Below are 576,716 nucleotides of genomic sequence, written 5' to 3' on the forward strand. Positions count from 1 at the left end.
TACATTTAGTTAAAGTTGTACTGGATAAGAATTGAGATAACTTGTTTCACGCAGCCTCTTTGGCAGTAAGATGTAACTGCAGGTGAGCCTGTCCTTTCAGAGCCTCCATCTTTTCGTGTTCAAAGTCACTATGTGTGCTGACTATTTATTTTTAATTTTTGCTCTTTTATAAACCTTATTTAAACACATTCACATTCTCTCTACTTCCAGTCCATCCCCTGTAGGTTACCCTCTTAAATCCATCCATCCTCTTACACTTCTGCCCTTACTACAGGCCTGACTCAGAAATTGAGGTTCCTGATTTCCGATTTACAAGTGAAGCAGCATAACCGTTCGCGAAGATCTGGGCCGACAGACCAACCACTTTCAGCAGTGTCACTAACATGGTGGCTTATTTACACACAGATTGGAATACTCAAAAAGGCAAGTAGAAGGGCTTTAATTAGTGGGTCATGTGATCAATCACCATTGTTTTAACTCACTCTTTGATAGATAGGAACTTAAAAGGCAATTAAATAGATGAAAATCTTCAGAGTACAACTTTAAAGATCGTGGTTTGGGATGAAATACTAACGTTTATGGTGTTAGGCTTAGGCAACAAAACAACTGAATTTAGGAAAAGATTGTGGTTTGGGATAAAATTCAAACATTAAAAATGCAAACTCAACTTTCCAGAATAAAAGTCATATGAGCGTTTGACCCATCCACCACCACAACCTGTCTCCACATTGGAGTTTTCCGTCTTTTAATACTCCCTACCGTTGTCGCTCTTCATACCACATCATCTCACAGCACCACGGTCAAGCTGTTGAGAGCCACGCGTATAGCTAGCTTACCATTAAACTAGATGGTAACCACTGAGTCAACTAGGAGGTAGATTAGAGCCATACTGACTCATATCTATGGGTAAATCTTGCTTGAGCAACAGTGCTAATATAATGCTAAAATATATTTATTAATTTGATACATTTACAAATTCAATTCATTGACCTATTCTTTTTCATGGAGTGACAGAACCTTGAAAGTAAAAGAAGACAAGGGACTCAGAGGAAGGGACTGTCAGCCTGCACAATGCTGATCCCACATGCATGACTCATCTCTGTGTGCAATTTAAGTGGGAAATGTCAGCAGCAATTATAATGCAAAGCTAACCTTTTGTGAGGGAGATAACAGCATCGATATGTTGTTGCTTGTCATACATGGGGACAAAGAATGGTTTCTTGACAATTCTCAGAAATTCTGGTGAGGGAAATTGTGAAACCAGGAAATGACTGCACAGTACTGACATAATATATTGACAACAAATGCTTAACCTTTAGACATTACAATGATGGTAAAACTATAATTTCATAATATTATCTGATAAAATGCGGTCTGCCTCAAACTATGTATTTTTAAAATAGTAATAAAATCTTGTGCTTTTTTATTTTTTGCATTTCTTTATCAAAGATTATCTCAGTTGCTTTGGCCCCATTTTTTAAAAAGGTTTTCAGCACTTTGGATACATTTCCCAGCTCATAGATGCAGCAAAACACTATAGTTAACCTGCAATAGGATGTTATTACACCAAACCTTGCATTTATGCTAAAATATGAAGTAATTGTTAGCGATGAATGAGTCGACCAGTAGTAGGGAATACTCTTTAGATGCTGATTTCAAGAGTACAAAAGAAATGCGCCATAACCCTCTGCACACTTTTACTGTTATGATACCTGACAAATGTATTATTATAAAACCATTACTATTGTCTTCAATTGCCATAGAACATATTTAGAAGACAATTAATTTATATTTTCATGCATATTGCAATCAGAATTTTTTTTTTTTAAAACAATAACTCAGTTTCCCTGGTAGCACCTCAGGGTTTTACTAATACCTGGAACAATCCTTCCCATCCTATAATAGGCCTTTTCCACTGCACGTTTGGTCCCTGTGACGTCTCGCCAACCTCAGCCAACGAGTGACAAAGAAAATTGTATTGGGAAACTCAGCTCATGTCCGTGCAGCAGGAGAGCAGAGAGAAAGAGGTTTTTTAAAAGTCTCTGTGCTCAGCTCTCAGCATTCTATAGCTTCTAACTGAATATCTGTGGTTTGAAGTTTAGTTTCTCTCCTGTTTGAACTTTTTAGATATATTTTATTTTTACTTTTTCATGTTTCCTTTCAGCCGTGTCAGAGTCACGTTAAGTTACTTCTGATAAAAGCCTAACATTTCCTGATTTTGCTGCTTCACAATAAAAGCTTTTAAATAACAAAATAACTTCTTTGTTGTGAATAATTTGTAGGATTTGAAATGTGTTCATACATTGTTTTGCAGCAGCTCTTTGACCACTCACTCATCAACTTCTCAACAGAAACAGCAGACATCATCATGTAAGAACAGGAAGGAAGAACAAGGACATACAGTACTAATACCCTGCACATTTGTGAATGCAGGTACATTTTATAAAACTACAAATAAAATAAAAGTAATAAAATACTAAAATGCAAAGACGCCCAAATTATACAGAGCTACTATAGTACTGTAGCCCCGAAAAGCCACGCCAATGATAACATACTTTCACGCAGGTAGCCCTGTTGTAATGGAAATGCTAATTCCTGCCATGCTGGGCTGACAGGCTCAGTCAAACTGAGCACAACCAAGCCAGGCCATAAAGTTTTTATGCAATGGAAAACAATGTTTATTGTTTCAGAAAATAGGATAGAACTTAGATACAACTTGGCAACAGGAGATATTTCTGCTCTGCTCATAGAACTAGAAAGCTAACGTTAACATTATGCTACCAAGATTCAAAGTCAAGTACAGTTGTCAAACAGTAAGCATCATTTGAAAGCTATCCAGCCATATCATTGTCCCCAAATCAATATAATTTATCAAGAGCAAATGATAATCCAAGTAGCGAGTTCAACAGTGAATGGTGTGTGTTGTTCAGAGGATGAGGCACTCAAGGACTTCACTCAATGTTGTAAAGAAGAGATTCGGATTTGACTTTTTCATTTAATTCAGCACATCAATTTAGAAGGGTGAGCTGAACTATTTAGAAAGTGTCTTATACGGTGTTTCCATGGATGCCCTGCAGCCAGTCAGAATCGAGTATTCACCCAGACCATGGTATAATATGCATATATTCTGTGATGATTATGTAGGTAGACCTTCATGTCTGTCCTTGACTATGGTGATAGTCTGTATTGTCATGCTGCACCATCAACACTTCAGCTGATAAACCTGTGCATCATAGTTCTTTTCCTTCCAGTCAAGAAGAAATAGCCGTAAAATGTTATCCATTTTATAAAGCCCTACTGTTAAAGCTTCCCAACTACCTCACATCTCTTCTGTCATTTAGATCTACCAATCACAAAACATGATCCAGTCATTACTTCACCTTAAAAATCCCTCACTTACACACTAATGTTGGCAGAACTGGTTTCAGTTACTAAGCACCGTTGAAATGGAATGAACTACAAACGTCCCCAAAGCTAGAGTCTTACATTTACAAGGTTTTTACTGTCAGGTGTTTTTTTTAATGATTGTTGTAACTGTTTGTAATTCCTTCTTGTTATATGATTGATTTGCTGATTTTTTTTATTTTAATTTTTTTTATTTATTATGAATGTTTCTTGTTCTCGGGTCTCTCTGTAAAAATATATCCTAATCTCCATCAGTGCGTTAACCTGCTTTTTAAAAACCCGATTATATTTGGGTTAAGGGCAAACTCCGGTTTCCAAAATTGGAGTTCTCATACCCCGGTTTACAGACCTTGATAACTCATTCAGTACCCCGATTATTCATGCTTTTAAACAGCCTTCCCAGGTTAATATTGGGTTTTTGATTCTGCGCATGCTCCATCAGTTATAACTCCCCCTCCCCACGCCGCGGCAGTGACTTGTGACCCAGAAATAGAATAAACCAGGAAGCAACGGCGCCTAAAACAACCAAAAAAAAACAACGATAGAGCGTAACCTTTAAACCGAGGAAGGACTTCACCATGGCAAGTAACATCACTACCAAGAAGACCCGTTTCCGTCGTTATTATGTCCAAAAGTTGGTCATTTTCCCCCGCTTGTGATTTTGACAAAGTTGAACCAGGCCGTATTCTGACCAGCTGTATGTTGGCGCCACCTACTGTATGAGTTACTCATTTCCCTCATGTATACGTGGGGAACTTCAAAAATCTGATTATTACCTTAACCGGGTAAAGACCATATTGGGGTTACTGATGTGCATGTAAACGCACTGCCTGAAACTGCCTGAAACTGCCTGATTAAAGTTTAAATAAAAGTAAAATTAAAATACATTTTGTACTTATATTTGTAGAGTATTAATGCCTGTATATTTACCTTCTGGTCAGTCTACAACAGGGGTCTCCAACCTTTTTCCCTTTGAGAGCTACTTTTACAAAATCAGAATGGATGCGAGCTACTCATGTTTTGTAACATTTATTCTTATACTGTATTTTAACCCAAACAAACTCAATAAGCTTGTTTTAACTGAACATTTACAAAATATCAGTGTCCACAGCTCACATTTTGTATCAAAACATCACAAACAATAAATCATCATTTGCATTTTGTCTTTCTGTATACTTTTTGGTGTGTATCTCACACTATTAGCGAAAGTGAAATAAGAATGCTATCAAAACAAAACAATGCCATTACAAATACAGATATTGTTAACTATTCAGTCATCATTTTGTTATATCTGCCCATGTCACTGAATCACACTTCACAAGAGTATTCACATGCAGAGTGATATGTGTGATGCACAGTCTTTTTTAGTTAGTGAGATGATTGGCACTGCATGGAGCCAACAAGAGAGGTGTATGCTGGAGTATACCCACTTAGGTTCACTCTTATGGAGTCATTCAAATGGTCATCAGTCAGTCTTGTTCTGAATTTTGATTTCATTACATTCATATCAGAAAAGGCTGACTATCACAGGTATGTAGACCCAAACAAAGCAGACATTTTCAAAGCTGCTTGGTGAAGGTTTTTGTAGTTGTCTGGGTCTACTAAGCTCCAAAAATGTTCAGAATGCTGCTGAGACTTGAGCTGCACATTATTTTGAAGTGTTACAACCTCAATTTCCATTTCAACAGGATCAACACAGAAAAGTTCTGCCATCTGTCCTGAAATCTCACTTGTGTCCACATCCATGAAAGGGTTGGCCATAAATGTCACACAGGGCTCAAGTCTCTCAAAGTCACTGAATCTGTCTGCAAACTCCTGTCCCAGCCTTGACAAGAGGTCACAATACTTGGAAACATTTAAAACACTGGCTGCACCTGTGTGACTTTCCAACATCTTGGAAACAGAGGGGAAGTGCTGAAACTTTTTGTTTTTCACTTGCTGAATGTACAATGACAGTTTTGCACTGAATGCCTTGACAGCACTGATCATATCAGATATGGTTTTATCTTTGCCTTGTAACTGTAGGTTCAGGTGGTTAATTTTCTCAGTTACATCAGTCAGGAAAGCAAAATCCAGCAGCCACTCTGGATCAGATAACAGGGTGGTATCCTCCTCCCTCGTTTCCATGAAAGCCTTGATTTCATCCAGCAAGGAAAGAAAGCGATGTAGTATCTTACCTCGACTTAGCAATCTGATGTCAGTGTGGAGGAGGAGATCCCCATACGCCGCAGAGCATTCCTCCAGGAACAGCTTGAAGCTCCCGTGTTGTTTTGCCTTTGCCCGAATGGAATTGATGATCTTAATAACAGGCGCCATGACATGGTCAAATCCCATTAGTTTTGCACATATAGCCTGTTGGTGTATGATGCAATGATAGTTCAGAAACTTCGGAAAGTCCGGATCCGCTTTGCAGTGCGCAATAAATCCCGAGTGACGACCTGTCATTTCGGGCGCGCCGTCTGTTGTTACAGACACCAGCTTTTCAACGGGGATCTTTTTTTCCACAAAGTAGTCCTTCACTTCGTTGTAAATATCCACTCCCCTGGTAGTAGTTTTCAGTGGAAGTAAGGTCAAGAACTCTTCTTTGGTGGAGAAGTCATCAAACACCATGCGAATGAAAACAGCTAGCTGGGCTGTATCACTGGAGTCGACAGACTCATCACACTGAATTGAAAACCATTTGCACCTGTTCATGTCCGACTCCAGCTGTTTTGCAGCATCTGCAGACAGCGCAGACACTCTCCTTGCCACCGTATTAGCGCCAAGCTGTACATCAGCAATAGCAGACAAAATTTCTGTCTTACTTTTATGGTCCTTGAATAACGTTTCAGCCACTGCAGTCATTGCCTCTTTCACGATGCCGCCATCGGTGAGCGGCTTTTTGTGCTTCGTTAAGATGTGCGCCACTTTAAACGATGCCTCTGTCGCTGCATTGCCCTTCTTTGTCGGTTTGGTGAACAAATCCTGTTGTCTTTGAAGCGTTGTTTTCAGCTCTCTTATCTTTTCTTTTCGTAGACTGCTACCTGCTGGAAAGTCTCTTGAAAAGTTGCTGTGGACTTTGGTGAAATGGCGTTCCACATTACACTTTTTACCGACCGACACGCCAGCACCGCAGATCAGACACACACACTTGTCGTTAACGTTGGTAAAACAAAACTCTGTTTCCCATTCTTCGTGGAAATTATATGTAGGTCTAGTTTTTTGCCTCTTACTCGTATGAGCTGCTCCCGCGGACATGGCTGCTGCCAGTCCCCTCTTCTTTTGTTTTGTTTTTCGTCACCACTGACACATCAAGATTGACAGCAGCGCAATCGTTTGATTGACAACTAATTGGCAAATAATCACTCTGTGTCCGAAGGGGGAGGGACACCTGTGAATTTCATTGGATATAAGGTGGCAGTTGGCCGTGTGACCAATCAAGTTTTCACATTCATGTACGATCCATTTACCCTTTGGCGAGCTACTTGGAAAGTAGCTACGAGCTACTGGTAGCTCGCGAGCGACGTGTTGGAGACCCCTGGTCTACAATGTATTCTTTATCTATAACAATCGGCCATTCCATGCAGTCATGTTGAGGAACATTAAGGTTATTAAAAAAATATTGTATCAAATGCAAGGTTGAGATGGAAAAAATTCGAGAGTCTGTAGCTCTGACTTTACTTTTCTATTAAGCTTCTGGAAACACTGTCCCAAGAGGCAGATGATTATCTGAAAAAGTAAAGTAAAATTGAGAACAGGTCTTATATAATATCCATGTTGCGGGTTTGAAGTTTTGCTGGGTTTTTACTCAGTAACCTAAATCGGTTTACTCAGTACACCTGGAACATATCCCAATTGAGTGGAGAGCACGTCCTACAAACATGATGGCTAATACTTGGTGAAGATCACATCTCTCTTGCTACATTCTGTCTTTTACTGAATCTAAACAAAACTATTGTGATATAAAAAGCAACATACACTTCAAATACACATGGCAATATCATCAGCTCTGCAGGGGTTGGATGGATGGACTAAACCAACAATGGCATCCTTATGTGTTAACACAGCAGGTAAGGCTTACGATTTCTGTGATCTGGGGCCGTAATCCTAAAGCCTCCTAGTGCAAAGACTTGCTCCTGGTGAAGTAATTCTAAAAAAAATGATTAGAATTATGACGTTTTCTTAGAATTTTCCCTTAAAGTTGAGACCAAATCCTAGTAAAGATAAAGGTTTTTCATAACCTCTTAAGAGAGCTCCTAAGGCACAAATTGTTAGGAGTAGGAGGAGGACCTCTAAGAGACTTAAGAGTTTCTAAAGCAGAGGAGAAAATGGTGAAAATACAAAGAGGAAGGAGAAATATTCTCCAAATGCTGAATGAGTGAGTTGATGAAACACTACAGATAAGATGGTGCAGGAATTATGTTTGTGGTTGATCTCCTCAGAGATGCGCTCACATCTCCCACCATATGCCATAACGCAATAAAGAAAGACATTAAAGTGATCACAATGCTACGATATTTGGCAACTGGAAAAATGCAGCAGTGATGACTTTGGTCTGTCACGACCTTCAGAACCACCACCGTATGATGCTGGTGTGAATCGTATGGAACGTTGGTTTTGTGCTGTGGACTGTATTATTTTTGAAGTTGTTTGTTTAATCTGAAACGTGTATGAATTAGGACACATTAGGTGCGTTTCCATTACAGTAGAATACCCAGTATAAGGCGGGTCTCCCTCGTCGAAATGCCCCTAATTTAAATGTAAGCCGCCCCTAAGAGCCATTTGACTGACTTTTGTTGGCCCTGCAGTTACTTTTTTCTACCCTGAAAAAAGTTTGATTCCTGATTGGATGTAACTCTAAGCGGGATGTGATGTATTACTCGATGAAACAATAACGTGCAACATTTTTAAAAGCCGTCAAAGTAGAGAGTCGACACTTTTATCCAGTGGCATAGTGCTATTTTTTTTAATTACCGGAGCGTACAAATGACGCACGCAGATCTGTGCACTAAGGCTGGAAGATATATTGAGTTTTTAAAATATATCAATATATTCCAATACCAGCCCCTTTCGTGCCTGTTCACTAACACACAAGTCCCGCATGCAGCAGACAGAAACAGAGGAGTTGGTTGGTAAAATAAATTAAAAGTAATGGCTCAATCATTTGGATTCAAAGTTTCAGATAAGCAGCAGAATACTGTATTCTGTAAGGAATGCGAACAGGCTGCAACTAAAACTTCTAGCACAACGAATTTCTGCCATCATTTACAACAGTGCTATACAGGCAATATGAGGAGTGTAGCTTATGAGCCATTTTATATGTGTTATATTTACATACGTTTACAACATTTTTATTTAATATTATTTTTTATTGTTATCTAACAAGCCAGTAGTTTATTTTTGTTGATATGTTGATATTGTGCAGCTAGTTATTATGTTTAATGACAATTCTCATCTCATCCCGTCTTCATCCGCTTATCTGGGGTCGGGTCGCGGGGGCAGCAGCTTTAGCAGGTGACCCCAAACTTCCCTTTCCCAGGCCACATTAACCAGCTCTAACTGGGGGATCCCGAGGTGTTCCAAAGCCAGTGTGGAGATATAATCTCTCCACCTAGTCCTGGGTCTTCCCCGATGCCTCCTCCCAGCTGGACGTGCCTGGAACACCTCTCTAGGGAGGCGCCCAGGAGGCACACTTACTAGATGCCCGAACCACCTCAACTGGCCCCTTTCAACGCAAAGGAGCAGCGGCTCTACTCCGAATTCCTCACGGATGGCTGAACTTTTCACCCTATCTCTAAGGGAGACTCCAGCCACCCTCCTGAGAAAACCCATTTCGGCCGCTTGTACCCGCGACCTCGTTCTTTCGGTCATGACCCAGCTTTCATGACCATAGGTGAGGGTAGGAAAGAAGATTGACCAGTAGATCAAGAGCTTTGACTTCCGGCTCAGCTCTCTTTTTGTCACAGCGGTGCGGTAGAGCCACTGCAACACCGCCCCTGCTGCTCCGAATCTCCGTCCAAACTCACGCTCCATCGTCCCCTCACTTGTGAACATGATCCCGAGGTACTTGAACTCCTTCACTTGGGGTAAGGACTCATTCCCTACCTGGAGTGCCTGTCATTGCACATGTTAATTTGACTTTGAACTACAGTTTTTGTCCATATTGCCCAGCCCTATGGTGCATGCGCTTCTTAAAATGAGCACCGCAGGAAATATGAATACACGACACTCACACACATCACATACATTTACGACCACAAACTACATATGTCTGAGTTCATTTCCTGACTCTCTCTTCACCGGCACACACACACACACACACACACACAAACACACACACACACACACACACACACACACACACACACACACACACACACAAACACACAAACACACACACACACTTTTAAGGTGCACCCGATACAGGTCAATTTACAGTGGTGCATTGACTGATATTATAAACCTTTTCGTTTACGCATTTGCACAGTCTGCGTTTTTTTTGTCAGCTGTTTTTCCTGCATTTATCAGCTTGCTTCATCTGAGTTTAACTTCGTATTCGTGTAATTAGTCATAGTTTGTGCTTCCCACTGCAGTCAATAGATCTGTCCATGTTTGTGGTTGGTCATATGCCTTTTTTTTTGTTTTGTTTTGTTACATCAACCAATCACATGTTTTTAAAATAATGCTTAATAACGCCTATCAAAGGGATTAGCCACACCTCCTCAAAAATCTGAGATAATTTGCTGATTTAAAATGGATAAAGTATTACTTTAAACAGTTGTGCTTACTTTAATAAACTACACAGAAGATGCGTTGTGTGATAACAAAATACTGGCAATTTTCAAGTTATGGACTAGCAAAAAAAAAAAAAAGAGTAATACATATTCTGTATCCATTAATGATTCAACAGAAATGCTGCCAGCTTTCATATATTTATGAGCTGTTGTTATGGGCTACACTGTGGTGACTGTACGTTTGATAAGTCTGCTGATTGTAGAGATGGGAGCTGCAGCTTCAGGCTGACACCAGAAACAATCTATGTGACCCTTTGTGTCAAAGCAGTGCTGTGTAACACAGTGAAACTGTTGCCTCAAGCAAAGAAAATATCATCTCACATCCAGGTGCAAAAAAACACTATATGGGTCTGCAGTAAATCTGTCTCTGTGCAGAACGATTAGGACCTTAAGGTCCATTAATCAGGAGCCTCTGGGGGTTTTAAAGGTCCAGGTTAAGTCTGAGAGGTGACAGGGTTTTTGCTGTGGTTGCAACCAGACTGTGGGTTAGAACTCCCCAAAGCATTAGATCAGTTGAATAAGTCAGAACAGTTAAAGGGCATGGTAAAATCTATTTGTTAGCTTTTTCTGGGCAGTGATGTTGTTTATTGCTTTCAAAACAAGCACTTTTTTCATTTGATCTATAGTTTGGGTTTTCAACAATCAGAACTTGAACTTGAAATCTCTCCTCTCCACATTTGATGTCAGCAAATAACAGTAACGTTAAATTGATTGTTTAGACCCAGTCTTAAGATTTGCGAGGACACATTGAAGCATCTTGCAATGCGCTGGTCTGCAATGTTCTGAAACCTGCCAGTTCACATGGACGGGACAGTGTATCATCTCTATAGCAATAACTCTCTCTGCCTCAGTTCTAACTTCTGATTGGATATCATTTGTAGCATCTTAATATCTAGTAGTGATAAGGCAGTGAGGATGTTTTATTTCTCAGATTCACAGCTTTGTTCTTGATAACAGCATCCCCTCTCCGGATTTATTCTCTAGCACTCTCTTTATCTCTCTCTAAAACTCTGCCATTTTGACTAGCTGACAATTTGTAACTGACCTTACCATTGGACTTTACTACAAGCTTATTGGCTGTTGAAACCGGGAGAGTCGCTTACAGCCGGACATGGCTAACACTGCTTAGCTTGGGGCAGTAGGTTGCTCCTTCCTTTTGGATTGACTTTGGTAATTGATTTGAATGGATTTTACTACGAGAGGAGCTGGTACAGGGGCCAGTAGGTAAGTCTTTCAAAACACTCTTTTAATAAATTCTGGGTTCACTAACTACATTGTTGGTGCATCATTTTATGTGTAGGGACTCTTCTCATGCTGCTGCAGAGGTTTGGTGTTATTTTGAGCAATATTAGTGTTTAAATCAGCCATTTTAATGTGTTCACCTTAATCCCCCGAGCTAATCAGTGTTAGCATCATCCGGCCGTTATCGATTATTAGCGACTCTCCTAGATTTCTCCGTTAATTGTTTATACATGAAAAAACTGTCACGATGGCTTATTTGATGTATGTATGTAGGACCTCCAGAGGAAGTGCTGTTTAAGGAATTCTTTGTGTCTGGTTGTCTGCTCAGCGTCACAGTAAGGGAGCCGTAGATAAGACATTTGTATACTTGTTTCGATAGGAGATAAGGTGTGGTTTACAACCTCAAACCCTCCTAGGGTAATAAAAAAAAAACGAACTCCAAAAGAAGGACCCCTTTTAACCTAAATCAACGTCAAATTTGACCGCAATTCGAACCGGAGGAGCTGTGCTTTGTTGGGAGACAGATGGACTTTCAGTAATAAAATCTACACGACAGAACTTTGTGTAGAAGTTTGGAAAACAGTTAAAGTTCGATGTTTCATCGCAACTGGCTGTTCAAAGACATTCTTGTAAGTGTTTAACAGTATATGCATTATTTGTATCTTGCTGTGATTATGTTTATGTGGTTTCAGAAGTGCAAAGTATCTGTCTAATTCCTGAAATAATTTGTGTTTTAATAATAGGCCCGTCACTATATCTAGGAGAATGTGATGATGTGTAGTATCTGTATCTGTGAAAACTGTCTGCCTAAAGATTTTGGTTAAATTGGATATCAGAAAGCTTAATAATGGTAAATCAACCAAAGATAGTTTAATCTTAAAATTAGAATTCCGGCGTAAAACGCAGTTGATTCGCTCAGAGTCAAAGGGATGGGTTAAACCAAGACACCCCCTTTTTCTGAGTAGAAAAGGAAGAGACTGCTTTCTCTGCACTCTCTTCACCTCTCTCTCTTCACACCCCTCGCTCTCTGAACCTCCTTTCCTGCATCTCTACCTTTTCGCACCTCTGTCCACCCCTCCTGCTGTTCGTTCCTTTGTCAACCCAAAGTTAAGAAGAGACGTACTTTATATTTTGTTTCTTACTAAAGTATTTTCGTTTGTTAATCTATTTTTATCGCGTGACCTTTTTAAGTTTTCTACGACACGTTTTTTTAATCTTTTATAAGTATAGTTAAACCCCTCGTGCTGTCTTTGCCTTTTTGTCCGGCCGGCAAATTGCATCAAACTCGCGACTCCAGCCTCAAAGAACCGATCATAACCCTTTTGTCAACCACCTCCAGAGGCAAGCCACATGAAGAGCCACGACGGGACTCGATGAGACCCGCCGATCCAACAGAACAGCTGACCCAGTCTACAAACCGAGCCGAGGTCCGCCGAACACCGGGACGTGGACCCACGGAACCTGCATCGGTACTGTAAGACGCCAGGGCGACTGTAATATCAACGGCAAAGTAAGGATGGCCTTTTAATGCAACTCTTGGTTAAACGTTGGTGACAGTTAAATTCTGATCTGAGTTCTGTTGGCAGGCTGATTAGAGCTAGCTTTAGTCCGCCAGTGATAGTATAAACCAGCCCTGTAGGTCTAAATCACTCTGGTCTTAAGCTTCTTATATCCACATTTAACCTTTTTTTCACTTGTCTATTCAGTGTTGCACTATCCTGTATTCTCCTTGTTAGGTAGTCAAATAAATGTTTATAACCTTACGTCATTGTGGTACGAATTAACGCGTTCAAGACGAGACTGATAAAATTTAACAATCAATTACTTTAAATAACTAACAGGTATTAAACCTTCACCAAAGTTTAATAAACATCCTGTCTTAATTTGTTGTGGTGCCCTACTTTGAAGAAAATAAATCCTAAATCTTAACGAGTCGAGTTAATTCATAATTAATTCAGCGACTAATATATTCTAGCCATAATAAAAGTAGGCTCACTCTCCTACATGTAAGTGCATGAAAAGATTAAATTCAAGATTCAAGATTCAAGAAGCTATATTTATCCCGAGGGAAATTATTGTGCAACCGTTTCAATACAAAGGTGGGAAAGGATCAGAGTAACAATAAGCCTAAAAACATAAATCAAATAAAATAAGCTAACATAAAATAAATCAAACAATTAACTAAGTGACAGAGTGCAAAAGACATTATGGTTAAGCGTAGGTATATACAATATACAACAATACGCAGTATGCAGTTTAGCAGCTTACTGAAATAAAATAAGTACAAACTAAATAAACTAAATAAGTGGTAAGGAGCGATAAGTGAAAACAGTGTTATAAATATAACAGCATTTCCTACAGAACTAAGTGACAGTATGGCACAGTGAAGTGTAGCAGCAGTAAGTTACAGTACCACAAAATAAAGTGATGTAGTGGTGGTATAAAGTGACAGTGGAGTGTAGCAGCCTTTCTTACTGGAGTAAGTTACAGTCAGTGACAGTAAAGTACAGTGTAGCAGCATTTTACAGAGATACGTTACAGTAAACCACAGTAAAGAGTAGCAGAAGTAAGTTACAGTACCACTAAATGAGTGATGTAGTGGTGATATAAAGTGACAGTGTAAAGTATAGCAGCATTTCTCACTTAAGTAAGTGACAGTACAACTGTGTAAAGTGGTGCAGTGATGATATAAAGTGACAAAGTGACATTTTCTTAGGATACAGTGTCTCCACTGTTCCTTACCTGACCGGGGGGAGATGAATTATAAAGTTTGATGGCCACCGGAAAAGAAAAGACATCCTCCAGCGTTCAGTATTACACCGGGGGAGAATGAGTCTGTGGCTGAAGGTGCTTCTGCTGGAGGTCAGCAGATGGTGGAGAGGGTGATAGTTGTTGTCCAGGATGCTGTGCAGTTTAGACAGCATCCGCCTCTCAGACATCGCCACCAAAGAGTCCAGTTTCACCCCTAGGACGGAGCCAGCCTTCCTGATGATCTTACTGATCCTCTTGGCGTCTGCTGCCCTCAGTCTGCTGCCCCAGCACACAACAGCAAAGAAGATGGCACTGGCTACCACCGACTGATAGAACATCCTCAGCATGGTGTTACATACATTGAATGACCGGAGCCTCCTCAGGAAATAGAGATGGCCCTTCTTGTAGACAGCCTCAGTGTTCTTGGACCAGTCCAGTTTGTTATCCAGGTATACTCCAAGGTATTTGTAATCCTGGACAACATCCACAGTCACGCCGTTGATGGAGATGGGTGTGGGGGCAGATTTACTCCTGCGGAAATCCACCACTAGCTCCTTAGTCTTGGTGGCGTTTAGAATCAGGTGATTAGCTGCACACCAGTCGACGAAGGAGTCCACAACACCCCTGTACTCCTCCTCCTTTCCCTCACTGACACAGCCAACAATTGCAGAATCGTCAGCAAACTTCTGCAGGTGGCAGGACTCAGAGAGGAGCTGAAAGTCTGAGGTGTACAGGGTGAACAGAATCCGTTATGTAAACACAGTGGACATTAGCAACCGAAGCTGGCAGCTGTAGTGATAGGAGAGCAGAGTGCAGGGAAGGGTCAGTCATGCCGTCTGGGAGCAGACATATAAGATCACATGCCGCTTTATAAAACATGCCTAAATTAATCCACATGCTAAATTTAAATGGAAATTTCTCTTTTGTTGTACATTTGTTAGCATGCCCTCAGAGATTAGCTCTCTGCTTAAGAAACATCAAACATATCTGAAATCAATTTGTGTTAGATTTCTTTCCTATACAACAAGTTGTGAAAATGCACAATGCAAACACACACACACACACACACACACACACACACACACACACACAAAAAAAAAAATCATACAAAGCAAGTTGAAACAAGTTATCCTTTATCTGAGGGGTGTATCATTTTCAATCTAAAAGCCTTTAACATTTTTAACTTTTATCTGATTCTGTCCACAATATAGGTTAGTATACTTTAAAGTCAGATAACAGGCCATGGGTGTGTGTGTGTGTGTGTGGCTTAAGTGGTGCATTGGAGCAAGTAATAGGAGACAATGATTGAAGAAATAGATGACTCCTCAAAAGTCACCTTGAATGAATAGAACTCATCAGTCACATGCCAAATACACAATTGCACGCACACGCACACACACACACACACACATACACACACACACACACACACAGACACACACACACCTCTCCACAACCAACCAAGGTCTTTGTCAACATTAAGGACACAGAGCATGTTGTACTGTGCTCAGTGATATTCATCAACCAGGTCTTCTTCCAGATCTGCCTTCATTATCACTACAGACGAGGATGCTGACAGTGACGTACAGTGTGGCCTGGCCACTTTCTCGTGCTGCACTTTCACCTCCATGTTGGATGTGATTTATATGTGATTCTCACATTTTCAGGCCATTTACAGTTCCTGTGCAAATTTATGTGTTCACATGGTGAGGAAATGTGATGTAAATGCTTCAGTGAATGGTACTGGTTCAGATGTGAGGCTTCTGATTAGGCCTGTACTGTATACATTACTTTGATCAATCGTAGATGGACAAGGTGGGCAATGTTCAAAGCTTCCATTGCTGAAGCTGCAGTGGTGAGCTGTGGCCCCAAGGTCTTAGGTGCCTCAAGGGGCGGTAACCCTCGAACACCGTGGTGGACACCGGTGGTCAGGGAAGCTGTCCGACTGAAGAAGGAGGCCTTCCGGGATATGCTATCCCAGAAGACTCCGGAGGCAGTTGCAAGGTACCGACAGGCCAGAAGGGCTGCAGCCTCTGCTGTGTCAGAGGCAAAGCAGCGGGTGTGGGAGAAGTCCAGAGAAGTCTTGGAGAAGAACTTTCGGGCGGCACCAAGGTGCTTCTGGAAAACCATTTGACATCTCAGGAGGGGGAAACGGGGAACCGTCCAAGCTGTTTACAGTATGGACGGGACGCTGGTGACCTCAGCCGATGAGGTAATCAGGCGGTGGAAGGGGAATCATTGTCAATATCCCTGGCGGAAGTCACTGAGGTAGTCAAACAACTCCACAGTGGCAAAGCCCCAGGGGTTGATGAGATTTGTACAGAAATGCTGAAAGCTTTGGGTTTGGAGGGGCTGTCTTGGTTGACATGCCTCTTCAACATTGCGTGGACGTCTGGGATAGTGCCAAGGGAGTGGCAGACCGGGGTGGTGGTTCCTCTGTTAAAAAAGGGGGACCAGAGGGTGTGTGCCAATTACAGGGGTATCACACTACTCAGCCTCCCTGGTAAAGTCTACTCCAAGGTGCTGGAAAGGAGGGTTCGTCCTATAGTAGAACCTCAGATTGAAGAGGAACAATGTGGATTCCGTCCTGGACGTGGAACAACGGACCAGCTCTTTACTCTCACAAGGATCCTGGAAGGGGGCCTGGGAGTATGCTCATCCAGTCTACATGTGTTTTGTGGATCTGGAGAAGGCATTTGACCGGGTTCCTCGGGAGATACTGTGGGAGGTGCTGCAGGAGTATGGGGTGAGGGGGTCACTTCTGTGGGCCATCCAATCTCTGTACACCCAAAGCGAGAGCTGTGTCCAGATCCTCGGTAGTAAGTCAGATTTGTTCCCGGTGGGGATTGGCCTCCGCCAGGGGTGCGCTTTGTCACCAATCCTGTTTGTGATTTTCATGGACAGGATATCGAGGCGTAGTCATGGTGGGGAGGGGTTGCAGTTCGGTGGGCTGAGGATCTCGTCTCTGCTTTTTGCAGACAATGTGGTCCTGATGGCATTGTCGGTCAGTGCCCTTCAACACTCACTGGATCGATTCACAGCCGAGTGTGAAACGGCTGGGATGAGGATCAGCACCTCTAAATCTGAGGCCATGGCTCTAAGCAGGAAACCAATGGATTGGTTTCAAGTACCTCGGGATCATGTTCGAGAGTGAGGGGAGGATGGAGCGTGAGTTTGGCCGGAGAATCGGAGCAGCGGGGGCGGTGTTGCAGTCGCTCTACCGCACCGTTGTGACGAAAAGGGAGCTTAGCTGGAAGGCAAAGCTCTCGATCTACCGGTCCATCTTCGTTCCTAACCTCACCTATGGTCATGAAAGCTGGGTCATGACCGAAAGAACGAAGTCGCGGGTACAAGCGGACGAAATGGGTTTTCTCAGGAGGGTGGCTGGAGTCTTCCTTAGAGATAGGGTGAGAAGTTCAGCCATCCGTGAGGAACTCGGAATAGAGCCGCTGCTCCCTTGCGTTGAAAGGAGCCAGTTGAGGTGGTTCGGGCATCTAGTAAGGATGCCCCCTGGGCGCCTCCCTAGGGATGTGTTCCAGGCACGTCAGCTGGGAGGAGGCCCCCGGGGAAGACTCAGGACGAGGTGGAGAGATTATATCTCCACACTGGCCTGGTAACGCCTTGGGATCCCCACTTAGAGCTGGTTAATGTGGCCCGAGAAAGGGGAGTTTGGGGTCCCCTGTTAAAGCTGCTGCCCCCACGACCCGACCCCGGATAAGCGGATAAGGATAAGATGAGATGACTTTTTTTTTTTTTTGGCGAGGGAAGAAATTCTTCCATTTATGCTGTGTTCCATCTGCATTTACTCTGACACAGTTGGATTAATAGTGCTGCTTACACTTCTCACAAGTGTTACCTTTATTTTAATTCCAAGATAATGCACATAAAGCTTGTAATTACAGAGATATACCCTATTTATTCTGACCATGTCATTTTCGATCAGGAACCTCAAAAAGGGACTCGGGGAAGAACAGGTTAAATATAACTACAAGTAAAAGTCCTGCATTCAAAATGTTACTAAAGTAAGTACAAGAGTATCAGCATCAAAATGTACATAAAGTAAAAAAGTAACAATATATGTAATTTCATTTGTTGATATTTTGTATTAATAATTCTGATTATGTAAAGTAACTAGTAACTGAAGTTAACAAATAGTAGTAGTGGAGTAAAAGTACAACATGTCCTCCAAATGTATTGGAGAAGAAGTATAATGTAACATAAAATGGAATTACTCAAATAAAATATAAATAATTACAAAAGTACAGTACTTGAGTATGTACTTAGTTACTTTCCGTCACTCATGGTAACAAATCTAAAATTTCAATGACAGATAAAACGCCTGACATCAAAATATTAAGGGAAGTTTGGAAAGAGTGAAGAACACAGAGACAACTGTCAGTATCAGCCCTCTCTTCTGTCTGCTGCTGTGAATCAGGTAGGCCTACTCAGCCAAAGGGCTAGAGATGTAATTCACGTGCATATTAATACTCAGCTGAGCTTCATTTCAGAAATGGAACATAAATGGCAAACTAAGAAACTTTTAGACTACCTCATGTCTCCCACCTCTGCTCCTGTTGTTAATCAACAAACCAGTTCACTAGGGCTTATTTAACTTATGAATATTAATGCCATAATGACCCATACGGCATATAATGTTTGAAGTTGCCAAATCATTGGGTCAGTTGTCACCCATATCTCACACATTGAAATAGCCCACCGTTATACATGAAACACACAGTCCTTGCAACTCTGCTTAGACCTTACAATTTACACTAAAGGGATAAAATGACAAGATTCTTGAGATTGTTAAAAATAATGAGCTCTTACATCCATCCATACCACCCCCATTTATATTGTGGGCTTCATCCATGGCCTGAAGGAAGGATGAGAAAGTTGTAATGCTTTGGGAGTCCCATTGTGTATTCAAACAAAACAAACAGATATGGTTAGGTCTAGGCAAGAAAACTACATGGTGAGGTTGAGGAAAAGAGTATCGTTACATGGTTAGGGTTTGACAACAAAACTATGTGGTCAGGTTTAGGATAGATATTGGTTTGGGTTAACATTCGCTACATAACTAACATTCATGAAAGCTAACTTACATTGCCTTCCGTTAAACATCAAAAAAGTCACCCTGGACTTAAGGTTTCAAGTGGGACAGGAACACGGATCTCATAGATAAAAGTCCTGTGTTTGTGCGACCCACCCCATCTTTTATGACTACTCCCTACTGCGGTTCATGTTATGTTTTCTTAAAGTGCCTTCAGGCCGAGTGCGATGGATGGATGCACAGGACAAGATTGCATAAAAAGTGAACATACAGAAGTAATTACGCACAAGGCGATGTGAATCTAGCGTTACACGCAATTTTGCGTCCTTCGCATATAAGCGTTGAGATTCTCCCTGGTTAGCACTAGCATAACTTCCAATTTAGCACAACAGCAGAGCAGGGTAAAGCTGCAGTTTCGGAGACTGTCATTTCAGGACCCTAGCTGTTTTGTCACAACACCTCCCACCAAGGAGAAATCGGCAGCTAGCTAGCTTCAGCTCGGAGGGCAGAGGCCAGACCGATGCGAGCTAGTAAGGATCAGGCGGCGTTTGGTGTCTCGTTTGGCTTTCCCACAAAACTCGGATTTCCATAACACGTATAATGCAGCAACGGTGGATCATCACTTCGATCGCGCAGATGGTTACTAGTGTCCGTACATCATGTAATTTAAAAGGCATTATAAAGATCATGCTTTTACAATTCTGCATTTCAAAGGTATTTTTTTCTTACTCTGGAAAACAATTATCTACAGGAGTTATGTTTTGAATGTATCAGATGTCAATGAAACACTGGAACCCATAATCTGAACATTGACCATGAGCCTGTCTATATGAACCTATAAAGCCAAGTGCTCTCAAGGCTGGGATTTAACCTCTCACTGCTCTGTTAAAGCAACCCATTGTCATCTCTGCTCGTCACGTGTCGCCGTTTTGTCAGGACCCCTTTGCGTCACTTATCACATAATTGGTAGCCCTGCCCTTCAAAACACTCCACTACAGTACCTGTTTTAAACACAGGGGACATGTGATTGATGATGTAAATTCAAACAAAACTACATGGTTAGGTTTAGGCAAGAAAACCATATGGTTATGGTTAGTTAAAAATCAAGCGTGGGGTTAATATAAGTGTGCTTGTAACGGTGACGCACTGGACACACAGGACACACAGGACATAAACCGGACACAGCCTCTTGGATGAAAATCTTGTTTGTTTGAACCATCTACCACCCAGACCTCCTACCTACACAGATTTTGTCACTTTTAACCCTGGACACCTAATATTTATTATGGGATTTGCAGTTAACAGAAAGCTTGGTGCATTTTTTACAGACAAGTATGCCTTGGGTGCCTTGTGCTTCAGTATCAAATCTAGTGGTTCGGGACAGAACAGCGATATACGACACTCTGGGAATGACATTGATTGGACAATTATTCAACGTCTCCAGTAACAGAGTAGATTTGAGTGGTCACCTTGAACACCTCTCCCAGGCTTTTCCTGGAATATCATTGGTGTATCCCTCTTAGGTGCATTGCTAGCTAGTGAAAACATATGGGGCTGCAGAGTCCTTTTCAGATGGGGGTTCGGGCATTTCTCCCCCGAGAAATTTTTGAAATTGGGCTGATGAACATGCAGTTGTGACGTAGTATGAGAAGGAAAGACGAATGGTCAAGTTGTTCTCCCGTCGGGGCAGGCCTACCGAGTAGGTCAATGTTTCTGTTAAGGATAGGATAGGTCACTACAGACACCAGCAGCCAGAATGAGACATTAGAACAGCCTACAGTCTCAGAAACACTGACATGCGCCGACCCGATGTCAAGTGGACCGAGCTGAATCCACTGCAGGTCTCCTAAAACTGTGCAAACTAGAAGACGTCACTGCTCCAATGGACGTTTTTTCTCCTGACTGATGTTTGGGTTTAACGAGTGACCCGTTAACTGGACATTTTCAGTTGAAAACGTCTGTGGTTGCCATAGTGTAAGTTAATAACAGAAGAGAATGCATAGCTGTCCTGTGAATGCCTCAGTCACTACAGTAGTGTAGCTGTAGTACAGTACTACAGCAGAGGCACTCGGCTGCAAGTCGCCAGTTAACAGGCTCACGTGTTAAACCGAAACATCGGCAAGTCAGTCTGCTTTCACTTGTCAGTGTTGTCACATCAGCATTTTGTGGTTTTAACTGCTACAATGTTGCATTTGTGGCTACTGGTAATGCAACCACATAAAAGTCTACTGTACTGTGCTTTTTTCATCATTATTATGTTTCTTTTTAATTTAACGGCACAGAGGTCCAGGGCTATTCCCAAGTGATTCCAGGTCTAACAACGCGCCTGATCTCTGTTATTGGTTAGAACCATAAAATCAGGTTCACAGAGCTTATGCTTGCTGCAGCCGTGTTTGGAGACACTAGAAAGACAAAGTGAAAAAAAAACATCATCAAATGACAAACATCCACCTAGCTTGCTACTAATTTTCAAATTTTCCACGTTCACTTAGACGCCAGAACAACCTTCCCCATCAACATCTCTTCAGCTTTGCTCTTTTAAAATTGCAGCAGTGACAGGCAGTGGTGCCAGTACTACTGAACACAAGACGCATTTTCCTATAACCGCACGTTTTTATTGTTTGTATTGTTTTTGCATGTGCATTACAGCTTCACTGGTTTTAAGTGTGCCGAGGCCATGTGGATGGAAAACTTTTTAAGAACGAAAAAAAAGATTGTTACCCTTAACTTCTATCTATTCATCCTCAATGTCCAATGTAAGGTTGTCTACAGAGAGCACAACAGGTGTCCCACTCAGACACAGACACTTAGTCTGAGAAACCTGCTGGCTTCAGTCCACTGATTCCTTGGTGAGTGACATGCATCATTAACAGCTTTAAACGGCAGGGGCGTCTTGCATTCAGGATCTTCTTACAGACCGGCAGCTTCCCCCTCCTCACAACATCCCACCCACTACACACACACACACACACACACACACACACACACACACACACACACACACACACACACACTCTTTAAAGTGTTACTAAAGAGGCTTAACAGCCCATTCCAAAAAGCCTGCATGGGGCATTTGTACTCTGTAAAAAAAAAAAAAAACCCTACAAGCTACAAATGGTACTTCACTGAGTGCCCTTATGGAGCAGACACCAGTTGATGTGCCGAGACGGTTAAGGGCAGCAGCAAGTGAGTACAAGCGTTTTCTTTCCAACACACTTGTTTTCCAATAATTGTTCAAAGAGGCGTGAGAATTGTTACAAGTAAAGTCTTGGAGCAACTTCTAAAATCACACAAATATACATACTCTGAACTTGTGTTAAGGATAAAAATATGTCAGGATGTGATGTGAAATCTGAAGTGGTTGAAGTATGGAGGTCTTTTCTATGAAGCGACAGCCTTAGCAGACTGATAGAAGGTTATCCTTAATGAAAAAGACCTTTCTCATGGTATTTTTGTTATCATTCAGACAAGGATTTGGCCGGAAGGGTCGATGCACTGCAAGATAATGGATCCTCCTAACATACAACAACATATAGAGTGCCTTACATCCAACAATAGAGCTTATAACAAGTGCTAGTGTTGGATGTGGATATTTGATGTGGTGCATTTAACAGCAGCATGTTGAGGATGTGTTGTTTTGGTAGAGACTGAATGCTTTAGTATGTATTATGGGATATAAATAGCTTTGTATATGTAGTGAAGCACACATGATTGTACATCAGTGGCGTGTTTCTAAAATGATATTACTGTTGTGTGTCATGGAGCTGAAGTGAAATCCTCATAACTACTCTTTAATTCAGACCACAAGATTAAGCATGCCTTAAAGGGATTAGAAAACTGTTTGGTAGCTACAAACGGATAAATAAGGCAAAAACTGTGAGGCAGAATCCAAAATGGCTTCACAGTTCATAGTAATGGGTTGCACAGTAAAATGAATGACTGTCGGAAAAAAATGACATGTTTTTAGTAGCTTGAAAGACGTACAGAATGTAAACATTGTACATTATGTACAAATTTGAAATGCTAAAATAATTGTCCGATGAATCTACTGGTTTTAGAAAGGCTTCTGATTTTATTTTAACCGGATATTCTGATATTTTGCGGTGTATTCAGCGGAGAATTTTTTTACATTTCATGGATCAAAAACAAACCATAAAGCTTTAATTTCATTAATGCTTCCACGGTGGTAATGATGGTAAAGCATAATATTGTCTGTAAGGAAATACAATAGAAAATATCCTACGTAGCAAAAATGTCTCACAATAATCTTTATAAGCCATCATACAGCGCTGCAAAGAAAATGCAGAAATATCCAAAGATTTTAGTCCCGAAACATTAAAAAGCAAAGCGACATTTCTTCCCAAAATTGCAGAATTAAATCACGTCAGCAATCAGAGGAGATCAAAAAGGTGCAGTGTGTCTTTAACATCCAGCCTTTGAGGCGGCGGCAGCAAAAGCGAGGGCATCCCAGGCAAACCACAAAGCCAAGGGTTAAAAACTCGATACCATGCTGACTCTCCCTAAATGACATGCCACGCCATTTTACCAGCTCTTTATTTCCCCATCATCGCAAACCAGCTCCAACTTCCTGCTCGCTCGCATGCCATTCAAGGACAAGCAGAACAGGGGGGAAAAAAGCCGGAATCAGTTTCAACAACATTAAGGGAAGGTCATTGTCTGCGGGCTTACCCTGGGAGAGACGCAGAGGGCCTGAACCTGCCAGAACCTATCCACAGCGACCGGGAGCGGGACCTGCGAGAGACCAGAACAACAAAGACAGTTTGTGACAAAGCTGAGGCGCCGCAGTCCGAAAGGAGTGAAATCAAATGTGACATTTTTCATTTATTTGTAAATGCCTCCTTGGCGGCACACTCACTCGAAAAGACAGTTGGGCTCTTACCAAGTTAAGGGGAGCTGATGGTAGAATTGAGGGATCCTGACAGAGGTTGTAATGAGATGCCGCATTAGGGCCGCTCTCTCATCCACTCTCCCCTCTCTCGCCCAGGAGCACGCCCTTCACTTCCAATCTACTAACCCAACAATTTGGAAACGGTTAACCCTGTGAAAAACTACACTAACCCTCTTTGGTGCTCTGATAAAACATTCTTTGTGGATTTATTTTGTCAGAGATGCCTTTGATGCTCCAAATGCCTTTGTCGACAGGATTTGGGAGCATTAGGAGCCTTGGGAAGGTTGGAAAAATAATTCACAACACCTGCCCAAAATATGTGAATAAGAGCACTGTCTGAGGCAATCAGTGAATTGCAAGGATAGAAATTAACTAACTACACTTTCTCAGCAAATGTATTTAAGTACACATTGGAGGTCCTTATATGAGTATTTCCATTTTGTGCTTAACAAGGAGATTTTCCATTTTTTACTCAACAACTTTCTAAGCATTTTTCTAAGGGTTTACGAAATGCAATGCATTGTCAAAGAACAAAACAGTGGTTCTCAAAGTTTTAGTGAATTCTTATAAAAACATTGTCACATTTCAGATGGCTATAAGACGTTAGCAGTTGTAACTGAGAGCCATTCCCCCCACTAAACTCTCAGTTGGTTTCATTTAAGTAATAGTTTGAGATTTAAAAAAAACAATAATTTTATAAAAATAGCTTCGAAAGGAGCATTTTTACGTTGCTGTATCGATAATCCAGTAATCCAGTACCAAGAGGCCCTTAACATTTGACACTGAGAAAATACAAAAACCATTATCTTTTAAAGTGATTGAACAACCATTAAAATTAATGATTGAGTCATAATTTTCCCCTACAAACTGGGTCAAGCTGGAAAGAGGTCTCAGTGGAAGATCTTGCAAGGAAAATGAACTATTACCCGGTACAAGTGTGTGTCGTGCCCTCTAAACTGTCCTCGCAGATTGAGTGTGCTATATAGTGTGCAGCAGGTGAGCAATGAGTTATGTACTTAATTAAGCTCAAGTCATTTCCCTTCCAGATATAACGTCGCCTTCAATTCATCCTAGCAGCCAGCTATATTTAGCTCTCTGGACCCCAATGCCACAGCTCATCATAACAATGTAGGTAAAGGTGTTTGGCTGAGGCAGGTTGTACAAGGTAGGGAAGATTCTGGACCGTATTAAATAACTAATGAGAATCAAAAACTGTAGGTTTTCAGTGGCAACTAGGCTCATTAATCAACCTTACTTATTTTACTTATTCCTGAATAATTCTACTCCTGTAAATACATTCATCATCAGCATGATTCCAAGTCTCTAAGATACTGTATTTAAATTTGAAGTGAATTAAGACCTTCACTGAACTGTTAAAAGTTAATTAAACATTATCTATTCAATTCTGTAAAGATACTTTGAGCGCAGTTGTTGTAGCAATGCTGTTCTCGTGAACCCAACAGATTGGGATAAAGTAGCCCCAAGATGAATTAGACTTTGTGCTGAATGCAACACTGCGCAATACAATACAATTCACATTCCAGTTAGCAAATACTGCTTTGTATTTAACAGATATTTAAAGGGAATAGTTTGGGGTTATCGATCGATCATTGTGCAGGCTCACCTGTCTGTCAATAAGCATGAACCCAGCACCCCAGATCCAGAGCAGGCAGTAAAATTTGGGCACAATACAAAGAACGACTCTTCAAGATGACTTGGTTTCCTTTGTTCATACCAAAGAGCAGTTTAAAAGAACCGGATAATTGGTGAACATCACATCACAAGAAATTAGCTACATGGAACAAAATTTTTTTGTAAGGTTGTAAACATTGACTTGCTTTTGGAGAATGCCTCAAGTTGCTGTTGGAAGAACTGCAGTTTGGGTTCCCCTGATGTTGACGCTTGAATAACTTACAGTGAAAAACGTAATTTTCAGCATTTTACTGATAGATTATTCATTACTGAATTCCCGACAGCTAGCGTTACCTTAACATAGTATCAGCACAGTCAAACCTTATGTTAGCTTTAAAGAAGAATTAGAACCTAGTTCTCACGATATATCAATTTCAACGTGTTTTTTTACAGTAAAATATTGAAAAACAACTTGTCATCTCTGAAATGTGTGGGATCAGAATATGCTGAAACAGGATGTTATTGCCAAAGAGCACACTTCCTTATTTGTCCCGCGCATGCATACATCTGGTTTGGATAAAAACATGTGGTGCAACTGAAGGTCACCACCATAGATGGACATGCAGTAAGCCACCCACACATGAGTTAGATACAAGATAACACCCCTGAGGCGTAACCTTGCGCAGAAGAGTATATACACGGCAATCTTGATGTAACAGCAGACGCTTCTGGTGCATGACTTGATTGGTGTCATATCAGAACTTGTCTCCGCTTTGCAAAGTGCTTCAATAAAGGTAACAGTGTGAATTTAAGCCATTGTCTCAAGACCTCTTCTTCCATCCGCCGATCAACAGACTCGGGGAGATGACTTCAGGTTGATCTCAACAATTGCTATTCTTTGTTGCTTAGTTTTGGTATTTATTCCATTAGAACATCCAAAAGTAGCACAAAAGTCTGGCTTTTTCTATGAGTCTATATAGTGTATTATCAGAACGAGTGAGCAAAAGCAGAAAAAAGGAGAAGCAGAAAGGAGTACCGGCACAGAAGCTTAGCTATGTACGGGTGTGGACTGGGGCAACATGTTATTTTGATGTAAACTATATTTAGAATATTTTAACATCTTGACATTGTCTTTCTGATGGAGAACTGAAGCCGTTGGAGTGTTGGAGTAAGAAGAAAACTAAAACATGCAGGGCAGTAGATCTCCAGGAGCAGGGTTTTTAAGGTGCTTAAAAACATCTATTTTTTTTACTCATGCCTGCTTCTTTGAACTGGAGGCGTGCCGACCTCCATCTACTGTAGTCTATGATCTGTAGCAATGGAGTCAGTAAAGTAGCTAAATAGGCTAGTGTACGTTATCGAGGGCCACAATTATCACCCAATCCTGCAGGGCCCCTGAGTTCTATGGTTCTAGCGTGGTTAGCATATGTCAGCTCATTGTTCTACTAGAAAGCTTGACAGCTTCCTGAAAGGGAAGCCAAACAGGCTCTTCTAATGCATTTTTTGTACATGCATTTTCCACGTATTTATGTTGCGTGTAATCCACATTTTTGTAACTTAAGAAAGCAATGTTTATAATGTGTTTTCCAACTGCCAAATGCGGCTAATATTTGCTTAGCTCAGGGCGGCGAGTTGAACGCATTAAGACGTCTTTTTTAACTACTAATACTGCTCACTAACTACGTTGTTGGGGCTTCGTTTTCTGTGTAGGGAATCTTCTCATGCTACTGCAGAGGTTGGGTGTTATTTGGAGCAGTGTTGGTGGTTAAAAAATATGTTTCCATGCATTCAACTCACTGCCCCGAGCTAATCCATGTTAGCAGCATTTGGCTGTTAGCGTCTCTGCCGTATTTCTCCGGTAGTAGTTTGTACAGGGAAAAAAAAAATGTCTCAAGGCTAATCTGATGAGTGTATTTTCCTTAAAACAGCCAGGAATGATTTTACACCGGAATTTCACTTTAAGGAGGCCGGTTGGGGTGGTGGTTTTTCCCCAAAACCTTGAGCCAAAACATATTGATGGCTGCAGTTTAGGTCATTAGTTTTTCAAGTGTTTTTCTGATAAGTCTGTTTTATTGCATGCTATAAAAAATGGGATGAAACGCGATGCCAGCTGTCCTTGACTCAAGATTGGTTGATTGATGAAAATTACAACATGGCGTTACCCATATTCACGATATTTTGTACAGTGAGAGGAAGTGAAGACAGGTTGTCCATCTTTACAGACTATTGTTAAAATGCACTTGCTGTTCTTCTTTTCATTATATTTTGCATCAACATACTGTACTGTGTTTATATATTATTTTTTTTTCAGTGTAAAATCCAAAGCTGTGGTCAGTTAAGTGGTCATTGTCTTGCATTATGTTAGAGGCGTATTTCAAAATCAATGCCAGAAAAGCTGTAAAGGTCACCAATAAAACAAGAACAGATAATAACATTGACTTCATTCATCTGAAAGTTGTCACTAACTCTCTTTCAGTGCCATACGTGCTAAGTCTTTCAATATATCCAACTCATAGCTTTGAAAGAGATAATTTATGAACTCCTCAACTTAAAGACATAAATTGTTCACTCAGCTGTAAGGTAACTAAATCAACCAGCTTCACCATGTGGATTGTGTCAGAACCACTAGATGACTGTAAAATGTAAATTAAATGTAAAGTGGATTTCCATCAGGATCTGAGCACTTTCGGGCAACAAGCCAATTACAACATTAACATATCGGCCACTGAAGTTACACCAATGTCAATCGTAACAATAGAACGGCTTTATAAAAACCTGGCAGATATGGTGACTATGAGAGACACTCATAGATGTCGCTGTCACAGTAATTGAATAAAAATAGCCTTGAAATAGCCTGTAACCATGCATTTAGTTCCACACAGAGGGGGATATTAAGTGTTTTTTTATGAGTATTTTGACATCCTGACTTTTAATTTAATGCTTTGACAGTTTGAATAGGTAAAGGGAGAGAAGACATTCTCACACTCTGCCTTTGCCCTTACAAATTAAATACAAGTTAAAACTGTAATTGGGCATTCGGGGAGCTTGATGAAGTAATGAACAAAAGCATTAGGAAAAGGTCCTCTCCAAAATACTGCCTTAGGCTAGGTCAGGCTATGCACCCGGGTGCATTGAAATATGCTCCAGTCGACACTTCCATATTTAAAACCGTGGACCTCTAAATGCTTCTTGCAAGGTGATAGTGGGCATTTCCTGGGAAAATAATAATATTCTCCATTTCAATAAATGCTTAACATTTTCCTCACTGAAGGCTTGCATGATGGTTTCCCTTCTCAAATTCACGTGATTTTGGTGATAAAATATGAGAATGCAATGTATAACTACAGTAAAATAGTAATAATCATGAGAAGTGAAGAAGTGAAGTCAAATTACCACCGCCTTTACAAACAGCAGTTTAGAGCTAACGACGACCTCATGTTGTAAGCTCCAACAAGAGATAGATTTATTCAAACTTGTCTGAAATTGTTCAGATACATCCTCATCATCACTCCATCATCACTCCTAACACAAAAAAGTGGCATCAGTTGAATTCCATGCCACATTAGCTAAACTACAAAATTCAACCGTATGAAACTGACATGTTTGACATTTGATGGATTGTAAGAGGATCTATAAAACATTCGCTAGTGGAATTTGCTAAAAGAATAGTGAGTCTGCCTGTCGATAAAAATATCTTGTGTAAGCTAGCTGCACATCATATTCCAGCCCCACATGGCCTAGCTAGGTAGCAATCGTGTAATATCTGACAGCTAATGCTAGTAGATATAGTACACAAATTTGAGTCTCTCAAATATACTCACAAGCACACCACGTTAATATTTCAAGCTCATCACCTTGAATTGAGATCTCCGGAGCACTTAGAGCTGTGCAGCAGCGTGTCCTGTCGGTATGTGTAACTAGCTTCGCTCAGCAGCCAAACTAGCAACTAGCAGGGACAGCTTCAATTGCCTCTGATAGCTCTTGACTTAATGGCCACTTGCGACTTAACAGCAGTCATAATATCTACATAGCATGTCCTCAGTAAATATGTCTTTTTTGAACATGTGTACATTTTTTCACATTGTTTATTGACCCCCGTGAATGAAACAGTTAACACCTAAAAAAGAACTAAGGGGCACATATGAACCCTTCCCAAACAACTCTGCCTCAAATTAACAATTTTTATTAAGATACTTGACTTAGACTTTCTTGTCTTGTTTGCCTTTCTGGAATGGTTATTTCCTCAAATTTGTTGAAAGACTGGAAACAGGCATGTGAACTAATGTAAATTTCACTTAGAATCAGCTTTGATGGATAAAGAGGTTTGACTTGCCTTGACCTTGGAACAATGGGTGATGATGGGTGACGCATATGGAATAATGATAGAGCCCATGGATCTCTTTTGTGCGTATGTACAGTACTGGTGTAAAAGTTTGGAAATGGCTTAGACAACGTTGAATCCTAAAAACAGCAAAACTGAAAGAAGTTTAGCACACTGTCACAGTGCTATACCCCTGTGCTCATCCGGATTACTGATTATATTACGTTTCCTGACAAGGTCATTGTTATATTGTCATGTTGTTTGACTGGCATAACCTCACATGGTGGCTTGATGTCCAACTCAGGTGGAGGGAATTAAGTCATGATGCTTACTTGTTTATTTGATGACATTTTATAGTAGTTCATGTATGATCGAAAAAGCATGAATTAATTAATGTATTACTTTAAGGTCAGGAATCAGGAATCTACAATATTAAGCATCTCACAACTGAGAGGCGTGTTCATGTGTTTTAGACGCGAAGAAATTCATAGGTCAACATGACATTAGTGATTGGCTGTGAGTATTATCTGGCACTAAAAGTTAAACTCTATTATAATGCCTATTTGGGCTGCTAAATGAATGTCTTTTTTTTCTTATTTGTATTTTTTTTTTTAATGAAAACATGTGCAATAAACACATAGCAAAAAAAGGGAATTGTATTAATATTTTAAACGAGTATCAGTAGAAAACTACATTTTAAACTGTAAATGTCACTTTTTTCATTGTTGCCTTTTCAAATCGATTTTATTTACAGTGGTAATTCATAACAAAAGTTATCTTAGGACACTTAACAGAGTAGGTAAAGACCACACACTTTTTTATGATTTACATAGACCCAACAATTCCCCCATTGAGTACGGTGGCAACGAAAACCACCACCCCAGTCTGACACTCCCTTGGCACTGTCCCAGACTTCCACGCAATGTTGAAGAGACGTGTCAACCAAGACAGCCCCTCCAAACCCAAAGCTTTCATCATTTCTCATCAATCCCTGGGGCTCTGCCACTGTGGAGTTGTTTGACTACCTCAGTGACTTCCGCCAGGGATATTGACAATGATTCCCCATCAGCCTCCAGCTCTGCCTCTACAAAAGAGGGCGGATTAAGGAGTTCCTCAAAGTGCTCCTTCCACCGCCCGATTACCTCATCGGAGTTCGGCAACATCCCGTCCTTACTGTAAACAACTTGGACGGTTCCCCGTTTCCCCCTCCTGAGATGTCAAATGGTTTTCCAGAAGCACCTTGGTGCCGCCCAAAAGTCCTTCTCCAGGACTTCTCCAACACCCGCTCCTTCTATCCCGGAAGGCCTCCTCCTTCAGTCGGACAGCTTCCCTGACCACCGGTGTCCACCACAGTGTTCGAGGGTTACGGCCCCTAGGCACCTAAGACCTTGAGGCCACAGCTCACCGCTACAGTTTCAGCAATGGAAGCTTTGAACATTGCCCACTCCCGTTCAATGCCCCCAACCTCCACAGGGATGCCAGAAAAGCTCCACCGGAAGTGTGAGTTGAAAATCTCTCGGACAGGGGCCTCCTCCAGACGTTCCCAGTTCAACCGCACTACTCGTTTGGGCTTACCTGGTCCGTCCAGAATCTTCCCCCATCCTCTGACCCAACTCATCGCCAGATGGTGATCAGTTGACAGCTCTGCCCCTCTCTTTACTCGAGTGTCCAAAACATACGGCCTCAGATCAGATGATACAATCCCAAAATCGATCATCGACCTTTGGCCTAGGGTGCTCTGGTACCACGTACACTTATGAGCATCCTTATGTTCGAACATGGTGTTAGTTATAGACAATCCATGACTAGCACAGAAGTCTAATAACTGACGACCACTCGGATTTAGATCAGAGAGGCCGTTCCTCCCAATCACGGCTCTCTTGGTGTTTCCCCGGGCAGGGTCTCTCTTCCTCTTCCTGGTTTGTCCATTGAGTCTTTGTGAACCATTCTTAGTCCGGCCTCTCGCCTGAGACCACTCTGCCATAGGAGACCCTACCAGCAGCACAAGGCTCCAGACAACACAGCCCTCAGGTTCACACAAACCTCTCCACCACAATAAGGTGATGGTTCCCGGAGAGGGTGATAGAACATGACAATGATGATAATTATGGGGGCAAACATGAAGTTGAATTAGTTACATGCATTGATAGAAGCTCAAAGTATCAGCAACAGGATTATCCCCATTGATAAATAGTTTCCTTTCAGTTTTTTTAGTTCAATAAGCAATTTAAGTCATGATTTGTACTGAGTCAACTTTAATATCTCTTTGTTTTGAGGTGTACACCTTTTTTTTACTATGCCTATATTATGGAATTTCTACTTAATTGAGCTTTCACCACAATTATTGCACTGTTTCATCAGTTAAGAGAGTGTTGGTTCAATTTCCCAGCAGACTTAACCAAGGGGGAGTGACCTTGCCTGACATAGTATTAAATGGACCAGCAAGAATGTTTTTTGTGGGTATCTAAGAGGAAAGGCTGGCTGTTAAAAGTCAACCATTTTCCCATTTCTCTATGTCATTGATGCCTGACAGGCTGTAATTTTCATTCTCTCACTCCAGCGGAGCCTACTGAGCTGGAGATTATGGAGATGACGGTTTGGATTTTTAAGTACCCTCTCCATCCACTTTTAAATCTCTATAATGTCTGAGCATAAATAAAAACAGATGCCTTTTATAAAACAACCAGGCAGTGGAGCTGGATAACATTGTGCTTCAGTGAGCTTACATTTATTACTGTTGCCGTTGAGTGAACACTTCCTCTAGTCAATCTACATGTCAATGGAAATCCTCTTTGACTAATGGCTCTAGGAGAGCCAGGGTTGAAAATGCGGGGTAGAAGATTAATTTTCTAATTTCCCCTCTCATTGTCGATTCTGTCATTCATTCAGTCAATAATACTGTATTGCTCATGTGCAAAGGCCATTTAAGATTTGCCCGTGTTAACCAATAATTGGCGTGCACAACTACAATCAATGGGGAACAGAGCTTTAATTCAATCTCCAAGATCAGTCAATCAGTAGGAGTGACTCAGATTAGTATAATTGTTAGAGATGTGGGGTGTTAGTGATGGTGACCTGCTCTTCTCGGAGAGAGGAGGATCAAACTGAGGGAGCATGTCCGTGGTCACCCCTGCATTAAATGGAGCAGAGGGTTTGAATCATCTCCTTGTCTCTTTGGATGAGCATCTCTTCAGCTGACAATGTCTTGGCTTTCACTGGCCTCCTCGGGGCAAGGTCAAACCATTACTGCCTAACGCTAACTGGTAAGACTTTGAGCTCACAGGCCCTGGGCTTATATAGCAACTTGCAGGATGCATTTTTTTAAATACATTTATACTCAGTGTTTCCTGTAAATCATCATTTGAAAAGTTAATGTAAGATTTAATGTTTTGCATGACATAAGAGGGAAAAAAAGGGGGGGGGGGGGCAGTAATGCTCTTAAAACATCAAATTATGTAAGCTCAAGCTCCTGGTTAAAAAACCTGTCCTCAAACACTGTCAGATTCTACAAACATTTTTGGTCCCTCCTATCACCCTTATTTTTCAGTGGATCTCCCACCATATGAATACCTTAATTACCCTACACACTGCTCCAACTACCAACCCATATCATTAATAAACACAGAAAGTCAAAATAATAAACAAAGCTCTGGCAATAAGATTGGAATCTATAATTGTGTCACTTGTACACCGAGATCAGACTGACTTCATCAAAGGTAGACAGTCCTCGTGAACATCGAACAAATATTATTTAACATAATTCATCTATAGAAAAACCCTGATATAGAAAGGAGTCACTAACCAGCCATTGTTGCAACTCTAGATGAAGAAAATGCATTTGACATAGGGGGTGCCCCTATCTTTTCACCTCCTTAAACCACTTTGGTTTTGGTCCCTACTTCATAAACCGGATTAAGACACAAAATAACACACCATCAGCATCAGTAATTTACAACAGAAAAATATGTCAGTCATTACACTAGAGCTTCTATGCAAGGATGCCCATTATCAATATTACTCTTTGCACTCTTCATCGAACAAGTCACTTCAGCCATGAGACAGAATTACAGTATTTTAGGTACAAAAACCAATTCACACCACCACAAAATTAGTCTTTACAATCTGATCAACAGCTAAAGCAGGGTTTCTGGCTACTCCATCAATTGGTCTGAGATTCTGCCTCCTAACCACTTAGACTGGGATGCTAAGTTTGGGGACCTACCTTACAACTGTACAACTCAAACCATTAAATACCTATGAATCCATATTTCAGCTAATATATATATATATATATATATATATATTTATATATTCTAACTCACTTTTACCCCACTACTACAAAGCATCAAAGAGGACTTGAACAGACAGAACAAACTCCCACTCTTCTTAATGGGCCACATATCTTAGTAAAAATAAAAACGATTCTAAAAATCAACTACCTATTTGCCATGACACCTGTTAACCCATCGCTTGGCTGGTTCGTTCCTCTGAATGCAATTGTAAATACATTTAAGTGGAAAGAAAAGAAACCCAGGATTAAATTAACTACTCTTAAACCCAAACATTTTGGTAGACTGGATGCACCAAATTCCTACAACTTTCTTTCCCACCAGCTTCAATACATTCACCACGGGACAAACAGCCATAACCCTGCCTGGCTCGACATTGAACAAACCATCTGCAATAATCTGCCCATTCAACACATTGTGTTAATAGACAAATCAAGTAAAACACACCAATGCTACACATTTCATACAATAAACACCACCCTCATTGCCTTGTGGAAAGCAAATGATCTCCCTTTGCCCTCACACCCATCTGGCACAGTCCCATGTTCAAAATAAATAACCAACCCATTAAAGTTGTACTCCATAAGAAATGAGATATGTTGTTTCTAGCAGCCTCTTTGGCAGTAAGATGTTATTGCAGGTGAGCCTGTTCTTTCAGAGCCTCCATCTTTTAACGATCATGGTCACTATGTGTGTTGACTAATTATTTATTTTTTTGTCTTTTGGAAACTTTATTGAAACACATTCACCTCTCTACTTCCAGTCTGTCCCCTATATGTTACCCTCTTAAATCCAAACACACACATGTCCCTATTACACTTAATTACTTACCCTTACTACAAGCCTGCCTCAGAAGTTGAGTTTCCTGAATTTCCGATTACAAGTGAATGCAGCATAACTGTTAGTGACGATCTAGTCCGACAGACCAACCGCTATCAGCAGTGTCAATAACATGGCGGCGTATTTACATCTAGGGAGGGAATGTCACCACAGACACACAGATTGGAATACTCAGCAAAAAGGCACCATTAGCAAAGTGCTTTCATTAGTGGGTCATCTGATCAGTCACCATTGTTTTAACTCACTCTTTGATAGGTAGTGACTTAAAAGACAATTAAATAGATAACTATTTTACTGAGTACAACTTTAACTTCCTCGCATGAAAACAGAGAGGAGTAACCAGCCTAGGGCACATTCTTTTTCAACATCCCTTTGTTAGGACCCTTTGACGTCAAACACATAATGCTCCATTATGGTTACCATTTAAACATGGGGAACATTAACGTTGTGAATAAAATAAAGACTAAATGTTTAGGTTTCAGCAACAAAAGAACTTGTTAGGGTTAGGAAAAGGTCATGGATGGGGTTAAAATGCGTGTGCTTGTAACATAACTACAAAGATGCACCGGATATGAACAGGACATTTGTTTGACCTATCCACCACTCCACCCTGTCTCCTTATGTTGAGTTTGGCACTCTTAAACCTGGAACAGCTGCTCTGAGCATCTATAATCACCACAGATTGTTTAACAGTGGAAAGCCAGGGGACCATGACAAAATTACAGTATTTGATGCCATGGGGATAAAAACAAGTTTGGCGATATTATGGGATTTCAGGGTAGGATGCTGAAGCAAAGAATGTGTGAGGTTAATAGCAAGGCTCCCTCAGTACACAAAGCAGCTTCAATCGCTTCCACCATCTGCAGCAGCTTTTACAGCCTCTGACAGAAATAATGGTCACATATCCGTCAGAGATTCAGATCAATGAAAACAGTCAGTCAACAGAGCAACAACCATATGAGAGCACATTCACTGAGAAAGAGTGGCAACTCTTTTCAAGGGTGGAGTGAAGGTCTGCCTAAAAAGTCGCTACATCAATTGTCTTTTGGCACTTTTTAAAAAAAAAAGGTTGCTAAAAGGGGTCTTAAAAGTCACCAAATGTAGCAAGAAAATTGCAAAGTTGGCAACACTAATGGAGAAGAGCTACTGGTGGACCCTAGCACACTGTCTAGATTGAAAATAGTCACTGGGGGTTATTTTCCAGTCAACCTTGTGAATCCCTTGTTGGTATAAAATTAAATTGCGGGCTGACAGTGATGATTTCTGACTTTCGCCTTCACCATCATTACTTTTACTTGTGCCTTTCATGCTGACAAGTTAAAAAAAGGCCTGTAAGAATAATTTTAAGGACACTAATCCTATTAAATGCTAATAAGAGTTAAGGGGGTTCACATCGCAGTTTAGCTTGTTTCTTTCGCTAGCCAATTTGTTCCATCAGTTTTTTTCTTTGGTTTATTAAATGTGATCATTTAAGTTTGTTCCACTCTACTTCGCACTGCCTCAAATTATTTAGGGCTTATTATCAGTTATTAGTAGCTGTATTAGTTATACGGACTACCTGTGTCCTCATTTTCCAATTGGATAGGCTGGATGGATTTGAAAAATACAATAGCATGCTCTGAACCTGAACTGCAGAGGGCAAGAGGGGATAGCACAGTCAAGCAGTGATGCTTGGATCTATATCTGTTTCTTGGTTTCTTGTAACCTCCAGGTTTCAGGTCTGTCAGCTGTCAATAAAGACCCATTGCACTGCAGTAAATCATTTCTGAAAGTATCCAACATGCTTTGGGTTAACAATAGTCATCCTTGTGTGCATGTTTTGAGGGTTCACAGAAATGGCCTGTAGTAATAAGTTGAATAACATGCTACAGGCATGGCCAAGGACAATCGTTGTCCCAAAATGCAATGTCCATATACAGAGCATGGGCATATAAAAAAGAACGTACGTATCAAAAATGGCGCCCCATTTATTCCTATGGAAAGCTGCTCAGTGGCACAGGCACCATTTTTGCTTCACGTGAAGGTGGGAGGACTAACCTGATGTAGAAATGCCAGAGTGCCAAGCACGAGAGAGTCTGTCTCGAACCAAAGAAGCCTCTTATACTTTAAGGGTACACTGGCACAGACTACATAGCTAAAAAATGAGTGGTGGGACCCGATTAAAAAAAATGAATCTAATTAATAAGAGGCTTTGTTATTAAGTAATCACGATGAATCGCATATCAATATGTAACACAAGTAGCAACGTTTTTCAATTAATATGGACTTGATATAATATGAAATATAAAAACAGTGCTTAGTACGGTATATTCAAAAAAAGTGGAAAACTAACATTGCAAAAATATTTAGAATATCATTGGCACAAAATAAACAGTTTAGTTTTAGAGTGCTTTGCTCCATGTTTTCAAAAACACAGAAACAAAAATGATCCATCAACAGTCACTCCTAGGAGCGTCTGTGCTAACGTTAGCTGCAGCATGTTCAGAGTTGTCTGTGCTAACGTTAGCTGCAGCATGTTCAGCATTGGGGTGGAGCGGAGGCTGAAGAGCTCCGGTGGGAGGTGAATTTTTACACAGCCGTGTTCTTGTCCATGTTTCCACTTGGACGTTTCAAATGCCCAGTTCAGACCAAAGATTCACAACGCAACTGTTTTTGAACATTTCAGGTGAGAGTTGCAGCGGTGTGAACTGACCCGTCTTGTTGCGAATCTAGCCGGCTGATGTCATCGCCATAAATTCAACTTGTCAAATCACCAGAGGCTGGTTTGAGAACGTAACATATGTCACCTGTTTCAACAGCCAATCAAGTCTGAGCAATGTCCGCTGGTCAAGTCACTGACAAATTGTCAGCAGGTTGAAAAGGCTATTATGAATGGAGGCTCAACTAGCATTTGTGTGTGTGTGTGAGAGAGAGAGAGAGAAAGAGAGAGGGTCGAGCGAACAATGCAATGAATAAGGAGAGCGAACGCAGTAATCCAGAACAAAGCTTTATAATGCTACAAATTATATCCAGCTACGAAAAAAAGTCGGGGGTAAGAACTAAGTACAGAGAGGCGTTCCTATGAAGATCTAATGGTCTGATCCCATTAGTCTGAAGGGGCAGGTTTCAAAACGTGGCATACCTGCACGTTGCAAGTAGTTGCAAGTTTCAACTCGTTGCGTTGCGAATTTGGTCTGAACTGAACTTTAGAACTCAAATGTCCGCCCACTGAACCCAGCAAAAACTCCTCTCGCTTTTCATCGGTTTCATTTCTCATTAGTTGTGTCCTGCGTGTCAGTATTACAGGTCGGGCAGAGTTGTGTCTGCCTGAGCCTTGCACTGGAATTTTACGGAGACGGGAACTAAGCTGCGGCATGTGTTTCACTACGGCTCTTTTTAGCCACGCACCCACCTTCTCCTACCCATAACTCCATTTTGGTAGGGTCTAAAATGATGACATTTTTTTAGTAGAGGGTTGGAAGATAATCATAAGCATTTCGATTTGTATCTATAAAAAGAAATGTTTGCCTTTATACTTCTATGACGGAATTTCTTCAATGTCTTTCCATTCTTATCCCTCAGATGATGTTCTTTATATATTGCTATTGTGTCTATACCTTCGAACCTGCTACTGCACAACCCACCAGTTCCCCATCACCACCATTATATTCCAGGATTCTTAAGGTGATTCAAGTTTCCATTTTTGACCTGCTGGATTTACCGTACCACCACCAGCGTCTTACTTACTACTACTTAAGAGGGGCCCCAGTGCACTCTATAATGGCAGGCCCTAGTGCACGCTAGTTACTAGTCATGAAGCGCACACACAACATTAGGCATATATATTTTCCCAACAATGTGTTGGATTTACTGAGGAGTTACTGAAGCTATTGTGTTGGGAAAGTAGAGAGGTCAAAGAGGAAGATATCAGGGGACAATATGAAACACTCCTAAGGGCCCGTTATATGCCCACATCCTGCTGTAAGGCCTGCTCTCTCTATGAACCCCCACCCCACAGACCCCAGTGCAACTGCATTGCCTGCACTGTCTATTTACACGCCTGGCTCCCCCTGAAAACTAACGAGAGGTTCCAAATCAATATACAGTTGCAAATTAGTCTGCCGACGCCAGGCTAGACCTCAACAATTATTGTTAAACATTTTTAATTGTTCAGATGTCTGTTGCAGATCATGGCTTTTCTGACATAGTATTAAGTGAATTCAAGTTTTAATATTCAAAACAACAAGGTGGTTCAGTTGTACCGCAACTAACACTGCTGAATGTGTTATGTTTTTATCTTCAGATGTCAGACACTTCATTGTAAAAGTCCTCCTTTTTGTTTTTGGTTACACTTTTGTGTGTTGACAGAGAGGAATCTGGAACTGACATTGGATGAAAGAGTCTAACGAGACAGTGTCGGCTCCAATGCAAGATGGCCGAAGTCGGCCGATCACAATCAGATGTAACATAATGTAAAATGTCAGTAGTGAATTAAAGAAGTGAAAGCATGCAGCTTTAAAACAACCAATAACGGTAAAATGCATTGCTAAGTTGACTAAAATAAATAATTACTAGAAAAACAGATTACAGAGGGGTTGTAATTGGAAAGCCAAAATAGGAGCACCATACCAGATTAAAACATTAGTGATGGCGCACCACACAGATGTAACATTAAACATAATTGGTGACAACACACCTTAACACATATGTAAACAGAATGGACAACATTATTCATTATTATTAGTCTGTGCATGCTTGCCTCAAACACACCTTGTTCTTACCATCTCCAGTGATACGTGCTGCTGCAGTGCCGGTACTAGCATTCGCAGATGGCGGCTCAGTGGAACAACTAGTGCTGGCAAGGTCATCTTTCTTTTGAAACGCCCTTTTTTTTTGGGAACCTATGCTATTTCTTTCCCTGCTGTTTTTAAAATTTACACTACTGAAATTTGTACTTCACTAGCTAGCTAAAACTCTTATTCTGTTGAATTAGCTAAGCAGTAGTATGAATGTCCATGTTTAGGCACACATTTTTGAAGATCAAATTGCACATTAATCCCTTCTAAACTTAATTTAGATAAATACCATAAGTAAATTAACTAAGTTTGTATAATATTAAACTATTTTATCACACTAATGCATCAGTTATTAGCACAGTACAACCCTAGCCTGGGTATACCATTGCTGCCTTCATTTTGCCCTGCTCGGCAGGATGGATTCCATGGATCCAATTCTCACCTCAGCAGGGGAACCAATCAAAGAACGAGGAGGGACGGCAAGACGACGATGTCTATGCAACACAGTGAAGCTTGTAGATCGTTTACATTTATGGATCCAACATGGTAGCAGGCCTTCTTCATGTATCCTTAGATACTTCTTCCCCCATGTTTTTCTTGCACAGACTGCAATAGTCGCTCAACATCATCATGGGCAAATGAATCTCTGACCCATCGTCTTCTACCTTGTCGAATTTCTATTGCTCTATTTACGTCACCTGGTATAATTGATACAATTGGCTTTGATCTACATACAGACTCATTTGATAGACATTAAACGGCTCTGGGCAATCAGAAACCATGCCTCAAATGGAGAAAATGAATGGGTGGTTCCCAGACCAGGCTTACACAACAGGCCAGGCTAACACAACACGATGTTGAAAGAACACATTATATTATTATTTTTATTTTTAACCAACTGTCGCAGTACACAATAATAATATTCTTTATCAGTAACTGTTTACTTTTCTCTGCTTCTGATCATGGTCACTACACAGGAGCAATCTTTATCTCACCAAGGCTTTTGATCTTGTAGATCCCTATCCTGTCCCTATCCCTACTTTGGTTTAATGCATATCTCCACAATAGAAAACAGTACGTTGCTTACAGAGGCTGTAAATCTGACCTACTTACTCAGCAGAGAGGTGTGCTGCAAGTCACTTTAATTTTTATTCTCTCAGAAGCCCGATAAGTCTTCTTTTTCAGAGAAAAGAAGATTTATCCTGCTGGTCCCTGGGACTGAAACAGCAACCCTTCAGTTACAAGCTCGCTTCTCTAACCTTCAGGCAAACACCTCCTTAGTTCAATATATAATTACTATGCACTAGGGTTGTCAAAAAAAATGATACTCGGAAAATAATCACTACTAAATATTAGTATCGGATTAGATAGTATTATATTCAATTGCAAAAGTATTATACTTTTGCGGTCAACAGTGCCATCTCCGTCTCGGTCTCTGTGCTGTTTGGAAGTATTTCACATATGAGGCTAACAACCAGGGAAAAAGCTAAGAATGTAAACAACCGGCTCACGTTCAATAATAAACAGTATTGTTAACGGCTGACTTAAGCAGCTAACATCCTCAGTCCTGCCCATCTAACATTAAAACACGTTAATTTAATAGGAAGACACAATTATGTGTCTGAAAGTCAACCAGCAACGAGACAGAAGCAGTCTCACAGAAGATAAACAGAAATGTTTATGTACACATAAATCCCTGAGCTATACAACACAAAAAAACAAGATCATTTGAACATATTTGTCATATACACTGGAGATCAAAATTGGAGAACAAATGATAAATACTTGATTCATTCTGAAACAATTTTTTCTCGTTTCGAATTTGATAGAATATCAGCTGTGGCTATGCCACTGCTGTACTAGCACTTCAACAAAAACCTTTATTTTGTGAAAAAAGCAGTGAGCAAAAATAGAGAACACTTTCAGATCGCTCCCAGTTATTGGTGTTAATCTGGCACTTGGTGACAATTGACTCAATTGTTGGACACACCCTGGCTGCTCTAAGGTGATTGAAACCCTGAGGCAGCAGGTTGTCCAGGTGAAGGCCAAAGGGATGACCCTCTCAGCCATCAGAGAGAGGTTGGGCGTTCCAAGTCTGTGATTTCAAGGATATTGAAACTTTACAAAGACACAGATTAATTTAAGTCCCTCAAAAAGGCCGGTCATTCACGTAAAACAAGTGCATGAGAGGACAGGCTTATGCAAAGACTCAATGCGGAATTGGTTCCACAATCCAGCTGGAGTTGCTCACCAGTTCAGTGCTGAACAGGGCAAGGATCTGTCTCTGCACACAGTGTCTCAGCTGAAAGCCGTCTTTGCAGTGACTAAACCTCTCATCATAAAAAGGCCAGACTTGCCTTTGCTGAGGAGCATGTTGTGTGGACAGAGGAGAACTAATCCAGAGTGCCTTCAGTTTACTTGGGTCTGATGGGAAACATTATGTTCGGCATAGAACTGGGGAAAGACTGAACCCAAAATGTCTAAAGAAGTCATTTAAATTTGGAGGAGCAAGTGTGATGGTTTGGGGGATGTTTTCTGCAGCAGGAGTTGGGCCTCTTGTACAGCTACATGGTAGGGTGAATGCAAATCTTTATGTGGTCTTCAACAGCAACCTACCTTCACTGCAATTGTCTCCCAATCAGCTGCTATTTTCATGCAAGACAGTGCCCCGTCACACTGCAAAATGGGTTTAGCAGTTCCTTGAAGCTAAGACTATTGAAATAATGAAATGGCCAGCTCAGAGTCCAGATCTAAACCTCATAGAGAATCTCTGGAAAATCCTTGGTAACAACATAATGTCTAAGAAACCCCCTACAGTTACTGAACTGTGGAAGAGACTGCAAGAAGAATGGACTAAGATCAAACCAGAGCAGTGTGAGAAACTAGTGATGTCCAGTGGGCGCAGATGTGCTGAAGTCATTCAAATTTATTTTTGAATCCTATAGCCCGAAGAAAACATCGTTGAAATCTTCTCTTCTGACACAATGGTTACTGTTCTCTAATTTACTCACTGTTTTTCTCAAAATAAAGGTTTTTGTTGAAGAGCCTTGGTATAGCAACAGCTGATATTCTATCAAATTACTAATGGTAAAAAATAACAATATTTCAGAATAAATCAAGTATTTGTTCGCTAATTTTGTACTTCATTTTATACACCGTGCATTTATGTGTTTTATTTTTTCTTTGCACTACATCAGACAACTTTTTGCGTGTTGTTTGTATTGTTCAAATCTTTATTTAAATCTGCCTTCATTTTTTAAAATCTTCTCCCTGTGGTATTGAAAAGGGTATTGTGTATCGAGTATTTTCCTGGGTATTGGTATCGACTTTGATAATCTAGTATCTTGACAACAGCCTTTTGTTTTCTTCTTGTGCACTGGACTGCCAATCAGAGTAATTTCTTTTTTAGTCTCCATCAATTAAACATGCTGAGTCGGCCAAAAAGCCACTGATGAGGGTATAAGTGCCAAAGATGTCCTGCAAAAACTAGGGCAACAGATGCTTACTATTGGACCTCTGGCCGACCGCTGGCCTGGTGTGTCAGGGCTATGACCTGGAATGTTGCTGCCCGCAAGGTATTCAACCCTCCCACGTTTACTCAAACGTGGCAAACACTGAACACACTTTACATTCAGTTCATTTGTTACTCCCTATGTCCCAATGATATCGAGCACTTTGTTTTATTTTTTACTTGTTTGACTTCCAGCATTTTAAGAATATTTATACTATATAAAAACAGTATACCTGTATACCTGCATAGACACAACACTACATTTTGGTTGTTTTAGAGTGGTGTTCCCAGTTTTCCCATAGCCTACATTAATCAGGAATGTGGTGATCTCTCCTAATGATGTCATGACGTTATGCAGTAGATAAATACTACAAATGAAGAAGACACTATGATTGCTGTTGTTTGCAATCAATGACACCCAAACAGTTCTTATTAATTGGTTCTCTGCATATTAATGCCACTACTGATTAAATGCAGAACAGAAATCAATGTTCCTAAATTGCCAAATTTCAAGACGGCAATCTTGTTGATGTGACCATGTTTTCTGCTCCTCAACCCTTAATCATCAGCAAGCAGCAAAACAGAGAAGCTGTATGAGTTCTGTATATTACAGCCGATAAGCCAATAATTACTGCCCACTGTTCTATTTGCGTTATTGATAGAGTACATTGGCCCATAAACAGGATAAAAAGGTCAGGATGTAACAATTGCCATTTATTGTCTTTTTACACTAATGGACATCAATAGAGACTGTGTACTGCTTTAAATGGCAAAACAATTTAATGAATCGCTCTCAAACAATTAATGACCATAACACAGAGAATCTGGTTTAATGAGAGCCTTGCATATACTGCAAACTTGTTATTGTGTTTCCATTTCGAGAAAAACTGCAAGCAAAAGACAGGTTTTATTGCATGGCCAGATTAACCTTCTAGGGAGCCCAGGAGCATTAAAAAAAATGTGTGGACCCCTTTTGACCCCCCCACCCCCGACACACACACACACACACACACACACACACACACACACACACACACACACACACACACACACACACACACACACACACACACACACTCTCTGTGTGCATTGTATATCCTGTTGCCTTTAGGTGCTATTCTGGATCACAGTACATGGCAGTGTTCATGAGGCAGCAGCATTATACTTTAACTTTAGCCACAAAAGCCAACTAGTACTTCTACTCTGGAATACAACCCTGTTTGTGGTTTGCTGCATCGGTTAGTTTGTGGTACTCTGATAAAAGAAGCTGAATGATGATGGTTTTTATTAAATAATAGGACAAAGCAAATACAGGTCAATAGGAAGCTGTTAGAGACCAAACACAGCAACACAGGCAATCATTCGGGTGGCCTTTGTACAAATACTTAGATGTCCAGATACACCACCCTCTTTGTGGGACAACACACATATTTAACCTGTGCAACAGACTGCAGCAGAGACTTTACTTTCTAAGGCGAGGCTGTATGGAGTGAGCAGCCAGATCATGCAGATTATCCTCTGGGCAATCCTAGAGAACATCATTTGATACAAAATTCCAACATGGTTTGGCAACCTAACAGCACAACCAAAAAGCACGATTATCCGCATATACAAAACAGCCATGAACATAACAGACCCTTTTCACAACAGACATTTTGACTTGTCAAAGCAGGAAAAGCACAACTGGAATTAATAACAATATTTACATTTAGGAAGCCAGTACCAGAGCGCTGGTATTGTGCATGCTCACTCACTGACATGACGTACTGGAACACTTAATGGAATGGAGCCATCATTAATGTTTTTATTGCCACCTGTGCTTTTCCTGCTAGGATAGCTCAAAATGTCTGCTATGAAAACGGTCTATAGGGAAGAAAGACTATGAACCCCTACAGTACAAGCAGACAATTATAAAACATGCAACAAAATCATTGCAGACTCTCAACATCCCTCCCTCACTCTGAATACAAACATCTGCCATCAGGAAGAGGACTTCATGTGCAAATCAAACCAAGCTATTATTTGTTCCAGCCCACATCAAGCTGCCAAACACTAATGCTAAATCTGCAATAGAGCAATTTGCAATAAATACACAAACACTTTGATTCGTACAGGTCTTTTTTAATTCTATTCTACCATGGACCAAATGACACACAGGGATCTTGGACATTTGGTCCATTGGTGTAGATTGCGCTTGCCCTGGACAGTTGCAGGCTTGCTAATCTAGCCTTTTACTTTAAGCAAAGTAAATAAGTTACAGTCTTAAACATTAGTGTTTATAACTACTAGTGCAGTGCCCGTTCAAAGCACATGCCGAAGTGCTATTTGAAGCAGTCTCGAAAACTGCTAATCTGTTCAACTTCACACTCAACAATGTACTCCCATGGGTCCTCAGCAATACACAATAAACGTTTCTTGAGAAATGCAGAGGAGAGTCATACATGGATACATACACAGAGATTCCTTCCTTTATCGATAAATGCAGGGCTCGACAGTGCGGCAGTTTCACACGTGTTTGTGTTTAGAAATAGACGTATGTGAACTGTAAAATGTATTTAGTATGTGTGTATGTGGGAGTGTAGGAATAACCTCATATAGGGTGTCTTCCGAGAGTAGCCCCCATGAATTCACTATATTTTAGTTTCACTTTGTAGTCTTTTTGCCTGTAGTAGCTCACACTTCTTCAACTGGACAGCAAGTTTATTTCCATTTGACATGCACCTTTGCATATAGCGTACTTTCATGTTCGTAAATAATCATGACATCACAAGATGCGCTAGCTTAATTAGTGAGTGGAAGTCAGTTAACTCTATGTCAATAACTGTCTTTCTCTCAATGAATAGTGAGTAACATTTCTTATAAATGCATAGCTGTTTTAACCTGACTCCGCCAGATGGATTGATTTGCATGATTCTTATTTGCTCAGCATATCCATCTGGGAACTCTCGTTTGGAGATCTTTTGGGAAGAGGAGAAAATACTAGTTGCTGATTGGATAAACCATCTGTCTATCACCAACATATCAGTTCAGTTCAGTTTATTTTCAGACATTTCAGACAAAGACATTTCATGACAAACAAAAAAAAATGTATTAGGTCTGAAAAAAGGGAATAGGCAGAAGCTAAAGCTTATAACGCCTACCCTTTAAAATACATAAACTTAGGTAGCTGCTACACACAGTTTTAGAGTAAATTAATGCTCTGCAGTCTTTTAAATCTATGGGCCAAATCATTCCAAACATTCACTCCAACATACAATGCATTTTTGCATTTGTTCTAACACTGGGCTTTTTTAGCACATCTTGCCCTCTAAGCAGATAGGTACTTTCCCTTTCCTGAAACAGGTTCTGAATCAGAATGGGGAATTGATTATTCTTTATTTTAAACATAAATTGTGCCGTTCGAAAGTAAACTAAGTCCTTGAATTTCAAGGCTTTTTTTCTGGTGAAAAGTGTATTTGTGTGTTCCCTATATCCAGCTTTATTTATAAGTCGCATTGCCCTTTTTGGATCAAACTGACTGGTTTGGTGTTTGTTTGGTTTCCCCACACATCCAGACCATAGGTCATGTAGGGGAGCACCAATGAACAATACAATACATATAATGTTTGATCATTTAAATATTCTTTAACCTTACTAATGACTGCTAATGATTTGCAAACTTTCGCCTTTATATAATTTATGTGATTTTTCCAACTTAGCTTATTTTGCAATATTATTCCTAAAAACTTAATTTCATTTACTTGTTCAATCTCTGTATCATTTATAATTAAATTTGTTTCCACATTGATTGGACGATTTGCAAATATTATAAATTTAGTTTTCTTTAAGTTCAGAGTTAATTTATTTGAGTTGAACCAATGCTTCAATATTTTCAATTCATTTTCTACAGCTTCAAATAATGCCTTTAAATCTCTACCACAACAAAGTATGTTTGTATCATCTGCAAATAATATAAAGTGCATTGTTTTTGAAACCAAACATAAATCATTAATGTAAATTATCAACAACAAAGGACTTAACACTGACCCCTGGGGGAGTCCACAGGTTACTGACATGGTCTCTGAGTCAGTGCCATCAAAGTGGACATATTGGGATCTGTTGCTCAACTAACTTTGGATCCAGGAAAGGGCCACACTCCTGATCGCATATCTATTAAGTTTTTTCAGCAAGAGATCATGGTTCACGGTGTCGAAAGCTTTGGTAAGATCCAGGAATAGACCAACAGCATATTGCTTATGTTCTATTGCATTTGTTATATTTTCAACTAGGTCCACCAGAGCTAAGGTTGTGGTTCGATCAGGTCTAAAGCCATATTGCTGCTCACAGAGTATGTTATATTTTTCTAAGTAATTATATAATCTTATATGGAAAAGCTTCTCCAATATTTTAGAAAATTGGGATAGTATGGAGATAGGTTTATAATTTGTGAATGTGTGTATATCACCCGACTTGTAAATCGGGATGACTTTTGCCATCTTCATCCTTTCTGGGAATATCCCTGTTTGCAGGGACAGGTTAAATAAAAAGTTGATTGGAATTATTACACAATCAATTATTTCTTTTAATATTGACATGTCCAATCCATCAGAGTCTGATGACTTTTTACTTTTTATCTTTTTCACAATGGAAATAATTTCATTTTCATCTGTAAGATGTAGGAATATGCTGTTTTCCTGCTTTGGAAGTTTGCTGAGGATATCCTCCTCATTATGGTAGTTTGGTATTTCTTTTTCTAAGTTAGAACCTATTTACTAAAGTAGTTATTAATTCATTAGCAATTTCGTTTGGCTGGGTGATCAAATGTCCATAATTTATTTCAATGTGAGAAGGGAAGTGGGACTCCTTATTTCCTCTTTTAATTAATTTGTTCAAAATACTCCATGTATTTTTTATGTATATAATCTGTTTTACATGCTCTCATGATGTTTGTTAGTCTGTTCTTATATGTTTTGTAGGTTCTCTCTGCTTCTTCAGTCCTTTTTTTAAGGAATTCTTTATACAGTTTGTTCTTTTTCTTACATGCCTTTTGAATTCCCTTTGTTAACCATGGTTTTCCCAGAACATTTGTCAGTGATTACTTTACTAATTAGGGGACAATGTGTGTTATATAGAGTAAAAATTGAGTTCAAAAAGGCTTCATGAGCAGTATTTACATTATCTGAATATACATTGTCCCAGTTTTGTTCCAGTAGAGCATTCTTAAGTCTATTAATTGCCTCAGTGTCTTTTTGTCTGGTCATTATAACCATTTTCTTTTCTTTATGGGATTTAGTAACCATTTCTATCTTTGTAAAAACTGGAAGGTGATCCGATATATCAGATATCAAAAGTCCACTTGTTATTTCATGTTCAATAATATTAGAAAATATGTTATCAATCAATGTTGCACTGTTTCTTGTTATTCGAGATGGTCTCGTTATGGCGGGATATAAACTTGTATTTATAAACTCGGTAATTGACGGCAGTTCTAAAGGATTCAGTAAGTCAAGATTAAAGTCACCACTTACAAAAAACATTTTTCTTTCGCATAAACCCTCATATAGATCCACCATCGTTTCCCTAAATGTATCAATGCATGAACCAGGTTTTCTGTATATGCAGCTTACATAGACATTCCTTGACTTTTCAAGCTCAATTGCTACAGTAACACATTCCATAACTTTATCAATGATCAAGCACTTGTTTCTAACTATTTTACTTTTTAAGTTTCGGTCAATATATAAAGCTACACCCCCAAATTTGAGTTAAGATACAATTGAAATGAATAATAGAAAGTGAATATTTTGTGGTTATGTGCTTCTCAAGTTGCTCATGTGTATAATATTCACAATTGTTCTGTATTTTTGCAAGCACATTGTTCTCTGGGTCCAAATCATTCTGTATATCATGCGGTTTAAACTCTGTGTAATCAAACCTTTTGAGTTGAAGTTTTACATGACTAGAGTGATCTGATTCTGTCCTTACTGTGTTTATGGTTGATTTAAGTCTGTCAGGATGCATCATAAATCCAGTTCATTGTCACTTGTCCGTTTTTCTTTGGGTTCTCCAAGACTTTTTTATTTGTATTGTTCAAGCTCTTTGATATCTTTGATAACCATCACTCTGGCCTGTTCTGGAGATCCATTAAGCTTGGACACTTGGGCTACAGTTCTGTGCCCAAGTGTCTTGTATCTTCTTCTCTCTTCTCAGAATTCTTGCCTGTCTTGCAATTTCAGCATTTTTCCTGGTAAGGTGCTCATTCACAAAAACACCTGTACCCTTCAATTTCCTGCCATTCCTTAGCACCTCAATTTTGTGCTTTCTATTGGCAAAACGAATGATAATATTTGGCTTTTTCCCATTTCTCTGTGGTAATGCGTGACATGCTGCAACATCTTTACTGTCAATAGAGATGTTTTTGCTCTCAAAAAACTTGATTACCTGGTGCTCCAGTGAAGACAAACCAGGACTTGTGGTGAGAATTGCCAAATTTTCTTCTCCTCTGTCCCAAGCTACAGCTTGTGCAAAGGTGCGTTGAATTTCAAGCCCTGAAATCAGAAGGTCTTCCATTCTAGAATATTGTTCCATATCATCAATCTGTTTTCCCAAATGCTCAATTCGCTTGTCCTTTTCTTGAATCAGTGTTTTCAGTTGTCTGATCTCATCTGTAAGTTCCATCAAACATGCTTGCTTTTCTGAAACTTTAGTTATTTCCTGTGACAAAAACTGCAAGGACTTCTTTATTTCCTCAACATCTTTGGCCAAATTCTTGTAAGCCATTTTCAGATTGATTTTGCTTGGCTTTGTGTTTCCTTAGGCTGCTTCCTGGAAGTTTTTCAGTCAGCATTAATATGAGCCAAATTAACCAATCAGATCAACAAAGCATATGATGTACTAACAGTGTTGAGGCAAAGCTCAGAAAGTAAACAACATGTTGATAAAAGATATTTGCCTTTTGTATATCGTGAATTGAGAGATAAAATGCACAATTTCAGGTGCTCGGTCCATATTCCAACAGAAGAATCCAAGAGAAAAAAGCGTAAGAGAGCGGCTTGCTCGATAGCTGTGCTCATCTCATCCGTGGAAGCCGCAATGTTGTTAACACAGAACAGTCACTCCTCGTTGCGTCACACTTAAATCCGCCTCAAAACCAACACTGATTGGTTCGGTCGCTTGGCAAACTTCTCCACATTTTCTCCGCTGCACGTTACCAGACTGATCTGCGAATAAAATACAATGGAGCTTGAGAGATCAGGATGGTCTCACGAGGCTGGAGCAGTTTCCCCAGATTATAAGATTTCTAATTAATATAAATGAACCTTCAACTTTTTACATTTTGAAAATATATAAATAATAATAAAAATATAACAAAATACATAATTATAAAATAAATACAGTTTGAAGCAGAAATAATTCAAAACCAAGTGAACTTTGTGCATTCAAAAAAATGTAATCAGTTTGCTAAATGTCTCCTCATATCCCTTTATTAGGGAAAAGCATATTTGATTCATTTTCATTGTGTGCACATTCAGTACTTCTCTCTCTATGGAACCGGCAGGAATCAAGTGCGTCTCCCCTGGAGTTCAGTCGAGCTGCCACTTATGAGTCGTACTAATACAGAAAACTATTCTTACTAATACAGAGTAGTTGCAGTTTGAATAATCTGGTTGACATTCAGATGGTTTTATGAGCACTTCAAAATCTGACCATTATTAAAATGTATGTCGTTCAAGAAGAATGATGAAAACAAAGAGTTTGTTGTCATTTTGACATTTAAGGTGTGGCTCCTTTGATTCACGATGTTAATTTATGCACCAAGCAACATGAAAGAAAACAATCCACCTTAAAATCATCTGGTAGTTGTCAAAAAAGGTGTTAGTGGCAGACAGGCTGTCACTGGTGTGGAGGACGTTATATAGCGTATCTCCAATCATTATATGCCTCTATTTGGACAGGACAGTTGGACGTTGACAGGAAAATGGGAGATATATATATATATATATATATATATATATATATATATATAGAGAGAGAGAGAGAGAGAGAGAGAGAGAGAGAGAGAGAGAGCAAAGGGCTGCAGGTTGGCATCAAACCCGGGCTGCTGCAGTGCAAAAAATAGCACTACATCACTGGATAGAAGTGTCTACTCTGTACTTTGTCGGCTTTTAGAAATGTTGCATGTGTTGTGGCGTCAAGTACTACCTACATTACATCCTGCTTAGTGTTCTATCCAATCAGGAATTAGGCTTTTTTCAGGGGAGAAAAGGCCGGTCAAACAGCATCTAGGGGCGGTTCACATTCAATTTAGTGGTGTTTGGACGAGGGAGACCATTCAACTGTAATGGAAATGCACCTATTAAAGACGACAACTTGCACTCCCCTGGATTCCCAGTAACACAACTGCCAAGTATGAAGTAGAGCTGATGAATGCTTCACAAGATATGTGAAAGACAAATAGAAATATATTGGTTCCCTGCTTCATAGATAGAGAAATAATTGGACTAATTATAGGAATAATTTTCACCTTTAATGTGAACGAGCAACGCGGTATCATGCCAAAGCGTGAATGAGATACTTTGGAGAACCTCAAAAAGCATGAGAGAGTCACATTTCACCTGATCATGCGTGACAACCTGCCCTACTCTGCTTCTGATTGGTTAGTACTCATTGCCTTCCTCACAATTGGGGGGAAATGACAATGCTTAAGCAGGCTCAGCAGATGATAGCACAACTGGTTATTTTAAAAAGGCACTTCATATCAAAAAGGTTGCTGACCCCTGCTATAGAGTATAAGGAGGAGTTACCTTGACAGAAGGGAAGTTTTTTCATCACCTGCACAGAGCACTGCCCCGATACAATCATCAATATTTAATGGTACAGGAATATGGAACCAAATAGATGCCAGTGGTGTTTGTGGTCATGTAAAGAACAATAGTTGTTTCCATGCTTTTTCTTACTTTCATTGTATCATCTTGATTCCCTGCTTCTACGGCTTGGTTCTTAAAGTGAAATCATCCCAGGCTCTTTTTAGGCAAATACACTTCGAGGCAATCTTTTTTGGTTACGAACTACAAACGAAGGAATCCGGGATGAACGCTAACAGCCAAATGCAGCTAACAGTGATAAGCTCGGGGCGGCAAGTCGAACGCATTAAAATTGCTTTTTTAACCGCTAATACTGCTCCAAATAACACCAAACCTCTGCAGTAGCATGATAAGAGTCCTTACACACCGAAGCACCAACAACGCAATTAGTGTACCCAGAGTTTATTAAAAGAGTGTTTTGAAAGACTCACCTACTGGCCCCTGTACTAGCTCCTCTCATAGTAAAGTCCATTCAAATCAATTACCATACAATCCAAAGGTAGGAGCCCATTGAATCATTTCAGCAATTGTTTTGTATCTGGACATTGAGACGCCAATCAAGACGCTTAGGCAGAGGGATTATGGTGTCTGCAACAAACTACAATGTTTACGTTTTTTTTGCTGGAATACATAATCAATGGGCTCCTTCTTTTTGGATTGTATTTGGTTATTGACTTGAATGGACTTTAGCACGAGAGGAGGTGGTACCTGGGCCAGTAGATAAGTCTTTCAAAACACTCTTTTAATAAAGTCTATGTTCACAAACTATGTTGTCTGTGCTTCGGTTAATGGGTTGGGACTCTTATCATGCTACTGCAGAGGTTTGGTGTTATTTGCAGCAGTATTAGATGTTAAAAAATACATTTTAATAAGTTCAACTTGCTGCCCTGAGCTAATCACAGCATTCGGCTGATAGCGACTGTTAGGACTGATTTCTCCGGTAGTAGATCGTACACAATAAAAATTGTCTCGAAGGCTTATTTGATGAGTGCATTTGCCTAAAAAGAGCCTGGGAGGATTTTACACCTGAATTTCACTTTAACTGTTGCAAACTGCTTTGTCACAGACATGAAAGCGGGTTAGCTTTAGGTTAGGTTAGCGGGACGATCCAGATGCAGCTGTTGTGATTTCTCCGCCTCCTGCTCTGGTACGTGCTGACGTGTTACGGTGCTTGTGTGTTGGTCACTCGTTGTTGTTTCACTGTTAGCTGCTCTCACTAAATTCAACTGTTTTTGCTATAATATTCACCACAGCGGCTAACTACCGCTTAACATTTAAACATCCACTAGTTCTACTCAAGCACTCACAGCTCTCCTTCTTTCAGCCGCTTTCTGGCTAATTAATCGTTACACGCTGTTAGCCACTTTAGCTTAGCAGTTAGCTTCACGGCTGGTGATGGCTTCCCCCGCTCTCTCTCCTGCTCTCTCTTGCTCGGAGTGTCATATGTTTAGCTACTCCTCTGCCTCCTTTGGTGATAATGGTAAGTGCAATAGGTGTAGTGTATTTGTAGCGCTGGAGGCGAGGCTCAGTGAGTTAGAGGCACGGCTCCGCACCATGGAAGCTCAGTCTTACGCTACAGTAGCTAGCCAGCCACCTACAACTTTAGCCGGTGCGAAGCCACATAGTGTAGCGTTATCTCCTGCTAGCCCTCCCCCGGCAATCCCTGAGCAGCCAGGGTCCTCCTGGGTGACTGTGAGAGGAAAGCATAGTTCTAAATCGAAGCCCATGGTTAACCATCCGCCCGTTCACGTTTCAAACAAGTTTTCTCCACTCAGTGACACGCCTGCTGAGAAAACAACACTGGTTATTGACAGCTCCATTTTGAGAAATGTGAACTTAGTGACACCAGGGACCATAGTAAAATGCATCCCAGGGGCCAGAGCGGGTGACATTGAATCCTATTTGAAACTTCTGGCTAGGGATAAACGTAAATATGGTAGGATTGTTATTCACGTCGGCGGTAATGACACCCGATTACGTCAATCGGAGGTCACTTAAATTAATGTGGAGTCGGTGTGTTCTTATGCAAAAACTATGTCGGACTCCGTAATTTTCTCTGGTCCCCTGCCCAACTTGACTTGCGATGACATGTATAGCCGCATGTCATCATTCCGTCGCTGGCTTTCTGGATGGTGCCCGGTAAATAATGTGGGCTTCGTAGATAATTGGCAGTCTTTCTGGGGGAAACCTGGTCTTATTAGGAGAGATGGTATTCATCCTACTTTGGAGGGTGCCGCTCTCATATCTAAGAACCTGGACGCAGTTGTTAGCGGTCTAAAACCATGACAACCCAGTGTTGGGATCAGGAAGCAGAGTCGCAGTTTAATACACCTCTCTGCGCGGCCCTTATCGCAGGTGCCCAGGAAGCAGAGTGGCAGTCTTACACACCTCTCTGCACTCCCTGTGGAGCATTTTCCAGCTCAGTTTAGTATACAAACACTGTCGGCCCCACGATCATTTAAATTAAACAGATCAAAAATGAACAGAAGAGGAGCTATAAAGAAAAACTTGATACAAATCAACGCAAAATCTGCGACAATGCAACAATATCAGAAAATAAAAAGTGGACTTTTAAACATTAGATCTCTGTCATCTAAAGCTGTATTAGTAAACGATCTGATATCAGACAACCATATTGATTTACTCTGTCTGACCGAAACATGGCTGCGTCCCGAAGAATATGTTAGCTTAAATGAATCCACTCCTCCCAGTCATATTAATACTCATATTCCTCGAGGCAGTGGTCGAGGAGGAGGCGTTGCAGCTATTTATGATTCAGGCCTATTAATAAACCCTAAACCTAAACTAAATTATAATTCATTTGAAAGTCTTGTTCTTAGTCTTTCACATTCAACCTGGAAAACTGTGCAGCCAATTATATTTGTTATAGTGTACCGTGCTCCTGGTCCGTACTCTGAATTCCTGTCTGAATTCTCAGAGTTTCTGTCAAATTTAGTCCTTAAATCTGACAAAGTAATCATTGTAGGTGATTTTAATATTCATGTGGACAGCGATAATAATAGTCTCAGTATCGCGTTTATCTCTCTATTAGATTCGATTGGTTTTAGTCAGAGTATACATAAACCTACTCACTGTTTTAATCACACCCTCGACCTTGTTTTGGTTTATGGTGTGGAAATTGATGACTTAATAGTCTTTCCACAGAATCCTATTTTATCAGACCATTTTTTAATAACTTTTGAATTCATATTACAGGACTACTCACCTCTGGGCAAAAGTGTCTACACTAGATGTTTATCTGATAGTGCTATAACTAAATTTAAGGAAGCGATTCCATCTGCATTTACTTTAATGCCTCATCCTAATATTCAAGACTCCTGCACTAACGTTAGTTTCTCTGAAATTGATCACCTTGTTGAAAGTGTTGCAAGCTCTCTAAGAACAACACTTGACTCTGTTGCTCCTTTAAAAAAGAAGATAATAAAACAGAGGAAGTTAGCTCCGTGGTATAACTCACAAACCCGTGAATTAAAACAAATATCGCGAAAGTTGGAAAGTAAATGGCGCTCCACTAAACTGGAGGAATCTCACTTAGTTTGGCAAGAAAGTCTTAAAACCTATAGGAAGGCCCTCCGTAATGCCAGAGCAGCATTTTACTCATCTTTAATAGAGGAGAATAAGAACAATCCTAGATTTCTTTTCAGCACTGTAGCCAGGCTGACAGAGAGCCACAGCTCTATTGAGCCATGTATTCCTATAACCCTCAGTAGTAACGACTTCATGACCTTCTTTAAAAATTATAACTATTAGAGACAAAATCAACTCGCTTGGCACTATTTTTTCATCAAACCCAGGAACCTTACAAACGGTACGACCTGATATATTCTTGGACTGCTTTTCTACAGTCGACCTTAACAAATTAACCTCTACTATTTCAGCATCAAAACCTTCTACTTGTCTCCTAGACTCTATTCCAACTAGGTTACTTAAAGAAGTGTTACCTTTAATTAGCACTCCTGTATTAGATATGATTAACATGTCTTTATCAGCAGGTTATGTACCACAGTCTTTTAAAGTAGCTGTAATTAAACCTCTTCTTAAAAAGCCCAGTCTTGATCCTGAGGTACTAGCCAACTATAGACCTATATCTAACCTTCCTTTTCTCTCCAAGATCCTCGAGAAATTAGTTGCCAATCAGTTGTGTGACTTTTTACATAATAATGAGTTATTTGAGGATTTCCAGTCAGGATTTAGAGCAAATCATAGCACTGAGACAGCACTGGTGAAAATTACTAACGACCTTCTAATAGCTTCAGACAAAGGACTTGTCTCTGTACTTGTCTTACTAGATCTTAGTGCTGCCTTCGACACTATTGACCATCACATCCTGCTACAGAGACTGGAGCATCTAATTGGCATTAAAGAAACCGCACTGAGCTGGTTTAAGTCATATTTATCAGATAGATCTCAGTTTGTACATGTTAATGACAAATCCTCCATGCACACTAAAGTTAGTCACGGAGTCCCACAGGGTTCTGTCCTTGGACCGATTCTTTTCACCTTATATATGCTTCCCTTAGGAAATATTATAAGGAAGCACTCCATAAATTTTCATTGTTATGCTGATGATACACGATTATATTTGTCGATCAAACCAGAAGAAACCCATCAGTTAAAGAAACTTAAAATGTGCATTAAGGAAATAAAAAGCTGGATGACCTGCAATTTCCTGATGTTAAACTCAGACAAAACTGAAGTTATTGTACTTGGCCCCAAAGGCCTCAGAAACTCAATAGCTAAAGACATTGTTACTCTGGATGATGTTGTGTTGTCCTCCAGCACCACAGTAAGGAATCTGGGTGTTATTTTTGATCAGGATATGTCCTTTGATTCTCACATAAAACTAACAACAAGGACTGCATATTTTCACCTGCGTAATATTGCAAAAATTAGGAACATTGTGTCTCAGAAAGATGCAGAGAAACTTGTTCATGCATTTGTTGCTTCTAGGCTGGACTATTGCAACTCCTTATTATCAGGCTGCTCCAATAAGTCTGTTAAGAGTCTCCAGTTGGTCCAAAATGCTGCAGCTCGTGTACTAACTAAAACAAATAGAAGAGAACATATTTCTCCTGTATTAGCTTCTCTGCACTGGCTACCTGTAAAATCTAGAATAGAATTTAAAATCCTTCTCCTTACGTACAAAGCTCTTATTGGTCAGGCTCCGTTGTATCTTAAAGAGCTCATAGTACCGTATCACCCAACTAGATCTCTGCGCTCTGAGAATGCAGGGCTACTTGTCGTTCCTAGAGTCTCCAAAAGTAGAATGGGAGGCAGAGCCTTCAGCTACCAAGCTCCTCTCCTGTGGAACAAACTCCCAAATGTTATTCGGGAGGCAGACACTGTCCCCTTATTTAAAAGTAAACTTAAAACTTTCCTTTTTGATAAAGCTTACAGCTAGGGCTTACGATGAGACTTTATTCTGCTTAATTATGCTGCTATAGGCCTAGTCTGCCGGGGGATAATACTTTTCCTGATACTCTGAGCTTCTCTCCTCTCTGTCTGTATCATTCATGTCTCATCAATGCATGTTACTAATTCAGCTTCTTCCCCGGAGCTGTTTGTGCTTTGTCGTCTCGCAGGTCTCTGCTGATCGTGGTGGTGCTTGCTGCCGTGGTCCTAAATGACGCTTCCTGCTGCTATTATCACTGTTACTCATATATACTATCACTAGTTTAATAAACTATAAAATTTGTAGCTGTATCGTAGGTGCTATTGCCACTACTCATCATTGATCATGTTTGCCACCATAATTATTATCATTTTCATATTCTGTCACCTTAGCTGTGCTTGTTTCTACTATTCTGTTGTATTAACTGCCTTAACATATACGTTATATTCACATTACTATAAATATTATAGTTACTGTTAGGCTTTGCTTGCATCTCTGGAAGTGTGTCTGTCTGTCTCTCTCTGTCCATCTGTGTGTCTTTTCTCTCTTTCTCTCTCCTTTTCTTCCTCCCCAACCGGTCAAGACAGATGGCCGTCCTCCACAGAGCTGGGTCTGTCTGACGTTCCTGCCTGTTATAGGGAAGGTTTTCGTTGCCACTGTACTCTACGGGGGAATTGTTGGGTCTATGTAAATCATAAATAAGTCATTGAGTGTGGTCTTTACCTACTCTGTAAAGTGTCCTGAGATAACTTTTGTTATGATTCGACACTATAAATAAAATTGAATTGAATTGAATGAAAGTTATCAAATATGGCATACTAGCCTACCTATGTGATCCCTTTAGATGCAAGATGGTAGAACTTGTGAGAACAGTTACTTTCTGACCTGTGTGGTGCAGAACAATGCAGGTGAAACAGCCGGATCTCATTCCCAGGGCATCAAATATCGCCACAACAATGGCCACAGTTTGACACATGCACAAGGCTCCCTTGAGTCTCTGTTTAAAACTCACCAGGTTTTCAACTGTAAACCCATCTGCAGCATAATTAGATGATAAGAGCAAGTTTTCCAGAATTAAGAGCGACAAAGTTCGGGGTGGTGGAAGGATCAAACAAACACAGGACTGAGGTCCTGTGCTTGTTCTGTTCATGTCCCCTGTCACTGTATTACGTTGCACACTTATTTTAACCCCACCCACAATCTTTTCCTAACTCTAACTACATAGTTTTGTTTGAGTTCACAATGTTACCGTCATGTTCCGCATTTTTAAAATAGTGACTGTAGTAGATAGTTGGACAGGCATGGTTACCCAGTGACACTAATGGGTCATGACAAAGTGGTGGTATTTGATGAGTTGGTTAAACCGGTCAGTTTGGTTGGATTTTTCAACATAAAATTGCACACATTTTTTCAAAGTTTCCAGGCTTCAGGCAGACTTTGGCCAATCACAGCTCAGAAGTAGGGTCATGGAGACAGAGTGTTCCTATTGGAAGAGGGCAGTAGTGAAGCTGTAGATTTGGGTAGACACAGTATGGTATTTCATCATGCAGATACACACACATTGAAGTACAGGTCTTGGTTACCACCCCATTGGCTTGCTGTGTTGAATCAATTTTGTTTGTGATAAAAAGCTGGTCTCATTTATCAGATATTAATGTTTTCCATCAGCCTTCGATTTAACTCAATGTTGAGTGGAACATGGCAAGGCTGCCCTATGATGTGTTCTTTAGAATTTGGGTGACGTGATCATTTGACAGAACTGTGTGAGGTGACAGAAAACACAAACCTAGTGGGATGCTGCTGATGCTCTGTGTCTGCAGGCAACTTTTGGCTAACAGGTTTGTCCTAACAACATGTCCTAGTGGTGAAACATTGCTGAATGCAGCTTTGAGGAAACCTTATTAATTCAGGAGTATCTGCAAATATTTTACAAGCCATGAACCAGCTATACAAGAAACAAGCTCAAGTCTCAGAGGTATAGTAAAGGAAATAGTAATATCAAAATGTTGTATCCAAAAACTAAAAACAGAGCACATCCTCAGAGACAGCATACTACAATGGACAGTCCTGCAGGCTACTTGCGCCCCGCCAGGAAAAAGAAAACTCAAATTAAAATCTTTATTGATATTACAGATTACAATCTCTCCATCCGCAAAGTTTTCTTGTAAACAAAAGAAAGTTCCACTCAAAAAGGCAACGAACAGTATGTATACTGTATTTGAGGTCCAACAAATGTGTTCAGTGCCTTACTGTTCTCATTAAAACTTGCAAAGCCATTTAAAATATATATATTTAGTGTTTTGCATTGTTTACCTTATTTGTGCTTCACTGCCTCTAACTGTAGATCAGTGGAACAGAGTGAAACCAGATAACACTTATAAATCACTTTACAGCTAAGCCAAATCACAAACGCAAAAGAAAAAGATGATTAAAATGAAAATGTGCTTTATAATAAAAAGACTAAAAACAAAAATAAAATAAAAATCACCTTAAATTTGTGTTCTTTAGTCAGGCGGCAAAGTTTATAAAGAGTGAAATTAATCTATAAAAAAATTCCGTTTAAAACAGAGCTGTCTTTCACTGAGGATTAGGGGATTTGGACGTGGCGTTGGATGGGGAAACCGCATACTTTGTTAACGATGCAGTCATCACCCCACCTCTGACCTCTAACCCCGCAGTGTTACATAACAAAGACAGTGCTGCTGCTTGAGAGGAGAGAGCTGTAAGGCTGAGCGACATGCATGGGAATGAATTAAATAAATATATAATATATATAAAAATGAAAATCAATAAAGTTTCTAAGAAGGTGTGAAAAGTCTCTAAATCTAGTGAGACAGTGCCCGCCTGTGGGTGCTTTGGGACAGGGAAGGGGCTCACAGCAGCACCCTCTACTCGTTGAGGACACTAACTGCAGAGTTATTGGTGCATCAGAGTCCAAAACAGCACAAAAGTCTCCACTAATACCAGAAACAGTGGACAGATTTCTCTCTACAACGGAGGAGGATTTCGGAAGTCTCCAGTGTGTTTGTATCATAGCCTGCACTCTATACAGTGATACAGCGTCTCCCCGTCTCTTCTTCTCCATGTTGGTGTATGTCTGTGGCAGTTACAGCACCACATCCAGGCCTGGCATGTGTATTACAGTGGTTTCAGTTGGTTTCACCGGTATCGTGAAATTTCTTTAGCCGAGGCTGTGTGGACGGAAAACTTTTTAAAAACAAAGACTGCTCATGGCTGCTGCTCCAGTCAGTGTTACTGGGTCTCTGCTCCAGTGTTGCCAACTTAACGACTTTCTCACTAGATTTAGCGTCTCTTCAGACCTTCTTAGCGGTTTTACAAGAAGCAACTTCTGACAAATTTTGCGACTTATTCAGACCATCAGGGAAAAGGAAGAAATATATGGTAATTAATTCCTGTGCATTTCACTGAGGCCGGTCTCTCCCCCTCTTTACTCTAGCACAGCAGCATTGTGTAGGCACTCAGTAAGGGTGAGGGCAAGGCTGGGACCGCCTGCCTGTTGGCGGGAGGGAGATTTGTCTGTCTGCCATCGCTGAGCGTCTTGAACCAAGGCAGCCCCCTCCACAATTTGGTGTTATCAATCCTGCTCCATGTTCTGTGAGGTTAAATTACTGTTTCTGTCAAAGAAGTCTGGCAGCTTTGACTACTGTGTGACTGTTTACAGGGGTCTCAAGTTTTGAAGACAGGCAAGAGTGAGACATTACCCCCTGGTTAAGGTTTGGGGAATGGGGGCGTTTAAAACTGATGCTAATTATCCGGGCTACATTCTTTAACAGCACTCAAGTTGTCATTGTTTGTGTAAAACGAGTTGTGAATTTGTTGTGATGTAACATTAAAACAGTTGATGACTTACTTTGTGATGCTTGGAACTCCAGTGGTTGTAGCAGAATCACGTGAATAATTCTAGTTGAATAAAACTACGCTCTTTTTTCATTGGTTGTTGCCTGAAATCTTATCCAGATACAATAGTGCTATTTTCTGATTGGCTATTGTGTAGCACCCCCCTATCTTTTTTTTGATTGGCTGGTAAGTGGCAGCTCTACTGAACTGAGATGTTCTTGATTCCTCCCGGTTTCATAGTGAGAGCAGCGCTACTGCACTGCAGCTTTTTATAACTTGTTTTTCTGCGTGAGAAATACTATGTGTTGCAGGAGTGTGTGAACAAAGACTGAAACGAGTGACTGTCACACTCAATGCATGACACTTGAGAGCCCTCTGTTTACCTCAAGATTTATCCGTCTACCCTTTAATATTACTTTGATCTCTTCATCTCCCTCGCTGTAAGCCTTATTTTATGACGCAACCAATGAAAGCATTATGTCATCTGGCAACTTTTAGCAACTTTGGAGCTGTTGCTAACTACTTTCACTGGAAAAGAGTTGGCAACCCTGCTCTGCTCTGCTCTGCTCTTGCCATCTCTGTATGACTATTGTGCTACAACTATACACCAGGACTTTCGATTGACAAAAATCACCAATGAAGGATTTTAAACCACACACTACACAATTGGACATGTTCTAGTAGGAAAGTGATCTGAAATTAGGCAGAAATTAGGTAGAAATGACCAACACCACCAACCAAGATTACAGCTTTCCTTAACGCTAACGGTGTATAGCAACACTTACTATCAAAACTCCCAGATAAAGGCTTCTAAATCTAAAACTAAACACCAAGACATGTTCAAGCATAAATGAAATCTGAAATTCTGGAGGAATTAACATCTGCAAACAAGATCAAATCTTAGCATGTAGCTACATTGTATACACTGTATTCACTAGGGGGTCATCCTTATGTTCCCAGGTCTTATAAGCCTCTGCCTTCACTGATTTAATTTTACATTTTACGGTTAGAGATTACAGTTAGGGTTAGGGGGTAGTGTTAGAGATTAGAGAATTGTCTTTATTGTCACTGTACCAGTACAACGAAATTTACAGTACAATCCCTTCAAGTGCAGAAATAATTTAACATTAAAAGCACCAAAATGAATAAGCTAGACCTTTAAAAGACACATTTAAAAAGACAAGCTTACACACCAACACGCACAAACACACACACACACACACCGTAGCAGCTAGGGTCTACACAGGCCTATTTGCCGGGGAATACAGCACTGATTGTGAAAAATATAACGGACCAGGGAACATAGGACCCTTTCTGTGACAAGTGGGGAGCATCAGACCTTTTTCAAAATAAGGATCCGATGTTACCAGGTAACAAACAAAACGGGAAACATAGCACCTTTTTTTGGGGAAAAGCAGGGAACATCTGACCTTTCTTTAAAAAAAGGGTCCGATGTTCCCCGGTCACTTACAAAGCAGAGAACATAGGTATGCTCCCTTCACTAGCTAGATGCTAACCGTGTCTGCTGTTTGGTGCTGCTGAGCATGTAGAGCACACTCAGTTAGACAGAGCCTTTTCTTTGAAGACAGCTGTGACTGAAAAAATGTTGAGAGCTTGAGGTTCGGTCAATTTGTAAGCTAAGGAAAACTGCAGTATTTTTCTGTGCCTTTGTCACCACGACTGCAGCATTTGCATTTTATAAATAATTATTTGATTTACTGTTTATATAAAATACATTGATTACTGCGGCTTATTTTATTGTACTTGTTAGAGCCAGACTGATTTTTCAGGCAATATTGGCCTATTCGAATATATTGGTGTGTATCTATAGCTGCTAGGTTTTCAGGTATCACTCAATATGAAAACATTTTATTACATAACATTATGCAGAAAATTATGCTTGGGGTGATTTAGAAATGGTGTCATATAGCAATATCAGCCACCATATTGGTAATCTGTGAATTACCCTCTCTGAAATCAGTATCAGCCTCAAAAAAGACACATTGGTCGTGCCCTAGGAGAAACATTTCAAACTGTGGACGTATTTATCGCCAAAATAATTTACTGCATTCTCTACATTCTCTCTGTATTGTCTTCGGAGACCTCATTTATCGGTCTCTTTCAATGTAGACATCATTCTCATAATAACCTGTGTTTCATCAGACCTCCACTAACCTTGCGCCTGTCATACATCTTCTTCAGTCCACTAACTTAATTTGAAAGATTTAGAGAGCATTTGTTTGCCGCAGGAACCAGTACCTCCTCATTTCCATTCTACTTTTCACTCTGCAGGTCGCTTCAGAGCTAGCCACCCGCCTTTCTGCCGTGATTGACAGCTCTGAGACACCTCGCAATGGCTCCTCTGCCTCTGTCATGTTTTGTCTCTTTCACTGTCTTCTCTCCTTTTCCCTTTGATGCTCTTTGTCTTTCTGGTGACATGTACATGTATGCCTTTCCTTAACCTCCCCAGGGACCTCTCTATCCCCTAGCACTAAAAGGAGTGCATGCAGTAAAAAGATGGCTGAATGAGAAAATACATATATAATTTTTGTTTTCTCTTTATTCTTCGGCCTATTTCAGGTTTGCTGCAGAGGCATCAGAGACACCCTGCTGAAGCCCCCCGCTGACTGACAGCTCCAGAGCCTATTATGGAAACTTTTCATAAGCCATGGCACCTTATGACCTCCTGTCTTGAGACAGAAATGCACTGGAAGCATCAGATGTGCACATTTTCTAACACACCGATTGCATTGAGTGCCTTGAAGGATTGCTTGGATCTTTGAAGCAGTAAAACTGGAGAAGTAATGATGTTTCTGAGGGTTCAAAGCAAAGCAAATGTTTTTTTTTAAATTTGCAGTCATGCAGTAGTGTTGTGGTTTTTACCAGTTTGATATTATCAGTAAAGGTTAAACAAAGATGCTGTATATGAGCTTATAATTATTTTTCCTGATGTTAAAGTAGACCCACATAACAGCAGTGTGGCAGAGTTTTGGTGTTGATGCTTCTCTCCACTGCAGTGTTATACAAAACTGCTTAACGAAGTACTAATGTTGTTTGTGGAGCTGTTGGACTGTATTGGATTAAACATAATATATATATGTACAGTATATATATGGGATGGACAAAATAATAGAAACTCCTGTCAGCTGTTATTCTATTCTTATTCCCAGGGTGTCAAATAACACCAATTTGTCACACCCTTTGGTGTTTGATACAGACTCCCAGGCACCCTTGAGTACTGTTTGAAATGGGCTACATAGAGGCAATATTAGGCCCTGGTTACACGAAAACACTCGCGGGTGAAAATGACATTGATGATATTTTAGCAGATGTGCCTTTCGTTTAGATGGCGACAGCATTTCTGGGGCTTCAAAACGCATCAAGTGAAACCACCCTCCAGAGTAGAAATCTTAATAACGCTCCACTGTTGTGTTAACGTGGAAAGGGGTGAAAACGCTAAAGTGTGCTCTGATCTGCTCACGCTGGCTCACGTCTAAAAGCAGAATAAAAAGTGATGTGACAAGTTGGGATGAGGACTGGTTGGTAAATGTGGGGGTGACCCTGAAGAAGAATTTACTAAGTCAAATTTGATTTGTTAAAGTGAAATTCCAGCGTAAAATCATCGCAGGGTCTTTTCGCCAAATACACTCATCAAATAAGCCATTGAGACATTTATTTTTGTGTAACAACTATTAACGGAGAAATCCCGGCGAGTCGCTAACAAGTGCTAACAGCCAAATGCGGCTAACATTGATTAGCTCGGGGCAGTTTGGTCAAGGCATTGACCAGCTTTTTTAACCTCTAATACTGCTCATGGTCATACCAAACCTCTGCAGTATCATGATAAGAGTCCTTACACATTAACTGAAGCACCAACACCGTAGTTAGTGAACCCAGAGTTTTTTAAAAGAGTATTTTGAAAGACTTACCTACTGGCCCCTGTACCATTTTCTCTCATAGTAAAGTCGATTCAAGTCAATTACCAAAGTCAATCCAACAGGAAGGAGCCCATTAATGCTTTGATTAATATGTATCATGCTTCTGCGGAGGTTTGGTGTTATTTTGAGCAGTGTCAGTGGTTAAAAAGATGTTTTAATGCCTTCACAATACTGCCCCAAGCTAATCAGTGTTAGCCACGTCCGGCTTTTAGCGACTTTACGGAATATTGCCAGCATTTCACATTATGTCTAATTGTCAAATCAAAGAATTTTTTTCTTCTTATTTGTAACATTGGCTTCCATTTTTCCACACAGACAATAAAGCTGACAGGCACCTGGCAACACATGTTTTCAGTTGTATTTTTGTCCCCTCTGTTTAAGCTTCATGTCGAAAAATAGCAAAAACAGAAATATTACTGGCAGAGATACATGATGTGTCTGTCACTTAGCTGTTGTTTCAGACCAACGGAGAGCACCATTAGTGTGTGTGTGTGTGTGTGTGTGTAGGTTTGTGTGTGGGTGTGTGTCTGTTTGGCTGTGGGTGTAGGTGTGTGTTTGTGGGTGTGTGTGTTTGTGTAGGTATGGGTGTAGGTGAGTGAGTGTGTGTAGATGCTGCGCTGACCATCTGAAACGGAGCAGACTCAGCGGATCAATAGACAGAACACGTCACTTAGTTAGCCTGCTCGCTTTTCATTGTTGTAAATAGAATCTTCGACAATCTGCCCCCTCCCCTCTGGGGAACGACAGAGTGAAGGGACAGTCAACGAGAGAGAGCTGCAAACAGCTCCTCCATCTGCTGATTTTGACAGGAAATTGTTTATAAATTAGAAATTAACTGTTCTCTAGTGCTATGTTGTTATATGAGCAATCTGAATTCTGTATTCCAAAATAGGCAATATAATATGATTTATTTGTAGGAAACAAGCAATTCTCAGTCAAATAAGACATTTAGCAAACCCATAATGAATGATCCTTTTTTTTCAAACCATATTTTCTGTCACTGTGACAATTCAATTATGACAATGGCAGTCGAATGAGGCTCCTTAGGCTCCAATGCAATTTAACAGCACCCCAAACTACAGTACAGCCTTCAAAATGATCAGATAGTTGAATCAACACCTCCCTAAAACCTTTTCAACAAAGACTGGATATAAAAAGGATTTATTGAAGGACTTTTAGCTGTGTGTATTATACCTAATAAACGAGTGTTCTTACTCGAGCTTAATCAAATTGTAAATGTTTATTACAGTACATGGTCCCTTGAAAATAAATGGATTGCTTGCAAATAAGATCCTTAATTCAATAAAGAGTAATCTGAACATTTGATTGTTAAAGTGGAATTCTCTCTACAGTGTAATCTGAGCATGACAGATGGCAGCATGGTGTTGCTCTTCTTTGTGTCCAGGAAGCATACATATGCAGATAGTATGGTATAATATAGAGCAACAAGATTTCATGGTTATAATTTAAAATAACAATGACTACATTGAGTAGAGGCTTGTCAGTTTTGCTTTGGGATTTTTTGGTTTCACAAAATTGAGATTTAGAGTTGAGGCAGCTGTTGGTGGAAGGTAAAAAGACTTGCAGCCGTCTTGTGTGTTTGATTATAAATGGCAAAGTTTTTGCTCATATCCAATGCCAACATTATTTTTTATTATCTGAGCATGGCAACTGTGTTTTGGTCAGCCAAAGATTGTGGTTACAGTAAAACATGTTTAAGTTATGGTTAAGCAACTTAAACACTTGGTTAAAGGGGAATTTCAGTATTTTAAAACCTTAACTGTTTATTTTTAAAACCAATGTACTTACTCTGTGTAAATGACTTATGGCAACAACTTATTTTGACAATGGACCAGTATTAAGTGGAGTGCTGGCGCAATGCAATCAAATGGGGCACCCGGACACTGACATTATGTGTTCACTAAAAGTGTTTGTTTTTATACTGACTCACAATCTGGCTCAGATTGTTATCAGAAGGGTCTGACTGGATTATGGAAAGATGGTGCAGTCTGAAATATCACGGGATGTTGCCAAATGTCACCAGAGTTTAACTTCAGAGATGAAGAGTATTATGAGAAGCTTTGGCTTAAATTAACCATTTGTAATAATAAAAAAAGGCTCTTTTTTACACATTTCCAAATTGTGCCACCAACATGTGGAGCTCCACATCTTGCAGCTTTTACAGACTCACTTTACCATTAGAAGCAGACAGGCAGAAGTTGTGTCTAGTGCTTCAAATGGATCGACGACTCCACATACACTTCACCTTACAGACCAGTTTGGCCACTACTGCCAGACAAACTTTTTATAATAACTCTCTCACCTCTGTCGACAGAGAACTCTGCTCTGTCTACTGTTTTTTTTTGTATATATTATTATTGTGTTAGTATATTTTCCATATTTTGTTGTATATATTATTATTGTTTATTTTTTATAGCACACTGTGCACTGTATATATACACTATATATATATTTGATTCTATTCATGTTATGTACAAAGTTTTTATTTGCTGACCCACTACTGCTGTTACAAAATAATTTCTCAGTCTGGGATCATTAAAGTAATTATATTCTATTCTATTCTATCCTACCAAAGACCATTTTCATCTAGACCAATACTGTGCAGACAGAGCGGAGGTAGGCTAATGCTACTAGCTAAAGTTACTGTGTTGACCCCCATCAGTAGCTAAACAAAATCCACTTAGAACCTTATAATAACATTATATGATATAATTATTATATAATATTACATGATGTTATACTGTTTTAGGATGCACATTAAAAACAGGTGAAGGGGACTGCCCATGAAAACTAGAGTATAAGCTAACTTGGTCGCATTTACAATTTTTTCTAAAGATTAAAGTTGTACTCCGTACGATTTCAATCTATCTATTTGCCTTTTAAGTTAATATCTATTAAATAGTTACATTGTAGCAGCCAATATTTTGCTGTATTGCTGGTTGCCAGGGTTGTTGTTGCTACAGAAACAAGAATCATTTTGAGTTGAGAGCTAGCTAATGGATTCCATAGCACTCAAAGAAAGACTTCCAGTTGAAGACTGGTTAACGTTAAATACTGTTGTCAAATTCATTGATTAGTCCAAATTAGTGGTTACCCTGTTTGATTCATCACTGACATGGAGCAGGCTGATCGCTGACACACTGCAATGAACCTGGCAACTTGATTGCTGGAATTATTTTTCGTTGTTGTGACTACGATCTTGAGACACTAGATGGTGGAGTTCTGCTCATTGTTCATATTCAATTAAATGTACACTGTCCCTTTTCTTAAATAAAGAAATTTCAATTTCAACAACCTGAGCCAGTGGCAAAAACAAACACTTTTATTAAACATATAATGTGGATGTGCAGGTGCTGTATTTGATTACATTGCAGCTCGGTTCACAGTGGCCAGGCTGCAGCACTCAAGCTCAATACTGGACCAATTTCAAAAAAAGTTGTTGCCATCAGTCACTTACACAGAAATACATGGGAAAATATAGTTTTAAAATAGTAAAATTCCCCTTTAAGCTTGCAGCACATATGTTCCAGCATGTAGCAGGTTCTGGATCTCCTGGACATATTTCTTGGCCAAAGCTGTTCACCAGTGGATAAACAGGTCAAATCAGCTTTCACAGTGCTTGTTTATTTTTAATCTACGGACCAGATTATCCCAAAAAACACTGTTAAATTGAACAATTGTACTAAATGTAAAACCAGTGTCCCCTTGGATTACTCAAGTAAAGTAATGTATCCTCAATACTCATGTCTCCTAGAATCTATTCCAACCAGGTTACTTAAAGAAGTGTTACCTTTAGTTAGCACTCCTGTATTAGATATGATTAACATGTCTTTATCAGCAGGTTATGTACCACATTCTTTTAAAGTAGCTGTAATCAAAACTCTTCTTAAAAAGCCCAGTCTTTATCCGGAGGTTCTAGCCAACTATAGACCTATATCTAACCTTTCTTTTCACTCTAAGATCATAGAGAAATTTGTCGCCAATCAGCTGTGTGACTTTTTACATAATAATGAGTTATTTAAGGACTTCCAGTCAGGATATAGAATGAATCATAGCATTGAGACAGCACTGGTAAAAATTACTAACGACCGTCTAATAGCTTCAGACAAAGGTCTTGTCCCTTATCTTGTTTTACTAGACCTTAGTGCTGCATTCGACACTACTGACCATCACATCCTGCTACAAAGACTGGAGCATCTAATTGGCATTAAAGGAACCGCACTGAGCTGGTTTAAGTCTTATTTATCAGATAGATCTCAGTTTGTACATGTTAACGACAAATCCTCCATGCACACTAAAGTCAGTCACGGAGTCCCACAGAGTTCTGTCCTTGGACCGATTCTTCTTACCTTATATATGCTTCCCTTAGGAGATACTATAAGGAAGCACCCCATACATTTTCATTGTTATGCTGATGATACACAATTATATTTGTCGATCAAACTAGAAGAAACCCATCACTTAGATAAACTGAAAAAACTGAAGTTATTGTACTTGGCCCCAAAGGCCTCAGAAACTCAATAGCTAAAGACATTGTTACTCTGGATGATGTTTTGTTGTCCTTCAGCACCACAGTAAGGAATATGGGTGTTATTTTTGACCAGGATATGTCCTTCGATCCTCACATAAAACTAACAACAAGGACTGCATATTTTCACCTGCGTAATATTGCGAAAATTTGGAACATTGTGCCTCAGAAAGATGCAGAAAAACTAGTCCATGCATTTGTTACTTTTAGGCTGGACTACTGCAACTCCTTATTATCAGGCTGCTCCAATGAGTCTGTTAAGAGTCTCCAGTTGGTCCAAAATGCTGCAGCTCGTGTACTAACTAAAACAAATCAAAGAGAACATATTTAATACTCCTGTATTAGCCTCTTTGCACTTTGTGGTAGTGCCTGCTGCCGTGGTTCTGCATGACACCTCCTGCTACTTCTATAACTATTAGTCATATATACTGTCACTAGTCTAATAAATTATAAAATTTGTAGCCATAAAAACACCATCAGTGGTATGTCTCGCTGTACCGTAGCTGCTATTGCCGCTACTCATCATTGATCATGTTATGCCATACTTATTTTTATTATTATTCTGCCGTATTAACTGCCATAGCATATAAGTCATATTCACATTACTATAGATATTATTATAGTTACTGTTACTCTTTTGTTGCTTGCATCTCTGGAAGTGTGTCTGTCTCTCTGTCTTCTGTCTGTCTTTCTATCTTTCTATTCTCCTTTTCTTCCTCCCCAACCGGTCAAGACTGATGGCCGTCCTCCAAAAAGCTGGGTCTGTCCGACGTTCCTGCCTGTTATAGGGAAGGTTTTCGTTGCCACCGTACTCTACGGGGGAATTGTTGGGTCTATGTTAATCTTAAATAAGTCATAGAGTGTGGTCCATACCTACTCTGTAAAGTGTCCTGAGATAACTTTTGTTATGATTTGGCACTATAAATAAAATTGAATTGAATTGAATACTTTTGGATTACTTTTAGCTTACTTCAGAATCATCTAGTTCAATGTGTTTATTTGTGACAAAACACAAATGTGGTACATTTTTGTCCTGCAACTGATACTTTTTAAAGAAAAATGGTATCCAAGAGTCAACATTCTTCAAATTCTTTTGCTTTTATCAGTTTCCACAGCTCAGAAATTAGGGAACAGGGACAGTTGTAATGCATGCCAGGGACGGTTGTAACAAGTCTAAAATAAACATAATTTCTTAAATACTCCAAATGAAAAAGAAAATGTAGCAGTCACATTATTATGGCCATTCATTTCTTTCCTTTTTTCAAATAATTATCTTTTATTCACACTTCATGATAAAAGATAGGTTAGTTACTTACTTCAGTAAAGTAATCTTATAGTAATGTAATCTTTTTAAGAAAGTAACTGTTTTCTGAATACACCAATTTAAACTGTAACTATAACGGAATACAGTCCCTTGTATTCTGTATTTTTTTCTATTTTTTCATTACTCCCCAGCCCTGTGTAACACCAGTCAAACAGGCCGACCCTGATTGGGCCCATGAATCAGCCTCAGTCCCACAGTGAAGATGCTTATCTTCTTAAAACCTCAACAGCATCAAACATCTCATCTCTCATCAGCTCCTGTCTTCTCACTGCTCTTCTCATACCTTCTTGCACGCTGCTCAGTCTTTTTTACCTTTTTCTCTGGGGCCTTTTCCTCCCCCTCTGGCCACTTGTGTCCCATTCACATCTTCTCCCTTTGTCTTCCTTGCTATTTCATCTCTGGTGACCTGTGTGTCTTGGCTGGAGAGATATTCTGCACACGTTCTACCTGGTCCCATAGGAGGATTGGTGTGTAATGTTGACCTGGGAAGATGGACGGCAATGCCTCGGAATACAACGCCTGAGGAAGGAAGGAAGCTTCCTAAAATATGCATCAATATATAACTTAAGCTCATATACAATGAGGTTAAACTTGCACTTTCATTTAATCTTATGTAATGTCTTTTGATATATTTGAATGTATTATATTGGCATGTGTGTGGTATATATGATTATGTGTTTTTCATTTTCTTTTCTTTTTTCTTTTTTAATTCCATCACCAATACCCTATCAAAATCAAAAACTAAGTTACCAAAATCAGAGGTTCATATTAAGTTACAAAACTAAAATATGTCAACAGAACCAAAGTTAAATGTTTCCTCATTTTAATCATTTTAAATGCCTTTCAGTACAAACGTGTTCAAGGATGAGTGGTGAGACAATAATAAAGGTCAAACACAAGTCAACAGTTGCCAGCTTACTTACATAAAACTGTGTGTGCATAATGATGGAAAAGTTCTCTCACAATTTAATGTGATTAATCTGGGGACTTGTTAAAACCTGTCTGATCATCTAACCTGGACCTATTTTTAGTGATGTTGCCATGTTCTGAGATCTCACATTACAGTGATCAGTTTGATATCACAATTAAAGGTTAAAGCTTTGAAAGTAAAATAACTGTAGTTCCTTGGATAGCTCACACTCACTGGGGCTTTGTGTCTTCTGAGGTGCTCATCACGGTGTTCATCAGAGTTAATGTTAACCTTCCTGACTGGGACACTGGTGTTATAAAAGGGTAACCTCTAGGGCTACCCTCGACCAAGAATTTTCTTGTTCGTCCAGTGATCGCCATTTAGAGCGATTAGTTGACTAATCGATGTATATTCTACGTATTTGGGGGCAGCCCTAGTAACCTTCATATGAGCACTGATCTCCCATGGAAGCCCAGCCAGCATGCAGTGAAGACCAGAGACGCCGGTTACCAGAGTAAGTTGCACAAAGATAGATTAAGATAAACTAACTACTAGTCAGGCTTTAGTTAGATGTCGAAATTTGTCTCAATGAATGCCCATAAGGGCACACTCACACTTGGCCCAGATGAGCCGTGCTTTAGCGTGATTGTCCCCCGTCCCTCTTCTCCTGGGCTCAGGCCCGCTTGCACCCACATCACTTGAAATGATCCCAGCCTCGGCTCAATTCCTTCTTGCTTATAGACGTCATCACCCCTTAGAGGTCTGCAGTAAACACTCCTCCTCCGCATCTGAACACCTTGAACCCTTCGGCGGCATCTTTTTAAATGTGGAACAGTCGTATATAAATTCAACTATCCCTTCTCATTCCCAGGTCGCCAAAAATGGACGCCAAAGGGAGGGACTCACATGCACGTACGCCCGGACTGTCTATCAAAACAAAGAACAGAGATAACAATATACACAGAAGGGGTGCCATTACTCCATTATATCTTAACATAGAAAAAAGTTGTTTGCTACTATATTAATGATCTGAATGGTGAGTAGCTCATTTAAGGTGAGTTGAGAATGAAAGAAATGATAGAGGCAGAGATGTTGTACAATACACCATATCTGGCCCATGTTAGAGTTCAGGTTGGCCAACTGACAATTTATTATTTCACAGTGAAAATGAATTGATTCACATTGAAAATTTCATATTTTTCTTTTAATGTGAATAAGGTGCCATAGTGCATGAAGAGGCATCAAAATAGAGCTTTTTGTTGTCCTTCAATCCTAAAAATGCCCCTGCATACTCCTGGCCACTGCTGGGCCGCTGCCACTGGATTTGCATCTTGGCAAGTCCAGAGCGAGGGCAGCAAAAGTCGAAAGGTCGAAAACAATTCATTGAAAAACAGGCAGATGAATTTGCACCCTCATACCAATCCACACCGATGTGTTTGAGTTGCCAAACAATAGCTAAATGCAAAGATTTTATCTGATAAATAAATATGATTCATGTTTGTTGAACTAGTCCCTGGCCTCCTGTCATTTTGTAAAAGTGGCCCTCGGGCAAAGCAAGTTGAATATATAAGTTGCAATACACCTTCTATTTAGCATGTTTTATTCCACAGCAGTCGGTGTGAAATGTGGAGATGCAAGCTAATTTCACATTGTTTCCACTGAGTCTGCTCTCTTTTGGTTTTGTGTTTCATTTAAAAGATGTGGGTTCTTCTTTCAATTATGTAAATGTCTCTGTGCTGCACTGGAGTGATCTGTACTGAATGTGTCCAGTGTGTCTGCTGACTTAGCATTAAGCTCAGCAGCTGAGCCTTGCTCTGTATATCACAGTTTATACCATGTCTTATCATCCTTTATGATGAATTTCCAAAGAGTGAGTTTGCATTTGGATGTGACGGTTCTACATTTTCTAGGACTCCTACATTTTCGGACTGGAGTATTTCACAAAGTGTTTTAGCACTTAAATAAGCTCCTATATCTGTAAAAAGTTTGTAAATACATCAGAGATGCGATTATAATCCACTTTTTAATGGATAAAGCCCTGGCCTGGACAAGAGGTCATCAGGTGGTCCCCAACCATCATGGGGCGTTTCGACCCTTAACCACAACACCCTCAAGTTGGCGGGTCCGGAGTGACTGGCCAGGTCACTGCGCCTCTCATCCAGGCTTCCAGCTATTGTCCTGTCTCTTATGCCAGAGCCAACAGGAGGCTCTCTCTGCCGCTTCACCCAGCCTACGGACGACTGCTTTCCTCAAGTGGCCTCTCAGTCCCATCTTTGTCAGCAGGTTCCACACTGATTGTGCTGGAAATCCTCAACATCCTACTTCCACTGTCATCAGCCATGTTGTCCACCCCATGTCCTGGCAGTTCTGGACAAGCTGCTGGTACTTGCTCTTCTTTCGCTCTGCCGCTTCCTCGCATCCCTCCTCCCAGGGGACCGTTAATTCCACCAGGATGATCTTCTTTCCCTCTGGAGACCAAATAACTATGTCTGGTCTCAGAGTGGTGGACAGTCCCGCTTCTGGGAAGTGGAGCTTCCGCCCCAGGTCGACCTCCATCTTCCATTCTTAGGCCGACTGTAGGAGGTTTTGCTTGGTTTGGCCTTGGACGACAGGTCTGTTGCCCTCTTTTACAAAGGCGATGTTACTAGCTGTGGTCTTCTCTTGGCTGGGTATTTCTTCCTCCTCTCTTGCTCCAAGATGTCTGCGAGCAGTGCCAACACCTTGTCATGGCGCCATCTATATCTCCCCTGGGTCAATGCTGTTTTGCGCCCTGAAAGAATGTGCGCCATGATTCCTTTACCGCCACACAACCCACACAGTGGGTCCTCCCTCATTCCCCACCTGTGCAAATTGACTGGGGTCGGTATGGTGTCGTACACTGCTCGGAGCAGAAACAAGATCCGAAAAGGATCCAGCCTCCAGAGTTCACTCCAAATGATGGTCCTCTTGGGGAGGTCCCACCTTGTCCAGGCACCTTGAGATGCGAGCTTGATGGATTTAGCCCTTCTTTTTTCTTCCTCAAGGTTTCAAACTTTGTCCTGGATCATGGTCCTCCTCTCCCTGGGAGTGGACTTTGACCACTGCTGGAAGTGTGATGTTCCTAGGCCCTGTCTTCCAGTGCAGGGGTTACCAATAGTTTCCTTGGTCCTGAGAGAAGCTTCTGCCTGGTGAACTGCAGTGCTGGCGGCCCACTTTCTGCCGGATCTTGTTTGGATTCCAGCTTCCCTGATTAGTTGATCTTGGGAGTCCCTATATGTCAGGGAAAGCCTACACTTGGCGACTTTGAACTCCTCCACAACAGAGGACAGGGGGAGCTGGAGCTGACCCGACCTTATGTAGAGCCCCACAGAAGTAAAGCTTGGGGGTATTCCCAACCATCTACGAAGGTGCTTGTTGAATTTCCTCTCCATCCCTTCAACTGCTGTTAAAGGCACTTCATACACAGTCAGAAGCCACATAAGTCTTTGGAGCAGGCCGTGTTAGTAGATCCAGCACTTCTACTTTCCAGGCAGACCAGACTTGCCAATCCTCTTCAACCACTCTTCACCTTCTTTTTCGGTGCTGGAGATGCTGTTCTTGCCTGTCAAGGAACCATCATACCACTTTCCGAGGCATTTGATAGGGTTTCCCTGGATGTTTGGGATCTCTTCCCCTTGAACAAGAAGCTTGAACCGTTCAGTTGTTTTGCCCTTCTGGATCACCAAACTCCTTGATTTCTTGGGCTTGAAGATCATCTTCGCCCAAGTAGCCATACGATCTAATTCCGCCAGGATCCATCTTGCCTGCACGTGAGTTGGTGTTATCACGGTAAAGTCATCCATGAACGCCCTGATTGCCGGCTGTTGACTTCCTGCTGCAGTCTTTGGTCCTCTTGACTTTGTAACTGCTGCAGAGATGATCAGGTTCATTCCCATGACAAACAAGATGGGAGAGATGGTACACCCCGTTACTATTCCCTTTTCCACTGGCTGCCACTTTTCCTCTACACTGAGTAAGGAAATGGTTCGGAACTGACTGATCTGTGTGGATCCTCGTTCTTTTGGTACAAAGCACCCCTCTGCCCTTCTCCAGCTTGTTGGAATGGCTCCTTTGGACCAGATTACCTGCATAAGCTTCCACAGCCTTCGGAGGAGCTAGAAAATTCTAAAGCTAAGAGAAAGACCCTGTTAGTATTGAATATGTCATGTTTCATCAAAATGTGATTGGCTGTCGTGGGTCTTGGGCTGTCAGTGAATTGTTGATAGAAATACTGTAGGAGGTATGATATAAGCTGCTGACTCGTCCCGCATATGTGCAGCTAACTGTCAGCCTCTTCCATGTCGTACAGCTCGTTAACAATGAGCACGTTTCCATGGAAGAAGCCTCGGAATGATCAGACCACAGTAACCATGACGATAGTGAGAGGAGCAAAATATCAACAGCTTTGACTTCTTGGCCAACTTGTGCATGAAAGGAAGGATATTATTAAAGGAAAAAAAGGAGTAAGATGAATGCAAAAGACAAAGAAGAAACATGGGGAAATGTATGCCTAGAAATAAATCATTAAAGATTTCTAAAATATTGAGGCAATGATGAGGCGGCTGCCGGCAGCAGAAATTTTAGGATTGTTTGTGATTTGCTCCCAGTGACAACTTTTGACTTTTAACAGATTAAGGAGCTGCTTTTAGCACTAATATGCTTTGTGAAATACTCTTAGAGCAAAAATCGTTCTGTCCTAAAATTAGAACTGACACATAATTGTTTAAGGGGATGCCTCACCCATTTGCATTGAGTTTTATATCGTTGGAAACCCACTCATATGTTTAAATGGTCCTGCATCATTCCCCTGAGATGGGAGAGAGCCGTATCTATCTCTCAGACTTCAGAATGACAATGGTGCAAAAATGGTCTTTTGCCAATCTTAGTTCAGTGCCTTGCTCAAAGGCAACTCGGCAGCGCCCAGGGGGTGAAATGGCAGCTCTCCAGCCACCAATCCACTCGCCTCTCTTGGTCCATATGGGGACTTGAACTGGCTACCCTTCGGTTCCCAAGCTGAGTCCCTATGGACTGAGCCACTGCTGAAGGGGAGTTTGAAGATCTGATGCACAAATTGGATGTCTCTGTCTACCTATACGAGCCGCAATATAGCGACGAGCAGCTGGAGCTGATGGAGGACTGGGAGGTGGCTGCTGCAGATGCTACCAAGGTTTTTATTTGTACCAGTCTGAGTTGGCTGCGCAGCTGTGCATTGTGGTGCAATATGGGAGTTGTTGTTTTCAATCCACAAGCGCCATAAAGTCACTTTCTGCCTTTTCTGTGCCATGAAGGCGCCAAATTAGAAATATATATCACATTTCAACAAATATGGTCCACTTCCAATACATATTAATGTTTCCACCAGTGAAGTATTCCTTTAAAGTAACTCCTAAATCACCATTAGCATTAACATGTTTTGTGAATACAGGCCCATATATTCATATTCAACTTAGATTTGCTTAAAGCTGAGCCAGTCAGTTTAACCGCCGCATAGAAGATAAACTCTGCGCTATACCAAACCACATCTATGCCCTACTTGTAGATCTCAGATCAGAGAGGCCTTCTCTCCATTTTTCATTTCAGCCATTTTGTTTTCTACAGGGCAATGACACAACAGCCTCACAGGGCTGCTGGCATGACTATAGTTTAGACCTCAAGTCTCATCTGAACTACAAAAGTACATTTGATAGTTAGGAGAAAAGCAGTTTCTAAAAGGCAGGACTTCACAGCAGACTGCATCATCTCATCATCTCAGAGGCCTCTGTATCTCAACACTATAACCTTCTTTCCAGGAATTACTACACCCAAACTTATGTCCCCTGTCCTGAGCAAGAGAAATTGTGACATTATGTGTTTTTTTAAGAGCATAAGAGCTTGGAGCAACTGCAGTGGAAGTCCCAGTATGTGTGTTTTGCTGTACCACAGTGTACAGGTCAGCCTCAGGATTAATGCTTTCTTTTGAACCCCTGATAAAGAAGTATTGATTTTGCTTAATGGCACCCTCAATATGAGAAATCCACTGTGAAACATTAAATGTCTCAGTGAACTATTGATCTTTGCTTTGAGTCAAAGGAAGCTTGGATTTGATACTAGGTTCAAGTATTTGAAACAGAGCAATGCAAATACTGTTGGGCCACAAACTGAAGGCTCTGACTGTGATCTGATCTCATTTAAATTAAGACACAAAATGAATCTGGTTCACCCTCCTTTAGCTGTCTGTTAATCACACATTAAAACAAACGCATGAACATTTGTTTGTTTTAATACTTTAACCAATACTACTTATCGTAGTTATTGGTTCATAAAACTGCTTTACTTTCTTGTATCTTCAAATGTACTTAACCATCTGTACTGTAATAAACATTCTTGAAAGCCGTGTGGCCTCGGGTAGCATAATATACTGCTAGCATAACTGAACATACCTGAGGTGGATGGGGAAACGGGAGAGTTGCGAGCTAGGCTGTGCATTTATCTGTCTGAATATGATGCTGTTTTAGGTGTTTGGACAGGTAGATCGTGTTACCCACTTTAGATGCAAAAATGTTGTTACACTTAATGCAACAAGCATTACTATTTGTGTCAATTTGGGTGAAATAAAGCCACATTTTGGACAGCTTGGTTCTCTCGGACATCGTCTCTATCGCCGTGTGTGACAGACTGGCAGCCCCCTGCCCCCTGCACAGGAGGATGGGCTCTGACACACACTGTTCAGGAGGATTAACATTATTTCAGACTAACTCTGAGATCCATAAATATGGGGAACTCAGGTCCAGAGCAGCTGATTGGTTGAATCTGAAAAAAAAGTAATCATCAATTGATCTCCGATACTACGATTCACCATGGCAACGGGTAAATAAGAGACAGAGCCTCCATTTGAATCCAGTGGAAGAGGTAGAGATATTAATACCAACTGTGTTAGCCAACATTACATTTGTTCAACCTTAAACTGACAGGGGGGAAAACATAAGGGACAGAATCCGAAGAAAAATAGCCTGTAGTTGACGATTTTAAAATGTATAGATTAAAGACATGAAGACATGATTGAAAAGTCACAATCTGATCCAGTAATTATTTCTTCGATGATTTGCACATGAAAATGCATCACGGTTAAAATAGAATAGAGTTGAAAGTTAGACATCTATTTGATCCTGGTTCAACAGCATTCAGTCGCGTGGCATTTCAGCTGCTTTAACAAATGTAGTAACTTTAAACACTGAAATGCTGTTAAAACCAAGCCCCCAACTTAGCGACTTCCTGGTTGATCCAATCAGGAAGTGCCAAAAACCTCAGTTCTCCGAGTTCCCACTAGGGGAAGGTTTGCATAATAGAGCAGTTTCTCATTGACCCCCATGTTAAACAGGCCGTTTTCACAGCATAATTAAACCTGTTACAAAAAAACCCAATAAAGTCTGTACCTCAGTATAAATCAAAATGCTGGCTGCCTGAACTTGACTCCCAGCGCTGGTTTAATCTCTGCTAAGAGACGCGGGAAATTAAATAAATGACTCCTGTTCCCGGAAAAAAATCTCAACATTGTCTCCCACTCCTGTTTATCTAGTACCGTGTTCTGTTAGACTAGCTCCTGGACAGTGGTGCTAATGTTGCTAATTTAGTATACATCAGCCAGATGTAATTATCCCCCAATGTCCCATCAGTGCACTTTTTTTGGTAAGAGTAAATGAGCAGTACAATTAAACCTATTTAAGGCCTGGCAAAAAAACAACAACATTCTAGTCTGTATGTTAAGTTAATATCTCCATTACAACAGTTAGGGGATGAATTTTTTTGTACCAGGTTAGTTTTTATTTTATTGGAGGTTAAAGTTTATGAATTAGTAGGGGAGTGGCCTCTTGAGTGACAGCTAGCCTCTGGCCCTCACTTCTCCTCGGAGGTATAACAGATGGACGTATCTCCCTCCCCCCAACGTCACATACATGCTCTTTTTTCGTAAGAGGAAAATATGAGGCAAGGACGATTGGAGCAAGTTGAGAGAACGGACCTTGACGGGTATGCTACGTCCATTTTTTTTATACAGTCAATGGAAAAAAAGCACATTCAGACAAAGCACATTTTAAAAACTCACATTCAAACTACATTCTGCTGCTGCATCACAAAACATTAACATCTCCAATATTATAGGAATTGTGTTCTATCTGTGTGACAAATCACATCATGAGTGATGTTACTTATTCAGTGATCCTAAGTATCTAAAGGATCAAACTCATTTTACACCTGAGATTACACATTACTTGCAATGAACAATAAGTGGAGCTGCTCTAACAAACTGACAGCCGCCTTGTGGGCACAGTCACTTCCAAAGGACATGCAGAGGTTTTATTCTAAGATGAAATTGACTTGATGCTCTGCAATATCTGTACAATGAAAGGACTGACAGCACTTAAAAACTGTAACTTTCTGTAGTCCTGTGGTTCATTAGCCCTCATTAAATAAACTCCAAATTTGTTCTCAGAATTTTGGAATAAGCTTGCATGGGATCCAGACGAACCTTATTTTTGACTTTTCAAATTAAAATATTTCTCTAACCGATGAATTGATTATTAAAATTGTTGCAACTCTAAATATAATTGGCATTCTCCATCCAGTGCAACTTACCAGGCTCACTTAACTCAGATCCAACTGTCAAACTAGACTGACCAAATATGCATCAATATTCTATTACTGTGTTGTTTAATTCTCCGCTCAAATGTTTCAGAAACACATTTTTTAGTGTACTGTTTTTTTCAGAAATATGTGCTTTTGGTTCACGTCTGTGTTTGGGTTTTTTAAAGTTTAAACCAATATAAATGATTAAAAAGAGGTTGTAGATAGACCTTGTAGCTCCACCCCCTCTCCATTCGGAATGAAGTGCTGGAAACAGCCGAGCTCTAGCTGATAGTTCGACTAATTTAACAGGCGAGTTGATCGCTCTTTATAAAACGTTTTAAAATTAGCCAGTTAGTAGAAAACTCAAAACTCACAACCCGTAAAGTTCAGACCCACAACCAGCCCGCTGATGACAAGGTTACTGTTGCCGTGTGACACAGCATGACCGTTTTGGACATACAAGGTTTCCGCCCGACAGCAAAAATATGCATTGTCTGCAGGAAAGAATACCCTGTTTTATTGTCAATTCAGTGATTTTCTTTCGTGGATCTTGGATCAAGCCGTTGTGCTTGGTGTTCACCGTTATGCAGTCCAATAACAGTGACCTACTGGTTGAAAAACAAATGGACTTTATGAACCTGGCCACATGGTGTGGATGTTGGGCTGTAAATTTAAGTCATTAAAAATAATACCGGGGCCCTTTCACATGTGGGGCCCCTAGGCTGAAGCTTGTGCATTAATACACACCTGCAAGCACCATGACAACTTGCATGTGTCGCTCAGCACTATGTCATTTCCTTCTTTAACGGTTGAAGGTCTATCTAATTGCATTAAGAGATATTTTGGTCTCCACCATTAATAACGCCCTTTGGCAGGAATGGTTATTTGGGGGCTACAGTGTTCCCACACCCTGAACAGAGCAGGAGGAAAATGGGGCTAATAGGAGACATTGTGTGTGTCCGAGGGCGCCATGGAGAGTTAATCCTGTCATGGTCGACATTCAGGGAAAACATTGCCAGCAACATAAAGATGAAGGAAATAGACTGGAGAATAAATATATAAAATCATTTTTTACACAATAAAGAGCAGGCGTTACAGATTGCAGGTTTCTGTTGGCCATTTCCTTAATGATCTGAAGAAATCTCCATAATTCCTCACAAAATGGAACAAAGGTATACAAAACTCCTGCCTTTCTGCATTATTCAAGGTGCTGAATTATCCTTTCTATACATGCCATGCAGCTTCTAACGGTCTCCTGTTGTTGGTGCAGAGAGTCTGGCTGTCAGATTTGTTGAATTAGCTTTACTATGGACACTTCCAACTTTCTTCACTTCCAGAGAGACAACGGGAACAGGCCGTCTGCCAGATCTCATTAAGCTCAAAGATATTCAGTCGGACAGGCTGGGAGAAGCATCAGATCCTCTCAGATTTAATTTGTTTGGTTCAATCACAGCAAGCTGATGGCTTGTAGACATAGGATGAAACATGAGAGAAATGCTTTGTTCACTTATGTAGCCAGTAACTCATTTCTAACCAAGACAATATGGGTCTGTGTTTACACGCCACTGTGATCAAATGAAGTAAAATGTGATATTAGCTCTCAGTAAGCCTGCATTTACATATGTTAACTGCAACAAACGTATCATCAGAGATCTTTTTTAAAGTCTTAAAGCTGCATTTACATCTGTGCACAGCTGAAATAGTGTCAGTCACATTTTGTCTTTTACCTGCTGTTGAGCAAACCCAAAATAGAGTGAATGATGTTCGCTGAGTTGGGACTCAATTTTTAGATATAAAGTAAACACGACGATCTTATTTGTAATTCAAAAGTGTTTGATCATTAAACTTGTAAACAGAACTCAGATCAAGTCCAATGTGTGTTTTTCTGCACATGGAGCTCTTTGAGAAGAAGCCGAGCCTTGAACAAGAGAGAGACAGTACGCTGATTATAATTGCCCTACCTGAGGGTAGCATCCAGTGGACCGACTCAAACGATGCAGAAACTCAGCAAATCCCAATTAAATTGAACACAGACCATGAACAAAGCTTTGCTGTGTGTTGTCAGGAAGAGAACAAAAGAGTGATTAAAACTGCTTGTTAAGGGAGAAAGTGTGACTCATCCGCCTCAAAGCAGAGCACATTTTGGATATCTAATAAGTGGCTAGGGAATTTCAGTTAATAATTTCCGTTGTTTTAATCTCTCCGTCTGAAATATAACCCCAAAATTAATTTGCTGGAATGTAGTCCACTACAAACTTTAGTGCCCTTTTGAGTGTCAATTACCTCAATTTGTAAACCAAAACCAACTAGAGACTATCTTACGATTGGTTCCAGCGCCTTGGCTCAGGCCACACCTATGTTCTGTTTCTTGCAAGGATGTCCTTGCACAAAATTTGTCCACAGACAAACAGACAGACATGTAAACACATAGTAAAATACTCCAAACCTCCGCTGTGGTAGCTGCTACAGTAGGAGTCTCCAGGACCACATTTTGCCATGATGGCAAGGTGAAAACAAAGCCAACTGATGATGTAAGCAACTAATCAGAAGCTTCACTATTAGCACAACTTCTATTTTGCGGACATTTCATGTGGAACTTCTCAGTTATAGAAGGTAACTGCCCTTTAGATGCAAAATGTTGACCCACAAACATTTGTCCGTTGTATTTTACTTGAGGATAAGTCTGGTAGCGTGCGGTGGAGAAAATTTGGAGAAGGTTGCCAAGCGACCGAACCAATCATCATTTCTGAGAGTTCCCAGATCGATATGCTGAGCAAATAAGAATCATTGCGAATCAATCCATCTGGCGGATTCAGGTTAGGTCGCTACAGCACTGGAAACAACTCTAAAACTCTGCAAAAATGGTTTGTGTGTAGCTCTAGATGACATGTTACTGGCAACAAATCTGTAACCTGACAAGCCAGCAGCTCTGTCCAATGGAAAAGCCTGTGACGACAAGCCTCTAATCTCTACAAACAGAGTAGAATCTAGAGTAGAATATGAAATATGAATGCAGAATCTGTTGGCATGTTGCGTACATATTTACCTGTGTGGAGAGCAAAAGAACCATGTTCCTCCTAGGTGGAACGTATCGGTCAAATGCAGTCTGGGAACCTACAGTATGGGCTATTGTCTGACAATTTAGCTTTTCATTAGCTTTTTGTCATCATTTATCTGCATTCACACTGTGTGCAGATATCTGGTCATAGAAATGCTGTCTCTACTCAAATTGTTCATCAGATGTTAGACAATTACCGAAAGCAGAAGTATTGGCCCAGCTATCTGCTGGCTACACTGGAAAGCCTAAAACACTGACAGATAGCAGATGGGTTCTGAGTTTGTGAGTCTTTCACTTCTAAAAAAAAAAAGGTACATATGTATATATATGACTAGCGATACTCTCTAAAAGGATGTGGTCAGACGTTTCCCTTTTAAACACCTTCTTCAAAATTCAACTCAGTGGAGATCTGCGCAATAGTCACACTAATGTTACGTAACTGTTCTATTTGTGAAACACTGAAGTACACAGAAATTACCCAATTGTTGTACTACTCGCGACAATGGCCCCAGGGACAGTGGCAGCACAGCAAGATCAAACAGTTTCGTTAAATTAAAGAGTGGGTTATCAGACCAGGCAGGAGTGTTTGATGTGCAGAGATGAGATGCATTATTATGGTAAATAAGCCTCCCTTATCAAGCTACCCCCCCCCCCCCCCCCCCTCCCCCTGGCTGAGCAGCCCACAGTAGTGTATGCCCTTGGTCAGACAAATACATGCATACACACACACACACACACACACACACACACACACACACACACACACACACACACACACACACACACACACACACACACACACACACACACACACAAAGCAGCAGCAGAGATTATAAACACATCTCTGTTGATCCTTTACACTCCAAACCACTGCCTGCTCTCCAAATGTCAGTTAGTCTCAGGCATAATTTGTTTCTAATCATTGGCAAAGAGCAGGAAAATGTCACTATTTTCCAAGGAGGATGAATTCCGAATGATTTCCAATTAGCATTTAAAAAAAAAATCACAGTCTGCCTCCTTTTTTAATCTATGTGTGAGAGGGTGCTTGTACTGGTGTGTAAGTTAAGATCAGAGGGAACATAATTCAGCATTGCAACCCCACAGGCACAAAAACAGACCTTGTAGTCCGTGGGCGGAGCACCACAAAGCACAGCGCTCTGAATTTTTACAGCTTTTATCGCGCATTTATGGCATGGAACGAATGATTCAAAATACTAATTGTTGCTACAGAAAGCAACGTTTTGAATTTTTGAATTGTTTATTTTTTAACATATTTATGACATCTTTATTATTATTATTTCTTTACCATAAACAGGGGTAAGTGTTTTGACTATTTTGATAGACCAAATATATGAAATAAAGCTCCCACTACTCTCACCACTACACTGCTTACCTTGCACATTAATTGGATTCTCACAATATCATGACGTCATTTGAGATCCCCAGTTGATGACGGCACAGAGCCGACTTTTTGTCTAAAACAATAAAGGGGGTTCCTTTAGCAAACAGATATGTCCACTCAACTTACTGTACATGATGTAGGAGTGTAAAATAACACCACTGAGTACCGTATAATGCAGTACGATACAACTTCACCAGTAACTCTGACCTCAATGATTAAAATAATGTGATTAACACACCTCAGACGGAATTTCAACCTGTTATTTTTAACGGGATGCAGCACACCAACATTTGTACTGACCAAATCACAGGTAAGTCTGCAGGGAAAATTGAAAAGATGTGTTCAATTCTACAGCTGAACAGATCACACCCGGTATAACACAACCATGCCTTATTAAAGTGTAATTTCGGCGTAAATCATCCCATGGTCTTTCAGCACTTACATCAAATAAGCCACCATCATGTATAAACTATTAACGGAGATATCCGTGAGGGTCGCTAACAGTGGTTAACAGCCGGACGTGGCTAACATTGAATGTTGGGGCTTTGTTTTATGTGTAGGGACTCTTATCATGCTACTGCAGAGGTTTGGTGTTATTTTGAACAGTATTAGTGGTTAAAAAGCTGATTTAATGCTTTCACCGTACTGCCCAGTGCTTATTAGTGTTAGCCACGTCCGACTGTTAGCCATTGTTAGCGACTGTCTGGGATTTCTCTGTTAATAGTTTATACACGAAAAAAACTGTCTTGAAGGCTTATTTGATGTGATTTGATTTGAAGTGCCTAAAAAGACCATGGGATGGTTTTATGTCGGAATGGCCCTTTAATGTACTTAATAAATGCAGACTGTTGTAGTACCATTATAATATGTGTTTATGCAGGATCAACTGCAGCAAAGAGTCTGGAGAAGATGGTGGGCAGTTGTTCATTCCCTGGGTTCTTTAACCAATAAATTGTGCTTTAAATTGTAAATGGATGTTCTATTCAAATTGAATGCCCTAATCTATTTTTCTCACATGAGAAATGTTTAGTGAAAAAGGGGTGACATGACAAAGATTAACTGATGACGGCCCTGAAAGCTCAATGCATATATGCCTTTAGTTGATTATGTCCTATGAGTTTGAATAATGGTCCCCAATATCTAAATCATGCGATCAGAATGTTAAAACAAAACAAAAAAACTTCCATTTTTAGCTCATCTTCATAATGTGAATTAAACTGTTATGAAGCATTAATGTTGTATTTTGTGTGACTTGCAACATTTCTGTATTTGGTTATTTTCTCACTTTGCAGCGCTAAGTCAAATAATGCAGCGTCAAATGATGGAGTCTTTTTTTTTTGTCTATATGTTTAACTCTGAAATTTCAGTGTATTGAGCTTTCAGTGCCACCGTACAAACTGGAGACATTGAAAGCCCATGAAGATGAAGGCTGACAGCCAACTAGCACCTATGTTCTGCACCTGCATGAGATTTGTAATTCAAAAAGGGATACAAGAACACCGACAGGACTGACTCAAGATGCTAGTTAGCACATTAACAACACCACTAATGTTGTATTTACTGTGCAAAAGTGGACATTAACACAAACAATTAGGACGCATTTCTGCTAAACAGCTCAATGGCTAAAAAAGTCATCTTAGCCTCCTCACTTCCTTTTTTTCTTCTAGTGAGTGATTTCTCTCACCGATGACACTGATTCAACATACTGAATCCGCAGAAAAACAGCTGATGACAGCTGGCGAGAGCCGGTGAAGGCCAATGATTTGGGACACCCCAAAAAACTATGGCAGCAGAATCTCACCGCCGACCCACTGATGAACCAACTTCGACTGACAGCTTACTGTCTGTCCTGAATGCTGCTTGGTGTTTCAAGGCCTTTAGAAATAATATAACCCTATACGGTAAAAAACTGGCAGCTGTGGTTGACAGAGTCCTACCATAAGAAATACGGTCATACTTTTTTTACATTACGGTAAAAGGATATTAGTATGCTGAATTTACGGTAAAGGCTGGAGATTTTTTCCATATTCTACCATATATTTTACATGAAAATGCAAAACAAATGTTTTGCCATTCCATATTAATGTGAAATAAACAGTCTAACATAAAACCCAGCAACTTGGCTCATAGTATAGAATATTCCCATTACATAATTCAAAGAAGCCATGGGCTGTATGGATGCCCAACATACTGTCAGATAGATGGAAGTAATAATACAAAATGTACCATATGCCACAATTCAGCCCACCTCAGAAAAAAAGGAAAGAAAGAAAGCAAGAAAGAAGATTTGAAAAGATTAAACGGTTTAATAGCTTTCTCATTAGCATGTGCTGCCCATTGAAATGAGACCGTGTGACAGATGTTTACATGGTAACTGTGTGTTTCCCTGCACAAATATGGTGGGTAGGAAGCTCTAGTGTCACCAGGTGTCAGCTTTTTTTTTTTTAATATACATGCCACTGATGACAAAGCTTGTTCTGCTTTCAGTCGTAGAAAACAAATGTAATCTAGCCACAAATAAATTGCCAGAGTAATTACTTGTGAGTGAGAGTTGATGTATGCTTTGCCAATTAAATTAGTCAATTTAGCAAGAACAGCCACAAAAAATAATGAATGAAGACTCGAGAGAAAGAAAAAAAAACATATCAGCATATTAAAATCATTTATTGTGCTCCAGAAGAGTAATTACTATTTAACCAGAAAGAAAGACAAGTGACAAATAATCTACATTACAAATGCTAGAACAGCTCACAAAGTGCCCCCTGTTTCACATGGCATTCCAAGAACAAGTCCACCTTTAGTTTTCAGACTGCTAGCAAAAACCTCTCAGGATGAATCTGAGGTTAGGTTGTTGTTGTTTCTGCTGCTATTTGAGGTTAGAAAATGGCACATTGCGTTACATTCATTCGCAGTGCTTGTTCCTCCCCTCCCCGTCTGTCCCCCACACTACAGCACAGGCTGACTGTCGACCACGGTCAGGGCAGATTTACACTGGAACAAAAGTGAAGCGTCCCCCTAGAACAGGGTTTCTTAAGTGTCTTCAGTCCCAAACTGTGTGGATTCATACTCCCCCTGCTAGACTGGCTCATTAAAACATACTGGTGTTGGGATTCAACAGAAATGACTGAAGAAATGCTACCTGGATTGATTCAGAGTTTCTTTCTTTCAATGATGGACACACAGTTTTAAAAGAAGCTGACATTAGATGGGAGTCCTGAACTCTTGAGCATCCTCAGACTTGAATCTTACATCTGCCATTTAGACATTCACACTGATGTTCAAAACAGAATATTCAAAGTTTTAACACAGAAACAGCAATTAGGCACATTGCAGAAATAAACACTGACAGATAGGATGTGTACAAGCCTCAGCTATTGACAGTGGAGTATAGTTTTAATGAACAATTGGACGTTCCATGTAAATGCACTCGAAAAGGGCTGACACAGAAAAGATGTGTTTCAGCAAACACTAAGAAACACACTTCTACTGCATGCTGCACCCTCTCAGTGTCTTGACCACAAAGCATCGAGGAAATATTAGAATGTTCATAGTCTAAAAAACATAAATCTAGTCATGAATCAGAGAATGTACAGTATTTCAAAAAGGTGTAAAAATAAAAATTGATGTAGGTTGATGTATATATTGTCCATAGAACTTAAACAAAAGGTATACCCTTCTCAGAAAAGTCTTGTTCCCTGCCACTGCATATAAACAGTATAAAAGCTGCAATTAAAGTTAAGCTTCTTTTCATATTTTATTTGCTCGTTTAACTATCAATTCATGTTTGACTGTTATTAGTTCTGAGTTTAAAGGCCTAATGTTTCCTTTACCAAAGAGTAGCCGGGTGTGTTGCTGAGTTTTAGTGCCACGTGACGGTGTAAATGCTAAACCAAGTATTCCATTTTGAGAAGAATAAAGTCCGGGGGAAACATGAAATGCTTCCTCATTTTTTTCCCCCATTTACTCTTTGAAACATATACATATTTAGACTTTTTTGAACAGGATGACTTCTTGAAGGAGTCCGCTGGACAGGTTCTTAGGTAATCTGATCACAACAATTTAGCTCCAGATGACATCTATGTCATGTATTTGAACCTCAGTTTATGGTGCAGAACAAATAAATAGAGATGCAGATATTGATGTGTTCTGTTCTGTCCCATCAGCAATAATTTGGGGTAAATCAACATTTTCATCCAAAATATATGAGCGGCAATCTACGTAGGATTACACATGTATTACACTTAGTGTTAATTGCAATTTCAGGCATATTTGTTAATGTGAATAACAATGTTGCTGGTCTGCTATTACTTTTTCAAAATGGGTGAAAATAAATGATATTTCTGTTTTAGTTTACTTGTTATAAACTGCTATTAGCCCTATTCTGTTAAATCCTAGCCCTTACTCAAGAGTAACAACATTAACATTAAAGGTACCCTGTTAAGTTCTTGGCCCCCAGTGATGCTATTGAGCAATGTTCCGATGTTAGAGTCCCAGTACTGTTGGTGTATTGTGCTCTACCAGAACGTGCACATACAGTACACACGCCAAGAGCATGGGGGTGACAGTTACAGGGGCCTATAATGCATGATGGGGATTAACAGTTAGGGAAGGTGATGCACAATAAAAACAAGCAATGCACCAACTACGGAGCATTAGAAAAAAGATTCTTAGTTTCCAAACATTCACAGAAAAAAGCTTTGCAAATGCTTTACCAGGTAGGAAATGCATAGGACATGTTTGTTAGGCCAAAGCAAAGTAACTAGGTATTTTGTAGGAAACACTGAATGAACCAAATAATGAAAACTTCACAGGGCAACTTCAGTAAACAACTGATACAGGTAAACCTGAACATTAACACAAACAATTAGTACCCTATAACACAAACTAGTGAGTGTTAATGGTGAATGATTATAGTCCCTGGGACCACATCAGGTAACCTGCTGTTAACTTCTGTTGTTCTGAGTCATTTGTAAATTAATTATAAAGGAATCTGCCCTATGTTCCCAGGGTCCTATGTTGTTACATGTGTGTCTTTTGTTAAACTTTGATTGTAATGGATTGGTATGAGCTATCTTCACCTTTCAAAATTGCAAAAGAACGAAGGGAGATGGATTTGTTTTCAAATACAATTTGATTGGTAAAAATCTGATTTCAAAAGTCAGGAAAACATTTTTGCAAGCAAATCTGAGGGCCTATTTAGTTGTATAACATCTATAACTTGTAGGTGATTTCAAATCATTGACCAAGCGGAACGTACATTTGACCTTGGGAAAACCATTTGAAAGGTATCCTTAATGCATCATATTAAGTGGATATTGAAATGGGGAACATAGAAGCCTGGGAACATTTTCAGACTCTCTGGGAAGCACCCCCAAGAACTACATACCTTCAGGATTTTTTTCTGTTTGCATTCACACCGGGAAGAGGAGGGCTGAAGTGACATTAGCCAACCAGTCCCTGCACCTCACTCCCTAGTGCTGGGGGACTACAGTTAGCAAGCCAGCCTGTCCATCTGTGGTGCTTGATAGTTAGATAGCCAGCTGCTGTCCATTTTGCTCATTTTCTGTAACCAGTATAGCATGAAAGTATGGTTGAATTAGCAAGCTAACTAGCTAATTAGTTAGCTGGCTAGTAATTCCTCTTGTCCAGGGAAAGTGCCTACTCTGAAGTAGGAGTTTAAAAGTCCCTCAAAACAGTGTTCGATGATTATGATTGTTCCTAGTGTTTGCGCTGTGGAGACAATATAGTACATGTATCCATGTGAGATTGTTAAGTGGGGCACTTTGCTATGACTTCGGCAGACTGTTAAGCAATTAATCAACTAGCATGCCATCTATCACTTTTTTTTAAAGTCAGCCGCTAGTAATGGCCAGCAAGTGCTTCAGTCTCATTAACGGTGGTGGGTCCTGTATTCGTGGTCAGTGAGTGGTTCCTCCCAGTCGTTCTTTATTAGTCGAACTGTGTATTTGAAATCTTTTGCACATCTTCTCAATCACTGGGGATGCAGCAGCTAGCTAGTGCTTCAATCAGTCATGTTGAGGTCTACTGTAGCTGACTCTTAATTTGTGCAGCTAGCTCAAGATTTAATCAATCTCCCCTCTTTTGTTCTGGCCTACTTATGTAAGTTTTTTAGTAAAATATGTCACGCTGTCATTAGCTCTCTCAATCTGGACAGGCAGTGCAGTTCTTCAGGGTTGTGAAGGTCATCCAATGCTTTTACTTTCAAAAGTTGCAGTTGTTTTCTCACTAATGATACTGTTTCAATTTGCTTTGATAACCATGCTTCTCCTCTGTCAGTTGCTTGGCATGATATATCAATTTAATGCATTTCCTCATTGCAGAACCTTCTCTCCAACAACTTTTTAGTCAGTCAGTCTAGTTTTACATCCTCATGCAATCCAGCTGGACTGCTTGTTCTGTATGAGAACATGAGGACTGTATGTAGTCACCGCACATGTTAAGTCTTGTTAACAGTTGCAAGCATACATTAAGTTCACAACAACTTCTAGCAATTTCCATTTTTAATCTGAAATACCAGACCAGCACTTGATGCACAGTAACTGACTCTACAGTTGGCTTGCATTTTTATCCTGTCATCACTCAGACAATTGAACGCATGGCAAATTATTAATTAGCATTCATCCTCAGCTGTCAGCTACTTGGCATGGCCCTGCAATTGCTCGACTATTTACCCATCAGGGCAATTACATGTTTAATTCAGTGGGTGGCCCTTGCTTTGCTATGTCATTTCTCTGGAGAGCAGTGCTTGGATTGGGTTGGTGCTCACAAATGCACTACTCTATCCTTTTGTGATAATTTAGATACTTACTGTTTACCAGCAGCATGTTACTGATGTAGTAATGAGTCAATTGTATTTTTCACTATAATGAAAAGATTACTGCATACCTACATTGTGTATTTGATTTAAAAGCCATTGCAATTTTGCATTCTTAGAGTTAAAAAGTGAAAAACGCATGGGTGTCTTGTGGTGCGGCATGACACAAAGGCAGGTATGTTACCCTTAATGGTTTTAGGCAAATGGATTTATTTATAATGAGTCAAAATGAAATGTCACTCCAAAATGTGATGGTAAGTCTTAGCTTGCAGTCTCTCTTGAATTTCATGAATTACATAGGCCATCAATCGACATTTATACATGAACACAGATTTATTTAAGATTCAAGATTCAATCTTATGGATGAAAAGAACCTGGATCCATTGATTGGTGCTTAATGGTGTGTCATTGTCCTTCTAAATTGGTACAAAGACAGTGAGTGTATCGGATTAACCTCATTGAACACAGCACTGAAGTTGTCAAACAAAGTAAGAGAAGTCAGGACATGCTAGTCTTTTTCTTGCAATATTGAGAATTGTCCCAGATGTTGTTAGCCTTCAAGTCTGAGTTTGAGCTTAGTTATTATTTTGTCTTGCATGGAAGGGATTTTTGCTGTTAACAAATTATCCCCGCCACTCACTGTCAGTAGGCTATCGAGCCAACATCAGCATTTCCTTTTTTTTCAAGGGTAATCCAAACATCTTGTGAAATCTATTTCAGCCATTGGCTTGGGTTACAAAAACAAGATAATGTTGCTTTTAATATGGGTCAAATAAATCTTGAGTCCATGTGCTGGCAATCAGGGATTTAATCTATATACAATATTATAAGTAGATACCAAAACACTTGGAAAGCTCAAGCCTAATCACTTAGCACACGGTTGTGTGTGATGGTGTTTGCACGCATAATTTCATCTGCATATGTTTGTATGCATGTGGGCCATCAGAAACAGGCAGGCTGAGTGTTCGAGCTGGAGTGCCCTGCTGATACAATGCCAACAGACCTACAGTACGGATCGTCCTCCAAATTCTGAAATTCAGACTTTGTTATGTTGTTGGCTTGTTTTTATTGAAACGGCCCAGGCCCATGAGGATGATGTGTGATAATAACCTTGGAATATTCCTTTTGTTTAAATCCCAGATCAAGTCGTGGGGGATCATTTCATCCTGAGAAACAATCTGGAGCAAACAGATGTAATTAGTTTATTCAATTTAAATCTTAATCCCAAAAAGCGACACTCCCTATGACAGACTAGATTTTATCCCCCATCCAGCTTGTCTGCCGCAGTGTTATATGGGGTAACAGTAGTCTGCACTCATTATTTTGAATGACTACACAGTGCCTGTGAGCGAGCCAAAAGGGGCAGGATGTATTCTCACAACAGAGGCCTCCACACATCTACACTTTAGTGAAAGGAAAACAGGGAGACAAGCGTTTCAGCTTACCAAGTAGCATCTCTGCGCCAGCATTCAGACTTCTATATCTGAGCACAATGGGCTTGCCATCTAGGGTATTCCCCCCTTTGTCGTCCGGTCTGCTTTGCTGTATGACAGATTCCTACTACAGTGGCAAACACTGTTAGCCGCCAAGGCTTCACTGACGTAAAGATGTTAGCGATGGCAGACAGTCTTGCAGGGGACGGTAAACTGAAGGTGCTGTGGATGTGAAAGGAAGCCGTTTTGCTAACCTGTCAGCTCAGTATAAAAGATGAAACAGTGGAGAATGCTAAGTGGTAAAAGAGTGGGACCAAAATAATTAAAGTAGTAGCTCTTTAAAGTGAGGTAAGGAGGGTTGACTGTGGCTTTCAGCTGCTTGAGGAAGCATTTCTTCTTTCTTCCCAGAACACAATGTGTCTCCAAAAATGATCAACCTTGGCTAATGATAAGATGAAAAGTACATCATGGCCTACCCTGACCCTAGGTCTTCCTCTCATCTACCTGCTGTGCATTTCCAGAGTTCTAACCAATTTGATCCATCTATGCTTTGCCTTTGACTTGTAAAAGTCACGTAAAGGCATTCATGTTTAAACAGCTCTACAGAACCTGGATGGATAAAGAAAAAGGAAAGCTACATAGCCCATAGATTTACTTTTTCACCAAATTTGCCATTTCTTTCATGTTCTTTTTTCATACCAGTGGGCATCCATTGTGTCACTCAATTAACTACCTTCCAGTTAAAGAAAAAAGAAAGTGGGCAATGGAATAAACAGTGCAGGTAATTACTTCTATAAGGTAAAGTGGTCCAATAGGTAGAATAGCAAAGAACATTGATCTCAACTGAAGGTACAACGAGTTTGATTGATACAGTGTAATGTGAATTAACCACTATCAAAAAGTAGTACCAACACACAGAGTACAAAACTATTCCTTATATGCCCAGCTCCACTCAAGCTATATTATGTTATGCAAGAAAGTTTTACAATATCCCCAGCCCCTCCCCTTTCTGTCCCCGACTCAAATCCACAACATCCACAACCTGGAACTGTATTTTCCATGGTCCTCCGAGGGTGTGAGTGTTTTCCTGTAATCCAATCAGGAAATCCATTTGAAATTGCTCCAATGCAAGGGAGAGGGCGAAAATTATTCTTAATAATGACATAATCAGCAGAGCAGCCATCAAGCAGATAAATTGTCATGCGCATCGTGCTAAAATATCCAATTATCCTTTGTTCCCCAGCTCTCTGTGTTGAAGTTGGAACTGCCAGAAAGCCAGTAGGTGGATCCCCGATTCCCGCTGGTTCAGTCCTGCTGGCAGGTTTGCAGTATAGATGCCACCCCCACCCCACCCCCCAAGAGAAGAGGGCTTAAAAAGCCTGGTGCTTAGTGTACAGATCTAGATATGTAAATAGGTTCTATACAATAAAATTGTTCCCGATCCTCAAAAATAAATGGATGAAAACTATCTGTGTCATTTTTTCCCCTTAAAATGGTTCCATTGTGCATACAGGGTTTCTTCTTTTTCCTTGAAGCTTCCAGTCCTTCCTTTGTTCTATTAAACAATAGGTTTTTTTTTTGCTTTATCTTACATAGCCTCCATTTATGATGTGAACACATGCCTAAATCGGTGTGCACCGCATCTACTCTGTGCCCCACAAACAGAGTAATCTGCTTTGTGATGCCAAAAGGAAAACAATATGTTTTCTTTCTTTTACAAAGTGATCCCCTCTTCTTACCTCCGAGGCGTGTCTGATGCTCTGTTCTGCTTCCAGATAATACTGTCAAGCAGTCATTTGTCAATAGATCCCGAAGGCCATATCTGTCGCTAGAAAGAAAAAGTAGTTTACTGTATCTAGTTTTGCTGCAATATCAGAACAAAAAACGAAAATAATAATAAAAAAAAAACGTCCTCTTTGTTTTAGCTTGTGAGGTTGTTTTTTTCTTCAACTTATTTGTACTTTTTTCTTCATGTCTTTTATTTTTCTACAAAAACAGAATTATTCTTTTTTTCCCCTCGGGTCCAAACCCCCAGAAATCCCTTGACTATATTCCCTCAGGTATTAACAGGGTGTTGTACAATCCCAGTGTAATTCCATGGATGTCTGGCAACTCCAGGCTGGAATTTTAGCTCCTGACATATCTGTAGTTGTCAGCATGTCGGCCTTAAGTCTTAAGCATTTGCCCCAGCCATCAGAGTCCTGCCTGTGTGAGTGCATCCACAAGGCTATACCCTGGTGGTAGAGTGTGAGTGTGGGTGCGGATGGGGCAGGGTGTTATTCTGCCCGCTGCTAGGGAAGGTGTTGAAAGAGTGGAGCGAGGTGAGCCCCCCCATGGTGCTGGGGATCATGGTTATGGTGTTTGGCGTCATAAGCGGGATGTCGTCCGGTGAGCGCCTCATGGCCAGAGTGTAGTCCGGCGGGCAGGCAGTCCTCAGCACCACGTCATGCGGGTGCAGGGAGTCGCCCACTCCCCTGCAATCCAGGTCTGAGTGCTGCTTCATCTGCAGGGACATGATCTCCTCCTCCTGAGTGTGAGCCAGGTCATTGGCGGCGCTCCGCTGGGGGCTGCAGCGCCTGTGGACATCATGCCGGCGCTTGTCTTTCTTGTAGTAAAGGGCGGCGAAGGCGAGAATGTTGAGGAAGAGCAGGGATGCTCCAACAGCGATTGTCACAGACAGCTCTGTGGAGTAGTCACGCTGGTCCACCAGGTGTGGCTGGTTCTGGCTGTCCTGGGTCTCGGTGGGGAAAGGAGTTGGGTTAGGACGCTTGGTAACCAGAACTTTGGTCTTCGGGGTGCGGTTGGTAACATCAGGTGGAGGGATCTGAAGACAGGAAGAACACTGGTCGGTAAATAACTGATTTGAAGAGTTAAAACTATGTTCAAACTTCAATCTCCTTTATGCTACCACAATCTTTTTTTTTAAGATGATTTTTTTGGCGGTTCTTCAGGCCTTTATTATATATAGGACAGAGAGGAAATGGGGTGAGAGAGAGAGGGGGAGACATGCAGCAAAGGGCCACAGGTCGAGTCATATCCGCGTCCACTGCCTCTAGGACCTTCAGCCCCTTTACATGGCATATTAGCTTAAAAAGCCAAGCTATGGCCTTAAACCTTCGTCAGCATTGCCCCCTTTTACGCCTTAGTATTTTGTACTTTTATTTGTACATGTATAGACTGTATCCAGAAGAGAAACTGGAAGCCGTAGGAAGCACTTCCAATAAAACAACAACTTGCCATTTCTGTTTGTGTATGGACCTTGTGTATGGAACTTTGGACAGAGTGAGGGTGTTTCATCAAGCTCCTAGTCTTGATGTAATGCTCTAGCTCCATACTTAATGCACACATGAGAGAGCGGTGTTGATCCCTTTATCCACCATTTTTGCATTTCACATACTGTTGAACTATTTCTGTAAGTATTTGAACAAATTACCATTACTAATTTAATATAAAGAATACAACATACAAATCATGTTTAATCACATTTCAAAAATCCATCCGTCCATCCATCAGCTACACACTTATCCTCCACAGTGAGCTGGTGCCAATCCCAGCTGACATTGTGTGGGAGGTGAGGTACATCCTAGACAGGTTGCTATACCGTGCAGGCACAGAGGCAGCATGCAATCTACACACAGAGAGGCCCCAGCCAACAAAAAACTTAGCAAAATCCAAACTTAGAAACTACATTTTTATTAATTGATAAAACCTGATATGCCCTTAATGGTAATGGAACATACGGAATCTCTGTGACAACTGAGCTTGTTTTTATCACAAGTTTTGGCTCATGGTGTGAACAGATGTGAATTTTCCGTCACCATACTGAAACTACAGCTCTGTGGGACTTAAAATAATTTGTTCTTTTGGAACACTAATATGAGGCCATCATGTCTAACCACAGAAGCAGGAGCTCATGAGAAGCACTTGAGGGCAGGATTGGACAAGAGCTGGGTCAACAAAGCACCTGAATATTGCATCTTAAAATCCATTTTATAAGTTGCTTGGGTCTACGCCAAAAGTTTGCTGTAAAGGGAATGACTCAGGTAGTTAATTTTTAGAAGCAGGAGGGGATATAGATGGTTTAGTACCAACCTTGGTGGTGGTGGGGATGAGCTGGGTGACCTCGTTGAGGCTGTGTAGATGAGGAACCAGCTCCAACCACAAGTTGACCTGAGGAGATGAATGAAAGCATATAATATAATATATATAGAGTACCAAAATCAACATGACATTACATCAGAGAATGGAAATGTAGTCATCTGACAACTTTGATATATCAAATTAATTGTAACATTTCTGTATTTAGAACAGCTTGGTTTCTGCAGGACATCAGTGCTCATACGGAGGTTACCTTTGATAACACATTATCAAAGGTAACCTCCGATTATGGTCGGTACTGTTAACGTTACTGCTGATCAGCACTGACCTCCCTCAGCAGCCTCACTGAGTGTGATCTAACCAATGAGCTAACTAATGCTCTTTGCACTGTAGCAGTTAGCGCTGTTATAGCTCCCCATTTCTCCCACCCTCTCCATCCTTCATGATTCCTCAGGTCAGCGGTAAGCTTCATATGAGCATCAATCACCCATGGAAGCCCGGCATGTGAAGTGTGAGGCGCAGAGCACAGTATTTCTTTTACTAGGATGGTGAAGACATGACCCATCCTAATCATCCTCTGATTGGTGTACCCTGATATTCTTACCCTAACCCTAACCAATCTCAGTCCTCATGCCCAAACCTAACCAACCTAACCAACAAAGGCAACGAGAACTAGCCAATCAGAGGCAGACTAGATAGACCATGCCTTGGCCATCCTAGGAAAATAAAATGTATGTAAAGAGAGGCAGCAATTAGCTAGGCAGGGGGAGGGATTTATTTTGTTAGCTTGTGGCTAGTAGTGCTCCATGTTTCCTTGTCAAGTCAGTGGTGAAAGCCATGTGCAGCCATTCCTGGCCTAGACTCAATCAAACTCTGGTGAGAGCCATGTGGAAGCAATCCAAGCCCAGAGTGATTTATTTTAGTAGAACACATTTAATGTTTCAGAAGCTTTACTTTGCATTGAGTAAATTTAGGCAACAAAAGAATTTGCCTCAACCCCATAACTATACTTTTCAGAGTACTGTACTGTACTTTAGAGAGTTTGACTGGGGGATAATGCAGACAATCTAATATGATAGCTACCAAAACCTACTAACTATATATGTTGTTTATTAGTCTAGTTATATCATTATAATGGGAGCTTGGGGGGATATTGATCTATAGTTGATATTGACTGGGTCAAATGTGGTCTGATTGGTAAGAAAATGGGCTGTTGATAATACTTTTTAATGAGTTCTTTTAATTTGTCATGCTTCAGAGCAGGTTAGATATGTAGGTATGGTGATGGGGATGATGATGACCTGTTATCTATCTATCAACAAAAGTGAGCTAGCGCCATGCTACCGAAAAACTAAAATATCTGGCTTGGCCAAGGTTCCAAAATCTGTGTATAACATTTCAGGATGACTATTGTCAGTATTCAGTATGAAACCGAAATATCAACATTAAAACAGAAAGCGCATCTTGTAATATCCAACTGTACCTTGTTGGCACGGTAGTGCTCTTTTACCCGGGGCTTCAGTCCAATATGTAGGTAAAGCTGGTCTTTCTGGTTGTACCGTGTCCATGCTACTTCTTCAAAGCGATTGGGCTTGGTGTGGATGAACTTGGTGTCCTGGGGGACAGGCTGGTTTGGATCCCTGACAATAAGTGTAAAGGAGGAAAGAGGTTCTCATCAAATAATTCATAGAGAGGTGAAACAATGCAGCAGTAGAGACATTTCCTCAGATAAAAGATGCAGTCCTCTCCTCACCAATCAGGAATAGTTATGTCACGTGTTTCCTTTAGGGTAAAGGAATAACTAAATTTAAACTAAAGGTGGAGTGGATCTTTTGGGACTGCCTGTTTATTGAAATTAAAGATTTTACCTACCATCTCCGGGGTAATCAGTGTAATTATGAAAATACTGGAATGCAGTGCTGAGATGCAGCCCCCAGGTTTCATCAAATATTAATCAAGTTTGTGAGATATCACACCTGATAAAATCAAAAAAAGGTCAAAAGGGGTATTATTGCTCACAGATTATTGGTTTTCAAAAGTTTCTGATTGAATAAAAAGGTCTTAAGATAGCTAATAACCTCAGAAGGCTCCCACATTTTGAGTTTTATTCAAATGCTAAAAAAAATTAGAATGTCACTGCTTTTAAATTATGGAGAGTGAACCGATTTATATATAATTTATACATAAAATGAGGCTTCCAGCCAAGGAATATGTTTGCGTGAAGATGCAGTTCAACCATGCTGATAATTTCCATAAAGCATATGCTTCAGTAGTAGCTGTAAAAGTATCAAAGAAATGTATACTATTTTAATTTTATGAACCATCACCAACATTAAATAATAACACAGGAATGAACTACAGTGTAAATGCAGGTCTGCAACCCCATATGAACTCCCCTGATATGCTGTATACACTTACAGAGCACATTCAGCATAGGATCCTGTGCTAAGTACACTTAATTTGAGCAGAACAGAGCCGGCTATGGAGGCCCATTCAGACCCACTGAGAGCCCCATTGTCTGAGAACAGCATATGGAGCCAGCCAGACCTCATCAGGAACACGCTTAACCATTCAAATTGGCGGCATAAATCTCCCAGGTACCCGGCATTCCACGTCAATTTAGGGTTATATATGTACATCATTAGTGCCTTTCTCTTCCCCTCAGGGCTACTGGGCAGTGCACAGAAAATGCCAATGTCCCCTTATTACGCTCTTGAAAAACAATTACTGCCATGACTATATGCTCTAAGGCAGCGTGAGACAGAAGGGGTGAAAAAGATTTTAATTTTGTCCCATTGAGAATGTCACTCTCCAGGCTATAACTATTAATTAAGAATGTATTTGAAGATATGTAGAGGGTATCTGCATAGAATACCAATTACACTGCACAGTCCATAAAACACAATAGCAAATTTCACTACCCCTGGTGATCAAATATATGTTAATATCGAGGAAACACAGTTAAAGTAAAAATATCAATTTGTTGCCAGCCGCTATAAAAACAACTGCTGAACAAATGGCAACAAATAAAATGCTTCAATAACCCTGTGGGTGACCTTTATATCACTATGTTATAGATGTGGAAGCTTGTTCAGGTTTGACAGATCATTTGGAGATTACCTTGTTTCAGCCAAAAGACATTCACTGTGCACTACAGCCTGGTAGACTTCTGTACCTCTGACCTTATTTTTGAATCATGGCTTCTGTATATCAACTGTGTGTGTCTCTGTGTTGGAGCAGGCTGAGGACACGCCTTCCCTCACAGCTTGAAAACAAGTGTCTTAATTTAACCATTAGTTAAACGTAAGCTGGGGCCCTTCAGTGTGGAGTTTGCATGTTCTCCCTGTGTCTGTGTGGGTTTTCTCCAGGTTCTCCGGCTTCCTCCCACAGTCCAAAGACATGCACGTATATGACTTTAAATTGCCTGTAGGTATGAGTGTGAAAGGTTGTCTGTCTCTGTATGTTCCCTGCGATAGACTGGCGTCCTGTCCATGGTGTACCCCGCCTCACGCCCAATGTCAGCTGGGATCGGCTCCAGCCAGCCCCACAAACCCGAAAGGGACAAGCGGTTGAAGATGGATGGATGGATAAATGTAAGTCAGACTTTGGATGGAATCATTAAAAAATACAAGAATGCATCAAACTGTGTAATGATCAGTCCTTTCATCCACCGCTCTGTTGTTGCTGAAGTCTTTGTTATGAAAATACATACTTTAAGTCTAAGAATCGCTACTACTCTCCCAGATATTTAAGAAACCTCCAGAGGTGTCCTAAGTGCTTAGGAGTTTCCAGCAGGGGATGACACTGAGGCGAGAGAGACACGTGCGTGAACGTTCCGGGAGCAGAAGGATGTCCTGGCTCTGTTTGTTGGCGAGCAGCTGATCAAACTGTATCGTTTAAACAAAGAGGGTATTATTTTTGTCACAGATTTAATAACGGGCGTCATCTCATCAGCAACATCACACAGCAGAGCTTTCACGGCAGAACTAAAGGTCATCATAATGCTTCGATATCTTGCCACTGGGAAAACGTGTTTTGTATTATTTTGTAGATTATTGTCAAAAAATACACTCCCATTGTCCATAGTACTGTCGTAATTCAGCTCTGAGAGTGACACTTAGGACTCAGTCCTAAACTTTGCTGAAAGTTTGAGTAAGATAACTAATCCTTGATAACTAACTTTTAAGTGCATCCTTCAGCGGATAATTTTTTTACTCATAAGTCAACTCTTAGCAGGGTTCTTAGGAGTAATTCTAAGAAGCTTGATGAATACAGGCTCAGGTTTCTCTAAACCCCCTTGTGTAATCATACCCTGTTTTGGCGAAGTTTGTCCAATAGGTCATGACCACAGCACTGAGCATCACGTCATTCTTAGAGAAGTTGCAGGGAAACAGCTCCGTTGGTCCAATCATCGGTAGGCCAAACACATACGGGATCTCATCTCCATGTGCTGCATCTGCCCACGGAGGTACCTAATGAGTAACAGATGAATCGAATCAGATCAGTATTATTACATTTATGTGACAGATACAGGACACTGAAAGGCATTATTTTTGCTGCTGACACACAGTGGATATTGTGATCAAACACAGAGACACACACACATCAAAGAGGCTGGGAAAATACAATATTTATTTTTGAGAGAAAAGGGGAAATTAGATAAGTTTTTAATATTATTTTGCCTTCCATATCTGGCCCATTATTCATTGTATAACAGGGAGAGACAAGATGGGAAATAAAAAAATGGCACAGACAGAAGAGAGTGGCTTTGAGCTGAATTTTAGACTGAAGTGTTGAAATACATGTAATGTATGTACATGTAAGGCACTGTAGCCTGTTGAATGAAAAAAATGCAAAAAGAAAATGTAATGATCACTCTTCACTTTCTTTCAGGAGTATACTTGCTACAAATATGTAGCAAGTAAATCTAGGAGTACCAAGTTACAATGTCAAAACGAGAAAGTGTCACTTCTTAGGCTGAAAACTACTCTGTTACAATAATATGAATGGAATAAAATCAAATCTTGTTTTGTGCCACGCGGCAGTAATTGTTATGGTCCAGTTAGCAATTTGAGTCACAAGAATGGAGTTGAGAGCTGACGTCTTTATAAACAGATATCTGTATTTGAATGCAGATAAATAATAATCAAAAGCTAAGGAAAAGCTTAATCATTGTCAGACAATAGTGGATGGATTCCATCCACTCACTGTCCATTCTCACTTTTTACCTGCGTGCAACCAAAGCATGCTCAAACGTGATTGGTCGGTACTACTTGGGCTACGAACCGAAACCATGTCACTGCGACCTAAATTCTCTCCCGTTGTAGAGAATAGCTAAACAGGAATTACATGTTTACAACATATTCGACCTATGGCTGTTTTTTGCCTCGTAAATTAAGTTCAAATATGCATAAATAAAGCAGGCTGTCCTCATTCATATATTTATTGCTGTAGAAATTATGACCGGAGCAAAGAAGGACATCAGGTGATGTAGTTTAAGAGCACCACAATCTTAATAGGGAGGAAGGTCCAGGTGGTGCATGGATCCCAAAACACAGGACATTTTTACCTGTGTCCTGGTAGTGTTTGTGTGTGTTTGTGCCTAAACTTAACCGTCACCTTTTGTTGCCTAAATGACTTTCTTTGTCACCTACCAGTCGCCGTTTCACAGTGTTAAATGAAACGTCACACAGATAGTTGACTATGCATTTTTGGAAGATATCATATGAACCTGCTCTACGGACTACGTGAAAGAAGTGAGGTAAAAATGATTTTTTCTGTTCAATTTAAATGCAAGCCTGTTCATCAAACTTGCAAGTGACGTAACGCCATACCAAGTGACGTATTTGTCAATGTCTATTTTAGTCCATAAGTCTCTAGTAGCAGTAGACATGGGCAGATATTTTTCAGATTTTTTTCAGAGTTGTTAATTCTACATACAGCTGCAACAATATCATCGTCACTTATTCTGTCAGTTTTTTCTGTCACTATTATTCATTGATGTAGCAAAGGTAAAGACATAGTGATGGAAAGTAGGAAACTCTAAGGGGAAGAGCCATCAGTGATCACAGTAGTAGACTTATTTGAATAGACCACATCAGATATGTTGGTGGTTATTCAGAGATCTGGAACCAGACTATTTGAAATCACCTTCAAAGTTGATACAGTGTGAGAAACTAAAAAATGCTGCAATTACATAAATCTTACTCCTTATAATATGTTTGATCTATGTAGGCAATAACTGAAAGCTTTACTCAGCAAAGCAGTATTTTATAACTTTTATCACATAATTAAAAATCCATCAATTAGATGTGCCATTACCCAGAACACCCGGGGACCCACCTGTTCAGTCTGACAGTGGTGGTAGAAGGCGTAGAAGTATGTGGGTGACCCAAAGCTGGAGTGCAGATCAGCTGTGGCGACAGCTGGTGCCACCCACTGATGATCGGTGAAAAGGGCCAGCAGTGTTTTCCGGCGGGTCTCCGGATTGTGCCTGTCAGCCCAGTCTGTGTACATGAATTTGATGGTCTCTCTGAGGATGTCTTTACCCTCTGGGTAGCCATAGAGGTCATCCACAAAGCTGGATACGGCGTAGTCAAAGTCGTTTGCCTGAACGCCGTTTTCATTGTCCACGATAAGCTCCACGAACTTAAGGCCCTCGCCCTGGTTAACTCCCAGCATAATATCGTAGTTGAGGAACTCACCTTGAAAGAGATGGTGCAGATGGTTGTTAAAAAGTACAAATATAGGGTAAGAACACTGCTGAAAATTGCTTGCTCTAAAGCAAGGTGAATTGATACCTTGCTCCATGAGTATCTGAGGGTCGTCAGGTATAACATCTCCATCGATAACAGGTCCAAAGGCGATGTGGTAGCGGGCTGGCTGGATGTCCTGATCAACCAGCTCCTTGTAATGTTTTCTCTGAAGGCACCCCACAAGCTCTACCGTGTCCTCCAAGTTACATCCCACCTTACGGGCCAGCATCCGGGCGTACTTGGCTGGCTGGAAACTGACTGCCCAGCTGGACAGAGCTGTGCCACTCTGGGCGATAGCCCTCTGGAACAATCCTGGAGACAAAAACAGCAGAGGAGCAAACCAAGAAACAAATTATGATTCTGGAACATAACACCTCTTATAACATAAAATACCATACAACATATAATTTCAGGGCATCCAAATCTGCATACAAAAAGTGATATTGTATTGTTTGTATATTCATGGAAACAGTTTCTATTTGATTCGATTTTGAAAACCACAGTTAACATGAGCCAGTCAAAACATCATGCACTGGTCAGTTTTAAGATTATGTGCTATTTTACTTACTTAACATGTCTTCTTTCAGACTAGTGGAAATAAAACATTTATTTTACTACACTTTATGTTTGTGTCTGTAGATTTATCTTGAATTCACCATGAGGTACTCTATACCTCATTTCATATTTAAACATTTCAGAAAACCTATAATACAAAATATATTTATCTTAATGTGATTCATCAATTGGAAAAGTTTCATGGTGATATCCAATAGTTAAATTGTTACCCTATTCACCTGTGATGTCTGGTTAATTTCCAAAAGTCAAGCATGTAAATATAGACAGTGCAGGCAGTGTAGTTGCACTGGGGCCAGACAGATAATAACTGACAAGTGATTTTTACATGTGGAATATGTGGCAGAAATAAGGCTGTTTGCTGTGCAGTAAAATTGTCATTTGATGGGGTATATGCAGACTGTGGGTCAAATCAAACTACCCTTCCAAAAACTGTACAAGCACAAACTACAGGTGTACTGTGTGCATTCTACAACATGTTGGATGATGTTGCTGTTGTATACGTTTCTGTTGTTGCTGTCCTTTCACAGGCCACGCTAAGGAGCATTTTCAATGCAAATGAAAACAAAAATTAAATTAATATCTATCAATCATTATCAAGAAACAAAAACAAGTAGTTAAAGAAACCTGAGAGGAGTAACTTACTTTGATATCCAGTAGACCATATTTGGGATCATGAAATCAGTATCGTGAAATATGTCATTTCCATATTTTAAAGATGTAATCAATAATGTAACCAAATAATAAAAAAAACAAAAACTGTGTTTGAGTTTCCTCTGCACAGACCACTCGCATGGTCACACAATACTGAGGTGCACATACAGTACTCAATGCATACTTAAACATACATGAAGAACTCACGTGAATTTGGCGACACGTGACTTTTACCTTTGGTGGAGTTGCTCCAGCGGTTGCCCTCTGAGTAGTGAGACAACGTGAGCAGATTGACACAGGAAGCACCGGCGCCTGAGCCAAACACAGTGATACGTAACGGGTCGCCGCCGAAGGCTGCAATGTTCTCACTGGTCCAACGCAGAGCCTGGATCTGGTCCAGCAAACCGTAATTCCCTTTGGCTGCTTGGTCCCCTGTACTCAGGAACCCTGCACGAGAGGACAAAGAGAAAAAGAACAAAGATGTATGTCTTATTGTTATGTTTTTATTGTTATAAGTGTCTTCAGCAGAGGGGTTCAGGAGCAGTAACATTACTTACAACAACATGTATAAAAAATGTCGGCTGTAATGTCTTAACCATCAAAAGGTAGACTTATCTATGAGATTGTGAAACAATGGTGTATATTCCTGAAGAAGCCACAAGTCCTGGAGAAGTACTACACTACCCACAATCCTAAAAATAATCTCTATAAACCAATCCTGAATGTAGAATCAATCGACAATGTGGCAAGATTTTAGCAGTCGATTTTCTCTTTGCAGTCCAAGTAGTATTAAATAGTGATGTCCAAATACAGCTTCATGAACCATTTTCTTTGTTGTTTGAGTCCACTAGATGGAGCTCTCTGTTTAACAAAGGGTCAACAAATACAACTAATGCTTCATAAAGATTCATTTGGACATCACTAGTATTAACAATCCCGCCACTGCTCCAGAGGCTAAATTGTGGTCAGACAGATAGCCAACAGCTGTAGCCAGTCAACTGCCGTGTCTATCCAGCTAAATTTGACGTAACACCCTTTCAAAATACGATTTCTGGGTCCAAATGCTCCGTTGAAACAAAACAGACAACAACGGCCGAACATGTGAACAATTACAATCACCTATTTCGTCAGTTAGACATCTTTTTCATCGATAAGAAAGAGGTAAAATGAAAATTACGTTGTTTTTTAAAAACTCAGATCTGATCAAACAATGGGGGGCACGGCACTGCGGCGTGGACCCAGAAGTTATATTTTGAAATTATATTATGTCAAGAGTCAAGACTTAACAGCCAGATACCAGGCATGTTCAGATCAAATGTTTGAAGGTCAAGATTCATATCCTAGTTGGTTGGCTTAGTTCAAGGCTTTAAATCTTTTATCCAAAGATTTCATGAAGCATCATTGTAAAACATTAATGGGGGAAATCACTTCCGGAGCAGAAGATTTTTCATCACTGAAAGCAAGAGAGGTTGTAATCCCAAAAACTTTTTCAAATTATTGCTACAGGGACTGCTCTTGAGTAATAGGAAATGAATATCAGTGTTCTGTAAGAAGCCCTTTACACGAGTTAACAAATACAATTTCAAAGCCAATACGTTATTAATTTAAAATATATAAGATAAGATAAGATATTCCTCAGTCCCACAAAAAATATATTGAATATGCAGTACACGTAATGTACAAAAGAACAGTGAGCAAAAGCACACTCTACAACCTATAAACATGAAATAAATGATCAGTTTTTACAATTTAACTTTGGTGAAAAAGACGAGATGAAGCGTGACAGAACATACAAGGGAAGTTAATGTACGCAGGTCGGACGTCGGTGCTGCTAAAGCCTTTTTCTTTCTTTTATCTTACTATGGAAGTGCTATATAACTAAACAATTAGTTATTGTTATATGACTTTCCCTTTTCAACACCAAAGCAATTTTGAAAAGTAAAGGACAATCAGACAGGGAAGAAGAAAAATACCAACATGACTTAAAATGACTTTCAGGTACAAAGTGTGAAATAATTTCAAGAACTTTTATTTTTCTGAAAAAATCTTTAGCATTCATCACCAGGGACACATTATTGTTCTTATAATGTATATAATAATTTATGTCCATAATTAAAATTAAATAATCAAAAATCTACTTCTGGACCATCAGAGCATATCTGCCAGTGGATAACGAGGCATATTTCTCACTTGTACAAGGAAACCAACAAGCCTAGCTGTTTGATAATTTGCTGCAATAAAACAAGAATTATTGCCCTGTAGAGACACTTAAAGTGGGGCTACGCTAAATATAACACAGGCAGGCTCATTTTGGAGAGAGACATATCTAAATCTACGATCCAGGCTAAAATAGAACTTACAGTAGGATGACGCTGAGATAGGGTAATGTGTCATTTTTGTTCAAAGTAAAATGGATTTTCTCAAAGCAAAGAAATAAAGAATTGTATGAATGTACCGTGAAAAAATGAATAACTTTAATAATCGCCTCAGTTGGACCAAACCAAGAGCCATTAACATGTTTCCAAGAAAAAAATAAAAAGCTTCTTCAATAGATCAGTCACAGCCTTTATTTTCTAAAATCTGCCTCCATCCATCACCTGGCCTATTCATTTAGAATTACAATGCAGCCCGAATGCCTGATGAATATCCTTATACAAACACATAATGCTTCATGTGTTGTTTATCCCCCTGCATAAGCCATTATGCATACTGAACTGAAAATAGTGATGTCTTGCTTATGTTTCTGTCCCAATCATGTCATTTTTGCAGTATCCCAGACCTGAGCAGTACTTTTTGCAACAATGTCCTGCTGCAGAGCTCCAGGCTCCAGCCCCCTCCAGCGCTTGGACCAACAAAAGTCAACAAGCAGCAGGAGAAATAGAGGGACAGGGGGGTGCTAGCTACTGTAGCTAACTTGCTAACAGCAATTGTATTGTAGCTATGTTATGTGGCAATATCTGTTATCCCTGAACGAAACCATCATACTAATTACTTTATGATTGTGTTGAATGTTTTAATGTTGTCGTCCACACCATTGTACGTAGGATTATTATGATCTAAGCTACACAACCTCTACCAGTAACACCAAGGTAAACTATACAACCTTAATATTAACTGTAGAATGAAACGTAACATTACTGTATATATTATAAACAATTTCCAATGTTACTGCTTTCTCCAAGATGAGGATCCAAGGGGTCTAATGGAAGAGGCAGGTCTGAGAGGTCCTAGATCTCTGCAGCTAAACCTTCTCACTTTTTGGGGACTACAATTTTACCATTCACTTCTAGGAGCAATGACCACACCTACAAAATAAGACACAAGTTTTGATGAACAGGTATAAACTGCAGCATAATAATGAAAACATGTACCACTTGAAATCAATTATCAGTTATGAGGGCTGATATAATACATTAGCCAGCTAGTTAGCCAGCTAGCAGCTAACGTCTGGCTTAGCCTTATGTCAACTTGAACGGAGGAAAAATCAGTCAATCGCGCGGCTCTTCTAAGTTGATCAAATTTGTACGACATTTGTACAGCTGCAACCTTGAATAGAGTCCAGCGGAAGCCCCGGAGAACAACACCCTGGTGCGACACAACAGCCAGACGGGAAGGAAGAACTCTGGTCGGACGGAAGTGTTTACACAAACAATGTTGGAATCAAACATCAAGCATGGAAGTAAGAGAGACTGTCAATATGCTTAATAAATTGAGTAATATTCATGTTAAAGCTATGCCGTGGTTGATTTACTTTTGGCTAAATTCGAGTGCTGTGCCCCTTTTGAATAATTAGCCGCACTTTAGCTTCGTTCATGGAGGTAAGTAAGCCTTAACCTGTTCATAATAATTATTAACAAATGTGTTCTCTGGAGCTGAAATGTGAAGTGTAGGTGTCACTGATGTGAATGGGGTTTAGGAAGGCACTGCAGAAGCATTCTTTCCAACATTTATTGGCTTTGGCTCACTTCTTTCCTGCACATCAGATACGATAGGAGTTACGGCAACTTTGTAGGTTCAGAAAAAACAGTGCGCTGCAAGGTTATTTCCACAGTTAAATCAAATTGACATTAAATCAAATAATAATTGAAATAAAATTCACAAAAAAAAGAATTAAAATAAGAATATGTCCCCAAGTGTGTTCATCTTATCATGTGTTTATCTTAAACCAAAGCAGTCATGCCTACACAAAGCCCCATTCTACACAAAACCAGTTCACTTTAAAGGATGGATACATTTAATGGGAAGATAAGCTTGGCATCACATTACGGGAAGTATTTAAAAACATTGATAGTAAATTTTATTTTCTTGCCCAACTTTACCATTCTAATATCTGTTATTCCAGTCTATCAACAGGCACATCACCATTCAGATGACGGGTGTCACCCCATCACTGCAGAAATGCAAAGACAGCACTGCCTCTCCATCCCAGCATCAGACCCACACCTCTGTCTACACCCCTATAATACCTTGTCTATATTTCCCCATCCAATTAAACTCTCTCAGGTACTCCTGCTCAATATGGTTGCATAAAAATCCAGTGCTAGCGAGAGATAAATGCTGTAACGAGACACGGCATCTCAAGTATACTGTCAGGGGAACTGGGGTCTTTCCCCACTACTGCCACCATCACCCCCACCCTCTCCTTCTAATTTCCATGCTAAAAGCTCCATTACCTGCTACAGGAGTCCAGGGAGCCCCCCCCAAACCCCACCTTTGAACCCTCCCCCACTTTTTATTCTCACCATCATCCCACTTTGTGGCTACATGAAGTGCTCATGAACCAGTGTCATACAACACTACAGTTCATTTCCACAGGGATGCATTCAGGCGGAGTAATGCCTCTGAAGAATCAACGCCCTGTGAATAAACGTGCAATGTATGGTGAGCCCTCATGAGTGTACGCTCATCGCAGACTTTTACATTACAATAGCCTCAGAAAATCATATGTTTATTGCACAGAGTTCAATATGACTGTTATGAGGTATATTTCTGCAAGCATAATGCATATATTATGTTTATAATGTTCATCATTGTTATACAGATGGGTATCCATGGTATATGATATATATATGTGTAGGTACTTTAGGTTTATTGGATCAATAGTGTGACTATCAAATGAAATATTTGATAAAGAAAATTAATAAAGAAAAATTACTAAAAATGAATAACTTTAATCTATTAAAACTTCACACGGAGAATCAATCAAATATAGGGCCTTGACTCACGTTCAGATTATGAGATTGAGTATTCTCAATAAACTTATCGTTAATCAAGGAAATATTAGTTATCACTAATAATTATCAAAGATAATAATAAAAATTACTCTAGTCAAACCAGAGTTCCTCGGGGCACCACCGTCATAGACGGAGTGATAACTAATATTAAAGTCTCATTAAATATATTAAACTACTAATTAAGGGTTAAACACTGATAAATGTAATAGTTTAATTAGTTGAAGGATTTAAAAGTTATTTTCTTAGTAGAAGCTGGCTCATCCATCTTTGTGTAATATTAAATAAACAGACATATGGTAAACACAAACATTTATTAACAGATTAATAAATGCAACAAACAAAACACAATAAACTAACTAAAGCTAACAGCAAACGTATGTTTGTGTGTATGTGTGTGTGTGTGCGTGTGTGTGTGTGTGTGTGTGAGAGAGAGACAAAGAGAGGTGGGGGGCTCAGACCCCTGCAGAGAAGGTGTGAACACTTAAGTTACATGAAGCACCAAAAGCCTGATCTCTCAGTTGTTATGACAAAGTTACAATGGTATCTAGCCGTTCATAAAGTCCTATAACATGTAGTAATGCCCAGTTGGTGATTAGTTACCAGTCCATGAGATGGGAGATGTTTTGCGTTGCTTGATGCCAGCGGCTGGGTGAAGAAAGGAAGCTTCGTGGTGGAAGTTCTTGTCTGATTGTGGCTCTTAGGCAAAAGAGGAAACAGATCGCTCTGTGCTGTGCTCAGTTGAGGATAACCGGTGGTTAACCTTCGTGGTGATCCCACCTACATATGTATATACGTATATAATTATTTAATAATGTCATGTAAAAAGTATACCAGATCTATATAGAAGATGCACACGCACATCATCATGCTCAGTTGACAAGAAGCATCCTGCTGTACAAAGAGTTTTTGTAGACTCTCACCCACAAATAGAGTACATTTGCATCCACACACAAACACACACACACACACACACACACACACACACACACACACACACACACACATCTGAGACTGGCAGACAGACACGTCCCTTGCCTGACTGTTTAATTGAGTTCATTCCTCTTCTATTCTGGCTTATTTATTTATTTGTGTGTTTTTTGATCAAAGCCTAATCGTGTGGAAGCAACAGCAGCCATCTACGAGAAAGATTTTAATTGATTCAATTTAGCTGCAGTGCAGGGATGGGCTGGCAATCACAAAAAGCAAGGCAGGAAGAATGATTAGTTCACCAACAGTGGTGGGGCATCAGGGCAGGGCTTTCTCTCTCTCTCTCTCTCTCTCTCTCTCTTTCTCTCTCTCTCTCTCTCTCTCTCTCTCTCTCTCTCTCTCTCTCTCTCTCTCACACACACACACACACACACACACATGCACACTCAAGTTCTTTAACCCTTATTCTAATTTCAGTCTAAAGCTAAACCAACAAATTAATAAGATACTGTACCAACAAATGCCCCCCGTTTGGAGGATTTCCTTCATCTTTTCTATCCTCAGAAGGACATTGAGTCCCCATGAGGAAGCGTGTGGATGGACACACACATACAAAAGCACAGGAGCAGTAGCTGCACATTAGAGTAGCTTAAACAAAAAGAGAGCTGCAGTTTTAAAGCGATTTGCACTCCCTCACACTTCACGGGTACTGCTCTGTTAGCCTTGGTAATGCAGCAGTGTAGAATAGATGATTTACAGATTTGCTGACACTTGGTTCTTAACAATGAGTAGATGTGATAGTAAAGCTGGGCTGGATGATAAGATACTGCCTACATGCATGGAGTCACTAGCCACTGCTGACACTCAGACTAACATCCCTTTAATGTGAAGCACTTTACCCAAACCTCAGATGCTTGGATATGTTATTTCAAATACCTTCAGGTTTTTGTTGGCACTGGAACAAAGGCCACCTCATAATGCTACACATACATCCCATACTTCCATGGTTTTATAGTTATGATTATCATAATGGCTGTCATCCTAGGCAGGTATCCAATAGTACACTATGAGGAGACAAAACAAGCTAATAAAAGCAAAGACAGAGTGGGCTTAATAACGTTTCTGCTATTGCAAACATAATAGGGATATGTCAGGTCGAGCTAAATGAAGACTGAAGCCACAGCTCCGATCACTATTGGCTTATGAGTTTTTGACTGTTTTAATATTCCTGCACAGCATGGATTGAAAGGGCGTTTTCACACCTGTTTGGCTGAAACAAACCCTGGAGCGTTTACTCCGTTGATATATTTAGAGAACTGGATACAGTGTTCAAGGAGGTTCCTACAGTATGAAAGCTGCTCAGTGTTCAACTTTCAAAGTTCAACGTCTGTATCTAAACATACCTGGATGATCGGCACTACTTCTGTTAGGCCCATAGAGCAGGAGCACTACATATTCCCGCCAGCTGAGCCTGTTACTTCTGGTTTAGCGTTCCACTAACTTGAAAGGGGATTAAATTATTTAATTCCCGAACTCTTCTGGACTTTCCATCCATGGGTTTACAGATTTTCTCTTTTGCCAGTTAAGTCAATGGGAAAATGTGTTTGTTGGACCAATAGCATCACATGACTGACATCGAATAATCTCATTCCACTGTTTGGCCACTACGTAACATTGGCTTCAAATCAACAGAGCTGGGGGGCCTGGTTTCCTCCCTAGGTGCAGTTAGTTTAAGGGCAATAACCATAAACTGTATAAAAAATGGACGTAGCCTCTTTGTCGAGGTCCGTTCTCTCAACTTGATCCAATCACACTCACTTACGGGAGTCGCCATCTTGGCGACTTTGACTCCGCCTCATTTCCTCTTACCAAAAAAGGGCATGTATGTGACATTAGGGGGAGGGAGATACATCCATCTGGCTGACGTATACCTCCGAGAAGAAGTGAGGGGGCAGCTGTCACTCAAGATGCTGCACCCCTAATTATTCATAAACTTTAACCTCCAATAACCTCCAATGAAATAAAAACTAGCCTGGTCCAAAAAAATTCACCCCCCTCAGTGCTGTCATGGAGATATGACCAAAACATACAGACTAGACACCTGATATTCATAATCAATGAATACAATATCTCAACATGCTCTCCACTTTCTTCAGTGCTGCATGACATTCACAGAGAGCTTTTAGTGTCAGAGTCTTTAGCGACATGCTGTAAATGTTAAGTTTTATCAGCCTTTCAGACACGCTCCATTTTCCTCCACTGCATTGGATAGATCATACATGTCTACGTCTAAGGTTTGGCTAAAAGCCACCGTCCGTGATCACTGAGACTGCGATATGGCAGCTCGGCCTCTAAGCTCCCCGGGATGACAATATTAAGGTGAACCCTGATCCAGGAATCCAGCTTTTATCCCCACTATCTCTGTCGAACCAGAAAGAGAACGCTAGACCGAGAGAAAGATGGGATTTTTTATACTTCTTTCTCTGCACACGTCGATTTTTCACAGCCACGGTCTGTATACCATAATCCTCTCTCTGTTCGCTCTTTCTCTCTTTCACTATCTGTCCTTTTGACTCTTTAAGTTAAGACAGACTGAATAAGAAAGAACAGCATACGGAAAATGAATGGAAAGCGGAGGACGCCACCATTGTAGCAGCAGATGTAGCTTATTATTAATATGGAAAGCAAATTTAGAATGCAAAATGAAGTGGAGGATAAAGAGAAAGAGTTTGACAATATAGCTGGATAAACAAGCACACAAAGGAAAAGACATTAATACTGGAGGAGACCAAGCAAGACAGGTAGAGGAAATAAGAGAAAGAGATCGAAAGAGTGACTGGAAGAAGGACTTAATGATGGCTATTGTGTGTTCCAGATGATGATTGATTTATGGATATTTTTTCCTGCGTCAGGCAGACACATCACAGGATTATATCATGCCTATATATACCCCCAAAAACATGATGGGAGTGTAAAATGTAATTCCTTCCATGTATCCCCTGGAATTGTATGGTAATGTGATTCCATATTTTATATCCTGAACTGCTTTATCTGAGTCAGGCCAGGTAAAATGTACTTTTAATCTTCTCTTGTAAAATAAACAAAATTAATATTACTCTGGTTAGGGTGAAAACGATTCCGAAACTGCACAGATGAAAAAGAAAAACTAAATAACTAACAAATAAATTATATAGGTATAAGGGGAAATATGTCAGGAGTTCTATTAGAAATTTTTTTTTAGGCACGTATACAATTTCTAACTTTTGCTCTCTAATTAATTCATTATTTGTTATCCCTGATGAAATGAAGGATAAATCCAGGGTCTTTTTCGGCAAATTTGGACATTAAATAAGTCATTGAGACAATTTTTTTGGTTTACGAATGATTAACGGAGCTAATTAGTGTTAGCTAACAGCCGGCCACTGTCGGTGTTGTAGCAACTCTCCGGGATTTCTCCATTAATCATTCATACATGAAACAATTCGTCTCAATTGCTTATTTGATGACCGAATTTGCAGAAAAAGACCCTAGGATGATTTTACACTGGAATTACGCTTTTAACTTGCTTTTTTTTTTTAAGCGTTTAGGGGTAACATAAACAAGTTCCAAGCTAATCCATTTTTTTTGTGGGCTGTGTATGTTTATTTCTGCAGTAAAGTTTGTCATTTTAACATGGGGTCTTTGTGGGTTCACTTGTTTTTTGAGTCCAGCCTCAAGTGGCGATTCGAGGAACGGCAGTTTTTTAACACTTCTGCGGTGGCTCCATTTTTCAGTTTTGTTGCCAAGACCAGCCACCTATTTCGACCAAAAATGACATCATGAGAGCGCTGAGAGTGAATCTGAAACAGTAACACAAAATTATACTTAACTGCTGTATATTTGCGAGGGTCTTGACTTAAATGTTGCCATCTGACCATGTTCGTCACTGTCCTGGTGAACTGTCTGCTAGCTGCCCAGAAAAAGTGACCACGCATGTGTGAAACGCACAGATGTTCGTGTACACATCTGATGAGTTGAATGATCGGATCTTAAAGTTGCTGCCTGGCACCTGAAAGTCATTATTAAGCTCTGAGTTGCACAAATGCTTGAAATAATATACCAAAAATATTGATCAGCTTTAAGGAATTTCCAGTGGCACAGTGACTGAATGAATATGTGCTTGCACCGTGACCTCACTCTACAGTGCACTCCTCCCAATCTTCCCTGCCCTACAGTCTGTGGTTATCTGCTTAAAACAAATGGTGCTACAGAAGCTCCAAATATTTACAGTGCCAGCAGCGCTCCATCTATATCTGCTCCTTCCATACAACAACCCTGAAGACAACGGCACGCAGAGGGCAACCAGCTGGGGAATATGCTGATGAGGCACAAAGCATTACTCACTGGAAATAATGAATACAGAAGTACTCTATATTTACTCATTCAACCTTTATTTAGACAGCACTAGGGACAAATGCAGAGCAAACTCATTTACAGGTGTGCCCTGTTTGCATGGTGACAGCTAAAGGGTGAACTGAGTGTATAGAGAAAGTGTATCATCATGTGAATTAAATACGTATGTAACCAATATAAAATATCACATGTAGTTCAAGCTTTTTTTTCTGTACAAGGAAGGATCATGACTGTGAAATATTGCAAAAGCAATGAAAGCCTTTTATGTCTTAACTGTTTCTGAACTGAGCTGTGCTGTTACAATAGTTGCATTGCACTTTTGGCCACATGACATCCAATCATGTCACAGCAGGTGTTGTGCTATAAAAACACTGTTTTAGATGTGTTGTATCAAGAAGGATGAAAACAAACAAGAAATTGCATTAGAAAACTGTGGTAAACATTGTAAGGTGTGTCCATTGTAAAGTTGATGCAATTGATTTTTCTCTCCACTTTGGTGGCAGCAGAGCAAGGTGAAAACACAACAGTAATCGATTTCCATGTGAATAACCTGTTAGCAAAGCATTGCCTATTTACACATCCTGCACATGGAGCAAAAAAAACAGCACTTCTTTTGATTCCTGTGTTCCGGCCACTTGACAAAATGGAAGTTTAGTATTAAATCTCTGCTCTTCGCTATCAGACTCTTTAGCTGCTAAATAATCAACTGTGTGTTAACTTTGTCTGCTGTTTGGTGCTGATCCGGAAATGTTCTATGGGTTCATCACAGCTTTGTGTTTTAAAACAGCTTTCCACTGGGGCAGCAAATGAGAACAAAAGATCTGCAAAGTTGTGAGATAGGCATCTGTGATCTGTTTCACATTATGCATACTCATTTGAGCCTTTGATAATATAAAAAATATTGATTCATGTGGTTTAAAGAGCTAGGCATATTCCCTCAGGAGTTAATGGAGACCACAGACTGTATAGGAAGATGAACAGTCTGTTCAATTTGACAGAGTGCCCTCGATCCGCTGGACTTTCCGACTGCAGCTTTAAAATGGGGTCACACGACATGATTTGTAGCTGTGATTGATTCACAATTGGTTGGGTACAATTACAAGATGATGGCGCCTGTGAAATAGAGACATCTCGTCCATCTTTATATACAGCCTATGGTGGAGAAAACACAACTAAAATATCATATTGGATATTTGAAATAACAAGGAATATATATTTTGCTTTGTGATTGCTGGAGTTTTGTTTTTTTAATTAAAAATCTTATCTTAAAGTCATAATAAGAATTGAGATACCTTGTTTCTAGCGGCCTCTTTGGCAGTAAGATGTAACTGCAGGCAGCCTGTTCTTTCAGAGCCTCCATCTTGTCACGTTAGCAGTCTCTACATTTATTTGCCCTTCTTCACTGCTTTTTTTCATTGGACTGGAAGTTAAATGGTCTTCTTTCTCTGTCTTTTGACCGTTGGTTGTGAGTCAGCAATAATGAAATGGTTCCCTATTTCCAAATACAATGAAACGCAGCATAACGAGCACTGACAAGATCAACCTGTGCAGATTAACTGCTACTGACTGACGCAGCACATTTGCATTTACGGAGGGAATGTCGCCACATACACACAGAATACTCAGCAAAGAGGAAAGAACAAGTCCTTTCATCAGTCGGTCATATGATCAGTCACCATTGTTTCAACTCACTCTTTGATGGAGAGTAATTTAACAGACAAAATTAAAATCTTATGTATAATATCTTTAACTTAAAAGATGATATACCTGTACATTACTGTTGTGTTTAAAGCTTGCTTTGCTATCTCCAACTGGCCAAAACAAATCAGTTATTGCAGGTTAAAATTATCCTAAATAAACAGGCTGAAAATATAAAAACACTGGGCCAAGGACAATTGACAATTCCCAGACACTTCCGGATAAATGTGTTACGAGAAGACACACACGTACACACAAATGAAAAGGTAAAATGTCTGACTCATTTCATCTTTGTAATCCACAAACTAATGTAGTTAGAAAAACAGCCGATGTGTGTGCGTTTGTGTCTGAGCATTTGCATTTGAAAGGCCCTACTTATCTTTAGTAAGTAAACCGATGCCACAGAAGTTAAATGTCCATTTAAATCATACAACCAGAGAGAAATCAGGCTCTAGCACACACCAGCAAAGAGTGGTAAATGTGTCATTCAAACTGTCGTTGTAACAATGATATTACAACTGACATTGGACACAGAAATAAACTGGTGTGCTGTGTGCTAATGAGGCATCAGGAATAATGCACAATATGTAAAGGTAGAATAGATCAAACTCTCGCTAAATCACTGCTCTATTAGTCATTCTACATACTGGCTGCTTCAGCACAAACACACACACACACACAGCAGGTGCTGGTTAACACAGCATGTGACAGGCTGTAAGTCAGAGGTGTCTATTACTGTAAATATTTTATGGTAAATGCCGTATATACCCCTGTACACATCTCTGCGAGACACTCTAATATTTCAAGCACCAATACGTAGCAACACCTAAGTGTTTAAACATAGCTATCTCTTCCTTCATCTATTCATCCGCCAATTCATTCATCCATCAATCACATTCCATCTTGCTCTACTGTATATGTTCATTTACAATCTCTTCTTCCTTGTCCATCAAATGGCCTCACCATTCCCCTCCCTCCCTCCTCCTCCCCCTCCTCCTGGCGCAAATCAAATTACACTGTCAACTTCAAAAATGAAATGAGCTGCCGTTCATATTTCTTGTTCTGCACAAACACAAACATGTGTTAATTTGTGTCACTGCCCTAACAGATTTCCCTGTTAGGGCAAGCTGATATAGATTACCTCCTTCTGCTGGGCTGAAGGCAGTGAGGGAGTGGGGAGGATTTCCCTGTGTGGGTGTGGATGTGATTAAACTGTTACTCAAGCCATTCCCGCCTTGTGGAGTGAATACATAATAGTCCATAATTAAGAAAATGCATTAAAAAAATGATTAGGCCTTGTCTGCCGCTGTATTATCAAGTGTTTTACTCCAGAATACAGTGACACTGATGTGTCAATAAATTGGAAATGACAGACTGAAAGAACAATCAAACTATTTGAGGAATGAACTGAATGATTAATTGAAAAGAAGCAAGACAGAATTGTGTGCTTTGTTTTAAAAAGACACAACATAAAAGGCAAGATAATTGAATCACTGTGACTTAGAAATGAGGGCGTTGTCAACTTATTAATTAAAATTCACTAATTGTTTTGTTTTAAGTTACCCATCAATGGGTTATGAGACAAATGTTGTGCAAAAATACTGTTTTTTTTAGATATCTGCATGCATGGAATTACTAACTGAAGGTTCCTCTTATTTTTTTATGTTTTTTAAAGGTATATTGCATATCTATAATTTGCGGGATGAGAGACAGATTTAAATAAGAGTTGATGCAGCCGAGTTCCAGATTTAGTAAAGTTCCAAAAACAATGGATCCTACACTTCCCATAATGCATCAAAAACACATTTATAAACCCTTCGTGCCTGACACACATAGAGGTCTGGCTGTACAGCACTGGCAGCGAGCCGCTTGAAAATGCAAAGTTTCCCTTAAGTCCCCAGCTAATGTTAATGCTAGCTTGTTTAGCAAGGTGCACCTGAATGCTGAAAAATTGAAGGTGATTAAAGTAAAAACCCTGTGAGAGACTTTAACACTGACAACCCTTAAAGCAAATTCAGGGATATTTTAATGTACACAGTACTGTGGAAACACAATGTTTAGCTTCTATCACCGCTACCACAGTAACCTGTCAATCATTTTTTAGCTTTATCGTCTATTTGACTCTAAATGAGATCATAATTTAGTAAGATAATATCATGCTGCATTAAAAAAGACTTGGTACTGGTGATTGAGACCATAAAGTCATTAGGAAAATGTGTACCGAGGTAATAAACCAAGTGAGAACTAGAGTCATTGTCGCATTGACTTTTATACAATCAGACTTCTTGTTGGAGCCAGTGGAGTCGCCCTCTGCTCGATGTTACATATAATGCAGATTTGAGGCACTTCACAATTGGCTTCAGCTATATCCATTACTTTTAGTCCTGACCCTTCATGGTTGTTGTTTTTTATATAATTATTTTGAGGGTTTGGGAAATTACAAAAGCCTCCTCAGTAAGATTGTGTCAGGCTGACATATGGCTCTCGGAATGCGGGATGTGTCATGTATGGGTAATACAGGTAGAAATTAAGTCTTACAATAATCACAATAGAACAGTACCTTATATATAATAATAAAAAGCAGACACAGCAGTTTGCACATTTCTACAAACTGATTTTCACATTGTGCTGTAAGGAAGAGAAGCCACTGGCTTCCTGCCTAAGAAATGTACAAAACCATTGGGAACTGGATTATGCATGCATGATAGTGGATAATAAAGTATAAAGTTGCAGTTTGACAAGAAATTCCTATTTGGTACATTGTTCTGTTTGTAATAATGGCTTCGAGTACATAAAATAAGAGTATAATAGAGAGATAAATGAGACAAACTTCATCAGGAGAAGAAGAGGTGAGACAATAGCAACAGGATGAGAGGGATACACACTACACCACAGGCAAAATAATAGGGTGCGTGAATATCTTTGTTTATGTGAGCATGCATGTATTGAGTCCTGATGTGAATGGTTAAGCAGCACCCTTTCTCAGCACAGGGACATTATTAGCATATAGGGAGGACTGCACTGCACCCCAGAGAGTGAGAGAAAGCAGAGTGGCAAAAACCAAACGGAGAGATGCAAGACATTTTAGTGAGACAGCAGAGAGAGAGAACGAGAAAGAACGAGGAATGTGAGAGGTTGATGACAATGTGAGAAAAGGAGTGTAGGAGGTGCTGAGAGAGGGAACAAAAAGAAGAAAAGAGAGGCAGTAAGGAAGAGGACACTCCAAATGGAAAGTCGCATTTCAGAAAAACATGAACCATGCATAGGAAGTCAAAGATAGCTCTCACACATTCAGTCCTGTAGATGGGTAATAAAATAAAGATGGAGGCACGTCGATGAACAGAGGCGGAGAGAATCACAAAAAGAAGTCAATTGCAGCCATTTGAAAGGGGCACTACTTTAATTTAAAAAAAAAATCATATATGTTATTCCTATGGTCGAAGACAGTCTAAAAATATCAGTGACATTAGTAACATGACATCTCTGCCCCAATTCTATACAATGCGGAGCTACTCCATAGATAGTGCATTTAGAAAGATGTTCTTAATGAAATCCAGGAGAATGTTCTGATGTGGCATCACGTCATGGCCACCAACGCCACCTCACTTCTCCTCGGTATACGTCAGCCAGATGGACGTATCTCCCTCCCCCCAACATCACATACATGCCCTTTTTTGGTAAGAGGAAATGAGGAGGAGTCAAAGTCTGACAAGATGGCGGCTCCTGGAGGCGAGTACGATTGGATCAAGTTGAGAGAACGGAGCTTGACAAAGAGGCTACGTCCATTTTTTATACAGGCTATATACATAAATGTCATTGCAATTTGACGATTGTTTGGATCATAATCTTGACTAGTTTGAATGTATTTATTTCTTGTTGAATACATGTTTGTAGTGTGTAATATTTATTTTGAGACCTTGACTGAAGGGTTTGCGATACCTTAATAAATTAAGCTTGATAGCCATCATGGCCCCTCAGTTTTCCCCGTCCAAGTGGATTACCGTACTGCAGCAGCCTCCCACAAGCTGTGTATCACAAGTAGGTCTCACCGGTAATATTTAGTTATTTACTGACCTTTTTCTCTGTCATTTTACAGTATAGCCACCTATCACCCAAAAGGCTATTGGAATATACATTAGAGTATACCCACTTACTAGTGATGTCCAAATGAAGCTTCATTAGTTGTATTTTTTGAGTCCACTAGATGGAGCTCTTGGTTTAAAGAAAAAGACTCAATGAATGGTGGGTTTAACAGAGAGCTCCATCTAGTGGACTCAAACAACAAAGAAAATGCTTCATGAAGCTTCATTTGGACATCACTACTAGTCACTCAGCTAAAGAACTATCACTGCACCCCTGGATTTACCACATTGACAGTGAATAGTCACGTATCTTATGAGCCTCAAATCTCAGTGTGAACGTCTTGGTTAACCTGCAACACAGCAGCTTTTTTTCTGTTTCTCTTCCAAAGGGGGGCGCAGCCTTGGCAATGGTGTGGTACATATCTGGTGAATATGGGTACATTATTTTGTTTCAGAACTCAATAAAGCTAATTTGGGTATAAAAAAATCATGTTCTAACTTTACACGACTCAAAATAAATAAAATAAAGTATTTATGGTTAAATATCAATTGTAGTACCCCAGACTGTATGTGTTCACACCCCGAATAATGTTCACTGGTTAATACAGAATACCGTGGGCATTTTTTTTTTAAATGCTGAAATAATTAGTATGTTCTACCATAAGTTGTCATCTCCCGTCCTAATACCTTTCTATCAGCACTGGTTTTCAAATCCCCATATAGGTCAGAATCTAACAGCAAGTTGCAAAAATCTTGAGGCGAGATGGCTTTCAGATATGCATGTCTTTTATAAGAGCAGCATAAGCCGCTTAGTGCTTTTATAGTGAAGGCACTCAGATGGATTCATACTGAGAAGCTGTGCATCACCAGCTCCTCTCTGCTCGGCCACTTTAGAGAGAGGAGACTGGACATGTTATCTATGTTATCTATGAGCTGTATGAGAAACCCCAGGACAATGTGTGAAAGGAGAAGAATAAGGAAATAATAAGGAGAAAAAAAAAAACAGTGAGACTATTGCCCTCTGCGGTTCGCCTCTCTCCATCAGCCAAGAGATGTCACTGAAATTAATTTGCACTAATTCACTCTGTAAAAAGGCTGTTGAAAATCTTGGAGGAAATCTCGACCACAAGATGATGATGAGAGGCACTTATATGCAATGAAAAGTAGCAGCACATTAACCGAAGTAAACTTAGGTAGAAATTTGAGTTATTTGGACTTTACTTACATATTGGTACCTTGTGAAATGTTATACTTTCATCACACTGCAGGTAATATTGCACTTTTTTACCCTGCATTCTTTTCACTTTTTTTATCCGCTCCACTTACTTTGCTTTTAGGTACAAAACACTAACCAGTATAGTAAGTGAAATGAGCTTAACCTTGATACAACACTGAAATGCTGCATACACATTAATGCATCAGCCATCATATTCCAATAACAGAATATAGACATCACAATAACACTGACAATTCTGCATGAATAATTTTACTTTTCATACTTGAAGTCCATTTTGATTAGCTTGTCCTGTTTTGCTACATTACAGCTGCATTATTTTGTCCAACATCTAACACTTTAGCACCTTATATACTGTTGGTGCTATGACCTTGTGCACTTATTTACACATCCAACAGCAACCCGTTCTCATCTCAACTTGTCACATACGGATGCTTTGTCAGGACCATTTAGCGTCACTTGTCAATGCACTGGGCTAAAGTGATGACACTCCACTACAGCCGCTGTTTTAAAAACAGGGAACACAAGGTTAATATTGTGAATGCAAATAAAACTACATTGTCATGTTTAGGCAACAAAACCACATGGCTAGGATTAGGAAAAGGTCATGGATGATGTTAAGATAAGTGTATTTGTAACATAACAATCTCCCCCTGGGATAATTAAACTGATTCTGATTCTGATAACTGCAACACCCAGACATGAACAGGACACCTCCTTCCTTAGTGTAGTATGTTGCTCGAACTGAAGCACCTCCTCTGAGCGTCTTATAATGCCACCGATTACAGTTTACAGTTGAAAACCTGGTGTGTCTCAAACAGATAAGCCTGTGAATGTTCTCATTTGTCCAGGTCATCGTTATTATTATATATTATATTATTATTATATTAAGTCAAAAGCAACTGGACTTGGTTATATGTCTAAGAAGACGTTTCACCTCTCATCCAAGGGCCTTATACTAACCAATTGAGATCAATACCTAACCTTTGAGTCACACTCCAGACATGTTTTAAAGTATTTAAAGACTACTTTTCTATGATTAATACTTAGGTTAACATGGTTTTCCCAGGTAGAAAGTAAAAAAAAGAAAAAAAGAAAAAGAAAATCAGAGATGGAGCTGGAAGCACATCTACTGTTTCCCCCTCATTGAATAATTTTGCATCTGGCCTCGTCCCGCCCTCCAGTCCTCGAGCTCCTGTACATACCGGTGGTAGTTTGACTCTTCGGTACCTACTTTCTCGCTTCTACAGGGGGTTGAAGAGCAGTCCTGAGGTGAAAGAATAGCGCTAAAACAGCTTATGTTAAGACAACTAAACATATCAGAGAGGATCAGCCTTTGACCTCCATGTTTGAGCTGGCTTCAGACAAGAGGTGGCAGGGCAGTCGAGCCCCTTGGGCCGATGGATGGACACGAAGCCCAAGCTGAACTAACATTAGCGAGCTGCAACTAAGTTATAGTTTGGGCGTCCTGAACCTGCTGTCAGTCAGAACCAGACTGAGATGAGGATTCTGTTGTGTACTCAAATCTGCATCCAGCAGACATATCAGAAAGGTAAGTGTAGTTAGCATATTTGATTAGTCTCTGTTGTTTGTTACCTTATTAGCTTCTAACTGTCAGTGGCTGACAGCTACAACAGCAGTCTGTTTTCTCTCTGTACTGACAGTCTGTCTTTGCTGTGTCTAAGTTGTAAGCCTAGCGAATAGTATTTCACATATTAGACAGCGATTGGTTTATGGATTAGTGACGTACCACGTTTGAATTTCAAAGTGTGGAGAAGTGCACAGACATCCCCTCCTTCACGAGAGGAATGTGAAAACAACTCTCTAGTCACAAAATCAGTTACAGTCAATGTCCGACATTATAGAGAACAGAAAGAGAAGATTTTTGAGTGGAAGGTGACTTTAATCATCTAACCTTAACCAGTTACGATCAATACCTTACCTCAACCATTGAACCTTAACCAGTCAAGATCAATACCTTACCTCAACCATTGGACCTTAACTAGTAACAATCAATACCTTTCCTCAACCACTAAACCTTAACCAGTCAAGATCAGTACCTAACCTCAACCATTGAACCTTGCCCAGTCAAGATCAATACCTTACCTCAACCATTGAACCTTAACCAGTCAAGATCAATACCTTACCTCAACCATTGAACCTTAACCTGTCAAGATGAATACCTCACCTCAACCATTGAACCTTAACCAGTCACGGTCAATACCTTAGCTCAACCATTGAACCTTAACCAGCCAAGATCAATACCTCACCTCAACCATTGAACCTTAACCAGTCCCGACCAATACCTCATCTCAACCATTGAACCTTAACCAGCCAAGATCAATACCTCACCTCAATCATTGAACCTTAACCAGTCACGATCAATACCTTAGCTTAACCATTGAACCTTAACCAGTCACGATCAATACCTCACCTCAACCATTGAACCTTAACCAGTCACAATCAAAACCTCACCTCAATCATTGAACCTTAACCAGTCACGATCAGTACCTTACCTCAACCATCTTGTGAGACTTTCACAAATCTTGGGTTACCATATAGACACAAACAATTGCTTGTGGATTGCTCACTATGGCTGTCCACTTTCAGCGTATACATTGAAAGACATATTGATTAGTGAAAAGGATCTTAACGCTTCTCCCAAGTCTGCTGCTGATGTGGCTGCCAAGAGGGAACACTGGGAAGAGACACACCACTTTCAATATCTCAACATTCAAACTCAAACCAAGGTTAACTCATGCATCACTATTCACTGCACAAGACTTCTTACTGCAGGGCTTTCAGTTATGTGTGCCTTGTGTCCCTTTATTTCTCCATATCTCTCACTTCCCTTCTCGCCCAGTAATTATATGTCATTGCCATGAACATAAAGAACGGGGTAAAAGATCAACATTTTACATGAAATCTTTTTTCTACATCAATTGAACCCTTTCCTTCTCTCTCAGTCTGTCAGCCTTTCCTCCCTAATGAGGCCCCAGCCACCCAGGAAGTGATTTGCTGTGTGGCCACCCTTTGCCTCCAGTCATAAACATGCTGGTTGGAAATATAAGGCCGACTCTAGCACAGTCTCAGCTCTGTACACTCCACATACATTCAGTTCTCATCTTGAACAGAGTTCCACACATACTGTCATGCATAATGCCACAGAGTCACAACTTATTTCCATCCTTCTGTCATTCACACTACCTGCACACCATCACACACACACACACACACACACACACACACACACACACACACACACACACACACACACACGCACACACACACATGCAAGCACACGCACACACACACACATTGGATCACACCGTCTGATTGGTAGCTGGAGAAAAGGTTACTCGTCCAGATGGAACAGTCCGCTCTTTTTTTTTTGTCAATTTCTGTAAGTCTGAATAAAGGTTAGCATCGCCAAAGCACTTCTCGGTAGCCATTTTTTCATTCGTTGGCCTTTACTACATCTGACCTCACTAGTGTTACTCCAGTGAGAATCTAGTTTGAGCCTTGGTGGAAGCTGCTTAAGAAACATGGAGGGCAAGGGAAAGCAATACAAAGCCATGTATCTAAATGTGGGTAAACAAGGAAACTAGCGACTTGCTGCCTGTTAAAGATCTGATGTCCCCACAACTTCTGTACACCCACTCTGAAGTATACTAAGGTGTTAAAGTTACGGTGTTTACACATGCAGTGGATGAACATGGTGGGTTAATTAACTTGACTTTGTTCTATCTCAAATGAGAATGCTCTCCATACATTTCACACATGGTCACCTACACACTTGCATGGTGTACTCCCAAGACAATTGTTCCACTGTTGTGAGGTGCGTTTGGCTTTTCACTGTAAATCCACCCACAGTGATATTAGATGCCCTGAGAAAGTGCCCCAGGATTAAGGATTAAGGATTAATCTACGTAATTAGGCAGTTGTTGTTATAGAATATGGATGTAAGTATAGTTAGTTTCCTGCTAATAGTCTAACTTCAGCACATATTTTCAAGGCACCTATTGCAGATAGTTTACCTTCAATATCACTTCATTTCCACAACCCTTTTTCCAAGCCTGGCTTCACTCTAAATTAGAGGGGCACAGCCTGATCTTTTTTCCTAAAGTAGATTGACATACAAGTCAGGTAATGTCTAGGAATAATGTCTAAGAGGCTTTAATTCTAGCACCACATTGTTTTTAAAATACAAATAACTCTAACTACAAGTCTTTCAGCCCATGACTTTTCCTAAATGTGTTTTTGATATTTTCTGAATTCTAGAAGGTAGTCAAATAAAACACACAAAGCTTCTGAGCATTTATACCTCTGACTGCCACGGTGGTCATATACAGTAGAGCACAGTGGCAATATTATACATTATTGCTATATGAGGTAATAGCGTTTCAGTTTGTTTGAGATATCTGCAACTAGGGCTGCCCCCAAATAGTAGACCAAGCACTGGTCGACCAAAAAATCATTAGCAGACCAAAATTGTTTTTTTTCGCAGGAGATATATATATATATATATATATATATATATATATATATATATATATATATATATGGAACCTGTAACTATACAGTATTTGTGTGTGTGTGTGTGTGTGTGTGTGTGTGTGTGTGTGTGTGTGTGTGTGTGTGTAAATGCGGTCGACCAAGAAAATGGTCGAGCCCTAGCTGCAACACAGTCAGAACCAAAGACAGTGGATTAATAATCATAAAATTATGGAATGGAATTAAAGTAGTGGATTTATTTTACAAATGTCAGCCTCTGGGCAAGTCTCTAGCATGCAGCATTTTTAGATATTCTAATTAAAGTATGAGGTTTATATCATGAGATCTTCGATCTGAAGACTGCAGTATTTTAGGCTATACAGTAAGTGACGTATTACTGTAGTTTTTGTTTGTTTTTATTTTAGCGTTGTAAAGCAAATTGGTAGGTAGAAGCTTTAATACACTTGTTTTAATGTGGTCAGTTGTTTCACCACCTTTTACATTTGGTTTTCTCCCTTTAAACCCTCCACCTTTGTTTGGTGAAGGGGTAATTTACATCAGATCTTGCTGAAAAAAAATCCCCACGGCTTACAGTGAGGATTATTGGGAGATAGAAGAACGCAAAAAAGGCAAGGCTTATGTTTCCTCTGGCTAGGAGAGGATTATCTGTCTTATACCAATGTTTACACACACAACATTTACTGAGTTTTTTGAGTTGCCCACACTGGTAAACTAAACAAGATATAATAGAGGGTGTGGGAAGTTGGATGATTTCTTATTGTTGTGGATCCACATGTGACTGAAAATAGCCTACCATTTCCTCTAACTGATGGGCACTGTATTGGTCCAGAGATAACAAAAACAAAGAGCATGGCCTATGCCAAAATAAAGACTTCTGTATCTCAAATCAGTCCCACAGTACACCTTAGGCGTGCAAAAGGCAATGTTTATCCAGAAGGGGCATGATTGGGATGTGATTTCAGTAATCTATCTAGTGTTTGTTTACAACAACGTCATGGCTTACTGTTGTTGATCCATTGTCAGATTTGATGAACAATTTTTAAATGAATCCTAGATTAGTATGTGAACAGAACGCCAGTGCTTTACTGCGTCTAGCCAAGACACAAGTCATTCTAAAGCCCTTAAGTCAAAGTGTTTGCATAGCCAGGTGACTGTGCATACATGTAAAAGTCATACTGAAGAAACAAACGCAAGACAATCACATATTTTCAAGTCTTAAATTCTTTAGCACCCACCCTTCTTCCATTGTTATCCACTCGTGTGATGAATTTGGTCATATTACTTTTAGAGATTTATTACACTGTTGGTTTGGCAGAGTGCCCTAAAGGTAAGGTAACAACTATTTTTAACATTCATAATATGTTAAATGTTGGTAATGTTTTCAGGGTGTTCAACATGAATGCTCAGTTTTGTGCTAAAAGAGTACATATTGTACTCTTCTATATACTGTACTTGTTCATTTAAGAACTAGCTAAGATCTAGCTGCTTTTTACCAGTCAGTTGCCAACATTGTCTGTCTATCCTATGGTGCTGGGCAGGTAGTGTAAAGTAAGTTTTTCAAAGATTTTCTGCTGAAAACACCTGCCAGGTTCATTAGGGCTGTTCATTGATATTCTAAATTCAAATATGTATAAATATTTTACAAAAACAACAATAAACATTCGAATATGAAAATTAATATTTGATTGTGAAAAAAAAACTACTGTAACACTTTCTATAAAGACCACATTTATAGTGGCTTATGAGAACATTCATAGTGAATTATAATACATTTATAACGCTTCATGACTCATTTATGCTTTCTAATGCACCATATCAACAGTCATAAAAAATTATACATGCGACTAATAATGAATTTTAAGTTCATGTGTCTAATGGATATTATGAATCCTTCACACAGTTGATTGTTGAGGTGTGTACAGGTAGTCATAATATATTATAAACCCCATCAGTCACCCTCTAGTTTATAACTAGTCAAGGACAGTCCATAGAAGTCCATAAGAATCTTGATCTTACGATTAAATTGTCAAGTCACATCTATAATGTTTTACGACTGTTGATGTAGTCCAGCAGATATCATTATGTGTGTTTTTGTGTGTAGTCGTGAAGCATTATGAATGCATTATAATTCATTACAAATGCCCTCATAATGTACTGAAGATGTAGTCTTCAAAGAAAGTTACTGAAAGTAAAAGCAACAATAAAAACAGTGAAATAGTCTACTAGGGTTGGGGGCTGAGACAGAAAACCACGTTCCCCAACACTTTATAACCAGCTTAGCGGGGGACTGCAAGCCAACTGATATGGCACCTCTGCAGTCAAATAAGCCGTACAACTGTAGCGCACTCATTCTGACATTCATGATAAATACATTCAACGGCATTTTTTGATCTAAGCACGGACATTGGCAGTCCAGCGGTGAGACGGCTAGCTAGCTAGCTTGCTAATTCCACCGTGTTTTCATGATACATATGGTGGAAAAATAGATATTCAAATATATTTGAACGTATGTGCTTTTTTATGAACGAATATTGAAACGTTATTTTTGACAGCCCGAATCTGCAACACTCAAAAGGTGTTGGGTGTATGATGGAAGAAAAAATAAACAATGAGCCAAAATACACAAAACAGCTCCAAATAGCTCAGGGGAACTTTAGAATTGGGTAATTATCTTTGGGTTTGTCACTTGGACCTTTTCTTAAAAAACTGGGTAGTTAGCATTGGAAGCTACAAAGACTGAGTAATAGAACATGAGACTGCTATCTATAGGAACTTAAACTGAATTTATGTAAAAACCACACTGCTTGACTGACAGGTGATCTCTCAGAAGAAACACCAAAGCACCAAAGATAACTAGCCAAAAAAAAGCAGGGATTTCCAGAAACCGTATTTACAAAGAGGAAGCGTGATGATGGAGGAGATTTGAGACACAAAGAGAGAATCCTAGACACCAGACAGATCTAGAGGGAGAGATAGATAAAAGACTGCCTGCCCCTGCCAGGTTCTTCAGACGATCTGTTCTTTTTCCCGGTGTCCAGCAGAGACTTTAGCTCTGTTTCCTTTTTCCTCAGATTTCTATCTCAGTTGTAGCCTCCATACTGAGCTGATTGACATAGATAGACTCTCTCTCACACACACGCACGCACTCACGCACGCACACACACACACACACACACACACACACACACACACACACACACACACACAAATAAACCCAAAAATAAAATCAAGCCATTGAGAGTGAGTACATGCCAAAAACTTACACAAACAAACCCAGATCGCAAAATTATGAAAAACAAAACAAAAACTAAAACACAAAACAAACAAATATGCAGAAAAAATGATTCCTTCAGATGTGAGCTGACAAACTCAAAATTAATTTTGGAATTGTAGATAGAGCAAAAAAAGAGTTTAGCTTTGATTTGTGAAGCCCGTCAGGCCCAGACTGTATCTGCGTACCTCTGGGAGGATTTTTCAGATTAAAAACCATTTGTCTCGAGAAGAAACGAGGACTTTGACATCGAGAAAAGAGCGTCGGAGAAGAGAGTCCTCCAATAATGGCTGTCTATATGCCTCATGCTCTGTCTCCCCTACAGTAAGTCCTCATACATTTTCATTTTATTTTAAACTAACAAGGCCAGACAAGTATTATTAAAATGTAAAAAGTATGTAAAAAGTATGATCTAATTAAATCAAATTTGAACACATTCATAAAGTCAATACACTGCCAATGTTGCTTCTTCTCTTACTTTGCCTCCATCTCACTATGTTTCTTCGTCTTTATGTCTTTCTCTGCCACCCACACACCTTAGCTCCCTAGAATCAAAATGTCATTTTCGTGGCCCAACCTCTCTCCGCTGTACCAACGCTCTCGCACACATCTAGTTATCGATCCGTTCCTCCTCATCACACCGCTGTGCGACTCATAATCCACTTCATTATTCCACCAACCCCACGCACACACACACACACACACACACACACACACACACACACACACACACACATACACACACACACACGCAGACTCGTACACACACAGAGATGCAGCCACAGGGAGGTGAGCAAACACGCAGGCATTGTGCAGGTACATAGCACCGAGGCCCACCAAAACACAGGCTCCAGATAATTTTTCAATTAAACCCCAAATTCCCACAGACTACCCACTCTGCACTGCAGCTGCCAACCGAGGGTCTCATTTATCAAAGCATGCATGGTACAAGTTTAAAATGCACTGCATATACCCACAACAAAGCTGGAATTAATCAAACACATGTAAGCACAGCTATATGAAACGAACATCAATGATACCACCTGTGGATCAATATTTATGGTAAACAGCTATTAAACAACTTTAATAGAACCTATGAGCTTACTTCTTGTGCTGGGAAAAAAAAGCAACGGAAGACAGAGACAGTTTGGCTGAGATATTGCTAAGTGGGGTTCAGACAAACTATATATTTTTCTTCATAGACAAAGCATATGGGGTAGAGAAAAATGCTGTCAATGCTTTTAACACAGGTGAAGAAAAATGACTTGACCTGAAAGTGGTGAGGGGGGGAGAGAGAGAAAAACCAGTTAGGGATGGGAATGGAGAAGTGGTTCTAGCTGAGGCTTACCTGCATAGGCCTACTTTTAACCAATCTGAAATCCAGAAACAATAGTAAGACAGTAATTGAACAATGACATTACTGCTTTTTGCAAAAAATGTTCCAAAATAAATGATTTGATTGGCTGTAGGCTAAGGGCACTGTACTTGATATTCATAAAATTAATATAGCAGCAAATAACTTTTTCTATGTAAAGATATAGTGGAGTAATGACATCCTGAGGTCACTGAAGTTTCTCTGTCCTTTGTTGCCATGGCCAGCAAAGAAAATGTTTTGTTATTTCATGTATAGGGGTGAGAGCCGTGTGGAGGCAATCCCAACGTACCCTTTTCCCAGTATTTTGAATAGAGCACCTTTAATGCAAAAAGAGGGGGTGCCCATAAAACCAAAGTCTGTCCACCATTTTGGTCCAGACTGAAATATCTCAACATATTGAATTGATAGTTGAAATTGCGTACACAATCATGGAATCTTAATGACTTTTTCTCTAAAGCCACCACAATATTGATATATTTAAATATTTACATGATATGCATTGAGTATTCTACAGGCATTCATGGTTCCCAGAGGACGTATTCTAATGACTTGGCTATTCCCTGATTCTAACATCACTTGCAAGTTGACCATTTTTGGCAAAGAGTGAAATGTCACAGCCACCCATGGCACCTCTACAATGAAACTTTGATCTTCTGACAACTCATCTAATTCCTTCATCAGGTCGAATTTGTCCAATACTTTGTTTTCTGACCATATACCTGCAGAACTACTGACATCCCCATCAGCTCCAGCTATAGCCTATGTGTTTGGTGCTGATTTTCAAATTCTAACACACCACGATAGTTAATTTAAGCATTTAGCTGTGCTGTTTTTAATGACAGCCTCACAGGGCTGCTAGCATGGATGTCGACTCTCTCTAGCTCGTCTCAGTGGAGACAAAGCAGATATCTACGCTTCGCTACAGATATGCACTTTATTCATTTAGATCTGAATGCAGAAACTGAATGTCATTACCAGATCCTCTGGATTCAGCAGTTCTTACTTTTCAAACTGCACACACTGGATCATATCTGGTGCATATGGAGTTGTGTGTGCTCAGTGATGCAGGATTACAGTAACAAGATGAAATAGTTATAACCCAGGCTTCGAGGAGGATCAGCAGGAGGTCTATGTACAGTTAAAAGAACTAAATTGCACCAAGTAAAATATGACTTATGAAAGACTGATAGCGAAGGATTATCCCATGTCTAAGCTATATTGCAGCAACATTAGGTAGAAGGTCAAGCGCGTCTTCAGGCATCACAGTCAACAATCTGTAAATCATACTGACAGGTTTGACAGCAGGGGGACCAACAACCAATAGGGGTTTGAAGGCATATTTTCAAACACAAGAAGGGATTGATGGACTTGAATATGTGTAAAATAAGTGCATATATGTTTTTTGTACAAGATTAAATGAAAAATAAATGAGGCAACTGGTTTTAGCTGCAGAAAAAAACACTCACTGTCTAGAATAACACACAAGATAACCCCACCTATAGCTCCAATCCTGCTTAAGGAAGACAAGTGTCGTTGAGCCCATCATGCATTTGTTGCTGCAAAATAACAGCGCAGAACCAGCGCCATATTCACATATTAATTAAGCATGGCCTATTTCACTGTCACCCGTCAACAGAGGCATATTTTATTCATCTGTCGTATGGCTGGCATGTCTGCAAACAGATGCACACAACACAACCCAGCACACAAACAGGCTTACTGGAGAAATAAATATGGTCCACACTTCATACAACATATCATGTTGTGAAAAAAAATATTTACGTAAGACATGGCTGGTATGAGGTGATTTGAAAAGTGATACAATGCTTTCAGCTGGCAGTGAGTAGTGTTCATATTTGATATTTTTATCATTACACGTTGAATTGGAGCTAAGAGAAGACCATTAAGCTATCCAAGAAGACTGTAGGCCAGGAATTCATATCTCTAACAATAAAACTGTGAATCTGCTATAAAGAAGTCCGACAAGAAAAGAAACACACAAGCAGATGTTTAGGCAGGACTCAAAATCAGGACCACTTGGCGTCACTTTTAAACACTCTGGGTACCCCTGTAGAGTCACTTTTGATGCCAGGAAGTGGTTAACATTGTGAATTATTGGTTAGGATTAGGAAAAGATGGTGGTTAGGATTTAAATAAGTATGTAACTTGATTTACTTATGTGGCATTAGTTAAGTATGTTATAAAAAAGTAAATCTTGACCTTTTGCTGCTTTGTCGCTTGGTTTGATCCCTTCATCCACCACAATCTTCTCCTTTCACAGATTCTTTATACTACCTCATCTCACTGCCAGCTTAAGTGTTCCTTGTGTGTAGGTCTCAGACACTAAGTGTGTTTACATGAACATCAGTAACCCGAAAATGGCCTTACCCCGGTTAAGGGCATACTCCAGTTTCTCAAACACCATGTAAACACCGTACCGAGGGTAAAATCTGAGTTCTCATACCCTGGTTAACAGACCTAGATAACTCCTCCAGTACCTTGATTATTCATGCATGTAAACAGCGTTCTTGGATCATTATTGGGTTTTGCGTCTGCGCATGCTCTGTGGGTTATAACTCCCCCTCCCCACTCCGCGGCAGTGACTTTTGACCTGGATATAGAATAAATCAGGAAGCAACGGCGCTTAAAACAACCTGACAACAACAAATATAAAGCGTTACCTTTAAACCGAGGGAGGACTTCACCACGGCAAGTAACATCACTACCAAGAAGAACCGTTTCTGTCATAATTCTGTCTAAAAGTCGGCCACTTGTGATTTTGACAAAGGTGAAACGGGAAAACCAGCTGTATGTTGTATATTAAGCTCCACCTAGTGTAAGAGTTACTCCGTCATTTTCCCATTTAACTGCCTTTCATGTACAGTATATGTGGGAAACTTCAATATTCCGATTATTCCCTTTGCCCGAATATAATCCATTTCTTTAACTGCATGTAAACGCACTGTCTGAGGACCACTGACCAAACAAAATATAGCACAAGTTGTAATATATTAGAGGGAATTATTGTTTGACATTAGATGAGGGTGATAAAGTTACTATGATGGAAATATTTGCTCTGCTGCCTCATGCTACATTTAAAAGGATTTCAGGGCAGGGGATATATTTTTGTATCTCCTGATGCAACCTTGCAGCACAGGCTGAACTCAGACACTTTTTACAAGTGTTCTCAATCCACCTTTTAGCTGATAGGATCTTGTTCACGCCGTCTGCCAAGCTACTCCTCGTCAAACGGCCTTTGATTTTTTTTGACCCTCAACTCAAATGGTGACAAATGACAATCACAGATTCCCGCTGATAGCTCAATGTGCACCTTAAACGCAGGTGCCGGAGTGCCTGTGGTACCGGGTAGTTGCTGTGGTTACTGTGCAATTTTCAGGTTTCTCTGACTTTCCCTAAGATACATTATGCATCATGCGCTTCTCACGTTGATTGTTGTGTTGAACCTCCAGATTTGCAGTTGACCACTTTTATGCTACAATTCCACACAAGAAATGGGTATTCATTATAACATTAAAAATAATCATAGAGCATTAAAACAGCTTGTTCCTAGACACCTCAGGTAGGTGAGCAGCTGCTTGGTGAGCAAGTTTTTTAGAAGTGAAGAGGAAAAGCCCCTCACATCAGACAGGAGAGATTTTTCAGTTCACACATCTGGTATGAAATTTAAAAAAAATGAATAACTGGCTGCAAAGATCCTGCATTCTATCAGAGGTAGTCACCAGATGTACAGCGCTGGTATAAAGCCTGACATCTGATGCCTTCTCACATGTGGATGTGAGGCCCCTTCTGCTTTCTCCATTCTATCTATTTTGCAAGGGTGCTGTTGGCTGATTATGATTTGTTTAAAGACATGCAAACAAGCCAGAGTGCTTTTTACCCTATCCCAGAATGATAAGACACTGCAGCCAGACCATACTCCAGCACTGCGAAAATAGGCCGAGACTATATCAGAGGTAGCTCACGCTGACTGGCTCATATCTGATTTTTAATTCAAGGTTAACACTGGTAAATCCATATATTACATAGCCATGTGTGCACACAGGCTTGGGTAGGGGGCATTCACATGCATGCATGCACACATATGTATGCATGCACACACGCAAACAGATGGGGAGCAGATTTTGTTGTTTTGCCTGAGAAAGAAGGAGCTGTGAGGCTCCTCATGGAACTGTCAATGAATACGAAGTCAAAGATGAGAATGGGCTGTTGGATTCCCTATGCATGCTGGGAAAGAAAGATTAAAGCAGAGAGAGAAAGAGAGAGGCTGGGAGGATGGAAAGTGAGAGGGGGAAAGAATGGAAAAAAGGAGAAATGAAAGAAGAGGGGGAGGAGGAGGAAGACGCAGAGTGAGCTCTTATGGGACTTGCTGTCAAACCTCTCTAGGAATGTGAGCAGAAACAGAAACAGCTTCACTCACATGCAGGCACGCACGCACACACACATGCACGCACACGCCACATGCACACACACCAGCACATGCACGTACATGCATGCACACGCACGCACACCCACAAATGCACGCACGCACGTACGCGCACACACACACACACACACACTTACACATACACATGCATGCACACGCATGCACGTACAAACGCACGCAAACACACTCACTTACATCCCGACAGCAGTCCTTGTAAATTGATGCCTATTGAAGTCTGCACAAACATCACTGAGCACTATTCCCACAAGGCTTTGCTTCAGTTTAGACTTTATCTTATTGAGAGTGAAATTCAGAACAGAGATGGACAAAGAGCATTCAATATCACAACAGCAGGATGTCCACAGGAGCTAAAAACTGCCATGAGGGCAACAGACACACATGGTCGATATATTACCTCGGAAGGCATTTTACAAAGTGTTGCCCATTGCCTAGCAACATTTATAAAATGGAAGTAGACTATATGTGATGATACACTGGTGTTAATTTGATCACAACCACACACATTTTTTTTCATTGGGAGTGACAAATACCTTTTTTTTTTTACATACAGCATATTACCTATTTCTCCTGCCAGGTTGGAGACAGAGTTAAGTAACCTGCCAGGGAGAAAGGTTACAGAATATTAGCCCAGACTATCATTTCCCTGTTTCTTTTAGTTATATTAAGCTTTCTGGGCTCAAAGGAGTGCAGTCAACAGTTGAAGCCATCTCCTCTATGGCTGTTTTCACATGTGTCAGGGTAAACTCCTGTTTGATGCCTGGTCTGACTGACTCTGACATTTGCGTTCTCACATACAGGCCCACCAGGTAATGTCAAGATAATTTCAGGTTTGCAGTGCATGTGTGAAAGAGGCTTATCTCACTTTACCAATAACACTTTGAGTTGGTTTAGATTGTGTTCTCACTCCTGTCAAGCATCACTGCCGTTTTCTTAGAAGAGCACTGAAATGTATTTTTAGACATCAGCCTCCAGTGCCACCAGTCCTGGATATTTAACATGATGAGCCCCCACCCCATCTCTGGTCAAGTGTCCACACAGTGTATTGTCTAATAACATATCTCAGTAGATTTAGAGGGTCAATAACTTTATGAATGCGTATATGATCCAGCATGTGCAACACAATGCCCTGAAAGTAGAACCTCTAAATACAATGCAGCCATCATTACTATTAGTGACACCTTTGCTTTTCATCTACTGCCGAGTCAATATGTCTGCTATGAAAAAAACAGGGTTGCTGAAACGGTGTCAATACTAACCTAGCCTGGAGTCGACCTCCATAAAACCCAGAGGAGATAAATACTCCCTTTGGAGGCATCAACATGGATTCTTTCTTGTGACAACATAAAACTGGCTGGTTCATTCAAGTCTTCATGAGGTTTTGCACTTAGAAACTGTAGTCTTAGTAAGAGCCACTTCACGCAGATGAACTGATTTATGGGCCTCCTGACAGCTCAGGACAATTTAGGCCTGTGCCTCATAGACCTGCTGGGCTATGCATCCATGCACCAGATCTAAGCCTCAAAACATCTTCCATATTGTTGCTGTCGGGCTGAAACCTCTTATTTCCAAAACGGTCACTTTTCAGGAAAGAAAACAAACAGATAGATATCGTAGATATCGTTATATTATAAATATTTAACCACAATCAAACTCAAATGGACTTATGAGGTTTTGGACCAGCGAATATGGAGATATGTGTTTTTTCCGTCAGTGATTATAACGGCCGCATCTGAGGCTGAGTGCGTCACATTCCATTATCAGCAATTTACAGCTTACAAAGTTTAGAGTAGCTAAGCGTGCACTCTGTTTTTCTGTTATTGAACACATTTGACCAAAGTAGAGGTCTGCATTTTGTGGCATGCCCACATGACCTAGTTGCGGGCAGTCAGAGGAAGAGAGAGCGCACTGTAGTTTAAATTTTTGCTCATTTACACAGAGTGATCATCACTGACTTAATAAGCCTGACCATGTTTAACTCCCTGTCTAAACAGTGAGTTAACATGTCTCAGACAGAAATGCTTTAATTTCGGGGGTTCGTGGCTCATGCTGTGTTTCACGGCAACGTGACCTGAATTGTGTGATTTGTGTCATTACATTACCCCATCATCAGCGGGCTGGTTGTGAGTCAGAACATTATGGGAGAGGGTTGAAAAAATCAAGCCTGCACAGACCTCGTAAGTAGGCGAACTGTCAGCTCGAGCTCGGCTGTTTCGCTTCATTACGAATGGAAAGGGGGTGGAGCTACAAGGTTTTGCCGTCAGTTTGAGGATCCAATGGAGTTACGAGGTTTATTCACAACCTCTATTAAATACTTTTAATTGGTTTAACTTTATAAAACCCACACACAGAAGTGAAGCACACAATAACACATATTTATGGGTGAAAGTCCTGTGTTTCATTGAACCACCCACCACCCGACCTCCTTCCTATATGGGCCTTGTCACTCTTAATTCTAGAGTTTACATGTGGTGTCCCTCTGGGAGTGAGAACGGGCTGGACACCATCATATCAATTTAATTTAATTTATGAGACGAGTTCTACGGAAGGGGAGTGTGTTTTTGTTTTGTCTTTTGTTTTTCCCTGATGAATTCTATTGTGTAGAATGTGTTTACTGTTCGCAGTACTGACGCGGAAAATAAAAGCTAATCTGCAGAAAATCACTGACAGTGCTCTCATGGCCACCTTTAACATTTCATAAGCATAATAACACACTAATACATCAAAGTAAGATGGCCACACACACACCCCCATGGACTGAAGTGCCAGCTGCTAGCAGGGAGGGCAGTGCTGGGCCATTAGCCTGACACTTAGACACACACCATGTCTTTCATTGGCCGTGCATGACATATACCACTGTGTGTGTGCGTGTGTGTATGTGTGTGTGTTTGTGTGTGTGTGTGTGTGTGTGTGTGTGTGTGTGTGTGTGTGTGGTCATTGTTGAGACCAACAACCACCATAAAGCCATGGTTTCAATAACACATTTTCCTAAACTAACGCACAAGGGGCTCTTCAACACCCACAGTGTGTGTTTAGGGAAGTTGTGTATTTGTGTGTTGGTTATAGCCACTGAGGGGCCCATAACAGTCTCAGTGCCCCGGCAGCGTGAGTAAACTGTGTAGAAGTGTAGCCAAACAAGCAAACACACACACACATTAACACACACACACACACACACACTCACTAGATATATGACCTCAGGGTTGGGTATGAAGGGCTGGCCAGGGTGATGTATAAGCCAAGGCCTCGGTCATAGATCTAATAGATACAATGAACTCTTGGAGCAAACACATACACACACACACACACACACACACATTTTCCGGCTGAGGCAGAGGGGTAGGTGAATGCAGCTGATGATCTTCCTCTCTACACACACACATCAGGTCACTTTATATTTCTACATCATGTCAGTCATACGACATGATGACATGTTGCACTATGGTGTAACTGGCTGTAACTGGTGTACAACAGGGCTGTTTTTCATTGATGTGCAGCGTCATCGACTCCTTCTCGCTCCAGGCAAGCCATCTGCTGGAGCTGAAAGTGATAACCAGGCATATAATCCACTCCTCGCTCTTTCCCTATACTTTGAGCATCACATTTCAGAAGGTACAGGCAGCTGTTGGTGGCCACTGCATGAGAAGCCTTATTTACTGTATCATTGGTGGAGAACACAATTGTAATTATTCACTGTTATCGCTGAATAATTAAGTTCTTACCATGCAAATCTACTGGTTGGTCCAATCACTGTTCATTCTTAAAATCTTACCATATTTTTCTATTTACTTCAGCTGAAGAGAAAAGCAGGCTTTTATTTGAAATAGAGGTGGGTGACATGACATTATTAGATCGTGCCAAAGCAGAGAGATGGTAGTATATGTAGGGCACATTCTATCCATTGCTTTTCTATGCTCTGCACAGACGCATCAGGGTTTTTTTTCCTCAGTTAAATCACACTATTTGCTAGTCTGTCTCATGCACCGCCCTAAAGACATGCAGATCGACCAATCATATCGAACTACAGGCAGTGAAGCAAATTTCTCATCCCCCATCCTGTTTGATTCAGAGAGTAGTGGTAAGTGATGGCTGAAAATGTAAACTTAACGGAGGACCTGTCTGTGGAACAAGCTGTAAAATATGCTGCTGAAAATGTGGAGGAGGGTTAGGGTAAGGCTGTGGTGGTGGATGGGTCAAACAAACACAGGGCTTTCACTTGAATGAACAGAGTTCATGTGGAACTAAAAGTCAACGTTGACATATTTTAAGTTTATGAGCTTGCATCCACGATGTCATTACATCCATGACCTATAAATAGTGACCTATAATAGCAAATAGTGATCGGGCCTTAATTTACCTCAACTACAAAAGGTAACAGGCTTTTATATTGCATTACGCTGTTTATACAAACTCAACACTTCCTAAATCTGTTTTAAATTACTACACAAGATAGCATGATTATGGTGTTGAATTTATTAAATCAAAAGATATGGAAATGTACAAAAGTCTTATTTGGCATGGACATAATATGACAGTCACCGGGAGATTCCCCAAGCATATACTTGTTTGTGTTGACCGTATCCCCTGCCATTGTTTGTGACCTTGATTTGAGGAAATGTGGTATTCTGATGTTTTGGTTTGAGTCAGTTTGCTGTATATTTTTACAACATTTTGTACAACAGCAGATCCATGTCGTCAGTTTCTCTTCTGTAACCAAAATGCTTTTTTCAGTTCAATAATTATGTCCCGTTGCTTCTATTTTGCTTTGTTTTGATCCCTGTTCAACATATATGTCAGATTAAAGGCCTTCCAATGACTTAAAGGGCATGACACAAATCATCTTTGTAACAGCAAAACTTTCTTCTTGTTGTTTTTTACTCAGCTCTGTTTTACTCAGCTCTGTTTCTGTAAAACATGCCTCTCCAAAAAGGCGTCACTGCATTGGAAAGACAATAAAAAGCATCCCGGCTTAATAGCAACTTTTTCACTTATTTTAAAGGAATGACATTTTAGGACTAAGGAGTTGACAAAATTACTTTTCAAAATGCATCTCAGTAGTCGACGGTCTTTCATTTTCGTCCTTTCTTGCGCTCTTTCTTCCCTGATTGAATTCTTCTCGTTCTTTGAATCTCAGCTGGCAGAATGCAATCTTCACTTAATGATCTGCTGGATAGTGCAATTAGAAGAGTCTCTGGATGCTTTTTATTGTGAGCACTGGCTGCATATACGAGAGTGTGTGTGAGTGTGAGGGGTGTAGGTCCAATAAGGATGTATGCAGTGTATTTCTCAGTGCAGCTCAGTGAAATGAGTGTAGTTTAATTGATCATGGCAGTTAAAGGGAAATTTTTGTATGTTTCAACCTGGACCCTATTTCCCTGTGTGTTTCTGTGTGACTAATGGAAAAAACTTTTTTGTATTTGTATATGGTCAAGTATTAAGTGCTGCAGCCTGGCTGCTGTGAATAGAGCTGCAATGTAATAAAATAGGGCACCTGCACACTGACAATATACGTCCACTAAAAATGATTGTTTTTGCCGCTGACAGGCTCTGATTGTTATCAGAAGTGTCTGACTGGATTATGAAAAATGTTGGTTCTGAAATCTCTTGGGATGTTGCCATAAGACACCAGAGTGGAACTTCAGAGATGGAGAGTAATATGGAGCGGATCTTTTTGTTATCTAAGCCAGTTTTAATAAAAATAATGTGTCTTTTTTTCACGTTTCCAAATTGTTTCACCAACATGTGGAGCTCCCCATCTTGCAACTTTTACAATCTAACTTTACAATTGGATGCAGACAGGCAGAAGTTGTGTCTAGTGCTTCAAATGGATCCTAATGACTCCACACACACTTCACCTGCCAGACAAAGAGAAGGCATCCTACCAAAGATCATTTTCATCTAGACCAATACTGTTCCAAGAGTGGAGACACTTGCTGCAGACAGGGCGGAGGTAGGCTAATGCTACTAGCTAAAGTTACTGTGTTGAGTTCAGTAGCTAAACACCAAAGCATGGCCGGATAACTGCAACTTCTCCATCTTTAGAAATTCCACTTCCAAAGAGATACATGGGTAAATAGGTAGATTGTAAAATACAGAAACTCCCCTTTAACCTGAGGGTTTCAGTCTCACAGTAACACAAAGCAACAGAGAGGGCGATACAGTAGCATAAGGTAGTTTCATATGCACCAGTGTGCAAGTGTGTGTTCTCTTCTGTGAGCACTTAATGTGTCCTTACTAACCTTACCAGCTGCCAGCCCATCACAGCACCTGTTCCATTTCCTCTACCATGAAACTGATGTGACAAACACACATACACACACAGACACACACAGACACACACACACACACACACACACACACACACACACACACACACACACACACACACACACACAGCAACGCAGTTACACACAGTGCCAGTATATTACTGACCACATACAAATGCAGTTAATGTCTCGATCCAATATCTGGACCATGATGTTCAGCAGAATGACCTCTTGAATATGGACCCACATCCAAATGGATTTATTCACTTATTTTCTTAAAAAAAAAGGAAATCATTTAACTGAGCTATGGAGTCATTTGCATTCATTTTCCCCGAAAGCAGATAACTCAATTTTAAAGTGGATCATTTTTTACATGCATGGGTGTCACTGTGTGTTTCAATGGTAATGTTATATCTGCCTTGGCTGCGGTCCCATGAGGATGATGGACAGGCAGCCAAGTCAGTGTTGGAGGGGAGTCGCCCACTGACTTCCCAGCACACATTTACACTAGGTTAGCCTGTTTATCAAGCAGAAACTAGGATGTACCTGCAGACACAAAAACACACATTCAGAGACATACACATGAGCCAGATGACAGAAGCGGTTAGCCGTCCTGCCGATCTGATGCAAAAGCAATCCCGTTGATGGACATAATCCCTGTTAGAGAGGGAGAGGGAGGGAGAGATTTAACACTTGCTGACAGCGAACTTGCCTCAACAAGGGGCGACGACCACAAACGCCGCAGTTGAGGGAATCCCACAGCCATGACAATAAATGATGGCTTTAATGAAAAATGGATAGAGTGTTATTGGACTGTAAGATAATATACTGTATATACACATAGAGGCTGAGCAAGAAAGTCCCACTGCTTCATCTCAACATTGTCCTCTGATCAAGTTTTTTTTTTTTGGCCCGTATGCAACTCATACTCTGCAACCATAAATCACAACTTTGTAGAGGCTCGCCATGTCATTAAAAAAGTGCTGCACATGGAATCATTGACTGTGTTTACCTTTCTTGTTTATTTGTCCTAAACAGCCAATAGCGCATCGCTGCTTATTTAACTGTTATATTAGTAAATCATTGTTTTAAGGGTCTGTGTAATGTGAAGCCCCTTTTTTTAATCATCAGCATTTGTGTAAGACACTACCTTTTCATTTGTGTTGTAGTGGAGGAGAGCAGAGAAGGAAAGTGGAAAAATATATTTGACATGATCTGTTCCACCATTTCAATCATTTCCTTTTAGATGTGAATCTAAGATGCCCTCCGATAGACTGGCGTCCTGTCCAAGGTGTACCCCGCCTCACGCCCGATGTCAGCTGGGTTCGGCTCCAGCCCCCCCGCGACCCCGATAGGGACAAGCGGTTGAAGATGAATGAAAATTTGTATTTGGGGGGGGCAATTCATGTATTTCCGAAATTGCCCCCCCCCCCCCCCCCCCCGGACTTAAAATAATCTGCTGATCACTCTACCATATACCTCTCTTCTCTTTATTTTTTAGAATGCCGATGGAAAGTGTGAAGAGAGGACAGACACAGACAAGGAAAGGCACTGTCTATTAGTCTAGATTCCCACAAGGTGAACTCTTTCAGGAGATAACATGAAATGGAATGGGAGACTGCAGTGCTGCCTCCTTTTCAAATGCAATGCTCTTGATATGCGGTGTCTTTGGCCTCGCGTGTGTGTGGGTGTGTGCCTTCAGACGAAAGGTTAATTGGGTGGCTGCTGTTGTCCCAGAGACAGAGACAACAGTATTTGTAATAGCTGTGACATTCCTTCCTGCTCCCATGCATGCCGTGTGGGTAGATGTGTGGGGGGAGAGCAAAAGAAGGTGTTGCGTTTGACGTCCCTATATAAAGCTACTTTGTTTTCACTTGGAGAAAAAGTCAGACAGAAAGGAAAAGTTATAGGATTCTGCAGGGGTTCCTTGTTGAAGTGCCATGGCCTTTTTAAAGACCAGCTGATCAAGTGTAAGATACTGCTGCTGTTAGTTTCTCCTGTAGGAAGGTTTGTCTACAATCCCTTACAGGACTAGAATCCCACAGCACATTATGTTTTATGAATGTATGTCTTATGGGATATGTTCACAATATTAAAAACATATTCTTTCCCTGGTATCCAGCCATAGTAGCCGTATAAAACCAATACTTTTAATATTATATGTTTTGATATTTCTCTCTCTCCCTTAAACAAGAGTAGGGTGGAATTTTTTCACAGCATTAGGAAAAAAAACATTTAAAAATGTAAAAACCTCTTCACATGAATACCTGCCACTCATAATCTACAGAACATATTACAGAGACATTTAACATGTAAATCATAGAGTGCGGTCTAGGCCTACTCTATATGAAAATTGAATTGAGATAACTTTTGACTGTATGATTTGGCTCTTTAGATAAATTGAAGTTGAATGAATTGCAACTGTATGCAGCATTATCAACTGTCTTTACCCACAGCTTAGAGAGCTAAGCAAACTATACCTGACTGGTGCTGACAATCTTGACACCCAAAGCTATGTTTTTGCTCGACTGTATTTCACCCACTCCTGACCTTTAGCTTGCCAGACTTACATAACATACTGTTTAAGCTGCACTGTAACTCTTTATTATATCATTATATGATCCCATTATTATTATAGAGTATCATACTGTATGTATCACATGTTGCAGATGTATTGGCTATCAGAGAGGAAAAAACACACTTCTCTTACTAAAATATCTGGACATTTTCTGAACTATATTAACATTGACCTGATAGGATTTTAGATTGGACAGGACAGCATTCTTTTGGAGTGTCTAGTTTTGAATTGTGTCCCTTCACTAAACCAAAGCAACAGTCCGAGTCAAACAAAGCACAATGCACTACAGGTGAGAGAGATGTCCCAGTTCTCCTGCTGAAGAAAAGTCTGAGGCAATGTTCAATATTTCAACACACACACACACACACACACACACCACACACACAAACACACATCCCTCTCGCGGGCTCAGGTGATGCGAGTGCAGGTGTCGTGAGCCATCAGCTCACCGAGAGCGCTTCAAGATAGCCAGATACACAAGCATTAATGTTGCATTGGTGTGAACAGACTGGAGAAGCCTCCGAGCTAAAATGAGTCCGTGCTCATCTAATAATGATGCTTCCTGACAAAATCAGACCTGATAGAGGCTTTCATCACTACCATGTGTATAATCCACACAGAGAGGGAGAGAGAAACAGAGAGACAAAGAGGCAGCAATGCCAGCGCAGAGCAATCTATTTGACAGTTTATATTCCCTCCACATATGTTCAAACACAATGCCATTTGGTTTATTTCTGTAAGTGGCAATGTGCAGTCATTACTTGAAAACCCTCCTATAGTCATATAAACATCCTTTCATCTGCTTACTGCATCAGCGAATGAAACGTGTGATCAGAGGTCAGATCAGGGAGATCACTTTTCCGGCCTGCATTCATTTCTATAAAGTGAACAGATTCCCACAATGCAGTTTTCATTGTTTTGAGAGTGACTTAAAAAAAAGCACATGCACGAGGTGGTCCAAGTTAATCTGGCTTTATCTTTAATTATAGATATTCATAGCTCATTGTGCTGTGTACTGTTGTTTTTAATGATAAGCCATGTAATTTTTAATACCCTGTGAGAAATATATACAAATAACAATCATTTTAGCTGCTCTTTGTCCTCTTTCTACTTCTCTGAGAGCTGATGAGAAAGGTAATAAGTCCAGTGGAGTCTGACTGCAGTGTATGGTAACATGATTTGTGAGAGTATGCAAATCATATTTGCAAGAATTTACATTTAAATTCCTGTGCTAATGGATGACATTGTAACTATAACTAATACAAAATGCTTCACAAATAGCATAATCTAACCAAAGGTTGTAAAAACAGGACATTAAAAGTGGAAAATGGAAAATATAATCAAGAGACACAGGCTGTTGCAAACACCCACTGCAAAGGATGCCTGTTAACTGTCCACCCATGAAAAAAAAAAAAAAACATGTTCCTTATTCCGTTCAGGACATGAATGCAGATAAAGGCATGAGCAAAATGATGTGTGACAATGTGACAGCACAACATGCAATCATAGTGTTGTTTGGAGTCACACATTTTCTGCGCATTTTGAAGCATCACATTAGAAAAGCTGTAGTGAAACGGCAACATTTGATAAGACTTCCTCCATTACGAAAAGAATCAAAACAAAAAAAACTTGCTTACGGTGGTTTTTGCCTTTGTAGAAAAATAATTAATGCAACTAATTTTCACCAGAGGCATCGACAGAGGGCTCCTTGATGCTTTCTATGCATTTCCTATGGAGAGCAGGAGAAGCAGTCGTGTAGTGCATGGTGGGATTGTTACGGAGAGTTAAGAGGTTGGCTGCTGTGCGTTCACCAGTCTATATTTGCCATAAATCTGATTAGACCTCAACTTAGTCTGTCCAGTGTGATGCTACAATGCATTTTTACAAAACAGCTTTGTAGTGGCATTGAATATTCTTTCCTATATTATACATCAATACATTTTTGATGGCTTGTTTAGACAGAATAGCAAAGTTCACGAGCAGGCCACCATGTTGTTTCTTGTCTGAACAGAGAGTGTGTTTATCCAATCAGACGTATTGCACAGTAGGGTACGTAACCTCCTTTGGAAACAGCCATTTACATCAAGTGGCGAGTTAGCAGAGCGACTCCTAGCGTCCTTGACACCTCTGGTGGAAATGCCCTGTAAATGGCAAATAGAAACCCCCTGGACGAATAAACTTGGCTGTAACAAACATTTAACTCATGAGTAATCAACAGTTTCTGCTGTTGCCGTCTTCCTGGATATTCCGACAATGTGTCTTCATCTCCGGACAGCATGCAACATGGCCAATACAAGCTGACATTAAACAATAATTAAAACTTGAGACAAATTGCTGAGGGCCTCTACATTTTTGCTCTTGTAGATGCCAGATGGGGTTAGATGGCCAAAGTGACTTGTTTTGTTGCTTCTACCTCTACATCTCCCACTCTGTTTACTGCCAGCTTACAGCCATTTGTAATCTACAGCACCAAATTCTGAGCAAACTTTACTTCTAGCCTCATTTATTCACTTACAACTAGTTGATGGAAACAAATTCAAATTCATTTTTATGGCAACATTTCAAGAGGTTGCTTAAAATTCCTTTGACAGTTGAATGCAATCATGGCTAATGAAAATGCAACAATGTGATAATAATGATAGAGACTTGAGTCTGTTGCTGTGTCCCAAATCGCACACTGCAGTGAGTTTACTGACATACAGTACGTGCACTGTGAGCCCTATGTACTGACACGATCAGTCCACTCAACTCCCCAGTAAATGTCTCAAATCACACACTGCTGCCCCGCACTTACCGGAACTGACGATCATATTTCTTCTTCTGTTTATTTTTCCAAAAACCTTTCAAACTATTCTGACAGAGCACACCGCCAACAATCCTTATGATTGAGCAGCCAGTGACAGAGTGGTTAGAGCAGTCGCCCAATGTAAAAAGGGCTGAAGGTCCTCGAGGCAGCGGCCGCGGGTTCGACTCTGACCTGCAGCCCTTTGCTGCCCTTCTCTCTCTCACCCCATTTCCTGTCTGTCCTACATAAGAAAAGGCTTAGAAAACTGCCAAAAGAAATATAAAAAAAAAAAAATCCTTGTGATCCTCTTTTTATATTTATAAAGTGAATCTAGTTGTTGCCGTCGCACTGTTGTTCCATCATTTTCCAGAATGCCTTAAGTCCTGCCTCTTCCAGTATGTAGACAAAATGGTGGCGACTGAGGGTGTTGAGTGTCCCTCGATCCACACTCAACGTTTTGGCCGTTTTTGAGTGTGTAACCTGATAAATGCAGTATACTGCATTTTACCGACTTCTTGCAGGAACGCACTTCCACCTTCATAAAAGCCAGTTTTAGGTTGGAAGTGCGCGATTTGAGACACAGCATGTGTGTCTGATCCTTCACTGACAGTGTGCTGTCATGTGCTTCTACTCAATACAGGAACTGTCTGTTTATTTGATGTATTATGTATTATCTAGAATATGGACTTTCTTAAGAGGTGTGAACTTGTTGCAGGAGTGAGTAAGTGGTTAAATGTGGTAAAATCTTCCAAATGCGTGCAGTCATCCAACCGGGAAGAGATCTACAGGTTGATGGTTGCTCATGCTATGGTCATGTACACACACACACACACACACGCACACACACACACGCGCAAACACACGCAAACACACACACACACACACACACACACACACACACACACACACACACACACACACACACACACACACACACACACACACACACACACAGGCAGTCATGGCCTCTGGCTGAGTTGCCACGTGGCAGCCCTTCCAGGTCACTAACTTCAAGTCTAAAGACCCACTTTTTTGTTGTCCTCCTTTCACCTTTGTGTTCCTTACATTTTATTGCCTCATTCTTTTTCCCACCTCCACTCTGACCTGCCTTCCTCTTCTTTTTTCTTTTAATTTTTTTTCTTTAGACAGTCTTCTTTTTCCTCTGCTACAATTCTTCATTTCCATGCCTTTATTTCTCCATGCCTTTTCTATGATTCGGAGAAGCTGAAGGCACAAATCACCTCGCCACACTATAACCGTTGTGACAACCCCGCATCACAGCAGCGAGCCGACGAGGCCCAGAGACAGGAGAAGGAAAGCTTGATAAAGCAGGAAAAAAACAGACAGAACCATCAGCTCACTCCGGTTTGTGTCATTGTGCTGTATATGTATTCGGCTGGAATTTGTCTTGCTGTTCTCTCGCTTTCTTCCATTTTTTTTTTTTTTAGTCATTGTGATTTCTCTTCAGAGTGCAAACGCTTCTAAAACAGCATCATACCATCTGGTACCAAAACTGCAAAACCAATAATAATAATAATAATAATAATAATAATGATGATAATGATAATAATAATAAGATTAGATAATCAAAATCAAAATGTGGCAATAGCATGAATTCTTGTTTTGGTCGTTCCATAGACAACCTGTGTGGGACTGATCAGACAGTGAATATGTAATGAAATAAACAGGTGGACAATATTGCTTTACCGAGAGAGAGAGAGAGGGAGAGAGAGAGAGAGAGAGAGAGAGAGAGAGAGAGAGAGAGAGAGAGAGAGAGAGAGAGAGAGAGAGAGAGAGAGAGAGAGAAAGAAAGAGAGAGAGAGCAGATGACAGAATGCAAGCTCCATTCAGCCAGTGTGTAACTGCTGTATTTCCTCTCTTTAATTGCTCTCTCCATATGACATTGATGGTCCTGCTTAATGAGGCCATAGTGTCTGGATATGGAGCGTCTGCTTATTTACACCACATGCGATGGCTCTAATGTGAACTCTTCAGAAGCCCATTTTTGTCCATTATGTTGTTTTCTTTCACAGGCGCTGTGATTACTGCTGTATGGGTTGTGAATGTCATACAAAGACCAACCTTCTCTTCTTGTTTTTCTCTGCCTCACATCCAATCCACACCCACTCTACTAATTGACAAGTTTAAAGCCTTCCTTAAATGTATTAACACAGTTTGACCTCCTTAATATTAACCCTTTTTCGGAGTAGGAGAAGAGACATCAAACTGTTCAATGCTAATAAAACACCAGGGACAGGCCTTAGATTTAAAAAAGACCATGGGGGTGGACTTTCACTAATACAGAATGGAAAATAATTTCATGTTACTGAAAAAAAAAATGTCAGGTGAACTCAGAACTACATTAGTGCAATTTAAAATGGTAAAGAGAATACATTGGACACCAAATAACTGCATAGAGCTAAACTTGGAGATGTTGTAATCATGGTACAGCTAGGCCAAGATATCCACTACTGGGATCCATTGGTGCTAAGCAACCTCCATACACCTACTAGAACAGCAACTATGCTGGGTTAGAAGATCATTGTTAAAATCTGTTGATTTACCTCCAGCACGTGTATGGTTCTCTCATCTTAGTATTATATGTGAAATTGTCTTTTAGGACGAACAGGTGGGTAGATATAGTCTGCAATGGAACAGATACCTTAGAGACATAAAAAGCCCATGAAACCCAACAACTCTATTATTTGAAATTGATTCCTATTCCTTCACACATATGCTCCGCATTACAATGGCCCTGAACACCTACAGTACGCTGACATTATAATTTCTACCTTTTTATTGTTTTATTATTATATGCATTTATTGATTTAAATGCCATTATTCATTTTGTTTTACTTCTCTCAGCCATTGTTTAAAGGGGCAATGTTTGTTTAAAAACTAAGTGTTAATCATAAAAAACAACACCCACGCTTTGTTTAATCTGTTCAATATCATGTTTTACATACAGAAACTTATCATATGTGTTACCTTCTGAGCTCTCCCATTTGCTTTAATTATGAATTTAAACAACATAAATACAGTATAAATGAATGCAATGTGTGCCTACAGAACTTAATCATCAAGTTAATGGTATTATCTATTGAAATGTAGTATGAGCATCTGATGGGCCTGGTTTGGGTAACAGATCCATGAGTCTTAAGGCTTATCAGATTTACAGACCTCTAACTCTTTTGTAGGCTAGTGTGCAGCATACGACATTTCTACAATCTATTAAATTTCCCCACATTCCTGTATTAAGTTATTTCATTTTCTGTGACTGAACTTTTTAAAACCCATTCCCCTATGGAAACAGTTTGCAAAGTCTACACACTTCAACCAAAATCAACTCATAAGGTAGCTGAAATACTACAAAATAGACTAATGTGGTTAATGTTTTAGTAAGCAATTGCCAGAGTCATTCCTATGTTCCCAGTGTCCATCTTTATATAAAACAACATTACTTGTTAGAAACGTAAAACCCTGCACATCCTAATACCTAAACGACAGTATAATGCACTAGCCAAGGACTCCTAAATCAATATATGACTGAAACACATAGTTCTGGAGATCCTGTGACAGTTTCATGTGACCATTGTATTAAATTATTTTTAACCAGAACTACTGAAGTTTAGCCAACAAAAACACAAGGATCATCAATTGGCTTAAAATAAGTAGCTGACTTAGGGCAAGAAGTTGGTGAAATTTCTTCAGCTGACTTTCCTCAAGCTTGTTGGTTCGCTCAACTTTCAGCTGTTTTGTGCTGGCCAAGACAACACAAACTCTTAGCTTGGTTGGGGAGAGCTAGCTACCGGTCATGTCTAGATGGTAACCCAAGATTTGCGAAAGTCTTGCTAGATGGTTAAGGTAAGGCATTGACCTCAAATGGTTAAGGTTAGTATAGGTGGTAAGGAAGCAGAGTTTTCACAAATCTAGGGTTACCATCTAGACACGACCCTTTCACACAAATCACACACAACGAAAAAAACAAACAGCAATGCTATAGCCTGTGTTTGGTGAAGGCTCAGTTGCTAATGTTAGCCAATGAGCCTCTCCTAAGGCTGTTAGATCACATTTCCACAGACATATAATTAGATATATTAACCATGACGTTGACTGCCCCATGGAACTGTACTGAATCTGTCTTAGTTTTCTATCATACTCTACAGCAAGTCCATCAGTCACCAAAGGCAAAACACTTAGCCTCAGTTTGACTTCACAAACAGCCGCTGCTGTGCCTGAAGAGAAGAAATGCTTTCTAGATAGCAGTTAGACCAAAGGCACATCACACACGCTCACACGTACCCACAGACGTCTTGTTGAGGCTATTTGTGTTAACGCCTGGCAAGCTACTGCCTGTGGGAGGTACTTTTTTAGTGAGCATAGCTTATTTGGAGTTCAAGGAGGGAGGCAGCAAAGGGAGAGGGAACTGGGATGCAGGGAGAAAAAAGACACCAGGAGAAAAGGGCATGCAGGAAGAGTGCAGGGAGGAGGAGGAAGAATAAGAGAAAGAAATGCAGGCATCCTAGATAAAGAGGTTTAATTGACTGTCACAGGGCCTTGTGGTTGTGCTGTAGCTACTAATAGCCAGCTAGAGGCTACCGCGGACACACAGAGAAGCTTGGCTCTCCTCTCATTATCGCTGCTACCCTCAAGCTTTTGACTCTTGTTTCCTCTCTCCGTCTCACACACAGTCTGTGTTTCAGCTCTATTTTGGTGGTTCAACTCTCTGTACTTTATTGGCATGAATGCTAGATGAATGTTATCGTCAAAGCATCTCATAATGACTAGAAATCATAAAAAAAGCACATAGATATAAGCTGCACCAGTATGACTGCATGTATGTGTGTGTGTGTGTGTGTGTCTGTGTGTGTGTGTGTGTGTGTGTGTGTGTGTTTGTGTGTGTGTGTGTCCGTGTGTCCGTGTGTGTATGTGCATGCTGCATGACATTTTAATGGTGGGTCTGGGTTGTTCTGTATGAAATGCATGTGTGTTGCAAGTATTATGAGACTTGTGTATTTGTCTATCTATATACATATGTGTGTGTGTGTGTGTGTGTGTGTGTGTGTGTGTGTGTGTGTGTGTGTGTGTGTGTGTGTGTGTGTGTGTGTGTGTGCCTTGCCTATCCAACGGTGGACTTTGCAATTTCATTACACATTCACCAATAGGGGACTTCTCGCCAACAGGGGGCATTTTTTAAGTCTTGCTTTACTGGAATGAACATTAGATGAAAGGTATAGCCAAATCATCAAATTGCATAATACAAATAACATAAATTAATTAAGTCAGTGGCTTTTATATTATTGTGTTTTGTGCTCCAAGGGGTCTCATATCTACTATAGTATATTATGTTTGGGGTTCATATTTCTTGACAAAGAGGAAAAAAGATAATCAGAAAATGCTGGAATACATGTATCTTTTGTTTCCGTCACTTCCTGCTCTCCTTCTTCTCACCTCCTTCTAATTCTAGCTCACCCCCCTCACCTTCATGGTCCCTCTCCCCCCCTGCCCTTCGTGTCCCTCCTGCCCTGTACACTCTAATAGGCTATTGATTTTCCATCTGCTCACGAAGCAGCCTCTACTTTTACCATTCACTCATGATATTGGCCGTCCATTAACAGTGGTGAGCGGCTCTGCTTGCACGTCAGCACCTCGGCTCAAGCATACAGTACTTACACGTTGTCTTTTTTTGGCAGTTATTATAAAGAACAGCAAAGGCCGCAAGTCGAAGTCGAACCCGCGGCCACTGCCTCGAGGACCTTCAGCCTCTTTACAAGGTGTGATGGCTCTAACCACTCAGCCACCAGCCACTGGCCACCCCGGTACATGCACACCTTTGTTCTCAGACACTCACACACACAAATATACACACAGGTCAGCTTTACTTTTCTTACATTACTTTATAATTTTATAAAAATATATATTATAGATTCATCTCCAACTTACTAACACAATTGTTGTTATAATGATGAACTGCAGATCACACTTTGATCACTAAACATTGGTCTGGACCGTCACAATTTATCAATGCAATAACACTCGACCTGTAACCTGCACCGTTCGTCTGAACATAATGTCCACATTGTCATGACACAGACCTGGATTGAAATGGTTAAAGTATCTCTTTAAGTTTCATACCAAATGTGTACTGCTGAATTCTATAGATGGCACAACACAACCTGAGCTTTACTATTTGCTGCTGGTGTTGCTGGTGGTTGAAGGGTTTAAGACATCGACCCGCTGAGGCCTTTGTTTCACATCATTTCCCATCTTTCTCTCCTACATTTGCTTGTTATCTTTCTACTGTCCACTCACAAATAAAGGCATTAACTGACAAAGAAAAAAACAAAGTTATTTCCTTCTTCAAAGGATCCGTATTGCAAAAATTAAGATTTCCATGTATTTTATATTATAAATTAGGTGAAGGGGCTTTACAGATACTATGAAAATATGTATACTCTCAATCCACAGAGACACAAGACCTGTATGCAGAAACTGTGTCTTTAAAGGAGCTGTCAGGACTTCTGTACAGCTGTGATCACAACTATTTATATAGCTAGAAAGTGCTGCTACAGAGCTCTTACAGTCATTTCCTGACCACAGTGACGGTGCAGAGACACAGAGAGCACAGTTGCAGAAGGCCCAGCAACACTGACCAGAATCAGAAAAGACTGGGCTTTTTCAGGAGGGGGTCTTAAAGGGGCAGGCAGTGGTTTTGGAACATTAAGGCATGTAAACATGTTCTAGTAGTAACACAAAATTCAAGTATGAACCTGAAAAGGAACATATGTCACCGTGTTTTCACACAATTCCCCTGATACACAGCCAAGATATGTGATGTGTCAGGAAAGAGTGGAGAAAAACTGCAAATTTACTGAAATTTACAAATCTGCTTTGTAAATGTTTTATGAAGGAAGAAAAAGCATTCATTACATGTTTAAGACCTCAAGGATACACTAAAACAATTACAATTGCGTACCTTTAAATGGATCTTTCCTTACATAACGCTGCAGTGTGGATGTGTTTTAGCACTGAAGCCACATTGATCGCTCAATTGGAGACTGACAGCTAGGATTTAATATCTCATCTTCTCATCTGATCCTCACCTCCTTACTCCAGTTCCCTTAGGAGTGTGCTAGTAAGTGCACAACATAATAGAGTTTGGACCAAATATTAATCTCTGCTTGAAGTAGCACAAGGTTAAGCAATGCTAATACATGCAGCATTTGGATAACATGAATTACAGGTGCATTCATGAAAACATCAGTGGAACACATTCACTGCATCAGAATTGGGTAAGATTTTCATTGACTGAATACTTTGTTGGCTGTACAAGTATGTCATAGTTATTGTTCTTGTCTCAGTCTTTCACTTGCTCTAATTTCCTTTCATGCACAACTCTGCATTTCATTTGTCAGCCCATGCAAGTGAACCGTTGTTTTCTTATTGAACATGATCTCTGTAATCAGATGCTCCAAAAATAGGAGATTTGTCCAATCTCCTGCCATGTCACTTGGTGATATTGTGTCTTCTGCCTTTATCCCTGTCATCTAATTTCCCTTTGGTCTGTTCCACCTTTACCTGCTTGGCACATCTGATCACAATCTTCCCTAAATTTCAGAACAGACATAAGCAGCTCATTTGTGATACCACGCTTTATAGGCTTTCACATTTTAATGTTTTCCACCTCTCAGAGAGTCTGCAGAGGACTATATATATATTTTATACATTTTCTATCACATTTTTTGAACCAACTGGAGTTCAGAATAAGAGAGATATATAACCAGGAAAAGTAAGTCAGGGAAGATTATTATCAAACCCGTATTAACCAGAAAGAATAATATATATTTTTTCCATTTTCACAATGCCATTATGCAATACTTACATAAGTGATACAACAATCCAATAAATGTTATATACAATAAAGGAAAAATAATTTTTTCACATTGGAAATACTACAAGGTTAGGTATGTCTTACCCCCCCTCCCCCTCACATTCAGACAGATTTCCAGCCAGATCTTGGAGAAGTCAGTCACAACCATTCATCTCATGTGGGGCTAGTTTAAGGACTGACAGAGGAGCTTCAATGTGCTTGAATGTATTTACTGAACGTAAGTGGTGTTTTATGAGCTCATGAAACTCAGATCAAACAGTCAAACTAGGAAGCATTGATCAAACAGTAATCAAGTTTCTGTCCCTGTATTGCCTTTTTCTAGCCCCAAAAACATATATTAGTGTACTCTTTAGCTGTAATTTGACAAAGTTAGTCACCTGGCAGTCATTTTTTCTCTCCTTCAAACCAGACCAAGCACCACCTCAACTTGCATGTGTCATGAGTTTTGTTCTTCACTGTTTATAACAGCCCATGGAAATCCGATTAATCAGATCAGATAGTGCTGTTGGCAAGACATTGAGTGAGACTACAGAGTGGTATCAAATTTTTAAATGTATCTATTAAGGCAATTGGATAAAAAATATATTTATTTAATAGTAAAAATGCTTAATATTGAAGTCAATAATCAGTTGATCCTTAGTATGTATAAATACCACAGCTCTCATGACACTTGTACTGTTTTATCATGGGAATGTACAATTAGTCAGCTGTTAAAGGGCAATTTTCTGCTCATAAACTTTTAAATATTTTACTTTAAAAGTTGAGGAGCACCTGAATGCACCATTAGCCAGCTTTGTGAGCTGCGTCCTTCAGGGGCTCAGGATGCAGCAATTTAGTCATTGACTTTATTATCGACATACACCTTTCAGCGTTTGAAGGAGTCAAACTCAAACGCTTTTCAAGCAGGTGAAGCTCCCATTATGCACAAACATATGAGTTGAGGGTTAGAATTAGGATTAAGATTGTCGGTTTAGGAATAGATGTAATCAATGTAAGGCCCTTACAAGCCACATGCTTGCATGTAACTGAGCATATGTGCGTGTGTGAATATGTGTGCAAGATGAAATTGCAGTGGCCTTTATGGAGCCAAGTTAATTGTGTGATTGGGCGGCTCGGCTCCCTCCTGGACAGCTGTAATTCACAGATCCCTCGGCATATGTGAGGCTGCCGCAACACATACTTGACCTTCTCAAATAATGGGGGCCAGATAGAGAGGAAGGCAGGGAGAGAGAGAGAGAGAGAGAGAGAGAGAGAGAGAGAGAGAGAGAGAGAGAGAGAGAGAGAGAGAGAGAAAGAGAGAGAGAGATGTCTGTGTGAGCATGCGTGCATGTCTGTGTGTGTGCTGACAATTTGTTTAATGTTAAAGTGGACAGCTGGGCCGACAGCGCTCTTTTTGGAAAGCTAAAAGCCTCTTTAATATAGAGGGTTGGAGTGAAAGGAAAAGAGGCACAAAAACAGAGAACGAGTGAGAACTCAAAAAAGTGCAGGCTGCCCAGTGAGGAAGGAAATGAAATGAGACAGATGTTGATTTTCCTCTTCAAAGCCCAAATAAATAAATAAATAGAAAGAAAGATACATAAAACTGACACATTAATAACAGATTAAAGTCAGAATGCCTCTCTAGTTCTCATACTGATGCTCATTTTTTTCTTTTAGAAATAATGCCTCTTTCACATATTTTTTAAGGTAATGCTCAGTTTTTTCTGTTTTGCCTGAGTTGAAATGGGAGCACAGATAATACTAAATGCGTGCGTGTGCCTGTGCGTGTGCGTGTGCGTGTGCGTGTGCGTGTGCGTGTGCGTGCGTGCGTGTTTGTCAGGGAGAGAGAGAGAAAGTGTGTGATCTGTATCTATATCTGGCTATCCTCCAGTGCACTCAGTGAGGCTATTTGACGAAGCCTGCACTCACATCACCTGAGCGCCTATGACGTGTGTGTGCATGTATCTGTGTGTTAAAATATTGAACATGACTGCACACTTTCACCAGGCGAGGACACCTTTCTCCCCTCAAGTGCATTTGGTTGCTTTGGTTTGATATGAGTGTAAAATGCAAAAATAGACTGAAAAAAAGCTCAGATGTGCAGTCCCACTGTCATGGGGAAAGAAAGTGACAAGTTCAGTTTTCATCATTCTTACTGGCTACACACCATTAGCAAACACAAATTGCTATTAATTAACTTGTTTGATTTATGGCAAGTTGGAGGCAGGAGACTGTAAGGCGCTTGTATGTGGTGTCTGTGCAGTCCGGTATGACTCTTTATGTTATGTGGTGAAAGAATGAGCTTTAACAGCCTTTAGCTTGTACTGTATATTAGTGTTGCAGTTGACGAGGAGCACTTACAGCAGGCTGTTCTCATGCCCTTTTTCATACATATAACAATGAAACATAATGAGCAGTAATTATTATTATTGTTGAATGTATTTATTTTATCTGTTCATGTTTTTGTAACTGAACAAAGCAATGGACTATTATTCATTTTTATTCCACATATTTATTTTGTGTGTATTCGACATATTGAAAGCAGGAGACATAGTATAAGACATCAAATCTCCCCTTGAGGCAGCAGGTTGGGGTGGTGAATGACAACACAGGACTTTTACCCTTTCGAGCGGGGTTTCCCATTGGTGTCCATGTACAGACGTTCTAAACCAAACCACAACCTTTTTTTACGAATACTACCTAACCCTCACTGCAACCTTTTGTAGCCTATAACTGGTCACGTAACGGTAGTTTTTGGTGCCTTAACCTAGCCATCACCAAAAGCAACTGTTGCATTCCACTTCTTGTCTGTCGGCATCTCGTGATCGACCTCTGTTCGCGGTTTTGTAAAATACTGTACAAATGTTTGTTCGGAACTTTTTGGACGATATCCTACAAACCTGTTCGTGAGAATACGTTGTCTACAGGGAAATGAAATATGGCTCCCAGTCAATTGTGATGATGACAGTAAAATAAAGTTAGTCATGTCTGGTTGAAAATGATCATAATCATAATAATAAGTGTCACATGTAGTCAGCACGTCCATTTATGGTTTCATTCAACCAGGTTCTGAGAGATACCTAAGCTATTTGTCAACAGCCCCAAACAAAGGAGGTGAATGGAATTGTGTCTGTACATGCCATTGGAAAAAATAAAAAGTGTTTGCAGTATTAAAACTTGTGAGCATCACATATACTCTATGCAGCATCACAACATATTTCTACACTGTGAACTTTGGAAGATCCTGTTTTTGCAAATTCTTTACAATACTGTACGGCATTAAAATTCTAAAACAGGTATATTCCACCTCTTTGATATAGTATTTAATATAGTATTTGTATTGTATCTCACTCACTCACGTACTCACTCATCTTCAACCGCTTATCCGGAGTCGGGTTGTGGGGGCAGCAGCTCTAGCAGGGGACCCCAAACTTCCCTTTCCCGGGCAACATTAACCAGCTCTAACTGGGGGATCCCGAGGCATTCCCCGGCCAGTGTGGATATCTAATCTCTCCACCTGGTCCTGGGTCTTCCATGAGCTGGACGTGCCTGGAGCACCTCTCTAGGGAGGCACCCAGGGAGATGCCCGAACGACATCAACTGGCTCCTTTCAACACAAAGTAGCAGCTTCTATACTACTCCGAGTTCCTCACGGAAGGCTGAACTTCTCACCCTATACCTCCTGAGAAAACCCATTTTGGCCGCTTGTAACCGCAACCTCGTTCTTTCGGTCATTCAGTACATGTACGCATCTGACCAGGCTGGGACTGGTCCAACTAACTGTTGTGGAGATCCAGGTATTTAAGGGCGCACTCACACTGTCCTTCCGCACTGCGCCCCGGGCTTTAGGGTACTTGTCCCCCCCTCCCTCTCCCCCCGCGCCACAGGCCCGTTTGTACTCACACTGCCTGGGCCTTGCGCATATGCTTCTTGCCTGTCCATTCGTCATCACGTCGTAACACGTCACAGGCATTGATTGACGTCATCGCAATGCGTCGCTTGGTTTACAAATCTTTCCATAGACCTCTGAGTTTTTGTGCGTCTTGTCCGACTGTGTTTGAATATATTCATCCGCCCAAATCTGCAGTAAACACTCCACTTGCATCACACCAACGTGAACCTTTCGCCGCCATTGTTGTTGTTAAATGTCCGCGCATGGTCCGTCCTATTTTCTATGTCCGAACAGGCGCACATAAATGACGTCAGAACCGGCGTAGGCGTCGTGCTTGTGCTCGTACACATGCGCACGCTCATGCTCGTACATGTGCAAACGCGCTCTACAAAAGCCCACCTCTCTCAGATGGGCAGTGGACGCCCAGCTGGCCGCAGTTATGCGCGGCGCGGTTGCACTCACAGTGGTCAAACGCACTAGGCTTGACCCAAAAAACCTGTTTTGGCCCGGTGCAGAAGGACAGTGTGAGTGCGCCCTAACCTTTCACAAGACAGATGATGTCACTGGAACCCTTTGTGCTCCAAGTGCGAATGACCGTTGACAGTGACAGTCGTTGGTGGGAAGTAAGTTTGGACTTTGTTAGTGCTCTATTGAGTTTTAATGACAGTCGTTGGAATCACAGGAAGCCATTTGTGAGCAGTTGTTCTTTGAGGTTAGATTATTGAATCTCCTGAAGGGATGAAAGGGCAGCATTGTAAATTGGAGATAAGTGGTGTCTTAGACCTCCTCCGTTTTGCGATGATTTCTCTACTTTGGCATAGACGGCTTCTTTTACTCCTCTTTCAAACCATCTGTCCTCTCTGTCCAGGATGTGGACATTGGTGTCATCAAAGGAGTGGGCTTTCTCCTTAAGATGTAAGTGGACAGCGGAGTCCAGGCCTGAGGAGTTAGCTCTCCTGTGTTGGGCCATGCGTTGGTTGTTTTGTTTTGTTTCTCAAATGTAGAGATCTTTGCATTCCTTGATGCATTGGACAGCATAAACCAGATTGCTTCGATGGGTGTGTGGTATTCTGTCCTTGGGATGTTCTAGTCTCTGTCTGAATGTGTTACGGGGTTTGAAATACACAGGGATGCTGTGTTCACGACAACCTGGACAAATGAAAACATTCACAGACTTATTGTAATTTTCCCTTTTGAAGCTATGTTTATGGTATTGACTAGTGTCGTATTTGCTTTACTGTTTATTCCTCATAATATACAGATATATATTGTACTTACAAAACACCAAGGCAAATCTCTTGTATGTACAGTAAAAACTTACTTGGAAATAAAACTCTAAAAACCCTTTAGGTTGACATGTACAATGCTAAATCAGGTCTTAGTCCAATCTGCCATTTAAGTCAGTTCTATAATCGGAAACTCACTGAAAAGGTTAATGGAGTTAGATTGACTTGATCTAAGAAAACCATCTTCCGCATGATCTTTTTATAATGTTTTTTCATAAAAACACATTACTTTAATTGTACTATAACAATAACACAGACATACAGTATTTCAACTGTGTATTGCAACACTTTATTACACAACAACAACAACATCAAATTATTACACAAAGAACGCTGGTAGAAGTTGCAACACCCTGTCTAGCACTGGTACTCCAACTAAAGGCTGGGTGTGATTCAACACATTTCCATTACTTTTGTAAATGCTTGTGGAAAAGAAGACTTTATCAAAATAAGGTTTGGTCATGTGCATTGTTTAATACCCAAATCAGCCTGTGCACATTATGACATGCAGCATAAAACATTTCCTTCACAACCATATAACCATGTGTTTTTCTCTGTTCCCTGTACTTCTCTGCTCCCTCTCTCTTTCACTCTCACACTCTCTTCCTCTTCCATCTGCAAACTTAAACACCATCAAATATGTCTTTGAAGAAAAGTTCCGTCAAATAACTTCCGAGAGTTTTCATTCAGCTTGTGAAATTTCACAGCCCCAGACTTCAGTGGGTGGCCATTACAGCGTGCAATTCAAGCTCTAATACTCAGCATTTAATGCCTATTTCATAAAGATGTATTCAGAACGTGTCAACATGTGTGTAACTTTGTATTTATGTATGTGCATATTCTTGGAACTTTGGCAGCTTGTGTGTGTATGCGAAGGGTGGGCATGCATATGTGTGCCTGTTTGTTGGTGCAATGACTGCAACACGAACTTGAGAATTATTCATCATATTCCTCTGAAGACACCACGGGGAGCCCAAAATAAGACTATTCATACCACTGAGACACCATGCAGTCCTTCACCCCTCTGCATTTTAAAATGGAAAGTGATCTGCAATGTAAATACACACCATAAACACTCTCCACCTTCTTGTTTGCACCAGCAGTCAAAGATCCCAAACTGTTTTGTGGTGTGGTACAAGTCACCCATCCTGCATCTATCCTGCAATTAGTTTTGCAGTACTGACTGGAGAGATTCCTGTCCAAGGCTGCCAACAAGAGCTGAATTAAATATTCTGTTCCCAAAAAGGGAGCGTACCTATATTCCCCGCTTTGTATGTGACAGGAACATCGGACCCTTATTTTGAAAAAAGGTCAGATGTTATTTTTTCCACACAAAGTGGCGAAATGGCAAATAGGCTGATGTAGACAATTACAATACCACTTAACCCTGCATCAAATAGGTTTAAATAGGCATAGGTTTATGCCACCGGGGAATATAGGACCCCCCCCCCCCCTTGTCATCTCTGAAATGACTGAATACCAATCCAACCAGCCCACTAATGTAAATTTGTAATTTGCTATGAAATTAAATATTAAATATTTCCAAATCTGAACGGATATTTTGTCTTTGTATGGTCAGAACATTATTAAACTTCATATTTGCATTGCGTGCTGTCATTTCTGCATGTGTGTAAATTGTTCTGGTAATGTCTCAATAGTGATCATTCGTTCTGTGGTATCCTTTGTGAAAACAAGGTCCTATATTGTAAAAGGGGACATGTTCATGTCTTTTTTTTATTAGAAAGCAGGTGGAGGTGCTATATAAATACTGTGAAAGTATCAAAATGCTCCACAGAGAAATGCACACAGCCCATATTCAGATTTAAGACCGGCCGTGATCTTGACGTTTCTGTCGTAACAGCGGCTGTAGTTTTACAGCTCGTGTAGGGAAGATATTGCTATCATATGAAACTAGACCACAGGTCCTCAATCTTTTTACAGGCAAGGACCCAGAATATACCTCCTCGTGGTAATATGACATAGCACTTTTTTTTTTAACTTATACAGTTATGTGGAAGAACAACACAAGGGAAATGTATTAGAAATATTGTAGACATGTTTGGAACACATCTGCAGTTTTGTTAGATTAGAAAGTAATTATTACAGATTATAGACTAAAATATTTAACGATAAAATGTTTCTATCATGATAATGTAAATAATTAGAAAAAATACAGAGAGCCCCTTTGAGAGTCTCTGAACTAGAAGATCTAAGGAATCTATTGGTACCAACCATGCCATGTAGGCTTGTCAGGAACGGGGGTTTAAAAATCTCCGAATGCAACATTTTGTTGAGGGAAAACTGTCATGTTCATTTACAACGGGGTCTACTGACCTCTGACCTCAAGCTATCTGAATGAAAATGGGTTCTCTGGGTACCCCAAGATTTCCGCTTTACATGCAAACTTGGTGCAAAAACACAATGCAGTTTTTATCATGCAGTACAAATTATATAGATATATAACTACACGGTATATTCACCTATTCTAAAATGGTGTATCTAAATATTTCTGTATTTACCATATGCACCACCTTCTGTATGTACCATAAACAGTCTTGAATTTCATAAATGAGGTCCATCTGTCAAGCTGAGACGGATTCACTGAGCCCAGTTGTATTCATGTGTGATGATGTTACTCCTCATAGTAGTCATTCCTACGGAAGCCCCTAAGTTTCATACATTACATACATTTAATTTCCTCTGTTTTCCTGTGATAACAAGATCATTTTGATCCATTTTCCCGGGATAATGAGATCATTTTCCTGTTTCCCGTGATATCGTGGTCATTTTCCTACGTTCTCTTGTGATAACTACATAATTGACCCTGTTTTCCCGGGATAACGAGATCATTAATTTGATAGAAATAATTGAAACGTGAACGGCCTGAGATTTCCATCACACTTGATATGTCATGCCTCGTAAAGACTTTTCATATCTTGAAGGACACTATGGACAACACTGACAGATAATTGTAAAACTCCTCCTTGCCCTGGTATTAATGTTGTTGTAATATAATATTGTTGACGATAAGGTTTGTTTGTTTGTAAAAAAAAACTAGTTAATAATGACATCAGTTTCACTCATGCCTCTAATAAAGCTGAAGCCTTGCTAATGTCTTCTTAGATGAGGCACACTAATGTGAACATTATCTGCAATAGCAAGGCATAAAGCTAGTTTTTTTTTTTGATTGAAGAGATATGTGATGGTGATCGATATTCTCCTGCTCCTCGGACATTGTTACACTGAATGATGTTTCTTGCAATGATTTAATAGACTACACTATTGTTTTGTTTCTCCAGATCTCAAATTAATTATCTCATTATCACAAGAAAACTGAGGAAAATTATCTTGTTATCACGAGAAAACGGATCAAAATGATCTAGTTATTACGAGAAAAAGTAGGCATTATCTCATTATCATGAAAAACAGAGGAAATAAAATGTATGTAATGTATGAACCTTTAGGGCTTCCGTACATTTCATTGCATTGAGATTTTTTTTTATTTATTTGATCTCACTGTCTAAAATGATAAAGGATAAAGAATAGATACCTAGGGCATTTAGAGGCTGGATGGCTCTCCTAGGTATATGCTGAAACATACAATTGAAAATCAAATCTCCAAATGTCAAAAGGCTTTGATCCTAAATCACAGCATGGATTTTTCAATGGTGGCCTGGATGTCTTCAGGTGTTATTTTTTGACACAAAGAGAGCCACTGTCATTTTCACTAGCTGTCAGCTTTTGACCCATCATGAGTTTGCACGCCTCCAAAAGGCTTATTGTATTATTATAATTTAAAAAAACACCTTCAATAAGTTCCCCATGTACTAGCAGTCACAGTTTGTGTGACTCTCATCCTGTACCTTCCTGTTTCCAGACAACATAAGCCACTCTGTGCGGTCGAATGGAGTCAATGTCTCAAACCAGCAGTGCATCTTCGTTTCCCAGCTGGTTGTCCATCCCTCCTGGTGGTGGCTCTCTACTGTCTGTTAGCAGGATGCAGTTGTGTCGGTTCAACCCCTCAAGCTATACTTGCTGTCTTGTTGATGCTGGCTTGTCTGCTCTCTTTTACAGGACTCCTTTCGGCCCGGCTAATCCTTCACTTTCAGGCTAATCCCACTCATTCATGCTGCTCTCTCCTTTCGCCCTCTCGTCTCTGCAGACCTTGTTTAGTCTAACTTTTAAAACCCTCTCTCTCTTTTTTTTTACAGTACCCATCTGTGCCTTTTTTTCCTGTGTCTCTCTCTCGCTGTAACAGCTCCTCTAACCATACTGCCTTACGTTTACTTACTTTAAATTCACAAATACCACTATTACCTCAACTGCAAGATAATTTGGCCTTTATTACAAACGGTGATTTGTGAGAGGGGCTCAGGGAAGTTACTATCTATGAAACAATTTATTCCTTACTTTTCGGTTGCGTCCAGTTTGCAGATTTTTTGAGAATTATTACTTCCCGCACAGATGTTTCACATTAAACGCCTGCCTGTGGCTCAAAAGGGTATAATCCTTCTGTTTCCCAGTAGGGATTAATGTGAAATGTGCAGGACGTGTTGAGTAGTTTAATTGGAAGTAGTTTAAAGAGGAATCAAGCATTCAGGCAAAAATACTCAGGTGCAAGACAAGAAGAATGAATAGGACCATCTTGTAGATTTTAGAGAAAGAGAAAGAGAGAAAAAGACTATTTATTTGAGGCCTTACAGTGTGCAGTGTGTGACCTGCAGTGCAGCGCAGCTGCCAGAAGAAAATAATTGTATGGTACTTTTCTGCAACCACAAGTATGTTGACATGAAACGTATTTGTTACTTTTTAGCAACTGTACGACACGCACCAGCCCGTCATTACAAGGGGATCAAATACAGAGGCCCTGTTATGAGAACTACAAGATATTAAGACTTTTGAAATCACTCGGGAAGACGATGATGAAATCATCCTAAAATAATCTCTTTCAGAGCACCTGAATACGCCTCCTACTGCCATAAAAAGACTCCAAAAAGCTTCTGAAAGACCTGTACAACAGAGACACGTTTGTTCAAAAAGGCTCGATGAGCATCTTTTCTATCGAAACATTGCCTTCAGAAGAGAAAAAATAAATAAAGTATTATAGACAGCCTAACAGTGGATACATCCTTTGTGCCCTGCAGTAGTGTAAAGGTGTCCTGTGGAGTTTTTCACCTCCAGTATCACTATGGAGCAGTTTCTATCTGTCGGTGCCTGTTTTTCTTAAGGAGGCGCATTCACACATGTGCACAGTGTGTCAGTGATGTTACATTATTTTTCTGATCAACAGGTGGAGGTAACATGCCAAGATATGCTGCAATACACTGTCAAAGACTGGGAAGATGAAGAGTGAAAGCACACATGTAACACTGAATGTAAAAGAACTCCACAGGAACCCTTTAACAGTAAGGGTATGACTAGACTTGTGCTTTTATTAACCCTGGTATGGTATTCAGGTCAAATTGACCTGTTTCAAGTTTTTACAAGAAGAAAAATGGTACAAGTATACAATTTTCCCCCTGAAACTCAATGGCCTTAGCTTATTATATGTGATAAACATGTATAAACAAAAAAAAAAAATAATAGTAACACACATTCTACTATACCCAACACATTTACATCCTTCATGTGGTCTCTGCATACACAGAGACACACAGACACATGCACACACACACACACACACACACACACACACACACACACACACACACACACACACACACACACACACTCACAAGGATAATGTTACATTATTATAATGTAAGAACAGAGAAGCAGTTTGCTGTCACTGTCCCCCACTTTTTACCCTCTGTCATGTGAGATTGATTGCAATCAAAAAACATGTAGATTGAAATTGGGATCAAGAGAATATATGTTAATGGTAAATAAATATTTGAGGCTTGTTTTTAAAACCCCAAATATGTCTTGGGTCAGTTTGACCAGGTACAAGTCCATACAAGGGTTAAATCCATTATCTGGTCTGGACTGGTGATCTGGTGATTGTGGTCCAAACCTCATGTATGATGAAAGCTTTGAGGACATACTTCTTGTATTATTACCTTTTCACTCTGCAGGAAGCTGTTAAATGGTGTTGATTCAAATGACACACTGTGATCATCTTCCACACAAGTATGCATGATTGTGTATGATGGTAATCATTGTTTTGATTATTCATGTTTTAATGGACACTCTCTCTGGTCTCTGGTTCCATGCTGATTCAGAAGCTTAATTCTTCACTAATGAAGAGGAGATATTTGATATGGAACAGGAGCCTCATTACTGAAACATCCTGACGTTCTCACTTAAATCTTGTCTGACATTTAGGACTTTTGTTATTAAAGAAACGTGTTTCCTAACTGCATTTAGACAAAAAAAAAAAAAAACTTGGATAGGAATGTAGCTGATGTACCTGATTTAGGAATTTTCCACTTTAGGAATCCTAAATTAGGATGATGACAATTTAATTTCCCTGGACCATGTATAAATCAGTCTACATCAAGAGCCAAGATAAGGTCAGGGTGGTGGATGTGTCCCCAAACACAGGACATGTCATGTCCCAGCATTGTTTGTGTCAAACCCTGAACTTTTTAAAAATCTTAACCAAGTCGTTTTGTTGCCATAACCTTACGTCACCCTTTGTTTCCTAAACGTAACCTGTGCCATCCACTTCTGTTCACCTTTTCATGGTATTAAACATCTATCCTATTTTGTAAGATATCATACTAAAAGAGATTATAGTTTCACCATTCTCCATCCAAACAGCTATGGGTGTCCCCAGCCAGCCACTTCTACTCCGTTTGAGTAAAATATTGATCAGGGACTGTTCTCATGCTACTGCAGAGGTTTGCTGTTATTTTGAGCAGTATTAGTGGTTAAAAAAGAGGTTTTAACGCCTTAAAGGTTGTTACATGAAAAAAAAATTGTCTCAATGGCTTATTTCATGAGTGTATTTTCCGAAAGAGACCCTGGGATGATTTTACGCCAAAATTTCATTTTAAGAGAATACTAGCATTTAGTATCAATTTGGGGTTTGCAGCTTTGTTTCGATGAAGAAGAAAAGAAAAATAAAAGCTTTAAAGGAGAAAAAAAACAATTTTTTTTCTTCCTGTTGTTTTTTTTTCTTGTAATGGCTTTACTCAGCAGTGTAGCCAGTATTGGAGATCATTTGGGCAAGGCTGGGGGAGCTTATTGCTTTTTTAGCCCTCTGATGTTACTTCAGTCCTTTGGTGGCATGTAGGGAGGGCAAAGGAGCTTTTAGACAGACAGGACACCCATGTCTGGACCGAGAAGCCACTCAGATTGCTGTCTGAGGCTAAAAGCTCTGCATGTTGATGTACTCCACTCACAGGTACTCCGCTGGGTGAGTCGACACAGTAAGTGGAAGTGGTTATAAGGGGAGCAGTAGGATCCGTCAGTGCAAAGTAAATCCTAATCCTAATCTAAAGACTTTAAAATGGGTTTGTTTCTATATTGTTTATATTTACTTCACAAATGTGTGCTCCTGTAGCGCTGCTGATCTAGGAGCAGTTTCGCCGTGTTGAGATTTCACTGCTGTAGAATTGTCTATTTGTGTGTGTGAGGGGGCTTGTATGAACAGTAAGGATCTCTTCAGTTTACCACAACTCCTGGTTTAATGATAACCCAATATTCGTTTTCAACCAAATATCCAAGGTCACAACCCCCCTACGTACAGTATAGGAACAGTACACACACACACACACACACATGCTCTAATATCCTCTCTTCAGAAGCACTCTTGAGCAGATAACTACAGACACATTGGGTAGTTACAGAAAATGAATGTCAAAGGGAAGAGGGCAAATTGTGAGGCATGTGAAAAGATAAGACTACAGAATGAGCATTTCATGCTTCAACTGATGTGTCACCAAAACACGATACATGATATTCATCAGCAACCAATTTACAGCAGATGACTCCAGTATTAGGTCTAGTCATTTTACACCAAAATATGGGTCAAGGTTGAACAAATTGCAACAGAAGCAAACTCAACTGATTTTGTATTCTCAATATGTCCTGAGTAAGGGAAAAAACCCCAAAGAATCCCAATAGGGGAAAGTTTTGAAAAAGACCCAAATATACCCTATTCATTATTTTTCTCGGGTAAAAGTCCCTCTTCCTGCCTCCATTTATTTAATGCTCATGGGCAGATTAAATGAGTTTCATTCAGACGCTAACATTAAGTCTTTTACATTTAACAAGACATTTTCACCTGACTATACCCAATGTTTAGATCCCTTGTGGTATTCATGAAAATTAGCACATACGCAATTAGATTATGCCCTGTTTGCCTAGGTGAATAAACAATTTAACCTGTAATACATTTTTCTGTTTGTCTTGATGTAATTAAGCAACACTTTTCACGGTGATATCTGAAGGTTTTTTGTTTTTTTTACCCTATTCATGTGAGAAAAATAATGAGTAGTTGAATCATAGGGGATATTTGGATCTTTCCCCTATTTGGATTCTTAGGGACTTGTTTCCCTTGTTTTCCCTTACTCAGGACATACTGAGGATACAATATATAATCACAAAATATAATCATATGAGTTTGCTTTTGTTGCAATTTGTTCAACCTTTTTTCATAAAAATGACTGGACTACTAGTTTCAAAATGATTTTAGCACACAAACTCTGTCTAAGCTACAGCTACTACCAACCTCACAAAAACAAAGGGGGAGGGTGGGCAGAAAAGAGTCCTAATACCTTTGTCATAAAGTATTTAAGATCCATCTTGCTCCTGTCAACTGTGACTGAAAGTTTTGAGTATGAAGACATTTGGATTGATAAATGCCCTCCATCTGCCATCAGTAAGTGGTATTACATGAGGTAATGTTCAATCCAGATCCCTGTGTGATAATACCATCAGAGGTGACCGCTCGTCCCGCCTGAAGGGAGAGGCGTGTGAAGCATTCTGGCAAGAACAACCACCTTGTCAAAAGCGCGATTCGCTGTCGCTCTCTGTACAGAAATGAGATTAAGGTTAAGCTGTGCCAAAAACCACTGTCAAAACAGGATCAGTGTGTGTGCGTGCTGCCATATAACAGGGTGATTTCTCTACAGACAGCTCTGGGCAGTTGTGAGACCTATTCCTCCCTGAAGCCATCTTGTTGAAATCAATTCACCTTTTGCCTCGTCAACGCACACAACGACATGTACACATTCGCACACAAACACATGGATCCCTGTGTGGGCATGCAAAGACGAAAACCCTCACATCTGGTGCCTCGGCGGAGGCACTTTTGTGAGAAGTTCGAGTGACAGCAATTGCACTCAGATAAAAATGGATTTGGCCCTGGCTGTTGGCTCAGTAATACATTTTGATGCTGCAGCACAGAAAGATTTATCAGGAGTCAAATCAGACGCCTCACTTTCACACCCAAACACATATCACAGGAAGAGAGGCAGCGAACGGAACTCATGCATAGAATTACACCATGCTCACTGCCGCATTTGTTTCATTTGGCTCTCTTCAGAGTACCTCATTACTTCTGGAAGCTTGGAGGTTATTAGGGAATAAAGGTGAGTTGGTCTTGTCTAGTTGAGTGGATAACGTTCTGTGGCATCATCTCCGGAACTCAAATTTAAAGCCAAGCCTTTTCCTGTCTGGCCACCGCTCTTCTAGATCTCCAGCTCTAGGTAATTCCTTTAATGCTTTATGATTTCTTTTGAAAGTTCATTCAGTTACAGTATAATAGACATCCTCAGACAGAAATCTAAAACAGTATGATAAACTCAACCTCTAAAAATTATTGTCAGATGTTTACATTTTCCCATCACTAATACTGAGCAGTTACTGGCTCCAAATGCTATATATGTATTAAGAGACCATGAAAGCCTTGCCTGGGATCCAGAGGAATCTGCAAGCTCAGATGTGTCTGGTCCCCCTTCCCATTGGACAAATTATCAGCGACATGAGATCTGACGGGCCAATCACAACCATGTATCTAAGGGCGCACTCACACTGTCCATTCGTACCGTGCCCAAGCACGCTTCACGGCTAAAGTCTAGTTCATTTGACCAGTGTGAGTACAACAAGTAGTAAAGCACGGATGCACATGTACAGTGTGTGAGTGCGAGCATTGATTGCGGTCCTGATGTCTGTTTATATGCGTCTATTCCCTGCGACGGATATTTTAAAACGTGGAGCCAAACGGTTCGTGGTGGTTTGATGCAGAAGTGGAGTGTTTGCTGCAGATCTGGACGGAAGAAATATTCAAAAACAGTCAAAACTAAATCCCAGAGGGGTGATGACGTATAAGCAATACGCATCTGTGCCGCATCCTGAATCAATTCTAGTAATGTGAGTACACACGGGCCTGGGCCGCGGGGAAAGAGGGAGGGGGGACAATTACTCTAAAGCACGGGGCACGGTATGAATGGAGAGTGCGCCCTAATATGGATTGTTTAACACAGTGACTGTCAAGAGGAGCTCCCTGTAGTCGTTTCAAAAACAACCAAGATGGCTGCATCCCGAGTCCAAACACTCACAACTCGCCGAATGCAAGTTAAAAACTATGATGGTGAATAAAATAAATGACAAATCACTTGACAAGACAAAAAACATCTTTCATGTGCCAAAGGGGAAAGTATTCAGCACCGGACAGCAGCCATGTAGTCACAATTAATAACAACATAATACATCTTAAATGCCAGAACAACAAGAAAGGCCTTTATTCCATATGACAACAACATCAACAAAAACGTCAGACAAGAAAGGAAAAATATCCACAGTGAAGTCAACGAGAAGTGTGTTTACCTTGTACCTGTCCACACAGCTTTTAAATATTTCTTTATTTAAAAAATAAAAGAAATACTAAAATGACCGAAGGGGCTTAACTGAGGGTTTAACATACTAATGACTAGGACTAGAAAAAAAAAGTGTTTGGATAGCACACAGGACCACAGCAGTACCAGACTAAAAGCGGTATCTGGCTGTGGATGTGACCTAGCAGCAGGCCCGCCCCTCACTTTAAACTCCTCCTACACCTCTTCACAGACTTCTTAATGATCCGTCTGCAGTGCACACTGCAGTTGGCCAAGCCAAGCCTCATTATTTCCCAGGAGTGTGCTCTGTGAGTGGCTTATAGTGAATGCAGAGTTTGAAGTGAACGCTGGCGTTGAGTTGGCTGGGGATCACAACTCTTTATCGTCCAGATATCCAGCTGATGGTCTGTTATCTGAACAGTGTGTCTGGCATCCATTTTATGCTCCAGTGGACCCGTTGTTGGGCAGTCATTCAGACTCTACTTCGCTGTGAACACTCACAACTTTGATCCTTAATTGACACAGAATCTTTAACAGCAGGCTACAGAGGAAAAGGATTGGAGGCTGTGGGCGTTTCTCCGGGCTTTGGGATTCAGGCCCAGCAGATCAATTTGGGCAGAGTCTTTTGGCTCTATACTGATGTAGCAACAAAACACAAAGATGGATAAACCATGACCTCCACTTGAGCTTAACAATACCTAGTCTAGCAATAACTAGATCTGTGTCAGCACTGGAGTATGGTCTGGCTACTCTGGCTTATCATTCTGGCATGAGGACAAATAGGCTTTGGGTTGTTTTTTAAACAAATCACAGTAATCTTGTATGGCACTAATGCAGCAACAGTTTCCTTACTAAATAGCAAGGGGGCTCAGGCTTTATCCCAGCACATCTGGTAAGGCAGACTAAACAATATCTAGTAAAATCAGTTTGACAAAGTTTATGAAGTGATGTTTTTTTGTTGTTTGTTGTTTTTGACAGTCTAGGCATTGATATGACAACAAAGGACAGCCTCAACTCTACCCCAACCCTAACCAGATAAAGAACTGCCTCAGGACCACAGGAGGCCCAAAATCTGCACCACCAAAGTACATCAACAGAGAAAGATTCTGCCTTCTAAAATAAGGATCAACTTCTTACTTATTACTCTTCTATTTGAATGTACACACATACACACACACACACACACACACACTCACACACACACACACACACACACACACACACACGAACAGGAATTAATTTTACTGATGCCAGCATTGACTCTCCATTGGTCCGATTCTTTATTTATTCCTGATCTATTTTTTGGGTGGGCAAAAAAAAAAGTAGTCCTTAAAGTGAAATGCTGCTAAAATCATGCCATGGTCTTTTTCAGCAAATAAGAGGACTCCTCTCATGCTACTGCAGAAGTTTGGTGTTATTTTGCGCAGCATTAGTGTTTAATAGAAACGTTTTTATGTCTTCACCCTGATGCCCCGAGCTAATCAGCTACGTCCGGCTGTTAGCGACTGTCAGAGATTTGTCTCAATTTGAACCTGTTTTCAATTGCCATCCCTATATATGCAACGAGTGAAGTTCATGTATACTCTATGTGTGTTCAATGTACAGAAGTGGGGTCAGTTAAATACTGTAGTGTCATTCGAAAACATATAACCCTCAACAATGTAGCTCCAGGGCTTTTGCTTACTAACTTCTAAAAAGCCTAAAAGTCTAAAAAGCTTATTTCTACTTGTTTTCCAGCAAACGCAGTGATGCACTTTACACTCCTCCTCCTACTACTACTCGCTACTTATCACACTTCATTTTTCAACTCATTTTATGAATATTTTTGAGATTTTATCAAAATGTAGGACATGCATTGCTATCACATTTCGCTCTCTTCTTGAAGTCCAAGAAGGAAATATTTTCTGCTTCTTGCTATATGTTGAATAACATGAAAAATATGAATTTCTCAACGGCTGATACAGAAAAGGGGGTCAGAGAGAAAGTGAGAAGGTCAAAGTAAAGGAAAATTACAGACATTACCTGAGGTGAGATAATGGTAAGGGTATATTTCTGGACTTGGGGGTTAGGGGACATGAAGAAAGGGCTGGTAGAGACGAGGAAAAAAGGTAACGCAAGGAGTCCAGATCTCACACCAAGCCTAATTACCTTTACCTCTGAGAGTATGGCAGAGAGAAACCCTTCCCTCTGCATGACTGGAAGGAAGGGAAATGACTCTCTGGAGAAGACTGACAGAACAAAACCCAAATCTATCCAAAAGGTACAGTGTGTGCCTCAGTGTGTGTGTGTGTGTGTGTGTGTGTGTGTGTGTGTGTGTGTGTGTGTGTGTTTGCCTTTGTCCCACAGTGCAGATACACACACACACACACACACACACACACACACACACACACACACACACACACACACACACACACACACACACACACACACACACACACACACACACACACACACACACACACACACACACACACACAGTGATTGTCAGGTTTATGGGGCTACTGCAGTGCATCTTATTGGAGCAGTGTGGTAAAATTACATTTATGATGTGTGTGTTAAGCTTTACTAATTCATATGAATATATCAAAAACTATTTAAAAAACCATTCAAATGTTTTGCTATAGTCCAGGATTTAAATTGTAAAATTGAAATATCAGAGGCTGTTGTGTTCAGACCACATACATTGTTAACAGCTAATTTCTGCGCAAACACACATCTTTGCATTGAATTTGTACAGTATGTATTCACAGTCATCAAGATATAATGTGACTTGCACAAGAAGGCTGTGAAATTCACGGAGAGAAATAAAAATGTCTAGGCAACAGCCTAGTATTGGACTACTGCCTCCCTCCCTGTTTTATTTTACTCCTGCTTTACACACTTCCCCTTCACAACCTCTCCCACTCCCTTTTCTTCCTCCTCCTTCTCTTATTTGGTACCCTTTTAACCCTCTAACCCTCTTCCTCTACTGTTTCTCTGCTTCATTACCTCTCCTTGTCCATCACAATGTACAATTTTCCCATCTGCCGTAATCTTCCCGTCTTCCCTCCTGGATTGCCTCGTCCTTCCTTCCTTCTCTACCTCCATCTGCCCATATTTGTTCCCTCCCACCATGTCAGATTCCATAGAGTGGATATGGGGAGGATTAAATCTAAAGCATACCACCTCTCCCATCCCATTGTCCTTCTGTTTCCTCTGCTTTTCTACTAATATGGGCTTGCCGCTGTTCCTTGTCTCTTTCCTCTGTCAAGTGAAGTCAGTTTTTATTCATACAGGGGGCATATGAATATACCAGACAGAATCAACGTTGTTTATATTAATAATTTAATTCAATGAGACAAATATTCACTATGAATTCATTCTTTCTTGATTTGTAAAGAATGTAATACCACCAGGCCTGAAGCCTGTGATTCCAGATAAGCATTAATACAGTTTTTATTATGACATTACTTACTGTAACATGGTGTAACTGTATAATAACAGCTTGTACAACCTAAAAGGTAAAGTTGGCATGGTTCTATATGGATGAACTCAAGTCCTCCTCAGTATTTCATTAGGACCAAAAAACTTTTTGGGAAAAATTCCCACTTTTACCTTGAATTGTGTGACAGTGCATGCTAAGCAATGCTAGGTCACTTGACTATTCTGCACAGCGAGGCAGAGTCTGAACAAAAGCGCTGCCAAAGGGGAATGGTTTTCATGTCAAGTACTGTACAATGAAGAGAGGCCAGAGGCTTTGTTTTAAGTAATGCAATCTGCATCAAGCTGTGAAGTACCTTAAGCTCCACAGGGTGAAACGTAATCACAGAATGATTTTGGCTGCTCTGCAGATCTAATATTACCTTCTGCTAGTCAAATAAATAGGCCAGGGTGCTCAAGTACCTCCACTGAAGTGCAAAATATGTACAGCCCTATTGTAGAACATTATGACAGAGAGCAGACATTCATAACATCCAGTGTTCACAATAAGTGTACCTTTTAGTTGAGGTGGGGGCTGTTCGTGACAAGATAAGTAATAGTACCATGAATTTACAAAACTTCACCTGTTATAACTGAAGTGCTGCGCTAGCATAATGCTGTTGGCAGTACTAGACTTGGTAAACAAATTGTTTAATGCATGCGCTGACTGAGTCACTGCACTCAGAAAATCACTGAGCTATGGTACTTCCTGGGTATAGATCCTGTATGAAACACCGTCCCCGGGCTGGTTGATACTGACATGATTTCTACCGTAGCGCATGAGATGAAACTAGACTTCCGTTTTGCAGGCTCTGGGGTTCTGCAGCAATTTACATAACAATAATTCTTCCCCGGGACCAGTGTGAGCAGAGCTAATCCACATGGGGTAAACAAAGATGGTGATGATGGCTCAGGGCCACTGAGGGGAACTGTGTACTGTCATTGACATTGAAGTTGACAAAATAATTGGCCAAGTAAAAGTAAAATACTTGTGTTTTTAATAGGTCAAAAATGCAAGAGGATTCTTTCATTTGCAAACATGAGCTCTTTATTGTGTTGATATTTATTTTTATAAGCAAAACTTTTAGTTTTTAGGTACTTTAAAATGCCTGTGTTGCAGTGTTTCACAATATAAGGGAGCAGGTTGGACCCCTTGTGTTTCTTATTGTGGAGATTTTTAAACATGAACTGGTTATTTTTGTCACAATATGATTCAAGTTTACAGTTGCTCACTGCACACATATTTTTTACACATGAAGAGTTTATTTTTGTCACGATATGATTAAGGTTTAATATTGTTTATAGTACATACATATATAATTAATAGAAAATGTATTTAGCATGCTTTTATATAATTCATAATCTAACACAGATGACACAATGAAGGAATGTTGCAGTCAACCTCAGGCTAGGTAGAAAAACAGTATTGGGAGAAAAAATCTGATTCTGAAGAAATGTGAGAGCAGAAAATTGGGAGTCAGATAGCGTAACCTGAGGAGGGAGGTTCTTCCCAGCTGATCGGAGAAATTGTGCGGAGAAGAGGCAGGGGCTCGCCTCTGCACCACCACTGACGTAATGAGAAGTGTGCATGTGAGTGTGCACGTGAGTATGTATGTGGGATGGCTGGGGCTAAAATTAAAATGTTCCAACAAGTTTTTTGAACCAAACACTGTTTAAAAACAAGCCAAAAACACTATAATTACATTACACATGCGAGGCTCTGGGTTCTTTTGTGAGGTGTTTGCAGAGACCTAGCAAAATCCGCTAACTGCGATTTAAAAAAGACCCCTTGGCCAAGCAGAAAATTATTTTATAATAAACTTTTTAAACTTTGAGAAGTAGTCTGATTTTCTATTTTTTTTGAGTGAGAACAGGACATAATGTAAAATACTTTACGTTGCAGGTCTCAACATTGAAAATTGTACCCCCATTAGTTTGCACCTAGTCGTTATAATTACTCTTACTGTGTAAACTTTAATTATCGGCACCACGGCTATGATCAAACATATGCTGCTAGCATTTTTGGAAGATGCTCTGCCAGTGAGGCTTCAAGGGTGCATGTCAAGCAGGAGTTCCAGAAACTTCCTATCCTAAGTTTTAAGGAATCTATCCCATCTTTTTCATCCAATCTTTCAGATTATCACATCCCAAATCCTCAATCCAGCACAGTTTTTTTGACAGTGTCAATGTGCCACGATAGTCTGACGCTCGCGTGTTGCTATGACACGGTGTAACTCCTCCATTCTGTTTTCATTTTCAGCCATCACTTTCCGCTATGGACTGCCTGTAGTTCCCTATGATTGGCTGATCGGCGAGTCTTTAGGGCAGTGCATGAGGCGAACAGGAATTAAAACCCTGATGCGTTTGTGAAGAGCCTAGAACAGCAATGGATAGAATGTGCCCTGTAGATGATACTACGATCTCTCTGCTTTGGCAGATCGTCAGCACGTCTTTTCGCCTTCACGATCTAATATCGTCATATCAACCCACCCCTATTTGTATGTCTGTCTGTTTGGTGACAACCAACGCTAAACAACGTACCCACCATCTCATTGAAACCTACTGAAACTACATTGAAACTAGGGAAACAAATTTAGATTTTTTTTATTTCCTGACCAATAGCCGACCCTTGTTAACTCATTAATGATTGATAACTGACAAGTGGGCAACAGAGTCCCAGTTCATCCATCCACAAGACTCAGAAATACCCTACACATCTGTAGACAGCTGTGGACTTACATGTCACGAGCCACAATGTTGCATTCATGCATTGTCATGGACCCATGCAGCTCTCGCGCTTGCACGACTGGTAAGTCCCCAGCTGTCCATGGAGCGTATTTCTGAGCCTGTCTCCACCACATCTACCTCCAAGGTTGTTAGCTATGTGTCTGCCTGATATATTCTGTGTGTAGCACAGCTGATCTAATCCACCAGTCCATGTCAATATAGTGGCATGTGTCACGTGGCTGGACATCATGAGCATCATAGGAGCCACAAACTTAAAAAAAAAAACTGTGAAGGTGAAAGTTAGGACTGCACAAGGGTAATCCTAGAGTTAGGAGAGTTTATTTTCTTTGACATTCATATACTGATTGCTGTTTAAAAGTGTTAAAAGTGTAATTTTGATTAAATATATGAATTGTTGTGCATACATTTTCGTAAGATTGCGACATCAAGGGCACACTACTTCCTTAATTGGCACTGAAGGTTAAAGGTTGAAATTATAGGTGCACAACTGTCCATTATTGATGTGTTTCCTGTGAATACTGCTGATAACACATGTGTCAATACGTTGAATACCAGAGTGGATCTGATCATATGGTGCATCATGCCATGCATTGCTATTTTTTGACTGCTTGCCAATCGGAGTTGCACCAAGACTTCTCTCTCTATTTCGGTCTGTTCAGATTAACTTTATTTTAGAATCATCCTACAGAAGTAAATCTGTGTCATCAGATTTTGAAAAAAAAAAAGTAATTGAATTTCTAGCACTGAATCTTTATGCATTTAAATTATGTATCTGAACTTTTTGCCTCTGAAATATTTTTCAATGTTCAATTCAACTTTCAATGGAGTAGGTAAAGACCACACTCTATGACTTATTTATGATTTACAGAGACCCAACAATTCCCCCATGAGTAGCAAACTTGTGTACACAGTGGCACCAAAAACGTTCCCTTCACAAATTACAAATAAACAAAATTCCATTTCAAAATTCAATGTATAAAATTCAACTAATATATGTTCAACTTGCTCAAATTCAATTGGCCAAATTCAGCTGCAAAATTCAACATGTGAATTTTAGTGTAAAAAATCCAGGAAACCAGGGAAAAAGTTATCGATTTCAGTGGCTTTTTATGACAGGTTTACTTCCTTACAGGTGTACCTCATATCAACTCTTCTGTTTTGCAGAGGAAATATTTTGTTATAAACCATTGCCTCACTGTGGCAACACAGTGATCTGATTAAAAATGAACATGGAGGCTGTGTTTGTCATGCAGCACTCTTGTCTGTCAGAACACAGACTTTGTACTACTGGAACAACTAGTCCTTCTGTTGATGATACTGAACTGATACTGCTACAAGCATTGTTGTAAGCAGTACCTTTTTTGCTCCCCTCTCTGATGCTACTCCACGGAGCTAGATGCAGGAAGCTGATAGCTGAGCAGTAAAGGTGCTGCAGTATTTCATTTTAAGATTAAAATATGTCCTTGATAATGTTGGTGGGAGCAGAAGGCTGTTGTATGTAAGGCACTTTGAGTCCATCTTAATCTCATTCTAACAGCTACCGGAGCTCATTTCCAGACAGATGCACAATCCCAATGGATTCCTCCTTCACTGCTATCTGATTTCTAGGGACCATAAAGCCCAGCCCTGCCACTCAGGTAGGAGTAAACACACAAGTATGCATGATCACACGATGGTGTGCATGCACACAAAGAGGATACAGAGGAGAGTTTCAGACGTGATGGACTCTGTCATAATATTTTCATTTTGCTTCCCCTCCCTTCTCCTTTTCTTTTATGTCATCTCACTTCCCCTCTATTTCCTCTCTCCTCCTCTACCTTCAGGAGTGTCACCGGTGTGAGTGTGCACACAAACACACACTTTACTACATGGTCATACCTTCCCGTTAGTCACTCTCTCTCTTCCCATACCTCTTTTATTCTGACAAAATCAAATGTATTACAGATTTCTGGGATCCTATGCATATATGTGTTTTACTGAGTTTTGTTGAGTGGATTTGCACTTTTAACAATGCAAGTACTGTACTGTATGTGACCAATGAGAGGTATCTGCAAGAAACACTTTCAATACACAGACGTGGACAGGAAAACGGCATGTAGTGTGGAAAAAGAAAGACCACAAAATCACAGGAAAAAACAGCTTTGGCGTTAGCCACTGGCGGTGTGTGTGTGTGAGAGAGACTAGTGTGTTTGTGAGAGAGACTAGCGTGTGAGTGTGTGTGCGTGTGTGTGAGAGAGACTAGCGTGTGTGTGTGTGTGTGTGTGCGCGCGCGCGTGGCTAGCGTGTGTATGTGTATTTATTTGTGAGAGAGTGTAAAGTGTGTTTTAAGTTCCTACCTGACTGACTCACTCTATAGGTGCACTAAACTTCCCCTTGTTGGCCAAATACTTTCACTAGTTTTGTATTTCACAGAGCAAATCACACTGAACTGAATTTGGCATCGACATGAATTGGATTACTTACTTACTGTACATGTTGTAAACTTAAGATATGTGCATGGGTTTGGCTAAAAGAAAATGTTGGTTCCCTCAATACTACGAGGTACTTTTATTATATTGATTAAATATAATTGCATCACTAAAAAGAGACTAATATACAATTTTCTTTAACTAAAACTAGACTAAAATGCTCAGACTTTTAGTCGACTAAAACTAGACTAAAATGCTCAGACTTTTAGTCCACTAAAACTAGACTAGACTAAAAGTAAAACAGGCCGCCAAAAACAACACTAGTGTTTTCTCATTATTTAGAATTTTTTAATTATGAAACTTTGATGATATAATTTTACTTTATTTCCTTCTTTCTTTCTGAACTTGACCTTTGGTTTTCTTGTTTTTGAAGGCATGTGTCCTCCTTTATGGCTGTTTATTGATTCTCTCAACAAAAAAAAAGTGATCATTATCTAAATGTGTGGTGTTCTGAAAAGTTATTTTCCTTCTCTCTCTTCTCTCAAATAATACACTCAGAGCCTGTAGGAGTATGGGGAGGGAGACAATGCACCATTGCAAACTGCACAGAGAGTTTGGAGGCTCCTTTGCTGCTCAACGCTTTGAAAATCTTCCCTTTGCTTCAATGTCACATGAACGCTGTGGACATGTAGACGTCTACACGGCGGGTTAGTGTTCCTATAACTAATACGATCACCACTTCTACTACAGCTGCTGCTTCTGCTACCACTACTGTTACCATTAAAACGCTTTTCACTACAATCACTACAGCAGCTGGTACTGCCTGTGTGCTACATCTATGGCTTGTTCATTATTGTTTACTGTGGCTTTCCAATAAATTACATATATATAACTTGTTTCTTGCTTTCACTTTTAGTTTTTATTGTCTTTTAAATGCCATTTTAATGTTTCCTTAATGTCTTGTGTTTAATGTATTCATTTTTAAAGCACTTGCCTTGTGTATGAATGGTGCTCCATAAATAAACTTGCCTTGAGTATACTTACTATTATCATTAGCACTGATCCTGCTGTTACTACCACTGCCAGATACCTGCTGCTGCTACTGAGGCTGCAACTACTGCTGTTACTTCCTATTACACCTGCTACTGCTGTTTCTAACCACCGTATGTGTCTTGAAGTACAATACCATGAAGTGTTGAGAATAGTCCACAATAGCCCCTTACACACTTTCACTGGGAACCTGAAATTTTATAGACATTACCCACTGCAGGTTACATGTAAGAATGCAATTGTCTGAATCAGGCGGATCGGACATCAGAATAGGTGTGTTTCCACTATGGTCTAATACCTGCAACTATTCTGTATTTCTCACTTTGAAAAAGAACGGCGTGCTGCTGAATCACTGATCAGCTGATCGCCGGCGATCCAAACACATTCACAGTGATAGGTCACCTCCGGAGTCTGGTAAATCCCCTTTTGGCCTTTTTTTTGTAATGGAAACACGACGAGTGAGCGGCAATTTGAGAGGTAGTGCCCTGAAACATTCAGAGAAGCCACATTTTGCCCTAATGGAACCACACCTAATGTATCTGAGTTTTCCCTTCCTGCTCAAAGTTCTAAAGTTTAATCTCTTAGTGAGTCAATGTGTTAATAGACACGCTCGTTCTTCAGTGTATTGACTGAGAGCGAATGGCCATGTTTTATTTTGTCCTATCATGCTGAAGCCAATACCGGTAGAAAACTCCAACGGTGAAGAAGAAGGGTGATTCATACAACAGCAATGAAAAAGTCTACGGGGAGAAAAGATGAGATTCAAGAACTTTTGTCAGCGGAAATCATCAACGACAAGACACTCATATGTTTCTGAGCGAATTACACGTCATGTTGTATGTGAAAGCGATAATGACACTACATCCTCTTTGTCAGCAATATCTTAATCACATATTTCCAGCTGTGTGTCTATCCTGGAAGGAGGTACACCAGCTGAGGATTGAGCTATCTGTCTGTGTACAAGACAGAGACAGCCTCCCCTGCATCATCCCTTGTAAGCGGCAGACTCAATCACAATAAAAGCCTGCTGCACTGGCACTACGTACTAGCGGCGCCTGCTCAGGGGAGATCCATGTGATGGGGAGGATGAGGAGGAGTGGAAGAGCAGGAGGAGGAGGAGGAGGAGGAGGAGAAGAAGGCTGGCAATGGGCTTCTCTTTCTCCCTTCTCACCTCTTCTGCCTCTCTCTCTCTCTCAGGATAATGAATGAGGCATAGAGAGTGGGGTTTCTCTGAGAGTGGCCAATGCATAAATAACGCCTGTAGGATAGAGGCCTTATTATAGCATTGCTGCATGAATCCATGTTTCAAACACACGCACGCACACACACAAAGACACACACACAGACACACACACACACACACACACACACACACACACACACACACACACACACACACACACACACACACACACACACACACACACACACACACACACACACACACACACACACACACACACACACACACACACCTCAAGCAGAGAATAGATGGTGTGGTACCATAACAAGGTCTGCACAGTCATAAAAAGCTTTCAGACAAATGGCAATCTGTCCTTTATCATAAATTAGGTGACATGAACAGGGAGAGAGGGATCTGTGTGTGTGTGTGTGTGTGTGTGTGTGTGTGTGGCAAACCGAGTGAATACAGACAGAATGAAAGGGATAAAATGGAATATTCCCTACCACATTCTAGGATATCACAACTGATGAGCATCTTTACATTACAGATCCCAGTGGACAGTCATACTGTGTAATCGCACAGCAGCAGCATTGTACAAATTTCCCCACCTACCATCCGGCGACAGCTTCCAGACTAATCTTCCCTCATGAAACTTTCATTCTGGATTCTGTTTCTCCTGTCCTTCCATTGTTCTGTTCATTATCTATCTTTAAAGTCACAACATGCGCCTCTCCATCTCTCTCCTTTTCGTTGCCTCTGTACGACGTCTCGCTCAACGTTGCTGTAGGGAATAGATTAACAACCTCGCTCTGTCTTTTCTTTGAACCAAGATTTAATTTATCCTTTACCTAATCAGCTCCAAAAGAAAGATCAACATCGCTCCTTTAAAGTAAGGCCTGAGAACAAAAACATACACCTGACAGAGGAAAAACACACAATGCAATTCAGTCTCACATAGCAGAAGTCAAACAGATTGTAGAACATTAAAAAATCATGCTTTTATTTTATCCATCTCTTCGTGTCAGTGTTGCCCTCTTTCTGTGCGGCTGTCTCAGAGACTCCATCTTAGAGTGCACAGGGAGAGAAGTGAAACCCCTTCTTTGCTCTTTGTGCAAAACTTAATAATTCAAAGGTGCATACACAAAGCAAACAATAGTGTGTGTGTATGTGTGTGTGTGTGTGTGTGTGTGTGTGTGTGTGTGTATGTGTGTGCAAAAGGTTGTTGAACATTCCCTTCCTTTGTTTTGTTAATCATGGCTGCAGTCATGTTCAAAGTGAGTACTTGTAACATTTTCTATAATGTTTATTGTCACATTTTACCAGCTCTTAATAAAGGTTTTGATTAACCTTTCTTCAATATAATCATCAGAGATATGCATCAACTTCAGAATTGCAGTAAAAAATAGTCTTGTTGATAAGTGGAAATGAATGAAGACAAGAAGAATTAAAAATGTTCGTTATGTTCGTAAATGTTATGTATTATGTGGCGTTGTTGCCTGGATGATGAAACCTCATACTTAGTTAAATGAGGCTGTCATCGCCCCACCTCCGACCTCTAACCCCGGCAGTGTCACATAACAACAACAGTGCGACTGCGTGAGAGGAGAGAGACGGATCCACAGACTGTTTACTGAACTGGACTCTGAGCCACATGCATGGGAATGATTTAAGGAAAAATTTAATTCATTTCCCCCGGGGATTATTAAAGTATTTCTGAGACTGATTCTGATGAATTAGGCTAACCAGATATTTCTCCCTTTTCCCTAATGATCCAGTTAATTGGTAAATTGGTCGCTAGTCGCTTTTTATAAATAAAATTGCTAAGAAGGTGAGAAAAGTTGCGAATTGAAGAAAAGCATAGATATTCTAAAGTGTACTTGCATGAAATGTGGTTGTTTTTGTTGAGATTATGGCCAATCTTCAATTTTGTAAATCCCAGGATAATTCCTGTTTATTCCCATTAATTCCTGTTTTGCAACCCTAATATATACAGTCATATTGGGCTATATTTTTTTATTAGGGCTGTCAAAATAGGGCATTTTTACTGATTGATCACAGAAAAAATAGTTAGTATTGTATTTGCTTATTTATCTTTGTTTTTAATCATATTGTATGATGCCCCTTTACCCCATATTCCTGAACATGCAAGCAACCACAGTAGCTTTGTAATCATGATGGAAGAAGATGACAAAACGTTGCTCAGCCAAATAATTGAAGCAGCATAGTCTCACACAGCCAGACCATCCATACAGTGCTGTATGAATGATCAAGTTGCTAACTAATTTGTGTTGTGTAGGCATGCCCCCACCACAGCGACTTCCTGGTTGATCCTATCAGGAAGTGCCAAAAATTGCAGTTCTCCGAGTGTCCACTAGGTCAGGTTGCACTATAGAGCAGTTTCTCATTGACCCCCATGTTAAAAAGGCAGTTTTCACAGCATCATTAAACATATTTAAGGCTGGGTGAAAAAAACAAAACATTCTAGTCTGTATGTTTAGGTCATATCTCCATGACAACACTGAGGGTATTTTTTTGTACCAGGCTAGTTTATATTTTATTGGAGGTTTAAGTTTATGAATAATTAGGGGCGTGGCCTTTTGAGAGACAGCTAGCCTCTGGCCCTCACTTCTCTCAGGTATAGGTCAGTCAGATTGATGCATCTCCCCTCCCCCAATGTCACATACATGCTCTTTTTTGGTAAGAGGAAATGAGAAGGAGTCAAAGTCTGACAATATGGAGACACCCAGAGGTGAGTACGACTGGATCGAGTAGAGAGAACGGTCCTCGACGGAGAGGCTACGTCCAATTTTTATACAGGCTATGGATTAAGGACTCATTCCTGCAGTACCTATAGCATCAATTATTTTAAAAGTAGAGAGTATTTTTTGATAGAAAAAGCATTTTCACTTTCTCCCGACAGATGGTTCATCCAGTCACCTGCCAGTTATGTTTAGAAAGTGCTTGTCCTTTTCCAAACAGTTTCCAAAGACGAATATTGAATATTTTTAAATGCCTCTCATGCAAATAATTTAGATGAATTAATCACAAAGCATGTTTGTGAATCATTTGACAGCCCATATCTTTACAAAATCCCATTGTCCAAATGTGTAACTCAAAGCAAAGCTTCAGAAAGGGCTCAAGAGTTGACCTTGAGTTTAGATGTTTCACTCTGTTTCAATCTGATAATTCCCTCAGCACTATTCAAATAGGAGTGTGCACACTTCATCTCCTGGCGTGTCAATATTTCTTGTCCAACCTTTTTGCATAAGAAGCCCCTAAATGAATGCTGAACATTTTCCCAGGGCACTTGTTTTTCCATTTCAGCTCATTGCCAGAGCATAAGGTGGTAAAAGTAGAGAAAAATGTGCTCTGAATGCAATGAGTCTCCACTGCAGCTGGTAATATGCTGACAGGGTGGAGTTTCATATCGGAAATGCATCTCTCTCTTTCTGTCTTTGTCTATTTCCCACAGTCTTTTTCTCCTCCTCTGAGGCTTGGTGCTGAACAAGCTGCTACGATTGGAGCTATTAGATGAAGAGTGTGTTTTGTGTGTCTGCGTGCTTGTGTGTGTATGTGTGCAGGGTCAAAAGCAGTTTGTCAATGCAGGAATCCATGTGGATGTTCATGTGTTTAGTTGAACAGTATTTTGCGATTGCATTAGCTTACTGGGTGTACTGGGTGATTAATGCATGTACAAATGCGTGTGTATATATACTGTGTGTGTGTGTGTGTGGGGGGGGATGTATGAGACACGGAGGAAAACATGTGGCTCCAACATTCAACTCCCATCGGCTCAGTTTGTACGAGGGACAAAACGCCAAGCCAGCAGGCCAACGGATCATGTCTGAACCTTGCCCGGCCACACACACACTCACACAAACACGCATACCCTCTGGGCAATGCAACAACAGCCGCTGCCCTGCGGCATGGGACACTTGTGCAGGGAACTGAACCAGTCTGCTACAGAACAGACAATCAGAGCCCAATGGATCAATGTACTCCCAAATGCACTCAATCACGCACACACAGACACATACACATACACACACACACACACACACACACACACACACACACACACACACACACACACACACACACACACACACACACACACACACACACACACACACACACAGCCCTGACTAATCTATTGTCAACAACACAGCCAGCAAGACCAACCAGACCAACAGCTACCAATATCATCCAATTGCAGAGGAGCTGCGCAAGCGGTTCCAGAGCTGCAGTTCTCAAGATGGCAACATGCACCACCCTTAGGCAAGAAGAGGAATAGCAGCTCGACTTCTGGCCCCACAGATCCAGACACACTGACATACACATACATGCTATTGTTTATTTTAACTGCTTATTGTCTTGTATCATTGAAAACATTAAAAACTACAATATGTGCTTGAAATTAGAGCAGCAACTAATGATTATTACCATTTATTAATCGGTTTGGTCTATAAAATGTCAGAAAATGGTGAAAAATGTGGATCAGTGTTTCCCAAAGCCAAGTATGACGTCCTCAAATGTCTTATGTTGTCCACAACTCAAAGATATTCCGTTTGCTGTCATAAAGGAGGAAATATAATTATATTAATAATAATAATAATGATGATAAGAATAATATTGATAATAAAGATAACAATAATATATGTTTCACATTTAAGATGCTGGTATCTGAAATTTTGGTCATTTTTCTTAAAAAAATGATTTGATTATAAATTATTATATTATTGATTATAAAATACAGAGCAATTAACTTGACAAATAACTGATTAATCGACTCATTGTTGCATCTCTACTTACCAACTGTTTGATAATAAATAATTGTGCCGATACTAACATCCATTGGATTATAAACAGGTCAGCATGTACACAATTCAGGCTGTGACTTTTCGAATCATGTCTAAAGAATTTATGAATTATTATTTCAATTTGCATCCAAAGGAAACCAGAGAAGCAATTCAGAGCAAACATGATCAGACTGGAGTGAGAACTGTGAATCGAGCAAAGATCACTTCGATACATAACGGAGAAAACAGACGGACCTGTCATGTCATTAAATACATGGCAGTTTCCTTTGTGTGTTATTATGCTTCTTGGTTTGTATGCATGTCAGATCAGCCTTTGTTTGGTGGAAATACTGTTTAAATTCTTTCATATTGGTGGTCTGGCTTTTCTTTGACATGTGCACTTTCTGGATATTTTACCAGGACCAGGCTAGAGGTTGGAAGAAAAAAAAAGGAAAACTTTCCCTATGGTCAGATTATTTAATGTTGTGTTGTAGAACATAATTTCCTCAAAATAAGGCTGATTTACAGGCTTAATGTACTTAATAACATAGCAAGACGGTCTGACAGACCATTAAAATTTTCTATAAAGCAAATAACTGTTTAAATAAAAACTGAAAACATTCCTCTCCATAACTTTTCCTAAATGTGTTTTTCTGATGTTTTCCGAGGCCTACCTTCACACCTCTCAAATCCTCTGGACAGATCTGTGTCCCCAGAGTTAAAACTTAACATGGAGAGGCAGCATTCCGTTTTTATGCTCCACATATCAGGAACAGACTCTACAAACTGCAGGTCTGCTGCAACTCTTAATTATTTTAAATCAAGACTGAGACTTTTCTGTTCGCCATGCCTGTGAAACTGTAACACTAATATAATCTTTGATATGTTTTAAACAACATTTTATGTTTTTCAGTAAACTGCGCTTAACTTCTAAAACTGTAACACTATTTTATATGTTTTAAATCGCCTTGTAAGTGGGTTTTTTTCCCCAAATGATTTTAATGTGTTATGTAAAGCACTTTGAAATACCTTGTTGTTGAATTGTGCTACACAAATAAACTTGCCTTGCCTTGCCTACAAGGCTCTAAAATAAAACACTCAAGATTTCTGAGCATTTATTTCTCTGCTGTGGTCATATAAACTGCAATATTATACAGTAGAGGTGAATGTCACACTCTTAGGAATACTTTACAGCTACTTTAGATCATTGGATTGCTAATGAACGGCTAACAACAACAACAACAACAGCTTAGAGCATTGATTGGATTAATAAGATATGTCTCATTCTTGTGAAAAAATCGGTCCAGCAGCACCAGTAAATAAATATACATTATAATTATACAAAAATATAAACATTGTTAATTGCCACAGAATTTAGAAGAGGTTGCCTGTCCTGTTCTATGCTCTTTAACATTTCGTTAAATTCTCATTATTTAAAGTACATTATTGATGTGCATGTGAACACAAATCGACACACGATGGACATTCCTTGGGGCTTTGCAGTCAAACCTAATTTTAGATAATAAAAAAGATAATTTCAATGTCACACTTATGTTAGTGTTATTATTAGAACACATATAAAAAAACCTTCAAGAGCCTTATAATAAAGCACTGAACTACACAGGACACTTTTTAGAGCCTAATTTGTTCCACAGACATTTGCTGTATTATGAAGTGCTGTGCAGAATCCATAAGCTACTGTATTGGCAATTAGGACTGATAGGAGTTTGTGTAATGAGGCTGGTTTAAGAATTAAACCCTCTGATGATGCTGGCGGCTTAAATCTATAGCTGTGCACAATTAGGCTCTATATAAACAGATAAGTATCTCTCTGCCTGTCAAATAACAGCACCAGCAAACTGAGGAAATGTGTGGGAGGGTTTGTGTTTGCAGGTAGGTGACTTTTGACCAGCTGACTGCTCCTGCACAATGACTACTGGACACGGCATTATAATGGGCCAACTAATGAAGTGGTGGATGCAGTATATCTGATATGAAAACAGCCCAATGCTATCTATAATGTCAGAGATTAGGTTGCAGACAAACGTGGGCAAAAACAGGCCTGGAAGCTAACACAAACATAAAGCAGGAATATGTGCTGCTGCAGAAGCATGTGTCCGCTCGACTACATCTCAAAGCAATGATAAATCCCTCTGGTAAAAACATGTTGGAGTGCAAAAGTGTTTGTTCAATGTGACAAAATACAGTACATGTAAATTTATAAGTTAACGTGTTTAAATATTCTATGTGCTGCACTTCTGACATTTTTTACACTTCTGTTTTTTCCAGAAGTTATAGAACAGCTGCAGCTGCATTCTACAATTCCTAAAATATAGTTTGATAAGAGCTCCCACACACTCTCTGATATAATTTCATCAGGGGAAATGTGGGTATATTCCTTATCAAGCACAAAGCACAACAGTGTCTCTTATGTAACACATGTCCATATGTTGCCATGGAACTAAATGATGTTGGTCACTGCTGTTAAACTCCCATGAGACCAAGGTTCAGGTGGTCTGTGAGAGGTTGAAAGAGACAGACACAGGAAGGGTTACGTATTCAGCTCCTATTTTCAAAGCTGCAGAGAGCAAAGAAAGATGAAGAACGTGGGACAAATATGGATGCTATCGCTGAGTAAATCACTAGATGTAATTTTTTTGCGGTAGTATGTAAACCTTTGCATTGTGACCCTACTTCAAATGATTCTGATCAAGACGCAATTGTTGTTTTACCTGGAACTCGTAATTGGCAGCACATTTCAACCCTGAGTAACCCTCTCAGCCACTCATAAAAAAGAGGAAAAAATAAGAACGCATCGTTGAATCACGGGAACATTTAGAATATATTGTGCTGATGAACATGAGGTTCTTTTAGCTTTGCATACACCAGAGGATGTGTTTCTGTATTGAGAATATCTGTTATTAGATGTGAAATTTTTTGGCATGACACATAGGCTCCGTTCACACTGCAGTTCTAAGTGACCTGAATCCGATATTTTTACTCATATGTGACCCATATCTGATTTGCTTTTGACAGTGTCAACAGCAGAAGTCACATTGAATCTGACATTTCTCAATCAGAATGTGCTACTGAATCGGATATGTACAGAATCAAATCAAACATGGAGGACAGCAGTGAAGCAGGCAGCCAGTGGAGGGAGAGGGAAGTTTGTAGACCTCATTAGTATTTGGGGTGACAAGCTAGACTTGAATGGTCTTATCGGTCAGACACTGTTGTTGGCATTAAGCCATAAAGTCCTACAATACCGGTTGCCGTTGCCATGTTCACTTCCATAAACACGTCATTAATGATCAACGGCACATGTGGGTTACTTTAGGTCAATTCTGGTTCACACAGAAATCTGCAGACAGGCCACATATAAAGACGTAATGTGAACAGCCTGTGAACAAAATGTGAACAAAAAATCAGATTTGTGCAATAAATCGGAATTGTGCATTAAGACCTGCAGTGAGAACATAGCCTTACTTACTCACATCTGTATATTAAAATTGATAACGATGTGATTATTACTTTCTCCCCCCTCCCTTTGGTCATCGGATCAACCATTCACTGTGTTATCTTCCTAAAGCTCTACTTTTTTATTTGCAGTCAATTTGAATTATATCCTCAAGGCTGAGCAAGTGCTATAGACTTAAGCACCTAATACATCTTTATTCCACAGGCCTCAGGCTTCTCCTCTACAGCCAGATCTCTATTTGTCCGGCCAAGGCCGGCGCTGTATGGGCAGGAGAGTGTGCGAAAGCAGCAAGGTGAAGGTGAGTCAGACTGGCAACATAGTCTGAAGCCAAGTTGATAATTCTGTTAGCATAGGCTGCTATAGGCAAAAAGGACGGTTCAGCATGCACCCGGCTTTCAGAGCAATCTCCCGAGACAGAGGCAGAGAGTGGGGGAGAGATAAAGAGAGGGAGTGAGGGAATGGAAACATGAGGGAGACGGAATAAAGAGAGAAAGAGATAAAAGGCCTTTTTGTATTCAATCGGCTTCCATCCTCTTTCCCCCCAGCGGGCCGGGATCGCCTCCACTTATTAAAGAATAAGAGCCATTGGTGGATTGGCTGATAGCTAAGACAATATATGGGGGGTGGGGGTGAGGGGGTAGAGAGAAGTCAATGAAGAGTGAATATGGGCATTTACTCATTTATAAAGCCCTGCATATTTTACACACAAACACACAGAGGGGAGCACACACACGGTAGTTTAACTAGAGTATTAGGCCACTGCAGCGCTGTGACCTTGCATCACACACCAAGGTCAAACGGTGGATGGAAACAGGGAAGAAGAGAATCTCTACATCTCTATTAAAGCCAGCCACATTGGCTCCTATTAGCTTTTCCATTTGGTGATAATCAACCAGGCTTTGAGGAGGCCTTCTTTGCCCTCAAAGACCCGATATACAGAGGACTCATTGAAATGCATGATGTCAAAATGTTATCAATGATGTCTGAAAAACACTAAAAATGAAAATAGGGAAACAGAGTAAGGCACTGTTACTAAGAGTCTCAGCATGAATAAAAGTGCAGCCAGCTCTTTGTGACAGCAGTTGAGAATTGTTTCACACCTGCTAATACAAGGAAATCTACCTTCTTTTTCACAGAACTAAACTTTATATGTGGATAAAAAGAGCTCTTGGTATAAAGATATTCTTAATGAATTGTATGTTCCCTGTACAGCAATCACTCAACATGGAGCAAAGTTTTGCCACCTAAATATCCTCAAATAGGACCGTGGTTTAGTACAGTGGCCCTATAGGCACATTTTGACAGCATGAAATGTTATTTCATTAAGAATGCATGCAAGCAAAGCGTCTTCGGCAGGTCGATAGGTCGATTGTGCAAGCAGCTTATAACCACCATATTTATGATTGTTGCTAGGGGGCAAAAATAGCCTGTATAAAAAATGGACATAGCATACCCATCGGGGTCCGTTCTCTCAACTTGATCCAATCATCCTCGCCTACGGGAGTCGGCATCTTGTCTGACTTGGACTCCGCCTCATTTCCTCTTACCAAAAAAGGTACCTCCGAGGAGAAGTGAGGGCCAGCGGCTAGCTGTCACTCAAAAGGCCGCGCTCCTAATTATTCATGAACTTTAAACTCCAATAAAATAAAAAACTAGCCTGGTACAAAAAAAAAGCAGCCCCTCTGTCTTGTCATGGAGATATGACCTAAACATACCAAACTAGAATGTTTTTTGTACCAGGCCTTAAATAGGTTTAATTGCAGTTAACTACATCCGTAAGTGGAAAACACACTGTTGATACTCATTGAGTGCCACCCTAACCAATCAACATTGAGTTATTAGTCTTTTCCTTCAAGTAAAATATCTAGAGTACTTCTTCCAACTCTGCATTAGCTTAAAACCATGTGTGGACACCGACTACTGTACTTAAAGTGGCAATCTTTAAGATTTCAGTCACCCTGGTAACGGCTTGTATGGTTTAATAGGCCTACTATAGATCTAAGAATACTGCGGGCGTCAGTATTGTCTTTTGTCCATCATTCTGCTTTCATGCTGCAGGCGTGAGTCTGCAAACAGAGAAAGTGAACATAGTTGGTGGGAGCTGGGATGTACAAGCAGGAAGCAAATGGGGGGAAATGTGTTTTTTTGGTTGGAAAAAGGACAGTGGCATGAAGTGTCGCAGGGCAGTGCCAACGGTGTTGGGTTGTATAGAAAATAACAAGGGGGGCTGTTTTGATGTGCTGTACGCTGGTAGTTTTAGCCATAACCATTATTGTCTGTTTATCAGTAGAAATACAACCCCAACTGACACGAAGTTGGAAGTTAAAAAACACTATACAATGATTTGAAAAATCCTTTACAACCGTTATTCAATTTAATAAACTACAGAGACAAGATATTTAATGTTAAAACTGCTAAACTTTTTTTTATTTTTATTTTTTTAACAATTATTCACTCATCTTGAATTTGATACCTGCAACACATTCCAAAACACCTGGGACAGAGGCATGTTTACCACTGTGTTACATCACCTTTCCTTTTAATAGCACTCAGTAAGCCTTTGGGAACTGAGGACACTAATCTTTGAAGCTTTGTAGGTGGAATTCTTTCCATTCTTGCTTGATGTACGACTTCAGTTGTTCAACAGTCTGGTGTCTCCATTGTTGTATTTTGTGCTTCATGAAGCTCCACACATTTTCAATGGGAGACAGGTGTGGACTGCAGCAGGCCCGTCTAGCACCTGTACTCTTTTACTATGAAGCCACGCTGTTGGAACACGTGCGGAATGTGTCCTGTCTTTGTCTTGCTGAAATAAGCAGGGATGTCCCTGAAAAAGATGTTGCTTGGATGGCAGCATATGTTGCTGTACTTTTCAGGATTAATGGTGCCTTCACAGATGTGTAAGTTACCCATGATGCCATGAGCACTCATGCACCCCCCATCCATGGTTTCCAAAAACAATTGTAAATGTGGACTTGTCAGGCCACAGCACACTTTTCCACTTTTCCTCAGTCCATCTCAGATGAGCTCGGGCCCAGAGAAGCCAGTCGGGTTTTTTTTTCCGCTTGGCATGGTAGAATTTTAACTTGCACTTGTAGATGTAGAGACAAACTTTGTTAACTGACAATGGCTTATGTAGTGTTCCTGGTTGGTTAGGTTTAATGTGGTTTTCAGCCTTGCTGCTTACACACAAAGATTTATTCAGTTTCTATGAATCATTTGATGATATTATGGACTGTAGATGATGAAATCCCTAAATTCATTACAATTGTACGTTGAGAAACGTTGTTCTTAAACTGTTGGACTATTTGCTCATGCAGTTGTTCCCAAAGTGGTGACCCTCGCCCCATCCTTGATTGTGAACGACTGAGCCTTTCAGAGATGCTCCTTTTATACCCAATCATGACACTCACCTGTTTCCAGTGAACCTGTTCACCTGTGGAATGTTCCAAACAGGTGTTTTGGAGCATTCCTCAACTTTCCCAGTCTTTTGTTGCCCCTGTCCCAGCTTTTTGGGAATGTGTTGCAGGCATCAAATTCAAAATGAGTGAATATTTGCAAAAAACAAAACAAAACAAAACAAGGTTTATCAGTTTGAACATTATATATCATGTTTTATTACTGTATTCAATTGAACATGGGTTGAAAAGGATTTGCAAATCATTGTATTTGGTTTTTATTTATGTTTCACACAACTTCAACTTCATGTGGATTGGAGTTGCAAGAAAGAAAGGAAGAAAGAAAGAAAAGTAATTTAATATATAAATATATACTGTATCCCAACAATCAAATTACACCCTTACCAACTCTGTGCACTCAGGTCCTTGACTGTGCAACAGGCTGGCCCAGGTGGTTTGATGGCTTGGCACACACAGCGAGATAAGAGACGGCAAATACCAAAGAGGATTTTTACTCGCTTTGATCCCACATCTTTCATGTCTTGTGATGAGGGTAACATATGCAAACAGTAATCCAGCTAAATAAACAATGGAGGGAGGGAAAACCAAGCAGAAAGCTGAGGGTGTTTTTCCACCTTGTTGTGCATATGATCTTGGAAAGTCTGATGTAATAGGGGAGGATGGTTAGTGATTTAGGTTGTGAGAAGAGGGGAACAAAACAACAGACCGAAAAGAATAATGAAAGAAGAGCTGTTGTGTGACTGAGATGCTTGACATTATCAGCCTCCCTGGAGAATCACAACCATTTGCAGATAAATTCAGGCCCTTAGTTTAGAGTTAATTGGATCAACCGGCAATGCACCTCTGCAGTCAGCGGGTCACTTCAGATTATTCATATCCAGGTAATTATGTATTGCGTGGATGTGTTTTTGTCAGCTCGCTATCTACGGCCTGAACTTGGCACAACATGTTAGGAGGTTAAATTGGCCTCCGGTAGTGGAGCTCAGAGAGCAAATAAGGTGGAATATTATCAGAACGCTTTTATAATAAGGGACCATGATAGTGCAGTGCAATTGGCAGAAAAAACACAGGATCTTGTAAATGGCTTTAACTGTTTCTCATTCATAAACCATAGAAAAATATAAGAATATAATTTCAGTACCAACATTCATGTGTTGTTATTTGCAGAAGAAAGAAAAATTACATTTTCTTTCTCTCTGACAGACACATCCTTGCACTTTTATGTCTCTGCATCATGGTGTCTCCGTGTTGCTCACACGCACACAAACAAACAAACACACACACACACACACACACACACACACACACACACACACACACACACACACACACACACACACACACACACACACACACACACACACACACACACACACACACACAGAAACACACCTTGTCATGGCTCACATACACAGGCACACCTTTTGCCATGGGAGACTCTGGCTTCTGTGCCGGTGAATAAAAAGCCCATTATTCAGCTAATTAATAACTTAATTAAAGCTCGCTGGCACGTCAGCCGTGCTTGATTACATCATTATTAGGAGTAATTGGGGATTTCTTTAATGGCACCTTGAGAGGGGGGAGAGAGAGGGTGAGAGAGATAGAGAGTGAAACTGAGACAGGCAGAGAGAGACACTCTTGCAGCTTGTCCACAAATGCTCAAATTAACATTTTGACAAACATCCGTGGAATAAAACTGCAGAATTCAATTTAATTCAGTTTAATCCTCAACTATCAGCTAAGTGTTCTGTGCATAATTCGGGCCTCAATGAGTCATCAATAAATCAGCTGGCAGCTGCTGCTGGGCCCTACCCTGCATTTTACATTTTCTTCCTCCAGTTGTAAAATATAAAGCTGTATGTCATGTCAAAAGAATTAAAACATGAATGATACATGAAATAAAATAAATACAGAAAGAAAACCTTCTGTTTTTCCAAGTGTTAATACATTGTTATATAGCCAAGTAGTACCAGATTAATTATATAAATTAAGCTAAAGTGAGCAATTTTAATGTGTTACTTGTAGACCATTTCACAGATGTAAACATGAACATTCTAAATGTGTCCCAGTTTATTTCCTGTTGTATTGTCTGTGAATGGCGTCAGTGGACAGGAAGTCAACAAGACCCCAGGCTGTTGCCTAGCAATATAATTCAGTTGAAAAGGTCTCTTGCACTTGTATTTATAGTACTAAACTCTACTACTACTAAAACTCACTTAATGCTTAACCTTAACAAACCAACCTTAACCATTCAAGAAAACTGCCTAACCCTTAAGCATCTAAAGTTAGTTAGTTAAATGTCAATGCCAAGCCTTAAAGGTTGAATATGTAGTCTTTATTAAAAGCTTTATTGAAAAAAATGAATGAATAAATTACAGAATGAAAGTATGGCTTTTCCATACAAAAATATATTTAGTCTAAATTAACATATATTTTTTAAATTTGACAGGTTTGACAATGACTTTATTTGTCATTTGTCCCCGAGCATTCACTCCATGGACTGAGAGAAAGGGGAGAAACACCATTCAAACGCACGCCCAAATGGCTAGGGTTCTCCTTGATCGCTAACATCACTTTCATCTTTACTTAGCTGTAATGGCTAACGCTAATGGCTAACGCTAACGGCTGACGCTAACTGTCAGTCAAACTCCTCTGCAACACTTGTTTTTATGGTGCGATTTGCTGGATTCAAACAGACTTAAACAGACTCTGGTCTCCTGTAGGCTACCTGAGTGGTGGAATTAATATTTTGTTGCGACTACGATCTCGAGACACTGAATGGCAGTGTTCTGCTCATTCTCGGTATTGAGTCCTTAACCATCTAACCTCAACCATTCAAGGTCAATGCCTAACCATAACCATCTTGTGAGATGTTGCAAATTCATCTAAACATGCTCACATTTAACTCATGATTCAACAGTAAATAAATGTGACAATGTGTAAATAAACATAAACACTCTAAATATATGCCAAATATTTTTAATTGACAAAAAAATGCATTTTAAATGTACCTGACAGTAATGGTGGCTTTGCAGCCATTTTGCCATTCAGCCAGTATGTGGACGTGTGTATAATTGTGGGAATTATTGAAGCTGTCAGAAATATTATCTTGCCAAATATCAAGTATATGTACTAGTAACTGTTGGTTACAAACTGTTGACAGTATGACATGATGGCCTATGAGGCCCAAGGTTACCAGGCAGGAAGATGATACTGGTATTGGCACTGGTGATTCTGATTTCCTTTTTAACACACACATGCACTGGAAACACACCCTCACACTATCCATAAACAATATATCAGCAGTTATCTGAGAATTATACTGTCCCCTAGACAATTATTCCCCTTCTGAGTGTCCTCTTTATCTCCAACTACAATGACTGGAGACAGGAGGACGCTAATGAAATTAGTCCAGACAAACCCCTTCCATTCTCTTTGTGCCTCATTAAAGCCTGATATCCATTTACTGTGAACCATCCAGCAGCACACTGGCCAGCCTCTCAATGGGAACCATTAAAAGCTTGGAAAATCCACCTCTGTTAGGCTAATCAACTCCTGGATGAACAGAGATGAAAATGGAAGATAAACAGGTGGAAACAGAGGCTGCAGCCTTGTTTTCTTTAGCAGGGGTTTATAGCCAATATCAATTAGATTAATTACTTTATCATTCCATAATCCAGAGAAAGTGCTTCGCTGCCCACAAATGCAACTTGTGCAATTACATTTTGACATGGAAAGTGAGAAGACTGTTGCTAAGCGACTAACATTAGCAGATGATGCCTTGTTCTTGTTTCAATAATACTAAATAAGTTGTTGTGTGTGATTTTTTTTTTCATTTCTGCTATAACAATAAAGCGCTCTAGGTGGTTTTTCTTTCTTTCTTTCTTTATTTCACAGTCTTGGGTGGAGCTTAGCCCCCGGTGCTTCGACAGTGATCTTGCAAAATAGATAGCGGAGAAAGGCAGACGTAAAGTAGAATGCCTGACATCCACAGGCTTTATACCCAGACTTTACACGGTAAGCCAGACTAGTTTCAATCTAATTCTGTGTCACATGACAGAGCTGGTGACAACACAAGTCCAAGTGAATTCTAGTTTTAAGTCCTTTTCAAGTCTTAATTTGACTGAGACAAAGTCCAAGCCAAGTCTCAAGTCTTGTCAAAGCCTGTGTTCTGACATGTCTTCAGTCCTTGGAGACAAGTAAGATACATGTTTTAATGAGCAAATCTATCAGTCTATTGCAGGTCTTTCAGGTCTATGAATTATTAAAAAGACATAGCATCAACAAGACTTTTAAAAGTTATTTTTACAAAGCAGAGTCATTTGAATACAGTACTTAGGCATAATCATTGAATGTTTATTTGTGGCCTCACATAGTGTGCTTGTTATATTTCCCATGTCAAAACCTAGACCAGCAGCTTATAACAACGTGTATTCACATTTGTTGTTAGGAGGCCACCTCTAGTGGCTGTAGTAATTATAATGGCAGCAAAGGAGGAAGTGAGGCCATATAGTGATGTCCAAATGAAGCTTCCTGAACCATTAGTTGTATTTGTTGAGCCCACCAGATGGAGCTCTTGGTTCAAAGTATAGACTTTATAAAAAATGGACGTAGCGTCTCTGTTGAGGTCCGTTCTCTCAACTTGATCTTGTCTACGGGAGTCGCTACCTGAACAGAGAGCTGCATCTAGTTGACTCAGAAAATATTGCAATGGTTAATGAAGCTTCATATTGGACATCGTTTAAGTGAACCAAAGTCCATGTAGGAAGGAAGGTTGGGGAGAATCGATGGATCAAACCAACACATGACTCTCAACCAGGAGACTGGTGTTTGTGTCCCGTCTGAAACCAAAAGACGTTGACATTTTTTGTCTTCGTACAGATGCAAGTCTGTGTAGTCACATTAATGACTAATTGTAAGCCAGTCAGTGATCTTTTCTTAGACCTAACCAAGTTGTTTAGTCGCTATATGCGTTATGTGATGCTAACTGCCACTGGCAGACCCTTGCACAATATTAAATAGAATAGCCACAAATGTAGTTGTAATCATTGGCAAATGAGCTAGTCTGCCATTAAGGTATAATTGTTGCAAAACCTTTTGACTCTCAGAGGAGTCAAGTTTCTCTCACTCTTAAATAAATTATCAGCCTTATTATGACTATATATCATATTAAGGCAGACACACGTTTAAAGCATGTTTAGGAGACAAACATCCCTTGCATCAAAATGCGTAAGAAACTGACACAATGGCTCCATTAACACTGTTGTTTGCCTCTCTGCTCTTTAGCAACTCTTACTTACCATCCATTATGTTCATCAGCTCTAACACATCTCTACTTGGGGATTAGGACTACTTGGTTAATATGTTGTTTGTTTGTAAAAATCTACTTCCAGGCTTCTGGTAGAGGACCAGAGCTCAGAAGAGACAGGCCGCCGAGTATGGGGCGAAAGGGGAAATATATAGTTTACAATAAAGAGGCAGGCTGATGGGAGGGGCAGGGGCAGAATGCTAAGAATAAATGGAAAGTTTGAAAGTGAGCAGCATGTTGTATAGTAGATACTAAACTTGTCTGGGCTTTTGTAAATGACTATCTGCACAATAATAAATGTGTTTGGGCTGCCTGAGGGGACTATGGTGTTTGTGCACAAGAGCTATTCTTAAATGGATTTTATTGTTTCCTGTCTTCCTCTAAATCCCTTTTGTTGGTACTTTTTTGCTTTAGTAGATGAAGAATAATCACCAAGGAACAAGGCTGGGTATTTCATTTATAAAGCACATTTTAACAGATGTTCACTTTTACCTGTGAGAATTAAGGAGCTGACTGCATCTTTGTACGGAATTTGCTGATCCACTTTTAAAGCTCCAGCACAGTGGGAGTAGATTGACTATAAGCTCATTTAGAGGCACAATTTTCAACTTCATCGGCACAGAGTGAGGAATAAATAACTGTATTAACCACATTATCTCATTATAATCCATTTTGTATCTAAACTAAGTAAATGGATTGTAATGTTAAAACCAATATTTCAAATAATTTCAACTCCACATGCATTTACTTAATAACTGACTGTATAAACATCACTATTTCTTAACTTTTAGAGTAAATGAAGTCTGATAGGAAATATAATGCTTTTTTCTGAAGCACTGCCTCCACTCCCTCCTGTCACTGAATACTTATTTTATTTAACCCCACCTCCTGCTGTTCATTTTCCTTTTGCAAAAACCTGACAATTGCTCTCATGGGGCGAGCGTAGTGAATGAAACCCTATAGTCCAACACCGCAGGGACAGAGAGTTTGGATCATCACACTGAGATGCAGATCATTCTCGACTTAAAAGGGGAAAAAAATGAAAAGAATTGAAGTTGTCTCTCAACTGGAGCAGGATCAAAACTGAGACTGAAACTGTCACCTCGCTGGATTGAAGAGGAATTTGCATAAGTTCAGGTGTCCACCAGTTGAAAGATAAATCAAACTGAATATAAAGATAAAAAAGGAGAAATCCTTCACTTAGCAGCCTGAAGACTATGCTTTTTCTTTTCTACCTGAACTGTTTCAACCCATATTCAAAGTAGTCTGCCTAGTCCCTGTTTTTTATCCTTAAGAAGTTATTCCTATGATGCTTTTTCGACTTACAGGTAACCGATGACACATGCATGCATTTATTTGTTCATTTGCAAAACTGCAAACTTCATCTATAACTATTATTTTATTTTTTTATACAGTTTTTGGGGAAGTGTCTTAAATGTTGACAGCATGCTATTTTTGCCATCCATTTCTATTTTCCTGTGTCTTCATCATCATTGATCATGCAGGGTGTTATTGATGTATGATTCATGCATGAGGGTGATTCATCACTAATTCACTTTAATAAAGATACATGCATGCTGTTCTTGCCATCACCATTGAAGTTTGGCAGCCCAATATCGAAAAACTTGACTCACACTGCAGAGTTTGTCTTTAGTTGGCAGTGTTGTAACGTACTGTGATGTTTGGTCTGATCCCAGTCATTAACTGTCAAATGACAAAACATCTAATGTAATGTGGCATTATGGCAGATAAGTCTGATGTGTGTACGTAATGCCATTTAGGTGTTATTTTGACAGCCCTAATTATTATAAATCAGAAGTAATGAAATATGGCAACATGCGTGCAGCAATGGAAGTTTCTCAGTCCTTCCTTTTGAGTCCTCCCAGTTATCTGTTGTTCTAAGTTTTATTGGAGGCACCTTTATCCTTATTATCAGTGCTGATGCTAAATCCTCTTCTTAGGACAAAGCAATGTTTCTTGCAAAGGCCTTCATGTCTTGTCCCTAAGGTGAATGGCTATTATGTCGTAGAATAAAGCACATAATTATGAAGAAGTAATGTAACAATTCAAACATGTCATGGATAGTTACTTTAAGAACTGAGACCTATGCCCACTCTTAAATAGCTGCCAACAAATGTTTTACAGTGTTTTACATTAATGTGGAAAGTCCACCATTTTAGTCACCACTGTTTTGTTTTAATCACCCTGTCGGTCATGTTGTCAGGTAATCAGCTTGGCATTTACTTAAAACTCAATAATAGCCTGGAACAGTATTTTACCACTTCATACTGATTTATACGGTGCATTCACATCAGAGGGAAAAGAAAGTGAAAGAAAAAAAAGTCACACATTAGAGGTCATGAATAAAAATTATAACAATAATAATCATGTTCAGTGAATCACAATTAGGACATACTACAGCAATGATAAGAATTAAATGGCATGACATACATATAAATTAGGAAACACACAGTGTTTACAAATATATTATTATCTTATCATTTTGGCTTATCACAATGTCAACAAATACTGTAAATAGAACTATATGTAAATATGTATTTATAATATCAGCTATTTATTTTCTGTTTAACTTTAAAAGTACAATTATTATCCCAGAATGTGACTTTGTGATTTTTTGTTGTTGAAATGTTTTATTTTCTGACTCTAGAATGAGGTAGTGCATGGAAAAGGCCATTTTAACCCTTGTTTGGTATTCGGGTCAAAGTGACCTGTTTTTTTTTTCTACCTGAAACACGGTGGCCTTAGCTTATTATATGTGATAAAGATCTACAAGCAAAAAAATAATAGAGAACACATGCTACTATTCCACACACATTAACAGACTTCATATGGTCTGTGGGGTCAGTTTGACCCGCATAAACATGCACACACACACACACACACACACACACACAAACACACATACACACACACACACACGGAAACACACCTTTTTAAACCCCAAATATGTCCCGGGTCAATTTGACCCGAGGAATCCCAGAAGGTCCCAAAAGTGAAGACCATACAAGGGTTACACATCTAATTCAATCAACTGTGCCTTTTCTTCGATTAAAGCTTTACATTTCAAGCCCTTTGACTTTTTACTTGAAATTATCTGTGTTGTCTTTCATTCGGCAGTATCGCCTCAACGAGTGCTGAAGCGCTTTACCTCCTCCATTCCCCTGCAGTGTTCACTCGCCTTCCACTTAATGCTCCTCTCTTTTCCTTTATAGCCTCTTCCTATCTTTCACTACCTCTCTCTTCTTCCCTCCAGCCAGCCTCTGAACACAGAGTTGATAGTGGTGATGTTTTTTCACCACAAACCCATATCCCATATGTATATGGAGCGTGGACTGGTGGCTGGAGAGGTGACAGTTCATCTCCTGGGCACTGCCGAGGTGCTGTTGAGCAAGGCACCTAACCCCCAACTGCTCGGGGCGCTGGTCACTGGCAGCCCCCTTGCTCTAACATCTCTCCTTAATTGCATGTATAGGTCCTGTTTGTGCATGTGTGTATTTCGGGCCTGTGTGTGTAACATGTATAATAATAAGAGTGAAAAAATTAAATTTCCCCGCGTGGGATAAATAAAGTAATGCTTCTTCTTATTATTATTATTATTATTTATTTTTAATTTCCTTGCTGCTCAGTGGCGTGGTGAGGTCAGCCATCTATTTCTAGTATGAAGCTGAAAACTTCTCAGCCAATCGATGGCATGGATCAGGTGAAGTTGCACACCATCTTACCAGCAACCTGCTTTGACAGCTGACCCAATTACCTGATCTCTTCAATCACTCTCTTCTGGCACCACACTGAAAAAACACTATGTATAAATTACTTGGATTATTCCATACATTTGACTATACCAAAAAGTTATTTTTTCATACTCAATATACTGGATCGAGTACTGTACCCCTACTTCCACCATCTAACATTTGAATCTTCCTCTCTTCATGTGCCTCTCTTCCCCCAGCTCTCTATCTCTCTCTGTTGACTAATGTGTGAGGCATGTGTGTTAAGTGAGCTCCAGTGAATCATTTTAGTTAGGCTCTCTAACGCCAAACCTGAAGTATATACACACACCAAATAATTCCAGCTACCCTCATTAATTTTTCATACATAGACCTACGTAAAGTAATGCATTGTGATTAATTTGTAATCCACATATTTATTACATCTCGGTCCCAGGGTGTTAAATCCTACAGTTTTGTCACAGTCCTTGGTCTTTGATATTGACGGCAAACGCACTGCTCCAGGATTAGGAGTACGTCCCTGTAGTCACGTTCCGAATGCACTTAATTTAACCCCAACTGCTATATTTTCCCAACCCTAGCCAAACCAAACCACATAGTTTTGTTTGAATTCGCAGGGCTACGTTGAGTTGAAGTGACAACAAGAGGTCCTGACAAAACAGCCGTATGTAAAGAGTTGGGATGAGGATAGGCTGGAGTATAACAACTGCACTAGAAATGTGTAAAACTCTGTACTGCCTCAAAAAGAGTGTTAATGAGCTCACATTCTAAGATTTATAAAAGATGTATAACCCTTGATACCTCTGCCACTTGGGGCTGACACTGCAGGAAGTTGACAAGTGCATCCTTAATCAGAGCTGAACTGGTGATACTGATACTGGTTGAGGTGGTTTGCTGTTGCTTCTGTATGTGGCATGATGAACACAACTCTCTCTAAAAGTCTTTAACTCCCAGTGCCAGCTGTCTTTCGGTTTTCTTTTTTTGTTTTAAAAAACATCAGGTTTAAAGCTGAAGCCTGTTCACTACATAGGCATAACTTTTTTTGACACATGTTAACACATTCTGTCATATCAGTGCTGACTGCCAGTCAGTTGTGGGCTAATCACACACAAAAAAAGCATCCAGACTGCCTTCCCAAACAAAGAATAGAAAACATTTCTCCGACCATCTCTGTCATAAAATTGAAATTTTGTCACTCCCATTAATTGGCTTTATTGCACACATAAATCAATGTGCGATGCAAATGTTCTGAATTTGTCAGCAGATAAATTTGTCACGCATGGAAACAGATGGAAGCTGTTGCAGTAATTTCCATTTTAGATCAAAATTACATGAATGCACATATTTGCGGTCTGATGCCGTCCGGCAGAAGGCTGAGGCAAATAACTATTCCTCTGATGACTGCATGCCTCTTCACATACAGACTGAGCTCATCTCTCAAGCAGCACACAGCTGCCTGCTGGAGCAAATCAAGCACACCCAAATGTAATCGGCTATAAGGCTAACCAATCCTCAGGAAACAGGGTAAATTTACATTTTCTATTCACTGTACAGATGACATTTTGCTTTTAGTCATATAAATCATTTATGTTTCCTTTCTTACTGATTTGTAGGACTGACCATATCTATTCAAAAAGATAGTGGTTGTGAGAATAAAATAAAATAAAATAAACCACTGTTCATTCTTAAATAGGCTTTCATTTTAAATGCACAATATTTAAAAGAATTAAACTCTACCTCTTCCCCCAGGGGCTGCCTGGACCCAACGATCCCTGAGGATCACCCAAACCCTACTTTGAGAAGCAGTGGTCCATATATCCTCCCCTCCTCCAGAGTACAGAGAAACAGCTGACCTACATCTTACAGCTAATTATCTTTATGAAGACTAGCTGCATAAAATATACAGGCAGAGAACATGACTGTGTCGTCTCCAGGCCCATCGCCTGAGAGCAAACACGTGTGTGAAAGTTACATTTCGCATACATACACAGAAAAGGCATGATGAGCAACAAACACATAAAGGTCAAAGAAGTGGGTCTATTACGAGAAGGTTCTGAGAAGAATATGTTTTTCAAAATCTCAATATAGATATATAAAGTATTTGATAACATCAACATAATAAATATAATATGGTCATATTAAACTTGTGTTAGCAAAGACTCAATCAATTGATCTTTTTAGGTGTTAAGCCTCCTGAAATAATGGATACAATTGATTAATATTTCTTATAATAAGATTAACTGGAGATGAAAGTATAACAAGAGAGACTACTGGAGGAAATTCAAAGATTGGAGAAAAACACTATAAAGCATCACCAGTGCAACACATATTTTCTCTCAGTCACTGACTTAAAGGAGATCTATTATGCCTTTCCATATTTTCTATCATATACATATACTGTATATATATATATAATGTTACAGTGTCAGATGTTCATCATAGAAAAAGCCTCAGATTTCAGTCCTGCACGCTCAGTTTCCAACTGTTTTTTCAACTCTTGGTTTGAGGTGCGAAAACCATGTTGCAGTGTTAACATTACTGCTACAAGTAGCTACATGCTAACATCCAGAAAAGTTGTTATTTAGGTTGCAGATGTTCATTTCTTCCCAATTTCCGATCACATTCCTGCCAAAACATATCCCGTTGAATAGTTTTTGGTTCAAGACCTTTTACTGTATTTTTCAAGTGCCGCTATCCTCCATTGCCAGCTGCAATGACGGAATGAACTGAGAAAGCAACATAATGAAAGACCCTGAACAATGACCAATCAGAGCAGACTAGGCTTTTTCTGGAGGGAGAGATGCTACAACAGAGGGAATCAGAGGGTGAATACAGGTGCAGTGTAAGTTTAGGAATTAAAATATAAAGCGTTGTTGAACATTAAAGCATGTAAACATAATAAAAATACAACAAGTATCAACCTGGAAATGAGCACATTAATTCACCTTTAAAGCACTGTTTTTTCTCCTCTTCTTGGCAACCACCTCTTTTCTGGGTGTCACAGAACCATCATTAGCTGATTAATGTCTCCCTGCTGCGAGTGTTAATTGACATAATCTATTCTTCATTAGCACTGACCCTCTGCAGGCAGAGTCAATGTGTTCCTTCACCCCTCATTTCACCCAAGGTGGTCTTGCCCTTCACCTTGGGCTAAACGTGGGCTGAACCACTTCAAGGTCCTCGTAGGGGTGCCGAGGGGGGGTATGGGTTGAGTTCTATCATTTTTGGCAGTGGTCAGATTCTAACTCAGGTGAAGTACGTTATTTGGACAGATTAAGTATAACTTTAGTCTATGTTTGGGCAATGTCAACTGGATGACACGCCTGATGGGAGGTGTGAGCTGACTCAAGTTCTACTCTACATTGTGTGACCCTCCAATCACCCTAATCATGGAAAAGGAGGGCTATTATCATGAGGGTGTTATGGATCATTGCAAGCCCATAGTGATGGGTCAAAAAGGCAAACTAAGGTTTTCATCTAGAAAATTCAAGAGAACTCTTTGGTTCTAGACTGAAAATCGGAATGATTGACTGATGATGACTAAATTCCCATTTACTTCATTACTGAGTCATGTTCACGTTAGCCTTCTGCCTTTTGGGTCCCTGAGGGGTATTACCATCTTGGCCTTGTCATTTTTTAGCTGACACTAAATCTGCAGCAGAATTTGGTGGGATCAGTTTACTTTGTCCTTGCAGATAAAATTAAGTTTACAACAATATTGATCTGATTATCATATTCATATCCAATGTTATCTTGCTTCTCTTTTCATGGCAACTTATATCACCATTCGGCACAAGACTGTGACATACCCATTTTTAATTTCTCCCACCCATAAACCTCTGATTGGCTTATTTTTTTCAACCAGGGAAACAACTTTCAGCCAAAACATAAGAGCTTTGCAAAAAAAAAAAAAAAGCAATGAGGTTACTTTGGTATGCAGAAAAAAGGAACGTAGAACATTTAGTGTCTTTGGCATTTAGAGAATAAACTGACTTGGTATTTAGAAAGGTCCTTAACAACCAGGATTCCTGGCTGAATGGCAACCTGGTCTCCAAAAAAAAAACCTTTCTGTTTAACCTACAAATATATGTAAATGGTGGTGTAACATTTAGAGTTAATTTAATGATTTAACAATTTAATTGAAGTTGTTAGCCAGTTTGGCTGGTGATGACTGAAGAAACTAACACTGCGTCTGTTTGAGTCAGCAGGCTGCGGAAACGATGCAACATCATTCCAGCGGTTTAGTGTGTGTTTGTCTTGGAAACGTAATCTTTATCTGGCAACACTGTTTGTAGAAAAAAATCTTACATTTCCTATGAACACAATGTTGTGACGTGTCATACAACCATTGGCTACATGATGAGTGTGCATGGCATTAATTACAAGCGAGCTACGCTGAGATATAGACAAACGTAACGGTGCAAAAACAAAACAGCTGAGAACAAACATGGAGAAATTTTGGAGAAAACGCTCCAGAAGTCAGGTGACATAGTTTAATGAGCCTCAACCCCTGCTTAGGGAGACGCTTTTTTTCCCCGGGAGTTATAAAAAACAGAAGAGCACAAGATGAAGGCTACAGACTAGGGCTGCCCTCCAATAGTCGACCAAGCACTGGTTGGCCAAAAATCATTAGCAGGCCATAATTTCACTGGTCGAAAAAAAACCAAACATGGATTCATTTCTTGTCAAAATGAAGTGAAAATCTAAGTGACTGAAGGCTGGAGGGCTTTTAATTTGAATGGCCAGATACAGGAAGTTGTATGTCAGCCCTACTACAGACATAGGGGACAATTAAGACGAGGGTAAAAGTAGAAATCAAGAACTTTTCATTCTAAATGGCTGTCATCTCGTGAGTGGCTTGTATTTAACCAAGAAACAAATATAAGGTACTGTAAGGATTACACAGGGACTTGGATAAATGACGCCCAGTTCCCATGCCCAGTCCTCCACAGACTGATCTATCGACTGGCACCCGTATGAACATTAAGGTGAACATGTTGGTTTGCAGAATTTTGTTAACCGTACAGTTTTCATGCTGTTTTAATGAGGAGCATGAGATGTACACAGATAGCATGTGACGGCAGTTAGCATTAGTTTTTGTTTTTGTTGATGATCATTTTAACATATATATGTCAACACAAATAAAAGACAATTTAAAGAAACATGGATGCTAATTTATGTTTTTTTTCTGGTGACTGGGTTGTGACGGCAAAGGTGAGAAAAAAAGTAAGCCATATTTTCTGTTCTTCTTCTTTAAATAAGTCGTAGAAATCGACCAAAAAAAAAAAATTCAAACTTTACACATAGATGAGTCAAGAACATCAACATTTTGTAAAGTACAGAAAAGCAAGCAGGCAGGCTGTAGTACTTGGTGTATATTTAGACTGAAGCCTTCGCAGAGAGAAAGTGAGCAAGGCAAAGAGAAAGAAAAAGGAACAGATCTGGAAAGAGTAAAATGAAGTTGAGGAGGGTGGAAGGGATTGATTTTCTGACATTTTCCACTGAAAAAGTTCTGAACTTGTCACAGAGTTGGCGAAAAAAAGAAAAAAAAAGAAAGCATATCTAATACATTCACCCGCTCCCCTATCCGTTTCTTAGCAACAGCCTGCACCCGAGGCGAGAATGATGAGTTATGGAGATGGAGTGATAGAGAGAGGGAGAGAGAGCTGTAGAACAGAAGAGACGGATAGAAAGAGAGAGATATTGGAGTGTGAGCCATACAAAGTGTTTGGCTGATGTGTTGGTACACATTGATTTCAGATCACATCTTCAATCTTTCAGGATGTTTTTGAAGAACCCACCCACTCCCACCATTACAGAGATTTCCTGAGGAAACAAAACTCTGATCTCCTTGTGAGAGAATTATCAAAAAATGTCCATACGACTTTGCAATGGCTGTCAAAAGCAACAATACTTAATCACTTTTCAATACTGCATGTTTCAAAATGTTATGATATTCACATTCAATAGTGTCAAACAAATAGTACTTGTGTTCAAGTGTACATAAAGTCTAAACATGCCGCCACCACTTTCGACTCGTCATTTTATTATATTGTAGCAAAGCATTTTGAAAAGTGTAACCACACATTGCTATGACTCACTGTGACTTGAAAGAGCTGCAGGGGCAATGTTGTTTTGCATGTGTCTGAATTGAGTACAGCCGTCAAACATGTAGCAGAGAAGACACGCATAGTCACGGGTACCAAAACGTAGTAGTACTGACGTTATTCCTTAAAAGTACAAAGTTCTGTTCCCAACCCTAGCTTACACAGCAGCCAGCATCTCTGATAATCTGTCATGTTTCCTCTGTATAGCAGAGGCTCTCAATGGTTTTTCAGCCAAGTACCCCTTACAAGATTGAGGATATACCTGGAACCCGCTGGGATCATTTGACATTATGACATATTTCTTTTTACACTTCTATAATCTTAGTTACAGTATATGACAGTACAACACGAGAGTGATGTAATAGACATATTCAACACATAAAGAAGTCAAAGACATTTGCAACATCTAAACACAGAATACCGAAAAACAATGCAATGTCAGCTGCAAGTAACACTAAACAAAATGTCAAAGGTAGTGCATTTCAGAACTGCAGATTTGCCAGATTAGAATGTGAATGATGAAATAGTTTAGATTTCAAATTAAAATATAATTTATCAAACTATTAAGACTGTGGCAAAAAAAAAAAATAGATTTTACATCATTATGATTTAAATGGCAATGTGCCCTGGACCCCAATTTGAGAGTGCAGTGGTTTAAATCCCACAGGATACAAACACATACAGACATACGCGATTTACAGGTAATGATGTACAGTATGTATGGGCTGAATGTTAGTTACAAAATACAATTACATCAAAACAAAATAGGTTTGGATAAAGAAACCCATTAACTGTGCTTGGAAATAGCATTTGATAAGACAAATATATCCCAAGAGCCGTTGCACTGCAGTAATCAGAAGCCAGCAGTTTTACCTTGGCTTTCTCATTATCTTTGAAAAAATACTTGAATACCAACCATGTAAATGTTGAAGCTACATTAATTAAATTCCTAATTGTGCCTTAAAGTAATAACTTCCAATCACAAAAGCAAAATGATGTGCCAACACATTCAAATTATTTATGAAGAAAACCTAAAATATATTTGCTGCAATCCAGACACGTCTGTGAGTATTGTGTTAATGCTCTGGATTTGACCTTGATGCCAGCATGGCAGGCAGACAACTGTAGCCACCAGATGGCCGGTGACCTGTCGAATACAGCTGCAGCATACACACAGCAAACACACTGTGTGCACACACTCACACGCATGGTCCATGAACGCAGAATACAACCAGGAATGCATTTGGGAGGTGCTGTTGTCAATTGCTCTTTGTCATTGGGGAGCGTAGAATGGACTGGAGCTGAGATAGTAAGGCTTACATGCCGAAAAGCTGGATGGAGATCATCTTGAGAACACCCTTTAAATCACTTCAAAGCACAAACAATCCTCCTTTTATTTTTTCTGAAAGAGGAGAGCATGGACATGAGGATGTTCCAGGCTAAAGCTATGGAACATTGGGTATGCCTGATAATAACCTATTTAGTCTCTAAAACGTTCAGATGTAAATATGAGGTACTACCTCTACCAGTGTTGTGCACAGACTTTTTGAAGGGCAGGGGCGAAAAAAAAAAAAAAAGGCACATATAGCGCGTCCTCGCCACTGAAGAGGACACTTTAGCATGTGTTTTGGCTCCTAGAGGGTATTTTAGCATGCGTTTTGGCTCCTAGAGGGCACTTTAGCACGTGTTTTAGCTCCTAGAGGGCACTTTAGCACACGTTTTGGCACCTAGAGGGAACTTTAGCCCACGTTTTGGCTCCTAGAGGGAACTTTAGCACGCATTTTGGCTTCCAGAGGGCACTTTAGCCTGTGTTTTTGGCTCCTAGAGGGCACTTTCGCATGCGTTTTGGCTCCCAAGAGGACACTTTAGCACGTTGTTTGGCAGCAATGAGGGAACTTAAACATGATATATACGGAAATTCCACCACTGATGATATTTCTTTACAAAAAAATAAATGATGATATATGATGTTGTCAAAAACAATTAAGATAGACGGACAAATATAGATATAAAGAGCTATGGACTGGAGATGTGTGTTGCAGTACCCATAAGAATAGGCAAGTAAGTGTTGTTTTACAGGAGGACATGCTGAGATCAATAAATCAGACCAATCAACCATCTTTGATTAGCATTGATCTATGCAATAAGGTTAAACAGAGGATTACATGTTCTCCACAACCAACCAGTGTAGTGCCCTTAGTTCCCTTTGTCTCCTCATCAAGATGGGGACACTACTCTTGGTGGCACCCCTCATGCCAACTAGGTAACTGGGCCTCTGTCCTTGGCCCCTCTATGCTCTCAAACTCCCTTCCTGGGATCCAAATTAGGTGACATCTTACCAAGACAGCTCTGCTCTGGCCTCCCCTGTCTCTAAACTCTTTGGGTTTACACTTTGGATGAATAGAAAGTAAAATTAACCATCTCTCCCCTCATAAACTATTTGAACACTGATGCATTCTCTCCTGTTCTGGAGAGGCATTTTTATTGTACCTCGACTCTCAGGCCGACCAGTCAGCTTGGAAGATGATAGAAAGATCCATGTTTCAGAGAAAGCAGTTTTGAGGTAAAAACTTCAACACAAAGTCAGAGTAAACCAGCAGAAGCCTTTAACAGTATGTGCAACCTTGACTACAAAAACTGGATTTATTGTTGGCCAGCTGATGCTTTTGAGATAAAAGCCGCGCCATGAATGTAACCTCTCTATCTTTGCTTTTTCTCCATTTTTCTGTCTGTCTTTTTTCAGAAGTTAGGTGTGTGTGTGTGTGAGAGGGAGAAAAATAGAGACTATTTGTCTATTTGGGACAGTGATGACAGCTAAAGATAGAAGCCGAGTTTGAGAGGCGGGGAGCAGGAACATGGCTTGTTTCAGAGAGATCTAATGTATGATCTGAGCCTGAATCAAGGCAGAGAATAACAGAGATTATAAATAAGCGATGATTCTCTCTTTCGCTATCATTTCTGCCTTGTTAAGATCTCCCTCACCCCTCACTCTACCTTTCTGTCACTTTCATGTGTTCTCAGTCTCTTCCCTCAAACAGATCTATTCCTCCACTCGCTCATATTGCCTTTTCTTTCTTATGGCTCTCCACTGGTTGTCTTCTCATCCTCTCTATTAGGCATATGTTTGATGTAACAAGGTGATTTTCAAGAGGACATGTGGCATTGCATTCGTTGCGTCCCTCTTTCATCCCTCCCCTCCCTCCTATGTGTCTTCTGTTGAATTCACACAGCCCTAACAACAAGTAGAGCTCCATTTCACAATTAATGGTCTTCTATTTTTCAAGTTATGAATGTGACATTTACTCCGTGTGTGAAGATAGCATGCTGTTTTTTACTTTATTTTATCTACCTCAACTGCAGAGAAGACAGGCCTTTATTTCCCATATCATTATATCCTGTTATGTAGTTCTGATAATATATTTAATTAAAGCTACAAGCACCATTGAACGGACGCATCCCACTCGCATCCCACGCGTGTCAGGGGGCCGACGGGACGCTGACAGACAAGTAAAAATGCAGTAAACCACAAATGCTTTAAATTTTGGCATCGTGTAGGTCTGAGAATTCAACAGATCAATAAGAGTTAGAGCTAGAAGTTATGAAAAACACCATACCTGCCTTAAAGGGTGGGTAGTCACATGAGTTATGATATCATCGTTCGAGGTATTGACTATTCCTTCCCAATTTAGCGTCACATTAGTGGGAGAATTATAGCAAGAAAATATGAAATGAATCCGATAATCTCTTAAGGAGGGGTTCGAAAAGGTTTGCATAAAATCCATGGAATACGCACAAAATTCAGGATGGCCAACTTCCTGTTACCGTTTTAGCCCCTGGCACTTTTTTGCTTGGGCCCTAATTAAATTTGTAATGCAACAATGCATTTCAGTTCTTATTTGTTCGTGCTGGTTATTTTTTGACAGTTTAATTTTGGCTTTTACCTATTTGGGATTATGGGATATATGATGATAGTGTAAAACTACCGAGTGTTTGGTGTGTGTGTGTGTGTGTGTGTGTGTAAATATAAATAAATACACACACACACACACATTAATATTACGATGGTACTGAATGTGTATCACTTAATAATAATAATATATATAATAATAATAATAATAATAAGGCAGCTCTATATTAAAGTCCTTGTAATAAACATTAGTTGATAGGTATTAAGGTAATAATACAACCTTATAAGATGCGTATTAAAATAATTATGTGTTGATAAAACTATAGATGTGAATAATAGCATAATAAACATGTATTTTGTTTGATTATAAGGCCTTTTTAAACACTTAATTATGCACGGAACAATTTTTTTATTACTAAGTAAATTGTTCTTGCTTTAGATCTGGTAGTTTCAAAAAATCCAAGTTAAATAGTGCACATTTAATTGCAATGAATGCATTATAATGCAAGTGCTTATAAATGTCTTATAACAATAAACATGTTTATGGTGCTATTGCTACGTTATGTTACTTAACATAACAAATTACAAAGTGCTTTACAAAGACATAACAACAAGATACATTACAGATAAATAATTAATAAAAGAAAAAGACAAATAATAATGACAAGCAATTAATGAATTACTAAAACACTAAAACAAGTCAAGTAAAATGAAACAATAACTGATTCAAGAGAAAGCAATTCTGGAAAATATTATTTCAAAAGAGAGATTTGAAAGCAAAAGCAGGGACCGAGGTCCAACAGCCAATCTACGTCTTGTGAGGGGGCTGCGGGGGTGACAGCGACACAAGAGGAAACCGCTCATTGGTTTCAGAATTTTTCTTTATTGAAAGAAGGGTATTGACGGCTTTTCTCTATAAAAATATATTTTTTCTCTTTTCCTGATTGACTTGGGCAAGCATTTAATAGACAGATGGTTCATCCAATCACCTGCTTGGTATGTTTTGCTTTCCAATCAGTTTCTAATGAGGACTTCTTAGATGGTTCTGTGAAACAAACCACCTGACAAGTCAGGTTAATGTTTTTTAGCCTCAACCTCGCAATTAACAATAGACATCTACAGGAGGAACTCAGGTTGCATTCAGGCTCATACGTATATGCATCCGATCAAATATGTAATAATGGAACATTGTGTATTGATTTCATAAATGGACTGACAATTTCAATCAATTTAAAAACTTGCATTGATGAAAATTGAGAAGGAAGGAAGACAGGTCTGTGGCCAGTCTGCCTCATTATGGTGTTTGGTTTGAGATTAAGGCACTGGAAAACATGATGTAGATCATCCAGACGCAGTGATGACTGAAGTGAAAACAAAGTGTTAACCTGCATGTCTGTCAACCTGTCAGTTTGAAGAATAAAAGTGGAAGTGGTTTTACCATGACAATTCCCCTTGTGTTGCCAACCACAAGTCACTGTTAATAAGAATTCATATAAAACGTGCACAAGACAAAGGAGCAAACCTGTTCATGCATGCAGTTCTCACAGCAGAGCCATTGAACAAAGCAAAGTGAATCCAAAGAAAGAAGACGCTCGCAAAAACCCAATCAAACTGAAGATGTCAGAAATGACGGGAGTTTTTTTTCCAGCAGCCTTACCATGAAGTTCTAGACTAAACCTTCCTCCTTTGTCTGGCTGTGGTGTCAATCATTTACACACACACACACACACACACACACACACACACACACACACACACACACACACACACACACACACACACACACACACACAGATGCAGGCATAAAAAAAGCCAAGGCACCCTGAGATCCACTGCTTGCAATGCAAATCAATTGGAAAAGGTTCTCGTGAAGAGTGCTCTTAACTAGTCACCATGGAAACAGCAGGACATCCCTTGGCCTCTCACTCTGTTTGTTTACTAGTTAGCTTAAAACTGATCAGAGGCAAGTTGCCTCTGTAAGAGACATTCAACTGTGTGCTGCTTCTCAGGAGCAGAGCTACCAGCTGATGATTGACTTCATTACATTACACTGGATTGGATTACATTACATCAAAATTGGATGTTATTGATCCCAGTGCTGACATTGGCCAATGCGACAGCATTTTCTAATAGGCAAATTAAATGAGATACTTTGGAGTATTTGTTTAGACCAAATCACTGTGATGTTGCGTACATTTACACTGTGGAGGTATGTTAAATTGTCAAACTTGTTGATGTCGTCATTTTCAGTTAATGTTTGCAAAAATAGTTAAACACGGCTGTCCGATCTGACATTCCTGCTGTGCTTATTTGATGTTTTGTTGCGTCTTTGATAAACCAAATCTAGCCATCACCACAATGACTTCCTCAGTGCCCTAACTAACTAACAAAACTTGTGTTTTCTCTGGTTATAATATCAGAAGGCATGCATATATTCTGCATAAGCAACTCATATCAGATAATGCAGGATGTTGGCCATGGGGGTTGTGCAGTTATTTGCCATTGTCAGAAGCCATGTTCCCACATGTGTATGTGGAAGTTGTTACATGAAGCAGTGTGTTGTTAAGATGTTTTACTACGTTGCATGTTTGATTTGATATTCTGTGAAACTGCAGGGGAGAGACCAGATCAGATTTCCCTACAGGGACATTAAAGTCTATCATATTATCTATCTTCCAAGTTGACCCCATTTACAATAACTGTGCTCTGTACTTGGCAGTGTCAGAGCAAGGCAACAGACAACCTATGTGAAAAGCTGTTTAAATCAAATCATTTGCTAAAAAAAATCATAATCTTATATGATAATAATATAAAAAATCTGAGGTGAAATAAAAGTATTTAGTGTTCTCCATGTAAAATGTTAAGAGTACAAAGACCAAAACACACTTACTAGCACATTCTGTGAAGGGAATGTACCATTCAGATGCTTCATCATCCCTCCCAAAACATATTTATCTTTCCACTCAACCAGTCAGCATTTGTTTAGAGCAGCAGATAAGCATGACATAAAATTGAGAATTATGAGGTACAAACACCAGTTTTCTAAGTACCACAAACTAATAACATTCTCAGCCTGGCTGTCTCATTTCTACTGTAGAGAGCTTTCTATATCTCCATTATAGAACACCACATCAGCCTCAGCTTCCATAAGGGTAAACTAAAAGTCTCAACGCTACAATTGCAATATAAAGCAAAGCATCTTCATTATGTGGTATTGATTAAATATGACTAAAGGTTCAAACACTACTGTTGAACATGCTTGAAAAACAATGGATTCAGAGGGAAGTGCAAAGGAAAAAAGACAGAGGGAAGTGGTAAAGAAATAACAAAGATATGACAAATGGAAATGGCATTGGTGATGCAAAAAAATAAGTTGAATTTGCATTTCTCCTGCTATTGAAGTGCCCATTAGGGGTGCAACCGTTTGGAGCTTGTGCCTGTTTGGAAGGGGCCAATTACTTAGCCTCGGTGCTGCTGCTTGCAACATTGTCAGGGGATGCGTCCGTTTAGAGCATGTTCCAGATCACAATACATGACTATTCAGAGGGGGCTGATTGCTTTGCAAAACTGTATGGAACATCAAAAATCCCAAGTTCGTTGTTAAACGTTACCATGTGGTCAATATCAAGTTCGTTATCTCCTCCGTCGTTGCCATGTTGCTTGTTGTCATAATTTTTTTTTCTTAAACTTTATTGGAGTCACTTTTTAATCTGAACGACGCCCAATAGGGGGTGTTTTGCTCTCCATCTATTCCAATGTAAAGGACACATGAAAGCATGGGGACAGTGATATATGTCTCTATTTACGTACAAAATTGGAACATAAATGAGCCTTAATCTGTACACATGAGCAGCTATTGCAGGACTTCACTGCGTAAAATTGTATAAGATTGAACATATTTTTCTTTATATGGTTGTAAGGATATTTGGCCATCAACATACTGATCATTTATTTCAAGGGTAAAGACTTTCCAACAGTAAATAACCACCTGAAATAAACTGGATAGTTTGGATTCATCTCATAATGATGATTGGATGTGCTTGTCTGCCGTGGCCTCATTTTGTGACTCAGGCTGAAAAGACTGCTCAAGTTGACACTTTGCTCCTGCCATCAGGCTGATTTAGTAGAGTGTGCGACACAGCTGGGTCTCTATCAGGAGGAGACACATGCACCTGTTGGTGAATTATTTGTTGCTTATTACCTGTGCAATCCAGCCAAAATAAGATAGAAATCAGCCAACAACAACATTGGTATAAATGTATGTTTCAAGGCACTTGGCTTTTTAGGAATTGGGGGTTTGTGCACCCCTATTTCTACCAAATCAACTATAATTACTTGTCTTCTGTTGTACTTTACCAATTATTTTGGTCATGTTGTTTTGCATCCAATCTCATGTGGAGATATGCATAATTTACTTAGGTACTTGAAAATATTATCCACCTCATCTTTCAGATTGTACTGTAAAGAAGGAATTAAAGAATCACATCATCTACTTTTTATCTCTTTGTTATTGCTATTAAAACACTTCAACATTTTAATGAGTTAATCGCAAATCATGCAGATGACATTAATGATGAAACTCCATCATTAACAATGATGGATGCATCAACTCTCCGAGCATCATTTCTATGACTTTCTTTTACACTTCCAAATAACAGTTTCTCGATGAATGCAGTCATATGATAACTGCATCCGATGCTTGTGAGAAAACTCACATTAGAACTGAAAGTGCAAGAATTAAATTGGCTGTCGATGGTTGATGATCATAGGGCATCCAACTTAATGAGCAACTTGTACAATAATCAGTGGGATAATTTATATCATATTCTGCAGCAATACAGTATGTGTTTTTATCTTATGCCTGAGTGCAGAATTGTACCATGTCTCTATGGCGATAATCCAATTTAGAGGCCTGAGGCGGCCCAATATTTTATCTCAGCACCATCACTGAAGGCAGGTGGAACTGATTGAAAAAGAAATTATGAAACAGAGAGAGAGAAAAAAAAGAAGAAGCACACAGCATCTGCAGAGCCTGACGGGGACATGGAGGGAAGAGTGAATACAGGTTATCAAATCTGAACCCAAAATAAATCTCTTTCATCAAGCTCTCCATCTCATTCTTTCTCTGAAGCTTTTCTCTGAGCTGCCTGTATACTCTTTATAACCAGATCAAACCTGCAATGAACCGCTGACTCAGTCAAGGCTCTGGCTCCAAACCCAGACGCATAGAATTATCACTCCCTCTAAATCCTGAAATGGAAGTTAAAGACCTATTCTGTTGGAGTCTTTTGTAAATGTGAAATATTCTGCAGATGAGTTTTATAATCTGTAGATATGATCTGTTCCACCAAACAGGAAAAAAAATGTTTTGCACTCAAGGGCTTATACAATATTTTCTAATAAACGAGGGAAAGCTTAATCTTTTCTTACCATGGTGAATAAGGTTTTTGCTCTGTTGGTCAGAAATCACAGGACATTACTTTGGGCTGTGTTACATTGTGATTGACAAGTTTAATACTTTTTGACACTTCAGAGACTGAGGGCCTGTGTCCACATAACATTTCTTCACAGCGCCAGCATCCTGTTCCTATTTCTCCCTATGAGGAAAGATCGCATCTAGAGAGAAAAACTTTTTTTCCCCTCGGAGCGCTCCACCTTTTTTGTGAATCTGAACGTTTCAGAATCGCGCGGGTATCATCACAGGCGCTCTGTTCAGGAAACTATCACAACAAATACTGAAAAGCTCACTTGTATGAGCAGATTGACCCAACTCTGATTGCTGGTGAGTGTTGTGCTTTTATCATCACACGGCTTGTTGTTAGCTTTTTGTTAGCTAAAGCCACCTAGCTAAAATAAGCGGCGTTGTCATGGAAAAAAAAAACACCAGCAGCGCTTCTCTGGCCCGCTGCCAGTGCCTTTCTGCTGAAAAAAGACTGTGGACACACGCCGTTAAATGTTACTATAATAACTATAATAACTAATGTTACTATACTGCACACAGTGTTCACATTCAGGAACACACCGTATTCCTCTGTGAGATGTGCTCTTAAAATTTCAAGGTTCGAAGGTAAGCAAGAACACGATCAGTGTTGGGCACTTACTTTAACAAAGTAATTAGTTAAAGTTACAAGTTACTTCTCCCAAAAAGTAACTGAATTAGAGTTGCAAATTTAAAAAAGTAAAAAGTTACTATGGAAAGTAACTATTGTGTTACTTTCAAGTACATTTTCAAGTACGCTCAAATGCGTCAAATAACTTGGACCCCTACTCCATCCCTCTTTAACAGAACCTAAAATACAATACAAATCTAAACCATTTTAATGTTGCTGTAGGACAAAGTGAGACTAGTCTCTAATCAAATTGCATGTATAAATTAGGATATTATAATTACTATATGTATATATAGTGCATCAATAGAAATAACATTGTATATTTTTTGTAACAATTGATATTTACCATGTTATAGTGAGAAAAGTCACTGGAATTGCATGACAAACTGGCACAGGGCATAGTGTGCATTTCACGTATACATTCGTTCCTTTAATTTCATGAAAGGAAAAATAATGTCTATACTTTTTCAAAAATGATCTGTTGTCTGTCTCAAAATGTTTTCCGTTCACATGGCCTCGGCCTTAAGAAATATCTGTGTCCACACGAAACCATTGAACCCAGGCCTGTATGTGGCGCTGTAACTCTGCAACAGAAATACACCGACAATGGAGAAGAAGAGTGTGTGCAGCCATGCATGCTTTTGAGTTTGTGTCAATAACACCCGCCCACCTCTACCTCTGATTGGCTTATTATGAAATGTTACTCTACCTCAGCCAATCATCATCATTTATGCAGTTATCTCACCATGGAAGAACAGTCTTTTCTGCTCGGATTAGAGATCTAGTTGGTCTAATGAAAACAGCTTCAATGAGCTAATAATTTTAGTATTTTTGGCAGTAATGGTAATGGTAACGGTAACGAAGGGAAGAGTAATCAATTAGATTACCAATTACTGAAAAAAGTAACGCCGTTATGTTTTAACACTGTTATGCCTATCACTGCAAACCACATACAAACAAATTAAACAGTCACATGCATGCATTGCTTTTTTCTAGCAATAAAATAAACATGGCTTCATCCAAGAATCATGGCTATTATCGACATAATCCAAATGCATCAATTTCCCAAATCTGTATAACTCCGCCGGAGGTTATGGCCACTCTGTTGTCCATTTATTCCTGATGATGGACACCTCGTAGGGGATTAACCTGCTCATGCAATGATCAATTACTAAAGAAAATCAACATTAAGACCATTTATTTTTATTTTCATCCATTTTGCAATCTTATTCTGAATAACAATAACTCAATAATCATCCCCATCCCATAAGGTTGTCATGCAATGGAAACTGCTCCAGTAAATAGGATGAACCTCTAACACCACATGGCAACACGAGCAAGATTAGCAAGATTCAAAGTCAATAACACTGTGTATGGTTAAGAAACAGAAAATATAATTTGACAAAAGCTGACAAGCTAGCTATTATTGTCACCATATCAATATCAAGATTTTCACCAAGAATGATAATCTATGCGTAACGTTATTGTCGGCTGCAGTCTTAAGTTACGGGTTGAACAGTGAATTCAAGATGATCGCTGTGACCGATTTCCTTTTTGATTAATATAGCGCATTAATTTCAACTCAACAGTGATGAGACAGTTGCACCGGAACTACTTAGTGGGTGGCAAGTTTTAATGGACAACCTGTAGCCAATCAGAATTGAGTATTCACCCAGACCACGGTATGAATTGTGAGTATAAATCTTAATTTATAGGGGAGAATTTGTTATGATCATTCTCTGTGTTGCTGTGAGGTCCTGAACAAGAGGAGTGGTGTCTTTCTGACTGGAAAAAAATGTCCTTTCATATTCACTATAACAGGACATTTGAACATTAAATAGGTTCAGTTTTGATGACATTCTATGATTACTTTAAGATTATGGGTAAAAACCTTGAGAAATAGGTAACTCTGAGCCTCGAATTCAAAGACCACCGACACGCCCCTACAGAAAGTTTCACACTGAATATGTATTATAAAAAAGATATTATCACCTGAATTCATGAAACACTAATCGGCAAACATCTGGTAGTTTCATACGCAAAAGAACACAACAGAAGCCGAGTTCAACGGCACCTTCATCAGTATTCTGGGGACAGTGTGTTATATGTGGCAGACAGGTCATGGTGGGTCTCTGTGGGCTGTCTGAAATGAGATGTATCCAGCCCAGCACAATTAACACACTTGAACCATGCACACACACACACACACACACACTCACACACACACACAAACACATACACACACACACACACAGACAGACAGATGCATGCAACGCAGCGATATTGTACGCATGCAAACACACACAGAGGCAGGGTGAAGGAGTGCGTGGAGACTTTGGTAATTGTAGTGAGCTCTGAACGCCATCTTAATGAGATAACGAGAGAGGGAGGGAGACTTGGTGTCACCCTCCTCCTCCTCCTCCGCCTCCTTCTTTACAGAGACAGACGTAGGGATCGACCTCGAACGGAATCAGAGTAGGAAGAATGAAGAGATTAGATAGAAAACAGAGGGGAAGAGGAAGCATTTTGCAGTGTTCAATGAAAACAATGGGGGAATGAAGAGAATGAGGAGGGATCGTGTGAAAGGGAGGGATAATGTAGAGATAGTTGGGTGATGGAAGAAAATATGGAGGAGAAAAGGTGCTTCTGACCTAATAAACAGGAGAGGGAGGACGGAGGAAGTGATGGAATAAGAGAGGAGGTTACAGACAGACAGGAGGGTACTAAAGACAATACAGCTTCACAAAAGGGGTTAGGATTCAAATCACCTGGCAGGAGGGGCAACACAGATTGGATGCCAGCTGATTGTTTGCCAGACAAAGATGAACCGAAACAAAAAGGGGCCAAGCTAACGGAAACACTTTACTGCAAGCCACAGAAACACGCTGTAACATAACGGTGCAGGTCATTGTTTGCCTCTTAGTCAAGCCTCAGTCAATGACAGCTGTGACCAGCTAGACACAACTGAGCAGCAGGTAGCAGCATCACTTAACCTGTGATATAATGCACTTCAAATGGAAGCGTGACTGGGCCCTGCTGAGAGAATCAAGGAATAGAAACAATCTAAAAAATAAACTTTTGTTGTTTTTCATGTTGCATTAAACGAGTGAGTAAACTGATCCTTATGCTGCTGTTAATCCTTGCCTTAGCCAACAGCTGGCGGAGAGATCAACAATTGCAGGACATGTAACCTTGGCTAATGTACTTGTATTAACTACCAGTGATAATAGTTACCACTTCATTAAGAATAAAAACAAAGTAGAGCACACTCATAGCCTTTTTCGACTGACAGGAAACGGGTTCCCGTTTGCGCACCAGAGTTTGAAGCGGCTGGAGCATTTCGATCGAAAATAACTTTCAGAACCTGAAATGTTCGCTCTAACTGGAACCTGAAAATAGCTTTTTTTTTCACTGTGAACTGGTTCAAGCGTGACAACATCAGAGGTTGTGCAAATCAAAAGATAGAGCAATGCAGCCTTCTTCGCGTGGCCAATAAATTACATGAAAATGAAATGAAAGGAGATGTGTTCTGAGTGGATGATAGAGAGTCAACAGAGCAGAGGAGAAATAAAGTTCAGTAAGATATGTGTGAAGATACAAGTGAATGTTCAGCAGCTACAGTTTTCAGTTTGAGAACTAATAAAGACCCACGGAGAAGTCAGAGTGAAGTGATGAAGGTTAGCTCTGGAGACTCCGGCCAGGAGACAAAATAAAAGTCTCTCCTCCTGTGATTCCTGACCAGGAACAGCTAACACTGAACAACTCTAAGATATTTTTATTGAGTTTCATCTTAATGGAATGCTCTGAATGAGTTTGAGTCCCCTCTGGTAAACAGTTAACTCCGTAATGTGTGTCTAGAGATTTTATTGTGAAAGGTCAGAACGAAAGAAGGCTGTCGAGGTTGAAGTGGTGAAACAGTTTTCCGTCTGCACACAGCCGACCTCTGTTGTTGTCTCATAATCCTCCAAAGTAAACGGCACAATGTGATGGGAGGAAATGACCAACATTCAAAATAAGAACTTTTACATGGAACTAAATAATAAGAAGCACTCCACTTTATGGCACATCCAGGTCATTTATGCACCCCAGTGACACACATAAGGCTCACTGCGCATTGTGCATTGTACACACTCTCATCCTTGATTACAATGGTTCCCACAAAACTGATGGGAATGTGGGCTCGTTTGATAGACAGCACCAAGGTTCAAATAATTATTATAGTTACTGTTACTTTTATGGTTGCTTGATCTCTGGAAGTGTCTGTCTGTCTTGTGTCTGTTTTTGTCTCTCTCTGTCCATCTGTCTGTCTTTTCTCTCTTTCTCTCTCCTTTTCTTCCTCCCCAACTGGTGCAGACAGATGTCCGTCCTCCACAGAGCTGGGTCCGTCCGACGTTCCTGCCTGTTAAAGGGAAGGTTTTCGTTGCCACTGTGTACTCAATGGGGGAATTGTTGGGTCTATGTAAATAATAAATAAGTCATAGAGTGTGGTCTATACCTACTCTGTGAAGTGTCCTGAGATAACTTTTGTTTATGATTTGGTACTATGAATAAATGAATTGAATTGAATTGAAATTGAGAACTCTGAACGGAACCGGTTCAAGAACCCGTTCCCTGTCAGTCGAAAAACACTAACATTGACTTTTGATAGGTGCTGGATCAAAAAGAAACAACCGAAGATAGACATTGTACATACCTGCATACTGCCCACATAGCTCCCATTATTATTATTGCAATTATCGCAGAAGAACAACCGTTTAATCTAACAGAGACTTTTATCAAGTATTAGATGCAGGTTTTTAAATTTTCTTTTTACTTTTTTATTAATGTCAATCCTCCATGGATCAAAAATTCATAATATAAAGAGTAATAATTAACCTTGTTGGCAGTTTGAGGTGTCCTGTTAACAGTTCCATAGACATCTCTTTTACAAAGGTGGCCAATGGGGAAAATGCTGTATGGGCCAGAGGGCGATTTTCTGTTGTAATACAGAGAGTAGCCGCTGGACAAAATTGGCTGCATTGCGACACTGTATTCAGGTCAGATAATACATCCATGACAATAACCCATCAAAACATCCCTGTCTCTCTTTACTGTGTTTGTTTCGGTCTAAGCATTCTTTATCTCTCTTTCCCTAACACCGCTAACACCCCCAACAACACAATCTCATCTCTGATTTACTCTTTTTTGGGCTAAAATGCTTGTACTCCCTAATCCAGCCCCCAGGTGTTTTTGAGGAGGTTGCTAATGTGGAATGATCCCGCGCTGTTCTAGGACTCACTGTTCTTTTATGGCATGCACACACACACACACACACACACACACACACACACACACACACACACACACACACACACACACACACACACACACACACACACACACACACACACACACACACACACACACACACACACACTTGCATGCAGATAAACACACATAGACACACAGAGCAGAGGCCAGATGGGCACATCTGTTACCAACTGCCATCTCATACAGACCAGGTGTTGAGGTGTTCCAGTGTATGTGTGGATCAGTGTTTCTACACAATAAAATAGAGCAAAAAACCCTTTTACTGGATTGGAAAGCCATTTTCAGATTACAGAATGTCTTTGACTTTTGGTGTGCAGTTTGTACACAAAAGCGTGGATTAAGGTCCCACGTATTGCATTGTATAGTATTATCCTCAGCTCTCTGTAAGCGTTATCTGAAATGTGACATGGCATTGTTTATAATTAGGGCCTGAGCACTGTCAAAGTCAGTGAGGGACCTATTTCAATTTGCTGGGATTATAATTATTCTTTGTCGTTATTCTTCTGATAATTGAATTGCCTTTGTGGAGGCTAAATCATATTCAAAAACTCACCAAACTTCAAAACTAACTCAGGAGTGGTGAAAATGTACGTATTTCATTAGTTTCAGAAATGGGTGGGGCTAATTGAATCGCTAGCACCCCCTAGAATACAGCCCTGACTCCTAGATTGACGTTTATTTATGAGAACCGGTAGACATATAGAACTCTTCCAGACGTACAAAAAAGACTCTTGGAAAAATATCCTAAAGTCAACAGGAGGTTGACCATTTTAAATTAAATTGCCATTTTCTGACATTTGCACGTGTCATCCTCTAATGAACTCCTCCCAGAGACGATTAGTACCACCATGGGCATTTGCATTTTCACTATACCGTGTTGCCGTGGCTTGGCGCCAAATTTTCGCCTCTCACCATTAAACAGGAAGTTGTTGTAACTTTGCGATACATTGTCCAATCGCTCAAATTTCTCATGGTTCATCGGAGACCCGCAGTGAACACAAACCCATCTTATTATTGACTCACAGTCATAGCGCCCCATGCTGGTGACAGGAAGTCACATGTTTTAATACTTTAAAAAACTCGTCCTAGAGATTTGTAGAAGAGAAGCTACTTAATGACAATATTGAATATATGCATCAATATGATTGGATATTTTAATTTGTCAGATATTTCATTCACTAGACAAAAATTTTCTTTTTAGTGTTTGGCTGAACATGCAAAAATGTCAAAATGTGTCTACAGGAATTATGCACACAAGTGAGGTGTAAATGAAGCTTTTCTTTCAGATAAATTCACATTTCCTCTATAATCAGGAACAAATTACACAGAAACGTTCCAGGAAATGATATTTTGAGGAATTCAGAAGCTTTTAACCATATGACTTACCACTACTTAGTTGAAACGGAAATTCTCAGAATTGCTCCAATGCTCTTTTTTGTCTCATTTATGTATGTCCCTCTCTCTTTCCTTCAGAAATATAAAAAAGTCTCCATAGGAATTCTTTTTTTATTATTATTCAATTCTATACAGCACATATTTCATCTTAACCCTCTCCTATAAAGATAAAAAGATTGTTCTTGGATCCAATAAGTGGAAACCTTATACAGTCAATTTAAGACCCGGTTCCTCCAGAGCTTTAAAGATGAAAATCAAACTTCCTTGTGAACACTGTTGGAATCCTTTTAATTTAAAATGTACTTAATTTCTATCTTACTCAATCCTTCTTAATGTTTCTCTTAAATAGCCATCATTACAGTGAAATAGGCCTATTCCTGAAATTATTGGGAGATTACACATACTGTAGTCATGGAGTGCTAGTTTGTGAAATAGATAAATCTAGTGTGTTATGCGACCCAATATCTCTTATACTCTCTCTATTCAAAGGGCTTAGCTCTGTCAATTAAAATATGTTATCAACTCTGGTAGTCATCCATTTACTTGCATTGTGTTCCTTTAGTTGTCTTCAAACAACATGTAACAAAATAGTTATGTTGACCTTGCTGGCAATAATGTAATGTTAGCTAAATACAGTTACTTTATGTGTTTTACGCTACATGCTGTTGTATTGTTTACCTTTGTGTTACTGGTGGAGGTTGTGTGGCTCAACCCACTCATTATTAAGTAGTTAGCGTGATTGTTTTGAGTAGGGAATACATGGGGACACTAGCTGTATTGGTGGTCGACTCATCTGATGTCAAACATAGCAAATTAGCTAGCTAATTGTCTTTTGTCAGAAAGAGAGCTGATGTCAGAACCGGAGATGGACAGCTAGTTAGTTAGCTTGCTAAGTCCATCATGCATTCATGGTTGGAGCAAGTGAGCTGATTAAATGACATGAAGTGAATACAAATTATGAAACATAGTGTGAATAAAACTTAAATACATTAATGTCGTCGATAAAAAGAGATTTTCATCTGCAAAAAAGACAACAATTCCAATGATCCCAAGTGTGCTACTTTACCACTGCATCATGTTTTCATTGAGAGTCTCCTAGTAGGGATTTAACACTATGGGACCTGGATCTGGAGGAGTCTGAGCCTGGTACAATATTAAGAAATTTGATTGTCCACCATTAATGTTGTGCCTTGATTATAAATATAAAAAATCTAGCCCATATGCTACCTCATCCACTAGTGAGGTTTACAATATTAGCTTAGTAGATGGTGGACTCACCTCTCTATCTCTCTCTCTCTCTCTCTCTCTCACACACACACACACACACACACACACACACACACACACACACACACACACACACACACACACACACACACACAGACATACATACACACATAGCGTCCTGGCACTGTAATCTGGCATCCACTGTCAGGTTTCCTGGATGTGACGATGAAACTGATGGTGATTTATGGCAGGACCAGAATGGCTGCCTGAGATTGATGCAGCACACACACTGTTTTAATATATCAAACACATACCACACACACACACACATACACACAATATATCACACACGCACAGACACACATAGTTTTAATTCATCATAGCTGACTGACCCATATTTCTACCAAAAAGACTGTGAGAGGAAGAAAAAGAGGGGAAGTATGCACAAACAGAGGAGTAACTTAAGAAGTAAAGTGAAGAAAGCTGCCACACAGTCAGGAATACAGCCTCTGATTTGTCAACAAGTCATCATGGGATTGTTAATGGATAGTTGCTAACAACAACAAAAAAGCAACCAGCAAAATATTAGGCTACAGGTTTTATATTAATTTAGTTGTATTTTAGCATTGCAAAGCAAATTGGTCGAAGAAGCTGCAGATCCTGCTGCTCTATGATATGTTTTTTAAGTATTTTTAGTAACTTGAAACAAATGCATTATTTATTTTGTAAGATTACTTATTTTATTATTAAGTTATGGCCTTATCACACAGTACAGCTAAATTGACAGGACAGGGGGGGGGGGGGGGCAGGGGGGGGGGGGTATAGAGGGGATGACATGCAGCAAAGGACCGCAGGTCGGAGTCAAACCCGGGCCGCTGTGTCAACGACTTATAGCCTCTGTATTTGGGACGCCTCCTCTACCCCTGAACCACTGGACACCACAACAAATGCATCATTAATGTGCTTGTGACAAACGATAAAAAAAATACATATGATGGTCTGGCAGACCCTGTGGTGCCATAAAAAAGTAGGAGAATACTGGTGGTAATGTAGAATGGCCTGTGCTGAACTATAGCCATATATATAGTTATTTAAGCATAAGATTAGCACAGATCATGTAGTTTGAAGCATTGCTCTCTCTCTGTGCAGCGGTGCACCTATGTGTTTGGTGTAGATGACTGTATAGAATTACTGTACCCTTTTTTCCTTATATGACACAATGTGCAAATGTAATACCAGATTTCTTTCTATTTTCTTATCTTCATCTCTGTTTCTGAGTGCTCTGCTATTGTATTAGATAAATACCAAACTCAAATATTAATAAAATCTCATGGCTGCATTATTTTATGTAGTAAACTGATTAGGTGACAAACATAACAGAGAGAAGGGAAAAAACAGTTTTGATGAATCATGCATTCCCAAAGAAAATAGCAACAATAGCAACACTCCTTACCGTCACCAAAACTGTGCTATTAACACATTTTTTCATCTCTCTATCGATCTGCCTCTATCATTCTCTCCTCCCTCTGCAGAAAGTGTACAGATCTGTGCTTTCATTATACAGCTTTATTTTCCATTGCTGAGTTGAAATTTTGTCCTGCTGTTTGCCATCATTGGGCTTTATTACCGAAGGAGCCAGAAAGTGTCCACAGGCTGCTCTGCCTGATCCTGTCCTCTGTTGGTTGTGAGACTGTCATGTTATGGAAGTTTGTTGACATCACGGATATGACAAATCAAAATACTGCAAGCAGAACTTGAAATCAACACTAAGCACCAGCCTGTAGTAATCGTTTTATACATCTTTAAGGATTTCATGTCTGTCAGTAGCACTAGCTCCTTTAGCAGGCCAAAACCCTCAGCTGCACCACTATTATGTGTCCTTTATAAGGAATGTAAAACCCTTAACGAACCAGCTAAGCTCTGAATCTGCAGAGAATTCATGATCTGAAAAAGGCATGGTCATGAATAAAGACATGCTTCTGCATTTTATATTACTGCATTCTATTTTTATTTTCTTATGTATTAACATTCGTTAATAGTTCTTTGATTTTCTGAAAAGAACTGTGTATAATTATTTTGCATAACTGTGAATTAACATTTTTTTTTAAAAACTTAACTTAAACTGTGTTTCTCTGTTGATCAAACATACTAAAGACGGTAGGCCTCATTTATCAATCTTGCGTGAAAACGGGCGCAGATCTGAGCGCAGAATTGGTCGTATGGCAGGACCCACGTGGGATTTATGAAACATTCGTATCGGACCAATCTCAGCGTATGAATGAGCGGGCCTTGATAAATGCGGCGGCCGAATTTGATCGTCTTTAATATGTTACGCCCCTAAATATTCCTGGTTCGGAGGCCTCGCCCACTGAAGTCAAACATGGAGAGAAGGAACGCAGGTTAGAAAAGAAACCTTTCCGACACACAGATCGGCATCCCAAATAAAGATGTGCTTTTTGGCAGTCTTAAGAGTGGAATAAAAGGGGCCCATAAAAACGCTGTATGGAAAGGAATAACGGAGGCAGTCAAACCGAAGCAGCGCTCCACTGTGACCCGAGTGCGCCTGTGCGCACTGTTGGACAGGTGTTGTGCTGTATTCAGCACCCCTGCCTTGAAGTGCACCCCCTCGCATTATGTTGTTTCCACCTAAAGGAGCAGTTTATTTACAGGTAACCCAATTAAAAGCACACACCTTTGAACCTAAGAATTGCAAGAAAGCTGGAATTATATTTAGGAAATGCTGAGTCAAATACATTCAACTTGCTCAAAAGATCCATTTCATTAATTTTGTAATTATGGCTGCAGTATATTTCCACAGAACATACAAAAAGGTGTTGTTTTGTGTTCGCTATTATCCAAGTTTGTGACTTTAAACTCTTTAAAATAGTTTAAAGACTGTAAGTAACCAATGTTCTGACCGTTGTGGGTTACCTGTATATAAACTACTCCTACAGGTGGAAACAACAGCCTTCTGATCCAGAATATCACCTATAATGCGAGGGGGTGCATTTCACGGCAGGGGTGCTGAATACGGGACAACACCAGCGCTCTTGCTCTGTAGCTGGGTTTGCCAGCAGGGTTATTAGGTATTCCGTAAGAGAATACCTTTGTCACCTAGAACCATACCAAGATGTTGATCATCTGATACCTTGTTTGATTTAATGCAATTTATCGAGGGTAGCCACCAACCGAGGAGATGACTTTGGCTCTGCAGTGCGTCTTGCTGCAGCCGCGCAACAACACATTCATTCATTCATTCAATGTCGGGGTCGCGGGGGGCTGGAGCCGAGCTGTTTTGATATTTAAAAGAATCGTGTGTGTCCCTGGCCACCTGGCCACCACGTTTAAAAGCGACAGCTTGGCATCACAAATCACCTGTACATTTATCGAGTGGTAGTTTTTGCGATTGATGAATGCGTAATCATTCATGGATGGTGCCTTCAGACGCACATGAGTACAATCAATTGCTCCAACCACAAGTTTTATTTTTTTTATTCGTTTTAAGAATCCGTGTTGATCTGTTCTTAATATGTGACTGCTTATGTTGAATGACAGCTGAGGTTTGTTCATTATTTTCCGCAAGGTTTTGCTGTGCTGCACCGCAAATACACAGGCTGAAATGTGCGTATACGACCTCAGACCAGACATGAGATTTGATAGTAGCTCCCGCTCACGTCCAAATTGATAAATGCCGAAGTTTGCCAGGAAATCGTCGTATGCACGTTTTTCTGCCATATGTTTGTTTGATAAATGAGGGCCAGTATGTCTCTTTAGAAAAGTTGTTAATTTTGACAAAAAAACAACTATAAAATACTCAAATTCTGAAATCAAAACATGTTTAAAGCATGCAAGAAGTGGTGCCCGTTCTAGACCAGCAAAGTCCCACTATGGAAACAGTTTTCCTGCCCAAGAGCTAGTACTTTGGCTGTCGCTACCGGTTCAGGATTGGGCACCAGCTCTGAAATGGCCCTCAAAATGTCCAGTCCAAAAGGGCTATGAGTGCATTGCACACACACACACACACACACACACACACACACACACACACACACACACACACACACACACACACACACACACACACACACACAAATTCACAAACACAATGATTTTTGTCACAGCAAGAGCTTTTCGCTCATCTGATGAGAAGGACGGGTCCATCTTTCAGGTGTCTGAGGATATATCAATCTCTCCGCTTATCAAAAGGCAACTGTCCAATATCTTGGCTCAATGGGGTGCAGGATACATGATTCACATGTGCAGACATTGCCTCTGGCTGGGTTATAACCATGGTGTCTAGGATCTAATCAGAATGTCATCTACAGCAGAATCTTTGATAATAGTAATACGAGCAGAAATTCAAAGAAAAAAACTGAAGGTTTACTCGTTTTACTCTTCTCTCTCTGCCAGACACTCTTCAGGACAACTCTGTAGTAGGAATATATAGAGGATTTACTCAAATACTGTATTTAGTACACTTTTAAGGTAGTCTTACGTCACTTAAGTATTTCAAATGTATGCTACTTTACCTCTACTAATATGTTGTCTGCTGTGAGCTGCCTTCTGTTTAATCTAGCTTCCTCAATAGGTATGCATAGAGTTATCCATCTATCTTTACTGCACTGCATTTATCGAAGCTGGAGTTACTAGTTACTTAGCAAATTGAGAAGTTCTCCAGGATTAAGAGCACCAAACTTCAAATAATGAGGCAGTTTGGGGTGTTGGATGGGTCAAACAAACACTGGGTTTCACCTAGGAGACTGGTGGGATGAGAACTGGTTGTTCCTCCACACAAGTCTTATATATTCCAACTTCCTGACCCAAATCTGTGTCTTTTTTTCAGTTTTCACAAAGACCTGTAGTTTTTGATAGAAGCTGCTAGAAAAGCATATTCAAGGCACAGCATTTGAAGCTAAACTAGAGGTGCACTGATCTGATACCTGGATCAGATATCAGCTCTGATATTGACTAATTAAATGAATCAGATATTGGATGAATGAGGCAGATCCAGCATTCTGATCCAGTCATTTCTTTTTTATTAATATCATACACAGCAATACAGATACAGCGATCTAGTCACTTTAATTCTACGTTTGCAACACCGGTTAGGATTTACATTACATTTTAAAATATCTGTTTGCAGTGCACTTTACATTTAAGTGTTATTTGTTTCTTTTTGCTTTGAATGTACATTTTGTTATTTGTTAATAAATAATATTAAGTACATTTATATCTGTGTTAATTTCTTACCTTTTTTCAACAACGTTAAATGTTTATGTCAAACCTGATGCCTTCACTCACATGGATAGGTATACGCTTCATTCATTCAACAGTAGTATTGGATCTGTATCAGGTATCGGCCGATAAGCTCAGCCCAGGTATCAGTATCAGATTGGATTGGAAAAAACTAGGTTATATGTATTTTTGGTTCTTCTCTCTGTTCTTTCTCTACCTGCATCTCTACGTGTTTGCAAAAGTATCCCGAAGAAATGGAAGAAGTTCTGACTAGAGCAGGTTTTATTTACAGTCTCTACACGGTCAGCAGCTGAAGCACTGCAGTGTCAATATTTATGGTCGATATTTATGGTTCAGAATTGTTGATTTATGATCTATGGAAAAGATATTAGATAACTTCCATGAAATATGTTAAAGACTTCAAAACAACAATTACTATATGTGCTATATATACAGTACATTTATACAGTATGTGTATATACAGTACATATATACAGTATATACACACATTTATTTTAATGAAAGGAATACAATCACAGACTAAAGTGATACAGTGTATCGGTGAGTCTCTAACACCAGTTATACCTCTTTCTGCCTCCCTCCATGTTTCCATCTCATCTCAATTTGCCCTCTCTCACTAGGAGCACCACCACTGTTACATTTCATGCTCCCAGCTGCCATGCTTCTTTATTGCTTCTCCTCCCCGGACTCTCATCCTCCTCCTCATTCCTGCCTTATACCTGCCCCCAATTTCAATCGGCCTTATTCCTGCCGATCCTCTCTTCAATTGATACATTCTTTTTAGTATTTATTGCTGTGCTTTATTTGTCTCTGCCTAACATTTTTCTTTACATTATCTCAACTATTTCAAAGGGACATGTATTGCTCAGCTATACTCTGCCATTACATTTAAGATGGTGATGCCATTACTTTTAACAGACCAAGGAGATTAGCACTCTCTCTTCTGCCCTGCACTTAGAGTATAGCAACCATAACATCCATCCATCTACAACCGTTTGTCCCTATCGGAGTTGCGGGGGGCTGGAGCCAATCCCAGCTGACATCGGGCGTGAGGTGGTGTACACCCTGGACAGGATGCCAGTATCACAGGACACATAGAGACAAACAGAGACAGACAACCATTCACACTCACATTCACACCTACGGGCAATTTAGAGTCATCTATTAACCCAACATGTGCATGTCTTTGGACTGTGGGAGGAAGCCAGAAAACTCGGAGAGAACCCATGCAGAACATGCAAAGTCCACACAGAGGGGTTGAGATCCAGCCGTGATTCAAACCAGGAACCCCCTTTCTGTGAGGCTATACCACTGTTCCGCCCAATCATAACAAGGGCCTCAAATTTTATAAGATCTCTCTCTCTCTCTCTCTTTATCTACATATACATATATATATATATATATATATATATATATATATATGGCTGGATTTAAACAGACATATATCAATGTGTGTTTGTTTTTTGTTTCATTAGGCAATTTTACCATATATTAATCCGGAAAAGCTCAGAAGAGGAAGTCTTGACCCACATATCCACTGGCTTTATCGGAATGCCAGAAAAATAAGCTGTTGTCCCCAGGGCTAAAGCATTGTCAGACTCATAGCCAATGGGATCAGAGATGGTATTTTTCTAAACAAACAAAGCTGTTTACCATTGTCTTTTCCTATTGTCCAGTTTATTTTACCCTGAATGGCTACCAAAATGGAAAATGCATTGAATTGTACCCAAGGACACTAGAAAGTCTGGACAGAAAGTAGTGATGTTTATTTACTCTTCCTTGGAGAAACAGCAGCCCTACACTGAATTGACCACAATGTTACGAGTCATGACTAGAACGTTTTTATTTGCTTATAGTAATTCATTTCACCAGGGTGCCGCAATTACTTTATTCAAATATGAGCTAGCATTGTCCTAGCTCTCTTGTCATCTTCCCGCCTCTTTGTCTCCACAGCTTTTCATCTCACATTGGCATTCTGAACACTGATAACCAGGGGAGTCCTTTCCCTGCGACCCCAGCCTCATCACATCACATACTCCATTGCAATAGACAGATAAGGCCCTTAGAAACACACACACACACACACACATACAGATAAAAACACATACCCACAGTTGTCACAGAGCCAATTTAGACCAATCAGCGCCGCAGCGTACAGCAGTATTTAGACACATGGGAAAACAGGGGCCAACTTAATTGTTAATCCATTCTTTTCCTCTTTCCATATATGTGTACTTACATATATCTGTTTATTGTACATATGTATGCGCCTCAGTATGCAGTTTTGTGTGTCATATTTTTTCCTGTACAGTATGTGTGTGGGTGTATTTCTGTGCATGCATAGGTGTGTAGTTGTCTCTGTGTGTGGTTGGACTAGTTGAGATGTCACTAGCTGCTGGCATGGAGCACAGTCTAGCAACAAAGCTGTCCGTTAATTGGCCGAGGTATGTGGGAGCTCCCCAGCGAATTTATGAATAAAGCGCTCCCGTTTTGCTTCTCTTCTCCTTCTCCATGGATGTTTTAATGAAAACAGAGGAACAAAAAAGGTTAGAGCCACATTGACTGACTAGAAAAAAAAGGAAAGGAGATGCACATGCGCTGGAAGAAAGTTGAAGTAAAAAATCATTGAGCTGCATTGCTCCTTCTGGCTTTGTCAGCTCGATGGATAACTGTGCGGGATTCATTTAGCAAAGATGACAAAGCCAGCATAACCATGTATCTCTCTCTCTGTCTCATTGTAGCTCAGCGTCTTCCAGCACATACTCTCACTTTGTGGGAGTCTTTCTCATTCTGACATTTTCCTTACTTCACCTATGTTGCTTTCACTCTTGCTCTGTCACTGTCTCTCCCTGACCCTCCGTCTCTGTCGATCTGTCTCCCTCTCCCTCTTACGATCAGTCTTTGTCCGTCTCTCTACTTTCTCGGTTCTGTCTGTAGAGGTACTTTCAGACAGTCAACAGTTGCAGCTATGCCAACAAGGTTAATAGTAGCAGCAGAGAGAGAGAGGGCGGATGACACTCTTGAAAGTAGGGATGCATGGATCTGACTTTTTCATTTTACCTGTAGCCTCGTGAGGCCATCCTGATCGCTGAGCTCCATTGTATTTTACTCACAGATCCGTCTGGTAACGTGCAGCGGAGACAATTTGGAGAAGTTTGCAAAGCGACTGAACCAATCAGCGTTGGTTTTGAAGCGACTGTTCAGTGTAAACAACATGGCGGGTTCTCTGGATGAGATGACCGCAGCTATCAATGAAGCAGCTCTCTAACTCTTTTTTCTCTTGGATCCCTCTGTTGAATATGGACCGAGCACCTGAAAACGGCAACTATCCTTTACAGACATTTTGTTTACTTTCTGAGCTTTGCCCCTACGCTCAGTTAGTATCTCATAGGCTTTGTTGATCTGATTGGTTAATTTGGCCCATATGTTGGTTTATCCAATCAGGAAACATTATTTTCGCCCCTTCCCAAAAGATCTCCAAACAAGAGTTCCCAGATGGACATGCTGAGCAAATAAGAATCATGCAAATCAATCCATCTGGCGGAGTCAGGTTAAAATATACGTATGTGTGCCAGGGATTTGAGGTATATCGAGTACTGTATAAAAACCCGGCTTTAATAAATGAGATGTATGCCTCACTGTTTGGGAGTGACCAGCGTAATTCTTTTATGTTTGTTGTATGTATGAAAACATCAGTCTCTCTTTAGTCTCTAATTTCTTGACTTGAAATGTAACAAATAAATACATAGATAGAAATGTACTTAATTGTTAATAATTAATGAATAAAAATAAATAATTGAATCAAACAGATGGGCCACATGGACATCGAAAAACCAGTCCGGCTATTTGAGTCAGTATCAGGCTCAGTGGTGGAAAGTAACTAAGTACATTTAAATTACTGTACTGAAGTATTACTTTGAGGTATTTTTTCTTTACTTGAGGTATTCCATTTTATGATACTTTACTGCTTCTCCAATGTGACTTCTACTCCCTTCGCTGAGGTGATGGTTGTCAGTGGAAATTTTTCCCTTTGACACCAAAACTCATTGTGTGAACATGAAACCACAGAAATCTCAGAACACAGACAGAGCTTAATACCCATGCAGTCATCCATTATCTACATAATTTAATGCCCCATATGATCTTCAACTAATTCTATGTCTTCCAAAATCAAACTTTCTTAGATCATAAACTATAAAACAAAGTGCATTTCAATTAACTACCATAACTTCCATAGACCTTGTACATTGGGCACACAGAGACCTTTTCCTTCTTGGCACATTATGCTGTGCAGGGTCACAGGGGCATGAGACCCATCACAGCACACATCATGAGAGGTGGGGAACACCCTGCACAGGTTGGCAGCATATTACAGGGCTGAAGCATATCAATAACTACAGACATATATTCTTCATTTAACCAAACCTTTATGGCCTTTGAAAGTGGGAGCACCTAGGAAACCCACTCAGTAACTTGCACTTGCAATAGCCTGACACATAAAAAATAGCCAAAAAATTAAAATTCCTTGGAACTAAGATGTTTATTAATACTTTTTAACAAACTCCAAAAATCATAATGATAATAATCATAATGCCATTGCTTTCTGTATCACATTAATGCATTAGGTTGTTATAACTATGATTTTAGAGGAATTGGTAGTGTGAAAATACCCCAAATGAGGTATTGTCTACATTTCATTCAATAATCAGATCAAGTTAATCATCAAAATAGTGTGTTTGTATTGTGGTAGGCATGATGTAGAGAAAAATGTGGCATGACCGTTGACGCACCATATATACCTGCAGTATCAAATTTAACACACATTTTAACACAGTTTAAATGCAGTATAAAAATGCATTATTAAGCCATTATGTATTGTTTCAATACAGAAAATATTTATTTTTTAAAATGAGTAACAATATAAATACTGTTCTCACGGTAGTTTTTTTTTAGAAAATATCTAGGAAAAACACTGTGGTGTGATTTAGTCTGTTGTATTAATAGATTTCCCTATGCAAATCACATTACATAATCAACAGTTAAGTTAACATATTTGTTTCACATGGTCTGCTGGGTCAGTACTAAAGTAAATGCGGGAGGGTTGCAAGAAACCCACAGAAAATGATCACATCATCAATTTTAACCTTTTTCAGATCATTGTTTTAGTTTTGTGGCCTACAACATTAGTGTTTCATTCACTTTTACTGCTCTCATCGGGGTCATTGCCAGATACAGTGCTTTGACCTGCCCTGCACCAAACATTAAAGAGACAACACGAGTGACTATCTGGGGAACATAGTTAAAAAGTGAGTGGATATTGGACTTACATTCATTTGATGGCCTGAAACACAACTCCAAATGAATGCAAATGCTTTTCAATGAGTGTTGGATGTGCTGCAAACAAGTCGGTGAAAATGAATGCAGTTTTATGCTCCAACTCCAGCAATCCGCGGCAGCAAACATTAACATCTCTGGGCGGCAGACACAGTGGCAGCAACTCACGTCATGCGCATTCTGCTCATCTCTATTCTCCACTTGTCTTTCTGTCTCCCTCCCTCTGCTTTTCTCCATCAATCTGCATCGGATGTACATGCTAATAGCAGTCTAAAAAAGAGAAAATAGGAGGACAGTGTGTTCATATTGTTTCATATTACAGGACATGGCAGACAGGAGACAAAGTACACGTCTGTACCCTCTCTTGTCTGCTCTACAGTGATGCCATGTAAATTGTTGGCCCTTCAGTGAACCAGTGAGAGTGTTTCATCGCTACACAAACACACACACACACACACACACACACACACACACACACTAACACACACAAACACATGCACACACACACTCGGCTCCATTCTACATGGGTGTTCCACTTTCCCACAGTATTTCTGACTTATAGCGGTAATGAAAATGAGGCAGAAATAGCTGGCCTACTTTCAGTTCAAACCCTCTAAGACATGAAAAAAACTTGTCGCCGGGGTTTCTTACGTGCTTCAGGGAGACAGAGTCATAAAAGTAAATTGCTGGGTCAAACGGTGCATCAAAGCCTGGCACGTCTAGAAGTTGAATTGCTTTTAGACTAAAAGAGTAAATGTAGATGGTTTATAGTTGAAGGATCCATCAAACGTTGTTGCTCTACTCATGATGAACACTTTTCAATTAAAGGGAATACTTTTAAACTTAAAAGAGAGGTGAAGTCCCTTATTTTCGGAAAATAATATGTACTGTAGTGGACGACGGGAGACAAATAGAACATGAATAAGATAATTTTGCGAGCTATGTTCCAGAACATGTGTAATTTTACTTTACCTGATGTGTTTATCCAGCATTTTGTTTTTCATCAGCTGGGAAGCAAAAGAACGAGTAAGACCGGTTGCTCTTGTGAGCAATGTTACTTAATCTCAGCGTCAGTAAGATTTTGGACTTCACGGCACTCTTTCTCCACGTTCACTACCGTACATATTTTAAGGACAAAATGTCCCATGGTGGTCTGCCACAATGAAGGGACTTCACGCCATGATGTTTACTCTCTTCTATCCTTGTGGACTGTATTTGATTGAATCAGTAATTTTGCAGAGTAGCTTGCAATATCCCCACATATACATTTAGTGTAATCATCATGGCATTTTAATTGAACATGTTAACAAGTTCCTCTTACTATCTTTGTACTGAAGATCACATTAAGATGAGAAAAAAAAACATTAAGATGATAGTTGATAGAAGTTGTGAACAGAGTAATTAAATTACATTTAAGTGACAAAACTTGTCTTGTACCTAACAAGCAGGTGAAGGGTTGTAATTAATTGACATAGATGTTCAGGTAGCTATAGATTTTTCATCACAACCTAAATGGGAAAACAAGGAAGTCATATGAAATGGTCATTTTTGTTTTATAAATGTAAAGTGTATAGTAGACATGGAGGTAGCTACCATGACATCACCCATTGGTTTGTAGACTACTGCTTTGTCGCCATCTTGTTTGTTTTTTTAAACTGGACGTGGCCATATTTGGTAAAGAGTGCGGTCCTAAAGGGAAGTGCTAAGCAGCATAAGGTTGAACTCCACAGTTATTTCAATGATGCTACGCTAAACTGAATGCTAAAAAGGGAAAATACTGTTATTTCAACCTGTTGATGAGAGTCATCCGATGGACATCCGTTTCCCTTAACTTACCAGCTAATGCTAGTGCTAGCTTGCTAATGTTAGCTTTGTTATCAATGGCAAACTGGACTGCAGTGAGATGATTAACACCCTTTACAGTAACGGCTAGAGTAGACTTTATCTGCTGAAGAGACTCAGGTTCTCCTAAGGACCGTATATGACTCTGTGGTAGCATCAGCCATCTTCTTTGGTGTGGTGTGCTGCAGCAGCAGAAGAGACTGAATAGGCTGATTAAAATAGCAAGCTCTGTCCTGGGGTGCTTGATTGACTGGGTGGAGATGGTAGGTGACTTGAGGGTGATAGTTTGATAGTGTCATCCATGTTGGACAACATGTCCCAGTCCCTGGGATACTAGATACTAACATCACTTCCTGCTGTGTGTGAAGGAGAGGTAACACAGGTCTTTCCTTTCTTCTAACTTTTTAGTGTCAGCTTTTTAACTGTTCCCTAGGGGTGACCCCGAATAGTTGACAATTCGACAATTTGATCCGCGGAGCCTTATTCGACTGCCAATATCACAGTCGAATCATCGCAAATGTGGCTATGAAACTACTGATTATTCCATTCTGGCTCTGGGCGTGCTAAATGTCTGATTCGACATATAAAATAGATGTTTGGTTTCTCCACATAAACCATGATAAATAGCCCATTTGGGTATAAAGATAAGCCTATTAATAAATGCTACAATACCGTTGCTAAAAATGTGATTATAGCTCATGTGCTTTTAATCTATCTCCTTAGTGTGCAGGAATAACCCCCTCCCCCTCTTAGACTAAGTTGTTCTATCTAGGGTCCAGCACCATCAGAGCGCATCTTGGCTGGGCTTCAAATCTACCTGGGCGTCAGAAATACAACAGTCTGCTCCTGTTTAATCATCAGCATCATTTCATTTGAATATTTGCCCTTTTGTTGTTTTTCATTATCATCCGACACAGTGTGACTGGGCTGGAGCCGAGCTGTTTTAAAATATAAAAGAATCGTGTGCCCCCCCTGGCCACCTGGCCACCACGTTAAAAAGGGATAGCTTGGCATCACAAATCACCTGCACATTTATCGAGTGGTAGTTTTTGCGATTGATGAATACGTAATCATTCATGGATGGTGCCTTCAGACGCACATGGGTACAATCAATCGCTCCAACCACAATTTTTATTTTTTTATTCGTTTTAAGAATCCGTTTTGATCTGTTCCTAATATATGACTGCTTGTGCTTAATGACAGCTGAGGTTTGTTCATTATTTTCAGCCAGGTTTTGCTGTGCTGCACCGCAAATACACAGGCTCAAATTTGCGTACACAACCTCAGACCAGACGTGAGATTTGATCGTAGCTCCCGCTCATGTCCAAATTGATAAATGCCGAAGTTTGCCAGGAAATGGTCGTACGGACGCTTTTCTGCCGTACGTTAGTTTGATAAATGAGGGCCACGGTGAGTGGGTCAAAGTCCTCAGAATTTCACACAGATAACACACAAAAAGAAGTTCACAGTTATTTTAATTTGCACAGTGCCATGTCGCTAAACCCCTTTCCTGTAATTAGGACAGCAACATGTCAATCACAAGATAGTCACGCCCTAAACATACCCTGCTATCATCTGTGGTACTCTAAATGGGACTATCATTTACTGAAAGAACATGTTGTTGTATTGAAAAAGACTTGAAACTAGTGATTGAGACCATAAACTCGTTAGGAAAATGTTTAATGAGGTAATAAAAAAAGTGAGAAGTAGTGTCATTTTCTCATTGACTTCTATACAACTTCTTTACAAAATACAGACGTCTTTTTCCAACCAGTGGAGTCTCCCCCTGCTGGACATAAGAAAGAATGCAGGTTTAAGGCACATTGAGTTAAATTTTTAGACCCAGTAGCTGCGTCTATCTTTATCATACAGTCTATGCTAAATGCATGGATTACAACCTTTAATCACATATTTTCATATGTATGTCTTTAAATAGAGATGTCATCTCTCAACTCAAAACATTCCATTCTTTCATCTTAAATTGCTAATCGGACCAATAAAAATGTCCACCATGCGTCTGGAAGAAAAGTCTTGCTAGGGTTTCTATACATTTTACATTTCAAACTTTTAGACTTTTCCAGACTTCTCAGAGGATTTTTCAGTCAATAATAACATCTGAATACCAATTGTTAGATATGTATGCCATTATGTTGCCAAGTAATTACAAGACATTTTTACCTACATATTGTAGCTCATATAAGTGAATCAACTCCAAACAGAAACATGTTCAACGCACAGCCTTTTATTCAAGCTAAATGCTTAGAGAGTGAAAAGAATAACTGTGAACCTGTAACACTACAGACAGGAACAGCAGAGATGGACAATTAACCAGGAACTACACAAGAAAACACAAGTCTGTGCTTCATTGGCTTTAGATGGAGTCATACTGTACATAAATAAAATGTAAACGATGTATGAGAAAAATTAAATAAATGAGAATCACGGATGCAGGGCTAATGGTAACCATGGTAACCTGACACCCTTCTACAGCCAGCTTGATTAGTTTCATATCATCTACAGGTCGGCTATGTTGCATTAGTAAGATTGTTTTAATTTGTATATAATAATATATTTTATTTAAGTGAGATTATAGTCTGGAAACAATACAAACATTTTCCATACTCTTTTCCCTTTTTCCAGACTTATCTAGACCTGGAAATTACTTAAATTAAATTCCTTGCACTTCCATACTTTTTCCATACTGCGTAAAACCCTGTCTTGCGCTGGGTCCACTGCAAAGCCTGAAATATTGTCTGTTGCTGCTAAATTGTCTTCATACAGACGTATCAATGGGTTTAGAGATTGCAGAAATGATATGGTGAGCTGCAATATTTCACCAAGTAGTGTCTAAATCTCGGATGCTGCACAGGACAACAGAATGCGGGACTGAATGAGTTTTTCTCAAAAGTTTTGCCACGGTCAGTAGCATTGTGCCCTTGGGCCAGGCACACTGACTGTGAGCCCCTCTCGCTCCATCTTTGAGTCCTCTGTGAGGGCATTAGAATGCAGCAACATGTCTTGGCCCTGGTAATCAGCCAATTTAGGGATTAAATGAGCACGACGAAAGGCAAGTGAAACATTGTTCCAGCACAGCATGACCGGACAAATACAATCAGACACATTAAAACCCACCATACACATACATTCACACATGTACGCATACACGTAATGGTTATCACACTCACTTATTTTAATTGGCAGTGTATCGGAGCTTCGTTCCCTCTGACCGTATCACCTTGCCATGGCCCTGAAGTGCCCATCTGCCTAAATAAGTCAAAAAAGCTCAGGCATGTGAATGGTACATACATGAGTTTGTAAAGAGCAGGGGAGTTCGTACGTGTGTATCCTGAACACTTCTATATGTTGCTGTAGCAGCTCATCAGGCCTCATTTAGACAAACTTGCTCTCCAAACAGAGGATGAATAATTCTCTTTGAGCCTCCTCCTCCTCCCCTCATCTCTTCCTTCTCCTTCTCCTTTCCCTGCTCCTGCACTAGCCATCCCCCCTTCCTCCTCCCCCTTCCTCACAGAAGTTCTAGAGATTTTTTTTTTGAAGAATAAGACCATTTTTGTAGAAGAGAAGCAGCAGCCTTGAGATGCTCTTCCTCCAGGCTGAGATGGATTTATGATGCGCTGTCAACTTGCGGAGAGAGAGAGAACGAGAAAGCATAGTAAACATGTTTTCCTCCTTCCTACCATAATTTGAGGGGAGGAGGGTAGAAAAGAGGAACACAGCTGGATGCGCTTTCATAATCCTTCTCATTGAAAATCAAAACAAGATAGCATCCTCATGCACAGAGGAGGTGAGTCGATTGTAGCCTGGTCAAAGACAATTCTGCACTGATTTAGGAAAGTTCAGAATTGATAATCACTTTATGCCCTGGGGCCTGTTTCACAAAGCAGGTTTAGTGAAAACTCTGAGTCTGTTAACCCTGAAATGAGGGAAACTCTGAGTTTTCAGTTTCACAAAGGGAGGTAACTCAAACCAGAGAGAGAGGGGTAACTCAAGCCTGTTTCACAAAGAGAGGTAACTTAACCTCTTGGTCAGTTACCATGGTAACATGCTTTCTGAAACTAACCTGGTCGGGACCAGGTTTTTCTCAGAAAACCTTGAGTTTCTCTCTGTCTCCGCCCTCTTTCAGCCACACACAGTGTTTGATTTCCTCATTCATTCAGTCAGCGGGCAAGTTTTGACGTAGTATAGTTCCGTCTATTTTTTCAAAAAATCATTGCAAAAATCATTCAGTAGGCCTACATTGGAAGTTATATTAGGTGGCGACTATTTCCATACCCTGGCATGTCCTTTTGATAACAATCCCGTGGATGAAGGTGCAGCATTACTGCGCAGAGAATTAAATATTCGTCGGGAGATGATTATCAAACTATTGATTATAGATGTTCTTGCATTTCCAGGCAATTCTCTTTTTGAGCGGTACCGTTTCATATAACAGCAGACACTCTGTGTTGCGCTGCGTTTTTTTGCAAACGGGAGTTTTTTTTATACAACGTATAAAACAGCCACTTATGGTAATATTTACATCACCATGTAAAACATGCTCAAAATGAGGCGTCACCATGAGATTGTGCCGATGTTTTACCTGTTTGAACAATGTTTTTATGTTTCATCTTAAGCTGCTGCCAAGTGCGCTTCTCCCCCGCGCGGTCGCACTTAAATGAAATAAACTAATAGGCTCCCACTCAAGATATTACTGTGATTGCAACAGGACTACATTTAAACTTATGCACTGACCCGAGCAGCAATATTCTCCCGCACCGTCTCCCTATCTTTTGCTGCAGCAGCGGTGTAAACCTGCTCAAACTCGCCCTATGAGCGCATTAATATTTCCATTTCCAGTGGTTGCGTAGCCGTCCGCTTCCCCGTTGCTATGGTGAGTTGATCAACCTAACGCAAACCTGCTGTTCTGAAACCGAAAACTCAGAGTTTCCTATCTCAGAGTAGATCAACTCAGGGTTCAGGGTTAGACTCAGAGTTTTTTGAACCTGCTTTGTGAAACGGACCCCTGTTCTCATTCACAACTCCACATATATGGATGCTTTCAGGAGCTGTTGATGACATTTTTACCTGTTCCGTAACAAAATATATTTTAACTCAAACCATGATCTTTTCCTAAACTTGACCAAGACGTTTTGTTTCAACTCACAATATTAACCACATGTTTAAAACGGTGATAGTTTGCCTGTTGCAGTACTCTCCAATGGTTTAGTGATGTGTCAACAAAGCAAGACTGACAGCAAACCGGGGAGATAGAGGGAGATGACATGCAGGTGCGTAGTGGAACCAGGGCTGCAGTGGCTAGAACATTTGGCCTTTGTATACGGGGCAACTCAGCTCTACCGCTGAGCCACCAGGGGTCGGTTTCACAAAGTAGGTTCAACAAACTCTGAGTCTAACCCTGAACTCTGAATTGATCTACTCTGAGATAGGAAACTCTGAGTTTTCGGTTATAGAACAGCTGATTTGAGTTAGTTTGATCAACTCGGAGTAGTTTCACTTTGAGTTAAGCGCGTGCACCACAAGCAAAAAGACAGCATCAATGGAGCCCCGATTTGACGAGTCACCATGGCAACGGGGAAGAGGAGGGCTAAGCTACCACTGGAATTGGAAATATTATAGTGCTCATAAGGTGAGTTTAAGCACGTTTTTAGATGAAAGTGTAACATCGCTGCAGCAGCAAAAGACAGGGAGACGGGTCAATGCGTACATTTAAATGTAGTCCTTTGCAATCACAATAATATCACAGGGGATACTGCTTGAGTGGTATCCTAGTAATTTATTTCATTTAGGTGTATTCCCACGGGGGAGAAGCGCACTTGGCAGCAGCTTAAGATGAAACATAAGAAAAAAATGTTTAAACAGGTAAAACCTTGGCACAATCTCATGGTGATACCTTATTTTGAGCATGTTTTACATTGTAAAGTAAATATTACCGTAAGTGGCTGTTTTATACGTTGTATAAAATAAACTCCCATTTGCAAAAAAACGCAGCGCAACACACAATATCTGCTGGGATATGAGAGCATGACTTCAGTTGGTAATGTTGGAAATGTAAGGGTGGATTAGATTGTGTATGTAAATGATGGAATGTGACGTGAAACGGCACCGCTCAAAAAGATAAATGTCTTGAAATGCAAGAACATCTATGCGTGGTCTGATAATCATCTCCCGACGAATATTTAATTTTCTGCACAGCATTGCTGCACCTTCATCCACGAGATCATTATCAAAAGGACATGCCATGGTAGTGGAAATAGTCGCCACCTAATATAACTTATAAGGATTTTTGCAATGATTTTCTGAAAAAAAACAGACGACAGAACTATACTACGCCAAAACTGGCCAGCTGACTGAATGAATGAGGAAATCAAATACTGTGTGTGGCTGAAAGAGGGCAGAGACAGAGAGAAACTCGAGGTTTGTTGAGAAAAACCTGGTCCCAACCAGGTTAGGTTCAGAGAGCATGTTACCATGGTAACTGAGTTTAAGTTACCTCTCTCTGTGAAACAGGCTAGAGTTACCCCTCTTTCTCTGGTTTGAGTTACCTCCCTTTGTGAAACGGAAAACTCAGAGTTTCCCTCATTTCAGGGTTAACAGACTCAGAGTTTTCACTAAACCTGCTTTGTGAAACGGACCCCGGATGCCCCACTTTAATTGAAACTTTTATCCAACATGTGTGACAGGCAGGCATGCATGCACAATGCCTGATTGATATTCGCAGATAAACTGTAATCCCCACCCCTCAAAACGATTTAAGAAAATGATGAGCGTCTCTTGGAAAAGAATGGAGCCATGAGATCCGACCCAAAGAGACATAATTCCCATCACTGTAACAGCCATATATGTTAATATACGTTGTCATTTGGGAACATCCTATTCTGTTGTTTAGGCATGACTGTAATGGTGTAACAGTTGTGTTGTCTAGTATCATTGACCTTGAACCCTGTAAAGCTAGACAATTCCTGAAGATGATGATCTTTAGGAATTTGACTTCCATTTATGTTGCATTCTGAATTTGGATTCGAATGATTCATCATAGATGTCAGGGAAAGTACTGTTTGCCAAGGTTATCCTACCTATTCTCCATTTGCAACAAAGTTAATAATATAATCTGAAAATCTTGCTTTCCATATGAGAGTAAAGAATGTGACAATAATTTAAAGTGATTATGTTTTCTGCACCTGTATGTGTCTCCCAAGCAAGCAACCAAAGACATGTCACTCTACTTTAGAAAAAAACTAATTTACATTGGAACCAAGTGGAATTATCTCACTTCAATACCTCATTTCTTTTCCTCACTTATCATAATAAAAGCTGGATTTGAAGCACTAAATGCTTGACTAAATTACTTATTAAAGTGACACTTTCCCGGAACTCTTTTCTTTCCCTCTCTAATGCTGACGCCAACCGGCCTGAAAAAAAAAATGAGGAGAAAAACACCACTCCATGATTTGCCCAGAACTCTGGTTTCCATAGCAACGGGGGTGATGATAAATTAGCCCGTTGGCGCTGAGGATTCCACTCACACACCCGTGCTGCTCGCCTCACACTTTCTTTTCTGCCTCTCCGACTCAATTTTTCACCTCACTGCATTGAGGGGTCTTACTCTCATGATTGTTTATCCAACAATAACTACTACTTTACTTGTATGGAAGTAAACAAATTGCATCCTTTAAAATGAAAGAAACACACTACACAATCAGTGTGTGGGTTTTTAAAAAAAAAAAAACATGATACACACATTAGGACATTCACAGAGTGGTAAAACATGTATGGCACAAAGTTACAATTCATTCAAATGTTCATGAGGACATACAGCATAAGTAATTGCAGTGACAACTAAGTGTCTGTGCTCGGCCAGCATCCTCCAGTTTGGCTTATTAGTTCTGTTTTTACAAAAGCAGAGACATCCACAGGAGCAGGTTCCCAAACTTGTAAACCTTCCAGCTAATTTAATTAAAGCTTTCGTGTCCACAAGGCTTTTCCGGTATTATTCCACCAAAATAACAATTAGGCTATTGTTGTGGCTGCAGCTTTGCACTCATGCAGCGTCTCACACACACACACACACATGCACGTGCACAAGCACATGACATGACTTCTTCTGGAACCTACCCACACTGAGTTCAAAACCTTTATCTAATAAATATTGTATTGAGAATTGTGAAAAGAGAAAAGAGATGGAGACAGCAGTAAACTCAATGAATAAAAATAAACAATAAATCAGCAAATTGTAAATATTACGACATAGCATAAATGATGTCTCTTCTGAGTCTAACAGTGAAAAATTGTAATGTCTGCTAACAAACACTGCATTTAAGTACTGGGTACTATACGTTGTTGGAAAGTCATATCTTGTTCTATCCTCTAAGTTCTGAAAATGGTAAGGTGTATTTCACTGTATGATATACATTACCTACATTTATACCTCATTAAAATCACAAGGTAATGCAGAACTATGACAATGATCATAGTAGGCTTTGTCCACCTAAGGTTAAATGAGGGTGAAAATGTACTGTCTTTCTCTCTCTTACACACACACACACACACACACACACACACACACACACACACACACACACACACACACACACACACACACACACACTCACTGCCATCTTTTTGACATCATTCTGTCTGCCATCATTCTATCAATAAATATGGAAATATTACTTGTATTTCCCATAGACTGTAATGTATTTCCTTAAATGTGATCAAATTTATTTTTACAAACTGAATATTCACTCCTTTTTTTCTGTATTAGCGCCTATACAACACTGAGGTCTTCTCCTTTGTTTTCAATGGAAAGGCCTTTTTACGTGACGTAGGGTTACTGTCTTCTATTAGATAACTTTAACTAATTGCTAGAATAGCTATTTGCGTGTTAATAATTGAAACTGTGTTTGCTGCCTGCTAATATTTCCTAAAAGCATGTAGATAAACAAGTGTGTCATAGTGAATACTGTCTACTTACTACCTACTAACCACCAACTCCCATGTCTATCTGACCATTCTTTTTATATATTTTTGCTTTTTCAATAAAAAAAAAAGTAAAATCAAATTTTTTTTTCAAACACTAACTCTTGTCAACACCAAGATTATTATGCAATGGAAGTGTTGTACTGCACTACAGTACATAGAAGCGGCCTTAGATATGACTTTGTAATGGGAAATATGTCTAGTGTTCTCAGGGGCTGGTTTTACAGAGCTAAACTTTGTTCTGGCTTTGTCTACAGTTAGCCTGGAAGCATGGGGGCTAACTTTTTAGGCCTAAATAGTCTAAAATGTCTTGACTAAATTAGCATCAAATTTGGTCTAAGGGCGCACTCACACTGTCCATCCGTACCATGCCCAAGCACGTTTCACGGCTAAAGTCTAGTTCGTTTCAAGATTCAAGATTTAAGAAGCTTTATTTATCCCGAGGGAAATTATTGTGCAACAGTTTCAATACAAAGCCGGGAAAGGATCAGAGTGACAATAAGCTAACATAAATCAAATCAAAATAAAGCTAACGTAAAATAAATCAAACAATAACTAAATGTGACAGACATTGTGGTTAAGTGTAGGTATATACAATATACAACAATACGCACTGTGCAGTTTAGCAACATGTTGAAATAAAATAAGTACAAACTAAATAAGTGGTATGGAGCGATAAGTGATAACAGTGTTAAAAATGTAGCAGCATTTCCTACAGAACTAAGTTACAGTAAAGCACAGTAAAGTGTAGCAGCAGTAAGTTACAGTACCACTAAATAAAGTGATGTAGTGGTAATATAAAGTGACAGTGGAGTGTAGCAGCCTTTCTTACTGAAGTTACAGTAAAGTACAGTAAAGTGTAGCAGCAGTAAGTTACAGTACCACTAAATAAAGTGATGTAGTGGTGATATAAAGTGACAGTGGAGTGTAGCAGCCTTTCTTACTGAAGTAAGTTACAGTAAAGTATAGTAAAGTGTAGCAGCACTTCTTACTGAAATAAGTGACAGTACAACTGAATAAGTGATGCAGTGATGATATAAAGTAACAAAGTGACATTTTCTCAGGATACAGTGTCTCCACTGCTCCTTACCTGACCGGGGGAGATTAATTATAGAGTTTGATAGCCACTGGAAGAAAATACTTTCTCCGACGTTCAGTGTTACACCGGGGGAGAATGAGTCTGTGGCTGAAGGTGCTTCTGCTGGAGGTCAGCGGCTGGTGGAGAGGGTGAGAGTTGTTGTCCAGGATGCTGTGCAGTTTAGACAGCATCCTCCTCTCTGACACCGCCACCAAAGAGTCCAGTTTGATTCCCAGGACGGAGCCAGCCTTCCTGATGATCTTACTGATTCTCAGCAGCAAAGAAGATGGCACTGGCTACCACCGACTGGTAGAACATCCTCAGCATGGTGTTACATACATTGAATGACCGGAGCCTCCTCAGGAAATAGAGACGACTCTGGCCCTTCTTGTAAACAGCTTCAGTGTTCTTGGACCAGTCCAGTTTGTTATCCAGGTATACTCCAAGGTATTTGTAATCCTGGACATCCACAGTCACGCCGTCGATGGAGATGGGTGTGGGGGCAGATTTACTGCTGCGGAAATCCACCACTAGCTCCTTAGTCTTGGTGGTGTTTAGAATCAGGTGATTAGCTGCACACCGGTTGACGAATGAGTCCACAACACCCCTGTACTCCTCCTCCTTCCCCTCACTGACACAGCCAACAATTGCAGAATCGTCAGCAAACTTCTGCAGGTGGCAGGACGCAGAGAGGAACTGAAAGTCTGAGGTGTACAGGGTGAACAGAAAGGGGGAAAGAACAGTTCCCTGTGGAGCTCCAGTGCTGCTGACCACAGTGTCAGACACTCTGTCCTGCAGTCTGACATACTGTGGTCGACCCGTCAAGTAAAGGTTGAGGATGTGCTGCAGGACTCCACACAGCTGGGTCGCACATTCTTTGAGGACCCTCAGGCTGACACCGTCGGGACCTGCTGCCTTGCCTGAGCGGAGTCTGCACAGCTCCTTCCTCACCTGCTCTGCAGTGAAGGTCTGTCTGCTGTGTGCGTTGGTGGGGGTAGAAAGAGGTGATGGCGGGGGGGAGGGGACAGGTAGGGCAAAATCAGGAAGGAAATGAGGGGGAGGGGCTGGAGGTTGGAGGTGGATGGTTGTGGAGGAGCCGGGGGGTGGTGGTCCAGAGCCCTTTCGTCAAATCTGTTGAAGAACAGATTCAGCTCATTGGCAGGTTCAGTACCCCCTCCTAATGTCTGGCTACCAGTTGGTTTGTAGCCAGTCATGCTCCTCATTCCGCTCCAGACGTCCTTTAAATTGTTCTGCTGGAGTTTGTGTTCCAGCTTCCTCCTGTAGGTGTCTTTGCCCTGTTGAATCCTCTCCTTAAGCTCCCTCTGGACCTGCCTCATGCCTCATTTGACCAGTGTAAGTGCAACCGTACCGCGCCACGGACCGTTTGGGAGAGGTGGGCTGTTCTGACGTAATTTTATGTGTGCCTGTTCGGACATAGAAAAAAGAAAGAAGGACCATGCGCGGACATTTAAAACAATGGCGGTGAAAGGTTCACGTTGGTGTGATGCGGAGGTGGAGTGTTTACTGCAGATTTGGTCAGATGAAAATATAAAAAAACAGTCGGACAAGACGCACAAAAACTCTGAGGTCTATGGAAAGATTTGTAAACAAAGCGACGCATCGCAAAATGTCAATCAATGCGTGTGACGTGTTACGGCGTGATAACGTATAGGCAGGCAAGAAGCGTTCATCGAGGCCCAGGTAGTGTGAGTACAAAAGGGCCTGGGGCGCGGGGGGAGAGGGAGGGGGGTATAGGTACCCTAAAGCAAGGTTCAGGTACAGATGGACAGTGTGAGTGCGCCCTAACACTAAAGGCAAGTCTAAAAATATATTTTTTAAAATGGGTGCCAGCTCATAGAATCCCAGCTATAAGCCAGAAAGCCAATGCTAACATTATGCTAGCAAGAATCAAAGTCAATAACATGGCGTACAGTTGTCAAACAGTAAATATCATTTGAAAGCTTTCCAGCCATATCATTGTCCCATAATCAATATAATTTATCAAGAACAAATGATAATCCATGTGTACTGTCGGCCGCAGCCTGAAGTAACAAGTTCAACAGTGAATGGGATGTGAGATTATCATTGTGATACTCATTTCTGAGGGGCAGACTAAACGCTGCAGCTAGTGTGTTACAGCCTCCATCCTGTGGTGTTCAGAGGATGAGGCATTAAAAGGACTACACTCAGCGTTGTAAAGAAGATGTTAGCTTAACGTGTTGCTAAGGCACAGTCATTTAGAACGGTAAACGAACAGTTCCACTGGAACTACTGTAATTAGTAGCCGGTCACAATAGAGTATTCACCCAGACCATGGTATGAAGTAAAAAAAAAAAAAGACCTGTGTTACATACATAGGCTACCTACTTCTTTTTTGCATTTGTTTGCTTCTGACTTCATCTGAGAATGGTTTGGACCAGCTCTGGGCTAAACACAAAACATTGGACAGGTTTCTTAGATATGGATTTCAGTAATCATTCATCTTGTTTCCTTTCTTTTCCCTGCAAGTATATTGAATATCCTGAAGAAACAACAATTGTAAAATAAGCTGAAACAAATTGAATTAAGACACTTTTTATGGACTTATTTGTTTATTTTATTGCCAGAGCTGCAGAGGTTTATCCCTGTATGATTTCTGAGAAAGCTGGATTGAAGATGAAATATGATTTTTACATTATTTAACAGATTTGATATATTAATATTTCATGTTTGTTCAACATGTAATAGCTAACTGATACCACATGGTATGGAACAAATATAAATTTAGTGAAAAGACCCAGGACACTGCATTTCCATGGCAACATTGCAACTTCCAGAGATAAATCAAAAACCGGTCTGATGCAATATAGATACAAAATGGATAGATATGGGCGAATTTTGATTTATAAACATATAAACATGTGAAAACAATGAACTGACATGACAATTCAATAATATCTATTGTTATATAAATGTGTTAGTATTATTTTTTGCAATGCTCCAGAGTTAACTGTTTACTGTGGAAATGTTTGGCATGCATCAGCTGTGCAGGCGCTTAAGCTAACGCTACATGTAAAGTTTGCGGATGTAGTAGCTAAATCTGTCCATTAAAAAAAGTGTTTCTTTCAGCAGATATCTACGTTACAATAATATTGAGCTAGCAAGGCAGTTTTGTGTTTATATGTGTGGTATTTATTCAGTTTGGGAAACCCTACAATCTCAAGCTAACGTTAGCTCAAGTCAGCTGGCTGATTGAACAGGGACTAGAAATCCTCTCTGTTCATCTCATCTCATCTCATCTTCATCCGCTTATCCGGGGTCGGGTCGCGGGGGCAGCAGCTTTAGCAGGGGATCCCAAACTTCCCTTTCCCGGGCCACATTAACCAGCTCTAACTGGGGGATCCCGAGGCGTTCCCAGGCCAGTGTGGAGATATAATCTCTCCACCTAGTCCTGGGTCTTCCCCGAGGCCTCCTCCCAGCTGGACGTGCCTGGAACACCTCCCTAGGGAGGTGCCCAGGGGGCATCCTTACTAGATGCCCGAACCACCTCAACTGGCTCCTTTCAACGCAAAGGAGCAGCAGCTCTACTCCGAGTTCTTCACGGATGGCTGAACTTCTCACCCTATCTCTAAGGGAGACTCCAGCCACCCTCCTGAAAAAAAAACATTTCGGCCTCTTGTACCCGCGACCTCGTTCTTTCGGTCATGACCCAGCTTTCATGACCATAGGTGAGGGTAGGAACGAAGATTGACCGGTAGATCGAGGGCTTTGCCTTCCGGCTTAGCTCTCTTTTCATCACAACGGTGCGCTAGAGCGACTGCAACACCGCCTATGGTCCCCTCACTCGTGAACATGATCCCGAGGGACTTGAAACTCCTTCACTTGGGGTAAGGACTCATTCCCTACCCGGAGTAAGCAATCCACCGGTTTCCTGCTGAGAGCCATGGCCTCAGATTTAGAAGTGCTGATCCTCATCCCAGCCGCTTCACACTCGGCTGCGAATCGATCCAGTGAGTGCTGAAGGTCACTGACCGACGATGCCATCAGGACCACATCGTCTGCAAAAAGCAGAGACGAGATCCTCAGCCCACCGAACTGCAACCCCTCCCCACCACGACTACGCCTCGATATCCTGTCCATGAAAATCACAAACAGGATTGGTGACAAAGCGCACCCCTGGCGGAGGCCAACCCCCACCGGGAACGAATCCGACTTACTGCCGAGGATCCGGACACAGCTCTCGCTTTGGGTGTACAGAGATTGGATGGCCCACAGAAGTGACCCCTTCACACCATACTCCCGCAGCACTTCCCACAGTATCTCCCGAGGGACCCAGTCATATGCCTTCTCCAGATCCACAAAACACATGTAGACTGGATGGGCATACTCCCAAGCCCCCTCAAGGATCCTTGCGAGAGTGGAGAGCTGGTCCATTGTTCCACGTCCAGGACGGAATCCACATTGTTCCTCTTCAATCTGAGGTTCGACTATAGGACAAACCCTCCTTTCCAGCACCTTGGAGTAGACTTTACCAGGGAGGCTGAGTAGTGTGATACCCCTGTAATTGGCACACACCCTCTGGTCCCTCTTTTTAAACAGAGGAACCACCACCCCAGTCTGCCACTTCCTTGGCACTGTCCCAGACTTCCACGCAATGTTTAAGAGACGTGTCAACCAAGACAGCCCCTCCAAACCCAAAGCTTTCAGCATTTCCATACGAATCTCATCAATCCCTGTGGAGTTGTTTGACTACCTCAGTGACTTCCGCCAGGGATGTTGACAACGATTCCCCATCAGCCTCCAACTCTGCCTCTACAAAAGAGGGCGTGTTAGTAGGACTAAGGAGTTCCTCAAAGTGCTCCTTCAACCGCCCGACTACCTCATCAGCTGAGGTCACCAGCATCCCGTCCTTACTGTAAACAGCTTGGACGGTTCCCCGTTTCCCCCTCCTGAGATGTCGAATGGTTTTCCAGAAGTACCTTGGTGCCGCCCGAAAGTCCTTCTCCATGACTTCTCCGAACTCCTCCCACACCCGCTGCTTTGCCTCTGACACGGCAGAAAATCCTCTCTGTTGCTTTTTTTATTTTGAAAGCAAATTGCCCTCAATTATGAATCCATTTTGATTATTTATTCTGGGCTCTTTGAAGACAGGCAAGAATGACATTCTCCTGTCAACGGGCATGGGGGTGTTTAACTCAGCATTTAAAAAATGGTGCTAATTATTCGCGATACATTCTTTAACAGCACTCAAGTTGTCATTGTTTGTGACAAACGAGTTGTGAATTTGTTGTGATGTAACATTAAAACAGTTGATGACTTACTTTGTGATGCTCGGAGCTCCAATGATTGTAGCAGAATCACGTGAATTTTCATTGGTTATTGCCTTAAATTTTATCAAGATATAATAGTGCTATTTTCTGATTGGCTATTGTGTAGCACCCCCCTATCTTTTTTTTGATTGGCTTGTAAGTGGCAGCTCTGCTGAACTGAGACGTTCTTGATTCCTGCCGGTTTAATAGTGAGAGCAGTGCTACTGCACTGCAGCTTATTATAACTTGTTTTACTGCGTGAGAAATACGATGTGTTGCAGGAGTGCGTGAACAAAGACCGAAAAGATGCTCAATGCGTGGCCCTTGAGATCAATGTATATTTCATTTTGTTGGTAACTGTTAAATCTTTTAATAATCACATTAACTACAGTGATGCTTACAGGCCACATCACTGTCGTGCCAACAATCATGATAAAACTCACCTTTTTGAGTGATATTGCTGATTTGAAATGCCATTCTCTGCTTTAGCAGTGTTTTTAGTTCCCCTTTTGGTTAAACAAAGTAATTGATATGTGTGCTTATAAGTAAAAAATGATTTGCAGTGCTATTAAGAAGCTTAAAATAGCGGAAACCTTACTGATGTTGCTGGAGATCAATTTTAGAGTGAACAAAGCTGGATATGTGAACTGAATCTTAAGCAATACAGGACTGCTTATTACATTTTTGACTTTTGATTCAGCTGGTACAGACCAATCACTGAAAACTTTGACAGAGTTCATGATTTCGATCTAAATATGTCAAACAAATCAAAAGACAAATGAGGGGAAGTCCAGTATGTCCGACACAGTGCACAGGATGAGTTGATACTTCACAGACTACTTCTGGCTGCAGCCACTTTCCTGGCATCAGCTACTAACAGTGTGTTACACTCCGAGATCACCTTGAGGTCACTGTTTGACTGCTGAATTCAGGATGCTTACAGCGTGTCGGAGCATCACCTCAATTAGCATATAAAGTATGAGGAAGATCTCTGTGTGTTTTCTCACTCATCTGCCTCTCTCCTAATGTTTCTCCTGCTGTCTCTCTCTGGGTCCATGCCTTCATCTTTTATAGGGCCTGAGCTTCGCTATGCTCTACACACGGGCAGGTGTTTATGTCTGTGTGGGACGCAGAGACCAGGAGAGAGACTAATACAACTGCAGGTAGAGAAGATAAAAAAGCAAAGCTAGGATGGAATAGAAAAGGTCATGAATGCCTAGCATTACAAGTTGTCACAAACATTTATAAACTAGGTCCAGAATGCAATGCATGTATTTTCAAATGATACTACAAAAGAGTCCAAAAGCATTAAAAGAAGCGTGTAAATAGCTATCCACTTTTAGCAACTGTGTGTTGCGTGTCATGTAACGCATTTCAAGCTTTTCACATCATCTTATATTAGTTCACAACTCATCACACACATATGATCTCAAGATCACTTTTACATGCCAAACACTTGACATCGATCAGCGTTTTTTTGATTTCAAATAAAAAATATGTTTAGGCAAAGAAACACGGACATACGGACATAAATTATGTAATTAAAGTAAATAATAAGTTAGCAACACCTGTCAGCTGGGTCAAAGTCCTGAGATTGTTGAACACATCCATCTCCTGCCCATCCTGAATATAATTTCCCTTCTTCATATATCCTCTCACTTCCTGAGCAGCTACTTCAAGTGTGTTATATTACATACATTCATATTGGGTTCACAGTTGAAAGCATAGTGCGACTGCATGGCGGAATATTACAACAAAAAGTTGTAATACCACATATGACTTGACTGATTGGTGTGTTTTTCATAAGCCATTTCTCAAGACCAGGCTGAGGAGTATCAATCCGACTAACTAGACTACTCAACAAGTGAAATAACATAACCAAAAAATAAACATATTAGAACCTACAAGAGACTTCAAAGTATAGTTTCTTTTCAGACCAAACTAATGAAATAATAAAAAACAAAATAAACATCTGGTTCAATTGTTGATCATCTATCTGTACACCATTATAATCCAGGGATTCGCGATTTCATGAATAATTGAGGCTCTAAAGAAAATGGGACTGGTAATGGAGAACTTGAGAGAATGGACTTGTCTTCCAATACTCCCATATCACACAGCTCTCACAATCCATTTCCTCCTGGATATTTCTGAATTCTGCCAGGCTTAATTACTAGTGCAACTGCATAGCTGAAGAATAGATTATAGACTAGAATAAACCATCATGTAAGTAACAAGGAATCCTCAAAGCGCACACAATAATGGGAAGTAGTTATGTCAAGTAAGTGGACTTTGACATTGCTTTGTTAATTACATAAACACATACTTCAAACTCTTACAAGTATAGTTCCTAAGTTAAAGTTGAGGAAAACCAGATAAAAAACCTAATTTATGCTAGGAGCTTCATACAATTTGTCTGTGTCTCTAAATATCCTTATTATGTTAGGTTAAACAATGCAGATAGAAATGTATAATTAACAGGCAAAAAAGAACTAAACTAAAGCAAACCCTATAACAGTGATCACATACAGGTATGTTACTGTCTGATATATGCTTTTTTGCTGTTGTAGCTTCATCAATGTTCTTAACAATGTTAAAAACACTAAAATAGAGCACCTAATGTGTATAAACCCTCTGCTGAAAATAGTCCTAAAGAAATATATTAGGTCAGATATTACCTTGAAGAAGTAATATTGTATTTGTATTGATTTATCCACATTTGTTTTTTATACACATTGCTAAAAACTATTTTGACCAGCATTTTTTTGTAATGGAGGCCTGTGTACAAAAAGGTTAAGTGCCTTGCTTCAGGGTACTTCCTGGCAGTAGTTGCCGAAGGAGGAGAGTCTCTTTTACCTAGGATTTGCATCCAATCCAGCTATTTACATCAATAAACTGCCAGTCACAAGCTTGCTACTCTCAGCCATTAGAGTCCTTTCTATCCCGTTTTGATACCGTGACATCAGAGTGGAAATGGCAAAGTGAAATTAAGTGGGTTCATATTCGGGGCATTATTTGTGAATTATGCCGCTTTTCTCTTGTTTTATTGAAAACAGAAGCAGGTGCGAACGGAGCCGACATCTGCCAAGGTTATCAATTTCATAATAGTTATTAGTCCCCAAACTCCTCTACTGGGCCTTTCAATCAACACGGAGTCCATTATACTGATGTCTGGCCTGTCAACACACACATACGCACACATACACAACACTGGTTTCTGCTTCCAGCAACTGGTGTCTGCTGCCACATTAACTGGCGCACCATAAAGCTCAAATCTGTCCATTCATTCTCTGCTCCTTCTGTGCGACAACAACAATAACGATGGCCATTTTAAATGCACAATTACATGGAAGTGCTCTCGGGCAGACAGGCTTGTGGCACGTTACCACACACACTCAGTTTTACTCGCTCAAGCGTTTGCATGGAGTACTCCGAGAGTCTCTTGACCATGTCTATGTGTCTGTGTGTTATGTAAGTGAGAGACTGACACTATTTTTCTCAGCTCCTCAAAATGGTTCATTCTCTGTTTTTGGGAAGATTAGTTATGTCGGTGCTGAGTAATTTGTACTCCTTCTCCATCTGTATTTTACGAATAATTTCACATGCTTTGGTGTTTGTTTTGACTTAATTGGCAATAGACAGCGTTTCTCATCATTATGAAGTCAATGTTGATTGCACAATGTAATGGCTCTAGATAATGACACCACCAGCATTCAGACTGCTTCCATATATGCCTCGCTTTCTCTATGCTGTTCTGCCTGCCACCAGGTACGATATCTAGGGAAAATGACGCCCCGCTTTACAGCACAAAGGAAGAGGACAACGCTTGAGTTGCGCCTATACTTTTGATGGTAATAAAATTATAACAGAGGCTCCGGCAAACGTTTTATTGCCTTCCACATTGTAAGCAGCTGTGTATTACAGCTTCTACTTTGGTTTCTTACCTTTCACAATAAGACCCCTAGACATATAACGTTACAATGCATCACTGCATACTGGAGAGCCTCCTGCTAAGAGGCAACTCAACAAAATAACTTACAGTAGCAATCATCAGGTAGGGTGAATGGCAGATAGTGGAAGAACAGGAGTTAATTTAGAAACTGTTCTTTCTACTAAGCTAGATCCTAGGTTTCGGTCTCAAGTTCAGTCTTGAATCTTTCACTTGGTCTTGTGTGTTGTTGGACGCTAAAGGGTCTTGGACTCCTCTGTTGAGAACTGGTCGTTGTTCCTGGTTCCTGATTTGGGATCAGTTGTATAGAATTTTGCCCGCATTCTATGCATTGATTTGTTTGATGTTAGAAGATGGATCAATCTTGCTAGATGGATAATTTCTAACTCCTTAATTTCTATATTAGCGTTGGCAAGACATTATTGCCTATTATGGTCGTGAACAGGGCTCGATTCGCCCTGGACAAGGTCTTGGTTTTGTCTCGACTCAGACAACATTGGACCTAGTCTTTTTGTCTTGACATGGCATCAATAGTAGTTGGCCTTGACCTCAGCTCTGTTACCAGGTGTTTTACTCTACCTTTATCATAGAACTGAGATTGGCATTTCTAGTTCAAATTTGTTTTACAAAGGTTGTTTCTAGCTTTGGACAGTAGCCAGGCTGCTAACGGTGCTAGTGCTAAAGATAACAAGTAACCTACATTAGATCATTTTGATTAATATGAAAATCAACAGACAGAAAATATGTTACCACCATCTCCGTTGTGCAGTTTGTTTTGAAACAAATGCAGTGGGTCCTGTGTTGGTAACATTAGCTCTGGAGGAAAACAGAGAACAATCTGTATCCGTCTTTACAGCACCAACAATAATACTCCTAGGAGACCCTTGGATGGAGATGAAAAGCTGTCCATTTCCACTTTAATTGGTTATAATCACCATGGCCCTCATTTATCAAACGAACGTACGGCAGAAAAACGTGCGTACGACCATTTCCTGGCAAACTTCGGCATTTATCAATTTGGATGTGAGCGGGAGCTACGATCAAATATCACGTCTGGTCTGAGGTCGTGTACGCAAATTTGAGCCTGTGTATTCGCGGTGCAGCACAGCAAAGTGTGGCTGAAAATAATTAACAAACCTCAGCTGTCATTAAGCATGAGCAGTCACATATTAAAAACAGATCAAAACAGATTCTTAAAACGAATAAAAAAAATAAAAATTGTGGTTGGAGCGATTGATTGTACTCATGTGCGTCTGAAGGCACCATCCATGAATGATTACGCATTCATCAATCACAAAAACTACCACTCGATAAATGTGCAGGTGATTTGTGATGCCAAGCTATCGCTTTTTAACATGGTGGCCAGATGGCCAAGGGGGGACATACGATTATTTTATATTTTAAAACAGCTCGACTCCAGCCCCCGCGACCCTGGCAGGGACAAGGTTGAAGATGAATGAATGAAAAGGAAAGCGCACTGCAGAGCCAAAGTCATCTCCTCGGTTAGTGGCTACCCTAGATAAATTGCATTCTAGACAACAAAGGTTATCCTCTAACGGAATACCTAATAACCCCGCTGGCAAACCCCGCTACGGAGCAGGAGCGCAGGTTCAGCAGTGCGCACACACGCATAGGCGCACACAGGTCACAGTGGAGCGCTGCTTCGGGTTGACTGCCTCCGTTATTCTTTTCCATACGTTTTTATGGGCCCATTTTATTCCACTCTTAAGACTGCCCAAAAGCACATCTTTATTTTGCTCCATCTCGGAGGTCAGGATGCCAATCTGTGTGTCGGAAAAGTGTCTTTTCTTCCCAGCGTTTCTCCTCTGCATGTTTGACCTCAGTGGGCGAGGCCTCCGAACCAGGAATTTTTAAGGGCGTAACATGTTAAAGACTATCGAATTCAGCCGCCGCATTTATCAAGGCCCGCTCATTCGTACGCTGAGATTGGTCCGATACGAATGTTTCATGAATCACACGTGGGTCCTGTCATACGACCAATTCTGCGCTCAGATCTGCGCCCGTTTTCCTCAAAATTGATAAAATGAGGCCCCATGTCTCATTTTAGCACTTACTTCACTATTCCTTGAGCCATGTCATGAATCATGGAGTGTGCGACAAAGACACTCACAGTTTTATCTTATATTATTGGGTATTTTATTTCAGTTTATTTTTGTCTTATTGTATTTGCCTTATTGAGGTCCTGAAATCTTTTAAGCCTGGTTCAATAATGTAAAGCATTTGTATGGACCACTTTTTTTTTAAATTGCTGCATAAATAAACATTTTATTATTATTATATGTCCATGTAGAAAATGCTAGTGACTGGAATTTTTTTTCTTCTGCTACATTTTGAGAACTGCTTGGCCACCCATCTTTCCCTCCATCCACCCATGTATATACCAAAGCAGTCATCCAGAATGCCCAGTAGGAGCTCAGTGAGGCAGAAAACTAAATCGTTGTCGACCAGTTATTCTCAAACATTAGAGTGTTCAGGGGTAAAAGTCACCCTGAGGGCCGATGAGGAGCCGTGTGTGTCAGTGCTCCTGAAAAGAGATGCTCTGACTGCAAACATGTGGAGTTCGACTTCCCACCACATTACTCCTTACCCTCACACACACAAATAGTTCATCCCACCTCCGAAGTCACCACAGCATTGGACACTAGGTGTTTAATAGGTTAAACTATTTTAAAAATGAAATGTATTTCTCAACATGAGCATCATTCACACACACTGATACATGCTGCTCAGTACTGAGTCAATGCTTCTCTTTAATGGAGCAATTGCCTGGTAGATGACTATCTCTAGTGTGCAATAGTCGATTGCTCCTATGAGATTGTATTACAGTCTTGACAGCATGTCATTTAGATTGTAGTAATATGGCACTGGAATTTGTGATTCAGAGTAAATATGAAAACAGGTTATGGCACAATTGAAACTGAAAAAGTGTGAAATAAAAAAATAAAATAAAAAGAGAGGACCAAGCAGCTGCTCAAACTTGAGGAAGATTGTTTTTGTTTCCTCCTCTACACTCCAAACACTTTCCCATCGAACAAGCAACATTCTAATATCATAACTTTTTTTTTTTTTAATTATTTTCATAATTTCACATCATATCCACCTTTTAGACATTCAAAATGTTTTCTTGGAACACCTTGAGTCACATGAACTGACTTTAATCCAAATAATCAAAAACAGATTCATTGTGCATGTACCATGTTTTGAAAAGCCATGGCGTTTTATTAACAGCCCCCCTCCCTTTCTCAGCATTATTGTACTATTGTACAATTTCATGCCAATCTGTTCGAAATATCATATATATATATGTATATTATCATGATTTATCTTGTGTGCAAAGTTAGCATAAAGAGCAATGACTAGTTTACTGTTTAAAGTGCTAAAGTAGCTTTCTGAGCAGCATGAATGTGCCATAAACAGTGTACATGTGGCAGAGACAAAGTTGGCCTGTTGCTGATGCTAGATTTATAAGTTTAATTTTCTGTCAAATTTTTGGCTCCAATTATTATTAAAACGAGGTAACTGTGATGACATAATTTTGTCCTGCATTTCATTTCACAATGATGTGCTTGATTTGTCCGGCATTATACATCTGAGGCACCCTTTCCTTTACAGTGTCTCTCTTTCACCTGCTTTTTTAACATAAAATATAACTTTTTCTTTTTACATTTATTTGATTTGTTTTTATTTCTCCAGTTGAATCCTATTAAATGTTTGAAGTTATGATCAATAAATGCCAGGTGTTTCTAAAGTATAGTGTTAAATAATGATGTCAATATTGATAAAAAATAACTGATTATTATTTGTGCCATAATCAAGCAGCTCTAATTTTAGTAGAACATAATGATGTATGTATACAGGAAATATAAAACATATTCGGGGGAGAACTTTTAATCCTACTGTCCAAAAAATCAGGGGGAAATTGGGGGAACTTTGCATAATAGTAATTAGTGCATGAAGCTGATGTTTTTTGTTATTTTAATGTGAAATGAGTCCAGATTACACACATGTAGGAAAAAAGGCATATATGTGCATGCGGTTTGGCAACGGATCATTACAGATGCTGTGAAGAGAGAGAGTGGCTATGATACCTGTGGATTAAGGCATCAGCATCATATCACCCAGCAGCAAACTGAAAGTAGAGAGATACAGTCAAGCTCTGAGTTCCGGGTAAGTTTCCGTCCTGAGAACTGCATAGGTGTCTTTTAAAGGAGATAGGGACGACCAAAAAATCACTACATCTATGCCGAGATAATCAGTGGCTCCAGATTAAAGTGTTTCAAATCAAGTTTTTGTTTCATAACATCTCCCTCAAACACTTCCACATACAGTACAATTACTAGATTTTCTGCTGTTCGAAGGCACAAGCCACCTGTAACAACCGTGGCACTCAGAGGCGTAGATTTATGTGGGTTCCCATAAACAAACACTTTTTAGAAAAAGACATTTACGACGGTGGTGGTGGTGGTGGTGGTGGTGGGGGGGGGGGGGGTACTTTGCTAGTGGGGGTTATATACCCAGCTATGTGTAAATGTGGCAAAGATAAATGGATAGACCTTTTGCCATTGGTTTGATAGCACTTTTAGTATACTGTAAATGCACATGAGAACTGTAAGGCAGCAATGATAAGTGAACCCTGTCTATACCTGAATAGATATACTACTCTCTGATAACTGCCTTAAAGACCTTCTCAACACAGAAACGTGTTGCACAAAATCTAATGACCCCTTAAACTTGACTATTGGCTCTGGCACTGTAGTTGATGTTGATGTTTTCTTTCCCTTAAACCTTTCTCAGCAGGTATCACACCACAGGGAGGCATTTAGTTTGTGATCAATGGGCTCCTGCTGTGTCTCTTGTCGAGTTCAGGTCCGTGGGTGATGCTGGAGGAGGGTTTCATAAACTGTTAGCTCCCCCTGGATGGGTATGGCCCCAGGGACGTCCTGAGGTGACCCCCACCTATCATTACCCAATACAGAAAACAGGTCTGGAGGAGACAGTGGGTCAGGTGCAATCAGGAGACCCGAGCTCAAGCTCCATGAATTACAATGACGACTAATAAGATTGCATTGATTTAATACAATCATATTTGATCATTATTTCCCGTATTTTTATTATTACTGTAACAGTGAGGAAATTGTATTTAGGGGAAATAGCAATAATGATTAATTATAAAACAATACAGTGTGTTTTGAGGAATGGGTATGAGGCAAGCAAAGCAATAAAACTTGAGCACTTACTGCATCATCATTTGCATAAAACAGCAATTAGCTCATGATTAAACCGAACGCCACGGCTATTGCATCACTTGCTTCCTCTATTCAGTCAGTGATTCTCAATGTTTCAGCTTTGAAAACCACCTGACATTGTTCCTGCATGAGTTCGCTTTTTGATTAAATTTCTTTTTTTCTATATACGGCTGGCTGCCAACTCACTACCTGAGGTGAGGTTCATCTTGTTACCAGAAACAAGACAAGACACGAGTAGGACAAACAGACGCCATGGCCTACCGAGCTACTACTATATCATATCAATTCTGATTACAAAAAGCACCCTAAAGCATTCAGAATAGATTTTGAGGGATCACCAGAAAAAGTGCATTAAGTAATAATAAGAAGGGCAAGCTCCTGCGGTGCCACACAGTGGTATGATGATTTCTGTCATTTTAGGCAGATCTTATCACACTAATGCCTGTTCAAGTGTTAATGTTTCTGATAAGGTCAATTTTTCCAGTACCTGAAGTGCTCCATTTGTGTTGCACACGGAGGTCATAGTGAGATGGTCGGGTTGTATGGCAGGTCTACAAACCGTGGCACCACACGGTAGTGCGGCACTGTCGCCTCATAGCAAGAAGGTTCCAGGTTCGATTCCAGGCTGGGGCCTACAGTTTGCTAGTTCTCCCCGTGTCTGCATGGGTTCTCTCCCGGTTTTCAGGCCCCCTCCCACAGTCCAAAGACATGTATGTGTTAGTTTATTGGTCTGTGTTTGTCTCTACGTGCCCTGTGATAGACTGGCGTCCTGTCCAGGGTGTACCTCGCCTCACGCCCAATGTCAGCTGAGATCGGCTCCAGCTCCCCACGACCCCATCAGGGACAAGCGGTTGAAGATGGATGGATGGATGGATGGATGATGATGATGGATGATGATGATGATGGATGGCTAACATAATAGGTATACATTTTACCTTTACATTTCTATTTTTTCACATTACCAAAGAACTTTAGGAATCAGATGATGTTCCATAATGTTACATGTAGCAGTTAGCTATGTTACTTTCTATTGCTGAGCACGGCTCCATCAAAGGTGTCTTCCAACAACTTCTCTCCACACACACACACACACACACACACACACACACACACACACACACACACACACACACACACACACACACACACACACACACACACACACACGCGCGCAGCGTCCTGGCACTGTAGTCTGGCATCTACTGTCAGGTTTCCTGGATGTGACGATGAATCTGATGGTGATTTATGGCAGGACTAGAATGGCTGCCTGAGATACATACATTATTACATGTTCTAAATTGAATGCTTATAATTTCTAAGATTTTCATATTAATGGCTTAAATGACTAATGTGAAAGCTGTACCTTGTATCGGGGATCTCCCCCTAGTGGCTGGTCAGAAACCCCCCCCCCCCCCCCCCCCCCCTCCAAAGTATCAACGTACACCTCAAATTATTTTTTTCCCAAAGATTTTGTCGTTTTGTGTGTGTGTGTGTGTGTGTGTGTGTGTGTGTGTGTGTGTGTGTGTCTGTGTGTGTGTGTGTGTGTGTGTGTGTGTGTGTGTGTGTGTGTGTGTGTGTGTGTGTGTGTGTGATAAAGAGCATCTTGACGCTTTGAATCTAAATTATTTTTTTCCCCAAAGATTTTGTCGTTTTAGGCAGACCTTATTACGCTAATGTTTTTTCAACTGTTAATGTTTCTGTGTTTTCAATTAGTTAGAGTGTTTTTTTCTAGTCCATGAAGTGCTCCATTTGTGTTGCACACAGAGGTCATGGTGAGATGGTCAGGTGTATGACGAAACAATAGACTTTGACAGCAGAGGCTGCAGTCTACATCCAGTATCTGTGATTACAACTTCTTTTCAATGCATTGATCAAAACACCGTCAAAACCCTTCACAGTCAGTGATATAGAAGTTTACATGGACCAAACTGTGAATCATTTTTCATTGCTTTTACACAAAATGCATTCAGTGACCACGTTTACAAAATCCATGAACTCTATTCTCATTCACAAACCTCCACCTGCAAAACACTACATATTCACAGCTCATTTTTCATACACTAACACACTGTTTTATAATATTATTACAATATTATATATTGTATTTCTGATTCATTCTTGTTACATATACTTTATAATCATTAAATTAAAAACTTTGTTCTTAATACTGCCTCTAATACTTTCAAAACCAGTGTGTGATTTTGGAAAATGTTTTATTATTATCATTATTATCAGCTTTATACTACTAACCCTTTATGGATGTGATAATTGCTATCATTGTTGTATGATCTAGCTCAGATGAAACCCTTTGTAAAACATGTACACATAACTTTTTTCATTATCTAGTTTGTCAGTCATAAGTGAAAAGGAACATGAATAAACTAATGTAAAGTCATTTATTCCAGGGCTAATTTACGTGGTATCGGATCAGTGCATAGACTACATATACCAGCATTTTAGGCAGAACCAGAGGCATTTCTGATTCTGGTATTGGTATCAGAGCAACTCTCAATGAAAAACAGATTTAGGTGAAAAATCATTCAAACTATAAAGATAAAAGTTTCTATGCCATGTAATGCTCCCTGTTGTTAGTGGTGTTTAGGTTACAATTATGGTCTACCATTTGGAATATTGGTAATTATTATCAACACCGTTTGTACGGTGATTATGGTCATGTAGTCCAATCTACACAATATGAATTGCAAAAAGAACCAAAAAAATCCATTCAGTCCATCAGCCGTAGGCCTGCATAAAAATTGACCAATGGGAGCCATCCGGTCTGGAAGGCTCCAATTGGCTCCATCCAATCCCCTCGCCTCCCCTGATTTTCAGTATGTAGACCATAGCTGTAATGTATGTAATAAGTGGTGCAGACTGTATAAAGACTTTTGAAAAAGTCATTTCAGTATTGACATGCTTGTTAGCGTTGACAAAAAGTAAGCTTGGGCTACTATTATATGTAGAAAAAAAACTATTGGTGGTGACTGAATGTTTAGATTAGTAGCTATCATTGAAATCCCTTACAATAACCTGCTCATTACTGAAAAAAGTAATCACATCATTGGTTCACTACTGCCCAACACTGGTGTTACATCACTCAACCTGCTGATGATCATACAACACGTCTCCTAAATGAGGGTTTTTTAAGCTGTTTAAAGATACTGTGTATGTGTGAATGCTCTCCTTCACAATATTGATTCAGTAGATTCTCCACCATAGGTATTTCTACACTCAGTAGCAGAGGTGAAAAAGCTCTCTGAAGCAGCACTTACACACCATCATGGAGCAATGAAACTCTCCACTGACACCATGACAAATGAAATTGTTTTAGGTGGGTTAGCAGCTCCTTAAGCAGGGGTGAGGCAGCTTTCACTGCAGCTTTTACAGACTGGTACCATCCAAGGTGCTGAGCAAAAACACAGCCTCATCTCCCACTTATTGGCAGGGGACATGATGAAATCTGAATTTTAATAAAAGGGCAATATCAGACAGGTTAAAGCAATCTTACTGTCCCAGGGGGAAAAAAACATCAAGACAAGGACAGCTAGTGACAAAAACACAGATAAAATGAAGGAAGAGCACAATCTATCTAATAAGTAGCCAGTGGAGCAAACAGTGTGAATGGCTGTAAGACAGACCAGTGTGCTTTTTCACACTGTGCTGCCCATTATAACACACCTCAGACATGAGTTCTGGCCATAGACTGTAAAAAAAATAGGGGATGTAGCCACCGTGACATCACCCATTGGTTTGTGGATTAATGTTTTGAAGCCTGGAGTTTGGCGCCAGAAGTGACCATATTTGGACAAGAGGGCAGTGCTGGGGAAAGGTTAATGTTGTCAAAAGTAACAATAATTCAATACAATTTAATACCGAATGATACAATATTGATTTGTGATAGTAGCAAGTACAAAAGCTATTAAAAAAAAGCAGCTCTACAATCAGAATTTCAACACAATGCTGCACAGATGAAACAACAGGGAAGAAAATCAACTGTGTTGGTATGTGTGCATTGATTCTTTCTGTCCCAGCACTGTGTGCAGGTTGTTTACACTTATTTTTTGTGGTTATGTCTTTTTTTTCTTTTTGCCATGGTGTTGAACAAGTTATAGAGTATAACTTTTTTCATACTACAAGTTTAATATTCTAGCATGATGACATGCTGTTGTTTCAATGGCACTGCACTAAAGACTAGAGGAACACAAAAGATTTTCAACAGAGTCTTCCCGTGGACTTTTGCTGGCAGGTGAGCAGGGAGATACCGGCGCTGGCGCCTGTCATGTACAGCAGTGACACAGAGCCAGTTGAAAATCATCAGCATCTCTTTAGCAGCTAACACTAGCACTAGCTAGTTAATGTAGTGTCCACATTCATATGCTCACATGGTTTTGTTTAGAATGTCCAGTTGTGGGAGAAGAGGGCCTTATGATTGGTATGTTTTTCTCCGTTTGGGCCTCGGGGTGGGGAGCTCCCCAGGTCTCCCCCCTTTTATGAGATCACCCTTTTTTCTCCATATCATCACTTGCACCAATATATTACATTAACAATGTACAACAACCAAACGTTGATCAATACATTTTCAGGCATACAAAATGTCACATTTAACTCTAATGAAGTGCAAACACACTTTTAGAGGGACAAAGTCCTGAGACTATAACATAGACAACACCCAAAGCATACCCTGCTTTAGGGTCTATTTTACTCTAAATTTAGTAAATGAGCATCATGCTGTCCTGAAGAAGACCTAACTCGTGCTTGAGACCATACACTCATTAGGAACATGTCTACTGAGATAATACATCAAGTGACAAGTAGGCTCATTTTCTCATTAACTTCTGTACAATCAGACTTCTATTTGCAACCAGTGGAGTCGCCCCCTGCTGGACATTACAAATAATGCAGTTTTAAGGCACTTCTGCAATGGCTTCAATTTGCGGGCCCAGAAGCTACATCCAGTCATCATCCAATCACTCGCACACTGTCTGTCTGTGTGTGTGTGTGTGTGTGTGTGTGTCACAGCTATACTGTACATATGCAGCACAAGCCTAAAATGATTTTGTGCTGTTTAACAATGCATGAGTCATATTGTGTGTGTGTGTGGTAAAGAGCATCTTGACGCTTTGAATCTAAATTACTCTTCTGTCACCTCTCCACCTTTCTCTCCCTCTCTCTTTGAGTCTATCCTTATGTCTCTTGCTCACCAGACCTCCGCCCTTTTTTCTCTGCCCTTCTGAGCCCATAGGAGATATTAATAATTCAACCCTCAGTCATTATTTCAAATATTAGAAAAGGAAATTGAGTTTTTGATGGCGTCAAAAAAAAAAAGAAAAGAAAGAAAAAGCCAGGCACCGTTACCGGGAAAGAGAAAAGACAATCACCTTGTCAGATCTGCACTTCACATCTCTTTTCCTTTCTAAATTCTAAAGCAGCTATATGACATCATGCATGTTACATTATCTCGATGTGTTCTGCTCTTGTTCCTCCGCTACATTCTCACTTAGTGTCTGCTGTTATTGTTTGTTCCTGTAACAGCCCTGTTTCCCCAAGGGGATCATTAAAGTTGAGTCTTATCTAATTTAACCTAATCTAATTGTACTAATACCTTGTCTTCTGATAAATGTGTTAACCCTTTATTGTTGTACCATCTGTGTCATTGCATACTGCATCATGTCTGGTGTGTATAATAAACTCAATTAGGGCTGTGATGGTATGGATATGAAAACAATCACCATATCCCCCATTTTATTTGGCTTATAATGTGAAAGGTAAGAACAGAAGGAATGGAGTTGCAATTTCCTGACTGTCAAGGTTGAAAACTCGTCAGAGCATGTCAAGTTGCCTATATTTCGTTGGGATAAAGTGTTTAAGTCCCTGATCAGACAAAGTGAGTGTTTTAGTAGACTGAAGCGTCTTTTTGTGATTGTGTTTCAATTGCCGAGCCCCTCGCTTTTTTTTCCACTCTATGTGCCTTGCTATTTTGCCTTGGAGCAGAAGAGTGCCCAAAGTCAGTTAGTGCCTAGTCCACATGAACACAAGTATTTTTGAAACCAAACTCTTACGGCCCTGGGTTAAAAAAAACACCACATTACGGGTGTGATAAAAAATTTCTCCATCCACATGAAGCCGCAAAATCTGCCTCCATCAGCTGGTCACGTCTACAGTGCCCTACAAGTCTCCATGGATACAACTGACTGTTTACCGTCACACTGTGTGCCGTCAAACAGTGTCGACAAGAAATTGTGGTTTTCCTCGGTTTTCCTGTCCACACATGACTGCTGTAAACACACTTTTCCAAAAAGTTCACCCTGCACTCCAGTTGCAAAAAAACTTCGGTTTCAGGAGCCCATAACTGTGGTTACGTGTGGATGAAAGGACGAACCGTGCAGAGAAACACAAAAATTTCAGGTTTCAAAAATACCTGCGTTTGTGTGGACGGTCCCTTAGTTTCACAGAAAAATAACGGCTGAGAGTGGAGGATTTGGTTCTTGTCTAATAGGGGCATCTTCAATACAAAGGCAGTGCGGTTTGCCTTGTGTTTTTGGCGATCTGTCAGCCGCTATACCGTCTCAACATCATCACTTCACCACGGTATCGTGGCAATGTGGTTATTGTCACAGCCCTATGCTCAATATGTGCTCAGAGAGTGCTTATGATGCTGTTGAAAGGCCTTAAAGAAGTCTTATCTGCCACTGAAATACATGTGATTAAAAGCCTTCTTCCATCATACTTTCCTCGAAGGAATCCCCGCATTGTTGCCCTTTATTTCCACTGCAGCTTCTTCCCTATCCCCTTTTTTCCTCTCTAGAGACAAAAGAGCAATGTTTATTACCCTGACTCCTCTAATATAACTCTGCTGTGTAAAATCATTAGTTGGAAAAGGTCTTACATTGTGTAATTATTATTGATTTGACAACAAGCTGTTTCAGCTGTCGGAATACAATGATAGCAGCAGCGGCAGCAACAACACCACAAATTCTAAGCTTTTTTTTTTGATAAAGAGACGTTAATGTGAGGGGTCGAAGCAACGGGGGCGAATGTGAACTGGTTTTTCAGGCTTATTCTGAGAGAAAAGAGGGTTGGAGGAAGATGAAGGGAAGTACGTGAATTGCAACAGATGTCAGATGACATCCATTACAGGAACAACAGAAAATACAGTGAGCCTTGCACACAGTAGGCTAATGCCCACACATAGATTGACAAGACACGTCACGGGTCATTTTTTGATTCAACTGCTCTTCTATACTTGACTTCCTAATAATTAATAAATAATAAATTAATAAAAATAATAATTTTACTGGGGATGTGCACTTTGCCAAATCTAGGGAGCTCTCGCTGAGTTTCAGAGTAATCAGTCTAACTAGCAAAAATCAGGTGGGAGTTAGAATCTCTCATGCATTCTGCATTGTTTTTTATCAATAAAACTGATCAGTAGTTTAAAAAAATTCTGTTAAAATAAAGCAGTATTAAATGATTTCAGTTATTATGTAGAATCTTTAAAAGCTATATTTAAAAAAAAACAAACTAATATACCCACGGGGCGTTTTGAGGGGTACAGAATGAAAGTATTGCTTTTCCATAAAAAAATATATATTTAGTCTGACTTAATATTTAAAAAAAAATGTTGACGGGTTTGACAATGACTTTCTGTCACGTTCTGTTTCCATTGTAGCAGCCAATAGCATTGTCTGTTGTTGCTACAGAAACAAGGAATCATTTTGAGTTGAGAGCTAGCTAATGGATTACATACCACTCAACAAGACTGCTGGAATTATTTTTTGTTGTTGCGACTACGATCTTGAGACACTTTGTGACGGAGTTCTTCTCATTCTCCCTATGCAACCTTTAAATATTGTAATAAAAAGATCAGTCCTATCAGAGGTGCAAGTGAATGTTTGGTCAAGGGCAGCAAAGAGTCCAGATAGCCCTGCTCTTCTGCATCGGTTAGCTTGTGTCAATTGCGATTGACACATATTTCATAATAAGCACCATGTGAACACAAAAAAAACCAGCTATATTTTGACAAAGGCCTGTCCCATAAGACAGGGCCACAAGATAAGGAAATCATAGATGGATTGCTAAATGGGCCCTAAGGGTCAGGGCCTCACAATACTGTAACACATGACACTGAGATACATAATGACCACGGAGAGATGCAAAAAGAGACACAAAGTTACTACAAAGACACACAAAACAAATACAAAGAGACAACAATCCACAGAGAGATGTGTAATGTAATCAAATAAAAAGCCAAAAGCATCAAGTCTGTGTCTTTCTCCCATATCATAAACATGGTGAGACCTTTTGCATGTCGGTGCCCGGGGGCCTGTTGTCTAGTAATCCGCCCATGTATGTAATAATGTAGGATCTTATTTAATATCTTTCTGTAGTGCTTCAAATGCCCCAACAAATGTTCAATTAATCACATAACCAAAGTCTTACTGATATTGTGTGAACCCTGAACTGTTGGGGCTCCTGGAGGTCTGGGGCCCTGGGCCGGTTGCCTGCCTGGCCCTGTTGGAGACCCACCCTTTGTTGACGGCTTAATTAACAGAATGTTAGAGTAAAAATGGTGCTGATAAATTTCAACTTGCATAAAAAATAAAACAGTTCTGCCAAGCTGCTGCATTATGAGGCTACCACAATGAAATAAATCAACAGGGGGCACAAACTCAACATGCACACTATAATTCAAAGAAGCCACAGCGCAGTGTTAGCATTATACAATCGTCCAGAGCAAATTAGAGTTCAGAGAATAAACAGTGATTTATATAATTGCAATTGGTAATTGGAAAAAAAAGTTCTTCCCTGATCCACAGCCATGGATTACCTCATCACAGTGCAGTTGGTAATCAGACTCATACTTTACACCCTTCATGCATGGGCGGATTATGAGACAACGGGTCCCTGGGCACAGGAACAAAAACGCCAACATCTTTACATGGAAGCATGACACACACTTTGTGATGCTTTTGCCTTGCTTTTGTTGCTGCTTTGCATCTTTTTTAGTTGTTTTTATGTGTCATTTTGTTTCTCTGGTCATTTTGTGTCTCTTTGTAGTAATTTGTTTGTCTCAGTGGTCAATGTGTGTCTCTTTTTAGTCATTTTGTGTCTCTCAGTGGTCATTTTCTGTCTCTTTGTATTTGTTTTGTGTCTCTCTGTGGTCTTTTTGTGTGTCTTTGTTGTAATTTTGTGTCTCTTTGTGTTCACTTTGTTTTTGTGGCCTTCTTGTGCCTCTTTCCAGTGATTTAGTGAGTCTTTGGAATTTTTTTGCGGTCATTATGTGTCCCTTTGATATTGCTTGTCTTTTGCTCAGAGGTGACATTTTGCAGGTGAGACCTGGGCTGGGCAATCCATCTATACACTCATGTTTTGTCCACTCTTATCCCTCTTCTTCTCATCTTGTCATTCCTTCACCTTCATCTCAGCTTTTCACCTTCACCCATTTTCTTGTTCTGAATTGATTCTTTATTGTTTGAAACAAGGATTTATAGCCTCAGACTCAAGGTTCAGCAACGATCCACCCATTAGTCCCACATTGTGGGGCCTCTAGGCCTGTCACCTGGCTCTCACAGTCAATATCGCTCTGTGTGCGTGATCCAACCTGTGGGTTCTGACTGTCAACTGACACCCAGTGGGACGTCCTGCCACCTAAAATAAACCATGGTGTCCTTCTGCACTCTGCCTGCTTGCTGATATACAGTAATCATTGTTTACCACAGATGACTCACACAAACAGCTACCCTCATGCTTATTACCAGCTAGATAAGCCATTTAATCTCTATTACTGTGCACTCAAATGAACCAAAATGAGACAAAAGGCCTTGTGCACTGAATTGAACCAAAACCAAGGAGGGTTCATCTGAATTAAAAGAAACACTGTGACTCATTTCACTTAAAACAAGCAAAAAAAAGTTTAATAATGTCTACCAATGGAATAACCTTTTCTCACCCCAATTAAACAATATCCTTTGTCATTCAGAATAACAAAAAGAGACTAATGAAATCTCTTTTGCAACCAAAACAAGGGAATGCTCTATATTGTGTGGACCTCCAGTAAATGAATCACACAAGGGCTTCGATTTGTATCTTCTGCCCTTGAATTAACCTAAACAAGGGACTGAATGTGTATCTTGCGCAAATTAATTAACTAAATCCTGTAAATGATGTAAATCTTGTGGATGGAAATTTACCTAACAAGGGAATGATACATGCCCTTAACACATGAGTTTCACGTTGTCATTTGATATCATAAAAACTAAGAAGAAGAAGAAGAAGAATTCCTTTATTTGTCCCGCAATTGGGAAATTCAATTTTCACTCTATTATTATTTTTCATTCTTACACACACACAGGCCCGAAACACACACACATGCACAGACAGGACCTATATACATGCAATCATGGAGAGATGCTAGAGCGAGGGGGCTGCCAGTGACCGGCGCCCCGAGCAGTTGGGGGTTCGGTGCCTTGCTCAACAGCACTTCGGCAGTGCCCAGGAGATGAACTTGCACCTCTCCAGCCACCAGTCCACGCTCCATTCATGGTTCACACAGGGACTCGAACCAGCAGCCCTCCGGTTCCCAAAAGGGCAACCAATGAGATAGGAGCTTTCAGTGTGACGTTTCCGTTTCCTAGGCAATCAGAGAGCGACATCAAGCCGGCTAGAAAGATGGAGGAAAAACCTTTTGTGTGTCTGAGTTTCCCAAACTATTTAACGTTACATTAAAGTCATATCACGATCTCAGAAGAAAAACGTAATGCTTGGATTTTTATAAGCATCACACCAGGTTTGTGAATAGGTAGTTTACGAGCTAACGGTTTAATGAAACTGATTTTATGAAAAAGAAAGAAATAACAGAGGTCACTCAGGTCAAACAGTGACACCAGAAGCTTGTGAGTTTTGTGGACATGAGCTAACGTTGCTGCGATTTGAAATAAAAATGTCAATCAAATTTGTTAAATCTATTTAGTTTATTATTTGTGCTGTGAAATGATGAAAATGTATCGTTGTGGGCATCAAATGGCCGTGTTATATTTTTGCTAGGTAGCGTTTTCGCTGTGCTGTGAAATAAGCATTCATTCAATTACAATTATCGATAATGTTGTGTACCACATCAATTGCCATGTCAGAAGATGCAACAATTTCTTTCTGTTGGTGCGCTGCTCATGGTGTTGTTTATGATGTCATTCTTGTTTAGTTTCAGCACAGCAGCACCTTGGTGTCGGCTCTGTGGTTTGCATGAACTTTTTTCCTCCACCAACCCTCTGTGTCCCAGCACTTCCAGATTCACAAATGTAGCACTGCATAGTTTCGGAATAAGATATATAGAGAATATGGATGTATGTGTGATTGTCCAAATACTTTTTTCTGCACTTTTGTGTATAAATATCTCATAGTAGCACTGTCTGAAATAAAATACCAAAAAAACAGACAGTTCAGGACAGACACATATTTACACACTTGTTCTGTGCACATCCAGATATTTTTTCCTATGTTCTATCAACAACATTAAAGATTTGTCCTTTCTTCTTTGGTTTATCTCTTTTCCTCTTTTATCCTCATTTTGTGTTTTCCCTTCATCTGTGTCTTATTTCTTCAACTGCCCAACAGTCAGTGTTTCTCTCTTCACTTCAGTGCCACCCTTCAGTGCCTCTCTTTGGTCTGTAGAATTATTTCAATCATGCATTTTGCGTTAAACAATTAGCTCTACAAACATTTTTTTCTCCTTTAAAGAACAAAACACAGCATGTGTCTATGGAATGTGACTGTGAATGTGTTGTTGTAGTTTTTATATAGGCCAAATTCCCCATGAAGAAGAATCTAGCTGCCAGCTAACTGCCCCGGAGTGCAGATTATCCAACATAATAAAGGGTTGATAACCCTGTAAATACTCTATCTCTTCCCCTGTAATGTGTGTGTGTGTGTGTGTGTGTGTGTGTGTGTGTGTGTGTGTGTGTGTGTGTGTGTGTGTGTGTGTGAGAGAGAGAGAGAGAGAGAGAGAGAGAGAGAGAGAGAGAGAGAGAGAGAGAGAGAGAGCGAGCGAGAAAGAGCGCCTATATCAGCCACAATAATAATAACTCTCAGCCCTGCTAGGATAACCCTAATCTGACACAGGAAGTAATTCCTTGTCTTTATCCAACAACAGTGGGATTTGCCACCATGGCTGCAGGCTGATAGTGTCATGGGAAAATAATACAGGGATTCTGTCCCCACAGTGCAGGGATTATGTTAAAACAATGTGCCTTTGTGTATTGGCTTTCTCTTTATCTGAACTGTCATATTAAATTATACTACATGGATATTTTTAATGGATTCATAATTACACAATTACAAGGTGTAAAATGTGGAGCTCCTCAATACACTCATATATGCATACGGACGACATGGTAGTGCAACAGACTTTATCCCACATTGTATCTCATTATCTAGAATATCCACCACTTCTTTCACATTCTAAAGGAGAATGTCCATATACATGCAGCATATATACTGCAGATATTTCCTAGGATTTAAGATGTGTGATTTGGCTATTTCTAGAACAGATGTTATTCGCAGGATTATTGATAAAAGCCACATATGGAAATAAAAGTTCAGTTCCCTTAAAATGTATTTCCTTGATCACACAAACTAAATGCACTTGTTCCTGTGGATACTTACTGATCTATGGGATCTTATTATAATAAGGGCTTTGTATCTCTCTGTTTCTCTAATATTACTTGATGTATAATGCATTGTTCTGAAAACAATATGAATTGTTAACAAATAAAATTGTATTCTGATCTAGAGTGAAGCCTTCTTTATACTGATAAAGACCTGCTCTATGTTTCACCTTATTGTTTAAATATATATATATATAATATAAAAACAAACGTTGTGCCCCATATCTCTTCCTTCCAGGTCCAGTTGCCCTGTCCGTAGGGGGACTGGTATTAGCTTTGAGTTGGTGATTCACAAAGATTCCCTCATCCTTGAAAGTGTATTACATTTAGATTAACTAATTAAAAATACAAAATAAACTTACTGTAACCATTTTTGATTCATTTTTCTTAAAATTGGGTTCAGATCATGTATTGATGCAGCTGTATCTCTGAGTCTTGTATATGTTCAGATAAGTGTTGTTCATCTTTACATTTTTTTTTATTTTTTTTTTACAATTTATTGACTTGGAAACAGAGATTCAATGGTATGAAATATTCATCTCACAAACCCAACAGTATTCAATCTATTCTCATCAACAGGTTCTCAGGTTATTGTACGAAAAGTTCTGCATAAAAAAATCGTATGATATCTTATGAAACAGTCAACTGAAGTGGACCGGGAGAAGGTGACAGACCGGAAGTGGACTGTGACAGTTACTTTTGGTGTCGGTCAGGTTAAGCCTTCTGAAACTACTCGTAGGTTCAGCAGGCAACTTGTAACCAAGTCCCACCCACCATAGTAACTATAGAACAGTCCTTTGCGTCGTTTTGGGAGACATTGACAACCGTCCCAGTCTGTTGTTTAGGTATGAGGATGTGTTGTACTTACACTGTATGAAATTGTGGCCGAAAAATCTATATTATACATACTTGTTCTGTTAGAATCCTGTTATCCAATTCAATTAAAAAACAACTTTGAATTGAATCCTGCTCAACATCCCATTTTAATTAGGGCTGGGTATGGTTCTTGTTTGAAGCAAGCCACCACCACAGCGACTTCCTGGTTGATCCAATCAGGAAGTGCCAAAAACTGCAGTTCTCTGAGTGTCCACTAGGGCCAGGTTTCATAATTAAGTTTAAGTTTAAGTTTAAGTTTCTCATAGACCCCCACGTTAAACAGGCCGTTATCACAGCATAATTAAACCTATTTGAGGCCTGGTACAAAAAAAACATTCTAGTCTGTATGTTTAGGTCATATCTCCATGACAACGCTGAGGGGGTGAATTTTTTTTTTGGACCAGGCTAGTTTTTATTTTATTGGAGGTTCAAGTTTATGAATAATTAGTGGGGAGGAGGAGTTAATCAGTCAGTAGTCAGACAGGCAAAGATCAGAGGGCAATTACATCCAAAGAAGAAGAAGAAGCAGAAAAAAACATTTGCACACCCTTTGTCTTTAATTATCGTTATGTGTGTGGTTTCCATTTTACTGTTGGCATCTCCATTCCGTAGATGGGTAATTACCCCTGCCCCCCCCCCCCCATAGTTTTTGGAGGGTCAAACCAAGAGTGACACTAAAACAATGGGGAGGGTTATCAGGGACAAAACCTCATTAACACTCTTCCCTAACTAAACACCTACAGTCACAAGACCTTCTCACTGAGGGAAGCTCTTTTATCCCCAGCTGTGACAGCAGCGGTCAGTGACTGTGAGTCAAGGTGCTGGAGCTCAGTCAATTTACCAGTGAGTCACAGGTAAAATTAGCTGCAGTATATTTAGTAAAACGGGAGACTACCTGGTTTTTGTGTGGATCTGAGCACTTGAATTATGGGATATTCTTTCCACAGGAAATTGGTCTATTAGAGCGGGTACACTGAAGCCTGCACTTGGCCACAGATGAGGAATCACTGTGTTTTGTCATGTGTCACTCTTGGTGAAGGCCCTCATGTCAGGGTAATTCACAGAGAGGGAGAGGGAGCAGGGCACACTGGAGAGAGGGAGAGGTGCAACATGGGAACAGTATGCTGAGGCAAATCTAACACCATCTGTGTATTACATATCTGTTTGGGTAGCTTGAAAAATATCAGTCTCATTGAACTGTAGCTTGAAATGTGGTGAAACTAAGGCAGCGCTGCGTATGATGCATTTAGTCATTACTTGAAGTCTTATTTTTCCTCAAATGTCAAAGTTCTACTTTAGTCTCCCATATCGAGTAATGCAGAATCACTGGATCATGATATCATTTGTTATCACGGGCAACAGTGTCCATGTTACTGTTAAGCTGCCAAAATCAAGATTAAAATTGATACTCTTCATCATTTATCATCCCAAATAATCACAACAACAACAACGAAAGAAATTAGAAGCTCTTTGAGCAACACTTAGACTTTTTGACCCTGTGTTTTGCCTCTCAGGTTTACATTACAGTCAGTGGATTACAGTCAGTGGAAAATACAAAGATATAGAGACTCCCAGAGTTGAACACGACCTCTGGTTTTTCTATCAAATCAATTGATCAACGATAAGACAATGAAAACCAATCATGTCTTAAGTATAGATGCTCTTAATAAAACCAAATGCAACCTTAAGTTGAAATGCCATGTCAAGTGATGAACCATACAGACCCCGCCGAGTAGCCTACAGGAGACCAGAGTCTGTTTGAGCCTGTTTGAACCCGCCCCCTCCGGCAAATCGCACCATAAAAACAAGTATTTCAGAGGAGTTTGACTGACTGTTACAGTTGGAAGCTAAAGTAAGCCGTTACAGCTAGGTAAACATGAAAGTTAGCTTACTGATGAAGGAAAAACGTAGCCATTTTGGCTTGAGTTTTAATGCCTTTAAACTCCTTAATCTCAGTTCATCGAGTGAACGCTTGGCCTATATGAACTCTCATTCAGCTGCAGGATTGGCTCCATTTCACCCAGTACCAGCCTACAGTAGCTGCACCCAACAACAGACAACCCTGGCAACCAGTTATGCCCAACGCTATTGGCTGCTACAATGGAAACAGAACGTGAAAGAAAGTCATTGTCAAACCAGTCAAAAAAAATTAAAAATACTAATTCAGACTAATATATTGGGGCCCCGTGGGTGTATTGTTATAATTTTTTTAAATACAGCTTTTAATTAAGATTCTACATATTTAACCTTTAACTTATTATGATTAAGTACATTTGTATTCCATGTCTGATGAAGCAATTTGAACAACTTAAAGTTCCATTTCGCTCTGAGCATTCTGTTTGAATGTGATTCTAGTATCCCAGGAGCGATCCCAATCTGTTTCTAGCTCCCATTCAACCACAATTGGCACTTCTCACAAGTACATTTTGACACTAACGAAGAGGCAGTGTGTTGAGCGCCAGCATGTGATTTAGTGATTTTTTTTTTTTTTGGGGGGGGGGTAAAAAAAGGAGGACAGCATCCTCCGGAGAGATCATCATTCTGTTGGCTGGCGGGCAGTCCTGTTACTGGCAGTCAAATAAGGATACATGCTCTTTCCTCTTTCATGTCACACACTCTTCATTTATGTGTGTTTTTTCTTCCTCTGCCCCCACTACCAAATTTACAGTATGCACACATTGGCAAGTACGACTGCAAACACAAGCCTGGCCTGCAGGAATGCTGGGGACAAAACCCACAAACAGGAGTATAGACATATACCGTACACACATACTTCAGGGCCTCGAAGGGGTGTGAGTTGGTCAATGAAGACAGCCATGACTTTGCCAAAGGGAGTGAGGACAGTAGGTTGGGGAGTGTTAAGGGGGTGAGAGCTAGAGATTAATGATCTGAAACTCTCTTTTGCTCCTGAGTGTGTGTGTGTGTGTGTGTGTGTGTGTGTGTGTGTGTGTGTGTGTGTGTGTGTGTGTGTGTGTGTGTGTATGTGTGTGTATGCGTGTGTGCGTGTGTGTGTGGTCCCTTCGTTGGAGACATTATGCAGAGCAAAGCTCTCTCTGAAGGATGGGCTCATTTAAACGGTGAGAGGCTATTTCCACTGCGACTGCGCTAGGCAGATGAGATTTGGCTGGATCCCTCGCTCACTCTCTCTCTCGCACAGGCACACACACACACACACACACACACACACACACTTTGACACAGCAAGCAGTGCCGCCGGTGCAATGTGGGGTGTCACAAAAAGTCAGCTTTTACCAGAACCCCCCATTGAGTGACATATTAACCTGGTACCCTCACACACACCCACAAACATAAACACACACACACACACTTGTGTCAGTTACCATCAGCATGTAAACCAAGGCAGGATGCCAGCATGATACGATTACTTAGAAGCTTGGCTCAAGATGTTGCCTACACACTTACACACATTCATACAGAACATATACATACACAGGGGGCAGGAGAAAGCAAGAGTGCTGCATAATGAACTCAGAGGGTGCAGAGATGACATGAATTAAAGATCGATTGACATTTAGCATGTGTTCCTTCATCGGGTTACTACGTTTCTGTGCTTGGTTTCACGTCCTAAAGATGCTTCAATTAGAATTTTGCCTACAGACTCGATTCTATAATCACTCATTAATGCATTTTTTTCAGTTTCTCTTGTTTTCCTTTCTTTTAAATACTGTTCATTTTGGCAGCTCTTTTAGAAAAGTGCTCCTTAATTGTCACATTTGAGTTGTTTTTATCCTCCATAGTTGTAGTGTAGTTTTCATCTACCATAACTCAAAACATTTTTAGTTAACTGTAGTTTAGTTTAGTTTAGTTTTTATCTCTGAACCAAACCCAATAACTGTGTTCTTTAAGTCAAGCATTTCACATAATATTTTAACTTTTATCTAATCATAATCTGATCCGCCTCGTCAGTTGCTTGTTGTGATCACGGGAAAATAGTAAGTTGACGAACAAATTTCCTCATAATTATCATTAACGAAAATAATACTGCTGATTTCTTTTTAAACTCTCATAATGCTGTCACTGAACATGGGTGGGCTCAGCCTCGAGAAGCAGCATAATGCTACTAAGGTCAACGATTGAACTCCCTGGAACAGCTGGGAATCCTGGTGAGTTGGGGTGGTGGGAGACACACCAGGGAAAGAGTTGCCTTTTAGCAAGGTGTTTACTGTGACCTCGGCGGTGAACTCTCTTCGTGGCTCCTTTGTGAGGATTCTTGTAGTTGCATGAGTGGGAAGCATGGTAACTGAAGTAAAGTCTCTCAGCATACATTTTCACTGTACACGAAGGCGACCTGAGATGAGCTCAAACCAGGCATCACTGAATCCTGGCAGGTAGTACAAAAGAATTGGCTGTTATTTTAAAACCTAAGGTTTGATGGACTGTTTTAGAAAGATGATGTTTGGGGTAAAAGGAAATAGGTTATGCCAAAATTGAAGCTCAGCATCCTTCTTTTAAAATAATAATTTGTTGGATCTATGGCATGGTACTCGAGGGCTGCTCAGTGTGAGAATATTTACACTGTATGATGTGAATCCGCCCCAATTGGCTTAGCCTATAAAATACAGTTTTTATCATCTGATTGAATCCAAATAAATTTAGGTTTTCTGTAAAATTTCAAGTTCATAAAATAACAATCACAAGGGCATGATGTGGCTTTTAAATGTTTTACATTTTCATGGTTCTAGGACATTAAAGGGCCATTGAAGTTCCGTTTCACAATGAAAGTGACGTGTTTAAAACTATGAAAGTGTTAAATAGAAGGGTCAGTAGTTCTGTCAGGTGATTAAAACTACCAGCGCCCTCACATGTTACAATGGCTTTCTCAAAACAGCCATTTCTCAACATTAAATAGAACAGTCCTGTCGTTTTGGGAGTCATTGACAATCGTCCCAGTCTGTTGTTTAGGTATGAGGATGTGTTGTACTTACACTGTATGAAATTTAGGCCGAAAAATCCAAATTATTCCCACTTGTTCTGTTAGAACCATGTTATCCTGCTCAACATCCCATTTTAATCAGGGCTGGGTATTGTTCACGTTTGAAGCAAGCCCCCACCACAGCGACTTCCTGGTTGATCCAATAATAAGTGTCAAAAATTGCAGTTCTCTGAGTGTCCACTAGGGGCATGGTTTATAACAGAGCAGTTTCACACTGACACCCATGTTAAACATGCCATTTTCACAGCATCATTAAAACTGTTTAAGGCCTGGGACAAAAAAACATTTAAGTCTATATGTCTTGGTCATATCTCCATGACAACACTGAGGAGGGTTAATTGTTTTGTACCAGGCTAGGTTTTATTTTATTGGGGGTTAAAGTTTATGAATAATTAGGGGCGTGGCCTCTTGAGTGACAGCTAGCTGCTGGCCTTCACTTCTCCTCGGAGGTATACGTCAGCCAGATGGACGTATCTCCCTCCCCCCAACGTCCAATCAATGCCCTTTTTTGGTCAGAGTCGAAGTCAAAGTCTGACAAGATGGAGACTCCACGTTTGGATCAAGTTGAGAGAACGGACCCTGGCGGAGAGGCTACGTCCATTTTTTATCCAGTCTATGGTTTGAACTGATACCTGTACCTGGCATTCAGTTCCTGTTTCCAATGGTACCTTTTTTCTCTACTTTAGTCTCTTTGTAATCACAAAACTGTAAACCAGTTGTAAAAATGAGTTCAAAGCTCTTATTCCTATGAGAACATTTTTTTATTTTGAATATTGTACACACCATACAAAATTAAACTCCTCCCTACTTCTCTCTCCCCTTCCGAAACCCTGCAACCTCCAGCCTGTAAGTCTGTCACCAGGGCTTAGAGAACGCTGTGAGAACACACCACGACCCCTCTGGCTCACCATGATATCAAATTAGATTGCAGTTGCACTTCAGACCCTCGACTAAAAATGTGTATGTGGGCATAATTTTAGAACTTACCAACATGGAGTTATAGACAGGACAAGGAGGGTGCACGGCAAAAAAGAGTCATTGTGAAACACCTCCAGCTGCTTAGGTCCCGTCTCTGTAGAGCCCGGTGCAAGGCTCTGACAGAGACACAACTCTGCTGCTCACACTTTTTGATCATTGTTTCCGATGTTTTTTCTTTTGTTTTTCATTGTTTTCTGTGTTTCGTGCTTGGCGCTCAGGCATGGACTCGGGAACGTATAGATTTCTATATCCGGTAAGTCATCCCGCGTTCACGATAAAGAAAAATGGCGGTGTGCTTAAGGGAGCCTGCGCCACTGAGTGGCTTTCCATAGGAATGAAAGGCGCCATTTTTTCATCCGCAGTCCATTCTTTTTTCTTTGTCCATGGGTAGTACCCAGGTAACTCGGTCAGTTCCTTTAAAAGTACCAAGTTCAGTACCCAACCCTGATTTTAATATCAAGTTTAAATGGGGTCTAAATATTCATTTGTTTCCTCCATAGTGGACTACATCAAACTGCATCAAAGTCAAATCACATTCTACCAGCCAGTGTGTGCAGCAGATGAAAAGAGAATAGTGTGACATTTAAAAAAAAAAAAAAAGGCAGTCAGCTAAGCCCTCTCCATTAGAGCCTCTCTGTCACCTCTGACTGAAATCTACAGACGGATAGATACAGGAGCACTGAGGAATAGACTGTATACACACAGCACATACTGTAATCTTTTAGGTGTGAGTTGGGAGACACAATTTGGCATTTGGAAAATATCACATGGGATCATGTTGATCCTGATGTGGCTGGATAAACACACTCACCGTGGGGTTTAGAGGAGGGTGAAGAGAAAGTGAGGAGAGGAGGAAGCTTCAGAATTGAAAAGTCACACATAAAACCACAAGAAGGAAGAGTAGGGGAAGAAAGCCTGAGCTAAAGGTACAGTGGGTAGAGGGAGGTAGAGACATAGAGAGAGCTTTCCAGCAGATGAAATCCATCTCCATAAAAATCCAATCCTCTTACTCTGCAATATGTTCGAAATGGGCGGATTGACATAAGGGGTCGCAACCCTGACCGTAACCCTGGCAACCATTCTACTCCCCACCCTACCACTCATACTCCTCTCTTCAGATCTCCTTTGGCTCTCATTTCTTGTTCTTCACTTTTTTTACCTCTTCACATCCCAACGCTTTCCCCCAATCTTCCACATTTATATAAAATCTTTACAGTGCACTTCACTCTCTCTCATGTGTGCTTTGATTTTATTGCGGATGCATGTGCTATCACCTTTGGCCCTTGTTAAAAGATTGGATTCAGCCTCATGCAGGGGAAAGATGGGTGGAACCATATTAAACTGGAAGGGCAGTCGTAGAATGTAGACCTCCACGAAAGCCATGCCTTATCTCACATTGTTAACAAAAGTGAAAAACAATTTGTGTTCTTTCTCCGTCCATGCTAAACAGACGCATCATTGTTTTGCCGGAGATTCAACAGGCCGTCCTCAGCTGTTAACGCCTGAGGTGAGCGATTGGCATCCTTTTGCGCTTGTCAGCAGCAAAATAAAGACTTTGTGGAAAATAAATACGTCTTCAATGCCTGGGAGTGTTGGTAGACCAGTTTATGGTATGTAGTATAGAGTGCAAAAAAGTGTGATATTTTGCCTAGCTACATACACAACATGCTACAACTAAAGCATGTTTGCAGTTAGTTTCTTTGGATTCTATGTAATAATAAATAATATATCATACTATGAGCCAGATCCAAAGTCAGGATTGGGGGTGTGTGTTTTTTTTTAATTTTTTTGCCTGTAATTCATACCATGCCGCCATAAATCACAACTACGAAAAGGCTCACCATTTCATTCAAAGAGTACTGAACATGTAATAATTTACTGTGTTTACCTTTTTGTTTATTTGTCCTAAACAGCCAACAGCGTATCACTGCTTACTTAACTGTTTCTATATATTAGCAAATCATAATTTTAAGGGTCAGAAATATATTTGTCAAACGTTATTTGTTCCACCATTTCTTTTTAGATGTGAATATAAAATGTGAAGAATGTGAAGTCTGACAATACATTTGTTCAATTTTGCATAATTTAGGGTATGTTTATTGGGAGCTATCTAGCCCTCCCCATTAGCCCTACCCCTCCATACCAAAGGGAATTGAGACACCCCTACATGTGAACGTGCAAAACGGAGTGGTAAGGCTAAGGGGTGAAATGGGACTGGGTCTTACCCTATGTCTCTTACTTCTTTCAATGAGGCCCATACGCGTGTTCAAACTCACTCTCAAATTAATAAGCTTATAAATAGCTAGTTTCATCCTGAAGAGCATCATCTGTTCATGAGGGGTGTGCACATTTGTCAGATTTGATCAGCAACGGATGGGATTAGTTTAATGTGGGGACAAAGGGTAATTCATTTTTACCAGAGATAATTCATTTTTACCAGAGGTAAAATTTGTCCTGTCCAAATGCGCCATGTCAGTAGCACGTAGCACGCACATAGCGACAGGGAGGTGACAGCAGTGCGTAAATCGAATAACCCCTCCCACCTCTGGTAGAATACAGGGATTTCTTATTGTTTCTTACTGTTCAATTATTGCTTATGTTGGAGTCCTTAGAAGACCCGAAACAATTAGAAAGTATTCATAGTATGTGTACCTATCCAGCAGTGGCGGCTGCTGCTCTTTCAAGAAGGGGAATCTCATTTTTCCGACCTACATCATAGATGTGTATATGTAAATTCTACCCTTCGTTCCTTTTCAAGAAAATGATCTGTGACCTTGTCGTACCAATTAGACGTCTTTTCCAGGGACTTGACCAGTGTCCTTTCAATGGCCAGCAGAGCTAGGCAACTAAAACAGCCTTGGCCCAGCTGGAGCTGCTGCACCCGGCTACTGTGAAGTGTGACCGCCTGTGAGTGTGAGTGATCGTGATGGGGGGAGAAGCTCCGCAGCTGCTGCTGCTCGTTGGGGAAGGAAACCGCAGAGTGACAGAACAGAGGCACTAAACACAACGCTAGTCGTTTTTAACAAAGACAAAGTCACTGGGGATTGGTACAGTCTCCGGATCAGTTCAGAACAAAGGAATGAAAAACTTGGAAAATTCTCCGATGGATGTTTATTCCTCAAGATTACTGATTCGCTCATTTAGCTGTCAATCAAAAAAGCCTCAGACACCTCATCCAATCGTCATGCAGAAGCCGTGCGTCTGGGCCAGCCCACTGCCCCATAGACCCCCAGAGACGCTGAGTGTCCGATGGGTGGGACAAAGCCCAGCATTTATCCAAGTGTCTAGTTTGGCTGCAGTGGAACAACCCACTCTACACTTCCCCATTGAAGTAAGTAGAAGCTGAGCGCCCGACTGTGTAAAGTGCTGTGAAACTGTGGGGATGAATGATAAGGAAGTTGCACCAGTCCTAGAGCAATCCCCACCGCTTCCCAGTAAGATATAGGCCACCACATATTGTAAGAGATGTGAAAAGGGACAAAAAGTTAGCGGCTAATCCTGGTAACCATAACCCTAAAGCAAGGTTATTATATCAAGGCCATCTAACTATCCAGTGCTCCACCCAGTCAGTGTGTTCACTATAAATCCATTTATCTCCTCCTAGTGCTTGGATTACATTGATCCCATTGTAATTTTACTTCAATAATAAATAAAAGAACACCTTGTATTTCACTACAGTTCTGAACCAGTCAGAGCTTAAAAGAATGAAAGGCTATCCACAACACTCACATGTATTCCCACTTTGCACCAGCACTATGAATCCTGGAAATCCCATTATTGTGTTCTACAAAGTTAAGATGAAAGTACAACAATTCTAGAAAGCAAATTATTTACATATTCCTTCACTTTATGCCTTACCTGCTGACTTCAAGTAAACAGCATATGTTCAGAGATGTTTTTATAATTGGCACAGTATCGCTACTGTAGTGCAGATAAATACATGAGCAGCTTTGCCAACAATACTTTATTTCACTGTTTAGATTTTACATGAATTTCAAATTTGATCACTTTTATTTATTTATTGACTTTATTATATTATCCCATGTTTTTCTTTTCCAAAGTAGTTGTGTCACACACTGTTTTCTCTTAGTTGATCTAACTCAGTCTAATTGAAGCACTTGTATCCACCTTGTCATGTTTAAGCTGTTAGGCTACCATCAATAAAACTCAACCCTTCCTGCTGGCACAGATGGCTCACATTAATGAACATCATCCCCTCCATTCCTGGTAGGCTTTTAATGTGAAACATCTGCAGGAAGTTTCTCTGCCGTACCTAATCAGCTACATGGGTAAAAAGTAAAGCGGTGAGTATGACACAACTCTACTGATGAATTAGTGCTGTATTAATATACATTATGCTGAAATAACTATGTGGATCACTTTAGTATTCTACCACCATAAACATGGCTTGGCACTGGATGAGAACATGTCTGTGAGTCATGTAAAGCTCTGGTATCTGTATTAAACAAAGCTAAATTATGTTAAAATGTGAATATCTAAAAAAGATATTGAATGGGGACATTTCCGATGGTCATCCCTGGGCTTCATCTCCTTCATAGGCTACTTTGGGACATTTAGGAGATTAGGAGCAAAATGTATCTCATGTACAGAGAAAATGGTCTGCTGGTATATGGTGTTAACAAGCCCCCACCACAGCAACTTCCTGGTTGATCCAATACAGAAGTGCCAAAAACTGCAGTTTTCATAATAGAGCAGTTTCTCATTTCTCCCCCATGTTAAACAGACCGTTTTCACAGCGGAACGGAAAAACACTCTAGTCTGTATGTTTAGGTCATATCTCCATGACAACACTGAGGAGGGTTATTTTTTTTGTACCAGGCTAGTTTTTATTTTATTGGAGGGTAAAGTTTATGAATAAATAGGGGCGCGGCCTCTTGAGTGACAGCTAGTCGCTGGCCTTCACTTCTCCTCGGAGGTATACGTCAGCCAGATGGACGTATCTCCCTCCCCTCAATGTCACATACATGCCCTTTTTTGGGAAGAGGAAATGAGGCAGAGTCAAAGACTCCCGTAGGCGAGGATGAACCAAAGTTACAAATGGGCTACAATGTAGAACTTCATGTGAATAATAATAAATAATTTAAATAAAAGATAAAGTGTTTGGATGCCTATGACACACTTGAGATGTTCTTCAGGAATGGGACATTTTTTGAAGCAGATAGTATTAGTCAAGCCTGGGAGAGAAGCAGGGATGTCAATCAACATTTTTACCTGGCCTTTATTTGTGCTGGCCATGCTTTTTCTTGACTTTTGGGTCATGATTTGATATCAGGCTTTTATCTGAGACCTTTTGTTAATGAAATAAGAATAACCCAAACATCTATCTATTTGAATGACTGTGCAACTGCATGGCTACAACAACTTTAAAGATAGAAGTCCCTTCCATTTTTTCATTTTTCTTTTCTCATGGGTTGCAAAAAAATGTTAATCAAGTCAGTCAGGCAGACAGACTAACAGCTATTCCCTGGCTGTACTGTGCAGAGTGTGTGGCGGGAATACAGATTTTTTTTTTTTCCCTGACATGCTTTGTTCTGTTCTATTTTAGCCTCTTCAAACACTGGGAGACATCTCTCCATAGAAATGAACCAACCAGGCGAGTCTCCCCTGGCACCGAAAATTATGCAGCAAGTTACTAGAGCGATGTTTCTACTATTCTCTCCAGTACGTATTACAAAGACACTCACACACACTGGGACGATCATATGCTAAGGAGAAATAATCCACACATGCTCGAAGTGATGCGCACGCAAGCACAAATGCTAGCATGGTTCATTTGAAACAGGCAGGAAAACAAGAGCTATGTAGCTTTTTGTTGTTATTGGGGGTAAACAGACAGAATGATGTGTTGAATGGACATAATTACGCAGCATCACAAACATGCTAGGTTGGTAAACGTGCATGTTGCGCATGTTATTGACATTATCAACATGAAGATGGGGTATCAGTGATACATTTCCATATATTAGCCATGAAACATTCAAGTCAACGAGTCTGTTGACCTTGACTTAAGGGGTACATATTTTGCTCATTTCTTAGGTTCATACTTATATTTTGGGTTTCTACCAGCACATGTTTACATGCTTTAATATTCAAAAACACAATTTTTCTCATACTGTCTGTGTGAATATAATGGATTTAGCCTTCGTGTGAAACGCTCCATTTCAGCGCCTGTGCCTTTCAGACCTCCTCTTAAAAAAGTCCAGTCTGCTCTGATTTGTCTGACTGGTTTTTGGGTCTTCCATCAGTGGTATTGATATATCTGCATGATTGCAGCCGGGGAATGACTTTAGCAGCACTATCTACACACATACAGTATAGTATAGTTGTGACTATAGAAAAGGAAATGGAAAATGTTGATACTTTTTCAATTCAATCAATTATGTTGGAAAATTGCTGGAGAATATCATGATTTACGGGAGAAGAGAGGAAATAAATACACCCCAGCTGTGAAACAGTATAATTTAATTTTACCTTCTCATCAAAGAGTTAATGAATGCAGGGTAAGACGGGACAGTACGGCAAACTGGCGTCCACAGGTGAAAAATGGCCACAGGGTCTTGTCTTAAAGACTACAGAGGGCCACAATAACTCACTGGAATAGGTTCAAGTGCACATCAATCACTCCCCCATCCAATCCAAGAAGCACAGATGGCGGGGCACGCCATCAGCAGAGTTGTGATTGGGTTAGAAGGGGCACAGCACAGAGTCTGTTGGTGCATTATCGGCTTCAATCACAGTAATGCACCATGCTCCCACAACGACCTCTGGGGTGTGTGTATCGCCCATATATCATCACTATCCACTTCGCCGGACCCACTGACCAAAGCGCTCACACACTCACTATCCAACCACATATCTTGCCACTGAAGGCGCAGAAAAAACAGGCAGACAACATGCATGAAATAGCTCATACAGACTATTTCAGAGCATGAACACACCCAAAAGTAGTCTATCATAGAGCGTGTAAAAGAGGAAATAGGATTAGAGCAGTGGTTGGCTGGGGCAGAGACCTGCGGCACAGACGCAACGCTCCATCACTGTCTACAAGCACTTATAGAGACAGAGAAACAGCGAGAGGCAGAGATGAAAAGGATTCGCTCCTCTTTTATTTCTGCCCCTCCCACTGCTCTTTATCTAACCCTTGACTTAGATGAATCCTGTTATGGTGTGACATGAACCTGGGGCGGCAGACATAGACAGACAGAGGGAGAGATATGGAGGGGGGGGGCAGCTAAGAAGGCAGAGGCACATGTCAAGACACAGCCAAAGTAACTACAGAAAGACTGCCTGACAGACTGACTGACAGAGGGGTCAATGCTTTTATGGTCTCACTGGTCAGCCAGCAGACGGACGGGTCAGTTACAAATTGAGTATAGCAACATCTTCAAAGCATTTCATGTTGGTAACTTGTTTAGTGGTGTGAGCTCTTGGCCAAGGGCACCACCTTTTGCTCCTTGTGCGCTGTGTAACTTCCTACTACACAACATCATTTTCCCAGGCACCTTGAGCCTACGCAGCATGTCTATGCTGGAATGGCACCCCATACCAGGTCTTCCCTCAGTATAAGCAAACTCCAACACCAATACCTGACCTATATTTCCTTCTACTGCCTCACTATATACTGTATGGAAAAACTACTCCCTGGCATTGGACTTGATGGTGTGCAAATGTGGATTTATATAACCCCGATTCCAATGGAGTTGAGACATTTTGTAAAACGTAATTTAAAGCAGAATACAATGATTTGCAAATCCTTTTCAACTTATATTCAATTGAATATAGTAAAAAGACAAGATATTTATAGTTCAAACTGATAAACTTGCAAATATTCACTCATTTTGAATTTGATGTTTGCAACACGTTTCAAAAAAGCTGGGACAGGGGCAACAAAAGACTGGGAAAGTTGAGGAATGCTCAAAAACACCAGTTTGGAACATTTCACAGGTGAACAGGTTTATTGGAAACAGGTGAGTGTCATGGATGGATGGAGCGAGGTTCACTTTGTGAACATAACAGACAAACAGTTTAAGAACAACATTTCTCAATGTACACATTTGGGGATTCCATCATCTACAGTCCATAATGTTGTCAAAAAATTCTGAGAATCTGGAGAAATCCCTGCACGTAAGCAGCAAGGAAGAAAACCAACATTGTGTGGTGCTTTATGAAGCACAAAAATGGAAACAGAAACCCTGGATTATTGAGCAACTGAAGTCATACATCAAGCAAGAATAGTAAAGAATTCCACCTCCAAAGCAACAATTAGTGCCCTCATTTCCCAAACACTTATTGAGTGTTGTTAAAAGGAAAGTTGATGTAACACAGTGGTAAACATGCATGCTTGAGCAAGTCACTAAACTCCAAATTGCTTGCGATGGTTGTCCAGCACTTTGCATCGTAGTTTGCTGCCATTGGTGTGCTGTCCCTGACAAAATTATTTGACACCCTGGAAATACCTCATGGGGATGGGAGGGGAGGACAAAAATGGAGACATGGAAGCAAAGTGACATCATGTCAGTGCAATTGCAGACACAACCAGATTTTCAACAATTATCAAAGAGCTATGATAAGCTAATTTCTAACAGATGGTTAGGTCAAGTACGATATGTTTAATCATTGTAACAGAGTAAAGAGGTACTAATGGCATTTGTGGATAGCATCAACTATTGTTCTTAAGTATAATTATTAAACTTAACACTATGAATTTCAACTGTGAGACATTGCCAACAAAATGCAGTGTACTTCAGCTTTATATCAATCTAATGGTTGGACTTAATAGTGAGGAGTCAATATGTAGTTTAACCTTGTAGGAATGTAATTTCCTATAGATCCCCCTGCTGTAATCTCTGTACACACACGACTGTTGTGCCACATCTACTCCAACACTGTCAAGTTTGCTGAAGAAACTGCTGTGGTGGGCCTGATCACAGATAACAATAAAAAGGTCAACCTGAAAGAAGTAGGGGACCTGACCCGCTGGTGTCATGACAACAACCTACATCAGCAAGACTAAGAAGATGATAGTGGACTTTTAGAAGAAGCAGGGATCGTATCAATATCTTTGGCGAAGGTGGACAGCTTCATGTATCCTGGTGTCATTAGATTGAGGAAGTCCAGGTATTCCCTTAAATACTGAGCAATTTTCAACCCCCAAAGTGGCGTGCACAGACTTTTTGAAGGGCCGAGGAAAAAATAAAGAAAAAGGGCACGTAAGGCGCATCCTTGTCACTGAATAGGGCACTTTAGCATGCATTTTGGCTCCCAACTTTAGCACACGTTTTGGCTCCTTGAGGGCATTAAGGCACACTTTTTGGCTCTGAGAGGGAACATCAGAGTAAAACCCTGAAAAGAGTGGTTTGTTAGACTGAACTTACAATAGGCAGTGCTCTACCCTGCCTAAAGAATATTTACACCAAGTGCTGCACAATAATGCTAAGAGATGCATTAAAGATCCAAACCACCCAGGTGATTGTCTTTCTCCCTGTTGAAGTCAGGAAGAAGGTACCAGATACACTCGGCCAGCACTGACAGGCTCAGAAAGAGCTTCTACCCTGAGCAAACTTGGACAGGAATGGTTGATTGATTAATACATCTGGAAAATTCTCAATAATGCATATGGACATTGAACGTAAACATCTGTTTCTCATCCATGGCTTGCCACTCTCGAAGCAAACACTTAGGCTGATTTATACGGCATACAGTTTCCAAGTGGGCACCTTCAGTTGCCATCTGATTAAGGTGCAGCTAAGTAGCGTGACACCCAGAAAAGCGGCTTAAGGATCTCTTTGGCTGGGGGGAGATCAGAAAGCAGTTGGTTGTCCTGCCCACTAACAAACCTGGACTTCATCAGAATACCAGGCAGCACTGCTTTGTAACATTACAGCAAAAACTTGGAAAAATGGGCAAATTACTGATATGCATCAACACGCTGTTAAATCATAATGGTAAAGCAATTAGCATGCGCAATTACACAGCGAAATGGGATGCTCTATGCGTGCTAAGATAAACCTGGGAGATGGTGGGAGAGAGAGAGAAAGAGATAAAGAGAGGATATGAGTTGGTACAATATGGAGATGTACTTATATTCATAACACACTCCACAATTGTGTGTCTGCAAAGACAGGAAGTGGGTTATGGGAGGTTTATCTTATTAGTTAATGTAAGGGGTCATCTCTACTCTGATGGCTGTCAGAGGCTTATCTCAGTATTAATTGGTGATGCAAGGGCAACGAATAGAATAATGCATCAAATGTATTTTAGAGGAAGGATTAGCAGGATAAATGTGAGGACCCTCTCTGAGCAGACCTTCATGGCCTCTCATGATAGCTCAACTGTAAGCTGGGGACAGTCTGTCTCTCCCATGGTTTGAATGTTGTGTTATGCTTGACTTTAGATCATTTAATATTCACATATAATCAGGGTTCTAAATTAATACTTTGGCGGGTGTTAATAATAACTTACTAGTCAGTTTGGCTGGTGATGTACAATATGAGGCATTACATTCATGATACAAGGCTCTGTTCTCGGTCATTTATCCCTGTGGCAGTACTTCCTACATTTCCCATCTATGCTGTGCCGTAATGCTAGGTGATGTTTCATACGCCCATTGGCTGTGCGCAGTTTGCAGTGAAACCAACGCGACAAACCATGGAAACGAACGGAGCATCCAACCGAAAACACAAGGAAGAAGAAAAACGAAAAGAGCCGAAGCAGGAAAATAGACTGAGAAAGGAGGGAGTTAGCTAACGTTAGTAAAGCAAAGTCAAAAGTTCAGATTAAACTAAATGACTAAAGAGGAGGAGTTAGCCAACGTTAGTAAAGTCAAAAGTTCAGATTAAACTAAATGACTAAAGGAGGGAGTTAGCTAACGTTTATAAAGTAAATTCAAAAATTCAGATAAACTAAATGACTAAAGAGGAGGGAGTTAGCCAACGATAGTAAAGTAAAGTCAAAAGTACAGATTAAACTAAATGACTAAAGGAGGGAGTTAGATAATGTTAGTAAAGTAAAGTCAAAAGTTCAGATAAACTAAATGACTAAAGAGGAGGGAGTTAGCTAACGTTAGTGAAGTAAAGTCAAAAGTTCAGATTAAACCAAATGAGTTAAGAGGAGGGAGTTAGCTAACGTTAGTAAAGTAAAGTCAAAAGTTCAGATTAAACTAAATGTGGCGGTGGTTGGGACAGACTTCTGGAGGCGAGAAGAGGAAAGAGGCAGGGGACGAGGATATCGACAGAGAAACAAAAAAAAGAAAATTGAATGCCAAATGGCTGACGGGTCATGGATGGCTTGTGTTTGATTACAAATATGCTGTCATGTTTTTCCAGGATTGCTGCATGTACACAAAAGAAAAAACAAAACGAAATTAACAATTTGGTGGTGGGAACAAGTAATTTTAAAGCTGAGGCAGTAAATGACCATGAGAGTTCTTGAAGTCATCAGGAGGCCCCAAGTAACTTGTATGATAGATAGATAGATAGGTTGATAGATTCACTGGCACTTCTAATTTCTCTTATTTACCCCGGGGAAAAAATTGAAATTCTGATAGGCTAGTCACTTTAGACAGTAACACCCGTAAGATTAATTAATATCCAACCCATGTTTTTTATTATTTATATTTATTTTATACATCATATTTTGAGTCTTACAGTGTCAGGTGAATTGGTAAAAAACTATTAAAGTGTGGGTGACTTATTAAGTTCTTGCATGTGTCAGGGCAATTGATCCTGTTTCAATTGAGAAACAGACCTAAGGCTGCCGCTACTTAAATTATATGTACTTGTATGTGTATTTCATACATTGAATTAACAGTTCACAACAGTGAATTTGGACCTGGACTGAGTTTTATTTTTGGTTTAACATACCTTTAAAACTGTGAAAACTTCCCATTCACATCATAACAGGATCTCCTTTTTGTGAGTGGAATTAATTTCTTTGAGTACTTGCACAGAAATATTCTGCCATATATGTGTGTTCATGATTATGCTAGTGTGTGTGCGTGTGTCCTCTCCTCTAAAGTCTTTTTAACAGTCACTTGAGCATCTGGGGAGTGATTGAGGAAATCAAAAGTAGGAAGGAACAGAGTCGTTCAAGTAGAGCAGCAGCATCATCCAGGCCTGTTCCATTTAGATTGATTTACCCCGAGCAAAGGGTCTGCAATTATTGCCTGAGCAATCTCTTCAAGTCAAGAGCACAAAATTAGGGTGGAAACACTCTCCTCCTTGTCCTCCTCTTCTCTTACCCTCCAGCTATGGACCCACTCTACAGTGAAGTGGATATGCAGGCTGGCACCAAGCTGTAAGCTCATAAATGCAGTGACAGCCATAAAGTGAGCTCCACTAGAAGGGAAACAACATCTACCAAGGGTATTCTAGGACAGCTAGGACAGAAATGCGCTAAGGCCACGACAGCCATTAAATTACATACAGTGGTACAGTGCCCGATCACACAGCTCCCATGAGTCATGGTGTTTCTGGAATAAAACGGCATTTTATTTTGCCAGACATGTTCCCAACGGGGGGAGTGTGTTATAGGCAATATTGTCCAAATTATTTCCCTGTGTTAAACATCACCCAGCAAATAATATGATTAATAAAAACCCTTCAATGCTTATTAGTAAAAATGTTACCAACTTTGATATCTTGTGACTGCCATGCTTTGTTTATTCCTCAGGATTTGGAAAATTTGAAGATATTCTAAAGTCGAAGAACTGAACATAATTTCCACAGTTTATAAATGGTGTGTACTTTATTACAGTGTCCAACTATTTTTTTCCAAGTTTATAGTGTTTGTTACGACAGGAGCTTATTTTCCTTTCTGCAGAGAAAATCCACTTTTTCGGTTTAACAATCAGTGAAAATCTATTACGTCCCCTGTTTAACCATGCCCTCAAGTCACACGACAGTGGAATTACAACGACCAGGTCCGTCAAGACTTTTTCCTATTGACTTACTGTACATGGCCAAAGAGTTAAATATTTATATATATATATATATATATATAAGCCTCACAACACACGGAAATAACTAAACCAGAACCAGCCATCTTGGTTGGCGGAAGTTTCTAGTGCGCCTGCTCTTTGGGCTACCCAATAATCTTATATGATATAAAAAGGTTATTTTCTATCTCACAGCCTCTTGACTTAAGCCTTGTGTTTACTTTCCTTACTTCCTCTTCTTGTGCACTGACTGAACTGCCAATCGGAGTGACCTCTTCCACAGACAGTCTCATCAACAGGCACGTTGAAAAAGCTGCTGATTACCAACTATTGCCAACGGTGCAGGACCAGCGGCAAAAACTATGGCGACAGATGCTAACCATCAGCCCAACCTTACCCACTGTTAGCCTGTTGTGTCAGGTACTTAACTTTCAATTGATTTGTTGACTAGGATCAGTATTATTTTCTGCCTATACATAGTGGCCATTTGCTTGATAAGGAACTGCCAGAGTTAAAATATTGACAGTTCAATAAAGTTCGGAAGCTATAATCCAGTGACCAGATTCTGTTATGACAAACTATCCTAATTTATTATGTGAAATTTATACAGCCCTTTTCTAGTCTTAGCGACCACTCAAGGTGCTTTACAACACAAGCCAGAATTCTTCAGAGGCTGCCATGCAGGGGCCACCTGCTCATCAGGAGCAATAGACATTCACATTCACACACTGATGGCACATCCAAGATTCTTCCACACGTCGATCGAACCGCCAGCCTTCTGCTTAGTAGATGGCAGTTTGACTTCCTGAGCCACAGCCACCCTGGGATAAGGATTTTAACAATATTGTCCGACCTTAAAATTAAAGAGGACCTTTTAAGCTTTTCTGTCTTTTCTGACCTATAAATGTAGTTATAATGTTTTTAAGTCATGTTAAATAATACCAAAGTGTCAAATAATGAAGTACTTGCATTTAGACGAGAGCCCTGCCGACCGTATGGGTAGGAGGTGCTCAGCTTTGAACGCTAGGGTGTCGGGCGCTATTAGAGATTTCTCTGGATTTCAAGAATTTGTCTACGTAGCCAGAAGGAGGCCACAAGTGTTAGTGTGCATCTCTGCACATGTGCACGGATTTGCATGAACATACAGCTTTGTATCTCTGGGTATTCTCGCGCATATGCAGGCGTTCAAGCTGTCTGTTTGAGTGCGCCTTTGTGCGTTGCCAATGTGCGTGCGTGAGCCATCAATCCTATGAGCCTAACTAGATGTAATCAGAAGGGCCAGTATAATCCAATGGATGCCCTTGTAAATAGGATAGACAACTGTATAGATCAGTGAGAGAGAGTTATAACTCTCAATGTAATCAGATAAATAGAGAGGTTGAATAGAGGAGAGGAGAGGAAGGGATAATGTGATGCAAAAAAGGAAACAGAGGAAGGAAAGCAAATAAAGAAAATTATCAGTCAATGCTCCTGGACATTGGGGAAGCTAATGGTCACTTTTGAGAGAAGGGCAGATAAAGAGGATGAATGGGGCAAAAGAAAGAGTGGAAGAGACGCACATCAGTGTTTTCACTCTGTCCTCTTCAGATTAGCCCCTTTAGCCGTAACTAAATTATAGGCCTTGTTATGTGTGTGTATGTGTAGTGTTTTTGGGGGGTTGTGTGGGGGTCAGGAATAATAATTAAAAAAAAAACAAGGAAACAAAAAATCAGAGAAGAGGAGAAAACCAGCATCATCTTACCTCCACTCCTCTCTACCTGGCATCTCTCTTTCCATTGCAACCTGATGTGTATTCAAGCTTTAAATACAAAAAATCCCTCCAGAATTAAGATCGCTCCTTCACCTGTCACTCCCCACTGCTTCCCTCGCCTCCTCCTCACTCCCTCTCTCTCTGTCAGTGGTGATGGATGTTGCCTGTACTTCAGACTGAAAAGGGAATAGACTGTTCTCTCTGTGCGTTTCACAGCAATCTGGAACTGTCAATAGACACACATACACACACACACACACAGATGCGTGAAGCTGTCATGTCTCTATCAAACAACCTGCCTCATGCATCAAAGACGGAGAGCAAAACAGCCGCGGAACTCACAAAAAGCAACAACACCTAAAAGTTTGTCCAAACTATAGACAAGTTGCAGTTTGTGCATGAAGTTTTTAGTTGGCTTTTTTTGGTGGGAAACTTCTAGTTTCTTTATATTTCAAATCAGATCCATTGACTCTATTTATCACACATCACAGGCCATCATCAGTGTGAACAAGTGGTTGCAGCAGTTTCTTGAAAGTGGGAAAAAAGTCTCTGGCTCCATATGAACTTCTCCCCAGAACAACCATCATGAAGAAGGCCTGAAGGCTGAAACATCATCTGAATACTAGAGAAATGCATACGGAGCCAGAGCGCATGATTTTTCCAACCTTAGACCTCTTAGAGTCTACCTCCCCTACCTGATCAGCTCCTTACTACAACCATTGATGTGTGTTGTGTTTCATTTCCACTCAGGCTTCCCTCATTCACTGTACATTCATAAAACTACAACAAGTAATGCACTGTAATCCATACATTATCTATGTATTATTACTGTAGAAAGCACATCCGGGCAAAGAAGTAAATCTGGGGCCGTAGTATAAGAGCAAAATCCTCGTAGGGAGAAGGGTTGGGGTGCTGGATGAGTCCCAAGGCACATGACTTTCATCCGAAGGACCGGCATTCGTGTCCCAGAAGTAAACTAAACCTAATCCTCACCTTTTGTTGCCTGGACTTCACTTCCGTCTCCGATCTCAGAGCTCTACTGGGCTTATACTTAACATGTCATTCATGTATTCTGGATCAAACCATTCAGTGATTTGTAAACCAGTAGCATAACTTTAAAATATATTATGTAGCTGACTAGGAGCCAATGTAAGGTCTTATGAACTAGGGTGATGTGATCTGATTTCTTTGTCCAGGTTAAAATTCCAGCTGCAGCTGTTTGATCATTTTTGGGGGGAGTCCTGTCATGCATGAATCAGCTTGGGACATAAACCTTTAATTCTGGAGATGTTCTTAAGTTGATAAAAGGCTGATTTGGTGACTGATTTAATATGGCTGTTAAAGGTCAGATCTGAGTCTATCAGCACGCCAAGGTTTCGGACTTGGTCTTTAGTTTCTAAAAACGGTGACTCAAGGTGTTTACTGACAGCAACCCTCTGTCTCAGAGTCTATCTCAGTTTTTTCCTGATATAACTGAAGGGAATTTTGGTTCATCCAGTTTTTGACTTGCTCTAAACAGTGACATAATGACTCTATTGGACTGCATTCATCTGGAGACAGTGCAAGATACTGAATACATGTGTCATCTGCGTAACTAGGTCATTAAGAAATTAGGTAAGTGTGTGACAGAACTCATAACACATTTCATCGTCAATTATTCACAGTGTAAAATTCCCACTCGGTGGCCCTCATTTATCAAACGAACGTACGGCAGAAAAACGTGCGTACAACCATTTCCTGGCAAACTTCGGCATTTATCAATTTGGACGTGAGCGGGAGCTACGATCAAATCTCACGTCTGGTCTGAGATTGTGTACGCACATTTCAGCCTGTGTATTTGCGGTGCAGCACAGCAAAATCTGGCTGAAAATAATTAACAAACCTCAGCTGTCATTAACCGTAAGCAGTCACATATTAAGAACAGATCAAAACGGATTCTTAAAACAAATAAAAAAAAAAAATAGAACAATTGTTTGTACTCATGTGCGTCTGAAGGCACCATCCATGAATGATTACGCAAAACTACCACTCGATAAATGTACAGGTGATTTGTGATGCCAAGCTGTCACTTTTAAACGTGGTGGCCAGAGGCCTTTTATATTTCAAAAAAGCTCAGCTCCAGCCCCCGCGACCCCGACAGGGACAAGCGGTTGAATATGAATGAGTGAATGAATGTGTTGGCGCGCGGCTGCAGGAATGCGCACTGCAGACTCCTCGGTTAGTGACTACCCTCGATAAATTGCATTAAATCAAACAAGGTATCAGATGATTAACATCTTGGTATGGTTCTTCTAGGTGACAAAGGTTATCCTCTAACAGAATACCTAATAACCCCGCTGGCAAACCCCGCTACAGAGCAGGAGCGCAGGTTCAGCAGTGCGCACACACGCACAGGCGTACACGGGTCACAGTGGAACGCTGCTTGGGGTTGACTGCCTCCGTTATTTTTTTCCATACAGCATTTTTATGGGCTCCTTTTATTCCACTCTTAAGACTGCCAAAAAGCACATCTTTATTTTGCTCCATCTTGGATGTCAGGATGCCGATCTGTGTGTCGGAAAAGTTTCCTGAGTTTGACCTCAGTGGGCGAGGCCTCCGAAACAGGAATATTTAAGGGCGTAACATGTTAATGACTATCGAATTCAGCCGCCGCATTTATCAAGGCCCGCTCATTCATACGCTGAGATTGGTCTGATATGAATGTTTCATAAATCACACGTGGGCCCTGTCCTACGACCAATTCTGCGCTCAGATCTGCGCCCGTTTTCACGCAAGATAGATAAATGAGGCCCAGTTTACATGCAATTTAAAAACCCTATTATATTTGGATTAAGGGCATACCCCAGTTTCTCAAACACCATGTAAACACCGTACCCCTATTGAAATTGGAGTTTACATACCCTGGTTAACAGACTTAGATAACTCCTTTAGTAACCGGGGTATTCATGCATGTAAACATCTTACCCTGAGTAATATTTGGTTTCCGATCTGCGGCATGCTCTGTGGGTTATAACTCCCCCTCCCCACTCCACAGCAGTAGCTTATGACCCGGCAATGGAACAAACCAGGAAGCAACGGCGCTGAAAACAACGTGAAAAAAACAACAACCATAGAGTGTTACCTTTAAACCGTGGAGGACTTCGCAATGGAAAGTAACATCACTACTAAGAAGACCCGTTTCTGTCGTAATTCTCTCCAAAAGTCGGCCTTTTTTCCTCCCACTTGTGATTTTGACAAAGGTGAACCGGAAAATAAAGCCGTATTCCGACCAGCTGTATGTTGGCGGAGCGCCACCTACTGTATCGGAGGTCGAGTTACTCCATCATTTTCCCATTCAAACCCCGCTCATGTATACGAGGGGAACTTTACTAATCCAATTATACTTTATTGTCACTTCATGTAAAATCCTCTTTATACAGTAAGTGAAGAACTGCAAATATACAGAACTAACCCTATTGTAGTCAGACCAGATAAATGTGCCCAGTGTGTGTAATTCCTTGATACAGAGTTGGCTTAAAATCTGGAAAGTGCATGGTAAGATTTGATTTCTACCTTTGGTCAGACAGGGATTCTTCACTCAAAGCATGAACAGTTCCGTACCTTGACCAAGGTTACATCAGTGGTTAAATGAGGGTGGGGGCAAACGCTGTCCTCCCACTTTCCCTGCCCACATTTATCCTGCCAATCCGGACTTTAATTTTCCAGTCACAAATAAGTTAATTTTGTGGAACAGTTGTTTAACTCCATGCTAAACTCTGTGTTAATCCACAGATGATTCCATTGAAAATAATTTTCAGATTTTTCAGTCCAACCTTTCACTGTTCTAAACGTTGGTGTGACCATGCCCTAAGACAAGATCACTGATATCATCTGGATTTCTGAGTAATGATGTCCTCAACAGTAATGTTGAGCTTTAAACAAAATGAAACAAGCATTTAATCAAATGTTAAATAGTAAAATGTGCAGTGACTTTATTCAGAGTGTCACATATTTCTTGTACCACTATGTTATATTGATTTATCCAGTGCTCCAAGTGACAATCGGAAAGCACTCGCTGCTATCATCACTGACAAATGAGGTAATATCCTGCTTAGCTCTTGCACTCCAATAACACCCACATTACTGACTAACCAGCCCATCTGGGTAAAAACAACATAGATCAGATTGAATTTGTCCATCTCTCTGATCTGTCTTGGCTATAAGAATAAACAAACACTGTGATCGGCACTACAAGAGCGCTCAGACTGCTTTCTAACTGGCTTGGCAGGGATATAAAGACCGATCCAATCGGATTTTCTCCACCACAAAGAATACTTGTGAATTGCTTAATTTGCCTTGACAGGGACAATGTAACTGGTGGAGCATTTCCAAAAATAGGTAAATGAAGTGCTGCACCAATATTATTCAGCCTGGACCTCTTCTATGAATGGAGCGCAAGATTGGAGAGTTTAGTTTTTATGACCATGTCCATTAAGAGAAAAGTAATTAATCCATTCAGAGAATAGTAATTAATTACTACAGAAACAATCAAGTTCAGATAAATTATTTCAATATGTTTAAAAAATATGCATTATACTGTATAACCTCAGTGTATGCCTTTTTAGGCATTCATGTTATTTTGCCCAGCTTTAAAATGCAAAAGTTAGTCTCAGTCTGTAAACGATCTTAAAAACTTGGATGTTTTTAAAAATTACATTTTACTGTGTTTTTGTCTGTTAAAACTTATGAACTAGTACAAAAATCAATTTAGAATTTAATATTGTATGTTAAACCTATAAAACATGTGAATTGTGAGCAATTGCTGCATATAGGTACTCAGCAGTAACTAATGCAGCTATCTCATGCTTTCCAACCTGATACTGATTACAGAGGGTTATAAAGAGAGGGGTTTTCCGATGACATACACCTTTGATATTAAACCCACAAAAACCTGAAAACTCAACAAAAGTCCACTTCTGCTGTTCTCCAGTGGGCAGCTTATTTCACCACACTTATAATACCCCACTTGTTTCTCCCAAATGCGTTTCAATTTCATCTCCAACAAAAATGAATTGCGTAAGTGAATCCATCGTTCGCCCTTTGTTGTGTCTTCCTTTCTCTTCTCCCCTCTAGCTCGCTGTCTGTCCTACTGGTGACTGGGCTGTTATGAACCAAGTGTAGCCATGACGCTTGAGATGTGAAATTGAAAAGCCAGTCGGCTGTTTAAATATCCCATTTATTGTCACTTGCTAATGAAAACAATCTTTCACTGTTAAATTTGAATAGGCAAAATTGCATTTAAAAATACATAAACCAAGAGAGCCTGACAAATGTGATATGATAGGGAGAGAATTGGCGGCAGGCGGGGGAGAGGGGATCATGTGGACAAGAGAAGAGGAACAGAGCGCTGGTGATCTGCTTATTATGGAGGCTGTGGGATGATCCCTGCTTAAAAAATTTTTTTTTTAAACTGTTCACCCCGTACCAAAATGGAACTTCTATTTCCGTGTCCCTCCGTTCTTTACCCAGCATCATATAGCCCCAGGTGATTCCAGTCCAAACAAACTTAATTAGTGTATACCAATTCAAGTATGCCATTGGCTCTACATAGTGTCTGGGAATTGCATTTTAACCATAGATGGGGAGGCCTATCATGCTGATTGACAACAATTTTTAAAAAACAAAACACTAACCCTGTGATGTAATTGACTAATCTTAAACCAGACCTTTTCTAACCCTAACCAAAGTCTTTTAGTTGCCTAAACCTAACCATGTAGTTCTAATGCCTTACCCTAACCTAGTCGTTTTGTTTCTTTCTTTCACAGTCTTAAATAGAACTATATATGTATGGTATGGCGGTATGCCGTAGGTATGAGGACGTGTTGGTCAGGAGGGAGGGATGCCTAGATCATCTCCAACACTGCATAACTGACCCAAAGTTACACACTAAATGTGTATCTCATACTTGTTGACTTTGCCATCCTTGCCTAATGTGTACTTTGTCTGCAATTCTCAAGACTGTCCTCACCCGTCTGACCAGACAACCATTAGTTGCAGTGGCGTGAACAGAGTTTTTGAAAGGCAATGGCGAAATGGAAAGAAAAGGGCACATGTAGCACGTCCTTGCCACTGAAGAGGCCACTTTAACACGTGTTTTGGCTCCTAGCGGGCACTTAAGCACACGTTTTGTCTCCTAAAGGGCACTTTAACACATGTTTTGGCTGCCAACCCTACTCAGTGATTGGTTGTATATTCAAAGACTAAAAACAAGGACCTCTAGTGCTAAAACTCTTACTGCTTGTTGTTTATCTTGTACCCTGAATATGAATATCATCAGCCTAATTTTACAATATATTCATAACCTTACTCGCATAATTTGAATTACTTTGTCATGTGTGTAACATGTTTTGATTTAGCTTCAGATGAGCAAAACTTGCCCTATATATATATATATATATATATATATATATATATATATATAGAGAGAGAGAGAGAGATAGTTATATATATTTATATTCTGTTTTTCTAATGTATGTTGTCTGTATAATATTTGTTGTTTGTATATCTGGAGTTTTGTAACTAAAATAATAATATTCTGATTCTGATTATATAATTCCTTTATAATGATCTCCAATGATTTCACACCACATGCTGCAGTTTTATGAATCGAGCGGCAGTCATGACAAATCTTTGGCAGTGTGCCATATATGGCCCTAAGCAGACGAAACACTGCCCACCGTTGTGTGGCAATTCCAGCACTATTGAATTAAACACAGAGGGATCATGCTACAGCAGAGATTGCACTATGATACTGCTGCTCACACTGTATCAGTCTCATAGAGGCTGAAGCTACACCGTCAGATGCAGACCTCTTGGTAGGAGATCAATAGCTGTGGTCAGATAAGGTTGCAGAGGTCTGCAGCCTGGGGAAGCAATCCCATGTTTAGAGAATGTCTCAGAAACCAAAGAAATCATAAAAACAGAAACAGAGGGCTGAGGTTTTGTTTATGCCAGTTGGGAATTTACACCATCGTGAGAAAGTTTACCAGAAAATCCCAATACTCCTTCATGGTTACAGCCTGAAACCAACAAACATGGGTTTTAATAAGGGAATGCAAGTGCAAGAGCCTAATTAATTAAATTCAATGTTTTGCTTTTCCAAAGTCATCTTGTACAGCGAACAACCAACTTTCTCCACTGTAACAACAACGAGATGACTGAGCTCCAGGCGGACTGCATCCAAACAGGGATTCTAATTCATGTTCACTGAGATCCAAGGCTAAATCAAGGCCAAGTAAATGGAGTCCTAGTTGCTAGTGGAGTTAACGCTGATAAAAGTTCTAAGGATTCAGCTCGTCAGGATTGTCACATAGACATCTGAGTGATATTGCACACTGTACAGAGGTGTAATCCTCTCAATACCTGGACTAAAAAAACAATGTCACAATTTTAGAAGGATCATAGGTAATGTAAAATAGGCCAGAGAGTAACATGTCTAGTAAACCGTTATTATTATTCTTTATCTTTCAAACTCTCTCCCTGTCTTGCTCTCCAAACCAATGATATCAGAGAAGCACTCCATATCCAGGTTCCAGCGGCTAAATCAATTTCCTTCAGGCCAGGCCAATCACAATCACTTCAATGTGATTGCAGCTCTAACAGCAAGATCACACAGTGCCAAAACGTCTTGCACTGCTTTCTACTGTCATTGCTGACTATGGGAACTGAATTATTGACGGGAAGAAAAGGAAAAAAACCTGGGTTCTGTCGCAGGGTTGTCCGGACTTTCACAGCTTTTTGAAATTCAAATGCATCATACATCATACCTACTGAACACCAGCACATCAGACTTTTGTATCTTCTAGATTACTTTGGGCAGTATCAATTAATATCATAGATTAAGGTAATTTCTCTGAGTGCCAAAGTAGTTATTTAAAATCGAAAACAGATTACACCTGAATGACTACAGTAGATCTAACTTGAGTATCAGTGCACTGAGAATTGATTTCACCTGGTTTTACTTAATCAAATGCATTTATCTCAATAGTGCAAGCCTTCATCTTGCGAGGGGATCACACATTAGCTGCAATGCCAAATCGGGCCAGAGGCGTAGTGTGTGTGTGTGTGTGTGTGTGTGTGTGTGTGTGTGTGTGTGTTAGTGTGTGTTAGGGGCGTGACCTCTTGAGTGACAGCTAGCCACTGGCCCCCACTTCTCCTCGGAGGTATACGTCAGCCAGATGGACGTATCTCCCTCCCCCCAACGTCACATACATGCCCTTTTTTGGTAAGAGGAAATGAGGAGGAGTTAAAGTCTGACAAGATGGCGACTCCCATAGACGAGTGCAATTTGATCAAGTTGAGAGAAGAAGCCCCGACGTCCATTTTTGATTCAGTCTACAGTATATGGACCAAACCCTTTTTTAATCACAGCTATCATTTTGATTTACCTATACACCTGTATCTTGCACGGTTATTGGACCAGAGGAATAAAAAAGTGAGGAGACAAAGGCCCCTTCCTTACTTCCTACCCACCACTTCAGGCTTCACTGCTTGGACCACACCCATTTTTGAGCTTGGCCTATATTTTAATATCAGTACACTTGTCAAGGTTTTTGGCTGGAACTTGAACAGTTGTGACACTATTTTAGTGACAAAATCTGTCTGTAGACAGATAGACAGCTGGCAAATTAACCAGGTGAACCCCTCTTGCTGTGAGGCGACAGTGCTGACCACCACACCACTAAGATTATCACTGAACATAATATTGGGTTTTGTTCTTGGTTGTTCAGCATTAACACTATGTTTGCTGAGTATGTTTGGAAGGAAACGAATACATTTAAATAGAAATTGCTGAAACAAAAGTGCCCTTTCTTGTAAAATTTAGAATGTGTGTTGCCTCACGATCAGGTTTGTTAAGAGATCAGCTATTTCTGACTACCTACCACACTGGTGATGTCTCTTTACACAATAACAGCCTGGAGGAGAATCTACCAGTATTTGAATGGTGGCTCCTCAACTCACACTTATTCGAACACGTTTTATAAATTCTCAATACACATATACAATTGAAGACCTATTTCCTATTTGCTTGACTAAGATGTGTATTTTACAAGAAGACGTGTGTGTGGTTTAAAGAGACAGTTAGCTAGTCGGTTATCTTCCAGCAACACCCCGTCTATATGGAAGCCTCTCTATGTGGATCACTCATTAAAGCACAGCAGTGGGTACTGATAAAGAGAATTGGATTACTGTGATTAATACTATGTGTCACTTGTAATGTCTTTAACAGTATGAATCACAGAGCTGCATACAAAGATGTCTACACACAAACACACACACACACACACACACCCACACACACAATTATTTCCAAATTCATTTCATGTTGGAAAACTTGAAAAACTTTGTGTCATTTATAAAAAAAAAAAATAGGCCTTGTCACTGTTTGTGATGTTAAGGTCACTGCTCACTGATAGCGCCCTTGAAACTTTTCCCTGGCCAAAACACACAAGTAACACAATGCCACACACAGACACACATATGTTCACACACATACTCCCCTCTTTGGTGATTAGTCATAGCTTGGTTGCTCTCGCGGATCTACAAGAAACCAGTCGCCATGTGTGAATTCCAAACTTAGATACACTGCTTCTGTGTATGTGTGTGTGTGCACATATGTCTCTCTGTGTGAGTGGTGTATCTGAGTGTTTGGGGCTATTTGGTAAATCCCACGTGTTCTGCAGTGTGTACAGAGTCCCCAAGATGAGAGAGATAAATAATAAGAGGCAAACACACACTGCAAGAGTTGTGATAGTAACCTGAATAAAGGTGCCTAAGTGTGTGTGTGTGTGTGTGTATGTGTGCATCATGAGACACACCCCTGGCTGAGGCTCTGTCTGGCCCTCAGGCTCAACAGATGTTGCTCTATTCCACAGAACTGCTCACACACAGACAGACAATTACACACATATGCATACTCACATGGTGACATACTTAAAAACGTACTAAAGAATAGTCCAGAAAAAAAATGTAGATTTGCAGTCGCACCTATCCATCTGCCTTCTCACAGTATTTCTCCCCCATTAAACTCCCAGGCATCTTAACATCCTTTGTCATTTAGCTCTATACCTATCTACAAGCCAGTGGTTTGCTTTACAACCTGCCCTCAAGTCATATGGAAAGCATGCAAACCTGCCACGGTTGTTGTTTTGTTTTTTTCACAAATAGGCTCATTGGGCTAGAGGCAAGTGCCTGTTGGCAGCAGAAAAAAAGTGCAGTTTTACGTGGCATTGAGCAACTAAGAAATTAGTATAATTCTGGATTCTGATTAATGCACGACACTAAAAAAAACCTAAATATGAGAATAGGCCGCAAGAATATGTTTGATGGTTCAGTTTTAAGGTCTTAAAGTGTCATTCCGGTGCATGTGTGTATGTACATCAAATAAGCCATTGAGACAGTTTTTTGGTGTATAAACTATTAACGGAGAAAACCGTGAGAGTCGCTAACACTGATTAGCTTGGGGCAATATGGTGAAGGCCAAATCCAGCTGTGTTGTAGATAAAATAATCTGTTCTATATAGATCAACAAACAGGATTAGCTTTTTCTCAGAGCCAGAAGGACCCCCAGTCTAGAGGAGATCTCTCTTTTAAGGGGGAGGTACCATTGCTGTAGATCAGGGTCACAAGGGCAAGTTTCAGCTGGATGACGTCTTTAGATAACACAAAGCATTCTCTCAAACTTGCCATCACAAGATCCCGAGCAGAAATCTATATGAGCCATTAGACGGTTATGACTTGTCCAACAAAGGGCAGGATGTAAAGAGGCACAGATATGAAATGATCTCATGTCATGAGGCAGTCACATACAAATCACCTTATTAGCACAAACAAGGCTATCACACCTAACCTGACTCTCGCCAGATGACTTTCGTTCCACCTTGCTTCCGTCTTGACTCCACCTAGCTCCACTCAACCATTTGGATTCGCTCAATAGGAAAGAGATTTCAGGGCCTGCAAAAAATGTTCAGGCCAATCAGGGCCGCCGGGCAGGGTTTCATAGATGTGACGTAGCAGAGAAACGACTGTTGTGATTCAGACAACAATGGCGGCTCTCATCAAGGAAGCAGACGTCAACATGGATGCTGCTATTTCATCCGTGTTTCCAATCTAGCAAATATTTCTTCTTTAAAAGAACACCAGAGAACGGCTCTAAAGGCTTTTGTTGGAGGAAACCATGTTGGCTGTTCTGTTTGGCTTTCCCCTGTGTCACTCTCATCAGCGTCACAGGATGATTTCCATGTGAGTGGTTGAAGAAGCATGTCAATGACAGACAAGTGGTTGATCCAATCATATGCAAGGATTTTTGATAAGGCCCAACCTCCTGGAATCACTTCCCAGTCAAGCGATCCCAGATGGATGAGTGAAGAAACGAAATTCGTCTGGCGAGAGTCAGGTTAGATCACACCCGTCATATGATAAAGTTAACAAGGAGGATTTAGCGTCTCCCCCAGATTTCTTAATAGTTGTTCCATGAAAAGAATTGTCTCCATGGCTCCTTTGATGTAGGAAAGTGCTGAAAAAGACCATGGGAGGATTATGCGCCGGAATTACACTTTAATACACCAGGGGCATGATGAATAAACATCCCAAAAATACCAGATTGGCTCAACAGTTACGGATGTACAGGGCTTTTATTGTTAAAGGTAAGAATGTGTAAGAACACATTGTGAATTGGTATGTGCTGCTTTTGTCAAGGTTGAAAGCAGTAAAGTTGAGCCTCTTGAATCGGACCACAGAGCTTCAGTTGTTGTTTTATAATCCACATGCCTTTAATAAGCTATGCCAAAGCTTAAAAAAACATTACATTGCTTTATTGCCATGTAATATTCACGTTCTGTGTGAGAGTACACAAACAACAGTTCAAAAAATGTATTGATGTTTAAATTAATGTATTGGCATTAAATATATGCCAATACATGTAATATAATATTAAGAAGTATGTTATTGTATAATCAACCCTATTGATGGGGACAGGACCCACTCAGTCTGGAAAGATCATGTGAATGTACAGTATTTCACATGCTTTATTTATATGCAGAAGAGAGAGATCAATGGTAAAGACTATGATAATGAGCGGTGGCCATTCTGCCAAGCTCGCCTCTGGTTGCCAACCACAGAAAAGTCCTATCTTGGCCTTCTGTACCATAAGGCAGGGAGATGATAAGTTAGTAGAGTTTGAGCTGCATCTGAGGGACAATCAAGTTAAACTGGAGGGCAACCATAATACAGCTAAGGTAGTGGTTGGTATATAGTTATATAGGTTACATGCAGCCTGTTAGGCTCTGGCTATAAGCTGGGTCAGCAGCGGTTAAAGTGCAAGTGTCAATAAATGTATGACGGTGGAAAGGTCTCCCTGGGGCAGTAAATTAAATGCTCCTCCGCTTTCATTTCTCCATCACAGAAGCCACGGACACACTACCTAATTCAAACACACACACACAAGCACACAAACAACTTGTCAACACCATAGCCAGTTCACGGCTCCCACAGGGCCAGTTTTGTATGGAGGACGGAAGCTGTCATAGATATAAACCTGCAATGCCAGCACTTCCATCTCTACTCTTATTCTCTCCACTTAAACACAAATACACACAAGTGATATGACTGTACTTCACACTGATTAAATACCTCACATGTCTAGTTTCTTCTGGGTGCAAGTTAGACCAGACTAATCGGTAATTAACAAAATCTCAAGTGTGAATCAGTAGTTAGTATTGGTAAGGGATTGGTACACTTTTTTTTCTTTTAAATATATTTATTAACCCTTAGTGCTAACTTATTCTGATTTGTGTGGGTTTTGAGATACCTCGTCAATAAAATGCTGCCCCATCCCAAAACAATGGAGCTGAAGAAATTGTCTTTGTGGTGCTCAACATTTTGAAATTGTGCAGTTGATCATTGATGAAATCACGCCACAACGGTGTTTCCTGAAGCCAACATGACAACAACAACCGGTATTGTAGGACTTTATGGCTTAATGCTAAAAACAGTGTGTGAGCCACTGACCACCTGCTTCACTGCTGTCCTCCATGTTTGTTTTGATTCTATTCCTGGCTCCCGCCTGTGGCATACTTTTTTTTTCATCTTTTTTATCAACTTTATTTGTCATTCATTTACAAAGCAGTGCAGCCAGGTCAAAATGACGTCAAAGTCAGATTGAATGTGACCTGGCTGTTCAGATTGTGGTTGCATTCCAAAAAATCTGATACAGATTCGATTCAGTAGCACATTTAAAAGTGGTCTGATTCTGATTTGAAAATGTCAGATTCAGTGCAACTTGTGCTGTTCACACTTTCAAAAGCAAATCAGATAGGGGTCACATGGAACTGCAGTGAACATAGCCTATGGTAGAGATGCGTGGATCAGCTCCGACACCATCCCAATCCACCTGCCCAAATTAATTATTTTCCCCGCTTCAGAGACCCGCACTCAAATGGACATTACACTCCCCCTCTACCAGTCCCTGTAAATTATGTATTGTATTTCTGAACTGTGGAGAAGTGGAGGTCCTCAGAGCTCTCTCTCTACATTTGTGCCAAGGAGGGAAGTGAATGGGGACCCCGACACATTTGTCTGAAGAAAAATGAATCTGTGTGCTGCAGCAGTGGACAGCTCTGCTCTTTGCTATTTTCACATTTTTTTTCAAACCTAAACCCAAAACTATATGCATGGCTATACCAGTGGAGGTCAGTGGGTAAAAAACAATCATTTGTTATGTGTGTTAACTAACCCTTAAGGTGTTAGAGTAATGCTTCAGCCTCATACTGACCTATATTTAAAAAGCTTCATTTGATACAGGCAGTGTTTCTGAATGATAAAATAATAATGCCACACCATGATTTGGCAATATGCCAAAAATATTAACGATTGCATGTATTGGTGGAGTGGTTTGGTTTTCAACAATGTTTTCATTACTTTTTCTGGTTTTCCACCATAACCAGAATAAAACACCACTTAGAAACCTGCTTTATTTAGCTTTTATATAGAGAATGTCTTCCAAGGCCATATATCCTTGGAATATGAATCAATAACATCAAATGGATCAATAAATGGACACCATATCATTATTTTTGCTGTTATTGTCATTATAATGAGCCTTATTGAAAGGCATACCACTATGCTAATTAAAATGCACCAAATTCAAGACAGCCACTGCAAGATCATTTGCATTCCAAAACGTAACCAAGGGAGACACTTGAGATTATACAGTGAGCAAAGGAGTGGGGGAGAAAGGGAGAGGTACTAGAAGGTGTGTATATAATGAAGATAGATGTTGGTGCAAACACGAGTTGCTGAGACCCCGCAGTGCATTCGTGTAGGGGGGGGGGGGGCAGAGTTATTAATAATTATGCATATTAATATTGATGATTAAGTGGTTGATATTAATGGTCACTTGGTTAATTAGCATCAGCAGGATGCTGCTGCTGATTAATTTTGCACGTGCATTTCAAAGGGCCAAGTCTGCAATGATGACACCGCACTCTCTCCCTCTCTATAATGTAGCCAGTTTTACACTGTGTTTACTTGTATAAAGCCTTCAGGTGCCTTTTTTCCTTTAAAATCACAAACACTAGACTCGCTAAGTAAAAAGTCACTTTAGAAAACAAGCTGAAATTGTTTAGAAAACGAATACTTTTATTTGGGTGAATCAAGGTACCATAGATCGTCCAAAGGAAATTGGGTTCTGTTTCAGAGGCATCTAATTCAAAATCACATTGACATTTGATATGACCAATGACTTAAAATCCAGCCCTAGAAAGCTAAACTCGACACTATGTCATATGCTTCATTCCATCTGTCAAGACAGGGATGGTAGATTTGTTCTAACAAAAAAGTGTGGTAATACCATTGATTATTCAAGATTGTTGGTTTTAGCTGCTTTTTTTTTAAACACCGTATGTCACAAACCCAAGACCACTGTACATTCAATGTCACCAGCTCCACAGACTGAGGCTTGTCTCAGTTAAGACATGACTGTAACAATAGCAGGGCAGGGTTTATAGCTTATGTAGTCAACAGAGATTACAGCTAAGAAGTTGCAAAGATGACATTATAAGAGTGGATAACAGGGATATAGACCTGATGGACTGGTATATATACACTGTAAATCCATTAAATCTTAATTGGAACTGCAGGTTCTTTTTATACACATAAATCTATTGCCCTTTAAGACTGCACTAATCAATAATATTATATCAACAATGCATTAAATGACAATATGTAATGGATTGCTCTTGGTAACATACATCACCCAACTCTACAGCTTTTAGTGTCTTTTAGCAGGTTGATTTATTTTACAGCCTGAAACTTTACTGTTTTGGTTCAGACTCTGCTGTGTTTCCAGCAGACGGCTGTTTTAAAGGTTTAATCTCCTTAATAAATGTTAGTTAAGTCTCTATCTATCGCCGAATGAGGTAACACATTGGTGATTGAGCCTATGGCCCACTAATGAAAGCCCCTGCATTAAAAATATTAGGAACTGGGTGCCTGTGGCAACATTTCCATAAACAATCAGCAACGCACAGTTATTGACACAATCTCATAAGAGGAGCTCACGCAACAGACTCGCTCTTCTACTCACTCGCCTGAAGTGCCGGGCTGTGTTTTATAGGCTCTGCTAGTGTTGTGAGTAAATGGTTACCATGGCAATGACATTAGCAAACAAAGACAAAAAAAGCTATAACTACGGATGATAAAACTTCAAAACAGGTAGAAGTGAAAGTGAGATCCAAACACATACCTGTGGTTACTGATAACTGTCATATGTGCTGGCAAAGAGAACCCAACAGAGAGCTTTGAGATTGTAACGGAGTAAAAAGCCCACTGTACCCTACACTGTAGGCATAACTAGGCACTTTGGGGTAACCTCTTGAACATTAGCACAGCATTTAGCTGCTAAATAGTATTTACATCATGTATTTACAAAAACAGCAGCAGGTGGAGACCAAAACTGAGTTAAAAGGGAGTGAAGGACTTCCCTTGTAGCTAGATTCAAGGTTCAAGATTCAAGAAGCTTTATTTATCCCAAGGGAAATTATTGTGCAACAGTTTCAATACAAAGGTGGGAAAGGATCAGGGGCCTGTTTCACAAAGCAGGTTTAGTGAAAACTCTGAGTCTGTTAACCCTGAAATGAGGGAAACTCTGAGTTTTCCGTTTCACAAAGGGACGTAACTCAAACCAGAGACAGAGGGGTAACTCTAGCCTGTTTCACAAAGAGAGGTAACTTAACCTCTCGGTCAGTTACCATGGTAACATGCTCTCTGAAACTAACCTGGTCGGGACCAGGTTTTTCTCAGAAAACCTTGAGTTTCTCTCTGTCTCCGCCCTCTTTCAGCCACACACGGTGTTTGATTTCCTCATTCATTCAGTCAGCGGGCGAGTTTTGGCGTAGTATAGTTCCGTCAGTTTTTTCAGAAAATCATTGCAAAAATCAGACATTAGAAGTTATATTAGGTGGCGACTACTTCACTACCATGGCATGTCCTTTTGATAACGATACCGTGGATGAAGGTGCAGAATTACTGAACAGAGAATTAAATATTCTTCGGGAGATGATTATCAAACTATTGGTTATAGATTTGCTTGCATTTCCAGGCAATTCTCTTTTTGAGCGGTACCGTTTCATATCCCAGCAGATATTGTGTGTTGCGCTGCGTTTTTTTGGAAAAGGGAGTTAAATCATTCAGTAGGCCTATATAGAAGTTATATTAGGTGGTGATTATTCCCACTACCATGGCATGTCCTTTTGATAACGATCCCGTGGATGAAGGTGACGCATTACCGCAAAGAGAATTAAATATTCGTCGGGAGATGATTATCAGACCGCGCATAGACGTCCTTAATATACCGCAGCCATAATTACAAAATGAATGAAATGGATCTTTTGAGCAAGTTGAATGTATTTGACTTAGCGTTTCCTAAATATATTCCCAGCTTTTCTTGCAAATTATAGGTTCAAAAGTTTTTCAAGCTTTTAGTTGGGTTACCGCTATATAAACTACTCCTATATAGCCTTCTGATCCAGAATATCACCTATAATGCGAGGGGTGCATTTCACGGCAGGGGTTCTGAATACGGCACAACACCGTTTCATGTCACAGTCCATCTCACCCCTCCTTACATTTCCAACATTAACAACCAGTCATGCTCTCATATCACAGCAGATATTGTGTGTTGCGCTGCGTTTTTTTGCAAATGGGAGTTTTCTATACAACATTTATATGTTGTATAAAAAACAGCCCTCACGGTAATATTTACTTTACCATGTAAAACATGCTCAAAATGAGGCGTCACCATGAGATTTTGCCAATGTTTTACCTGTTTGAATACCTGTATGTTTTTTATGTTTCATCTTAAGCTGCTGCCAAGTGCGCTTCTCCCCCGCGGGGTTGCACTTAAATGAAATAATAATATAAAAAATAATAGGCTCCCACTCAAGCAGTTTCCCCTGTGATATTACTGTGATTGCAACAGGACTACATTTAAACTCATACACTGACCCGAGCCGCAATGTTCTCCTGCACCGTCTCCCTCTCTTTTGCTGCTGCAGCGGTGTAAACCTGCTCAAACTCTCCGCATGAGCGCATTAATAATTACAGTTGCAGTTGTAGCGTAGCCCTCCGCTTCCCCGTTGCCATGGTCACTCGTCGAATCAGGGCTCCATTGATGCTGTCTTTTTTTACTTGTGGTGCACGCGCTTAACTCCAGGTCAAACTACTCTGAGTTGATCAACCTAACGTAAATCTGCTGTTCTGAAACCAAAAACTCAGAGTTTCCTATCTCAGAGTAGATCAACTCAGAGTTCAGGGTTAGACTCTGAGTTTTTTGAACCTGCTTTGTGAAACGGACCCCAGAGTGACAATAAGCTAACAATCAAATCAAAATAAAGCTAACATAAAATAAATCAAACAATAACTAAATGTGACAGAGTGCAACAGACATTGTGGTTAAACGTAGGCATAAACAATATACAACAATACGCACTGTGCAGTTTAGCAGCATATTGAAATAAAATAAGTACAAACTAAAATGCTAGAAAAACAACTACAAATGAACGGTAAAGAAAAACCCTCAGTGTCTTATAGAAGCTAGTGAAAGAGCAGCTAAATAGGAAGTGATGTCAGGACTTCAGTTCTCTCTTAGGATCCTTGTGTGCAGCCTACACTTAATACTAACAGACACATATGCACACTTATTCCGTTAGTGGCTTATGAATTTTTCGTTTTCTTTCATTGAAGATATTGAAGACTTGTGTACAATGTAGTAATACTTGTTTTCAAAGCAATTGTGTCAGTCCAGTGAGAATGTACAAGTGTTGATTGTTAGCTTTTGAAAATACACTGTGTATGTCAATACATCATTCAACTGAGTATAAATGAATTGAAACAAAGACAGAAAGCAAGAGAGAAAGGTAATGCTTAAGGGAGATGGAGAGAAACAAAAGGATCTTCCTACTTCTTCTCCACCTCCTCATCCCTTTTTATCTTCCGTATTGTTCTGTTATTTCCATCCGGGGAAAACAAATGAATACATGGCGAGTGGTGAGAGCGGGAGCAGGGAGAAAAGAGAAGGCTGACCTTTGAGAGGATTATGGGATTTGTGTCAGAACAAAGCGAGGAGGCAATATGGCAGATGTATTTTGTAAAATAGACTATTTAGCAGCGAGACGCCTTGATTGCAAAAAGAGTCAGACAGTGGCGGACAAAACGGAGAGGATCAGTGCGTTGATGTAATTCTTTGTGAATTGCAGTTCACTGGGTTGATGCACTTATACTAGCAGAGTACAGAATACTTTGTGAGGTGGGAGCAGGAGGTTGCCATTTGATGGATTGCACATTTATAGTTGTAGTATACTGGTCACCTGTGAGGGCTCTCTCTCCTAAACAACTGACCCTTCGCTAAGCCTCTCCCTAGAATGGCCACTGTCCAATCCTAAATTAGCATTGGCAACTAGGCACAGGAAGGCTGTCAAGCTTTCTACACAAGGGAACAGTGTGCATATGGAACTAACGAGTCCGGTAGCACTTTTAAGGCTGCTTGAAAGCAGCAGGGATAAGGGCGTTAGGCTCCGGGATGTTTCGCCCTTGTCACAGTGATCAGCACAATATGTGATGCTGTCAAATGTGTGTTAGCATGTTGATGAGTTTCCATTCACATCTCCAAGAGTGGAGCACCACCCTTTCTTATTATCATTTACCTTTCGTGGGAAACATATTTCTTCCGGAACCCGCAAAGCAGTCCTCCAGCCCTGCCGTTTCTTTTGCAATCATCATAATGGGACTGACTTGTAAGCTAACTAGCTTGTTGTGCTGTAGCTAACTTCAGCACATGTTGCAAATGTTACGGGTACCGTCTGGCACTCGGTGAACAGATTATAATTTCCTGTATGAAAGGAGAAGCAATGAAAATGCGGCTTTTGGTGTCATTCCAGATTGCTAATCTGTATGTCTATTAAACATCTCAAAATCATGTAAACATACTCATTTTTGTCTTTAACCATTCCATATAGATTCAAAGCACTTCTTTTAAGCAGTGCAGTTAAATCTCAGACATTATTATTAGGTGACATTTAATAATAAGTCTATATACGAGTCACAGACAGAAGACAGACACACAAACAGAAGTAAACGAGGTAAGAGTATCAGTGCTTTTCTGATGACAGTAGATGTCAGCTATTCTTCATCCTCCATTTACCATCTGCTGGCTATAAAACAACAAGTCATCTCTCACACTTTCTCAGCACATACTCTGCATACAAACCATCCCACGAGTGTGGAGAAGCAAACACGCACTGATGTTGGATTGAAGGATTGGTTGACTGATGCCGAAGCATTAACTAATGATGTGACACTGGGTAATGCTTTTGATGGCAGTTTAGATGGGAATCTGATTTTAGGGTTGACACTTTATTATTGGTAGTTTTTTATTTTAACTACTTGTGGCAACTTTGAGCATTTTCTGAAGCTGAGATGGACCCCAATCAGCCCCTAGATCAAGAATCCTGAGCTGTTTCCACATATGAACTCAGGAGAGTGTCAGGAGAATCAGGTCCGGACAATGTCAGGAGTTTCCCTTTCACATATATAGCACATAACAACGGACATTTGCACTGCAGTCTTTGTGTAAATCACCGTTCTTATTCACTCCTGGATGTTTGTTTTGTTCTGGTTTCGGCGAGCCTCAAGGTAGAAAACCGAGAAGCTAACTTAACTTCAGGTTTGCAGTGTACAATGTGTGAAACGAGCTTCGAACATATTATCAGGGGGCCATACTTCACTGAACAGTCTACCCACCAGGTCAACCTTTAGGTTGGCCAAACATTCTTTTTTTTAGGTTGAATGCTGCCCATTTCAGAATTCTCGCTTACACCCAAGGTTCATTTCAGACACAGAGGGTATGACTTGCCAATAACTCATAATACAAGCCACATATTGACCAAACTAATATCTGTCTAACCCTCAAATGCATTCATACACAATTTATATCTTTTACTCTTACAGACACTCATGCTGTCCCCCCCTCCCACCCTGGTATCTCAACAAGAGGCTCCTTTCTGACCTCTAAAAATATGGCACTGGCAGATTTGTGGCTCCTGCTGATAACCAATCAGATGGCTTGTGTCGAGCAGGGCAGACGACCACCGTCGAGTCTTAAATCACATTTTCTCTCCATCGTTTTCTCCCTCGGTCTCTCTGTCTTCTTTATTGCTTGTTGGCGATGGTTTTATTTGGTGCCGGCTGATAGTATGGTGAGTTTCTCAGTGGGACGCAGTGAGGCTGACAGCCTGAGAATCTGAATGGATCAAAACCAGGTTTACCTGGAACTAAATCACACCAGGGTACTGAAAATAACGAGACTTTTTTCTGTGTGGAAAATAAAATTAAGATTTTAAAATTATCATCACCCATATGGACAGTTGTTCAGAGACTGGGCTGGTCCACTCCCCTACATATGTAGTTAGCAGTGATTAGAGGTGTTACACAGCACATACTTTGATCTTACTGCTGCATGTGTCCATCTGCTAGCCCCATTGCGCTCACACAGGCAGGCGCATTCACACACAAGCAGAGGCCAAAGCTTTGATCAATAAATAACACTGTCACAGGGGGTTTTGTACACACGCAAACACACACACACACACACACACACACACAGATAGCTACACATACAGTCTGCAGTGAGGTGCCTAGTAATAACTCTATATGGAGGGATGTAATCTCATTTTGTTTCTCAACCCATCTCTCCATCTGCCCCCTGCTATCCGGCCACGTCCATCAGGTTATACCTAATCTCTAGCCAATCAAATGGCTGCTTTGATCCCTGCCAGGCCAACAGTAGCATTAGTGCAAGACAGTTATTAAGATACAACCACAAAGCTATACTAAACTGAACCTCATTCTTACCAGGAAACCAATTGTGTGACCAATCAAATTGATCATCCAATCAAATCCAATTTTTCTTGATAGAGCAGAACTACATTTATATTTCAGTGGAATTTAAAGTTCAAATTGAGTTTAGGGGGACAGGATTGATTAACTGGACATCTGAAAACCTGGAATTAATGTGCTCAAAATGAATTATAAAATTTTACATGATTGAGGGCCAAAAAATCTCATTGGTGAAACACTTGGCCAGTGCAGCCTCTAGTGATGTCTAGTTATGCCTGTTGATGGGCATAACTTCAATTTTTGGGGGTCAAAAGCCAAAGATGTTTAGAACTACTGTTAAAAGGGGGCAATTGTGATATTGTTTTAAATATGGCATTTATGTAGCCCAATGACAGGTACCACATGACAATAGGTGTAAGGACTGGCAACCTCTCCAGGGTGTAAAACAAAACAACAAACCCGTCATTAGTTGTAAGATAGCAAACCTTCTTACGATTTGCGCAACACATTGGTTTCATTAGGACTAGTCAGGGAAGAAGGAAAGCAGACAATACACATTAGAGGCGAATGAGGTGTTAAGAAAAGCAAGTAGAGAAGCAACAGGGAAGGAGGTAAAAAAGAAAAACTATGGACATGGACTGACTGTCTGAGAGCTCATACTGACTCTTATTACTGGGTAATGTTAATACAAAATACAGAAATATTGTAATCTCAGCAGTTTAGTTTTAAAAGTTTGTTGGTTAAATTCAAGTAATTTTAATACTCCCATTTGATAGTTACTTAGCTAGCTGTATGAGCTTTCAGACATGTATCATATTTTCTGGACTATAAATTGCTCTGGAATATAAATCTCACCAGCTAAAAAATGCATAATGAAGAGAAATAAAATAACATTTAAGTCACACTGGACTATATTTTGGGGGGAAATTTATTTTATAAAATCAGAGACCAAGAACAGACATTTCATCAAAGGAGAAGGTGATCTATATTCATCGCTTTGGCAACTATCTGAGCTTGGAAACATAACTGCACCGTCGACAAGCCTCTTCCGGCAGCACGTTGTTCAAGCACCAGTTTGTGAACTTGTTCCTCAAACTGTGGCCATCTAGCTTTTAGCCCGAAATTAGCTTGTTTTGTTTTAGAGTATCCTCCGCTATTCTCCAGTCCCTCAAGTTTCTTGTTCACTCCGAACTTTTCTTGCTGCTCAATTACCGTTTTCATCTTCAGTGGTACAGGAGTAATAGGAGTGGCAGATACTGGCACACAAGCCTAGAGCGCCCTCTCGTGGCTGTCAGTGTGAAAATAACGAACATGTGAAATTATGTATTTTAATATATAAGTCGCACCTGAGTATAAGTTGCAGCACCAGCCAAACCATGAAAAAAAGTGTGAGTTATAGTCCGAAAAATACGGTCAAGGCAACTTATGGAAGTTAGAGAAGTAGAAAACAAAGCTCAAAAGTAATTTGTCCAAGCATGTCCAACTGACACATTCTGCACTATAGTGAGTTTATTTCAGATCGGTATTAGTAGTTTTTTAGTAGATGTTTTTTCTTCAGTTAGTAGTTGGTGTTAGTATTTTTACTATAAATATAATTTCATAGTTTAAAAGAAAGAGTTAGTAAATAGTTAAGTTATTAAAGTCAAGCAAGGCTGAAGAGGATAGCAAGGAGGGTGAATAAGTTAGTTCAGACAGGGATAGAAAGCATGCACATGCATGACTGTCTTGCGGCTGGTTTCATTTCACAACTCAACACAGAGCATTTTGTGTCTTTACAATGAGAATTATTACTGGATCTCCATTTCAGCTAAGGTCTCGACATCAAGGCTCGTCTGCTTGTCTGGGACAAGTAGATTTTTTGCAGGGCAAGTGGAAAAGGAATTTACTTGCCCCACTGGACAACCTGAAAGTCATTATCAAAGAAAATATGGTGTTAGTTTGTTTTACATGCCACTCATTACCACACCATTACATACTATTTAGTTACATGAGTACATTCATAACAAAGCGTTCTGCAGCGTCTGCAGGGACAACAACTTGATTATGTGCTGGGTGTTTGGGATGTTGATGCTTTTCTATTCCTGGTGTTACGGTACAGGTGCTTGAAGCGGTGCGGAAGAAGAAATAACCAAATTTCAGCAATAATTTCTCATTTTTATGTCTGGACAAGTGAAAGGAACAAGTGCCTCAGAAAGTCAATGGGGAGTCCTTGTGTATAAAATGTTTAAGTTTTAACTTTGGTGGCAAGTAGATGTACATTAAATGGTCTGTCCAGAGTCTAGCAGGATGTGGGTTTATATCCATGTGCTCAAATATGTTTTGGTAATTCTAACTACAGAAAGACAACTATTACTATCAAAAGGTTTCCAACTCAAGATCCAATCATTAATTTTCCCAAAGCTGTCAACTGTATCACATGGTCTTTATCTGCAGATGGAGATTGATCTGTTGACATGCTAGCTCAGTAGCCAATATGATTTGATCCATAGCTCTGTAAGAACTTCTCTTCCATGTTGGCTAAATGATTGTCATGCTTAGCTTTAAGCCATCATGGACTAGTAAATCTAATACTGTATAGATCAGTGGTTCTCAAACTTTTTACATGACGTACCACCTCAGAAAATATCAGGCTCTCTCAAGTTCCACCACTAAGACAAATAAAGCAGCATATGCCTACACTATTCAGCTACAGACAAGAAGGTTTATACATAATCAGAAGATTATTTATTGTTGCCACAGCCACGCCGTAGGAAGGGATAGCCTCATACCGGACATGCCAGAGTTTTCAAACCATCCATTTGACCTCTGCTTACTATCTTCCATCACAGTTTAGCGTGTAATTTGTCTTTAATTACAGTATATGATTGAACTATTTCATCAAACATACCAAGAAGTGTCATTTATTTCCTACCTTCCAGTTACCTATAGTATTCTTAAAATGTGGTCCATACACTGTAGGTAACCAATCACAGCTAGGGTTGCAAAGGGGTGGTACATTTTTGGTAAATTGCTGGAAACTTTTTTTATTTTGGAGATTCCCTCATGTACCCCCAACAGAGAGCTTGAGTACCACCAGTGGCACAAGTACCACAGTTTGAGAACCAGTGCTGTAGATGGATCTGGATTTGGGATTGTTTTTTCAAACCACTAATTTGTACTCATGTTACAAATTGTTATGAGGAAATAGTGTCCCCAAACATGCATGTGCATGCTCTGCAGCCTGGGGGTTTGGAAAACATCAAGCACTTACACACATAAAACATGAAACATGCATATCATTGTTTGCATAATGGTGGGTTGGTGGGTTAGTGGCATGTGGCAAAAGTTGGGGCTACAGACGCCTGGCGCTGTGGAGCGTGCCCAGATGGTCATCTGTTGTCCCAGCCTCGGCCAGAATAATCCGATCCCTGACGCACCGGCAGAGCTGCTGTAAACATCGCCACACTAAAGGCCCTGTTGCCAGATCACCATTAGCATAGCATAACTTCCACTGGCATTGCAGCCCTCTCACTGAATAAATCATTATGCCAACAAAACTGAGCCAAATGAGCAGGACACAAACAAACCGAGCAATGGCAGTCTGAGTGAACCACACAATGGCCAGGGGACTACTACGCCATAATGCCAGGACAGTGGTAAAAAAGCAAAGAGCTGTTTCCAAATGTTGGATACAATCCTAGTGGTTTTAGCTACAAGATAACAACAACTAACTTGGTCCAACTGATATATATATGATAGTGATTTGTATTGATTTTATTAGGTGCTATTTACCGTATTTTCACGACCATAAGGCGCACCGTATTAAAAGGCGCAGTCTCAGTTATGTGTGCCATTACTGTATTTAACACACACATAAGGCGCACCGGATTATAGGGCGGGGGTTTTATATACCGGTACATATCCTCTACTACATTTAAATACCTCTACTGGGTATTTAAAAATAGAGCGGGAGCAAAACTGAATATGTTTGTGCTTTATTCATGTATTTATTACATGTATTTATTACAAAGTATTAATCAAAGTCATCATCCTCTGTTTCTGAATTAAACAGCTGCGCTAAATCAGACATGCCAGTTTCCCCTTCTTCGCTGTCAATCACTTTCCGTGCCGTGTGGCTCCTCGGAAATGATGCCGGCTTTTGCGAAAGCTCGAACAACAGTGCCAGCAGACACGTTAGCCCAAGCATCTACAATCCATCCGCAAACTGTGGCGTAACTTGCCCGGCGCTGCCTTCCACTTTTCGTGAAACTGTGGTCTCCGTCGGTCATCCATCGCTCCCACGCTGCTCGCAGCCTTACTTTGAACGGCCGGTTCACACCGATGTCGGACCTCCCGGAATAACAGCAAGCACAGCGTTCATTTGTTTAACCTTGTTTTTCACATCGGCTGTGAGATGGGCACGCATGGAGTCACAGATTAACAGCGATGGTGATGCGCGGAAAAAAACACCTGGTCTCCTTACATACACCTCCCTCAGCCACTCTTTCATCATCTCCTCATCCATCCAGCCCTTTTCATTTGCCTTAATAACGACTCCAGCTGGAAAAGTGTCTTTAGGCAAAGTCTTTCTCTTAAAAATCACCGTAGGCGGCAGTTTCTGTCCATTTGCGTGGCAGCCAAGCACAACAGTAAACGAAGCTTTTTCATACCCCGTTGTGCGTATCGCTACCATTCTTGTCCCCTTCTTCTCCACCGTGTGATTCAACGGGATGTCTAAAGTGAGCGGCACCTCGTCCATGTTGGTGAGGTGGCTTGGCTGGATGCGTTTGTCGGCGATGTGTTTGCTGCAGTAGGAGTGGAAGCTCGCCAGCTTTTCATTATAATCCGCCGGACGTTGCTGCGCTACTGTAGTCCTGGTCCGGATGGAAAAATGGCACCGTTTCATAAAACGAAAGCACCACGACGGACCTCCTTGAAAATGTTCAATTTTCATTTCTTCTGCTAGCGTTACTGCTTTTAGTCGAACAGTGACCGTCGAAACGCTCGCCCCACTCGTTCTTTGCTCGATGATCCACCGCTCGAGTCTTTCCTCCAACTCGGGCCACCTCGCCTTATGTCCGCGGAAACTCAGCAGCGTCTTCTTCACCTGTCGGAGTTCGTTTTCCATCTTCCTCCACTTGCGAACCATCGATTAATTAATCTTGAATTCTCTCGCGGCTGCTCGATTTCCATGTTCCTCTGCGTAGCTGATAGCCTTCAGTTTAAACTGTGCTTCATAGGCGTGTCTCTTTGCCATTCTCAGGGTTGTTAAGACAACAATGTTCTGCATAAAGCACATACCTGTTCTTTTATACACAATCCACGCCCACTATCCCCCTTTAACGTTCTCACGGTGGTCTCAACAACGTCCGCAGTAACAACACACATAGGGCGCACCGCACTATAGGGCGCGCCGCACATTTTGAGGGAAAAAAAAGACGTTTATATGCGCCTTATAGTCGTACGTAAACATGTTTTAGCTGCCATTAGCCATGTTTAAATAGCATTGCACACCTAGAACACTGACTATTATCACAAAGGACAAATTGCATTCCCACCTAAGCTGAAATATTAGTATGTATGAGTATGAAGTAAAATTCATAATAATTTTTTTTTTTTAATTGATAAAATAATCATATCAGCTATGGAACTTACATACATTTCGACTCTTCGCAACATTTTGGTCCTCCAGAAAGATTTTGTTAGGATTGCAACCCGATCAGATTCACATATTTCCTCCGCCCCTTTGTTTCAGAAACTCCAGATTGTAACTATTTATGACATTATTTGTAATTTTTCAATCCAATTTTACAATAAATCTAATGGAAAGCTATGGTCTCAGATAATGTTGTCTGTCCATGTTAGGTTGGATTGTACTGCAACATCTGCAATAAAACAGCTCATATGTAGGACTTCTTTGACACTATTTCTCTGCATGACTGTCCATAGGCATACTTGGTACATATTTAAAATGCCTCGAACTCTTTTTTCTAAGTAATAGTGCTTTGTGTTTTTTTTGGATTGCAGGACAGTGAAAGTGGGAAATATTGCAGCACATATTAAAGCATGTCTCATTGCAGCACGTCCACTGATCAAAGCTCCCTCTGCCATTAAGTGGCTGAGGAAATGTTTGAGCTTCACTTGGCTAATTTACAGAAGAGAACATCCAAACAGCATGTCAAAGGTTTGCTGATGAGACATTTAAACACACACACAAACACACACACAGACACACACACACACATGGCAGAGCCTGTCAACAATAAATGTCTTGGGTGAAAAAACAAAGGCGTAACGCAACACAGCCTTAATGAAAACAGGGCCTGACTGGTATGGGATTACCAATACTGATTTTTAGAGGGAAAACATTCATCAATTACCAATATGGACGCCAATATAGTGCATCTTTGAGATGGAATGAAAAAATTTGACGATTGTGCCCCAATTTGACTCTGCGGAGGTATTAAGAAATCTGCTTTTATAAACAAATGACTTTTTAAAATGATTTTATTGTCAACCAATTCTAAAAATGAATGAATACAAATTTGACAAAAAATAAAAATAAACATCACATTTAGTCACGTTTGTGGCCATTAAAACAAAGAATACATTAAAAAGAAATGAAATAGCTGTCATTTGCTGACCATTTAAATAGCAGAATAAATACAAATAAAATAAATAGCTAAATGACACTATTTGTAAATAATCCCAAGCACTGTTTTATGCATTATACTGTATGTGCTCTAAAGAAAGTTTTAATTATGATTTATATTTGAGTTATATTGTTTTGTTAGCGTGTGTTTTTTTTTCTTCTCTTTTTTTCTCATTCATATTGCTGATATTCTGAGATATCACCAAAAAAAAAAACCTTGGGCTTCAGCCTCTTCCTTTTTTGGTCATTGATTGCGTGAATTATATTGTATAAATAGATAGATGTAAACATGTATGATAATGTTTTTTGTCTGCATGTTCACACAAATTGTTATGGTTTTGTTTTTTAAAATGTAAAACCAAAAAGACTTAATTCATCCATTCATTCATAATATTAATGCATATCCGAAAAAATATACCATTATACCGATAGATACCAAATTACACCATATATATGGCTCTAATACAAAATGGCATTTAATTTGTCATTTTGACAGAAAAACATAACATATCACTGGACAAATGAAAAGCCTCTATCAGGCACTAGTGTTATTGTTGAGGTTATTTTAGGCTAAACGTATATTTTCTTCTTCTGGTATCTTTAGTTTGGACACTGAACAAGTCGGAAGGGATTTTCACTTCTTCCAGATACGGGATTTGGTTACCAGATACTGTAAAAATTTTAGCCTAGCTGTTTCCCCTACAATTTTGTATTGTGGAAGCTAATCTCAACAATGACACAAGGAGAAAGAACACTGATACGAATCCCAGTGTTTGGAGGGAAAGTAATCATTAGCCACTAATAAAGACTTGAGTGCAGCACTTTGTTCAAGGGTCAGATACAGCCCATGAGTTTCTGAGTGAGCTGTGTCAGGGCTACTAGCAAGGAGGGATGGGGAGGAGAGACGGCATAGAAAGAGTAATGAGCACAAATCTTTGGGGTATTTGTTTCAGGGAGAAAGAAATTAATAAGCATGAAAATAATAGTCTTCAACACTTTGCCAGCAGGATGAAAACTAAGAGGAAATAGAATGCCAAATTAATGCAGAGGGAGAAAAGGAAAGAAGATACATGAGACAGAGAGATGGAGGGAGCGAGCGTAATATTTGGGAAGGGTAAACATGAGGGATGAGAGGAAATGCTCCTCAAGCAAACACATGCAGTCCTAATTTGGATACAATTAAAGCCATGCTAGATAGATGTGATGTATGTGTGTCTGAGAGTGTGCACAGCATGCTGAAACAGTACAAGTATACATGCTGTGAGATTTCTCAGCATTTGGACCATCATAGGACACTAAATCACTCCTCTGACTCCTAGAGTGATAATGATAGAGCTAATGTTTGTTTGAGCTTGTGTTTTCCAACCCTGGCTGTTCTGTCTTTGGAACTAATCATAGAAACATCAACAATCTACAAATGCATACACTCTTTATAGACATATACTTTATTCATTATTCAGTAATGAGCATATTAGTCCAATTACATCAATTTTAAGACACCTACACTTGCATCTTGTTTCATGCCTCTGTTTGCTTGCTGGTCATTTTCCTGCAGAGTCTTTTTTTTCTTTTCAAGCCAGGGCTGTTTGGATGTGATCCAGGCAGCCTTAGAGAAGCAGTGCCGAGCAGAGAAATGGATATTTTACTGGCCAGGTATATCTTAAAACAATCAGAGGCTTGATGAATTGGCTGAATGGTTGATGTATGACTGGAATGGAAGGGTATTTGGAGAAGGTTTGAGTCAGGGAAATGCACCTCATCAATCAGCATGATTAAAGGTTTTGGCTCGGCCGAAACAAACTCAACACTGTAGGGACCTGGCCTTAAAGGCACAGTCCAACCGACAAGCTCAATGTTGTGGTCCGTCAGTACACCACTATGGTGCATGCTGGAGCAGTATACCTATTCTTATTTGGAGTGACTAGATATGAAACTGCATAAAACTCCATTCCATATCTGTATTAGGTGTGTTTCCATTAGACTCGAATACCCGGAATGAGGCGGGTCTATCTTGCTGAAATGGCGTTTTTCTCCCTGAGAGAAGCCCAATTGCTGATTGGATGTAGCTCTCAGCTGGATGTGACGTGTGGTAGTACAGAAGTAGATTAGACACTTTTATCCAATCCAACTTTATTTGTTAAGCACTTTAAAACAACCAATGTTGACCAAAGTGTTGTACGGAAGAATAAGTCCATAAGTAAAAATACATAAATCATAAGTTACTCCTAATTTTCTATTCTATTCTATAAGTAAAAATAATAAATAAGAATAATACTATATGTAAATGATCTGTGATCTTTGCATGAGCTAAATGAGTGCTGCAGCAGGTTTGATTCTGAAACTTTGCGAGCGGCCACATTTTACGGAACGGAAACACACAGTTGTTCAACAATCACCATTATGTTATATTCATTGTGGACATAGTTGGGGATAGCCAGGTGTTTGGGGAAAAACAGACTTTTACATGAAAATATAATACCCTGCCTTCTATTTTCCCTCAGAATAACACAATTTACCACTTGTCTGAATATCTTAATACTGTAACTGGATGCTATAATACTTAGTTTCTTAAGTAACAAAACCATCCCTACAGCAGAATATCCCAATATAAACCAAGGAGGAGTGAGATAACGAAGTCCATAAATACTTGTCACCCTTAATAATGACACTTTGACAGCACTATACCATGTGTTCCATTAACACCCCTTCGGCACATGGGAGATCTCCTAATTCATTAAACATACACACCAGTGGACACACACATTGACAGTAGCATACTATATTGTGCCCTATGGCAAAATCCATTGTAGCCAAGGCCCTTAAATGATAAATACAGCTTCGCGTCAGCAGCTCTGCATATTTAAAGCCACTAATGGCTTCCTGCAAAGCGCTTGCTCTCACAAACACACAAACACACACTAAGATGAGGAGGAAAATTCACTGGTGCGAGAGTAGGGAGCTCTGTCAGCAGTGGAGCATCTCCAAGTGAACAGGTGCCGCAATGGCTGGCCGACTAAGGTCAACCGCACACTATAACCAATGGGTACTAACTGGACGGCTGGATAACATAATTGTGAGTGTGGGAGACAGTTGAAAGTTAATAATGAAACAAGGTGTTAACAGACTCTACACTGCTTTCTAGTCTTTTTGTCTACAAATCTTTAAATATTTTTTGAGATGTGTAATATCTTGTGGTTGCTTGTGTACAGGAATCACTTTAATTGTTTCATCCATTCTCATGCCTGGACAGCTCTGACCTGCCCCTGGAGGCTTCTTAAAAACGTGCCTGAAGTCATTTTCAAAAAGGATTCTGTAGGTTTAGCTGTTACATGTGTCAGTAGTTATCAAACAGTGAGTCCATGAAACCACTCTTGGGTCCACTTCAGAATGTGGTGTGGGTCTGCTTCAACTGAGATCTAATGAAGTCGTCCGATGTCTGCACCAAATTTTAAAGCCAAATACAGGTATAGCCTATTGCCACATTTGTTGGTCTATTCATGTACCAAATTAAGAAAAAACATACAGTAGCTTTCACATGATAGGTCTGCTGAAAAGTCTCTACAGGCTTACTTTTATAACTATAATAAGCGCCTTGTGGTTGTATGCCTCCACTAACAAGTCAAGATGCACTTTACATCCAATCTGTCCAAACTTGCATAACACATGTCGTAAAGACTTTGAAGGGATTTAATACATGGTTTTAAAGTTGTACTCCATAAGATTTGAGATATCTTGTTTCCAGCAGCCTCTTTGACAGTAAGATGTAACTGCAGGTGAGCCTGTTCTTTCAGAGCCTCCATCTCGTCACGTTCATGGTCACTATGTGTGTTGACTATTTATTTATTTATTTTGGTTCTTTTGTAAACTTTATTGAAACACATTCACCTCTCTACTTTCAGTCCATCCCCTATATGTTCCCCTCTTAAATCCATACACACACACATGTTCCTATTACACTTCTGCCCTTACTTCAAGCCTGCCTCAGAAATTGGAAGTTCCCGATTTCTGATTGCAAGTGTGTGCAGTATTACCGTTGGGGATGATCTGGGCCGACAGACCAACCGCTGTCAGCAAGCTAATGTCACCTCAGGCACTCAGATTGCAAAAAAAGGCATGTAGAAGTGCTTTCATTAGTGGGTCATGTGATCAATCACCAATTCATTTAACTCACTCTTTGATAGATAGGAACTTAAAAAGCAATGTAATAGATGAAAATCTTACAGAGTAAAACTTTAAGTGTATTTTTTGCAAAACATGGCTTTTGGTACTATTTGTGAAAAAATAAGAGACAGAGAAACATCGGACCCTTTCTGTGAAATGTGGGGAACATTGGACATTTTTCTTAAAAAGAGGTCACATACAAAGTGGTCACATACAATGCTGGGGAACATAGGACCTACACTATTTTCCACACTTTCACACACATACACACATACATACACTGATGGCAGAAGCTGCCATGCAAGCTAACATCTGCCCATTAGGACGCATAGCACAACCTTCAGGAGCAACTTGAGGTTCAGTGTGTCTTGCAATTATAAGCATGAACAAGCAAATATATGGATGGATGGACAACCAAACAACATAATGCCGCAAGGCTCAATTGTCTCTGGTGTGGAGGCAAATAAAATTCACACATCCACATGTTAATTTAGTATGATGTCCCAGCCAAATTAACAACATTAAAATACTAAAAAGCTTGTACGTGCATTTTCACAAAGGTCAGCTAATAATAGATTATAGACAATTAGTTCACATTCTGTATTATTGCATGTTAAAATAAATCAAAGTAATGAACTTCAGTAGATGGACCAAGAGTAAAAATGTTTTAGTCGATCCACAAGAGAATCAATGATAATACCTCAGACAATGTTAGGGAATAAATGACATGTAAATGTATGTTTTACTTTTCTCAATAGTAGAGTATTTTTGGCAGTGGAGCTATTACTAAACAGTGGATGACTGACTGGAAAGCTCAGCAGTTGAGTCTTACACCTACTGTAGCTGAGTACACATTCTCCCTGTGTCACTCACACACATGCATGTTTGGTGAAGTATAGTCGTAAGCTTTTGTCCATTGCCAGAAGGGTAAACACAAACAAATAAGGTCTAATCTGAGAGCAAACAGCCGTGCCTCATGTTAACCAGCAAGGATATGGTTTCCCTCAACACCATGAGGTCTGCAGCAGTTAAGAGCTCAAACATCAGAAACACACAGAGAAAGAGACACCTGGTTCATGACCTGGGGATCCTGGCAACTCCAACATAACTAATAGTTAGACCATGTGATTGTTTTACTTTGTATTGTTTACCTTTACTTTGCTTGTTTGTTTTTTGAAATTTTCATTCACTTTTTTGTGATGTCTCTATTATATGATGGGAAGAACAATTGGTAAACATTATGTTTTAAATATCTGAAACTATCCTTGTCATCTATTTGTGGTAACAGTTGCCTTTAGCCTTGTTTCTCACAGGATGAGAACAACTGTCTCCCAGGGGAAGTCCTATAATTGTTTGACCCTTGCTGTCATGATAATAAAACAAAGAAAACCTTCAGTGTTACATGTTGTGTCAACAGCAAATGCACATTTGGTTATTTATTGACAATTCATTTAAAAACATTTTTTTTTTTTACTGCTGTTCAGTTAATTCTATGAAACAATAAATCATGTGAGCATCACTGTGTAATGCTTCTAGACATTATCTTTTAGCTTTTGAAAAGGCCATGTTGGGTAAAGTGAAGATTAACTGGCTGTGAGTTTTGCACTGTTGCCTTAACAACAGGAAGGTCCAGGATTTGAATCTCAGCCCTGAACACACACAGGTTTTGGACTGTGGACTTGGAGATGCCCACAGTTGTGAACCTATCAGTATTTTTCACAGTATATGCTAGGGTTGTCACTTTTTACCCAGAATTTGGACATTCATTCAAACTGTTCAAGTGTAATGCCAGTTTTGGAGCAGTTTTTTTCATGTGTGAACTATTAACAGAGTTAAGTCGCTAACAGCCGGACGTGGCTAACACTGATTTATGGCATTACGGCGAACGCATTAAAACAGCTTTTATAACCACTAATACTGCTCAAAATAACACCAAACCTCTGCAGTAGCAAGAGTCCCTACATATAAAACAAAGCACCAATGGACTCCTTCCTTGGACTTGAATTGACTTTACTATGAGAGGAGCTGGTACCGGGGCCAGTAGGTAAGTCTTTCAAAACTCTTTTAATAAAGTCTAGGTTCACTAACTACGTTGTTGATGCTTCTCTCTCTTCTCATGCTACTGCAGATGTTTGGTGTTTTTTGAGCAGTATTAGTGGTTAAAAAAGACTTTTTAATGATTTCAGCTTGCTGCCCCGAGCTAATAAGTGTTAGCCACTTCCGACTGTTAGCGACTGTTAGGAACTCTCCATGATTTCTCCATTAATAGTTTATACAAGAAAAAAAAAACATCTCGATGGCTTAATTGACATGTGCAGGTGTTGAAAAAGACAATGGGATGATTTTATGCCGGAATTACAGTTTAATGTTTAAAAAATTCAAAATTAACCATTTCAAGTAATTCCGCCTCATGATCCAGCAGAGGATGCTCTAAATATTTACTATCATCTTGACTTGTTCTATCAGAAATGTTGTTTGCTAAAAACTAGCGAACTACACAGCAGACAATCGCAAAACCAACGCACCTGAGAAGCAGAGTGTGGAATTATGTACTTGTTCCATAGTTGGCAAAGTTACGGACAAAGATAAGGCTGTTGTTTGTACAGAGCAGCTGTCTTACTCCAAGATGAAAACAACCTTGCAGACTCACCTGCAGCGCTCACAGGTAAGACAAAGGATGCAGCACAGGTGAGTGGAACAGTGTTACCTGGTAGGAGCGGTACTAATTAAATGTAGTATTACTATCCTGATGCATGCATGATACAGCTGTTAAAATGTATATATGTAAAAATGTGTGAGACTGGTGTAATGTTAATTGTGTTGTCCTAAATAAAGCCTAATCATTACTCAGTGTTTTGGTTAGGTTTAGAAACATACTCAGGAACAGAAGGGGAGACATTTGTACCTGTTTCTTAGAAAAAGTGACAGCCCTAGTATGTACTGTATCCCCATGTGTACACAGCAGTTGATGCATATGTTTGTTCTGCACACTTTGATAGAATCCTGCCCCCTTGTGACCCTGAAAGGGAATAAATGGGTATTGAAAAGGTATGAATGATTGGTAACTGCAGATGATGAAATACAGCATGGTTTTGGCAGGGTTTGAAGGTTTCTGCGGGGGGTTGTCCATACGGTCACTGGCTGACTGACGTTGACCATAATTGCTCCACTGGCATCTACATAGTTCACGTTTCTATCACCTGATTCCTATTTGTCAGGAAACTTAACATCAGAGTGTTTCATCAGATAATATGCAAGAAAGCAATAGGCTTTTCACTGATACTCAGTATTTAAACAAATCTAAGTCATGCAACAGAGAGCAGGGCTTGAATAAGTGATAAGAGAACACCCTCATTGCAGACCACCTGCAGAGAACATTAATGTTGTGTGTCATGTTCTGTGTCTGCCAGCAACATGTCAAAGAATCGCCTCTCTGCTTTAATCTTCACACACACAAACATAATATGCACACACATATGCCCCCCGATGAATGGTATTCTAGTTGAGTGAAGGGCGGATATTGCCCTATATCTTTATTCCGGTGTAGTTTAATAAGATAGAGAGAAAACCCCCAGAAACCAAAACAACGTGGGAATGGAATCCATTCCCTCCATCCAAACAAATGACAGCACAATCTCCTTTAGGATGGAGGCAGTGAACCTTTGTTTCCGTCATCTGCCGCAATATAACCCTGCCCTCTGGGTAAGGCCGTGACATCCATACACAGGAGAAAAGGAATTAGGAATTAGACTGATGAGAAAAGATAAGATAGACGAGGAGGGAAATGGAGACGAGTGAAAAAAGAGGGAGTGAAGATCAAAGAAGACATTGCCATAACAGATTAAAGGCTACTAAGTATAAGGAACGAGACAGGGTGAGTTTAACAGGGCCAAATCCCAAGTGTCAGCTCTGCAATAGATGTGTCATTTTCAACACATGCATTTATCAGTACAGGAACAACACATTATGTATAGTCTGTCACTAAACAAGTTAAGTGTACATCATCAAAACGGAAGCTGATATATTACATCACAACAACAATGTTAGCGTGTCCAACATCTGACAAAGTGTTTCTTTTCAAGATAAGTTGAGTTGCTAGCATTATGCCCACGCTATTTCAAACAATATCTGTTTCTGTTGTCTCACACAGCACTGGTAAGTGTTATATCAGTATCTGCTCAACACATTAATTCAAACAGTGTACTTTGCCTTTGACCTTCAGAATATTGAAGTGACAACAATAGAGGAGGACGATTCACAATCAAGAACCTGAAAGATTAAAATCCTGCCTTTGGATATAAATGTCTGAACTCTTATCAACAAAGCAGTTTGAGCGGTTATCAGGAGCAGAATCCAGTTTGAACCATTCATAAACAAGAACTCAGGTTCCTAAAAAGGAACCAGAATCACATTAAAAACTCTGGAATATCACCAGCAGCACATTCAGTCACCAAACTCTGGGATGTAACCAGCAGGACACCAAAAGATAGCCACACCCAAAGAGATTGATGTCCAGAAAGATTCATCCTCAGTTTTAGCCTTTATGCTAAGCTAAAGTTACTGGAAAATACCATCAGCCGAACATGTAATCACCAAAAGAGATTGATGCAAATAAAGAAAGAAATATTTCCAATCTTAGCCTTATGCTAAGCTAAACTCACTAGAAAATGCAAGCGGGATCAGCACATGTACGCACCAAAAAAGATTGATGTAAAGAAAGAAAAATATCCCAAATTTGTTCCTTTATGCTAAGCTAAAGTCACTCAAAAATACCAGCAGCAACACATGTAATCAGCAAAAGGGCAAAGAACGAGAGAAAGAAAGAAAGAAAGAACTTGGATATGTGATACTGTATATAGCCTAGCCTAAGCTACTACAATCACCAATAAAGGCCAGGCAAGTAAAGACAGAACAGAAATAACATGACAGTGTTTCATACATAGCAGCAGGATCCTTACCTAGGACGCCCAGACGGTAGTTGACAGTTATGACAATCACATTTCCATAGCTGGCCAGGATGCTGCCATCAAACATATTCCCAGTTCCTTCCATGTAGGAGCCCCCATGGATGAAAACCATCACCGGCTTGGGGCTTCCACTCTCCCTAATGTCTGGAGGAGGGGGGAAGAAGAAGAGGAAGAGGAGGAGTTGGAGAAGGTAGAAGGCCTGATTAGATGACAGATTGAAGGTGACAGCCAGAGATGACATTTTAATACTTTAGGGGGCTTTGGCCACCTCTTTATTTTTTTCCTGAGTCATCTTGGCACACTGGCTTTTTAAAATGGAGACCTTGTTAGTTTGAGGTGTCAAACCATTAATTTTTCTACATGTAGGCTGTGACATGTTTGTAGTGATTGGAAATTGTTATTTATTTATTAACCTATTTTAGATCCATAAAGGTGTTAATGAAACAGGATATTTAAAGCGCAGGGTTTTAATTTTCCTCCAGGCAATGGGCTGTCAACATGTAAGAGTGGCAATCTAAGCTGTCATATAACGTTGAGGTAAAGCTTGTGCGATTAATCTGGAAGAAAATATTTAAAAATGGCATATTAGGTTGGACAATTTTATGAAAAAGCATTGATTTATTGAAACTTTAATTTACATTCAGGTTAGCACTTCATAGTTTGCCTTGAGTTTGTGAATATAAATGCATGAGAGCACTTACTGGCAGCAGGGGAAAATGAACAGAACTGAAAAATGAATGGGACACTTGTCTTTTAAAATAATTGAGAGCGTTTTGTTAATATGAAGGGCATGATGTTGATTTAGATTTTTAAATTACAGCTCAATCCTTTCCATAAATTACAGTGCAATGAGACAGTAGCTAAATAAAATATACAGTGGATGAAGACTTTTTTTGGCATTTTTGGCAAGCATACCTTTCCCCAAACCTCAGAAACTTTGATATGAAACATATAAGCCACCCTTCAGCATCTTTGTTTTACTGACAGCAAGAAGTCAAGTGACTATAATGAGCCACAAACTCCTCTGAGGGGTGGATAATTGGGTCCTACACACACAGGACTCCCACCCATGAGACAGTGGTTTGTGTCTCATCCCACGTGAAACTTAAACGTTAAGTGTAATTCCGGTGTAAATCACCCCATGTTCTTTTTCGGAATGTACACACTTATATATGTGTGTAAACTATTAACAGAGTTTATACAGGTGGCTAAAAATTATTAGCTCCGGGCAGTATGGTGAAGGCATTAAAACGTCTTTTTTAACCACTAATACTGTTCAAAATAACACCAAACCTCTGCAGCAGCATGAGAAGAGCCCAGGCACAGAAAACAAAGCATCAATGGGCTCCTTCCTTTTGGATTGACTTTGGTAATCCACTTGAATGGACTTTACTATGAGAGGAGCTTGTACAGGAGCCAGTAGGTAAGTCTTTAAAACACTCTGGGTTCACTTACTACGTTGTTGGTGCTTTTTTTTCTGTGTAAGGACTCTTCTCATGCTACTGCAGATGTTTGGTGTTTTTTTTAGCAGTATTAGTGCTTAAAAAAGACACTTTAATGTCTTCACGTTACTGCCCTGAGCTAATCAGTGTTAGCCACGTCCGGCTGTTAGCGAATGTTAGTGACTTATCCGGGATTTCTCCGTTAATAGTTCATTTACGAAAAAAACTTGATGTCTCAATGGCTCATTTGATGTATGTAAGTACCTAAAAAGATCATGGGATGATTGTATGCCGGAATTTTCACTTTAATCACATAATAGACATACTTAATTTCACCCAAACCACAATCTTTTCCTAATCCTTACCATGTAGTTTTGTTGTACAAACCTAACTATTCAGTTTTGATGCCTAAAAAGTAAAAGTAATAGTTTTTTTTTTAATTCACCACATGTGTTTTAAACTGTGAGCTCAAGAAGTTGGCGAGTAGGGAATGAGAAGGGGTTGCAGCATTTGAAAAACATTAACATTCAACTCATCTCTGAGTTGCAGAAACATACAATACCAACATTTTTATTCTGGCTACTGGGTTGAGAAATTACTGATACTGCAATAAAGCAGAAGCGGTGTTTCTGTTAACATGGGAAGACTGTGATTTTAAGGTAAGGGGAATGTTGAGCCTGCTGTTCACAGACAGTAAAAAATGTGTTACATCTGGCTGATTAGAGTGGAAGAAAGGAGGGCTGTATTGTAAAGCTTTAGCCCTGACGTGGTTTTAATACTGGCTGGATTGTGAGCAAAAAGGATGAGAAGACTTGGGGAGATCTAACAACGCGCGTTCAAAACAAGGTTTCACTTTCATCTTCTGGATCTCAGAGATGAAGCTTTTCATCTCGCTTCCCTAACTATCTTCATCAGTACATGCAGCAGCACACATCGTTTATCCCACTGATGTTTTACCACTGAGGGACTCATGTCCACAGAGAGATCAGTGAGTCTATGCAGAATTAAAAATGAACCAAGCAAGAAAATAGAAAAGTGTTGCCTCCAAGACAAGAGAATAAAAAGACCCTCAGTTGTTGAGGGAGCATAAGAGGCATAAAGAGAGTGTTTGTGTCTGCAGGTTTCCCTACAGTGTGTGTTTAAAATACTCACACAGACAAAATAATGTAGAAACCTCAGGGAAGAACTTCAATTCTGAAGGAACTTGATCACAGTAAAAATCACTGCTAGGAAGGTGGCTGAATTAGGCTTTTATTGTGTAAGATTCCTTAAATGAAGTCTTATCTTATCAAAATACTATATTCTTATAAAAAACAATAATCAAAAAAATTCAAATAAATTATGAGTTTGCTTCCACTTTATTTTCTTGTATATGACTAAATATAACACATTACTGAGGAAACAGGACATTATGAAGCAGAAATGGAAAGGGAACTAAATATTGCAGAAATCTTTTTTTTTTTTTTTACCAACGGTGAATCACTTGGCAAAAGGAAATGAGGTAAGAGAAAAGAAAAGTCTAGCAGGGAGTTAATATGAAGCACATCTAGATAAAAGGCCCTCTCCTTGTGTGTGTGTTTTGTGTGCGCACTATGTTTGCTCTTCCCTTTGTTTCTCCCAGTGCAGAGCTCATTACATCACTTCTATCATTCCCTGTCCTCTGTAGTGTTTTTTTCTCCTAGTTGTTCTGCTACCTCTTTCACAGCAGGCTGTGGCCACAATGTAGTGGCACATCATAACTCTCCTATGGAAGGATTCCAGAAACTCCTGACAAAAAAGGTCAGGGGATGTTGAAGGAGTGTGTGTGTGTGTGTGTGTGTGTGTGTGTGTGTGCGTGTGTGTGTGTGTGTGTGTGCGTGTGTGTACCTCCCAGTGAAGATATATGTGTAGCCGGGCAAAAGGAGAGGGGGGAAAACAAAAAGGCTCAAAGCATCAGCATGTCATTGAAGATCAAAATGGAAATGTTGATAATTATGATGATAAGAACGATGACAGTAGAAATTAACGATGGAGGACAACTAGGGTAGTGATGATGTTGACGACAGCGATGACGGTGACCATGACAATGATGTTGATGAACAAATGATAATGCTTGTGGCATTATAGTGGTGAAGATGATGCTGACAATTATGGCGCGGATCATGATGATGATGATGATTATGATGATGATTATGGTGACAACAACTTATAGCATTGATAATAATGCAATCACGATGGTCATGACGATGTCAGTCGTAAAGGTGGCCATAAAGCCATATACAACCATAAAGCTGTAGATGATGTTGATGTTAACAACGACCAGGTGGTAGTGATGATGAAGATGATGGTGAAAGCATTGAGATGCACCGATCCGATACCCAGATCGGATATTGGCTTCGATATTGACTAAATTGCTGGATCGGATATTGGATGAATGAGGCCAATCCAGCATTCTGATCCAGTCATTTCTTTTTTTATTAATATCAAACACAGCAAGTTAATTAAGCCATTGTTTTTGAGTTTCAAGCAGCTGCCATATTTTATATTACATTTTAAAATATCTGTTTGTAGTGCACTTTATATGGAAGTGTTATTTATTTATTTTTGCTGCTAGCCGCAGACGAACCCTTCTGACCTGGGTATCGGTGGAGCAGCCAGCGAGGCGAATCTCAAGCCATAGAAGAACCCCTGCTGCTGGGTGCTTTGTCACAGTGGTGTTTGATACCAACGAACAAGGCACCGTTGAGTGTTTAAAACTGTAAACCTATCTGAGGCGAAATAAAATCCGAGAACAAGGGCTCTAGTTTTGTTTGATTTCACAACATTAACCATTGTCCCTAAACAGCCTCTGCAGTTTAGCATCTCTGCAGTGCATAGGGATGCCAAAGGGTCCTATAAACATTTACTACCATTTAGGCAGAGTAGGGCAGGTCATGCCTTTGCTATCCTGGAAACAAAACATTGCCTTTCATTAGCTAGCTTTCCTCAGTAAAACACATTTTCATCCATAGTAAAGTGATCAAATGACATTTTTTTTTTTTTTTACTCAGATCTGTTCAAACATTGTGGAACACAGTACTGTAGCATTGTGGAAATCAAGACGTTGTCCAGCTTAGAAACGGAAATAGTACTTTGAAAGGGTGTTACGTCCAGACTTAAAGACCTGATAACTTTATGCAGAAAATAGATTCTCTGTTACTAATACTAGTACAAATGTCATCAATATCAAGTACAACACCTTTAAACATGATTAGAAATGCTTATAGCTAAGCACTTAAGCTACAGTGTGGCTGTAATTCACTCAAAAGGTTTCCAACATCAACATTCATTCATTCATCTTCAACCACTTGTCCCTGTTGGGGTCGCAGGGACTGGAGCCGATCCAAGCTGACATTGGGCGTGAGGCAGGGTACATCCTGGACAGGACGCCAGTCTATCACAGGGCACATAGAGACGAACAGAGACAGACAACCATTCACACCTACGGGCAATTTTAGAGTCATCAATTAACACTTGCATGTCTTTTGGATTGTGGGAGGAAACCGGAGAACCCGGAGAAAACCCACGCAGATACGGGGAGAACATGCAAACTCCACACAGAAAGGCCCCGGGAGCCTTCTCGCTGTGAGGCGACAGTGCTAACCACTACACCACCGTCTGCAGCTAAAGACACAACCTGCTTACCAGCTGCACTTTTCCAAACACCATGGCCACTACTTGAGTCAGAGATGGAGAAGAAACAGAACCGTTAAATCCTTCTTCCCTGAAGACACCGGCATGCCTTCCCCATGAGTAATGGGAATAAGGAATGAACAGTAAAACGGGTGGACCATCAATGTATGAAGAGAACTGGATACAGAACTTGAGGCAGAGCTCTGTTCATTATTATGAAAGTTGCCTGGTGGTGCATGAAGCAAAAAAAAAACAATTTCTGCGTTTAATAATACCAGGATGATCCGCACTACATCCACACTGTTGGGTGCATATAGCAGGAGCACTAGAGACCATCGTCCAGGGTTTACCCCACCTCATGCCCGATGTCAGCTGTGATCAGCGACCCTAATAGGGACAAGCAGTTGAAGGTGGATGGATGGATGGACTAGAGACCATTCAAGTCAGCACTAACTTGAATGGTGATAAAGTAATTTAATGATGCTTTTCTAGACTTTAAAAATGTTGTTGAACCTTCATTTCATAGAGGTTGTGATGGTGGAAAAAAACATATCCAAAGTTGCAATTCCCCAGTTTGGCCACTTTGTCAAATTGACTTCAGAGTCAGCCGCACATGCAGGGGGTTAGTAAAGTCATGGTGCATTTAAGTGCACCTTGTAAACTCAAGCTGTTGTTGTAAAGTACTGCCACTTATTTATCCCCAAAGGAAAGGTGAAATTTGTTATTGTTGTAACATTTTAAATAAATTATTTCAATTTGACCTTATGGCCTTAATGTGATACATTAATATGGCAGTCATATAATGCAACTATACTTGATACAATGTAGCCTAGCCTTTTAAAGTAAAGTTATTTCATGTTACCATTTTAAAAGTATCATATTAGCACTGGAATAATTGAAAAACCCACACATTACCCAACTCCCAAATCAGTACTTGTATCAGCAAGTACTCTGAAAAAAAAGTGGTATTGGTGCATACCCAGCTTTTTGATGTCTCACTGTTTCGTGTACAGTATGTGTATACATTTTCTCAAGTACTGTACTACATGAATATATTCAATTCTGCCGCAGCAGGATACATCCAGCACAGCTTCTTTTTGTGTTCAGCACTGAAGGTCAGCGGCAATGAGGTGAGGATAGGATAAAATTGTCTTGGCAATGTTGGCGCATTTGATGGATTTACCTGAATTTACTGGCTTAACCTGAATTTTATGGCTAACAGGTCTTGGTGTATATTGAACACACTGTACCTTAAGGGTTTAAGTTTATGCAATCCAGCATGCTCTGAGTATGGTTTCCTGGGATCCTTCATTGGCTGCCACAGCAAGACTCAAAGCCCAAAAAAAATTAAGATCTAAAAATCTCTGAATTTCATCTCATTCCATAATGTGTGGAGTAAGGTAAATTTGGAGTGATTACAGTAGTTGTATGAATTAATTTGTCATTTTAGGGTACGCAATCGAAAAAAAAAAATTTTTTTTCTCTGTCGTTCTTAAAAAGTTTTCCGCACACGAGTCCTCGGCTCAAGAAATATTTTCGTCCACATGAAACCAGTTAAACCGGATCAAACGCTGTAGTACACATGCCAGGCCTGGATGTGGAGCTGTAACTGCCACAGAAATACACCAACAACAGAGAAGAAGAGACGGGGAGACACACACCGGAGACCTGCTCTCCAAATCTGGAGACTTCTTAAATCCTCCTCGATCCTAGAGAGAAATATGTCCCTGTTTCTGGTGTTAGTGGAGACTCTTGTGGTGTTTTGGTCTCTGATGCACCAATCACTCTGCAGTTAGTCTCCTCAACGAGCAGAGGGTGCTGCTGTGAGCCCCTTCACCGTCCCAAAGCACTCACAGGCGGGCCCTTTCGCACTAAATTTAGAGACTTTCACACCTTCTTAGCAACTTTAATTTTAAAAAAGCGACAAGCGACCAATTGTGCGACTTATTCAGACCATCAGGGAAAAGGAATAAATTTGTGGTCGGCCTATTTTTAACTTTAAATGATTTTAGTTTTAAATAAAGGTTTTGGGAAAAAGGTGGGAACGTCCAACCGTCCTCCAGGGATTCTTTCACAGTGAGCAGTGAGATGAAAGCCTGCTTTGAGAAGAGCTAAAATGAGATGCAATCTTGTAGTGATTCGACCATTCAATCTTTCCCAGGAAGAGTGTTGGTGAGGGTGAGTTTGTCAGAGGATAGGTACCATGCTGACATGGAGTAGATCATTGCTTCCTCAAAGATGAGGTTATGATCAAAGAGATTCAGGTGCTTTAGATTTCTCTGAGCAAACCCTGAGAGATGCCCAGGGGCTATTGCAACAACTTTGGCATCCTCTCTCTCTCTGCCGATGTAGAGGACTTATCAAACCAACAGCAGACACAAGGAGCAGAGGTGTTTTTTTTTTTATCCTGGCAACAGCCTTTTGCTGCAGGCAGTAAAGCCATTGGGACTCTCCGTAAAAGCAACAGGAAGAAGAAATGATGCCCAGTGCTGAAAGCTTCCACATGAAATGCTTCTGTGTTATCAGTGCAACTGGAACTCATTAGAGTACATATCCACTGGCATGTGTTAGATGGCATGAGTACGAACTTGTAATGACTGTAATGATTTGATTGGCATATTTACTTCTGCCATATGCGACTGAATATTTGCTTCACATAATTACATTTGCATATAGGGTCAGCTATATTCAGGATATTCGGAAGTGATTATTCACCTAAACTAATACATTGTGTTTTATCATATTTGCTTTTACTTAGTGGTGGGACACGATTAAAAAAATGAATCTACCTAATTAGAGGCCTTGTAATTAATTAATCGCATATTAATATTCGACACAAGAAGCACCATTTTTCAATTTAAAGGGATTTTGATATATGACTTTATATATTATGAAATATAAAACATTGCTTAGAAACGGTATATTCAAGAAAAGTCAAAACCAATAATATCTTTGACATAAAAGAAACAGTTTAACAGACTGCTTTTTCTCCATGTTTTCAAAAACACAGAAACAAAAATTATCCATCAACTAATGTCCCTCCAAGAGCGTTGTCTGTGCTAACGTTAGCTGCAGCATGTTCAGCGTTGTCTGTGCTAACGTTAGCTGCAGCATGTTTAGCATTGGGGTGGAGCGGAGGCTGAAGAGCTCCGGTGGGAGGTAAATTTTTACACAGCCATGCTCTTGTCCATGTTTCAATTTGCCTGTGTTGTTTCTTAAGTTCAGACCAAAGATTCACAACGCAACTGTTTTCGAACATTTCAGGTTAGAGTTGCAGTGGTGTGAACTGACCTGTCTCATTGCTAATGATGTCATCGCCAGCGAATCAGCTCGTCAAATCGCCAGCTGCTGGTTATAGAACGTAACACACGTCACCTGTTGCAGCTGTAGCAAGCTTCTCACTACCTCTGTCCTCATTTATATTTTATAATGCTGCAAATTATATTCAGCTACAAAACAAAGCCTGAAAAGTCGGAGGTCGGAATGGAAGTACAGAGAGGCGTTGCTATGGAGATGATACACCGTCTCGTATCGTCGAACGGGCAGGTTTCAGAACTTTGCAGACCTGCACGTTGCAAGTAGTTTAGTAGTCTTTGGTCTGAACTGAACTTTAGAACTCAAATGTCTGCCCACTGAACCCAGCAACAACTCATCTCGCTTCTCATCTGTTTGATTTCTCTTGTGTTGCTTCCTGTGTATTATGTGTCAGGCGGGAACTTGTGCAATGAGCAACGTTCCGCACTGAGTGCAAAAATAAATTGCGATTAATTGCGTTATTTTTTTTTCGCATTATTTTTTCTGTAATTAATTATTTTAAGTCCCAGCCCTACTTTTACTATACTTTGAATTTTAACATATATGTGTATTTTAGCCGTGATGCTGCTCGAAATGACAAGACCAATCAATGACTTATTGTGGGACTGTCCTCACCAGGGTCATTTACAGTATTTCCAATATTTTAAAGTACCTATGTTTATCTAATCCTGAAGTGATCGCGAACGGGAGAGTAATTATTGTCCTATCTAAGGCCGAGTTCATGTTGAAAGAGATACCATAATAAATTACCAAATACCAAGCATTATAATCCAACTCAGGTTTACAGCTAGGGAAGCTCTGACATCAAAGGTCAGACCTTAAGACAAAGGCAGTTCTTTAAGGTAATTAATGAAACAAAAAAATAATACAAGTAGTGTTTTATGGTGCATCGTTTCAACCACTTCAAACCAGACTATCCATCCAAATGGCTGTATCAATTTGGCCTCATCCCAGTTTGTCATACAGATTAGAAATTCCTCATGAATGGTTTTTGGAACAGTGGTTTGGATTGTTTAGGGTGTGTGTGTGTGTGTGTGTGTGTGTGTGTGTGTGTGTGTGTGTGTGTGTGTGTGTGTTCACTAGAAATGCTCGCTAAATCATTAAGCTGCGTTCACACCAAACGCGGTAGACGCAAATTAAGGGGCAACTCTACATTGAAAATCAATGTAAATGGCGCAATTGGGGTGGCGGTGGTGGTGCGAATGAAGCGTCTAGTGCCTGGAGCATCTGGAGTGACGCGAATATAGTTGAAAATATCAAACATTTCAGGCAGCAAAGCACCACGACATCCAATCAGCATTGAGATTGCGGTAAGCATCATCTAAGTTCTCTGTGATACATCCAGGGACTCACCAAAGCCACAGTTGTTGCAGTCCTTAGGGGAAATCAGATATAATGGATATAATCTCATGGATAAAACTATGAACTGTGGAATGCAGTGATGTGCCTTTAGGCATCTACTGTATTCTGCCAGAAATCCAAAAGAAGAAGAAGAAGAAAGCCGTCAGTGCAGAGTGAAGCGTATCCGTAGAGTATAAATCACTGACAGTCTGATCTCAGTACAACACAACAGCTCTTTTAAGAGCCACACACTCAGAGTTATTTTCTTTTTTTCTGTTCTTTTAAAAACATTCAGATCCCTTGTTAGCACAAGCATAACTTCCCATTTAGCACACAGGCTAAAACGTAGGCTGAGCCGGGGGTTAGCTTCAGTTAGCTAGCCACCTTGGCTGCTACCTGCGATTGAAGTGATGAAGCACTGATCAAAAATGTGAAAAAAGCAAGCAGTGCGATACAAGAGTCTCGAGCGAAGTATTCGCATTTATCACATTTGGTGTGAATGCAGCTTTAGGCTGCTCTACAGTAAACTCTGTTTTGTGGTTTCACATTGGTTGCGTTTTGTTTTGCTTGTCATTATAGATGGACCTTGTCCTTCCATGTTATTGCTAGTTTTAATCTATATGAATTGGTGTATTTTCATTTGTAAGATTGTAAGTAGTAGTGGGGAAGGAGTTTCACTTGTACCTACTATTTGTGATATTAAGCGGCCTAAGTGGTTTGAGTTGTGCCAGAAAGGCCAGCAGGTGGAGCATCTGGGCAAGCCGGATGCAACAAGGTAACACATTACCCAGCTGATCTTTTATCATCCTATGATCGGCTCCAGGATGTCGTCATGCTGTCAAAGCTATATCCTTGTGTCCTCCAGTCACAAGTAATTTATCCGTAGAGTATAAGAAGATTATTATCTCACAGGTATGGCCGTATACTACTTTATATAGGCTACTGGGGGCCCTATATAAGCCTTAAAGAAACGGTATCCCCACTCTCAACTACTGCAGCAATACTCGCTTCTTTCTAACAAATCCTCAGCTCTCAGGGACTTTCCTGTTTACATCTCTATTCCCAGCACAAAAGGATTACAAACACCAGCTTTATTGAGTATAAAGAGATTGTAAAATCCAAGATTTGCTGAGTGGGAGGGTTGGGGAGGATTGGGGATGTCCTCATTGAGTTTATATCTAAGGCGACAAGAGGTCAAGGGTTAAGAGCATCAAGAATCACTGGGGGGATCCGGGCTGATCAGAGTTGGGGGCTGTGTGTGTGTACGTGTGAGTCCTCAAGCATATTTTCCTCTTTATTAAACTGGATTAGTTGTCTGCCCCGTATCCTTTTTCGAGATAATACTTGAAGCTTGCTGGGATTTCATTGAATAGATCTGCGTGACTCGCTCTAATCTTAATAGCGCGTGCATGTGTGTGTGTGTGTGTGTGTGTGTGTGTGTGTGTGTGTGTGTGTGTGTGTGTGCGTGTGCGTGTGAGTTCCCAGAAAAACAGCGTAACGGCACAGATCAAAGGGATCCGGATGGTTGTGAGTCTTATTTGGATGTAATTGCTGTTTACTTCATCACATTATACAGTAGAGGTGCCTTATTAAGACTTTCTGCCTGTCATTAAAGTTGCACTCGAGCAGCCTTAAGGGGATACGACTCTATCTCAGGGTTTTATCAAGGACATTTTATTCCTAATATGACTTTTCAAAGGACTGTTTGTTTATGGCAGCTACTCAACAGTTCATCTTTTTGTATAATAGAGATTAATGGATTTCCAGCACACTGCCTGAGCTTTCAAACAGCATTTAATTTAAATATCAAGAGGAGCATTTGGAATATCTTGGTCCTATGGTCTTTGCTGGTTATCCACAGGATCCCTTTAGTATTCCTTTTCATCAGTATATGCCCAATAATCACCTATTAAAAAAGCTTCAAAGCTGTGTGGGAAATGCTAATGTATTTGTATCGTAAGCCTGTGAATGTTCTCATTTTATTTGTATCGTATTTCAACTTTGTTTCAGGGTTTACAGTCATGTGTGCAGAACAGACACCATGTGATTTAGCTCCAAACATTTAGTGTGTGTGACTGAATCAGGCCACGGATAGATGAGGTAATAACATGTCTTAAATGCAGTTACATACTGTACTGCATTCTACCAATACACTGCGCCAGGGCATCAATACTAGTGAGGTGTTACTTTTCTGCTAAGGAATCTATCCAATCATAGTTAGAAAGATATCTGAGTGATCTTCTTAATCACAATATTTATTGATTGGAGATTGCAGGTGGCCAGGGAGATCTTTGCAAATATATTTAAGATATATAAACATCTCTCAGAGGCAGAATTGATGGAAATACCCGCAAAAGTTGAGTTAAATCTCAATGGGCAGTGTCAAGCATCAGTGTTGGGCTTTCTGGGCTTTAGCCCATAATGATTTTTGTGTAGCTCTGAATCTTTCTGATGGAGGAAAAAAAAAATCTATCTAGACATGTAAATAATTTAATTCCCAACCACCCCGACTTCTGCAGCTGCCTGAGTGTGTGTACAGATATAGAGGCAGGAGTGCGTGGCGCTGGAATGGGTCATCTTCCTCACCTCAGCTCACCTCTTCACCTCACAGATCCAAAACTGATTTGGACTATTATTATGTCGGCTAATGAAACAACATTCATCCTGCGTTTAGACCGCTGAACTGCCAGCTCACAGGGATATATTCAACATGTCTATTCTTTTAATGGATGAAAAGAGGTCTGGCTTCATATTATGCATCCAGTTAATTTTGGGATCTGTTTTAGTCTTCCCAAGCCACACTTGAAACACTGCAGTACATGCACTTAAAGTTAAATTCCGGTTTAAAATCATCCAATGGTCTTATGACTCATCAAATAAGCCATCGAGACAGGTTTTTCTTGTGTAACAACTATAAACGGAGATATCCAGTAGAGTCGCTAACAGCCGGACATGGCTCACACTGATTAGCTCGGAGCAGTATGGGGAAGGCATTAAAATGGCTTTTTTAACCACATACTGGTCAAAATAACACCAAACTTCTGCAGTAGCATGAGAAAAGTCCCTACACAGAAAACAAAGCACCACTGGGCTCCTTCCTTTTGGATTGCATTTGGTAATCCACTTGAATGGACTTTACTATGAGAGGAGCTGGTACAGGGGCCATTAGGTAAGTCTTTAAAACACTCTTTTAATAAACTCTGGGTTCACTAACTATGTTGTTGGTGCTTCGTTTGGTGCACCAACTCTTCTCATGCTACTGCTGAGGTTTGGTGTTATTTTGAGCAGTATTAGTGGTTAAAAAAGACGTTATAATGCCTTCACCATACTGCCCCGAGCTAATCAGTGTTAGCCACGTCCGGCTATTAGCAACTCACCAGGATATCTTCATAAATAGTTTATACACAAATAAATCTGCCTCGATGGCTTATTTGATGTGTTCAAGTTTTGAAAAAGACCATGGGATGATTTTACGCGGGAAGTTCAATTTAATGGTACACTGAACTTAATACTACATAATGTACATTTTAGTGTTGTCTAAATCAGTTTGTTAGGTATTCTGTGAAAGTGTTGCATACTTGAGTTGGTAGGACAATTTGGGGAAAAGCTGAGAAGGTCGACACACCTGATATTTTATCTTATTAGTATAACACAAATTGGCAACTATTACAGCAGTCAAAAATTTAAAATCTGAATAGAGAGTTAAGTAGTTCTTAAACAGTGACTGCCGTAGGTTTGAGAATTTTCAGCTGCCCTATAGATTATTATTATGTTCCAGAGCAGTGGTCTGAACATTACTATTAAAAATGTAAATTTAAATGAAATGTGATGTTTGCAGTTGTTGCAGTAGTCATATAATGCTGTAAAAGTTAGGAGGGAGTTTAGGCAGTGTTCCATGAAGAAAAGTAGTGACCATACAAAATAAATTTGGTGCATGCTCACAACACCTGACGCCTATGTGTAGAAACACCCTTGGTATTAACACTTAACAACAAACACTTATGAGGCACTTGTACTTGCATGTTTTTCTATGTATATACACTAAAGCTCAAAAGAAAATATGTCATATCATTTGGATTGACAGCTATTGTTACTAGTTGCTTAGATTTTACATAGAAAATAAATAATCATCAATCATATTATAAATTACAACACTATACAAATTGGTTCAATTATATTCCACCCTTAGCAGTTCCACTATGTAAATACATTTTAGTGCATCCTGAATAAATAAATAAATAATAATTTCAATGGTTGATGGTTTCATTTTCCATTACATGTTTGTATTTATATTTTTACTTAAGTAAATAATAAGAATGAACAAAATGGATGGACCAAGTTTTTGTTTATTTACATCTTTGATTGCTATTGGAATAGAAGGGTGTAGCTACACAGCCAGTAGCTAATATGTCTTCTAGGCTACGTTACTAGCATGTCCTGACTTGGTAGTATAAGCTCCACCCTCTGTTTGCTCTTGACCTTCGGCTGTTGCTCACAGAAACTCTGGTTCAAATGAGATAATTTCTGCCTCTGAAGCAGCTCTGTCTCTCTGAGATGCAAAATGTAAATTGCAATCTGCTGTGTAAGCAGCCCTCAAAATTTGAAAATCATGGGATTGACAGAAGCCACACGAGCAGGACCATCACAATTACCATGCAATAGAAAAGGAGTATTTATGTACCGTTTGGATTGTGTGTTCTCCAAAAAGCATTAAAATGGAGAGCCTGCATGATCAGTTGAAACCATAATGACAGTAATGTCACTTGGAATCAGCTCCACCCAAATGCTGGCTAATTTTATTATTGCCAAGTCTATCATGTCGGTTTGCCAATCCACATTTTATGTAGCTACAAAACATGTCATTTGGCAGCTCTTAGGTTCTGAATCTAACAGCCACTGCGGGTGTTTGACCAGACAGTTAGCTTTACATACTGGTGTGTAATAAATTAGCTCGGAATTTGCCCTGTAGGAGAAGAATCCATGCCAGGAGAGATGACAACCCATTGGCTGAGAGAGATCCTTACACTGATTCAGTCCAGTATTTTCTTTTAGGCTCCTCACATGCTCAAGTTGTTGGTTTGACACCCAAAAAGAACAGGTCTTGGTGTTAGTATAGGTGCAAGCCAGTTAGCCAGAAGTGGACCTTTTGAACATGATCTGATTTTAAACGACACGGATTAAAAGAAAAAAACATGCAAAAATGTGTTAAGAGCTGGTTGAAGGGTTAACATCTACTTGATCTGCTGGTGGGATGCAACATAGAAAAGTAAAAGTAAAGGAAATAGCAAAATCCAGGCAGAGAATCTATGTTACAGTATTAATATCAAAGAATGGTGGTAAACATGAAAACTTTAGACATCAAGCTGAAAAGGACAAAACACATCCAGCCCAAAAAGAGTTTACGAGTAAAGAGCAAAAAGAAAATGTCCATCACTTTCAAAAAAAGGACAAGAAATGTAAGAAAATCAAAGAAGATAAAAATTGGAGGAGAAAGGGTAAGTTTGGTTTCCCTTGTCATGCAAATCAGTTTGGCATCGAGGGGGAAAAAATACCTTCGTCGTCCGTGCGGTCACTATCACCTAAATCATCAGTGTGTTTCTTTGTAAGGGGACCTATAGGACCAAGAAGGAGAAGATGGAGGAAAACATGGTGATCAAGAACACACACAGCCTTCAAAAGATGCTCTCAAAAGATAAGAAAGTATGTCAATAATTTACGTTTCTATAGCCCCCTTTTTTGGAAAAATCTTCACACTGACAATGGAGACTGGGTAAGCCTTACCACAAAGCCCAATTCACATGTTCACAGTAGGAATTTACTGTAAATGAGGTAATTTAAGAAAGCTAAGGAACAAAAAAAGAGGGACTTTAAAAAAGGCGAAAAAATATTAGTTCTCTGTTGAAAATGAAGACTTAACTGAGGATAAACCTCTTAGGATCAAAAGACATAAACCTCTTTGAAACAGTGAATACACTGGCATCAATTATACATATCAGAGACATTGTGTTAACATTTAGAAATGATCACTGCAGCAGAGAAAAAAAGCTGAGGCTGTAAAAGAAGCAGCATTTTTAAGAACATGGCACTCAACAGAAGCATGTGACAAACTCCCCCTGTTGTACTTTCAGAGTAATTGTGTGTGGGCATAAACAAACACATGTGTGTACATCCAATGTCATGTATAAAATACTTACACTTCACATCACTGTCAATAGTTTTTGGATAGTTTCGTTTGCTTAAGGGAATATGATGCTTGCTTTTTCGCACAGACGTCAAGATCGATACACTCTCATGTGTGCACAGCTTTACAAAGGCAAGTATTACTCATATAATAATGTAAGCAAAGTAAGGCCGATTCTTACAAAGTGAATGAATAAAATCAAATAAAATAACACATGAACCTACATTTATCTCACATAAATTTAGCATAGCTTACAGTGCAATAGACAACTCTTCTGATTTAGCTCATTAAGTAAATTTTGACTGCACAATGTAATAGCTATCGAATAATGAGTTTGGTTATCTCTAAGCCTCACTTTCACTATGCAATTATGTCTGTTAGCAAAATGACAACTCACTTTAGGAAGAGGTTAGCCCTTGAGTTGGGGTCATCCCTATTTTCACCAGGTCCTATGTTCCCCGGTCGCATAAGCCTATGCCTTCGCGGATTTAATTCAGCATTTTGTTAGGGTAAGGGGTTACAGTTAGGGTAAGGGTTAGGGTCTACATAGGCCTATTTACTGGGGAATTCGGCACAGATTGTGATAGAAATAACAGATCAGGGAACATAGGACCCTTTCTGTGAAAAGATTGGACCTTTTTTTAAGAAAAGGTCTGATGTTTCCTGGTCACAAACAAGGTGGGGAACATCAGACATTTTTTTAAGGAAAAGCGGGGAACATCGGGTCTTTTTTTTAAAAAAGGGTCCTATGTTCCCCGTCACATACAAAGCAGAGAACATAGGTACGTTCCCATTGAGTTGCACCTATACTGATGAAGGTATACAGTGCATACATACACAGCATGCATTACAACTTCAGTACTTCCGCTCTTACCTTTCACAATAACAGCCTTTAAGATTTAAGGCCATACTGCATCACTGCTTACCCGAGATAATTCCTCTAAGAGGCAACTCAACAGAATTGCTTACAGTAGTTATCGTGAGGTAAAGTGAATGGCGGATGGTGGAGCAACTGGAGTAACCGTCGAAACTCTAACCTTAAATGGCAAAATAAAGCCAAACGGAAGGAGGAAGCAGAGGAGGGATAAAAAAAGAGTTATTTCTTGTCACCAGCCTTTATGTTAAACTAAGCTAAACGGCTGCTGGATGTAGCCATATACAGTATTTAACATACACACATGAGTGGCATTGATCTTTCCATCAAACTCGCAGCAAGAAAGCAAGTTGACATATTTCTCAAAAAGTCAAACTATTTTCTCATGTGGTTTTCTTAGTGAGGCAAATAATTGAATTTCATAGTGTTTAAGTACCTGGTGGAGTAATTTGACAGGGGGAGTGGTCAGCAGCCTCTTTATGAAAACCAACAAATTGTCATTTCAGTGTGAATTTTTGTACATAGAGAGACATATACACATGCTATCTTAAACCTTAAAGTAACATATATACACACACCAACAAAAAACACACACAGGGATACTACACAACATATCTGAAAACATGCAGTCTTAAAGTTAAGATGTTGGTGGGGTGCATGACACAAATATATGACATACTGGCAGTGCTTAAGCCTTCACACACAAACACATACACACACACACACACACACACACAGCAATGCCATCCACAACGTGTGATGCCACAGCGCTTCAAATACCAATTCACTCTACCCCTTTCCAACTAGCTTTATTAGCCAGAGCACCAAATAGCCAGCAATTTTAACCAATCTAGTTCAAATCCATTTCATTTCATAAAAGTGATATAGTCAATTTCAACATGACAAAGGTTACTAGGCACATTCTGTGAATAAGGTTAATGTTGAAAAATGGCTCTGTGTAAAAGGAAAATAACTCAATTAAAAAATTCAATGACTGCTGCTTTGAACATATCTGTTTATGGAATAGAGAATGGGAGATGAATCACTTGAAAGGTTCAAGATACTTTTAGTCAGATGCTCATATTGATGAGTCATAATTCCTCCATCATTCAACATAGTGGTGGTTTATTTTAAGGGCAACCATTTCTCTCCTGTGACTTTAAAGAGGAAGCCGAGCTCCCTGCATATCATTCTGTCCTACAGCACTCTCCCAGCTCTCCTTTGTGAATTTGACAAGCAATTTGATAAGCGTGGGGCTGAGTTGTGCTTTCTATGTGCTGAATAAGCACCAAGACGGAAGACTTGCTTCTTTAAAAATGTGAAATGTCTAAGAAACACAGAGCAACCGCTGTCTTGGGATGTGTTACCTGTTTATAAAGCATACTGCAAAGAGAGATTACTGTCAAAGCTACACATGAAGGTTGTGGGAGATTCATATCGCCTTTTAGAATACACTGTTGAGTGATGGAAGGTTCTGTACTGATACTGAAATATACATCACATGTTAAATCATGTAGTTATTTTTATAATTTTGTTTCCGTCAACATCTTGAAGTCCTTGGTTCCAACCCCTCTAATCTAATCCATCCATACAATCTGCTACAACTTTTATATACTCAGTAGCAGTAGCTCCTGACAAATGGAGATGTTAACCTAGTTGGTAAACCTAACTGGTCAATATTTTTTTTCTCATGTTTTTCATGACATTTTCTATCTACTAACTTTTGTCATAGTATATCAATGAACTGTGTTGAAACAAGAAGATTGTTTCTGAGAAAGGGATCTTATGTCTTTATTGAAAACAACTCAAAATAAACTTTTTAATAGACTTAGTCAAGATAAGGTGGGTAGTTAATGCACATTCTGTCAGTATCTATACATTTGTGCCTAGTCCACAAATACAAAAAAGTATTGTTTAAGGGGCGCTCTCATACTAGGCCCGGATCATCCGAGCCGTGCTTTAGCGTGATTGTCCCCCCTCCCTCCCTCCCTGTACTCGCACTATTCAAACTATCAGGACCAAGGCACGATTGCGTCTTGCTTAAATGTCATCCCCCCCTCTGATATTTTGTTTTGTCCAACTGCTTTTGAATCTTTTCATCTGACTGGATCTGCAGTAAACACCCTACCTCCGCATCAGGACACCTCAAACCTATTGGCGGCATCTTTGTGAATGTCCGTTATGGGGAACAGTCAGATATAAATAGTGTCAGGTCCGTTGTCAATGCTCGTGCAATCATGCTTTACTAAAGTCCACCTCTTTGAACCATGCCACGACGAGTTGTATCCTGCTTGACCAAGACCCAGTTGTACTCACACTGGTCTAGCAAACTAGAATTCAGTCGTGAATCGTGCTCAGGCACGGTACAATTGGTAAGTGTGAGAAGACCTTAAATCTCTGTCCAAAGGAAAATGCAGCACCACATAGAAGTGCTGCAAATGCATGCCAACAACAGGCAGCAATATAGCCATGATGGCCTATCACAAAAGCAAGAAGAAGATGTTGGCCAATCTTAAGCCTGAAAAAAAAAGGTTATTACCTGAAGGCTACCAGGCTGCAAAAGCATGTGGATTGTTATGTTGTGCATTCTAAAGCTTCTGTTCCTCAATACAGTAGATGAGTAACTGTGAACGTATGTGTAAACATGTAAACAGTCATGTTAGCATTTGGAACCAGGGCTATTTTGGCATAGATGAAATGTTGCCTCATTTGCGACACCTCACAAAGGACATAATGGTGCACGTTTCAAAATCGGCACCCTGGCTAGAGTTTTCCAAAAGATCCATTTTCGGTGTCCTAAAACTAAATGTAAGCTTTGTTTTGAAATCAGTCATATACGTGTGGACTAGGCCTTAAATAGTACTTTCTTATACTAACTTACCTTATTGTCAAACACAGTGGGGCCAACTATGCAGTAGGGGATATTTACAAACAAGAAGAGGATATCTAACTAAAGTTTTAACCCCTGAGAATTGCATTTATGGAGGTTTTTATTTACATCGCTGACATTTGTGTTATAGGGTAAATTAGTGTTAAAGGTTGAATATGGAGAATGCGCAGAACACCACGATCTAGTGTCTCAAGATCGTAGTCACAGCAACAAAATATAATTCCAGCAGTCGGGTTGCCAGGTTTGTTGCAGAGTGTGTCAGTGATCAGCCTGCTCCATGTCAGTTATGAATCATACAGGGGAACCACTCATTTGGACTAATCAATGAATTTACAATAGTATTTAACGTTAGCCAGTCTTCAACTGCAAGTCTTTCTTAGAGTGCTGTGGAATCCATTAGCTAGCTCTCAACTCTAAATGATTCTTGTTTCTGTAGCAACAACAGACCCTGGCAACCAGCAACACCCAACGCTATTGGCTGCTACAGTGGAAATAGAACAGGACAGAAAGTCATTGTTAAACCTGTCAAAAATGTTTTAAATATTAATTCAGACTAAATATATATTTTGATGGAAAAAGAACCAAACCAAAGAACCAGACATTTCAAAAGTTCTCAAACTATGAAGTGACCTTCATCCAAACACAGTGTCCTGTCTATCTATTGGAAACAATTTGGAAAAAAACACTGGCCTTGCAAAATAAATGGCCTAAAAAGAAACCCAAAGAACAGACAAATATTTTTTGAGGTTGGACTGAGAGATGAAAACCTATGGGAGAATAAAAAGAATGAAAGAAAATGTGATTGATGTGCATGCTCTCTGCACTGCACATGTGTTGCTATTACAGTGGCATGTTGTTTGACTGAGGGTTAGTGGGGATCAGAGCAGCTCAACTGAATGACAGCTCAGAGACACACACACACACACACACTGACAGTCAGATGCTCATGCTCACCCACTCATGAATACAAAGAGAGAGAGAGACATCATACAGCAATCAGGTGTCAATTCAAAACTGCCCAGTGACAAGGGGGCCCTGACACCGACCTGTTCACTCACCTACCTGTCTGTGTGAGCGCGTGTGTCTGTGTGTTTCCATGTGTATGGCACTGGTGAGGTCTCAGCTGGCATCAGCTCTGATCAGTGATTTGAAACTCAAAACTTTTGTCTATTTCCATCTGACTCATCTCTTCCTGCTCTGTATCTTTATTTTTATCTTCTCTGCCTTACACTCTAACAAATTATGCTCTTCCGCACACTTCTAACTCTGGTTATGTGCTTTTTTTCCCTCTTATTTATCATATTTTAACATTTCCATCACCTTAATTACCATGTCAATGTTCGATGGAACACATACAACTTTGGTCAAGCAATAACAGGTGGTAGTACAGTCCAGAGGGGAGATGGTGACCCCTGTGTCTGTCCAAAGATGGCCCTTGGCATCAGATGTGAAAGTCCTCATTCTCTGTTCTTTCACTGTGACCTGCTTGATGACTTTGAGCCATTTCTAGTTGATACCGTGAGCAGTTTTTGTCACACCATCTGTTTCAGATGTTTATAATTTTATTTTTCCTCTGTGCCTTGGTCTCATCTCATCTTCAACCGCTTATCCAGGGTCGGGGTCGCGGGGGCAGCAGCTTTAGCAGGGGACCGCAAACTTCCCTTTCCCGGGCCACGTTAACCAGCTCTTACTGGGGGATCCCGAGGTGTTCCCAGGCCAGTGTGGAGATATAATCTCTCCACCTAGTCCTGGGCCTCCTCCCAGCTGGACGTGCCTGGAACACCTCCCTAGGGAGGCGCCCAGGGGGCATCCTTACTAGGTGCCCGAACCACCTCAACTGGCTCCTTTCAACGCAAAGGAGCAGTGGCTCTACTCCGAGTTCCTCACGGATGGCTGAACTTCTCACCCTATCTCTGACGGAGACTCCAGCCACCCTCCTGAGAAAACCCATTTCGGCCGCTTGTACCCGCGACCTCATTCTTTCGGTCATGACCACAGGTGAGGGTAGGAACAAAGATTGACCAGTAGATCGAGAGCTTTGCCTTCCGGCTCAGCTCTTTTTTTGTCACAGCGGTGCGGTAGAGCGACTGCAACACCGCCACCGCGGCTCCGATTCTCCGGCAAAACTCACTCTCCATCGTCCCCTCCCTTGTGAACATGATCCCGAGGTACTTAAAAAATATTGTAGATATTGTTCCTGTTATTCTTGTATTTTATATTTCCCTGTTGTTATACAATTTATTATTTCTTAATGATGCTTCTTCTATGTGTGCTATCAAATTTGCTGCTGTAATAAGGAAATTTCCCCCGTGTGGGACTAATAAAGGAATATCTTATTTTATCTTATCTAATCTTATCCAGGCTATTGGACTATTATTTAAAGAGTAAGTGTACAGGCTAAAATCACTACAGAGTTAAAAAACAACAACAACAACAAAAAAAAGACCTCAATACTGATTTGAACATTGTGAGATTTGGAGAGAAATCTGCTTAATTGCTTAATGACATTAAATAGTAAAAGGTATCACACCAGAAAAGCTAAAACCGCACAGCTTGTGGCATCAATGGATGGAAGGAGTTAAAAGCCCATATTTGATGAATACATCTTTTCAGTTTTAAGGGAGAGGGAATAGAAGAGGAGGCAACTGGTTTAAAGGCGGCCAGCTGTTCCTACTATTATCTCATTTCATTACAGTAAGGACAGCAAGGAATCACATTTAATACGTCTTAGAAACACTCAGCGGCCATTATATCAGGCACACCTGTGTAATCTACTGCAATATGTCATTCCCATTTGCAAACATGAGGGGAAAAGAGTATAAGAAACGCCTCTGATTATAATGCAGTCTAGTATAAGACCTCTGCTAACTCATGCTACAACCAGAGTTTTCGCCGGGTCTTAAAAAAGTATTAAAGGTTGATAAATCAATTTTGAAAAAAAAATGTAGGTAGTTTAAAAGTATCAAAAGAGTTGAGGTATCAAATGTTCTTGATATTCAAGCTTTGTCCAAAGAGTTTGACTGCAAAAGGTAAACATGATTGTATGTACAGTTCATTCATGTTCAACCAAGTCACTCTTTTTGTTTTACAGCCTGAAATGATTATACATGAAAACATTTTTCCTTCTTTATTGATTTTCAGAAATTTTAAATGTGTGTAAATCACGCTGGAAAAATATATATTTTGTATGTATTATCATTTCAGGCTGTAAAACAAAAAAAGCAACTATTTCTAAAGGGTATCATAACTAGTCAACACTATCAGCTGTCCATCGCCACTTTCTGTGCTCCTCCAGCGACACCACTGCCCAGTAACACGACAGCTGAACTAGCCAACACTAGCAACGCCAGTGACCTCTGCCCCGTCTGCCAAAGTCAACACTACGGTGTCCCAACACTGTGGTGAATCAGCACCTACTGAACTCAAACAAAGGCATTTCTGATCCTTTCAAGTAAATGTTTCTGGATTAGGACATAGATAAGGCATTCAAATGAACTGAGGCACATGTCATGAGTTTTGATCAGTATTTATATTTTTCACCAAGTTTTTTCACCAAGTTGTTCTTGTGAATAGTTGAGAGTCAGATTGTTACTTGTTGTGAGCAGTAGTGGGAGAAGTAATAAGACCATTTTACTTAATATAAGAACCAATACCACACTGTAGAAATACTCTGTTACAAGTAAAAGTCCTACATTCAAAATGTAACTTAATTAAAAGTACAAAAATATCAGCATCAAGATGTAATAATAAAAAGTAATAATAATGCATAATGGTCCATTTCAGAATATTATGTTATCAGATTATAATTATTAATAGATTATTGTACATTTCATTTTAATGTTGCAGCCGATAAAGGTGGGGGTGCTTTTGATTACTTTATATACTGCTGTGTAGCTTAATCTACGGCTAAATGTTTTTTTTCATTTGTTGATAATATATTGTATTAACAATCTGTAAAGTAACTAGTACCTACCAAGTTACCAAACAAAGTTAGTTTAGTAAAAGGTCCAATAATTCCTCTCAAATGTAGTAGAGTAGAAGCATGAAGTAGCATCAAATGAAATAAAGTAAAGTAGAAGTGAAGTAAGTGAAGTAAAGTACCTCAAAACTGTGAATAAGTGCAGTACTTGAGTAAATGTACTAAGTTTGGTTGTGACCTGAGGTTTATTTCAACTAACTTTACCTTTGGTTGAATTTATTCTATCGATCTTTGTTTCTTTTCAGCTTATCAGTTCTGTTGTATAGTTGTGCTCTATAGATTTAATTGTAAACTACAACTGTTTTGCACGTTTAAAATGTGTTGCTGATTATAGCGTGAGGTGGCGATGAGGTTTTAAAATATTTTATGAAAGTCTTTAAAAAGTCTTAAAAGGGTATTGAAATTAACTTCAGGATTCCTGCATATACCCTGTTACATTTGTTGTTAGGCGGTTCCCTTAAGTGGCAGTAGTAATTATCACCAAAATTGCGCATAGGGAGGAAGGTTGAGGTGGTGGATGGGTCAAACAAACCCAGGAGGCCGGTGTTCGTTAGTGATGGCCAAATGAAGCTTCATGAAACATTTTCTTTATTTTATAAGTCCACTAGATGGAGCTCTGTTCAACAAAGGGTTGAAAACACACTGAATCACCATTCATTGAGCCTTTTTTCATTAGACCAAGAGCTAGTGGACTCAACAAATACAACTAATGCTTCATGAAGCTTCATTTGCTCATCACTAGTGTTTGTTTCCTCTGTGAAACCAAAAATCACCATTCAGGAACCAACTTCAGTCCGAAACGTAGTTACACTTATTAGTTAGTAGTTACACTACTTAGTTACTCGTATCAAACCAATCCTTTATCTTTTTCTAGCAATAATCAAGTATTTTGTTGCCTCACCCTTCCTAAGTGTTTTTGTTGCCTAAACTTAAATAGTTCCATTTGATAACTTTAATGATGCTTAAAACTACAACCGTTTCAAAATCGTTTAATAGAAGGATCAGGCTTAAAAAACAGAAAGTTAGAAAGGAAACTAGAATTAACCCCTTGCGGTTGTATGCCTCCATCAAACAGTCAACTTATAGTTTGCATCCATGTCTGTCCAAACTTACATAATATATGAAGTGAAGACTTGTGGGCAAATTAATAAAAAGGTAAACGTTCTTCTTTTTTTCACGATTATTGTCACCAATTCGGTGTCCACCAAAATGTCTAGCCTTTTGTCTTGCTTATGGCTTTGAATAATGGACAGAAACATTATTGACCAAAACAGTTGTGAGGTGACCTTGACCTTCAACCTCGAAAATTGAATCAGTTAATCCTTGAGTCAAAGTGGACGTTTGTGCCAAATGCGAAGAAATTCCCTCCAGGGTTCCTGAGACACAAGATTGGGACAGGCTGACAGAATGAAAACATAAAACACAAACAAACGCCTCACGGCTGACGCATGATTAGCACACTTGAAATGCCATTAATAATGTCATTGGACAGGTAAACTGGTACACAACCATGGTAAATGGATTAGGTCAAGGATAAACCAGGTCAGTCTGTAAACTCATATGACCAGCTTGAGTAATACTTTTACCACTGGCCTTTGTTTTCTATTCCAATTCCGCTTGGCCATCCGGAGTTTAGAACCTGTAAGCTCATGTTTCTTGTGGCGTCAAACTTCTTTAGAGTTAAGAAGCCATGTTTCCAGATCCCTGTAAATACCTTGGTGAGCATGTTGTTAACAATAACAGTGAAAGCTACAAAAAGGTCAATTGTATGAAACTGATTTTCCTGTCAGTGCCTAAACAAATCAGAAACAGCACATGTAAAGACTCTATTCTCCTTTATTTTCTCCTTCTAACCATGATTGAATTCAGAAAATATTACACAATATCCCAGTCTAGCTCTACACTCCGTGTCTTTCTTTGTCTTTTGCAGTTGTTTGTTTTCTCTCTGTCCATCTTTCTCTTCTTCTCTCATGAATCCCTCTCTCCACCATCAGCATTGATTGGAGACTGATGAAGAGGAGTTTCACACTCTTTGACACTCTGAAACAATCCATGACTCAAAAAGCCAGCCGGGAAGCAAAGATAATAAACACACATACAAACACACTTACACACTCTTAACCCTGGGGTTATCCCCCTCTCCTGGATGAGGTAATTATTGCGAGGAGAGCCTATGCATCGATCGCACATTCAGCACAAGAGCTAACCATACATACATATTGCTCTCTGTATGCATCAGTCAAGGTCCGCTCCAGCATAGAAATACAGCGGCTTAATCAATCACCAATACACATTAAAAAGGGGGATCTAACAGAGCGCACGGCTCAATGAGCCAAATAGGTAATCTACTACTGACCTTGGATAAAATCCCTACAGGCTGTAAACTATAAATACAGAATCCATTCCCCAAAGTAAAACTGGGAGTCTAATGCACTTCAACAAACCCTCTGATGAGAGGAATTAACAGAGACTGTGAGCAGTGAGTAAGCTCGGCGACTGTGCTTCATGGAAGTGTGATAGGGGCTCATGTCTTAAAACACAGTACACTGATTATGATATAATAATGGAAAAACCCAGTGAGGAGAAATCTAACTCCAAAGATGCACCACTTTTCCTTTACTTTTTGTGTCCATCTCTCTTTTTTATCTTCTCTCTATTATCATACTATACCTCCCACCTTCACTCATCAGGACTCACTGGAGACCGATCGTCCAAGTGTCTCAATTTGACAGATCTATCTCCATAGCGCTTTGTCAGCACCGGAGTACAGTCTGGCTCCACGGGTTAACATTGTGGGATAGGGAATATAACATTCTGTCTTGTTTGTATTTCCCAGAAAACAATCACAATCATTTTCCATGGATGGAACGACAGTGCCCTTGCAAAATAGCAGAAGGGAGGAGAAAGCCGGCTGAAATAGGCAGCCTATGGCAAGCTTTATCATAGACTGTATAAAAAATGGACATAGCCTCTCCATTGAGGTCCGTTCTCTCAACTTGATCAAATCGTCCTCGCCTATGGGAGTCTCCATCTTGTCAGACTTTGACTCCGCCTCATTTCCTCTTACCATAAAAGGCCATGTATGTGACGTTGAGGGAGGGGAGATATGTCCATCTGGCTGACGTACCTCTGAGGAAAAGTGAGGGCCAGAGGCTAGCTGTCACTCAAGAGGCCATGCCACTAATTATTCATAAACTTTAACCTCCAATAAAATAAAAACTAGCCTGGTACAAAAAAAACAACCTCAGTGTTGTCATGGAGATTTGACCTAAGCATACAGACTAGAATGTTTGTTTGTTTTTCACCCAGCGATTAAATAGGTTTAATTATGCTGTGAAAAGGGTCTGTTTAACATGGGGGTCAATGAGAAATGCAACCTGCCCCTAGTGACTCCTAGCGGACAACTGCAGTTTTTGGCACTACCATATTGGATCATCCAGGTAGTGGCAGTGGTGGGGGCTTGGCTTTATCCCAACTGTCTATATCCGGTGAGTCAGACTGCTCTGCAACAAAACAAATAAATATGTTTTGTGATGCCCCAGGTCCCCAGGACACGTGCCAGGCTTTGAGTTCAATTTTGCACAGTGGCCGGACGGTGGTATGGCAACTGCCAACCCCTGCAAAATGACGTGTTTACATCAGAATTGGTATCACTTGGTCCAATAACATTTGGAAAGAGCCGCACGATTAAATTAAATAATTTAATCCTCATTCAAGTTAGCGGGGTGCTAAACTGGAAGTAGTCTTAAGTGTGCCTGCTCTATCTATATACTGTGCTGATGTATTGCTGATCATCCAGGTATTTTTAGACACAGAATTTTAATTTTCTTTTTTACTTCATACGCCACTGAGCAGCGTTCATGGGAATGAAGGGGGCTCCACCTTGAACGCAGTTTTCTGAGCACGTCCATAATGTGCAGAGATAATGTGTTCTCAACAGAAAGGAGAATATTGATTTGTATTGTCCCACTATCATCCTATTCCATTTTATTTAGTCAGTTTCTATTTTTTCTTTTTCAGAAGGTAGGGATAAAATCTTTTTTTACCTGATTGTTTTAGGTACATGGTTGAGATATTATGCTATTTTATTATGTTGTGTATAAATGTCAATCCAAATGCATGAAAGATCTGATATTTCCGCAAAATAATAAATAGTAGACTTGTGTTAACCCAATTATACCTAGTATAAAGTGTTTAATAGACATATAGCCTACCAAACCTTTCTTCTAAATGGCTTTGATATCTTTACAAAACATTTTAATGTCACTGTAAGTAAAGTTTGACCAGCCAAAAAACATACCCATCATTGCTCAAGGTGTTCTCATGAACATGTTCGTAGCAAATCCTTTTTAAAGTTATGCACAGAAATGTAAGAAATTCCTATGAAAAAAAACAAGCTGGTGGACCGCAGGACAGACAAAATAAGCTAAACGGAAGTGCAAGAACACAAAAAAAAACTACATTACGCGACAGATTTTGGCCAACAAAAAGTGATGGTTAGGGTTAGGCATGAAAAACACTTGGTTAGGATCAGAAAAGAGGGTTAGGGTTGGTTTAGTAGGGACAGGAATCAAGCCCGCTCCCCTGGCTGGAAGTCCTTAAAGCCTACACCCCGCCTTGCAATCTTATACTATGTCACATGCTTTCACTGTGGGGAATACACAATGGAATACACGCAAATATATCCAAATTAGTTTTCGTTGTTATTCGTAAAAAAAAATGCATTGGGGTTAAAAAACTGTGTCCAAAATTAAATTGAGGTTGGCTAAAGGAATTTCCTTCAGTGAGATTCATATCCAACAAACTGTTTCCTGCCAAAAGTATTGCATTAACAGATATTGCCCTCTAGCTGTATTGTTTTTCTATTCAAAGTTAATATTTCAAGAATTCCAGGCAATTTGTGCAAAGGTTTAGCAGATTAATTCATAAATAAGTGTAACTGCACTCCCAATGAAATGACAGCATTTTTGTCTTTCATTTGAATAACATACAGTACGTCCAGGTTTTACTACAGGCTACCTCTTCTCTCTCAGTAGCAAAGGCAGGCTTTATTGATCTATTTTTGATTAGTGTTATGTTTAATACATGGATTCACATTTGAAAAACTGCTTTTATCCTGTTGAACCCTGGCCTGTCAAATTTGAATAAATGGAAGCTTGACATTGGAAAATAAACACGTTTGTATGAAGAAAATGTCTGGTTATGTGTAACAGGAAAAAAGTCTCCTTGGAGCCATCCTTGGTTGCACTGTGGCAGAGGGAGTTCAAAATGAAATAAGAGAAATTGAGAGAGAAGTTCAAATCTTGCCTACTTTTCACCTCCATACACCTGGCCAATGGTGCTTGCTGGATTGTCTACTTTAAAAAGTTACAATTCCGACATCAGACAACGCCTCAGGGACAAGGTGTGGATGGATGGTTGGGCATACAAAGTGGGTTACTTTGATATATGCATCCCTACCATCTCCTACTCACAGTCAGCGTTGGTTTATCTTAACCAGGGTCAGAATCTAAGTAAATCTAATAATTTAATAAAGTAGCTCTCAAAACATTTTAATTAACCTGCTTGTCTTACTGTGTTTTACTACATTTCCACAAAACAGTGTATGTGTTTGCTGCCAAATATTATAATTAAGATTCCAGCTGTAATTCATGTTAAGATCTGTTTGTCGATTTCCAAGCATTTTTAAATTAATACTTTACAGTAAGTGTAAGAAGTGCAATAAGAGAGGCTTCTGTAGATCCAACAAAACAGTTGTGCATGAGAGAACCGAATAATGCTGCCATTTATTCAGACTGGAACAAAATATGTACGCAGGTGTCTGGGAAATGACTCAAATATGTCATGTAAATGGGGTGGAAGGTAGTACATTAATATTCTAGATCACCCCCAGTCTGTAGCCTGTAGCATGAGAAGTGAGATTAGATAGAAGATAAACAGATAGAGTTGAGAATTATTTGGTTCACCCTCATCAGCAGAATGGAACTTAATGTAAAATAAAAAAAAGGTGTTGAGAGTAAAAGCATCTGATTTCATGTCCATAAATGATCATGGCGGAAAAAATAACAGAAAATCCTCAAGGAGACTGCTAGACTAAAAAAATTGCTGATATGTATGTTTGTGTGGATGTGCTCTGCAGTAACATGTGGGCGAGACCTGCACTAAGACCTCAAACAAGATAATTCATATGGGAAAAGATGATGAAATAATAAACACAAACACGGAAAGAACATATTTAACATCAAACAACCATCTCCATAGGTCATATCCATGACGTTATCCTGCAAAAGTGCTTCGCTGAACAAAATGACCCAGACAACGTTGAAACCCCTTAAATGAAGCTATGAGCCAATTAACCCTATTTTAAATATATAAAATAAAATAAACACAAAGCCCTTGCCAATGCTCTCTTCTTATTTTAGGGCTACGATTTTTTTTTTTATTAGAACAGCTGTTATTATTTACCCACATAATTGTTATTGTCATCATGTTCTGTCGTTCTAGCTGTGCCTGTTTATTACTGTTCTGCTTTATTAACTGTCATAACAAATAAGTAATATTCACATTACTATAGATATTATTATAATTACTGTTACTTTTGTGATTGCTTGCATCTCTGGAAGTGTGTCTGTCTCTCTGTCTGTCTTTGTGTCTGTTTTTGTCCCTCTCTGTCCATCTGTCTGTCCATTTTCTCTCTCCTTTTCTTCCTCTCTAACTGGTGCAGACAGATGTCCGTCCTCCATAGAGCTGGGTCTGTCTGACATTTCTGCCTGTTATAGGGAAGGTTTTCGTTGCCACTGTGTGCTCAATGGGGGAATTGTTGGGTCTGTGTGAATCATAAATAAGTCATAGAGTGTGGTCTATACCCGCTCTGTAACGTGTCCTGAGATAACTTTTGTTATAATTTGGCATTGTAAATAAAATGTATCCAAAAATTGAAAATTGAATAGAGTGACAGGAAAGGGTGAGCGATATGAACCTAGGCTGCTGCCAAGGCCTAAATGGAGCGTGCACTCTACCCGGTGAGCTTGAGGATGAAATGACCATAAGGTTTGGGTATTGAAACCTGGTATTAAGCAGACCCAGAGGCTTAATTATTTAAAAGACTTTAGTAGTGATAAGCTCCATATATTAGCTACCAGTTCTTTTATTGTTTTTTAACATTTTGCTATAATTTTTTTATACCACTCTGCTACGGCATCTTATTTGCTGTCTGTGACACTTGTTGCTGTCAGTGCAATAAAACCGTAGGCCTTAATATGCCAATACTCTAATGAAATGAAGCTTCATAACACATTTTCTTTATTTACCACTAGATGGAGCTCTCTGTTCAACAAAGGGTTGAAAACACACTGAATCACCATTCATTGAGACTTTTTCTTTAAAACAAGAGCTCCATCTAGTGGACTCAACAAATACAACTAATGCTTTATGAAGCTTCATTTGGACATCACAACATAAAGGTTTTCAAATGGAAAGCGACACTCCGCCTGTGTATCCGCTGATCGGTGGGTCTAGCTGCGCTTCTCATGTCAAGAAGCAGGCAGATTAGTGCTAACTTGGTTATTGTTGATCACTAAAGTTAGCTAGGCTTTATAGCCTAATAAACTTAAAAGTATGGTCTTAGTAAAACTACCCGATACATTCAGTAATGTAGAGTAGTAGTAATATTTCAATCTGCTATGTCCGCAGTCTCTCATCTATCAGCTCTATGTGTTTTTACACAAGCACAGCATGCTAGCTCAGTTAATAGCCAAACGCTACAAACAAGCAACAATAAAAGGGGTCTGTATTTAGCAACTCTTTCTTAGCAGCAGAGGGGAGATTCATCCCCACGCTGTGCCGGAGAGTCCACGTTATAGACATAGATGTGCTAGTTCATAACACACTCATTGGTTTCTGTTTAAAAATACAAAAACAGGTAATTGATGTCATTATCTATGCTCTCGTCAAAGCCACCAGTCTCTTTTGACAAAATTGTACATTTCACATCCCGGAACATAGGAGTTGCTGGTCAGCCACTGCCTAGATTGATGCTAGCTGCTAGTGTAGACTAACAGCTATGTTCCATAACAAGTATTTTGGTACGTGCAGTCATCCAGCCCAATAGGGCCTATTCTAATGTCAACATTATCATTTATTAATAAAAATCAATTTAAAGTGGAAGGTGTCTATAACTTTCACATTGCCATACTTACTGACAGCCACACAGCACACCTAGCTGTAACATAGCCACAACATTCCACGGTCTGACATGAGCTATTGCTTCATTAGATATCATGTTTTTTCGAATTTAAGATTATTATTATTAATATTATTATATAGAATCCAATTTAATTAAAACGAGGCCTCTGGAAATTGCATGTGTAGGTCTAAAAGGGAGGCTCTCCTGCTCTGCAGGGGGGATGATATTGGCAGAGTGAGGAGGACAGGAGAAAGGACTAACACTAACTGATGTCTGTGTTCTTCGTTCTTTCTAAACTTCAGTCATTATTGTGATGTCAGGAATATATTCTTTGATTATTTCCAGTGATATATTGAATTTATAAAATGACTTTGCTGTTGCTGCTCTAGAAACACATGCTAAAATGTAAATACATTATACTATTTTTCTGAATTTATTCTTTTTAGATAACATTTTCTCATGAAAAAGAACTGATGAGAGTACTGATTAAAAAACCTATACCGATAAGTCGCAGTAGTATCAATAAAATCCTTAACAATACCGATCCCTATGAACCCGTAGAGTAAACTGTACAGTAATCGATCCAGCCGAATAATGGCTATGGCAAAAAACTGTCTCACACAGTTGTTTGCCTTTATGCTCCTATGTTAAAGAGCTGTACTTCAGATGAACGTGCAGTAGAAACAATGTCGCACTTCATTCACTCCAAAAATCCAGGCGGCAATTATGTCTGGGTCAAAACACATCTGGCGTAACAAATCATTAGTATATGTATGTTATTTCTAGGCGACAGGTTGTTGTTATTTGGGTTTTTTTTTGGTGCTTTTCACTAAGTACCAATTAATTCTGGCAGTAGCAAGCAAACAGTTAGAAACTCATTAGCCTAACAACTTTAAAGCTACAAATAATACCTCACACTTTTCCTTAAGTATCCTAGAATATCATTGTGCAAACACAATGACAGGCCAAGCTTGTCTGAGCTGCAAAATGGATGAGACATGATGCATTTAAGACCTAAATACATCCACACCCACTCTAATGTCCCCCTCACCTTGTCTCGTACCAACGCTACGTTTCTTGTTCTTTCTTCTGCTTCCGCCTGCCACCGATTTCATCTACTCACACTATTCCTATCCTCCTCCTCCCCTTCCCTTGTACTAATAATTTTATTCTTACATTCCTTCACTGTTCTCTCTCCTTCTGCCTGCTGACGAAACAAACGCCCACACTGTCAATGTCAGTGAGTCAATTCAAAGCAGTGAGGCCTGGGAGGGGAGGACATGAGCAAAGATGTGTGACTAGTGTGCAAATGAGCAAGATAAAAAGACAGCTTGAAAAAATAATAATGCACCCTTTGCTTTTTTCTTTTTTTTAATTTTATTTTTTCTTTCCACGGAGCCATTCCTCCACTAAGAAAGCATGCTGCATTATGGGTACACAGTATGGGTGCCCTGCACGTTTCTGACTTACCAAAGAAGAGACTAATAGCAGAACTATTGGCTATGGTCTTTGTCAAATGTCCTTCCCGGTATGATGTGTGTAGCCGCATTAGATCCAGGACATGCTTAAGTCAAACATCAGCTCGGAGCAGATCAAACAGAGAGCACATCATGTAGGCCTACTACTGTAATGACTTCATTGGCAGTCAAGGTCATTTCCACATCCACTTGATTGAAAGCAGTTGTTTCCAGTCAGCTCATGCCGTTTAAAAACCCAATTATAATCATGTTAAGAGCATATTACAGTATCCCGATTATTCGTGCATGTAAACAGTGTAACCGGTGTATTATCGGGTTTCACGTCTGCGCATGTTCCGTGGTTTATAACTGCTCCTCCCCACTCTGTGGCAGTGGCTTTTGACCCAGAAATAGAGTAAACCAGGAAGCAACAGCACCGAAAACAATGTGAAAAAAACAACAACAGTAGTGCGTTACCTTTAAACCGAGGGAGGACTTCACCATTGCAAGTAACATCACTACCAAGAAGACCCGTTTCTGTCGTGATTCTGTCCAAAAGTCAGTCATTTTCCCCACACTTGTGATTTTGACAAAGGTGAACCGGAAACTAAAGCCACATTCTGGCCAGCTGATTGATTGCGGAGCACCCTCTACTGTACCGGAGAAAGAGTTACTTGTTTTTTCCATTCAACCCCCTGTGTCGTACTTCAGTAATCTGATTATCCCTTAAGTGGGGAAAGGCCATTTTAGGGTTACTGATTGGTTACTGATTGAGTGTTTTGTCTCTCAATGTGGCTCATTTTTTCATATGAAAACACTGTTAGTGGAGACACACCTAGTTGAGTTAAATGTTCATCAATACAGTTGCAAATAAACCATGAAAATATTTGGATTGATCAGTCAACAGCTAATGTTTCAGCAACTACATGAAGCACTCTGACTTTCCTCCCTCCAAAAGCAACCCCATGGGTCCTAATAAGCAGCTTATTAGGACCCATATTTACGTTATAATGAAAACGACCTTATGACAGACGCAGGAGGAAGTAGGTGACGTAGTATGAAGAGTGAGAGAGAGGTGGATGGGTCAAAAAAACAGGACTTTTACCCAGCCATGTCAGGACGGATGCATTGTATTCATTCCCCACAGAATTGAGCATATGAGATCTGATCGTTAAACATGTTGTTTTGTGTCATTCAGCAGATTTCGCCAGATCAGTTCCATGGGAACTTCAGCCACTGAGACAGGCCAAACACACTTGAACAGATTGCCCACATTGCTGATTTCTTTGAAACAGACCTGGATGAAAATGGGTGAAGTATCCCTTTAAAAGTAGAATTCACCCTGGGTCTATGATGGTTGTTGGTCATATTATTTCAAAGCTTCAAATGGAGCCTTGGTTTTTGGTTAATCAAACAGTGTATAAAAACCCTCTCCCTCCACACCTGACTTTTCGAACAATTTTGGGTGTGACCTTGAGTTAATCATACCAACTAGGTCTCTTCTAGGGTGTACATTTCTACACAACCTAATCTCTTGGATTAAGCAAAACAAAAACAACAACAATAAAACAACAACAACAAAAAACAGCCACCTGCACAAGATTGAGATTAATTCAGGGGTCATTTGAAAATCAGAAATCCATCAGGAACAGTAGACTTGGGTCTATAAGGACAGGAAATTATGATGAGATGAATGGCTTTTTAATATTTTAAATTATATTTACAAAAACATTAAGTAGTATAAAATGAAAGTAGGTTGCAGGCTACAAGGCCATCTTCAAGGTCAAACCAGGACAAACAATTTATATAAATGAAATAGCTTCAGAGTGGTTTTCACATTGACAAAGCTGAGGGTTGCTTTTGTCAATACTCAGAATGTCATCTTCAGAGACTAACAATTGTAACAAAGAACAAACAATCTGTATGAATGGGCCTTACAACAACTATCAAATTCCAATTCGACCTGTTTATTTGTGCTAGTGCTAGCTATTCTCACTGGCAATGGTACACAGGAATGAACAATCATAACTTCAAAAGCAGAATTTAACCTTTATTATGTCAACCAGACAGATATTCAGAACTTTTAAATTAAGAAGTTAGCATATTTTGCATAGTTATCCAGCTGTAAGAGACTAGTTTTTATTTTTATTTGACTGTGCCTGAACTCTCTGCTGTGAAGCTAGCACTAATGGGAGAAAGGACGTAATTTCTCTCAATAAAAAAAGCAGTTGGGAAAAAAAATTCCCAAATATCTGCAATAGAGATGGTGTGTAAGGGGTTCAACATGTTTGAAGCAAAGCAGTTATTAGGATGCATCATCCAAGCATGTCTGAATGCAAAAGTGTTTAAACCTCTTCCTAATGGCCACATTTAAGAAAAGCCTGAGAACAAACTGCCCACCCTGCAATTAGTTTTTTCCCCAAGACCAGAAAGATAATGGGTGCAGCCAAACCGCTCCACAGCACTGATCGGCCCAGTCAAGCAAGGCAAAACACAGTCTTGTGAAGGCGGAAAGTTGAATCAGAAAAGTGTTGTCAGGAGCATCTTTGTCAACCAAGAGCAGAGCTGTCTATAAGAGGGATCGAACACAGTGCCAAGCATTGAGTTAACATAGATCCACCACACAGAGTCATAGTCATCATGTAAGGCTGTGACTACCATTCCATTTAGCTCATGTACATGTATGTCACTGTGGTCACTGAGAACATTTCACAGATGAGATGTCCTACCCCCTGTCCTGGGGGACATCTGTTCTGATACTAAATTGAGCTGTCTGTGGTTGTTAGTCATTTTAACTACATTAGGGAGAATATGAAAATGGTTTGTCATGTATGGGCTGGGCTGAACTGCAGTTCCTCAAAAAGCCACTTGAGGTGTTCTCCAAAAGTGAGTCCATCCCATATATAACCACGTTAAAATGAACAACTTTACAGCAGAAATCAAATATGCTTACTGGGGGGAAAAAACAGTTTTGGTCTCTATAGCTATTTTCCCCGTTAATTTTACTGGAGGTTTTTTAAATAACTCACCCATTGAAAATAGATGAAAGCTATGGTCTATGATTTGGAATGTTGGTTATTATTAGTAACATTGTTTATACGTTGATTATGGTCCTGTAGTCTGATCTACACAAATGAATAGCAAAAAGAACCAAAAACATCCATGCAGTCTATCAGCCGTAGGCCTGCATAAAAATTTACCAATGGGAGCCATCGGGTTAGGAAGGCTCCCATTGGCTCGTACCCTCCATCCAATCCCCTCGTCTCCCCTGCTCCTTATCCCCTCCCACTCCCCCTCCCTCTCTGTAAACTCTGAGCGGCTAGTGATTAGCTTTTCAGCTCAGCTACAGGAGCTTCTGTTACCATGGAGAAAGAAAAGACCGACATCAGCAAGATGACTCTGCTCGCCCCAACGGAAAATGTTAGAGAAAAGGAGGAAGCCAAGAGGAAATGTGACCAACATAGGAACCAAGGGGCGACACCGATGCTTTTTTCAAATATGTCTCAGAGGCTTAACTGATTTTCAGAATGTAGACCATAGCTTTAAGGCTTAAAGAACCCACAATTTTGTTCAGCCATGTATCTGGTATCAAAAATACATGTCCAGCATTTACAATTGACTACTAAGGAGAATGGACGTAGTTACTAATGTTGTGGGGCATAATGGAAAAGTGTGTCATATATGACTTTTGGCAGGGAGTGATAAGTAAAGTACTAGTATTATAATATATACAATTACTTACAATTACTTTTTTTACAAAAAAAAACGAGTAGTTCATCACATTTTTGATTACCCAGCCCGGCACTGGCACAGACTAAACTAAACTACCAGCTGTGGATGGGGATTGAACCTCAGCCAAAGCAGTACAGTAGTCACTGACCAGTTGCTCCAGATACATCTCAGGATGTGTCAAGACTGTGAATCACATACAAAGAGACAAGTGGGTTTTTTTCTTCTTTTTTTTTTCCTGACTCATTTTGACCAACACTGTTAGCTAATAGGCCAGTGGCCAGTCCATTTATCAGGGAGTCAAGCTGTTTCTGAACGGAGCCTGCTCTCGTCATGCAGTGAGACTTGTCAGCCCTGCTCTGTGTTCACCCACTGCTCTGTGAAATATGGCATGACAGGAACTGCAGAGGTTTAAAACCCCAGTCTGTGACCCTACTTACACAAGAAAGGAATATGGATTGTGACTTCAGGCTTTGAGGCAAGACTCAGCGGAAAAACTGTTTTTGTAACACCACAGAAGGAACAGCTCCACTGGAAGAATTTATAGAATTTTTTACAATTTCACAATCCAACAATGTTTATATTACACCTACTTTCTTTAGTCATTCAGTCTATCTTCACATAATATTGTATGATGGAATACCGTGGGCTTTGCACAACAAAAGTATGTCCGTATCTGTGTTCAACATTATACTGTACTCATGAGGCTGACATTTTAGTGCCTTTATTGGAATCTCAAGGCAATGAAGTGAAAATCTCATGGATTATCACACTATCAAAGTAAATCAAAACACCCTGTAATCCTGGTTCAGTGATAAAATGCCGATACAGAGGAGAGCGCTCCCCCGCTGGCTTTAACTGCTGAGCTCCTGACAGCTCTCCTGTCAGCAGAGGAGGCCATCACACCGGCCAGCAGATAAATCTGATGCTTCCACGTGTCCCTCTGCCCCATGATTGTCGCATGAAGTGGAAAATCACAGAGAAAAAAAATAAATGTGTGGTAACCTAAATTCTTGGCAGGTGAAGCAGTCTATCTTTTTTTAAAAAGATTATTTATTTATAACAGACAGGAAAAGGGGTGAGAGGGAGGGAGGAGAGATGCAGCAGAGGGCGGCAGGTCGGAGTCAAACCCACGGCCTCGAGGACCTTCAGCCTCTTTACATGGGACGACTGCTCTGACCACTGTGCCACCAGCCACCCCTGTAATGCAGTCTCTTATTTTAATTTACGTTACCAAAGATAACTTTTGCTGACAAATACTAGTAGCCAGGGGCGGCCATCAGGATGTTTGGGACGACTTACAAAAGCATGATACATTCCAGGCCGAATCAAGATTTTATTATTCAATTAGTCAGTAGTCAAGCTTTGCTTTAAAGTAACAGTTCGCAAGTCTTGCAGATAGAGTTGACGCAGTCAGATTTGGATTGTTTACAACTCTCATGCCCCTTCCCTCTACCGCCAAGCTCCTCCGCTCCCTCCAATTGAGTGCTCTTCAGCACACGTGCACCAGATTTCTGTGAAGGCGCCTGTGTCTTCTCCCATCGATGGCATGGGGTTCACACAAAATGGAGGTAGGCTGTCTGTGATATTGTAACATGCGCGAGGGGGGAGGTGGGATCTGCGGCGTGTGCACAAACTGTGCCTGAGAGTCAATTATATACATCTTCTGTGGAAGCACAGTGTAAGTGCAGCGGAAACAGTTGGCCTGTTCACAAGCTGCAGAGCTCTGTGGACGGCTCACAACCTGGAGCGGTCGTCTGGTCTATTTTCTCTGTGTACGGCATGAATGTATGAATGAATGAATCTGACAGGAAAATACACCGGTAATCTGTAATAAACTATATGAAAGACATAGGCTATATACTGTGAGCAACAGAGACGAGCACACACACACACACAAAAGCAATTATTTGCTTTATTTAAATTGGATTGCGCTGTAGTTTTTGATTAAAGCTATATTGAGTATCTGAGTGTGCATGCACAAGTGAGCTTTTGTAACTATTTCAACACTCTTTTCAGTTCAATGAAGACGTGCTTGTACAAACTGAGGAGTGAAAAGTTGCCTTGAAGGTCTTCAGCATCATCAGATTATCTTCATACCACAAAAGCTAAATTTGAGTCTCAATCTCAAAGCCAGGGCAGTGTTTCAGTCCCACTACGTTGTGGCTGTTGATATATGAAAGAATTTTTTTTTTTTTCCATCATCATCGTCTTTTATATCCAGAACTCTGGATCATAATTTGATTACATCATTTTTTTTGTCCTTAAATAGGAAATGATAAAAGGATTTTACCACATTTGAGAAATTTTTTGGGCAAAATTTAGACTAAAACAAAAGTTAAAGCTCAAACTTCTCTTGTGTGCTGAAACAACAATAGATTACAATCCAATTTGGCCTCATTTTGGCTTTGCTAAATCAACCAAAACCTATAGAATTCAATAATTTTCTTTTTAGGGTTTATGTAGTAATCTCCATGTTATTGATTTACATTTTCCACTGCCATTCTGGAGCAAAACTGCAACAATTTTGCTGAAATAATTTTGCAAGGGTTGAGGGCTATCTCTTTAGACAGCATTTTTTCAATTGTACACCATAATCGCCCACTTTTATTCTCTATAAATCATTGTTATTAAGTTGGGTTTCCTTGAATAGACATTTTATAGTGGCAGTGGCAAAATGGGATGAGATTTAGTAAGCACACATTGCATGCGCCTTGGCCTGCTGAGCTACCACGACAGCCAGAAGCCACGTTTCAGTGAAAATCAGCATTTTCCAAAAATGCTTTCTCCCTGCTGTGTGTACATGACGTGAAGGAGATCTTAAAAAGGAAGCCCTGGGCTTCATCGTGACAAAACCAATTAGCGTTAAAGCCATGTACATGCAACTGCATATGAATGAATCCCAGCTCATTTTATGCTGTCATGGTTCTCCATTTCCTTTCTTGTCCATCGCAAGATAACATCACAGAAAGATGAAGTCAAATTTTCAAAGGGGGCAGACCACCCTACTCTCATTTTAAATAACTAAAGATATGTCTTTAAAGGGGAATTAAATAAAATAAAGAATTCATAAATAAGTTGTAACTTGGTCTTGAAGGCCAGTGACCGATACTCATATTTTAAACTGATTTAATATCTAACCATTATATTTGACTATTTGGACACCATGAATACCCACACAGTACTTTCTCAAGATGACATGCTGTTTCAGCATTGATATCCTCTAATCACGGTTTAGTTGAAAAGAATAATATCAAAAAGAAGATATGATACAAGGGGAAAAACTCAAATGTGACAATTAACAGTTAGCAAATGTTCAATCATTATCATAAACATTTTGCTGATATGCTGTACATACTGGAAAAAAATGATTTTACAACATTGGCTGAGAAACATTTTGCAGATGTTTAATATATAATTGATTTATTTTGTCAATGATACAACATAATGTTTACCCAAATATGTAACCTATTCTCATGAGTGGGTTTGTATGATATCTTACAAAATATAATGTTCTATTGACATTGTGAAACAGTGAGAAGTTAAGGCATCAAAAACACAACTTTGGTTAAGATTAGAAAAACGGTTGTGGTTAGGAACTTCCAGGAAACCAACGCCAGTCCCCCAGGTGAAAGTCCTATGTTTTTGGACCCGTCCACCAACCCAACCCTCCTCTTAAACTTGCCTGTGTCACCTGATTTCCTTCTTACCTCCGGACATCATTTTTACAGTAATCAATACCTGGATTGCATATGAATTACAGTGCATTATGATTTTTAGGTATATCTCTTGGTCGACCAGGGGTCGTCATTTAGAGCGATTGGTTATGTTTGTCGTGGATGAGTGATAGTTTTTTTTCCAAAGTTTGCATGTGACCTTCTTGGGGTTATCCTTGTTATTTTCAAAGTAATCATATTTTAGACGTTTTCCCCGACATGATTAGCTATTAATTATTAACTGTTTAACTGTGATCCACAGCCAAGGGACTTGACATGTTAGAAAACAAATCTGGCCCTTCAAATTAAAAGCCATCCAGCCTTTTAGGCTAAATACCAGCCTTCAGTCAAATAGATTTTCACTTAGTTTTGACCATTTCAATTTTTGTCTGCTAAGGAGTTTTTGGTTGACCAGTGCTTGGTCGACTATTTGGGGGCAGCCCTACCAAACTGTGCATGCGGACAGCTTGAAATATGTATCAACACGCATACATGTTCGCTACATGCATGCACTCAAGCATGCCATCACATTCAGTGTAGAGCAGAGGCACCAATATGCGTCACACTCTGATTACAACATGTGTGTGTAAATTCCATTCAGCGTAACTCTGTGAGAAATAAAAACAGCACGCTGCCTTCATGAATATTAAATGTCACTAAATGTCACATGGTTGACTTTCCAACATCTTCTCATGGTAAAAGAGGGTACATGTTTGTGTGTGTGTGTGTGTGTGTGTGTGTGTGTGTGCGTGTGTGTGTGTGTGTGAGTGTGTGTGCGTGTATGTTTGATTGGAAAGGCTCTCTAGGGGTTGGGTCTGTTATGGACTCGAGGAGGCAAAAACATCAATGATGACTGTGATGGTGAGGAGCTCATTAGCCACGAGATAGGTCTACAGTATGGTGAAAACAGGCATGCTGTTGATTTATTCATACAACCACACCACACGGTATCCTGAGCAAAGCCCAACTTAACCTCAATCCAGTGAGGGGATTTCAAAAGACACAACTAGGTGATGATTAGAGAGACACCAAAACCACCAGTGTACCCCATGTTAACACTTTAGCTTACATTACTGAGTTACAGCCAGATGCTACTTATACTGATTACAATAAACAAAAAAAGATGTAACCAAGACTTCAGAAATGGTGATTAAAGGCTAACTCCATCCGCAATATTTTTTAGGTATTTCAAATGGAAACGCCCACTCTGCCGTAGCAAAAAGCAATGATGCAGGTTACCACAGTAAGCTAGCTATTAATGGGAGTAAACCTATGTTCCCCAGGTCCTCTGTTCACCCCTGTGTATGTGACTGGGCAACAGCGGGCCATTTTTTTTAAAAAAACAGACCCCACGGTATCCTAAACAAAGCCCAACTTAACCTCAATCCAGTGAGGGGATTTCAAAAGACACAATTAGGTGATGATTAGAGAGACACCAAAACCACCAGTGTATCCCATGTTAACACTTTAGCTTACATTACTGAGTTACAGCCAGATGCTACTTATACTGATTACAATAAACAAAAAAAGATGTAACCAAGACTACAGAAATGGTGATTAAAGGCTAACTCCATCCGCAATATTTTTTAGGTATTTCAAATGGAAACGCCCACTCCGCCTTAGCAAAAAGCAATGATGCAGGATACCACAGTGTGACAGTGTATGTGACAGGGCAACAGCGGACCATTTTTTTAAAAAAAAGGTCTGATGTTCCACGCTTTCACAGAAAGGGTCCAATGTTCCCCGGTCTGTTTTTTTTCCGCAAATATTCCCGAATTCCATGGCAAATACGCCTCTGTAGATCCTTACACTACCCCCTAACCCTGACCCTAACCGGGGAACAAAGGACCCGGAGAACATAGGACCAGGAAGACATAAGGATTAACCCCCTATTAATAATGTGAGTGCAAGCCCTAGCTAAGTCAACATTAGCTGTGCTTAATCTGGAAATAACAGCACAAAAGCCAAGCAATGTTACTGTTGTGGACGCCACATTAGGCAGGGCTAACGTTAGACCGACAACTCCTGTGTTCTGTGAGGTGAAACGATGTTTTTGTCAAAGGAGTGTGGTGGCTTTGATATAATAGCTTCTGTTCCCCAGTGAGAAAGGGCTGTCAATCAGCAAGGTAAAGTGGTGAAAATATTCTAAATGCCATGTGGTGCTATTATCTCAGCTAAACATGGAGGTATGGCTTTTAGACAAAAACTTTCATCTTTTCAATGTAAAATGGTCTGTAATAGGGTTGCATTTTGACACTTTATATTACAAGATTCAATTGAGTTTAACCCCATTATGCAATTTGTATTAATATTTTGATGATCGGAAGAATAATCAGGTTAATGTTTGTAGAATTATGCATACAATTTACAGAAAAATACAATGTATGAAAGCCTAATCGTATCCTAACATTAATGCATACTTTTGAGAGAATATGATCCCCAAAGTTAGATAAGTGCTCATGACTTGCTTTGACAGTCATAAAGTAAGTATTTTAGAATAAAAATTCTACTTCCAGTATGTAATCTTAAACAAGGGACATGAGTTTAATAAAGTTTTACAAACCTGTGCTTGAATATCGTATCAAATCATATCTACATGGGGTCCAAGTTGTCCATGACAGGGTTGAACTCAAAATGACAATAAGCAAAAAAGAAATGCCTAAAATAATTGTGATTTCATGCCTGAGGTGGTCATTTGTATTTTCTTAAAGGTTGAACTACTCTCCTATCAGATGCAGTCATCAGAAATAAGTTTATTTGTAAGTATTTTCTGTTATGCAGTTATATGACCCAAAAGGCACCTCAGAGAATCACCCTGGGAAAAAGCTACAGAATTATATGAAAACACCCATATGTTATTACAATAATAATAATAATAATAATAATAATAATAATAATGTCCCTACCATTTAAGGGGGATGATGTACACAATTAATCAATCAAATCTATCCTATGAAGTGTGATGTGAGTTCATCCAGGGATCTGTAACATGGGAACATTCTCGAACCCCTGAACTAATTGTCTTAGCTCCGTCTTCAAGTGAAGTCCCATCTCTAAAATTAGCCCTGCAAAGAAAAGGTCAAGTGTGTCTAATTATCTATGTGAAGCTGACGTGACTCTAACTCAACAACACGACTCCATGGCGCTAATTGCCACTGGCAAATAAAGAGATGCAATATTGACAACTAGAGAGTTAAGGAGACACGCTGCTATTGGCACCACCGTCGCCTGTCTCTCCGCAGGGCTCTACCTTTTCCAATTATTGACCGAGAATATTCTTTATCCCTGAATCCTCCTGTTTATACATCATTACCAGCAAGGATCAATCACTGATTATTAAATGAAATGTCCATTAGGGCTGAGGGGTATTTCCATACCGGGCGGTGGGCCAGAGAGTGATGCTGGAGGCAGCAGCAGAAGCAGCACAGAGACTGAAGTGAGGCTAAGTCAGGCCACGCTGCTGTTTCATATGCAGCCACTGACTGTGAAGTTGAAGCTCTTTTTTCGTTTTTTAAAGACAGAAATCGCTTGAGGTTTTCTTGACATGACAGGCAGCAGCATGTGGGCTAGGGGGAACGCAGGAGCACACACACACACACACACACACACACACACAAAAGCAAGCAGGCAGCATCTTCCCCAATACGCACATATTCACATGCTCAAATATTTAAACATAGGATTGTACTCTCATTCACACGGTGACACGCCATCGCATTTTTTTCTAATCTGTCTTAATCTCTGTCACTTTGTGACTCATTCATTTGCTTTTCTAATTCCATCTATCCCAATCTCAGTCTTATTCACTCACCTCTAATCCTATCTTCCCATGAGAAATTTAATGGTTTTTACATACGTTTCTTGTTTCACAGGATTGGTTTGAAAAACATGCGTTTGTTTATTTGATGTGAGGCTGCCCTGGAATAAAATGCAACAATTTCAAACGTTGATTTAAAACACGATGTATTTGAGTGTTTTCTAATCCAGTGCCCCTTTCAGCAGAACATCATTCATCAAAAACCATTACCAACTAGAAAAGTGCACTCAGTAGATAACGCTGATTTTTACCAGGTGTGCCTCGCCCTGCCCAAACAAAGAAGAGTTGAATCTCACTCAGTGGTTCCTTCCAGTAGAGCCCTGCGCATGACTGTTTTCTTAATACATCCCCAAACATGCACCAACCCATTCCCACCCCAACTTGTCACATACTGCCATTTTGTCAGGACCCTTTTGCATTTCTTGTGAATGCCTTGGGTAGCCCAGCGCGTAAAATGCATGATGTTCTCGGTCGACGCACTGGGTAGCCTCATATAGGATAGGAATAGGCAAAATTCCCACATTCTTACTGCATGTCAAAAATTGTCTGGGATTATTGTAAAGTGGGCATTTCTCTAAAGGGGAAACTCGTAGGTACACAGAGAACCCATTCCCATTCAGATATCTTGAAGTCAGAGGTCAAGGGAAAATCGGCATGCTAAATTTTCGGACCGGGTTTTAGCCCCCTAACCTAAGCTGCTTTCACAAACGACCAATATGGTCATTTTCAGGGTGAGGACCGTTTGGATCTTAAGCCATGAAATATGTGTAATATTGTGGAAAACATGAAACTGAATGTGAGGGCTGCTAAAGAGAAAAATAACTAAGTGAAATGGAGAAATAGAGATGAGAGAGAGATGACGTGTCCACTGTGGCTTGTTCACATCGTGGGGAATAAGAAACAGATAACACACTGTGGAAGTAAACATCTGATCAGCCTTCAAACAGACAGCCAAGTGAGGTCAATACTCATACAGACATGCAGTTACAGGAAAATGAATGCACATAATGTATGAATTCAAATTTATTTATATTCTGCGTGAGCAGGTGAGTGTAATCTCTGTGGAGATGCATAACTGAAGACTGATTGTATTTACTGTTCCTCTTATATAACACTGTATCATTCATCAATCATTAATCATGACTCTGAGATGCTCTTATGTATGCCTTTTGTGTGTTGAAAGTATAGTCTCCACTCGGCTGCAGTGTGCGCTGTGTCAGAATAGTTTGGTCAGCTAACCTTAAGACAAAAAGCCTCGGACCGAAGCTAGCAAAACTGGCTGCACCACAGTCCTGACAGAGGGTACTCAGGTAAGTTATTCTGCAAATGTCTACAAGTTAGCTAGTTTTAGCTTAATTACCTTGTTGGTTCTCTAAAATGACATTGTGAATTCCTTACCCATTTTAATTGCATGGTAATGTTAGCTTGCGTTCAGTATAGAAATGAGTGTGCCTGTGTGTTTTCAGCTTACTTGCTTTATTATTCTGCATACATGTGAACTTCAAGCCTATGCATGTGTGTGTTTAATGTGGATGTGGAAACCTATACATGCCTTTGAATTTGTTGTGAAGATGTTTGTATGTGCAAATGTGTCTCTGTATATATCCATGTGCGCATGTGTGAAACAAACTCCATCCCAATCAGCTTCAGTTCGATCCCTGCTCCTCTGGGAGCTCTCTAGCTGACGTGAAAAGGGAGGGGAGTGCCAAAGAGACTGAAGCCCAGAACAGGGCCTCCTCACTGGGGAGAGGCGTGTTCAAAGGGCTCATTGCACGCCCCAATGGGACCAGCAAACACAGCTCATTTGACACTGCAATTCTATTTTCACATCATTTCAATTTCAAAGAGCCTTCTGGCTACATTAGCATTTGGCTCGAATAAAAGAAGAGTTAGTGAAGGGGTGGAGGAGTAGAAAAAGAGGGGAGGATGGAAGAAAGAGAAGAGCAATGACTGTGTACTTTCTACTGATACTGCCATGGATTTTTTTCCCCATTCTAAAATAAGTGATAGAAGTTTATACCCATGCACTGGGCAATCAGCTTGTATTGTTTGTTGTTGTCTTGGTCTTTCAGTTCAGTCAGTCCGTCTTTAACTCAGTAGTTTGGTTGTAACTCCCTCTTTTGTCAGTTTCTCCATTCTACAGGAAGACATCACCATCACAGTAGCAAACCTTCAACCAGCTAAACTAGCTTACTGGTAGTGATGTCCAAATGAAGCTTCATGAAGGATTAGTTGTATTTGTTGAGTCCACTAGATGGAGCTCTTGGTTTAAAGAAAAAGGCTCAATGAATGGTGATTCAGAGCTCCATCTAGTGGACTCAAACAACAACAAAATTGCTTCCTCAAGTTATATTTGGACATCACTACTTACAGAGCTTGAAAACCTATTGTGAGGGCAACCCCAGCCCCCCTCCCTACTCCTGACAATTCAAACATTTATCAGATTTGTCATTTAGGAAGGGCGTGAGGTGGTAAGCAAGTACTGTACTCAATATATCATTTATATATTAAAGTGCTACGAAGTAAAAAAGAAAAAAGGGGGGGGGGGGTCTGGTTTCATGTATGTTGACCATGCTAACAAGCAAAGATGTCAAAGGAGCCTGCCTGCCTTGTTAAAAACCAAAAAAAACATTGACGTGAGTGAGTGTCATGACTTCCTGTATCTGGCCCCTCAAAACTTAAAGCCCTTCAGGCTTTTAGGCTAGCCACCAGACACAGATTTTACCTTAGTTTTGATGATTTTTTTCCCCCCTGCTACCAATTGACTAATTAAATTTTAGTCGCCTAATGATTCTTTGGCTGTCCAGTGCTTGGTTGACCTTTTGCTATTACTATTGGATGTTCATTGAATGAGTCACACAATGCAATTTGTGTGACTCATTTGTAATTATAATTAAATTGCTGTACTTAACCAGATGCAAAAAAAACCCAATAAAACCATTATGCATCATCTACTTAATCAGCCACCTTGCTCTTTAAATATCGGTCCAAATCCATATCGGTTGACCATTAATCATCCATCTTCAACTGCTTGTAACTATCGGGGTCACGGTGGGGGTGACCCAGGTACACCCTGGACAGGACGCCAGTCTATCATAGTGCATATAGAGACAACCATTCACACCTACGGGCAAATTAGAATCAATTAACTCTAGATTCGAACCAGCAACCCTCTTGCTTTGAGGCAACAGTGCTAACCACCACCCCACTGTGTCGCCCCTGACTATTAATCAGAAAGTCCAATTTAATTCTAAGAATAGCTTGGTTAATTTCAGTTCCAGTTAAAAAATTTACATTTATTTGACTTATTATGATCACTTGTACTTACTTTATTCCTCTACAACGTATTGGTTGGTTCATCAGATGGTGTTTTGATGTTTTTGGTTGGTAGACGTTCATCAGATGACACCAAAGTGATCACCCAGCAGCACCAAAATTCCTTTTACATTCTGGAGCAACTTTTATCTAATGTAGACAATGAGTGAGATAGGGTTAAGCAGTTCTGACCAATAGAGGCCACAGACACTTTAACAGATGCATTTCGACTCACATGCCTAAGCAAAGTGGATTATGCCACAGAGGTTGTTTCAAGAGTTTTCTTTTGCTGAGAGATGGGTCAACATGCATTGTAACTGCTGTGGGAGATAACCATGGAGTGTTCAGTTGAGGGGAATGGTGCTGATGTCGGGAGGAAGAAAACCAGTGAGTAAAACTTGTTCCAGTGAGGCCGTCCACTTTTAATGCAACTTTAAATAATGCTCAATCTGAAAGCCTAGGGAAATAGGGAAGAGTGAGGAGACATGTTTTACACCAATAAAACGAGGCTGAGTGATGTGCAGACTGCAGAGTATTTATTCTACATAAATACTGCCTGGAATGCAAAACATTTTTAACTTTTTCAATTATATGAAATAAAGCCAACAACTACTCACATTTGAGTAGGCATTGTTTGAAAGACTTGTCTAGCTCTAAATACTGTGAACTTATTCATCACATTAATTTACATAAAATCGTGAAATTGGATATTCAAGTAATTTTGACAACTAGAATATGAAGCACAAAAACTAGAACGATATCTTTTCACAGAATAATATACAGTACAATTTAAAAATATGTAAAATTTTACAGGAAATTAATTTCTTTGACAACCCCCCCCAAAAAATTTTTTTTTTAAAAATAAAATAAAATAATGGTAAATTACCTGTGATTTGTAAAGATTAAAAATGTTATTTTAAATACAATCTAAGATTATATCTTACAGATTGTATCCTGTCTATGATACTGAAGAAATGCATGAAAAACTAAAACAGTAGATTGTATGGACCAAAATCATTTACTGTAAATTACTGTAGACATTAGAATTTATTTTACAGAAAGCACTAATTATCTTACTGATTCCTTTCTGTGAAATAGGATCATGGGAGCTTGTTGTCTTCACTACCACTACTAGTGTTTTATATATACTTTCTTATTATTGTACATGAACAAAGAGGAAATTACTGTATACAGACAAGGTTCTTTCATGAATGAATACGCTAAATGTATATTTTTTAATTGTTATTGATTTTGAATGTATTTTTACATGAGTCAGTTTTCCTACAGTTTAATGATAGACAATTATTACTGAAAAAAATGGTGTTTGTACTATATGTAATGTTACTGCATCTCTCCGGAAACTTTGCTGTCGGACTTTTAACTGTTTTTTTCACAGTGTTAATATAGTGAGATCAGGTGATATTACAAAAAATTGTTTTGAAGAGATTACATAATACGATATGATGTTATCAGACTGCCAGTGACACTGACTTGTCTGCATCTTTGTATCATCTACGTACAGTTCTGTGCATATATGTACTTTCCTGTCTCTGCCTTCCTGTCTTCCCCTCCCCTCTTCCTCACTGCACCAGTGAAGCAGATGCCTTTGATGCCATGCTACAAATCACACACTTAGCTTTTCATCAATATTTCATCAATCCATCCTGGGCTCGGCTCTCTCTAGCCTTCTAAATCACCACCACTGGAGGGGGGGGGGGGGCTTTGGGGTGAGAGACCAGAGCAGGTTGGGGTCAAACTGTTGGGGAAGAAGAGTCTGGGAAGTGACGAGAACCAACAACCACTCAGCCTACTAGCATTGGTGCTGAATAATAATACACACAGCAGATTTCTGATTATGGCAGTTACTAAATACATATATGGCATCAGTCTGATTCTGAACACCAGGGTAAGGATAACTTCATATGACAGGGAAGTAAAATATGTTAATGTTAAAAGTGATTATATTTTATATTTTTCTTATTTTTAACAAATCCCATGAAAATATTAAAACCAATGACCTGTACCTAAAGTACTAACAACTGGTGTGTGTGTGTGTGTGTGTGTGTGCGCACATGCGTGTGTGTGTATACAAAGCCTGACATATTCCATCACATAGAGCTGCACCGGATGACATGTCCCTTCATTATAATGAATCCATACATGGAATTGTATTTTTGAGTCAATCCTACATACCCAATAATGCTGCCAGATACTGTCAACAGGGAACCAAATGTGTATTACTCTGCAGGTGAAAACAGTCCCCAATAAATCATGTTTTCCTGTTTGAGAAATGTTTGCAAAAAACAATTAAAAACTCCAGCTGTTTTAGGAAATTACTGAGCCTCCTCTAAAAATTAAACGATATATATATATATATATATATATATATGGTTTTAAAGATTTTAACATTTTAAGGAATGAATGAGCTTTGGTCTGAGAAACCCAGGTAGGAAATTTAAAAAGTACTGAGAATTGTTGACAGCAACAAAACTATGAAACATTGCCAGCCTTAACCTTTAAAGTGAAAAAGGAAAACAATATGAAGAACAGCAAATAGGTAGAAGCCACAGTCTGTCTAAAAGAATCCCACTAAACTCAGCCAACAGATCAGAAATACAAGAATTCATCTTTAGAGCTGAACCAGTTTATCAACTTCCACGAGTGAGCATGCAGACTTTTCAGTCATGTTGACCTTTACATTTCAATAGATTAGAGTGGTAAAAATGTATCCCAGTGAATGTAATGATCCGTTACAGCAGTGGTGTATTGAAGGGGACAACACTACAAATAGGTTGCAAATACAAATTAAGCTAATGGAGTTTTCAAAGATGAACTCAACTGACAGTAATTGGATATATTACGTGTAAAACTGAGTAAAAATATCTAGTCCACAAATCCATTGTCTACAAGAGGATAAAGCAGGGGATGCTTTGGGGTGTAGCTACCTTGTGATTGACAGGTCACAAGGCTAGCAACAGGATAGCTTCTTAGTCCACAGCACTTTGTACAATCAAATTGCTGTACACTTGATTTTCTCAAGACTTTGACTCTCACAGTTTGTTTTGTAACATTGGGGTCGCCTAAAATGTATTATTTAGCGTTTGGCTGCACCTTGCTAATCAAGCTAGCTAGCTTCAATGAGAAGAAACTGGCTTAGCGCTTGTTCAAATATGGCAACTGACGAAATGCCAAACTCAGTGCTTTAAAACAGTAGTCCACAAACCGATGGTTGACATCATGGCCATGGTGGCTAAGTCCATTCTTTTATTCAGTTTTTGTATTGCCCTTTACCACACGATGACATAATAGTTCAGTGAAAGCTCTGATATATATTTATATATATAATCTAACCTTACTTCCTGACAGCAGGAGCAGGATAAATTACCAAAGCAAACCAGGAAACACCCTGGAGGAACAATTCACATCCTTTTTCTTCCTCACTCGTTCTCTGTATTTTTAAAACAGGAAGGGTTAGGAGTTAGGAGAGAAGGTGGATAATGAGGCAGACAGAAATGGAGAGGAGATAGCTTTAGAAGTGGTAAAGTCAAAGAGAAGAAGATATTTCCTTGCTGTGACAAAAAAAGACAAGGAGCATAAAGGACCAACACACAACCAGTTTTTGTATTAGTTTGGCTGCTTTTATAACTGCCACAGTTTGGGGGATTGAATGCAGATTTAGTGTTCTCTGCTGTGTTTGTTTTTTTAGTCAAGCAACTGCTCATCATTTCTTCTTTGATATATATGTTACAGCAGGAGACTGGCAGTTAGGATAGGGTGCATTCCTCTATAAGTCTGTGTAGTAGCTTAAAACTGTGCAAGACATGTCTATGTAAGTAAATTGAAGGAAAAATAAACAAGTATTGTGTTATTGAGTCCATCCACTCTTTCTGTCACAATCATAGCTCCATCCAATGGAACTTTTAAGGGATTAGAGTGCATTCACATTTCTAATAATGCAGTTCTAATGTTATCCATCATGCATCAGTCAACAGTTTAACCACTATACGACAATATAGTTAGATAATGGAATTAGGTAGTTAGTTAAATATCTATGCAACATACAGTGTACTGAACTGAAGGTTATAATGTTCAGTTTTTGTTGAAATAGTTTTAGAGAGGTGTGGATTCTACTGCAGCAGTAGTTAACACTGTGTTATAGAGAGCTGATTTCTATTATGTTCCATTGTCTATCCCATTTTTATCAATGAGGTTAGACTAAATATGATGTATAAACAGGAAATAACAAAGCTCTAGGAGTTAACGGAACACAAAAGTTAAATGTACTCTTAAATTTGAAGGAAAAACGATATCATCAATCCCCTTCCGTCCTCAACTGCCAGTAGCTCCTTACAGGACACTGTTTGGCCGGCAGACTTCTGGTCAAATAAAAAAACTCAAGCCTGACAAGATGGATTTCCGTGTGACATGTGAACGTTATTTTGTGTTATTGCAAGGATTTGGCTGCTGTGTTACACTGGAATTCCCGAAATATTGACTTTTGCCCCTAGCGGCTAAATTGTCATCAGACTGATAGTGGATGGGTTCCGAGATTGAGGTAGTCTAACGAAAGTAATCAAGTTATGTTACTTTAATATTGTGATACATGGATAAGGTTACTGACTATATTTTAACAAGTTATGAGTAAATAACTGTCAGAACATGAGGCTTTCCAAAGGAATAGCAGAGCTATTGTATTAAACTAAATCAATTTTAACTTATTGGGATTTTCATTAAGGGATGCCATTACACAGCATATTTCTTAACCACAGGTCTTCAAGGACATTGGATACATGCATATCAAATAAACTGGCAAATGATTGCACTTGTGATATGAAAGTGATATGAATAAGATGGATCTGGCAACTATAATCTAGCCTTGATACTGTAGCTATTATTCCAGTCAACAGTTGATCAAAATCACTATGCAAGACTATACTGAACTGCAGGTAACCATAGCAACAGTACCCAACCTTTTTTCTTTTGACACCTTAACACAAGGCAATATCTACTTGCAATTCCTCATCAAAAGGTGTATGTTGAGAGTTATTAGTTTCAACTGTGGTTTTTCCCTCTCAGACTGTTTTGAATCATAATAGGAGCCTAAAAAGTTAAAACAGTATTTCACAAGAAGCCCAATATTAGACAAAAGTCTTAAAAAAAAAAAAAAAATCGTGTGCAGTAGAATTAAAAATAGAAGAGGGTATGCACTTGACTGACTGACTGACTGTGTATGATGTCATCATACACAGTCACTCCCCTAAGTGGCAAATGTGTAGCAGTCAGTATAGGCTACTGATGCATTCACATGGAAAAATACGGGAAACTTTGCCAAAATGGGAAATGGACTGCACAAACACATTTTTAAAGAATTCAGGCAGAATACTGAAATGTAAAGAGATGAGAAACAATGTGAAGCAGGACTTACCAACACAAAACATATATATATTACATCTATTATGAATCTGTCAATACACAACAGATTTTCCTCTGTGCCTGTGATTTTGATCAGAAAAAAACATCCTGCCACAATTTTCTACAGTACTTTGCTGGTGCAATGCTACATACAGTATGCAACACTTGTATGTGTAACAAAGCTACCAGAAGAGAAATCACACAATACACAACACAATAGGTTTGGAAATTGTTGTTCCTCCCTTTCAGCTCTCACCCATGGACTCTTTCTAAAGACCCTATCTCAAGTGATATGTCCGACGTCAGTGCTTTATTCAGAAAACTGTGTCCTACAGCCAATTAGCTGTTGAAGTACCTGTAAAATTAATCAAAATGTTTGCAATTCTGCTTATTATTCAGTCAGTCATGTTAGTGTGTCGCCATAATTGCTCTGTGATTGTAGGTCCACTTGCTGAATTACAAATCTTGCAATCTCTGGACATGCAATCAAAAGGCATGGCCAGCCCATTCTTATTCACATAGCATCAAATACCACCCTTTTGTCTAAATCCTCTGCATCTGTAAACCTGTGCACAGTAATATCAGATGCTCAGAGCAAGTTCTCCAGGATTAAAAGCATGTAAGAAGACACAGCTTTCACCCAGGACACCGCCGTTCATGTTCCGTTTGTGTTTCCTGTGCGTCACTGTAGTTAAGTTACACTTATTTTAAGCCTATCCAAGATCTTTTCCTAACCCGAACCCTAATTTTCCTCATCCTAAACCTTTTCCTAATCCTAACATCTAACCCCGAGTATAACCCCCCATTAAGCACCCATAAGACTCATTAGTTCACCCTGGAGGACTTGCATGACCAACCCAAACAAGTACACAGTCTTAACTCCCCACCTCTCCATCAAACTGGTTTTAATTCCAAAGGAGAACTGCGTAGGCAAGTGCAACAAAACCAATCAGGGACCCTGTACCCAAACACTAACCAGCCTCTAACCCTCTTTTCCTAATCCTAACCATTTTCCTGATCCTAACCAGGGGTTTTGTTGCCTAAACCTAACCACATTTGCAGGAATTCACAACATTGACTCCGTGTTCCTTGTGGTTAAAACAGCGACCGTAGTGGTACGTCACATTTTGAAGCACAGAGCTACCCAGAACATTGGGCCTGACAAAACAGCTGCATATGACCAGTTGGGATGAGGACGGATTTGGATGGCAGAACAGCATTATCTTAGGCAATCCACAGATAGATTTTAGTCAAAGAGATTTCTATCTGACAAAGTTATTTACATATATCCACTTTCATCCCAAATATTCTTTTTTTCTACACAAGACATTTATGCTCACCTAAAATCTCTTGCATGGGTTAGGATAAGTACAATGGTTAGGGTTAGGGTTAGGAAAATAGGGTTAGAGCTTGGCTAGTAGCTCCATGAAGGCAGAGTGAGGTAGGTCTTATACAACCTCCTCCAACACCACATGAGTCAGCTGTGAAACTGATGTGAAAAAAGCAATCAAAAAAGATCAACCAACTGTGGTCAAGGAGGACCCTACTTGTACATTGTATTAGAGGTGGACCACAGTAGCTGGATGTGATGGTTAATCCAAGAAAATATCAGTAACAATAAATCAGTCTTATCCAGACTGCGCCTTCATGACTGCCACTGGCTCACTTCTCTGTGACTAATGGTTGGTGCTGTTCATCATAGTGGTTTGGGTAGAAAAGGCTACAGCGCAGGCCAAAGCCCAATCGATGCCCTTTGTTTGCATATCAGTCAATAGCGGCAGCAGTAAGGCCTGGCTAATTGATCTCCTCCTCCTTTTAAACTAATCCGTGGCTCAATGAGCACCGCCACTTCAAGCAACAATCCCAAATTATTTATTAATCTGTTTCAAGATTACTGGCTATTTGCTTGGAATTGCAATTGGTGAAATCCAGTGGATTAGTCCACCAGTTTCATGTAACCTGGCTACAGTTCTTTAATTAGTCCAAAATGAATTAAGACACTAATTACACATGTAGGTTATGTTATTTCAATTGTTATGAGCAACACATAATTATTTTTGACATCAATCAAACAACTATCACAATAGATTTGATAAAATTATTTTTAGCTATAGTTAAGTTTAGGGGCAATACCAAAATATTTGTGCATGGGGATAACCTACGATTATCAATACAATATTACTTTACCTCATTTTGAATTTGAAAAAAGGCACTATACCCTCTCTGACATATCTCCAAATCATATATTTTATTGCAAATATATCAAAATGGGGAAAATACAGCCACTATCTCTATCTTCAAAGATTAGTTTTTCCTGTCATTCCAGTTAATTTACAATGAGAACGCATAAAACACTTCCCGATGCTGATTCAAAAACATCAGCAAAGGCAAAAAAAAGACATAACCCTCTACATTACTTCCAGAGCTTTCAACCACATCCTTCGTCCTCTTTCAGCTGGAGTTTAAAGAAGGATAAATCTGTGATTCGGTTAAAAATAAAGTTGGCTTTAGCTTGAGACTTTATACTCTGCATAAATGCATTGTGAAATGTGAGTAATGGGAAAAAATGCTACTACTTTTTTTTTATACAGGATTTATTTAAATTTATTCCTACAAATAATTGCCATTTAGGTACGAGGACGTGTTGAAAAAGAAGTATTTTATTTGAGCATCAAATTTTTATCAAATCACTAATCTGATTTCTATCATTATCTGAATCCTCATTATCAGAAACATGTTCATACTGCTTCTAAAGATTGCAGAGGCATTACGTGTAAAACTGTAGAGTTTCCTTCCATTCCAATCAGTCATTATTCAAACAAAGCCACTGCAACATTTAAGTACAGGGAACCATACTGCAATTACAGAGTGTCAAGTCAATAAGTCCTGGCCCCTCAACTCAAGCCTCTCTTCCTTTCTTTCTTCCTGGGTCCTGCTATAGTATCCACAAGTCAAATAACTGCTGAACCATAGTAAGATGAATGCCCTTCGATCTTTCAGCAAGAATAGAAGAACAAATGAAGAAGACAGTTTGGACAGAGAAAGGGCAATGTACAAACATCCTTTTTGACAATCTGATCAATTGGTGTGCAAGCTGAAATTGAGTGCACCGTTACACTATTTGAGTATCGATGCTGCTTCATATAAAAAGACCATCAACACTCTGCATTTGTCATTTTTGCATTGTACTTACAACAACTTTAACCTCATCATTTGAATTAATTCATAATCTTTAAAACCATTATGACCAGAGACCTTTTTTTCTTCCTTTTAATACAAAGTATAAATACATAAAAAGTAGACCTGCAAATAATAATAACTACTTTATTAATCCCTCTTTTGGAAATTCAATTTTAGATTAAGATTAATCCTCTCATTTATTAGTTGTCAATTATTAAATTTATCGCCAATCACTTCGATAATAAACTGATCCTCTATGATGGTAAACTAATTATCTTTGAGTTTAGACGGATTAATATGCAATGAAAACAACTGTTAACTTCAGCCTAATATAAAGAAACATATTGTTTTTTACTATACAGAGCAGATGAAAAAGTGTTCAGTTGGACTTTGAGAATAAAATCATAACATGTACTTAAAGTATCAGAGTAGGCCCTTTTTTGGGGGGGCTGGTACATTAACGGCACATTAGCATGTAATTAGCATTTTAATGTCCAGGTGGAGCCAAGTTGGCCTACAAATATTGTTGGGTAGTAAAATCTATAGCAAGGCCTAATATTTTATGAGTTTACGTAGGGCCAGATGCATTATTTTTTATCATGTAATAGAGTAAAAAGTATAACACTTTTATCTGAAAAGTGGCAGTAAATGTAATTTAAAATGAACTTTTCCCCCCCTGTAGAAACAAGGCCGCTTTAGCTTTCCCTGCTATCAATTCCCCACACACAATGTATATTTGTGTGAGAGGCAAAGATAAAGAGAAGAATGAGAGCATGAGGAGTACAACGACACAAAACAGTAAAATAACTGTGACACTGTCTCCCCTGCCAGCTCCATTTTCAGGCAGTTTGGGTGTTTGTCTTGCCTTTGTCTCGTCTTTACCAATATGTACTCTGAATGGTCTCCGAACAGACAAACTCTGTTGAGATAGATAAAAAGCCATTTGGCACAGGGAGGCAAGAGTGAGAGTGAGAAAGTGACGGAAAGGAAGCGAGACGGAATGATGATAAAGAAAGTCGAGGGAAAAAAAGATAGAGAGGCAGGTAGTGAGACAATGAAGGTGAGCAACTGAAAAACGAGGAGGCGAGGACATGGCAGTGTGAAGCGAAGGGGATTATGGGGAGAGGTGGAGAGACAGCAGACAATGGCAGTACTTCACTTAATGGAAAGCTTTGCTGGATGTCTTTTTGTTTGTTGTAGTAGCTGTAAAAAGACTCACTTCTGTGGGGCTTCAAAATACAAAGCTTTTATCCATCTCCCAAAAGGTGGCTTAATAGGCAAGCAAATTACCCTGAGCAACCCTAATTAGTGACAGAAGATAAAGCACAATCATTTACAGCCAATCAGTCGTTCTCCATCTGCTTCATGTTTGCTTTCCTCTTTCTCACCTTCACCTATCGTTCCTTCAGAAAGCACAGGACTTTTATTGCAGAACGATTTGAGTTGCTTACCCCGAACCATAACATCTTAACTAACCAGGTCAGATTATATGTGTGCCGTTGATGCCGCAGTATGAGAGAAAGCGTAACCATTCAGTCATCAGTCATTACTGATTAATCATGTTGACAGTCATGGCTCGGGTTTTTGAAGGGCCACCTGAACACATTTCTGCTTACACCAGGGGAGATGAATAGCATCAATCAGTCTGAAGATGTACAGACGATGTATGCATTATAAACAAATTCCATGTCAAAATCCTGGATGTAAAGCTGTACTTATAGCAACGCATTGATGTGTAGTGCAGGTCCGAGGCCTTCACCCCACATGACTGCCCTGTAAAACATTGCGGGGCCATGAGAATGCTGTCTGCACAGAAACGCACAATGCTGAGGTTTGCGGACTCAGGGTGTCTTTCTCTTTCATCGCCCCTAACTCAGTGCATTGACATGCAGTTTAAAATCCAGATTATATTTGGGTTGAGCGCATACTCCGGTTTCTCAAACACCATGTAAACACTGTACACCGTACCCCAGGTAAAATCGATGTTCTCATACCCCGGTTAATAAAAGTAAACAGCTTAACTTGAGTAATATTAGGTTTCCCATCTGCGCATGCTCTGGGGTTATAACTCCCCCTCCCCACTCCACAGGAGTGACTTTTGACCCAGAAGTAGAATAAACTAGTTTCTGTTGTTATACTGTCCAAAAGTCGTCCACTTCTCCCCAGTTTGTGATTTTGAAAACAGTGAACCGGTGAAAAAAAGCCATATTCTGACCAGCTGTATGTTGGCGGAGCGCCACCTAATGTACCGGAGGAAGAGTTACACCGTCATATCCCCATTCAACCCCCTCTCATGTATACGTGGGGAACTTCAATAATCCGATTATTACCTTAACCGGGTAAAGACCATTTTCGGTTACTGATGTGCATGTAAACGCATTTACCTTTAATTTTTGCTCATGGAGGAATTGATGGGTCTCTGTAAATTATAAATAAATCATGAAGTGTGGTCTAGACTGCGCTGTATGTAAAGTGATTTGAGATTATGATTTGGCAATTTAAATACAAATTGAATTGAATTAAAGATGAAAGTCTTTAAGCTTCCGTCAAAGGTGGTGGAGAATAGAGTCGAGTCAAAGTCTTACAAATTCTACAAGAATCAGTCCCAAATGAAATTGCTGTTTGTGGTATGGTTTAAAGAGTTACAGTCCTTTGGGACTTTTTTGTAAATTGTGATCAACATATTATTCTTTAGTTTCATCTCTCACTTGTTATCCATGTGAGGTTCTACTTTCCAATCCCTCTCTCCCCCTCACTCCTCTGTCTATTTTTGATGACCTGAGAGGCAGCGGCCAATGAAAGACAAAAGGTAAAATGGATATGGATTTTCTCACTCAGCCGACCATCCCCGAGATGATTAAGTAGTTCATCAGCTAGAAATATAGAATTCTTCCCGGCATGCTCATCGACCTTTCCTATAGATACATTAAAACAGCGGCAGGAAATCGTTGCAGAATGCACCGCACTACACATCGACTCCAGGCCTCTGCGGCTCGATTGATCCCCGCTGTATGGTGGTTCTATGGGTGTCCCAAGTGACCGGGGCCTTGCTTAACATACATGAACTGTCACGCACCTATATACGCATGACTGATGATGGGGAGTTACTTTGACATACTGTGTTGTTAGTAACTTGGTGGAAGTTAAACTACATTCAAATTTAGGATAATGATTTTAGCTGAAGAAAACAATTATTTAACTAAAATGTATTTAATTTTCTTCTCATTTTTTATCATCAAATATACACTACATCATATACACTGCATATGTTAAGTACATCCTGTTCAGTGGTATCTTTCCAAGTTGTAAGACTATTATATTGCAACGTTTTATTTTACAGATAACTTTAAGTTATTCGAGGCAGTTTCAATAATAGAGCAGTTTCTCATTGACCCCCATGTTAAACAGGCCGTTTTCACAGCGTTTAATTACACCTATTTAAGGCCTGGTAAAAAAAAACCTTCTAGTCTGTATGTTTAGGTCATATCTCCATGACAACACTGAGGGGGGTGAATTCTTTTGTACCAGGCTAGTTTTTATTTAATTGGAGGTTAAAGTTTATGAATAATTAGAGGCATGGCCTCTTGAGTGACAGCTAGCCCCTGGCCCTCACTTCTCCTCGGAGGTATACATCAACCAGATGGACGTATGTCCCTCCCCCCAACGTCACATACAAGCTCTTTTTAGGTGAGAGGAAATGAGGCGGAGTCAAAGTCTGACATGATGGAGACTCCTGTAGGACAGGACGATTGGATCAAGTTGAGAGGATAAAATATGCACTAATTATAGCTTTAAAGACACAATGTGAAGTATTTAAATATGTCATACTTTGCCATCCCCTAATGGTAGTATCAAAAGTGTCACTCACTACCCCCATGGATCTAATGACACGTTCCAGCATATCAAGATGATCATTTACAAGTTTTATGATCATTTCAGAGGAAATAACTGCCTGTTACTGAATAAAGCTAATACAAATCTGAAACTATAAATACACAGAGTCGAAAAATGACACCAGAAAACTAATTGTTCAGGGATCTCTAGTCTATTTTGCATGTGACACATATTATATTACATACTCTGTCCTGTATTAAATAAACAGTTGGTAGATATTGCATGACAAAACAAGACCTTTAAGAAGGTTGAGCATATTTTAGACTTTAAAGTAAAATAATCTGACACTTTAAATGATTCACTATGTCAATAACAATGAGGTTTCAATGTAAATGAATATCAGACACCCCTGTATGTTTTGTTTCTAAATTCAGTTAATTAATTAGCTTGTCATGTTAAATTAATTGACTTCACTCTTTTTTAATGTTGTTTGGACAGGACTGCATATGTTTAATGTGTTGTCACCCACTTTGACAATTCTGTTAATCATTAAGCAGTCATGGTGATTAAGTTGGTCATAACAGTGCCTATGAATGAAGTGGATAAAAATAGAGATGGTATGGGCAGGATGAATAGAGGGATGAAGAAACGGAGAAGAAGCCTTAATTTGAGAGTGTGTTGGTAGAGATGGTGTACATTTCGAGTCCCTGACTGATCAAACCCCCCCCCCCCCCCCCCCCCGCCGCCGCCCCCAACACACACACACACACACACACACACACACACACACACACACACACACACACACACACACACACTGTGCTACAGGTAATCTTGCTGTTGCCATGGAAGCCATCTCTGTGAGCCCACGCTCTGACGATCTGAAGATCTTAAGTTGAGCATGAGAACTGTGTGGATAGAATAGTCTACCTCTCATGCTCTGTCTTTCTTTTTTGCTCAAGTGGCATGTTAAGAAGATCCGCATTTGCATTATTGAATTAAAATGGTGCTATATCAAAGTGACAGCAGATGGAGGAGCTGGAATCTGACCGCAAGCTAACCTTTAGCATCTTTTAGAGCAAGTTGGCGCCAAACAGCATTGCAAGGTGCCAGTACCCAAAGTAGCATTTGGCAATGTTATAGGAAACATACAACATGGCAAACTAGAAGGTATTCGTGCCAGGCTAAAGGCTAACCCCAGCAGCAGACCCGCTCTCCCGGCTGTTACCACAGCACATATTCACCCCTGGTCAATAAACTTGACTCCATTTTGACACTTCTTCATCCGTCTGTGTACTGTACTGCACTTAATAAAGATGGAAAATAATAAAGTAAATAGATCATCTCATAGTTAAGTCTTGAATAAGCTGCAGCCGTGAGCCTTTGGCTAGAGATGCATGTGCATCTGCAATTGTAGAACAGCCAATAGGAATGCTCTATCTCGCTCTGAATTTTACTAAAGCCTGAAAATAGAGTCAAGAGGAGGTGCAGAAGTCTAGTTTCCTCTCAGATTACTAGAATTACAATAAGATTATGTACATTTTGCAAGACAGACGGCAGTCATTATTCACACAGTCACAAGAGGTACCTCAGTTAATCATCAACATGGGTTATTTTTTAGGTATTTTTTACTAACAATCAATGCTGTAATCTTGCTTGGGAGGAAAGTGGGCACAAACTCATACAAAACAAAAACTGTGAAATATACTGTAGTAAATGGTCTTTAAGGATCAGACCACCTGTCATCATGTGACCAAGTTTTGACAGCATTCCATCTGCTGACGAAGACTGAGAGATGTGCTTGAAGGCTTTTGATAAATGTGCTAAGTGGGCCATGACTTTGGATTATTTTAACAAACTACTTCCATACCCAAGTTTTATAAGAGTGTGAGTGGTGACAGGGGCTGTCTCACAAGTTCTAGATCCTGATAATTGTACACTTAAGTTGCAGTAAGCATGTTGATGGAACCTCAGGACAGTCAAGAAATAGCGATGCAACAGAAGTTACCAACAAAATGAGGAGGAGAGATAAAGCTACTAGTTGCATCTCACTATTAGACCAAGGAATCTCTTCCTGTGGGTCCGTCTCAAAAACTGATCCTCTGATCTACTTCGCACCTGGCACAGGTATTGCTGGGGAACCAATAACGTGCTTTGTGTCGAATTTGGTGCAATATGGCCAGATTGTGCCGCAATAAGAACAGACTTTTAATTTTCGCTTGTAACTTTTGAACTGTTAATCTATCCATATAAGCCACACGTCTTTGCATAGATTGATTTTCCTCCATTTTAAATTCTGTCCAAATCTCTTATTTTGCCATTACCACAAATATTAAAGGTTAAATATGTAGAATCTTTATTAAAAGCTATATATATTGAAATATCACGCTCACAGGGCGTTTTGAGGGGTACAGAATGAAAGTATTGCTTTTCAATAAAAAATAGACATTTAATCTGAATTAATATTTTTAAACATTTTGACGGGTTTGACAAAGACTTTCTGTCCCGTTCTGTTTCCATGGTAGCAGCCAATAGCGTTGGGCATTGCGTCTTGCCCGGGTTGTCTGTTGTTGGGTGCAGCTACTGTAGGCTGGCACTGGGGGCGTTATTTGTCCCAGCAGCTGAGTGACCGTAGACGGGGGGAAAAAAGAGTCAATATAGGCCAAGCATTCACTCCATGGACTGAGATAAAGGAGTTCAATGGCATTAAAACGTACACCGAAATGGCTACGTTTCTCCTTGAACGCTAAGATCACTTTCATCTTTACTTAGCTGGAACGGTTAACGCTAATGGCTAACGGTAACTGTCAGTCCTCTGCAATACTTGTTTTTATGGTGCGATTTGCCGGAGGGGATGGGTTCAAACAGGCTCAAGCAGTCTCTTGTAGGCTACTGGGCAACGAACCTGGCAACCCGACTACAGGAATTATTTCTGTTGTTGCGACTACGGTCTTGAGGCAGTAGATGGTGGTGTTCTGCTCATTCTCCATATTCAACCTTTAAGCAATCATCAAATTTGTCAAATAACATCTCTTCACTCAATTTTTCAGATTTGTGATGAACTGTACAGTTTTGCTGTAGTTAGGTTTGGAGTTTAGACATATCGCCTGAAGACTTTGATCTATTGTGACCACAATTGGTGGACGTGTAGGTATGATCTCTGAGTCGGCATGACAAATTTGATCTTACTTGACCAATAGGCGGCACTGTAGCAGCATCATATATCTATAAAAATAAGGAATCTCTGTCTCAGTGTGTATGTACCATATGTCTGTCCTTCACATATCTCAACAACCATTCATCGAATCAACTTCACACTTGGCGGGTGTATTGCTGAGGACCAACAAGAGTGCAATGTCAAGTGAGATCAGTGGATCAGATCCAAGCAACAACCCTATTACGAATGGGCTCACACTCCAAACAGTGATGCCCCAAACAGGTACTGCAGTTTCACTTTCATTTTAAATTCAGTATTTGTTTCAAATTGTACTAAAATTATACTATGTAGCCTCAGCTACTTATGAGAGAGTGCATTTGTATAATATAATATAATATGCCTTTGTTTAACTTCTCCTTCCCCCCTCCTTCCTTCTCCTCTGACATATTTTGACTTGGTCCCTCATTTATAGCTCAACAGGCATACAGAGGATTGCTCTAGTGAATAAGCATTGCCTAACACTCCTTGACCTCTCCCCAGACAGAAAGGCTGCATCTCAGGCAACTTAATTTAAGGCTTCCTCCCTGTGGAACTGAAGGGCGATGTCAAACTTAGTGAATGTCTGCACACTCTCCCATCTCATCTCCATTCCATCTACAGTGGCATAATAATCAGTGGAATGAACAAAGGAAGAAAAAGCCCATCTATTAGCCTTATTATGACAACCTTTTAACAGTGTTCCCTTTATTCACTCACTGTGTTAGACTGACAGTTCAGTTTCATTATAGACAAGATGTCCTGTCAACTCTTTACTGTGTGCAAAATGTGTCATTTACAAAAGCTTATACTTGATTGTTGGTTTGTTGCTGTTATGTTTTGTTTAGTTTTATTTAGTTGTGCTTGTTAAACCGCCTTTAAGGCTCATTTATGCTCTACGTTTGATACACATACGGACGAAGCCTTCTGTCTGTACTCTGTGCTCATTTCGTTTGTATTTCTGCATATTCTGCAAGCTTGCGGATATGTGCTGATACAGACAAAACGTAGCAGTACCACAGGACATTATGAGGGCAGTGTCAGGCACTGGGATATCCTGAAATTCTGAAAGTGACATTCATCGTCAGTTTCTCTCATCTGTCAAACCAGTGTCTTAAATTCTCCGTCCACACTCTGGAATGTCTTTACTGTCTCACAGACCACCTCTGTCTACAACGCTGCCTGCCATTTTGCCCACTTTTCAACAGACGCTGGATCGTTATCTCCTCCATGGTTGCCATGGTTGTTGTTGTCATAAACTTTTTTTCAAACTTCATTGGAGTAACTTTTGAATCTGAACTACGCCCTCTAGAGGATGCTTTGCAACTTCCACATCCAGTGACGAGTAGAACATTGATAACGCACGTCTCTATTTATGCACAAAATGGTAGGATATAGGAGCCTTTAAGCACCTGGAAGAGCGCTATATACATTTGATGTATGATTTTAATTATAATTATTTGACATTTCCAGTCCAAAGCGTCTAACTTCAAGTTAAGCGCTATGTCAAGGGGAGTAAAATAATTCAATTGTGCGGTTCTTCAAGACTATCAAAATGATATTGGACCGGATTGATCAGATTCTGATCAAGGTGCAGCGCTCAAAACTCTTTATAGACAGTATGGTAGCGACGGAGTCGGCTACAAGATAGCACGGCGGAAAGTAAAATGGGGGGATCATTTATTTTCAATATTTAAGAAGTGAGCCAAATGTTAGTGTGAGTCAACATCATCATCATCATAGTCAAAAGTCAAACTCATAGTCTTATTGTCATTGTCTGAGCTTCCCGACAGCCTGGTTGATGAAGCTGTGTGCCAGTCTGCTGGCAGGAGGCTGAAGAGGTTGTGTGAGGGGTCTTTAGGGTTGCAACGGCGCAATAGTCATTGAAAGTGGATGGAGAGGGCTCATTGGAACAGGTATAATGGTGGTGGTAGGTTTCACTTCCTCCACAGTGATCTTCTCAACTGTAGTTGTGTAGTCTGAAGTATAGACTGAATTATTGTGACGCTGCCCTTATTTGTTGGTCTGTAGAATTATGATCTTAGTCATATCTAAAAGATGTTAGAGAAAGTGTTTTCAGATGGAGGTCCCTGAAGTGAAATCTTATCATTTGAGGGTCTGTGACCTACTCTGTATCAATTTAGGGGTCCTTGACATAAAAAAGGTTGAGAACCACTGAAGTAGTGTATATGTAAAGATATAAGTATATATACAGTACATACAATATGCAGTATGAATGGAATTGTTTTGTAAGCTATGAAAAAAACAAGTATATAGTTTATTAAATAGTGGAAAGTTGCCCAAGTGTTTGCTTTATCTTTATATTGCAGTAAGCAAAAAGAATCTGCCAAGGGAGTCCCTGTGGGTGCTGTCAATGCACATGTATCAGAAGCTGGAGAAACAGACGATTGAGAGCTCCTTAACAAAGTAAACGCTTACTAAAGCATCTGATGTGCACAGTTGTATCTAAAGATTCAGATAAAAAACATAATCATTTTCACTTCATGCTTCATGTCACACTTCATTTATACATTTTCAAAATATATATATGTTCTGACAATTTTCTGCATTTTTCGATGAATGCACTAAAGATCTATTTTATTAACGATATTTTAATGGTATTTTGGCAGCTTCCATCCATGCATATACATTTTTTGGCATATTGTGTCTGTTAGTTCTGGAGAGTCACCAAATTGCTTTAAACATTATGGTTTTTAACATAAATTGGTATGGCCAATTTAATAATATACACTTGAAGTATTAGTTGTTGAGCAATTCAAGGCCTGTTATAATATAATCAGTCCAAATCTGCAGAAATAATGGAGGAGCACCAAGTGCACAAAAGGTAGAGCAAGTCAAATAATGCCTGTATTGTATGTTCCTAGGACTGAATAGATAGGAGCCATCAGGCTGTCCTCATTCTCTGTTTGGACATACGATATAGCTTTGAAAAGTAATGCACTGTAATTTATATGAATTTCATGTATATATTACTGTAGAAATTATGTCCGGGGCAAAGAAGGAAAATAGGTAAAATAGTATATGAGTGGGGTAGTGGATGGGTCCAAAAATAAAGGACTTTCATCCGAGGGACCGGAATTTGTGTCCCAGAAGTACTAAGAAAAAAACCACAACCATTTTTCTAATCACAACCAAGCTGTTTTGTTGAGCAACACTAATTGTCACCTTTAGTTGCCTAAACTCAACTCTCATGGTCAACTACCGATAACCGCTTTGCAGCGTTTAATAGAACATCATATGTTGTAAGATATCTTCCAAACCTGTTTGCGTCATGCAGTGTTTCCTCTAGGATTATCTTCAGCTGTGGGGGCAGACCAATAACATATCGAGATATGTCTTAAGATATCAAGTGGATATACAGTAGCTACAGTTTTCAGGCTAACAAAGAAATACTGTAAGATATTTTATTGAGTTTCCTTTTAGAGAAATGCTCTGAATGAATTTGAGTTCCCTCTGGTAAACAGTTTACTGTGTAGTGTGTGTCTAGAGCTTTTATTGTGAAAGGTAAGATCGGAAGAAGTGGCGCTATCTGCGCTGCCTTTGTCGAGGTTTAAGTAGAGAAATAGTTTAGTTTTTTAGTAGTAATAGTTTTAGTTGGTTCTGTCTGATCCATGCTTGTATGAGGTCGAGTAGCAGGCCTCTGTGTTGTTTTTTAATCCTCATAAAGTGTTTGGATGATGTTTCTATTCTTTGTGTGATGGCTCCGAAAAATTGATCTTGATCCGAAAAAAAATACACTTTTTGCACTGTAATATCTGCATTCTGTGTAAAAGTAGTCGTAAAGAAAAACATCAGTTATACTGACAAGTTGATCTCACGAAATAACACCCCCCTTACTCGTCTCGGTGGTCGTTCTCCGTGTTTGTCTCCTAGATTCTAGAGCGCTGCGCGATGTGTTTTCACTGTTGTGTCAAATTAAAAGCCCTCACAAAGTCGTGTTATTGCAACTTCATGACATTTTATAAAACTCTGAAGCAGTGGCGGGCATAATTTAATAGCAGTGTTGCGCCGCTTCTAAATGTACATAGAGGAAACCCTGTCCTATTTCATGAGATACCATTAATACCTGTTCTCATCATATTTCGCAAGATATCATACAAAGTGTTGTGCATACGTTTTTTTCAAGACAAACAAACATATATAATATAGAAATTATAAATCTTTAAAAATCACCATGGACTCATCAAGAATATTTTGTACTTCCATGATGAAGTCACAGGAGGACAATCATACTACTGTAGAAGGGTGCATATTGATGAGAACGTGTTACTGGTCAGCAGCAAGTCCTAATGAGGCTATTTCATCAGACCCCCCCCCCCCCCCCCACACACACACACACACACACACACACATACAGTTTCCAGCTAAATACAAGAGACAGAGCTGATTAAGAGGAAGCTCAGATTCCTATTATCTACTAATCTCCAGCAAGACTATCTGTCTCTAAATATATGTCTCGGCTCTGTCCACCCTATTTTTGGCATCTTATCTTACTCTCACACGCACACAGACTGGCGCGCTTTTCATACCTCTCCCATCACACCTTAAGCTCCAGGATTTAGAGCACAACTCTCCTTTCTCCCCTAATCTAAACCTTTAATAAAGCACTAAGCAGTGTATTATGCTTCATCCATGCTATTAAGCATTCTCTCTGAGTGTCTTATGTTATTCAGCCTCTCATTTATCAGACAAGAGCGGAGGTAGACTGACAAAGCAAGAGGTATAAGGAGAGAATAATTATATTACGACAGACAATACTGCTGAGAGATTGGGGGAAAGTGTACAGTCGCAGATATACTGTATATTCTAACTAACTAATACTGAAGTTGCTAACTACTGTGAAGGTAAGGAAAGGACTAACTGTAATGACATTGAAGAAAAATGATAAAGGAAGGTGCATGATCGGAGCAATGAGAAAAAAATGAAGAGAAAGGGTGAGTGGGTGAAAGAGGAGATGAGATGAGACAGGGGGGAAAAAGAGAGAGTAGGGGGGGGACTATCATCTTAAACTAACAAGGGCCCTTGTCTGCCCCCCTCCACACACACACACACACACACACCCTCCTTAGTGACTCAGTCACCACGGCAACAGAGCAGAGGGTAAATCGCTGTGGCGATTGCCCTAGGACGTGTCGTGCATGGGAATGCTGAGTCCCTGCTGCCACCACTATGTACACACACACACACATACACACACACACACACACACACACACACACACAAACACACACACACACACACACACACACACACACACACACACACACACACACACACACACACACACACACACACAAACCACACAGGCATACATCAGTGTTAGTAGCCATGATCAACTATCCTGTATCTCCCGACAGCCGCACTCCCTGTAAACTCAGTCGCTTATGTCCTAAACACTGACCTACATGACATTCTGAATTTACCTGAACATATACAGGTGGAGTGAGAGCATCACTTTGAACATTTGCTTGACAGAATGCTGTTGTTGAGTATTCATGCTGCCCATGGCTTGTCTCCACAGTGCAATATATTTGTTTTTTTTTCTTCACTCCATATTTTCTGATTACATTAGCTGGAAAGAAACATCTTGTATTTAAACACTTATTTGTCTTAAAATGTGTCCCAGACATCTTGAGCCACCGGAGGAGGATGTTTGAAGAGTGTCCTTTAGAGTGACAACGTCTTCTTGGAACGATGGAGGCCAGTGGAACAATTATAAACTTTTTCATATGTTTATTTAAATTACTTAACTGATACATGTGTAAAACAATGAATAATGCAATATGTACTAAATAACATCATAAGATTGATCACTTGTGCAAATTAGCAATGCTATTTTTATTGTTCTGGCTTTAAATATTGAATGATAAAATTAATATTTGAATGGTTTAGAGAATGTTTCCCCCCTGAATGACAGCATATTTTAGTATCTCACAAATAGTCCTTTAGTGTTGTTGTTGTAGTATTAACAGTTTTTCATCTGGGGTTTATAGATTGCTCTCTGTGAAAGACATTCAGCACATGAATCCAAAGTCAAAGTCTATGTTTTCACAGCAGGTCTTAATACACAATTCCATTGTATTGCTCAAATTAGGTTTTTTTGTTTGTCTGTTCACATTACATATTTAAATGTGGCCTGTCTGCAGATAGCTGTGTGAACAGTTCACGCTCCTGAAGTGAACCGCATGCGCAGTTGATCATTGATGACATCGCGCCACAACGATGTTTACGGAAGCGGACATGGCAACGGCAACCGGTATTGTAGGACTTGGTGGCACAGTGGTTAGAGCAGTCGTATAAAGAGGCAGAATGTCCTGGAGGCAATGGCCACAGGTTCGACTCCAACCTGCGGGCCCTTTGCTGCATGTCTCCCCCTCTCTGTCTCACCCCATTTCCTGTCTGTCCTATATAATAAAGGCCTGTGCATTTTCCCTAGACAGTTGGGTTAATGTTCAGTCCTCATTAGTATAGTGGGCTGCTGTTCTGATTATTTCTGTGTCAGTCGGGCTGCCCTGAAAACTCCCTGGAGCCTGCCAAGGCCGCGATTCCCTTGGAGCCTTAAATCTGACTCTGCAGACTTAAATGATAACACTCACCGTCACTTCCTTAAAGTCATGATTATGTATTTTAGTGAATGAGATGTAGGCCATTCTCATTGCTGTCTCAATCCACCTTCCTAGTATAAGAATCTGGGCAATGCTGTTTGAGCCTCAGAATTGAGGTGGCTTCCCGCACTACTTTTTGTTGACATCACTTCTGTTTCTCCTTGTTCAAGTAATTAAACTCTTCAGTATCAGACATACAGGACTCTGGCATTTTCTTTTCTTTTCTGGCATCACAAGAAATTCTTCCCTAACAGTTTGAAAAACTGCCAAAAAATCTTTTAAAAAGTGTGTGGCGGAAGACGGAAAATTTGTGAGCGGGTGATATCACTAAGGAGGAAGAGGAGAAAGAAAATTCATATTTTAATGATGGCTTTATGCGGAGCTTGGGTTATTGGCCTGCTTCACTGCTGTCCTCCATGTTTGTTTTGATTCTGTTCCTGGCTCCCGCCTGTGGCATACTTAATTTTTTTCAATCAACTCTATTTGTCAACAGTGCAGCGTAGGTCAGAATGACATCAAAGTCGCATTAAATGTGACACGGCTGTTCAGTAGCACATTTAAAAGTGATTCTGATTTGAAAATGTCAGAAGTCTAATTGGTGCCTAAACTTAACCGTCACGTTTTGTTGCCTAAACTTAAATGTCATAGTCAGTTGCCAGTCACAGTTTCACAGCGTTAAATAGAATATCATATTTGTCACATTTTGTAAGATACCATACACAATCATCAATTAGAGTACGTTGTACTGAAAAAAAATCTAGATTTTAAGTGTCATGACTTGACCTCAAAGTCTGTGACTTCTGTCTCTGAGACTTGTGCTTCACTCATCTTCAGCATCAATGGACAATGAAAAGACAACTTGTCTGACATCATGATAACTAGAGTAAAGTCAGCAACCATTTTAGTAAAACAGCTAGAGTTCTGCTGCACTCACATACAACTACACTCCATCCTGTGAAACACATTCACAACTTGCCTGTCGCAATAAGCGAGTCTGTTTAAGCTGCCATGGTTTACTACACTGTATTCACTTCAAAAAATCTGCCCAACTATCACAGCAGATCTTGCGTTTACGTAGAATATATCCATGGGGAAATCTGTAGAAGAGATCCAAGAATTGATCAATGTGACTCCACAAGGCAGGCCAAATTAAATTAAGAAATAATGATCAATCATACCAAGGATGCAACATAGGCAATATTTAATTGAGAAAAAATGTATAAAGGATGATGAGGCATCAGTCTAAGTGATTATTGCCATGAAATGTTTGTCATCTGCTTAAAAATGAAAGGTAAAAAGGGTGTTGAGAGGCAATTGCAACAACATCAGGGATGTATGCTATCTGTGGTAAATTGGATAAAAGTACATTTTATTGTTACAATTGTATCACATTTGTTAGATATGAAGTGCATTATACAGTAAACAGTATGTTGGTATGAATGCATGTATGTATAGGGTGAAACATGGTTTACAGCTGACCCTCTATTACTTAAATGCATCAAGGCTTAGTAATTGAGTAGAAAACTACTAACTTGTGAAAAAAATGATTTGAGGGTGAACTATTCCTTTAAAGGCTTCAGATGGGCTGACTGCCAGTGACCTGGGCAGCTGATTGGCCTAGAATGTCAGGTTAAAAATGCTAAATTAACAGTCAGAACTGTAGACTGTTAGTCCCAATGTCTGCTTTTGACCTAATGGTATTGGCAGTGTGTAGGAACAATTGGCAGGGCAGGAGCAAGGGAAAAGGTATTAAATTGCATTAAAAGGAGAAAAGCCCTGGAGGAAAGTGCAGCTTAATGCTGGCAAATTGCAGATATGTTCACAAGCAAAGGACATACCAGCAGGGTTGCCCTCAGCACCTCAATATCACAACCACCCTGCCCAAGATCATTTGTATTTCAATAAACTAATACATAGCATCAACACTTTTGTACCATGTCAGGATATCTAATATTGTTTTGTTTTTTCCCTACTGAAGTCTCTGCTTGTGCTGAAACTCAAACGTCAACGTCAAAATTCAATGAAAAAGACATCTAGATAGAAAGAAAACTGATCTGAGGAGGGCTGTCTAAAACAATAACAGAAAAGAGAAAACATTTATTGAAGATTAAAAGTCCACTACGTAATTGCTCGAAACAGCAATCTCTATATTTTCTTGAATGCTACTGTATGAAACTAACTATCAAATCCATGCAAGCAAATGCTTGGGGCAATGTTATGAATGCAAAGATAGAGCACAGTTTGGCATTTCCTACATGGACCTGGCTTATCATAAACAGAAAATAATAATTCACTGTGGCCTACAGCCAGTATTAACATACTGTATCCCTCCTGGTAGCTTCATTGTGAAGTTCTGCATGTGACCTCACTTTAACAAAGTTGACAGCAAGCAACTACATAAACGCCCCACAAGTTCTTACAGCTCGATAAACCAGCATGCCTGCAGTGTTTCTGGACTCCCACCCACCTGTTGGAGCAACCTCCAAATCTCAAGGGGTCTCTACTCAATGTTCCTGGCCTAGATGCATGAGTGCAATTTCTCTTCTGGACACCACTCAATAAAAGTGTAAACTGGCTATTTAGTTATCTAACTTTCATTCTGACTTTCTGTCAGCTTGCTGTAAACTAAAGGATTCTGTTAATATATGACTCACAGATGATCACGTACTCACATAATAAACCATGTAGATGTGTTTAGTAAAGCCAAATCATCAGGAATCATTAAGTAGCTTTTAGCTGTGGAGCTCCTAACTGGTGACTAGGGCTATGTTCCCACTGCAGGTCTTAATACACAATTATGATTTATCGCTCAAATCCGTTTTTTGTTTGTCTGTTGTCATTACGTCTTTAAATGTGGCCTGTCTACAGATTGCTGTGTGAACAGCTCACCCTCTGGAAGTGACCCGAATGCGCAGTTGATTATTGATGACGTCACGTCACAACAGTGTTTACAGAAGCGAACATGGCAACGGCAACCAGTATTGTAGGACTTTATGGCTTAATGCGAACAACATTGTGTGGTGGCTGCTGGCAACTTTGATATCGCGAAGGTGGAAGAGGGGAAAGAAAATTTCTATATTAATGATGGCGGCAATAGAGGCAACATCTGTACAGAGGAGTATTTGGATGCAGTCATGTTTGTTTTGGTGGCCTCATTCTGATTTGAAAACGTCAGATTCAATGGGCCTCATTTATCAATCCTGCGTGAAAACAGTCGCAGATCTGAGCGCAGAATTGGTCGTAGGAAAGGACCCATGTATGATTTATGAAACATTCGTATCTGACCAATCTAAATGTACGAATGAGCGGGCCTTGATAAATGCGGCGGCTGAATTTCGATCGTCTTTAACATGTTACGCCCTTAAATATTCCTGGTTCAGAGGCCTCGCCCACTGATGTCAAACACGGAGAGGAAGAACGCTGGTTAGAAAAGAAACTTTTCCGACACACAGATCAGCATCCTGACATCCGAGATGGAGCAAAATAAAGATGTGCTTTTTGTCGGTCTTAAGAGTGGAATAAAAGGGGGCCCATAAAAACGCTGTATGCTTTGAGGCAGTCAAACCGAAGCAGCGCTCCACTGTGACCCGAGTGCGCCTGTGCGCACTGTTGGACAGGTGTAACTCAATTAAAAGCACACACCTTTGAACATATGAATTGCAAGAAAAGCTGGGATTATATTTAGGAAACGCTGAGTCAAATACATTCAACTTGCTCAAAAGATCCATTTATTGCATTTTGTAATTATGGCTGCAGTATATTTCCACAGAACATACAAAAAGGTGTTGTTTTGTGTTCGCTATTATCCAAGTTTGTGATTTTAAACTCTTTAAAATAGTTTAAAGACTGTAAGTAACCAATGTTCTGACCGTTGTGGGTTAGCTGTATATAAACTACTCCTTTAGGTGGAAACAAAAGCCTTCTGATCCAGAATATCACCTACAATGCAAGGGGGTGCATTTCACGGCACAACAGGCGCTCTTGCTCTGTAGCGGGGTTTGCCAGCGGGGTTATTAGCTATTCCGTAAGAGAATACCTTTGTCACCTAGAACCATACCAAGATGTTAATCATCTGATACCTTGTTTGATTTAATGCAATTTATCGAGGGTAGCCACCAACCGAGGAGATGAGTTTGGCTCTGCAGTGCGTCTTGCTGCAGCCGCGCGCCCACACATTCATTCATTCATTCAATGTCGGGGTCGTGGGGGGGCTGGAGCCGAGGTGTTTTGAAATATAAAAGAATCGTGTGTCCGTCCCCCCGTCCCCCCCCCCACCATGGCCACCTGGCCACCACGTTTAAAAGCGACAGCTTGGCATCACAAATCCCCTGTACATTTATCGAGATGTACATGCACATGAGTATAATCAATAGCTCCAACCACAATTTTTATTTCTTTTATTCGTTTTAAGAATCCGTTTTTAACTGTTCTTAATATGTGACTGCTTATGCTTAATGACAGCTGAGGTTTGTTCATTATTTTCAGCCAGGTTTTGCTGTGCTGCACCGCAAATACACAGGCTCAAATGTGCGTACAAGACCTCAGACCAAGCGTGAGATTTGATCGTAGCTCACGCTTACGTCCAAATTGATAAATGCCGACGTTTGCCAGGAAATGGTCGCACGCACGTTTTTCTGCCGTACGTTTGTTTGATAAATGAGGCCCATTGTGTCTTGTGCTGTTCACACTGTCAAAAACCAATCAGATATGGGTCACATATGAGTAAAAAAATCGGATTCAGGTCACTTAGAACTACAGTTTGAACAGAGCCAAGGGGGCCCTGGCTCAACTGTGATACACAGTTTGATTATGTGTTACTGTAGAAATGATTATGGTTGGAACTGGTGGGATAGCGGAAGTAGCAGTAAGCTAATTAGTCCCAGTGACTAACCATAGTAGCTAGCTGCTGATGGTGAGAGTAACTCACCTTCAATTCATCAAATACTGCTCAAATACCATTTTGTATTTTTAGATTTTTAGAAGATATTTAAAGGATAGTTTGGGTTTTTTGAAGTATGGTTGTACCGCCATCTACTGTACAGCCTATGGTCTCTAGCAATGGAGTTAACAGTAGCTAAAATATGTTATCTGAGGACACTTATTCAGGTTGTACGCCCATCCCTTGATAGGAATAAGGTGAATATGCCTACTTTTCTATAACTTTTCTATACTATTATAACTGATGACAAAAACGTTTTCACTTGCTGTTATATCAACTGAAGTGAAATTGAAGGGCGATGTGATGGCTTTGCTTAGAAAAAAAGTATATGAATACATAGTTAGTGACTATGAATCTTTGAGCTAAACAAAATGATTTGAATCAAAAAAGTAGTTCATAATTTCTGCCTCTAGAATCAAAGGTTCTTCTACGGGGGACGTTTTACTGAGTCTGCCACAGCTGAGCTCACAACCCCAATCCCCTCTTGACTCTAACCTGTTTTTCACAACAACAAAAAACTCAAGCACAAATACGTTATATAAGATAGGATTAGGAACATTATGTAAAGCATTACCCATCCTAAAAAGCAGCTCAGTATGGTAAAGACTACATCAGAATCCTTTCTCGTATTTTCTGCATGCATTTCTCAGAGCCAAGTCTCAATGAGAATTGGGTTTGAATTAGATGATTCTGCAACTCACAATTTAGATCCAATACACCCAACATTCAGTGTCAATGCACTAGGTTAGGATGCTGGGTGGACATGTATATCATGTCAGAATCTCAAGTAATCGATTTATAGACCTGCAATCAATGTTGTTCTTTGAGAAAAGATGTTCCCCAAACCTAAATCAAGTGTTTTGGTTGCCTAGCCTTAACCATAGTTTAAATGTTATACCATGATCTTTTACTATCCCTAATGTAAACGCGATATAAAGATATTGTAGAAATAATGAACTGGTAGTAAATGATTAGGAATTCATGTGTTTAAAAAAACATTGTAAAGCCTAATTTGAGGTTTTGCAGAATTATCGAAGTTATCGTGTGGTGATCGGGCTGAATTATTGGTACATACAGATTACATACAATGGGAGAGCAAAGTCACCTATATAAGAGATTCTCAATTTTTTTGTGCACCACTTTCCTGTAGATTAATTAGGGCCATCATAACTGCATTTTTTTAATGCCCAATTGTCACCTTATGTGTTTCTGAGGTCAATGTGATTGGGTAATAAAGTTTAATTTGTTTGAACTTTGCCCATATGACCTACTGGAAATAGACAGCAGTACCTAAGACATTCTTTTTTATGTCCAGTACAACCTAACAGTCTCCTGAAATCAGATCAAACTGTCAAACTAGGCATCACTGATCAAATATCAATCAAGATTGTGTTACTGTAATGCCTATTTTTACACATTTTACTGCACTGTTCAGCTGTAATTTGACAAAATTTGTGGCCTGGACATCATGTTTCTGCTGCTTCAAAATTGACCAAATAGCTCCCCAACTTCATTTCAAGCAGTCTCTTTCAACTGCATTATGTAATTTCGTTGTTCTGATTTGTTGTGGGTCACATTTTGTTGCTCGGATTATTTGTAATCCTATGTAATTGCACCCAGATGCATGTTGGTCTGTGCCATTGATGACTAAAGGTCAATGTCACAAAGATGTGACGGTTAAAAACACGAGTCACTCATGTGCTAGCTGTACTCCAACTTGAAAAGAAACAAACTCTATAAATATTAAACGAATATGGCATAAAGTGTAGTGCAATATAACATGTTCCTTGAAAAACAAAGAAAAAAGAGAATCATTTTCAAAGTGAAGCATATATAAGACCTCCGTGGGCCCTCAGGGAATCGCCTCAACTCACAAACAGCATATTAGACTCCGTACTGACAACTAAAAAAGGTGCCTTCTTTCCCGAACTGTCTTTACAGCAGTATGTTCTTGATACTCAATGCTGTCAAGCCTTGGCTGTGAAGGAAACCTTTGCATAAGAAAAATGTGCAATACAGAGCTTTCACTATGAGCTCTATCACTCATCCACACTCAACAATATAGAGAAACTCCTGTAGGAAATTTCCGCATTCCTTTTCAGGCCCAAAGGAACTGATGTAATAGATTTTGAGAAAAAACCTCTGAGCAGGAGAAACAGAAATCAATTGCACATCAAGCATCTGAAAAATATGTATTAGAGTGAAAAAAATATTACTCCATCACACTCGGGGAGCGCTCTAAAAAGGTTTACACTAACCTATCAGCATCCACACTCCTGTATGTGCTAATGTAACCACTGCTCCTCAGCAACACTATCAACTGAGTCTAACACATCCCTGAAATGTCACTAGACACTTCTTTGTAGGCATCACTTCTATGAAATTGAAAGACATTGAATCATGTGATTTATGTATGTCATTTACACATCCCTTTTTAGACGGGCAAAGAGGATTTTCCCTCGTGTGTCATCATCGTTCTTGAGACTCTTCAGCATAAAAGACCCAAATCAAATTGCCTCAAATGGTGTACATTTCTTACAGATTATGACTTAGAGGCAGGATCTCAAGGGAATGTTTTATTTTGCTTCAACACCACTAGAACAAAGCATGGCAGGGATTTCCTCTCATGTTGAAGCAATGGTTACATTGGGACTTGTTCTCCTCGTCACTTCCTATTAAAGCTCTGCTCATTCAGGTGGCCGAGAATCAATTCATTATTGCTTAGAAGTCATTAGTCTCACAAAAACTCTCCTCCAAGTAGGAAAACAATCATCGTTGTTACTGCTTCATTAGCTGACTATGTTGATGCTTTTCTTCTCTCACAGTTTCAGTTAAAAATTATCCATTGAGTGCATGAATAGTCTGTCAATAGGTAAATTAATTATGTCAATTTGATGAGGCGAGCTGAGTAATGATGACAGAGAGACATTCTGTTATCCTAAATGGCTGGAAACCCATCTGCGCCAGTATTAGATGCTCAGAGCAAGTGCTCCAAAAGTAACTAACAGGACCTTCACCAAGGAGACTGCAGTTTGTGTGTTGTTTGTGTCCTGCGTGTCTCTTTAGTTACATTACAAACATACTTCTAACTCCGCCTAAGATCTTTTCCCACTCCTGAGCAATTGATTTTGTTTGAATTCAAAATGTTAATCACGTGTTCCCCGTTTTTGAGACAGTGGCCGTAGTGGAGCGTCACAGTTCACATTTGTTGTGTGACAATATTGGATGAGAACTGCAACAAAAAAATCATGTAACAACACAGGAAGATAATGCTTATTTATCTTATAATCAAACACTTATGTAGTAACAAGCACAAACCTTCTCTACCCTCTGTTTACCAGCTTACATATGTGCATATGTGTGTGTGTGTGTGTGTGTGTGTGTGTGTGTGTGTGTGTGTGTGTGTGTGTGTGTGTGTGTGTGTGTGTCTGTGTGTCTGTGTGTGTGTGTGTGTGCAACCTCTGGACATGTCTTTGCTGTCATCACTGCTGCTGTGTAGGAATCTTGGCAATGGTCATTAACTTGTAATAGCCTCCTCAACACAACATCACCCAGTAATTGAATAAAGTGATGCTCCCTCCCTAACCAAATGTCAGGAGGAGAGAAGCGCTGTCGCTACAGATGGATGCATATCAAGGCGGATATCTGACAAAGGCTGGCATTTGGGCCGGTTACATGTTGTATTGTGAAGGATTGAACTTGAGCTCCCACTGACAAAACAGAACGCGGTTATCATTCAAAGCTTAAGGTTCAGAGATCAGATGACATATCCTCTTGGATTAAATGAGCATGTTTTCTAGAATTGAAAGACTTGTAAATGCCAGCTAATCAGTGAGTACAGCAGCACATTTTAAGAATTATTGCTTTCTTGACATTAGACCTTTGTCTAAATATTGTTTGTCCTCTTCGACAACCCATTCTCATCCCAACTCGTCATATTTTGCCACCTTATCATCCCTTGTCAATACATTGGGTAGCATTGCAGGTATGACTACTGTATTACCCTCCTCTATGGTCTCTGTTTTAAACACAGAGAACATGTGCATGACATGAATTTAAACAAAATACATGGTTAGGTTCAGGCCACACAGCTACTTGATTATGGTTAGAAAAAGATTGTGGGTGGAGTTTAACGTATGTAAGTAGTATGGCAGAGGTTAGTGAGGCAGAGGCCATGAAAGGGACATGAACCACAGTCCCCTGGATGAAAGTCCCTTGTTTGTTTGATCCATCCACTACACCACCCCTCCTCTGCACAGACTTTGCCACTTGTGGAGCGCTTGCTTTGACATTCTAATCATGTTAATTTTCTTAGTTTGGTAAAGTTTTTTTCATCAGTCATTTCTTGGACTTTACTGTCAAACTGTACTGTTGAAAATGTGTGTATCCATTGTAATTTAGCTTGACAAAAGTTCAATCAGAAAGACTACCTCCATGCTTTGTCAGAGTATTTAGTTTATTTTCTGTCCTTACCACTTTCAACTGAATGAGTTCACATTGTTGCAGATCAACCAATCAGATTATGTTTTTGTTAGTTCTACTCAGTTGTTCCGTCAAAACACACTCTTGTTCCTGTATTTACTTTTCCCATCTATTCCTGTTTGTCTATGCTGCTGCTGCAGACTTAACTTGTTGATACCAGTGAGTCTTTTCTAGAAAGCCTTGAGAACACAAATATAGCAGTGGACAAACAAGCAGCAACTCTTTTTGCATAGAATTTAGGCAACATTCTGTACAAGTGATCCCAAATCAGCAGCCAGGAACAGCATGCACAGTTTTCAACAGCTGAGTCTCTTGATTGCTACTGTTTGCCAAATGTTATTTTGGTGTTAGGAACAGACATTGAACGGAATTCTTCATAGACAGGTAATCCAGTCAAATCAGGTGATGAAGAAGCATGTGTAACTGCAAAACACAAATGTCTCAAGAAAGCTTCAGTTTCTGATCAAATTCAGGATTGTTTAAGTTTGAACTTTAGTTTGTTTCATGCAGAGTCACCGACATGCCAGTTCAAGTTTGAATGAAGGGGCATTTATCTCTAGGCCACCTGTTTTTATTTACAAGAGGACTAAACAAGTCTATTTCCCTTCCTACACTGTTTTCTATTTTTCTAGTCTAGGCAGCAGTGGATATAGGATGGGGTGATTGAGTTGCATGAACAGTTGAAACCTTTCTTAACCCCTGTAGCCGGCAGGTGATCACAATGAAGCAAGAAAAAGAGCAGGTAATTTGCCTCCTTTAGACTCCAGGCAATCCTTTGGTGTTTTCTTAGCACTTTAGATTGAGCAAGGACGAGAAAGGATAAGAAGGGAAAGGGGTCTGCTCAGACTAATTTCCTAAGCGGCAAATCAATATCCCAGCAAAGAAGACCAAAGCTCAGTGACGAAACTGCCAATAGGTCCCAGGAGTTCAAATGATCTCCTCTGTTGGGATTTGTCATTCACACCGGAGCAGTGAAATGAAAATGTTTGTCCAGGTAAATGTAGTGGATATTCTTGATCTGTTATTGTCAATCTAGATTGAACAAATCCAGGGCAATGTCTCAAACACATATGGTCAGGCTGAGGCCTTCGCATAATCAAACTGGAAGTCCAAATTAATCCAGAAATGAACAATCATTTGTTGAATGGCGAATGCACCTACAAGAGTTAAAGCTGCACTCGACCTTGAACGCCAGTTATGTTCAATAGTTGCGACTCTCCTCTGTCAGCATCATCTTAAACCCTCCCTACATGAGATAACCGGTTGTGATTGGCCCATCAGAGCTCAAGTTGCTGGAAATCTATCTGAATGGGAGAGGGGCAGACTTATCTTCCAGAGCAAATGAGACATGAACTTAGCATACATCCATGATACTGAAATCACTGCTCAGTGTTAAGTGACATTTCCTAGCTTTTCTGTTTTGGTATTATTTTAGGTGGCTCTTTTTATGCATTTGCTCAGAACCCAAACTATCCCAAATCCCATATTCATTAACATACTGTTGTGATTACAATTGCACATCAATCACTGTACAAGGAGAGAGGGAGAGAGATACCTAACACACTAAAGGTGTGTACAAATAAATGTAGGTTGTTTTAGTCATTTGTACTTTTTTAAATGCCATGTCATACCTGGCCACTAAATGCCCTTGGAAAACGTTACACCTCATGAGTCATTTATCTCATCTGACTCACAGGGGACGCTGCATTACTTTATTAGCTCAGCAAGTCTTCTCAATTGAGACCGTCCTCACAAAAGAGGCCATATACTGTAGGTCGATCAGCTTATTATAACTTGTATTTACGTTTGTTTGCTAGGTGGTATCCTAGTGGTTTTAGTAATTGTCTCTGGAGAAAATGAGAAAGTAGTATGTAGTACAAGAAGATTAAACTCAGCTTTAGTAGAAAGGTCAAGGTCGTGGACAAACAAACAGACTCAGGACCTTAAATGTATGTCATTGAGGATGTCATGGGGAAATTGCCTAGTCTGTCCTTTAGCTATTACGTTGTGTTTCTTTTGTTGTAACTGCCATCATTCATCAGGGTCTTGCAAAACCTGTACAAATCACTGTTCCAGATAAATAAAAGACTTTACTGATTTGACATTTGCTACGGTTAATTTTTGGTAAGGTTTAGAACAACAAAAAGACCTGATTATGGAAAGAGCATGGCTAGAAGAAATCGAGGTTGACTGTCAATATGAAACAAAAATGAACAGAAGCAAATCCTCTGATACAGACCTCGTCCATCTGCAGACTCTGACTCTAATGCAGTGGTTCTCACCCTTTTTTGAGTAAACAACCCCACTTATCGGTGAAGGAATAAATCCTCCTACACACACAATGCACACATTTCACAACTGCCACAGTGTCCGACTGAATAACAGAATGGAGTAAAAGCACATATTCCAATTCTCATATATCAAAGTGTTGTTAAATCAAACTTTGTGAATGCAAGCAGCATCACTTTAAAATGTCTTACTGTTTACTTCAAAAGCTGTTGGCATTTGATTAGGAGTTTTCCGGAAGGACCTCATTTCCATAACAGAGGTATGCGCAAAAATAATGCCACAAATGACTGAATATTATTTTTACTTTATAATGTCCACCCTCAGTTAACAGTGGAAACAATAGTGAAATCAGTACTTCTAAGGCTGGGAAATCGTCATCTCCAAGTTGTTTCTTTATACATCTAAATGAGGAATAACCCTTGGTGAGAACATGTGGTGTGTGTGTGTGTGTGTGTGTGTGTGTGTGGGCAGATGAGTCTTCACCAGTACACAAATTTTGCTCCAAGGCAAGCTTAGTGTAGTTCTGCACACTATAACTATAATTTGGAGGAGTGTGGTCAAAAAGCAATTGTCTGCCGTACAGTGAACATCATTAATTCCTGTTTTGTGTGTTGACAATGATCTAAGTCAGAGCCTGGCATTCGGCAAAATAACATGCTGCATCAGCCCTCTGAAATGCTATTAGAAACGTCCAGTCTGTATACAGAAGGTCAGATCGAGCACCAATGCCAAACAAAAAGGAGGTCTTCATGAAAACAGAAGATTTTTATTTGTGCTGTGAAAAATTGTGAGGGAGGTGGAAGTCTCTCTCTCCTTCTCTGCTTGGGTTTCGGAGGATATGACTAAACGATGGTGGCGGGTGGGGTGGGAAGTGGGTCTGCAGACTAATTGCCCAGAGTGTGGCAGGGTGATAAAGCGACAGGCCGAGCGGAGTGACGGCCACGTTAGTGAAAAGACCCTGCTCATAGCAACACCATAAAAGCTAATTACTGCCATACAAAGAGCTGCCCCTGCCATTGTGCCATTTGGAAAAGAGCAAGGAGAAAAAATAGTAAGAGAGGCAGAGAGGCAGACGAACAAGTGAATGAACCCTGCAGCAATAAAGACTTAACCAGTAACAATTATTCTTCAGTGCTGCTAATGAGAAAGCCAAGATAAAACGGGGGGCTAAATTTAAACATAAGGGGTTCCATAGCTTCTCTCCAGGGCTCAATACTCTGCCTTGCCAATAACGGGTTAGTCCTCCAAGTTTCAAAGGTAAACCAGAGAGACAGACGGACGCACAAATATCTCCCCTGGTCTGTGTGGGTAATAAAAGTCTTGAGCCTTAGTGGCCAGAAGCGTTGGATTGATACCTGCCGATACTCTCCGGGGAGGCAGGTGCAGTGTGGTTAAAAAGGAAAAACAAATGGCTGGGGGATGTGTTACATACAGCACTACTATGCATACAAATTACAGCTGTAATATACCATGGGGAAAAACATGGGAAATGTATTAGTAGACACTTGGATTTAGCCATGTGTGTCGGAAAAAGACAGCTTGATATACTGTAAACATGGCAGACAATTGGCTTAGATTTGGCATGTCCCCTTTAATATATTTGAGCAGGCAGCTTTATGATCTAAATTAAATGTAAAATTAATTACTTTTAGTGTTTTCACTGCTAAACAAATGAGAACATTTATGGAATTTACACTGGGAATCATCCACAATTAAATGTTTATTTTATGCACTGAAGCAGCTGTTAACACACACAATTAATTTACTGCTGCCATACCTAAATAACAGAATCGAGAGAATGCCAATGACATACGAGTGAAATGGAACTCCTTAAGTTTAGGCAACAAACCTTTGTGGTTAGGTTTAGGCAACAAAAAAACTTGGTTAGGATGAGAAAATAATCATTGATTGGCTTAAAATGAGTCACGTGATTCATTTTAAGCCAATCAATTACCTTCTCAAGCCTTATCCATGTTTTCAACCATGGTTGTGGTTTGGCTAAGTACTTCCAGGGGTCCGTTTCACAAAGCAGGTTCAAAAAACTCTGAGTCTAACCCTGAACTCTGAGTTGATCTACTCTGAGATAGGAAACTCTGAGTTTTCGGTTTCAGAACAGCAGATTTGCGTTAGGTTGATCAACTCAGAGTAGTTTGACCTGGAGTTAAGCGTGTGCACCACAAGTAAAAAAAGACAGCATCAATGGAGCCCTGATTTGACGAGTGACCATGGCAACGGGGAAGCGGAGGGCTACGCTACAACTGCAACTGTAAATATTAATGCGCTCATACGGAGAGTTTGAGCAGGTTTACACCGCTGCAGCAGCAAAAGAGAGGGAGACGGTGCAGGCCTACTGAATGATTTAACTCCCTTTTGCAAAAAAACGCAGCGCAACACACAATATCTGCTGGGATATGAAATGGTACCGCTCAAAAAGAGAATTGCCTGGAAATGCAAGCAAATCTATAATCAATAGTTTGATAATCATCTCCCGACGAATATTTAATTCTCTTTGCAGTAATTCTGCACCTTCATCCACGGGATAGTTATCAAAAGGACATGCCATGGTAGTGAAATAGTCGCCACCTAATATAACTTCTAATGTCTGATTTTTGCAATGATTTTCTGAAAAAAATGACGGAACTATACTACGCCAAAACTCACCCGCTAACTGAATGAATGAGGAAATCAAACACCGTGTGTGGCTGAAAGAGGGCGGAGACAGAGAGAAACTCAAGGTTTTCTGAGAAAAACCTGGTCCCGACCAGGTTAGTTTCAGAGAGCATGTTACCATGGTAACTGACCGAGAGGTTAAGTTACCTCTCTTTGTGAAACAGGCTAGAGTTACCCCTCTGTCTCTGGTTTGAGTTACCTCCCTTTGTGAATCGGAAAACTCAGAGTTTCCCTCATTTCAGAGTTTTCACTAAACCTGCTTTGTGAAACAGGCCCCAGGACACAAACACTGCTCCCCCAGGTGAAAGACCTGTGTCCACCACAGCGACTTCCTGGTTGATCCAATCAGGAAGTGCCAAAGTTCTCAGAGTGTCCACTAGTTTGCACAATAAAGCAATTTCTCATTGACCCCCATGTTAAACAGGCCGTTTTCACTGCATAATCAAACTATTTAAGGCCTTAGACAAAAAAACATTCTAGTCGGTATGTTTAGGTCATATCTCCATGACAACACTGAGGGGGTGAATTGTTTTTGTAACAGGCTAGTTTTTATTTTTGTGCAGGTTAAAGTTTATGAATAATTAGGTGTGCGACTCCTGAGTGACAGCTTGGCTGTGAAATTAATTTCTACAGTAATAAATATGTGGAGTACATACAAATTACAATGCGTTTTTGTATGTGTATGTATGCACAGTGAATGAGGACAGCATCATATAGGACAGGGGTGTCAAACTGATCCAGTAAAGGGCCGTGTGGCTGCAGGTTTTCATTCCGACCAAGCAAGAACACACCTGACTAGATTTACTCAATCACCTGAACTGTCTTCACACAATTGATTTGTTGGACCAGGTGTGTTTTGATTGGTTGGAATGAAAACCTGCAGCCACACGGCCCTTTACTGGATCAGTTTGACACCCATGATATAGGACGTCAAAAGCTGCTTCAACAATTGACCTATAAGGTTGTTTTTTTGGAGAACAGGAACCATGGCATGCTTATGTCTGCTTTGCTATGCTGCTGCTACAGATACTAAACCCTATGTTTTTATACAAAGCCTTCACATCAAGAAAGCACTAACATGACTAGAAGGTCAAATATAGAGAGAAACGATGCCTTCATGTCTAAAAATCAGCAACAACCTGTCTTTTTCCATGTCTGTCTGTTCAGCCAATCATGGGCCATGTGTCGTCAGCAAATAGAAAAGCCTGATGCTCAATGATGACATTTTAAAAATACTTATTCCTAAGATATCTGCACATGGTTAGGTCATGGTTGGTTATGCAAATAAAACTTACGGTCAGGGTCAGATCACGATCATGGTTAAAAAAGAACTTAACTGTAGGGCTAAGAAGGAACACAACTTCAGTCTCAGGCTTAAAAGTTGGACACATTATACAGATATTTATCCCTTAGCTTTCCTGAGGCAAGGTGATAAAGGGGATGATCTATTTCCCTGCTGATAAGTCCTACTTAACTACTATATCATTCTTTTGTACTGTTTCCCTCCTAACGGACAGCAAGAACAAGAAGATGACCCCCTCTGGTTCCCCATTTGTCCTTGAAATTGGAAAGTTTCTGGTTGCTAGCTTGTAAAAAAAAATATTTAAACAGTCTAATGTAACAAATTTAAATGAAAACGGTGGAAAACGACAAAGGTGGAAAGAATCTGACACACACACACACACACACACACACACATACAGGACATACTGCCTTTCTTTATGCCTCTACACCACACCATGAAGGCACACGTGTCATTGAGGCCCTCAGAAGTCTACCTGTGTCCAGCAGTGAGTGAACTGACTCTTTGATACTGACATCCTGGAGAGAAGGAAAGAAGCAGCAATCCCAGCTGGCCCTGGCTGTAATGAGGGGGCAATGAGGTTTGAAGCTGCTCATTACCAACACCTAGAGCTGCAAGGAAGCTGAGCTGACAGCCGTCAATGCACGAAGGGATCCTGGGAGGACCGCCACATGTGGTTGAGGCACTTGAAGGAACAAATGGGGGCCAGGAATAGATATCACCTTTAGGGTTTCAACTGACAGTAGGCTTCTCTTCAACATGGATTCCTGTAATCCTGCCTTGAAGCTGATGGTTATGTGGGGGCAAAAACAAAGAAGCAGCATTTAACCACTAATAAAATCATCTTCAAAACGAATTAGACCATAATGAGACACTAAAAGTCTGCGCTGTCACAGTATCTTCAAATGTGACCACGTTCCTGAAAAAACCTTGGGAGGATTTAGTGTGCACCGCAAAGTTTTAGTCTCCTGGAGGTTGAAAAGCCCCTGAACATCAGCTGGACTCTCAAGGGAAATGAAAACTCTGCTTTATACTAATGAAACTCTTTAAGGTTAGCAGTCGCTAAAGGCACAGTGACCTGCACCGCATATTTAATGGCAGGGGAAACTCTGTGCTACTGCAGGAAATCTAGGATTCATTTATAAGGCACTGTGAAGCTGATTTGATGACTACAACAACACAGAATTTTACTGCGCAATTTACAAACCATTTTAATGAAATTGTGATGAGTGTGAACAAAGACAGACAAAACTGGCTGCCTCTGATGTGGCTGCCTTATATTGACTTATTATTATTTGCTATGTTAATGTTAAATTCCTTAAGATTTAAGTCACGGTCATTTGTCAACCCCTGTGGTCACTTAGCCCAGGTCAAGGTGAATCCTCATGGTTAGTTTGCTCTAGCACATGTTTTTCTCTGCTTCAAAACAGAACAAGCACAGTCCCAATTTGTATGTGTCACTCAGTGCTACATAATTTTGTTGCTCTGATTGTTTGTAGGTAATAATTCCATTTTGGCCTGCACCATTTATAACACCCCTTGGACATTGAAAACTAACTGAGAAGTTCCAGATTAATGTGTAAATGCAAAGTAGTCTGGCAATGTCAGGCTAGTGGTCACTGGTGACAACAATAAGCGTGTTTTAATAACACAGTTTGTGGAGTTATCTTCTTAATGACATGCATCTATTGCTGGGGGACACAAACACAACCGAAGAACAGCTGGTGTAGCTGTGTATAGTGCAGCCATAAAAAACGTGGACCAAGGTGGTCAATCTGACACTGTAACATCTTGTGTATTTATTTTTGGCTGGCTTTTGTTTCCAGGAAATAGCCATGGCCTTGCACTCTGAGTCTGGTCATCAAGATGGATGCATGGCGTCCTTAATCACCATTACAATCTCACCTGAGTACTGTGTAACGAAGTTGGATACTTCCTGTCAGGCTGTTCTCGTGCATTTTTCATACATATAACAACGAACAGTAATGCACAATAATTTGTGCATTTTCCACATATTTATATTTTATGTATTCAACATTTTTGTTACAGAAGAAAGTTATGCAGTGTAATTCATGTGTATTCCACATATCTATTTTGTGTATATTCCACGTATTGAAAGCAGGAGATGTAGTATAAGACAGTAAATCAAAACACACAAACACATGACGTTTGCGAGCAAGGTTTATTTCCCATTGCCGTTCATGTCCCGGACATAGTTAACCAAACCACAACCTTTTTTCTAATTCTAACCAAGTTGTTTTCATGCCTAACCCTTACTGCCACCTTTTGTAGGCTCAAACTTGTAACATAATTGTAGTTTTGAGGCCTTGGTGCCTTGGTGTCAACTTTCATTCACCCTTTTGCAAGATATCATATGAATCTTTGTGCAGAACTTTTCGAACTATACCGTACAAACCTGTTCCTGAGAATATGTCGTCCTGTACACGCCTGTGGGTAAAGCTGATCATCTATAACTGCAGCTGAGCAAAACACTAAATCCTAATTACTCCTGATGGCCAGACCAGTACCTCACTTGGTAGTCCAACCTGTTCTCATCCCAACTTTGACACCTTATCAGGACCCCTTGACATCACTTGTCAACTCACTGGGTGGCCCTGTGCACCCAACTATTATGCTCCCCTACAGTCGCTGTTTTGTACACAGGGAACTTCTTCTTGGTTGGATTTAGAAAAAGACATGGGTTGGACAATTAAGGTCATTTGTAACTACAGTGACAGAAGGAACATGAAGCAAACAAAAACCGCAGTCTCCTGAGTGAAAGTTTGTATGAGCCATCCACCACCCCAACTCTCCCTCTCCATGGACACTTTTACTTCTGGAGAACTTCTGAGCATCTACCATTGCTGTGGATGAGTTTATAATTGAAAGTCTGGCACATTTTAAACAGATGCTCAAGGTTAACTTATGTGTGTATAAGGTATCAAACAATAATGAACCAGACAAAACATCAGCATTTGACACCCTGGGAATGAGAAAAGGCAGCTTGGTGATATTGGGTTGTGTGTGTGTGTGTGTCTTTGTATGACTGAATGACACGAAAATGTTAACACACTTTGCTTGGTATAGCTATAGGAATGCAGTCCATTTGTCGTTTAAAACTGCAAAAGAAGAATAAAAAACAACAACACAGTTAAACATGTCATGATTTCATCATTTATCAGTGTTATGTAGCTAACAACTTAATATTTTGGAGGGTTAATGCAGCATTAATCCATGCACTCTTGTGGTCTAAAGTGACAGTGCCTGATACTCGGACATTTATACATGTAAATATCTATTTAGAGGTCTGAACAGTGGTTTACAAAATTGACATAATGCTCAAATTGTTCCCTCCTGCATTAGCTTAGAAGCATGAATGCACCATATTTTGCATTGCAAACCATTTCCACAACATGCATTTGGAACCATCATGCATGGGCGTCAGTTTTAATCCTGCACAGAAAAAGTGGAATAGCAGTAACAATGAAAACAGCTCAATAACATTTAAAGTATGCAGCTATACTAATGCCTGTTGAAAAAAAGGTGGTCATAAAAAGTATGAAGAAGGGGAAATGTTAACGATCATAACTTTAATTTTGAACATTTACAAATTAAAAAAATAACTATTCAATAACCTGTCAACATAATTACGTCTGCTTTGTTCCTCTCTGCCCTGGGTTTCTGACAAGCCCTGGGGTAATTAATACTTGTCAAACACCTTAACACGCAACCTACCCTTTCGCATTACACAAACACATTAACAAATACTTCCTCGTACCGCAGGACTGACTTTGTCACATCCGCAAACCCACCAGGCTAATTGACTTTTGACAGAGAGATCACGGAGTGAGATCTCGCTAATTACCTGAGTCTGTAGTCATACTGAATACAACACACACACACACGTGCATTCACACTTTCGTTTTACTGATATTTGTATTCAGACTAATAGAAAGGAGAGCTTGGGCATAGCGACAGGGATAGCTGTCTACTGCTCTACAAATTATTTATTAACCATCATAACCCTGGTACAGCTGGCTGATGGAGAAACAGGCTCAATGTGTAGTCTACTAGTTATTTGTTACACAGCTGAGAGAGAGAGAGAGAGAGAGAGAGAGAGAGAGAGAGAGAGAGAGAGAGAGAGAGAGAGAGAGAGAGAGAGAGAGAGAGTGAGAGAGAACAAGAAGGAATACTCTGCAGTTAGCTACAATGTCATGGCAGCAAAATCAAGTAAGGACAGACTGCAGCATGGACCAATGATTGAATTCCCCCCTTTTTTTAACTGACTACACAAGTAAATAACATTCAAGAAGGCAGATCATTTAATTTTACTTTATTTAAAAGAGGGGTACTGGAACTAAGGTTTTGACCAAAATATCTAATCTGCAAGGATACCAAGTAAACAAAATGCTGAGCAGTAACCATGCTACTGATGAGTCCATGTGATATTTGTTAGGATTCCCAGAGATAAACAAAGACAGCAGCAATGTGTGTGTGTGTGTGTGTGTGTGTGTGTGTGTGTGTGTGTGTGTGTGTGTGTGTGTGTGTGTGTGTGTGTGTGTGTCTGTGTCTGTGTCTGTGTCTGTGTGTGTGTGATTGCCAGATTGGCACATGTTCCATTATTGCAATTAAACTTCAGAACCGTATTGCTGCTTGTTTGTCAGTTGGGTCACAGATGTAGTTGCAGCTTGTTGTTGTCAGATTGATGAAGATGTTTTCTCAATTTGCTTGTGTTTTGTCTGTTTGCACGTGTTTTCTTAAGTTGCAGTGCTGTGAGCTCCCAGGATCTCCCCTGCTCAATGGTGACTAGAGAGCAAATGTGATAAAGATGTTTGTCAGGCCATTTCTCACTGGCTCTTCAAGTGAAAATATTCACAACATATATTGACTCAAATAGTATCTCTGATGGCAACCCCTGCTTGGCCAATTAAGCAGCAATTAAGTCAGAAACAGTCGAAATTGTGAAATGTACCTTTAAGATGAACTGTGTTGCATACATCGTTTTCTACCACATTCCCCTTCCAGAAACACAGACCCAAACTGTTACAACTCATATACATAAACAAGCCATCCAGTAGAAAAAACTGCAGTTTGTTCAACCTATGGTGATAATATCCTGATAAGCCAACCTTCTGAAAAAAAAAATGTTCTCATGCATCAAACTACATTGTCAAGTTGCAGAGTAAAAATATTGTCTCTCGTACAAGCAGTAATGTACTTTGTAAATGGTTGCAGTTTTAAACATGATTTGTATTGTGAGTTGAAACAAAGCTACATGGTTAGGTTACGACAACAAAACTACATGGTTAGGTTAAGACAAATAAAACTACATGGTTAGGTTAAGACAACAAAACTACATGGTTAGGTTAAGACAACAAAACTACATTGTTAGGTTTAGGAAACAAAACTGCATGGTTAGGTTTAGACAACAAAACTACATGGTTATGTTTAGACAACAAAACTACATGGTTAGGTTTAGGAAACAAAACAACATGGTTAGGTTTAGGAAACAAAACTACATGGTTAGGTTTAGACAACAAAACTACATGGTTAAGTTTAGACAACAAATCTACATGGTTATGTTTAGACAACAAAACTACATGGTTAGGTTTAGGAAACAGAACTACATGGTTAGGTTTAGACAACAAAACTACATGGTTAGGTTTAGACAACAAAACTACATCGTTAGGTTTAGACAACAAAACTACATGGTTAGGTTTAGACAACAAAACTACTTGGGTTTTCGGTGAAAATACACATGAGGCACAAATAGACGTCTCGTGGGTGAAAGTTCCGCATTTGCTTGACTTATCCATCCAAGTTGAACTCTTCCCAGTGCAGACTTTGAACGTGAACTCTGATTACAAACCTAGACAGTATGTGATATGTCAAAATCAAATGTAATCTGTAACAAAATATATTCCCCTTGAAATGTAATTGAGAATGTTGTTTAATTGTATGGGAACGTTTTTAGGAGACAGGGCTGGATAAGCTTCATATTGCCATCACGAGAGCACGTACTGTCTTCTCTAAGTAGTAAAGATAAAACATAACAATGAACAATCTTAAATTGTCGATGCTTGTGCCAACAATGCATGTGACTTTGACACAACAGACCACAGTTCTTGTTCCACTATGTTCCAGTTATCAACAGTAGATGAGTTTAACTATGACCAGTATGTTAACCAAGTAGTTTTAGTGAAAATGCTCAAATTAGTATTTAATGATATCTGGACACTATTAATTATTAAATGTTATAGATGTCTGACACTTTCAGCAAATTAATTTTCACATCATCAGCACGTGACTGATGAATTAAAGCTCTAATTTATGTGTTATCCCATTATGCCACCATGACATTGTGATTACGCCTACTGTACATGGTTCACATTCCAGTTTGGGGCTTCAAAATATAATGCAGGCAACAAAACACTACAAAAAGATAGTTCCCGCCTGTCTGAAATAAACTGCCATGAAAATATACTGCATGACTCACTGTGTGTCTGTAAGTGCACACTGCAGAACATTAGCATGAGATTATTAATATTAAAATGTCTTCCTCACAGCGCTCAAAGATGAAAAGGGAACAAACTTCTGATTCCAATTTATCATCTGACTGAGGTTAGTTGTTTTTTTTTAATTTTCTTGTGGGAGAAGCTAAGAAGCTTTTTTTTTTTACACACCACAGTCGTATTGTGCCCCCTCTACACAATCATTCAATTATTTGTTTTTCATCAGCCAATTACAGCATGTATATTCATAGCTGTAACCATGCCCGCAGGAGCCCTGGCAACCCCTAAGTCATCACATGCCACATGATTGACACACTTCAAAACAAACATTCATATAACCATGAACACAAAGAGTCATAGGTTCCACGTCGACCTCACACATATAGTATAGTGTCTGATTCTTCCAAACAAATAAGTTTAAATACTGACAAACTGAATCACTTGGCGGCCAAAGAGTGTTAATTTTTGAACTCACTATGTTACTTTGGTAAAAAGAAGTTCACTTTTTAAACCCCCCTCCAGTGAGCCAAACTTATTTGGAACCGAAACAAAGTTGAAAGTTGAATGTATTATCAAACCAGTATGTTGGTAACATCCATCGCGGTTTACAGACAGATATCCTGGTTTAACATTGACCTTGAGCATAATTGTAACATGACCACATTTAACTAGCAAGAAAAAAGTAACATGTTATACATATTACGTGTTAAGACGACTCTCCTCTACTGTAGTTATTGTTGTTGTGCGCACATACTTTTCCTGTGTAATAATCGACTATGATCAGCATGTTGGATGCCCTCAATTTCACTTTTACCTCCGTATAAAGTGACTTAGATCATATTTATTTGGAATAAAAGATAGCATGATTGGATAATTAATGTTAAATATATATACATATTGTAATCTTTAACCTACAGGTGCTTCGTTGAAAGAACAGGATGTCTAGTCACGCTAACAGCACCAACCAGATTCTGACAGAAACAAAGTGGGTGAGGGAGAATAAAAGATAAAAGGGTCAGGAGTTAAAACATGTATCCCTCCTTGTATCAGGCTAACTACCGAATATGGTACTGCTGCTTCAGCTCACTTCCTTCTCTCACAAATACACAAGTTCAAGTAAGCCCACACAAAGCAGGCACACAAAACGTTTGTGTACATATTCATACTGGAGAGTGGATATTTACATCCACACTCAAACCCATAGCCAGATTTCATTCACTTCCTGAGGCTAATTTGCCCCCCGACCAAGAGCTTTCACACTAGGGTGGTTTCCCAAGTCTGGCTCCCAGAGACAGTTTGTGTGTGAGAGTTATCTGCACAAGTGTGTGTGTGTGTGTGTGTGGCAGAAGGCAGCGGTCTCTCAGGGTATATATTCTTTAGCTATGGTGTTATCCCTGAGGATGGGAGTGAAGAAGAGTCTTTTCTTTGCTTCTGCTGACTTGAGTCTTCATATGAGCGTCTGGAGCAAATGGATTAGAGAATAGTACAATGATCTGAGGCAGAAGCATGCCACCTCAATCCGGACTCTCATGGCAAATCATATAAATCCCTGCTATGAGAAAGCGTGCAGATGTGCACTTTGGTTATGTGAGGTCTAGGGAAAAAAAACTTGCATATATTGATGATGGACTACTATATTTGGGTTGTTATATTTGCATGGGGATAGGAAACAGCAAGGGGTTATATAAATGAGCGCTTATCATATAAAGCAATTCGTTCTTAAGCGTCTTATAATTTCATGCATGTGTGGGCTTTCTTCACTAAAGGCCTACATACATATTATATCAATATTTTTTCTAGAGACGGACCAATATCCCGCTAAGCAGATAATATATTGGTGTATATGTTTCCAATATGAAAACCTTTTTTACTGAACAAATCATGCAGAAAATGATACTTAAGATGATTTTGAAATAGTGTTTTTACGTAAAGCAATTCTGAAAATACAGTTTTATTTACCTATTTGTTTTATTTTTTGTATGAAATGGTGAGCAGTTGACTGACACCGAGCACGATCTTTGTTTCACTATTCATTTATTTATATCAAACTGCAGCTCTCACTGAGTATTAATGCAGTTTCCGTACATATAGCGGATCCACGCCTATATTCCCACAGCCCTATGTTCCTACAGTCCTATGTTCCCACAGCCCTATGTTCCCACTTCCTTATGTTCCCACAGCCCTATGTTCCCACAGCCCTATTTTCCCACAGTCTCATGTTCAGACAGCCTTATGTTCTCACAGCCTTATGTTTTCCACATCCCTATGTTCCCACAGCCCTATGTTGCCCCAGCCCCAGCCTTATGTTCCCACAGCTCAAGTTCCCCCAGTCCTTTGTTCCCACATTTGAGATATATCACACAGTGTGCCGGATAGAAAATGCTTTTTAACCCTAACCCTAATACAGAGCCTAATTTTGAAAATACATTTCATGCTGTGGGAACATAGCAATGACCCCCATATAGAAACGAAAAGTAATGTGCAGTAATTTGTTTGTGTTCCACGTTTTTATTGCATGTGTATTCAACATATTGAAAGCATGAGACGTAGTATGCAGTACGAAACTGGTGGACTTTCACCCGGGGAAACAGGGTTAGTTTCTCAGTTGGTGACCGTTCATGTCCTGGTTCATGTCTTGGACGTACTAAACCAAGTTCACGCCAAGTTTCATGCCTAAACCTAACTTTTGGAGGTTAAAATCGATCACTTTATGTTTTTTTTTGTCCGTTGTTGTAGCCAACCACTTCCAGTCTGTCATCGTCTTTTTTCATGCAATGTTTTACAAATTTCTGTGCAGAACTTTCTGTATGACATCCTACAAACATGTTCATGAGAATATTTTCATCCTAGTTAGTCAATCATCACAGGCACGGAACCACAATAATCACATCTCAAGAACAGTGACAAAGCATTAGCCCCGTGAGATCATCCTGATCTCGCGAGCCTGAGAGAGACTATTCAGTGTAAACAACATGGCGGCTTCCACGGATGAGATGAGCGCAACTATGGAGCAAGCCGCTCTCTAATGCTTTTTTCTCTTGGATCCTTCTGTTGGAATATGGACCGGACACCTGAATTTTAACCTTTTATCCATAAATTTGCGTTACACAAACGGCAAATATCCTTTACAGACATGTTTACTTTCTGAGCTTTTCCTCCATGCTGTTAGCTCATGATACGCTTGGTTGATCTGATTGGTTGATTTGGCCCGTATGTTGGTATTAGACGGTTTATCCAATCAGCAACCATTAGTTTCACCCCTTACCAAAAGATCTTCAAATGAGAGTTCCCAGATGGATATACGGAGCAAATGTGAATTATGCGAATCAATCCATCTGGCGGATTAAGGTTTACAAAGCATGCCTTAAAAGAACCGTTTACAGCAAACCCAAAGGGACTTGCAAATAGTGTTAGCTCAAGACTTCATGAGAGAAAAACACAATGGCTACAGTGGCTGCATCCTCAAAGAATGAATACTCCGAAACCTCCAAAGGCCAGTGTCTGGAGACTGATGGAAATATTTATTTTACTCTTTGTTTTGTCCACAAATAACCAAAATGCACAGCCAAAGCACCCGTTTCAAATGTCATCACTCCATTGATTGGGTGTCATCAGTTACCAGGAGGCTGTTATAATACATTCACATGGCTCACTTCTTGGTGTCACTTTTTAGCACTTTCCTTTTGTGAATTCCAACAAAACTGACAGTACTTGGTTAGGTTTAGTGAAAACCATTAAGGGGTTAGTGGTTTGGGTCAATATACTAACGTTAGTGGCCTTACTTAATAACATTACGTAAGAAAGTTAATTTGCATAGCCAATGTAATTTAAAAAAAGATAGATTATAGCCTTCTTAGCCAAATATGTAGAGTTGGGCCATACGATTCATATCTATGATAGTGATAACTGATAACTTCCATTCAGTTGGCTGATAACATTCACAGCAGGTGGCCAGTCATAAATGACAAAAAAAAAATCTAACACAAAAAGCTAGACAAGCAGAAAAGGTTGTTTTTGTTTAGTTGCCCCCGATTCTCTTCTCACTGCCTTCGAGACACACTATCAACAGCTGTGGCATTAACACATGATGTATCATCAGTCAATGCTCTGTGAGGAAATAGATACGGTAAGCAATTGACTGCTATTGTATGTGTCAGCATTCAGCAGTCATTTGCCAGAATGAGAGGTTCTGTAGCCTTGTCCACCTCTCCACTCTGTCCACCCTCCTCCTGCCGTCCCCACACCTTGTGTCATCTGTCCTACTGACAGCCTGTCCTTCTCAAGGTCTACTCTGTCGTTAATCATCATTCCCTCCTCAACTTCTCTTTCAAACGCACCCACACAAACACACACACACTTTAATCACTCAATCCAAACACCGTACCCTGAGTATAATTATTCAAAGCTGTCTGATCTTTTAACGTTGCTTTTGCTGTGCAGATTGTCCCTGAAACATTAAAAACCCTGTCACTGTCCAACATTAGGTCTCGAAGATAAAAAAAAAAAAAACGAACAATCATAAAGAGACACTTCATGTATTGGTTTATTTGTGACTCTATTGTTTTAAGATGTGGAGGGGTTTTCACAATGAGAAAATAAGATAAGAGAATAAGATAAACACTAAATAAAAGTTGGTCACAAAGGAAGTGAGAGGCAGACTTTCATTAAGTGTGTAACAATGCTTTTTTCAAATCTGTCTCAGAGGCTGAATTGATTTTCAGGAGAAGGGTTGGGATGGTGGTTGGGTCAAACAAATACAGGACAGGACAGCTTCTTCTTGGGTGAAAACAAAAGTCAACTTTCAGACTTTTTTTATTTTTTTTAGGTATTATAAGCATATATTTACATCTCTGATTCATGTTACAGCAATACATAATCTTTCCCTAACTTTGACCCTTTGTGACCTAAACTCAAGTAGTAATGCTTCACAACATTAAATACAGACTCGTAATCAAGATGACCACCACATGTTTAAAACTGCCACTGTGCAGCTGTTTCACAACATTTCACGCTCAAATAAAGTATGTGACGATTTGGGAGTCATTGTTCAACCTAGTCTGACATTGAGAACGTGATGGAATTCAATGATGCTGTCCGGTGACTTGATATCCAATCACACTGGACATACATCACAAGTCAGGAGCAATGAGCTTTAGTATAGTAGTGAGAAATACAAATAGAAAGAGTTGAATCATTTGTGACGTCACAATGGAATGAGACTGGTAAAAGTTTGCAGGCTGCAGTTCAGAGGACCAGAGAAGGGCTTTTGTATTATACCAGAGTTTGGACTGGGAAACAGTATGGCAGAGCACACATACACACATACACACACTGGTTCTGATTAATGAGCAGCAGTACAGAAATGACAGCAGTGAATGTCTTTAAGTTTGAATGCATGATCGTGGCAGCATTTCATCACTTCAAGGCAACATATACTCTCCAGGAGTTCAGAAGTATCACTCCCCAAAAGTGACAACTTAAAAGGAAATAGCATTTGAGCTCAGCTCTTCCTTAACTTTTCAAACACTCCCTCTTTCATGTCTGACACTGTTTTTAGAAAGCTGAGACAAGACTTCAACCAGGAGATGGGCTTTCATATGCTGATATCAGGTTATACGAATATCAGGTAAAGACATACTTGACTTTTACTCCATGTGACTGAGCATCCCCCTCTCTCTCTGTCATTCTTGGTCTCAGTTCATTTTTAGATGAGAGCTCAGAGGTCAGAGAATGGAGACAGATGACATGGTGAGATTTCACCACATGCTAGTTTTTCCAGTCAGGGCTACATTACTTTAACCTGACTCTCACCAGATGACTTTCATTCTGCCTTGCTTCCATCTTGACTCCGCCTATAGCTCCACTCAACCATCTGGGATCGCTACATAGCCGAGTGATTTCAGGACCTGCAAAAAATGGTTTAGCCAATCAGGAGCGCCGGGCGGGGTTTCATAGTTGTGACGTAGCAGAGAATTGACAGTTGTGATTCAGACAATAATGGCAGCTCGCATTGAGGAAGCAGACGTCAAGATCTGTGCTGCTATTTTATCCGTGTTGTCCAATCAAGAGAATATTTCTTCTTTAAAAGAACACGAGAGAACGGCTCTGAAGGCTTTTGTTGGTGGAAACCATGTTGGCTGTTCTGTTTGACTTTTCCCTGCGTCCCTCTCATCAGCGTCGATGTGAGTGTTTGAAGTAGCAGATGGTAGACAAGTGGTTTATTCAATCATATGCAATGATTTTTGACAAGGTCCAGCCTCATGAAATCGCTTCCCAGTCAAGCAGTCCCAGATGGATGAGTGAAGCAAGGAGGAACCAAATTTATCTGGCGAGAGTCTGGTTAACATTACTTTGACTAGTTCTAAATATGATGATACAAAAACTGTCCTCACCACAGATACCTGGCTTCGACTCCGACCTATGGCCCTTTGCTTCATGCCATAACTGTGCAAACGACCGGCGTAAACATGATGAATGCCGCCTTCAGGTTCAAGAGAATTGCAAATTAGTATAGACAATGCCCCAATATTACAACTTAAGGCTTTGTGCTCTGCCTCATACATCCTTCTGAAGTCCTGCTTTAGGAATTCCCTAAAGGAAAGTCCATCATTTTAACAGCATCATCAGCGGAGTTAAGGGACCTGATGAAGCCAAGGAATAGGAAAAATAACGAATGCTCTTTATGCGATCTCAACTGTGACGACACTGTTCACTGAAATAAAGTGGAAGTGGGCCGATATTAAAACACCTTGCCACAGCATGGTGATCGATGACTATTTATAAACCATTTTGCAATTTGAGATGTTCATAATGATATTCAACGTGTTCTCATGAACACGTTCACAGCAAATCCTACGTACAGTTAAGCACAGAAATTTGTAGAAATTCCTCCGAAAATAAACTTCCTGTCGTTGCTCTTGTTGTGCTGTGTTGAGCAAGAGCAGGCGGACTGCAGGATGGACAGGAAGTCGAAATATGCTAAAGCAGAAGTGCAACAACGCCCAAAAAACTATGATATGTGACTGATTTTAGCCAACAAAAGGTTACGGTTAGGGTTAGGCATGAAAGACACTTGGATCAGATAACAGACACACTCTATGGCCTATTTATGATTTACATAGACCCAACAATTCCCCCATTGAGTACACAGTGGAAACAAAAACCTTCCTTTTAACAGGCAGGAACGTTGCACAGACCCTACTTAATGGAGGACAGACATCTGTCTGCAGCGGTTGGGAAGAGAGAAAGGCTTCCCAAATCCTCCTCCAGCCTAGAGAGAAATCTGTCGACCTTTTCTGGTGTTAGTGGAGACTTTTGTGGTGTTTTGGACTCTGATGCACAAATCCCTTTGCAGTTAGTGTCCTCAAAGAGCAGAGGATGCTGCTGTGAGCCATTCCTCGTCCCAAAGCACTCATAGGCGGGCACTGTTTAGCTCCTTTTTGCGATCTTCTTGACAACTTTATTTATAAAAAGCTACTTGTGACCAATTTAGCTTAGCGTTATTCAGATCATGAGTTAAGGGCGAAATCTGTGGTCGGCCTAATTCATTCCCATGCATGTGGCTCAGAGTCCAGTTCAGTAAACAGTCTAGGTCTGTCTCTCTCCTCTCACACAGCAGCACTGCAGGATGGACAGGAGGTCGAAATATGCTAAAGCAGAAGTGCAACAACGCCCAAAAAACTATGATATGTGACTGATTTTAGCCAACAAAAGGTTACGGTTAGGGTTAGGCATGAAAGACACTTGGATCAGAAAAGAGGCCATGGATTGCTTTACTATGGACGGGAATTGAACCCCGCTCCCCTGGCTTAAAGTCCTGTGTTTTACCAGTTTTGCGAGCTGTCCCACCCGACCTGACTCCTTGCGCGGTGCCTCGCTGTCTTATACTACGTAACATGCTTTTACTGTGGGGAATACACACAATGAATGAGTGGAATACAAACGAATATCTGCGCATCAGTTTTCGTACAAAAAATGCATGAGGACAGCCTGTGATATTGTAGTGTTGTACTATAGTATCAGTATCTAATTTAAAATAATGATGATATCCTTGGGCGATAGGAATTAATTGAGAACAATGTTATCATTTAAATTGCAGGGTCAAACATTATAATGTCAACTTAATCATGACGTGTAATTTATTCAGGATTTTGCTTCAATGCAACCTTTTTCAAAGTGACGTCATTTGTGTCTTAATAGTATCGCCCAGGAAAATTATTATTAATTATTATAAGTTACTTTGACAAGGGGGGGTGTTTCTTTTCACAGATTTGTCCTCGTTAAATTCCATATAAATATATAATTATATTTATCTTTATAGGTTTGCTTTTCATTAGTGTTCAACAACGAAATGCAGTTGCAGTTCTTCATGCTACACAGGGGGAAAGAAACGAAGCAAAAACAGAAGTGCATTCCTGTAGTGCATTTTTAAAATTCCATTTCATGGTCTTATAATTTACAAATATACAATGGAACACTTACAAGATATCATATGAAGACTGTTTGAAATCTTGGTGCTTTCGGGGGATTTTTAATTATTATATTCAGTAATAAACTAAACTATGCCCTCCCTTCAAAAATTAATCTGATTAGCTTTGAAAACGCCTCAATAAAGAGACCACATGCTAAGAGCTGCCACTGACTTCATAAATATTATATTCGCAAATCAGAAGACCATTACAGGATTAAAAAAACGGCATCCTATCCATAATCCATATGCACAAACAACGACATCAGAATACATAAACAGTGTAACCAGTGATTTCCTGTTGCAATCCCTGCACGCTGAATAAATCTCTTTGAAGTTATGTTTTCATGTCCTATAATGTGTATTATGTTCTACTGTGAAAAAGTGCCATGTAGTGGCTGTGCTGAACGGGATGTGGCCTATTTTTTTTTTCATTTGGAAGAGACAGAGAAGTAGTATTTCTAGACAGATCCTGTGAGACAGGCTGAGATGACAGGGAGCCACGCTGCACTGAGGGGGGTGCATTTCATCTCATTCCTTGTGTGTTTCGTTTTTCACCCACTTTTTGTCGCTCATTCCCACCTACTTTGAGGGCCCCTCCACACAAAGACGTGTTTTTCTGTAACCGCACATATTTAGTATCGGTTAGCCCGACCAGCCACACGCAGCCGGCTGAAAACGGTATTTTTTTAAACCAGTCCCCATAGTGGGAAGATTTGAGAATGCCCCCGATGGCGTTGTTGTCTGGACGGTGAAACCTCATACTTTGTTAAACAATGTCGTCATCTCCCCACCTCCGACCACTAACTCCTGCAGTGTCACATAACAACAACAGTGCTGCTGTGTGAGAGGAGAGAGACAGACCTAGACTGTTTACTGAACTGGACTCTGAGCCACATGCATGGGAATAAATTAGGCCGACCACAGATTTCGCCCTTCACTCATGCTCTGAATAACGCTAAGCTAAATTGGTCACAAGTAGCTTTTTATAAATAAAGTTGCCAAGAAGATTGCAAAAAGGAGCTAAACAGTGTCCGCCTATGAGTGCTTTGGGACGGGGAATGGCTCACAGCAGCATCCTCTGCTCTTTGAGGACACTAACTGCCAAGTGATTTGTGCATCAGAGTCCAAAACACCACAAAAGTCTCCACTAACACCAGAAAAGGTCGACAGATTTCTCTCTAGGCTGGAGGAGGATTTGGGAAGCCTTTCTCCCTTCCCAACCGTTGCAGACAGATGTCTGTCCTCCATTAAGTAGGGTCTATGCGACGTTCCTGCCTGTTAAAAGGAAGGTTTTTGTTTCCACTGTGTACTCAATGGGGGAATTGTTGGGTCTATGTAAATCATAAATAGGCCATAGAGTGTGTCTTTACCTAATCTGTAAAGTGTCCTGACATAACTCTTGTTATGAATTGGCACTGTAAATTAAATTGAACTGAATTGAATTGAATTGACTAAGTAGATAAAATACTAGACATAGCATCTTGTGATGGTAGTTCTCCGTCAAACAGTAATGTTGTACATTACATCCAGCTGTCCAGACTAATATAGTATGTGTGGTTTTTGGAGGAATTTCAGTGTATTTTTGGAGAAACCTGGATGCTTCACACACATCTTCAGATCAGCACATTTCCAAGATTAGTGTCACCAATTCAGGATCCAATCAAATGTCTCCCCTTCTGTTCCTGAGTTATGAAACATCATGATGTCACACAGAAGTTGAACTTTGACCTTTTTTAGATATCAAATGTCTTCACTTCATCATTTTATCCTGTTAGACATTTGTGTGAAATGTCAGAATTAGCATAGGAAATCTTAAGTTATGGCCAAAAATGCATTTCCTGAGGTCACAGTGACCTTGACGTTTGACCTCCAAAATTGAATCAGTTCATCGTTGAATTTAAGTGGACATTTGTGCCACATTTGAAAAAATTGCCTCCAGGGGCTTTTAAGATATGAGATGGAAAACCCCAATACATAATGAGAAAAATTAGTAAATAATAATTATAAAATACTAAAAATCTACGCACAGGACTGCAGGATTTAAGAGGTTTTGGTGGTTAATGGTGTCAGATGGAGCTTATGAATGCTTCCTTCCTCCTCTACCCTGCTCCTTTTCCGTCCCCTTCTCCCACTCCCTCTGCTCCCTGCATTCCCCCATATAGAATTATTGATGTGGTACATTAACTGAAGGAAGCCCCTAATCTGAATCTGAAGGAGCACATTGGGGAAAACTAGAAAGAGGTGGCACATGGGAGAGGCAATGAGAGCACGAGCACAAACATAAAAGACACGGCCTGCTTCCCAAGTCTCATTACAATTCAAACTGTCCGTCTGTCTGTTTCTCTGTCAGTCTTTGTTTTCATAGCCCCTATCTGAGAAAACTGTGTGGGAAATAAAACGCTTGCTAACTTCAGTTTGTATATAAGTGGTAAACTGGGAGGAATTTCTGGGATTTGTGTGTGCTTTTATACACTATTATACTAGCAAGGACTGCTGGTTTGAACAAAAGTATATCTCTCTTCCGAGAGACTGTCCTCAGTACAGTTACTAAATAAAAGGCATCAGCAGTCTAATTTTAGGGGGGGCAGATAGATAGTCAGCGCTACTGCATGCATTTATCTAAATTACTGAATTCTTGCCAAGGCTTTTAACATGAAGGCCCTATGGCCCTAATGCATATTTTCTCACTGCAATCTGTACTCCATTTCCCTTAAAGTTTTGCTTTACTCAAACCACCCAGATTCTTTTTTCTATTTTTTCTACCTAGATGACATGCAGTCCCTGAGTTGCTGACGGCCGCTGCAGCGCCTTTCCGTCTGCAGGATTTCCCATGTGGCCTCAACATATCGCTATCATCAACCCTTGAGGCTCTCAGAAAGTATCAGTATTTCAGCAGTGAGGAGAAACTCGCCTAGTGGTCAGACAGTGAATCTTAGCTATTGTACAATGAGTGGCTCAGTGTGGGCCCTTGGGGATATTGCACTTGAAGCATGCAACAGGCTTTGTCAGTTCTCAAGGAGAAGCAGATTCAATAAATGGAAGAAATGTTTTTAAAAAATAACACAAGAACAAGTGGAAAAAAAACAGTAAGGTAGGTCATGGTGTGGACGTCTTAGTGCACTTGCTTTCACATGCTTACAGAAGTGAGGTGGACAAAAGATCTCAAGGTTGGGTGATTCAAGTCACATCACTGGTATTCAAGATTCAAGATTCAAGAAGCTTTATTTATCCCGAGGGAAATTATTGTGCAACAGTTTCGATACAAAGGCGGAAAAGGATCAGAGTAACAATAAGCATAAACATAAATCAAATCAAAATAAAGCTAACGTCAGATAAATCAAGCAATGAACCAAGTGTGACAGAGTGCAACAGACGTCGTGGTTAAGCGTAGGTATATACAATATACAACAATACGCAGCGTGCAGTTTAGCAGCAGATTGAAATAAAATAAGTACAAACTAGATAAGTGAGAAGGAGCGATAAGTTATAAGTGTTAAAAATGTTAAAAATGTAGCAGCATGTCCTACAGAACTAAGTGACAGTATGGCACAGTGGAGTGTAGCAGCATTTCGTACTTAAGTAAGTTACAGTAACCACAGTGAAATGTAGCAGCATGTCCTAAAGCACAGTAAGTGTATCAGCAGATAGTTACAGTAAACCATTAATAAATAAATAAAGTGATGTAGTGGTGGTATAAAGTGACAGTGTCGTATAGCAGCATTACTTACTGAAGTAAGTGACAGTACAACTGAATAAAGTACAACTGAATAAAGTGATGCAGTGATGGTATAAAGTGACAAAGTGACATTTTCAGGATGCAGTGTCTCCACTGTTCCTTACCTGACTGGGGGGAGATGAATCATAAAGTTTGATGGCCGCCGGAAGAAAAGACTTCCTCCGGCGTTCAGTATTACACCGTGGGAGAATGAGTCTATGGCTGAAGCTGCTTCTGCTGGAGGTCAGCAGCTGGTGGAGAGGGTGAGAGTTATTGTCCAGGATGCTGTGCAGTTTAGACAGCATCCTCCTCTCAGACACCGCCACCAAAGAGTCCAGTTTGACCCCCAGGACGGAGCCAGCCTTCCTGATGATCTTACTGATCCTATTTGCGTCTGCTGCCCCAGCACACAACAGCAAAGAAGATGGCACTGGAACATCCTCAGCATGGTGTTACAAACATTAAATGACCGGAGCCTCCTCAGGAAATAGAGACGACTCTGGCCCTTCTTGTAGACAGCCTCAGTGTTCTTGGAAAAGTCCAGTTTGTTGTCCAGGTATACTCCAAGATATTTGTAATCCTGGACAACATCCACAGTCACGCCGTAGATGGAGATGGGTGTGGGGGCAGATTTACTCCTGCGGAAATCCACCACTAGCTCCTTAGTCTTGGTGGCGTTTAGAATCAGGTGATTAGCTGCACACCAGTCGACAAAGGAGTCCACAACGCCCCTGTACTCCTCCTCCTTCCCCTCACTGACACAGCCAACAATTGCAGAATCGTCAGCAAACTTCTGCAGGTGGCAGGACTCAGAGAGGAACTGAAAGTCTGAGGTGTACAGGGTGAACAGAAATGGGGAAAGAACAGTACCCTGTGGAGCTCCAGTGCTGCAGACCACGGTGTCAGACACTCCGTCCTGCAGTCTGACATACTGTGGTCGACCCGTCAAGTAATCCGTAATCCAGGAAACCAGGGGAGGGTCCACCTGCATCGCCGTCAGCTTCCGTCCCAGCAGAGCAGGCCGGATGGTGTTGAACGCACTTGAGAAGTCCATGAACAAGATTCTCACTGTGGTCCCCGCTCTGTCCAGGTGGGCGCAGGCACGGTTGAGCAGGAAGATGATAGCATCCTCCACTCCTAGTCTCGGCTGGTAGGCAAACTGTAGAGGGTCCAGTGATGAGCTGACCAGGGGCCGAAGAAGTGAAAGAACCAGCCTCTCCAGGGACTTCATCAGGTGCGACGTCAGCGCCACCGGTCTGTAGTCTTCTGAGGTGCTGGGACGCACCTTCTTTGGTAATGGTACAAGGCAGGATGTCTTCCACAGCACAGGGACCTTCTCGAGACTCAGGCTGAGGTTGTAGATGTACTGCAGGACTCCACACAGCTGGATCGCACATGTTTTGAGGACCCTCGGGCTGACACCGTCGGGACCCGCTGCCTTGCCTGGGCGGAGTCTGCACAGCTCCTTCCTCACCTGCTCTGCAGTGAAGGTCTGTCTGCTGTGTGTGTTGGTGGGGGTTGAGAGAGGTGATGGCGGGGGGGAGGGGACAGGTAGGGCAAAATCAGGAAGGAATTGAGGGGGAGGTGTCAGCAGGATTGGAGGTTTGGAGGTGGGTGGTTGTAGAGGAGCCGTGGGGAGGTGGTCCAGAGCCCTTTCATCAAATCTGTTGAAGAACAGATTTAGCTCATTGGCACGTTCAGTACCACCTCCTACCGTCTGGCTACCAGATGGTTTGTAGCCAGTGATGCTCCTCATGCCGCTCCACACGTCCTTTAAGTTGTTCTGCTGGAGTTTGTGCTCCAGCTTCCTCCTGTAGGTGTCTTTGCCCTGTTGGATCCTCTCCTTCAGCTCCCTCTGGACCTGCCTCATCTGCTCTCTAACTTACGTATCATAGCTTTCCAACTGTGAACCACAACAACAACTTAACAAATGGAGAGAGCTCAGTGAGCGGAAGGAGACGATTTGTATTCAAAGTAAAGCAGACGTGGACTGAACTAGTATTGCCAGACTGATTCACAAATGCACATTAGTCTAGTGCCTTTTATTTAATTATGATTACCAATGGGATTTTTTGAATGGTGCTGAGAAAAGTGACTCTGGACACTATTGGACAGACCTTCAACTAGAGAGAGCAATGAAAAGGCATAGTTCTGCATGGTAGAGCAAAAAACATGGTAGAAGGGTAAACGTTCTCAAATTACTGCTTAACATAAAACTAAAATGTGTTCCTGAAAATATTTGAGGCGAGAAATGTACGTTTGATAAGCTCTGTCTAATTTGACAGTTTGATCAGAGTATCTGTTGATTTTTTATAACCAGCTCCATGTCACTGGTGAACAGCGCTAGCCTCGGAAGCTCCTCGCTCATCCATGGGAAAAAAGTCCACTGGAGGATTTGCATTGGTTGGAAATTGGTAAAAGTTTCCTTCTTTCTTTTCAGGTGAGTTAAGTGCAGCCCCAAGTCCTTTTTTCATCAAAATACCAAGATGGTGATGGCCAAATGCCACACTCGCAGCTTCAAAACGGTAGTCCACAAACCAATGGATGACGCCACGGGAGCTGGTGTGGATGCAACGGATGGAGAACGGCAGTAACATTCAACTATGTTGAAGCATGACAAGTGATCAGTCATATTAAACCCGCATATAAACGGTCAAGATATGACATATTATTTTTCTGGTTCTCAGGATATATGGACCAATGCTCATGTTTAATATTGTGTTTTGCCGATCTAAATGCATCTAGTGATTGGAGAATGTTTGATTAACATTATTGCTTTACATTTTGATCAATAGTCTACCATTTCAGCACATTTCCTCAAAGTATTTAGTTTGCTCCTGTAGGCAAACCAAACAAAGTGCTAGAGGAGTTACTTTGCTGTAGAAAAAGGCTCATTATAACATCTGACACCAATTTTTGCTCTTTCTGCTGCCTAATTTGAATGACCCTCCCTTCTATCCTCAAAGTAATTTCAGTCAAAAACAATGGGTTCCATGGGTTCACCAGTATCCCCTATTGTGGCAAATCTGTACATGGAGGAGGTAGAGGACAAGGCTTTGAACTCCTTCAAAGGAGTAACCCCAAGCCATTGGTTCAGATATGTGGACGACACATGGGTTAAGATCAAATCCGAAGAGGTGCAAACTTTTACTGAACATATCAACTCAGTGGACAGAAACATCAAGTTCACCAGAGAGGAAGTTAAGGACAACAGCTTGCCCTTCTTGGACTGTGACGTCCATATGGAGAATGACAGGAGCCTCCACATAGGGGTATACAGAAAACCCACTCACACGGATCAATATCTACTTTTCGACTCTCACCACCCTTTGGAACACAAGCTTGGTGTTATCAGAACACTGCAGCATAGAGCTGATAACGTACCCACTAGCTCACAGGCTCAAGGGGAAGAACGCAAGCACCTGAGAGGCGCCCTCACAACTTGTGGCTACCCCAGCTGGACCTTTGTTAAAACGGCAGCTGCCTCCAGAAAGAAAACCAAAGTGGTTGAGAAAGAAAAAGATAACAGGAGAAATAACATAGTCATCCCATATGTGGCTGGGGTATCGGAGAAACTCAGGAGGATTTTCAACAAACACTGCATCCCTGTGTATTTCAAACCCGGTAACACACTCAGACAGAGACTAGTACATCCGAAGGACAGAACACCACACCACCACAAAAGCAACCTGGTTTATGCTGTCCAATGCAACGAGGAATGCAAAGATCTTTACATTGGAGAAACAAAACAACCACTGCATAAACGCATGGCCCAACACAGGAGAGCTAACTCCTCAGGCCTGGACTCCGCTGTCCACTTACACCTCAAGGAGAAAGCCCACTCCTTTGATGACAGCAATGTCCAAATCTTGGACAGAGAGGACAGATGGTTTGAAAGAGGAGTAAAAGAAGCCATCCATGTAAAAGTGGAGAAACCATCGCTAAACAGAGGAGGAGGTCTGAGACACCACTTATCTCCATTTTACAATGCTGCCCTTTCATCCCTTCCCAGGGGATTCAACAATCTAACCTCAAAGGACAACTGTTCACACATGGCCCCCGGTGACCCCAACGACTGTCGTTCAGACTCAATAGAGCACTAACGAAGTCGAAACCAACTGCCCACCAACGACTGTCACTCTAACGACGGGCGTGGGCTTTTGGAGCACAAAGGGTTTCAGTGACATCATCAGCCTTGTGAGAGGTTAAATACCTGGATCTCACACCAGTTAGTTGGACCAGTCCCAGCCTGGTCAGATGCGTACATGAACTGATGAAGCCTCTTGGATGAGAGGTGAAACGTCTTCCGACCTAGACAAATACTGATACACATAACTGTCTATGTTTAAATTTGTACATTTTAGAATTTCTTTAGAAAGTCACCCACTAGACCTCATTAATGTATTTGCAACTACCTCACAGTTCATCTCTGTTCTATTCATTTTATATTCAAAATCCACCACCGCCTCTTCCTCTCTCTCAGCGGAGTTACCATGTTTACTGATGGTCTCTTAATACACCTTCTCCGCCTCTGTCAATCTCCCCTCTGTACACACACACACAGCTACACGTCCATCACCTTTGTCAGCATGGACATGCACACGCTACATGCTGACACTCATTCCTAGGTATTACATTTCAATCTGCCTGGGCCACACACAGTAGCTGACTGGTTAAGTGGACCTTGAATTAACAATAACGGCAAAGTCACTGAAGAAGCAGTGACATAAGAGGACTCAATCAAACACACACACCCACGCACACACACGCACACACACACACACACACACACACACACACACACACACACACACACACACACACAAACACACACACATCGAGCCTATTAGAACGGCTCTCAATACGTTTAATGAGAATAGTGATGAGTTATTGACAGCTGCTGGCCATCTGAAGCTGCTGAGGTGTCAATTGCAGCCAATGTGCTGACACATACGCCCACACACACAAACACACACACATACACATACACGTACACACACCCATAGGTGGCCCTGGAATTTAGATTTAATGTCCAATACAGCATACCAAGCAAAATGATCGCATCTCATTGTGTGTGTGTGTGTGTGTGTGTGTGTGTGGGGGGGGGGGGGGGGGGGGGGGGGGTACATGCTGTGAGTGGCAGTAGGTTTAAGGGTCCAATTAGAGCCACTGACTCAATGCACTGGTGAGGCTAATTACTGGATTTACAATAATGAGCATATGTACACAAATGGGGGCCCACACACACACACACACGCATCCACACACAATAATCTAACTGGTGCCGAAGGGAACGGGCCATGAAGGATTTATGGTTTGTGATTCCCCCCACCCCCCCCCCCACACACACACACACACACACACACACACATACACACACACACCCAAACATTCATACAATTATCAAACATATCCAGCCTGTGATCCTCTACCCTCTTTCCTTTTCTCCTTCCACCTTCTCCCCCTCCTCCTCCTTCCTATCCTCCTCCCCTCGTTTGGTGTGAAATTAAACATTAAAGCCCAGCAGCACATGAGTCAAGGTGCTTAATGATGTCGACTTCCTAATAAATTTCTCTGGAGAAATAGAAAAAGACAGAGAGACAGGTTGAGAGAGAAAGAGAGAGGAAGCCAAAAGTCAGAGTGTATTATAGGCTAATATACAGAGGCTGGGTAAAATGATTGAAACCCTGAACAACAGAGGACCCACAGTGACTCAGCCTGACTGACCTCTGGGGGATCTAGTGGTGGTTATCTCAGGACAATGCTTCACAAGAGACTTGGATTTGGAATCTCAGGCAGCACTTCTGGTCAGACTGCATACAAACTTTCGTGACCATGTTCACGGTCATAATTTTAACCATGTATACCCTATGGGAATTCATATAAGACTCCATCGATTATAGTGGAGGATTTGTTGAAAACAAAATAACTTTGGGCCAATGACCCTGGATCCTACACCGTACTGCAACTTGATGGCATCATTCATAAGGTGTTGCAGGAATGAGTCCCGGAAATTTTGCAGTCCTGGTTCCCTTGTCTTAAAGTCAATGTTTTTTTTGTTGTTTTTTTTAAGTCAAATGTTAGTTGAAGACATCCTTAAGAGAATTTTGTTCTAGGACGTAAAATATGTCAGCAAATGTACCCACTTAAACTTTGAAGCTTCATGTCTTAAAAAGGTGGTTGCTAACAAGTGGCTCAATGAGACTACAAATCTCACTAGTTGGTGTTGGTGTTGTTAATTTAAAGCGTTCGCTTTTACTTTTGGAGATTGCATTTACGCTTCAAAAATCGTAACAGCGAAGTGTATTATCTTGCTGAAAAAACCTAGTATCATTAAGTATCATAATCTTTTGTTCGCCACAGAGCTTATTATCTTCAATAATCCAAAGGAAAATACATCATACCTGCAGCACTCCATTACGTTCCCTATTTTAAGCCCATGTGCTCTGAGATGAATGCCGAGATCAGCATTCTAACATTCTAACACTCGCCATTTTAATTTAGTCAAGCGGCAACCTCTTTCACTGAACAATGAAGCCAACCGTCAAAAACCAACCAGTCCCTTGACTATAGCCTGGTACAAAACAGTGTTGGTCTCAATAGCTAATTCCCCCATTCAGGAAAACTGTACAGGTTTATTTATTTTAATAACCCAACCATTTTAATGATATTGAGGCTAATAGTTCTACATAATTAGGGGCTGGCCGCTTTGAGTAACAGGTGCCATCACAGCTACAGCTAGTGTAGCTAGCATATACTGTACTGCTGGCTTCATCTGAGAGCATTTTGCTAATGATGGATTAGTATAGAGAGATTAGTAAAGAGCAGAGGCTGAAAGGAATGACCAACCAGCTGACTAGTGTGTCTCAATATTTAAAATCAGGGTTATTTTATTTTATTTTTCAAATCTCTTACAGAGTCACAGAGGACATTATATGACTATTTTCAGAGATAGAGTAGTATTCCTCTTACATAAAGAATTGTAAGTGCTTCTAAAGGTACCTCTGGAGTGCACATCCTGAGGATAACCACTGCCTTAAAGATCCAATTTATGGCAGTCCCTCAATCAACAACAGCTGAGGAATACATAAAAAAAAACTGTCTTTCTGATAGATACTGCTGCCTTGCCTTCAATTTAACAGTTTCTTTTGATAATTGATATGGCATCACCTATTTATTCAGTTTCTTTGTGCATGCTGTTGTTGGGGAATTAATGTCAGCTTGGCTTCATTTGCTGATGTTCAGATTTCTGCTATGAATACCACTACCAATGAGTAACTCAAGGCATTCCATGTCAAATGTAAATACATGAATTGAAATTTATGAATTGAGCTGAAAAATGAGCTGTACAGAACAGCATAACCACAATCGTTCTGAAGATTACTGGAGCAAAACTACAGTGTGTAAACAAAGTTAAAAAATATAATGGTTGTTGTGTGACTGTAAATCCAAGAAATTATTTGGGGATTTTTCTTTATTATACATTATTACTGCCCATCATTAAAGGCCAGTGGGCCTGGTTTTTATTTATACAATCGTCATCTCAGTGAGTCTATTTCCAATGTTGCACAGTGATGCAATATGAGTGCAATAGGCTACACTGAACCCATCACTGTTGGGAATTATATCAAAGAACTTTAGCACTATTAACGGGCATCGGAAAAGTAAAATTTTTACTATCTATGTTTAATAAGGCTGCCATTATCCAGCTGCATGCTGCAGCCACGGAAGCTTCTTCTAATGGTCACTGTAATCACATTTTGGATTTAAGGCCCTGTCTTTAAGTATACAGACATTTTGAAAACCGATATTTCCCCCCTCTGTTTAGAAAAGTAATATCTGTCTTCAGTTGAGTGAGTAGGACAACATAGTCAGAACTTCGCTCAAGCACTGCAAGGGAACGGTGCATGTTAACTTAATAATCAGTTATCATGGAAATACCTGTCATGGTATCCTTATACATCATATTCCTCCATTCTCATTTGACTAGTTAGCAAGCTAAACTTAAAGATTCTTTGTGTATCAGTAGCATGTTGGTATAATGCTGTAAAATGAATAACATGCTGTTTGCATATCACTCCATCAGCCAGTGCCATCAAGCAACCATTGGCTCATTCATGCACAAGACAGCTTAGGTTTCGGTGAGTTAGCAAACAAGCTAACGTTAGCCAGCCTGCTACATTGCAAGGTAATTGGTGTTGCTTGCTTCTTAACATTGGCTGCTAAGATAATCTGCAAGCAACGAGCCAGTCAGACCAGCCCTGGGTGTCTGGATGCATTTGCTTCCTTTTTTTTAATTAAATTGGCTGACCTTATCCACTCAAGACAGTACTTTTCTATGTCAGCTAGCTAGCAATTCAGCCTCATTAGCAAGCAAGCTAACATTATTTATATATATTTCATGCATTAATCAGCACTGGGGTAAAAGGGTTTTGTTGTAGCCACCACAACACAGTCCACACATGCTATGCCTCCACTACACACTCCGGACACTCTGCAGGGGCCAGCAGCCGCCAACCTTAGGTCCACCTCAGGCTGCCACTGCAAAATGTACCTGTTGACATTGGCAGACTCCATTTAGCCATCACTGTTAGATGTGGCTGATCTAAAGAGAGGCAATGGAGGTAATGGTGCCCTTTAAGTTTCCCTTTAACATTTTTCTGGTAAACATCCCCAGGTGCTATGGCGAAACCAAAACATAATTGTGTTGACAGACGACAAGGTGAAGCTGCTGTATAGCGTCATATGTGTACTGTTACAGCAGTGCTTTTTATTTTCTATACATGAAGCAGATTGGCAACTAAAATTAAATGACTCACTTTCTGTCCTTGTTATTATGATTGAGTTATTTAGCAGTAGTTGTATGTTCTTGTTTTGGAGTAGTTAAAGCATTTGATTTTGTCACATTGACACTTAATCTCATGTCATATAGACAATGTTGTTATTCCAAACTTAGTTGTGTTTTATTATGTTTATACATTACATAAAATGAGACACATGTATTCAGTCAAGTTAAAAACAAAATGTTTTGATGATAAAAATCACAACCTCAAATAAAAGTCATGTTAGAAGTAAGTTGGAATATGCAGAATACACTGACAGGGAGCAACAGAGACAGAAAGAGAAGCATCGATTAATGCCAAGGCTGGTCCACTGCAAAGCCCCTTTGGAGTTGATATGACTGCAGGGCTATAAGTGATTTATGCAGTCGTGCAACAGCAAATTACATATCTCATTACTTCTCATTGTGGCAATAAGCTGTTCTGTCATTCTTCTGTATTTGTTAGTGCAGCACATAAATATTACAGATGAGACATTAGGTAGCAATTTGGAGTAGAGTAAATGACTTTTCATCTGCTTGTGTGTAAACATGAAACGGAGAGTGAGGGAAAGAGACTTAAGGTGGACATGGAAGAGATTCATACATTCCAAAATAAAATATCCTCACATATTTAAAGTCTAAGAATGAAAAGTCAAGATTATCAACAGTGAGATGTGACAAGCTATGTGACTCCAGAGTGGAAGCTGCTGAGCCTCTTCCAGCAAAACTAATCTGTTTTCAAAAGGGCTTATTTATATGGCAGTGACACTAATGAAGGACATTTTGACAGCATTACAGCTCATTCATGTTCACTCGAACTGAAGGTTTATCCTACATGAGACAGCTTTACTGTATAATAGTAATGACTGGGACAGAACTTCACTCACGTTAAGGCATATACACTTTTCAGAGATCAGTTTAATCCCCTTTCTTGTGAACATGTTGTCAGTGTACTTGAACCATTTTTGATAACAGACATAATAATTCTGTGTACAAGGTATCCTTTCAAGGGATGCACCTATCCAACTATTTCAGTCACGGATACCTGAGCTTCGCATATTGGCCGACACTAAGCAATGATCCGATACCAGTGTTTAATTAATAAGATGTATGTCTCACTGTGTACAAGTGAGTGGGATGATTATTTTATGTGAAGAGAACATCCGGTTTGACTTAAACATTGCTTTCCTACATTCTTTTTCAAGACAAAATATAACAAATAAAAACATTGATCTAAATTTACTGATTTACGGATGGGCTCATTGATACCTGATAAAACTATTTGATACTTGGACAGATATCAGTAATAGTACATCCCTAATCCATTTGGAGTTTACTATCCAACTTAAAATGTAGTGAAAGTAATATTGAGCCAAATTTACAGAGGCACAAATATTTATGAAACAATTGATTTCTCACCTTTTTTTGTATTTTTTTTATAAAGGTTAGCCCAGTGGTTTAGCATTACACTTACATTAAATGTAGGTAATCACAGGAGAGGGATTTAAAAAATGGTCCAAATTGAAGCAGCAAAGGTAGATAAAATACCATATTCAAGTAATCCACACATTTATAGGATAGCCTCGAAACCAGACAAACCTGCAAAACTCATGTTTCATTTTTTTTTGGCAAATAGGTCTGGTCCCTCTCCCATACAGACAGATTTCCAGTCATCCTGGGGTCCGTTTCACAAAGCAGGTTAAAAAACTCTAAGTCTAACCCTGAACTCTGAGTTGATCTACTCTGAGATAGGAAACTCTGAGTTTTCAGTTCCAGAACAGCAGATTTGCGTTAGGTTGATCAACTCAGAGTAGTTTGACCTGGAGATAATTTCCCTCGGTATATATAAAGCTTCTTGAATCTTGAAAAGTAAATGGGATCTTAGAAAATACTTTACCGTGGTATCGAATTGGCCCAGAGAATGGTGTAATTTCACTGGTATCGGCACCGACTACTGAATTTTTGGTATCGTGTCATCTCTCTCACAATTGTCTTGGGCGGCTTTAAGCTCAGTAGCAGACATCCGTCAAGCTTTATCCCAGCACTGTACATCAGCAAAGCCACACTACTTTCTTTCTCTCTCTTAAAAACACACAAAAAATAACACAAACACCCACTCAATGAAGCAAAACAAGCGATTTTATTTCCAGGGCTATTATATTATTATGGCTTTGATTTATATAGCGCCCTTTCTCAGGAGCTTTCCAGAGTCCAGGGGTCCGTTTCACAAAGCAGGTTCAAAAAACTCTGAGTCTAACCCTGAACTCTGAGTTGATCTACTATGAGATAGGAAACTCTAGTTTGACCTGGAGTTAAGCGCGTGCACCACAAGTAAAAAAAGACAGCATCAATGGAGCCCTGATTCGACGAGTCACCATAGGAACGGGGAAGCGGAGCGGTACGCAACCACTGGAATTGGAAATATTAATGCGCTCATACGGAGAGTTTGAGCATGTTTTAGCCGAAAGTGTAACAACGCTGCAGCAGCAAAAGAGAGGGAGACGGTGTGGGAGAACATTGCTGCTCGGGTCAGTGCATAAGTTTAAACGTAGTGGCTGTGGCTGTTTTATATGTTGTATAAAAAACTTCCATTTGCAAAAAAACGCAGCGCAACACACAATATCTGCTGGGATGTGAGAGCATGACTTTGGTTGTTAATGTTGGAAATGTAAGGACCGATGAGGCTCTGTATGTAAATGATAGTCTGTGACATGAAACGGTGTTACACCCCTGCCGTGAAATGCACCCCTCGCATTATAGGTGATATTCTGGATCAGAAGGCTGTTGTTTCCACCTATAGGAGTAGTTTATATACCGGTAACCCAATTAAAAGCACACACTTTTGAACCTATGAATTGCAAGAAAAGCTGGGATTATATTCAGGAAATGCATTCAACTTGCTCAAAAGATCCATTTCATTCATTTTGTAATTATGGCTGCAGTATATTAAGGACGTCTATGCGCGGTCTGATAGACATCTCCCGACGAATATTTAATTCTCTGTGCGGTAATGCTGCACCTTCATCCACGGGATCGTTATCAAAAGGACATGCCATGGTAGTGAAATAGTCACCACCTAATATAACTTCTAATGTAGGCCTACTGACTGATGTTTGCAGTGATTTTCTGAAAAAACAGACGGAACTATACTACGCCAAAACTTGCCCGCTGACTGAATGAATGAGGAAATCAAATGCCGTGTATGGCTGAAAGAGGGCGGAGACAGAGAGAATCTCAAGGTTTTCTGAGAAAAACCTGGTCCCGACCAGGTTAGTTTCAGAGAGCATGTTACCATGGTAACTGACCGAGAGGTTAAGTTACCTCTCTTTGAGGAACAGGCTAGAGTTACCCCTCTCTCTGTGGTTTGAGTTACCTCCCTTTGTGAAACCGAAAACTCAGAGTTTCCCTCATTTCAGGGTTAACAGACTCAGAGTTTTCACTAAACCTGCTTTGTGAAACCGGCCCCTGCTTTGTGAAACGGGCCCCTGGTCTTGTGCTGACCAATCACAACAATCTCATGTGGGGTGCGTAACCATCCAGTCTGCAGGTTTGTTCAGCCCAGATTCTCAGTCTCATGAAACTGTGTCTAACTATCTAACTAAATATTGTCTAACTTGGCAGCACTGAACAAATATGACTAGATATTCTGTTACTGCATTGACTATTTCTCATAAAGTGTTTTAAGACAGACATTTCCGTGTACTGTTTAGCTGTAATTTGAGTTTCTTACCCAGTCACGATTGCTTTCCTCTGAACAAGCACCACCATTTTGTTGCTGTGATTGGTTGTACGTCATGTTTCTTGTCTGTGATAGGTTGTAGGTATATGTAATTGTGTCCAGATTTTGCTCTGCACTGTTGATAATGCCTCTTGGAAATACAAAATTAACTTAGAGGGCCCAGATTTAAACACATTTGCTATCAGTCCGGGGATGCCTGGCTGATTGATTTAAAGAGGAAATATGGCTACTTAAAACCAATTTCAGTATAAATATAATTTAGGAAAAAGTATTTCAAGCATTTGAGTCAACAACTAGAATTACCTCCTTGTGGTTGCATGCCTCTGCTAATATGTAGTGAAGACTTTAAAGGAATTTAATAAAAGATGTATTTCTCTTCAACCCCACAGCACAATAAATGTATACAATCACCACAATTTTCAAGATAAGTGTTAAGTATCCAACCAAATGTTTCCCCCTGTGTTCCTGAGTTATGGTGTTGAATAATGAACTGAAACATAATGCCGTCACAGTGATGTTGACCTTTGACCTTTGGATAAAAAATGTATTCATAATTTTATTCTGTTAGGCAGTTGTGTGGTCATAGGAATTCTTGAGTTGTGGCCAAAGGTGTGTTTTGTGAGGTGACAGTGACATTGACCTTTGACCTCTAAAATCGAATCAATTCATCTGTTTGTGCCCACTTTGAAGAGATCCCTCTAGGGGTTCCTGAGATATCACAAGAATGAGACAAACGGACGAACAACTGATAAAAACATAATGCCTCCAGTCGCAGCTATTGTCGTTGCAGAGGGATAAAAAGACCAAATGTGACCCTCAAAAACGTGTTAAGTTGACACTCCAGCAGTGTAAACCGAAGAAAGTGTGCATTCACAATGCATTAGGTCTTTTGTATGGCTCTAACCACCCCACTACTCCTACCTGTCTCATTATCAAGTCAAGGTGAAACCTTGACTCCTGTGTGGAGCATCCAACGTACACACCATCTGGCCCAGCATCACCTTGTCCATTTACCTTTCCATGCGCACACCCAGCAATGTGAGTGTGCACAGAAAATAAAAATGATCTTCCTTCTACAGACTGTTTATTTGAACACAAACATGCACATATGTCAGTCTAGTAGCTGTCTATCTCTAAACTGAATGCAATAGCACTGGACAAACAGGGACATGGTGCAGCCAGAAATACACACTCATTTCTACGGATTTATTTTTGCTAACCTGTAATAATGCTAGCTTTGCAACATATGTGTCAGATATGACATTTTGCTGGCACCACACAGTGAAACAAAGTTCGGATGACTCCACTGTGCCAACAAGCCCTGTAAAGAACTGGGTAGCAGTGGCAGTCTGTATGTATCCATGGGTACATTGGACCTGGGCATGAGGCCAGCGTTACAGCGTGCAGCCTGCTCTATTCCTCCATACCCAATTTAACATCACAGCATAATTAGAAGAACTTGGCAGCCCCTAACAGCAGATTTCATAGTCCCCTGCACTACACTATGGCTTGTTGGAGGGGGTTGCTGGATCCCATGTAGCACAGAATATCACACCAACATGGGAGGATGGCTTCCTGTTTAATAAATAATTAACATAATAGCTACTGGATGTAGGAGAAAGATCTTAACCCAATTTCTCAAGATCTCAATATGAGTTTATCTGCTTTTATAATGCAATGGGTAAATATGTACAGTGGAGGATTCTATATTAAACGTAGCCAGTGGATTGCACCATTGCACATCAAGAAAGTCACGCTGCAGCAAACCCTGGAGTTAATCTTGAGGAAAATATAAAGGGCGTCTAACCAGTTAGTTCTTTGGTCTAGTTACCATGTCAGGGTCAGAACATCGGTAGCTGTTTCAGCTGTGTTTATTCAGTATTAAATGCACTTCAGTGCTTCTGAGATGATGTAACACTTGTCTCTACTTGGATTCAACCAAGCTGAAACTTTAAATCATTAGCATGCACACTAACTAAATAATGAATACTTACAGTGGGGAATGATCAACAAAATGTGCGTCCCAAATCATAATTCTGCTTTAGGCGTGGCATTACTGTCACATGAGAGGGACAGTTTTCCAGTACTGGGATTTTTCTTTCAAACAGTTTCCGTTGTTTCTGAAACTCTTTGTTCTGCTGTACATTACATATGAAAAAGAAACCTGGATCCTTCAGTACAACCCATAACCCTCCTGTTATCCTTGGGGTCAATTTGACCTAATTCAATGTTTAACATCTCCAACTACATGCTTAACATAATTTGTTTTTGCTTTTTATTTAAGGACTTTTCCTAATTGAACGGGGACAACTGGGAAAACCTAAAATGGACATGATTATGTTTTTTCATTGTCGTGAACACAAACTTGTCACATCGGTGTTCCTTTGGGTCATGTTGATCATTTGGACGATATAATCATTATTATTATTATTATTATTATCTATTTTACAATAAAAATGTTCAGAAATACATGCTACTCCCCTTAATAATGGAAATTGCGTTAATTCCAAATATTATAAATAACCCAAAATTGTACTGACTAATAATATACTTACTATAAAGCACACACTAATATCCTTCAATCCAGTTTTAGGTAAATTAGTAAGATATTTGTTTTTTTTCCTGTACATTCCCAAATACATGCATAAGAAGGTGTTTGCGGTGCTGTGTTTAATTTAAAATGCTATTTAGGAAGTCAACAAATACACACAGAGTACCAGACATCAAAACTCGAGCAATAACTTTGATTATGATCATTGTCTGGATGTTTAAATTGCTGGGGTCAAATTAACCCCAAGGATAAACATCGTTAGTACAATTTGAAGGTAACAGGACGGTTAAGGTGTGCTCATATGTACCACATCAGCAGACATCATCCGACCTAACGTGAAAGGAAAGCAAAAATAACGCCAACACTGTGAGGCTAACAACATGGTATTTGAACTGCTTTGAGACTCAGACTTCTCAAAATAAAAACATCCACAGTCTGTCCATTAGGAAGAACAAGCGGAATCACAGAATTACACATGCCACCCAAGCCGCTGTCAACTAGAGCTGCACGATATGAGGGAAATATGCGATGTGCAATAGCATTTGAAGGCAGCATTTAAAAAAAACAGAAAGATTACATTTTAACGTGCAGTTTTCTATAATACCATCTTTCAACTATAAAATCCCTAAGTGTCTTTTATGATGTGTTGCAATCTTTTTCAGTTCGTAAGTTGAATGCAATGACTATTTTAAAAAATGATTTATGGTGCAGCCCTTATGTAAACAGACTCTTTCATGGGTTGCAAAAAAAATTGGAAACATACAATTGAATTTACATAATACAAGTAGCTGTAGTCACCATGGGCATATAAATACAACTGGATTCTGCATTAGAGGCGGAGCCCAACTCATGGTGCATAAAGCCAAAAAAAGTTCCACGTCTAAAAATAGATGTTCAGCGCTACTTCCGAAATTATGTGGCCCGTAGAGAAGGCGCACTTAAGACTTCCAAGCTGTCGACTTGAATGGGGATTCAATTATTTAATCATGTAGCTCTTATAAAGTTTTAAAATGTTATTGGATCGCATTAATCTTATTTAGTGAAATTAGTCATTTTTGTGAGAGTTGTGTCCATGAATTTAAAGACTTTTTCAGATTTACAGATTCTCTTTCGCCATGTAAGTCAATGGGAAAAAAATATTTTTGGGCCCCATGGCATGCAGGACAATGTTCATGTATTGCCTGGAAAGTCCAGTGGTAGAACAATTTGTGTTGGCAGAGCAAAATAATAATGTAATTTTATTTGTAAAAATACAATATTATATTCATTTCTATATTAGAAAAAAATATCTAATTAATCTCTTATTTCTTTCTTTCTCTGTCTTCCCTCTGTGTCTCTTGTTAAATTCGAGGTGCACCTTTTTTTGCGACAGCAGTACATTGCTGACTCAGAGTACAACAAACAATTCTAATGATCAAAACAAGAATTTGGTACAAGAGAAACAATGTTATAATTCATTCAATAACTCTCATTTCCCTTCTCCTGCTGTTGGTGTGCTGAGGCTAACGTTATTGTTTACAGTTAGTGTACAGCTGCCTCTCTATCATCATTGAAGTAAATAGCTTCATGCATTACATAGCTGTATGGCCATTTTGGAAAGAGTCCCCATAAATGATGACAAGGAGTGAAATGGAAACTATGTGGAAAGCTGTTACTTTTCACCACGCCGTGTCTATCCGCACTGTTCACAATGTGCAGCGTCTAAAATATACATGAGACCAAATGTGTCCCTGCTACGGCTGTAGCGACAGAGCGCCAAAGAAAAGCAGGGGCAGAGAATAAAAGATTGATTTTTTTGTGAGATGAATCTTAGAAATGGGCCAACATTATGACATTTGTATCCCTGCTCATTTGTGCAGTTGCTGTTGCTGTAATTTGTGGAACAACAATGGCTGGTATTGGCGGTGTACTGAAGGTTCAAATGTCCTTCATTTAATTTTCAGGAAAGAAAAAAAATAAGCTGCTTATTTATTTATTGTAATGCAAGTGTCATGAATATGTATGAGCAGCTATCAATGCTGTCACCTTGAGCAGAGTTGCATGCATGTAGTTGTGTTAGCGTGTGTGCATGTCTGAGTTTCGGTGGACGGATGCTGTGTGTGTGTGTGTGTGTGTGCGGGGGGGGGGGGGTATGTGTGTGTGTGTGTGTAACTATTTGGAGAAACAACAAAGTTGGAAAACAGTTTAGACAACCAGACAAGGTCATACTCTCCACTTTCTTTTGACATTTCCCTGACCAGGCAACAAACAGACTATTCAAGAAGCACTGGACCTATTCAACAGTTAATGAATGTTTTAAACCAGTGCCTTGTTCAATTCAGACAATATTCTTATAACTCTGAGGGATCTTTGGTATGCTGTGTTGTATTATTCAAATTGGTAATTCTATGCTGGGCTCCAGGGCTGAAGTACTGAAGTCCGGTCTCTAGTCAGGTCTCGAGACAAAAATTGGAAGTCTTGCACTTGTCTTGGTCTCTTGTCTTGTTAGACTCTGAAGTGCCCTGGACTCAGCCATTAGGAACTGGTCAGGTGCATCCAGATTTGGGATCAGTTGTACAGAATGTTTCCTAAATTATATACATTTATCAGTGATGATATCCATCCATCCATCCATCTTCAACCACTTGTTCCTATCGGGGTCACGGGGGCCCCCTTTCCTTTTAATAACACTCAGTAAGCCTTTGGGAACTGAGGACACTAATTGTTGAAGCTTTGTAGGTGGAATTCTTTCCATTCTTGCTTGATGTACGACTTCAGTTGTTCAACAGTCCGGGGTCTCCGTTGTTGTATTTTGTGCTTCATGAAGCTCCACACCTTTTCAATGGGAGACAGGTGTGGACTGCAGCTGGCCCGTCTAGTACCTGTACTCTTTTACTACTAAGCCATGCTGTTGGAACACGTGCAGAATGTGTCCTGTTATTGTCTTGCTGAAATAAGCAGGGATGTCCCTGAAAAAGAGGTTGCTTGGATGGCAGCATATGTTGCTCCAAAACCTGTGTGTACCTTTCAGCATCAATGGAGCCTTCACAGATGTGCAAGTTACCCATGATGCCATGGGCACTAACGCATGCCCATTCCATCACAGATGCTGGCTTTGAACTTTGCGTTGATAACAATCTGGATGGTCCTTTTCCTCTTTGGCCCAGAGGACACGACGTCCATGGTTTCCAAAAACAATTGTAAATGTGGACTTTTCCACTTTGCCTCAGTCCATCTCAGATGAGCTCGGGCCCAAATAAGCCAGTGTTTTTTGTTTTTTTTTCGCTTTGCATGGTAGAGTTTTAACTTTCACTTGTAAATGTAGAAACAAACTGTGTTACCTGACAATGGTTTTCTGAAGTGTTCCTGAGCCCACTTAGTAATATAAGAATGATGTAGGTTTTTAATACATGCTGATATATCGAAGGCCACAGGCATTTGATGGTGATTATCGGCCTTGCTGTTTTCATGTTGATATTTATCCAGGTTCTTTTAATCTTTTGATGATATTATGGACTGTAGATGATGAAATCCATCAATTCCTAGGAATTGTACATTGGACTGTTTTGACTATGTGCTCACACAGTTGTTCCCAAAGTGGTGAACCTCGACCCATCCTTGCATCTGAAGGACTGAGACTTTCAGGGATGCTCCTTTTATACCCAATCACGACACTCACCTGTTTCCAATGAACCTGTTCACCTGTGGAATGTTCCAAACAGCTGAGCATTCCTCAACTTTCACAGTCAACTTGCCCCTGTCCCAGCTTTTTTTGGAATGTGGCATCAAATTCAAATTGAGGTAAAAAAAAATACAAAAAAACAACAATAAAATGTATCAGTTTGAACATTAAATATTTGGCTTTGTAGTGTATTCGATTGAATATATGTTGAAAAAAATGTGTTATGTTTTTATCTACGTTTAACACAACATACCAACTTCATTGGAATTGGGGTTTGTATTATTTTTACGTAGATAGCACTGAGAGGCAAATTTGGCATAGGCATCATCTCATTTGGTATTAGTTGAGTTTGTAACAGTTGGGGAGATGCACCGTTGTCCCTCCATGGCCTATCTTCAACCATAGACTACAAAACAAGTGATTAAAAAGGCAGAGGATTTGACCCATATTGGATGTATTCTCTCTTTGACGCTCTGTATCTTTCTGTTTCTAAGATTGGTTCAGAATCAACACAGTCCAATGGGGCTGGGCTGAAAATGACAAGTTCACCACCTTCCAGCAGCCAACACATTTACAAAGATAAAGCCCTGTCAGAGTAGCCAGAATTTAAACTGATCCAAACATATTCACACACACACAAATCCATGTTTACATCTAGACAGACAGACAGACAGACATACACACACACACACACACACACTCTCACACACACACACACCAATCACACACACACACACACCAATCACAACACTCTAACATAAGAAGAAACACCGGTGCGGAGAAGTTAAGTTGTGAGTGGAGGTGACAGAGCCCCTCAAGGGAGACCCAAACACAAGACGGACCATATTCCTGCCTGCCATTTTCTCCACTCGGTTTGTATGTCTTTGTGTGCATGTGCGTGCGCCCCCTCCCTTAGGATCCTTCTTCAACGACTACAAAACTGGGACAAAGCCCGAGGAATAGGAGAGATGAGGACAGGAGCAAACAAAAGGGGACAGAGGGAGAGTGAGATGTGGGAGGGTGAATAGGTCAGTATGAATAGAAAGACAGAGACAGACGAGAGGGAAAAGGCCAACCGGTGCAGAGGTAGATCAGATGGAAAGCAAGAGACACGGGAAGAAGAAAGACGTGAGGGAGAAGGGGAGTCGTGAAGGAAAACAGTGAAAAATTCACCTGCTGTGAAGTTGCCTGCATCTTGACGAAATTCACATCAACAACAGAGCTTCTATTCTAAACCCCTCTGGAGGAGAAAGAACAGAAATTTCAGAATAATGCAACATGTTGAAATATTTCCGGAACTATTTGAGATATTAAACAGCTTGTACACGCACTGGGAAATGGCCTAGTTTGCAGTTAAATGTCCTAGTTTGGCTTTTAAAAGCCCAATGCTTAATTCAAAATATAAAGTAAACATAAATGGGTTTCCAACCCACCACAGAGACACCTTTAAGATATTTTTTCTCTCTCTGTTGTTTTACAAGGTCTGACAGCGTTGAAGGGTGAGCAGTTGATTCCATGAAGCACATTAGACCCAGTACTCAGCGAGGAGCTGGAATAGGCAGTACAGGCAGCTACTACACAGCAAATGGCATGGTGTCATTATTTTACACAGCAGAGCAGAGGTTTTCACATATTTACCTCAACTCTGACCCTCTAGTCTAAAGCCCCTTTCACAAATGCACTGCAAACCTGAAATTATCTAGATATTAATTAACGACGACACAAGAGGTGATCGCTCATTCAAAACAACAATTGCGGCGAAGATGAGAACGACAGTGAAGGCTTTTCTCTCTGAAAAGATGTTTTTTCTCTTCTATAGATTGATGCACAATTGATCTGTTTCAGGTTGTGTATTTAAAACTTTAAATTAATATTAATGTTTGTTGATGACAGAGGTCACTGTTTGTTGGTGACAGAGGTCACTCACTGCACCCTGGCAGGAAATCACCTAGCTGTAATGCACTGTAAAAGTAAAACTTCTCTTTTTTCAAAAATACATTAAACAAATATGAGATAGATATGTTTAAGGTTTAATATGTAGAATCTTTATTCAAAGTTATATTTAAAAGAAAAAGAATACAGCCACGGGGCACTTTGAGGGGTACAGAATGAAAGTATTGCTTTTCCATAAAAAAAAAAATATATTTAGTCTGAATTAATATTCAAAACATTTTTGATGGGTTTGACCATGAATTTCTGTCCTGTTCTGTTTGTAGCAGCCAATAGCGTTGGACATTAAGGTTTGCCAGTGTTAGCTACTGTAGGCTGGCAAAGGGTGAAATGGAGTTTGAGTTGCTTCAGAGCCTCAGTGAAGGGGACGTTATTTGTCCCAGCACCTGAGTGAGCGGAGATGGGCAAAAACCAGTCATTATAGGCCAAGCATTCACTCCATGGACTGAGAGAAAGGAGAGAAACACCATTCAAAAGCACACCCAAATGGCTACGGTTCTCCTTGATCGCTAGCATCACTTTCATCTTTACTTTGCTGGAACGGCTCAAACAGGCTCAAACAGACTTTGGTCTGAAACTGGCAACAAGACTGCTTGAATTATTTTTACTACAATCTTGAGACACTTGATAGTGGCGTTCTGCTCATTCACCATATTCAACCTTTAAATAGTGAACTTTAAAGGTGGTTATAGGCTGTTTTTCTCACACCTTTAGACATGGCTAGGCTAGCTGGCCAAAATAACGGTCTCCTAGCTGTAGTATATTTACCGTACAGACACAGGAGTGGTGTCAAACTCGTAACTCCTAGAAATAAATAAAACAAGTGTATTACCATGAATGTCACTTTTATCCCTTTAAACCCGTGTTCATATATAAGGGCTCTAAGAGGCTTGCTCTTTCTTGCTTATTATCATGAATCCTGCAGCTGTGTTTATCTTAATCATCTTAAGAACCCCACCACTTCAGGTCTTGCTGGATCCAGCACTGCCAGTCGTAACAAAGTTTGTTGACCCATGTTTCCTTTCTGATCTTTAATTCCAGACAAAACGTATACTGATATTAAATGGTGAAATTGTTCTGTCCCGATATCATGTGTGATTAATTTGATTATCTCATACATTTGCTGTTATTATCCAAAGTCTTCTAATTTGTGCTACATGAACTTTATTTCACACTCACATTTCACACTTCTGCATCAGCTTGTGTTTTTCTGTCACCCATAATGCCTTTTGACAACCCAAAGAGTTGAACTATGAACATGCCTGTAGTCAGATGTCGGTTTAAGTGGAGACTGTTATAGTAAAAGTAAAGAACATACAAGGAAAAATGCTCCAAAAATGGGAAATCATTTAAAAAAATATAAATGATCAGAATAAATTTTAGTGAACATCTTTATCAATACTAGATTTAAAAAAGCTATAGTTAATAAGTGCAGTTCTTATCAACATGCCTCTGAAATTCATACATAAAAGCATTTGTAAACATTTAAATGTAGATTTTTTGCATCACTACCAACAGAATGTCATTCAAAGTTAAGAAATTCACCCAGCTGTAGCTTCCTGTCTCTCTTTTCCTACTGAAGTACAAACCTCCTCATTTTGTAGCATTACATAAAACATGGAAATCCATCTGAGTCATGACAAATGATTAGCAATTATTTTCATTAATGTGTCATATTGTGTCTGATCTCACAACATACTGCCTTTTTGTCTCCTTTCAAGCATGTTGCTGCATCACTCACTTTATTATTTATTTTTTTTGTTTTTACTTTTTTCTTTCATTGGCTGTCATCAGTGAGGAGTGGGGCTCTGCGTTTACTTCAATTTTAAAAATGAATTGTGAATGCATGCTGCAGGGAGAGAGGACTAACTGCAGCTCTGGTAGCTCTGATCACATTACAGAGACCACTATCCCAGCATGTGAGAACTTAATGACCGCACTCATTCGCAGGCACATCAAAAACATACTTTTAACAATGGAAGACTTCTTTGAACCCGCATGGCACACGATGTTACAGTAGTCCTTACGAGGACATAGAGATGAGTTCCATAGCAATTATACTCTGCCTCACTCACTTCCAGTGCTGCTCTTTTGTTTGGCTCTCTATGTCTCTCTGGTCTCACTTTGTTTTCGTCCCTCTGACTCCAATATCACTCCATATCTGCCTTTTCCCGCTCCTCTTCATTGCTGCCCATATTTGGACTCTCTTCCTGTTGCCCAGTTTAATCTATTTTGTCTTTGTTCATTGTGAACTATGCCAAAATGGTTAGCGTGCAGGGTGCTCTTCTGGTCAAATTCCCAATTAAATAAGGGTGTTTTCACACCTGGCATGTTTTGAGCAGCTGTTCCTAAACCTGGGAGCGTGTCCTCCCATACATGGTCCATGTGGGCATATGTGAACAGAGCAATTGCACTCAGATGCAGGAAAACACAACAAAGAGATCACTAAGAAAGGGGAGTCTCGGCTCACTTCCAATCAATGCCTGGAGCAATTCATTTGCAGTGCAAATGCAGTCAATAGAGCAACCAAAACTACTGACTCTCAACTGTGGTTAACACTCCAACACAGTGGGTGTCTACCTGTAATAAAACGGAAGATAAAAACTTGCACTATGCATGACAGGAGGCTTTCAAATTTACAGCAATTCACTAAAGACTCATGTCTGGATAGAGGACCATGAAGCTAGCAAAAATGAATTGGAGGTTAACCTGAAGCAACAATGGGAAAAAAATACTTTTGGGGGGTTTCTTTCCATCAAAAGAAGAGGGAAATCTGGCCTTCATGTAAGATGTCTGACCAATAAGAGAACTGTTTGCTATCATGTCATTTTTTTGTAACTTTAGACTACTGTTGAAAGTTGCTGTGAACAGACGAACCAAGGAACAAATGCAACAATTGTACCATTTAGTCTCTGAAAGCACCATACTACAAGTGGGCAAAATAAATACCGTTACGTTCCACCACTAGTTCTTGTGGTGCTGTCTAAATTGTTGCTCAGCCTTTTTAAGAATGGACCTTTAAGATCTTCAGTTTCTCTCTGTGCTGCTGTATGATGCCAGTACTAAGCTAATCTCTTTATCACTAAACAGCTGTAGTGTTGTGGTACCCAGTGTGCTACTTGAAAAAAGAAAAAAGAACACAGTTGATTTGATTGATTTTGACTGATCTGAGTCCCTTCCACAGTGACTGAGAATCCATTTTTTCCAATCTAACCCTTTTGTGACTGTGGCTGCACACATCTAGCCATGAAATTACCAGGTCACTCACCATGATCTGTCCACTCATACCATGCACCACTGACCACACTGTGTGCTGCTGTGCTACTGGTAATGACTGAACTCAAAATATCCACAGAGAAAGGCTCTGCCACCGTAAAGGAAACTGTTGACCATGTATTCCCCAGAGAGTTTGATTTCTGGAAGGACCTGTGTGAAGCTGTGGAAGCAAAATAAAAGACATGCCTCCAGTAACTAATGTAAGGTTGCTGCTATAGTCCGATAATAAGTTAGGCAAACAACTTCTATCCAGCATTAGTTGTTGTTGTTGTTAGTAGCCATTGGTTCCTGGGATTCACCAATGTTTTCAGCTTTTTTTGCTCATCTCTGAGGTAAGGGAACATTTAAGAAGAGGTTGAGAGCCATCCGACCAAGATAAGATTCACAGTGTACCAATTGTTAGACTAACACAAAGGAACAAAGGTTTGCGGTCATCAAACTCATCACAGATTGTACCATATATACTTACTGTTTATACAAAAAGCTCTGCGTATGTGTGTGTGTGTGTGTGTACTTTCAGTTTATTAATTTGCAAATACGGTTTGCATAAATGTATGTTTATAATACAACTGTTCTTTATATTTTATTAGGCTTATATTAAACCCTATACTTCAACTGCTCTATTTTGTCCTAGATTTTAATTTAGCTTTTATTTCCTTTTTATTTCATTTTGTAATACATATTTAATGAGCATTGTTGGAGCGAGCCCAAAATCATACATTTTTCACTGCTTCTTGTAATTGTTGTGCACATGACAGCAAATAACTTGAAAAAAAGGTATTTTTCTGAATATCATATAATCAAATTTAGATTATTGTATATAATTCTATTAGATTATTGTATTTCATAGGTTGTTGATTTTCCTGTAACACCAGAGGGGTGCACTATGAAGCGCACTGAACATTCCCGGGGTTTCTTTGGATAACCTGGATCGATAAATACGAAACTCTCAATCAGAGTTAAATGGTACCACAAAGCTCACTTTGGAGTTCACTTGTCAAGCCACTGTTTCCACGTCATTTTACGCACCCTTTGGATCAAGGGCCGCAGATTTCACTAAAGACGAGCAGATCATTAGAATGAACTCCTATGAGCAGTTCAAGAGGTTTTATGCGACAAAAAATAAATAACAAATGCATGTGTATGTTGCAATATTACTCACTTTGTTATTCCAGTGTAACTGTGGTTTTAGTGTGATTGTGGGTTTGTTTTTCCATCTGCATGGCGTAAGTGACGGACATTAAATAAGAAATTATTACTTGGAAAGTCCAAAATTTCACTGTTAGAATTTTGATTAAAATCGTCAGTCACATAATTTTCATACTCCAAATATACTCATACTGTATTTAATTAGCATTTGCACCAAGTGTTTCTCTCTCTCAGTTCCTTTAATATGTCATATGTCTGTAACTGTGTTTAAGTTGTACTCCATAAGAATGGAGATACGTTGTTTCTAGCGGCCTCTATGACAGTAAGATGTAACTGCAGGTGAGCCTGTTCTTTCAGAGCCTCTCGTCACGTTCATGGTCACTATGTATGTTGACTTTTTTTTTCTATTCTTCCAGTCCGTTCTCTATATGTAACACTCTTAAATCCACATTTACACACACACACACACACACACACAGACACACAGACACACACACACATACACAGACACACACACACACACACAAACACACGCACACACACACACGCACTCGCACATGTTCCTGTTATACTTCTGTCCTTTTTGCAAGTCTGACTCAGAAGTTGAGGGCCCGATTTCCGATTACAAGTGAAATCATCATAACTGTTAGCAGTGGCGGGCCGTGCATTTCGGACCTGCGCCTGCAGCGATGCCCTACCAGACTTAATCCACCTCTTAAAACCATAATTATGATGCCATGGCTCTACACATTATGCATTTAGACCAAAATGCAGTACAACTGGGCGTTGCATCACCTTAACATATAGTCAAGTACAACAGAGTTATATTACTCTACTGAGTTTGATTCACTCCACCAACAGTATGAGCTTTAACACATTTGTTCACAAAACAGCGCAGAGCGCACCGTCAAATCAATTCAATCAACCAATCGATCAAGTCGCAGCCGAAGCAGCGTCACAGAAACATTCGTTAATCAATTTTTTAACAATAATATTAACTTAACAAAAAAAAAGAAAGCGGCAAAAGTCCCCAACTCAAATACAAAAATAACTCAACTATAAGCTAAACTGTCACGTTCATTTGCTCCATTTATACTACCACGGGCTCACGCCCCATTATATATCACACAAAGGCATCATTTCAGAAATAAATAAAATGTTTTAAGTTATAATACAAAGTTGTATGAAGTCCACCAACACTATAGCCATGAGCTTTAACAAGTCTGTTCACCAAACAGCGCATCATCACACACAAACCAGCAGTCATAGAAACACGTTTGACGCACACAGACACTATTCATTAAAAAATAAACAATTTACAGAATATTTGCCAATTGAGGTTAGTCATACATATTTAACATTACTAAATAAAATGGGCAAGGCATACAAATCTAATAAAACATAAAATGCTTGGTACTCACTCAGATCAAGTGTGTTTGAATAATGCTGAGTCAGGCTTGCTAGCGTCTGGGTCGGACGCCTCTCTTTACAGTGTCTAGCTTATCTTGAAAAGTTTTTCTAGAGAATGGCGTTGTAATTAAATCTGCGATCAAATCGTTATCTTCGCCTCCTTCAGCCAAGGTGGGTTAAATAAAGTAAAACAAATTGTCGCGCTACACAAATTAGAAATGTCCTTATTTCCCCTTTATCACATTGACATTTTTGCTCAGGTCTGCTTTGCATAGCTCTGCATAGCTCTGCCTCTCCCTAGCGCGTATCCAATCAAAAGACACCATGCGATGACGCTGTAGGCCTGCTAGCAGGCGCAGAGTGAACCCAACTTGACGCTGATTGGTTAATGCCACAGGTCCTTTATCATTGACTTTAAGCTACCATGCGCCTGCACTCTTGCTTCTGAAGGCGTAAAGGCAAATTTGGGACCCTGGCAACACATGATAGCTGAATAATGATTGGATAAAAACTCTAACTTAAACGCCAGCCCCCCCAGACCTCGGCCTGGGGCTGGAAGCAGAGCAACCAACTTAGGAAAGCTACGAAATGAAGAGTATAGACTATGGGGAACAATTTAATACATATTTGTGGAAAGAATATATAAAAATATATATATATATATATCAAAAAAATATATTCCTGATTATGTTTAGGCCAGCAGAGAAGGCCTTGCTGGCCTTGAGGGTCCACCACTGACTGTTAGTAACGATCTGGTCTGACAGACCAACTGCTGTCAGCAGTGTCACCAACATGGCGGCTTATGGATCTAGAGAGGGAATTTCGCCGCAGACACACAGATTGGAAAAAGGCAAGTAGAAGTGCTTTCATTAATGGGTCATATAATTGGATAGATAGTAACTTGTAGTATTAACAATAGTAACAATAAACTAGATAAAAATCTTACGGAGTACAACTTTAACCTTCTATTTTGTGCACCACTGAGTGAGGATGACTCTTCTGTGACACAGTAGTTTAAAAAACTGATATTTCACACTTCTATCAGAGGTACATACAGAAATTTGTATTCACATTACATACTATACTACAATATTCAAAGTGACCTACATACATTAATGTTAAGCTAATTTATGTACACTTTAATGACCTATGGGCTACTGTATGGAAGAGCCGACTGACTGTACAATGCCTAATGAAGTGAGCTGTATATAAAGTTGAGTGTTTCCTTGACATTTGGCATAGTCAGTGGTGAGTAAACCAAGCAAAGCAGATTCTACTGTATCAAGGCCACAGCTTCGCCATTTTTCTTTTCTATTTTTTGTGCAAGATACATTGTTTTCTTAACCTCTTTTTCTATAAAATGAAAAAAAAATCTGCAACATATTGTCTGGGTTTTGGTTTTATAGTGATGATTCTCCTTGCTGTGTGACGAATATGTAAGTTTCTATAATCTCCAAGTTTAAATGCATTTCTCCTCTGTATGTGTGTGTGCAACACGTTAGAGGAGAGGGAAAGAGAGAGAAGAGGAGGGAAAAGAGAACATGAAAAGAGAGGCGAGAAGGAAAACAAGGAGATAATGCCCTTGAGAGACTAGAGGAGGGAAAGGAGAAAATAAAAAGAGAAAAGAGAAGGGAAAACAAGGAGAAAAAAGAGAGGAGAGGGGGAAGGAGAATATAAAAAGAGAGGAGAGGAGGGAAACAAGGAGGGAAATGAGATTAGAGGAGAAAAGGAGAGGAGGAGAGGAGGGTTACAAGCAGAAAAAAGAGCAAAGAGGAGGGAAAGAAGAATATAAAAAGAGAGCATAGGAGGGAAACAAGGAGAAAAAGAGATGAGAACAGAAATAAAATATGAGGGGGAAGGAGAAAAGGAGAGGAGAGAAAAGATGGGGAGAGGACGGAGAGGAACTGATGAGAAGAAGAGAGGAGAGAAAGAAGAGGAGAATAAAATAGAGGAAAGGAGGGAAAGGACAAAAGAGGAAAGAAGAGAGGGAAAAAGATATACTGGAAGACAGAAGAAAAAGAGAGGAGATAACAGATGAGAGGAGGTAGAGGAGAAGAGGAGAGAAAGGATGAGGAGAGGACCGAAGAAAAGAGGAGAGGAGCAAAGCAAAAAAGAGAGGAGAAGTTATCGTGCAAATGTATCTGTGTTGGAAGAAGAGGAGGAATGTACACAGTGATAATGCAGGCGGCTGCCAAGAAAGTGACATTAACACCCAGACACTGTCAGCAACTGTCTCTCTCTCTCTCTCTCTCTCTCTCTCTCTCTCTCTCTTCTCTCTCTCTCACACACACACACACACACACACATACACACATAAACAAATACACACTAACATAACATTAACATGCACACATCCAGGGAGGCAGACGCTGAGGGACAGGGAGAGAAAGACAGAGGGGAGGAGGGCATTATCTTGATGAAACAGTGCTTGATACAGTAGCTCGAGCCAACCTGAACATAGCTCTTCTTCCTTTTAATGGAGATTACACAGTCAAGGTCCAGCCTGAGCTCATCTTGTTTTACACTGCACAAGACTACATCACTGTGAGTGTGTGTGTATGTGACAGAGTGCCTGATCCAATATTGCTGCTATCTCCTCGCACATCAACCGTCATTACTACACACCTTCTGACCCCTGATCTGGCAGCCAATCAGATCGCCAAACTTGCGGACCAAAGATAGCACACACCAATAGAGTGGGGAGTGTGGTGCAACACTACCTCGCCATTGCCAGGTCATCACAAGGTCTACAAATGAGAAGGCCGATTCAGGGTTTTAGTAGCAAACATGTTATTGCCAATATTTACAGCATATATAATGGTCTATGAATATATATATATATATATATATATATATATATATATATATATATGCTTGTGAGATGTGTCTCACATCCGCCATCTTGGTACAGGGTTCAGACCAGTTCTGACCACAGACTGTGTGTAAAGAGTTCTAATGAAAGACATGCCAAAACTAATCAACATGGAATAACATTTCACATATTTTGTTATTTATCAATATTCTACTGTTACAAACCAAGCCCCCACCACAGCAACTTCCTGGTGAATACAATAAGGAAGTGCCAAAAACTACAGTTCCCTGAGTGCCTACTAGGGCAATTTCTCATTGACTCCCATGTTAAACAGGCCGTTTTCACAGCATAATTAAACCTGTTTAAGACCTGGCAAAAAAATCATTCTAGTCTGTATGTTTAGGTCATATCTCAAAGACAACACCGAGGGGGGTGAATTTTTTTTGTACCAGGCTAGTTTTTTTATTTATTGGAGGTTAAAGTTTATGAATATTTAGGGGCATGGCCTCTCCAGTGACAGCTAGCCTCTGGCCCACACTTCTCCTCGTCAGCCAGATGGACGTATCTCCCTCCCCCCAATATCACATACATGCCCTTTTTTGGTAAGAGGAAATAGAATAGAATAGAATAGAATTACTTTAATGATCCCAGACTGGGAATTTTTTTTTTACAGCAGTAGTGGGTCAGCAAATGAAACACTTGAGGCGGAGTCAAAATGAGGCGGAGTCAAAATGAGGCGGAGTCAAAGTTTGACAAGATGGCAACCTCCATTGGCAAGTATGATTGGATCAAGTTGAGAGAACAGACCCAGATGGGTATGCTAAATCCAGTAAAAACAGTCTATGTTACACACACATTGAATTTGATATCACAAGTGGTAGATCCAAGGCTTTCTTTAAAGCAAACGTAAAGTTAAGTGACTGTCCTGACAATTCACCGCTACAAATCGGAAACTGGGGTTTAAGATTAAAGATGAGCGTATAATGTTTAAGGCCATCACAGCATCAATAGCCCATTTTGTTGCTCAGGACCTATGACCTTACAATTAAAATGTCTGTTCATACAGTAGTCTAAGTGTTTATTGTCTACATGTGTCAATTGGAAAAGTAATAAACACAATGACATCTAATGCTGAAGTTATACTTTTTTCTTTTCTAACAAAAAATCCTGGGATTCCCTGGTCTTTAATGAAAGACAACTATTTGAAAGTAAGCAGCAGTGCCACTTAGAGCGTACTCACACTGTCCTCCCGGACCGAGACCTGGACTTTAGGGTACTAGATCCTTATGGGATCATCTTACAAGGGAGATATGCACATCACTATAAATTAAGCTAGTTATGTTAGGTATTCAGAATTAATAATGTATTATTAAGATGCTGAAATTATGTTTGTCACTCAATGTTATTCAAGCAGCAACCTCAGGGTTGAACTGCAGTTTCTTGAACAGCCGTTTGAGATTTAAATCCCCATAAAGCCCCATGTTAAAATGCCCAACTTCACAGCAAAGGTAAACATGTTAACAGCCTGCTACAAAAAAATGGTTTTGGTCTCTATAGTTAATTCCCCTGTTTATGACAACTGTTCTGGGGATGAATTTTTATAAAAGGCACTCGTATATATAATATTAAGGCTTAAAGCTGTTTAAGGTTAGTATCCACACAAGATAAGGTATTTTGGAAAGTATCTGGTATCATAAATACATGTCTGGCATTAGCGACAAACCAAACTGGTTAAAAATATGTTGAAAAAGCACAGCTCCCCCGCTCCAAGATGGTGGCTGCATTGACTTATCGCTCCAATGAACAGCAGGAGCAATGAGGTATCTACGTGTATATAATGTATATATATGGCTTCGATCAGTCAGAGGAAGACTGGTTCTTGGTTTTCTTAATTGGTTTTGAAAATTGGCTTTAAATTTACTTCCAGGTAGCATTTACAAAAAGGTCCTGTCTCTTGAATTAAGCGTTCTGAAAACCTGCAGATGCCCTGAGTCGAGACCTGAATAATCTGTAGACCTTGATCTCAAAATTGCTCTTTGCTGCACCACATAGTTCTTCTTTCTTTTCCTTTCTAATTTCTTCTTTCTGTTGCATTGTATAAGTTGCGTTCAGATCATACATACCTCCTTGTCTACATATTTTCTTGCCCGGTTTCCTGGCACATTCCTTGGATATTCTTTTGACTGTAAAATGAATAAAAAACTAAAGAATAACATGGAGCCCCTGGACCCGCAACACACACAGGAGCTGGCATGCACACACACTGATACACACTCACACGCACACAGCTGGGACTGAAAAGAAAAGAGGAGGGAGAGGGATAAATAAAGACGGGGAAAGAATGAAAAACACCAGCTTAATCAGCACAGTATTCAGACTATCAGTTGGCCAGACAGTCGTTCAGCCAGTCAGCCAAATCAATTGGTGATAATCATGACAACGACTGTCTTGTTTAATGAACTGTAGCCATTGTGGCGGAGCACAATAGGCTATGATGAGCTACAGACAGGCGGGAGAGGAGGGAGTCCGCAGAGAAGGGCAAGTGGAGGATGAGAGGAAGAGTAAGAGGAGCTACAGGAAGGTCGAGGGAAAAGAAAGGTTCGAAAGGACGGTAAATGGAAGGAAGAAGATTGAGGGGCTATGGAGTGGAATGAAAAGAGGACTAATTGGCTGTTCTCTCATCACAAAACCACTCACACACACTCATGTATTATAAGCAGTGTCATGCACATTGAACATGCACAAGGTCATGCTTTCCCTCTAACGACAGACAGACAGGGACAAAGACAGAAACAACACACCCTCTCTATCAGAATGTTGTGGGTTCAATACCCTCTGCCCCTCCTCCCGCTATCCCCACAATCATCCTGCCCTGGGCCCGCGGGCTTACTCACCATCCTCAGTGGGGACGTATATGTTAATATAGAGGCAGTCCTCGCTCTGGTCCTGGACGTATGTAGACACTATGTCAATGCTGTTGGTGAACCATACTGGCAGCATCACGTCTGGCAGCCGACCCTCCACGATGCTCTGAGGGCACACCGGGGCAAAGTGCGTGGCATTGCGTATCTCCGGCCACGACGCTGGTGGCTCAGGTGGCTGGAAGCGGCGTTCACTAGTGGGCGGAGAGGCATATGGGACGCCCAGGAACTGCACGACGGGACCCAGGATCTCGTTGTTGAGCTCCTTCTTGATGCCACGCAGCCTGCCGTACACGGTGGTGACCACCGGGTCATTCTCGTCAAGTTTCTGAGCCAACACGGCAGCCGGACATGCCTGCAGCAGCAGCAGCAGCAGCCCGAGCCATATAAGAGAAGACACCCACCGGCTGCTGCTCAAAGAACAGTCAAGCCTTACGTAGCCCATCATCCTGCTCCCACTCTTGGCAGTCTGAAGTAGCTGACACCCGATCCTTGAGTGGTGCCTCCACTGGGACATAGCTGCTACTCCTTGTTGTCAACTTGTTTGATTTGTCCTTTCTTGTCCTTTTCCAGTAGAAATTCCTTATTTTCTATCTCTCACTTACGCCATGCAGATGCAAACACAAACACACAATCACACTAAAATCACATTCACACACAGGCATTAGTGAGTGGGGAACTGCGGAGCAGAGGAGGTTGTGGTTGCTAATGAAACTTTTTCAAATCCAGGTGCGGCAAACCATCTGCTGGAGATGTAGCATTCATCAGTTTCCTACAGCTTGGTAAAGGGAAATCTTTGAGATATTCCTTACAGTATGGACAGCATTACTCAACAAGATCCTGCCAACAACCACTGTAAGGATGAAGAACATAGCAAAGATATCATCTTTAAACTCTACTTCTCAGAAGGTAGACAAGCCAGTCAATGATGAGGGTTTCCATCATTTTGAGGTGACTGCCATGTACAGCAGCAGATGCAGGAGTGGTGGTGCATCAGTGTTTTTTCTTGGAATAGTTCGGTCCAGTCCAAAGTCTGTCCCCTGCAAAACAGAAACAAAACATCAATTAGCATTCACAGAGAGGTACTCTAAGGTATTCTCAGTTCAATCCGTCAGTATGCTTGGTGGCAGATGTTTCCTGATTATGGAGGGGTTTGTCCTACAGTTTAATTTTATATCATACTCTTAATGTGGAGTACCCCACAGAGCTGTCAATGTGAAAATCCATGCTAGTGAGTGGCGATTTTGGGAGAGAGCCATAGACTTGGATATATACTGCCAGCAGCAATAATACTTCAGGAATAAACTACAGGCACTCAGAATAAAAGTTGATATTGTGACTCATTGCTAATGTAAGAAGTAGTGTGTCCTTTATGCAATGAAGCAGACAATCAAGCTCTTTTTCTATCTCACCGTTCGCACCAAAGTGTTACACAACCAGGCCCAAATGTCCAAATGAAGCTTTATGAACCATTTTCTTTATTTTCTGAGTTCACTAGATGGAGCTCTCTGTTCACCATTCATTGGGCCTTTTTCTTTAAACCAAGAGCTCTATCTAGTGGACTCAACAAATACAACTAATGCTTCATGGTGCTTCATTTGGACATCATTAGTGCTTGTTGTGGAATTGCAGGATAAAAAGGCCTCTTAAAATGTTCCCTACACTAACATATTGTATCGCATTAAAATTTCAAACAGGCAAAATACCAGTTTTGAAGTATTACTTATGTAGGCTACAATTAGATTTTTCAAATTGCTAAGATTCTGAGAAATAAGGCTGCAGGCAGTATTGTTTTTTACATTTGATTGTCTCAAGGCCTTATGATATCCTCCACACTAGGCATTTGAACACACTTTGTGACACCTGTGGTGTTCCCGTAGGAAATGAATGGGTGACCCTAGATTGTGTTCATCCATCAGATAGCACACAACCACAAATCCACAACAACCACACACACCTGTGTCTACCCACCTCACATGAACCACACCTTCCAGACTAAACATATAACACCAAAGTTACAGTCACCAGTCACCCTTTATACATGGAAGCAAACTGTTCTGCAATGACTATCAAGGAATGGATCTGTTTAAATATTTTAAAAGTATGTAGAGGGAGAAAATTGCACAACGGTAGTGAAACATATATAAACTGAGGTTAGTGGAAAAAACATCTGCTGAGACAAGGAAGCAAGAGAACTGGAATAATTCCAAATTAATTTCTCGCCTTAAAGAACCAAACAGGCCTTATTTTCAGTAGGAAAGTGTGTGTGGTGTTTGTGTGTGTGTGTGTGTGTGTTTGTGTGTGTGTGTGTGTGTGTGTGAGTGTGAGAGAGTGTGTGTGTGTGTGTGTGTGTGTGTGTGTGTGTGTGTGTGTGTGTGTGTGTGTGTGTGTGTGTGTGTGTGTGTGTGTGTGTGTGTGTGTGTGTGTGTGATGTAGAACATGAAGGCTTGTCATCCCCAGTATGTGTTTTTTTGTCTGTTTTTTTTCACACTGCTTAGGAGTCAGTGTTCCACCTGGATGAGCTCACCTCACACACACACACACACACACACACTCACACACATACACACACACACACACGTACACACACACACACACACAGCTTGATGAACTTAGACACCAAGACAAAGACAAGGGAGATATGACGCTATTACACACATGTACACAGAGATACGTGCCCATACATGCTTTGGCCTAGACATATCTCACAGTGACACACACACATCCCTTGCAAAGAGGTATATGAGTGGCAGGGAGGTATGAAACAACAAGATGTTTACAACATCAGCAGCAGGAAAACCATAATGGTAAGAAAGGGAGGAAAAAGACAGGAGATATAGATCAAACTGGAATGTGTGATATACAGACAGTGTGTGTGTGTGTGTGAGGGGAGGAGGATAGGAAGGAGGAGGAGGGGGAGAAGGTGGTAGGAGAAAAGGAAAGAGGGTAGAGGATCACAGGTTGGATATGTTTGATAATTGTATGTATGTGTGTGTGTGTGTGTGTGTGTGTGTGTGTGTGTGTGTGTGTGTGTGTGTGTGTGTGTGTGTGTGTGTGTGTGTGTGTGTGTGTGTGTGTGCATGAATGTTTGATCATGCAACATTTAGCGTGTACTCCAAGAAAACTTTAGGTAATTAAAGAAACATGATGAAAACAGAGGAAAGCTAGAACCTAAGATATGAGTTCATGTATCAGTCAATAAACATGCACTTCAAGAAATACAAGAAGACTAATTTAATTGGTGTCCAATTGCAGAGAGATCAAGATTAGAGAAAAGCTCATAAATACTTGATTTATTCTGAAATATTGTTATTTTTATGGTTCATAATTTAATAGAATATCACCTGTGGCTATACCACTGCTGTTCTAGCATGTTCTTTTTTTTAAATAACCTAGGCACTTGGTTAAACCTTTATCTTGTGAAAAAAACAGTGAGTAAAATAGAGAACAGTAACCACTGTGTCAGAAGAGAAGATCTCAACAATGTTTTCTTCGGGCTATAGGATTCAATTCAGTCTCTTCCACAGTTCAGTAACTGTAGTGGGTTTCTTAGACATTGCTTTGTCGCCAAGGATTTTCCAGAGATTCTCTATGGGGTTTAGATCCGTAGCACCCCCACCCCCGAAACTAAACACACACATCACTTCCACCCGCTGTACTGTATTCATGCGTATTCTCTTTACAAACCTGTCCTGTACTCTTCCTACCCAACTTCACTAGAAAGATTCCTCCTCTTTCATGCACTGCCCGGCTGGTCTATTTGTGCGTCCAACTCTGCCATCATGAGAGATTATTATGAGTTGTATTTCTGTTTGAAGTCAGGGGAGTGGTGGTTTTAATGAGGAACAGGGCTGCACCATTTTAGAGGTGCCGGAAGTTTCTGTGCTGTGACTCTTCCGAAACTAATGGGGGCAGTATAAAGAGTGATCCAGTCAGACATGCATCCAGAAGTAGGAGGTCACAAAGAAGTGGAACTCACATGGCATAAAAAACCCCATGTGGAAGTGAACTACAGGGGCAGATGACTGTGGCGTTATCATCAATCCACTGAAGCCACTATGCAAACGATGCTACCGCGGTCTTCAGACCAAGGGAGGCAGTACTTTTATTTTAGCATTTACCGTGACAACAAGAAACGTTTCCTCAAAAAAAACTATAAGGACAGATCAGATAGGTAACGTTATGTTTAACATTGTAATGAAAAACTAAGGAGTGGACAGCTACGGTCCAGCTGCTAATTCAAGGTAATGTTTGATTCATAAATATGAAAAACATCCAAACATTTTAATTTTTTTATCAGTCATACTGAAATAAACGTTAGATGATGTTTGATTCAGATATATGAACAACATCCAAACCTTTTCTTTTTTTATCTGTCATACTGAAATCCTCGTTACATGATGTTTGTTGATGGATCACAGACACAACTGTTGCATTAATGCCTTATCTTATGAAGCACATGTGCTGCAGGTTTAATGTTAGCCTGAACCTCGTAGTAACGTAGCCGTGGCTAATCAGTTAGCACGCCTCTTTACATTTCAGTCGGTCTGATTTGAAAACGCTTGCAAACATTTTAAAAAAGAACCACCTGCCACCACCATGTCTGTAACAATGACTGCATCTACTATTAGTAATTAGGTGTGCGTGTGTGTGTGTGTGTGTGCGTGTGCATGTATGTCGGTGCCAATGTGTGCATTCTTTTGAATGTATGAATCTTAAGTTCTTGCACTACGATCAATAGTTGTACTGTGTTCTGTTATATTCTGTTTGTCTGTTTTTTTATTTTAATATTTTACAAATTTGCTTATAAAGAAGTTCATGTTTAGTTGCTTTTTTTAAATTAATTGTTTGATTTATTTTATGTTAGCTTTATTTTTATTTGATTTATGTTAGCTTATTGTTCCTCTGACCCTTTCCCATATTTGTATTGAAACTGTTGCACAATAATTTCCCTCGGTATATATAAAGCTTCTTGAATCTTGAAAAGTAAATGGGATCTTAGAAAATACTTTACCGTGGTATCGATTTGGCACAGAGAATCGTGTAATTTCACTGGTATCGGTACCGACTACTGAATTTTTGGTATCGTGTCATCTCTCTCACAATTGTCTTGGGCGGCTTTAAGCCCAGTAGCAGACATCCGTCAAGCTTTATCCCAGCACTGTACATCAGCAAAGCCACACTACTTTCTTTCTCTCTCTTAAAAACACACAAAAAATAACACAAACACCCACTCAATGATGCAAAACAAGCGATTTTATGTATGTCGGTGCCAATGTGTGCATTCTTTTGAATGTATGAATCTTAAGTTCTTGCACTACGATCAATAGTTGTACTGTGTTCTGTTATATTCTGTTTGTCTGTTTTTGTATTTTAATATTTTACAAATTTGCTTATAAAGAAGTTCATGTTTAGTTGCTTTTTTTTAATTAATTGTTTGATTTATTTTATGTTAGCTTTATTTTTATTTGATTTATGTTAGCTTATTGTTCCTCTGACCCTTTCCCATATTTGTATTGAAACTGTTGCACAATAATTTCCCTCGGTATATATAAAGCTTCTTGAATCTTGAAAAGTAAATGGGATCTTAGAAAATACTTTACCGTGGTATCGAATTGGCACAGAGAATCGTGTAATTTCACTGGTATCGGCACCGACTACTGAATTTTTGGTATCATGTCATCTCTCTCACAATTGTCTTGGGCGGCTTTAAGCCCAGTAGCAGACATCCGTCAAGCTTTATCCCAGCACTGTACATCAGCAAAGCCACACTACTTTCTTTCTCTCTCTTAAAAACACACAAAAAATAACACAAACACCCACTCAATGATGCAAAACAAGCAATTTTATTTCCAGGGCTATTATATTATTATGGCTTTGATTTATATAGCGCCCTTTCTCAGGAGCTTTCCAGAGTCCAGGGGTCCGTTTCACAAAGCAGGTTCAAAAAACTCTGAGTCTAACCCTGAACTCTGAGTTGATCTACTATGAGATAGGAAACTCTGAGTTTTCCGTTCCAGAACAGCAGATTTGCGTTAGGTTGATCAATTCAGAGTAGTTTGACCTGGAGTTAAGCGCGTGCACCACAAGTAAAAAAAGACAGCATCAATGGAGCCCTGATTCGACGAGTCACCATAGCAACGGGGAAGCGGAGCGCTACGCTACAACTGGAACTGTAAATATTAATGAGCTCATACGGAGAGTTTGAGCATGTTTTCGCCGAAAGTGTAACACCGCTGCAGCAGCAAAAGAGAGGGAGATGGCGCAGGAGAACATTGCTGCTCGGGTCAGTGCGTAAGTTTAAACGTAGTGGCTGTGGCTGTTTTATATGTTGTATAAAAAACTCCCATTTGCAAAAAAAAACGCAGCGCAACACACAATATCTGCTGGGATGTGAGAGCATGACTTTGGTTGTTAATTTTGGAAATGCAAGAACGGATAAGGCTGTGTATGTAAATGATGGACTGTGACATGAAACGGTGTTGTGCCGTATTCAGCCCCTGCCGTGAAATGCACTATAGATGATATTCTGGATCAGAAGGCTATATAGGGGTAGTTTATATACCGGTAACCCGATTAAAAGCACACACTTTTGAACCTATGAATTGCAAGAAAAGCTGGGATTATATTTAGGAAACGCTGAGTCAAATACATTCAACTTGCTCAAAAGATCCTCATTTATTTTGTAATTATGGCTGCAGTATATTAAGGACGTCTATGCGGGTCTGATAATCATCTCCCGACGAATATTTAATTCTCTGCGCAGCAATGCTGCACCTTCATCCACGGGATCGTTATCAAAAGGACACGCCATTGTAGTGAAATAGTTGCCACTTATATAACTTCTAATGTCTGATTTTTGCAATGATTTTCTGAAAAAACAGATGGAACTATACTACGCCAAAACTCGCACGCTGACTGAATGAATGAGGAAATCAAACACCGTGTGTGGCTGAAAGAAGGCGGAGACAGAGAGAAACTCAAGGTTTTCTGAGAAAAACCGGGCCCCGACCAGGTTAGTTTCAGAGAGCATGTTACCATGGTAACTGACCGAGAGGTTAAGTTACCTCTCTTTGTGAAACAGTTAACTACGTAGTAGTCACAGCTGCCCTAGGGCAGACTGATGGAAGCGAGGCAGCCTACGGCCCCTCCGACCACCTCCTCAAACATACAGTCATACACATTCACACAAGGTAAGGAGGGTGAGGTATTGCCCAAGGACACAAGTAGGGCAGAGCGGGGATTGAACCGCCTGCCCTTCGGACATTGGCCGACTCGCTCTACCAACTGAGCCACAGTCTCAGGTTGAAACTCCAATCATCTTTCATGCACACACAAACACAAACACACACACACACACACACACACATACACACACACACCCACACACACACACACCAATTATCTTGCTGAAGACTGGAAAATCTATGCATCTGCACTCTGGTAAAAAATAAGAATAAAAAAATTGAATTTGATACACGCAGCTGTTTGACTTGACACATTAACATGGGTCACATGTAAAAATAATGTTTAATATATCCAAAAAGTTGAAGCTTCAGACAACACAATAGTTTTATTTTGTTGCGTATATGAAAACATTATACAATCTATATTCATTGTGTGTAATCATGTTAGCTGCCATGTTGATGCCAGAGGATAAACTGCTTTGTTGGCCTCCTTCAAAAGTCAGCAGTTTTTGTTATTTGTTCAGGGACACAGAAGAATTGCCTACTAATCCTCTTTTACTTTTAGCAGACTGAAGCATGCTAAATGGTCCCTTTGGATCATGTCAAACGAGGAAACCAGTTGAATATGTGCACATTTTCTGCATATTAATGGAAAATTACAAAAGTTTCAAACACAGCAGGTTGTCGTAACTGAATATCACCGCAATAGATAGCCACACAGTCATGCTTTGGATCACAAAATGTTGGAGAGAAATTTCCAGTTAATGTCCAGTATGTTTCTACTTACTTTATTTAAAGGGTCCAAAACCCTTTTTTTACTCAATCAGCTTCTTGCTGTGAGTGATAGGAAAATTCTAATTTCAGGCTTTAGGTATTTAACAGAGATTTATTTGTGTTCTTGCTGGTTTGAAGTGGGCTCAGTTCAAGGGTTGAAAACACACTGAATCACCATTCATTGAGACTTTTTCTTTAAACCAAGAGCTCTATCTAGTGGGCTCAAGAAACTAATGCTTCATGAAGCTTCATTTGGACATCACTACTAATCAGTATGAATATGGATGGGTTAATAAACCATTGATAGGCATTTTAATTTAATGCATCTTTGCCTGATGACGACATACCAATTACAATCTTAATGAATAAAGCCTAGAGTTTTACTTTCTAAAACATGAAATCAGTGTCAACATTTAGTGTATTCAGTAGGCTACATTTTGTATAATTGCACAGTTTTTATATTTATTCTTTAAAAAGCATACTTTTTACATATTTACATTTGCCGTCAAATTTATTACATAATCAGATTTGAAAATAAATGACCCACCTAAAAGGTATTAGATTGTTGGTAAAAATGTAAGAAAGATGAGGACATATTTTATATTTATTGTTAGATATTTAGTTAGATTTTTTTTTCATCTCATCTCATCTCATCTTCATCCGCTTATCTGGGGTCGGGTCGTGGGGGCAGCAGCTTCAGCGGGGGACCCAAAACTTCCCTTTCCCGGGCCACATTAACCAGCTCTAACTGGGGGATCCTGAGGTGTTCCCAGCCCAGTGTGAAGATATAATCTCTCCACCTGATCCTGGGTCTTCCCCGAGGGCTCCTCCCAGCTGGACGTGCCTGGAACACCTCTCTAGGGAGACGCCCAGGGGGCATCCTTACTAGATGCCCGAACCACCTCAATTGGCTCCTTTCAACGTAAAGGAGCAGCGGCTCTACTCCGAGTTCCTCACAGATGGCTGAACTTCTCACCCTATCTCTAAGGGAGACTCCAGCTACCCTCCTGAGAAAACCCAATTCGGCCGCTTGTACCCGTGACCTTGTTCTTTCGGTCATGACCCAGCTTTCAAGACCATAAGTGAGGGTAGGAACGAAGATCGAGAGCTTTGCCTTCCGGCTCAGCTCTCTTTTCATCACAATGGTACGGTAGAGCGATTGCATCACCGCCCCTGCTGCTCCGATTCTCCAGCCCAACTTACGCTCCATCGTCCCTTCACTTGTGAACAAGATCCTGAGGTACTTGAGCTCCTTCACTTGGGGTAAGGACTCATTCCCTACCTTGAGTAAGCAATGTACCGGTTTATGTTGGGAGCCATGGCCTCAGATTTAGAGGTGCTGATCCTCATCCCAGCCGTTTCCCACTCGCGAACCAATCCAGTGAGTGCCGTAGGTCACTGACCGACGATGCCATAAGGACCACATCATCTGCTAAAAGCAGAGACGAGATCCTCAGCCCACCGAACTGCAACCCCTCCTCACCACGACTTAGCCTCGATATCCTGTCCATGAAAATCACGAACATGATTGGTAACAAAGTTCACCCCTGGTGGAGGCCAACCCCCACCGGGAACGAATCCGAATTACAGCCGAGCATCCGGACACAGCTCTGGCTTTGGCTGTATAGAGATTGGATGGCCCACAGAATTGACCCCCTCACCCCATACTCCTGCAGCACATCCCACAGTATCTCCCTAGGGACCTGGACATATGCCTTCTCCAGATCCACTGAGCACATGTAGACTGGATGGGCATACTCCCAGGCCCCCTCCAGGATCCTTGTGAGAGTGAAGAGCTGGTCCGTTGTTCCACATCCAGGACGGAATCCGCATTGTTCCTCTTCAATCTGAGGTTCGACTATAGGACGAACCCTCCTTTCCAGCACCTTGGAGTAGACTTTACCAGGGAGGCTGAGTAGTGTGATACCCCTGTAATTAGCACACACCCTCTGGTCCCCCTTTTTAAATAGGGGAATCACCACCCCAGTCTGCCACTCCCTTGGCACTGTCCAAGACTTCCACGCAATGTTGAAGAGACTTGTCAACCAAGACAGCCCCTCCAAACCCAAAGATTTCAGCATTTCTGGATGAATCTCATCAATCACTGGGGCTTTGCCACTGTGAAGTTGTTTGACTACCTCAGTGACTTCCACCAGAGATATTGATAATGATTCCCCATCAGTCTCTACAAAAGTTATGTTATATAAATTAAAAATATATAAATGTATAAACTATATGTAAAAAAACAAACAAAAACAAAACCTGAATATGTGAGTTAATGTCTTTCTAAGGTGATCCGTTTTTTCACTTTAAACCCTGGGATGTGACATCATCTGCTGATGCCTCATGGGATGCAGGCTGCAGTCAGTCAAGTGGCAACAACGTGGGGGAGAAGGTGAAGCATTAAGAGAGCAAACAATTTGAGTTTTCCATCTGCCAGCTCAGAAATCCCCATTTTTCCCTGCAAAACATCTGTTGAGTCAGACTAAGTAATCCCAGACGCTGTGCCTCTTTCCACTCAAACCACACAGAGGAGCAACAATTGTGAACTCAAAGCACACATGGTGATGAAGCTGACAGTCATCTGCATCCTCCCAAACAGCCGTACTGGCAGACAGAAGCCCTCCTCCCCCTCCTCCCAGCAACCATATTTCTAAACAAACCACCGCTTATCGACAACGGCACACAAAAAAATTATATGTACACAAACAAATGCAAAACAGGGAGCAAGCGCTTCCAGAATAATAGAAGACAGACAACAAGAGAGAGAGGTAGTGAGAGTGCCGAAAAAGAAGCTGTTTTCATTGATTGTTTTCCGCAGTTTTTTAAATGAGTTCATAATAGTGGCTGCAAGTGGTTTTACAGCAAGGCTAGGCAGACAGAAATGACATGCTGCTCTGTCATCAGGGACACATGAACTGTGGAGAGGGACATAAACCAGTCAACAAATCGGACACTGCTCATTTAGAAGCACACAGGAAAACATCTGAAACTTCTTCACAATCTACTACAACAGCAACAGGTAACACCAGCATTAAACTCATTGATCATATTCACTGTCTGAGCGTTTCACTTTGCAACCCAATCACAATTGTCTTAGGCTCCGGTAAGCGGGTAAAGAAAACTTCACAAAAATATTAAAAGACATATGTCGACTGTGTGATGAGACTTTTACTAAAAGAAAACACAAAAACACAGACCGTTTGCTAGCTGTATGTCACCCTTACAGAAGTGAATCAAACCAAAAATGGACCAACATTGGACATGAGATACCTGTGAGACAGATTCTTTCTTTATTCCAGGTGCGTTCACAAGTTACTTTAGTCCTACAACTGAAAACTCAGATTCAATACAGACTAGCTAAATGTAGAACAGTAACCTGCAGAGCACTGTGTATCCGTTAAGCCAGACTACAAGATTTGATTTTCTTAATTCTTGAAATCTCATGTTTGTTGATTATTTGCCCAATGGCCCCATGTTGGCATTACATCATTTACTGCAACATCTCAAAAGCAGTTGACTGACAAACTGTCTGTGACATGCTGCATGTACAAGACAACAAAATGGTCACTAATGAATAGATATTACAAAACATGGATTTAAGTTGCATCTCACTGTTAACATTATTAACAGTCTCTGTAAAAAATCATATATCCTTCAAATGCTTGATGTTGTTTTCCTGTAATGATGTTGGGTCCCACACAGATCTGGCAGATCAGAGCTCAGTGTTGTTCAATGTTTAGAGGTCAGGTGTGTCGAGGTAAGTTATGCGATAACCTTGTAAAGCACTATTCAAAACTGCATACTGATATAGGGTATTTCTTGCTTAGGGCCAATGGTTACAAAGAGTGGTTGATGGAAATCCCAACCAACATCAGATAAGACAGACCGTCGCCAGAAGCATCCCAGCGGCACCCCCTTACATAACTGGACTGTTTGAACATCTGGGCACAACCTTAAAGTCACAAGCACTTAACACAAACCATTTAACACATTAAGAACTCTGCTGGTACACCCTAAAGACACCAAAACTTATGGTATGGTAGTTTATGGTATCATGGCACCACAGCTATGGGGAAAACTACATATGGCAAGGAACTATATGAACACAGAAACGGATAACATCAGCTGTCTGCAAAGACTGGGAAGAGGTCAGAAGTCATCCAACACCTGAGACGGGTTACTATCTCTACCCATATACTGTACAGCAACCTATTACCAGGTAACCTACATTTTATACTTGGGTCTAATGATAACAGCTCCGCCATCTTCATGACAAATTAATACCTCTGTAGGCTGAGGACGCCCACATGACATGGTTTAAAGCTTTAACATCACCCATGAGGACTGCAGTCAAGACCAACTTAAGCCTAGTCAAGACCAAGAATAGGCCCAGTCCAGTCCAAGTCAAGACCAAGTTCAAAGGCAATCAAAACCAAGTCAAGACCGAGTTCAGAAACTGAACTTAGATCATAAACAAAATGAATCCATCTTCTAATGAACTAATCAATGCATATAATTTAGACAATGTTCTGTAGATCTGATCCAGAATCAGTCACCAAGAATAACTCAACCAGTTATGATAGCTGAGTCCAACAAGGCACGAGATCAGGACACATGCTGAGTCAAGTAATATTTCTGAAAAAATGACTTTGCTTGAAGAAAGAAGATGCCGGAGACAGAAAAGCTATGCGTCCCCCTAGACACCATCAATTTTCTAATGGTGAAATAGTCTACTAAGGGCCAGCCAACATGCAGAACTGGTCAAGTCAGCTGACACCCCTATCTCTGCAGTCAAATCAGCCAATGCCACAACTGTAGAGCACTCATATACTGACATTCATAGTAAATGCGTTCAACACCATCTGTGAGAGATTGACAGCAATTTTAAATTTAGTATTACCATATGGGACATTATTTTATTTCCAAAGACACATTTATGTGGAAAGAAATGCACATTTTTCAGGTAGTTATGTATCCCATTATATCGGTTTGCCCTCTTATGGACTTAATGCACAAATACAGATGTTCTAATATATTCAAACCTATGTCTTTTCAGAACCAATAATCAAATGTAATTTTTGGCCAATTTTGACAGCTCTATAGTGTACACACACACACACACCCACAAATGGTATTGGCACTGTATTCATTTAACACCTTTCCTGCCAAAATCTAAATGCAATTTACAGGATTATGATTCCTTCTAACGTACATGGAGCACTCAGGGGTTGAGGTGCAGCTTAAGTCATTAGCTGTCAACAGAGACACTTTGCTGTCACATACTGTTGTGTGCGCTGCTGCCAATAGCTCTTGTCGGTCCTGCTCTGCCTGTCTTCAGATCAAACTAAGCATCTGAGGCTGTCAGTGTATCTGTGCATCTGTCTATTTATGTCTTTCTCTTCTCTTTGTCTATGTTCATCTAAATCTAACTTTGCATTACCTTATTCCCACTTCTTTTCTGTTTCTTGCAATTAAGTCCCACTTAATTTTTTTAAGTTATTATTTTCAGAAGTTGTGTTCATGTTAAACTATTATGTACAGTAGTATATGTTTTCAACAAAAATTCCCTTTTTAATGTAAGTGTATTTATATTCTCACCAAGCAATCCCACAATACAGTCCCGCTGTAACCAAACGCATCTGCTGCATGCGGACAGAGAACAGCATGTCTCTTTCTCCATTTCTGAATCTCTCTCTCTTTCTCTCCCTGTGTGAGCTGATGGAAACTAAATTATAATCTCATTTGATCTCCCGTTCTCCACCTGTTTTGTTTGGCTGTCTTGGTTATTTATCCTTGTGTCATATTATTTACTCTCTTTGCTTATTTCTGTATTTTATTGTGAAGCACGGGGAAATTGCCATCAAATTGAAGAGCTGTCCTTTACACAGTCAAACACAGAGACATAAAAGAGGCCAGAAGCTTCCTACTTTCAACTGTATTTATGATCATTGCTCAATTCAGTAACACCAACAGACAGACAACACAATTAGCCAGACCATCCTCACCCAAAAAAGGGGTGTATTGGTCGATTGTGCCACAAGCTGATATCAACTTGTTGTTAGGCGGTGCCCTCTAGTTAGAAATGATCACAGGAGCAAACAAGGGTGTAAGGTGACGTAGTTATGAACACCAAACTCTGCGTAATGAGGATGGTCTGGGTGGTGGATGGGTGCCATTTTTAAGTAAACCAACCTCTGTCTGTGATGTAGTAGTAATGGACAAAACAGGCTTCATGGAGCACCATGAACTAGTGCTGTCCAAATGAAGCTTCATGAAGCATTTTCTTTGTTGTTTGAGTCCACTAGATAGAGCTCTCTGTTCAGCAAAGGGTTGAAAACCCACTGAATCACCATTCATTGAGCCTTTTTCTTTCAACCAAGAGCTCCATCTAGACGACTCAAAAAATACAACTAATGCTTCATGAAGCCTCATTTGGACATCACTACCATGAATCATTTTTTGTAGCCCACTAGATAGAGCTCTTGGTTTAAAGAAAAAGGCTCACTGTATAGTAATTCAATGTTACATCTGCAAACTAATTTTAAGCAAATTCATGATCTTTTTCCTAAACCAAACCAAGTGTTTTTGCCTAAACTTGAGTAGTTCTGTTTCACAGCGTTAACAACATGCATTTGCCAATGCCATTACACATTGTTACATAGAACGGTTCTGTGTGTAAGTTTTAAATGAATTAGTCATTGCCAGTGAATGAACGGCTTGTGACGCAACTTTAAAAAAGTTGTCTTTCCCCGACTTTCTCAGTTGTCTATAACAGCCTGTGGACTTACTTCTGTGTAAAGGAGTTGGGGCGAATTTTTCAGCCATCTCCGAAGGATGTGACGTTTTGTTCACTCTCAAGTCCCTCATTTCGCTTCAGCTCCACTATAGTCAAAAGTGATATCTAAATGGATCAATGCGATCACGGAGATGGACCCAAGGTTGTTTCCTGCAATGAAACTTTATTTAAAACCTTCTGGGCAGAAGGTGATGCCCCCAGGGTCACATGTTGGAGTCACGTATTTAAAATTACTATTTTGTTTTGGGAGTGATAGGTATGAGGTTATGTTTTGAATTAATTTTTTTCCCCATTAACTGCTCTTTGTGTCAACTGATATAGATGTCAGCAGCATTGATATGTCAATCCTCATCACTGATTGGTTAGAGGAAAACAAACATGGCTTCCTTCACAAACTGAGATTTGCTACAACAAAAAATGTCAAACTAAATAAGTTTTAACTGAAAGTTTTGACAACATTTTTTAAAATTGGCAAAAAATGTAGGCAAGGCAAGTTTATTTGTATGGCACTCATATTCCGACATTCATGGTAATCGTTGCTTTTGACTGAAATTGCTTTGGGGATTTGTATGGCACAATTCCACCAAGAGGTAATTCAAAGTGCTTTACTTTACATGTTAAAATGATGCACTTACGCATCGCATAAAGAATGACATTTAAATGTATAAGGTGACATTCACATAAAATAGTTAAAAGATCAGGACATTCCTGAAAAAAAGATTTTCCAGTTGTTAATTACAGGTAATAGCAGTTACAGTACAGTATTAAGTACAGTACAGTATTAATTTGTTTACTGAAAAGCAGCGGTACATAGAAAAGTCTTGTCACTGAGAGTTGCAGCAGACCTGCTGTTTTCTGGAAGTTTATTCCAGATTTGTGGTGCATAAAAACTAAACACTGCCTCTTCATGTTTAGTCCTTACTCTGGGGACACCGAGCAGGATTGTCCAAGACAATCTGAAAGGTCTGGATGGTTCCTAGCTGAGCAGAAGATATGAAATGTATTTTTGTCCTAACCCATTCAGTGCTTTGTAAACCAACAGAAGTATTTTGAAATCAATTATTTGACAGACAGGGAGCCAGTTTAAAGATATGAGGACTTGAGTGATATGATCTACTTTTTTTTGTCTTAGTGAGGACTTGAGCAGCAGCATTCTGAATTGACTGCAGCTGTCTGATCCACTTCTTAGAGAGGCCTGTAAAGACACTGTTACAGTCGTTGAGCCTACTGAAGATAAATAAATGAACAAGTCTTTTATTTATTGATATATTCTTTAGGTGATAGTTAGCTGATTTTGTGACTGTTTAAGTTCAGGTCTGAGTCCATGACTACACCTACGTTTCTGGCTTGGCTTGTGGTTTTAAGCATTACTGTTTGAAGCTGGGTGCTAACTTTGGATCTTTCTTCCTTGGTTCCAAAAACAATCATTTCAGTTTTTTCTTTGTTTAATTGGAGAAAACTCTGCTCCATACAATCATTGATTTGCTCACTGCATCTGCTCAGTGCTTGTATTGGACTATAGTCGCCTGGTGATATAGCAATGTAGATTTGTGTGTTGTCTGCATAGCTGTGGTAATATATGTTGTTGTTTTTCATGATCTGAGCCAGTGGCAGCATGTAGATTTTAATTAGAAGAGGAGTCCAGAATGGAGCCTAGGGGAACTCCACATGTAATTTTTGCCCACCCAGATGTGTTATTACCTATAAGCACAAAGTTGTCAATGTACTTCAAGTAGGATTCAAATCACTTAATGCTGTGCCAAAAAAGTCCCACTCAGTTTTCCAGATGGTCTAGTAGTATGTTGTGATCGACTGTGTCAAATGCAGCACTGAGATCCAGTAATACTTGAGCTTAAATTCTACCATTGTCCGTGTTTAAGTGGATGTTGAAGACCTTAACAAGAGCTGTCTCTGTGCTGTGGGGTTGTCTAAATCCTGACTGGAAGACAAAAACAAAAAGTTGTTCAGCTGCTTGAAAACAGCTTTTGCAATAATTTCACTTAGAAATGGGAGGTTTGATTTCGGTCTATATTTGTTCTTTAATTGTCAACCAAACTGGTTTTATAATAAACCCTTATGTGCCACCTTACCTCTGTTTATGTGCTCGCCATGTTCATGGTAATGAAAGAAAATGGCCTGCAATTAACCAGTAAAGCTTTTTTACGTATCATTAATGGTTTTTGGAGTGGAGCTCTATAAGCACCGAGGTGAAACACAAATCATGCTTGTTAGAGGGAAAAAATGAATTGTTGGTTAATAAAAACTAAGAATAAGATCAAATACCACCTGCTTCATCTTTGGATGAAGTTAAAGCAGGCTACAGTTTGCCAAATTGCTTTCTACCCACCACAGTGTTTCAAATGAAATCATGGGTCATGTATAATGAAATGCACGACACGTCAGCAGTTGCCACAGGTGTCCTCAAATTAACTAAAACACGTTATTCTTGCCGGGGATTTAACACTTGAGGAAGTCACAGTTGGAATTGCAGGAAGCAGTGGAAGGATCCAAACACAGAGCAAACAGGCAGACTTGTGCAGCTCAGTGATTTATTGCATAAATGAGCTTACTGGCAGATAATCCAAAATGGCAGCAGGTCCAGCAGACAGGTAACAGTAAACTGCACTACAAATGGGATGATCCAACCAAGACTAGTAAAAGGAGGCTGGGTCAAGTCATCACAGCACAACAGCAATTCATCCCGTCACACCAGCATTGGTGAGACTGAAACAAAAACGGAAGATACATATTGGACACTGATCCTCGTCCTGATTGGTTGCATTGTTCTGTAGTTTCTCCATCTACAGTGAAGGGAAAATACAGACTACTGTGCTACATAGAAATGTGAAAGATAGGAGTTTCAATATTTATTTCCCTCAATGCGTCAAGGAGGGGGACTATACATGTGTCTGGAGAGGAGGGACTGAGAGACAGTAGACATGCAGAGTCTTTAAATTCAAATGTAGTGAAACATGAAGAAATACATTTTTTTCCCCAGCAGTTTCTCTTGTTTTCATCCTGAACAGAAACAAGCATGAATTCTTGGAAACAAGGCAGAAAAAACTAATTACAAGTATCAGACACACAGGAGTTGATCCAAAAAATGAAATGAAACAAGTTCATCTAAATATGAAACAAAATTATCTCACTTCATTGGCTGATTATTACATTTAGATTCACAAAAGCAGTTTTGGAGTTCTTTTTACAGCATGCGGTAAAATGTTTTAGACATGGTGCATGAAGAACACTGCTGTAAAATGTTAAAAAATGTATGAGTCTGTTTTCTTTGTCGGATTTCTCCTTCTTTTTCTTTTATTCCCTCCGTTTTTCCTTCTCTACTTTGGAGTTAATTTCCTTGTTGCTTCACTTGACTGGTGATTGAATGCCACCGGGTGTTCAGAGCAAATTTCACACGTGGTCGGGACCGGGTAACCAACTGGAAAATCCCTCTTCAATCTTCACCTCGCGTCTTCATTCCATTTCCTCCCTGTCCTCTTATTGCTCTCCTCCGCTAACTCACACCTCTTCATTTCTGTCCAGTTTTTTTTCACCTCTGCATCATTTCATTCTCTCCTTCCTGCGTCCTCACTTAACCCTTGGTAGACGCTTTAATGTGGACTAGGATGAAAAAATCAGCCCTGGCGTATTTTTAAACAGTTGGGACACTTATTAAGCAAGGGTTCTGGGGGGCCGTCCCAAAGAAGATTTAAAGCTATGATCTACGCTTTGGAATATTGGTCATTATTATTAACACCGTTTATACATCGATTATTGGCCTGTAGTCCGATCTACACAATATGAAAAGCAAAAAGAAACAAAAAAATCCATTCAGTCTATCAGCTGTAGGCCTGCATAGGAATTGACCAATGGGAGCCATCCGGTCTGGAAGGCTCCATTTGGCTCGTACCCTCCATCCAATCCCCTTGTCTCCCCTGCTCCTCTTCCCCTCCCACTCCCCCTCCCTCTCTGTAAACTCTGAGTGGTTAGGGGCGGCAGTAGCTTTGAGGGGCGGCAGTAGCTTTGAGGGGCGGCAGTAGCTTTGAGGGGCGGCAGTAGCTCAGTCCATAGGTGACTTGGCTGGGAACTGTAGGGTCACTGGTTCAAGTCCCTGTGTGGACCATGTATGGAGCGTGGACTGGTGGCTGGAGAGGTGCCAGCTCATCTCAGTTCATCAGCTGTTGAGCAAGGCACCGAAATGCTCGGGGCGCCGGTCACTGGCAGCCCCCACGCTCTAACATCTGTCCTTAATTGCATGTATAGGTCCTGTCTGTGCATGTGTGTATTTTGGGCCTGTGTGTGTAACATGATTAATAATAAGAGTGAAAAAATTTAATTTCCCCGTTGCGGGATAAATAAAGTAATTCTTCTTCTTCTTCTTCTAGTGATTAGCTTAGCAGCTCAGCTACTGGAGCTTCTGTTACCATGGAGAAGGAGAAGACCGACACCAGCAAGAGGCCTCTGCTCGCTCCAACGGAGAAGGTTAGAGAAAACGTAAGTTGACCAAGAGGAAATGTGACCTACATAGGAACCAAAGACGAGTCAACATCGATGATTCCTTTGAGCAGTGGAGAAGGCTACGCCAGCCTTTGGGACTGAAAACAGATGCTGAGATAAACGAACATGTCAATGCATGTTAGCATACGTTAGCCATGTGTTTTTAACAATGCTAACTAACCTTACATTGATCTGCCAGAGGGGGGTTGCTGGGGGGCCATGAATAAATCAATTTTCACATTTAAACCTGAAAATTGATCCAAAAAGACTAAGTTGTTATTTTCCACCTGGATCTGTGCGCTCTGCCATTCTCCTCTGCTCTTCTTGCTGTAACTTGTGTCACTCAGTGCTGACCTCAAAGGATACACCTGGGTATTCTCGCTCATGGCTACTCCGGGCGAATCTCTCCTCTCCTCGAGATGCATTCTAGGAAGTGAGAAATCCTTCAAGAAGGAGCGCCAAGATTGATTTGCAGGGCACAAGCCAGAGGAGCGAGGAGGCACAACATTGAGATAGAGCCACACACACTCCTGCCTGTGTGCGCCCGGTGAGAAGGCTCTTAAAAGTCTGGGGCTATTCATAAACATTCAGGGCTGTATAGCCTTGGATACCCAGGACTAATGACACCATTGCCTGAAGGGTCTGTCCTTTTTTGGCCCGCAATTGGATTTGCTTTCTCTTACATTTTGTCTGATCGACTCTCTGATTTTGCAGATGTTTGATGTAGGCACTGTGTTAAAAGTATAAACAGGCCAGCCCAGTGTCAATATAGTACTGCAGAAGTGGATCCATGAGTAAGCATTTTTGCACTTCCAATTCTCTCTTCTTGAAGTCGATGTGTGTTTTGATTGGGTTTTTGGTTAGAACCCTTAAATAAGGTCTGTGGTTAACACAGTCTTAAGAGATTTCCATGTGTTGTTCTGCAACATAAAATCTGTCAGATAAAGTGAAAGTCCGACATAAAATCATCCCAATTATTTTCAAATACACTACAATTTTTTCATGTTACTACTATTACTAACAATAATAATAATAACTACTCTTAAGAACATAGCCAGAGTCCGCCCGTTTCTCTCTCAGGCCAGCACGGAGGTGCTGATGCATGCTTTTATCTCTTGTCGTTTAGACTACTGTAATGCCCTGATCTCTGGCCTTCCCAAAAAGAGCATTTTGAATCTACAATTATTACAAAACTCAGCTGGACGAGTGCTGACAAGGACCAGAGGGTGGGAGCACATAACACCAGTTTTAAAATTGCTGCATTGGCTCCCCGTGCGTTTCAGGATTGATTTTAAAGTTCTTCTACTAGATTTTAAGTATCTTAACGGTCTTGGGCCTTCTTACCTATCTAATTTGCTTTTACCTTATACTAAGTTCAAAAAAGCACAGGTAGGTGGCTTTCAGTTGTTATGGGCCCCGACTGTGGAACAGCCTGCCGGAGAGCCTCAGGGTCGCGGAGACTGCTGAGGTTTTTAAAAAGAGGCTTAAGACCCATCTCTTAACTCATTTTGATTTCTTTTAGGCAGTGCTAATCAGAGCACTTTTTATCCTTTTTTACTGTTTTAATCTCTGTGTTTTAGCCTTCATGGTTTTTCTTTTTTATGGCCTCTAATGTCTTATGCTCTTATGCTTTTTTGTTCTAGTTCATGTTTTTAGCCTCTGTGCTTTTATGCTTTTATGTTTTAGTCCCTCATGTTTTTAGCCTCCATATTTTAACTCTTTACTGTTTTAGGCAACAGTTTTTAATCTCCAGTGTTTCCTCAGGGGGCCTGCCAGATTGGGAGTTGTCTCTGGTCTGGCCGCGGGGCGTGCTGTCCCGTGGACAGTTCCGACCCGGGCGACTAGAGGGCTCTGCACCCTGGTGCGGAGGCTCCTGTCTGCCCGGGTTGGGGTGGTCTCTGTGGCGGTGCTCCCTGCGACCTTGGACTGGGATCTCTCTCAGTGTGGTTGTCCCCCCAAAGGTAGCTTCCGCTAGCCTCCTCTGTATCTCAGGTCTCGCTGCCCGGCCATGTCTCTGTAGTGACAGCTAGTGTTTGTGTAGGTGTGAGTGTGTGTGTCAGTGTGGCTGTGTGTGAATGTGTGTATGAACGTATACATATTTGTATATGTCTCTGTGCATGACTGTGGGGGTGGGAGGGTTGGGTTCTTTTAACTTTCTTCTCCTGATTTTATTTGATGTTTCTCTTTTTCTGTACATCTCTGTAAGGGACTTTGCGATACTTTTCTGTATGAAAAGCGCTATATATATATAAAGGTTGATTTGATTCGATTTGATTAACAGAGATATCCAGGAGAGTCACTAACAGTGGCTAACAACCAAATGTGGCTAACACTGATTAGCTCGGGGCATTGCGTAAGGCATTAAAACGTCTTTTTTTAACCATAAATGCTGCTCAAAATAACACCAAACCTCTGCAGAAGCATCAGAAGAGTCCTTACACATTAACCAAAGCACCAATGGGCTCCTTGCTTTTGGATTGACTTTTGTAATTGACTTGAATGGACTTTACTATGAGAGGAGCTGGTACTGGGGCCAATAGGCTAGTCTTTAAATTCTTAATAATAATGTTATCATGAGCAGTAGTGGTTAAAAAAGCTGTTTCAATGCGTTCACCGTGCTGCCCCGAGCTAATCAATGTTAGCTGCATTCGACTGTTAGTGACTGTCTCAGATTTCTCCACTAATAGTCGTTAAATGAAAAAAAGTCTTGATAGCTTATTTGATAAGTGTATTTGCCGAAAAAGACCCTGGGATGATTTCACGCCGGAATTTCACTTTAATACCCCACTCGTACATTGTGAAGGTTGTACGTGTCTTTACAAACGTCTTCATGCCATACCTAAGAGAAATCAGTTGGAAGCTCAAATTAGCTTTTTACTCCTGGAGATCTCATTTACGCCTCAAAGACTTCAACTTTATTGATCAATGGTTACATACAATTGTTAATACAATGTAGCTAAATGTGAGAACTGCATTTGAGGATGGAACCAACTGCACTGGCTTTTTGTTGAGCGAACCAGGGCGATGCTAACTTCCCATTTTTCACTGCCTGTTCTACATACAGTATACACCTCCATCTTCCACGCACTGCCTTTTATCACACTCTCATATTCCTCTCTGCTATGCACAAGCTAATATTATTTTTAATAGTTTGGACCTTTTCATTATTTTCTGCTTTCATACCATGCTTATTCAGTCATTAATTTCTGCGTCAGGATTTGAGGCTGTGATTTGTATGTGTTTATATACCTCATATTTCCTGTCTGATCTGTATTTGGATGTTTCTTTTTAACTTATTTCTGCCCTGCAGGGATCAATAAAGTTTTCATCTTATCTTTTTTGCAACCCTCCTGCACTCTACTTTGTTACTCCTGTCGTCTGTCTTTTTCCATCTTTAATCAGATCATCCACCCTCCATGTTTTCTCACCTGTTTACTGCTCTCCGTTGCTCTCCTTATATTTTCTCTCCTTTGTTTAAATTCATCAACTTCTATCGTTGTCGTCGGTGTGTTTCACCTGCAATTTTACTTCCTTCCTTTTCATCATTTATCCCTCTCCATTTCTCTTCTTAATTACTTCTCCATCCTCTGCCCCTTTCTCTCTTACCTTCTTCCTTTCTCATCTTCTCTCTCCTCCCTTCTCCCCCTCCTCAGTTTCCTAATTTTGTTGCCTCCGTACCCAATTTCCTACTGCTCTCCACTCTTAACCACATTTTCTTTTTTACCTTTTCTTCATCCTTCTCTTTATCTTCCCCTATTTCACCTTCTGGCTGGGGTAGGGGGCTGTGGTGGTGGAACAAATCCGTGCTGAATCCCCTCAGTCTGAGTCGCTGTTCTAATGAGCTCAGATCAGCCACAGCAGCCTGCAGCCACACTGCTGCCGTTTCACTGACACTAAATGACAGCTATTAAAGGGATGTGGTTTGGGGGGTTGTGTATAACAAATATGCAGATCTGCATGTGTTGAGTATGTAAAAATATGAGTAATATTTCATTTTCCCACATAAAAAGTAAAAAAAAAAAAAGTCAAATCTGCTGGAAGTACATCTACTTTTTCTCCCTCATTGAGAAATTCTGTTTCTTGGCCTGGTGCTGCCCACCACCGCTGCATGCACTGAGTTGACCGGTGTAAAAGCAGTGTGCATCAAGATGGCTAGAGAGATTCAGCCATACACGTTTGAGCATCACTGTCCTGTCTGAACCGAGCATCTGTCAGACTGCAATGGAATCTGTTGGTCACTAAAAGCAGAGACAAGCAGACGTATCAGAATGGTATGTGTAAGTGGGAAAACACCTCTTTAGTGACAAACTTTGCTCAGATACAAGTCACCGAAGAAAAACACTTTTTTGAGTGTGTGTGTGTGTGGGGGGGGGGGGGGGGGGGGGCACTTTACCTCAAAGATAAAAAAAAATGACAAGGTTGTTAGATGGCTAGCTTACCAGGTAGAGTGTGTGCACCATATAGCCTCAGTCCCTGTCAGTGGCCTGGGTTCAAATCCTACCTGCTGCCCTTTGCTGTGTGTCATCCACTCTCTAACCCCCCTTTCCTGTCACTCTTCAGCTGCTCTAAGAAAAATGAAACAAAAGACCCTTTAAACCTATCAAGTCCAGTAAAATATGCGGCATGACAAATGTGAGCTCCACACCAAGATATTGTTTGAACCCACAGAACATCTTTTATGAGAATCCTCAAAAAATCCAGTCAACGTCTAAAGGTTTCCAAAGACACTAAAGGTGACAGGCTAACATGTAAACAATGTACACAGCATCTGGCTGTGAGCTGTTCCAGCTCTGGTGCGACTCCAGGTCCGCTGCAGTTTGAGCCAGTATGTGTGTGTGTGTGTGTGTGTGTGTGTCATGGGTTCTGGAGTCTCAAGTGCAGCTTTATCTAGCTTTACTATCTTTACATACCAGCTCTATTTTTGACTGAGCAGCTTGCAAGTGAATTTCTGAAGTACGAGTAAATGTATGTAAATTCATGTATTTATTGGAAATACAAAAGATACCTTTATCTTCACACACAGCAAAAGTGTTTTAATGTTTGTAGTTAGTGAGAAAGAGAGGAAGAGAAAAATGAGGACGTACTTCAGTAAGTTAACCAGCAGCTAGTCAAATCATTATTTTACTATCATGACAAAATAATCTCGAATTAGACTTACTTAATATATGTAGTGAAGACTTTGAAGGACTTTATTAAAAAGGTATTAAGCACATTTCAATCAGCACCTTGAAGATTGGTGTCACCAATTTAGTACCTGAGCAAATGTCTCCCCTTCTGTTCCTGAGTTATGAAACATAATGATGTCACTTGTTGTTCTTGACCTTTGACCTTTTGGATAGAAATGTTCATTCCTTCATCATTTTATCATGTTATACACTTGTGTGAAATGTTGTCATAATGAGCATAGGAATTGTTGAGTTATGGCCAAAAATGTGTTTTGAGAGGTCACAGTGACCTTGACCTTTGACTTCTAAAATCTAATCAGTACATTCTTGAGTCCAAGTGGACATGTGTGCCACATTTGAAGAAAATCCTTCCAGGGAGATATTATGTTCAAGAGAATGGGTCTGATGGACAAACAACCCAAAAACATAATCCACGATTATCGCTGGTGCAGAGGCATAAGACAATACAACTCAATGACAGCAGCAACAAAAAGTTATCATATTCAAATACATTCACTGTGTTTCAGTTATGGATGAGCTGCAAACATCTAAATCACATCTGAGTGTGCTGCAAAAATGGATTAATATAAACATAGGCCTTTAGTTTGATGTCAACTACACACCTGGAAAGTTTTGTGACTGTGTAGCATAATGACAACATTATTGCGCCATTGACAAACATTCATTCATCTTCATCCGCTTGTCCCTATCGGGGTCATGGGGGGGCCCAGCTGACATTGGGCGTGAGGCGGGGTACACTCTGGACAGGACGCCAGTCTATCGCAGGGCACATAGAGACAAACAGAGACAGACAACCATTCACACCTACGGGCAATTTAGAGTCATCAGTTAACCTAACACCTGCATGTCTATGGACTATAGGAGAACCCAGAGAAAACCCATGCAGACACAGGGAGAACATGCCATCTCCACACAGAAGGACCCCAGCCGGGATTCGAACCTGGAACCCTCTTGCTGTAGGCGACAGCGCTAACCACCACATACCGCGCCGCACTAATTGACAAACATGAGCAAACTATATTGTAAATGAAGAACTGGCAATGAAGCATTTGAAGTGGAACAAGAGTGAAAAGATATACAGGTATTTTATAACTTTAAAGCTATATAAGAGTAAATGGCGACTGGCCCATAAAAGGCTCCGCCCCTCCTGCTTTGCAACAAAATGTATACATTTTTTATTGATTTTATTTATTCATTATTTACATCCTATGATTAAAATTGTGTGGTCAATGAGTAGCTTATAATGCATTTTCTGCAATTAAAAAAGAAACTTAAAGCAACAACTGCATTGAAATATGTATCTTATCTCTCATCTGTGTGTCTGGCGAGCTGAGCCGAGCTGAGCCAAGCTGAGCTGAGCTGCTTCCGAGGCAAGGACAGCTGGTCTCTCAAGTTTACAGGTCTCGGGGCGATATTTATGTCGTCCTAAACCACTCACTGATCCACACACTGATGGGTGACTGACAGCCTACGTGTGACCGGAAACTGAAACGATAGTTTTAGAGGGAGGGACCACGACATGGAGCCGACCAGTGTTCTTCACTGTTAAATCTCTCAAACTGAATATGTTTAAGAGAAGATCACTACCTACAACTTGGACTGCATCAGCACGATGTTACAGTTGTCATGACAACCAGTGAGAGAGGAAAAGAATACAATCGACCGTTTAACAAGAGGTTTGTAAAAACTTCATAGCTCTCTGCCCGTTGTGATGCTTAGGAACTATCCTGTTTTAATTTCCTCCTTTTCTAAATCAAGATTTATACATATATGAAGGACGATCTCTCATTGAAAATTCAGTTAAATTATTTGCAAAATTAGATATCGCAACAACTAAAAGAAAAAGTATGTTTAGTTATCTTCACTTCAGCAACGTGTCATTATCTGAAAACAGTGTTTTTAAGGTTATTGATAGGAACTAAATAGGGACAATGTGAACTTTCTGTGTACATTTACACACAATCTTCTCAATGTTTCTTGCCATGACAGTTTATATTTTTCTTTCTTTCTTTCTTGCTTTATTTATGACAAAGGCCCCCCTGAAATAAATTCCACCAGCCGCCACTGTAAGAGAGCATTCAAAGCCAAGCCTTAAATGTACTGAAAGCATGGACTTATGTCAAAAAGTGTTTAATTACGTCTTGTTGCATGAGTGTAAAAAGTCAAAGTCCAGCAGTAGCCTTAAGCAACATTTGTACTTATGAAGCATAAGTACATTGCAGCACCCGTATGCATTTCCACTCAGATCTGATCCACAGCTCAGTAACAAGCAGCCAGATGTTCAATGTGGAGTCACTGACAGCAGTCCTCGTCACATATTCAGAAACACACAGAGACACAAGTGTAGCCTATCCAGAGCTTCAGCCCATGGGGAGACACATGGAAGATCTGCATATAGCATATGGCATCTTTAACACGTCTGATATGTACACATATGAAAAGGACCATATGTTTAAACTGGACTTAATAGCCATCAATTTGTTAATGCTGCACTAATAAATATTATTTTACATATGACCAAATATCACTCCAAGCTAATATCTGCATTTCCCAATCTCTGTCATCAAATAATGAGTTTTAAAAAAATGATTTATGTTGTCAGATTCATTTTAACTATTTTTTCCTCAGTCAGGAATAAACTTTCTTGGTTAAATGAATCAATGAGAAATTAGTCGCTCACAGTGATGAACCAGAGACTCTGCAGAGCCTTTTGGCCTCTTTACCTAATTGTTTTGGTTTCCCAGCCCACAAACACCACTCTCATTAACCTGTTTTCTATCAGCTAGCATTTTTTTAATGGAAAAAGCTCTAATGAGCCTGCTGTTCTTTACCTGCCCGACAACAAAAGACATAGAGAGTGACTGGCTGGGAGATATGTGACTCAAGTCATTTGGTCCAAGTCCCAAGCAAGTCCCAAGTATTTTTTTCTTGGGCACAAGTCACAAGTCTAATCCATAGTTAAGACAGGTCAAGTCACTTTCCCCCCTTTATTCTAAAGAGAAGAAACAAGGTATTAATACCTGTCTAAGAATATTATTGGCCAATTTATTATGTTTTATTTATTATTTTATTAATCACCTATTTCCTTCACATGTTAAACTCTTGAATCAAAAAGTGATGAGTCTTGGCATGGGCGTCATGATGATTATGGTCTGATCAATTAATGGAGCATTTAGCCGCTAAATAGCCAGATTTGTTTTTCTCTCAGGAGATGGTAGAGACCAAACCAGAGTTGAAAGGAGAGTGAGAAGCAAAGCAAACACAACTCTAAATGGATGCTAATGTTGCTGCTTAGGGCTGGACAATAATTATATATGATCATTTATTGTCCTTCAATGTAATCATATAGTGATGAAATCATACATCAAGATATAGTCCTACACAATTACCTCATTTAAATTGATACTGATGAAATCATACATCAAGATATAGTCCTGCACAATTACGTAATTTAAATTGATACTAAGTGTGTTTGAGTTTTTTGGGGGAATATTATTTGAAGATTGCGGTTTTGTTTTTAAATCACATTATCTGTGTGCGTGCAAGTACACAATAGAGTGTATAGCTGTGATTTATTTTTCTCTGTTATGTATGTAATGGAGAACGGTTATGTTAATTTTGCGGAACATTTTTTTTACAAAAATAGGCTTTACCGTGTGGTTAATTCAAATAGACAATTACCAGAAAACACCCTTATCAAGATAAAAAATTGACCTGTATCGGGATGAAAGATTTTGGATATTGCTGTGTATGATGTATAAACAGGAAACTGTTTGCTCACATCTTTCAGCTTGTTCACCTGCCCCAAGTAGCCCCTGGGGCCAAAAAGATTTGGATTTATGTAGTTCATACTGTGGGCTGTGGGGTATATTTTGTACTGGTATTTGAGAAGGAGTGCTTTTTTATCTGAAGAATTACAGCAGTGTTTCTTATAGAATTATAGTTTTTGTTTCATAAAACCCCTGGGATGTCGGTCTAACTCACACGCATTGTGTTTTATTAGTGTGCAGGTATAGATGACTTAAGTGTCTTTGCCCTGATTGAGTGACTGACCAGAGATATACAATCATGGCACAAAAAGTTGAGTGAGGACACTGTTGCAGTTTTCAATCTCATCCAAGTCAAAGCAGTGACACCAAACCACAGTAAAATAATGTATTGAGAGATTGCTTTAATAAAGTAGTGTCAGCATGTGGAGGCAGCCAGTAGGTGTAGTGATTATCTGAGAGGGCAGTAGGGGGAAAACTAAGGGCCAATCATTTCATCCTGGCTTGTCACCACACAGAACATAGTGTTATTTTAAAGAGAGGCAGAGAGACAGAGAGAGAGAGAGAGAGAGAGAGAGGGAAAGAGAGAGAGAGCGCATAGGGGCTCACAGGAGACTTATGGCTTAGTCAGTCACCCAGCTAAACACTCCATCAGCCTACGCTTTAGTCAGTCTCATCCATATCCTCCTTCTATTTCCCATCATCCATCCATCCATCTCTCCACTCATCACCGTTGTGTGATAAATCCTCACAACATCCCAGCATTTTAGTCATCCCTCCATCCCTTTGTCTGTCCTATTTTAAGCATCTCATCTCACCTCTGTGATACACACAGCTTGTGAAAGGGATTTATCGAAGAGGTGCTTATGACTATTTGAGGGATGTGCTTAGCTTGCAGGTCAGTTCAGCTTCAACCTCTTGCTGGTGTGAAAGAACCAGTCAGCCTGAGAATAGGATGCATGTGTGTGTGAGAGAGAGAAAGAGAGAAAGAAGGCAAGATGGGCAAAGAAAGGGAAAAGGGGAAAGGATAACCTCCTTTAACTAAATCCACTATAAATAGTTTTGCATTACAGTTGCAAAATGACCTCTGTGTCCATAAAGGGAGGTTTACCAGGCTTCAGTAATCCAGAGATGGTTTCCTCAGTGCGCATGATGCTGTTTAATCATCCTTTACTACAGTTTATGTACAGATTTCCAAATGTTTCTATGCGGTCTAACCAAGACAAGAACATCATTATTGAAAGATTCTACCAAACCTCTGCATATGTTTGCTGGGTCTCATACATAGACTGTATAAAAAATGGTCGTAGCATACCTGTCAAAGTCCGTTCTCTCAAATTGATCCAATCGTACTCGCCTCTGGCAGTCTCCATCCTGTCAGACTTTGACTCCTTCTCATTTCCTCTTACCAAAAAAGGGCATTGATGTGACGTTGGGGGGAGGGAGATACGTCCATCTGGCTGACGTATACCTCCGAGGAGAAGTGAGGGCCAGAGAGGCTAGCTGTCACTCAAGAGGACACGCCCCTAATCATTCATAAACTTTAACCTACAGTAGAATAAAAACTAGACTGGTAACCCCCCCACTGTTGTTTTGGAGATATGACCTAAACATACAGACTGATGATTTTCTGTACCAGGCCTTAAATAGGGTCAATGAGAAACTGATCTATTATGAAACCTGTGGACACTCTGAGAACTGCAGTTTTTGGCACTTCCTTATTGGATGAGCCTGTGAATATTCTCATGTGTCCAGGTCATCGTTATCCTTAAAGCAATTTCAGTCAAAAGCAACTGGACTTGGTTATCTGTCTAGGAGGCTGGGACTGGTCCAACTAACTGGTGTGGAGATCCACGTATTTAAGGTATTTTCTTATTGGATCAACCAGGAAGTCGCTGGATGAGGGCTTGGTCTCACACAGCAACATTCTCGTAAATATTTTGTCTTGTGGTGTCCTATATGCTCACATGATGTGTTGGGGAGAGAGGGCTTCATGGTATGTTTTTCTCTGCCTGGGTCATGAGTGGGGAGCCCCCCAGGTCTGCCCCCTTTCATTAGATTACCCTTTATCTTGCAAACATCTGAATGAAAACCCGATGTTTCTGTCCGCTCTTTGTCTCTCCCTCTATAAAAGCTGGGCTTCTGTACATCTCAAATGGGGTTTTTCATCATTGGCCGAAGGCTCTCTAAGTTTCTATAGACTTGAATGATGCTGTATTTTTTGAAATAAACATTTTTATATGCGACAAGACAGCGTCAGCTGACATTTCTACAATACATCTCCATATTTGCATCAATGCACTAAAGTCTTAATAAGACAAAAAATAAAGAAGTCACGTCCGGATGCATCAAACATTCTTATCCATCCAAATGTGCTCTTACCCAGGTGAGCTAAATGATAAATCACATGGATCAGAATTGTTTATAAGCATGTGGTAACGCTCCCTAAACACTATATAAGTGCAGGTGTTGTGCCATTCTGCATCACATGACCAACAACCGGAGAGATGTCACATTAAAAGAGTGAAATCATTGTGTTAAATAAACTTAAACAAAGTAAACGTGAGTTTTACAGAGTGTCAGTGGAGGAATATCAACAACATATGTTAATAAAACATATAATAATATACTATATACATGTAACAATCTATATTTTCGATGTATCTATATTTGATTAAATGAGCCAGACTAATATGTGGTTTTTGAGGCCAATAACTATTATAGAGGGGGACAATTCACTGCTAACTGATGTAATATGAGTGACATGTTGTGCTAGAATTAAACAAGCCTTTTCTATGTAGATTTTGCACCCTTTTGACCCTGCAATGGTATTCAGTAGACTGCTTTCCTGAATAAATATGTTTATAAAAGATTATTTAACATTATTATACACGCATTACATTCAGGGGTTAAAGCAAGAAACAATTTGTGAGTTATCCTGGGGGGAAATGTGTACAGTATATTGAATTAAGTATTTATGAATTTAAAACTACTCTATTTCTTAAACCAGGCATGGCGCCAGAGAACTTTAAGCTGTCTACATGTTCTACCAATTTTGAAAATGAACACTGATAAAATAAATAGTAAATACATCTTTAAAAAGTTAAATATGTCATGTTCAGTGTCCGTCACGTGCTGTCCTTAAAAATAAAGATAAATAAATATAAAATAAATGGCTACATGACAACATTTCTAAATCATTCCAAGCATCATGTTCTATATTATGTGTTCTGTACAAAGTGTTCATATTGGCGCAAATGAGTAACAGATAGATACTTATTCTCTGTGATAGGCCAATATATCGGTCTGCTGCTAATTCAATTATATCCATGCAGGGTTTTTTTATATTTCTCAAAGTTAAAAATGTATTGTCATATGCACAACAATTACAAGAAGCAGTGAGAAATCTATGACTTTAGCCTCTCCAACCATGCTCATTAGATATGTATTAAAAAAGTAAAAGCAGAATGAGAATATAAGACATAATAGTACAGTTGAATTATAGGGCTTTGTATAAACATAATCAAATTGTAATAAATAAATACATATAAATGTATTTTTGTAGACAGTATTTACAAAGGAATAAATTGGAAGTAAACATAATTTAAACAGGTATGCAGTAAATGTATCTGCATAATAGAAGTAATAAATCTATATACACAGAGGTCTGCATAAACAGGAAGCATTTAAGGTAAAGTGATGGGAAAGTGATGAGCTCAAATTTCTGTTTCCTTGTTTCTTATCATCTCACATGAGGCCCATTCTTTCCCTAACCTTAATCAAATTTTTTTGTTTGCCTAACTTTATCCTGCCAAACCACAAATCTTAGCCATACATACCTTGTCATAATTACAATCTTCCCATAAGTAGTACGCAATCCGGATCAGAACTGCGATTCAATCTGCATAAAGTACATGCAGAGGCAAATGTCATGGTAACTGTGCCTCATAAAACCCAACAACTGCATGGCGGGAAACACAATAAGGTAGTACATTTCTGAACATCCACTAGAAATAAAGGTAACAAGCAATGAGTAGAGGTGGTGAAACAAGCTGACAGAAGCGGTAATAAGGGACATGAGTGAACAGTAAATAATTAGTAAAGTAGCACAATGTGCATCATCTTGGCTGGGATGAATGGAACTACACAGCTCCAGGTCAAAACTGGAGGAGCGACATAAAAGAAAAAGGTATTGAGCAACTGTAGCTGAAGGCAGCACATTTAAGTGAAGTGTCTGTTTATCTGTCTCTCTTACTCACACACACACACACACACACACACACACACACACACACACACACACACACACACACACACACACACACACACACACACACATACTGACAAGGCAGCCTTCCACATTCAACAACCACTTACTTGAGGATTCAAGTCACTCAGTAGGGTGGCACACAGCCATGGAACATAATATTCTTTGTAGCCTTTAATATGGATTTTTTTTAATCAGCCATTGGGACTGACTGTTGCTTAATACTCAGTTAAATATATCTGGGTCCATATCACCCCCTGTTCAATCCTGGTAGGGCTTGCTGCGTGTCAACCCCTCCCTCCTCAAGTCTACTATCAACTATACAACTAAAGGAAAAGTAAGGACAAATAATATTAACAACAATAATAATAATTAAAGAGCTCTGATGTTTTCCAAGGCCAATGGTGCATTCACATACTCCTCCCATGGTCCCATTTCCTTATTGGGAAGTCGTTCTTACGATTTTTGGTGTGTTCATGCACCCTATCGGAATCTTTTTCCTCCATTGAAAGGGTGTAATCAGTGGTCATCAGCCTCACTGATGCTGGTTAGAAGGGGCTCTACCCCGAACCACGCTACAAAGTGTTGTATTTGATTGCGCAGAGCTCTTTAACAACAGGTTGATAGCTGTTTCCAGTATTTGCGTGACAATTAAGAGCAACAAAATCAGATCCTCAGAGCCATGAAAATGTTCGGGAGCTAATTTTCCTAAAAACTCCCTCACCATATGAATGCAGCACAAAATTTCATGTCTCGTTATGTTAACAGAAGTGAAAAATATTTTGTGTAACCTTGTAACCTACTTCATAACCTCTCTAATGGAATAGGTACTTCCTTCGTCTGTGCTACACCCAGCGACCGAACTTCATGAAAATCAGATCATTAGTTTATCTGTAACTCTGCTGACAAATGCATCAAACCGAGCCGAGAACATAACCTCTTTAATGGAGGTAATAATTAGGGCTGCCCCCAAATAGTCAAGCAAGCACTGGTCGACCAAAAAATCATTAGCAGAAAGAAATTTAATTAGTCCATTGGTCGATTGGCCGCAGGGAAAAATAAACATTTGGAGCAGTGTCTTGTCAAAATTAAGTGAAAATCTACAGTATGTCACTGGCGACTGGCCTAAAAGGCTGGAGGGCTTTTAATTTGAAGGGCCAAATACAGGAAATTGTGACGTTCACTCACTGTCAGTGTTTCTTAAAGAGGGCAGGTCCTCTTGACATCAAGGTTAGACAGTTAATAATTAATAGCCAATCATGGTGGGGAAGGACATCTAAAATATGGGAGCACTTTGAAAAGAACAAGTATGACCCCACGACGGTCACATGCAAACATCACTCTTCCACAACAAACATTTACTTACTTATGTAAGTAAGGTTGGACAAACATGAACTACCACCTTAAACATGTAAGTAACGTTAGACGAGCATGACCTACCACCTTAAACATGTAAGTAATGTGAGACGAAGGAGTATGGAGTGTTTTGGATCCCATACACTACCCCGACCTTCCTCCCTACGAGGATATCAGCGCTATTATAGTGCGTGGAATCCGTGGAATTCAAACTAACTTTTGAGCGTTATATTTGGTATGTTATAATAGGAAACCGGGAAAGAGAACAGGCTGCTTTGTTAGCTGTCGGTGTTAAGGCCGCCTGCTCATGGAGGAGGCTGGCTGTTGTTCAGGCTGATGACCTGAGAATGCAGCCTGTGTACTGGCCTGTCAGTGTAGATCATTTCACTCCGTACCCTCGGCTCCAGCGAGATAAACTCAGCATCGAGCCTCACACACATAGCCCATGCAAGCAAGCACACACACGTTAGCCCAGGGAGCAGTAGAGTATACGAATACCGAGAAGACGTGTCCACTCACTTTTCTTCCTGTTCTGCTGCTCAATCTCACACCTTCTTCTCATCCTCCACCTCTGTCCTTCCCTTGCTCTTCTGCTAGCTCGCAGTAGGAAAGGTTGCACAATCAACTCTGATAAAATCAAAGCTTAGCAATAAAAAGGAGACACCAAAATCAACAACCCAAGCTTATATAACTGACTGTCTCACTTGCAAGAAAACACACACACACACACACACACACACACACACACGTCCCTGCAACCTCACATGAAGTATGAGTGCATTAAGTGCCAATCTGCCTGCACTATATTCAATTCCATCATCCCGACTGAGCAGAATCGATGCGTGGATATTTTCTCTCAGTCACACAGTCTTGTCAGTAGGCGTCCATACTAAGCAGGCCGAGCCGTGACTACAGTAGCGTAGATAAAGTGGAAAGCGACTGGGGTTATCTGTGTGGGTGGTGCAAGAGGCGAGCTTTCCCTTCCCCGTGTTGGTTCACCTGGCAGACAGTCTGTGCCTGGTTGCCAGGAGGGTCAATGAGGAAGCAGTGGGTTGGCGTAAAACCGGCTTTACTCGCCACCACACTGGCTCCGAGAGAGACGGATCATTTCAGGACAGAAGCACAGGGCTGCCTCCAGAAGGCTCTCACACACATTCAACACAATCACACCTAAAAAGACACTCCTTTGTGCACCAAATCTATCAGGTTTGATTATTTTATCTTATTCCTAACCTCTTCCATTCAAACTTGTCTGTATTCAATTCATTTCTATTCCTCTCTAAATCACTCCACTCCTCTTTCCCACATGTTACATCCCATGAGAGTTCAAGTCTGCTTCAAATACATAATTAGCCAGTTATTTGGAGGTACATATGCTTCCCTGGGGTGCCACAGGGAGCGTAAAGAGGCCAGAGGCTATGGTGGGACTGTGTCAGCCGCTGCTTGAGTGTTATATAACTTTTGGTTTAAAAAGGTGTGAATTTTGAATTCTTTTTTTTTTTTTAAGTTTTCTCGTGTGAAGAGCCAATGAAAGGACCTGGGTTGTATCTTTTGAAAACCACAGTTAGTGGGTTTGTTTTGAATGGCCAGGCCCTTTAGCCAACAGACTTTATACTAGATTAGAGTTTAACATTATGGCTCCTAAATCTTTCTTTCACTTGGACAAAAAAAAAAAAAAGACAAAATATATAGTTTTTGGCAGTGTGTGTCTCAAAAAGGTGTCCAATTTGGCTCCGAAATAGTCATCATGGTCCGAGAAATCAATCCAAAGAAGGAGTACGTCACATTGAAACAGAATGTGCCTACAGAAAATGAAAAATCGTATGTCATATGAAAAAAATGGTGATTTTTCTCAAAGATGACAGAATTTTAAGCCTGGGTAAAGCCACTAGTATCTTAAAAATGTCAGAATGGTAAATGTAAGTGGTTCTCTGCAGTTGCCTGTTTGAACTGCTTTTATTACTTAGTGTGACCTGTGTCTGTAATATGGGGGGAGGCCTCATTCTAGTGTTGAACTGCTGTCTGTACTTTTTAATGTTCTTTATGATGGAAGCATGTGTCCTTTCTCTGTTGTTGGAAGTCTTTTAAAAATGAAAAAAAAGATATTGATAGAAAATGGAACATTTAGTGGCATGTTAGACCCTTCAACAACATAATGTTTTTAATGTTATCATTTGTTCTGGGGTTCTTCTTTGGTATTTTCTTCTGTTTTTTAATGCATATCCAGATCCAATAGAACCATCAGAATCATCAGAATCAGAAATACTTTAATAATCACAGGGGGGAATTATTTAAAGCCATGCATGTGCACCTATAAACTGCAGACGTTGAAGCATCAAACAAACTGAAAGGATCATCCTGGTTTATCTTTATCTTCACCAGAGGAGGCAATATGGGCTACAAAAAAAAACTTATATAATTAATGTTAATGACAAAGAACATTGAAAAATTGTCTTATGAAGGAACCTATCTCCATTAAAAACAAAGGGAGCGTACCTATGTTCCCCATTTTTCACAGTAGCCCCTAAACCTGACCATAACTGTAACCCCTAACCCTAACAAAATGCTGAATTAAATCAGCGAAGGCAGAGGCTTATGCGACCAGGGAACATAGAACCCTTTTCAGGAAAAAGGTCCTATGCTCCCGAACACCCGTGCCCATGCAAAGATGTGCGTGTACAGATCATTTTCTCCACTGTGTTCTTCTACACTACTGGATAAAAGTGTCTACTCTACTTCACCGTGTTGTTATGACGTGTGTAATTCCACAAGTCACATCCCGGTGAGAGTTACATCCAATCGGCAACTGGGCTTTTCTCAAGGGAGAAAAACAGCCCTGCTCCCTCACAGGGCCAACAAACGGCAGCTCAAGTGACTCACATGCAAATTAGGGGTGTTTCGTCGAGATCGCCTGGCCTCATTCCGGGTATTCGAGCCTTATGGATACACACCTAATGTGACTTATACGCCTCCGCATACTGTGGACACTGAAACGATATATGTTGCACCCCTATCAGGAGGAGAAAAGAAGGCAGCATATATTAAGGCTGTTCCACTCATACTCCTTCGCTAATGCTTGCCTGTACATAGACACAGGGACACACACATACACACACACACACACACACACACACACACACAGTTTCACTCTGTGGCCATGTTACCTTAACAGCCCTATCAGCCTGCCAGCACAGTCCGTTCTTTTCAGCTCCATCCTCAGGTGAGCTTTCAGTTGACACAAATGTGTGAAAAGATTTGAAGCCTTTTAAAGCAACACCCTCAGGGACAGACACCCATGAGGACAAAGCCATCTTCTCCTTGTATATTTGACGTCTAGGCTCTCCATAAACACTAGATAAGTATATTTTGTACTCTTTCAGATATACAGAAAATGTGCAACATTGGTACTGGAATTCTTACTTGTCATGTAATAATCCTGTATTAGGTTCTTGTGGAGAGTCGTTCTTTCATATGCTTGAGCATGTAAACTGGACAAAGTATCCGATTATATAATTTAGCACTCATGTGTCCTTCAATGGAAATTGTCAATCACACTGATTGCACTTTAAAGGGAAAACACCTCACGCATGTAACCACAGACCCTCAGTGAGTTTACATGCAGTTAAAAAAAGGGAATACTCCTTTCTGGTGGCTCAAACACCATGTAAACACCGTACCTTCTCAGACTGGAACCTAACACCTACCCAGGTAAGTAAAGGGTGAACTAAACTAAAAAAAGCACCAATAAGAAAACTGGATTTTAAAAACACCAGTAATGTTGCATAAATGAGTTATTGCGCTGGGAAGAAGCTGATCTAGCCCCATATCACAGGCAGAACAATAACAAAAACCACAAACCCATGAAACCTAACTAAACAACCTTGTGTCATTTATACACATACGTTGATACTGTATCAAATGCACTGAAACATCATACTCAAATAGTTAAGAAAACACAAAGTTAATGTAAAAGGCTGCCTTTTCACTTTTACCTTGTCCGTCGGTATCAAACGTGACAAAATGGCGCTACTTGAAGTCCTCCATTAAAGTAAGATGTGCTACATATTGTACATACACTACACAGTCAACCTCTCGACATACTCGCTGCACTGGCACTCATTTTGGCAATGGAGTTGAGCACAGCACAGTGAGGAAGAAGATGGCTGAAGTACATGCACACACACACACACACACACACACACACACACACACACACACACACACACACACACACACACACACACACACACACACACACACACTAACCCTGATCTGAGTGTCACTAAACCAGTGAGTAAGCACAATTGGCAATGTCTGTTATTTAGCCTTATAACAAATGCTGTATTACAGTTCTAAGCAGACTAGCATTCTATTTCATGATACAGGGTTATGTTTCTATATATTGTGATACTGTATGCAAGGTGATATATAGTGATTTTTTAAGGAAAACTCCAAAAGTATTATATAATAGTAATATGATTGCAGGGTTACAGTGGATTGGAAGAGTCAAATGGCTAAAGGTACATTACACCACTGCTATCTAGTGGTCAGGGGTATAAGAACACAGAATTAACTGTTGTCAGGTCAGTTTTTCCCACACTAAATTTATCCTAACTCTGGAGCGTTATTTAGCCCATTTGCTACAAGTTAGCATGACATGGTTGGTACCAATAGATTCTGTAGGTTATTTTGGTCCATTTGATACAATACTTTCTCACTTTAGAGCCTGCTACAGCCTCTTAGAGTTGTACTCTGTAAGATTTCTGTCTATTTAATTGTCTTTTAAGTTCCTATCGATCAAAGGGTGAGTTAAGGGACAGCTGGTGGCTGAGTGGTTAGAGCAGTCGCCCCATGTAAAGATGCTGAAGGTCCTCGAGGCAATGCTGCATGTCTCCCCCTTTCTCTCTCACCCCATTTCCTGTCTGTCCTGTGTAATAAAGGCTTGAAAAACTGCCAAAAAAATAATCTATAAAAAAACCGAGTTAAAACAATGGTGATTAATCATATGACCCACTAATGAGAGCATGTGTTGCCTTTTTGCAGAGTATTCCCTCTCTAGATGTAAATATGCCACCATGTTAGTGACACTGCTGACAGCAGTTGGTCTGTTGGCCCAGATTGTGACAATTATGCCGCGTTCACTTGTAATTGGAAATTAGGAGCTTCCAACATCTGACTCAGGCTAGTAGTAAGGACCGAAGTGTAAAAGGAACATGTGTGTGTATCTATGGATAAAAGAGGGCAACATATAGGGGACGGACTGGAAGTAGAGAGGTGAATGTGTTTCAATAAAGTTTACAAAAGATCAAAAATAAATAAATAAATAAATAGTCAACAAACATAGTGACCATTAACATGACAGGATGGAGGCTCTGAAAGAACTGCCAAAGAGGCTGCTAGAAACATCTCAATCAAATTCTTATGGAGCACAAATTTAAAGACAGTAACGTCGGCTGAGTATAGTTATAATAATAGTAATAGTAATATAGTAGTTTCTCTGACTACGATGTTGAAGACGCAAGAAGAGGCAAGCTGGTTTTCAGCAGTATAATTTAATTTTATACTCTCCACAAACAGCACAGAGCTGATGAATCAGAACAATTATATGCTGAGTCAATACTGATGTGATATTAAGGAGGAACATTTAAATGTACTGTACCCTGAAATAATGAAATAATCTACTGCTACCAGCCAGTCTGTGGTGTTCTCACTGCCAGGGGAGCTACAAAATCATGCAGCGTGTGTAAGTGTGTAAGAGGAAGAACAACCCATTGTCATCACCTGTCAACGCAAAAAAATAAAATAAAAAAATAAAAATAAAATAATAATAATAGTATATTATATTGTATTCACATAGTACTTTTCAAGCTTAAGCAGAAAGTGCATTCCAGATAAAAACAATAAAAGAATAAAAAGATCAGACGCATGTGACATGAATTCAAACAAAACTGTGTGGTTAGGTTTAGGTGAACATCATGGCTGAAGCTCCTGCTCTGAGTGTCTATATGTGCTGCAGATGAAGGGCTGCCTTGCTGGTATCGAACGCCAAGGGTTGCGACAAAATGGTGGTATTAGACACCCTGGGAATGAAAATGGATTGTAAAGAAATGCCCTAGCCAAGGTAAAATGTTCTCAGGACATTGTGTTCAGTATAGTCCCCTCCGCCTCATTTCTTCCTTTCTTATCCTTGTGGATCACAGCATGCAGAGAAGAACATCCGATGGTCAGTCCTTTCTAGTGGTGACCAGTCTGCCTCAGCTAACACAGAAGTGGTTATACACAGAGCAGGTGACAAGTCTGTAGTTGTCAGAAGCCTCAACAACTGTGGGTCCACACAGACACTATGTTATTCTGTGCAACAGACAAAGTCTTCCCACCATTAAAGGATACTTTACCCATTTTAATCCAGGTCTGTGTCCTGGTAATGTCTGTCGGCGGGACAAGAAACCATTTGCTATCGTCTGATGAAGGTTTTTAGAGCTTTCTGATATTATTTATCTGCATTCATATTAGTGATAGACTGATACATTGGTTGGCCGAGTTATCCAGCATTATTTACAGACAGGCGTCCACAGGCAGCTCCGTGTTGCTGGAGTGCTGAAATATTAGCCGTTGCCCCCAGAGGGTTTGGCAATTTTTTTCAGATGGTTTCTGAGAATGGCTTTCTATGCTAATATAATAATCTGCCAATGGCAATGCAGCGATTCTGGATTAAAATTGGTAAAATATCTGGTTAAAAAAAATACTTCATATGTTGCATGGCAAAATTGGATTATTAATGAATGGAGTGTGTTTTCAGTACCAACCTGTGAGAAACAAGGTTTAAAATAAACAAAACTGTGTTGTGTGCAGCCTGCTGTGTTTCTTATCCTCTCTGTCACCAGTGATAACATACAGGTGTCACTGCACCCTGTGGTCTATTGTATGTGAGCAGGAGAACAGGAGCCTCCCTGTTCTCCATCTCTGAATTCTTTATTCTTACGTGCCTGTTGGTGGAGTCCTGACTCCCCTGTTACGTCTTGTTCTAATGTCTACATGATCACCTCTAATGACTTATATTTTTCCTCATACATTTTGACAGCCTGTTTTCTTTACAAAAAACCCATTTGCATTTTGAAATTACACGGATGCCAGTTGTTTGTTTTAATTTTCATTCTATGCAATTATAACCTTCCGATAATTAAGAGAAACAGCATGAGCAGAACGGTTATGTGCACCAATCAAAGCCCAGGTGCTGCCAAAATGTTGAAACATAATTTGAGCATTGCTATCAAAGCAGGAGAAGAGCTGCGGTTTGTTTCTTGAGGGACTGTTTGTGCTTTTGTTATTATTGTTCACAGGCGCCCCACGTCGCAAAGCATCCACATGCAAATAGAAGCTTGTAATAACCACAGGGTGGGGTTGTGATTTGCATGGATGGATGAGCTAGATATGAGGGCTTCTAACAAATATTTATTCATTTTCAGAATTGTCCCTTTAGATGCCAGTTTGTTTACATAGACTAATGCCACTTTTCTTTTGTTTTTTAAAATAAAACAAAATACCTGTTATTTTTTGCACACTAAATTGCATAATAGGATTTTCTAAGAGCCACAAAAATATTATATATTTTTTTCTACTTTCACTGAGTTAAATATTTTCTCACATCATTACTGATCATAACTATCAAATGTCAGTTCATTTTCTGAATTATAACCTTTCAAATGCCAGTTTCTTTACATAATGCCACTGCCGTTGTCTTTGATTTTTTCTTTTTTATAATTATTTTCTGCATACTGAAGGCTAGGGGGAATTTTCTTCTCTTTTTTTAACAGTCTGGGGTAGGTTGATAATTAGCATCCACATTGATTTTGATACATTTTTGTTTCATTGTGTAGTGTCAGATAAAAAAAACAACAACTTAAAACTGCTATAAAATACATTTTATTATATTTTTTTTATTTTTCACTTCCACTGAGTTAAATATTTTATCCACATACATCTATAGCATAATAACAAAATATTCACTCATTTTCAGAATTTTAACCCTTTTCATTGAATTCTTTTCAATAGCGGACTCCTTTCTGTGCTCTACACTGAAACACAAAAAAAAAATCGACCAAAAACAAAATGAACCTGTGAACACTGGTATGCCTTTACATCTACCCGCCTCATGAATAAAGATGCCAAATGTATAAAGACAAACATTTATTGAATAATTCAAATTGAAGAACCTGGCAGATCAGATTCCTCATTAACAGCAGCAGTCACACAGAGTGACAGCTCGAGGCAGAGTAAAGAAATGAGCACAACGGTGGATGTATACATATCCATCACATCATATAACACAGTCCTATCATTGTTCCATTGTGTGTTAGAAGTTTGTTTCATCATCCAAAGACAATATTGTCACCAGCCTAAACAAACCGTAGGCAGCACACCAGAGATCAGTTGAGCAGAGAACTGAAAACCAGGACTTCATCGTGTCAATATTTTACATCACACTGCCTCCACATTCCACCAAAGTAAATGGTTACTTAGACTTTCTTTTCATTTTGAAAGTATAACAAAAGATAAAAACAAAATAACAATAAAACTCAATGAATAGATTTCTCATGAACACACAATAAATCTTACAGGTTGGAAAAGGAATAGGATGAAGTGTCTTAATAAATCCTACCTCTTCTCATCTACTCGTGAGTTAATTTATGAATTGAAACGTCACCATATGATTAATTGAAACGTTACCATATACATTAAGGTTGGATTTTAAATACGGCCATTTGAGATTGTTAATTAAATTATAACAATATGCAATTTTTTTTTTTCAAATCTATAGAACTGCTTTTTGATTGCCTTTCTGTGCAGAGGTGAAATACATTTTCAACAACTTGTGAGAAACAAGTGGAACCACTTTCTCCTCAAATCAAGTATAGATTAGCTGAAAGCATTTGTGCCCTCTCGGTATCTCTGTCAATACTTAATTTATTTTCTGCTGTCTCAGTAAAGAAAGATGCATATTCAAATTATTGTAATTGTTTCCTTGTTTCCTTCAGCAGTGTTGCAACTCAATTTATTCAATGCCACACAGTCTCTACCCGGACAGGGAGCAAACTGGCAACCTTCTGTAGTTATTAGTCGGCCTCCATCTGTGGATAAGCTCCTGCCTCATGGACATGCAACAATACAATATAACTCCACACAAAAAGAAGGTTGTTTTTCTTCGAAAAAAAAAAAAAATTGTGAATTTGGTTAGCAAAAACAAATCTCCATCAGAGGTTAATACTTTCAACCAAATGTATTTATGTCAATTCTAAGTTAGGGCTGCAACAAACCATTATTTTCATTGTCCCTCATTTTCTCATTTAGTCTATTAGTTGTTTGGTCTATAAAATGTCATTAATTTGTGAAAAACCTTTCTGTTTTGTCCACAACTCAAAGATTTTCAGTTTACTGTAATAGAGGAGGAAAGAAACCAGAAAGTATTCAGATTTAAGAGGCTGCAATCAGAGAATTTAGAATTGTATTCTTAAAAACTCCTTCAGAATGATTGATCATTGTCTTACAAGTCAGACTGTTCTCATGCAATCTTCGAACATATAACAACAAAAAGTAACGTGCAGTAATTCCACGTATTTATTGTGTCTATTCCCCCCTAAAACACATGTTGTTTTTTGGGCGTTGTCGCACGTCCTATTTTTCACGGTAGACTGCTGGTCCATTACGGCTTTTTTACTAATCCTAACCAAGGGTTTTTTATGCCTAATCCTAACCATCACCTTCTGTTGGCTAAAATTTGTGATGTAACTTTGTTTTTTGTGTGTTGTGGCACTACTGATTTGGCATCTTTTGACTTCAAGTTTTGCGGTCCGTCAGCATGTTCATACGAATTTGTGCATAAATTTACGTAGGATTTGCTACCAACGTGTTCATGAGAACAAGTTGAAATAGTTGAGGACTAATTTAATTCTGAACAACTAATCGATTAATATTTGCACTTCTATCCTAAATCCTAAAGTGTTTTTCTATAAAAGTGACTTACTGCAGTTTTGAACGAAATAATGGGCACTAGTGTTGTTTTACTTGGCTTTGTCGACACAGTTAAGATGCATGCATGTGTATTTCACTCACTCATTTACCTAGCTGCTCTTTCCAAGTCCACTTTTCAAGATCCACTACATCATAATGTGTCATTAAGGCCTGTCCCATCCCACAGCAGTGTGAACCAAAGATCTGCAGCCTGCAGGACACTTTCTCAATATGCACTGCTCCAGTCCGTGAAGTCTGTAAATATTGTACTATCATGTGAATTTTAACACATGTTGCGCTATAGAAATGGAGTTACACACATGCATAGATTAACATTTACTTGATTTGCCATTTGCAGAATGAAACATGACAAACAAAACTATAGTGGAACAGACCCACTGTATCACACTGTCAGCCATCTGTTTCTGACTTAACAAATGGATGTTATTCTGAATGCACTGTTAGTTCAGAGCTCCATACTTGAGGTGTAAACTCATAATGAATCTTCTGCAGACTATGACATTTGTCAGGCTGCCTTCGATTAAATAAATAATTAGTCAATAAGACTTGCACTCACTTTTACTATTTTGTTGACTAATCAATTAGTTCATTTAATTGATAGATCTGTTCTTCACACATAATCAAGCACCACTTCAAATATTGTGTTTACCAGACATGTGCTCAGTTTCTTGGAAAGAAATCATTAAAATGATGTATCAACACAATAAATCTCAGACCAAAACTGCCGATTAGTCCACTAAGAGGGGGCAGCCTGAGACATTTGGGGAGGAGACGCAGGTTCAACCACCTGAAGGCGGCTCCTTCAAATGAAATGCAAGTAGGCAACCCCTGAATAAGACTTAAGACTTAGTGTGTAAATTTCATCCAGCTTCTGAGCTTTATTTTACACCCACGGCCCAGAACTATTTTTTTTGTGTAGAGCATTAAATGTAAGAGCTTTGTTGACTGGGAAAGGATGAATTACTAATTCCATGGTATTAACCATAGATGGAGTATAGCCACTGTCCACTGGCATTATGTACCACTGCACTAAAACAGTTGAAACCATAACTTCACCTACAGCACAGAATCTTTCAAATCACAGGTAACCAGTGCAGGGGTTACTTCTTACAGAAACAACAGGACCACAGCACGAGTCAACAAGGACTCTGTCATTTACGAGCTAGCTCCCTCTATATACAGAAACGGTAGATGAGGAGGAGAGGGGACGGGTATGTGGTATGCGGTACATGAAGGGAGAAAAAAAGACCCAATGAGCAGTGATGAGATGTTTTCCTTGAGGGCTGAGCTATGTAGATCAGAGCTCCTGGGACAGAGTGGTGTGAACCATGGGAGTCTGTCTGCCCCCCTCCCTCTACAGAGACACCATGGAGGCTGCCTCCACTAACCATGTGATGAGAACACATTAGCAGCAAGGATGGAGACAATCTAGGAACTTCAGGAGAAGTCACAGGCAGATCACACAGAGCACAGGAGGCCCAGAATGCATCAGCTCTGGCAACAATTTTGGCAAATCTGAACACATGAGATCACACTGATATTTTGAGCTGGCAGTATCCTGTACGAAACAAAAAAAAAACATCGTCTGCGAAGCTTTTTCTCTGAATGGCCACATATCTGGAGCCATGACTAACATCTTTGTAAGTGAGCTACATCTCACCCTATCAAAGCCTGCTGTCTCTATGGGTGTGAGAGGTGATGGGGTAATGTCATTAAAGACTCTATCTGCCAAGGCCACATGGCAGCATCCAAAGGCTCTTTCTACTTCTCCCCCCTTTTTTTTGTGTGTGACAACTCATTGGAGCGCGCACACACAAATACCACATTCATCCAGTTTTATATGGTGATGGTGCCCCCGCAGCGGCCGACGGGCGCAACTTTCCTCCTCCTCATCCTCCTCCTCCTCATCCTCCTCCTCCTGGGTCGGAGAGGATAGAGAGACTCCATTCACCATACGCGCGCACACCGTTCTTCTCGATCCCCCTCCATCCTGACCCCCGCCAATCAGCCTGAGAAGAGACTGGCGTTAATTTGATTAACCAGAGGGAATCAGCGCGAGTATTTCCAGACGAAACCTACTCATTCAGATTAATTTTGATTAAGAATAACTAAAAACGTTTTTTTTTTCTCTCATTAGCAGATCATGCTGAAGAGTGACACTTTAAGATATAAGATTTACACACACATCTACACACATACGGACGCACAGTCCGGACATTTTACCGCGGGGTAATATTTCTGAGAACAAATTCACCACGCAGCCGTTTCAGCCAAAGCGCTCTTTTTCTATTTTTGCGCATCTTGCTGGGTGAGAATGCGCAGCTCTGTGCGTCCATGCGCTTGGAACAGAGTGAGAGAGCCCAAAGTGGCAGACCTAAAGCAGAGGAGATGCCGTGCGCGGGGACGTTTCCAACAGCCTGTTCAATGCACAGGTCCTCTTCATCACTAACCCCTTTTGCAAAGCAGAAATAACGTAGAAAAAGGCATTCAATATCTCAACATCCATTTGAACGTGTCCTCCTCCTCCTCCTCCTCCTCGACCACCACCACCTCTGAAAATTTCTGTCGAGTAAATATGAACTAAGAAAATTAGCCCATTGTATCGCAGTTGCTTTGATTTTACAGGTTAAGTGTCAAAGCCCACAGCAGGATTTCTTACTGCCTGATGGAGCTTGCAGAATGAAAGTCTGAATATGTATTTACCGGTAAGGCAGGATCCCATCCGCGGCTTTTCCCCACCACCTCAGACAATATTCCTCTGTGCGTTACGTCCCGTAAGGATAAGGTGCATTCCTTCCAAAAGCCACATAGCCCCCCCCCCCCAAAAAAAATGCCGACGCTCAAGCTTGGAAATAGGGCTGGCGCACTTTTCACTCCAGAGGGTAGAAACTCAGGTTAAATGCGGTCCAACATTTACGCACAGAAACAAATTAAGGAAACCCCTTTAGTCCAAAAAACAAGTCCGCTGTTAATCCAAAATGTTGTTTTTCTTTAAAAAATTCACAACTATAATTAGAATTGTATTCTCCTAGACAGCAAAGACCATTACGCTCCGGGTCTTTTGACACGCACCGGTCTACATGTTAATGACGGTGATGTTGGAGAAAAAGAAACAAGAGTGGGATTTTTTCCCCCCATCGTCCGCTCCTCACGATTCAGGCTGCACTTGGCTGATAAAACACCGTCCTCTCTCTCTGCTCTCTCCTCCTCTTCTCTCCTCTCCTCTCCTCTCCTCTCCTCCCCCCTCCTCCTCCTCCTCTCATCTCCTCCAGCCCTCAGTCTCTTTCGGCAGCTTTCATGGAGCAGAGACGCGCCTAGCGGCCTTGAAGGGAACTCCACAGACACACGAGTTCATCCCCACCCCGCCCCCGCCACAGTCTGCTCTTAAAGATACATGGGAAAGTGTGACTTTTTTTATCCATATGGGATGTAATGATGCACTATGCGTGATAAATTACATTGGTCATTTTCAAATTAAAAAAAAAAATCATAATATAAAACACATTTCATGCAAAGTGCCAGCTCAAAGTGCTTAACAAGGAAATATCAAATGAAATTAAAGCATAACATGAAATAGAAAGCAATAGCAATAACTGAAAGAAAAAAACATTTTTAACATAATACAACAAGACATTAACAATTATTATAAAGTTACAACTGGTGTTTTAAAAACATAGCAGCTGTAGAAAACAGAGAGTTATGAAGAGAATGAAATGAGAGAACATTTGAAAATGAAAATATTAAGGACAGTATTGATTGTTTGGGGCAAAAGGAGGATCCCCTCTTTCAGGACACACATCCAATAAGTTGGATAGCAAAACATAAAAGGGGGCAGCTGTTGGCACAGTGGTTAGAGCAGTCGCCCCAGGTAAAGAGGCTGAAGGTCCTCGAGGCAGCAGCCATGGGTTTGACTTCGACCTGCGGCCCTTTGCTGCATGTCTCCCCCCTCTTTGTCTCCCCAATATATGTCTGTCCTATATAATAAAAGGCTATAATAAATAAATAAAAGAAGGCAAAAGACCTCAACTCACCAGTGTGTGTGCAACTGATAAAAATCCCTTTAGAGTTGTTTTGGTGTCTTTGTTTTTTAAAATTAAGTTGTTTATATACATAAAATCATTGACATTTGACAGTTATTTAAAAGTTATGGATCTCTGCCTTTGCATTGTCTGCACAATAATTGAAGTGGACTGCAACGGTCACATGTAGGAAACAAATGTGTCGGTTAGGTCCAGGCGCCGAAGTTAAGTTAAGGGAACAAAGGGTGTCGGTTAGGGTTAGGCATCAAAATGTCCTGGGTAAGATTAGAATAAAGGTTGTGGTTTGTCTTCCAAGACACAAACACCACTGCAACATGAACACCAGTCCCCCAGGTGAAAGTCCTGTCTTTTAGGACCCATCCAACACCCAGGCACCTCTTCCCTACATGGAGTTCAGCGCTCTTATGCATCAACTGATTTTACTTTTTGCTCTGGGTGTGATTTCTACAGTAATAACTATGTGGGATACAAAGGATGCATTGTGCATTACTCTTCATAGTTATATGTAATATTGAATGAAGACAGCCTGTAATAAGAAGAAATCACTCAATTTATAGTTGGATTGTCTTTTGATGGTACATTAGGAGGCAATTATTTGTATATTTTTATTTATTTATTTTTTGCTCCTTTATCTCTTGATTTGTAGAACAACTGTCGATTGACAGGAAATAGGGAATAATCATTTGTATATTTTAAGTTTAATTAAAACCATACCGCTTTCTTCAGTGTGTGTGGAATGCTTCAGTGTGTTAAAGAATACAGAGGCAACATAACGTAGCTTAAACATGAGAAAACAGTCAGTTCATGTGAGGGAAACCCAAGTCCAATTAAACAAAGCAAGAGAACCATAAGTTAAGTAAAGTCTTTTGCTTTGGTGTCATCTGAACTTTATATAGTTAGGCAAATACAACCAACTATTTTCAATCAAAAATAACACAGGAGACACAGGGTATTTGTCCACATGGTAGAGCAGATTTGTATCGTTCCAATAGTCATTGTTGAGTCTTTTGCCTTTGTAGGGCAGAACAGATTTACATTGTATGTTTAAATGAATAGTTAAATGTAAACAGGAAATTCCCCCAACATTTGCAAATCTCCTCAATGACATGTCCCTGGTTTAATCTTTGACTGCTATAATTTTCAGTGTATATACTTCAACTGGGCTCTATACTATAAAAAGAAAATATGTGTCATTTCATTGATATGCAGACCATACGCAGCTGTATCTCCCCGTGAAGCAGAACGACCCCGGTGGCCTGGTGTCTCTCAACCTCTGTCTTGCTGATAAGAAGTTCTGGATTTCACTAAACTTTCTTCAGCCACATGAAGGCAAGTCTGAGAGTGTTTGGTTCGCCCAAAGCTACTGTTAAACTTTTAACCTTTTAATGTTTGACATTGAATGTTGAAATCTCAGTGCACCAAATGTTTGACTGAATATTTGATATTATATGAAGCAGATGTGTCTCATTCAGTTTTGTAAGACAGTATAGCATTATTATGCATTGATTTTATCTTGACGGCTGCAGCTCTCCTTATTCTGAACTTTTTGGTTTAGAGTCAGGAATTTAACTGGGCCAGTAGGACCAGGTTTGGTTGCCACACTTTTTACTCTCATCATGACCACCTCTTACAATAGTCACTCCTACATTAAAGTGAAGCTCAGGTTCTTGGGTTAAATGATTTAATAACTTATTTTAACAGCAAGTTAATTATTATCCAAAGTATTAATTTGGTCCTCCCAAAAGTTATCAATGGGATTTCAGTAAAAAAAAAACACTTGTAACTTTTTAGTTATTTTTTCTACCTGGGGACACCAAATAAGTTTTATATTGATAGAATCACCGCCCACAGCCGAGAGGATAATGTCTTTTTTCTGTTGAAGTTCCTGACACTTTGTTCCAACCAAGAAGAAAAAAATAAAACAAAAAACACAACTACCTACGTATCCATAAGTGATCCTATTTTGATTAAGTGTTTGCTTATGAAATGCCTAATAGCCTACAACATTGTATTACACAAGACAAAATGAATAAGTACTCGTAAAAATAACATTTGTCCTCACCTCCTTGTTCTTGTGTCTTCCACAAAATGGCCACTTAGAAATGAGCATGACATCAGGCCAAATGGCTGATATCAACATGAAACTGACAGTGTGGATGCTGTATGTGTTTTTGTTGTCTCTATGTTTTATGTGACTGAGGCTGCAAACTGAATTGCCCTGGGGGGATAAATAAAGTTGTTTGAATCTTGAATCTTGAATGTTTGAAACAGTGCCGTCTTGTTTGGCTGTATTCAGCACTGTGACAACCAACCCAGGAGACGCCCAACCCCGGTGGATACCTTATGTACCAGAGCTGACGCATACTGTAGAGTTAGCACAGACAAGGGTCATACAGTGTGGGGAATTTCCCACTTCAAACTGGGGAGAAATTGGACAGTTTTGCGATAATTTACTTCTCCTCTATGAGACAGTATACAGGATTTCAACTTTCCTCCTGTTACCACACCTGCTCCTTGATTTGCTTAACAATACAAACAAATCCTGTTTTAGTCCTAATAACCAGCTTTTGACTTGACTTGCTCTGCCATGTCTACGTGAGAATTTTGTTGAAATGGTTATCTAATTCTAAAATATCAATTTAGATTTGACCCAGCCTCTCATCATGGCAGTGGCACATCAGGGTGGGCGACATGCCAGCATTTTCCATGTCACTCACTGTTACCTGTCCCTTCAACTGATGACAGATATAATCATCATTATGCTACTCTACTGATCATTGCTGGTGCCCAACTGCCACAGATCCAAACACTCAGATCATGTGCCATACTGGTGTGAGTCACATTTTGTTTCCATGAGCGCACTGATGGAGAGATGCAGCATCAAAGGAGTTCCTTCACAGAGTTCAAAGTATAACTACCACTGCACTTTTAAAATGGCCTTGCAAGGAAGCTGGATTCTCGCGTGATCACAGGAGAATCACACAAAACCATCTTGTCAGGATTCCAAATAGTTTACAATGACAGCCTCTTACAGAGGTCTTACATTTCATTTGACTGCCCCCCACTCCACGGCAGTACATCGCGGCGGTAAGCGGGGAGGATTAAGCAGTGATGTCCAAATGAAGCTTCATGAAGCATTAGTTGTATTTGTTGAGTTCACTAGATGGAGCTCTTGGTTTAAAGATAAAGGCTCAAAAAAATGGTGATTCAGTGTGTTCTTAACCCTTTTTTGAACAGAGAGCTCCATCTAGTGGACTCAGAAAATAAAGAAAATGCTTCATGAAGCTTCATTTGGACATCACTAGTTTATAGCACACACACACTCAGGCCCCAAAGCACATCTGTCCACTTATTTATGCCACCTATGGTCATAACACACTGTCCACTATGACATTAAGACTGTGTAATGTGTAAGTATACTGTAAAAGCCAAGTAACAAATGTACTCTCCCAGATAATCTAACAACAATATATAAAAATATATATATATATAATTTTTTTTTTTTTTATGTTGTGGCCACACAACATTGCACAGTACCCATGAGCTTTGGCAGTCAGATGAGAGAATCAATGCTGTGACAAACTTCAAGCGCTTTGGCATCTCTGAACAAAACATGTCGCCATAGTTACTGAATTCCTCCAAAGATGACCCAAAAAGCAAAAGTGATTAAAGATTCAGATGTCTCAACATGGTAATTCTTAGCCTTCACTCACTGTTAGAGGTGCAGTTAACAGGATTTAGAGCTCTGTAATTAGGTGGTTTTTGCTGAAATGCACCTTGAGAGTCGAAGCGAATGGTTATGGTTTGGGTAACAATACATACTTAGTTAACATTAGGGGACCTCAACTTCCATGGCTACAATACTAACCACATGGTTAAGGTTAGGAAACAATCATGGTAAAAAAATAACATTGACCATTGAGAAAATGGAAATTAAAGTCGTTAGTTAAAGTCCAATGTTTTGTTGACCCATCCCTTCACTCCAACCCTCCTCCCTACGTGGAATGTGTCACTCCATAATCTGAGTTCCTCCTTTGCTCCCATCATAAATACTATGTCTACATCTTTATCACTGGGACATAAAAGCACTATTAAAAATGCTAAAATCAGTGCCAATGGGAAGGTATCTTAAGATGTTCAGAGTAAGTCATGGAGTGAATCTGTTCAGAGACAACACTCATAATGTTTCATGTCTCATTTACCCTCTTTCAAACCTGCCCAAGTGTTCAGAAAAAAGCCCACAATGTACTTTTATTCTGGGATAATATAATTAGATTCAATAATCAGATTTGTGAATTGCCCTATGGATTAACCCACTGTCTGTCTGGTGGCTAAATCCCAGATCTGCTTGAGTTCATCCCTGCTCTCACTGATTTCTGCCCAAGTGCTTACGCCATTATTGTTCATACTGGTGTTAATAACATTAGGCAACTCAGACGGGCAGGAAGTGAAGCTGAAATGGGATTTTGAAAATCTAGTGGATATTCAGCAAAGGAACAACAAATCTAGGGTTTATCAAGACCATGGCCTGCACAACATAAAAAGATGATGAATTTGAATATGTAAACCTGAAAATTCCAATCTAAAATGTGTTTTACAATCTAATTCTATCATGTGGAGTTTTATTATCATTGGACTTGATTGTTGATTAGTGTCAAATACTGTATGTGTTATGTCCTTATCGATTCATCTAAATATTAGGAATTGGGAACATAAACCAATCAAGTGCCAGTAACAACACATCCTCATACCTAAATGATGACATATATGACCTTTCTATGTAATGCTGTGAAATGGTCCCACAGTGGCAGTTTTGATCTCATGACTGTAACATGGCCATTTAATATAATGAGAGGTAGATTTAAATCTAAGCAACTCTTACCTTTCTGGCATGTCACACAGCAAAATTTGAACATGAACAGCTCTGCCTCCATCCAAAGACCCACAATCTTCCTCCTGCCTGACCTCTGACACTCCCTCCTTCCCCGACCAAAGAAAGTGAGCAGCGCAAGTGAAACAGAGTAATGGATGACAGGCAGGAAGCTCGGCAAATCATTTTATTTGGACAGAATAAAATGATTGGTATGACTTTTATCAGGAAAATATGAGGATTGAATATTGATGATTTTCAACAACTGGGGGATGTGTTTTAGAAGTGTGCCATATACTTATTAGGAGTATTTTAAGATTACAAAAGAAAAGTGTAAAAATGCCAGAAAGATAATAATTGCTTTAAGGCAACATTATTTGACTTAAAGTAAGTCACAAATGTAACAATGTCATGGACACAAACTTTGGTCTCCTGTGTGGAAGTCCTAGCCCATCCACCACCCTGACCCTCCTCCTCGTGCACAGTTTGGGACTCACCATACTTTTTGTCGTTGTCACGGACCGTACAAACATGATGAACGTAGCAATCACAATGTCACTCACTGGTTTTTGGACAACTGTTTCGACGCCATGGGATTGCCATTTTGGCTGTCGCCATCTTGATATTTTAAAACAGAGTGTGACCATATTTGGAAAAGAGGGCGAGGTGGAGTGTGCTAGGCAGTTGTATGCTGTTTAAATATGTCTTCTATATGGTGCTGTGCATAGCTAAATGCTAAAAACGTTTTTTGGACTATTGCCAGCAGGTGAGCGCCAATCACTAGTGCTGTTCCCTGGCACAATTTGCTAGTCATGACTAAATGAAGCTTCATGAAGCAATAGCTGTATTTGTTGAGTCCACTGGATGGATCTCTTGGTTTAAAGAAAAAGGCTCAATGAATGGTAATTCTGTCTGTTTTCAACTCTTTGTTGAACAGAGAGCTCCATCTAGTGGAAATAAAGAAAATGCTTCATGAAGTTTCATTTGGACATCACTACCATTTGCTGCAGTGACAGTGTCTAGCACATTGGTGCTAGGTACAACCAAATGTTAATCAAGACATTTTTAGATGACCACAATGTTACAATAAACTTGTGATGTACATGAAGTGAAAACACACATTGAGAAGGTCAAAGTCCTCAAAACACAGACATAACCCAAAAACAAGTTCACAGCTATTTCAATATACACGGTGCCGTGTATATGTATCGTGAAACTTCTACCCTGTTGCTACTCACTAGCACAATGTGAGTCAGTCTCAATGTAGCTACAGCCTAAAGCATCCCCTGCTTTATGATCTATTTTTCTCTAAATTGAGTCAATTGCAGCCTCCAAAACGAGGGGATCGAAACTGTAGTCGCAGAGATTAGTAACGGTACAAAGAAATCAATAACACTAAGACTTATCAAAAATTGACACAATTGATGAACTTTTATTGGCTTCCCAGGAATCAGAGTCAAAAAAGCAACCTTAGATCACTTAACACAGGGTTTTAGAAAGATACACAAACAACTATGATGATTATTCATGCGTAGCAGTTCTGTATCATACCATTCCTTAATTAGAAAAGACTTTCAAGTAGACCAGCCTCCCCACACCCTCGCTCATACTATGCCAAGTTCTATCAGACCAAATAAGGCTGTTTCCTCATGTTATTCAGGTTATGGTGACATCAGAGACAGAACCGCCTGGCGCCTGTCAACCTGCCATTTCATCCAGGACTTTCCACTTCGTTCCTAACATCATGTTTTCGGTCGGGACATAACGTCCTCCTGATAATGTGTTTTTTCCAGCACTACCAAGCACAGTTCAGTGTTTACCACCTCTTTTCTCAGATACAAAATTATATATATATAATTATATATATTATATAATTCGATATATGTAATTATACATAATTATAATTATATATATTGTAAGACTTTTTTATAATCTATCAAACACACACTCTAAGGCAGGGTACCTAGTGATAATTTTGAATCACACCTTGAAAATTTGACTGCTAGGTCTAACATCTGAAGAGCAGACATTTTCAGGTAGGAGGAAGAAGAAATAGAGAAAAATTACAACTTAGAAAGGAAACAATAACAAAAGACAATACCATTTCAAACATTAGAGTTGAATTATTTTTAAATGGTAAAATTAACTTGGGTGAGTCATGCACTTTTCAGCAGTGTAAACAGAAGCTGTACTGAAATTAATTGAAACTAATTATGTCAGAGATCTTCCAGCCTTCCTCTCTCATCATGTGCATCCCTCTTCTGTGAATTACACATTGCAAAACACTTTGTAATTATGTTTTGTCATTCAAGTCTCCATTACTGCATTAGCACTTTTGTTCAGGAAGAACCAGCTTTTGCAGCTGAATAGTGAAGCAGGGGTGAACTGTCGCAAAAATAGAAGCATGTTTGGTTGGTTAGTTGTCTCAAGACTGATACCTGTCTTGTCATCCCACATCAGTGTACAAATCCAATTTGACACATTTAGGTTGACCCCTGCACTAAAGGAAAAGTCAGATGATCACCAACATCAGTGGGATACATCCAACAAATATATGATCTATTGCTGTGAAATGTATAATCTGGACCAATGTGGTTGAGTGGAATGAAGTTTGCCAACCCTAGAGCCAGTCGTCATATTCAGTGTATTCTTGCAACATCAAAAAACACATGGCAACTTCAAATCTTAAAAAAAAAAAAATCCAAATACTTAAGTAATTGTTTTCTACTGTAAAGTAGTATGTTGACTGGCGTCCTGTCCAGGGTGTACCCCACCTCACGCTCAGTGTCAGCTGGGATCGGCTCCAGCCCCCAGCGACCCCGATAGGGACAAGAGGTTGATGATGACGGATGGATACAAACTGAATGCCACATTACTGGTTAGCACCAATGTATTACAATTAAGGTTATGATTATTATGTTAAATATCACTGCAATAATGGCTGTTACTACAAAATTGGAACTACAACAAGTGATCTAGATGAATTATCAAGTACTTATTTGATTGATTAATTTGAATATGTATCAGTGGTACATTGGGGTACTTGATCATCTTATTATTGATTAATATGATTTTAAAATTTCTTTAAAAAATGTTAATACAAAGGAAAAAAAATGTCCAATGACTCATGTTAACGTGATTTTGTAGTACTCACCAGGTGTACAGTACTGATGATATGGATTTTCAGCCCAGTCACCAGAATAAATTAAAATACATTTCGGCAAAGCACAGAACTGTTAATATGAAACTTTGTTGATACCTTCTAGTGTCTGTAAGACAGGCAATCCAACTGACTCCAAGTTAAACCCACCCACGTCAATATCACAAGTTCAGCGCAAGTGCTCCAGAGGTCAGGTGGCAAAATACATCAATTTTCAAACTCTGGGGAGGAGGTTGGGGTGGATTGTCATCCACACACCAACCTAACCATGTAGTTTTGTTTCCTTAACCTGAGTAATGTGAATTGCTTTAGCTTGAATTCACAACATTAAAAACATGTTTAAAACTGCGACTGTGTAGTGTCAGAAAGTGTATGAGTAGGGAATAGGTTACAGTGGTTCAGAAATTGTTTATTGAACCCCTTAGCTAGAGCAGCGACCCCTTGAAAAGTACTACTGCCCCTGTTTGACCAACTCTCAGACGATCCTAGATGAAACACTACAAATACCACAAAAATAAACTTGACACGACTCTTGGAGATTTTTTTTATTTTTAGCTGACCTAATGGTTCAAACGATACAAAAGACGTTTAACGAGTTTGTAAAGCTCAGGCAGCACTACAGAGTCCCATTTACTAGACAAACATGTGGCAGATTGAATACTACCAGTGCCATGTTCTCCGCTTAGTGCTTGACAAGAGTTTTCCTTTCTGTAGTCCATAGTTGACTGTTTCCTCAGGCCTTTGGGTCTTATTGATTGCACCTCTGCCTCCACAGATGAATCGAGCTGTGTGTGTCAATGAGAGTGCACAAAGTAAGGGCATGAAATAATCCCTTATGCATATGCAAACAAGCAATCAAAGGACTTGTGATGATACATTGACTCGCCTGCAACACCAGCACACAAACACACCTGCAATGCTCTACATCTGTAATGCCCATACAAACAATACAATACTGGTGCAAGTCACACCTCAAGCACTTACCTACATAACTGCAATGCCACACACACACACACACACACACACACACACACACACACACACACACACCACACACACACACACACACACACACACACACATTAACCTACATGCAGACACATTGGTCATTCCACCCACTCCTTACACACCATACACACCTGCTGTAATGTAACCACGTATAAGCATTGTTGCAAACACACATACACACTCACACACACGCACACACACGCACACACACACAAGATGTCGAGATTTCACGCCGTCACCACACACACCTCCATGCACCTGTGATGTTACACACAGTTCCAGCATTCACATAGTACATCTGCAATGACACACATACAGTACATACAGTATAATACCCACATACAGCTGGGATGCCATCTGTCAACCTGCTATTACACACATCTTTGAGAGCATGCATCTTCTGTTACACAGTTAGAGGGTCGTTGAGTGTGGAGGTTAAGATGGTCTCTAGTCAGTCTTTTAAAACCGTAAATGAAGGGGAATTTTAGATAGTATCATGGTTCTAAAAGAAGATTTCTACTGTATATAATTCTGTATTTTGTAAATTTCCCCGGGATCATTAAAGTTTATGTTGTCTTTTTCTATAACATGTGATGCGTGCAAATTCAGGAAAAAAAGGACCTTTCACTCATTCTTAAAGTCTAAACAGCTTATGTTGCATCTTAAATCTGTCTTGCCATCTTCACCTTTTACAAGACTCAGTCGCAAATGTACTTGGAACTCTACAGCAGTTTTTCTCATCCTGGGCCTAAGGGCGCACTCACACTGTCCAGTCATACCGTGCCCAGACAGTGTTTTAGGTTGATTGACCCTAGGGATGTCCAAATATGCTTTATGAAGCATTAGTTGAGTCCACTAGATGGAGCTCTTGGTTTAAACAAAAAGGCTCAATGAATGGTGATTCAACCCTTTGTTTTACAGAGAGCTCTATATCGTGGACACAAACAACAAAGAAAATGGTTCATGAAGCTTCATTTGGACATCACTAATTGACCCCCCTTCCCCCACGGCCCAGACCCGTTTGTACTCAAATTACTTGAAACGATCTGAGCCACGGTTCGATTGCTTCTTGCTTATACGTCATCATCCTTCGGAGATTCAGTTTTGTCTGACTGTTTTTGAATATTCTCATCAACACTCTACCTCTGCATCAAACCACCGCAAACTGTTCTGCGGCATCTTTTTAAATGTCCGTCACGGTGAACGGTTGCATATAGATAGACATCAGGACCCCTGTCAATGCTCACGCTCGTGCATTTGTGCTTTACTAAAGTCCACCTCTCTCAACCTGGCCACGGCCGGCAAGCGTGCTGTACCTGGGTGCGGAACTGTTTTACTCACAATGGTCAAACGAACTAGACTTAAGCTGTGAAGCTTTGGGCATGGTACTAATGGACAGTGTGAGTGCATCCTAAGAACACTATCTAGCGGGCCACATAGGTGCGGTCTAATGATTAGATTAGATCTTCTTTAAATTAGGTAATTTGTTTATTTAAATGTCAAGTTAAAATGCATAATTCCAATAACCAATTATATTTCAATCAATCATCAATACATCAGGTAGAGACAGTTAGCTAGCTAACATTCCCTCGGATGAAGTAACACAAAAACGAAAGTGATGTGGGAGACAGCCCTGTGCCAGTTGAACCTCAATATGACCCTGAATACATTAAATCTGGAGTCACAATGGAAGGCCATGGCGCTGAGTAAGCAGAAAGCACAATATGTTGAATGTGGTGAAATCCTGTCAATGAGGCGCTAAAACCATCGAAGCTCCAGAGACACGTTAACACAAAGCACCTGAGATTTGCTGGCAGGCCGAAAGAATTTCGTAGTGAAAAGGTTCATGTAACTCACAGCAAGAACCCCTTTATGATCACAGAGGAGCTTATCTTCCCTTGCACTGAGGATATGTGCCGAGAGTTACTGGGGGGAGGCCGCTGCAACCAAAACCAAAAAAGAAAAAAGGTAAGCCCACACTTTGCCGTACAGCTGGGTGAGTGCAGCGTTGATTTCCCTTGTAAAAGAGACAGCGGAAGGGATCTTTTATCCAGCATGAGAGCCAAGACCAGTAGATGTCAGGCTTTATACCTGCACTGTACATCCGGCAAGAAAGCCTAGTTTTTGTTAGATACTGCAGGGACACTGATGTTCATGAGAATATACTGTTTTGCAAAGAGCTTCCCATGAGAACAACTGCAGATAATGTAAGAAAGAAGGAAAGCAAACGCTGCTTTGTTGCCTTGCTGAAGAGCACCTCGGCACCAGTCCATGCTCCATTCTTGGTGACTGGGGACGGGGACTTGAATCTGCAACGCTTTGGTTCCCCACAAACTGAGCTACTGCGAAAAAAACCTCGACTAGGGATAATGTACAGGTATTTACACAGACAGACTCTCTTGGGTGCCAGATGCCAAGTGGACACACTGTTTCTTACGTAGGAAAAGTCTAGCAACAAGAAAAAGTACTACTGCATGCCAGTAGTGGCACACATAGCTAAGGTTTGCTGACCCCTGCACTAAAGGAAAAGTCAGATGATCACCAACATCAGTGGGATACATCCCACAAATATATGATCTATTGCTGTGAAATGTTGTACAATCTGGACCAATGTGGTGGAGTGGAATGGAGTTTGCCAACCCTAGAGCTAGTTGTCATATGCAGTGTATTCTTGCAGCATCAAAAAACACATGGCAACTTCAAATCTTTAAAAAAAAATTCCAAATACTGTATCTGTTTCTACTGTATAGTATTATCTGTTTCTACTGTATAGTAGTATGTTGTACCACTTATTCACATAATCACCCTTCTGAAAAACACCATTGTATTTTAACTGGCACCATTTTACACCCCATGCAACTGTAGGAAGGAATTAGTCCAGGTGCTTTCATGTAATTTTATTTTTCAGTGTCTAGAAGTCCTGGTGTGACCTTCAACATGGAGAAATGACATGTCTCCAAGCGATAATGGCATGTCTTCCCATTCTCTCCGCCTCTTTCATCATCTCATTGCATCTTTTTTTTCTCTCCCTGCTTGCTGTTGCTGTGATTGTTATTCCAGCAGTGAGGGCTGAGGGTGGCCTTGCTGATATTTCATCATCTATGGACACAGATTGGCCTGTTGTGTTCACAGTGGGTATGTTTGTAACCCTCTCAACTTTTGGCTGACATTGACTGAGAGAACAGCTTGTCATTATTTGCAAATATCTTTGGATTTTGAGAGCATGCACACTTAAAAAAAATCACAAGTCTGACTAAAGGTTTTATTTTGAATTGTCAGTTATATTAGTTAAATTGTCTTACTGCACATACAGTACATACAGTGGACAGAAAGACAGAAAGTACATTTTGAGGTACTTGTACTTAACTTCAGGCTGTAATCTGTAAGATTTCCAATTTAATTTTCTGTTAAATTCCTATCTATCAAAGAGTGAGTCAAAACAATGGTGACTGATCATATGACTCACTAATTAAATATTTGCTGCTTTCCTTAGAAATACCATCTGAGTGTTTCCTGCGCTACAATCAAATGAGTTTGTCGCGCTTTTCACATCAGTCGGCAGTGGTTGGCCTGCCCAGGTGAAGCTCGTCACTGAACATTAGGTTGCATTGCGTACTTGGAAATCAGGAGCCTCTCACTTCTGATAAGTAAAAAGTGCATGACCTATGCGGTAACATTTGATTATTTCATTGTTCCATGTTCCTCGAAACCAAACTGTGTTTGGTGAAAGTGCTTTTAAATATTTAGCACCCATATCTTGGAGTAAACTACAGGATCATTTCAAACTGGTATCCCTCTTCAGCGTGAACCATTTCAAAAGCCGGATTAAGGACTTTTTGAATACAATTTGCACATGTACAGTCTCTGAGCACTGATCTTTTTCTTTATTCTTAATTTTGTTTTATCATGTAACTTGTACGTTTTATGCTGCTGTCGTGGCCAGGACTCCCTTGGAAAAGAGATTTTAAATCTCAATGGGAATATCCTGGTTAAATAAACGTTGATACAAAAAATACAAAAATTACTGCTGATTCACAATGGATGATCAACAGACAGAGAAAGAAGACCATTCAACTTTGAGTCCTACTTCATTATAATGTTACCTTTTTAACCTTTAATTTCAGATTTTGTAAATGGGCTACAAAGTTTTTTAGTGATTGTATCAGAAAACATCATTCCCCTTCTCTCTTTCGGCCTCCTATCAATGAGAAGCGTGAAGACATCATGCCGTATCACACAGGTGAGAGCTGTTTGGTTTCAAACTCTGGGAGATGAGGTCCTAGAGGTGTGCCTGTAATTACATCTAATCGCCAAAGCCGCCGCTAGAAACAATGTAACTCATTTCTATCGGATTACAACTAGTTTATACATTTAATTGTGTTTTTTACTGCACTACATTTATCTGACAAGCTATAGTTACTAGAATACACAAATAAATTAATTACACAAAAAACAACATAAAAATAAAATCAGCCAATAAAATACAATACATTGTTTAATATTAAATCAATGATTCCAAACTCATTTGTTTTGTGACCCCTTTCAATAAGGTCTCCTTGTCATGTTTCAGGTGTGATACATCTTTGAGGACCAAAGATGTATCAGATGTATTTGTGTAGCAAAACTTTATAGCCATGCCCCCTGGGATTGTAAGCCCTAGTTGTAAGCTTTATCAAAAAGGACAGTTTTAAGTTTACTCTTAAATATGGGGACAGTGTCTGCCTTCCGAATAACATTTGGGAGTTTGTTCCACAGGAGAGGAGCTTGGTAGCTGAAGGCTCTGCCTCCCATTCTACTTTTGAAGACTCTAGGAACCACAAGTAGCCCTGCATTCTCAGAGCGCAGCGATCTAGTCGGGTAATACGGTACAATGAGCTCTTTAAGATACGATGGAGCATGACCAATAAGAAGGATTTTAAATTGTATTCTAGATTTTACAGGTAGCCAGTGCAAAGAAGCTAATACAGGATAAATATGTTCTCTTCGATTTGTTTTAGTTAGTACACAGCTGCAGCATTTTGGACCAACTGGAGACTTTTAACAGACTTATTGGAGCAGCCTCATAATAAGGAGTTGCAGTAGTCCAGCCTAGAAGTAACACATGCATGGACTAGTTTTTCTGCATCTTTCTGAGACACAATGGGCCTCATTTATCAAACTTGCGTGGAAACGGGCGCAGATCTGAGCGCATAATTGGTCGTAGGAAAGGACCCACATGTGATTTATGAAACATTCGTATCTGACCAATCTCAGCGTACGAATGAGCGGACCTTGATAAATGCGGCGGCTGAATTTGATCGTCTTTAACATGTTACGCCCCTAAATATTCCTGGTTCGGAGGCCTCGCCCACTGAGGTCAAACATGGAGAGGTTAGAAAATACACTTTTCCGACACACATTCGGCATCCTGACATCCGAGATGGAGCAAAATAAGGACGTGCTTTTTGTCAGTCTTAAGAGTGGAATAAAAGGGGCCCATAAAAACACCGTATGGAAAAAAATAATGGAGGGAGTCAAACCGAAGCAGCGCTCCACTGAGACCCGAGTGCGCGTGTGCGCACCGTTGGACAGGTGTTGTTCCGTATTCAGCACCCCTGCCGTGAATTGCACCCCCTTGCATTATAGCTGATATTCAAAAGATCCATTTCATTCATTTTATAATTATGGCTGCAGTTTATTTCCACAGAACATAAAAAAGGTGTTGTTTTGTGTTCGCTATTATCCAAGTTTGTGATTTTAAACTCTTTAAAATAGTTTAAAGACTGTAAGTAATCAATGGTCTGAGCGTTGTGGGTTACCTGTATATAAACTACTCCTATAGGTGGAAACAACCGCCTTCTGATCCAGAATATCACCTATAATGCGAGGGGTGCATTTCACGGCCAGGGTGCTGAATACGGCACAACACTGGCGCTACCGGTGGGTTATTAGGTATTCCGTAAGAGGATACCTTTGTCATCTAGAAGAACCATACCTAGATGTTAATCATCTGATACCTTGTTTACCTTGATTTAATGCAATTTATCGAGGGTAGCCACGAACCAAGGAGATGAATTTGGCTCTGCAGTGCGTCTTGCTGCAGCCGCGCGCCAACACATTCATTCATTAATTCAATGTCGGGGTCGCGGGGGGCTGGAGCCGAGCTGTTTTGTTATTTAAAAGAATTGCATGTCCCCCCCCTGGTCACCACGTTTAAAAGCGATAGCTTGTGTGGAAGTAAGAGAAATGAGCTGCTCTCTTCATGTGGCTTTTGAAATGGCTAAACTGAAGTTGGTACACAGTACCCCTGGAATGAGACTATTCCTTGCTGATTGAGCAGATAATAAACTTGCAACACAGAGCCTAGAATGTGCAAGGTTAAAGGTAAAGATTCTAACAAACAGAGGAAATGCTCATTTCTCATTTTAGGCACACACACACATATTCCTTAACTAACAAGTTTGTGTGTTGCAAACACAGACACATCTGTCTCTCTAGATAGCCATATAGGGACATGCACTAAATTCCTTCTCTCAGCATTTAGTGTTATAAGATGTTGCTAGGCAGATTAACGTCTGTTGCCACCTTTTTTACCTTGGGGGCGTTACCATCAGCCCACCAGTGTATTTAAAGCCGCTACTCTTAGACCACAACAGACTCGTCTGATGTATGACCTGGTTTGAGTTGTATCAGAACTTGTCTCCTTGCAAAGTGCGCCAATAAAGATATTGGTGTGATCTCAAGCCATTGTCTCAAGATCTCTTCTTCCATCCTCCGATCAACGGACCCGGGGAGGCAACTGCAGGTTGATCTCAACACTTGGCATCAAAAATCACCTCTACCTGTTTATTGAGTGGTAGTTTTGGCGATTGATGAATGCGTAATCATTCATGGATGGTGCCTTCAGACGCACATGAGTACAATAAATCGCTCCAACCACAATTTTTTTTAATTTTTTATTCGTTTTAAGAATCCGATTTTGATCTGTTCTTAATATGTGACTGCTTATGCTTAATGACAGCTGAGGTTTGTTAATTATTTTCAGTCAGTTTTTGCTGTGCTGCACCGCAAATACACAGGCTCAAATGTGCGTACACGACCTCAGACCAGACGTGAGATTTGATCGTACCTCCCGCTCACGTCCAAATTGATAAATGCCGACGTTCGCCAGGAAATGGTCGTACGCACCTTTTTCTGCCGTACGTTCGTTTGATAAATGAGGCCCAGTGATCCTAATTTCCACAATATTCGCAAGTGAAAGTATGCAGTCCTTGTCATTAGTTTTATGTGAGAATCGAAGGACATATCCTGATCAAAAATAACACCCATATTCCTGACTGTGGTGCTGGAGGACAACATAACATCATCCAGGGTAACAATATCTTTAGCTATTGAGTTTCGGAGGCCTTTGGGGCAAAGTACAATAACTTCAGTTTTTTCTGAGTTAAACATCAGAAAATTCCAGGTCATCCAGCTTTTTATTTCCTTAATGCACATTTGAAGTTTAGCTAACTGATCTGTTTCTTCTGGTTTGATCGACAAATACAATTGTGTATCATCAGCATAACAATGAAAATGTATGGAGTGCTTCCTTATAATATTTCCTAAGGGAAGCATAAATAAGGTGAATAGAATCGGTCCAAGGACAGAACCCTGTGGAACTCCGTGACTGACTTTAGTGTGCACGGAGGATTTGTCATTAACATGTACAAACTGAGATCTATCTGATAAATAAGACTTAAACCAGCTTAATGCGTTTCCCTTAATTCCAAGTAGATGCTCTATTCTCTGTAGCAGGATGTGATGGTCAATAGTGTTGAAGGCAGCTCTAAGATCTAGTAAAACAAGCACAGAGACAAGTCCTTGGTCTGAAGCTATTAGAAGGTCGTTAGTAATTTTTACCAGTGCTGTCTCAGTGCTATGATTCATTCTAAATCCTGACTGGAAGTCCTCAAATAACTCATTATTATGTAAAAAGTCACACAGCTGATTGGCGACTAATTTCTCGAGGATCTTAGAGAGAAAAGGAAGGTTAGATATAGGTCTATAGTTGACTAGTACCTCAGGATCAAGACTGGACTTTTTAAGAAGAGGTTTAATTACAGCTACTTTAAAAGACTGTGGTACATAACCTGCTGATGAAGACATATTAATTGTATCTAATAAAGGAGTGCTAACTAAAGGTAACACTTCTTTAGGTAAGCTAGTTGGAATAGAGTCTAGGAGACAAGTAGAAGGCTTTGATGCTGAAATAGTAGAGGTTAATTTGTTAAGGTCAACTGTAGAAAAGCAGTCCAAGAATATATCAGGTCGTACAATTGTTTCTAAGGTTCCTGGGTGTGAAGAAAAATTGGTGCCAAGCGAGTTGATTTTGTCTCTAATAGATATAATTTTGTCATTAAAGAAGGTCATGAAGACGTTACTACTGAGGATTATAGGAATACATGGGTCAATAGAGCTGTGGCTCTCTGTCAGCCTGGCTACAGTGTTGAAAAGAAATCTAGGATTGTTCTTTTTCTCCTCTATTAAAGATGAATAATAGGCTGCTCTGGCATTACGGAGGGCTTTCCTATATGTTTTTAGACTTTCTTACCAAACTAAGTCAGATTCCTCCAATTAAGTGGAGCGCCATTTACTTTCCAATTTTCACGATATTTGGAGCAACAGAGTCGAGTGTTGTTTGTAGTGAGCCTGCAACACTGTCAACAAGGTGATCAATTTCAGAGAAACTATAATGGTATAAGGATAAGGCATTAAAGTAAATGCAGATGGAATCACTTCCTTAAATATAATTACAGCACTATCTATTATAAAGTAATGGTCTGATAAAATAGGATTCTGTGGAAAGACAATTAAGTCATTGATTTCCACACCATAAGCCAAAACAAGGTTGAGGGTGTGATTTAAACAGTGAGTAGGTTTATGTACACTCTGACTAAAACCAATCGAATCTAATAGAGAGATAAACGCAATACTAAGACTATTAATATCAACGTGAATATTAAAATCTCCTGCAATGATTACTTTATCAGATTTAAGGGAAAAACATTGACAAAAACTCTGAGAATTCAGATAGAAATTCAGAGTACGGCCCAGGAGCACGGTACACTATAACAGTATAATTGGCTGCACAGTTTTCCAGGTTGAATGTGAAAGACAAAGAACAAGACTTTCAAATGAATTATAATTTAGTTTAGGTTTAGGGTTGATTAATAAGCCTGAGTCATAAATAGCTGCAACGCCTCGTCCTCTGCCACTGCCTCAAGGAATATGAGTATTAATATGACTGGGAGGAGTGGATTCATTTAGGCTAACATATACTTCATGACCCAACCAGTTTCAGTCAGACAGAGTACATCAATATGATTATCTGATATCAGATCATTTACTAATACAGCTTTAGATGACAGAGATCTGATGTTTAAAAGTCCACATTTTATTTTATAATTTTGTTGCGTAATCGCAGATTTTGTGTGGATTTGGGATGGGCTCAAACTGGCTCAAATAGACTCCGGTTTCCTGTAGGTGAGATAATGTAATAATATAATCTGGAAATTAAATTAAATAATGGCCTTTTTGAAATACATGTGTTTTAAACATTTAGTCAAGTTCTAACATTATGAGCAACATAAGCTCTCTCATATATTGCGATTCATATCCCCCCCTTCCTCTATCAGCCTCATCTGATCTCTGTCAGGCTCTTATGTCATCATGCTGTGTCATTGCTTCCCTATGCCTCCAAAATGATAGCCATTAGGCAAATCACTGGCTCTCCTATTGGCATAAAAGTGAAAAATAAATGCTGTAAAAAGAAGGAATCTATGCAAATCTAATTTACTGACTCTCTATAGCCTTTACAATCTGGTGAAAAGGGAAAAAAATGGATTGAAAAATTTCTAAGAAAAAACGTTCCCAGTGCTCCCAAATTGCCATGGCCAACACTTTAATATGGTTCATAGAGAAATCTCTCTAGACGGGAAAGTAGGTCAGCGGTGGAAAAAGAAAACTCCAGCATTATAATAAGGTTGCAGTTTTAAAACAATCAAGATGGCAATTACAGAATTACTGATCTTCCTATTTCCTCTGTTTCCTTTGACAACAAAGTCGTAACGCAGCTCTACTTGTTTGATCCAGTTGTCCAGATTCTCTCCGTGTCCCTCCTTTTAGATTCATTCCCACATCCCGATGAAGCTTTGCAGTCATTGCCATCTCCCACCTATCCCAGTATTTGACATCCATTCTGTCAATATTTAGACCTGGTCCTAGTCCTAAGCAGATAATGTCACATGTTACAATACAAGTTGCAGTGATTTGTTTTTATTATTAAAGGACCTTTCTGTATTTTTATGGATACCCAGTTTATATATGTCCCTAAGCACCTTTAGACCTTTATTCTTTTGGGGTTGTGAGGAATGTGGGGATCTTTGGTAGTCAATCAAAAAGGTCGGATCTAGATCAACCAGTGAGGTGTCAACCAACAGCCAAATGAGAAGTTTGATGACCAAAGAGACCCTCTTAGATGAATCACCATTCTCTCTTGAAAGATAATGTCTTGATGAAGAAAAGTCAATAATCAAGAATTAGAATCATTTCATGCAGGTCTAAGAAATGAAGCTAAGACATAAGTGCCAAAACTGTAGTTCATTGAGTGGTCACTCGAGGCTGGTGACTCAATTCCCATAGAGCCCCCTGTTAAAATGACCAACTTTACATCATAAATAAACATCTTTACAGCCTGGTAACAAAAACTGTTTTGGTATCTATATACCTGTATGCTGGTGAATTTTTTTTTATAGCTCACCCATTTAAGTTATATTAAAGCTCCAGATCCTGGACTAACCCCAATTCAGGTAAAACCCAGTGCTGCTGCTGGCCTCCAGCCTATAGCTGCAGTCTGTGCTGCTGAATTGTAAATGATACAGCCGCAAAGTATTTTTTTTCTCCAGACTGCCGCCCTCAGGTTTTCTCCCTGGTGTTAGATCCCGGTTCCCCCTGTACAGGAGTACTGGTCCAGCTCTCCGTTTCTTAGGGCTAGGTCCCTAGGCCTAAGAGTATTACCCTAAAAGGTATTTAAACTAGGGACTGCTTAAGCTGGGGGGCAGAGATTCATTATTCTAACTTTATAATAATTTTCTTTGGTAACCTTTTAAGAACCTGTAAGATGCTGAACAAACAAAATCCTAACTTTTTACTACCATAAAACAACCAAATAACTGAATATCCAGAACTTCTACTTTGAATGCAAACTGATTACTTTATCTAAGCTTTAGCAAGAACAAAATAGACTCAACTCAGTTTCCAATCATTAATAAAATCACTAAAGGTTAATTATCCGATATATTTCTAACTAATAAATCTATAAAGAGCTGAGGCTAAATGGGTTTGATCTTATCTGAATTTAGGAGATGAGAGGGCTTTGGATGCCTGGCCAAGCATCCAAGCCTTTATGGGGGGACACAGCCAGAGAATACAGCTTTCAACTCCGTACAAAGTTCCAAAGCTGCTGTCCGAACTGATATCCAAAAGTCCCAAGGTTGGCAGAAAAAGGTTCCAAGGTAGACTGAAAAATCCCACTGGTTGAGAATGGACATTTTCCAATGCAAAAATAATGTGTTCCAAAGTAATTTGCATAAGATCCATTGGAGGGGAAATGGTTATTCCGTACACATAAATCCTCTGTTCTGGGCGACTACACTGGCAAAGTAGTCTAACTAACTTCTTAGCCCAGCTTGTTAGCATTCACTAGCTTGGTAGTTTGCAGCCAGTCTTCATTCCTCCCGCACTGTGAAGAGGGCAATGGCTGGATCACCAGCTCACCACTTTCAGCTTCATGTTGGCTCTTCAGAAAACTATGGGTGACATCATGGAGGCTACAGCCATTTTTTATACAGTCTATGGAATAAACAAACACAAGATTTGAATAATCAATAGGTCAGAGACTTATGAAAGAGCATTACTGACTTAGATAAAATGCCAATATGGGTCCAATCAATACTTCCTCAACATTGCTGGAAAACCTTAAAATCATAGAAACCTTGAATAATGATCATTAATTTGTGTCTATGTATTTATGTAGTAAGTTATTGTAAGGCACTGCAGCTACGATTGTGGTCGTGCTCTGAACTGAGCTGTATGGTTGTGAGGTGATGTTTTCCCTTGGGGCACTGAGAAGCTGAGGCTGCATTAAAAAGTGGGGTGAAGTGTGTTATGTGGACTATTAGAGGGCTGTGGGGTGAAGTGTGTGTGTGAAAAGTGTTGTGCTGTGAAGGTGCCAAGGCTGGTCCAAAAGTGCAAAACCATCAAAAAATAGTTTTCACACTAGAACCGAACCAAACAATGGTTCAATTGGATCCAGCCCAAGACCACCTCTTTCTGTCAAACTAAGGCGGGGCTGTTTGGTAGTGACCGTGATCCAGGGTAGGTTTGACACCTGTAATTTTAGTTTGGATCTAAACTAAAAGTCTGAAAGTTTGGATCAAATCAGGTCAGTGTGAAAGGGCCCTCACCGCTGAGTCTTGTTCTTCCATCTTGGGCTAGCTTTACAGTAGTGCCATCCATTATTATTTACTGGAGTACTTCAGGATTATGAACTAACCTCAGTCATTCTAACCTATATTGCGAAACACCAGAAATAAACATGATTAGACACACAAGACTACACAGTTTAAGAAGATTTCATTGCTTTAACCATTGTGGCTGAGAAAGATGGAGCGGCAGGTTGTGGAGCTCAAATCAATGGTGTTGGACGGAAACATTCACACTCACATTGACACTCACCAGAAGGCTTGTGTATGATGTTTACCACTTGCAGCAGAAGCAATAAGTGTAATTGATTTGTCTGCCCGATAAGAACCAATCAGCTGTGGGCCAGGACCAATATTTTACCAATGTGATAATAGCAGTTATTTGTCAGTCCCAGTAGGAACAAACAATTCTTCACTACAATTGATCAATCAATCTCTTGAGGAGCTGGGAATACCGGCTGGAGAAATGCATTGGCTTGCAGTACCAACACCAGTCTGCGTGTGTGACTGTGTGAGGCTAAATGAGTGACAGTGTGTGTGTGTGTGTGTGTGTGTGTGTGTGTGTGTGTGTGTGTGTGTGTGTGTGTGTGTGTGTGAGAGAGAGAGAACAAGAGAGTGAGTGGGCATTTGTAAGATAGAGTGGATGAGTCGGTCTGAGTTGGTATGTGTCTGTGTGTCTTGAGGCTAAGTCTGGGAGAGGCCAGATGTTAGTGGAGACAGAGAGAGTCTGGGGACCAGGTGCCTTTGCGAAGTAAACAAACACATACACACACTCTATACACAAATCTATTCATAGAGATGCACATACACATTTATGCATGCAACCACAACTCAGTCTTGCATACATGTGCTTTCCCATACCAGTACATACCCAGTCTACATTTACAAGCAGGGGATGGATTAGATTAGCTATTTCTGAAGCAAACCATTAGGGCTGGTTAATCCCACTTTATAATGGAACAATTATTTTCTGGTCCCAGTCAGTATCTGTCCTGGATTATACATATGATGTTTGCGGAATTAAATGATAATTTTTCATGTTGAGGGTTTGACAGTTTTTTGTACGATTGTTCACTGAAATGAATTAGAATGACTACATGTCATGGTCCTATGTGACATCCCGTCATCATGCTTTCCCTCCACTTCTCCACTCTGAGTGCTGCTGCTGTGTCTTCTGCCAAGATTGAGATCAAGATGCCAGTGTGTTTTGTGCCAAAATGTGTGTTCTTTCTTTTGATTCCTGTCTGACCTATAGGACCAGCTGTATGTATAAGACATATATAAATCTGTATATTTAACATACCGATTACAATCTAATTATAATCAGTATGTTAAATATAGTAGTGCATTCTATTCACCAAAGAATTCAGAGTCAGAAACCAAACGTGTTCATAGCTGTTATGGAGAGTGAAGTTTAAAGGTGGAGTGAAAAGCTTACTGTCATACGGCAAGCCGTTATTCATTTATTAAACCTTTCATCTTAATTTGGAAATACATTGAGGTAAAGACCTCATTTACAATATAGCCAAGTAAAAACAAATAGCCAAAATATCCTAGGTACCAAAGCCTGATTATTTTCTTAAAAATTGTTGAAGAAAATGTTACCAATTGGTTTTTCCACCACAGCCTCATACCTAAATAACAGAACAGGTCGGTTGGCAGTAGCTTCAATAGCAAATTTTATGCAAACTTTTAATACGTTGGAAAAGAAAAATTCAAATTAGGTTTGTTTCCATTAACTGGTTCCCTGCAAATAAATTAGGAGTGTAGCTTCGTCAGATATCAGCGCTATAGGGAATACATGGATGTAATTTGCCAATAAACAGAGCAGGAGAAATCTAAGTTGCTAACTGGAAACAAAACATGTTGTCTCGATCATGTTACTTCATCTATGAGAGAAAAATGCAGAGAGGTCTTCTGGAATTTATTCTTTCATGTCAGCTATTATTGGCTATGCCTCATGCTGTCCGGAGCCAAAGACACATTATAGAATATCCAAGAAAACGCCAAGAGCGAAAAATGGCTGGTCAGCCCTGTATGTAAAACGTTCACCTTGTAGAACTAATTTGGCACTCCATGCGCCATTTACGACATCAACTTTTTTTGAAAAAGGCAAAAACCTCCTCAAGCGAGCATATAAAAACTCATAGGCATTCAAGGAGGTTTGATTGCATTTTTCCTTTTGCTTTTTTGATGCAAAACTTTACTGTAGTTAAACCTAACTAACCAAGTATTGTTTTTGTTTTTAATTCACATAAAACACATATACCCTGTGTTTAAAAATAGTAGAGTGGAGTGGAGCGTCATGTGATGATGTGCAGGGCTATCCAGTAGTGATGTCCAAATGAAGCTTCATGAACCATTTTCTTGTTTGAGTCCACTAGATGGAGCTCTCTGTTCAACAAAGGGTTGAAAACACACTGAATCACCATTCATTGAGCCTTTTTCTTTAAACCAAGAGCTCCATCTATTGGACTCAACAAATACAACTACTGCTTCATGAAGCTTCATTTGGATATCAGCACTATCCAGTGCATTGCCAAGTGACACCAAAGGGTCCTGGCAAAGCATCTGTATGTAACAAGTTGGGATGAGGATGGGTTGGGTCTTCTGGGTGGAAGTCCTGCATTTGTTTTACCCATCCACCACCATTATTCCTTATGTGGAATTTGGGGTTCTTAAATTTACATCACCTTGCTTTCTTGTTTGCTCCCATGAGAAAACAATATAGCCACTAAAGGTCACCTTCTAACAACAAACATAAATATGGGTTTTTATTAGCTGCTTCGACATATAAGGTTGTTTTTGTTGGGTGAATGTTATGCGCTTCAATAGTAAAATGACTAAAGACCAAAGTAAACCCAGTCTGGTGCCACCAGTTTTGGTCATATATTTATATGCTTTACTATACCAGTACATACCTAGTCTACATTTACGAGCAGGGGTTATATATATATATATATATATATATATATATATATAATATAATATAATATATATATCCAGTATATATATGTTCTGCCAGCCAATGGTTGTGTTATTAAGATCAACGCTTTCCAGCACTTGGTCAAAACAGAAAGGATGTTATGGATTGTGGATTAGATTACTTTTAAAGCTACTGAAACTGTCATATTTATAAAGTTAGAAATACCCTCGCAATGTAGGGTGGATGGAGCATTGTTGCATTATACTTTCAAAAGTAGAAAACTTCAGGAGCACCTTTCTAATGCTAAATTGCACTTCCATGTCTCAGCTATCTTAGGATTTTAAATCCCTCCTTTACAATGCTGTCTTCACTTTATTTGCATATGACAAGAGTTATGCTTCCACTGGGATTCACTTGCTTATTCCATGGAAAGGGCAGGCATAGACAACAGGGTAGACAATAAAAAGAGCAAACATTTAGTTATTTTAGTAGCCTGGGCAATCTATTTTGGGTTGAGAGGGTCTATAAGACAGTTTGAAAACTTTCTGTGTGGGTGTATGTCAACATTCTGTACACAGCTTCCTGAACCTTGAAAAAAGAAAACTAAGACAGCTTTTACATTCCTCTGAACTGGTGGTGAAATCCATCCGGAAGACAAATTTCATCATTAAATCATTTAATCTAATATTCAGGCTTGAAAAAATCCAAATAAATTCTCTAGTAGTGTCAGTATTTTTGAGATTTTTAAGTGAATGAAGAGTTAATTTGCAAAAACAGATAAAAGCTATTCTCAAAGTGAATGAATTAACACCAGTTTGACTGATAGTCTCTCAAGTGCACAATAAAAAACATATTTAAGAAAATACATAAAAACAGAGATATATGTTTTTTGCAAAAATTAACCCTTCAGGAAATTGTGGTTTTCGTATCAAACACCAACATCCTAGGAAGCAAAACTAATCATCTGACTTGAAACAAATGTCAATAATTTAACACTATTGTTTAGCATTTTCACTCCTTTTAAAATGTTTCACATCTTATTCTTTTACACTATAGACCTTCCAAAATCAGCAAGATTTACATTAATATGTGGTATTGAAAGTTTGAGCTCATTTTCACATGCATCTGCTGAAGGCGTAAAGTTTCGCTGAGCTCACTTTAAAACAGAGTTTAACACGCACATCATTATATTATAATAATAATAATAATTATTATTATTATTAATATTATTATTATTATTATATGAGACATCTGTCAAGTAGTTAAGTCTTTGAAATGTTTGTGTGTGTGTGTGTGTGTGTGTGTGTGTAATGCTCACAGGGTGTTGTGACGCGTCTAGTGCAGCATGCTAGGTAGACGTTGCATGTAGAGATGCACGTGACTTCCCTCCCTTAGTCCCTGCCGCTGGCCAACCCAGTCCTGGGTAAAAGAAGCTGAGTGCGTAAGTCTTCTGAGGTCAGTACATAGCCTCTCCTTCACCAAGACCCCTGCTGTGCCTCCTCGTGGCCACACACGGTAACTGGTGTCCTGCGGCACCAGGCTGAACCGGCAGGTGCTAATTTATAAAAAGAAAGGAGACAGAGCAGTATGCGGCAACAGCCGCGGAATATCTCTCCTCTCCATCTCAGGGAAGGTCCTGACAAAGGTCATGCTCAGCAGACTGGTTGAGCACATATCAGAAGCTGTGCTCCCAGAAACACAGTGTGGCTTCCGGAAGACTAGATCAACATCAGACATGGTATTTGTCTTGAGGCAGCTGTTGGAGAAGAGCAGGGAACACCACAAAGACCTCTACATAGCCTTCATCGACCTCAGCAAAGCCTTCGACACCATCAACCGTGAGTTGCTCTGGCAACATCTCACCAAACTTGGGGTTCCACCCAGGTTTCTCAGCATCCTAAAGCAGTTGCACGATGGGATGCAAGCCAGAGTGCTCACAGGAGAACTCCAATCCTTCAAGGTGAACGTTGGGTTGAAGCAAGGCTGTGTCTTGGCTCCGGTGCTCTTTAACATCCTCCTCTCTGCCGTAACCTGCCTCTTCATGGTCATGGGACAAGAAGACGGTGTCCATGTGGAATATCGCCTTGACGGAAGCCTCTTTAACATCCGCAGGCTCCAGGCCCACACCAAGACAAAAACCCGCCAAATCTGTGAGCTTCAGTATGCTGATGACTGTGCCGTCATAGCTCACAGCCCAGACTCTATGCAACATGCCCTCAACACAATATCCAGTCTGTATCAATCCTTTGGCCTACAGGTTAACACTCAAAAGACCGAGGTCATGTCCCATCTCACCACTCCCGCCCCCACACCCCCCAGTTTTCACATACACGGTGTCCCACTTAAAACAGTGGATCACTTCACCTACCTTGGGTCCACTCTGTCCACATGCTGCTCCCTTGACAAAGAAATACACACCCGGATCAATAAAGTCTCATCTTCATTTGGACGCCTGCGCAGCAGGGTTTTTGAAAACCGCAACCTGAAGGTCAGCACCAAGGTTGCTGTGTATAATTCTGTTTGTCTCTCCACTCTGCTCTACGGGGCAGAGTCATGGATCCCATACCGTCAGCACATCACCAACCTAGAGGCCTTCCACATCCGCTGCCTACAGAAGGTCCAGGGTCTGTCCTGGGAGGATCGAACGCCCTATACAGACATCCTCCACAACACTGGCTCTGTCTGTATGGAAGCAGCTGTGGCCAAAAGACACCTGCGCTGGATAGGGCACATTATACGCATGCCTGAACACCGCCTGCCCCGCCAAGTCCTCTACAGCCAACTACTGGGCGCAAAGCGCTCCGCTGGAGGGCAAAAGCGGCGCTTTACTGACTACACCAGGGACACCCTAAAGCGAGCGAATATCCCCCTCACTCAGCTTGAAAACCTGGCCACCAACAGATCTGCCTGGCAGGGAACCTGTGCCACGGCAGTGTCTCAGATACACAAAACCAACCAAGACAGAAGATCTGAGAGGCGCACCCAGTGACACCAGCGGCAGGCTGGTGTTCCCCTGGCATCTGGGTTCCCGTGTTCCATCTGCGGGCGAGTGTGCGGCTCAAGGATTGGACTGTTCGCCCACGAGAAGTGGCACCAGCGGCAACCATAGGTGAGGGAAGGAACGAAGATTGACCGGTAGATCGAGAGCTTTGCCTTCCGGCTCTCTTTTCGTCACAACGGTGCGGTAGAGCGACTGCAACACCGCCCCCGCTGCTCCGATTCTCCGGCAAAACTCACTCTCCATCGTCCCCTCACTCGTGAACATGATCCCGAGGTACTTGAACTCCTTCACTTGGGGTAAGGACTCATTCCCTACCTGGAGTAAGCAATCCACCGGTTTCCTTCTGAGAGCCATTGCCTCAGATTTAGAGGTGCTGATCCTCATCCCAGCCGTTTCACACTCGGCTGTGAACCGATCCAGTGAGTGCTGAAGGTCACTGACCGACGATGCCATCAGGACCACATCATCTGCGAAAAGCAGAGACGAGATCATCAGCCCACCGAACTGCAACCCCTCCCCACCATGACTACGCCTTGATATCCTGTCCATGAAAATCATGAACAGGATTGGTGACAAAGCGCACCCCTGGCAGAGGCCAACCCCCACCGGAAACGAATCTGACTTACTGCCGAGGATCCGGACACAGCTCTCGCTTTGGGTGTACAGAGATTGGATGGCCCACAGAAGTGACCCCCTCACCCCATACTCCCGCAGCACCTCCCACAGTATCTCCCGAGGAACCCGGTCATATGCCTTCTCCAGATCCACAAAACACATGTACACTGGATGAGCATACTCCCAGGCCCCATCCAGGATCCTTGCGAGAATGAAGAGCTGGTCCATTGTTCCACGTCCAGGACGGAATCCACATTGTTCCTCTTCAATCTGAGGTTCGACTATAGTACGAAGTAGTGTGATACCCCTGTAATTGGCACACACCCTCTGGTCCCCCTTTTTAAAAAGAGGAACCACCACCCCAGTCTGCCACTCCCTTGGCACTGTCCCAGACTTCCAAGCAATGTTGAAGAGGCGTGTCAACCAAGACCGCCCCTCCAAACCCAAAGCTTTCAGCATTTCTGGACGAATCTCATCAACCCCTGGGGCTTTGCCACTGTGGAGTTGTTTGACTACCTCAGTGACTTCCGCCAGGCATATTGACAATGATTCCCCATCAGCCTCCAGCTCTGCCTCTACAAAAGAGGGCGTGTTAGTCGGATTAAGGAGTTCCTCAAAGTGCTCCTTCCACTGGCCGATTACCTCATCGGCTGAGGTCACCACCATCCCGTCCTTACTGTAAACAGCTTGGACGGTTCACCATTTCCCCCTCCTGAGATGTCGAATAGTTTTCCAGAAGCACCTTGGTGCCGCCCGAAAGTCCTTCTCCATGGCTTCTCCGAACTCCTCCCACACCCGCTGCTTTGCCTCTGACACAGCAGAGGCTGCAGCCCTTCTGGCCTGTCGGTACCTTGCAACTGCCTCCGGAGTCTTCTGGGATAGCACCTCCCGGAAGGCCTCCTTCTTCAGTCGGACAGCTTCCCTGACCACCGGTGTCAACCACGGTGTTCAAGGGTTACCGCCCCTTGAGGCACCTAAGACCTTGAGGCCACAGCTCACCGCTGCAGCTTCAGCAATGGAAGCTTTGAACATTGCCCACTCCGGTTCCCTCCGGTGCCCTCAACCTCCACAGGGATGCCAGAAAAGCTCCGCCGGAGGTGTGAGTTGAAGATCTCTCGGACAGGGGCCTCCTCCAGACGTTCCCAGTTCACCCGCACTGCTCGTTTGGGTTTACCTGGTCTGTCCAGAATCTTCCCCCATCCTCTGATCCAACTCAGCACCAGATGGTGATCAGTTGACAGCTCTGCCCCTCTCTTTACCCGAGTGTCCAAAACATACGGCCTCAGATCAGATGATACGATCACAAAATCGATCATCGACCTTTGGCCTAGGGTGCTCTGGTACCACGTACACTTATGAGCATCCTTATGTTCGAACATGGTGTTAGTTATAGATAATCCGTGACTAGCACAGAAGTCTAATAACTCACCACCACTCGGATTTAGATCAGGGAGGCCGTTCCTTCCAATCACGCCTCTCTAGGTGTCTCCATCATTGCCCACGTGGGCGTTGAAGTCTCCCAGCAGAACTATGGAGTCCCCTACCGGAGCCCCATGCAGGACTCCATTCAGGGTCTCCAATAAGGCCTAATACTCTGAACTGCTGTTCGGTGCATATGCACAAACAACAGAGTTTTCCCCCCTACCACCCGCAGGCGTAAGGAGGCGACCCTCTCGTCCACCGGGGTGAGCTCCAACACCGCAGCACTCAGCCGGGGGTTTGTGAGTATCCCCACACCCGCCCGGCGCCTCACACCCTGGGAAACCCCAGAGAAGAATAGTGTCCAACCCCTATCCAGGAGTACGGTTCCAGAACTAAGACTGTGTGTGGAGGTAAGCCCCACCATATCTAACTGGTAGCGCTCCACCTCCTGCACAAGCTCCGGCTCCTTCCCCGACAGAGAGGTGACATTCCACGTCCCGAAAGCCAGCTTCTGCTGTCAGTGTCTGGTCATGAGGAGCAGACACTGAGCAGCAGCGCAACCGACCCAAGTGGTTCCTCCTGCGAGTGGTGGGCCCACAGGATGGAGAGGAGGGAGGTGCCACGTAGCTTTTTCGGGCTGTGCCCGGCCGGGCTCCGTGGCAAACCCGGCCACCAGGCGCTCGCCGGCGAGCCCTCCGTCTGGGCCTGGCTCCAGACGGACTGAGGCAAAGTGGAAAAGTGTGCTGTGGTCTGACGAGTCCACATTTATAACGTAAACGTAGTGTCCTCTGGGCCAAAGAGGAAAAGGACCATCCAGATTGTTATCAACGCAAAGTTCAAAGCCAGCATCTGTGTGGGAATGGGCGTATGTTAGTGCCCAGGGCATCATAGGTAACTTGCCCATCTGTGAAGGCTCCATTAATGCTGAAAGGTACACACAGGTTTTGGAGCAACATATGCTGCCATCCAAGTACCGTCTATTTCAGGGCCATCCATGCTTATTTCAATAAGACAATAACAGGACACATTTTGCACGTGTTCCAACAGCGTGGCTTTTTAGTAAAAGAGTGCAGTTGCTAGAAGGGCCTGCTGCAGTCCACACCTGTCTCCACTGAAAATGTGTGGTACATTATGAAGAGAAAAATATGACAATCAAGACCCTGGTAAACATGCCTTTGTCCCAGCTTTTTTGGAATGTTTTGCAGTCATCAAATTCAAAATGATTGAATTAAAAAAAAAAAACCTACATTGTTGTAACAATGTTAGACATTATGAGACAGCTGTTGTGACTTTGTTGTTGATGGTATTTAGGAAAGATGCCCAATATCTCTAGGTCCCAGTGACATTATAGCTTCTTAACCATTCAAGAAACATGGACATGGAAACCCATAAATAACTAAATTACCTCTCAGTCAAAAACACTCTTGTTATTGAAAAATGAAGCCCTGGTCAGGCAGGTGGGGCTATCATAAGTCCCTGTAATCATTGACACCAAAATTGCATAGGGCTACTTGATCCTAAATACTGCAATCCTCTGACACTGACACAAGTTTAAAGTGAGTGACCAAAATACAAGAAGGGGGCAGGCAAATAGAAAACCACTTGCACTCTGGAAAAATATGACTTGAGAATATTGAAAAATAGAAAATCATAGCTACAGTGATGAGAACAGAGAATGCTTCAACTAATTTCAATAGTTTGCTTCAGGCTTTATTATGTTCTATTAATCAGAGACTGAGAATAACAAAACATTTATTTACAAAAATGCTGCACGGAATATTTCTTTATGCTACACTTTTTTTGGTCATGTGAGAGTGAACCTGGTATCAGAGAGGCCCTGCAGGTACAACGGTCCTTTTATGTGGTCTGGTTTGTCCTTATTCCCCCATCTCTCCTGTCCAAAGCCCACTCCATTAGCAAAAATGGGTCAACTTTAATCCACAGCTAAATTAATGGAAATGAAAACGCTTCCATTTGTGATTGATGCTGCTGTGATGGTGGGTATGTGAGTGCCATGACGTGACACTGACAAAATGAGTGAGCTGTCAGCACTAATTAGTTATGCAGGTGTTTGTGTGTGTGTGTGTGTGTGTGTGTGTGTATGTGTGTGTTATATTATATAAGTCAGCAAGTGAGAGAAGGGTAGGGGGCAGGTAAACAGGAGAGGTTTAGAAAGATTAGGAAGACTAAAACCTGTTCGATGCTTCTTATGGTCAGCGCGGTGCAGACATCAGGCACAGTTCCCACCAACGCCTGGTCGTTCATAATAACTGCGTTCAAAACGGCTCCAAGAATGGACATTTTTTGTATTTCTGGACTTGCTGAGCCAACATTTAGTCAAAGCACTCCATTTTTAAAAGGGGTGAAATTTGAATCTGTGTATATCAGAGATGGTCACAAGTCACTTTTTGCACATCCAAGTCTCAAGTATTTGAGGGGAAGTCCGAGTCAAGTCTCAAGTCTCTGAGGGCAGCAGCAAGTCCTAATCAAGTCTCTTATGGTTTTAATGAATAATAATATAGAGTTTGAGTACAACTGTGTTGTATAATTACACAAGGTCCCAACATATGACAGCTTATAATTGATTGTAAATAAACAAAGTTTGCTGCTCCATTTACTTGGAACTAATTACAGACACACCTGAAACTTCAGACCATAGACAGTATAAAGAATGGACGGAGCTATGGTGACGTAACTCATAGGTTCGTGAACCTCTGAAAAGAAACCTACCCGGGCGCTGCCATCTTCTTTTTTCTATGTCCATGGGGCGCTGCCATCTTGATGTTTTGCAACCGTAGACAGGAAAGGGAGGAGCTTGGGGGGACAAGGGTGCATCGGTTGGGTCCTCGGTTGGACCCCGCGAGTGGTCCATGTGCCTGCCCACTTCTATCGACAACCTGAACATCATTAGCTTGAATAATCGGAGGTAAGCTGTGCAGCTAACTCAACCTACATTACTGTAGTAGTACTACGTTTGGTAAACGTAGCATAGTCGTTAACCTTGTATTGTTATGGTAGCTGAAGGTACACTGTGTAAGCTGTCACTGTCGTTAGTTGATAGTAGAAAACGTAAATAATGGAACGATAACGGCATCATATTATATTATTATAATATTACCTTTGGTTTGATACTGATGTGCTGTTTGTTCAAGTCTCGGGATATCAGCAGTGGAAATGAGTTAATTTAACTAGTTTACACCACAGAATACTGTCTGAGTACAGCTCAGTAATATGTGAGTGTGTTAAGAATTAAGGTTTGTACACTTTTTTTTTACAAGTCCTTTCCATTGTTAATAACAGGCATTAAGAATAACTCACTAATAAGCCATTGATATTAATATATGTTTGTTGATGTTTTTATGGTGCAGACATGTTTCAAATGTAAACATTAGCAAAATATGCAGTATTGTAATCAGACAAAAACAAATTGATTGAAGTTTTTGCCATAATTTGTTAACAGTTACAAAGGTACATTTGGAGTAACCAAGCAAGAGTATTCTGTAGTTCATGGGGAATACACTCAGTACTGTTAAACCATAGTAGGAAAACAGAAAATTAGGATCATCATTTATTGTGTGACTGTAGATATGAATAAAAGTATTATGCACATTAAGGACAGAGGACAATAAATTAATTGCAAAAACTGCAGTGGGTGATTTAAAGCACTCACATTAACAGAGTCTGGTGAGCATCAGTGATTTGGTGATGATCCTCCTTCACAATAAAACACATTTTCTCTTGTGTAGCATAAAAGGTCTACAACTTGCATTTAGTTGTGCAGCCTGTTGTGTTCAGAACTCATCAATTCATCATCACCACATTTGAGAACAAAAAATGTTGTCCCTGCAGTCGCCCTTCTTCACAACCATATGACTGACACCAAATGTGCCCCTCCACAGATGAGCTCCTCCTTCTATTGGACCGGTCACTCACTTTTCTCTGTGTGGAGACCCTTTGCAGATGCAGCAAAAAGACAAACAACATCAAATCAATAAATTATACCATATAAAATAATGAGATACCTCAAAAGATACACCACATAAGTTTATACATTCCAAGTATTAGTACATTGACTGTGTGATTAGTGCATCATAATACCTCTGTCTATCTTCTTGTCTAAGAAGAACTGATCCTCCTCACCAACTACTAAATCCGCCTGCCACCATCACCTGAAGGAGATCTGTTTGTGCATTCAGACTCTACATTATAATAAAACGAGTATATTCACATTAACTTTTTCCCAGTAACATGTGACCACATGCAATGAATATGAGGTTTGTTTATGACAGTTGCATATCACAAAATGATGTGTAATTAAACTGTAGAAGCTAACAAGTTACTACATCTGCAATATGCATCTGCTATTAAATTGATTTATGATTATTTAAGATGTAAAAAAAGTCATATACATAGAATGGGACTTGCCTGTTGGAGATTTGTTTTCTTTTTCTTTTTCTTTTAACTGTTTGAAACTTTCTTGCTGTATTACATTAAAAAAAAATAAAAGTAGTAGTGGTATAAATATTACAAATGAATTAAGCTGCACAGAGTAAAAAAAAAGAAAGTTATGTTGAGTATGTAAACTCTTGTTCATTACATTCATGTGTTGTCTTCATTGTTGTAAACTTGTGTGTAAATAGTTTGTTTGCTGTCGTTATCAAAACCATTGATCTAAAGCTCAATGCTGATGCTGTCCTGGAAATAGTTTTCTAATCAGCAATAAATAGAACTATTTCTGATCAACCCATATTTCCAATTACATGCTTAAAATAACATACTGGTTAAAGCCCTGGCCATTATAAGACAACTTGACCCACTTCTGGGTTAAACCCAACCCACTTCTGGGTTAGGCCTCGCCCATTCCGAGTACAGATAATTCATATGGTAAACAGATACAGATACAGATACAAATTCAGATATAGATAATGCTGTACTCGCTCATCCCTAGTAATGTATATCTTAACTTATCTGTGGTTCACTATTGTGATTGTGATCACTATTGCATGATCGACCTCCATGTTCGGGACATCAGTGTTACATATGTGGTGTGTGGACAGGGAGAGAGGGTGCAGCTCCAGGTAATAGAAGGAGCCTTTAGCCAAAGCTGTTGAACCGATCTTGGGAGAAATGAGCGCAGTATATTATGTTGACCAGATTTCTGAGACGATATCCGATGACATTTTCGGTCCAGAGGCGTAGAAACCTCCAAAACATGTAGGTTTTTGTCTTTGAAAATTAAAACGGAGACACTGCCCCTACCATTCATAAAGCAGGGATTTCACGATGAGTTTTAATGAGTTTTTTTCCTCTGATCAAAGTAGCTGAGATCAAGAAAATACATAATATCAGCTGTAATAAACAGGTATATATTCATGTAATAAATAAGGTATCAGCCAGACACGTCATCCAAACTCAGACCTTCTCCTTAGACAATATGATTTTCAACTTGGGGTATATTATTCCTCATCACCAGAGGCAACCATATTATCTCCTGCATCTATCACAATAGAGGTTACTTGGCATTCAATGCCCCATTCTTCCATGAGAGACCTCATTGCAGAGGTGATGTTACCATCTGTATGAGCTTCAGCGAAAAGCTGCACTCCCAAAGCACTGTGGCCAGCTTCGCAGAGTTATCAATATAATGGCAGGTCACTGTTAGATATAGATCCATACTAATGGAGGTTCACATATCAGCAGTCAGGCTTAAAGCATCTACCCTCTGCATGACAGCCTTGGCCTGGGTCTTCACCTCGTATCTCTGGACCACCATGTTACTTAGAGCCCATCTGGATGGAGGAGTGTATGTGCCACGATGGAAAAACGCTGCGAGTCTTTCCCCACCATGTTCACAAGAGCCTCATCTTGCGTTTGGATCGGGTCCACTAAGACAAAAAGATAAAGACATAAAGAAATTAAAAGAAAATTAATAAGATAGAATAAGGATGTATTTGAAATTACATTGAAATAAAGCAGGTGCAGCGGGACAAGCAATTGTTATAGTGTGTCTACTGTAATTAATAATAATAATAATAATAATAATGATAAAATAATACATATAGTCTACCTTGATATTTATTTGCCTTTTAATAGCAGCTCCATGCTTTGCAGTGAAGTGCCTAGTCATAGAGGCAGTATTCCCATGATACTTCAGTTGAGAAGAACACACCAAGCACTGCAAATTAAAATGCAATTTGAGTGTATAAAGCTATAGCCTAATGGCTACACTAATCATATACATCATTTTACTGTAATGCTACTTAATAAAGACCTGATATAGCCCATATATATAGTACTGTACCGATGGTTACTGTTTTCTATGTAACTTTACTTTTTCTATGGTACTATGTTATTAACCAGCCAGTAAACCGACCTTATCAGGAGTGAAGTGTTCCCACATGTCAGAACGACCTCTCTTCCTGACTGGCTCCAGAAATCATCCAATATAAACGCAATACTAATACCGGCTGGCCTGAAAGGCAGGAGGGCTTTTAACTTGAATGGCCGGATACAGGAAACACAAAACCTTATGGTTAGACAGTTAATAATTAATAGCTAATCATGTCGGGAAAGACGTCTAAAATATGGGATCACATTGAAAAGGATGACCCCAAGAAGGTCACATGCAAACTTTGCAAGAAAAACTTCACCTATCACTCGGCCAAAAGAAACATGACCTCCCACCTTAAACATGTAAGTAACTTTAGCCTAGCTACCTGCCCATGCTCCTTGCTGATTTTTTCCCACACATTCAGAATTAGAATCTGAAATAATTTGCTGTTGTCATTAACAGGCCACAGACTTAGCACGGTTAAAAAATGGTTAATAATTATGTTGAATTATGTTTTTCAGTCGCTGAGGCTATACTTGGGAGGAGGATCCTGTCACGTCAGAATCGAGATGAGGCAGTGCCAGTGAATCACCTGATTGGACCGCAAACCAGTCAGGTGATTCATTCAAGCAATAAAGCAGTTGCTGCTTCTGGCGTCATATGTCACATGATTTGTTCCGCAAGCTTTGAAGCAGTGGCTCTATGGAATGGTAGTTCAGGTTTTGAAGCATGTGCTGGAGCTTCACTGTCACACTGCCATCAGCACCTTCCTGTTTCACTTGAGTTTCCTCTATCTCTCATCCGATAAAGTATAGTGCATGCGTATTTTCTGCTGAAAAAAATAAAATATATTTACCAACTATGCCAGTTTTCTGGTGTGGATTTGCGTCCTTACCATACCCATCACAGGAATTTTAATCTGGCAATGAGTGAGTGTTGTAGAGACTTGATTGCAGATAAGTAACAGCTGTGTATCCAGGTGGGCAAAGTGGCTGATGAGGTGGAAGTGGCTGGTTGGCAGAGTGGCGCAGAGATGGAAAATGGGTGAGTGGAAAATGTTGTGACTGTTGCGTCACCTCGAGTTACTTGTGTCTCATCCAAGAGTTGCGCTTGAACAAACCGGCCACTTCAGCTGATGGCCAGTTAGCTTATATGGCCTGAACCTGTGTGAGAGGATACCATCTTGCGGCGGTAGTCTGTAGTCATCATTTAATTTAAAAAGGGAAACCAGAAGACATACTGGAATGATTCAAGACACTAGCTAGCCTGTTAACAACACAACCCAATGTTGAAAGAACAAATTAAATTCACCGTTCACGAGAGAACCAAAACCATCATCTCATCTCATCTCATCTTCAACCGCTTATCTGGGGTAACAATATACTACTAAACTACTATAAACAATAACTAACAGTTTATGCAGGTTCTTCCCTATGTTCCCTGTCGTATAAGCCTATGCCTTCGCTGATTTAATTCAGCATTATGTTAGGGCTAGCGGTTAGGGTTAGGGTGAGGGGCAGGGTTAGGGCCTATCTGCCGGGGAATTCCGCACGGATTGTGGAAAAAATAACAGGCCGGGGAACATAGGACCCTTTCTGTGAAAAGCGGGGTCAGCTGTTCCCTGGTCACAAACAAAGCTTTGTATGTGACTGGGGAACACAGGACGCGGGGAACATAGGTATGCTCCTGTTGCTGCTAGAGCTTGATGGTAAAAGAAAAAAAAAAGAAAGAATTGCAACCGATTTCAATCAAACAGCATCTTGATTCCTTTCCTCACCTCTGTACCAAGAGACTCCAACGCTGATTCAACTGAATTGAAATGTATCTTTATTTTTAATGGAAGTTTTTGTCCTCACGAATGATATATACGGTTTTTTACTGAGTTTCCCTGGTGATAGATGCTGTCAAAGTAGTATTGACATTAGTTATTATTACTTAATGATAAATAATATATATATATAATATGCAAATATTACAGTAAACACCATTATGTATAATGTAATATAGGTCCTACAAATGCAGATATATATGATGACAGCTCCTAACTAGCTGCACATGGGAGAGATCATTGTACACAGCTTAACAGGGCTGATTCACAGTAACAAATTATTGCATGGTTCTAAATAATTTTGTTTTCATATTATTTTCATTCATTCATGTGCTCAAAGTTAAATCAAAGTAAACAGGCATTTTATACCATCTCATCTTCACATTGTTGTCAATCTTGAAATTCTCTCTGGCACTGTCTCAGGCGGGAGCTTGTAGCCGCAGCTCCCGTCATGTTTTTTTTAACTTTGTTATTTGTTGGTTTCAGTTTTTTTCGATTGTTCTGTCGAATTAATCACATTCCATGCAGAAACGTTGATACAATGGCTGGACTAAGTTGTGTTACTCTTCTCTGCATTCTTCTGTGACTTTTTTTACTTTTCATAACAGAGAACCTTGCCAGTAGTAGTGTGGGCATTGTTTACACGCGTGAACAGCTGATTGTGCTGTGTAAGCCTGTGCTGCTGCCCGGAGACAGACCTGTGGTCCCGCAGGAGTGACAGAGGGGACACTGGGGTTGCAGGGCTGGAACCAATCAGAGGGAGAAAAGAAGAAGACATAAGCCAGCATTCCCAGCGATTATAATAAGAAATGTGAGGGGAATAAGATGGACAAACTTTCAGCGCTGGTGAAGATCCAGAAGGTGTACAACGGGTGTAGCTTATTTTGCCTCAGTGAAACTTGGCTGCACTCGCACATCCCGGACTGCAGCGTCGAGGTTCCAAATTTACTGTTTGGTACGTGGAGACAGACCCAGCGGGTCTTTCCAATACACACTCATACATTTACCATCAGTAGGGTCTACTTTGTGCTTGGACGTTATCATGCCCAAATATAGTTATATTATTCTCTAAACAGAATGTGTGCTTATCAGGCCTATGTCCCAAGGACACTGTGACCTTGTCCCGTTATTCACTTTCTCAATCATGTTTTCTTCCACATACATTCCGCATATGGTCAGATAAGGGCCTCAAAACGCTTAATGACCTATATGACAAAGGTGTTTTTGCGTCCTTTTTTCATCGATGTCAGACAAATACAACCTGCCTATTAGCCAATTTTTTCGGTACCTCATATGAGACATTTTATTTAAAAGCAATTTCCACATTTTCCAAACCACCCCCCTGAAGCTGAGATGGACCAATTCATGTCTCTCAGTGTACAACACAAACGACTGATATCTGTCATTAATATTAAGATTGCTCTTCTGAGCCCACCTAAAAGTGCATGGGAAAAGGATTTGGGTGGTAGACATTACTGATGTCCAGTGGAGGGACATTCTAAAACTGGTCCACTCATCCTCGATTTGTGCCTATTACAGTGGAAGGTGCTTCATAGAGTCCATTTCACCAACGCTAAACTCGCTAAGACATACCCTTGTCACAAAGACGCTTGTAACCGCTGTAAGCAGTCCCCAGCCGACCACGCACACATGTTCTGGACGTGCCCAAAGCTAGCTGAATTTTGGTCCGATATATTTCAAACCCTCAAACAGGCTCTTAACACAGATTTGGAACCAAATCCCCTAACTGTTCTCTTTGGGCTCCCTCCGTCTAAAAATCTGCCCACTACTACACAACGTGTCATGGTCTTTACCACCCTGCTCGCCAGATGTAACATTCTGCTTCAATGTAAACATGTTTCTCCACCGACTCATAACAGTTGGATAACGGATGGAGAAAAAAAAAAAATTCCATCAGTATGCTGACTGCCCCACCAGAGAAAATAAAACATTGGATTTATTATATGCTAATGCCATGGCACGTATGATGCCACAGCTCTTTTCCCCCTCGGCAGGTCAGACCACAACCTGGTCATGATGACCCCAAAATACAGTATGTCCCTCTTGTGAGAAGGCAGCCTGTGCACACCAGGATGGTGAGGAGGTGGACACAGGAGATCGCTGAGGCACTGCTTCAAGTCAACAGACTGGGATGTACTCTGTGAGCCACATGTGGAGGACATTGATAAGATGACCAACTGCATTACGGACTATGTTAGATTCTGTGCAGACACCACCATGCCAGCCCGGCCCGTTCACTGCTTATCCAATAACAAGCCCTGGATAACCAGTTACCTGAAGGCACTCTTGAACAAGAAGAAGAAGGCTTTCAGGTCAGGAGACAGAGAGGAGCAGAGGAGAGAGCATGAACTCAGAGAGGTGCTGGGGACGTGCAAGGAAACTACAGGAGAAAGCTTGAGTCCAAACTCCAACAAAACAGTGTGAGGGATGTGTGGGCAGGAATGAAGCACATCGAAGCGATGAAGGGGAAAGACAGGCAGACATCTGGGAGCCTGGATAGAGCTAACCCATTTAACCACTTTTTCAATAGGTTTAGCTCACCTCCTGCTTCCCCTTCAACACCCCCAACTCCCCACACACTCACACTGTCCAAAATGGCTCAACCCTCCCCGAAGCATTCTCCTGTACATCACCTCTCCATCGGCCACCCTCCACTGATGACATCTGCACCAAACCCCGCCCAACGGTGACTACAGGCCAGGTTAAGAGGCAGCTGGAAAGACTGAGAGAGATGGTGATGACTTTGGCAGGAAGAAGATGATGCCTTCACAGCCACTATGGATCAGGGGGGAGGTGGTCCCATATACTTGGGAGTGGTGATCGACAACAGATTGGACTGGAAATTCAACACCGAGACTGTGTACAAGAAGGGGATGAGCAGACTCTATTTCCTGAGGAAGCTGAGATCCCTCAACGTGTGCAGCAAGATTTTGGAGATCTTCTTCCAGTCGATTGTTGTCAGTGCCATTTCCTTTGCTGCTGTGTGTTGGGGCGGTAGGATCACATACAGCAACACCAACAGACTTGATAAAATCATCAAGAAGGCTGGCTCTGTACTTGGGCTGAGGCTGGAGTCTTTTGAGTCTGTGGTGGAGAGGAGAATGCTGAACAAACTGTTAGCCATCATAGACAATGATCAGCACCCTCTCCATTACACAGTGGTCAGACGGCAGAGCACCTTCGCACACAGACTGCTCCAGCTCCGCTGTCGAAGGGACAGATACAGGAAATCTTTCCTGCCACATGCCATAACACTGTACAACAACAGTTCAAGTGTTTAGAACAGTATAATCTCAAGCACTTTATATGTTATTTTTTACATAATCTGTCCACTGCACCTTATAGAATTATATGTTTACATTTGCAATACAACTAGACCGCTTATTTATACATTTTTTATCTATATTTTTATATTGTGTTTTTGTATTACTGTTTTGATGTGTCTGTGTGTAATGCTGCGGTTACACTGCAATTCCCCAGCTTGGGATCAATAAAGTATTTCTATTTTTTTCTATTCTATATCAGATGATTCTTAAGGGAGAATCCCTATTCAGCTTGAGCAGAACCTTTAATTCATTGTGATGCTATTTGTAGCTCCGAACCCTCCCATTGCTGGCTTACGCATCAACTCTAAATCCTCTTAAAGCGCTGCTTATGTCTCCCAGTCTCCCAACAGCCTTATCATCTGATAAGTACACATGTGCACACTACTTTTGTTTTTTTGTTTCCACTATGACCAAGAAGCCCAGTGATGGCTGTAGGAGTATTCTTGTCTTAAATTAAATGTGCATCACAGGTGTCATGGCCCGTGGCACAAACCGAGTAGAAATTAATCTCTATGAACACATTCTGCACATGAAGCAGACAGCAATGGGGCAAGCTTTTCGGGAGAGGAAGAGGTGTTGTTTCTGTTTGTAGTCCAAGTAGTACTGACCAATAACATTTGAACATGCTTGCATGATGTTGTGTCAGAGTTTTATTACGTTTACGGATTTTTAATTGGAGCCATAGCTCATTGCTCCATTCCTTTCCCAGAGCTCTTCTAAAGAGCGGCTCATCATTCTTTTTTATATACTTTTTTTGAGGGTTGGAGGTTACTATTTATTGTAACCTGGGAAAAATCGATTGGGCATTGTGGATGTTTACCTGCCTGTCACATATGTAGGATAAAATAATCAATAAAAGTGTGTTGGTGTGAATTTTAGTATATCAGCTGTCTGTGCATCCTGCAGCCTGCTGTTGTTGCTGTCCCTGTCATAGCCACAGGAGAAATTCAGACACAAAGATACATAGAACAACTCTCAAGTACACCTTGGTTCCCTTCATTCGTACCAATGAGCCATTCAAAAGAAGTGTTTTGTTTATGAACATCACATCACCAGAAGAAAAGAGAAATAGGAAAATGGAAAATAGAAAATAGATCGGGAAAGAAACAAGAGGTGACCAGAAAAGGTCAACTGGAAATAGGAGGAGGGAGAAGGAGATAAGTAAAATAAAAGAGACAAATAAAGGAGATAGGATTGGCATTATTGGCCCCTATTCACAGTTCTGAAATCTGCTGACATTGTGTGTGGTAGGCAATTAGCCATGTTTGGGATTGTATCATTGAGACAGTCCAGAGTTAATTTTAACTGACCTGCTTTTGTTTTCATCTAAATCTTTATAAACATGTACAGAAGTAATTTAATTTGGGTAAAATATTCCTGTACCATTCCGTCCCTGTTAGCAATTAGGATGTATTAGCGGTCAAATAGTCCTTTTTACTTATGAAGGTTCCTAACTGAGTGAAATGACCCAGAATATATAAGTGGCATGATAAGAGCTGGTTGAATTCTTTAAATGCAGAAGAAAGTTGCTTCAATGATTCCTTTATTATAACTTTTAGCATTGATACAGAAGACCATCCTTAACCAAAGGAAAGGGGATAATGCCACCTCACAATTGCTTGCAGTATTTAAAACACTTTTAAGGCGAGGCACCATTTGGCCGTTCATAATCAGAATATTAACCATAACCAGGTGTGTATTTCAAGTAAAAGGGACATGACACCCTTTTAGCCAGATGATGATTTAATTCAATATATTTTAAACTCCTTGTTATCCTGTTCATCCGGACTCAACTAAGTCCCTAATTTTCACTCTCACCTGAACACCCATGTGAATTATTGCTTCTTGGTGACTTTAATAAAAACTGGCTCGATCACTCCTCTTGTAACGACAAAAACTTGCTTAAAGGATAAAACTGACTCAGTTAATCAACGGACCTACCAGAGTTTATGGCAATTCTACATCACTGTTAGACTGGATTGTTGGTGCAGTCTGGAACATTCTTTTGATTATTTTCACTGAAACCATCACTATGCTCTTATAGAAAAACATAAATCATCGGGTTTTGCCTCTATGTGCACTTAAAGCTTGTTATTTGTTTCGCAAAAATCCACCACGCCCGTATCATCCTGTCCACTCAGCGCAGAGCTGAGCGTCAGCCACAGTTCATGCACACGCCACAGATCCCCCCTCACGCATGTTACAATATCACAGGCACACACCTTAAGCTAGACATACGATAAATGATGTTAGCAGTTGCTATCTATGAGTAAGTTAGCCAGCCTACCTCCATGTAGCATGTACTCCATGCCATTTATTGATGAGTAGACACGAGCGCGTTCACAGGAATCTGGTGCACGTGCATTGACGAGCACCCGATGGGAGGAAGCGGAGCAGCTCCGTGGTAGAGGGGGAGGGGCGTGAGAGTTGTAAAAATTTGAGTCAACTACTGTAGATCTGCCAGACTTGCCAACTGCAACTTTAACATTTGGTGTTTTGTCAGATTGCTTTAGTTTAAGATTAAGATTAAACCTTCCTGTTTCCCTCCTAAACATATTCATATTAGACAATATAGATAATTGAATTATTATGATTATATGTATGACCTGATTGCAATTAACTGGGACAGGTTTCAACTTATTCCAACTGTTGAGGCCTGGAATTATTTATACACTGAAGTCACAAGTTATCGATAAGCATGCCCCCTGCAGGGAAATAAAATTCAAGGGAAGACTTTTACCATGGATAAGTTCTGATTTAATCAACCTTTTCTAATGAGCCAGATAACGTCTGTAAGACTTTTTTTTATGGAAACAAAGGACCCTGCTGATTGGGAAAAATATAGGTCCCTAAGGAATCAGTGTACGACAAAAACATGTAATGCTATATCAAGTTATTTTTAAAAACATCTTTCAGAAGACATGCATAATCCAAAAAAGTTCTGTAACAAATTAAATAATGTTCTTATTTAAACAAACTAAAATATTAGCACTCAGATTGGGTCAACAATGACATCATTCAGGACTCTGATGTTATATCTAATGCATTCAACCAGCACTTCTCCACTGTATGTAGCTCTACTGTATTTGACTCATCTATTGCATGTGACTTTCCAGCTACCTCTACAAGCTCTTTTTCTTTTCAAAAAATAAAATCTGTTGACGTTCAACAAATTAAATAACATATTATAGGTGATTGTGGATCTGGACAAGCTGGTATTGAGACCAAATTCATTAAGTTAGGAGCTAATATTCTAATGTACCCACTATATAACCAATTGAATCTGTCTTTCTCATGTTCTGCCCTCCCTTTCACATGGATGTTTGCCTAGCTGCAGAGAGGTTTGGACTTGAGGACAAGCGGGCAGCAAAGCCCCCCTACATAATGAACAACAGAGTGAGTAAGATCCATCAGCTCAGGCGGGAACCGAAGAGCTGGAGGCAGAAGTTCAAGGTTGCAAGTGAAGAGGAGAGGGGGCCACTTGCGAAGCTACGCTGCATAATCCACAAGAAGATGATGACCTTGAGGAAAGCTAAGTGGCATAGGAGAAGGAGGAAAGAGAGGTCCAGGAGGAGAGCTGCCTTTCTAGAAAATCCATTTGGATTCACAAAACAGCTGCTAGGACAGATACGCAGTGGTAAATTTGCATGCTCCAAAGCTGAGGTAGAACACCACCTCAAGCAAACCTACAGCGATGAATGTAGTGAGCAAGACCTAGGCCACTACAGTTCCCTGATCAATCTACCTACACCGACTCTAGACTTCCAGGGCCCAGTTGAGTACCTTATAATGTTTATATGAACTGTCCAAGACTACTCCACAGACTCTAGAAGATCCCAAAGGTGATCTGGAGAAGGGGCAATGTAGCAGACCAGTGGGGACAAGCAGAGGGTGTGTGTATCCTGAAGGAGGAGAAGTCTCAAAACATCGATCAGTTCCGAACCATCTCACTGCTGAGTGTTGAAGGGATAATCTTCTTTAGCCTCATTGTCAGGCAACTGACACTACCTCCTGAATAACTCCTACATTGATACATCAGCCCAGAAAGGAGGGAACCCAGAGGTATCTGGATGTCTGGAGCTCGAGGAACACAGCTTATCAGGGAAGCCAGGGAGAACAAGGGGAACCTGGCTGTTCTGTTTCTGGACCTCACAAATGCCTATGGATCCATACCCCACAAGCTGGTCTAAGATTCACTGAACCCACATCCCATCCCAACGAAGTTCAGAGATCTCATGCTGGACTACTATTCCAATTTCCATCTGAGAGTCTCCTCCGGAACAACAACTTCAGACTGGCACAAGCTTGAAAAGGGGATCATCACTGGCTGTACAATCTCAGCTATCCTCTTTACACTCTCCATGAACATTCTGATGAAAGTTCAGTGTAGGAGACCCCTCTCCAAGTCTGTCAGTCCAACAGCCACCCATCCGAGCATTTATGAACGACCAAACAGTGGCCACTACATCTGTCCCAGGCTGCAGGTGGATCCTGAACTGCCTTCAGGAGCTGATTTCCTGGGCTTGCATGGACTTCAATCCGGCCAAGTTGAGGTCCCTCGTGTTGAAGAATGGAAATATGACTGGCAAGTTCTGCTTCTCACTTGGCACCACCAAAATACCATCACTAATCAAGGAACCTGCAAAGAGCTTGGGTAAGGTGTTCAATTGCAGCCTGAGAGACACAGCCTCCACAAAAGCGACCAACCAAGACCTAGAGACCTGGCTGGCCGTGGTGGCCTCCCTGGCAAGTTCAAGGCCTGGATTTACTAGCACCCTCAGATCCTCTGGCCCCTCATGGTGTACGAAGCCCCAATTTCAACCGGGGAAGGCTTTGCGATTAGCATCAGCAGGTTTCTACGCAGGTGGCTGGGACTGCTGCGAAGCCTGAGCAGCATCGCTCTATACAATTAGCTGAAGCTCCTGATCAGGTTGCCTAGGGCAGAATTAGGAAAAGCTGCCAAGGCTTTGGACGTCAAGGCTACGGCAAAGGCTGTTGGTGGGAACAGTGGCACAGGGGAGAGCTGGCCTAGTCAGAAGAAGAACATCTTGTTACGCCAAGGGCCAGGGGAAAGAGAGGAGGTCACTGATCCTCAAGGAGTTGTGAGCAGGAGTTGAGGAGAGGCGAGCCTGCCAGATGGTGGGAATGTGGCAACAGGGCATCTGGAGAAGATGGGAGCAAGCAGCAGAGTTCAAGGTCACATAGACCGAGCTGTGGAAAGCCGAACCCCATTGGATAAAATTCCTGGTCCAGGCGGTCTACGGCGTGCTGCCAAGTCCATCAGACCTCTTCACCTGGGGGAAGGTGGAGACACCAGCGTGCCCCCTCTGCAGTGGAATCAGCCACAGCAAGAGCCTCCGCCCAGTGAAGAGCACCGCTTTTATCAGGGCTGGGGAGAAGTCAACACTGGCTGCTGGACACCTCTTCTGGCCTGTTGGCAAATCTCAATTTAGCTCTAGTCTGAGTTCAAATTAAATCAAAGTATCCTTAACTCTAGCTGCTTCTAGCTAGCTTACAAATCTGAGTAAAATAGTCCTAGATCGGAAACAGCACAACAGAGCAGACAAGTAAACCTTAGACATATATAGATATTGTAACAGTCAAGCAGAAAGGCCTTGTTAAAAAGTACTTAGCTTAATTTCACTATTCACTGTTAGTAACACACCCAGTTATTTCACACTACAACACTTAGTCACAGCATATATAATCACACATCTTGTAGATAACAATAGTCCAAACCACAGCATAACTGGTCATTAGCCACAAAGTCGTAGACAACACTGATCTCTTACAACATAATAACTCCTCATCAAAGATGGTTCGCTTCTGCATCTCTCTCAAACACAGAGCTCTACATGTTACGGCTACAACCCCGCCCCTGATTACACATGCTGGTTCATATACACATCACTCTAACTACAAAATTGCATGAACTCTAACATTTGACTTTTTAAACTGTAAATATTATAACTCTTACATGTTAAACAATTCCACCATATTAAACCATTTTAATGTGTTAAGTAAGTTTGGATTGCAAGGTTATGTGTTTGTGTTTCTGCCATAGTGTACAGCCACTGCACTTAAGGTGAAACAGTTGATAATCAACCAACCAAGTTACCGCTGCTACCCCCAAAAGTTAAGAGAAGACTGAGCTAGGCAGAGAGAACAGACACCCGTTCCCAGCCCAACTTGTCACATACTGCTGTTTTGTTTGGCTCTTTATCCTGCAGCACTTGCTCTGAAAGTCTAAAGATGGATTTACCGTTTAAAGCCCAGTGCATCCATCAAATAGTCCAAAATGGTGGGCCAACAGACCATTTGTGTGTTTCTGATGCAGCATGTCATGGGGGAGGGGGGAGGGGGTCTGAAGCATTTCATTTGACATATAGTCTAAGTAACTTTCAGTTGTGATATCAAAATTAATTGTGAAACTCATAAATATCTCACCTTGACTCACCTGTCTCTACTCTCCCAGAACACTTTTGAAGATGCTCTCCCACAAATGTTGATTTGTGTTATGTAAAAACTGTTATTTGTAGATCTATTATTATTGTTTTTTATTGAACTCTGAAATATTGATCAGTTTTCATAAATCCTATATTTTCTCTAAAAAAAGAGGGTGGATAAAGAAGAGAGGAAGAAAGAAGTGTAAGATCACACATGGGGGAAAGAAGGAGGCTAAGAGTAAGAAGAGAAGACGGGGGAAGCTGCCGTCACATAGCTGAGGAAGTCCGGCCCCAGGGAATTGAAAGAGAGGGTACGAACCTATTGTTCCAGCTGGGAGAGAGCAATCATCTGATATCATCAAACTGTAATGAATCCATATCGGCAGGAAAGGAGAGTTGAGGGACAAGAGTGTGGGAGTGAAGGAAAAAGGAGGTGAAAAATGGGAAAGCACAAAGATGAAAAAGAAGACTTTTAGAGTGGAAAGAAAAAGCAGTAGGGCTGAATGTATGCTTTGCTGCTGTTTCATACAGATAGATACACCTTAAAAGTGTACTCCAATCAATTTGTTGTTGCTCTGCTACCGTTCACTCACGATGGACAGTAAAAAAAGATCTTAATTAAAGCAGGAGAACCAGAGTTCTCTTCTTTTGTATCCCATTCATTCTTCTTCTTTGTCTAAACTTAATGCCTACATTACCCAGTGTGTCATGCTAAGAGCACACCAGCCGCTATCCTCAAAGCTTCCTTGTTTATACCTCCACACTCCAAAAAAGGCTTTAAAACATACATCACATATGAAGGCCTACTCTCCAGCGGACAGGTAAAACAGAGCCAGCAGCATTTTAAGGTCACTATTTAGGCAATATTTTTGTATTTTACAGATACCCCTATCAGGAGTTGTGTTCTCATTTGCTGTCGTTTTGATGTACAGGGTCGTTAAAACTCTGTCATGATCTATTTTTTCTACTTTTTTTTTTGTTGTTGCAGTTTTTCAAGCCTTTAGTATATAGGACAGATAGGAAAATGGGGTGAGAGGGAGAGGGAGAGACATGCAGCAAAGGGCCACACAGAACAAGTTTTTAGTTAGTATAATTACTGTATCTGGCAAACCCTCTTCCTCTTCTCTCCCTCCCTGCCCCTTTTGTCCTGTTGTCGACATCAGATTTATCCCAGTTATGTAAGTTAAAATAAGTTAACTTGTTGTTTTCGAAATAGAAATTATGTAGTTTTATTGTCAGCTGTAATGACTCACTGAGAAACTGTGAATGGAAATCATCAACCAAGCTCCTCTCCTGTGGAACAAACTCCCGAGTGTTATTCGGGAGGCAGGCACTGTCCCCATATTTAAAAGTAAACTTAAAACTGTCCTTTTGGATAAAGCTTACAGCTAGTGCTTACAATCCCTTAACACTGTTATTATTTTTAAAATGATTTTGTTCTGCTTAGTGATGCTGCTATAGGCCTAGTCGGCCGGGGGATAATACTTCTCCTGATACTCTGAGCTTCTCTCCTCTCTGTCTGTATCATTCATGTCTCATCAGTGCATGTTACTAATGTAACGTTTTCCCCAGAGTTGTTTGTGCTTTGTCGTCTCGCAGGTCTCTGCTGATCGTGGTGCTGCCTGCTGCCGTGTTCCTGCATGACGCTTCCTGCTGCTATTATCACTGTTATATATACTATCATTAGTCTTATAAACTATAAAATCTATATCGCAGCTGCTATTGCCACTACTCATCATTGATCATGTTTGCCACTATAATTATTATCATTGTCATATTCTATAACCTTAGCCGTGCTTGTTTCTACTATTATGCTGTATTAATTGCCACAACATATGATTCATATTCACATTACTATAGATATTATTATAGTTACTGTTACGCTTTGGTTGCTTGCATCTCTGGAAGTGTGTCTGTCTCTTTGTCCATCTGCCCGTCTTTTCTCTCTTTCTCTCTCCCTTTCTTCCTCCTCAACCGTTCAAGACAGATGGCCGTCCTCCATAGAGCTGGGTCTGTCCGAAGTTCCTGCCTGTTATAGGGAAGGTTTTCGTTGTCACCGTACTCTACGGGGGAATTGTTGGGTCTATGTAAATCATAAATAAAGCATATAGTGTGGTCTATACCTACTCTGTAAAGTGTCCTGAGATAACGTTTGTTATGATTTGGCACTATAAATAAAATTGAATTGAATTGAATTGAATTGAATTTTGTTACCCGGCTGCTCTGAAACAGAGTCAAATTACAATTCAATTACCCATCATCTGTCAAAGTACTGTAAGAGACTGATGAAATCATTATCTCTGACTGGCCAACTTTGTCTGCCTCAATTAACCCCACCATTATTCCTGCCCTGGAATGCCCAGATATTCAAAGAATGGACCAATACCGAACCCAGGTATGTTAGGAGGCCCTCTAAATAACTGCTTTTACATTTTCATAATAATTCTATAATGAGGGTCTAAAGCAACAGAGACAAGGCACTGTTCTTGTCTTGATCTTTCAAAGTGTAATTGAATATATCTCGGGGTCTGGCCAAGTCAAGCCATCCTAGCCCAAGGGGTAGACACCAGATGGGACCTGTCAATTCATGGTATTGCTAACTCAAAAGACTTTAATTGAATTATATTAATCAGTTAAAAAACTGAGTAGTTATTTTCCCGTCACCATTCATGATTAAAAATGAATAAGATGAATTTATTTGAAATTAAAACGGCCTTTTGCAGTAAAAGTCAGGAACTGACAATATAGACCACGGCCTGCTTAGATTGTGTGAAAAGAAGGACAATGAAACAACAATGGCTGAGCCTCTTCGCCATCTCCTCCCAATAAGACATTAATCTTGCCTGGGAACTTTTTTTTGATCTGGCAAATGCATCTGGGGCCTGTTTCACAAAGCAGGTTTAGTGAAAACTCTGAGTCTGTTAACCCTGAAATGAGGGAAACTCTGAGTTTTCCATTTCACAAAGGGAGGTAACTCAAACCAGAGACAGAGGGGTAACTCTAGCCTGTTTCACAAAGAGAGGTAACTTAACCTCTCAGTCAGTAACCATGGTAACATGCTCTCTGAAACTAACCTGGTCGGGACCAGGTTTTTCTCAGAAAAACCTTGAGTTTCTCTCTGTCTCCGCCCTCTTTCAGCCACACGGTGTTTGATTTCCTCATTCATTCAGTCAGCACGCGAGTTTTGGCTTAGTATAGTTCCGTCTGTTTTTTCAGAAAATCATTGCAAAAATCAGACATTAGAAATTATATTAGGTGGCGACTATTTCACTACCATGGCATGTCCTTTTGATAATGATCCCGTGGATGAAGGTGCAGAATTACTGCACAGAGAATTAAATATTCGTCGGGAGATCATTATCAAACTATTGATTATAGATGTTCTTGCATTTCCAATTCTTGCAATTGCAATTCTCTTTTTGAGCGGTACCGTTTCATATCCCAACAGATATTGTGTGTTGCGGTGCGTTTTTTATACAACATATAAAACAGCCACTTACGGTAATATTTACTTTACCATGTAAAACATGCTCAAAATGAGGCATCACCATGATATTGTGCAGATGTTTTACCTGTTTGAACAATGTTTTTATTTTTCATCTTAATCTGCTGCCAAGTGCGCTTCTCCCCCGAGGGAATGCAACTAAATGAAATAAACTAATAGGCTCCCACTCGAGCAGTTTCCCCTTTGATAGTACTGTGATTGCAACAGGACTACATTTAAACTTATGCACTGACCCGAGCCGCAATGTTCTCCCGCACAGTCTCCCTCTCTTTTGCTGCTGCAGCGGTGTAAACCTGCTCAAACTCACCGTATGAGCGCATTAATATTTCCAATTCCAGTGGTTGCGTAGCGCTCCGCTTCCCCGATGCCATGGTGACTCGTCGAATCAGGGCTCCATTGATGCTGTCTTTTTTTACTCGTGGTGCACGCGCTTAACTCCAGGTCAAACTACTCTGAGTTGATCAACCTAACGCAAATCTGCTGTTCTGGAACTGAAAACTCAGAGTTTCCTATCTCAGAGTAGATCAACTCAGAGTTCAGGGTTAGACTCAGAGTTTTTTGAACCTGCTTTGTGGAACGGACCCCTGGTCCCCCTCATCTTTGGACAGATTTCCAACAACTTGAGGTCTGCTGAGCCAATCCCAACCATTTATTCAATATGGGGTGTAAGGCCAAGATGGCTGCACCTGATGTGGAACTTTCTGTTGAAGATGCTATCACGTCAGAATTGAACGAGTTGGACTATATATTTTAGTATAAGAATAAAAGGAGTAAGAACACGTTTAATCTTCAAATTATAATGGCAACAATGTCAACACTCATTCACAGAGGAACTGATGCAACACCCTGGGCCTGTTTCACAAAGCAGGTTCAAAAAACTCTGAGTTTAACCCTGAACTCTGTGTTGATCTACTCTGAGATAGGAAACTCTGAGTTTTCAGTTCCAGAACAGAAGATTTGCGTTAGGTTGATCAACTCAGAGTAGTTTGACCTGGAGTTAAGCGCGTGCACCACAAGTAAAAAAAGACAGCATCAATGGAGCCCTGATTCGACGAGTCACCATGGCAACGGGGAAGCGGAGCGCTACGCAACCACTGGAATTGGAAATATTAATGCGCTCATACGGTGAGTTTGAGCAGGTTTACACTGCTGCAGCAGCAAAAGAGAGGGAGACTGTGCGGGAGAACATTGCGGCTCGGGTCAGTGCATAAGTTTAAATGTAGTCCTGTTGCAATCACAATAATATCACAGGGGGAACTGCTTGAGGGGTAGTCTCTTAATTTATTTCATTTAAGTGCAACCCCGCGGGGGAGAAGCGCACTTGGCAGCAGCTTAAGATGAAACATAAAAACATACAGGTATTCAAACAGGTAAAACATCGGCAAAATCTTATGGTGACGCCTCATTTTGAGCATGTTTTACATGGTAAAGTAAATATTACCGTAAGTGGCTGTTTTTTATACAACATATAAATGTTGTATAAAAAACTCCCATTTGCAAAAAAACGCAGCGCAACACACAATATCTGCTGTGATATGAGAGCATTACTGGTTGTTAATGTTGGAAATGTAAGGAGGGGTGAGATGGACTGTGACATGAAACGGTGTTGTGCCGTATTCAGCCCCCTCGCATTATAGGTGATATTCTGGATCAGAGGGCTATATAGGAGTAGTTTATATACCGGTAACCCAACTAAAAGCACACACTTTTGAACCTATGAATTGCAAGAAAAGCTGGGATTATATTTAGGAAACGCTAAGTCAAATACATTCAACTTGCTCACCTTAATCCATGGGGTCGTTATCAAAAGGACATGCCATGGTAGTGAAATAGTCACCACCTAATATAACTTCTATATAGGCCTACTGAATGATTTTTATATGTTGTATACAAAAACTCCCGTTTGCAAAAAAACGCAGCGCAACACACAATATCTGCTGTGATATGAAACGGTACTCAAAAAGAGAATTGCCTGGAAATGCAAGTACATCTATAATCAATAGTTTGATAATCCTCTCCCGACGAATATATAATTCTCTGCGCAGTAATTCTGCACCTTCATCCACGGGATCCTTATCAAAAAGACATGCCATGGTAGTGAAATAGTCACCACCTAATATAACTTCTAATGTCTGATTTTTGCAGTGATTTTCTGAAAAAACAGACGGAACTATACTACGCCAAAACTCGCCCGCTGACTGAATGAATGAGGAAATCAAACACCGTGGTTGGCTGAAAGAGGGCGGGGACAGAGAGAAACTCAAGGTTTTCTGAGATAAACCTGAGAAACCTGGTTAGTTTCAGAGAGCATGTTAACATGGTAACTGACCGAGAGGTTAAGTTACCTCTCTTTGTGAAACAGGCTAGAGTTACCCCTCTGTCTCTGGTTTGAGTTACCTCCCTTTGTGAAACGGAAAACTCAGAGTTTCCCTCATTTCAGGGTTAACAGACTCAGAGTTTTCACTAAACCTGCTTTGTGAAACAGGCCCCCTCTCTGCACACTGTTGTCTGTTTCCATTTATCTGTTGCTAAACAGACATGTTCTCATATCACAGGCACAAGGAGATGGGTGCGTTCACAGGAATCTGGTCATGCGCACTGACGATCACTCGATGGAGGGAGCGGAGGAGCTCGGCGGTTGAGAAGGAAGGCCTAGAGAATTTAAAACGTTAAAAATTTGACTGAGTCAACTCGGTCTGACAGACTTGTCAACTGCAACTTTAAGTTTAAAGTAAGTTTTATCCATGGCAACAGAATTGGTTTGAAGGGGCAGTGAACTGTATGCCGAGACCATTTGACTATGTAGAGAGAAGAATAACAATTAATACATTTTTACCTTATTAATTATTAATTAGGCAAATTCATTTTTTCCTTGTTAAATAGGGCACCACCATTGCTCAAACAGGAAAGTCCGGTAAACTAATCACCTGCTAGAATTACAGATTCTAGTCTCTGACATTTTAAAAGAATATGTTTCATTGAAAGGAAAAGTTTGATATCAAATGGCCAGTGTTCACCAGACCTGTTTATTACATTTACCAAACCAAGTGACCTCATCAGACAGCCAGCTGTTGGAGAGGAGAGCAAAGGGGAGAAGGGTCGGTCACAGCTCACAGCTCCAGCAGGCTTCCAGAACACAGGGGCTTTCCTGGGGGCAGGACTGGTCGTAGGAGAGTCATCAGAGGCCCTGCCTCTGCTGTCCACCACGGCTGCACGAGAGAGAGAGAGAGAGAGAGAGAGAGAGAGAGAGAGAGAGAGAGAGAGAGAGAGAGAGAGAGAGAGAGAGCGGAGATGCTGACAAAATTGCCCTGGCAACTGGTTTCAAAGCGTTGAGGGTTCCTTCATTGTTTAACCCTAAATCTTCAGCTATTAAGCCATATAAGAGTCTTCCTGGATTCCTCAGCAGGGAAAGCTTTTACAGTTAGGCGGAGGGCAGTCAGTTCGTCTCTTGTAGCAAGCTCTTGGCAAATGCTGGAATTTGATATAAACTTAGTCATGGTAACTATGCAAGAAAAGTAAACTTAAATGAGGCTTGACTGATTCATAAAATAGCATTAATCAAGTTAAACGCGGACCTTCTTTGAAATGAAAGTATGGCACACTTAGTTATACAAAGAAAGTTACATGTAAAAGATAAAGATGAAACTAAACTAGATATGAGTAAGAATATATAGAGGTTACATTAAGGATAAGACTATAACAAGAGAGTAGATTGAACTTGACAGCTTGTGTTGCTATCTTTAAAGAAGTTCAGTTTCAAGGTGTGGCTTAAAGGATGACCTGCATTCAGTTTCATGCTCAAATAGGGAAAACGCCCCCTTCTTTTGTTCTGAGCATTAGGAGCTCAGTTTTCACAGCTTTTAATGACCCGGTTACTGAAGAGGTATTTCTTAATGTTAAAAACCAAATTTAATTAAACACTTCGGTTTTTGCCATTGCTCATTCCTTATTAAGGAAACAATAACTAAATCCAGATGAGCACAAGGAAAATCCGACCTTCAAAAATCTAAAATGTGAGTTAAATTGTTATAAAATAACCATTTAATTAACATGACTAATTTCTCCTCTCAAATGGAACCTGTTAAAGTAGGTGTAAGTAAGTGACCTGACCAAGTACAGGCTCCGTGACCACAGACTGGCAATTGAAACAAGTTCATCTCCGTTATCCCAGAGTTCAAAGAGCTGAATGATGTCTGACAACTAAAAAATACTCCTCTGAGAAGGAGACGGGGCACATGTAGCGGCCCAGAATATAGTAACATGACACAACCTGAGAGAACACACACACACACACTCACACACACACACACACACACACACACACACACACACACACACACACACGTCTGAATATTTGGACTTATTGTATTGTATTTTGATGCTTTGCTTTGGCAATATTGTTTCTCTTTAAAACGTTCATGCCAATAAAGCCCATTTTAATTGAATTGAATTGAGTGTGTGGCTGAAGCACTAAGTTGTTAAATATGACCTATTAGCAGCAAGCTCTCTATGCCCTGTAATTTGACTACTTCACTGCTCCACTTGGCCATTATTGCAAAACCTCACCTCCATCGTTTTATACAGACTTTTCTACAGAAGTAAGTCATAA

General features: G+C 40.2%; 2 protein-coding genes across 2 annotated transcripts; both read right to left on the reverse strand.

Moving 5' to 3' along the window:
• Positions 1-4,929: 4,929 nt before the first annotated feature.
• Positions 4,930-6,642, reverse strand: LOC310945406 (general transcription factor II-I repeat domain-containing protein 2-like; the record flags this gene model as incomplete). Its single annotated transcript, XM_083911486.1, has 1 exon — positions 4,930-6,642. One exon carries the CDS (start codon positions 6,640-6,642, stop codon positions 4,930-4,932), a length of 1,713 nt encoding a protein of 570 aa, XP_083767612.1.
• Positions 6,643-95,907: 89,265 nt separating this feature from the next.
• nlgn1 (neuroligin 1) lies at positions 95,908-473,763 on the reverse strand (the record flags this gene model as incomplete). The annotated part of the gene is made up of 10 exons (XM_083911487.1): positions 95,908-96,504; positions 97,773-97,850; positions 99,262-99,418; positions 102,090-102,250; positions 104,121-104,482; positions 104,579-104,845; positions 105,995-106,207; positions 336,431-336,583; positions 351,741-351,800; positions 473,220-473,763. The coding sequence occupies 10 exons, from the start codon at positions 473,761-473,763 to the stop codon at positions 95,908-95,910; spliced, it is 2,592 nt and encodes an 863-aa protein (XP_083767613.1).
• Positions 473,764-576,716: the final 102,953 nt, after the last annotated feature.

The sequence above is a fragment of the Echiichthys vipera genome (assembly GCF_963691815.1).
Source record: "Echiichthys vipera genome assembly, chromosome: 3".
In the NCBI taxonomy this organism is placed as follows: domain Eukaryota; kingdom Metazoa; phylum Chordata; class Actinopteri; order Perciformes; family Trachinidae; genus Echiichthys; species Echiichthys vipera.